The sequence below is a fragment of the Orcinus orca genome, chromosome 15, assembly GCF_937001465.1.
Source record: "Orcinus orca chromosome 15, mOrcOrc1.1, whole genome shotgun sequence".
Classification (NCBI taxonomy): Eukaryota; Metazoa; Chordata; class Mammalia; order Artiodactyla; family Delphinidae; genus Orcinus; species Orcinus orca.
Window position 1 is genome coordinate 49,762,677 of NC_064573.1, and position 442,097 is coordinate 50,204,773.

A 442,097-nucleotide genomic window follows, 5' to 3' on the forward strand; every position below is an offset into this window, starting at 1 on the left:
TGGGTTATAAATTCCGGATGTTTAAGCCACCCAGTCCATGGTATTTTGTTACGGCAGCCTAAGCTGACTAATACAAGGAGGGAAAAGTGGAAAAAAAAAAAGAGCAAAGTGAAGACATGCTGAGTCCAACAGGAACGGTCTCAGGTATCACCAGATTAAGTCAGTAGTACCCCAAAGGCCCAGCTCTATCTTCATTTCCTATTATTGAATTTCAGCCTTCAAGTTAGAAACTAGGCAAGCTTGCAATCTGTGCAGAGGTTAGGCATTCTTTTTTCTTTGACCACTTGAATCACTGCCTACTTTGCAGGTTTCAAGTTAGCAGCAGCAGCAGCAGCAAAAAAAAAAAAAAGCTTCTATATTAGAAGAACTCAAAGTTATTTTATTGGAATAAAATTTTATTAACATGAATATCCTGCTCAAATCACATCCCTAGTCTAGAAAATGAGATGCAGTGGTTGCTTAGCCAATGAGGTAACCCAGGAGAATGAGGGTTAAAGAAGACTATGTTTTATGAAGAATATGTGATCATCTGCTGAATGTTACTAAGAGGCCAAGTGAGATGAGAACAAAGGAGTTGTCATTGATTTGGCAACACAAGAACCAGTGATGACTTTAAGAAGAGCAGGTGTCCATCTGATTGCTGAGGCTCTGGGGGGAGGTGGAGAGCCAGATCTTTACATCACTCCTTGCAGCAAAATAATTCCAGATGGATCAATATCTTCATGAAATCATTAAAACTCTAAAGGAAAACATGGAATAATTTTTTATAACCCTGTAAACTAGTAAATTATTAAAACTTTCTGCACTGCATTTGCTATACCAACAGGTGAATTTTCTTAATAAATAGTTTTTACAAATCAATATAAAAAAAACTAACAGAAAATGAAGAATACAGAAAAAGAAATAAAATTTATAAGTGTATGAAAAGATTCTTAATCTCACTTATAATTAATAAAATACAAATTAAAGCATCATAATATTTTTTAAAATAAGAAACAAAATAATTAAAATCACAGATACTATTTTTCACCTAACAGAATGGCAAAGATAAGTGTTGGCAAAGAGGTGGAATCAAGTACTTCCATATGTTGTTAGCAAAGGTGTCAATTGCAATCTCTTTGGAGGGCAATTTGGCAATAATCAAAACTAAAATACACATTTCGTTTGATCCAACAATATATACATTTTTCCGACAGTTCTATTTGTATACGATTGTAAAGATTTAGGTACAAGGATGTTCACTGCATCACTGTTTCCTGTAACAAAAGTGACAAACCAAACATAAAGCAGGAGATTGATTAAATAAATTATGTAATGGATCAAAAACTATTAACAGACTATTTCTAGCCTTGCCCTTCCATCTGCTAGGTAAAAAGAAATTTGTTTTGGGTCAACGTTCTCATCTCTCTCCCTAAGGAAAATGTTCAATAGCTTTTAGACTTCTGTGATGCAATACCATGAGGAAAGCAGAGGGCACAGAAAGATGCAAAGCTTTGTGGAATCCAGACAAGCTCAGGAATGTGAGGAGGCATAAGAAAAAGAAAGGTGAATTTATACAATATTACTAGAGATATACAAAGCCTTCCCACGTTTCAGAAATGCAATTTTGAGGCTTAAGTCATTTTGAAATACTTTTTGGTGGTGAAATCTATTTCACTGACTTAGGCACAGCTCTGAGACTGGCCTACAGTGCTAGCTTCAGAAATGTCATATACACACAATGAAATCCATAAAGCTAGTAAAAGTATTGAGGTGGAAAAGCATATTGCTAAATGTAAAAAGTAAGCTGTAAACTGTATACCGTATGCTCCCACTTGTTTAAAAAGCCCATCCATATATTATTCACGTACATGTTTTTGAATACATAGGTGTTTTCTGGAGGATGTTTCTGCACATTTATAAAGATGCATACATGTAATAATTTCATTGACCCTCTTGTTTTGTCCTTTATTTTTATGCAATCAATGCTGAATGGTGTTTATAATGACAGTGGTATTGAGTATTATTTAAACAAAAAGTCTCTCTTAGGACCTCAACCGTGTGTCAACTGAAATAAAAATGCACAATGTAGGACTTCTCTGGTGGCACAGTGGTAAAGAATCCACCTGCCAATGCAGGGGACACTGGAAGATCCCACATGCCACGGAGCAACTAATCCCGTGAGCCACAACTACTGAGCCTGTGCTCTAGAGCCCTCGAGCCACAACTACAGAAGCCCACGCTCCTAGAGCCCATGCTCTGCAACAGGAGAAGTCACTGCAATGAGAAGCCCGCGCACTGCAATGAAGAGTAGCCACCCCCCCACCGCCCCTTTAACCCCTGCTCACCGCAACTAGAGAAAGCCCATGGGCAGCAACGAAGACCCAACACAGCCAAAAACAAATAAATCTATATTTTTTAAAAAACGCACAATGTAAATGTTGTGAGTCAAGTTTTATTTGGGGACCTTACTGAGGACCAGAGCCTGGGAGACAGCCTCTCAGAGAACTCTGAGAAACTGCTCCAAAGAGGTAAGGGAGGAACCAGGATGTATGTGAACTTTTCTGCTTGGAAAAAAACTTGTAATCAAGCATAAAAAGATCACTGCTAATCACAAAGAACGGACATTTCAAGTTAATGATTTTAGTGCTTTTCTAAGTAGGGGAAGATGAAAGAATCTAGGGTCTTTTTGAAATTTTTCCTTAACTACGTATCTTAGCTACCTAGTGGTCAGTATATCCGATGCACAGAATACTTCCAGTTTTTCTCCATCCTGAATTCCCCTCAGGGTGCACACATTAGCAACTGCAGTGGTTAAAGGCTTAATCCTTGTAGAATTGGGATGGCAGGCAACTTTTTTTTCTTTATGAGTGAAAACAATTTTCAGAGAAGAAGAAAATACACCATGATGTGACATAGATTATCCATAATGGTGGAATTATATATGACTTTTTTATTCTTGTCTGTAAACTTTTGTGTATTTTCAAAGTTTCCACCATGAGCATGGATTACTTTATGAGCAAAACAAATTTCTCTTCAAAATATGATAGTTTATTTTTAAAATATATTCTAGCCTTTTGGATATTGTCAAAGCTGTACAAAAAAACAGAACCAGAAAAAATATATATAGCTAAAAGATCTTTTAGTTACTATTTTGGTGAATAGTAGACAATTTGTTGGGTATCAAAATTTCTGCCCATCCCAGAAATGTTTCATGTGGTGCTTAAAATTACCTTTATTCAAGTCAATTATTTAGTAAAGGTTGTTTGTTTGTTTCCCCCATAAGGACTTTGCTAATATTGGAAGGGTTAACTAACCCACCAGCATCCAGGGAATACATTACAGAGGTAGTTCTTGAATTGGAATGTGAATTGGAACCACCAGGAGGGCTTGTTAAACTAAAAAGGGCAGCTTCATCCCCTAGGCTTTCTGATTCGGTGGGTCCAGGGTGGGACCCATAATTTGCATTTCTAACAAATTCCCAGGTGGTGGTGCTGCCAGCTGGTTCAGTGACAACAATTTGAGTATCTCTGCATGAAGCATACTACCTTATCATCAGCGAGAGCACCAGGCGCCTGAGAGCAAGCAGATGCCTGAGGCCAGGGGGTCGTCATGGTTGAAGGTCCAGAGGGAATCCCTATAGTTTCAGTGCCCAGCCAGACAGGTGGACATTTCAGGGCTGAGGAGGTGGGGAGGCAAATTGGTAACTGAATCAGAGGCTTTGTAGAGTAGGGATGGGAATGTCACCTGCATCATGGTCCTACCTTCACTGGGTTTGTTTATTGCTACAGATGGATATTTAGTCTTTTCATTGTAAATTGTCTTCCACTGTGCGGAGAAGAGATACATACATGCATTTCCTTACCTTCAAAATGGAAATCACTGATGCTTCTGAGTGGTTTTAATAAGGGAAGGAAAATGTTACCAGAAATACATATAACAAAAATAAATGTAAAAAGATTATAATAAGTGTAAGACTTAAAAACGTAGATGCTTCTTTATCTTTGTTACTTCACTTCACCTAGAACTTAACGGACTCTGGTCCCACCTCTGGGTCAAACCTCCCCCCGGGCTGGTGGCGGGCTCTTCTGACGTCCGCACATTCCCTGCCACGCTTGGCTCCGCCAGCAGATGGTGCGGTTCTAGCGCTTTTCCAAAAGTGGGCTGAGAGGACAGAAAACAGAGATTGGGTAGCTCTGAGGCATCGTCCACAGCCACGCACTGCCCGTGGAGCTGTCGGATCACAACACTGTCAGGCCACTGTGTGGCGCCGCCCCCCGCTTTGCTAGAAGTGCCCAGGCATGGATTCCTTTTGGGTGACTGGGTTTGGAAGGAGAACTTGCTTAGGGTGCTAATTGGACCCGCTGAGAAGTGGGGTCTTAAGTGGGAAGATAGTCCGCACGCAATCCCATGTGCTAAAACCTCGCCCACCGTCTCCAATCGAGGAAAGACAAAAAGGGGAGAAAGGAGTTAAACCATCAAAACCACACGCCGTTGGGACAGCTCCAGAAGTATCCTTCCCGGATATGCTCAGGGGCCCGGGTCCGCGAGTCCCTGGCCTGAGGCTGCGCCCCCAAGCGCCGCAGGACGGAGAAGTGCCGAGCTGGGACTGGGGAGGGCGCTGTGGGATCCGGCGGTCGGGTCCCGACTAGCCCCGCCCCTGTCCCGCTCCCCACCCCGGGCCGGTCCAGCCCCAGGACAGGTCTAGGGCGGGTCCAGGCAGTGCCGGCAGCGGCCCCGCCCAAAAGTGGGAGGAGCCGACGACGCCATCGTCATTCCTGACCTGCGCGCGCAATCAGCCGCAGCTGGCGCTTGTTCCCTCCCTCAGGCGGCGCCAGACCCCGACAGACTCGGACGCGGATCGGAGCCTGCCAGCCTACCCTCGCTGACGTCTGCAGCCCGGCGCCAGGGCAGCATGAGTGCGTGCGGCCCGGCCCTCGGCCTCCTCCTGCTGCTGCTCTGCCCGGCGCAGGTGAGCGGCCGCCGGCGACCCGGGCAGGCTGTGGGGGACGTGGTGAGGCCGCGAGGCGGGGAGGGCTGCGGGCTGTGCAGAGGCTCAGGCGCCCCCGGCCCCAGAGAGGACCAGCCGCGGGTCCAGCGGATCCCGGGGAAGTTGGTCTAGCGATGGAGCCCCTGGAGGTCCCCCCACAGCTCCCCGGTGCCTTTCTCCGGCCACGCGGTTTTCCCTGTGGTCTGGAAGACGGTGGCAACTGGGGGCTGCTTATTTGACCTGTTTGGAGCTCCTTTCACCTGTGGTCACCTCGTTTCTGGATTTAGGGTATGGGGTGAAGGGAGGAGGAAGAACATGGGCGGAGAGGAAATAGGGTTCGTATTATTTAACCTGCCTTTCCCCCCTTAATTCTGCCAGAGGCACGCGAATTCTTTGTAAATGTGTTTAGAAGATCTGACCACTTTATTTCTTCTCCTCCTCCCCTAAAGGTGAAGGAGGGAGGGGAGATAAAGTTAGCAATCCGTCAGGCCCCGGATTGGAACAGCCCTAAGTACTTTACAGAAGGCAGCTTGGTCTTCTAAAGAGTGCAAGTTACTTCTTACCCACTCCCTTTACATCTCTAGACGCTGAGGCCGACAGGTGCGCGGGTTAATTGGATTTCGCAATACCAGCCGTGGAGAGGAGGGGCCTGGAACTCCCTGGGTCGGCTTTCCCCTGGTTTGGTAGAAGCCCTGGGCATGAGCGCCTCGCTGCTATTTGTGTGTCTACAGTTTTATCCTTTAAAACTGTGGGTGTCCGGAGGGATGTCTAAGGATTTCGTGCTGATTAAACCAGATCCGGATGGGAATCCCAGGTTCTCGTGCCCACTCATAGGTGTGTCAGTGATGAGGGGGCAGTGAATCCCAGGGGAAGGCAGATCAAGGGGTTTCCTGCACCAGGAAAAGCTCTCCTGAGGCGTCTGCATAGTTCTCAGCAGGGGGGTAGGTGTGGCTGACCGGGAAGGGCCTCCTGTGTGTGCGTGTGGGCGTCGCCAGGGGTGTGGGCTTGTGGAAGAGCACACACCTGGTGGGGAGGGGAGGCAGAGGAAAGCAGGTTTCGGGGAGGTGCTTTGGAATGGGGTCAACCGGTAGACCGCCTGCTAGCTCTGTGGCTTTGGGCTCATTACTCTTTCAAGCCTAACTTTTTCTGAAGATAAGCAATTCCTCATACAGTTATTGAGGTCCCTCCATGCATAATGATGTTTGGAGAGATCGCATCACTGTAGTAAAAACTCAAGAAATAGCAGCAGTTATTTGCTTTGAAAATACAGCTATTCAGTTTCCCGAGAGTTTTAGGTTAGGATCTAACAGGCAGGCTTCACATGGTTAAGTAGCTTTAATTTATCTCTGAAATCCTTTTACCTCAAGGTAGCAGCCAGGGCTGATGGTAAATGAGTGCCTCTCCTCCTAGGACTTTTGGGATAGGTCAGGGGTTGGTCACAAGTTTCTTGCAAAATGCCTGGAAGCCTTGAGAGGGTTTGCAAATATGAACTGGAGACCCTCGTGTTGATATTTTTAAGATTAGCTCCCTCATGTCTGCAGAGGCTTTCAGTACCTGCATTTCCTCACACCTGAGATGTGATTGGGGGGGGCGGGCGGTTCCCGCTTTTAGAATTCTCACCAGTGATGAGCAGCTCGTCTGGGTTGAGTCTGAGCACCAGTAAAGTTCTGTCACGGAATTGCAGACTAACTGTCCTTCATAAAGTCTGAAATACCTTTGTGGGGTGGGGGATTTTTGCTTTCCTTAACTTTTAAGTTTTACAGATGATGAAATCACATTACTAAGACTGCGTGGTTTTTAAACCTTGTGCTCATCCAAATAATGTGTGCAGTTTTGAGAAGTAGTACGCATCTCTCCTGACTGTAATATTTATAAGCTTTTTCTTGAGGGACTTGCACCATAATGAGGCCTGGGTAGGAATTAAGCCATTAAAACTGCTTTTCCTGAGGAGATCGGGAATGGGTTAATCTTTCAGCCTGAGAGCATTGAAGAATAACTTTCTGAAATTGGAGCGAATGTGGGTAATCTTCCCCAGTCTCTCCCATTCCTTGATTGATGCTGTGATCAGTTATTTTACTAACATAAGTAATCAAGGGAAAATGAGGCTTTTTATTATTAGCAAGTGGGCAGAAAGAAAACGCCTTGCTGAATAGGTCTTTGTATTCCTTCAGCGTTTGTCATATTACCCAGAACAAAGAATCCTCTTTCCTGGGTAACCCTTCCCCTCCCTCCACTCCTCCTAAAAGGGGTGCTTTCAGGGGTGTGTTACAGATGACACATTATCTGTGCGGAAGCCTGGAGTGGGCCGTCTCTAACCTGAGCTCAGGTGCCTCGTCTGCTCTTTCACCCACAGATCTGTGAAGGGCACCAGCTCTCCAGCCAAATAAACTACTTGCTGTCAAAACCCTGCCCATCTTCCAAGGCCCAGTTCAAAAGCATCTTCATCTGTGACATTGTTATTCTGTTCCCCCAACTAGAATGCCTTCACTCTGAAGTTCTCAATCTTTGTTTAAACTGCTCCAGCAGCAGCAGCGTTTACGGCCTGGCACAAGACTTGGAGTTAAAAGACCTGGTGTGGGTCTTGACTCTTCCTCTTACCAGGAGTGATCTTGGGCAAAGGCAGTCTCCTCCTCTGTAAAATGGGGTTAACAACTTCACCTACTCCTCAGGGTGCTTGTGGAAAGACAGAGAAATATTGTTTGAATGAACTACCGTGCTGCAGGCTCCTTGAGGGCAAGAACTATATTTTACCATCTCCAGCATGGCCTGAATCAACAAATCATTGGCCTTCATGGATTTGGGTGAGGGGATAAGATCGGTGAGGCATTCCGAGGCTACTAGAGATCAGAATTGGATTTGCCTTTGTTGTCTCCGTGATTGCAAAGATCAACGGTGGCCCGGCAGGCTTTCCTTTGCTTGGAACATGCTTGTTATTTTCAGTCTTTAGAATATTTGCTTTGGCAAGAAAACTTTAAAACACACACACACACACACACACACACAAACCCAAAAAACCCCTGCTCTCTCTGATGCAAGTGTGCTCTTGGGGGATTTGTGAGGGAATCTTTAGAATTGGGCCACGGAGGAACTCAAATTACCGTCATTCAGTAATTTCATAAATGTGAAGTGAGTGCAATGTAGGATACAATAGTAGATCGAAAGAATCACCTAGGCAGAAAGTGGTCTGTCTACAAACTGTAAAGTGCTATGTAAAAGTTAGTAGTTACTATCCCTGTCTTGTTCATAGTTGATGGGAGGACGAGTGGATACACAAAAAAATTACAATGCAAAGAAAAGTGTGCTCTAATAAAGGGACAGAATGTGATGGGGAGTCCATTTTTAAGCTGAGTGTTGGAGGGTGAATTAATGCTTACTGGGCGGATGAAAGGAAAACTGGAGAAAATAGGGGGGAAAGTTACCCAATTGTTACTAAAAACCATTAAACTGTACACTTCAATGGTGAATTTATGGTATGTAAATTATCTCAATATTTTTAAATGGCATCCTGGATTACAAGAGACTAAGGAAAAAGGAATTACCTAATTTTTGCATAGTACTCCATTGCGATGACACCTTTGGTCTTGTTTTAACCTCCCAAGACTCCTTAAGATAGGTGTGATGCTGTTTTTCCTGTTTTACAGATGCGGATATTAAGGCTGAAGTTTGTCTCAAGGTCATAGTTGGTAAATGGCAGACTGGGACTTGAGCCACTGTCTTCTGACTTCCGGGCTCTGCTTTATTCAAATTCAGAATATTGCTGCCAGGTTATTCATATTTAGCAAGCTCTGTTGAATGGGTGTTTAGCAGATGTTCTACTTGGCCAGTAACGTTCAAGGCATGTTGCTGGCTCCAGTGTGGCTTCTCCAAAAGCCTGTGATAGATCAGGGGTGGATTTAGCCTACTGGCCTGACCCTTGGTTCAATTGTCACGTTGTGTGAACATTCCTTAGGAAGACACCTGCGGACAGTATACATCCCCATCCACTTTCATGGTTTTGATTTAGCCTTGTGGCTTTTGGATTATTTTTCAAACTTGTGAGTGCGGGAGCTCAGAAATGTCTAAGACTAATTAATAGTGTGACCTTGGGCAAGTCAGTTAAACTGCAAGCTGGAGGGGTTATCTGTAAAGTGAAGATTGGCTGAGCCCATCTAACTCGAAAAATATATCTAAAATACCCATCTAAAGGCATGCCTGGTGCCCACACAAATTATCCTTTGTTATGTGGATATGTCTACCCCAGGTTGGCTATGAAACAGAGTTCCAGAGAATTCCGTCAATAAAAGTCAGAGTAGACCAGCCTCCACCCCAAATGTCCTGTCATATTTGTTTGGTCTGCATACCTGACCCCAAAGGACACAGTAGGCAGCTTAATCTCTGGACAGGATTCTCTGGGCCACCGCCTCCTGGGTTATCCTGACTGGCCAGGCCAGCCCCTCAGCTCCACCCCTCGCCAGAGCTGCAGCTGGGTGTGTCTCCAGGTTCCATCGTGAGCTTTACTCATCCAGGACAGCAGCAGAGATGAGGGGCCCAGGCCCTGCACTGCATCTGCATGGGATGGCCAGGTACAGGCCTGGGGCTGAGGACAGTCACTGGTCCTGAGAAAGTGAGTCAGGACTTGACAGCTGCCTAGAGTTGTATGTAAATGGTAGTCATTAGTCCTGCAGCTGAACAAGGCTGTGTGGAAAGAGGGACACCTGTGTAGGATGATAGTGGAGGGGACAGCCCATCCCTAGCACATTGTCACAATCTAAGGATACGTCCATGTACAAACTGAGCTGAAGTTTGACCAGTGCAGCAGCTGGTGGGGTGGGTATGGAGGTGAATAGGAGGGAGAATGCTTAACTTGGCATTCAAAATCTTGTTTCTCATTACTGGTTTTCTCACTTATGAGCCATGTGACCTCAGAGAATCCTCTCTGAGCTCCAGTTTCCTTACCTGTAAAATTCTGTGATACTACTATTCCATGGGGTGTCTGAGAAATAAACGAGGCAATGAGGGAGAAATCACTCAACTTTGTGCCTGGCACTCAGTTGATGTTCATTAAGCATTTGAACATGAGTTAATATTCACCCTGGAGTATAGAATTCTGTTGCTGATGTTCAGAGCTTCTCCATGTGATAAGATGTGCTTTCAGGGAGCTCCCAATTAGAGTCTGTTTAGCAGCTGCTAGAGTTGCTGACACGTAGCAGAAGGGGCATTTTTTTTTTTTTAACTTCCCTGAACTATTCCTATTATTATTGAAAGATGCTTCCCTGTGCAGTCATATATCCAATAATTAAACTCTAGAGCATGTTGTGAAATAACCATGTGGCCTAACCTTTAAAAGCAGAGATAGCCTAGGCTTGTCACTACTAAATTCTGGGTTAAAGCCAAAGCAACTTCTTACATAATCCAGTCAAGCTCCTTTAACTCATCTTGTATGTTTTGACAGTTTCTGAATGAGTGAACACTGGATGAGATACTATAGAAAATTTCAAAGGAAGTATAACACCTGGGCTCTGCCCTTTAGGATTCTGTGGCCTCACAGGGCATTCGAGACCTAGGCAAGAAAATACTCTTGCAACTTCTGCCTTCATGCACAACTTTGTGATACTCATAAATTCTCCTTGATCTTAGAGCAGGAGCCAGCAAATTATGACCTGGCTAGAGCCTGTAGCTGTGGATAGCTTTCTTGGGACACACCCACGCCCATCTTTTACCCATTGTCTGTGGATACTTTTGAGCTACAGCAGACAAGGTTGAGTATGTAGCACAGAGACCTTAGGGCCCACAAACCTATCATATTTAATATTTGGTCCTCTAAGGAAAAGTTTATCCACTGTGTCCTGGTGGATCCCCAGGGGAGCTTGTGGAATGTAAGTCACAGAGAAATGGTTCGCCTGAGCTCTGGGTGCAGGACACCTGCTGACTCAAGCAGTGAGGATGGATGCCCGTGAGCACCAGCCAGGTGCTGCCTGGGGCCAACCTGCCTCTGCCCAGGACAGCTCACCCGACGGGGGAGCACCATGACCAGATCCAGGTGATAGGAGTCAGAGTTAAATTTAGTGGAGGCGGTGAGTCTTGGGGGAGGCTTGTAAACGGGGAGGCCGTTCCGAGATGGGGGTGGACTGAAATGTGTGGAGAAAACAAGGCAGGGCAGACACGGGCTGGAGTCCGGCCTTGGGGACCCCGAGAAATACATGTAGAGGCAGTTCAGGTAGAGTCAACAGCCAGTCACGGAAGGTAGTAGAGATTATGTAAAAGTTACTGCATTTGTGTGTGTTTACGTGGATATATCTCTACAGGTTTGCCTGTGGGAGGGAATTGAAAGCCCGGAAGACCTAGATCTAATAAGTTAGCATTGGTTAAATCTGAGGAATGGGGTGGCAGTGGAGAGGTAAGGGGGAGCTTCCAATGTTATCTCATGTACACCTGTGAATATTTGTGATGGGTGGGTGCTCTGTAATTAAGGAAAATAAAATACACTCATTTAACATTTTAGGAATCAGTCAAATGTTTAAATGCTTAAATAAGACAGTTCTTGTGGTCATGAATAGCTCTGTAAGACTGGTCAGTGCCCATGAGATGAACTGTGAAGAATCATCATTCTTTGAACTTGTCCCCCACTGACCCCAAGTGGAGCTTTGACAACACCTGTTATTAGAGACTCTGGCTGTGTTGCATGACACTCAGACCCATGGTGTTTCAACTGACGGTCACCCTTCTCTGTTTAATCTCAGTGTAACCAAGAACGTGCTGTCTGCAGTCCTTGCCACTGGGCTTTTCTCTTACATGGTGAAGGGCATCCGAGCTCATGTATTGTGATAAAATACACATAAAATCGACCATTTTAAGTTAAAGTACAGTTCAGGGACATTAGGTACAACACATGTTGTGCAACACATGTTGTGCATTTTAAGTTAAAGTACAGTTCAGGGACATTAGGTACAACACATGTGCAACTACCACCGTCCATCTCTAGAGCTGAGCTTACATGCAGTCTGGTGCCCTTTGGGCTCTGTCAGACCTCCAGCCTTGGTGGGTTTATTTCAGTATCGGGCAGGATATGTCCTTCCCCAGGTGAGTACCATTGGTGTGAAGTCAGCACCAGTTGTTCTTGTATCAGAGCAAAGGCAGCTTTCACCCAGACACCTTGCTTCCCTGAGAAGCCCTTCTCAGGGAAGTGGCCTGTACCTGAGCCCTTGATTGCTCGGCGTGCCCTTAGTCTTGGTGTCGGCTTGTGCTGCCCTGACATTCCAGGACATCTCCCAGGGATCTTGAGGTGAGCCATTGTCTTCGTTGATAAAGTCCGACCGCTGGGCCGTGGCACTTTGGAGCCTGGAAACCCCAGTTGTTCGGATGTCAGCTAGGTTCTTGACAGGCTGCATAGATGAGCTCAGTCTAGTCAGTGGTCCGCTGAGGAGTGACCCTCGTGCAGCATAAAGAGTAAGAGCTCCAGCTTGCAAACCAGCCAGGCCTTGGGTCGGGTCTGGCTCTGCCGTTCTCAGATGTGGCCTCAGATGGGTCACTTTACCTGTGTAACCCTCAGTTTCCTCATATGTGAAATGGTGTTATTTTAGTGGCAGCCTCACAGATCTGCTGCGGGATTGGGGTGACAGGGGCACCCTTATCCAGTGCCTGGGTGCTGTGGGCGTGGTGTACCCCCATGGGAGCAGACCACGTGGTGGGAGGTGATGAGGTGGACAGAGGATGGCTGTGGGCTCGCAGGGAAGGAGTTGGGGGGGAAGGGGTGAGGGAGGCTGTACCGGCGAGGCTTCCTGGGAGGTTGGTGGGAAAGGTACCTGGGCCTGAGCCCCTGATGAAGAGGGCCTGGCGATGGAGGAAAGACTGGTTTCCTTTTGAGCACCTGGGCTGTGCAGCAGGCGGTTGGAGGTGCAGCTGGAGAGGAGTTGGGGGTGGTCTGACTGAGCGGGAGGGTGAAATGGAGCAGCTTCATGGGCAGGAGCAGGTGAAGGGACCAAAACAGAGATGAGGTTGAACACGTGGGTGAGGAGGAAGCCAGGTGGTGGAGGTCCCCAGGGGCCTCGGCACCAGCGGGGCCTGCGGTTGAAGGAGATGCTCGGGTTTCAGCTGTAGGTGAGCCAAGGGGAGTCGGGGAGAGAGACTGGAGGTGGGGAAGAGGCCTCCCCACCTGTGCAGCCGTGTGAGTGAGTGCACAGGCGCACCGGCCTGCACAAGGGATGGGTGATGGACCCCCTTGAGGGAGGACCTTAATTATAGGGTTGATTATATCTTATTGAGAGTCTGTTTCTGGAACTAGAATGTTCTGGTTTGAATCCTGGCTCTGCTGCTTTGGGACAAGTTATTTAGCCTCTCTGCCTCTGTTTGCTCATCTGTAAATTGGGCATAATAGCACCTCCCAGGACTTTCCCTGGCGGTCCAGTGGTTAAGACTCTGCACTTCCACTGCAGGGAGTACGGGTTCTATCCCTGGTCGGGGAACTAGGATCATGCATGCCGCACGGTGTGGCCAAAAAAAAAAACTTCCCTCGTGCATTTGTTGTAAGGATTCATTGGGTTAATATGTAAGAACAGTTAAAACAGTGCCTGGCACACAGCGAGTGGCCTGTGAGTACCTTTGGGCCCCGCCGGTTCATGCTTCTTTAGGTAGGTGACTTGGGAAAGCAAACCTAAGAGCAGTGACTCAAGCCCAGTTTTTTCCTGGCCCCAAAGAAACCACGAGCAGTTTATTTTCTTCAGGTCTTTGGATCCTCTTTGGTGAGGTCCCAAACAGTTGGAAGACATTAAGAATAATTCCTTACGTTTGAGTGGTAGTGCTTTCTAGTTTCCTAAGCACTTCCTCCTTTATTCCCGCATTCAGTGTTCACACCAGAACTGTGACGTAAGCGGGGTTTTGAGTGCAGTTCACAGGTGGGAGACTCCTGCTCTTCTCAGCCAGGTTACCTGCTCCAGGTGCAGCCAGGCTCAACATTTATTGAGGAACCCAGGACTCCTGATCTCCCGCCCCTCAAGCTCAACCCTCAGCCCTTCCTCCCTACCCCACCCCCCGCCCCATCTCTTCTACTTGGTGGGTGGAAACAACTTTGCTTTGAAACAAATGGTGTAGATTATAAAGGATGATCTTGTAAATAGGGACCAAACAGCATTGGGTCATCTTTATTTTCCCGTAGAGTGCTAAGTGCTGAGGAAGGGGAACTTAGACTCCAGATGTCCGTCCTGTTAGTCATGCCAGAGTTGCGTTTTTATGACTGGATTCCTGCCACTCCTGTGGGTGACGTGCCAGAGTGCCCCCTGGCCGGGACCTGCTTGCTCTGTTGGTCTTTTGAGAATTCTGTGAGGGGGAGTCCAAGGGACGTGTCCCTTGTGTGTAAATTACGGGTCAGTATCAGCAGTTGTCACCCCTCCTTAGCTTATTTGCCGTTTCAAACTTCAGTAGATGGATAATGACCTTTTAGTGGGAAACCCAGAGTTTTGGAAAGGGCAGTACTTTCTCTAGATTCGCTAGGTTTATGGACATAATTATGAGTCTTCTTATATAGAAATGGTGGAATTTTGCAACTTCTTGCCAGAGGTTTGGGATGTGGTGTTGTTAAATGCTTGTTGCTTCCTCATTTGTATAATTTCCCTTCCTTGTGGCCTAAACATATGACTTTGAATGAAACAAGATGGGGTAAGTCATAATTTCTGTTTTAAAAAATCTGAAGAATGAATTCAGAGACAAGTCATTTGGGCCCTTAGATTTCCTCTCAACACCCCTCAACCTCCTGCCTGTTTTTCCTTTCATGTTTTCAAGGCCTGTTGTGGGATTTGTGTCTTGATGCCGGCGACCAACACAGCCCAGCTTAACTCCTTGCAGTGTGCGGCCCATGTGCCACTGCCCCTGGAGAGAATTCACTCTCTTGCTTCTATGCCGATTTTTTTAAAATGACTTTTCCAACAGGTATCTTGGGATCCATGGTTGCTTCTCAACAGTCCCTGTTTCCCTACACGATAGCTGATTGCAGGGTCATGCCGGCCGTGACCCTGGCCAGCTTGGTGGAGCTCGGTGGCCTTGCTGATGGGATGAGTCACATGGTGCCCTCCTCCCCCCAACCCCACCGTGTGACTCACGTGGGGAATAGGAGTGGCTCTTGAGAAATCTTTACACAAGAGGTTTTATGTTTTTAAGATTCTGAGGGGATTTTCCTTAAAGTGAGCACATTTCTTGCCTTTTACTTAAATCTCGAGGACAAGGTATTCATTCTTCTCCTCCTTACGGTCTTTTCTTCACATTACTCATGGTGTGCTGATATTAATTGACCTTAACAGATACGCAAATGATCTTTCATTATTTAGGCCTGACACAGTTCCTTATACAGATGTGCAAAAATAGAGCCTTAGTAATCACAGACTCACATACTATCTTGCCTTCTTCTGCACTGATTGTTAGTGACCCTTATGTGGAACTGTGGCTTCCTCTTATTAATAAATAATCTAGCAGGAAGTAGAAATCATGTAAATAAGGAATTTCTGTTACCTCCTTCGCTGACTGACTTGACAAGTCCATTTTGGTCTATTTTAATTAATATTTGTCAAAATGTTAAACTAACCAGTGCCTCTTGCTGTTACTTGGCTTTGCAGGTAACCTTGGAAGCTTCTGTGAATGGGGCTTGAGTGGGTGCCCTTTGCTGTTGAACTTTGTGTTATCCCTGAGGCCCTAATGAAGCGAGTTTTGGGTTGACTTTTGTAGGTGTTTTCACAGTCCTGTGTTTGGTATGGAGAATGTGGAATTGCATCTGGAGATAAGAGGTACAATTGCAGATATTCTGGGCTACCAAAGCCGTTGCCAGAGGACGGCTATGACCTGGTGCAGGTGAGTTAGTTGTCTTGGGCGTTGGGAACACAAAATGCTAATCAGAGATCCTCTGCAATTATACCTTAAATATTACCGTGGGGTGGGGATAGAGATGAAATGAATGGGCTTTTCTCATCCCAAACTCTTTTCTGTAGCACAAAGAAGATAACATAACTCCAGAGGCGTAATTTTGGGGGGCTTACTATACCTTGCTCATAAAGTTTCCCATTATCAGGTTACTACTTAGGGACTGATCTTGGTACCTCAGATGTTGCTTTAGCAGCTTCTTCAAAATACACTCAAAGTTAACTCTTTTTGTTCCTAGATTTCAGGACTTGAGTGGACGAGGCTGCTAAGTGGCTGTGACTCCCTTGTCCTCTGTTCACTTTAGTGATTCCTCCGGTTTCCACCAAGAGCCTATGAACTTTGGCTGCTACCAGGAATCTGTTTCCTGTTGTCTCTTTCACCATCCCTGATACACAGGGATATTAGAAAAGAACTGGAAATATCCAGGTGGAAAGACTGGTCTTAGAGGCTGCAGTTGACACGATCGCGGGTCACCTGGACTTACTCCTTTCATCAGAATTATTAAAGGCATTTGACATTCCCTGGAGTGACTGATGGAAAGAGTAAATAGCATTCTGGTTAAACTTAACCAAATAACCTAAAAAGAGGTAAAATGATTGTCAAGGGAGGAAAGTGAGCTTCCCAATTAGAAAAAAAAAATTAAAATGCCTCTACTGCCTCTACCTTTGTGAATCCTTAGTTATAAACAGTAAATATGATAGCCTTTTAAAAGAATTCTGCAAGCACTTTGCATATAGGTGTCTCACCCTTGTGTACCTAAAAAGGGCAATATGAATAAAATGGTCTTATATTTGAGGAATGCTTGTCCTTATTTAACTGTGCTCCTCTGATGTCCGTGCTTTCTCACCCAAAAGGAACTCTGTCCAGGGTTCTTCTTCGGCAACGTCAGTCTTTGCTGTGATGTTCAGCAGCTTCGGACACTGAAAGACAACCTGCAGCTGCCTCTGCAGTTTCTGTCCAGGTGGGTTGACCGCCAGGCATGCAGGAAAAATAGGTTTAAAAGTTAGCTCTTGTTTTAAGAATGCTATCTTATGACTTCTCAGAAATAAACAGTAACTTCTGATAAAGTAATAATTATCAGACTCAGTTCTCTCTTTACATTCAGAGTTGCTACTTGGTTTTCCTGTGAGATGTCTTCATCCCAAAGGGGACCTGCACTGGGGTCTGGGTCCCTTCAGACTTGAGCCCCTTCGTGCTGTGGGGAGGAGAGGGGTTCCTGCCCATTTCTCTGACCTGAGACCCTCCTCCGTGCAGTCCTCTGCATTGCCTCCCTCCCCAGCTTTGTGCGTGGTTCTCTCTTCCTATGGCGACCCAGGCCTCATAGAGCCGGCCTTTGGTAACTGCTCAAAGCTTGTTTTGGCAGAGTCGGCTGGTTTTGTCAAAATTAGTTTGCCATCCAGTGTGTTCTGTGTGACCGGGGCAGTGAAAAGGGCTTCGTAATACATGTTCTCTAAGCTTACCCAGCAGTTCTCGAATGTGCAGAAGAACCAACTGGTGGTGGTCTTTAGATCAGCATGCTGAGCACCCTGATAAAGGCGGATGGGAAGGACATGTGCTTCTCTATGCAGGTGTCACTGCAGGTGACAGGGCACAAGTCGGTGTCCACTCGGAAACTTAGCTTCTTCTCAGATTTTCAATCGGCAATATAGAGTGAAAAACCATCTGTAAATTGTTCTCTGAGGACAACAAACAATATAATAGATCAGAAAGTTGAGACTCTAATCAGACCAGCTTATCTTGTGGAAGGAAGCCTAGTCGATGTTGCTGTAGCCAGATTGGAGCTGTCAGTTAGCCAAAATATAGTTATCTAGCACCTGCTCTACGTGAGGTATTATGGGCGTAAACATCAAAAGATAACCAAGTTTTCCCCGTGTTGTCAGAGGTAGCAAAGCTTTATTTATAATAGCAAACAGTGAGATGCTAATATGGAATACTATGCAGCTGTCCAAACTGATGATTGTACAGATTAAATGGAGTAACATAGAAAGAGGTTTGTAATTTATGGAAAGTAGTAGAAAACTGTGCACCCCAAGAGCGAATTCTGTTTGAATGGTGTAATTGTCGTTCCTGTTTGTCACAGTAAAGCACGGAACTCCTGAAAGCAAGTCAGTGTGGGTGTCTGCTCCTTCACTAGACCAGAGGCTTTGAAGGCTGGGACCACAGCTTCCTTGTTCTGTATCACGTGTGGTCGTCTGGATGGGTTCAGAATAGAGAGCAATCCTGATTGGTTTTGTTGCAAGAATGCAAGTCTGATGAAGCAATAGCTTTTACAGATAACGGTGAACCAAAGAGGAGAGAGAGGTCTTCTGCCACATAACTGGTCAACATTAGAAGCTTAAACTTTGAACCTGGAAGACAGCAGACAGTTGTGGTTCTTAAGAAAACCCAGGTGCTTCTGAAATGCATGCAGCCAGAGGACACCACTGCTGTTCTCTTTATCTTCTCATGTCACAGGGAAATCCTCTTGTGTTTAGAGAGAGCCTAGGATTATCTGGGGATTGGAAGAGAGCCCTTCAGTAGGTTATAAGATGAAAACTAATGTGTAAATCTCATTTTTTCCCTTTTTTCTTCTCAATCAGAATTGCCACCATGATGCTTCTAAGTCCTTCTAACTTCAAGACAGAGAAAACATGTCTGAATTATAAAGTGCAGAATCAGAGAGCATTTGTCTCTTTTTGAAATTACATCTGGGCAGCACAAATGTAGTAATTAGGGCAGTTTCTAAAGAGGTGTCTTTATTTTAACATGAGGTTTTAGGTTTGGAATTGCTGGGTTTAATATGTCCTCATGGTAATCCATTTGCCATTTTACAATAAATTTTAAACATTCTTTGTCTATTTTAAATCATCTTTTTGCTGGCCCTATTATCCGTGAAATCATACAGAGCAGTTTACTTTTCCTTTTAGATGTCCATCCTGTTTTTATAACCTAATGAACCTGTTTTGTGAGCTGACATGTAGCCCTCGACAAAGTCAGTTTCTGAACGTTACAGCAGTGGAAGATTATGTTGATCCTGTTACAAACCAGACAAAAACAAACGTAAAAGAATTACAATACTATGTTGGAGAGAGTTTTGCCAATGGTAAGTAAACTTTTAAATTATTCCTCTTTTATATTTGGTATCAGGACAGTGGATCAAATTGTCCCTTTTTGTTGTCCTGTCAACTCTGTGAAAATGACAGTTTTTAGTTCCATTGGCCTTGAAATGTGAGTTGTTGCTTTGCTTGTATCCTGGGACTTGAGCTACAACCTTTTATACAATCTCCTTAAAGTATTTGCTTTAACTCCTTCCTAAGTATAAGTTCCCACATGGAAATTTTTAGTATGTGCAAGCTTATTTCTATACATTTTAGAAACCATTGGAACTTTGGTTCTAGTGGACATGAAAGGCATAACTTCATGAATTACTGCAAGACTGAGGAGATGGGGTGGAAGGTAGAACTAGTTGGCAGAGGAGAGATTTTTGACCTTGAAGAAACAGATCACGGGAACAGAAAGTAAGCAGGTGTAACAAATAGGAGAAAGGGTACCCCAGCAACTAGAAATCATAGAACAATCTGAAAAAGACCATGTCATGTTTGTTGAAAATGACTGAAATGAAAGAATTCTACAAGAATAGGACACTAAAGAAAAAGAATGAACAGATTAGAAATAGAACTATAGGGCTTCCCTGGTGGCACAGTGGTTAAGATATATAACAGGCAGGCAGTGGTTAAGAATCTGCCTGCCAATGCAGGGGACACAGGTTCGAGCCCTGGTCTGGGAAGATCCCTCATGCCACGGAGCAACTCAGCCCATGCACCACAACTACTGGGCCTGTGCTCTAGAGCTGTGCGCCACAACTACTGAGCCTGTGCGCCACAATTACTGAAGCCTGTGTGCCTAGAGCCTGTGCTCTGCAACAAGAGAAGCCATTGCAATGAGAAGCCCACGCACTGCAACGAAGAGTAGCCCCCACTCACCACAACTAGAGAAAAGCCCGTATGCTGCAACGATGACCCAATGCAGCCAAAAATTAAAAAAAAAAAAGGAATCGTCATTTAAGTAGATTAAAAGATTAGATGCAGCTGAATAAAGAATGTGCCCCAAAACAATAAATAAGATAAGAAAATAATTCATCAAAGTTGTTGACTGTAAGAGCAACATATAAATTTAATTATAATGATCAGTTAAAAACGTAACAAAAAAACTTACTAGAAAAAAGATCCCATTCACAAAAGCAACAAAAAGTAGGGTACCTAGGAATAAATCTACCAAAAGATGTGACGTAAAAGACAGCCTGACAGGATGAAGAGAGATCATTCTGTGTAGAAACAGAACCATCCATGTGGACAGTTGATACCGGTGTGTTGTTACAAATCATTAAGGGAAAGAGTGGGCTAGTTGATAAATGGAGTGAGAAATTAATTATTCATCTAATTTTTATTTTTGATTAACAAAGTAAAAATCCTAATCTTGGAAATTTTTAGGAGTAAATATAGAATGTCTTTATGACTTTAAGGTAAGAAAGGATTCTAGACAAGAGAGGAAAAGCAGAAACCAGAAGTGAAAGGATTTATAAATACAGATAATTAGCATCTGTAGCAGTCAGTGAAATGCAGATTAAAACAGTGAGCTACCATTTCATGTATCAGATTGGCACAGATTTAAAAATTGGTCAACTCGAAATACTGGTGAGGATGTAGAGGCAGAGGAATGCTAATATACTACTCCACTGGTAACTGTAACTTGGTGTGAGTGTTTGAAAACCATTTGAAAAATAGTTTTGCAATACCTGGTAAACTTGAAGATAAATAAACCCTCACCGCAGAAATTCCACTTAGAGGTACCTACCTTAGAGAAACTCTTAATGCATGTAAGGAGGGAGAACCATATAAAAACGTTCATTGTAGCATTTCTGTGATCATGAAAAATTGGAGACATCAAGAGAATGAGAAGACAAGCACAGACAGGGAGAAAATATTTACAAAAGACATAATCTCATAAAGGACTGTTACCCAAAATATATGAAGAATTCTTAAAACTCAACAATAAGGAAGTGAACGACCTGATTGAAAAGTGGGCAAGAGACCTGAACAGACACCTTACCAAAGAAGATACCTGAATAGCAGACACTAAGGGCTAATTAAGAGGAGAACAGATCAGTATACTGGAGCATAGTCATAGTCTGTTATGTTAAAATGGATGAATTAGGATTGTGTCAGTCACGTGAATGACACTTAAAAATACTGAAAGTAACAGTACATATGTAGTATGTTTATACTAAACAGTACTACATATTTATGGATACAATATATCATAAAAGTACACAAACGTGCATGGGAAAAATAAACATCAAACTCAGGATTGTGATTACCTTGGGGAAGGGTGGATGCCCATAGGAAGGGATAGTGAGGGAGCTTCAGCTATATGTATAATGTGTTTTTGTTAATGTTGAGGCAAATGTTGTAAAATAGTAAGATCGGTAGAGGTGGGTGGCAAGTACATGAGAATCATATTCTCCATATTTTCGTATCCTTGAAATATTTGATAAATTAAAACCTGAAAACCAAATGGTTAGCTGGAAGATATGAGGGAATTACTCAGAAAACAGCATAGAGATATAAAGTTCTGGAAATCATTAAAAGTGACATATGGGGGTAAGAGAGCTGGGGAGAGACAGTAAGCAAAAGGATAATGGCTGGGGATTTTCCAAAATGGATGAGAGATGAATCTTCAGGCTTATGAAAAGAAAATGAGTCCTTAAACCAGATAAATTAAGAAGAAATAGAATAGGGGCTTACCTGGCAGTCCAGTGGTTAAGAGTCCTTGTTTATACTGCAAGGGGCGTGGGTTTCATCCCTGGTCGCAGAACTAAGATCCCACATACTACATGGCGTGGCCAAAAAAAAAAAAAGAGAATATATATATAAATCAGTTGTATTTCTATTCACTTGGAATGGACAATCTGAAAGTGAAATTAAAAAAAAAATTCCATTTACAGTAGTATCAAAAAGAATAAAATGGACTTCCCTGGTGGCGCAGTGGTTGAGAGTCCGCCTGCCGATGCAGGGGACATGGGTTCGTGCCCCGGTCCAGGAGGATCTCACGTGCCGCGGAGCGGCTGGGCCCGTGAGCCATGGCCGCTGAGCCTGTGCGTCTGGAGCCTGTGCTCCGCAACGGGAGAGGCCACAACAGTGAGAGGCCTGCGTACCGCAAAAAAAAAAAAGAATAAAATACTTAGGAATAAATGTAACAAAAAAAGTGTGAAACATATTCTAAAAGCTAAAGAACATTATTAAAAGAAATTAAAGAGGATCTTTCTAAATGGAAAGGCATCTTGTGTTCATGGATCAAAGACTTAATATTGTTATAAGATGGCAGTACTCCCCAAATTGATCTACAGAGCCAGTGCAATCCCTATCAGAATCCCAACTGACTTCTTTGTAGAAATGGACAGGCTGATTTTTAAATTCACATGAAATTACAGGGGACCCAGAATAGCCAAAACAATCCTAAAAAAGAAGAACAAAATAGGAGGAATCACACTTCCCAGTTTCAAAATTTACTAAGCAACCAGTGGAAATCAAGATGGTATGGTACTGGTATAAGGATAGGCATACAAAGAAATGAGACAGAATTGACAATAATCCCATACATCTATGGTCATCTGATTTTTGACAAGGGTGTCAAGACCATTCAATGGGGGAAAGAATAGTCTGCAACAAGTGGTCTTGGACAACTGGATAGCCACATGCAAAAGAACAAAGTTGTACCCTTACCTCATACCATGTACAAAAATTAACTTAAAATGTTTGCAGCAACATGGATGGACGCATTATGCTAAGTGAAATAAGTCAGACAGACAAAATTAAATACTGTATGACCTCACTTATATACGTGGGATCTAAAAAATACAACAAACTAGTGAATATAACGAAAAAGAAGGAGACTCAGATATAGAGAACAAATGTGGTTACCAGTGGCGAGGGGGGGCAGCATATAAACCTGGGGGAGTGGGAGGTACAAAATATTGGGTATAAGATAGACTCAAAGATGTACTGTACAACATGAGGAATATAGCCAGTATTTTGCAGTAACTTTAAATGGAGTGTGACCTTTAAAAATTGCATTTAAAAACTTAAAATGGATCAAAGACCTAAATGTAAGAGCTAAAACTAGAAAACTCTTAGAAGAAAACATCAGGATTAAAAATTTAAAAAAAACAAAACATCAAGATAAATCTTCATGACCTCAGATTTGGCAATGAATTCTTAGATATGACAGCAAAAACATGAGCAAACAAAAGGAAGAAATAGATATCTTGGACTTCATCAAAATAAAAAACTTGGGCTTCCCTGGTGGCGCAGTGGTTGAGAGTCCACCTGCCAATGCGGGGGACACGGGTTCGTGCCCCGGTCCAGGAGGATCCCACATGCCGCGGAGCGGCTGGGCCCGTGAGCCATGGCCGCTGAGCCTGCGCATCCGGAGCCTGTGCTCTGCAACGGGAGAGGCCACAACAGTGAGGGGCCCGCGTACCGCAAAAAAAAAAAAAAAATAAATAAATAAAAAACTTGTGCTTCGAAGAACACCATCAAAAAGAGGCGAAAACAATATTTGCAAATCATGTATTTAATAAAGGATTTGTATCTAGAATATACAAAGACTTCTGAGAACTCAATAAGGAGATAACCCAATTTAAAAATGGGCAAACGATCTGAGTAAACATTTCTCCAATATGTTATACAAATGGTCGATAAGCTCATGAAAAGATGCTTGAGATCATTAGTCATCAAGGAAATGCAAATCAAAACCACAATGATGCTTGAGATCATTAGTCATCAAGGACATGCCAATCAAAACCACAATGAGGTACCGCTTCACACCCACTAGGGTGGCTAGAATCGAAAAGATAACAAATGTTGGCGGGGATGTAGAGAAATTAGAACCTGCATACACTCTGGTGGGGATGTAAAATGGTGCAGTCACTTTGGAAAACAGTCTGGCAGTTCCTGAAACAAACATAGAGTTACCATATGACCCAGCAGTTCCACTCACAAGAGAAATGAAAACATGTTCATAATAGGTGGAAACAACGAAGATATCCATCAACTGATACATAGATAAACAAAATGTGGTACATCCATACGATGCAATATTATTTGACCATAAAAAGGAATGAAATATGGATCCATGCTGCAACATGGATGGACCTTGAAAACATCATGCTAAGTGGTAGAAGCCAGTCAAAAGACTATCTATTATATGATTACATTTATATGAAATGTCCAAAATAGGCAAATCTATAGAGACAAAAGTAGATGAATGGTTGCTTAGGGCTTGAGGGGATGGGGAGATAGGGAGCATTAGTTAAAGATACTAGGTTTCTTTTTTTAAGGTGATGAAAGTGTTTTAAAATTGACTGTGGTGGTGATTGCACATATCTATGAATATGCTGAAAGCCATTAGATTTTAACTTTAGATTGGTGAATTGTATGGTATGTGAATTATCTCAATAAAGCTATTTAAAAAAGGAATCCATACCTAAATATAGCTCATGAAAACTATAAAATTCCAAAGACAAATATCAAGTAGAGAACAGATAGAAATCACTTCAAAGCAAGTAGAGAAAAGATAGAAATCACTTCAAAAGAATGACAATTGGAGATTTTCTAACCAGCAATGATAGAGGCCTGAGGGCAATGGAATTATCATAGTTCTAAAGAAGCTACTATCGCTCTAGCTAAATTGTCTTTCAAGAGTGAGGATAAAACACAATGAATTTATAAGTATCTCCTTAAAGTTTGGGGGAAGAAGGTCCTGGGAAGTTTCTAACAAGCAGGGACTGGTAATTGAATATTAAGATAGGACCCATTACCACTGCTTCCTTATGTGCAACATGTCATTGACATTCTTATTTCGTGTGTTGTCTTTATGCATACTAAAATAAAACCCAAAAAGAGAGTGGTATTGGGGTCATTCACATGTGAAGTCTGTCCTGAAACCAATTTTTACCCTGGAAGTGCCGTCATTCTCCAGCTGTAGAGTTTCCTGGAACCAGCTTTGCTGGCTGAAGAGACACTGAGGTCCTTAGCTTCTCCTTGCTCGGCCTTCAGTATGCTGTTGCATGCACTGGGGGTGATACTGGGATGACGTAAGCCTTTCCTGTCTTTGACTTTTAAGTTGCTTGGAATCTGGCCTGATTTTACTTGTAGGGTGACAAGCTGGTTTCAGAGGTGACCTCCGTTCCCGCCCGCCCTTAGTGTTTACTGTCCCGAGTCCCAGCCCGAGGCTCCTGCTTGCAGTGTGTCTGGATTTCCAAGGTCACACGTGAGAGGCCTCCGGTAAGATCTCATCTGGTGAATTAAAGCAGCTCGGCTTCAGTCTTTTCCCTTCCTCCCCTGCCAGCCATGTACAATGCCTGCAGGGACGTGGAGGCCCCCTCGAGTAACGAGAAAGCCCTGGGGCTGCTGTGCGGGAAGGAGGCCGAAGCCTGCAACGCCACCAACTGGATTGAGTACATGTTCAACAAGGACAACGGCCAGGCGCCTTTCACCATCACGCCCATCTTTTCAGGTGGGGATGAAGACCTCCATGTTTGGTGTATTGTACTTAGGATTTTTTTAAAGCCCAGGAACCTTAACCTGCAGTAGGAAGATAAATTCAGATCACTAGGTCCTAGAGTTTCCTCCAGCGAGAGAGGTAACTAGAGCATTTATCCTGCCCCTGGTTGGTTAGGGGCTGGGCATGGGAGTGGAGATAGAAGAATTGCCTTCAGGTGTTGCTACAGAATTGAACGAATAAGCTGTTTATTAAAAAAAGTTTTTTCAAAAGCTCTGCCATAGAATTAGACTAGCTCCTCAGTGGAGATAAAACTTGATTGGAGGTTTACCGTGGAATGTGGTGGACTTGGATCTCGGTGACAAACCCTATGCCCAGAGTTATTGAGGTTAACTTAAAATTTTACAGGACTAAGCAGCAAAGCATAACTTGATCACCCAGAAACCTCCAGTCCTTTTTATTCTTCCATTTGTGTTACTCTCAGTGTGCTTATCATTGGGTTTAAATATAATTTAACACAAGCCTTGTAGTGTTTGCTTTTTTTGTAATGGAGATTCTCACTCAACACAATCCTTCCCACAGATCTTCCAGCCCATGAGATGGAACCCATGAACAATGCCACCAAGGGCTGTGACGAGTCCGTGGATGAGGTCACGGGGCCCTGCAGCTGCCAGGACTGCTCGATCGTCTGTGGGCCCAAGCCCCAGCCCCCCGCCCCTCCTGTTCCCTGGAGAATCCTGGGTCTGGACGCCATGTACGTCATCATGTGGAGCACCTACATGGCATTCCTGCTCGTGTTCTTTGGTGCATTCTTTGCCGTGTGGTGCTACAGGTAATCCGTTTTGTTTTTCCTCCAGGACAAGAAGAGCAAAATTACCCAAGTGGCACTTCTAGCTTTCGCTCGGTAGACTTTGGTTCATTAGAATAGGAAACGAATATCTGCATGAATAGTGTTCCATGAATTGCTTGTGCCCTGCAACTAGTCAATAATCAAAAGCCTATTTAGCCGTAGAAACATTGGAAGTCAGTTTCATTGATTTATTCAAAATGGCATGTGATTTAAAGCAGCCGTTCTTTAACACAGAGTCTCAGGAGCCAAATCTGATTCAAATCCTTTCAGATGCGATACTGTATCCTTTTAGACATCTGCGTCTTGACTTAGGACAGCACATTTTTTTTTAACTTTTTATTCTGAAATAATTTTAGACTCACCAAAAGGGTACAAAAATAGTAGAGTTTATTTATATCCTCTACCGGCTTCCTCTAGTGTTACAACGCACATCACCCATGGAATATAATTTAATCAAAACCATGAAAATAACATTGGTATACTGTTGTTGGCTAAACCACAGTCTTTTTTCAAGTTTCACCAGTTTTTTCTCTAACACCCTTTTTCTGTTTCAGGATCCCATGTCACGTTCATTTTTTGTTTTATTCATCTCCTCCAATCTGTGACAGTTTCTCATCTTTCCTTTTCTCTTATGGCCTTGACACTTTTGATGAGTGCTGGTCAGTTATTTTGTAAAATGTGCCCCAGTTTGGCTTTATCTGATATTTTCTTGTGATTAGGTTGAGGTTAGGTGTTTTTGACAATATCACAGAAGTGACGTGTCTTTCTCAATGTATCATATCAAGGGCTTATGATGTCAGTATGTCTCATTACTGGTGAGGTTAGCCTCGATCTTTAGGAAGGTGTCTGCTGGGTTTCTCTACTACAGTAATAGTGAAGTTACTATTTCTCCCTTTGGAGTTGATAAATATCTTAGAGGAGGTATGTTGAGACTATGTTAATACCTTGTTTCTCCTCAAACCGTCGCCCACTGATTTTAGCATCCATCCGTGGATCTTGTCTTCAACACTTATTTCCTGTGGTGTTTGCCTGCTGGTGCCTTTGTATTTCCCTCGTTCCTTCTCCATTTACTAACTGGGCTTACTCTGTACAGAGTTATCCTTTCTCCTCTACTTATTTATTTATTCAGTTACGTTTACATCATGGACTTTTAAAAAAATTCTGTGGTCTCTGTTCAGTATCATCATTTATCTTATTGCTCAAATTTTCCCAGTTTCAACCACTGGGAGCATCTTCCGGTGGCTCCTATGCTTTTTTAAGCATGCCCCACCCCCACCCCCAATTCTCAAGCTTGTTCTTATTTTCTGGAATCACAAGATGTTCTCTTATTTTCCCTGCTCCAGCCCTAGAAGCATCCTCTTCTGCAAGGAGTCCTGGTTCCTTTCATTGGAGAGTGGTGTTTAGAAACCAAGATCTAGGCACTAGATGTGCTCATTGCTCCTGCAATATAGTGTTTACTGTGTTTTTAAAGAACCTAAAACTTTTAAATGTAAATGAGGGCTACAAGGTGAAATTATCCTTTATTAATTTTTTTTTAATACCCTCATAAATTCTCCCCTGAGACTGATGAGCAGAGAGACCCAGAGCAAGAGAACTTAAGGGAAGGCAGGCACCAATTAGGGAGGAAGCAAACAGGATGAGGAAGTGAGCTTTCAATGGGAAAGCTCGTGTGGGAATGTCAGAAGAACAGCCTCACTGTGCCGAGGTCCATGAACACGACTTGCATGCTTTTATTTTCCAGAAAACGGTATTTTGTCTCCGAGTACACCCCCATTGATGGCAATATTGCTTTCTCTGTAAATGCCAGTGACAAAGGTAGGCACGTTGGTACTTAACTAAAAGGGTTGGGACCATTTTGGCACGAGAGTGTTCATTTCCTCAACAAACGTTTATATGCCTGTTCCAGGAGAGGCCCTGAGCTCGTGCCGAGGGTCCTTGCCTTTGTGGCACTAACAACCTGGTCAGGGTGGCAGATCAGAACCACGCAGTTAATAATAGCAGTAGAATGATCCTGGCCTGGGATGAGAGCTGTGGAGGCGCCAGCGTGGCGGGCTGAGAGCCGGGGTAGCAGGAAAGGTTGGAGGGAACTGCTCTGGACAGAGTGCTGAGAGCACTTTGCTTTTCCGAGGCTTGTGTGTGAGCACCGTTCCTCTAGGGGTGGGGATAGGTGTGGGCAGGTGAGCAGGGCTGCTTCCAGAGCAGACAAGTAGCTGGTGGGGGGCGGGCAGGGGATCGTCCTGTGCACGTCCCGGTGTGTCCTGTGTGGGCGCTAGTCCCGTTATGGGCAGTGGTAACTGATGCTCTCCCCATTCCGACTTTCAGGAATGGCTTGGCTCTTAACCTCCACCCTCTCTTCCTATCCCGCTCTTCCAGGGGGGCCGTCCTGCTGTGACTCTCTGGGTGCCGTCTTCGAAGCCCGTCTACAGCGGCTCTTCACACGGTGGGGCTTGTTCTGCGTCCAACACCCCGGCTGCATCGTTTTCTTCTCCGTGGCCTTCATCGCCGCCTGTTCTTCGGGCCTGGTGTTTGTGCAGGTCACGACAGACCCGGTGGACCTCTGGTCTGCGCCCGGCAGCCAGGCGCGCCGGGAGAAGGAGTACTTCGACACACACTTTGGACCTTTCTTCCGCACTGAGCAGCTCATCATCCAAGCCCCCCTCACCCAGCCGCACATGTACCATCCCTACCCCTCTGGAGCCGACGTGCCCTTTGGGCCTCCACTTGCCATAGACATCTTGCACCAGGTAATCTGCTATTTGCAGAAATCAATTCCGGGGGACGCGGCACTTTGTCAGCTTTTGACCAGTTTACTTGATGTGGGTTTGGGGCTGAGTGTGGTGGTTTATCTTGTGAACCTTAATGATAAAGGTAAAGGCGCTTTTCACTTACTTTTCAAAAAAGTGATAGCTGTTGAATTTAATGAAAAATTTACTGTAGACCGCTTTGGTATTTCTTTCATACAGATGGTCTTGCTTGAAATTGAGATGAGCATTTCTCTTTTGAAACAGAACGTATTTATAATTCACCTAGGAACTTATGGATTTTTTTCCCGTGATAATTAAAAAGTAATACACCAGGACCCAAAGGGATAAAGCCTCTTACGCTGTCCTGGGGACCTAGGAAGGAGCTGCTGGATCACTGCTGATCCGCCTGCAGGAATGAACTTAGTGTTGCCTGAATGTGGGCTCCCTGCCTGCATTTGGTGGGAGGTGCATTTGGAACGAGATCCATCCTATGCTCTTACAAAGGCTTTTAAACCTGCCCGTTCTCCCTTATCACACTTATCTGTAACTAAACTGCATCCACTTATTTTTTAATGAACAGTTGCACAGTTGCATGGTTTTTCCTTTAAACATTGCTGTTGCCCTACAGAAAGTCTTGATGGCTTGAAAAAACATCAAAATATTCTCAAGACTTTAGTAGGATCTTTTTTCCACCCAATGACTGTCTGTTGCTTTTTCCTAGCTTGTTGCAAAAGGTGCAAATATTGTCATTTACCTCCTGGAATATATTCTCTATTAGAAAGTACGAGAATATACATAAATAACCATAGTATGGAGGAAGGTGGTATTTGTTGGTGAGGGGAGGGAGTGTCAGGAAGATCAGGCAGATGACCCCAGGCTGCCCTCTGTGGCCTCGTGGGTCCCTGTGGAGAAGGGTGGGAGGGCAGATGTTCGTGTGTCCTGCGCTGGGATCTGACCTGTCGTGGTGCCCCCTCCTCTCTCTGGGTGCCTGTAGGTGGGGTCTCCATCCCAGTTTGCTGTTCCTCAGTGAAAATATGTTTGTTTCCTTTTTAAGATTTTTTTTTTTGACGTGGACCATTTTTAAAGCCTTTATTGAATTTGTTACAGTATTGCTTCTGTTTTATGTTTTGGTTTTTTGACTGCGAGGCATGTGGGATCTTAGCTCCCCAACCAGGGATTGAACCCTCACCCCCTGCATTGGAAGGTGAAGTCTTATCCACTGGACTGCCAGGGAAGTCACCAAAAATATGTTTAAAAAAAAAAAAAAAAATTTTTTTTTTTTTTAACCGTCATGTGTCTCAGCCTTCCCTGTCTCAGGAAGGATTTTCGCCAAATCCTCTTTACCTTCTGACTCCTCCAGGCGATAACGGTTAGTCAGCCTCTGAGGGAAAACTGATACATTTCTGGGTTTGTTTATTTTAAAAATCATCCTTCAGGTTCTTGACTTACAAACAGCCATCGAGAACATTACTGCATCTTACGACAATGAGACTGTGACACTCCAGGACATCTGCTTGGCCCCCCTCTCACCGTATAACAAGCACTGCACCATCATGAGCGTGTTAAATTACTTCCAGAACAGCCATTCCGTGCTGGACCACAAAGTAGGAGACTACTTCTTTGTGTACGCGGATTACCACACACACTTCCTGTACTGCGTTCGGTAAGTGGCGGGGACAGTCCTTCCTTCATTCCTCCAACACTGGAGCCCCTGCTGTGGCCACACGCCGTTGAAGGTACTGGAGCCCCAGCAGGGATAAACAGCGGGATCCTCCCGGCAAAGCCTTCCTTCTAATGAAGGGAGGCAGAGGGTGAACAGTAGCCGCTGGCCCTGACGCCGGGTTGAGACGGTGCCAGGTCGAGGCGATGCAGTGGGGAAAGGAAGCTGGGCGAGGGCAGGGAGTGCAGGGGGCATGCCGCTCTCGGTGCAGCGGAGACCTGGTCAGCAGAAGGGAAGACGGAGGCCTGGGAAAGTTGGGGTGGGGGGGTGGGGGGAGTGTTCCGTGTAGACGGGCAGCAGGTGCAAAGGCCCTGGGGCGAGGCATTCGTGGTGTGTCATTGAGGAACGGCAGGTACCGCTCAGCCCCTGACTCCCGCCTGGATTGATAACACATAGTTGCACCGCCCCAGGCATTCCTGAGCTGGTTAAATAGTGCAAAAATGGAAGCCTGTAGTGCTTTTTCTTGTCTTTCAAGTATAAATTTATTTCATGATACTGAGTTTTTAAAATGTGCAGCATCCCCTCGAGGAGTGGGGGCTGGAGTAGAGGCAGTTAGATCGGAGGGCACTCAAGCTGCTTCGCCTCGGAGGCTCGACTGGCTGGGCAGGGTGCGTGTATGGTTTGAATTAGACACAGAGAAGCCATGCTTGGTGACCTGTGAGGTGATCTTTAGGCCTGTCCCACGGCAGGAGGAGCGGCTTGCGGCTTGCGTCTGCCGTCTCTGGGTGCCATCCATGTACCTTGGCCTGATCTGGCCCAGAGACAGTTGTTCAGCCAATCAGACCACCACTGTGGCTGTTTCTTTTTTATTTTTTTGCAGTATGCGGGCCTCTCACCGCTGTGGCCTCTCCCGTTGTGGAGCACAGGCTCCGGACGCGCAGGCTCAGCGGCCATGGCTCACGGGCCCAGCTGCTCCGCAGCATGTGGGATCTTCCCAGACCGGGGCACAAACCCGTGTCCCCTGCATCGGCAGGCGGACTCTCAACCACTGCGCCACCGGGGAAGCCCTGGCTGTTTCTTCATTATGGAAGCAGAGAAATTATTCCTTGTCACCTGTGAACGTGCTGCTCAGTTAACCACATCTTGACAGCCAACTGCTCTAGCTTCTGGCCTGGTTTGGTGACCTTAGGTTCCGTCTCTTTTTGTTACTGGAATATGACTGACTCTAGATGGTTGGGCTGTGTTTACTCTCTTGAGGATGTCACATCTATAAACACAAGCCCGTGAAACAATAAGTGTAGCCCGTGTACCCGAAGCAGTGTTCTCCGAAGGACAGGTGGTACAGGGTGGCCACTGGCAATTGGAAAGAAAGGTTCAGTATTATTTAACTTTAATATTTAAAGAAAAAAGTTATTTTCTCTCTGTTTGTTTTACAAAATAAAATATCAACAGAATTTTGGCCACAGGGGAGACACATGAGATGGGTGTTTTGCCTGAGGGGAGCGTGGTTCACACAGGTGTGGAAACACCACCGTGAGCACCTCCTCTCCTGCGCGGCAGAGGTGTGTGTTGTCTGTGGTTCCGCTTGTGCGTCCCCAGCTCTCAACTCCCTCCTCACCCTCCACCTTTCCCTGGGCTGTTCCGCCTGGGGGCACGCAGGCCCTGCAGGAGCCCGGCTAGCCCAGAACCAAGCACAGACCTCCTGCTTCCCCCGCATCACATGATGGCATCAGCGCCTACCACTTACGGGATGCCTGGACTCTTCCTCACGTAGCTCTTATGGGTTTTCACCTCAGCATGAGCCCTCAAGCCCGCAGTGTGGCAGCAGAGCCCCACATGTGTGGGTTGACAGGGCTCAGCTTCTGTGCAGCCCTGCAGCCCTGCCGTTTGCCCCCAGCAGTGACCTGATCCCAGGACCTGAGCCCGTCCCTTGTCCCTCGGCGCTGAAGGGCGGTGGTTCACATTATATACGAGGACCTTCACGTGTGCCCAGCGTCCGCCTGACTTCTGTGCTGAAATGCTGGTTCCCTGTCACCGGTTGTCTGTCTCTCCTGCACTGCTGGCGTCCCTGGCCTGGTCTCCCTGCTTCTTTCTTTCCTACTTCCAGACCTCCTTCCGCTTTGCCACCCGAGTTATCTTTGTCAAACAGCTCATGACCTCCCTTTTCCCCAAATCTGATCGTTCCCTAGTGTCTACAGGATAAAAATCCAAACTGCTCAGCATGGCGCCTACCCCTTTTCTCCACTGCTTCCCTCTTCCTTCCTAGCCCCACCCCCTGCCTGGGAGGCCCCCCTTCATGGGTACCCCATGCTCTAGACCCAGGACTTCCTATGGTCCCTCAGGCCGCCGTCCACTCTATCCTTTCCTGTACCTGTCCTCACGCTCTTTCTTCTCTTCCCACCAGTGTGGTGTGTGGAAGCCCTCACTTCTTCCCTCCCAGGTGAATCCCCCCTCAGCCTTAGAGACCTGGCCTGTACAGCTCTTTTCTTCATGGTGGCGGTTTTCCCCACGTATTAGCGGCCCCCTCCTCTGTGCACCAGGTGACATCAACCACATTGCACTGTATGTGCCTGCCTCTCAGTGATGCTGAGCTCCCACAAGCAACTACTGAACTGTTATTATTCATCCAAGGAACCAACCTCAGGCCCACATTCCTAATCCGCCCATGACTGCTGCGTAAGCGTTTCGGTCTCTGTGGCGTCTTAAGGTTGTTCTAATTGGGTGGTGTTTTCTGCATTCTTGGCAGGGCTCCCGCCTCCCTGAATGACACCAGTTTGCTCCACGATCCTTGCCTGGGGACCTTTGGTGGACCAGTGTTCCCGTGGCTTGTGTTAGGAGGCTACGATGGTGAGAGAAGCTTCTACTTTTCCTGCTAGATAAAGTAGTCTTGGTTCTGTCATTAACAGTCAAGTGGTGATTACGAAGATTTCATCAATCGAGCACTCTTATTATTTACCCAGTATATTGGGTCCCAAATATAGTATCTCCTTCGGCTTTGGGTTTTATTGTGCATTTGAAGGAAGTGGTGTTAGCCATTTTTAGGTTACTCTTGGGAAAGCTGTCGACAGCTAAGGACATTTTCCCAGAGTAATGCCATTGTGTACATCCACGTAATACGTTGCTCAGTTTCAGGGAGTTCATGGAACCCTTGAAACTCATTGAGAGAGCCCCTGTGGAGTCTGTAGCCCTCTGGTTAAGAACATCTGTAATGGGGGAGAGATAATATGTGAGATGGGGGAAAAGAAACAAAGTGGATAGATTTTTTCCTTCTAAACCAGTTGGCTAAGAACTCAAACACTTTTATAGTGGGAGAGGCGGTTGGTTTGCTTTTTGCTGGTTCCTGCAGCACCTTGGAGCAGATTCTATTAGGTGTGATGGGGTAGTGAATCATGTGACAGCTTTGGCATCTGAAGCCTCATTACAGGCAGCCTAACAGGTTTTTCTCCAGCCTAAAGAAGAAGCCAGATGTTCTCCTCATCCAGTGGGAAGGGAGAAGTTGTGAGCTGTAAATTTTACTCTGCCTTATGTAACACCGTGTGGTTTCTAATCAGTGGGGAAAAGATGGTGTCACCAGCTGGGTAGCCACAGCCGTCAAAATTAAATTTGTTCTCTACCTTATTCCTTCCACCAGAGTAAATTCCAGTGGAACCAAGACTACAATATAAGAAGTGAAACTACTAAAGTACTAGAAGAGAATGCAGGGTGAATTTTTTAAAATAATTTTTAAATGGAGAAGGCATTCCTAAGCAGGACACACAATGCAGAAGCCACAGATGGAAAGGAAACACTGATGAATTTGACTGCGTGAGAATTTAAAATTCCTGTGTAGAGAACAAACAAAGTTTAAAAAACAAACAGCAAACTGGAGGAAAAAAAAAGTTAGTGTACATAACAGACAGCATTTCCTTAATATGTGGAGAGCTCTTGGGGAAAAGAGAGAAGGTCAGCCACCCAAAAGAAAAGTGGGCAGAAGCCATATGAGTGTTAACAAAGGAAGAAATGCAAGTGGCTTTCAGTTATATGGGGAAAATGCTGAACCTCACTCCAAATTAGTGAAATGCCTCTCACTTCAATCTTTTACATAAGAGATTAGCAAAGATCTAAGTGTTTGATAAAATCTTTTGTGGATGAATGTGGGGAAACCACATTGTTGGTGGAAGTATAAATGGTTACTGGAATATAAGCTCCAGGAAGACCGAGATTGTTATCTCCTTTGCTCACTGATGTATCCATAGTCTCTAAGATAATGTCTGGCACAAAGTAGGTCTCAGTAAATATTTTGTTGAAGAAAGAAATGAAAAACAGGAGGCCTCTTTGGAGGGCAGTTGGGGGGCATCTATCAAAATTAGAAATGCACATATTTTTTGATTCTGTGATTGTACTTATAAGAATTGATTCTACGAATTACATTGTACATATTGGAAATATCAGGTTATTCTTTGTAGTAATTCTGTATATAATACCAAAAAGATTTGCAAAGATAGCCATCAACTGGAGATTGGTTAAATTATACTAGGAAATATCATACAGCAGAAAAAAGAATAAGGACACTCTCTGTGTACTAAAACAGAGCATTCTCAGGATATGCCTTTAAAAGCAGCATTTGCAGAAGAGTGTGTCACTGCTTGTGTAAACAAGGAGGGAAGGGGAGACTGTGCTTATGCACGTGGACCGTGGCTGGAAGGAGTCACAGTGCCATGGTGTGGGGAGGAGAGCTGAGACACAGACGGGGACTGAGGGAGGAGAGAGGCTTTTCCCTGAACACCTTTCCGCTCTGTTTGAAATTGTCACCATGCATGTGCCGTGTAGTAATGATGATATGAATGACAACTGTGCCTACTTCCACACGAGGGTCCTTTTTCTTCACTAGCTGAACTACACAGGCACCAGATCTCCTGTTGTGTTCCTCGAGCTCAGGTGTGTGTAGGCTTCAGCCCCATGAGAAACCAGGCACCTAACTGGCTTGTGATTTTCCCCTCGTATTGATCTAGTTTTCTGCACGCTTGTAATCTGCTTTTTGATGTCACCTTTTTCCTTTCTAGATGAAAACTACAATAACGCCACAGCCCTTGTGATTACCTTTCCTGTCAATAATTACTGTAACGATACAGAGAAGCTCCAGAAGGCCCAGGCCTGGGAAAGAGAGTGAGTTGCTCACAGGGTCTAAACAAGCTGTTCTTTCTGTGGGAAGGTGGACCGTAGCAGAAAGCATTTACAGTTAGTTCAACTACATTAACCAACAGTAGATCTAAGTTATGCCATTTTTTTCACTTGGTACTGGTGGTGCTATGAAAAAAAAATCTATTAATAAATTTACCTATAAACATTCTTTTAATACATATCCCTGCAACAAGAATGCAAAAGTATCTATGCAGAAATGTTCCTTGCATTCTTTTCTAACAGCGAAACCTGAGCAAGCTGAGTGTATGTTAGTAGGGAGAAGTACAGTAGAATATTATTTCGTCATTAAAGATAGTGAGACAAATAAAGGGTTCAAGATAGTGACTAAAAACTGCAGTCAGCATGTTTGGACAAATATATGCTATGCATGCCATCCATGCCTAGAAAAGATATCAAACAAATGACCTGGGAACCGGGTTAGCTGTGGTATAACCTCTAGAGAATGGGAATGTAAATTCCCATTTAAAACTGAGGAAGACAGGGACTCTGAACAGCTTTGTTGGGATATAATTCATATACCATACAGTTCACCCATTTAAAGCGTACAGTTCAGTAGCTTTTAGTATATTCACAGATGTGTGCAAACATCACCATGGTCAATTTTAGAACATTTTCTTTACCACAGAAAGAAATCCCATCTCCTTTATTGGTCACCCTCCTAACACCCAGCCCTACCCAGCCACCAACCTACTCTCTGTCTCTAGATTTTCCTATTCCAGACTTTCATAGGAATGGAGTCATGTACGTGGACTTTTGGGTCTGGCTTCTTTCAGTTAGAATGTTTTCAGGGTTCATCCAAGTTGTAGCCTGTGTCAGTACTTCGTTCCTTTTTATGGCTGAAGAATATCCCATCCTATGGATATACCACATTTTGTTTATCCATTCATCAGTTGATGAACATTTGAGCTGTTTCTACCTTTTGGCTATTAGGAATAATACTACAAACATTCATATACAAGTTTTTGTGTGAACATGTTTTCACTTCTCTTGGTTGGTATATATCTAGGAGTAGAATTGCTGGATCATACGGTAACTCTGAGGAACTGGCAGACTTTTTTCCAAAGTGACTGCACCGATGGGACTTCCCTGGTGGTCCAGTGATTAAGGCTCTGCTTCCACAGGTTGGGGAACTAAGATCCCACGTGCTGTGCGGCACAGCCAAAAAAAAAAAGTGACTGCACCATTTTACATTCCCACCAGTGTATGGAGGTTTCAGATTCTCCACACCTCGCCAACACTTGTTATTATTTGACTTTTTGATTCTAGCTATCCTAGTGGGTGTGAAGTGGTATCTCATTGCAGTTTTTTTGTTTTATTTTGTTTTTTCGGCCACACTGCACAGCTTGCGGGATCTTAGTTCCCCAGCCAGGGCTTGAACCGGGCCACGGCAGTGAAAGCACCAAGTCCTAAGCACTGGTCCACCAGGGAATTCCCTCATTGCAGTTTTGAGTGCATTTCCCTGATGACTAATGAATTTGAGCATCTTTTCATGCACCGATTTGTATAACTTTCTTTGGAAAAATGTTTATTCATATCCTTTGCCCATTTATTTCACTGGGTTATTTGTATTTTTATTATCGAATTATAAGAATTGCTATATATTCTACAAGTCCCTTATATATTCTACAAGTCCCTTATCAGATGTATGATTTGCAAATATTTTCTCCCATTCTCCAATCTGTGTTTTTGCCTTTCTTGATGGTATCCTCTGAAACACAGAAGTTTTTAATTTCAGTAAAGTCCAATTTATCTATCTTCTCTTTTGTTACTCATACTTTTGGTGTCATAGCCAAGAAACAATGCCTAACCCAAGGACCTGGAAATTTACACCTATGTGTTCTTCTGAGGGTTTTATAGTTTTAGCTCTTACATTTAAAAGGTCTTTTATCCATTGAGTTAAGAGTTAATCTTTATACATGGTGTGAGGTAAGGGTCCAACTGCATTTATTTGTATATGACTCTCCAGTTGCCCCAGACCATTTGTTGAAAGGATATTCTTTCCCCCATTAATAGTCTTGCCACCTTTATTGAAAATTAGGTGAAGGCAGATACATGGCATATTTCTGGACTCTTAGTTCTGATCCTTTGATCTGTATGCCTGTCCTTGCCTTGTGCTTGTAACCACACTGTCTTGATTCCTGTTGGTTTGTAGTAAGTTTGAAATTGGGAAGTGTGAATCTTCCTACTTTGTTCTTGAAAAAGAAGATTTGGGCTATTCTGGGCCCCTCGCAATTCCATGTGAATTTTAGAACAGCTTGTCTTTCTACAAGGAAGTCAGCTGGGATTCTGATAGGGATTGCATTGAATCTGTAAATCAACTTTTAAAATTTTTGTTCCATGAGCATATGTCTGTAGTATAATATACTTCATTTAGAAATCATTTTTAGTAAAAAAAGAAGTGAGACCATGAAGCAGTTTTTAAACTTGTTCTAAACCTGTTTTAAATACTGGAAAACTCAGCATGTCTGGAACTTCGTAATCTGGAAGTGTCCTACCTTCTACTTGCCAGTGTAGAAGGTCCTAACGAGGTATAAGGGTTAAGTGTGGCTTTTGTGTCGTAGAAGTTACGAAGAAGTTCCTTACTTAGTTGTCACTAAGTTTTAACTAAAAATACAAAATTTTGCTTACCCTTTTAGGTTTATTAATTTTGTGAAAAGCTACAAGAATCCAAATCTGACCATTTCTTTTAAGGCTGAACGAAGTATTGAAGATGAAATAAACCGTGAAAGTAACAGCGATATCTTCACTGTTCTAATCAGCTATGGCATCATGTTTTTATATATTTCCATAGCCTTGGGGCATATCGAAAGCTGTAGCAGGTTTCTGGTAAGTGGGGTGTGTAGGTGTGTGTGTGCATGTGTGTGTGTATGTGTGTTAGAGGGAAATGACAGTACACAGCGTGATTGCATGTTTTTGCCTCTGCTTAATCCTAATTCATTATGTTCAAAACCAGCTTAAATTGTCCTGTGTTTTACTTGTTTGTCACATTTTCTGCTTCCTGCATCTGTTTTCTTCAGTTCCAATTTCTTATCTTCAACTTAAAGTTTATTTCACATAATTCAGTTTTTTTTCTAACTTGCCATCACCTAAGAATGTAAGCTGATAAAATATGTTGCTAGGGAAGACCTAGACAACTTTTCATATCTTCTTTCAAACCGGGAACCGTACTTTTAAATCTAGATGGGCAATGTCCAGGTAAAGAGGTGAAAATGAGGACCTTTTAGGAACAGGACAGAAAACACCCTAACTGAGGATCTACGTCTTTGTGGCATCTCCAGGTGGATTCGAAAATCTCCCTGGGCATCGCAGGCATCCTGATCGTGCTGAGCTCGGTGGCGTGCTCCTTGGGCATCTTCAGCTACATTGGGATCCCCTTCACCCTCATTGTGATAGAAGTCATCCCATTCCTGGTGCTGGCCGTGGGAGTGGACAACATCTTCATTCTGGTCCAGACCTACCAGGTGCGTTTCAGAGTCTCACAGCGTCTGACCAAGTACCAGGCTCCACATACGGCTGTTCAGCTCCATGCGGAGTATTTGAGTGTGACACGTGGAGACTTCGTTTCCGTTCCTCTGTGTTGCTTATTGGTGCCTGTAACTTGTTCTGGACATTTTGAGACCAAGAAGATTGAGACCAACATTCTCTTTGGTTGGTGGCATAGATATAAAGTGAGAATTTGGTTTTAAAATATGTGCAACATGTGTGCAAAAAGGGCTAACACGCTTGTAGAAAATATTTTGGGCACAACAGCTATTAAAATGATTCTTAATATAGTGTAGAAGAATGAGGGATTTGTCAGAGGTGCCACTAAAAGGCAAAAGGTCAGCACAGGACCCACTGATGTAAAAAATGATGTCAATCCGTTGGTTCTCCCAGGGTCCCTTGTCCTGTAGCGCTTACCTGGGCAGAGACCCAGTGGCATGTAGGAGTGTTATTTAAAGGTCCAGCCACCTGCAGCCTGCGTTGCTTGTATTTTCCTGATAACCTGATTCAATCCTTCCTTTAGATTCTCACCTGTTACCTGGCTCCGGGCTTCAGAAATATCCCAAATGAATCAACATGAGAAGTTTGGGGTCCTCACTGCTTGATTGTATAAAGTTCACAAACAACAAGTAGATGCTGCTAATCATTATTTTTTACCATCAGGTTAACACAAGGCACCAAAGAAGCAAAGAGGTGGCATTGTAATTGAGAAACTTTAATGTCGCGTGTTTAACTTTCTATTTTATTTTTAAGAGAGATGAACGTCTCCAAGGGGAGACGCTGGACCAGCAGGTGGGCCGGGTCCTGGGAGAAGTGGCCCCAAGTATTTTCCTGTCGTCCTTTTCAGAGACGGTAGCATTTTTCTTAGGTAATTACTCTTTGAATCTGCCAACCCTGAGGTTTGCTGAGCCTGGGTGTATCAGTATATGACCCTTTGCGCTGTTTTTTAAGTTTTATTCTGTGATTGGAAAGTATCAGAGTGGACCACGAGAAAAATTGGTGGCAGTATCTCGGATGCCATTAGCAAGTGTCTTCTTTTTTTAACTACATTATTTATTTATTTTTAATTTTTAATTTCTTAAAATTTTGGCCACACCACGCAGCATGCAGGATCCTAGTTCCCCCACCAGGGGATTCCCAGCAAGTGTCTTCCTTCTCACATTGTTTCAGGACGGTGTTGATGTTGGGGTTCAGATACCTAGGACTCCTGCCCCTGCCCGTTTAGGGCACCCATGGCAAGTGCTGGGGTTTGAAAATAGCACTCTTGAAGGACAGCCACAGGGTCCTTCCCGTCACAGCACTCTCGGCAGCAACTCCAAAATCACAGGCGTTAGCTCGCAAGGTGTTTGCCACTGTTCCGAAAGGCAGTCTCCCCGCCTCTGCACACACATTTCACTGGGAAGCAGCCTCGTCAATGAGCAGGAGTTCTTCAGTCTTCCCTCAATACAAGGAGCCAGAATAAACTGGCACAAAACCCAGCACTTCTGTATTCTTTCATGTGGAGAAATCGGTCGTCTTACTAGCAGGGCACTGCCCACCCCCATGTCTGGCATGTAGTAAGAGAAAACTGTCACATCCTCTGCAGAGGATGCTGATTAGAACCGCCCAGTAAGTCCAGGGAAGACACACGATCCGTGGGTCCCAGTGGAAATGCCTGCAGGGGCCACCAGGTCATCTTACAAGGGGCCATGGGAGGGACGTCGTAGGTGTGGTCTTTGGACACAGACACGCCGTTAGCATATATCATCCCCCGTCTCCACGAAGCAGTGCACTGTGAAACAAACCTGTGGCTCTTGTGGTTTCTCTTTATGGATACAGATGCAAAACGGTTACTTCCTCTTTTTCTATTATTAAAAAAAAAAACAGTGCAAGTATGTATGTTGGTGATGGCAGCTGACCCTGGGCCTCAAGGTTGGAGTGACTTTGGGGGGACAGGAGGAGCAGCAGGGACCGTGGCACCCAGAGTCTGGGGTCCCATCTGCAAGAGGCAGCTATGTGTTGCTGGCCCAGTGCTGCCAGGTCCAATTTTTTTCTCAAGCGACGCTGTGAATCTAGATTTTTTTTCTCTCAAGTGACACTGTGAATCTCATTGTTAAATATTGGCTATTTATTTTTTAAAAACTGTTTTTAAATTCTAAAATGGGTTTATATATATCTGGCCCATGGGCAGCCAGTTTTCAGCTTCTGAGTCTTAGCCTGGAGGACGCTTGGAGCATCCTCATTTGTAACTAAACCGAGAGACTGACTGGATGTATAATAGCATATGGGAAATACCATCCCTCTTGTGGACTGAAGTGTAGCAGGTACTATAAGAAATGGCCTGTGTTAATGGATCTCAGATGTGAAAGTGCATGCATTTGCTTGGAGAGCTTGTTAAAGTATAGAGTTGGGATCATAGAATTCTGAACAGCAGAATTGGGGTTGAATTCCCATTGTCTTGATTAAGTAGGAGGGGGCCCGGTCCCTGGAACCCCAGGTGGTTCTGGTGTGACACCCGCAGATTGTGCAGAGTGCCTTTGGGTGGGAGGATTGGGGGGATTCTTCTTGTGGGATTGGCCTGCTCTGGTGCCGTGTGTTCATACGTGCACGTGCCTGTGAGGCCTGCTGAGCCCTCAGCTGGGAAGAACGTGGCTGCTCTCTTCTCCCCGCAGGAGGCCTGTCCGTGATGCCGGCTGTGCACACCTTCTCTCTCTTTGCGGGGATGGCGGTCCTCATTGACTTCCTCCTTCAGATTACCTGTTTTGTGAGTCTCTTGGGGTTAGACGTTAAGCGGCAAGAGGTAAGTTGTCATCAGGCGTGCAGCCTGTTTCATTTGAGTCTAGAATCTAGATGAGGCGGCTGGAGGGTGACCTCTGTTCCTCTTCATCCCCTCAGAGGAACCGGCTGGACGTCCTCTGCTGTGTCGGGGGCGCGGCAGACAGAGCAGGCATCCAGGCCTCGGAGAGCTGCTTATTCCGCTTCTTCAGAGACGCCTATGCTCCATTTCTGCTTAAGGACTGGATGCGGCCCATTGTGGTAGGAGCCTGTCTGTGGTTTTTCTCCCCAAAGTTGTCACATGCCTCCTAAGAAATCAGAGTGCTTGGGAAGGATTCTGACAGCTGTTAAGTGTGTGTGTGTGTGTGTGTGTGTGTGTGTGTGTGTGTGTGTGTGTGTATGTGTGTGTATATATATATACAAGAATGCAGAAGCAAATATATACAAATATAAAATATTTTTAGCAGGCAATATAAGCAAGAGTTTCTGTCTTAAGTTGGTTGTTTTGTTTTTAAATAATTACAGATTCATAGAAAGTAACAGAGGTAGTGCAGAGAAGGACCCAGCTGCCCTTTGCCAGTTTCCTCCCAAGGTCTTACGTAATTGTAGTTCAATATCAAAACCAAGAGTTCGACATTGGCACAATGTATGTGTCCAGTTCTGTGTCAGCTTATCACATGTGCAGATTCGTGTAAGCACCAAGATATAGATCTGTTCCATCACCCTCGTCCTGCACCTTCAGTGTCACCCACCTCCCTCCCCTGCACTGTCCCTCATCCCCAGTAACCATGCAAGAGCGTTTTGTAGTACAGTTTACACACTGGATACAGCCAACAGCTATAATCTATCACATCTCCACTAAAAGAATGTAAATTCATTCCAGTAAAAGTAATAGTGGGCTTCCCTGGTGGCACAGTGGTTGAGAGTCCGCCTGCCAATGTGGGGGACACAGGTTCGTGCCCCGGTCTGGGAGGATCCCACATGCCGCGGAGCGGCTGGGCCCGTGAGCCATGGCCACTGGGCCTGTGCGTCCGGAGCCTGTGCTCCGCAATGGGAGAGGCCACAATGGTGAGAGGCCCGCGTACCGCAAAAAAAAAAAAAAAGTAATAGTAACACCTAACATTTATTGAACACTTAATATCTGGTATTGTGCTCAGAACCGGGTACTACGCTAAATTCTGGATTATCCCTAGAATTTTCTCATTTAATCCACAAAATTATCTGATGTTACAAGTCTTATTTTTCCTGTTTTATTGAGGAAGAAATAGAAGCTAAGAGAGGTTAAGTGACTTCCCCAGGGTCACTCAGCTTGTAAGTGGCAGAGCCAGGATTTGAACCCAGGTGGCTTTACTATTGAGACCGTGACCTTGGCTACTGTCCCAGACTCCTTGTTTTCTTAGCGTGTCATTTAAACTTGCTTTTCGTTTAGAAAAGTCCTGTTTTGTGTGTTTAAGATTTGATTTAGGGAGTTCCCTGGTGGTCCAGTGGGTAGGACTCAGCGCTCCCGGTGCAGGGGGCCTGGGTTCAATCCCTGGTCGGGGAACTAAATCCTGCATGCAGCCATAAATAAATAAAATAAATAAATAGATAAATAAATGATTTATGTTTTTAATCATGACAACTCTAACTCTGTAACTCACTTCACATTCCAGGTAGCGGTATTTGTGGGCGTTCTGTCATTCAGTATCGCAGTCCTGAACAAAGTAGAAATCGGCTTGGATCAGTCTCTGTCAATGCCAGATGTAAGACGCTTTCTTTCTTATTCTAACTCATTTAGCCCATGGTGAATGCATTTTTCAAAATACTCACGCAGGTGTTTCAGCTGATGTCCGCTTCTAAACGTGGGTGCTGGCAGGCTCTCCCGCATTGCAGGAACCTCGCCAGAGCTCTGCCCATGAGGCCCGGGCCTTCTGAGCTCACAGGCCTTGGGCATGGCTGCAGAACACAAGCAGCCGGTCTTGACCTCGTGAGGTGCCCTGCTGACGGTGGGACCAACTGGAAAAGCCCCTGGGCCCAGGGTGGGGAGGGGGCGCTGGCTGTGGAGGGAGTCAGGAACCTGGGCTCGAGGCGTCTCGGCCGGGAGCCCCCCTCTCGCTTGCACAGGACGTTCACACTGTGTCCTGTTGTCCTCTCTCTCTCTCTCAGGACTCCTACGTGACGGATTATTTCCAGTCCCTCAGTCGCTACCTGCACGCGGGCCCGCCCGTGTACTTTGTCATGGAGGGAGGGCACGACTACGCTTCTCTGAAAGGGCAGAACATGGTGTGCGGGGGCCTGGGCTGCAATAACGACTCGCTGGTGCAGCAGATCTTCACCGCCGCCCAGCTGGACAACTAGTCAGTACCCCAGCTGCGGACGGGCTCCTGGCCCGGGACCTCGGCCTGAAACCTCTCTCTTAAGATAGCTTTTCCTGGAAAATCTATCTTGCCAAATGTGGGTTGAATCTAGCTTTACCTGAGCAAAACCTTTTAAAGGGCAAATTTACCACCTCACGTTCTGAAGCTTTTCCCGTTAAGCACTAACGTGGTTTGTCTTCTGACTGGGTGGCATTAAAAGGTCTAGAAAAGGAAGTTTTGGATTTCAAGAAAAGGGACTGAAACTGAAGACTTCCCCCTTGTGGGGGCATCAGTAACCCTTTCTCTCCTTTCTCTAGTACCCGGATAGGCTTTGCTCCCTCGTCCTGGATTGACGATTATTTTGACTGGGTCAAGCCACAGTCGTCTTGCTGTAGAGTCTACAACAGCACGGATCGGTTCTGCAACGCATCGGGTACTTGATCCTTTTCCAGATCTTTCCCTCTTTTCTGAAGAACTTTAACATTATAATTTAAAAGTCATTTGCATTTTGCCTCCACGTCCACCTGTTTGTCTGCCATTGCTGCATCTCATTCCCCTTGGCATCATCCCCTTCCTCCATTGTGCACTCTGGGGATACCTTGTTGTCCCCTTTCCAGCCCCCGATGGGGCTGCAGGCTGAACAAGGCCCAGGTCAGGGGACCCTGGTTTTCAGGTTTGTCATCTTTTCCCGACAATGCTGTTGGTCTCTCTTGATTGGTATCTGGCCGTAGCTTCTCATGGGAGTGCTTTTCTTTGTTTATCACTATTGCCATATGGTTTTGTAAAAGTGTTGAGTCTGTCCTAGGATTTTCTTGATAAAAACATGGACGTCCTGGGCTCTGATAATAACATACTGAGGTTGTCCTTAAAGCAGGAAACCTGCTTCAGGGAAGAAAATTTGTACAGCCTGTGTTAGATGAAGATGGGACCTCAAGTTTGACTGTGAAAACCATGTGTTTGAAGCTTTGGGATAAACAGAAGGATTCAGGAAAAGAATTCCCGTCACTTCTTCATCATTATTTTTAAATGTTTTAATATGGAGACCCATCCTTCTCACCGTGGCTCCCCCAACCTGTTTGCACAGTGGTTGACCCTGCCTGCGTCCACTGCCGGCCTCTGACTCCAGAGGGCAAGCAGAGGCCTCAGGGTGCAGACTTCATGAGGTTCCTGCCCATGTTCCTCTCCGATAACCCGAACCCCAAGTGTGGCAAAGGGTAAGTGACACGGAACCCATTCAGCTGTGTGGCCGCTTCCCCTTTAATTTGCACTGGGAAGCTGGGGAGGGCTGGGGTGGGAATGGTGGGTGGGAAGGTCCTCTTCTCTGCCACTCTCCACCCTGTCCCGCAGAGAAACCAAAACGCCTTTAAAGAAAACTCCTCATCTTAAGAGAAGATGGTTCTGGAGAACTTAGGGGCAGGATAGGAATAAAGACACAGATGTAGAGAATGGACTTGAGGACCCGGGGAGAGGGAAGGGTAAGCTGGGATGAAGTGAGAGAGTGGCATGGACATATATACACTACCAAACGTAAAATAGATAGCTAGTGGGAAGCAGCCACATAGCACAGGGAGATCAGCTCAGTGCTTTGTGTCCCACTAGAGGGGTGGGATAGGGAGGGTGGGAGGGAGATGCAAGAGATATGGGGATATATGTATACGTATAGCTGATTCACTTTGTTATACAGCAGAAACTAACACAACATTGTAAAGCAATTATACTCCAGTAAAGATGTTAAACAAAAAAAAAAAGAAAGAAAACTCCTCCTCATTCTGACCCGATTCCATCCTGGCTTGAGCATTCTGTCTCACACTCCCCTCCTGGCGGCATGAAGGACACAGTCCTGTGCAGACCACCGGCAGGGCAGATTGTGGGGAGGGATGCAGGCGATTCAGGATGTGAAAGGGTTGGTCCAGTTGTGTCTGGAGCATATGGGGCACTGCAGCTCTGCTCTGGTGACATCACCCGGGATGAAGGTTTAGATTCTTTTTTTTTTAATTTTATTTATTTATTTTTGGCTGCAGTGGGTCTTTGTTGCTGGGCGCAGGCTTTCTCTAGTTGTGGCGAGCGGGGGCTGCTCTTCGCTGTGCTGCTTGGGCCTCTCATTGCGGTGGCTTCTCTTGTTGCGGTGCATGGGCTGCAGGCATGCGGGCTTCAGTAGTTGTGACCCACGGGCTTAGTTGCTCTGCGGTATGTGGGATCTTCCCAGACCAGGGCTCGAACCCGTGTCCCCCACATTGGCAGGTGGATTCTTAACCACTGCGCCACCAGGGAAGCTCCAAAGGTTTAGATTCTTTTAGCCCCACTGTGCTTCTTGCCAGCCTGTCTGTACATGAGGTTATGGGCTGTCTGACTCCCCCATCTAGCCAGGCAGCCAGCTACTGTGGGAACAGGATCTCTGGCCCAGAAATAGCAAAGATGACTGAAGTCTGGAGTTGGGCGGATTTGGATGTTTTGGTAGGAAGGTGAGTGTCCAGGTGTACATTAGGTAAACGCTGGACATCCCTGTTCTTCGTAAGAATACATAATGTGACCAGAGTCCCGTCAGTCATACATCTCACGTCTGTGTTTTGAGACCTAGACTAGGTACCATGGGAGGCCTGTCCCTAAAAATAAAGAAGAAATGAACCCCGTAGCTTGGTCTCCTGGCAGACTGAATGCTCGGCTACATAAAAGAAGTCAGAATGAATTCAACTCGTAGGAGGGCAACAGACAGGGAGCCTCCTGTGTGCCAGGATTGTGCCAGGCACCTCACTGACACTATTTCACTGACTCACCACACAGCCCCATGAGTAGGTGGTGGTACACCCTTTGCAGATGATACTGCAGCCCAAATTTAGTAATTCTGCTCAGGGTTCCAGGGCCGAGGTCGACCTCATGGCGGTCTGACTTCAGGGCCCTTGTCCGTTTGCGCCTCCTGTTACACAGCACTGCTGAGCAAACCCTGTAGAAGAACACACTGGGCTGTGAGCAGAACCAGCTACAGAAACAGTAGCGGCTACGCATCAAAGAAACCAAAGCAGCAAAGAAAAGCCAGTGTGGGAAGGAATGAGCTAAACCTTCATCGCGCCTTTTCAGGGGCTTCCCTGTCCCTGAAATTGACAGCTGGTCTGATCCCTGAGTCCAGGGTCAGGTGACACCACTCAGCCTTGATGCTCAGATTCTGCAGGTACGGCATGAGGTGTTGCCTTTGATACCACTGTCTTCTCCCAGGGGACACGCCGCTTACAGCGCGGCAGTTAACATCCTCGGCAACGGCACGGGCGTCGGAGCCACGTACTTCATGACCTACCACACGGTGCTCAAGACCTCCGCTGACTTCATCGACGCCATGGAAAAGGCCCGCCTCATCGCCAGCAACATCACCAGAACCATGGGCCTGGAAGGAAGTGATCACCGTGTGTTCCCATACAGGTAACGTGTGGATTTTGTAAATGAGGGTGTCCTGGGGAAATGCCCACACCCTGGGGTTCCCTTGCTGGGGGGGCCGACACTCGGTTTTCCTTCTGAACCTGGCTCCATCCTGAGCACAGGTGTAGCCTGTCTCAGGAAACGGCACCTGGGCCAGAATCTGAAGCACCTACTGAGGTCTCGGGGCTGGAGCTCACACCCTGCAAAACAGGCGGGGGGCACGGGTCGCGGCACCTGGGGAGCAGCTTCACAGAGCGGGCCCGGCAACTGATCGCTGGGGACAGTGACTTTATGGAGGTTTCTCTTTTTTCATTTATTGTTTTCCTTTTTTTTCCTCATAAAGAAAATATTTTATGAAATACTGAATTTAGAAAATATAGAAAAGTAGGAGAAACAAGTGATTTTCCCCCCAACCCCTGTAATCTCACTGAAGGGAGTCTGGACCTGTTCCTGGCAGGACAGCCTGTTTTCCTGTGAAAGGAGTTCTTGGAGTGGGTGTCCTGACTCCTTAGAGGAGCTGGTTAACTTTGCTGAAAAAGCATTTTCTTCTCAGGCCCTGCATAGACCCCGTTTGGCTGGGGTTAGCCCTCAGGATAGACCAGGGCTTGTTTTCCCAAAATACCACGGAATATTCTTTGTCAATAAATGCCTATAAAGTTGGGCACATGAACAAAAACCTTATATAAAATACGTATCTCGGAGGCCCTTCTTTGGGTGTCAGTGGCCAGAGGTCCAGCTTAACTGCTGGAGGTGAGTCTTGCACAAACAGGGAGGTTTTGTGTGAGGATGTCTCTCAAGGTAGTTTCTGTTTTGCAGTTGTGGCAGGATGAGGAGTAAAGATTCCGGAAGCAAAAACAAGCTGTAACAGAACGTTCTCCCCCTCTCCAGTGTGTTCTATGTCTTCTACGAACAGTACCTGACCATGATTGACGACACTCTCTTTAACCTCGGTGTGTCCCTGGGTGCCATCTTCGTGGTGACCGTGGTTCTCCTGGGCTGTGAGCTGTGGTCGGCAGTGATCATGTGCGTCACCATTGCTATGATCTTGGTCAACATGTTCGGCGTCATGTGGCTCTGGGGCATCAGTTTGAATGCGGTTTCTTTGGTCAACTTGGTTATGGTGAGTCCTGGTCCACTCAGTTTGTCCCTCACTCCTTATGTCACTGCTGTACATTGTTTCTTGGGGTGAGAGATCAAGGCCAGCTCCTGCTCTTGGCGCACATGGTCAGGTGGGGTCAGTGGCAGGTGGAGTTGGACGTGGGTGGTACGTATAGCAATGGAAATGTGAGGTCATGGTCTGGCTTAGGCATTCTGCCTTTAAATTATTATTCTGGGGCTTCCCTGGTGGCGCAGTGGTTGAGAGTCTGCCTGCCGATGCAGGGGACACGGGTTTGTGCCCCGGTCCGGGAAGATCCCACATGCCGCGGAGCGGCTGGGCCCGTGAGCCATGGCCGCTGAGCCTGCGCGTCCGGAGCCTGTGCTCCGCAACGGGAGAGGCCACAACAGTGAGAGGCCCGCGTACCGCAAAAAAAAAAAATTTATTATTCTGAAGGGTGCTTTGCCAAAGTATGTAGCCTGATGACAGCATGATGTTCAGTTTTCAGTTAGAAAAACTGCCCCTTCTCAGTGGAATTTTCTGACCAAGGCCTTTTGCCTTCCATGTGGTTGCCAGGTGCTTTTTAATAGTCTTGAATATGTGCACATTTGAGAAAGTATTAACAGAAAACAGACACAGTGCATCTGCTCTTCAGATACGAACTGAACGTGGCTTCAGGGGGAGTGGTAGTGAGGCCCAGCTAAAGAAATGACAGTGTGCTGGCTGGCTGGGGGTTGGGGGGAACTTGAGAGGTTTCAGCTGTTTCTCCGTAATAGAGGCAGATCTGCTGGAGGAAACTGTGCCTGGAGGGTTCCACACGCTTCCTGGGACAGTTTAAGTTGGTGTGATGGGAGCTTTGTCTTGTAAGTTAGAGGCGGTGCTCCGGGCTTCTTTACCTCCCAGGTGCCCTGATAACCACAGATCCCAGGAAAAGGGGTGGTTGCTTTTACTGTTTTTAACTGGAGAAGGGCAGTTGTAAAGGAAGCACTTTATTTCAGAGCTGTGGCATCTCCGTGGAGTTCTGCAGCCATATCACGAGAGCGTTCACGGTGAGCACGAAGGGAAGCCGCGTGGAACGGGCAGAAGAGGCGCTCTCCCGCATGGGCAGCTCTGTAAGTACAGCCCGAGCAGATGACTCGGGCAGATACCTCACCGCGAAGTACCCAGCTTGGTGACTGAGTGTTTCTCAGGAGAAGGAACTTTAAGATTCAGTAGGGAAAGCAGAATTTGTATCTTTTACTTAGCAGCAGCTCCTAAGGATTATAGGTTTTCAGGCAATTCATGAAATAGCTGTATCTTGCATAGAGCTCCACCCTGAAATTCTTTAGAACTGTTAGTGCTGGAGACTCCTTTGCAGACGACAGTATGGCTGAAGCAGTAAAACAGAGAAGTTTGATTTGAGAGCCGTTTAAAACCCAGGCCAGCCATGTGTCCTGGCAGGGGAGCTGCCATGCTTGGAGCCCAGTGTGCAGTTTGTGGTTCACATTTGGAGAATCTTCTCAGGCTAAACCAGGATACAGGACTGAACTATGAGCCAGTTACTTTACCACCAGACAACACTGTTACAGAGTAACAACAAAAAGTGTGTAATAAGTAGCATTGCCTAAAAAAATAGTACATACCTTAATTGAAAAATAATGCTGTTGGAAAAATGGCACTGATAGACTTCAGGGCTGCCATGGGGTCTGTGCAGAATACACAGCTTTTACCCTTATTACACCTTTTTTTCCCCTCAGATTCATAAGTAGCAAATAAAACAATTTAGGCAGAGTCTAATGCTACTTAACAGTAAATCTGAAAGCTGGGGTTCGGTCCCCCATTACTTTGGACCTTGGCTTTTAAGAAATCCCTCTATGAGGAAGTGTTCAGTTACGGTAGGTGATAAAAGTTGCTTCTAACCGCATCTCTCTTCTCTTAGGTATTCAGCGGAATCACACTAACGAAATTTGGAGGCATTACGGTTTTGGCCTTCGCCAAATCTCAAATTTTCAAGAGATTTTACTTCAGGATGTATTTCGCTATGGTCTTACTGGGAGCCACTCATGGATTAATATTCCTCCCTGTCTTGCTCAGTTACATAGGTAAGAGTTTTTATTTTTAACCTAGTGGGATGGAGGAAGCATGATACTAAAGGAAAAGGATACCTTGAAACATTCTTTTGAAGTATTTGAATGTACTTGTACTGATGGTCATTTGATAAATAACACTGAGTAAAAAAACTTCTAAGAGAAGAACTCCAATCCTGGGGCTTCCTGTTCGTCCATACTACTTCATTAGAAAACTGGAGGCCTCGCGTCGTCAGATTGGAAGTGAGTTTGTGCGTCAGCAGCCCAGGGCTCCTCCCTGCTGAGGTGAAGGACACGCGTCCAGCCACAGCCCAGCGGTGCCCTGGAACAGCTCTCATTTCCATTCGCTGTTCTAGCGGAACACTGCCTCTGCTGGTCACCTCTAATTTGGAGTTCTCCTTAGGATCTTTTTGCCTCTGTGGTCACTTCAGCTTCTGTAAATGACCTGTGGCTGAAAGAACAGTACTAATTTGCTTGATATATAGCTTTGTGATTAAGAAAATGAGGGGTTTTTTTTTTCCCCCTTAATCTCTGGGGGATAGGAAGTTGTGTTAGAGTAGAAACTATCTCCTTTTCTCCTAAAGAAATGATCCCAAAGTTCATTCTTTTTATCCCTCACAGGACCACCGATAAATAAAGCCAAAAGTTTGGCCGCTCAAGAGCGACACAGAGGTACAGAGCGAGAGCGGCTCCTCAATTTCTAGCCCGCTCACGGGCTTCGGAGACTCTGCAGGTCAGGTAGTCGGTTTACCACTGGACAGCAGCTGCGTTGTCAAGGCTCGGTTGAACCCTGAGTGCGAGCAGATGTCAGGCTATTAACAGGAGCAGATGTCAGGCTATTAACAGCAGCAGCTTCGGCCATAGCGCTTGTAAACTCAGGAATGCAGACTCTGCCTTGAAGCAGTATTACTGAGCCTGGAGGTAGCCCCAAGACGCTGGAGCGCCTTCCGGTTCTCCAGGAACAAAGCCTTGTTCTCGGGCAGGCAGAAGGGACCGCTAGGAAGGCTGCTCTCTGCTCACTGACACTTTCTAAAGGCCAATCAATGCAATGTTTCTCCTTTTGTAGGAGTAAGCCATCACACAAGTTCTATACCATATTTTTAGTAACATTTGAGGATGTCGTAGATATACTTTATTACAACATCTTGTAGTTTAAAGAGCTTTATTAACGCAATAAATTAACTTTGTACACATTTTATATATATATAAAAAGAAAAACTAGCAAGTGACCTCAGAACGTCGTAGGCCTCATTAGAGCTTGGTCTCCAAAAACCTGTTTGAAAAAAGCAACGTGTTCTTCACAGTGTTCTCCTGTGAAGGAAAATACAGATTTAATCTGTTAGACAAGGCACGAAAGGAGGAAAACGAGAATGAACACTTTGCAGCTCCTAGATGTGGATACTGGGTTTTAACTTCTTATTTTTCTTTCATAAAATACTTTGTTTTCCTAAGCTCTTGAGTTGTCCTTTCTGTTTACCCAGCTTGTGCCACTACAGAACCTTTACAGCCCCCAGCAAACTGCCCTCTGCCCTGAGAGACGGGGGAGAAGCAGGGTGATCAGTGAATGCTGGGAGCCCTGAAAGAGTTACAGGTTCCTCCCCATCCTAAGGAAGAGGGTGCTTTAGATTTCATAACTTTGGAGATAAGAGTGATTAACCAATGCTTTCTGCCTAAAACTAAAACATCAACAAGCCCCAGGCCATTACAACCCTCCGCAGCCATTTCCTGTCTTGTTCCTAATTCTTCAGAAAGGGCCATTCCAGGCCCAGATGTCAGACGGAGCTGGGCCCAGGCCACCCTACCTTCCACCCCGACACCCCACTGCAGTTCCAGAGCAGAACTCCAGTTCCGTCAGCACCTTGAATCCACTCTCACTACAACAGGCTAAGGATTATGTGGGCTGGTACAAAATTTTGTTTTTTAAAAACTAACCCGAGAGTTCTCCAAACCAAAAGGCTTCTCGCCCCCCCAGCTGCCAGTGCTCTCCTGCTACTGTCCGAGTCTCTGGTCGCCCCAGGTCTTTTCCCTGCAGCTATATTCTCACCTGGTGTGAAACTAGGGTTCCCTCGCAAACGCTGGTTTCGCTGTTCAAAAAACCGGAATATAGTGTAGAAAAGCATGTGGTCTTCAGTCTGCTTTGCAGCATCTAAAAATTTTCGTGCAGAGATGTTGTCATGGCCACCAATGCCCCGAATAAACCTTAAGGCAGCTAACACTTGGTGTTTGGAAAGGAGAACTTCTACTATTTCATCATTTGCTGTGGAAAGTCGCTAGAAGTAAGGGAGAAAGACAAATCCGGGTCAGTGCAAGTAATAGGAACATGCTTCTATGGGGTTTAAAACTCTGCTGTATCAGAGTTACCTTCAACATATCCAGAGACAGCTGATGAGCAGGAGGGTAAAAACTTTCCAGGGAGAGCAGCAGACAAGCCTGGAAGACCCATTTTCAGATTAGATTTGCCGTATGTTGAAAGGTCAAATTTTAAGTCACAAAAGTAAAAATTGGGTGGTACTTACCAAAGGCTTCGAGTCGCTGAGGACATGGTACTGCAGGAACTGGTGCAGCGTGTAGAATAGGTTGTGCTGGACGAGCGTCTTGATGACAAGCTCGTGCAAATAATGCTGAGACAGAGACAGAAGGAGAGATGGTGTCCACGTCGCCCAACTACGACAGACTAGAGGCTCAGTATGCCGAGGACCACGGCTGCTCTAAGTGACGGGTGAGAGAACCCAACCTGGCCTGAAACTGCTCATTCCACCTGAGAACGTGGGGTCACGTGAGGAGGGTCACTGAGTCTGAGGCAGGTGTGCAGACTCTTGTGGCGTACAGAGAGTCATCTCAGTTAGGCACTGACAGTGCTTTTACTTGAACAATCCCCTGCCCCTCTAACGTGGGACCACAGATGCTGGCTTGAAGGTACCTGTACTGTGATCTGAAACTGGTTCAGAGAGCGGATATATTCCATGAGCACGGCTATCATGAATTTCTGAGGCATCTCCTACAGAGGGGAAAAGTGTTTAGAACCAGAGTGGCAGAGGAGGCTCCGTGTAACAGCTCCTTGTTTATCCGCCCCCCTGCTTCCAGGGTTCTACTTGGCTGCTTTTGCACAAACCCCTCCAGAACCTCCCGAGTCGGGGATCATCTTTAGGCCTGTGTATTAGAAGCCAAACCATAAGCATTCAGTCCTCACCCAAGATAACCCAGTTACTCTAATCACATTCTGAGTTCTACTCGTTTTCCTCAGTCCCCTTCAAATGAGATCTTTGTTTTGGGAACCTTCAGTCCAGAAGGGGCGGCGAGCCTCCCCTACCTTCTTCTCCGCAAACGCCGACAGCACGTGGGTGTACATGTCAGACTGGTCGACCACGGCCTGGGTGCGCGCCGGCCTCCTGAGGAATGGGCCGCTCCGGCTCTGCCCCGCTTCCAGTGCCTGCACAATACATCACAGACGGGACCTCAGTCGTCTTCCGGGACATGGCGTGTTCGCAGTTAATCCAGAAAGACTGAACCCCTAGATGCTGGGAGCCTAAGACGTGAGCAGAGGATGACACTTACTTCATTACTTGGACAAAACTCTTTCCTGTGCTGGCCGGGGAGGAGTTTAGGAGGTCAGGAAATACACCAGTGTTCACGGATGGAACTAAGAAGCCTAAGTCATAGTTTTACCGAGACTTTTATTTTTTTAATTTTTGGCTGCACCGCGCCACATGCAGGGATCCTAGTTCCCATACCAGGGATCGAACCTGCGCCCCCTGCAGTGGAAGCACAGAGTCTTAACCACTGGACTGCCAGGGAGACTTTTTTTTTAACCTCTTAAAATAACTCCCTAATTTTGTTAATCACAGACCACCTAGCATTTGGGTTATCCCTGAGTAGCTGAAGGGGATGGGCGTTCTGGGGTTTTTGTTATTGTTTAAAACCACTTCCATTTTTAGCCTTTGGACTAATCAGATTCTTGAAGTGGAATCATTCATTCCACTTCTCCTGAACTTATTTCTAGCTTCAGAAGATACAATAACAGTACAGCAGACCCCGATAAGCCATGCTAATTTTTTCCAGCCCTTCACAACACGCACTTGAGCCCACTAGAGGAAAAGCACAGTGCTGACGCTGAGTCACCACAGTCCTGAGGGGATGCTGACTGGGTGCCAGGACACGTCTTATTTTTTATAGCTAGTACATCCTCAAAGGAAAGGAAGAACAAGCAGCAAAATGATTATATTTCTGATTTACTGAGTCTAGGCTCTGGATTGGCAGAAAGACATATAAAATAACCAAACTGAGACTGCTTTTTTTTATCCATAAAATAAAGGCAGACCAAGGAGCTATCTACGTGTAAGATCAAACATAGATTAAAAACAACAAAAGCGGGCTTCCCTGGTGGTGCAGTGGTTAAGAATCTGCCTGCCAAAGAAGGGGACACAGGTTCGATCCCTGGCCCGGGAAGATCCCACATGCCGCGGAGCAGCTAAGCCCATGCTCTGGGCCGCAGCTACTGAGCCTGCGCTCTAGAGCCCGTGCTCCGCAACGAGAAGCCACCGCAATGAGAAGCCCGCGCACCGCAATGAAGAGTAGCCCCTGCTTGCTGCAACTAGAGAAAGCCCGCGTGCAGCAACAAAGACCCAACACAGCCAAAAGAGAAAATAATAATTTTTAAAAAACAACAAAAGAAGGTGAAGACATTAAGTGATGTTCAGCCTCTAGCTCATGGGACACAGGGACCCTGATTTACGTTCCCCCTACGGCCGGCCACCTTGCCCTTTGGCACACAGCAAACCTCAGTGGTGTCATTCTGTCAGAATCTTGTGTCATAATTACACAGACAATATACCCGGGGTGGAGCAGGGAGGAGGCCCTTGTCAACTTACCAGTGTGTAACTCTGCTCGGCGTCCAGGTACTTCTTATACTCCTGGTTGAGTTTATCAAAAACAGTGGCTATCACAGGCAGCGTTGCTCTGTCTGACTCTGTCAACACTGGAAGGAGTCAGGGTTCACACAGGTCGGCCAACCTTGTGTGAACTTTAGAACTTAAACACTGTGAGAGAAATGACTCATTTCCGGGGGCCACCAGGGCATTCGGAGAAACGGTGTAGAGACTGGGGCACAAGGGCTCTCGCCAGCCCTTGCCGGTTACTAACGTAGCTACGGAGGGCGTCAGAAGATTCTCAAAGTAGGTATAAATGTCGTGAGTGACTTGGATTCTGAAACAGGTTTGTTTTCAAGCTGGGGAGGGCAGCCTCTACCCTCACGTGTGCCCATGTTTAGTTTAGTCTTTGCCCAGGAAATGTCTTGTAGAGACAAGTCATTTTTATACTGAGCAGCCTTTCCAGGGGGTTAAATAATCCACTTGTCACTAAGCCAACCGGCTGCAGACAAGATAAAAATGTGGCCCGTCTCCCAGTGGGCGGCGCAGGCAGTGTCAGGAATCAGACCGCAGGGTGAGGACCCCACTTACTCTGCGAGCACACCGACAGGACGACGGTCTTGCATTCCCTTCTCTGGAGGAGGAAGTCCATGAGTCTGCCTTTATCTGGCAAGAGGTTTACTATGGGCTGAAGTTTCACCTGGAGGTTCCAGAGGTAACCTGGATTGAGAGGCAGCAAATTTAATAGTGGGACGCAAACCAAAACAAAAGCCCCAAAGCTGGTTCCCCTCAACATTCATGGGGGGACGTGCTGCAAAGCACAGCCAGTGGCTGCTTCTCACGCCAAAGCACAGGCTGCGATGTTCAGGACACGTCTGACGACAGTGGGACTGGCAGCCAAAGCACCCCTGCGTGTCGGCAGACTCCTCAGAGTGACCCTCCACGCGCCCCCGTGGAGTGTCTACTGCATACAGACAGGCGACCCCTCCCCGCACCTGACCAACCCCCTTGACCCTGAAGGGAGAACGGGTGTCTGCAGGGCACAAACTTTGGTCCTGGGCTCCGGTTTCTCCTGCTCTGGCTCATTGGTCACAAGGCAATTCCCGAAGGAGCTCCGTAACTCAGCCGTCCACCAGCCCTGAACCTCCTGACGCCCACACTGCCGGGCAGGCGGGCAGAGCCCTTCTCAACCGGGGCTCCAGGAGAGGAGAACCAAAGGCTTCACTGGAAATGATCTGAGTCACCCCTTTCTCAAGCCTCCCAGGGCTGGCACCCCTCAGGACGGACGGGAGACTGCCAGCAAACCCAGCTTCCTAACAGCGTGACCCCCAGCCCGACCCACCTTGGCTCGCACTGATGATGATGTCGGGTTGAAAGACAATCCAGGATGAAGAATCTACATGTTATAGGAAATTCTAGACCAGGAAGAGATGAAGACAAAAGGCAAACCCAGCTCCCGTTAGCATCCTCCCACCCTGTTTGCTGAGGCCGCCCTAGGTGCCCGGCCCTTGATGGGAAGGAAACCCCACAGGCGCTTCCCACGACATTATTCACGCCTGACCGGGGGCTCGGACCACCCTCAGACCCCAGTGTAAGGAGAGGTGACAGCTCCCCTGTTGTTCCCAGCCAAGGCCTTCGGAAAGGATACAGAGTTTACACGGGATGGGGGACTGGCTGGTCACGGGAGCAGGACCTACAAAGAGAGGAGACACGTGTGTGTGAGGGCTGGTGACGTGGCCAGAAAGTGCTGCCAATCCTGGGACGTAAAGGTAACGCTTAATGCTTCCTTCAGTAAATGTTCATTCAACTGTAGTTAAATAACGAAGAAGTGAACTGTCGCGTCCACTGATAACACCTGTAAGGAGGAAGCGGGAAGTCGAGAACCATCCATGAAGATGTCTCGCCAAGGAGAAAGCAGGTCAAGGTTCAATTCACAGCGTTTTCTTTTTTACACACATGCACATTAAAGAACTGAGAAATTCACCTGAGTGATTCAGAATCAAATACTCAGATAATTCACTGAGACTATTTCAAACAAAGTGTTTTGTGGCTTAATTATCTAAATAATGAGCTCAATTCTCCACTGCACAGTGTAGATCCAGGCAGAGATCTCACCTGGGAAGCAGAGCCCCCCATAAAACCCTCACGTGACAGGGACTCACAACTACCAGTGACATTGCTCGAGTGTGTATGTCTGGGGGGGAAGCCCGCAGTAACCTTGATAAATACGGCCTGCAAACTGAACATGACTATTCCTAGTTCTGTTCCAGCTACCCAGGTACAATCGGAAAATAGGTTTCAGTCGGCAGGTTGGAAAAGGTGGTAATTTTGCACAGACCCCCCAGTAGAGGACAGGGCCAGACCAGACAAGCTGAGGCAAAGAACACTTGCGCTTGGAACCTACGAGTGAGGGTCCTACACGTGGGCCTTGACTGGCTACCCATCACGTTGACTGAATGCTTTGGTTTTGAAAGCCCCCAGGTGATCCTAACGTGTAGCCTACTCGAGAGCCACTGGTTGAACAGACCAAAACCAGAAGGGGAAACGAGGGAGGCTGGCTCTTCCCCAAGTTGCTGGTCTCGTCTTTCAAAATAGTCCGACAAGCTCTTCCTGACCTGCGACAGTGCACCTGTGACAGCACACCTGCAACAGCTCAGATGGGCAAGATACAAAGATGCTACAAACCTGTGAGGGGCTTGGAGTCTAGCAGGAAAAACAAAAAGTCATTAACCACAAAAAACGCTTTGCCAACCCACTCTAGAAGCCCAGAGATTCACGGACTCTTGAATTCTTATAAATCTCTGGGCTCTTGTTTTAGCCACACCTGGCCTTTGCTTTATATCAACAGCCAGTCAGAACCTGACTACCTTCTTACTGGTCCTAAACAACTGGAACAGAGCTGAAGGACTGAAACGTTTATAGTTGTTTCTGCCCCAATTCACCAGCAGTTACCTTCATGCTGAGTGAGCAGCAGATACAAGCCAACCATTTGACACAATCTACTCTTCTAAACATCACTACCCTGGGAAAAGGAAGAAGCTGGAAAGAACAGAGGGCCAAGAGACCTAATCAAATGTGCGAACTACAGCTGGCCCTCGAACAAGGCGGGTTAGAACCGCATGTATCCACTTATACAGGGATATTTTTTTTCTTTTTTTAAAAATTTATTTATTTTTGGCTGTGTTGGGTCTTCGTTGCAGTGCACAGGCTTCTCATTGCAGTGGTTTCTCTTGTTTTGGAGCACGGGCTCTAGGCGCACGGGCTTCAGCAGTTATGGCATGTGGGCTCCAGTAGTTGTGGTTCGCGGGCTCTAGAGCACAGGCTCAGTAGTTGTGGCGCACGGGCTTAGTTGCTCCGCGGTATGTGGGATCTTCCCGGACCAGGGCTCGAACCCGTGTGCCCTGCATTGGCAGGTGGATTCTCAACCACTGCTCCACCTGGGAAGCCCAGGAATATTTTTCAACAGTAAAACCCACTGTGGTTGGTTGAATCCTTGTATGCAGAACCTCGGCTATGGAGGGCTGACATAAATTACATGTGGATGAACCCCACTGTTCAAGGTCCCACTGTAGCTTATTCTCACACCCTGCTCAGCTTCTGGCTCAGCTGGCAAGTGCTCCTGCTAAACCATCAGCCAGGGCCTGATCTGATTCTTCCCTGTGACAGGTACCAGGATATCCTGCCAGCAGGCGAGGCTGACACACCAAAGCTATCTGACGGGGATTCCTTTTAACAAAACGCTCCTCCCAGAGTTCCAAATGTGTACCATCTGACTATGGTTTACACATTGAAACTTCAACTAGCTTACTCTAGACTCCAGTCTCCTTGAAGAGAATATGATTTGAGTTCTACCTTAAAATCGATTACATTGGGAAAAAGCAAAAGGAACCAAATGGTTTCTTTCCCTTTTGCTGAAATCCTGACCCTCTCTCTTCTCTGACTTCCTACTGCCACCTCTTCAGGTTGGAGGAGTGGTTCAGAATAACCTCAGAACCGCAGCCTAAGTACTTACTGTGACCATCAGTCAAGGGAAAACGCAGTATTTATTATAATTATGACGCAGAATGTGAGAAAGATGAGGAAAAGCGATCCCAGGTTAAAATAACAGCCATGAGCAACCAAATTTAACCTCAGGGCCACAGAGCACAGACCAACAGAAACGTCAAGGTCTTATTCAACATTAAAAAAACCTCTGGGCTTCAATGGGTAATCACAACTCTCCATTTTAAAGCTCAGAGAAGAGAATCGTTCTATTTTCTTCAAAGGAAGAGTCTTCTCTCTTACAAAACACTTTTCACGAGACTTCCCTGGCGGTCCAGCGGTTAAGACTCTGCACCTCCACTGCAGGGGACACAGGTTTGATCCCTGGTCAGGGAACTAAGATCCCACAGGACCAAAAAATAAAAAAACACTTTCACAAGAACACAATTTTAGCTTAAAGAATCAGCAGGAGTATCATTTAAAAAACAAAACAAAAAACAGAATCACCCCTTGCAAAAGCAAACAGATCTGGGAAGCCCTTTATCTGCTCCCCCATCCATGCACACACAGAGATTCCCTTTTACCTGCCACAGGGATCTGATAGGGCTGAATGGATCGAGCTGGAAGCACCGGGTGATGGAGGGTAACGGTGCCATCGAACTCCCCCCTCAGCTTGATATCAAATATCACTGATGTCTGAGGGGGAGAAAGACAAGACGGTGATATCAGACAAACCACGGTTCCACCCGTCCCTCTCGTGACCTCACACCTGCCGTTTGGGGTCAGCTGAAGGAGCCCCGTGTCTGCGTTCCACCCCTGCACGCTGGTTCTTATTTGAGGAGGGACCTGCTGGAACATCCCAGCTCTCTTGTACATGTCTATCAGCTCTCAGAAGTATTCCTGGAATCTATGACATGCTGCCTCTGAAGAGCTCCATCTTTATTAGTTATCGACACGGGTGTCACCAGCCTCCAGGAGGCAAGGAGGGAAGTGGCTTGTCTCCCACCAGACACCCAGCTGATGGGGTAGAAGCAGCAGGATCATTCTAGTTCTTTCTCTGTGGCCACAGAGCCTCAAAACCATCATCATCTACACTCACAGAGGAAGTACAGGGCTCATGTGCTCACACAACACACTGGCTCGGCAGGGAATCCCCAGCTTAGATGATTCGACCAAATAATTGTTCCAAAGTCCAATCTCCTCACATGTGTTACTTTGTGAAACAGTTTTTAATTATGTTAGTCAACTGGTAGGGTTTTCCTAAACCATCTAGAAATCCAAACCCATTCCACCTGGAAGATCAAAACTTTGAGCATAAAAAGCACTTTCTAGTCTCTTTCAGAGTATTTTGTCCATTTTCACAGCTCTTTCAAGCAGGACACCCCCCAACACTCGTACCTCCGTGTCCTGATGATGAACGACCACCAGGTTGTCCACCACGTTCAGGGCGAACTTCCCTGTCCTGTTTAACTTCAGTATGTGCATCTTTTTACAGGCGCCTTCTCTGTAGGACAACAGAAAGGTCAAAAAATAGATCGACAAGCTTTAGTTCACATTTTACAATCGGAGAAGGGGAAGAAAGCATTAAATATACCGTGGTAGGTGATATAGGACTACCTCCGCTCCAGTACTATTGGAGGTCCGAGAATGATGCCTCAGGAAGAGAACATATAGCTGTCCGTATCTAATCACAGAACAAAGAGACGTAAGTCATACTGGCTGTTTGACGTCCCTCCATTCTAACTGCAGAGTTATAAGGCCATAGTTAAGTAAATTAAGAGATATTTACTTAATGGGGTATTTCGCAACCAACAGAAATATTTACAAAAACAGTGCAGTTAGCTTAAAAATAAAAAAGCCTATTATAAAGTTAAGTGAAAAGGGGGGATGCAAAACTAAATATAGCTTGGGCTTCCCTGGTGGTGCAGTGGTTAAGAATCTGCCTGCCAGTTCAGGGGACACGGGTTTGAGCCCTGGTCCGGGAAGATCCCACATGCTGTGGAGCAACTAAGCCTGTGTGCCACAACTACTGAGCCTGTGCTCTACAGCCCACGAGCCACAACTACTGAAGCCTGTGCACCTAGAGCCTGTGCTCCGCAACAAGAGAAGCCACCGCAGTGAGAAGCCTGCACACCGCAACTAGAGAAAGCCCACGCGCAGCAACAAAGACCCAACGCAGCCAAAAATAAAATTAAAAGAAACAAAACTAAATATAACTTGATCAAAATATTTCAAAAGAAAAACACAAACTTCTGCAGAATGACTTATGCAGAATGTCCAAAACTACTGGAACGAAATACATGTTGTCAAATAGCTGCCCTTGAGTAATATGCTAAGTCCATTTTCTTTTTAACTTTCTGTAATTTCCCAGTTTTATATAATGAGTACATTCCTTAATCACAGGAAAATATTATCACTCTTGACTTTTAAGCCTCATCTGATAAATGTTGCCATGACCAGTTCCTGCATGTACACTTTTATTCCAGGAGTTCACACTTTGCTGGGGCTGCCTCAGGGACAAGGAGGAGACTGGGGGAAGGGTCTCCCCCTTTGCAAGGACTGTTCTCATTTTATCTTTTTCTAAACCAGGATGCCACAGATTTCTTAAAAAAAAAAAGCATTCTAAATGCTAAAAAATTTTACTGTTTGGAAACCACTGTTTTAGGCCATAGAAGAATCAGAAGTAATTTAGGAGCAAACTGTTTATATTTGTTGAATATGGGTATATAGGAGATTCTTTGTATCAGTTTCTATTCTTGTGTGTTTGAAACTTTCATAATAAAGTTCTAAAATTTGAGATATCTGCATTTCCAAATGAAAATATACCTTCCTACATAAGTAATTCAGGTCTACATTTGTTAGATCAAAAATGTAAACTATGTTTTTCTTTAGAACAAGTATGATATATTTTAGCTAAAAAATAATGTGTGATAAGTTTTGACTCACTGACTGAAAAGAAATTTCTAAAACTAAGAAACCTAAGAAATAAATTGGTTCAATGTTCTCATTTTATCAGACTAGAATGGTGAAAAATTCCCTAAGATCACAAAGTTAATAAAATCAAAAAAGAATGTCAAGAAGATGACGGGCTTTCTACATTCCTAAGATCTGGGTACAAAGCAGGGAAGGCGGAGTCCTTATCCTGTGTTCCAAGGCTACTGGAGCACGGGCAGCCCTGGAGTTCTTACAACATGCTTCTTCTATCATGATATCCCTGAAAGCAATTATGAGAACGAATTCTCTCAAAGAACAGACATACATCGTCGCCATGGCAATGTCTCTCTCTGAGAGGCTCAGTTTAGTTGACTTAGGTGCAGCTGGTAATTCGATCTCAAACTTGGGCAGCTTTGACATAGTGCCAGCCTGTTTGGGGAAGAAAAAAGTTTTAAGAAAAGCTCATTAAACCCCCTCTGATGTTTTAGCACTCCCCACATCAAGTCATTGAGGATATACACGCACTATGTCTTTCCATCCTTTCCAGGGTCCCAGGGGCCTGTCCCAAGAAGGACTCATTCTTGGCGGTGATGGGATGGTACGGGGTGCCCTCTAGTGGTCGGAAGTGGCAAGGCTCTTGTTGGAGGAACGTGCCCCTTTGAAGTTACTGGATCAGTTAGGAGGTTAGAGGAACAAGGTAGGAGGGGAAATTTTTTTAAAGGGAAGCTGACTCTTACCCGGAAGTAGAAGGGCTGCAGCACATTTCCAAGCACCGTGGTGGACAGCAGAATCACAGCACTCTCGGGACAGTACATGTACCAGTTCACATTGATGTTCTGGCTCTTCAGGAGTTTCAGATTCCGTTTCTCTGGTAATACCTGATGCAAAGTTCAAGAAACAGAGCCTTCATTTAAAAACAGCAAATGGGGCTTCCCTGGTGGCGCAGTGGTTGAGAGTCCGGCTGCCGATGCAGGGGACACGGGTTCATGCCCCGGTCCGGGAAGATCCCACATGCTGCGGAGCGGCTGGGCCCGTGAGCCATGGCCGCTGAGCCTGCGCGTCCAGAGCCTGTGCCCCGCAACGGGAGAGGCCACAACAGTGAGAGGCCCGCGTACCGCAAAAAAAAATAAATAAAAACAGCAAATGGGGAATTCCCTGGTCGTTCAGACGTTAGAATTCCACGCCTCCACTACAGGGGACACGGGTTCAATCCCTGGCTGGGGAACTAAGATCCTGCATGCCACGCGGCTTGGCCAAAAACAAACACAACAGCAAAGTGTCTGAAGACTGGGACTTCCCTGGTGGCACAGTGGTTGGGAGTCTGCCTGCCAATGCAGGGGACATTGCATTGTCCCTTCCCAGGTTCGAGCCCTGGTTGAGAAGATCCCACATGCCACGGAGCAGCTAAGCCCATGCACTGCAACTACCGAGCCTGCGCTCTACAGCCCACGAGCCACAACTACTGAGCCCGCATGCCATAACTACTGAAGCCCGTGTGCCTAGAGCCGGTGCTCTGCAGCAGGAGAGGCCACTGCAATGAGAAACCAGCGCACAGCAATGCAGAGTGGCCCTCGCTCACCGCAAATAGAGAAAGCCCACGCGCAGCAATGAAGACCCAACGCAGCCATAAATTAAAAAAAAAAAAAGTCTGAAGACTGACACAGTAAATGAAGAAAATAATAAAAAGCAGAAGAAAAAACCCAGTAGGTTAAACAGAAAAAAATAATCATTTTTATTTATCACAGCTACCATTTATCCAGCCCTGTGCTTAGCGCTTCCAAATCTTAGCTCGTTTACTCTCTCCACAACGCTGAGAGCTGGGCATCATTAGGCCAATTTGAGGGGAGAAAATAAGGCTCGGAGAGGCGAGGGGACCTGCCTCCCCAGTGACGGCCTAGGCAGCCCACTTCACTGCAGGGCGGGGCTGAGCCTCCTCATTCCCAGGCACCGTCCACCGAAGGGCAGGGAGGAGCAGCATCCTCACTGTCACAGAAACGGTCAAAACAAACCCGTGCCCCTGGAGCCACGTGCACCGAACCAGGCACCACCCAGCCTGCAGTCTCAATTTGAGGCTGGGAGGGGCTCCCTTCTTCTAACAGACGTGTTCATGAGACTCGGCATGCAAACCTAGTATTTTATAATCAAGGCACATTTCAAATATACTCTCAATCTTCTGATACATTAAGGAATGCTGAATACAGCCCCAAGATGTTAATGCTCCCAGAACACTGCCCTGCAGAACAGACCTGGAAGTCAGGGTTGGGGGTGTGGGTTTCTCGATAATCCAGGTACAATAAAATAAAGATGTGATAGAGTCCTCTTTCTTTCTAACTTATTTCTTGAAGATCTGAAAACCATCTAGAGGACCTGAATGGACACTTTTCTACTACTGAGAACAGAAAGCTATACTTTTAAATGATTGCCCGAGGGAACCCTTCTGTAAAGCAAGCAGTCATTTCCTTGCTATCATAGGTACAAAATTCTATTTCTGTACGTATGGGATTCGTGTAGTTTTTCTTTCCTTCTGCTGGTCAGCTAAGGTTCTGATTACAGCCCTACAGCAAAGCACCACAACATTCACTTTGCACACTGTTACACAGGTATATCTCCTCCATTAGTACATTCTAAATTACACTGCTTTCGTTAGGGCAACAAAGATAACACCTGAAAGAATACTAACACTCTCCACATTGGCTCCACTTAGCAAGATCTCAGAAGCTTTCCCAATAGGTCAGGCAGCTAGAACATACTAGAAGATAAAGAGGAAGGTGCAAAGTAAAATCAGTAGAGTGAAAAGGCAACCTACGGAACGGGAGAAAACATTTGCAAATCATCTATCTGATAAAGGGTTAATATCCAGAATATATGAGGAACTCCTACAACTCAACAACAAAAAGAAATAACCCAAATAACAAAGCACTTGAATAGACATTGTCCAGAGCACATGCAAATGGCCAACAAGTCATGAAAAGTTGTTCAACATCACTAATCAGAGAAATGCAAACCAAAACCACAATGAGACACCGTCTCACAACCAGCAGGATGACCGCTATCAATAAAACAGAAAACAACTAGTGTTGGTGGTGATGTGTAGAAACTGGAACCCTGTGCTCTGTTGGTGGGGACGTAAAATGGCATAACTGCCATTGGAAACAGTATGGAAACAGTACGGTAACCCCTCAAAAATTAACAACAGAATTACCATGGGATCCAACAATCCCATTTTAGGGGTATATACTCAAAAGAATTGAAAGCAGGGTCTCAAAGAGAGACTTACACACTCGTGTTTCTAGCAGCGTTATTCACAATAGCCAAAAAAATGGAAGCAATCCAAGTGTCCATCAGTGGAAGAATGGATAAACAAAATGTGGTGTATGTATAACAATGGAATATTATTCAGCCTTAAAAAGGAAGAAAATTCTGACACATGCTATAACATGGACAAACCTTGAGGGCATTATGCTAAGTGAGATAAGACAGCCAGAAAAAAACAAACATTGTATGATTCCACTTATATGAGGCAGAGGTCCTTAAAGCAGACAAATTCATAGAAACGGGAAAAACAGTGGTTACCACGGGCTGGGAAAGGGGAAATGGGGGAGTTGTTGTTTAATAGGTACAGAGTTTCAGTTTTACAAGATGAAAGTTCTAGAGATCTGTTTCACTACAATGTGAATATATTTAACGCTAATGAATTGTACACTTAAAAAATGGTTACGACGGTAAATTTCACGTTATGTGCTTCTTATCACAAAGAAAATTCTTTTTAAGAGGAAGAGGCAGTTCAAGAGGAAACACAAATGTACAATACACAAAAGGTGCTTACCTCCCTCCCTCGTAATGAAACATACAAATTAAAATGGCTTTCCACCTCTCAGACTGGCAAATGTCTACAGACTTACAACATCCAATTCTGCTAAAGCTTTGGAAAATGGAGATTCCTACATTGCTAGTGAGAATGCAACTTCTAGAAGAAATTCAGTGATATCTTTTCAGCTTTCTAGATGTTTGTACCTAGGCTGTAATTTCCCTTCCAACAATTGCCTCACCTAAGAATATAAAACAATGGTTACAAACCCGTTCACTGCTTGAAATCACTGTAGCATTGTTTGTAATCACTAAAAAGTGAAAACAAGCATGAAGTTCAACAGGAACTGGTTAAACGGTAGCAGATCCACACGACAGAACAAATATGGAAAGACGTCTAATGACAGCTATGCCAAAAATAAATAAATAAAGCCACAAGTCTATATACAACATAACCATTTCTGTAAAATAAACAAATGTTGCTCCCTGAGTAGGAATGAAATGGAGGAACATGCATCTAATGGTTACTTCTAGGGACTACGGGGGACTTTTACCTTCCATATATCTTGGTAACGTTTGAATGTTTTACAAAAAACATGTATTACTTGTAATTAGAAAAAAAGAACAAAAACCCAAACGGAAGACTACAGCTCTGGAGTCTCAAACTATCTATCCAGTGCTGAATTCAAAGGCGGCCAAACACGATCACAGACCTTCTCTAGCGCATGCGAGTGACACAGTACCTGGTAAAACTCGATTCCTTGATCTGTGATGAAGACAATTTCAGTAGAACTGGTCCAGCAGAATCCTAGTATGTTGGCATTCTTGGTCTGAAAAGAATTGTAAAAGATTCTTTTTAATTAAAAGAAAAAAAATGTATGTATAATTCTCTTCAAAAGCTTAAAATACCTTGTTGTTTGTATTGCTCTTTAATAAAAGTTACCGAGATTTGATTACTTATGAACAAATCAAACTTTCTTTTAAATACACCGCTCCCAGATTTTCACCTGTAACGCCTCACTGAGGCACTTGAATCTGAAGTCCTTCTCGTCAACAGGACAGAGAGAAAGGCAACTGCCCAGCACTCACTGATACCAACCTCTACTTTAGGAATCAAAGGACAGCTGACACTCTGAGTCAAACACATCATAAAAGCTGGCGTTATAAAAGTATAAAGGCCTAAAGGTTCTCTGTGGCTCTTGCCCCAAATGGGGTTGGAGGCCTTGAGCCCCGTCCCAAGTCAGGTGGTGAACAGCAGCAGTGAGAGCCGAAGGGCAGCTGGGCCAGGGCCAGGGCTCTGCTGCACACAGAGCACCCGGAGCTCTGCCAGGGGCTCAGGCGTTTGCAGATGGGCCCCTCCTTGCTGAGGGACCCACCTGGATCCCCAATCAGCAAAACTGTCCCAAAAATGAAAAAGCCATACCCTATCCACCTGCAGCTTCTGCGGGTTTCCCGGGTGCCGCGATGCCCGCTGAGCTGAGCCCCCACTAGCCTAGCTCATCATAGCCGGCAAATCTAATTAAAATGGATTAGAATCTCCACCGAGGGAAAGAAGGGACGGAGGAGGGAAGGGGAAGGACACGAAGAGCACAAGTCGAGAAAAGAAAACATCGTCAGGAAAAAGGGAAAAAAAACTCCTTTTCCAAAAACCTCCAAAGAGGCTGCTATCGCCGCCCAGCAGAGAAGGGCAGGGGCAACAGGAAGACGACAGCCACCAAGTGCTGACGTGGCTCGGTGTTCAGCATCCTGCATCCATTTAATTCTTCCAGCTCCATCTTACAGACGAAGAAACAGGCTTTAAAAACTTTAAGAAGTGTCCAAAGTCAGAGCCAACGTGAGGCAGATCCCAGCATTCAAGCACAACCTGCTTCCAAGTTCGTGCTCTAAATGACCACGCTACCCTGCGCCTCCACCCCCGGAGCTAACGCTCACCAGCTGGAAGAGGATCAGGCCCATACCTTGCACTCCTGAGTGTACTCCAGCTGAGAACTATCCGGGGTAAAATTAGAAAAATCCTGGAAAACAAAAACACGCACGAGGAGAAATGTGGACTGGGCAGCATACTGCCGACCTACTTTGGTATACAATGAGACAAGAGAAAAAGACAAATAAATTTAAAAAGTGATCAGAAAAAAAACCTGACAAAACCCAAAGACAGGAAAAATAAAAAGACTGATTTGGACAATCTGCCCCCTTAACAGCAGCAGGCCGACAATTGAGTTTTTTTAAACGAGTTAATCCAAATACTGTCGGGGTTTAGAAACTGATTGAGAATTCATTCCTCAAATGGTTGATTTCAGAGAAATGGGTTGCTGTATTTTACTAGGGGCTTTCCAAAAATTTTAGTAATTAATACTTGACAGAAGGAAACAGGATTCTGCCTCCTTCCCGACAGCTTTTCCTCTACTTCACGAATGGCGATGGTGAAGATTTATGAAGACTAAAATGCTGACAGGCTGCTCCAGCTTTGAATATCTGCTCCTATTAGGTTGAGCATTCACAGATGAGAGAAGTGAATAAATGGAGTTACTCTGGTAAGCTTAACTCACAAAGTCTCCAAAGATATGCTTCGCATAACCTATGGTGCTGGCTGTCAATCAATACGAAAGATACCTGAGGTTCCAACTTACTTAAAAAAAAAATTAAGTAAAAAGTTAAGTAAAAAAAAACTAAGGCCATAAGTACGTACCCATTTAAATGTCTTTCTCACCTTCAAGAATCCAAAGGCTCAAATACAATGCAGCATAACTATAGCTTCCATGACATTAAAATAATAAATGGTTCCTTTAACACTGGAATTTTGCAATTCATTCTCTTCCAAATGTACTTCTAATGTCCTTTTCTTCATACTGTATTTAAAGATATGTCTTACCACGGTCTTTGAGGTCCTCTGAACAGCCAATATCTTATTTTCTAAGGAAAACTTAATGCACTTCACTTCTCCTTTGTCCTCCATTCTTTAAAAGAAGAAAGAGCAGGTTATGAGTTACACTTCAAAACTGCATTCTAGCATCTAACATTTTGTGAGAAGAAAACAGGCAAGTTAAATATTCAGGAAGGGACTTCCCTGGTGGTGCAGTGGTTGAGAATCTGCCTGCCAATGCAGGGGACATGGGTTCGAGCCCTGGTCCAGGAAGATCCCACATGCCGTGGAGCAACCAAGCCCATGCGCCACAGCTACCGAGCCAGTGCTCTAGAGCCCACAAGCCACAACTACTGAAGCCCATGCGCCTAGAGCCCGTGCTCCACAACAAGAGAAGCCACCGCAATGAGAAGCTCACGCACCGCAACGAAGAGTAGCCCCCGCTCGCCGCAAATAGAGAAAGCCCACGTGCAGTAAGGAAGACCCAGTGCAAACACACACACACACACAAAATTCAGGAAGCAGCAAATCTTAGTTTAAAATTAAAACTATGTTTCTGAAGCTATCAGTAGGACTGCTTTTCAAAGAACGAAGTCCAACTGGCAACGGGTGGCGTGAGAAATCGACAGAACTGCAGGTAACAGCGACCGAGGGGTTGAGAACATTGCACTTTCACATGAGCCTCCCTTTAGCCGTAACTAAGTCCAGACCCATGCAGTAACTTTCTCCACACACTGCCGCCTTCCCTCTCCAGCGCCCTCACAGCAGCACTTTCTTTTTTCTTTGAGATGCTGGCAGCTGTGAAATATTTATTTACTTATTTTATTTATTTTTTTTTTTGCGGTACGCGGGCCTCTCACTGCTGTGGCCTCTCCGGTTGCGGAGCACAGGCTCCAGACGCGCAGGCTCAGCGGCCATGGCTCACGGGCCCAGCCGCTCCGCGGCATGTGGGATCTTCCTGGACCGGGGCACGAACCCGTGTCCCCTGCATCGGCAGGCGGACTCTCAACCACTGCGCCACCAGGGAAGCCCTACTTACTTATTTTTGATTGACGTACAGCAGTGCTTTTGAAAGGAGTCTACTCTTTGCCACTCAGTACCCAATGGGCTGCACCGCCAGGTGGGCTCCACCTCGGGTCTCACAACTGCCTCAATCGGACGTTACATGGGAAGTCAAGAAATGGACCACAGAGGAAACTCTCAGAGGAAAGGGGATGTTCACTGTCCTGACTGGTGATGGTTTCATGGATACACGTGTCGAAACTCATCAATTGCATATGTCAAATATATGCAATTAATGATAATTAGACCGCAATAAAGCTATTAAAAGTAAATAAGATGTTTTTTTAAAAGAGGGTTAAGTTCAGTATCTCCCCCCCCAAGCCTTCCTGAGCCCCTTAATCTGGATCATCATGGCCTCACCCTCACTTTCCACACCCAAGAAACCACCAAGTCTTACCCCAGACCTTCTTAAGCAACCCTTGAGTGCCTATTGTTTGCTGGTCTACAGTGCCTTCAGGCTGGTCTTCCCTGCCTGCTCAGATTATAGCAATTGTCTCTTAATGGGATCCCTGACTGACAGGCTCCCAGTAATCAAGCTTCAATGCTGCAACAGTGCGCTCTTTCCAAACACTGATCTCATCATGCCACGCCCCACCTTTACCTTCAGGAACGAGATAAAGCCCGAAATCCACAGCAGAATATAGCGGCCAGAGGTCACACCACCACCCACCCCTTCCCTGCATGAAACCTCATTTTCAGTCACACAGACTCGGAGTCCCCCCAACACGGTGCCTGCATACCTTTTTGTTCCCTCCATCCGGAAGCCTCTTCTCTTCTCTACCTAGAATCTTGTCTTTCAAGCCTCGCTCCACTCTGAGGCCTTCCCCCGCCTGGGCAGTGGTCTTCCCCAGCCCACCCCAAGACAAATGTCCATCTCTTCTCCGTGGCCACATTCTGAACAGAGCACTACTACAGCACCTACCACAGTAAACTGTATGAGTCCACTCACCTGCCTCCCACTCTAAATGTATGACTTTTCTAGAAGGGAGCCAAGCTAACTCAAAGCCTTCCCACACCTGATGCCCAGCACAGGGGCTGCAATCAGTGTTTTCCAAACAAATGATGATCAAAGAAAAAGAGGCTGCTTCATTTTCTGCTTCAAAAACTGTTTCCTATTTACACAAGCCAATTGTAAAATGTAAAATGAGGGCCTACACTGTACTTTCCCCTTCTGTAATCAAAAGAGTTAAGGTGACCAGATAGTTTATCATCCAAACTGAGATATCTCTGAAAGTAAAAGAGGCTGCTATTCATTTCCCTTAAGCATAGTGGAAGCTGAGATTTTAATGCACTTTATTAGACGGGAAACACTGACCTAGGAATCTTCTCCACCTCCCAAACGCTCTGCAAAGACCCTGGGCCCAGAGAGGAAATGAAGGCCCTCCCCTCAAGAAACCGGAAATAGGCACATCAACGCACCCAACCGGCTAATTTCAAGTGTCAGGAAGTAGGTGCCCTGCGCTGGAGTATCTGGATCCCAAAACAACAGGGAAGGCCTCCACACGTTCACTCTGCAGGAGGTACTGAGATGTACCACCAAGGCTGCACAGCTCCCTTTTCCTACAGACTGGGATATGCCCCCCACTTCAGCCCTCTTAGCGGAGACAAGGACAAAATTTAAAACAATCTTCTGAACGACAACAGAAAAACACCATTTTGTTTACATGCTGAAATATTCTGAAAACGTCAATACAATCATTACCTAAATGAGATGGGATTCCTGTCATCTGGGCCTTTAACTACCACTCCAGTAGCTCCACCGGATCGAACAGCAAAAACCTGAGAGGGAAAAGCAGCAACGTTTTAACGGCCTGAACTTTTAAAGGCTTTAGACACATATACCAACCTGCAACGATGATTTCTGCTACACCCTACCCTTGGTTCAACTGAACTAACGTGGCGCATAGCAAACTGCAGAGGCTTGGTGTCCACACGAATCTTCAGAAAAAAGAGAGTAGAGACCAAAAAAGTCTCCCATTCCGAGAGAAGCCCGCCGAGCGAGGCTCCAAGTTTTAATCCGTTTCGGCAAAGGCGACGCCGCGGCACTTGCGCACACCCTGCTCCTCCTCCCCGCTGCCCCCCGCACCCCGCCCCTTTACAAAATTCCGAGAATAATGAAAATCTCAACGTCTAAATCTTTGAATGCAAGGGAAACTAATGACAAATACAGACAACAAAAGGAGCCGAGGAAACACCGGAGTGCTACCAGCTGATCACACCGGCCGAGGGGCGCAGGGTCGGCGCGGGGGCTGGGGTCCGCCCCGCTGTCACTTCGTGGGGGGGAAAGCCCCGGCCGCGGCGGAGCCTGGTCCCACAGGAAGGGCGCGGATCCCGCGCCCGCACGGCAGGAGAGGCCCCAGGCCTGGTCCCCGGGCTCCCGGCCCTAGCGCGCGGGACACCTGGGGGCACCGGGGTCGGCGGGCAGGGCGCGCCGGGCCGCGCGGGGGAGTAGGGCGCGGGCCTGCCCGCACCTGCTTGTTGGCCTCATCGAAGAAGACGCAGTTGACCGGGTTCGCCTTCTCGAAGTGCACCGGCCGCTCGCACAGCTCCAGGTAGTAGTCCTCCTCGCCCATGGCGGGCGCCGCAGCGGCGGCGGTGGGCCCGGGGGCGGCCGCCAGCGTGGAGCTGAGCTAGCGGCACCCGGCGCTGGGAGTCCGGCAGTGCGGCGGCGGCGGCGGCGGCGGCGGCGATCTCGCGGGCTCTGAGGCCGCTTCCTGGTGCCACGCCCCCAGCACTCCGGCACGTGACTCGCGGCGCCGGCCCCCTGGCCACGCGAGGGGGGCTTCCCCCACCGGCCGAGACCAAGGCCCGCTCTCCGTTAGAGGTTCCTCCCTTTTCCGGGAGGGCGGGGTCCCAGTGCGGCCCACCCGGCCGAGAGCGGAGGGCCGAGGGCGGAGGGCCGAGGGCGGAGGGCGGAGGGCCGAGGAGTGACCCGGAAGCCTGTCGGGTGCCGAGGGAGGGCGTCGGCGCCCTGGATCCCAGCCGCACCTTCGCTGACACGTTCCGGGCCTGGCTCCCACTCCGTTCCGGGAGGCTTGCTCAGGGCCACGTACTCGCGTGGGGCAAGGCTGCCCCCGGGTCTAGGGAAAGCGCATCCTTTCTCTTGGGAGGGCTTCTTGAGCCTGCCTCTGAGGGAGCTTAGTAAGGGAGAACAGTACTGTGGTCGGCACCTGGTTGCTGTGAGCTTGCAACAGGGAAACCTAGTTTAGCTTGCAGGTCTGAACGCCTCTTTTGATGGCTTTGATAGTTGAGGGGGAGGGCGGGGGTAGGTGGGGGTAGCTCCTCATTCAAGAGATAGAAGAGAGAGATGGGAGGGAAGAAGGGAGGATCACGGATGACGCCCTAGGTGTCCATTCTCGACAACCAGATGGATTTTGGCACCATTCTCCAGGATACAGAGGCTTGAGAAGTTTGGCAGGTAAGTGGGAAAGATCAAGAGTTGGGTTTTCAACATGTGAATCCAGAGAAATGACAGCTAGACAGATGGATATATAGGTCTGAAGCTCATCAGAAGAGTGACAAAACTGGAGATAGAAATTGGGAGTTATTGGAATATTTGAAGCAGTGGAATTGGGTGGGATCACCTGAGACAGGGACATAAAGGAAAACACACACACAACCAGCCTTTAGAGGCCAGGACCAGGAATCAGCAAAGGAGGACAAGCAGAGCCTGCCAAGAGAAGTAGACAGAAAACCAGGGAGAGGGTTGTTTCGGGAGATGCGTGTGGAGACTGTTTCAGGAAGCGGGTGCTGTCCGCTTTGACAAAGGCGCTGGGAAAATGTTCCAGAGCAGGTCCCTACTGAGCCTTCCTGGGATAGACCCCCTCCCCCATATCCCCTACTGAAGCTCCTCTCTGAAGTACCCAGAGAATAGTATCTCATGCATATTTCCTGAGTTTTTCAGATGCTGCCCCATCAATTTGAACAAAACACCGCTCCTCAGGGTCCCCAGAGACCTCCATGTCACTATGTTTGCGAAGATTTTTCGGTCATTGTATGTTATTTCCCAGAAGCATTCAGTGCCTCTTAATCACTCCCTCACTCTCTTGAAACTTTGTTGATATTTATTTTTGTAATTATTTGATTATAATCTGTTCCTGTTGTACTGTGAGATCCATGAGAGTAGGGCCTGTGTCACTTGTATCACAGTCTCTCAGCCCTTACATCAGTAGCCTACTTCCTTATCTCCCCTTGGATGTCTCAAAGCACCTGGAAATCAACATCTCTAAAATAAAACTCCTGATCAACCCCCACCAGGGTGTTCTCCAAGGGTCCCTATCCCAGTTAACAGCACTGTTACCGAATTGGTTGACTGGACCCACTCCGGGGTCCTAGCCCGGGTGAGACCCCTTGTCTTGACCACAGAGGAGGCTCTTTTTCCAATCAGATTCGCGTAGCCAACAGTGAAACCGATGCTGAGACCGGAGCAGCACAAGCTTTATTCAATGGCCAGAGAATGGAGAAGCAAGAACCTAGTTTGCAAATCAACTTCTCAACCCAATTTGGGCAGAGACACCAAAAATATAGGAGGGTTGAAGTAAAATGGAGGGAATTGGAAAGAGTGGGAGGAATATTCATGAGTTATTCAAGAACAGGGGTCTTATTTGGACCCAGAACTGATGCAACTCTCCTTCTCAGTCCTTCTGTGGGCTCTTCCAGTTGTTGTCATGGCAGTTGTCAACTGTATTGCTGCTGGTGGGCGTGGCATTTAGCTAACATATTATCATGAGCATGTAATGAGGCTTAAGGTCCACAGGAAGTCAAATCTGCCGCCATCTTGGGCCTAGTTGGTTCTAACCAGTTCTTGTTTTTTTTCTCTTTGCAGCTTTCTCCTGAAACTCAGATACGAGTAATTGGTTTCTAGTCGAGGGAGGGGCAGGGGTGTAATTCTGGGGTAACAGCACCTGCATCCATCCAGTTGCACAAGCCAAGAAGCTGGAGTCCTCCTGGTCACTGCCCCCCTCTCACCATCCCCATGCCCCAACACCAACAGGCCATCAACTGGGAATGAGAAAAGTCTGCAGATTGAAGGGGCTCCCAAGGGAACCCAGGCTTCTCCACAGAAGAGCATATTTTGAACACAACTCCTACAGGAATGTTGGCCAAACACAAGCAAGGGAGGCAGTAGTGCACTGTGTTGGCAGGGGGTGGGGGGCTGGGGGACGAGGGCTGCTCTGAAAAGACTGTCGTGTCTCTTTGACTCTGGGTATCATCCCTTTTCCCTGAGAGGTATCTTCAGTCGATTACGGCAGATTTTTGCTCCTGACAGACAACGAGGCTTAATTCTTCTGCAGCTTACCTTGGATCTGCAAGCAGCATTGAGATCTGCCCGGCTGTGGGCAAGAGGCCCAGGAATACAGTGATCTCGACAGTGGCTGTGGCCCGGGAAATGCTGAGCACGTGGGCAGCCACTGCAGGCCACACAGAAACCAGACGATCCAGAAATGCCCTGGGCAAACCAAGTCTTTGCCTCTCCATCTCTTTCAGTCACAAACTTATTTTTTTCTGTAGAGTTCAGCATTAAAGACAATTTGAATATTTGTCCCATACTCATATAGGATTCCCTATTCTTCCCAGATTTAAAAAAGTTATCTTTTCATTGGGAAACAACAAGACTCTTTAAAAATGGACCAGCAGACATTTCTAGAGTTTTGAGGTTCCACATGTTACCAGGACTTAAATCTGCTGGTGCCCAGCATCAGCTTGGAAATCACCATGAATGACGGGCCAGCATTAGAATCGGGAGAGTCTTCTCTGTCTTGCGTCCCCTCACCCCCACACCTGATAATTACTTCTGTTACCAGAGAGTTCTTTCCGTGAATTTCCTTTGTTACTTAGGTAAATGTTTCCTTCCTCATTTCAGTTATTTGTGTAACAGTTTGTTTCCGTTGTTTCTTTTAAAGATTAAATTGAAGAAGGGATACAAAGCTCTACCTCCGTGTTGGTGTCTTTTCATTGCTGCCACACTTTTTCTCTGCTCAATTTGATTTTCAGAGAAAAATAAAACTTCATTATACAAATCAGAATAATTTTAATATCTAAAATACACTTTTGGGCTTCCCTGGTGGCGCAGTGGTTAAGAATCCGCCTGCCAGTACAGGGGACACGGGTTGGAGCCCTAGTCCGGGAAGATCCCACATGCCGCGGAGCAACTAAGCCTGTGCGCCACAACTACTGAGCCCGTGCACCACAACTACTGAGCCCGTGCTCTAGAGCCCGTGTGCCACAACTACTGAAGCCTGCACACTCTAGGGCCTGTGCTCTGCAACAAGAGAATCCACTGTAATGAGAAGCCCATGCACCACAACGAAGAGTAGCCCCTGCTCGCTGCAACTAGAGAAAGCCCGCGTGCAGCAACAAAGACCCAACGCAGCAAAAAAAAAAAAAAAAAAAAAAAAAATCCTGGTTTCCTTTAAAAAAATAAAATAAAATTCACTTTTATTGGGAATTAAAAGTTGTATTTTTTAAAAATTCATTAAACAATTTCAAAGTATTGTTCTTTTAACTGTATTGCATTGTTTTAGAAGATAATTTGAGCCAAAATTTTCTAAAAACTTGCTTTTATGTTGAAACCCATGGAAGGACAGTAGGCCTCTTGCCCACCCTGCTTGCGACTCTCCTGGAGTAAAAACTCACAGGAGGGCTTCCCTGGTTGCGCAGTGGTTGAGAGTCCGCCTGCTGATGCGGGGGACACGGGTTCGTGCCCCGGTCCGGGAAGATCCCACTCCGCGGCTGGGCCCGTGAGCCATGGCCGCTGAGCCTGCGCGTCTGGAGCCTGTGCTCCGCAACGGGAGAGACCACAGCAGTGACAGGCCTGCGTACCGCAAAAAAAAAAAAAAAAAAAAAAAAGCTCACAGGAGAGTTTGAGCTCAAAGACTTCTCCCAAGACTGTCTGGTTCAATGGCTCCATGAACCAAGCAGTTGGTTGTCAGAATCAAGAGTTAAAATAATCAACAAAAACATGCTGTCATTCGAAAGGAGTGCATTATGGGGGTTAAAATAATTCCAATAGAACAGAAGATATCGAGTGAAAAAAAATCTCCTCTTATTCCTCCCCCACAGCAATTCTCAAGGCCACAGTCCAGAGGAAGCCACTGTTACTAATTTCTCTTTCTAGCTCTGATGATAACACCATTAACTCTCAGATACTTACCTTGTTTTATCAGCTTCACGCAGTATATGTTACTTTCTGCTCTGAAAAAGATGAGGAATTTAGCACGTTGGTCTGCCTCTCACCTCCCTTTCCCCCATACTTCTCAATTTTTGTTACCTGCATTATTTTTAGTTCTAGAATTTACTTGTGTAACTTTATATACCAAAAAAGGTTACCTAAATAAGAAAGGTGTTTTGCTACTTCAAATATCTAGGAGTGACTCTTTAAGCACTGTGAAAAAAAACACAGTAACATGGTATCACAAAAAGAAAATGACAGTTCTCCAGAAACCAAACTTAAAGTCATAGAAGTTTGTGAATTATTATTATTTATATTTAGCAAAAAGATTAGGATCTTTGTTTTCATTATTTTGGGAAAGCAGGAGATCTTGTATCTTCCCTGAAGGCGCTGGAGAACTACCAAGGCAGCTGGAGCCCAAGCAGTCATGATCCAGGGGAGCAGGGAGGCCCAGAGAAGAGAGTCCGGCGTTGCTGCCACTTAGTTCCACAAGGAAACTGCTGCTTTGAAAGCGATGGCTGAGAGGCTGAGGCACTGAGCGGAAGGGGAAAGATAAGACGCTGAGAAGCTGAGCAAAATGTATTTTTAGATACCTTCGGGGCTGCAGTGGAGGAGCGGTGCTGGTACCCACTAGGCTTTCAGTGATGCCCTAAAGGGCATGCCTACCCAGGAGGAGGTAAACTACAAAATCGGCAGAAGGGAAAACAGGGGCGGCCTCCAATCAGCTCAACCCCTAATGGGGTTAGGGTCACCTGCCCAGCCCTGACTGCCCCAGTGTTAGTGAATCAGCTGTAAGTTCATAATTGGTTTATTTTTTTCTTCTTTCTTATCTTACTGTGGGCTTGTGTTTTCCAGAGCGACGGAGAGCTCAGTGTAACTCCTGGTGTTTAAGATAAGCAGCTTTACAAGCTTGTGTTCCTCCCATAGTAGCTTAAAAGGTGCTTCTGACAGCTTCTAAAACCTAAACACAAAACACACAGGCTCTTCTGTTTTTCTGAGTTTTGTTTTTGTTTTGTCTTGTTTTTTAATTCTTTTTCAGGCTTTATGACACATCTGGAAGGATATGTATCAACATTTTTATATCAGTTCTCACAGCCTGTGACTTTCACTTTTGTCTTTGACCTTTTCAAATTCCCTTTGGTTTTTACAATGAGTGTAATTTTTATAAAAGGAACTATCTTTAAAAGTTTGTGTGCCTATATTTACTGGCAAATCTTGACTATCACTGTTTCACAACCTGCTTTTCATTTTGTGTTTCGTGTGTGAATTCATGTTTCCTTACATATATGTATTTGCACGTATATGTGTATACAAGAAGTGTCAGGAATAGTATTGATGGTGGCTGTCTTGTACTGTGGGTAATTTCTGTATTTTTTCTACCTTTGGCATTATTTGCATTAAAAAAATAAATGTGCATCATCTTCATAAACAGAAAAGTTTCTTTTTAAGTTTAGGGTAATAGAAGATATAGAAAAGTCGCTAACAATTAACTAATCTAACCAACCATCTCATGCCCCTCTATACCCCACCATGAGGTCATCCAGCCCCTGTATCTACAACTCAGGTGGTAAGAAGCTCATGTCCTGCCAAAGAACTTGTTCCCTTCTTGAACAGCTAGTAAAGACTTGTTTTAAACTGAACCCGATTGCATGTAATTTAAACAAAAAAGTGACCTGATGTAACTTCTGTTTAAAAAAGATCACTCTGGCTGTTGTGTTGAGACTTGTTCGAAACAGGAAGAGAGACTGGCAAGAACAGAAGCAGGGAGACCAGTTAAAAGACTAACTTGAACTAGGGAGGTAGCCGTGGATGCAATGAAAAGTGGTCAGATTCTAGATATATTTTAATTAGATGTGGAGCACAAAAGAAAGTTTGAGATGCCCACCAGATGTCCAAGTAAAGATGTTAACATGTTGGGTATAAAAACTGGAAAATGTTGTACAGCGTAAGTTCCCTTCCCCCACTCATTATTTAGTTAGGCATTCATTCATTCACTCATTCATTCAAAAATTAATTGAGCACCTATTGTATGCAAGACAATTCAGGGTGCTGGAATTCCAGTGAAAAACATAAAAATCCCTCCCTCCATAAAGCGTATATTTCAGTGGAGCCTCACCTATATTATGACATATAAGACTCATAAAACAGTATATACTAGAGTTATCTTTATTTTTTTAAATGCAAACAAGGAGACCTAAAATGTCTAAATGGGCACTTCTACATTAAGAAAAACTAAAGAGATATAACAGTCATATTCAATGAGTGAAACATGATTGAATCCTACATACAAAAAAAAAACCCTATAAAACATTTTTTGGGACAAATGGGGAAATTTGAATGTAAACTGCATATTTATTAGACAATATATATTGGGTTGGCCAAAAAGTTCGTCGGAGTTTTTCCATAAGATATTACCGAAAAACCCCAATGAACTTTTTGGCCAACCCAATAGAAGTATGTTAATTTGTAGACTATCCTTCTTAAGTGATCCACACTTGAAGGACAGTTCTTGGGCACAAAGAAGCATGATGTCTGCAATGTCCTTTAAATGATTCAGGAAAATAACAACGAAGAATATAGAGATAGGCAAATGGGGTTAAATGTGAACAGGTGAATCTAGGAGACTGGCATACAACTTTTCTGTAAGTTTGAGTTTTTTCAAAATTAAGTTGGAAAACTTAAATTTCAAACAATCATGGATTCACACCCATCTGGATGGCTATTCAAAATATATATGGCAAGTGTTGGTGAGGATGAGAAAAAATTGGAACCCTTGTGCATTGCTGGTGGGAATGTAAAATGGTTCAGTGGCTATGGAAAATGGTATGGAGATTCCTCAAAAACTTAAACAGGATTACTAAATGATTCAGCAATTCCACTTTTTGGTATATACACACAAAAAAAGCAGGGACACAAACAGATATCTGTGCACCCACGTTCACAGCAGCATTATTTAGGATAGCCAAGAGGTGGATACAACCCAAGTGTCTATTGACAGATGAATGGATAAAGGAAATGCGGTATGTCCATACAATGGACTATTATTCAGCCTTAAAAACAATGAAATTCTGACACATGCTACAACCTGGATGAACCTTGAAGACATTACACTAAGTGAAATAAGCCAGGCACAAACTGACTAATATTTATGTGAGTTACCTAGAGTACCCAAATTCAGAGAAACAGTAAAATTGTGGTTGCCAGAGATTGGAGGAATGGGGAGTTTAGTGTTTGATGGATACAGAGTTTCAGTTTGGGGAGATGAAAAAATCTTGGAGATGGATGGTGGTGATGGTTGCATAAAAAATGTGAACGCACTTGGGCTTCCCTGGTGGCACAGTGGTTAAGAATCCACTTGCCAATGCAGGGGACATGGGTTCAAGCCCTGGTCCGGGAAGATCCCACATGCCACGGAGCAACTAAGCGTGTGCGTCACAACTACTGAGCCTGCGCTCTAGAGCCTGCGAGCAACAACTACTGAGCCCGCATGCCTAGAGCCTGTGCTCCGCAACAAGAGAAGCCACCGCAATGAGAAGCCCACACACCCCCACGAAGAGTAGCCCCTGCTCGCCTCAAGTAGAGAAAGCCCGCGCGCAGCAACAAAGACCCAACGCAGCCAAAAATAAATAAATTAAAAAATAAATGTGGAGCTTCCCTAGTGGTGCAGTGGTTAAGAGTCCATCTGCCGATGCAGGGGACACGGGTTCATGCCCCGGTCCGGGAAGATCCCACATGCTGCGGAGCGGCTGGGCCCGTGAGCCATGGCCGCTGAGCCTGCGCGTCTGGAGCCTGTACTCCGCAACGGGAGAGGCCACAACAGTGGAGGCCACAACAGTGAGAGGCCCGTGTACCACAAAAATAAATAAATAAATGTGAATGCAGTTAATGCCACTGAACCGTATGGCTTTTTCGGGCTGCATCGGGTCTTAGTTGAGGCAGGCAGGATCTTTCACTGTGGTGCTCGGGCTTCTCTCTAGCTGCGGTGCACAGGCTTCTCTCTAGTTGTGGCCTGCAGGGTTTTCTCTATCTAGTTGTGGCACGCAGGGGCTCCAGAGTGCGTGGGCTCTGTAGTTTGCAGCATGCAGGCTCTCTCTTTAAGGCGCAGGAGCTCAGTAGTTGTGGTGTGCAGGCTTAGCTGCCCCACAGCATGTGGGTCTTAGTTCCCCGACCAGGGATCAAACCCACATCCCCTGCATTGGAAGGTGGATTCTTTACCACTGGACCACCGGGGAAGTCCCTGAACTGTATGTTTTAAAATGGTTAAAATGGTAAATTTTATGATATGTATATTTAATCACAATTTTAAAAATCAAATTAAAAAACAAGAGGAAGGAAAAACATGATTTAATTGCTCAAACCACAGAGCTCTTAATACCATAAGTGGGTCTCAAACACAGGTCTGTTTGATTACCAAATTCCTGCTGTTAACTCCCATTCTACACTGCCTTTATAAAAAATCAATGCTCCTTTCCTTTTAGAAGATAGACATTAGGTCCTAAATCTTTTCCAGACTAACCACCTTCAAATTCTTTGGCTAATCCACATACAACATGATATGATTTCCAGCCCAATTCTAGCTGCTTTCCTGTAAGTACATTCTCATGCTTGTATCCGTTAGGGCAGCAGTTCTCAAACTTTTGGCCTCAGGACACCTTTTTACTTTCAAAAATTACTGAAGACCTCAATGAGCTTTTGTTTATGTGAGTTAAATATATTGATATTCAAAATTAAAACTGAGAAATTTTAAAAAACTCTTAAAAATAACAAAACATGTTAATATAAAGAATATTTGCAAGTAAAAAATAACTGTATTTTCCAAAACTTCAGTAAGAAAAATGGCATTTTTGTATTTTTCCAAATCTCTTTAATGTCTGACTTATTAGAAAACAGCTGAATTCTTGTATCTACTTCTGTATTCAATCTGTTGAGGTATTTTGTTTTAGTTGAAGTATATGAGGATAATCGGGCCTCCTACAGATAGGTAGTTGGAAAAAGGAGTAAATAAACGGCCTTTTCAGATCATTGTAGATATTCTTTAATACACCAATACTCAGCAAGTCATAATTTCTTAAAGGCTAGTTGCAATGTGGAATCCAAAACTGTATCAATGAATTTTTTGTACTCTGTTACATTAAAATCTATTGGTCTTTCTTGAACTTTGAATCAACCTCTTATCCACTGTATTAGTTATCTATTGCTCCAATACAAATTACCCACAAAACTTAATGGCTTAAGACCACAAACATTTATTATTATTTTTAAAAATATTTATTTATTTATTTATTTAGGCTGTGCTGGGTCTTAGCTGTGGCATGTGGAATCTAGTTCCCTGGCCAGGGATCGAACCCGGGCTCCCTACATTGGGAGTACAGTCTTAGCCACTGGACCACCAGGGAAGTTCTCACAAACATTTATTTTTTTTAACAGTTTCTGTGAATCAGAATTTGCACATGCTTCCCTGGGTAGCTCTGACTCAGGGACCCACCTGAGTTGCAGTTATGATGCTGGCCTGGGCTGCTGTCACGTGAAGGTCTGACTGAAGACACAAAGGGTCTGGAGTTGCTCTGCAACTAATCTAAAGTTACCATCATGTTGTCTATATTCTTCTAGCTTATGGGGGTTGGCAGCGGAGACACCTGAAGTCCAAAATCCTACCTGTTGTATTTCCCTATTTTAATAACCCTGCTTAATAGTTTTTTTAGAAATTCATGCAAGCTCAAATGGTAACAACATAATTTTAATAATTCTATATGTGTAATATACTGTCTTACCATATACCATCTTCTCTCTTTAAAAATTTTCCCAAATATCTTGGATATTTTTCACCTTAGCAAAATTCTTAAATTAGCTGAAGGAGTAGGATGCCCTCCCCATATTCCACCCACCAAAAACACTGTATCTACCTTGGGCTTTGTATTAGTCTGCTTGGGCTACCGTAACAAAATACGACAGACTGCATGGCTTAAAAAACAGAAATTAATTTTCTCACAGTTCTGGAGGATAGAAGTCCAAGATCAAAATGCAGGGCTGATGTCTGGTGAGGCCTCTCTTTGGGGTGCAGACAGCTGCCTTCTCGTGTGTCCTCACATGGCCTTTCCTCTGTGCTTGCGTGAAGGGAGGTCTCTGGTGTTGCTTCCTCTTCTTATAAGGACATCAGTCCTGTTGGATTAGGGCCCCTATGACTTCACTTAACATTTATACCTTTTTTTTTTTTTAATACCTTCTTAAAGGCTCCATTTCTAAATACAGTTGTCATAATAGGGGTTAAGGCTTCATATGGATTTAGGGGAGAAAACATTTGGGGACAAAGGCTTCAATTACTCTGTCCAATATCTGTTTTATCCTTTTCCAAATATAACTCAACTTCAAAAAGATGAAATAGGAAATGAGTAGCACTGTTTTTGTTACTTAATAATATATTAAAACTTCAAGCAATGGACTCATGTGTTTCTTCTTAAGATTTAATTTTTCAAACCCTTTTTGATATTTCCCACATTTTTCATAAACTTTGGCTCATCATTTGGCAGTTTACCCAGATACCGTTCTTATGGTTTTGCATCAAGCATTCTACTTGATTATGTGTTCTTTCCCTGCCAGAAGGCATTAGAGAGAGAAAAACAGTTTAGAGCTGTAAGTTGTAGCTCACCCATTTATTCTCAAATGAATACCCCACCTTCCCCCTCCATCTGCTTTGTTCTTATCTTTCTACTATATTTGGTCTTAACTCCTCAAAAAGCTAGCTATGTTTGGGGAAAAGCTGGAAAGCCCAGGACAGCAAAAGTAAGGCTGCTCCCAAATGTAACCGTTTTATATTAATGAATTGGGAAACAAATATGAAATCGAAGAATAAAAACAAAAGGCTTTGAAATGAATAAACTGATATGCCTCCAACTATAAACTCTGAGAACTTAGGGACTTCCCCGGTGGCACAGTGGTTAAGAATCCGCCTGCCAATGCAGGGGATGCGGGTTTGAGCCCTGGTCCGGGAAGATCCCACATGCTGCAGAGCAACTAAGCCCGTGTGCCACAACTACTGAGCCTGTGAGCCACAACTACTAAGACCGCGTGACCCAACTATTGAAGCCCACGCACCTAGAGCCCATGCCCCACAACAAGAGAAGCCACAGCAATGAGAAGCCTGTGCACAGCAACGAATTGTAGCCCCTGCTCGCCACAACTAGAGAAAGCCCATGTGCAGCAATGAAGACCCAACGCAGCCAAAAATAAATGAATAAAAAACTTTGAGAACTTATAATCATGCTTAAAATATATATCTTCAAAAATAGAAGTATTGAGGTTTGAAAATACAATCAGATGAGCTTTTCCCTAGCAATTTCTAAAGTGTTGGAAACTGCTCAGAAGTTTTTCAAAAGGTGCAGACAACAATTTCTTCTGATGCCCAGGGCCTAAATGAGCAACAACAGAAAATGTACTGCCTCTACCATATCTCGGGGCCTCCATCTCCTTCATCTTCCTTAGGGGTTTACCATGATCATCACTTCACCATCAGCTACCTCGCTTCAACTCACTTTCTGTTCAAAGATTTTTTTTTTTTAAAAAGAGAATAACATTTGCTGAAGGAAAAAAATTGGCAGGGGTGTATGCCCCACTACATGCAATGATTTTTGGAATGCAAGGGACCTTTACTTTAGCATTTCTGAATTTCTATAATATTTAAATTTAAATGAGCATGCATGGGCTTTCCTGGTGGCACAGTGGATAAGAATCTGCCTGCCAATGCAGCGGACACAGGTTCGACCCCTGGTCCGGGAAGATCCCACGTCTCGGAGCAACTAAGCCTGTGTGCCACAACTACTGAGCCTGCGCTCTAGAGCCCGTGAGCCACAACTACTGAAGCCCGCACGCCTAGAGCCCGTGCTCCGCAACCAGAGAAGCCACTGCAATGAGAAGCCCGTGCACTGCCATGAAGAGTAACCCCCGCTCACTGCAACTACAGAAAAGTCCACGTGCAGTAACAAAGACCCAACACAGCCAAAAATAAATAAATAAAATAAAAATCAAATAAACGAGAATGCACGTCTTACTTTTGTAAGCAGAAAAGATGATTTTTTTAAAGAAACTGGCAAAAAATTATCTTGTTGAAATAAAAATTCTCTACATATAATCTTTATTTTGATAATTTATCTTATAGATATTCATATATCCACTTCCATTAAAATGAAACAAAATATGCTTATTTCCATTTTTTCCCCCATCTGTATTTGACTATTTAGCAAATCAGTATTTTCCACTTTCTTTTTCCACTGTGTGAAAAATTTACTCACTGATCTATATGAGAGGAAAAACCTGTTTGTAATGTGAAGTAGGTCATTTAAAAGTGAAATCTAAAGATGGGAAGTTGAGAGGAAAAAAAAACTGCTGAAAATAGCACTGTTTAACTTAAACAGAAGGGGTAACCTGGTGCCAGGACATAAGTTAATACTTCCAAGGAACAGGAAGAATTCACACAGAGAACCAATTCTAAAATGATCTCTTCGTTTTTAATTTCTTAAGAAGCATGTTCACAGCACACTCCAAGAACGCCACACAGCAACAGTTTGCTGCTACCGTCAGAGTATGTCAGAAAACAAAACAAAATTTAATGGTTAACTGTTTTTAAAATTAGTTCTTTGAAACTTCTGTAAAGCCAATAATCACCAGTCATCTAAATATTTCTTTCATAGTGGTAAACATTTCAGAAACGTAATGAGTACCCCAAATCACACTTCTCTGAAATGCAATTAAAAGTTATACAACAGAAACAAAAATATTTTTCTAGAAAGAATATATTTGGCATTTTTAAATAATTTTAATGCAGAAGCTTTCAAGGGCAAAGTTCAGATTTTTACTTTCTATTACCAGACAGAAAGGTTAGGTCTTTAGTGATTCCAATCTGATTCCAGCAATAGGAGGAATGATTCTGTTGCAGTGAATGAGCTTCAATCCTAACAAAGCCAATGTACTTTGGCTGCATTAAGAAGTGGAGTCCAGCCAGTACTAAACATTATTAAAAGTTAGGCCAGATAGTTCAAATTAGTTGGTTAATTTGGTACTCAACTTGTTTTATACATACTTTTCATCATTTGATGATACAATGTTTCTAATTAGCTTGCTATATTTCTCTCAAAATCAATTAGTAAGTATATAGTTTGAGTGAAACGTAAACTGAACTTTGTTTCACTGACTTCATTAAAATATGTCAAACATGGTTAAACATTCCATTCTGTCCTTCTAGATAATTTACATTTTCATTATAAATGCAGAGCAGCTGCACCGTGAGTTACATCCTAACTATTTCACCTAAATGTAGAAAAGCTGAAAGTTAAATTTAAAAAATTTGGATAGTTGAAAAGTACTTATATATTTATCTCTTTCAGAAACCGATGGTGCCTTTCCTTGCATATGAGTGTGGAAAAGAAGAATTCAGTTCATAATTCAAGATATACCAAAAAAAGTACTTTGCTTATGTCTATTTCTGTCAGCCATTCTGAAACCAAATTTCCATTTATATCAGCTACTAAAGAGAAGAAATTTTCCTTTAGAATCATGGTCACAGTCTGGAAAAAGAATTGAGAAGGGCTAATTTCAGGTAAATAAAATATATGAGGAAAGACGCAGCACAAAACAGGGAGGTGAAAAAAGCAAGTAAGTTGTAATGAAAGCCTCCCTTGTAAACACATCTGTCCCTCCCTCCCATATTTGGAAATGTTAAGAACTCTCATCAAACATTTTATGCCACAAATCCTTAAATCAGGTTGATTTCAGCTAGATAACCTGTAGCTGTTAAGAATTATATTATCCTATTCATATCATGAGAGGTAGTTGACATTTCAGTCTCTCAATGCCGAGCTAAAAATTCCACATACCTGGCATATGGGTTACAAGGGAAAAAAAGCACAGAAGCACCATTGTACATTCCTCATGTTTTGGTATTTCAAGTCACGCATAACTTCATTTGCTAATGGCAGCTGACAATCACCACTGTGTTAACACTGAAAGCAGTGGATATTAGTGCTATTCGTCGTATAACACTGGCGGACCTCCATCATCTTTCAAAAATGAAGCAGCTTTCCTTCCATTCTTCTGAACGTGATCTTCATTCATTTTCTCCAAAGCTTCTATCTATAAAATTAATATATTAAATCCATTTGTCAAAAATCTTACTTCACAGCAATTATGCTTGAGATTGAACCAGTATTTTTACTCTCTTAAAACTAGGTCATTCCTAACGACATTGGCCTTGAATTAGAATTACAGTGTGTGACACATATTACAGTGGGTCACATACATGTATGTTTTTACTTGATTCCATTACCAGGGTTGATGTTTAGTGTCTTTATCAAGCTAGCAATTGGCATCAGATATGTTTTACTATATAACCTACACAGCTTTCAGGGAACAAGAAAAAGGAAATTCCAAAGTTGATTCAACAGCAGTAACACCCAGTAACTGTACAGAGCAACTGTACTGAACTAAAGGCTGGATTTACCATCTTCCTGTTACTTCGCTTCTGGCCTTAGACTCCAGCACAGCTTGGCCAAATTCAAGTCAATATGGGGATTTCTGGAACAGATTCTATAATCATTCTCTGCTTTGGCAGGTTGCTGGGAATAATTAGCTGCTGTTTCACTTTTCAGTTTTTGTTCAATTTTCAGAGAACTTCCCCGGAGGTATTTTTTTTTATTATTATTGTATTGTTCTGTAGGTCCATATTGTAATGACTGGGTATTTCCAAGGATGGCCACTGCTGAATCTCTGTATTCAGTTAAAGGCAGGCAGGGACCAAGTGTTACTGCTTTTTGTGTCACCCAGAGTGTTCACCGGTCAGGGAAAAAGGCATATACTGGAAATGTGTTATTTGTCCATCTCAACCAAACTATGAACTTCTTGAAGAAGTGTTTTGCTGTTATGTTTATCCTAGGGTTTAAGCCTGGAAAAGAAGGATCAAAAACAGTATCTCAAGAAAGGAAAAATCTCTAATTAATTTTGTTTTTGAGGGGATGAGAGGATAAACTTAGCTCTGGTTTTCATTATCTACTCTATCCAGGTCCCCACTAACAGCAAGGTGAAAAACAGCCTTATAACACTTACCTCAGCTAAGAACTCAGCTTCATTATCTGCTGAGATGTTTAAGCCTGAAACGGCATTGAAGAGTTCTCGTTCACTAAGGGCTTCCTTTACGCCTCCTTTCTGGAAAAACTAGTAAAGAAATATAAGAAAGTCAGTAGACTTATTAGCAAGGTTCTCCTAGAAACAACAACAACAAAAAAAACAGGGAATAGTGTACTTGTAAAACGCCAGTGAATTCCTTCCATAATTTTTAAGCTACAGATGTTTCCAATTCAAGTATAACTACACTCAGGTTCTACTTGCTTACTGTCCTCTCACACATCTGGGCTGTCGTCTAGACTTAGTAAGTTTGTCATATTGCACCTTCCATAGCTGTGTATGAGTGGTATATGTAAAATTGCTTGGTGTTGCTTTGAATGAGCAGACACAAAATAATCACTAAATCCCATGAATTAACATTTTCCAGTAGGCTCAGAAAGTATTTCCAAAATAAAGTTGTTCTGTCATATTTAGGAAGATCATCTCTATCTGAATCTGTTGCTGACAATTCATTTCCTTTAGAAACAGCAAACAAATGCTTCCCAACTCTGTGATTACTGAGTTTTACCTTCCCTAATCTGTTCACTCTGCCTCAGAGAATGTGGTCAGACTATACCACTAGGAAAACTATTCTTTTAGTCTAATAACAATGGCAGTAAGCATGCAGGCTTGCTTCAGGCCAGCTTCCCTTAAAGCACTGTGCATATATTAAATGTCTACTTGACTGCTTAAATATTTAGAACCAAAATAAAAACTTACTCTCTTGGAAATTTAATTCAGTGGCCCAAATGTGGGCCATGCAATCAAATTCTTGCAAAAAATGAAATCTGACAAATCAATCTTTGTCTCTTTACCTTGAAAGCAACCAGTTAACTAAATTCTTCCTTTAATTTCTAAGAATACAATCATCTTACTTGCCTTAGGAGTGAGAAAAATGTTTGAATATGTTATAGCCCATAAAAAGGACAGTTAGTTTACATGCCTACCTGTGAGACATTCCTACAGTCACGGAACAAGAACTCCAGGCCATGAGGATGGGTTGGTTCTACAGACTGACTGACGTCTATCAACCAGACCTATTTAAATATAGAGCACAGTGATTTCTGTACCTTCAGTAATTTACATCAAGTCACTTAACCTGAATGTTAACAAAATGCTCCTCACCTTCCCAGCATGCCACAGCATGTTGTACTCACTGAGGTCGGCATGTACGAGCTTACACTCATTATATAACTGCTGCATCAACTGTAAGGAGGCAAGGCAGACATTTAGAAAATGAAGGAACAACTCTAATTTACCTACACAACTAAAATGTCTATGTCACCCAATATTTTCCATAAAGAGCAAAACCAGGGTAAAGAACTTACTTCTTCTTTGTACAGTCTAGGACTGTTTTTTTGTTTTTTTTTCCTACCCTGAAGGAGGGTGTGAGCACAGTGAGACAATGGAAGGGAAGAGCACATGACACTCTACTTCCCTATCCATGTGACAGCAATGAGATCAGGAGACCAAAGGGTAGTCCTGGAATCCCACATACGTAAGACAGCTATGGTCACTAACCAGGGGACCTAGGCTTATCCTTCATAAAAGGGCAAACATCCCACTGAGAGCTCTATGGAGTGTATACAACTCCAAGGTAAAAAGTACTTCCTGGGCTTCCCTGGTGGCGCAGTGCTTGAGAGTCCGCCTGCCGATGCAGGGGACACGGGTTCGTGCCCTGGTCCGGGAAGATCCCACATGCCGCGGAGCGGCTGGGCCGGTGAGCCAATGTGCTCCGCAGTGGGAGAGGCCACAACAGTGAGAGGCCCATGTACCGCAAAAAAAAAAAAAGAAAAAAAAAAAAGTACTTCCTGCCAGACAGAGTGGGAAAGAAGTATTCTTCTTAATTAAGCGGCATTATATATTCATGACTGATGGTGACCCCTAGCCTCATAGTAGAAATCAGCATTAATGCTTTGTTTCCCAGCTTTAATAGAATCAAATAGGAAGGGCACATCACTACTTAATCTCTGCCCCAGCCACCCCACAGCCAAAAGAAGCCAGAAAAGTAGGCTTAATTTTCTTTGAATGTTTTCCAACTGAAGGCAGAGAAAGTTGGATTATCTAACTATATCTTAAAAAATTAATTTGGATAATACGTTCATATTCACATCAACTGCCGCATGATATAAGAGTTCCACGCAGAGACTGTTTTAAAAACATATGTTTTGGACTTCCCCGGTGGCGCAGCGGTTAAGAATCTGCCTGCCAATGCAGAGGACATGTGTTCGAGCCCTGGTCCCGGAAGATCCCACATGCCGTGGAGCAACTAAGCCTGTGCGCCACAACTACTGAGCCTGCGCTCTAGAGCCCACGAGCCACAACTACTGAAGCCCACATGCCTAGAGCCTGTGCTCTGCAACAAGAGAAGCCACCGCAATGAGAAGCCCACGCATCGCAATGAAGAGTGGCCCCCACTCACTGCAACTACAGAAAGCCCGTGCTCAGCAACGAAGACCCAACGCAGCCATAGATAAATAAATAAATAAACAAAAAAACATGTTTCTCCACTATTCAATTAAGACAAAAAAAAAAAGACAATACAGAGGAACAACAACAATATGAGGAGCATTTCTTAAGCTTGAAGGACCCCAGACTGAATTTGGTTGCTGTCCCAAAGCATAAATAGCTTCCTCAAGACTCCTGACAAGTGCCTCCCAACTCTAATGCCTGCACAGATGGAGAAACCACCCCTTACTACCTTCTTTTCATCATCACTTATTTTCATTGACCAAATCTGCTTCCCTCTAATTCCCCAACAGGAAAGGTATTTCCCTTCACTGTTTCAAAAAGGCACACAAACTAATGAGGCACTATATCTGCTAAATATAGTAATATCAAGTTTTAGTTAATGAAGTTTTGTCAATAATAGCTTCTGGCTTCTATGTCATTAATGCTAACAACTGAGCCCTCACTTTCTCCACTAAGATTTTCCTAAAACAACTCAAGACATACGCATATTGATATAAAGACAATTCTTCAATATTAACATTCTTTCACAAACTTCAGTTTGTCCTCGTTATATCACCTTAAAATAGTACTATTTTAGGACTTTCTTTTTTAGTTTAGAGGAAATATTGTTTAAAGCTGGTGTGTGAATGGTCTGAAAGGCACAACTTACATGAAGAGTTTGATAGTAGGCTTCTTTCATTTCTTCACTGCTGAGCTTTACTTCTTTCAATTTAGGGGCTGGAACTTGATCATAGCCAATAAAAGACATAACCAAAATGTGTTTCTTTAGGAGCACAACTGTTGGACAAGGAATTCCAGCTCTCTGCATTCTATACAGAAAGAAATGATTAAGAATGTAAAGATCAGAAGGAGAGGAAATTTCATTTATTCAACAAATATCTAACGAGGTCCTGCAATGAGGGGGCACTATGTTGTAATCTGGGGAATGTTGGAAGGCAAAGGCAGTAAGAACAGCCTCTGCCCTCATGGAGCCTGCGGCCTGGTAAAAACAACAGACAAGTGAGGAGATGATTACAGCGCAATGTGGTACATGCACTGGCAGAGGTGGGGGTAGGAGGCATCAAGGAAGAAGCAGGCAAATAGGAATTAGCCAGGTTCCAACTGTGGGGAGATGCTGTGGAGATGCACAGAGGAGTCCAGGAGCACAGTCCATGCGGGGAGTGTGTATAAATCAATGCAGCTGGATCATGAGTAGGAGGAAGGGCAATGTGGGTTTAGGCTACAGAGACAGGCAGGCTCCACATCGCAAGATGACTTTGAACTTTACACCAAAGACTATGGGAGCCGCTGAAAAATTTTAAGAAAGGCAGTGATGAGATCTTAGTAATCCAGAAAAGAGATCGGAGGACAGCAAGACCTCTTAGGAAATTATTCTAATTAGAAGTCCTACTAAGTAGAAGACTTTTGCAGCTAATAAATATAGATAATTACTTTTGAAAGCAAACATCTTTAGGAAAAAGAAACTAAAATTAAAAGCTTTCACGGTTCAGATGTGGGCAGGTTTGTATGTAAGAAAGATTATTAATTTCTTGGTTGACAAAGCAAATTCCTTGATAAATTCTGCGTAGAGAATTGAGAAACAAGTCTAATAAATTAAAGCAAAATGCAATTTGGTAAAACCCTGCCCTCACCAAATGAACAAACATTAGATGGAATAAACATGTTCTGAAACAAAAAAGGAAATCATTATTTGTAATATGCCTAACGGGAAACTGGAAAAGATAGCGTTTAGATATATGACAAAATATCTGCAGTTGAAAATGACTTAATTTCCCTCAAACTTTACTGAGGAAAGAAAAACAAAATGGATTTTTCATCCTACAAGTATGAATTCAGGTTATATACATGGAAATGTTTTCTTACAGAAACTCTCCTTAAGCACTAGAATTTCAAGGCCTTTCATACTTTCTATAAATGAATTTGAAAGAAAGTGTGGGTTTTTTGCCTGGCTGGTAGGCCTAATACAAACAGGTGATCACCCAAGATGACTTCTAGCACGATGATTTTCTTTACCTTGTGAGATTGTGCATTTCTTTTTCTGCCCACATGCGGATGATCTTACGTGGATTTAGTTTACTGAAGCGATCTTTAAACCTGAAATCATCTTTAATATATTTGTCACGATTCTTAAACTCATTAAGGGTTGTTTTAAATACCTTGATGGCACATTCTGTAGGTATAACTTTACTATCTTCCTTTTCATCCTCCATGCTAAGTGGAAGAAACAAACATTAAGTCAGTTCAAGTCGCCAGATAACAAAACAATTTCAAAATAAAGATTTTATGACATGAAAGTGGATCTGCCTTCTCTGAGAATGTCAAGTCTTGGGTTGGTTTTTTTTTAAGGCTTCAAGTTTGAGGTCTTAAGAAAATCCTAGGTTTTAGCTTTTTTAATAAAACACACTTTCAAATAAATTCTCAACAGTTTTCAACAACCCATAATATAATCTTCATTTAATGACTATGGAATTAAACTTGAGGAACAATGAAGACCTATACACTTTAAAATAGGCTATGGTCTGCCCGGGATGGTTCAGAGGCAAAACTCAATGGAAGGGAGCAAAAGAGTCTAGACGATGCTTAGGATGCTAATTCAACAGTCCCACAACAGCGAGCCACTGAGAGGGTCTGAACCATGGTGGTGGCAGTGCGAACCAAAGGGGGAAGGTGGAAGGACAGACAAGATTTACCTTTGAACCTCTGAAGGGATGTTAGTCTGGAAAAGAAAGGAACTATATCTAGAGCACAGAATCTGACTCAAACTCCCAATCCCCTCCTTCTGGGACCATATTTTCTCAGCAGACTCCTCCTCCTCCAGGTAGCCTCAGAAGGCTACAGTACAAACTCTAACTGGTTCTAAGTAACGCCCTCTCTTCCTAACTGCCTTCTCTACCTAAGAAGTGTGACAGCTCCATGGCTTTAGATATCATCTAAATGCAGATAACTGCTACATTTCTATCCTTAGTCTTGACTTTCTCCAGAAGTTCAGGCCCATTTATCTCATCCCTACTTGACTTCAGTTGGATGTCGAGAAGGCATCTCAAACATATCATGCCCAAAACAGAATTCCTGATAACTGTACCCTAAATCTGCCTATCCCCAGTCTCTCACCTCAATAAATGGTACCACCTAGCTGCTCTAGCCAAGAATCTATCCTCTCACACCACACATCCAATCCAACAGCACAGACTGTCCACTCTCACCTTCGAAACACACCTCACCTTGGAAACCTTCATCAGAGGTTCCCCTGTCCTACAGATAAAAAGCAGTCAACCAGTCACTATGACATCACCCTATTTTATCTATTTGCGTAGCACATATCTGATAGTCCTGGAAGGGGACTGAAGGGAGGGGTGGGGAGGAAGCACATTCTGTGAGAGCAGAGCAGGGACCTTCCTTGTACCATACATTGCTGTAGCCCCAGCACCTAGAAGAGCCTGGAACACGGAAGTTGCACAAATACTTGGTGAATGAATGAACCAATTTTCAGGGAGACAGCCTAGAGATCCTTTACAAGGAAGAAATTCCCAATAATTTAAAGATGTTATAATAAATGTCTTTGGATTTTGAGATGGTAAGTTTCCTGTCACTGAAATAATTTAACCGTAGGTAGATGAGGCCCTACCAAAAACACCACTGGGGCTTCCCTGGTGGCGCAGTGGTTGAGAGTCCGCCTGCCGATGCAGGGGACACGGGTTCATGCCCCGGTCCAGGAAGATCCCACATGCCGCGGAGCGGCTGGGCCCGTGAGCCATGGCTGCTGGGCCTGTGTGTCTGGAGCCTGTGCTCCGCAACGGGAGAGGCCACAACAGTGAGAGGCCCGCGCACCACAAAAAAAACCCAAAAACACCACTTAGGAGATCCCTAACTTGGAAGGTCTCTAGGATAAAATCTAATTTGTAAGATTAATCTCGTCATTCTCTTACTAAAAAAACTTCTGTGTTTCTCACTAAATTACACATCCCTCTGCCTAGCTTTTAAGGTCCTCCTTACCAATTTTTGGTTTGCTTACACAATTTTACATCTTATTACCTCTACATATATACCTTCTAATTTCCTCACTGACAAGTCTCATCGCCTAAATTTCAATCCTCCCATTTTCAGCACCCCTCCCCCACCTCACTTTTTTTTTTCTTTAAAGAATTAAACTTTACAGATAAAGCTGAAGTTCCTTTTGATTATTTACCACCCCTGGTAGTTTCAGTCCCCATTCCAACTCTTTAGAGACAATCACAATCATGAATAGTACCCTTCTAGTCTTTTTAAAAAGATACACACACATACGTAAGTATCCACAAACATACATTTTAAAAAAACCATGTACGTTACGTTCTGTATAACTAAACGTTTAAATAGACGGCATACTGTATATATTCTGCAACTAGCTTTTTGCACTCAGTACTGGGGGGTGGGGAGGGTTGTCTTTTTTTTTTTTTTTTTTAAACCTATTTTTAAAATCCATGTTGAGATCCAACTTCATCATGACCTCTTCCTTGAATGTGACCGGCAATGATCTTCTTCTGTTCTCTATTCCTATCCTGAGGTCTCACTTGTCTAACTGCGTACTATTATGTATTATCTTTAATGGACCATAACGGTTCTTACTGTAACGTTCTCCTCTTGGCTATACCATAAGCTCTTTGACAATAGAAAATATGTTATACACTTATTCCCTGAAAAATCTAGAACATATTACTATTCAAATAACTGTTGATTACTTGGCCAACCTGAGACTGACAGAACCCAGAAGAGCTTTATGGCAGGCAGAACTTAAAATGCCCCCCAAGATCCCAGCCCCTGGTGTACAACCCTGTATAAGCCCCTCCCTTTGAGTGTGGGAGGGATAGCCACTCCCTTGAATAGCTTACATTATATGGTAAAGGTGATGGTATAGTCGTGCCCAGCATTACATTCCATTGTCTAAGACTCAGTCTCAGTAGACTGAAGGGAGAGAGTCTCCCACTGGTTTTGAAGAAGCAACCTGCTGTATGAAAGGGCTACATGACCAGGACCTGCAGGGGCCTCTAGGAGCTGAGAGCAGCCCCCGGCTGACAGCCAACCAAAAAGTAGAGACCTCTGTCCTACAGCTGCAGGGAACTGAACTGTGCCAAGGCAATAGGAACCCATGTCCAGAAAGGAATGCAGCTCAGCTGACACGTGGATTGCAGCCCTGGGAGAGCCTGAGCAGAGAACCCAGCTAAGCCGTGCCTGCCCGAACTTCTGATCAACAGGAACCATGAGATAATAAATAGGTGTTGTTTTAAGTTGCTAAATCTGTGGTAATTTGTTATGTAGCAGAGAAAACTAACATACACTTTAAAAAATATTTACTCTCAGTTGCTGAAAACAGAATGCTCTCTAGCTTTGCTAATTTACAAATGCCAAAGTACGGATTACAATACCAATTCCACCAGGACAGGGAGCTCATTCATTATATCAAAGCATCATTAAGTAAAACAGAAAATGGAAAAGGCTAAACAAGGCAATTGACAAGAAAAAGAAACTTAAGAGGCCAATACACTCAAAAAAAAAAAAAACTTAACCATAATTAAATAAATGCACACCAAAATATTAAAAAGGTACTTTTCATCTTTCACACTGACAAAAAAAGTATTGTTTGATAAGACTAGGCACTGATGAGGATGAGGGAAACAGGCTCATACTGCTGGTGGTAGCATAAACTGGTTAACTTTCTCATAGGGCAATTTGGTAATACCTACTGACATTCAGAATGTATGCAACCTGAGGATGTGACTAGCTCGTAGAGAAAACTGCAACTGCCCTACCATTAAAATGTAAACACAAATTTGAGATTTCTGGTCTTTGGTGTGACATACAAGAAAAAAATTTTTCTTTAATTTTTAATAAATAAAAGAAATCAAGAAACATTGCTTGCTACAATAGCCAGCTGAGAGGCCCAAACAGTGAGCAAAATCTGATACTCTCCATTCAATAAGACCTTATACTATTTAACAGAAAGGGGAAAAAAATGCATGTAGTCTCTGCCCCAGAAATTTCAAATGTTAGGAATTTAGCTTAAGGATTTATTTGCAAAAGCACACCAAAGTATATGTACAAAGATATTCCTATATATTCACAAAGTAGAATGTTCTACTATAAAACTGGTATGATATAAACCAGCAATATAAAAGGATATAAGATATATTAACTGAAAAATGAAGATGCTGAATGCAGAATATAATTTCTTTTGTACAAACAAAATAAGAAATACATGCATAAAAATTTCTGGAAGGCTAGACTAAAAACTATTAATAGTGGTTGCCCTTAGAGGAAAAACCTGTGGGGCGACAGCTGGTAAGATGAAGGCTACCTTCATTTTAATCCTTTCTGTACAGTTTAATTTCTACCATGAGTAATCTTTCATTTTAAAATAATTTGTGCAATTAAGTTATGTTTGCCTGGTCTTAGGGAACGCTCAACTGAAATTTGGAAAGAGGGCAACAGAGCTTAAAGCCAGAAAAAAATAAATGTTTACTAAAATTAATATATACCAGTTATTATAAAACATGATTTCATTTACCCCCAACAAAATCCTATGAGGTAAGGGTCAGTTTTTAAATGACATTTAGTAAATTGCTCCATATCACGTTGCTTGAAAAATGTTGAGCCATTTTATCCTAAAATTCATTTTATCCCTTTCATTTTGGAACTTAGTATAATTCAATACATGATTATATGTATATGTCTCATTTAGAAAGGGAGACTAGTTAAATAATTAAGAAAAACAAAGATAAGGACTTGACCAATAATTGTTTGAATCCCCTTAAGTATAAAATAAATACCTTCTAAACCTAAAAAAAACTAGAATAATCTGTAATCTATTTTAACATTTTTGTTTATAAATAATGTTCAGGTAAAGGAATAGCTGAGATAGTAAGCCTTGCTGAACTAGTAAGACTTCAAAGCTAAGTAACCAGATGACTTCATATTCCTGGCTTAAGCACGTTCTCTCAACAGCATCCACGTTTAAAATTTTTTCTCTTCCTCATACCATCCTTTACTCAACTAAACCCTCATAACAAAAGTAAAATGGGTAAGCTCTAAAATGGCATATGATCTTTAAAGACATTTCTTTAAATAATGAAAGCATTATTAAAAGGGTAGGAATTGGTAACTGATCTAAGTATGGCCCTCCCAACCTGGTACCAAAGGGTCCCACAGTGGAAAGACGTGGGTTTTGAGTCAAACTCAGGTTCAGATTTTGCTATGCCACTTACAGCTGCCTGTATGTTATGGTACAATTACAATAATGTGAAAAATAATATATTCATAGAAAAAAGACTGGAGGAGTCTACAACAAAATTATTAATGGTTATCTCTGGATGGCAGAATTGGGATGATTGTGGTTTTGTGTTTTTTTTGGCTGCACCGCACAGCTTGCAGGATCTCAGATCCCTGACCAAGGATTGAACCTGGGCCACAGCAGTGAAAGAGCTGAATACTAACCACTAGACCACCAGGGAACTCCCCTGGTTGTGTTTTTCTTTACACATCCCTATATTGCTGAGACCTCCTACAATAACACTTTAAAAATAACTGTTCGCCATGCAGAATGAACTTTGATTTTGTATAAATCCATTAATATCAGGGAGAAGGGGCTAAGCTTTTGTTGATATGATGGTATTGTATTTTGCTCATTTACCTCCCTCCGTATGCATGAAAGACAACAGATTCCTTTCCTGTACTAATACAGCCAGTGATTGTCTCCAACATTCCACAGTTGACCATTTTATACAGAAGTAAACGTGTCTTCGGATCAACTGCTTTTTCCTACAAAAGATAAAGCACTGTAAGTGAAAATAACTGGTAATCACAAAACATTTTCTGAGCCATTTCTAGTATCTAACATTCAAAATATATACTTTTTTTAACCTTTATTATTAATTTACCTAGGTGTATATACAACAGGCTCTTAAAAGAGTGCTGTCGAGATACAATTCATTTCTGTAACTCTAATGTCTTTGAAAGTAAATATCTAAAAGAACCATTAAAAATCAGACGCTAGTTTAGTCAAAATTTTATCTCCAAAGTTTAAATAGCTCTCCTAATGTACTTACCATTAGTTTGTTTTTCTAAAGTTTTAAAAATTATTCTCAGATATTATATACTATCTTTGTTAAGGTAAAACATTGTAGACTATTAAGTTATTATAAATATGTCATGATAGGAAACAACTTTTCATATGCAATGTAAACTACACAGTCCAAATTAATTATGACCACTGAAATGTTAGTTCTGAATAAGTGATTAATAACCACTACATGAAATCTGAAAAGTCAAATGGCAAAGCTACTTGGGTTTTATTTACATCTTTGATTTGAAAAGTCAATCTCATGAAAAAAACATCAAACATGAAGTTTTATCTTGTTTTTTCTCTGAACATGAAGTTTTCTAATATGAATCTTTCCACTAAAAAAACAGAAACAAAAACGTTAAGAATACTTACTGCAGTAGAATGCTCCTTTTTCTCATGGAGGCGGGCACTTCGACGTTCTTCTGAGTAGGCATGTTGTTTTAAAGCATTGAAAACATGGTTTGATAGTTTTAAATCCATTCCAATTCCATCTCCTACCTGAAACCCAGGTGCAAACTGCCAAAAAGAAGAAGAAAAATTAGCATCTGAGTAATTTAAAATGGGGAAGTGAAAACAAAAAACAATGAGAGAATCAGTTTTACATGGATTGGGTTTTCTACTCAATAGATGATAATGCTATGAAAGCAGAACCCACAGGTATTACAGAGGAAAAAGCAAAATAACTCACTGGTAAGCCCAACAGAAAGGGAAACAAGGCTTTTTAAGAAACTGTATCCCAAAGGAAGGGAAGGTTTATTTTTATTTTTTATGTTTTTTTTTTTTGCAGTACGCGGGCCTGTCACTGTTGTGGTCTCTCCCATTGCGGAGCACAGGCTCCGGACGCGCAGGCTCAGCGGCCATGGCTCACGGGCCCAGTGGCTCCGCGGTATGTGGGATCTTCCCGGACCGGGGCACGAACCTGTGTCCCCTGCATCGGCAGGCGGACTCTCAACCACTGCGCTACCAGGGAAGCCCCGGGAAGGTTTATTATATGCATAGAAAACATCCAAACACATCTAAATACTAAGGTATTTTAGCATATGCTTTGAACATATGCTAAAATACCTTATGCTTTTACATCAGACAAAGATACATTATATTTTGAAATCATACCAAATCTTACCAAAAAAAAAAATTTTTTCATAGTCAATTATTTTTGAAGAGTGGGTTAAAATCACAAGGTATGCCCACACCGTGACAATTATGTCCAATACGGAAGCCACTAGCTACATGTGGATATTTAAATTTAAATTGATTAAAATAAAATTAAAAATTCAGTTCCTCTGTTGTACCACCCAAATTTCAAGTGCTCAATTGTCGAATATGGCTGCCATATTAGACAGCACTGACACAGAACATTTCTATTATCACAGAAGGTTCTACTGGACAGGGTTGTTCTAGAGTCAGATCTGGATTATTTCTAGAATATGTTTACTTAACAAGTATTTGTATTCTAAAGCCTAAATGTTTTATATTAACCACGATAATTACGAAGGAGGAAAAAAATGCCATTTTTCTTTTTCTCCTTTTTTTTTTTTTTTTGCGGTACGCGGGCCTCTCACTGTCGTGGCCTCTCCCGTTGCGGAGCACAGGCTCCGGACGCTCAGGCTCAGCGGCGATGGCTCACGGGCCCAGCCGCTCCGCGGCATGTGGAATCTTCCCGGACCCGGGCACGAACCTGTGTCCGCTGCATCGGCAGGCGGACTCTCAACCACTGTGCCACCAGGGAAGCCCTCTCCTATTTTTTAAAAATTACATTGTGTTTCTGATTTTGCAGGGGTAGTTCAGGCACAAGATAAAAAATTCAAAAATTATAACAGGGTATACAGTAGAAAGTATATTTATCTCCCATTCTTAACCCCCAATCACCATTGTTATCTGTTTCTCAGGTATTTTATGGAAAATAAAATGCTGAAAAATAAATGTTACTTTCAGAAGAACCATTTCTTAATTTTAGAATCAATGTAAATCAAACTAGTTTTCTTAATATTGATGTAGGATTTTATTCTGAGGTACATTATATTCTCATTAGTGGCTCAGTTCCCACGGTGTTGCTATACTGTCATCTAAAATATCCTTAGAAAGGAGGAAGGATATTTTTAGAAATTTAAAGATACTGTATTTAGAATGCTATGTTTTTAACTTATTCTAATAAAACTTTTGATTCAGAGTAATACTTCTGTAACTTACATTTTCCATTCTGGCTGTATTCTTTCTCCCACATACTACTTCATCATGTTTGGTGGTAATGTCTTTTCCTTTTCCAATAAAACCCTTTTTGGGAGTAGGAACTGGTTTTGCTAAAGGCGATTAAGACAAGCCAAGTATGTAAAAATAGCAAAGACTAAATTGCTGCATTCACTATTATCTGAAAAAGATATTTGAATCTAATAGTAAATTACCAAATGAGATTCAAAGACAAATATAAAATACTTAGTCTTCCTACATCCCCATTCTAGGCCCCCAGAAAATAAAAGCACTGATACCTGGTCTGTAGGGATCATCACGAGTATCCTGCCAGTCAACCTCATCTTCAGAGCTATCACTGTCTTCATAAGGATGTACTTTTCGATAATTTTCAAAGGAAATGGAAACTTAAAAGGCAAAAATGGTTGAAGATGTATTTAGGGGCACATTACAAGCATTTTCTACCACCCGATGGAGTTGACACAATAAGGTCATAGTACCTTTGCTATCTCCATTGAATTTTTTTTCTTCACGCCTAAGCTGTGCATCATATTCTCTGTCAAATTCCATCTGTAGCATCTGAGCCAGCATTAGGTCGCTGGAAGTGTCAATGTTTTCTCCAGTAATAAATGGTCCTTCAGCAACTCTATTCAAAATAAGGCAGTATAGACTAATATAATGTGCTTGTGTAAAGAGACGCTACCAGTTATGGGTGAGATGTGCCTTTTCAGTGTTAACTGTATTGAAGAAACAATGGAAAAGAACTTTACCAAACCCTTCACCCTCTCCTGCCCAGCTGCCCTCTGACCAATAGCAGGCACCTGTGAAAGCACCAACTAGGATTAGGAGAGCTTCAAGAGAAAGCTAAAGGGCCTATAATAAAAACCAAACAGACCCAAAATTCATTCGTTCTGTGTTCTGATCAAAGGAGAGATAACATATATATGAAAAGATAAACAACAAACATTTGATCAAAACTGTACCCTACTTCATTATTTTTTAATCTATTTGGTAATAGAGTTCAACTGTTGCAATGACTAAAACCCAGAGAAACAGAGTGGTTTGCCCAAGATAATACTGAACACTAGTAACAAAATTAGGACCAAAACCCATGTATCAGTGAACTCCCAAAACAGTGCTCTTTCTATTGCACTGCTTTTCTAAATGTATTTCTGAATCATTTGTCATGACAATCACTAATCAAATCCTAAGACTGTTATAACAAGCTGCTAGATAAAATAGAGTCTCTATGAATTTTACTCACACAACTTCAGGAAAAGCGGCAGCTTCTTCTTCCAGCTGCAATTCTTTAGCCAACTGTTCACTCATTACATCAGACAAAGAACAAGATATTGTATTTTGAGGGGTAGCCCATGGACACTATAAAAAAAAAGAGGCAATTCTATTCATAATAATGAACTTAAAGTACTTTCCAAACTTGGAAATAAGGTTATCTTTTGAGAATTAGACTATCTAAATCAACTCAAAAGGAATGCTTACCTTTTTTGCAGAAATCATCTTAAAAGGAAAAATATATCCCAGCTCAAATCTAATCAAAGATAAACCTAAACTACGACAGCCAAAAGCACTCTCCAGCCTGCTTGGTGGGTATGTCCTTACAGTTGAGGGGAAGCACAGGCTACTCTAGCATCACCAACTATCCAATGAGTTCATGTAATGCCCCTTGTTCTGATTCCATGCTCACCAAGCAACCTTCTGCTTATAGTTTGGCTTCTGGGTAGATCCTCTTACAGGAACAGGCTATATACCAACTACCACAATTCAAAGCCCACTTAGAAGTTACACTTCCTTCTAATTTAAGCAGTAAGTCTTCTACATGTAAAAAGTGTGTGGCAGACCCTTTCAAGACACCTTGGAATATGCGAAAATAAAAACAGCAATAACAAACAATGAATCCGATATTTCTGAACTTTGGAAGCTGAGAAATAGATTCTTGAAACAATACTACTAGAGCAAAGTAATACTCTGTGAGACTCTTCTAGAGCAGCCAGCCACTCAGCCCTCCTCGATGGCATCACTATCTCAGCCCTCTTGAAATACGTACAAACCGTAGGTTTACTTCACAATTCCTAATTTTTGAGGGGGGCAGGCTTTACTTAGCAGCAGCAAATGATTCCATTTGATAGTCTAGTGATTAAGACCGTTAATACTGAATAAGATGTCTAAGTATCTCTTGAAGCTGCCCAGCTCTCTATCCCCTTTCCGGTATCATCCTCCCATCACTGGGCTACTGTAAGAGCCTCCTAACTCATCTTTCTGCTTGCTTCCATTCTCCACACCACAGCGTAATGGTTTTTCTAAAACGCAGATCTGATTGGTTCAGTTCCTTACTTAAAGCTCTTTATTGTTTTAATGTCTCCCACTGCCTTTAGGATAAAATCCAAACTCATTGCTTAACTATTACTGAGAGTCTAATTTAGAATATAGCATATAATGGTAAGTGTTTTGGCCACAAATTTGTTTAATCAAGTCTAGCCAGTACAGGCCCTCTAGTTGGTCTAAGGGCCTGCTGGAGTGACTCCCAGGGATAACTGGGCAACTTACCCTTGCTCAAGTTCCATAACGTTGAGGTTTAGGGATTTATTTGGTTCAAACTGTTAGGGTGAAGCACCTAAGGGTGATAAATGATCATTATATTTATGCCTAAGTGAATCAGAATCAAGTTTTATCTAGTCTCACCCTGAGACTGGTGAGATGCCCCCAGCCCCCACCTATACTAGCCTATTGCAGAACTGTTCTGGCCTTGTATAAGGCCAGGCCTGGAAACAACAGGAAGGTTTCCTCATGGTGTGGTATGACTTCCACTGACTCAGATCTTGTCAGCAACTGAGCACTCTCCTGGTGAGGATTTTGAGGTCTGTAATCTTGACGCTCTCTGTAATCTGGAGAATATAGCTAATCTTTTGGCCACATGACTCTCCTGACTTGCTTCTGCATCTTCTAGGTAGAAGATAAAATGCTGCCTCTTACCTAGAAATGCTTGGTCTGATCAAAGTCCAGTTTCCAAAAGGCAAATAACTGTATTCTCTAGCTCAGAACTGTCAATCACATTTTGCAATGACTAACAGTAGCATAACAGGCACCACGGGGATACTCTCTATATTGGCTAAATACACCTAACTTACATAGATTAAGTGACACACTGGAGTAGTTGCAGTATCATCCCCATTTTATAGATTCAGAAACTGAGACACAGAAAAGTTTTTTCACCCAAGATAACACTGTTGATGGAAGTGCTGAGATTTGAACCAAGGCAGTAGGGCTTAAGAGTGTTTTGCTATACTGCTTCCCTAAACACCTTGTCCTAGGATGGGAGAAGCAAACTGCTGTACTGCCTGCAGTCTAAAATCCAAATTTCTCAGTAAGGAATGCCCTTCACAGCTTGACCTAATTTACCCTTCCAGTCTTGACTCTCACCTATCCTAGACTCTGGCAACACTAATTAAATGCTAAATATGGCATAGTTTCACCCTTCCACGCCTTTCACCCCTCACATAACCCCTTCTCTCTCAAAGGTTTTTCTTCCTTCTCTATTTCACCCAATTAAGTGTCAGCTCTTCCATAGGGTAATCTCAGTTTTATCAGACAAAATTAGATCCTTTCCTTTATCTTCCCATATCAGTATTAGATAGTTAAATGCATCAGCCACAACACAGCAAGAGCCCCTTGAACGGCAAGGTCTTCTCATTCTCAGAGTCCAGTGTAGAGCTTCAGACATAAGGAGGCATTCAAGTATTTACTGAACAAGATGTGCCAAAAGGAAACCTGGAGATATCTCATGGAACTGCCAGGCTGTGCCTAGGCGGTAGAGGTCTGGTGCCTTTCTACACCCCTCCTATTTTAAAGTCCTTCTCTCCACCTTGCAGTCAGCTGCTTTGCTCACCCATTTCTTTTGTTTTGTTTTTGGCCGTGCCACCTAGCATATGGGATCTTAGTTCCCTGATCTGGGATGGAATCCGTGCCCCCTGCAGTGGAAGCTCAGAGTCTTAACCACTGGACCACCAAGGAAGTCCCTGCCCACCCACTTCTGATGCTTCTACTCTCTTGCCAGCAGTCAATCAATTCTAAGGTGTTAAAACACCAGCAGCAAATCTCTTGGACAGGCAAAAATGAGAGGCAGTAACTGTGTTATTTTGTGGCAGAGATTTACCTACCCCTAAGATAGACTGAATCAGAAAGGGAAACATGCAGAGACCAAGAGGGTACCAAGACACCCTAACTGCCCACTCCTACTGACCTTGCTCCTCGGAGCCTCAGACTCTAGAGCTGTACTTCCCTGCACCTCTGCTGACCGGCTCAGCTGGGCAACCTCACACTGAGACAATTTCCTTGGGTGGGATAAATAAGTAAAGACTTCCGAAAGTGTGCCAACTTCTATACTTTGAAATCAAATCCAAACTCTTCAAACCAGTAGCCAAAATCCCTCCATAAAATGTTCTGGGCTGGAGGGAGAGCTGCTGGGCAGGGACAGTCCTCCACAGGCACAAGCGGTTCACCACCCTGAGGGGGGCTTAGAAAAGGCACTGGGGGCTCCTCCCACAAATGGGCACCAGTGGGTGTATGGAGGGGAATCCTGTGTCGTCATCTTGCAACTCTTCAGTAAGTCAAACACTCCTTGTGAACAGAGAAACTCTGTCAAATGTTCAAATAATAACAAATCTAAGGAGATAAGAGTAAAAGGCCCTTCATCATCTTGCTCTATCCCAGCGATCCAACGTCCTTTCCCACTACTCCCTTGACCAGCATAAACTTCCCACTGCATCAAGATCTGATGGGAAACTCCACACAATCCTTTCCAGTTAGTTATTCTCCTTTAAATGACATCTATCAAGCCCATCACTAGCTCCCTGATTCCGGTTTGCTGAAGACCCCTCACCAACCTTGTTTTCCTCTCCTCTGGGAAACTGCCACCACTAAACTCAGCAACTTGGGGTCATCACAACCACCATTCTCCCACATCTGGCTGGCTGCAGACTAGTGGGAAATCATTCCCCCTTCCTTCTACTCCTAAAGATGCATCCCCAGCTGCCCATCCCACTTTTTTTTTAAGGTTTTACTGCACACAACTATGGGGAAACGATCAAGTAAACTGAAAAAAAAAAGCAAACATGAAGGAGGCACATAATAAAAAAAATTCAGTCCTCAACTTGAAGCAAGTCAACAGAACCATAACCCCACAGAAAGGTCCCTTTTCTGCTCATGCATGCAGGTAGAAGACATAATCTAGGCAAAATATTTAAGTGGGTAATTTTACTTCTCAAAACAAGGATCTCTGCAAAACGTGATCTGGGTCTGTACAACAACACTAATCTTTTTCTTTTTTAAACTTTCAATTTTAGAGTATTTTTAGATTTACAGAAAAATCACAAAGATTGTATCGAGAGTCCCCAGATACCCCATACCCAGCTTCCCCGTATAAATACTGTACATCTGTCACAATTAATGAACCAAATCATTATTATTAACTAAAGTGCATACTTCATTCAGATTTCCTTAGTTTTCCCCTAACGTCCCTCTTCTATTCCAGGATACCTTCCAGGATACCATATAACATTTAGCTATCATGTCTCCTTAGGCTCCTCTTGGCTCTGAGTTTCTCAGACTTTGTTTTTAGCGACCTTGACAGGTTTTGTTTTGTTTTGTTTTTTGTTTTTGGGTTTTGTTTTGGTTTTTTTTTGCGGTACGCGGGCCTCTCACCGCTGCGGAGCACAGGCTCCGGACGCGCAGGCCCAGCGGCCATGGCCCACGGACCCAGCCGCTCCGCGGCACGTGGGATCCTCCCGGACCGGGGCACAAACCCGTGTTCCCTGCATCGGCAGGCGTACTCCCAACCACTGCACCACCAGGGAAGCCCGCGACCTTGACAGTTTTGAGGAGTACCACTAATCCATTTGTTACAGCTCTTTCCAACAGAGCTACATACTTCCTCACTTTTGCCTACAGTTTGTCAATTCTCCCTGCTTGGAATACTCCCTAAAATTCTTTGTTCATAACAGCAGTTTGGGATTTTGTAACTGGGGACCCCAAGTCCCTTTCAGGGTGTCTAAGAGGTCAAAATTATTCTCATAATAGTTCTAAGATAGTTTTTGTCTTTCCCATTCTCATTCTCTCAAGAGTGTGGAGTGAGGTTTTCCAGAGTCTGTATCAGATATGATGGCAGCACTCTGGTGGCTACTAGAATGTGTACATGTGTATTCTTATGTTTTCTAAAATTTTCAAAGGTAGTAAGTAGGCTGAGGATATAAATGTGCATTTTAAACTATTATACGTAGGATGGATAAACAACAAGGTCCTACTGTGTATAGCACAGGGAATTATATTCAATAGCCTGTGATAAACCATAAAGGAAAAGAATATAAAAAAGAATGTATGTTGGGCTTCCCTGGTGGCGCAGTGGTTAAGAATCCACCTGCCAATGCAGGGAACACGGGTTCGAGCCCTGGTCCAGGAAGATCCCACATGCCGCGGAGCAACTAAGCCCGTGCACCACAACTACTGAGCCTGCGCTCTAGAGTCTATGAGCCACAACTACTGAGCCCGTGCACCACAACTACTGAAGCCCGCACGCCTAGAGCCCGTGCTCTGCAACAAGAGAAGCCACCGCAATGAGAAGCCCACGCACCGCAACGAAGAGTAGCCCCTGCTCGCCACAACTAGAGAAAGCCCGCGCGCAGCAACGAAGACCCAACACAGCCAAAAATAATAAAATAAATAAAAATTTTTTAAAAAGTATGTATATGTGTAACTAAGTCACTTTGCTGTACAGCTGAAATTAAACACAACAATTGTAAATCAACTACACTTCAATATTTTTTTAAATGTGCATTTTTAGAGATTAACTCAGTTTGTTCTTAGTGCGTCTACCGTGCTCTTATTACCCATCTTCAATTATGCCTGCTATAATCTACATATTTGTTAGGACAGACTTTCATCATATACTTCAACTAACACATATTGCAACAGATTGAAGAAAAAAGGAGCTATGAGAATCCAGCTGTTTTCTATTAAGTCAGACATTAAAGAGATTTACAAAAATACGAAACAATACTACTCTTCATTAATTTTTTGTTTTGGAAAATAGTTTTTTTAAAATATAAAAATGTTATTTATATTAACATAATCACTTAAACATTTTTTTCAATATCTCAGTTTTAATTTCTGATATGACAAATATCAATAGATATAACCAATATAAACAAAAATTCTTGGAGTCCGCAATGTTTTTTAAGAGTGTAAAGAAGTCCTGATGGAAAAGTTTTGAGAACTGCCAGCCCTTAATATTCTTTCCATTTTCCAAGACTTTCCTCAAACCTCTACCTCCTCCACAAAGGCTTCTATAATCACTTCAGTCTTTCAAGAGGTTAGAGAAGGAAATGATTAATACTTGTAGCATCTTTCTATTTGTTTTGCCTATGAAAATGCTGTCTTCTCAACAGAACACCAATAAACCCCAAGATGATTTTTTGTTGAACAGTGAAAATGAAATTTTATAGTTCTGATGATGTACACCTAAATGAAAATATGACTGATATCAAATATTTTATTACTGAATTCGTTTTGTAAGTTTGTTCTGAGGTTAGGTATTCTAAGCAACGTTTGTTTCATCTGACATTTTTACAAGCTTTACAGATGCTTACCTGGAGGAATTTAACACGTAAAGTATATATTTACTAGTATCTATCTACTGATTTCATCCTTTTATGTCTACTGATCTTGGCCTTGTAAACAAAGCCTTGATAGAAAAAAATACGCAAAGTAACACATAGATGTAACCACATTTGCCAATGGAATATTTGATTCTCTCTACGGTTGTATGAGAACTTTTATGAAAATTTACCTAAAAGCTTTACCTAAAAGCTACTTATTTCCCCCACTTTCTTTTAAGACCTAGTCTGAAGATCTAGTAAGAGTCATGAGTGTCCCTTTATATGGAACAAGTGTTCTATGTCAGCATGTAAAGAAGTGCATGAAATGGGTAAAGGTGGTCAAAAGGTAGAAACTTCCAGGTGCAAAATAAATAAGGCATGAGATGTCATGCACAGCATGGTGACTATAGTTAATAATTCTGTACTATATATCTGAAAGTTGCTAAGACAGTAAACCTTAAAAGTTCTCATCACAAGAAAAAAAATTGTAATCCTGTATGTTAACTAGACTTATTGTGGTGAGCATTTTGCAATAAATACACATGTCGAATCATTATGCTGTACACCTTAAATATGTTGTTATATGTCCATTAAATCAAAAAAGAACCATTATGAAGTTAAAAAACCTTCACAACCTTAATTTGAGGAACACAAAATCGCAATTGACCCACTTTTGCTTTCAAGTAAACCCTCCATAAAGTAGCAAAGGAATCTTTTCAACCTTCTAATGAAAGTATCATGAAAAGAAGCAGCCTGAAACCAGAAACCAAATGTGAAATAAACATTTTAGTTGGCCATTACCGGGAAAAGCTTAAACGTTAAAACCCAGGTAAATGAGAATTTCATAACCGTCTCAACAGTATGTAAACACTTGAGAATTAGCCTGGAGCCGAGGGAGGGTGCGCCTAGGATTTATCTTTTACTACTTCAAAAACAAGAAACTGCCCAAGTAGGGTAACCACGCTTGCCAAGTTAAGGAAACAGCTTCCTAAACCACCTTTCTGTCGGGCTTTCTGTGTATAACTGGACTGATTCATGTGGCCGGTGAAAAACAAGTTCGTGCTTGTTTTCCGTCAAATGTCAGCACCTTTAAGCGAGTCCTGCCCAAATATTTGTTACAGAGGTTCAGAAACCAAGGTGTAGAACTAGACAGAGACTCCAAACCGCCCAGGGTGGACTTTGGTAGCCTGTGCCCCCCCCTTCCCTGCCTCTCCCACCCCGAGCCCCGCAGCCTCGCCGCCCGTCCCCCGTTCCGAGGTGGTCAGGGTCCCGCCCAGAACTTCCCGAATCGCCTGCGGAGCCGCTTCGGCGCCTGCCACCCTCTCCGGGCCCTCCGAGAGGACCAGCCCAGGCGACTGTGGCAGGTACGTCAGTCCCGACCGCCACTCACCTTGCTGGGTGCCCAGGCCGCTGCCGGCCCGGGCTCAGGGGATGCCACTCCGACCAGATCCATGTGGGGGAAGAAGTCAGCGACGAGAACAGAGCAGAGAGGTGGCAGGACCGGGAAGCAGCCTCCGCCGAGGAGACAGGCAGCGGGGTAGGGGCGACGGGGTGCTGGTGCCGGAGCTGAGATGACAGATGGCGGCTACAGCGGCGGCGGCGACAGCCGCATCCGGAACTAGACCTCTTCTCTTCCGCCCTTTACGCTGGAATGCTAGCTTCCGATTGGCCGCCGCCCCGGGCTCCGCGTTGGGTCACCGTTCCCCGCCCCCGGCGGACCGCACTTCCGGTCGCTGCCCAGGGCTCGGGACTGGTGCTGGCGACCGCCCTTGCCCGGGAGAGCAGCGGATGGGTGTGGCTTCCGCTGGCCAGGCTCTACCCTGTCCCTGAACCGCCTAACCGGTTGCCCGAGAGGGCAGCTGGATCTCGTTGAACGGAATGCGACTGCATGGACTATAAATAAACAAGCAAATCAGGCTCTCTGTTCATGCATTATTTCCCGGGTGAATTCTAAACTGGGATGGTATGGGAGACAGAAAATGGCAGGTTTAGAGGAGAGACTGAAGAAGACGGTCGGATTTTGTTTTTAGTTGTCTGAAGGAGGCGGGGCGTGGAATGTGAAATTTTTTAAATGTGTTATGTAACTTTGAGCAAAAAGAGAACTGCATAATAAAAGGTTTTGTTTGTTTTTGGTTTTGTTTTTGGCCCCGCCCCGCAGCGTGTGGGATCTTGGTTCCCCAACCGGGAATCCAACCCACGCCCCCTGCATTGGAAGAACAGAGTTTTGATTCAGTATTTCGTAGGGAGATTTTCATAAAGTGACCAGAAAAATCCCGAATAGGTAAATCAATGAAGACAGAAATCAGACTGGTGGTTGCCAGGGAATGGGGTGGGGAGGAGGGAAACGGGGAGTGACTGCTTAACGGGTAAAGGGTTTTCTTTTGGGGTGATAAACTGTTTTGGAACTTGATATCAGTTGATAGTTGCACAACATCGTGAATCTGTTCAATGCCACTGAATTTTACACTTTGAAATGGTTAATTTTATGTTAAGTGAACTTCACCTCAGAGAGAGAGTGTGAGTTAACTCCTTAAGTGTTTTAAGGGTAGAGCAGATGCAGGTTATTCCCAGATCAGAGGAAACCACAGTGAAACAATGGTGAGGATGAGGTCGGGAAGCTTAAGGGAGCAGGGTAAAATGCCAGCGTGTTAGATGGGTGATGCACATGGGCCTTGAAATTACCCAGCAAGATGGCAGGGCTTGGGGTGGAATTGGAAGAGTGTGAGCCGGTGCTGGTCTTCAGAAGTTGTGCAGATTGTAATCCAGAGGGGTTGGTAGATGCTGCTGCTAGGGAATCTTAGAGACAGTGACAGCGGGATGGGCAGAGATGCCAGAGGAGAGCCGTATTCCTGAGGCAGCAGGAATCATGTTTTGGGAGCTGCACTGGAGAGAGCAAAGAGTACAGACCCTCTCCCCTGCCTTGCACACTAGACAAAAATGAATAGTCTCAGAGGACACTAAGGTTTTACTCAAGACAGGGAAGAGAGAGGGCGGGCTGTGGGGACAAGGGAAGTTTATTCATCCTGAGTTGGAGTTCCAGGTTAGAACAGAGTTTGTGGGTTAACAATTTTAATGGTTGTGTGTCAACAGTTAAGGTATATACCTGACGCCACCAACTATGTGCTCCTTAAAAAGCACAATAGAATTTTACAATACTTACAGTTTACATTTACAAATATTATTAATAGGAAAAATGGGGTTTACCAACGACAGCATGTTATTGTATGTTATCTGTTTGTTTAGTCCTATGCTATTTAACAGTGAGCTCTTGAATGGTGTAACGGCCATTTTGCTGTGAAGTGGAATAAGCACAATGTTTAAAAGATTTAGTTCCAGTTTTTACTCCTATCATCTCTGTTGATAAACTCGCTGGTGATCAACAGAGATGAAGCTATTCTAGAATTCGCACTGCCTCAGCACGTGGAATCAGCAGATTCTTCAGTCTCTAAAGGGAACTGAAATAAAGCTCTTTAGTCTTTATTATTGAAATTAGTTAAGTCTATTTTGCAAGTACCTGTTTCAGGCAATCAACAAATATTTACTAACTGCTTAGGATATTCCTAAAGTCCTGTGGGAGAAAAAAAGAACGGTGAGATATGGTTGGAGAGATAACATATTCACATAACAACATTGAATGATAATACAAAACTTCTGTCTCGAAAGTGTGCATGATTAATTGCCACATGACAGCTATAGACAACAAATATTTCAGGATTCATTGTGGGTTGATGAGATGTGGAAAGGCTTCATGGAGGAGGTGTTATCAAATTAGACCACGAAGTTTGGAGAGAAGCTATAAAGCTAATTTAGCTGGAAGGAACAGTAGTGTAAGGATAGGAAAGTCCATTATATGTTTAGTGATGACTCAGTATTTTCATAAGGTTTCTAGAGTGGGATTTTATGGATATAGGTTAGTTAGGTTCAGTTGGGACACAGTGGTTTTTGAACGTTATGCAACCCAGTGCCATTTTCTTTCTTTCTTTTTTTTTTTGGCCAAGCTCTGGGGCTTGTGGGAGCTTAGTTCCCCAACCAGGGATTGAACCCAAGCCCTTGGCAGTGAAAGCCAAGACTGCTAACCACTGGACTGCTAGGGAATTCCCCATTGCCATTTTCTAATAACAAATATTTTGTTTGTTCTCTTTACTGCACATTATTTTCTTTAAATTGATGTAATGTTCTGACTATAAAGGATAAACAAAAGGTGGATAATTTTTAATAAAATACATGTACTTGATTCCACTTAGATAAGGTATCCAAAGTAGTAGAAAGAAAGTAGAATGGTGGTTCCCAGGAGCTGGGAGAGCAGGAAAAGAGGAGTTGTTCAGTGGGTATAGAATTTCAGTTTAGCAGGATGCAAAAGTTCTAGAAATCTGTTGCACAACAATGCGCATGTAATTAACACTACTATACACTTAAAAATGGTTAAAATGGTTATATAACAAATTATATGTTGTATATTTTTAATACAATAAAAATGTGAACTTGAATATGTAAGTATGTCTAAGAGTGGATTTCTTTTCATTTGGTTTGCTCAGGATTCACTGTATCTGAAGATTCATGCCTTACATTAGTTCTGGGAAAAAATGCCTCTCACGTTCTATGTATTCTCTTTTTACTGAATTTTTTTTTTTTTTTTTTTTTGCCTGAGTCAGGTCTTAGTTATGGCATGCGGTCTCTCTTGTTGAGGCATTCAGACTCAGTAGTTGTGGTGCATGGGCTTAGTTGCTCTGTGGCATGTGGGATCTTAGTTCCCCGACTAGGGATCAAATCCGCGTCCCCTGCATTGGAAGGCGGGTTCTTTACCACTGGACCACCAGGGAAGTCCCTGAATTCATATTAAATAGAATTAGACCTGCTCATTCTGTCCACCATGACTCTTAACCACATTTTCATATTTTTCATATCTTTGTCTCTTTGTACTGTGTGCTTTTTATTGAAGTAAAATACACATACAAAGTAATACATACACAACTATATGAATATTGCAAAGTGAGCACATCATGGAACCATCAGGAAACAGAATACTACCAGCACTCCAGAGCTACCCCTCATGACCACTTCCAATCCTAGCACTCTCAAGGATTGTCATTATCCTCGTTCCCTTAGTTTTGAAGTTGATGGTCTCCATGGGATGTGGTTTTGTTAGGGGGGTCTGTTTTTTCTTATAACACTTTTATTGAGGTATAATTCACATACCATATAATTCACCAATTTGCAGTGTACAATACAATGATTTTTTAGTATGTTCACTAAGTTGTGCAACCATCAACACAATTTTAGAACATTTTCATCACCCCATAAAGAAACCCCACATCATTAGCAGTCACTCTGCATTTCCCCTAGCCCCAGGCAACCACTATTCTATTTTCTGTTTCTATAGATTTGCCCACTCTGGCTATTTCTATAAATGGAATCACACAACATGTGGTCTTTTGTGACTGGCTTCTTTCACTTAGCATTTGAGATAATTTTTGTATGTTGTATGAGGTAGGGGTCCACCTTCATTCTTTTGCATGTGGATATCCAGTTGTCCTGGAACTACTGGTTAAATTTGCTCCTTGGATTCTCTTGGTGCCCTTGTCAAAATTCAATTGGTCATAAGTGTGAGGAGTTACTTCTGGATCTCACTTCTATTCCATTGATCTATATATATATATTCTTATGCCAGTATCACACTCTCTTGACTACTGAGGTTTTGTAGTAATCTTTGAAATCAAGAACTATGAGTCCTTTAACTTTGTTTTTTTAAAGATTGTTTTATCTATAATGGGTCGCTTGAATTTCCATATGAATTTTAAGATCAGCTTATTAATTTCTACAGATAAACCAACTGGAATTTTGATGGGATTTTGTGTTGAATTTGTAGATCAAATTGGGGAATATTGCCATTTTAACAATATTAAGTCTTCTGATCCATGAGCATGGGGTATCTCTCCATTTATTTTGGTCTTCTTCAGTGTCCTTCAATAATGTTATGTAGTGTTCAGAGTATAAATTTTCACTTATTTTGCTAAATTTATTCCTAAATATTTTGTTCTTTTTGGTGCTATTTTTATTTAATTAATTAATTAATTAATTTGGCCACAGCTGTGGGGCTTGCAGACTCTAAGTTCCCTGACCTGGGATTGAACCCGGGTCAGAGTAGTGAAAGTGCCGAATCCTAACCACTAGACCACCAGGGAACTCCCCTTTTTGGTGCTATTTTAAATGAAATTGTTTCATTAATTTCTTCTTCACATTGTTCATTGCAAGTGTATTGAAATACAGTTGACTTTTTGATCTTGTGTCTTGCAAACTTTCTGAACTCATCTATTAGTTCTAATAGTATTTCTTTAGTGGATTCATTAAGATTTTCTGTATTCAAAATCCTGTCATCTGTAACAGAGATAGTTTTACTTTTTTTGCAGTCTGGATGCCTTTAAAGTTTTTTTCTTGCCTTATTTTCCTGGATAGAGCCTCCAATACAATGTTGAATAGAAGTGGCAAGAATGGCCATCCTTGTCTTGTTCCTGATCTTAGGGAGAAAAGCATTGTCTCTCATCATTAAGCATAATGTTAACTGCAGGTGACTTTTATTGTGTTGAGTAAGTTCCCTTCTTTTTTTCTAATTTCTTTTATGTTTTATTAAAATTTATTTATTCATTTATTTTTGGCTGTGTTGGGCCTTCGTTGCTGCGCGCGGGCTTTCTCTAGTTGCGGCAAGCGGGTGCTGCTCTTCATCGTGGTGCGCGGGCTTCTCATTGCGGTGGCTTCTCTTGTTGCGGAGCACAGGCTGTAGGCGTGAGGGCTTCAGTAGTTGTGGCGCGAGGGCTCAGTAGTTGTGGCACTCAGACTCCGTAGTTGTGGTTCGTGGGCTCTAGAGCGCAGGCTCAGTAGTTGTGGTGCACGGGCTTAGTTGCTCCGCGGCATGTGGGATCTTCCCGGACCAGGGCTTTAACCCGCGTCCCCTGCATTGGCAGGCGGATTCTTAACCACTGCGCCACCAGTCCGTGTTTTTTTGGCTGTGCCTTGCAACATGTAGGTGGGATCTTAGTTTCCTGATGAGGGATTGAACCCCGTGCCCCCTGCAGTGATAGCGCAGAGTCTTAACCACTGGACCGCCAGGGAAGTTCCTCTTTTTATGTTTTTGTTATGGAAGGGTGTTTAACTTTGTCAAATGCCTTATCTGTTTCTACTTGAGATGGTGATGTGATTTTTGTCCTTTACTATATTGATATGGTGTATTGCATTAATTGATTTTTGGATGTTAAACTAACCTTATTTCTTGGGATAAATCACTTGTGGTCAGGGTGTATACTCCTTTTTTATGTTGCTGGATTCCATTTGCTAGTGTTTTGTTGAGGATTTTTGCATCTATATCCATAAGAGATATTGATATTCTTTTTTCCTAAGGGAAATTTAGGAAGTTTCAAAAAGTGTGCAGCCACTTCTGCCGTCTTTTGAGAATTGTCCATGTGTGCTGTCAAAAAATTCATTATTAAAAAAGATTTTTGAGGAGAAAAACCCCACAAGTTATTGTTTAATCCAAGCTCCCTTCTTTGTTTATTCAAGAAACATTTTTTTGAGCACTTAACAGTCAATTTTCAAAAAGCAAATTAATGACTATGACCCTTTGGCCTCAAAGATCTCAATTAACAATACAACTAGTTAAATCTTTTTGTGTGAATAGAAGGTCTATCACAGTCTCATATATAGCAGCTTGTTGTTTATCAATGTAAGACCTGGTAATTTCATTTTTATTCAGTATTAGTTTAGTTTGTTTTGTGGAACAGAATAATGCAGCTTTGGAAAAATCAATACTTCTGGTAAGATCTACAGCACTTTTGCTACGAATGTCAACTTCTATTTGCATGGTTCTTTACTGTGCTGGTCGTTCCTGCTTGTTAAGCAAATTTTGTCAGAGAAAATGAGTTAAGCAATAACTAGGAAGTAATAAGGCCTGAATTGAATTTGTTCACCTCTTAAAAGAGTCCAGGGAAATCTCAGGTATATAACAACCATTTATTTCAAGCAAATTCTATTGGGCAAAAAGTTTCTTTGTAAGGACTGTTTAGCTCTGAAATAGGTTTTCTAAATATTGTCAAGGAAAAATAAATTTTTAGTTTATTTGTGTTTTATGTGGAGACAATATATCCAGTATTTTCTTGGATAATACAGTTTGATAAGCAATTTTACATTGGGCATACAGATAAAAAAGAGTGAAGGCTTCCTGGTGCATGGGGTATTTCTAAAAATCTGTATGTTTCTATATGTGCGGACACTTGTACCTCTAGTTCCTGACAAAGTCCCTCAGTATGTTTTTGTGCATGTCTACTACTGTCTGCCCGAAGCCTAACTAGGTCATTTTTCCTCCCTAGAGACTAGGAATAGGGGCTGTGCTTGAAGCTCTACTTCTGGAAGGATTTATTTTATGGAAATTTCAAAGCAATTGGATTGACTTCTCCTAAAGAAAAAACTACGCTGATTATAGTTCCTGCCCCCTCAGCCTTCCTTCTTTTAAAATAACATTTCTTGTTGTTAGCTTTTTTGTGTCGTTTGCAAAAGTAGTACAGACTCGATGAAGAAAATTGGGAAAATTCAGTAAAGCACAAACAACATTTTGCTCCCACCGCTTAGAGCTAGCTATGGACATTTTTTCTTTAAATGCTAATGGACTGTTGTGAACTGTTCTGTCAGCTGCTTTTTTCCCCACTTCTACCATTTTCTACTTTTTTTACAACAACTACTGTCCGCTCTTGCTCTACGGGCGGTAGCAGCCCTGGGGGACCTATTCCTCCCTCCGCTGTCCTGGGCAGCTGAGTGCCGCCCAGCCCACCGCGAGGCTACGAGGCCTGCGAACGCGCGGCCTCTTTAAGAGGCAGGCACCGGGGGCGGTCCCTGCGCGGATTGGCTGAGCTCGCAGTCACGTGGCGGTCGTAGCAGTCGTGGTGTAGGTGGACCGGCTCGCGCGGCGGCCGTGGGGCTTCTGCGGGGTCCCCGGGAAGGGGCTCAAATTAACAGATGTGCATGAGGAGGTGCCTGGTCGGCCTCACGTTTTGTACCTGCTACCTGGCTTCTTACCTTACGAACAAGGTGAGGAGGGCGGGCTTCTTACCTCACGAACAAGGTGAGGAAGGCGGGCGCGGGGTGCTGATGATTGCCCGTGGGCGATCTTAGTCCCCAAATCGTGTGTAGAGCAAATGCTGCCTCCAGCTTTTTATCTGATTTGTTCCTGATGACGATGGAGAAGAAAACGACTCTGTGTACCATGCTCTTTTAGAAATAAGATTTGTTGGACGGTACTGTCCCCAGTTCTCGTCCTGTAATGCATTCTTTACATCTCCTGGGAAACTGGATGTTTTTGACTGGTGAATTCCCAGGAACTTAATTTTTGGATATGTGGACCACTTTTTAGGGAAAGAAAAAGCAATTGGCTCCTGTTCCCTCGAGGAGGAAGAGTAGGCGAAGAAATCATGCACATCCTGCTTTCTCTTCTAAACATGCCCCTGCCCCAGAACCCCACAAGGTTCCAGAAACCTTTAAATAGAAGATACCAATCCATCTCCATCTCTGCCTCACACCACTGATTCTCAAACCTATTTTTTCTATGTCACCATCCCAGGCACTTCCAGTATATTCAAGATTTTTTCATGGAATTATTTTTTTTTTTTTTTTTTTTTTTGCGGTACGCGGGCCTCTCACTGTTGTGGCCTCTCCCGTTGCGGAGCACAGGCTCCGGATGCGCAGGCTCAGCGGCCATGGCTCACGGGCGCAGCCGCTCCGCGGCATGTGGAATCTTCCCAGACTGGGGCACGAACCCATGTCCCTTGCATCGGCAGGCGGACTCTCAACCACTGTGCCACCAGGGAAGCCCCTTCATGGAATTATTTTAAAAAATAAGATGTAAACTTAATTTTGTTTAATGTCGTAGAACTCTTTTGATGAAGAGGCAGAAAAGCAGTGGTACCATGTTTTTGTTTTGTTAGGAGGGAGAAGCTGGCCTTGGATTTGGTACCATGCAGGGAAATGTTGGATCCCTGTGGGCTAGGGTGGGGCATCACCCCCTGTCCTGGACTCCAGGGTGGACACCAAGCCAAAGTGGCAATAGGGAGCTCAGGACCTCCTTCCCCCACTGTAGGGTCTTGACTGCTCTCTCCCCACTCCCTCTTGAGAATAAAGCCCTCTTGCTCTCTGGAAAAGAACTATTAGCAAATAGCGATAAATGAGCATTTGTTATCGTCATGAACATTGTTGAGGATGATGTAGGTCATGGCCCACATGCTCAATCCTTTCTCTGTCTCAGTTTTACAAAGAAAATATCGTGGAAAAGTGGAGGGGAACAAACTGAATTGTGTGAGTAAATAGACTTTAGAGAAGAATGAAGGTCCATTTCTAGGAAACACAGACCAGAGCACAGGTAGTTAACCATAATTGTGGCATTTAGGAGCTCATACGAGGGGAATTACATGTTGATTAATCCATGGGGAAAAAAAGTATAAATGTAAACTTGCCCAACACCAGTCTATTGCACTTTTCAGATCATGTGAAGTATCAGTAGAACCCTTGCTTAAAGCCATTTAATGGTTTTTAGGCTTTTAAAAAATTCTTAAAGTGTTCAGTCATAGAAAACAATAGAAAAAGATACCCAGAAAGATAAAATACAGTTCTCCCATTCATAATGTGCTGTAAATTTGGTTAAAAGACATAATAGAAATACAAGTTGACCTTAACTGAGTTAACTTTAAACAAATCCTTAAAAAACACACCTAAAAATGTAATATACCTAAGAAGAATTAGTTAGGAAAAAAATCCTAAGAATGCAAAAACCAAACAAAACCCTAAAAATGGAAGGAAAACAAAGGAAAGAATGAACAGGATGCAGTTCTTACTTGAAGAGAAACACAGAAGGCGGTGGATTTTTAGGTAAACTGGGCAGTAGTTAAAGTGGATACCCCGAGAAAACAAACAGTGTCCAGGGGTTTGTCTGGTTTTCTCTGGTGTTACCGCAGTTATAACATGGCACTTCCGGGGTCTGGGACGATGCTGAGGGGTCAGATGTCCACAATATCTGGCCCAGCTGCTGTGTGTTCCACTTTGTTGCGTCCCCAACTGAGAGATTGTCAGGTTTCTGGTGACCCTGGGGAAAGCAAGTCCCCCCTCTCTTTTTTTTTTTTTAATTGTATTGGAGTATAGTTAATTTACAATGTTGTGTTAGTTCAAGTGTACAGCAAAGTGACTCAGTTATACATATACATATATTCATTCTTTTTCAGATTTTTTTCTTGTATAGGTTATCACAGAATATTGAGTAGAGTTCCCTGTGCTATACAGTAGGTCCTTGCTGGTTATCTATCTTATGTATAGTAGGGTATGTATGTTAATACGAAGCCCCTGATTTATCCCTCCCCCCAACATTCCCTTTTGGTAACCATAAGTTTGTTTTCGATATCTGTAAGTCTGTTTCTATTTTGTAAGTAAGTTCATTTGTATCACTTAAAAAAAAAATTAGATTCCACATGTGAGTGAGAGCATATGATATTTGTCTTTCTCTGTCTGACTTACTTCACTTAGTCTCTCTCTTTAGTATGAATTGGAAGGTCATTTTTTTTCCCAGTGTGTGATTTTTTGGGGAGGAATAAAAAAGGCCTTTTTGAAACTTGAGTATACTTATGTTTCTTTAGTAGGGATTTCTTTGATTATATGATCTATCAATTCTCTATAATTTGAAAATGTCCATTAATTTGGTATTTGTTTTTCAGTATGTCCTGTCTGTCTTGAAATTTACCTACCCTACATTATTCCAAGGGTGAGTATCTTTTATGCACTTTATATACATTTGTAGGAAATGTCCAACCAGCATCATTAAATGTTGTTCAAAATATATTTAATGACTGCATAGATTTTTTCATTAGATAGACATCCTGTAATTTATTTAGTCATTCTATTAATGGCATTTGAATGGTGTCCCATTTTGGGGGTATAAACACAACAATGTTCTCAGACAGTTTTTGCATTCAGATCTGCTAAATTTCTAACTATTTCTTTGGAATAGATTCCTATATAAGAAATTTAGATTAAAGAACATGAACTTCTTTAGTAGTCTGCTTGAATATTAAAAAATTCTTTTCCAGTGTCTTTTTACCAATTTACATTGTAACCCAGCCTGTGTATGAAAGTTTCTATGTATTATACTCAAACCATGACTGTTACTTTCTCCCTCTCTGCTGATTTCATGAGCAAAAAATGGTATCATATTATTTTGTCTTATCATTTCTTAGATTATTCATGAAATTGGACAGTTTTCTTATGTTATCCACTTGCATCTCTTTTTTTAGTGTCTATTTGTGCCTTTTACCCTTTTATTTTATTTTTTCTTTTTTTAACCCTTTTATTTTTACTAGGGTTTTAGTATTTTTTTTATTATTTAATGAATTCTTCATATTTAAAGGATGCCAACCACTTTTCTATCATATTTATTGGAATTTCTTTTTTTTTTCAATTTTTTCTTTGCCATTTCATTTTGTTTATAATTACCTTGATTATTTAGTTTTTTTAAGTGACATCATAGAGAATTCATCGTTTGAATGTAGGAATGAAGCAGCAGAGAGAAACAGATGAATCCAGTGTGTGATCTTGTGACTGAGAGATGCTATTATTAGGAAGAAGATAGAAAATGGTGTAGAGTTGGGTCAACAGTCTAGAAAAATGGTAGAGGCAGCATGGAGTGCTCTGGCGTTCACATTTCCCCTTCTCACCTCAAACTTCCACCCCCGCCCCCATCTTTTAAAAAAATATATTTTAGTTTTAAATTGATCGTTTCTTTTGTGATAGCTACCATTGCTTTTATGTTTATTCTTCTCTATCACAAGATCATATAGATATTCACCTATAAGTCATTAAAGCTTTTTTCAATTCTTAATTATGATCCGTTTATTTTAGTGTATGGTGCAATGTGAAGAAATCATTCCTCCCCTAATGGTTTTTTATTTATACTAGCCCCATTTATTATATTTTATTGTATAATCCTTCCTTTTGCCTTTGGGTCATTAGTATCATATGTAAAGTCATTTTTCTAGGGTCTGTTTTTGAGCACTTATTTGTCAGTTTTTATGGAAAGGGGCTAGTGGTAAATTGTTTTCATTATTATAGCATTTAAATATGTGGCACAGCACGCCATCCCTCTTCTCTTTTTCCTTTTTTTTTTTTTTAAGTGTCACACAATTGCACCCAGAAAAGCAGGGATAGAGATCTTAATATCAATCAAGGTTGAATTCAGGACAAAAACATTAAGCAAATGAAGAAAGCTGTGTTAACAATGTTAAAGCAATGCAGTTCAAAATGAAAAGACACATTATAATGCCGGAGCATGCAGTTCAAAGTGAAAATAAAATAGTGATGAATATCTATCAACCAAACAACAGGGCATCGTCATTTGTCAAATAAAAACAGCAGGAATACCAGGGCTAAATAGGAACATACTAGTGATAGGAGACAAATTTACTACTGTTTTTCCATGACAGATCAATTGGACCAACAAAACACTAGAACATATGTATATATTTGATAAATAATACAATTAATAGATAAATATCAAACTCTGTATCTTGAAAATAGAGATTATGCCCCCCTTTCGAATGCCCATGGAATATTCACCATGAATAAAACATCAATTATTTTTAAAAAATATAAAGCAATTATACAATCCCAGTGCACTAAAACCAGATCTTTATATCAAAAACAAAAATCCCTACCTACAAAGGGCTCTTGAACATATAAAAAGATATTCTTCATTCATAAGAAAATATAATTTTAAACTGTATTGAGGTATATTTTTACCAACAAGGTTTGCAAAATGAAACTTCAAAATTTGATAGCGTAGCATTGATGAGAATGAAAGAAAGCAGGTGCTCTCATATATTGACCATGGGTGGCAAACTGGTACAATATCTATGATTGGCACTTTGGCAGAATATAGCATGGTTTGAATCCTTCAATCCAGCAATTCCACTTCCAGTAATTTACTTGAGAGGTTTACTTGCATTTATGTAAATGAAATATGTACAAAGATATACATGTGAAACATTGCAGCTGTTTGTGACAGCATTTTTATTTTTTCAATTTTATTTTATTTATATTTTATACAGCAGGTTCTTATGAGGTATCCATTTTATACATATCAGTGTATACATGTCAATCCCAATCTCCCAATTCATCCCCCCCTCCCCTGCCGCTTTCCCCCCTTGGTGGCCATACGTTTGTTCTTTACATCTGTGTCTCTATTTCTGCCTTACAAACTGGTTCATCTGTACCATTTTTCTAGATTCCACATATATGCGTTAATATATGGTATTTGTTTATCTCTTTCTGACTTACTTCATTCTGTATGACAGTCTCTAGGTCCATCCACGAGACAGCATTTTTTTTAATAATGACTTTTTTTTTTAAATATTTATTTATTTGGCTGTGTCAGGTCTTAGCTGCGGGTCTTAGTTCCCCCTCGGCATGTGGGATCTTAGTTCCCCAACCAGGGATTGAGCCCTTGTCCCCTGCATTGGAAGGCGGATTCTTAACCACTGACCACCAGGGACGTCCCAGAGAGCATTTTTAAACAACCTAATTTTCATCTATACAGAACCAATTAAATAAATTATATTGTATTCCTAATGGAATACTATTCAAATGTTAAAAAATAAGGAAACTCTTGTGTATTGACAAGGGAAGGTCTTCAAGATTCATTTAATGGAGAACAAAAGCAAGTCCATAACAGTATAGTACATTACCATCAAGTAGAAATGTGTGTATGTTTTCCTTATTTAAAAAAAAGATGAAGACACTAGTAAGAGTGGTTACATTAGGGAACTACTAAGGTGGTGGACAGGGAAGTGCAGATAGTGGACAGGGAAGAGAAGACTTTTCACCACTTTTTTATGCTTTTGAATTTTTGTTCTGTATATTATCACCGATATGTTATTTCAGATGAACTTTAGAATTACTTTGTCGTTTCTCCATAATATTTCACAGCAAAACTTAAAAAAAAATATCATCTATGATCGTGTATATTTCAGTCAATAAAGCTGGGATGTTGTTTTCTCATTTTCTTTTCTTTTAATTTAATTTTATTATTTTTGGCTGCACTGGGTCTTCGTTGCTGCACGCGGGCTTTCTCTAGTTGCCGTGAGCGGGGGCTACTCTTCGTTGTGGTGTGCGGGCTTCTCATGGCAGTGGCTTCTCTTGTTGCGGAGCTTGGACTCTAGGCACGCGGGCTTCAGTAGTTGTGGTATGTGGGCTTCAGTAGTTGTGGCTCGCAGGCTCTAGAGTGCAGGCTCAGTAGTTGTAGCGCATGGGCTTAGTTGCTTTGCGGCATGTGGGATCTTCCCGGACCAGGGCTCGCACCCGTGTCCCCTGCATTAGCAGGCGGATTCTTAACCACTGTGCCACCAGGGAAGCCCCTGTTTTTCCATTTGCTGATCCTGATTGTCCTTTCACTTCTCTCCGGGTAGAGGGACTTAGGGAAGTTAGTGGGAAAAGGTGATGTTTTCACCTGAATTGCCTTTTCCCCTCCTTCTCTGTAGATGTCAGACTGAATGCACCTCCCCCGATAGAATGTAAGGTCTACAAATGCAAGAATTAAGCAACAAAAACAATCCATTTTGTCACTGGCGTATCCCTGATGCCTAGAACCATGCCAGGGACACAGGAGGCACATAGTAGGGCAGAATAACTCATTCTAAGAAAATTGGTCGCATGCATATGCCAGTCACTGTTTTAGACACTTGGACTACTTCAGTGAAGGAAAGAAAAATCCCTGCCCTCCTAGAGCCTGCTCATTTCTTCTTCAGTTTACCTGGGGTGAATGGTACCTTGTATCCAGTCGCCCTACTCAGAAACCTGTGTTATTCTTGATTTCTTTGTCTCCTTCACCCCAACGTCTAATCAACAGCTAGGACCTCTAAACATCTTTAGAACCTGTCCACCTTCTTCATCGCCTCTTCCTGGGCCACTATCATCTCTCAAATCACCCTAACAACTCCTAACTTGCTTCCTGGCCCCTGGTCTTGCTTTTCTCAGCAAACATTCTCTCCCTTGTAAAGAGACAGAGCTTTCCCCAAGGTAAATGTGGCAGTGTCGCTCCCGTGCTGCAGACCCTTCAGTGGGTCCCCAGTTTGCAGCCCCAGCTCGTTGACGATTGATATGGCCCCTTGTGACCAGCCCCCGCCTCGAGTACTCACATGCTAAGGTCAGGCCAATTGAACCTCTGTAAGAAGCTTTGCTGGAGCCATTGTCTCTCTTACCTGTGGGCCCTGGTCCATTCTGGGTCTCCCGCTTTGCACAGGCTTCAGGCTTTTGCTTGAATTTACTTCCTCTAGGAAGAGTCACCCAACCCCCTAGACTGGATTAACTGCCTCTGCTAGGGTGTTTTGTGCTACCTGGTACTCTTCCCATTAGGACTGTATCACACTTCATTGTAATTATTGGTTAATTAGCTTACTTCCCTCTAGACCAGAGTTTCTCGGCCTCAGCGCCATTGGTATTTTGCACTAGATAACTCTGTTGTGGAGGGCTGTCCGGCACGTTGTAAGGTGTGGGGCAGCATCCTGGCTTCTACTCATCAGGTGCCAGTAGCAACCCTTCCCCCATCCCCAATTGTGACAACCAAAAATGTCTCCAAATGTCCCCTGGGGGGGAAGATCCACATGATTGAGATCCACTGCTCTAGACCGAGCTGTTGGAAGACACGACCCATATCTGTCCACTCCGCCTGGCGGTGTCATTGAAGTCTTCACAAGGGAGACGTAACACCTGGATCTTACAGGATGAGCAGGTGTCCACCAACACGGAGGAGAAGGGAAGACGTTATGGGTCACGAGGGCCGCACGTGCAAGCTCTAAAAAGTATGAAATGGCCTGGCACATTACCGAGGCTATGGCCTGTTCGGTGTGGCTGGAATGTGGCTGCCACTGACAGATGGACAGGAACTGACCCTGGAGAGGGGCAGCTGCAAGTCCTGGAATGCTTCTATGTCACATGCAAGTGACTTTGTTCTGTAGACCAGGGGTTCTCCGGTGTCGTGTCCCAACACACGGGTGTGCTGTAATAACCTCCGAGGTAGGTGTCTCAAGTCATAACTAAAAATAAGGTTTTGAAATTTATGAATGACTCACCAAAAATAGAGTAAAAGCAATTAGTGTGGAATAGGATACAGTTATGCCTGTAGTACTGGTCACTCATTTGGCATTTTGCTGTGCTTTCTGCAGTGGGAGAGGGAGGGGTGTTTATCTTGTCACCTGTGCTCCCCCTAAACTCTGCACGTGAGGAAATGTGTCTCATGTGAGCTTCATGACCCCAAGTGTGTTGCAGCAGAAAAGAGGCCGAGGGCTGCTGCCTACAGCACCAGGAAGAATCAGCTATTTTTAAAACAAGTGAGGGGCACAATTAGGTTTGCATTTTAGAACAAACCCTTTCGCTGCAGGATGGAGAATGGATGGTGCAGGGCAGCCCTGGAGAGAAGGGGACCGGTTAGGGAACTGATGCTGTGGTCCAGGTGTGGGATGATGAGAGTCTGAATTAAGCAGATGGGTGGAGGGGAAGGCTTCGGGTTTCAGAGAGGTTATGGGGATAAAGTCAATAGGAATTTGTAAGTTGTTGAGGGAGGTGACGACAGAGGAGGGCTGGGATGACATCTAGGTTTCTGGTTTGGCTGATTAGGGATAGTAGGAGAATGACCAGGATGGGGAGAGGGAAGTTCAAGGTAATGTTTTAGGCATGTTATCATCGGGAGCTTGTGGGGTATCAGGGTGGCCATATCCTCGTGAGAAGGGGGATATGGGAACCATTAGTGCAGAGGTCATAGAGAAGTGGTGGCTGTGGGTGAGATTGTTCAGGAAAAGTCTAGAATAAGAAGAGGAGACCATCAGTGTCAGCACTGAATGGTACAGCTGGACTCAGGGAATAGTAGAGATTGAGAAGGATGGGTCTGAGAATTGGGATGATAATTTGGAGAAAGTGGGAGAAAGGAGTTGTAAGAAGGATCACGTGTCTATTTGTGTCACTCGACAGATCTGCTGGGGGTGGATGGCATTTGAGACCATGGCACTCTGTTAAATTCACATTGGCCCTTATCCTTTTCAGGTGGCAGACATTAATTGGTGGACTCTTGCTTCATGTGTCATGGAAACTGGGCTGGGCGGAGATCAACAGCAATTCAAGGTAGGACCACCTCTTCTGTGATTGATTCATGACTCATACCAGCTTCCTTGTGTATTATTTAACTTCTTGTGGTGTTACATTGGGAAACACGGGTGTTTATTTGAGTTGTATGATCTCTTAATTCCCTTCTAATCTTAAGATTAAATGATGTTGTAATCAAATAGAGCTCAAGTAGTGTTTTCCTGGTTAATAATGCCACTCTTATAATATTAAAATAAATTGAGATATACAATTTATAATACCATATTAATTTGGCTTTGTTGTAGATCATAGGACTGCTATGAATAAGTTATTAAATCAGCTTTAAATTTTTTGGGTAAATTTTTAATTTTGAAATTATTTCCTGCTTACAGAAAAGTTAGAAATAGTACAAAGAAGTCCCGTATCCTTTACTCAGATTCCCCAATTATTATTTCACCTTGCTTCTCTTATCAGTTTCACTTGATATATACATACATATTTGTATACATGTAATTTTTTTCTGAATTATTTGAAGGTAAGTTGCAGATTTTTTTTTACTTCTGAATTGTTGAGCATGTATCTCCTAAGAGCAAGGTTGTTCTCTTACAGGACTACAGCAGTTATCAAAGTGAGGAAGTTAACATTGATGCAATACTATTATCTCACGTATAGACTGATTCACGTTTTGCCAGTTTTCTCAGTAACATTCTTTCTAGCCCTCTCCACAAAAATTTGATCCAGGGTCTGATTCAGATCACACATTGTTGTTATGATCCTATTAAGACCGCTTTTCAAATGGATTTGAAAGAAATGTCAAAGACAATGACATTTTTCAACCAAAATTGTAATCCGAATTGGCTATTCAGTCCTGCCTCACCCAAATAAATCCTCATGATTCTTTGAGAGCATCATGCCTTGCCTGAAATGATGCACAAAATGAAAAGAAAATGAAGTCAAGGTTTACATGAATAAGGTAAACAACCCAACTGAATGATCAGGCCAAACCATTTGCCTCGTGGTCCAAGTTATCTGCCCAACTTCTCCATGAATTAGATTAACTGCTTCGTTGCTAAGTCATCCCTTGGCCTGGCGCTCTGGAGAAGCTTTGAGAATGAGTCCAGTATAAATATTAATAATTTTGGCTTCTTCTGAAAATATTTAACTGGAGAGCAAAACACTGGTATGAAGAAGTTTGACAAGGGAGAGGCCCTGGGAACTGAGGTGTGGATTAATTTCCCTGACCCTATTACATCACAGTCCATATTCTGAAAGACTGTCACACACAAGATGCTTAACTAATCCAAAGGAGTAGTTCATTAAGTCATAATTTTACATTTCCATGGTAGAGCGTCCTCCACTTGATAAAACCCCAAAATATAAAATTTGGGGATTTTATATGTGTTACTAAGCACAGGTCTTACTTTATCCTCCATTGTTATGGTGGATAGTTCAAAGAGAATGGGTCTTCATTTAAACGAATAGGAGCCCTGAATTCACAAGGACTGTGGTAGTTCTAAGATTTAGTTCTAAGATTTAGTTAAATGATGAAGCATTTTGACTCCAAATAGTTGAATGTATTCCTCCACAGAAGCAAGAGATTGGACTAGAATCAGGGAATTGGCCGTCAGATTTTGCGCTGGGGTCCACCGGTGCTGATCAACATGGATCTTCCTCTTTTTTTTTTTTTTTTTTTTGCGGTATGCGGGCCTCTCACTGCTGTGGCCTCTCCCATTGCGGAGCACAGGCTCCAGACGCGCAGGCTCAGCGGCCATGGCTCACGGGCCCAGCCGCTCCGCGGCATGTGGGATCTTCCCGGACCCGGGCATGAACCCGTGTTCCCTGCATCGGCAGGCAGACTCTCAACCACTGCGCCACCAGGGAAGCCCCGGATCTTCCTCTTTTACAGTGTTCCTGACTATGATTATCTTATAATTTCTGATGTGAATTATTTACTTGTTCATAATGGTCATTTAAACATCACCTTAGGGAATTCCCTGGTGGTGCAGTGGTTGGGACTCTGTGCTTTCCCTGCCCAGGGCTTGGGTTTGATCCCTGCTCGGGGAACTAGGATCCCACAGGCTGTGCGGTGTGGCCAAAAAAAAAAAAAAAAAATTAAAATTAAATAAACATTACCTTAGTCATATTTCCTTAAAAGTGATGCCATTGTTCATACTCAAACATTTTTTTGTATGTAAAATATACATAACATAAATTTTACCATTTTTAAACATTTTTTAAGTGTACGATTCAGTGGCATTAAGTACATTCACAATGTTATGCAACCATTACCACCATCCATTTCCAGACCTTTTCACCATTCTAAACAGAAACTCTGTACCCATTAAACAATAGCTCCCCCTTTCTCCTTCCACCGCCCCCCCAGGCCCCTGGTAAAGCTCTGTTCTACGTTGTCTCTATGAATTTACCTATTCTAGGTACCTCCTTTAAATGGAATCATACAGTATTTGTCCTTTTGTGACTGGTTTATTTCACTTGGCATAATGTCTGCGAGCTTCATCTATGTTGAAGCATGTGTGAGGATTTCCTTCCTTTTTAAGGCTGAATAATATTCCATTGTGTGTATAGAGCACATTTTGTTTATATACCGCATTTTGTTTATCCATTCATCCCTTGATGGAATTCTTCATATTCTTATTGCTTTTTTTGGAGGTGGGTAGAGGGGATGACTAGTAGAACTGGGTGAAGTCAAAGATTCTCAAGATGCTTCTCCTGGAAGAAGTGGTCCTTGACAGAGACGGATCCACTAGACACTGTTGTCCCTTTAACTTGCATGACGCTAGGCGCCACCCATCTCAGAAGAGCCATAATCATATCCCTTTTTGGTCCCCTTGCTAAATCTCCCGGAGACTTTTTCACCTCTATCCCCTGGACTTCCTTAGGTGGTTTCACAGCCACGCACACATGGTGTCAGCTCAGCTAAGCTTCTCGTCAGAGATTCTAGTGTCTTAGTTTGTAGTGGGTCTTGTGGTTAATAACTGCTGTCACAGCTCAGGATTTCCAGTTACGATGGGCCCTGGGCAAAGAGGTGTTAGCAGGTAGCAAGCAGCAAGGACCCAGCTCCAGTGCTCCTGTGTGTGCCCGGGCTGGGTTTGTGTTTGCTGTGGCTGCTGTTTCCTGCTGGGCTTGGTTTTCCAGTGATGTCATCAGAGAACCAAAGCCCAGCTTTGCTGTGTGACTGTGTACTTGTGCAGAGATAGCAGAGGTTGGGCTCTACTAAAAATGGAAACAACAGCTGGAAGACCGTTTGGAGTCCCTGATGGCATGATAGAATGTCATCATGGAGTTATAGTGATGGGGCTGGAGGGTGGGCTCCAAATTGGTCCTTAATAGCTTATGCCACAGAGAGCTCATTTAGACTGTCCTTGCAGCCTGGAGCACAGCAGCAGAATCCCAGATTCCCTTGCAAACAAGTCGCAGACCCTGGCACCGTGTTTCTTACATTGCAAAGAGGCCATACCTGCGGTGGTTGTCAGCCTCTGGTCACATCATGTATTGACTCCACCCAGTGATCTGATGGAATCATTCTTCTCCCAGGATGTTTGCCTGGCAGCCAGTTGTTATCAGCGGGTGTTGGATGATGCCCTGGAAGCCTCTGTCTTGGGAAAGATAGCACTGGTTTTCAGTCACAAGCTTGTCATTATGTGGTGGCAACTGTTGTAGCCAAGACTTTGCAGAGCGTTGAAGTGATTTTTCTAGCAGATGTTGGAAGTCCTGTGCTGAAAGCTTTTTGTATTTCTAAAACATGATCCTAAACGAACACTGTGACCTGTTTCAGCTGACTGGAAGCCTGGTAGCACAGTGAGACCGTGTCACTCTGTTAGATTCTAGAACCATCGCTGAGGACCGACTCAGGCATGATTTCACTGGAGACTTTAGATGGCATCTCCTGGCTCCTATATTACCAGGCTGCATGTTTAAAGAAAAACATTTTGAAAGTAATCTTTAACCTACATGCAACTTTTTGTCCACTCTGCATATGAGGGTAAAATTTTGCTTCTCAAGGTTTTCAAGTATGAGAAATTCTAAGTTAAAAAAACCTATGCCATGATACCTTTGTGACCAGAGATTTCTAATAGATGAAGAAGCCCTCACACCACAATTTTACATTAAGAGTCTTTGCTGGGGAAGCATAACGAATATCTTTGTTAAAACCTCCAAATTAACTCAGCCTTCTCCCTAAAGAAATGAATAGTGAGACAATCAGGGTCGAGATTGTACTTCTTTTTAATTATTGATTATTTATTGTTTTTTAAGTGAGCTAGCCCACCTTTATGAAAGCTACTGGTGGTTGGAATTTCCCAAATCATGTTGTAATGTATTGATATTTCATTTTGAGTGACTCTTATACCTTTCTAAAAAGTCATCTCTGCTCACAGAGGAAAGTTAGCACTCAAATTCATGTATTTTTGATATTCTTCCCAGTTGTTTTCTCTCCAGAGGAATGCTTTACATATATACATATGTTGAAATTACTTTTTGGGGATAATACAGTGAACTTTCAAAACTTCCTCAGGAAACAAGCTTAGAGCCACGAAAAGGATAAAATATCAAATAAAAGCTGATTGGTGTTGGTGTGGTGATTGGGCTGGTACCTGGAGGGAATCCAGGAGGCCAGCGATGGCAAAAGGACAGGAGTTTCTGAAGTATCAGCTTTATTGAAGTGTCATTTGCAAATAAAATTTTAAGATGTTTAAAGTGTACAATGTGGTGATTTACTATACGTATACATTGTGAAAGATTCTCACCATCTAGTTAATGAACACATCCAGCACCTCACATATTTATCTTTTTTTTTTTTTTTTTTTTGCGGTACGTGGGCCTGTCACTGTTGTGGTCTCTCCCATTGCGGAGCACACGCTCCAGATGCGCAGGCTTAGCAGCCATGACTCATGGGCCCAGCAGCTCCGCGGCATGTGGGATCTTCCCGGACCGGGACACAAACCCGTGTCCCCTGCATCGGCAGGCGGACTCTCAACCACTGCGCCACCAGGGAAGCCCTTTTTTTTTTTTTTTCTTTTTTTTGGTGAGAACATTTAAGTTCTAGTCTCTTAGCAAATTTCAGTTATACAGTACAATGTGATCAACTGTAGTCAACGTGTTATACATTAGATCCTCATAGGATATGTTATTCATCATTCGTGAGTAATCAATATACATTATTCATCTTGCAGCCGAAAGTTTGTGCCCTTTTACCAAACTCTCCCTGTTCCCCTCACCCCCCAGTCCCTGACAATCACTTTTCTACTCTCTATTTCTCTAAGTTTGACTTTTTAAAAAAAGATTCCATGTAATAAGTGATGCCATGCAGTGTTTGCCTTTCTCGGGATGGGATATTTTGACCTTTGACACCTGCAGGTCATGCCCACGCCACTCAGTGCATAGGAATCTGCTGAACTCACGATTTGTCATAGATACACCACGTGTGGAAGTCACTCTGAGTCCATATAACCCTTTCTGGCCTCTTAAGTCCATGGTGTGAAATGTAAACCTCCCCAGACTGAGATCAAAGGAGTTACGTCTTGCACATTAGCTTGGATTTGCAGTCCCTCGTGGACTGTGCACAGGCAAGGTGCTTGTACTGGGTTTTCTTTCTTCCTCACGTCTATTAGAGATGAGATATGTGCCTCTTCTATCCTGCCTCACTTATTATTCGGGGACCTGGGTGGCCTATATTTCTTTTTCTTTTTTGGACTATATTTCTTAGTACTGACTTCTCTGTTCTGTGCCATGCCTGCCATCTGTCTCCTAAGGCTCACTTAACTGCACATCCAGTCTTGGTCCTCCCAGGGGAGGGGTGAGGCGCCCAAGGGTACCACCACTCGAAAGTTCCAGACGTTGGGACCCAAGCTGCCTTATTCTAAATCAGGGGTCAGCAAACAAGAGCCAGAAAGTAAATGTTTTAGGCTTTGTGGGCCATGCAGTCTCTGTCACAACTACTCAAATCTGCTGTTGTAGCGGGAAAGCAGCCATGACAACGTAAACGGATGGGTGTGTCTGTGTGCCAATAAAATGCTATTTTCAGCAACAGGCAGCAGGTGGGATTTGGCCCGCGGGCCCTTGTTTGCTGCCTCCCGGCTCTAAGCTATCCTCTTTGAGAAACAGTGTCATCACAGGGTTCTTGGGTCCAAGTAATATTAGGGCTGGACAAGGGAGTGTGGCCCTCTGTGAGTCAGGGAGAGAGTAAGGAATGAAGGAGAAAGGTCTAAGAATAGGAGGAAGCAGCGAGAAAAGGGAGTAAGACACTTTGAGGACCATATTCACCAGGAATGGACCAAAAAGATGAAATTAGGTGTCTTCTATAAGTAGGAAGTTAATGTATGCAGAAGTCCTTTTGAATTGTAAAGCAAATACTGATTTTACAGTTATAAGGTGTGTTACTGTTTTAGGCAGTGTCAATCAATGATCAACACATCAACTCTGGTATCTTGGTCAGGTGTTATTTTCATGTTTGGAAACTGCTTTGAGGTCACTAGGTGTCAGTATAATGCAGAGAACTTTTAAGACTCAAGGATCGCTCCAGGCTCCCATGAACAGATAAACTAAGTGTTTTCAGGGAGCAGATGTTCCCTCAATAATGCATGCTCTATTTGAAAAACAAATGATTTAATTTAATTAGCCTTCATCTCAATAACAACAGTTTTATGATTCATGCCAATAGACTATTGTTAGCTTCTTGTAAAATGCTTTATTCATCAGGGTTCTTAGGGACAGTAGAGCGTGCACAAGCAGAAAAGAAAAAGTACACGATGCAAACAAGATGCAGCATATGTGCTTATAACTCACGTAGGAATAATTGCGTATCACCACTATTTTCAAAGCAGACCCTGTAGCAAATAGTCCTTCAATAGAGTACAGCCTGCAGTCTTTCCCCCAAGGAGTTCCTGTAAGATCCCTCCTACACACACACACACACACACACACACACACACACACACACACACATACACACACACCCCTACCCCTGGCTCAGCCCTCACACCACGGAGACTCGAGATTCTGTCAGGACCTCCTCAGGATTTAATCCCATCTTGCCTCCTTTGATGGCACGTAGAACAATGTAAGAATAAACCAGCACAGAAGGCCCAGATGGTGCCACCTTATGAATTAAAGGTGGAGAGGAGGTGCCTTAATAGATGTGCCTCGTTTGTTCCTAATGCGCAGGCTGTTGGGTGTCTCAGAATCATGCAGTGTTAGAGCTGCCAAAGAGCGTCTCAGTCAGCTCAGGCTGCTGTCACAAAAGACCACGGACTGGGTACCTTAAACAGCAGACATTTATTTCTCACAGTTCTGGAGGCTGGGAAGTCCAAGATCAGGGTGCCAGTGTGGTTGGTTTCTGTTGAGGGTTTCTTGTGGGTTTACAGATGTCTGCTTTGTTCCTGTATCTTTACATGGTGGTAGTGTGTGTGTGTGGGAGAGAGAGAGGGGGAGAGAGAGAGAGAGAGATGGAGAAAGGAGGCATGCTCTCTTGTGTCTCTTCTTACAAGGGCACTAATCCCATCATGAGGGCTCCATCCTCATGACCTGATTACCTCCCAAGGGCCCCACCTCCAAATACTGTCATACTAGGGGTTAGGGTTTCAACATATGAATCTTGGGAGTACATAAACATGCAGATCATAGCAGAGAATGAGTCAGTATAACGTCTCTGGAAGGCAATTTTGTAATCAGTTACAAACTTTAACGTGTGTATCTTTGAACAGCAATTCCACTTCAGGAAATGTGTTCTGAATATTGTGAAAACATCATAAATATGAGCAGAGAATATATTCAAGGATAATCATTACTGTGTTAGAATAGTAAAAACCTAGGATAAGCTTAAATGTCAAGCCGTAGCCTGGTATTCAAGTATTAATAAATTGGGGATGACTTTTTTGACATGGAAAGATGTTAAGCAGGTTATAAAACAACCTGTGCAATTGGATCCCATTTTTGTTGAAATGTTCATACACGTGCATATGGATGCTGTTTGGAAGGAGATGTAACAAGGTATTAACAGTGGTTATCTTTGGGTAGTAGGATTGTAATTATAATGTTTTTCTTGATAATCTGTGTTTTCAAAATTTTCTAACATGGAAGGTACCACTTTTTAATAAGAAAAAGAGATAAATTATTATAGGAAACAAAATAACTGCCTCCATTTCAAGTTTCTAAATTCACGTCTGTTGAAGAAAAACATGTTTGTTTTTTAATGCAGTTGGTTTTTTGTTGTCACAGTTATAGGCTACAACATGATCGTTACAAATGTTTATTGAATTTGAAATTCTTAGGATTCTCGCATTGGGGCCATTTCAAACAGGCAGACGGCAGGATGTGGAACCTTTTGCTTGCATCCCTACCTTTGACAACTGAGTAGCTGTAAGCGCCAGCAATTCTGTTCAGGGCAAAGTCTCTGAAGCACTTGAGAAAAGCAGAGGAAGAAATGTGAATTAGAGTCATGACTGCAGTTTCCTGTTGTATCTTGCTGCTTTGTACCAAACTAGCAAGAGAAGGGAAAACTCTTTTTTTTAAGTTACAAAAATAATACATGGTGATTCATTCAGCAAGTATTTGAGTGCCTACTGTCTATGCCAGGTATTGTGTTAGGTGTAAGGGGTGCATAATGAACAAAACAGACAAAAATCCTTGCCCTCATAGAGCTACATTCTAATTGATGCAGACAGACAAGAAACAACTAAAAATGAAAGTGGATGATGTAATAGGTGTAGAGAAAAATAGAGCTGGGTAAGTGGATAATGTGTATGTGTGTGTGCCTGAGTATGGGCCAGTGGATGGGGGGGGTTGTTATTTTATATAGGGTGGATAAGAAGGACTCATGGATAAGAAGCTGTGACAAAGCGAGAGAGAGGCATGGACATATATACACTACCAAACGTAAGGTAGATAGCTAGTGGGAAGCAGCCGCATAGCACAGGGAGATCAGCTTGGTGCTTTGTGACTGCCTGGAGGGGTGGGATAGGGAGGGTGGGAGGGAGCCGCAAGAGGGAGGAGATATGGGAACCTATGTATAAGTATAACTGATTCACTTTGTTATAAAGCAGGAACTAACACACCATTGTAAAGCAATTATACTCCAATAAAGATGTAAAAAAAAAAAAAAAGATGACTTTTGAGCAGAGATTTGAATACGTGAAGGAGTGAACCATGCAGGTATCCGGAGGGGGAGGGCTCCAGGCTGAAGAATGTTTGATGATCAACAATGAGGTCAAAAGCAGTTTTATTCCACTTGTAAATGGAAACATCACTGTAGATATCTTTAAATACCTCAACAACGATAATAATAAATAATAAAGTATAGTCAAGTAGTACATATGTAGCCTCCGAAAGATACCAATTTATATCCCACAGCAGTATATGAAGGCATTAATTTTATGACCCCCTGTATAAGATACCATCTTTTAAAAATTGCTAGTTTCTTGGGCAAAACTTGATATATCATTGTTTTATTTTAAAGTTCTTTTTAGTATTAGGGCGGTTGAATAACTTTTCACATGTTTATTGGCCATTTGTGTTTCTTGTGTGTGTGTGTATGTGTATGAGAGAGAGACGCACACGTACACATACACAGACAGACAGGAAAAGGAGAGAGAAAATTACCTATTTCTGTCCTTTGAATGTTTTTCTTTTGGGGAGTTGTTTTTTTTCTTATTGATTTGTAAACACTCATTATACATCAAGGATATTAAACTCCAACCTGTTTTATATGTTGCCAGTGTTTTTCCTGGTTTGCTAATCATCTTTTCATTTTCTTTATGGTGTTTTGGCCATCTTCTGGCCATCTTAGGTGGATCTGTCAGTCTTTCCTAGTGGCATCTGAACTTGGAGTTATGTGTGGAAAAGCCAGAAGGAGAACATTTATTGAGTGTTGTTTTCAATGTGCCACGTGCTACCTCAATGCTGCGTATTCATTCTTTTAGCTAATTGTCTCAATAGCCTTCTGAGCATTATTATCGCCATTTTATAAATGTCAAACGGAGCTCTCACTGCAAACTAGCTTTAGAGTTGGGATATAAATCAACTAGCTTTAGAGTTGGATACAAATCTTCTAAATAGGAAGGTTTGCCTGACCACATTCTTTCTACTACACAGAGCCTCCTGCTCTATACTTGTGCATCCTTCCTACTCCCACCTCTAGATAACCTAGATGACCCCTAGATGATCCCAGCCCTAGATGCCCTGACCTAGAAGAAAGGGCACAGCCCAGGGACATGTGTGAAGTGTGTCCATCCCTTAGAGCTGTTGGTTAAAGTTTTCAGCTAACTGCTGGAACATTCCTTGGGAGTGAAGAGAGCTAATTATAATTTCCAAAGATTTGAGCAACCATGTGAATAAGATTATACTCTCCAGTGCCCAGAACCAGGTACAGTTTCCATCACTTATTGCTGTATCTCCTGAGGAAAGAGTCCTCAGTTTTAGCAGACCTACCTAGGATGTAAAAGTTAGTTTCCTTTCTTTCTGAAGAAAGGATTTTAAAGAAATGCTTCAAGAGATGGCAAAAACACAAAGAAGCACCGCCTTTGTAGCTGGTACTCACCTTGTTTCCACACTGCCTGGAAGAGTATGGAAAATTCAGTCATCATGAATTTTATCTGCCCCGGTAGCTGTTGAAAGGTCTGACCCCTCCATGTTGTAAGATCACACTTACAGTCGTGGAAACCCTGGAAGCCAGAGGTCCAAATTCTAATTCCTGGAGCAGCCTGTGTATATTTTTTCTGGTTGAAGTTCTTTTTTTTTTTTTAACAACAAAAAGAAACTTATGCTTTAATGAGAGAAAAATTCTACTCTAGTAGTAAGATATAGAGGAAAATTTAGTCAGACCTTGTGCTATGCTCTGTACTTACAGTACTTACAGAGATGGAAATTTTCTTTTTTTTTCTTTTTTTTTTTTTTTGCGGTAAGCGGGCCTCTCACTGTTGTGGCCTCTCCCGTTGCGGAGCACAGGCTCCGGATGCGCAGGCTCAGCGGCCATGGCTCACGGGCCCAGCCGCTCCGCGGCATGTGGGATCTTCCCGGACCGGGGCACGAACCCGTGTCCCCTGCATCGGCAGGCGGACGCTCAACCACTGCGCCACCAGGGAAGCCCCCTTTTTTTTTTTTTGGCTTAAAATAACACAGGTTTGTTATCTTACAGTTCTGGAATTCAGAAGTCCAAAATGGTTTCACTGGGATAAAAAGTCTTTGGCTGTAAAGAATTTGTTACAATTAGGAAATTTTTCCTGCATTTTTTATGTTACAAAACTTTGCAGTACATCTTAAGTTTTCAAAGGTCCCAATTCCTTTTCAGAAATTTTTCCCCAGAAAATTTATATTTATACATATCTTCTAATTTTGCCTAAACTTTCGTTTTGAAGTTATTTCTTTGTATTTTAGGGCGGAGGGGTTAAAATACAAGAGGTTCCCTAGCGCTGTTTTATTTCCCTCACGTCCAGATACCCTGACGTCTCCTGAAGTATGTATGAGAGTAGGCGGGAGTTTTCTTTGTTTAGGAGTGGGTGGGGCACGCATGTCTGGGGCCTCACTGGCCTTCCATTCTGAAGTGTCGGGCTTGCCACAGCTGGGCCAGCCGCTATTCGCCCCGCACACGCCTTCCTTCGTCATCATGCTCCCCACAGTACATGCTCTGGGCTTCCTTCTAGGGCACAGCATGTCATGGGACTTGGCCCTTAATGTCTAATGGGAAAGCCTTTTCCTAGAAGAGTAGCAATTGGTCGATATTAGCTTGGCCCTTTAGGATGGAGGCTGGCATTTCCATTCTTTGTTCACCTTTTGGTTGGAAGTACAGATGTCTGTGATGGCAGCAGGACTAGTAATAGCAGAATATTTCTCAGATAACCGGCTGCTTGAGCTGCTACCAGGGCAAAATCATGTTGTGTTTGCAACTTATTTATTTATATATCATTGTCTCACATTAGATTATTATGAGATCCTTGAGGGTAAAGTATGAGAGGCGGTTAAAAGCAAGGTTTTAAGTCAGACAGGCCTGAATTCAAATTGTGGCTTTGCCATTACCAGCTTTTCTGACCATAGACAAATTACTTAAACTCTTTGTGCCTCGGTTTCCTCATCTGCACAGTGGGGGTAATAATGATAATAATAATGATACTTTCCTCGTGAGATTGTTGTGCAGATTTTATTATTTTTTTTATTTATCTATTTTTAGATAAATATTTTTTGGCCACGCTGCACAGCTTGCAGGATCTCAGTTCCCCCACCAGGGATTGAACCCAGGCCACAGCAGTGAAAGCCTGGAATCCTAACCACTAGGCAACCGGGGAACTCCCACAGATTTTAAAAAGATTACAGTGTAGAAAACATTTAGCACAGTGCCTGGTTTGCAGCAAGGGCTCAAAAAATGTCATTGGTGATGCTGCTGTTTTTTTTTGTGGTTTGTTTGTTTTTTAAATTTATTTTTGGCTGCTTTGGGTCTTTGTTGCTGCGAGCGGGCTTTCTCTAGTTGCGGAGAGCGGGGGCTACTCTTCGTTGTGGTGCGAGGGCTTCTCGTTGTGATGCATGGGCTTCTCATTGTGGTGGCTTCTCTTGTTGTGGAGCACCGGCTCTAGGTGTGCGGGCTTCAGTAGTTGTGGCACGTGGGCTTCAGTAGTTGTGGCTCGTGGGCTCTAGCGCGCAGGCTCAGTAGTTGTGGTGCACAGGTTTAGTTGCTCCGTGGCATGTGGGATCTTCCCGGACCAGGGCTTGAACTCATGTCCCCTGCATTGGCAGGTGGATTCTTAACCACTGTGCCACCAGGGAAGTCCCTGATGCTGCTGTTAATATTAACTCTGGCGCTCTGAGCACCTTGCAAGTTGCTGTGAGTTTGGCTGAATGACTATATACAGGAAGTAGGGTTCGAAGACCTTATCTGAGACTAGAAACGTTTTCATGCCCTGTTCCCTGGGAAGTTGTACAAAAGCAGGTCTGATGATAGAGTGCCTGCCCATGTTAATAAAATTAACAAAGAACACTTCTTGAACAGGCTCCATCCCAGGACAGCAGTTCATTGAGTTACTTGGGATTATTATGTTGTATCCTGCTGGAATGTCTCCATTAATTTATATTTATTTTAGAATAACTCTGGGAACTTGAATTAGTGAACCAAATGCATTTGTAACTGATGAGGGAAGCAAATTGCACCCTCAGTGATGTGTACTCTATGGAAAGACTGGGATTTTGCTTTGTAAAACTTTATTTCAACATAACTATACTTACAGAAATACACTCATATTGGTTATTAGAATGCAATTTAACTTATCCTACACAATTTGGACCAAAAAACTTGGTACATGGTTTGCTTTAAAAAAGAAAGAAAAAGTATTTGCAATCTGGTTTATTTTTCATCTATTACAAATGTGTATAAAAGATCCACCATCAAATGCTGCTAAAGCAAACAGCATGAACCTTGAGAAATTAAACTTTGGTTTGTCTCTGAGAAATAACATGTATTGCACTGTAAAAGTTTATAAAATTGGTGCAACAAAACATTGTTGTAATGTTTCAATGCCAGTTCACAAAGTTCAATAACTAATGGATGTTGATGATGAGGGTGGGGAGAGCCTATGTGTACGTATGAAAATATAAAAGCTCTCCGATCTAGTTAATATTGCATGCAGATCACAAGTTTACTCAAACCAAGATTCAGATAATTTCTTAAATCTGAATTAACACTACCGGTCCAGTTCATCTGCTGTCAACAAGGAAACTGCACAGTAGCTGTTTTTCTGATTCGTGCAAAAAAGAAAATGAAGTTTCTTCCCCCAGGTTTTCAGTGTAGAACTGAAACTACAGGAATGGTATTCTGAGGAGAGCAAGATTCTAAACTGTGTTGAAAAAGCAGTTCTTGGGACTGGCTGTCCAGTGGTTAGGACTCCATGCTTTCACTGCCAGGGGCCCGAGTTTGGTCCCCCTGGTCAGGGAACTAAGATCCTGCAAGCCACGCAGTGTGGCCAAAAAAAAGAAAAAAACAGAAGAAAAAGAAAAAGCAGTTCTTGGTGTGGCCACAAGGGAATCAGAGAAATGTGCCCTTGAGAAGTCCTTGGCGATTCCCTGAACTGGCATCCCAGGTAAACGCTTGAGGCTCAGCAATTGGCCACCCAGCTCAAGTTCAGGCGCTCTTTTCAATTCCATCCTTTCACACTGTGGTGCCTTTTGTTGTGGTTCCCTGGAGCTGTTTGGTACCTTGCCTAGGTAAATAGCCTTTAAAAATTTTTTAAAGGGCTTCCCTGGTGGCGCAGTGGTTGAGAGTCCGCCTGCCAATGCAGGGGACACGGATTCGTGCCCCGGTCCGGGAAGATCCCACATGCCGCGGAGCAGCTGGGCCCGTGAGCTATGGCCGCTGAGCCTGCGCATCCGGAGCCTGTGCTCCGCAATGGGAGAGGCCACAGCAGTGAGAGGCCACAACAGTGAGAGGCCCGCGTACCACAAAAAAAAAAAAAAAAAAAAAATTTTTTTAAATAATTTGGCATGTATTCAAAGCCTCTGGCTACTTAAATTCCAAAGAATAACATTCACTGCTCCTTTTAAAAAAAATCAGATCTGTTCTTTCTCCCAACCTGCAGGAAACCTTTTCCATCTCCAGCTCGTCTGTGCCCGACTGTGGGATCAGTAACGCCACATCGTTGGCTGAGTGATGGACTGTAGGCAGGATGGCTTGGTCAGCTTCCGTCCCTCTCGATGATACAGAGCAAATCATGCTTCACAAGTCACCTGGGGATGTTTAGACAACCATGAGTGCTGTATTTGGTGTATGGGAGCGTCATACCTTCCAGCGAGGTCTTTTGGACATAAAGTGACAGAAATCTATGGCCTCTTTCCCTTTTACAGATCTGATGTTTTGACATGGCTTCCTGCTTCAGTGCTGTTTGTGGGTATCATCTATGCTGGTTCCAGAGCACTGTCCAGACTGGTAAGTGTTAGAGGCTTTGCGGGGGACAGTCCCTCTCCCTTCTTCCCCTTTGCCTTTAACTTGTTGCGCCTTGGATCAATCGGGGGCAAAGCAACAGCTTTAATGATGGCACAGTAGATTGAAGAACAAGTCTTGGGGCTGAGGCCAATGTGGAGTGGTCCCACTCCCTGAATTGAAGGTAACCAGATAACAGGGAAGGACTGACTTGTTTTACAAGATGGAGAGCTGCAGATGGAGACGCAGGAAGCCGGAGTAGTGATATCTGTGGAGCCTGCTCTGCGTGGATACACCCTGTCCTTGGGAGCAGGGAGGGTGGGCTCAGTCTGCTCCTTGCTTCCGGGGACCGTGACCCTGCCCATCAATAACACGGCCTGGGCGGGCTGGGCTTAGTCGTGGGTTCGCATGCTTGGCACGGAATTGATGCCCAGTACACAGGGACACTAGTGCAACAAGTGTTCATTCTGTCCTCCCACCCAGACCCCAGGACTGAGCTCCTCAAAGGAGGGTACTGTGAGGAACAGACTTCTTCCAGCTATGTTATATATGATATGGAACTCCAAAAATTTAGTTATTTTGCCACCAAAGGAGAATCCATAAATATCAGCATTGACCAGAGTCTCAGAACGTGGCTTAAAACTCAGGAACTTTTTGTTTTCATATACTTAAGGTTTTGTTTTGTTTTTTTAATTGGGGTATAGTTGCTTTACAATGTTGTATTACTTTCTGCTGTACAACGAAGTGAATCAGCTATATGTATACATATATCCTCTCCCTCTTAGACCTCCCTCCCACCCCACCCCCCATCCCACCCACCTAGGTCACCACAGAGCACCAAACTGATCTCCCTGTGCTCTACAGCAGATTCCCACTAGCTATCTATTTTACACATGGTAGTGTTTATATGTCAATGCCAATCTCCCTATTCATCCCACTTCCCCCTCCCCCACCAAGTCCACATGTCCATTCTCTACATCTGCCTCTTTATTCCTGCCCTGCAGATAGGTTCGTCTGTACCATTTTTCTAGATTCCACATATACGCGTTAATATACGATGTTTGTTTTTCCCTTTCTGATTTACTTCAATCCGTATGACAGACTCTAGGTCCAGCCAAGTCTCTGCAAATGACCCAGTTTTGTTTCCTTTTATGGCTGAGTAATATTCCATTGTATATATGTACCACATCTTCTTTATCCATTTGTCTGTCAGTGGAACGTTAGGTTGCTTCCATGTCCTGGCTATTGTAAATACTGCGCAATGAACATTGGGGTACATGTATCTTTTTGAATTATGGTTTTCTCAGGGTATATGCCCAGTAGTGGGATTGCTGGGTCATATGGTAGTTCTATTTTTAGTTTTTTAAGGAACCTCCATACTGTTCTCCATAGTGGCTGTATCAATTTACATTCCCATCAGTAGTGCAAGAGGGTTCCCTTTTCTCCACACCCTCTCCAGCATTTATTGTTTGTAGATTTTTTGATGATGGCCATTCTGACTGGTATGAGGTGATACCTCATTGTAGTTTTGATTTGCATTTCTCTAATGATTAGTGATGTTGAGCATCTTTTCATGTGTTTGTTGGCCATCTGTGTGTCTTTTTTGGAGAAACGTCTATTTAGGTCTTCAGGAATGGTTTTATACTCTAATTGCTGTTTTTAATCTATCAGAAAATGATTGTATTCTAATGTTTGAAAACATGAGAAATTTTCAAACGATTCAGTCTTTTAATGTAAAGTTTGTTGTTATGTTGGCCCCTTAGGCCTCAGATATGAAAACAGTAAAAACAAAATGTGCCTCTCTGGATAATAATAGTATTGTTAGGACAACCCCAAAGCTGCAAAGTAGTGGCTGAGAATTAACTGTGATAATTTCTAAATTAAATCGATAATTTCTAAATTAAATCATCATTTTCCTTTCATGATTCATAAGCTTGAGTAGATGGGATGGTGTGTGTGATGGGGGAGAAAATAGCCTGGGTGACCTAAGAAGTGAGCCACAGAGCACGTTGGTGCTGAGCCCAGAACAGGGGGCCAGGCTGGCTCTCAGCTGCCTGCTCCTGATGCTGTCAGGCTCCTCCAAGTCCATGACCTCGCTTTACGGCCTCTGGCCTGCAGGGGGAGCTTCCTCTTCTATAGCAGAGTATAGGATTTGACTGGAAAACAAAAAACAATCTTTCGTTGTACAAAAGTTTTTGAAATTTTTTGTAGGCTCTGGATAGTTATGGATGCCAGAGTTTTGAAGTTTGAATAACTAAGGTGTTGTGCTAATAATGATAATAATTTTTTGTTTGTATAGTGCTTTTTTTTGTTTGTTTGTTTTTTTGTTTTTTGCGGTACGCGGGCCTCTCCCATTGCGGAGCACAGGCTCCGGATGCGCAGGCTCAGCAGCCATGGCTCACGGGCCCAGCCGCTCCGCGGCACGTGGGATCTTCCCGGACCGGGGCACGAACCCGTGTCCCCTGAATCAGCAGGCGGACTCTCAACCACTGCGCCACCAGGGAAGCCCTGTATAGTGCTTTTTCATGTGTTCTCCGGAGTGATTTCCTTTGTATCTTTTCATGTGAGTCTCACAGTCACCTGATATGTGAGGCACATGTTAATAACCTGGCAGAGGAAAACACGTAGGTGTGGGAAGTCTCGGTAAGCTGACTCTAGTCCCAGGTAGTGGCAGCTCTTCTGACTCCCCACCTTTTGCCTTTTCAGATGTGTCTCTTTAGGATCAAGGTATATGGATTTTAGAATGAGCCCAGGGTACAGTAGACATGCATAAACTTGAGACTCTTGGTTGCAAGTGTTAGAAAGCTCACCAACTGGTCTAAGTAAAGGGAAATCTCCTGATTCACATTAATGAAAAGTCATAGTGTAGAAACTGCTTCAGGCATGGCTTGACCCAGAGGTTCCAATGACCTCCTCAGAATCCAGCTTCTGTCTCTCGTTCAGTTCTGCTCTCTGTCTTTGCTTCATTTCACAGCCAGGCTCTCGCCTCATGGATGTTGTTGACTTCAGGCTGACATCCTCAATTTTAAGTCTAATGGAAAGACTGTCTTCCTTGTAGCTTCTGTATGAGTCTCACAGTTCACTCTGATTGCATCAGTCAGGACCACTGCCCATCCCAGGTCTAAAAGCCGGATGGATTTACATTGATTGACCAGTCCTGGATCATGACTTTTCTGAACCATTCACTGTGACTGGAGAGACTCAGAGCACTGTTTGGCCCGCCCTGGTCATACAGGATCCCCAGCTGGACCCACAGACTGAGAAAGGGTGAGGCAGATGCTTTATATTGGAGTGCTTTACCAAGGAAGGGATAAGGAGGCTAGGTGGCAAAGAAAACCCTCAAAAGTCCATTGTAAATGTCAGTCTAGTACGTCTCAGGCAGATGGAGATTTCTGTAGCCTGGAACAATGCTTCTCAGAGTGTGGTCCACAGAAGGTGATAGCCTGTGAGCTCTTTGTTACCTGTCTGTAAGGAGATTGTGCCAGAATGAGCATCACGCTTGGCACTAAACACGCTGATTAGTTTGAGCTGACATTTTTTTTTCATAGCAGGACTTTTTGAGGAAGGAAGCAGTGCACTGACTTATATTCTGTGCGAGGTCCTTATCTTTTGGAGGGACCGCATTGGAGTGCCCCTGGCCTAGAGCACAGTCTTCTCTCATTGGCAGGAGGAAGCTGCTGCGATTCAAACTCTGAGCAAAGGGAAACAACCCCAAACCAAATATATCCAGTTAGAGTGGGAGGAGGACAGAAAGGAGACACTTATTGTTTTTTTTAGTGAAATAACTCAACCCAGCATCTGTTCTTTGTTTTCTGAGTTTTTCGTTTTTACATAGTTGCTTAAAAATTTACAGAGTGGATGAAACACGAGGCAGTCGTACAGCTTGTGTTAGATGGAAAACCCGTGTCAGTGTACTGGTGCCAGGCTGGCAGTTCCATGAATCCACGAGGACCTGGGGGAAAGATGCTCAGTTAAAATCCGTGGGTGTGTTGTTATGCAAAACACTTAGGAAGTTGCTGTGCTCCATAAAGGCCTCCTTCATCTGACAAGACTTTGAAGCTATCCTTCTGATGTGCAACTCCTGAGAGTAAGCTGATGTAACTCTTCAAAGGCGAGGTGGGGCAGTTCTTTATTGATTTTTCTACCTGGAACTCACAACCGAATGATAGAATTAAGGGAAGGAGATTATTCTTGTGGCTCTCCATTCAGCAAATATTTATTGGGGAATCTACTTCTGGGGGCTTAATGAGGAAGAAGACCTGCTTCCTGACCTTGAAGAACTTCCAGGGGAATCCGTGAGAGACACACAACTCACCATGGGAACAGGCATCGTGAATAGTCAGTGTTATATATGTGTGCCGGGCACTTCCTATTGTTAACCCTCATGACATATGAAGTTGGACTTAATTACTCCCATCTACAGTTCGGGAAACTGAGATGCAAATTATTTGACCAAGGTCACCAACTAGTAAATGTTAAAGCGGAGATGCAAACTCAAGCCTGTCCGACGATAGAGGTTCATCTGCAATGCTTACCCTCTTTCCTCCCTAAATCACAATAAGCAAAGGAGATGAGCCCATCAGGATGGAGCTGGGAGGAGGGGAGAGGAGCCGTGTGGCTGTCCTCCCTTCTACAGGGGCTAATTTAGCTCTGCGTCGCCAGCGTTCCTGCCCTGAATAAGGTCACAGTGATGAGGGCTGATGGCATGAATGTCAGTCTTTGGAGGGACAGGACAACGTCAACCAGTCGTTACTACTCTCATTATAATTTCCCTGCCGCAGCCCTTCTCAGCTGGACAGGATTGCCTCAAAGCCTGTGCTGGTGAGTGTTTAGAACAGATGTGCAGATTCTCACACTCAGGAGCTTCAGGGAGAAGCCATCCCAGTGCTGGTGATCTGGGTGCTCAAACCATGCTGTTTTCTTGCTTAGGGTCAGCAGTTGGAAGACTCTGCAAATCTAAACTGAGGCATCTCGACAGGACTGGCCTTGGTTTCCTACCCAGCACTTTGATCTTGAGCCTTCCCTAACTGTTTGTCAGGGTTTCTGTCTTCACTCAACACAATGGAATAGAGATTGGCCGGGGGTGTCGGTGAGGAAACACACATGGATAATCAGACTCGCGTGGAGTGAAATCACTCAGTTAAGCAAACTGGAGCCTGTGGGTTCCCTCCCGCTTGGTTTGGCTCCAATATCACGTAAGGGATCTTGGATCCACAGGGAAAAGGACGTAAATGTTGATCTATCAGTAGAATGGAGACCCTTCCCCTAAGGTTCCCTGTCGCTGTGGTTAGAGGCAGTTCTCTTTCACATGGTTTTCTCATCAGAGGTGATCAGAGTCCGATTGCAAGGATTACTTAAGATGTGGGCGTAGTGGCAAAATAATAACCCCCTCCTCTGCATTTTAGTTATGTTCCTGCCCCATCTAAAGATGTTTTCCATAACCCTTATAAAATGACTTATTAAAACTGGGCTCCAAGCGGAAAACTTCATGACACTGGACTTAGCAGTGATTTATTGGCTGTAACAGCAAGACACGTGCAACAAAAGAAAAAAATAGGCAAATTGGACTTCATCAAAATGAAAAACTTCGGTGTATCTAAGCACGCTGTCAACAGAGTAAAATGGCAATTCACAGAATGGGAGAAAATATTTGAAAATCATCTATCTGATAAGGGATTAATATCCAGAACACATAGAAAACTCCTAAAATTCAACAACAAAAACCAAACAACCTGATTGAAAACTGGGCAAAGGACTTGAATAGACATTTCTCCAAAGAAGATATGCAAATGGCCACTGAGCCCATGATGAGGTACTCAACATCATTATGCATTAGGGAAATACAAATCAAAATCATGAGATACCACTTCGTGCCCATTAGGATGACTGTTATCAAAAAAATAGAAAATAACAAGTGTTGGTGAGGGTGTGGAGAAATTGGAACTCTTGTGCGCTGCTTTTGGGAATGCAAAAATGGTACAGCTGCAATGAAAAACAGTATGGTGATTCCTCAAAAAATTGAAAATAGAGTTACTATATGAGCCAACAAAAAAATTGAAAGCAGGGACTTGAGCAGGTATTTTGCATACCTGTGTTCACAGCAGCATTATTCACAGTAGCCAAAAGTTGGAAACAATCCAAGTGTCTGTTGACAGATGAATGGATAAACAAAATAGTATATCAGTACAATGGAATATTATTCAGGCTTAAAAAGGAAGAAAATTCTGACACATGCTACAACATGGATGAACCTTGAAGACATTATGTTAAATGAAATAAGTCAGTCACAAAAGGACAAGTCCCGTATGATTCTACTAATATGAGTTACTTAGAAGAGTCAAATTTATAGAGACAGAAAGTATTGGTGCTTACCAGGAGCTGTGGGCTGGGGAGAATGGGGAATTATTGTTTAATGGGGACAGAATTTCAGATGAAAAGAGTTCTGTGAAAGGATGGTGGTGATGGTGGCACAACAATGTGAATGTACTTAATGCCACTGAACTATACACGTAAAAACGGTTAAAATGGTAAATTTTATATGTCTATTTTACCACAATTAAAAAGATATGTTTATAACTCCCCTCCCCAGGCTACAACAGAGATTTTCTTGAGGATTATATGGGGGAGGGGGATATGTTCTCACTCACCTCACTCAGAGCCCTTTCCGGTGCTGTAGGAGGTGCATATTTAATTTAACTGAATTCATTCCTATTCACTCGTGTAAAAAAAGGGTGAGAAAAATAGCAGTTCACTGAGAGCAGGCCAACCTGCCCTCTGTAGTAGCATGTGCATTTATGGCCCCAAGTGAGGTTCTTATTCCCATGCATCTTACAAGCTGGCGTTCTAAGCTGCCTATTTTTCAAACAAAAAGGCCCCTAAACACAGGTCAGCTACTTTATGTGATGAACAGATGAAGGAGGGAGGTGGCCTCCAAGCTGGTGCTGGAGATACTCTGGCAAAGAGGGAGTCTGGCCCTCTGCCCTCAAGGAGTTGACCCGGGAGTTCCCTGGAGGTCCAGTGGTTAGGACTCCACGCTTTCATTGCCAAGGGCCCGGGTTCGATCCCTGGTCGGGGAACTAAGATTCCAAAAGCCGCTTGGTGCGGCCACAAAAAAAAAAAAAAAAAAAAGGTGTTGGCCAGTTAATGACAGAATGATAAAACTAATGTAAATAAACACTCAAATTTATCTCATGCCAATCAATTTGTGAATATATTCATTTATATGTACACATAAACATATTCAAACACCTCAACTGTCTTCCCAAAAGGATGTGTTGTGGCTTAAAAGAATAATGATGATGAAAATAAGATAAGCATTTCTTATGAATAGAATTTAAAAGAAATCTAGGTCAAGGGTAATTGAAGAAGAACTAGATGAGACCACAGAGAGACTTAGCACATATCTTATGAAATAAATACAGTTGGGCCTTGGAAAGATGAGAAAGCTCTCATCTTTCTGCAGCCGAATAAAGAAGTTACGAGACTCTCAGTGCTTGTAAGAGAAAAGCGGGTTGTTGCCGCAGACATGCTTCTTCCTTGCTGTCAGGTCCTGAGTCCTCATAAAGGGTAAACTGGGCTACTTAGGGTCTTCAATCGCATCCTTATAACAAACACAATGGTAACCTGATTTCTGGGATTCTTAGTGCATTTTGGAGGCCTAATGACAGCACAGTTCAGTAGGAGCGATTCTCTGGGGCTAAAATCTCTGCTCTCCAATTATCCGGCTCCCTTCCTGTAGGAACAGTTATTTCTGGCATGCATGATTTTGATGAAAACTAGGCAGCCAACAGTTCAAAGGTACATTCTTTGGCAAGGGCCTGGCGAGCAATTATTGTATATTGCAGATTAAGGCCACGTCCACATATTTAAAAATCACCCAAATTGAAGTTAGGATTGATGTTTTTCTATAAAAACTTAGAAGTCGACCCAGGACTTGGCTAAGGGAGTCATCCCCACTCCTACAGCATGACCCGAGGCCATGCCTGTGGGCAGGGCCAGGATTTTCCATAGAAAACTGTTTTAAGTCCGTTCCAACACCTGAACAAATAACAATCAAGACTTGAAAATTCCACTCTGGGAAGCATGGGAATAATGAAAAATCTTAAGTAATAGTTACCAATTTCATCCAGAGAAAAATTTCCAATGGTACATGGATGCAATGTAAAATTATAAGTGAATGTTAAAATTTTAAGAATAAATTAGTTGCAAACTGTGCCCCTAAGTAATGAAATGAATTGGACTGTAGGGTAGTTGAATTCGGTCAATTACAGTTTGTGTCATAATTGATAACTTGGGCTTCATGGTAGTTGATCTTGAGCCATTTTTCCTGATGAAATATGGTGGGGACCTTTTGTTATTGAGCCCGTTCCTAGAGTCTATGTGAAAGAACAGACTTGTTTTTCTGTTCTCTTTAGCAGCAAGCTAGTGTCTAGATCGTCTAAAGTGATTTCAAATTATTAAGAGGCAGGTTAAAAAGGAGAACCAAAATACATCCTTTCTTTTTTCTCATCCGTATAACTGGAATGTTAATAGTATCCCCCTCATAGATTTATTATGATGATTCAATATGTAAAAGCAATTAAAACAGAGTCTGGGGGCTTCCCTGGTGGCACAGTGGTTAAGAATCTGCCTGCCAGTGCAGGAGACATGGGTTTGAGCCCTGCTCTGGGAAGATCCCACATGCCGCAGAGCAACTAAGCCCGTGTGCCATAACTACTGAGCCTATGCTCTAGAGCCTGCAAGCCACAACTACTGAGCCCGTGCTCTGCAACAACTGAAGCCCGTGCACCCTAGAGCCCATGCTCCACAACAAGAGAAGCCACCACAATAAGAAACCCATGCACTGCAACGAAGAGTAGCCCCGGCTCCCCGCAACTAGAGAAAGCCCACGTGCAGCAACGAAGACCCAACACAGCCAAAAATAAATAAATAAATAAATTTATTAAAAAAAAAAAAGTACAGTGACAGCAGTAACATTTTAAAAAAAACAACAGAGTCTGGTACATAGTAAGTATTCAATATATCTTAGCTATTATTGTTATCATATCTCAGAACTTTTTGTTTTTTTGCCTGCACCGTGTGGCTTGTGGGATCTTATTTCCCCAACCAGGGATCGAACCTGTGCCCCCTGCAGTGGAAGCGCAGAGTCTTAACCACTGGATTGCCAGGGAAGTCCTCATTTCTCAGAACTTCTGTCTGATTTCACAAAAATAAGTCCTGCTGAACCTCACTCCATAAAGATAAAAGGCAGGTTTTCTAAAATAATCAGTCACTGGAGACTCTTGAACTAATAACGTAGTTCAGACTGGGGCTTCATGCACAGAGGTAGAGGCCAAGGGAAAATCAGTAATCATAAATTGTAGACTGCCTTAATACTGTTTTTGATAGATCTCTATGGAGGCTGATAAAATCAGTCAAAGAATTACTGTTTCTAAAGCCTGTTAGCTCCTCAGTCGAAAAAATGGCTTGAGAAATTCAGATTAAAAAATTTTTAAGTGGAAATGGAAGATATCCCTTTAAAAAATGGCATAGAGTTTACTCCGAGGTCATCTGTTTTAGATCATACCAGTTATATTGCTGGGGGAAGCAGACTGGCAGGATTTGGAACACAATGGTATTGGACATTGCACAGTTGTAGGTCCAGGAAGTTTACACTGGGGGCTTGCTGTAATTTGGCTCCATAACAGCGAGACTGGGAGCGTGGGCATTGCCGTTACTGGGTTGGAGTCATGGAGTCATACCCAGAACTAGTTGTGAGCTCGCCAGCAAGCTGCCCCATCACTCTAAGCTTCAGTTTCCTTGTCTGTAAATCAGGGCAACAAGCATCCGTGGATACAGTTGTTGAGATATGGTTTAAATAAGAGAATGCAATTAAAATAATTAGCACTGTGCTGAACACATTGTTGGTATCTATTATTAGAGAACTTTAATATCAGTTCTGGGGACTTCCCTGGTGGTCCAGTGGTTAAGACTCCGCGCTCCCAATGCAGGGAGCCTGGGTTCCATCCGTGGTTGGGGAAATAGATCCTGCATGCATGACTCAACTAAGAGTTCGCATGCCACAACTAAGGAACCCACATGCTGCAACTAAAGATCTTGTATGCTGCAAATAAGACCCGGTGCAGCCAAAAATAAATAATTAATAAATAAATATTTAAAAAAATTTTTAATTTAAAAAATTAAAAGGCAACTTTCTTTTAAAAAATTAAAAATAAAATAGAATAAAAAATAAAGTAAAATCAGTTCTGTATGTGTAGATAGATCCTTTTCCAGAATCTGATCAGAATCTCCTAGGCAGATGGAGAAACCTGTCCACAGTTTATAAAATTGAGAAAATTAAGCCTCCTTGAAGTCTAGAGTTAGCATCTAGAGTCACCCTAAATCTCGTTTCCTTACTGATTTTATAGTCAAGGAGGCAAAAGCATTTTAAATCAGGGCTTAATTTTAAATAAATAAGATCCAGGTTGCCCTTTCATTTTCATGTCATGTACCACAGGGTTAACCTCTCTAAGATTTTCTGTGCTATCTTCTTAGGCTCAGACCTAGAAGGCCAGGGCCCACGTTTTCCAAACATGAGCCCAATGGATAAAGCCAATTAAAAAAAAATCTCTTTAATAATCTTAAAATACATAAAGAATAATTGAAAATATAAAAGTTTAAGAGGGATAAAAAGAAGCACAAAAGATGAAAAACAGAAAATAATTAAAGGATGATTTTAAAAGGAAAAAAGTTTCAGCTGCACTTTTAAAGGAGTAGAGAACGTTAAAAAGGCAAGAAAAATGTAAGGTGAGAGCTCAGAATGAAATGAAACAGTGCGAGTTAGAACAAAATACCAAAATAGGGCAGAGCTATACAGTTATAAAAGTCTTAAAGACAAGGTAAAAATATATACTCCCAGGGACTTCCCTGGTGGCACAGTGGTTAAGAATCCACCTGCCAATGCAGGGGACCCGGGTTCAAGCCCTGGTCTGGGAAGATCCCACATGCCGCGGAGCAACTAAGCCCGTGCGCCACAACTACTGAGCCTGCGCTCTAGAGCCCGCGAGCCACAACTACTGAGCCCACGTGCCACAACGACTGAAGCCCGCGCCTAGAGCCTGTGGTCCACAACAAGAGAAGCCACCACAATGAGAAGCCCGTGCACCGCAACGAAGAGTAGCCCCCGCTCATCGCAACTAGAGAAAAGCCTGCACGCAGTAATAAAGACCCAACGCAGCCGAAAGATAAAGAATAAATCCATCTGGAAGTGGTTGGGCAGCAACATCTGCTTAAAGACCCACTTAAGAGTCCTCAAAGCTGGAATAATTTCCCAGCTCAGGTCCTCCATCGAGGCCACTAAGCGTGGGCTTGGTACCTCTTAATATTGACAGCCTTCATGCAGTGCTCCTGCATTATTTCCATCGTTCCTCCCTATAGCTCCAGGTCGTAGATATTGTTATCCTCATACTACAGAGGAGCAAACTGTTTGGATACGTGCCCTGCTCCACTAGCAGATGGTGGAGCTGGAGCCTGAAGCCCAGCTGATGCCAAAACCCGTGCATTATTCTTGATCTTTTTCTGCTTTCCAGGAGACATTATCATCAGCAGCAGCAACAAAGACAATAGCACAATCCCTCACCCCTTAATCCCTCCCCTTTACCTTGTCAAGATTATCTATCAAATTAGGAAAGACTGCTGTTCTTAGCAAACAGCCCAGCGATAGTCAATGTGCAGTGGGTACTCTGTGTATCTTGATAACCCACTGGAGTGTTACCTTTTTTTATATCTTCTCCCTCCCCCCCCCTTTTTTGGGGTACAAAGTTGATCCCAGTTATCCCATCAATTACTGCAGTTCAGTCTCCTAAATATTTCCCTCCTGTGGCCACTTTTCTCCATCTTCGCTGCCACTACCAAGTTCAGGCCACCGTCTTGTCATTCCTTGTATTAGTTTCCTGTAGCTGCTGTAACAAATTACCACCTACCTAGGTGGCTTAAAACAACAGAAATTTATTCTCTCCCAGTTCTGGAGGCCAGGGGTCTGAAGTGAGTACCAAGGTGTGTCAGCAGAGCTGCGCTCCCTCCAGAGGCTCTAGGGGAGAATCTGCTCCTTGCATCTCTCTTCCAGCTTCTGGTGCTGCTGGCACTCCTTGGCTCGTGGCTGCATCATTCCAGTCTCTGCCTCTGGGGTCACATCGCCTCCTCCTCTGTGTGTGTCGAATCTCTGCCTGTCTCTTAGGAGGAGATCTGTGTTTGCATTTGGGACCCACCCAGATAATCCAGAGTAATCTCTCCACCTCCAGATTCTCACCTTAATCCCGTTTGCAAAGGCCCTTTTTTCACCCTATGAGGTGACATTCATGGGCTCCAGGGACTAGGATGCAGCTATAGTTTGGAGGGCCGTTTTTCCGTCTACCGCACCACTGAACTTTCGCAACCGTCTCTGCCTCCTTTGCCCCACCCAGCAGTCCAAGGTCCCCTAAACACGCAGATCAAATCATGCACGGTGGGCTTTAAACTCTTCAGTATCTTGTGGTCCTTGGGACGGTCCTGATTCCCTGATAGGGCCCGTGATTACCTCTCCGCCTTCCTCTCCCCCACTTTTCCCTTCCACACTATATTCCACCCCACTCAACTCTCCCTGGGTCCCCGAGGAGGTGGGCTTCCTCACTCCTCTGGGCCCTTGTGTGTGCCTCCAGCCCTCTCCCGCCTTGTCTCTTTTTGCTGGGCTCATTCTTTTTTTTTTCTTTTTTCCCTTTGGCCATGCCATGCGTCATGCAGGATCTCAGTTCCCCAACCAGATATCGAACCCATGTCCCCTGCGTTGGGAGTGCAGAGTATTAACCAGTGGACCACCATTGAAGTCCCTGGGCTCATTCTAGTTCATCATTCTGTTCCCGTTTAGACTTTGGACTTCACTTCCTCCGAGAAGGCGTGCTCTGCCCACACTGGGTTGGTCATGCCTTTCTGTGCATTCGGTCAGAGCTCTTACCTCAATAGGGACAGCCTCTCTAACATGTGTCCACCTGTTCACAGGATGTGTCCCTTGCACCTGGCATGGCACCTGACACACAGTAGGTGCTTAATAAATGATGAGAATACCCGTAAGAGGGGAACCTGTACATCCACCCTACTGAGCACAGTGCTGTAAGCAAGAACACTGATCCACGCGGAAGAGTTTTTGCTGGAGAGCAGTATCAGTGTGAATGCCAACAGTGCCCACAGATCTTTATTTTTAAGCGTAAATCAAGAATTATGTAATTATGAGATCCAAGAAAATATTTTCATGCTTATTCCTTTGTTTTCTTTCAGGCCATTCCTGTGTTTCTCACTTTGCATAATGTAGCCGAAGTTATAATCTGTGGGCACCAGAAGTGTTTTCAGAAAGAGGTAAATGATTACGCAAAAGGCTAGTTTCACTTCCCTTGCTTGAAATTTCAAAGACGTGCTTTTTATGTATGGTCCAGATTAGTGTCTGCCTTTTCCTGCCATCTGTTTCCAGTCAAGCCTGCCTGACGGTGGTCACTAATTTCAAGGATCACGGTTTTGACATCCCTTCAGTTCACCAAACGTACGTGGGGATGCTTGTGGGTCTGAATGGACCTCAACCCCAGGCCAGCGCTGAGCCAGGGCCTGGGGGGCCGAGGTAGAGATGACTGTGGGCCTGGATGGTGGTGGGGGGGCATTCCCCCCCTCCCCCCACCGCATCCCATCACCATGAGGAAATATTTGGCGAGCTTCCCACAAGGTGCTGGGAGCTTTAGCCCACCCTGTGGACATCCTCTTTTCCTCCCGACCCCAGCTCTGCCTTCCACCAGTTGGAACATGTTTCCTCACCTTCCGGGCCTCCATCCATGAAAAGGGGAGAGAAATGTCACCCACTCAAAGAGTCGTTGGGAGGACACCATGCAGCACAGGTGCTAGTAGGTGCTCCCAACACTTTCCGGCACATAGTAGGTGCTTTGTACCTACTGTGTAGTTTAGCTATGATTTTTTTTTTTTTTTTTTTTTGCGGTACGCGGGCCTCTCACTGTTGTGGCCTCTCCCGTTGCGGAGCATAGGCCCCGGACGCGCAGGCTCAGTAGCCATGGCTCACACGCCCAGCCGCTCCGCGGCATGTGGGATCTTCCCGGACCGGGGCACGAACCCATGTCCCCTGCATCGGCAGGCGGACTCTCAACCACTGTGCCACCAGGGAAGCCCTTCGCTATGATTTTTAACGTGATTGGTGGTTTTAGTTTGGTACCTGTTTTGAGAGTTCCTTTTTTCTAACATCTGCCTGTTTCAAATGACTTCACATCAAAATTTTGGAACTTTTAAGCTTGAGAGAGGCTAGTGGGCCATGCAGGTGGCACACTTCTTACAGGTGTGCCAGGGACAGAGAGACACCTTTCCTGTGGCCAAGGCCACTCCACACACCAACACTCCCGAGGGACCTTTCTGATACATGGATCTGATCATGTCCCCCTACCTACAGCCCTTCAGGACCACCCAGAAGCTACCTGGAGGCCTGCAAAGCCCTTCACCACCTGGGCCCCATCCACCTCTCTGGCTTCAGAAATTCCAGCCACAACCAAACTTCTCATTTTCCCTAGACTATGTCGTAGCATTTCTCTCCTCTGATCTGTCAGCAAACCTCTTCGTGCACCCCTGTCCCGTTCACTCTATGAATATTTCTACATCCCTGTGTATGTGGCCACCCCGCCAGGCCTGGGTCTGCAGTCGTAAGCAAGAGGCATGATCGCTGCTCTTTACAGAGCATCAGCCCAGAAGGGGAGACAGACATTAAACTAAGAATTAGACCCACCTGCTCGATTGTGTGGCCAGAGCAGGCCACTCTGGGGAAGTGACATTAAACACAGACAAAGGATGAACAGGAGTTAGACATGGTGGGGAGGGGAGGGCTCCCTGGAAGAGGAAGCAGCAGATGCAAAGGACCAGACGTAGGAAGGGACTTGGTAGAAGTCATTCCGGGCTGTGTGGCTGGAGCTTGATGAGAAAGAGAGGGGGCGCTTAGGACGAGGCTGGAGACGGGCCTGTGGGGCTGAGCTAGGAATTTGGGATTTATGCTGAGTGCACTGGGAGGAACCGGTTGGGTTATAAGGCCCACAGACACTGTGCAGCTTCCCAGTGTTAAAAGCTCCCCCAGTTTCTGCGGAGGAGAATGGATTACGGGAGGCGAGGGAAGCCTGTAGTGACTCCAGCGAGGCTCCGTACTTTAGGCTGATCTGCTTGCCGTGGGAACCTTCCCTGACACCTCAGGCAGCTTGGGCACCTTCAGCTGACATTTTACTTATCACACCAGCTTGCAATTTCCATATTTCATCAATTCTAACATGGGCTGCTTTTTCTCACATCTAACATTTTCACTATCGGGACTTCCCTGGCGGTCCAGTGGTTAAGTGCTTCCACTGCAGGGGGCACAGGTTCGATCCCTGGTCAGGGAACTAAGATCCCACATGCTGCGTAGTGTGGTCAAAAAAATAAATAAGTAAAAATAAAATAATTCTTTAAAAAATAAAAAATAAGTTTTCACGATCTAAAATCAGGGTGGTTTTATAGTCAATGGTATGTCCTGGTCTAATGTTTGTTGGTTTTTTTTTTCTTAGTAGTATAAAAAATACTAATTTTACAATCAGTGGCATCTTAAATTCAGCGAAATACAGTATGATTTTCCCTGTGTCTCTGCCTGCTTCCAGCCCTCTCACTGCAGTGACCCTGTGGTTGGGTGTTTTTTGGAGCCTCAGGTCTCAGCCCAAGGACTGGAGCTGAGCTGAAATATTCACTAACTGGTCACTTAGGTTCCAGGAGCTGCTCAGGTTCTGGGAGACTAGTCAGACCCTGACTCAATTCCACTCAAATTCCAAAGAAGACTTCTTATTCACAAAATGGATACCTTTTGTGTGAATTAAAAATGAAGATTTACCTGGTCTAGGGATGAGATCCAGCCATCTTCATGGGATACTGCTTCTTTCTTTTTTGGGGGGGCCACACCATGTGGCATGTGGGTTCTTCATGCCCTGACCAGGGATAGAACCTGCACCCCCTGCATTGGAAGTGCGCTGTCTTAACCACTGGACCGCCAGGGAAGTCCCTCCATGGGGTATTGCTTCTTGATGGACAAGTCAGATCAGGCAGGTGAAGGTGAGGGTGGGACATGGGGCTAGAGGGTCCTCAGTGTATTTCCACCAAGCAGAGCGCAAGGGTCAGACTCCCAGGCCAAGAGGACCTTTCCTCGGAAGCAATTGGGTGAATACCAAAATATTGTGAATCTTCAACTCCATTTCATTACTGACACAAAACAACATCATTTCTTGTCAGGGCAAATTAGGAAACAATTGAGTGGGTTACATATCTATTTAGTTATTTTTTTAAAAAACCCTTTCTTTCCTTTACGAATATCATAAGATGTAATAAGTCGTAGAAAATGCAGAGAAAAAAAATGTCAGAAATCAACTGTGATCTTACTTCCTAGAGGAAACGACTTCATTCATTCAGTTCAGACATATGTAGAATATTTACAGAAATGATAAAATACGTCCTGTTTTTCCATTGATCGATTTGTCGGAATCCCTAAATGCCTCATTTCTCTCCACATGGAATGCAGTGTGTTGGCCGGTCCCTGTTTGTAGATTTGTAGGTGGTTTCTAGTAGTTTGGCGTTAAAATCTGCTCTGTGATGAAGATGACCGTGATCTGTTCTTCATATGATTTACATTCCTGATCATTCAGCCTGGAGCCATGACCAAGCGACCGGGTGTCATGAGGAACATGGTTGGACGCCACCTCTCAGACTTGACCTGTGACTCCGGACGTAGGCTCTTTGGTCCATTACGTGTCAGGTTTCCCTAGAATGGCCTTGGGAGAGTAGAGTTGACCTCTTCATGACCTTGCTCCCAGATGAGGAGAATAAGCTCTATCTGGGCTGTGGTTCATTGTCACCAGCCATAACTAGTTCTTTGTGTATGTGCACACACACGCACACAGTTTGACTCTAAGTTAGCGTGTGGCTTGTGGAATTAGTCTCAATAACTTGGCAGATATATTTGCCACGGTTTAACCTTAGAATACTGCTATTCATTCATTGGTTAGCTCAACATTTATGAAGTATATGCTACTTGTCAAACATCTGGCTAGCTCTACAGCTACAGATGTGGAGAGACACATTTATCACCCTCACAGAACTCAGGCTGAATGGGGAGCTGACATGTAAACAGGTGCTGGGATGCCCATAGAATGTCCTATGGGCTGAAACAGACGTGTGGGTGCACCGTGGGTAAGTCTGCTTGCCAGGGCCATATATAAGCCCAGTCACACAAATGGGTAGGAATTTTCTGGGCACTCCAGGCAGAGAGGAAGCAGCCAATGAAGGCCAGTGGCCTGAAAGGGCCGGTGGGTGTCACTGCAGGACTGGCTGTGACAGAATGGAGTCCGAAAGGGTCAGACTCTGGAGCTCGATCGCCTGGGCGCACACCCTGTGATCCCAAGCAACTTACCTGATTTCTCTGTGCCTCAGAATCCTCATCTGTAGCACGTAACCCAGGACCGTACATTAACCCATAGTGACACGAGTCAACATGTGTCGAGCACCTAGGACAGCACCAGCAGTCCTCAGAGCGCGTTAGCTTACCCAGAGCGGCGTCAGCTACTTCCTGTGACTTTGGCAACGTGACTCTTGAGGAGTTGTAGTGACCCACGCAGAGCTGAGATGTCGTTGGGACTCATCACTGGGTGATTTGGGGACCGAGGGGCTTGCGGAGGGGAATCCCGGACACAGACTCCTCGGTTGCTCTCGGAGCCTCGGGGGCTGGAGCTCCGTAATGAATTTCTTGCTGGTGTTCACTCTCCATGTCTCAGGTTCTGGGCTCCTGTAGTCAGAGGAGGTCAAAATAAAAAGGACTCTCCTCTGTGGGATGGGCAAACTCCTTCAGGCACTAGAGTTGATTTGCTGCCCTGTAACGGAAGCCCCCGAGCACCTGCTGGTGAACATGTCACTCATGGAAGAGTTGAGCATCCTTTTTGTCTCCATCCTCTCCATTCCTTCTCTTCCTCCGAACTCTGGAAATGTCAGCTTTATTTAGCTCAGAATCTTTTAGTGACACGTTTTCCCATGTTGGGGGCAGTTATCCAGGTGGGAGCCAGGTCACCTCTGCGTGTGTCATCCTTTCTGTACTGAAGGGATAAGTGTCCCCACTGGGGGGCAGTGGAGTCAAGGTTGGCTTTGCCTTTGGTCTCTGCTGAGGCCGGTTCCACAAAGATGAAAGATAACGTATAAGAGATAACAAAGGATCTAAAGATGGGAGCCACTGCTTTGTACACACACATCGTGTGTTTATTAAAACAATGCAATGTGGATTATTTAGTCACACATGAAAGCTTAAGATAGCCTTCATAGCAAACCACATGTTTCTCTTGCCAGTGCTTTACTTTTTTAAAAAATTGAGATATAATTGACAGATAAAATTATATTTGTTTCAGGTGTTCAATATGATTCAATGTTTGTATATATTTCGAAATGATTGCCACAATAAGTCTAGTTAACATCCATGACCACGCATTTGTTTTTCTTGTGATGAGAAGTTTTAAGATCTACTCTCTTAGCAACTTTCGAATATATTCAATACAATATGCTGCTGTTAACTATAGTCACCGCACTGTATGTTACGTCCCCAGGCTTTGCTTATTTTATAATAACTGAAATTTTGTACCTTTTGAGTGCTTCATTTTTAAACAATATGTTCATAGTTCACACTTTATCTGAGCTGGAGTAAAAGAAAATTGCAGTTTGTCCTCAACTAGCAAAATAATCCTTCTGAAATGTCCAGAATTAATCTATTATCTTGCCTGACCATTTCCCCTGTCAAATATGAAAAAAATCTATGCTTCTTCCTGCTAGAGCTTTCTTCCCAAGTGCCAAGGACTAATTCCCTTAAACTGACCAATAAAAAGGAGGTAACAAAGGTAGAGTATGCATTAGAATTTCTTCATTTCAGGGAGCTCTAAACGGCAACTTTAGATTTCCCCAATCTGCCCTTTTTTCCTTCTCTCTAGGGATGGAGTCAAATGTCCCTTCTCCTTTTTTCTGTTTCCTAATTTACACATCATACCAGAGAATTTATAGCACTGCTCAGGGTCAGAGCTGGATTAATGAAAGGAAAATTTAAAGAGACAGACCGGAAGAGAAGTTGAACAAGAGCTTAATTTCTTTTCCTACACAGGGTACATTGATTTCTCTCTCCTTTTCATGGTGTGTAAGATATTCGAAGGCTTGGGCGTGGCGTCATTTTGCTTTTTTGTGGGTAAACATAGTTCTAATGGTGAGAGCGGTAAAACTACTCATCCAGGGTGCTTTGCTGAAGTGACTCAACTCTGGACCTCTGAGTCATCCTTCGTTTGGTCCAAGCAGAAAAAGCCTCAATAAATACTGAAGTGCAGCAAGTTGTTAAGCCCCCAATAAACTTATTCATAATTTATGTGCCTCTTGATCTAAATATTTACTTTCAAGGGGAACAAAAAAGGGTTTTCAAAGACTAATTGTACGTCTCTTTATTTTCATACAGAAAACATCTCCTGCGAAGATCTGTAGGTAAGTTTAAAAAAAACAAAAAACAACTTCACAAACATCTAAAATAGAAGATTTAACCTGATATTAACTTCGATGAGAAACCGTCTGTTGACAATTCATACTTGAGAGGTGACAGAGGAATTTATTACAGACACTCACATATCCCTATTTTGTGTCTTATTCTCAAATTTGCTCTTTTTTTTTTTTCTGAAATATTTTATCCCTAAGGGGAAAACAACTCATGCTCGATTTCAGCCATTGATGCCCAGAATTTCACTAAGAGTTGTGCAATACTGATGAAGAATGAAAATGGAAAAATGGAAGCGACTTAAAGTTTTAAAAATAATGTTTGATCCTCATTGGGTTTTTAAGAATTCCCGTGGTGGAAAAGTACTGGCCTGCGAATCCACGGATCTGAGTCGTGGTCTTGGGCCACACAGCGCCGTGACCGTGGGCAGGTTTCATACCTCTCTGTGCCTCAGTTTCCCCAGCTGAAACGTGAGTTGGGCTGGACCTTCTGGCAGGTCCCTGTGCTCCTGTTGTGCTAATTCTGACCTGGATGCCTTGTCCTCTGGTGGCTTCCTGCTTCCTCGGCAGTAGCTGCGAAGCTCGGTCCTGAAGATAGAAAACCAGCAGAATGTTTTGATACGTGGATTTAGGACTTTTTGTTTCATATATTTCTGGGCTTTCATCCAATCTCCTTTTTTTGCCTTTATTACAGGCTGCTACTTGAAGAAAAAAAAATCCCACTGTCAGGAAGCATCCTCTTGTTTAAAAGATTAGCGGGTGTTAAAGAGAGGCATTAAAACCCATTTATGCCTGATGTAATCAGGTGTTGCTCAAGGCCAAGTTCGGTGGGAAACCAGGGGCTGCCTCACACCTGGCACTTCTCCCCTCAGCCCTGAGGGCTTATCTGCTTGAGGGGATCTAACGCTCATTGCCTGTGGATGGGGAAGCATCCTGCATCCTCTAAAGCCTCTGTCCACTGCAGGCAGACACCAAAGCCATAAGGGTTCTCCTCTCCCCACAGCCTACAGCCTGCCTATTCCTGTGCAGTCCCAGAAACCCTCCTGGACAACCTCCCTCCTCTCACCCCACCCTGACCTCCGAATCCCTCAGCAGTCGGGTGCCAGGGAATTGTCTCAAGGCTGTTTGAGTGTGTGCCTTTAAAGTTGGCGAGGCTATAGGAGTGGGTGGACTGGAGTGGTTAGAACCTGTCCCGTGTTGTCCTGCCCTTCCTGAGGCCCTGAGGCCCCAGCTCTGAGGATTCCTCTGTACCCATCCTCCTGCCTCAGGCCCAGCAGCCATGCTAGTCTTTTAAGGGTTACACACTATGTGTGATGACAACAGTGAGGACTGTGTGTGGTGGGGGGTGTGGACAGAATTGATTAGCGTCACTATTGCCAGTGTACTTAGGTTATGAGTATCAGGCTGTTGTGTATTCCATATATATATGTAAGTAATACAGAATTTGATATGTATGTAGACCATATACTGGTGTGAGATGTCATATGATAAAGTTCCCTAACAGTGAAAATGCTGGATTCACTGCCCCCATTTATGTCTTTGATCCTTTGCTGTTCGCCGCATAATGCAATGGTCAGAAGGGACCCAACCCTGAATATGTTGTTGCATCACAAAATGGAAAGAGGGGGAAAGAGCATGTGGTCCTTCGGGTTTTGTGTTTTATGGTGCCTTTCTTTAGGAGGAGAGAATGATTGGCAAACGCTATAGGCCAAGATATTTTGGTATATGAAGCCCATATACCATCTAAAAACCACTGATTTCTAAGCCAAAAAGGATCTCCAAATCGACTTTCTAATGAATGAGAAAATGTGAAAATATCGTGATCGGCAATGTTACTTTTTTGTGCAAGAATTATAAAAAGAACCTTTTATTATGGAAATTTCTAAACAGATATAAAAGTAGACAGAACAGTATAATGAAGCTCTGTAGACTCATCCCCCAGATTCAACAGTTTTCAACTTAAGCCTCTACCCAGCACCTCATTTCAGCAAATCCCAGGCATTGTAGCGTTTCAGCCATAAATATTTTGGTATGTATAAGAGATTTTTTTCTAATGAAACTTTTTTTTGTTTGTTTTATTTTATTATTATTTTTTTTGGCCACGCTTCGTGGCTTGCAGGATCTTCGTTCCCCAACCAGGGACTGAACCCCTGCCCTTGGCAGTGAAAGCGCCGAGTCCTAACTACTGGACCGCCAGGGAATTCCCTTATTTGGGAAAAAGTTAAAACCGATAGAAAAGCTCCAAGAATATTACAATGAACTCCCATATACCTTTTATCTAGATTCACCCACTGATAACGTTTTTTGTATTTGCTTTCTCTCTCCATATATACATATGTACATATATATCACATAAAATATGTAAGAATGTATACATAATTATTCTTACTCTTATTTTTTTCTGAACCATTTGAGAATAAGTTGCAGGGGTTATGACTCTACCCCTAAATACTGCAAAGCATATCTCCTAAAAATAAGAAGCTCTTTTATAACCACAGTGCGACGTTTTAAGTTTAGAAAATTAACATCGGATACAATACTGTTATGTAATATTGAGTCGATGTTCAAATTTGGCCAATGATCCCAATATTGTCTTTTATAGTAATTTCTTCCCCCAAAGATGTCACGTCTCTTTCATATCCTTTAATCTGGAACAGTTTCTCGACTTTTTATTGCCTTTCATTGGCTTCATAGTTTGACTAGTGTAAGCCCATTGTTTTGTGGACTATCCCTGAATTTGGGTTTGTCTCAGTGTTTCCTTGTGATTCAGTCCAGGTTATGCATATTTGGCAGGAATACCACATGAGTGACGTTGTGCCCTTCTCAGTACATCGTATCAGGAGGCACATGGTGTAGCTCTGTCCCACTATTGGAGATGTTAAGTTTGATCATTTGGGTAAGGCGATAAGTTTGTAATGTGCTTTCCGTGGTGTTTTCTTATTGGTAAGCGGAATAACTGTAGTCTGCTTGCCCAGTTTTCCACTAGTGTATTTTTGGGGATCGGTAGTTTAAAGAAGCCTCCTTTTATATATACTGTTTTTCTCAAGTGAGCCAGCTGTGGTTTTGCACATGTCCTGCAAATGCCTGTCTCTGGGAAGATGGCTAGCCGAGCCCCAGAGAAGAAACTGGTGTCAGCAAAGCACGCAATTGAAAACTACATGGGTAGTGAGGCTCTCAGAGGATGAACGGGGGAATTGGGTGTGGTCTCACGAGATCTTTGCCTCATCCAAGCTCCAGTCCGTGTATTTCAACCTCCACACTCTCCGGGACTCACCCTTGATGTTGACAAGTGAAGCTGCGTGTTTACCCCCTCTCCACAGTGCCCTCTTCCTCCTGGCTGCCGCAGGGTGCCTGCCCTTCAACGACTCCCAGGTGAGTTCAGGCAGACTCACTTTGCCTTCCAGGTATCTCTGAAGCCTGCGTGGATGAGCAGAATTTCCGAATCCTTTCTTTGAGAAGGAGGATAACCTTGGCCTATACAAAGGCATGTAAAAGCAAACTTTCGGGGCCCTAGGGCACTTTTTGGCCAGGCCAACACCTCTCCTCAGGTCTCTGCCTTCTCCCAGGCTGCAGCAGGGGAGCCCGCAGACCTCGGGCCTCTGGGTGCCGCGATGGGGGCGGTCCACCCTCTGCACGTGCTGGGAGGACCTGCACATCCAAATGACTCCAGCCCACACACTGAGGTGAAGTTGATTTTCTTTTCCTCTCATCCCAAGGGCCTCGTCTGCACAGTGATTTTCACTTTGTCAGACTGAGTTTTTCTTTCTTAGGTACTGAGAACCCACCCCCACCTCCAGGAGTCATCTCATTTCGGGCTCTTTTTTTTCTTTCTTTTCTTCCCCAGCATTTATTCAGTTCCCATCAAGTGTTAGGCACTGAGCCAGGCTCTGGGGGCACAAGCAGGAATTGCCATCCTCCAGGCAGAAGTCGGAGTCTAGTCAGAGCAAAGGGGAAGGGGCAGACGATGAACCGATAATTATAACACAGGGAGGCCGGGGCTCTGTCCGGGGAGGTGTGGGATCCTTCGAGGCTCGGAGCAGGAATAGGGAGCAATTATAGGGAGCTTACTGTGTGCCAGGCTCTGTGCCAGTGCTTTAGTGCCTCACTCTATTTAATCTCACAGCAATTCCACAAGGGTAGCAGCTATTATTATCTCCATTTCATAGCTGAAGAATAGCGAGGCCCAAAAGGTCACCAGCTAACAAATAAGTGGGGATTTTAGAATTTAACCCAGATCTTTCTATTTTATTTCTTTCTTTCTTTTTAAGTCACTGATCCTTTATTTTGTTCCAGTTAATATATCAAGTTTTCGTAACATGAAAGCCATCATATATTGAACACTTGTGTGCCAGGCACTGTGCTGAGATCTCTATACTCTGTTTCATTTAATTCTCACAACAAACCTTGAATGGTTAGGATTACTGTTTTACAGAAGAAGAAACAGACTTAGATTAAAATAATTTTTTCAGCTGCTTGGTATAGTGAGTGTATAGATGGTGGCACAACCAGTCTTCAAACCTAGACTTGTCTGCCTCCAAAAGACATGTTTTTTTTTTTTGCGGTACGTGGTCCTCTCACCGCTGTGGCCTCTCCCGTTGCGGAGCACAGGCTCCGGACGCGCAGGCTCAGCGGCCATGGCTCACGGGCCCAGCCGCTCCGCGGCATGTGGGATCCTCCCGGACCGGGGCACAAACCCACGTCCCCTGCATCGGCAGGTGGACTCTCAACCACTGCGCCACCAGGGAAGCCCCAAAAGACATGTTTTTAATTACCATGCTAGTTTATAGCAGATGGGCAATAGTCTTTTGGATGTGGGGAAGGGAAGGGGGCAAGAGAATTAACCCGGATCTTTCTGATGCTGGAGCCGGGCTCTGCTTACTGTACCTAAATCTTGAAGGGGGAGGAGGAGCAACCCAGGAGAAGAAGGCAGGTACGGACAGAGCCCTAGAGGCGTCCTGGGTGGCCTGTGATTCAACTTTATTGAGCACTTACTATGTGTGGGTCCCTGGGCAAATTCCTGCCCCCTTGGAGTTAATCATCTAGTGCGGGGTGGAGACAGAGACAGGTCACAAGTAAAACAGAGTGTGTCAGGTGAGATAAATGGAAAACGGAAGGGAAGAAGAGGCGGGAGTGCCCCTCAGCTGAGTTGGCCAGGGACGTGCAAGTTCTCTTTCTCTGGAGGGGGATGGGCAGTGGATGGGACTGGTTGGGTTGATAGGAGCTTGTCATAGGGATTCTTGGGTGTCCTGAGTTTGCATTTCATCCTGAAGTCACTGGGGGATGACTGGATGATTTTAAGCAATAGGCGGCACCATCAGGTCTACTTTTTAGAGATGCAGTGCTGGGGAGTTGGGGGGATGGGGAAAGAGATGCTGGAGGCAGGGAGCCCTGTTAGGAAATGTTGTAGGCAACTGGGTGAGAAATAAGGAGGGACTGGCCCAAGGCCCCAGAGTCCTGTCTGGCACCATGCCTGGCACTGTGCATTGACATTTAGTGTTTCTGATCATCATGCCGGATCCTGTTTGTCTGTACTTACAGCTAATTTTTTTTTTTTTTTAATCTTGTGTTACAGTTTGATCCAGATGGTTATTTCTGGGCTATAATTCACTTATTCTGCATAGGTAAGGGTTTTTAAATAAATTTATTTATTTATTTATTTATTCATTTTTGGCTGTGTTGGGTCTTTGTTGCTGTGTGGGTTTTCCTCTAGTTCTGGCGAGTGGGGGCTGCTCTTCGTGCGGTGCATGGGCTTCTCACTGCGGTGGCTTCTCTTATTGCGGAGCATGGGCTCTAGGTGTGTGGGCTTCAGTAGCTGTGGCTCGTGGGCTCTAGAGCGCAGGCTCAGTAGTTGTGGCGCACGGACTTAGTTGCTCCGCAACATGTGGGATTGTCCCGGACCAGGGCTTGAACCCGTGTCCCCTGCATCGACAGGTGGATTCTCAACCACTGTGCCACCAGGGAAGCCCCGTCGGTAAGTTTTTAAAGAAGTCTTACTGAAACAATTGAGACTTATTATTCCTTATCATGTATCCACTTTTTAGTGATCCTGGACAATAGGAAGATGAAATCCAAGGTGTCAAGGTTAAAATTAAATGGGCATTTTTCTGGCTTGAATTTTCTGTTTTGGAGTTTTCCTGAAATATTTGCAGTTTCCATAGAGTCTCGCCTTTCTCATGACAAACATTAATTAACTCGCCAGGGCCCAGGCTTTGCTTGCTCAAATCCACTTGTGCAGTGCTGGTTGGTCTTCTCTAAAAATGGTGAGAAGAGATCCAGATCCAGAGGTTTGTGTCAAAAACACTCTCTTTCAGCAGTATACAAAAAAAAAAAAAAAAAAAAAATAAGTGGGTGAAATAAAAGGACCATCTACTTTATTTCAAACCAGTGTTTCCTATCTGTAGTCTTAGAAGGAAAAACAGTGCCCTGACTTTGTGACACATGGGTCAGAAGTCCTGCGGTGTTTCTCATGTGCACCATCAAAGGAAATCCAGGCTTAACCATCCTGTTAATTGTGTCCTTCTGGGGACCACGAGCCTTTCCAGCCCAGCACTCTCTCTATGAACTGCATCATCTGGGGGATTATCGAATGTGCACCCTTGAAATTCTCCAAAGTGCTCTTGGTCGCCCCCTATTGGCTGCGGGTGACCCTTGCAGGGAAGAGGGGCCCTTCTCCCTGCGGGTTTCATGCTTCCCAGGAAGCACCAACCGGCCCCCTCCACAGAATGCCGCGTGCCAGTGACTTGTGTTGCTTCCTTTCCAGGGGCTTATAAGATACTACAGAAATCCCAGAAATCCAACGCGTTAAGGTAAACTTTTAAAGTTTGGTGAGTCGTCCTTTGGTTAAAGGAAAGGGGTGAGACCCATGGGGTCGTGAGCTTCTTCCATCAGCCAGAGACTCCATGAGTCCAGGATGGGGGGAGGGCAGCAGGCCGGGTCCATCAGTACCTGAACCATTGCCAGCGATGTGCAAAGAGCCTGGAAGTCTCTCTCCTCTTCCTTCAGGGTGGCCCTTTAGATGACATTTTGACAAAAATTGCGTGACCGGCTGCCTTGGGCCCCAGTTCAGTTCCTCCAGCTCAGAGGCACAAGTCTTTTTCTTGTTTCTCCAACCCCTTCCTGACTTTAGACCCAGAAGCCTCCCCCGTCACCAGCTCTGTTCTGGGGTGAAATGAGGCCTTTGTTGAGGGCAGTCAGTGGAACAGAGTTGCTGAATGTAAGTGAAAAAGATGAGAATTCAGGCCTTGGTTGGGCTGGAGCCGCCAGGTCAGAGCCCGCCACTGGCCAGGTGGCCACTGGGTTTCGGGGCCGTCTGAGGCCCACAAAGAAAGGTCTGAAGGGACTGACTCCTGGGAGAAGGTTATACATGCTGAGGGTATGTGATGGGTCCTTAGAGCACCATTTTTTCTTTGAATAAAGTGTTTTTTCAGCAAGAAGCCAGTAGAGTTGTTAGATAAAATACAGGATACCCAGGTAAATTTGAATTTCAGAGAAGCAAAGAATAATTTTTTTAGTTTAAGTATGTTTCATGCAATATTTGGATCATACTTATACTAAAACATTATTCTTTTTGTGAATTTCAGATTTATTTGGGTGTCCTGTATTTTTATTTGTCAAGTATGGTAGCCCTAGAAGCCAGTCCAGTGACCTGAGAGAGCTGACACTCCTTTTAAAATGGCAAATGTACACATAATCGGCCACAAGTGAAAGTGCATGTGATAGTACTAAATTGAAAATGTTTTTAAAAAATGAGCCAGGAAATGGTTTTGAATATAAAGTACTTTTCTTAGTGTTTATTAATGATTTATAAATCTAGGAACTTATACATAGATCTAATTTATTAATGGAAGAAAATGACTATTTTGTGTATGTTAAACACATATTATTTTACCTTTTATGTTTTTTTTTCTCATTTCTTAGTGACATTGACCAGCAGTACTTAAACTATCTATTCAGGTAAAATATAATTTAAATTTTCAAAGAATAACTCATATTCTTCTAGAGCTAATGGATTTTTATTTTCCAATAATGTATATATTTTCTATTAATTTTTTTATTGGAGTATAGTTTATTTACGACGTTGTGTTAGTTTCTGCTGTACAGCAAAGTGAGTCAGTTATATCCAGTAATATTTTGATAAGGGAGCTCTGAGCCAGTGTGCCTGCCTACCAGGAAGGCAAGCTAAATAATTGGTGAGATGATCAGAACTGCAGAAACTAAATAGTGGTCCTGCCGTTAGGCCAGGCAAGAAGGGCTTCCATCCAGCCCCACACTTCAGAGAGCCATGCCTCTCCCCAAGGCATATGGAGTCTGTAAGGCTAAGAGCCCACACCCTTCCTTCTAGACTGGGCCTTGGAATTTCTGACCCAAGTGGATTCCAAGGCCTCCCTGGGTCTGTCTTCTTAACTCATTCCGAGACCCAATGGATGTCCAAAGAGAGGCTGTTAGTATGAGGGATGTGCATGGAGGGTGGGCTTGCAGACTGAGGTGTCCACACACACGTTTGAGGTCCTTGGGTGCAGGACGGAGTCTGGTGTCGGGAGAGAAGAGGGTGCACTGGGAGCTGGGAGCCAGAGGCAGGATGTCCCCACACTAACACCTTCTGACAAGAAGCTCCAAGGACTCCAAGAATTCTCAATTTTAATCTGGACTTTCAGGTTGCTTTGAAGGTGTATTTGTTAAGGTAGGATGAAGTTTGAGGCTTGGTTTATAATATGTAAGTGTAGTATATGGATTTCCATTTGTACCCTTGCCCCAAGCCAAGTAAAGAATAGGGGTTGGCTGCTGAGTAGAATAGCTGGGGAGTATTCTTGCATTCTGAGAGTCCCACATGGTGCACTGAGGGACCTAATTGAGAAAGTGAGGTTTTGCTGTCTAGAACTCAAGTTTGCCTAATGCAACAACATTCAGTCCAGAGGACCAAGGTCGGAGAGGTGCCTCTCAGCCTTTGGCCACATGGATTTCTGCAGGAAGTTGGCTTAAAACGTTCAAGATCTGTGTTCTCTACCTACAGGTAAAGTTCCTAAATATCTTAGTATTTATGAAAATGCCTTTTTGAAGACAGGATTCAACCCAAACATAGCTGGGGCCTCTTTTGTACTCAGTGGAACAGTCATTAGTTCCACTCTGCCCAGACCCACCAGCTGCCTCTTCAAGAGATGTTTCTGAAAATGCAGAAGTCTCTTGGTGTTTGAAATGTTTCCATGACATCGGACTACTTTAGACAGTTCTTTTTCCCCACAGAGCTTATAGCCCAGGCGAGCAGCAGAGGGTTTTGGGGGTGGAAAAAAACAGCCGCTGTGACCCCCAGCTAGTTCTCCTGCCCTCCCCCCTCTCCGCCCTCCCCCGTGTGAGGGTTTCACTACCTGGGAGCCAGGTGCTCAAGGCTTCCTGCCTCAGCCCGCTGCACACCCCGCCAACGCCACACTGCTGTTTCCACGTCTTCTTTCAGTACAAGTGATGAAGATGAGCCAGGACTGAGATTCGATTTCCCACAGGCCCTGGGTATCAGCCTCCAGAGATCTGCATTCACTCAGCTCTGTAGGGTAGCTGCGCCTGTAGGTGCCAGCCCGGAGCTCTGCCTGCTGGTTTGATCTCTCTCTCTGCTGGTTTGAAAACATAGGGAGAACCTGCTATGTATCTGGCCCTGCTAAATACTTGAGCTCCAAAGATAAATAAAATATGGTTCTTGCTCCCCAGGTCATCACAGTGTAGGAATTAGAAGGGCGTAACTCTATATTTACAAAATTCAGACATGGACTAGAGAGCCAACTCTTTTATTTAATTATCTCTTATTTTTAACTCCCTAGTGTTTTCTTTTAGAGTCACCCTTTGGGGTGATTCCGATGACGGCATTTGGGATACCGTGTCAGGCCCTGGGACATGTTTTGGGATGGAAAGGGGCCCCTCACATCCTGCCATAGGAGCAATAACTTCTGCTGCTGAAGTTGAAGCCGAGAGGGGATCCAGCGAGATAGAATAATGGAGAATGTCCAGGGTATGTGTTTTCCGGAGAGAGATAGAGTAATGGAGTATGTACAGGGTATGTGTTTTCCGGAGAGAGATAGAGTAATGGAGTATGTACAGGGTATGTGTTTTCCGGAGAAAGAAGAGACAGCAAGCAGACGCCCATGAGAAGGACAGGGAATCTCCAGTCTTGTCTGTAGTGTATGTATTTTTTTACAGCTAGCTACCTGTAAACCCTTGTCTCACAAACCTACAACTTCCGAATGACCAGAATGTGACTATTCTTACGGCCGTTGTCACAACCCTCCTCTCCTCCTGCCTCTTTCTGTGATGCTGCTCCTCTGAAAACCATCAGAAAAACAGAAATGATGCTGGGAGATAACCCAAGAGCAGGGCTGAGGAGCTAACATTGGTTTCCCTGGCTGTCATGTCACCAACTGGAGATTCGTGGCAGTGGTTCCTGATCCTGGTTCTTTGTAGCTTCCGGGAGCCATAACAAATAAAAACAATGGATGCCCGGACCGTACCTTAGAGATTCTAGCCAGGATGTTACACTATTTGGATGTATATCCAGGGTTGAGAACCAGAGCAGGCCATCCAGCGCTTTAAGAAAACTTTCCTTCTTATATTTGAATTAAAAGTTTCATTCCTAACCTCCAACTAAATCAGCTGCCTGCGTGGCATGAGTTTTGATGGAAGAGGGTACGGAAGGTGGGCTTAGGACCGCACAGAGGCACTTGTAGACAGGCGCCGGGAGATGGGACAGGCTTCCAGAGATAAAGATGGGAGACAGCCAAGCACAGGTATGGCCTGCATCATCCCATACAGCATCAACTGCAAATTGGTCCGGGTAGTTTTCAGACACAGGGTGGATGGCATGGGTCATTTTGTGGGCTAGCTTCCTGGAAATTTACCTATTCTTCTGTGTAGTTAATTTTGTGATTAGCTCACATTCAACAGCTAACTTTTAGGCTGCGGCCTGTTTGTAATTTATTTATCTATTTTTTTTTTTTTTGCGGCACGCGGGCCTCTCACTGTTGTGACCCCTCCCGCTGCGGAGCCCAGGCTCCGGACGCGCAGGCTCAGCGGCCACGGCTCACTGGCCCAGCCGCTCCGCGGCATGTGGGATCTTCCCGGATTGGGGCACGAACCCGTATCCCCTGCATCGGCAGGCGGACTCTCAACCACTGCGCCACCAGGGAAGCCCCTGTTTGTAATTTAGACTCCGTTTAGCTGACAAATACTCTCTGTGGATTAGGTGAATATGATAATCATTAGTGGCAGGGCTGACGCTCCAAGAGGGGCACGGACCCTCAGAGTCCATCCCAGGGGAGATCCAGCCCTCTTGCCCAAACCTGAGGCATTTCAGGAGATTCTCACTCTCTCCCTGACAAGCTGGATTTAGGCAAAACGAGACCATTCAGTGCAGATAGTTTGCTTTTAGGCAAATCTCACTGTTTCCAAGTAGAATGGGTGAAAATGGATGTTGTTTTCTCAGTGCTGGGGAAGCTAGCTTCACGAGGCTGCTGTTTCTTTTTCAGCGTGGTGCTCCTGGCGTTTGCATCTCACCCCACAGGTAAACGTGATTTTGTTTGTTTGTTTGTGTATCTTACACTGCCCATTCAACCCAGTGCTCTGACTCCGGTTATATCTCTGAGGGAAATTTTGTAAGAGAATGTAGCTGCCTTCCAGGGTGTCCAACTTAAGGGTTAGCAATGGCCCACATACTTGAAACTGTTCTTAGTATCCCGTTGTGGATTTATGGCCCATGAATTGAACCTTTTTCCATGTTTTATTGTTGATGTTTTCATCTGGTGCAATCTCAGATGTACAGACGGGTTTATAATCTGCCAGATAAACTAGTGCTTGCTTTGTCCTTTTCTAAAATTCTCCCTTCAAGGACCCAGAATTGCTCTTCAATCCTAGGGCTAAAGATTTGCTGGAGAAGTTCAAATTGCACCTATTTCTCAGTGACATCCTTTTATACATTTTTATCATATATTGTCATCCAGTTTTCATAATTCCAGATTAAAGAAGTCATTTTAAAACTTACCTTCACCCATATATACACTGATATGTATAAAATAGATAACTAATAAGAACCTGCTGTATAAAAAATAAATAAATAGAATTAAATTTAAAAAAAAGAAAACTTACCTTTACCCTGTTGCTGCCTCAGTTACCCTAGAGTTGTTTTCCAAATTCAGGAATTTTCCCTAGTACTCTATTTCATTGTGTTTTTTTACTTTGAAAGGTTTTGAAGTTGATGCAAAGATAAAGCAAAAATATCTGTGTGCATCATGGCTGGAAATACACATTTTTTTGGTCACACTCCTTAAACTAATGTTTATTGACCTCTGCTATGCATGAGGCATTACCCAAGCCCTCAGGGTCTCGGTCTTTTATCGGGAAATTAAGAAAGGTGGACTGGATTATTTCTGAAGCCCCTTCTAGCTCCCTGCTGTGCCCCAAACAGCAACCCCTTTCTGTTTGTGTTTTTAGCTGCTTCAGACTGTTTGAACTAATATCCTCAGGGAACTGCTGATGGTGACTCGGGTCATGTTTCTAGATTGGACACGACCTATCCGAACTGCTGTCTCATTAGCATAATTTGAATTATTTTTTCTCCATGAGTGCTTCTACGCTTGCCCATACTGAAGCACATCCACTGTTTTCTGCCCACTCCCACAGCCTGAAAACCTATCCTTTGTAAAATTGCAAGTCATATGAAACCCTGGTGTTGACCCTAAACACCTACCTGTACCGCTGAGTGTCCGCCTCCAAATCCTGCCTCTCAGCATTCCTTCGTGCAGCCAGAGGGTTGCCACCCAACAGATATTTCAGAGCCCACTAAGTGTCTTCTGCCTTTCAAATAGGTTTTTAATCAAAGACCTTTGGAGAGTTATGCTTGCTGGTTCTTCTTGGTTTACATGTTCATTTTCCCCCTGAGTGATTTCTAGTGGATTTGGGTGAATGATATTCACTTAAAGAAGCCACTCTGCCTTTCACTAAGAGGTTATGCTAGTTCATTTGTTACACTCACGCTTATCAGAACTGGAAGGAACCTTAGTGATTATCCAAGGTGCCACCACATTTTACAAATGAGGAAATTGAAACCCAGAGGAGTTAAGTGATGTGACCAAGAGGAGGAAGTGAGTAGCAGAGGGAGACTGGGGTTTAGCAAGCTTCCCTGCGAGGGGATGCCCCACAGCCGTAGGGGTCAGGAGTCCTGTGGGCCTCAGTAGCCATCGTAGCAGGGCTCAGGCAAAGGCCCCAGGGAAGGTAGGTGTGCGGCTACCTACGAACTGGCGGCAGCCTTCCAGAAGAAGCCGGAGATGTTCATCTATACCAACACCAAGTTGGGTATCTAATCCGTGAACATCGCAGGGAAACACTGTGGAACCACACCTACCTTTACGTGAATGAAGTAACAAATACAGTTGTGGTCTTTATAAACAGTGCAGTTTGTTTATACTGAAGTTGTGTCATGCACAACCATGTGCAGCTCTAAGCAGTGGCCCATTGTTTCAAAAAGCACACAGGTTTGCTCAAGTAGGTAATTAAGGCAGATGGACACGAAGGTAGGGATTTGGTGTGTGAGATTATGGAAGCTGAGAATCTAGAAGACTCCTTGGGGATCCGTTTTTCCCAGCTTTATAAAGCCAGGTCAGTTGCCCTAAACCTTTGATGGGTCCTGGTGATGTCTTCTCATAGGAGCATAAGGTTGATTACAAAACTTAAGCAAATAAAACCGCTGAGGAGAATCTCTTTCCTCCGGAAGTATTCGAGGACTGCTCTGATTGGCCAGCTGCAATTCCTGCCAATTCGTTAGCTTCCTCATTGGACCCGTGGGTGGTCCAGCCCATTTTTAAGGTGGAACAGCACTTCGTTCTTTCCCACTTGCTCATTATACTTTCCATCTGGAGTGTCCACTTCAAGGCCTGGGTGTGGGTCAGGGAGTGCAGCTTCCTGATTCTCCCACATCTGCACCAATTAAGACACAGTAAGAGCCAGGACCCGTGGGTGCAGCCTTTTTTTTTTTTTTTTTTTTAAGGCTCTGTTAATTTCTGATGTTTTAAAACAGGCCTTTATTCTTTTTGGTTTCTTCTTACCTCTTCTTTTTTGACTTGTATCTTCATTGTTTAGTAGTACTCTCAAAACATTTTAAAATTGAGTTATGATTTACACATAGGAAATGCACCTATCTTAAATGTGCAGCTTGATCAATTGTGACAAATGTATATGCCCATGTAAGTCACACCTCTGTCAAGATACAGAAAACTTCTGTCACTCCAGAAAGTTTCCTCACGTCCCTTCTCAGTCGCTCCCTCTCACCGACCACCAGAAGCCCCTGCCGATCTGATTTCTGTTACCATACATAAGTTCTGTCTATTCTAGAGCCTCATGTAAATGGAAACACACAGGAAGTATTCTTTTGTGTCTAGCTCTTTCATTCAGCATAGCATTTAGAGATTCATCCAGGTCGTTGGGTGTCTCACTAGTCTATTCTCTTTTATTGCTGACTAGTGTGCCAGTGTGCGAACCCTTTGTTTATCCATTCACCTGTTGATGCTCACCTGGGATGTTTCCAGTTTGGGGCTGTTATGAATAAAGCTGCTATCAAGATTCTCATAGAGTGCTTTTGGTGGACTTATGTTTTAATGTCTCTTGGATAGATATCTAGGAGTAGAATTTCTGGGTCTTACAGTAGATATATGTTTAACTTTTAAAGTGCCAGTTTTCTAAAGCATTTGTACCATTTTACCCTCCCACCCAACAATGCGTTAGAGTTCCGGTTTCTCCATGTCTTCACCAACATTTGGTGTTGTCTGTCTTACGTTAGCTATACTACTAGGTGGGTGATGGTCTCTCAGTAGTGCTTTTGACTGAGCCGCCCTTCTCACTCACTCCCGAGTGACTAGAAAGATAAGCTTTCTTGCAATGCAGATGATGTGGCTTTGGGTCACCACCTTTGGGGTGCATTGGGATGTAGTGGTAGGTAGGGACCAGGTAGATAGTTCTCCATGTCCTAGGTGCAGACCCTGACACTCTTCCTATCTCAGGCACTGGGTTTGCTTCTTGATGGGTGGGATCTAGTTCTCCTTCTAATCTTTCAAAGTCACAGTTCATGCAGAAGCTCCAAGAATCTTAGAAACTTGCACCCCCAGGACTGCTTTAAGTAATAGTAGAGAAAAGAAATTCTTCCTCTGTTTGAAAGTTTGCATTTCATCTTTGTATGGGGTCCCTCTGCTGTGGCATTTTCAAGAGAGAAAATTTCAAGGAACCGGAAGGGCAGGAAGACTTTCGGGAATCTGACCAGAAATGACCTTGTTCTGTGGTGTGTCTACTGCTCGTATTGAGATAAAGCAATCAGTACGAGCTACATCCTGGAACTGACCTTCCACTTTTCCACTCATTCTGAGGACTAAAATGTGGTGAGAGGAAACTTTCTTGATGTCCAAGTCTCCATTATTCTTGGTGTGGTAAAATTGTGCCACACTTTTCACCGTGGCGATTTCATGCTCCATTATCTTCGGAGAGATGGGACTCACTCCCTCACTCAGAGAGTCAGCAGAATTTTAACTGTGGAGCACAGGCATGAGGGCTTAACTCTGACTTCTGTGCATAAGCTCCATGTTGATGCCACAAAGCATGTGTACAGAGCTTGAACCACTTTGTGCTTAAAGTGTGCGTTCTGCACTAGGTGGTGCAGAAGTGTTGTCTTTTGAGCACCTTTACACAGTTTTTAGTTCCTGGGTCTAGTTCTCATGTGGTTGGGGCCAGCTAGCCACATACTGCAGCATGTTCGGGGCTATTTTTGTAGCACAGTCATTAACCTTTGCTGTTTAGAGGTTAGTGTGCACCCTCTCTGTTGAAGTAAAAGATGAGGCCGGCTGAAGGCATCAAGGGGGACGTACTGGGGGCCAATTTGAGATTGAGGACCAGCAGAGCCAAGTGGAAAGTGTTCGGAACATTCTCTCCAGGGAAAGCAAGAGGGGTTGAAGTCTTCCAGATACTCTTGGCGCAGGGGTGCTTGTTATTTGTCAGAGATGGTCCTCACACAGTGGATACAAGGGTTGAGTGTAATAGAATCCTTGCTCACGAGGACTCGATGGCTCTAGAAGGAGAGACAGTCATGGAGGCAACTACGTGAGAAATGTGTGGAGGTTTTAGACATGGCTCAAAGACAAGAGCGAGCGCTTCTCTCTCTTGCTCTCAATAATCGACAGGATCAATTTTTAGGATTTGAGGGAGGATTATTATGCAGCTGGTCAGTTCCCTAGGATGGTGATTTTTTTTCTTTATCTTCCTTCCTCCCAGTCTACCTCTGCCCACTCCACTGCCCTTCAGACCCCTCCGTAGCCTGGGCCGCACCGGGAGTCCAGGTCACCTCCCCTGGATCCTGAGGTCCTGCGTTTAATTTATTCTTCTCTGCTCAGTCCTCCTGATCACACTGACTGCGCTGCAGCTCCTCGCACGCGGAGAGGGCGGTTGGGAAACAGCCAGGAGCCAAGGGCTGCCGGAGGCAGAGCGAGTCCTCCACGAACGTGCCCTCGCCCGCCTTACAGGGGCTGGGGCCGCCTGCCAGCGTCGGGGTGCTCAGGGTCTCCTCGGCTGCCACTTCTGTGCGAAAAGGGGCTACAGAAGCAGTGGAGCTCCTCATGCACTGGATGTCTGGGCCTGATGTCGGTTACAGAGTCCCTCCACCAGTATAGGTCCCTGGTAAATGACAGGGGTGTCCAGCGGAGCCGTAGCAGAAAGAGAACAAAAGCTCTTAGCCTTTGGTTGGGCTGCACGAAAACCAGATCCTAGGGGACCTCTCCTTTTAGTTCAATACACATACATATGTACAAACCAAATCAAACAAAATAACAATAGTTATGGTAGAAAAAAGCAACCGTCCAGAGAAGTGGAATTCAGACCTTTCCTTCCCAGTCGATGGTTGAATCATTTGAGATCATTTAGGTACAAGGAAGTGTAGCGATGCGTTGTGTCTTTTGTTCTGAAACTCTTGATTAGTAAGTGTAGTGATGAAGGATGTTCCACCGCCCCTAACGGGCTCCAGTCCATCCAGAACTGAGAGACGGACCGAGGCCCAGGGGTCTGGAAGGTCTGGCGCCTCCAGAATCTCAGAAATTCCAGATTTGGAAGGATTAGGCTTTCTGCTGTGGAAACGCTTAATTCCTTTTCTCTGGACATTTTTGGAAGGCTTTCTGCTTTTTTAATCTCCTGACTTCTTGTTTGTGACCAAGTTCAAATTCCAGAGAGGGAAGCGGCCAATATGTGTGATTATTTCCTCTTGCACCAAGTGGAACTAAAAGAATGAACTTACTTCACTAGAAATAAATGTACCCTTTGGACCTTGAACTAAAATGAGTATGCACGGGCGCTTGGCCCCTTCTCTGTTTGTGCGGTAATTAAACACAAAGATGAGAGGAGATGTCAGAGGCATGCGTTCACGATCCTTTTTTAGATATAAGGCAGGAAAGAATAGAAGAATCTTAAAAAAAGATTCTTTTTGTCCTACGCTCTGGGCCAGGGATGGCTGCCTGGCGAAGAGGAAAGATCTTAGGACTTGAAGTCACCGGGGTCCACATTCTGGCTCAACAGTTAGGGAGCTGTGCAAACGTAAGCAAATCACTTCTCTGAGCTGCAGTTAAAATGGGGATAACAGAGCTTCACAGAGTTGTTACAAGGATTGAAAGAGACAAGGTTCGGGAAGCTTTTCACACAGGGCCCCGCACAGGGCAGGCTTTCACTAAATGGGTGTCATTATCATCATACTATTATTATAATAAGACAATGCCAATGACACAGAAACCCTCGAATGCCGGAGTGAACTCACTGCTGGGCAGCTCAATGCTCAGAGGGCTGATGTAATTAAGACCCTTGCCTTGTGTTTCCGGGCAGCCGGGGGCAGGGGGCTTTCGGGCTGTGTGTCTCACCCTTGCTGTTTCCCTCAGGTGATCTCCTCAGCGTCCTGGACTTTCCGTTCCTGTATTTCTACAGATTCCATGGCAGTTGCTGTGCCAGGTAATCTTAACTCGGAAAACCCCTCGCGCTGCGGATTTGTATGTTTCTGTACTACCAGCTGTGTCTTCGTGAAGCCCCGGGTCACTGTCTGTTATCTGAATGAGCGTCAGAGGAAAGTGGTGTCTGGTACAGGTGAGGAAGTTGCCCCGTCGGCCATCAGAGGGTTGTTATGAACGTTCTCAGGTGCTCAGGGCTGGCCTGGGACCTGCGAGGTCCCCTGTCCTGAAGAATTTTCTCGGCCAGGGCAGTGGTTTTCAGACTTGCAGAAGAGAGAGAATTCTCCCCCTTTTTTATTTTTTTCCCCCACAAGCAATTCTTAAACAGAACTTCAGCATATAAAAATGATGACACTGACTCAGTTTAAGGGAAGATTTGGGTACAGAATCACACCCTGTCAGCATCTACCTTGATTTCTCTCTTGTTTCTAAAGGGCAGCCTCCAAAAAATTTTGACTGAACCCTAAGACTCTGAGAGACAGATTTTGAAACCAATGACTAGGAATTGTCTAGACCACAAGGTGATCGTTAATATTTGGCCTTGGGAAGTATCAGAGATGTGGACCAATTAGATGGATACATTTAGATACAAAGAGGTTCATCCCCATCCTACCCCACCCCTGTCCTGCCATGACCCCCACTTCACTTGACTGTATTGTGCTGAGGAATGGAAAGGCTTCTGTGGACAGTCTCAAAGCATGGATTCTGATGTGGTCGAAAGACCACACTTGGGTTGAATTTCAGCCTTGCTGTTTGCTAATTTGTGTCTTTGGGCAAGTTATCCTACTTCTCCCAAACCTTAGTTTAGTTTTCTCATCTGTAAAACGGAAAGATAATACTAATACAGGGTGATTGTGTGTATTAAATAAGGTCCACGAAGCTCAAATCATCTTGCCCGGCTCAGCAAATGATGGGCATTATTATTATCTGTAGATAAAATGTCAACAGACCAGAAGCAATTGCTACATAAAAGCCAGACCACCTATTTCCACCCAAAAGAGAGTGTGTCTTGTGAAGCAGTGATTCTTCACAGAGAGTTAAAGAGCTGATATGCAGCTAGGTGCTGTTTCTGATGGGGGTGTGTTAGGGCAGAAAAAAATCAGTATCATGGAGTTTGCATCTGCATTGGAGCCTCAGAACGATTTTTTTTATTTTCTTATCATTCTCAGAAAAGTTTCAGGAAAACACTGACAGAATTTGTCTTCTCAGTTCCTATCCATTTGGTCAGGACTTGTCACTTGCCCATTAGCTAGGATTGTGTGGCAGGAGTGTCAGTGCCACCCTGGTGCCTGCGGACTTGCTCCCCTTTGGGCCTGCTTCTTTGGCCGCGTGGGTGGCCAGGGTGCCAAGGGGGCCGCCAGGTTTGGTTATGTGGAGCAGAGCATCACGGTTCATAGCCCGTTGGTGATGGCTTTGTGGGGTGACCTTTTTTTTTTTTCTTGGCCACGCCGCGCGGCTCGCAGGATCTTAGTTCCCTGACCAGGGATCGAACTTGTGCCTCCTGCAGTGGAAGTGCAGAGTCTTAACCACTGGACCGGCAGGGAAGTCCCTGTAGGGTGACCTTCTGCCTCCATTTCTGCCCCTTTTAATCTGCAAGTTTTTCTAATCCAACATGAAAACTCAGGTTTTTTTTTTTTAATTTGAAAGATTTGGAAATCTTTATCTGAATTGGTTTAACTCTCTATTACATTCTACCTCTGGCTTACCCTCTTTTAAGAACGTGGTGCTTTTCCCCACATCATCTCGTGACTCCCCCATAACTGTATCTCAGACTAAGAGCTGTCACCTTCAGAGGTCCTGGGGGAGCTCAGGAGGGGTCGTGGAGGCCTGAGGGGTCAGTGGTAGCCGTGGCCTGGAGACCCCATGAATAGGGAGCCCCAGGCTCCTTCACTCCTGGGGTCTGCCCAGTGCTCTTACCCCTCCACAGCAAGGGGTAGACAAGCTGGAAGTGGAAGACACAGATGAGGGAGTTGAGGGAGGGACCCATGAGTCATTTAGAAATGATTCACCGACATGCAAGTCAGGTGATGGGAAAGAGTCATGGACGCTTTCAGGAGCGTGTTGGTCACAAGCCAGGGTCGCTCAATCCTAGCAGAGTCTGTGCTGAGGGCAAGGGTCAGCGTGGAACTGTGCCCTCCTCTGGCCAGGGATGGAGAGGACAGGAGAAGCGCAAAGGGGACCGAGGTATGGGGGATGGGACAGGCACCTGTTGGGGATGCAGGGGGTGGACACCACCAAGAGGAGCCCCGGAGGGCCGGCTACCTCACTGTTCTCTACCAGCCTCGCGACCTTGGGCACCCAGAGCTTCTCACTCCATCTCTCTGGCCGAGAGCACATTTCCACGCTGAGGTCTGCAGGGCCGTGGAGAGTTTCGGAAGAGCCAGGAAACCTGGGCTCTAATTACGCCTGTGACCCCGTTTGCTTGTTAATAAAGTGAGACTTGGGGCTGGGGAACCTTTCTGTTCTGAAAATCTCTGATTTCCATAAAATAGGATGAAGAGCGCTGTGCTTATTCCTGCTTTAAGGCCACAGAACCGAACCTGGGGCAAGAAAACAAGGGAAAAAAATGGGGATTTGGTCAAGGTTACGAGGGTCGGTGAGCACAGCCAGGAATAGAATCCTGGGTCACTTGATTTCCAGCTTCCTGGTTCCCCACAGGGGCTCCTTGTGAGGGTGACTCAACGCCTTAATCAGCGCGGCCAAGGCTCCCATGACTGCAAGTGCAGACCTGTGCAAACTTTGTGGGTAGTTAGGCCAAACAGGCTGAAATATAGAGAGAGGAAACCTAATCCCTGTCCCTGGTCCTGCCCCAAGAATGTGGCTGTGACCTAATCGAATCTAATGAAATGAAGGCGCACATTTCTGTGAAATTTGGCCTTAGGTGCGTTTAAGTCAATTCAACCTGCTTCCAAGTACACCTGCCAAACATTTATGTAATACATGCTATGGTCAGGGCACCTTATTTGGCTCTGTTGGGGAATATGGAGAAGCCCAAGATTGGGCCCCTCCCTCTCAGGGCTCATGATCTGGGTGGGAGCCATACCCCAGCACCTATAATAGAGGTCAGATGGCAGTCTGGCATCTGACACCCTGGAGCTACAAAGGAGGAGGTATGTAGAGCTCCAAACCTCCGGATAGCCCCCCGACGTGCTGTCCAGCCTCAGGCTCCCTTGGGAGGTGAGGGCTCTTTCAGACATCATTCCCAAAGTATAGCGTCTGTGTAGGTCACCCTGCTTTGGGGGACTTCTGTTATGCAGCCCTCCCCTTTAGGTTCTTACCTTGAACCAAGGGGCCAGTCCAGACCCTCTGACTTCATACGGCGAGTGTTTCTTTGGAAGTCTTTTCCTAACAGTTTGTTCTGCTTGAAAAAAAAGATGAAGCTCTACCTTGGCAAGCACCCAGCTCCAGAAGTAATATAGGAGGAAGCAGGCGATACTGTCCTCCAGATTTTTTTTCTTTCTTTCATGATTTAGCCAGAGATCTCCCAAATTTCTATACCCACTCCCTGCCTCCAGGGCAATGATCTCTTCATAGCTCCTTAGCATAGTAGAGCTTCATGGGTTTTTAAATTTTGGGTATTTTTATCCAGAGATCACTAGAAAACAGAATGAGATAGGGGTGGTGTAATAACTAAATACCGACTAATTTTTGTAACAGGAAGTAGTTAGCTACTGGCTATAGGAAGGCAAGTCTCACTAACAAAAGTATATTTTCTCCTTCCAGTGGATTTTTAGGATTCTTTCTCATGGTCAGCACAGTGAAGCTAAAAAGCCTTATGACCCCAGGGCAGTGTGCAGCCTGGATTTTCTTTGCTAAGGTAAGAGACAGGGGAGGGGTGGGAAGAATCCATCTCAGGAGCCCTTGTGTCCAGTGTTCTCAGAGTCAGGTTGGTCTTCACGGAGTCATCTCTAGTCCCTGGCCCTGAGCCTGATCCTTCGCTTGTTCAGGTAACAATTTCTGAGGGTTTCTGCGTATTTTATCAGCATGACATACTGATCTCTATCACATTCCTGGAAGGTGACCTGAGTATGCCCCTTAATTTCCCAGAGCCTTAATTTTCCCATCTGAAAAAGAGAGGTTTTGCCAAAACAAAACAAAACACCTCTAAGCCTTCTCTTGCTCGAAGAGACTGGACCCCCGGATGCATGGGGCAGTTCTTATCTTCCTTCCTGGGAGCTGTGAGGGTGTCCAGAGCTCCAGTGACTTGCCCAGAAGGTCTCAGCCCGTCAGAGGCAATTGAAAAAGGAAAACAGACAGATGGCCTGATAGGGGGGACTCTGATGGACCATTCAAAAAAGGGACTAATAAAAATGCCCAGCGTGTATTGACCATGGTTGAAGCATAAGACAGAGAGGTGGGAAAATAAGAAGGAGCAGAAAAATCAGCTCTGGGATGCAGGATCTTAATGCTTTGGGGCTAGCTCTTTCTAGCATTTTCTAGCATTTCATTTCCCTAAAGTCTGTGAAGGAGTCAAGTTACAGTGCCCTAGGTGTGCTTCCACTGAGTGAGATTTCTTAATTAATTTAATCTAATACAGTAATCATTTAAACTTGTGCCTTTAGCCATCTTTATGTTTGTTGGCTGAATTTTTCCCCCCAGAAAGCAAAAACAAACGTTTTTATTTGAAAGTAAGATTTCACAGCGATGTTTCCACCTGCATTGTCTACTTTCTAATAGCATTAATGATTCACATTCCAGAAAAATGTAAAGATTGGCTGTGATACTGACTTAGAGCATGACAGAATGACGAGGTTGATAAATCCTCTCCCCCAGAAGCAACTAGAAAGCTGGAAAAAGACTGTCAAAGATATCCATTTCAGCTCTCTAAAAATTGACCAAAAGCACACAACAAACTGAGAGGCATTTGTTCATGAAAACTCCTAAACTTCGGGTAGGAACAGCATGAGTTAGTGGTGCTCTTGCTTTAGGTTGCTCTCATTCCCTTCTCCCCATCTCTGTAAGTATTCTCTTTCAACCAGAGCAGGGCAGGCTGTGTAAACCAACAGGCTTGCTGCTGCTTCCAGAAGGGGCTCACCCTCTTTGGAGTATTGTCAGGTAAAGGGGCCGTCTAGGTGGTAAATGAACAGGAAGTTCCACTAGCTTGAGTTTACCTCTTTGGGGCAAGCAATGGACCAGTGGTCTAGCTGGGGACTTACCAGGTAGTTCTGGGAGGTGAGACAGCCATCAGGGGCTTGCTAGCTCTCCATAAATGCCAGATTTACCTTAGTCTATGTGCATGAGCAGCACAGAGATGGAGGATGCCCAAGACACGTACACGTCCCTGGTCAACAGAGCCTGTGTGCACACACAGAGGAGACGTGAGAGACCAGCAGTAAGAAAAGCCGGGGCAGACATGAAAACATCCTAAAGTTTGAATGTGCTCCCCAGCCCACATACAGAGTCAGAAGCAGAGAGAAAGCTTTCTGGCTTAAGGTGTTTGAGCAAAAGCTCTTGACTAGTCTTTGCCAGAACACTAAGCTATGCAGACTGGGGATGATCCCTAGGAAGACAGGCTTAAAAATAAAAGCAAGAAAAAAAATTGAGTGAAGACCGCAGCAATGATACCTTATATGGGAGACAGGCTTCACAGACTGAGTCCAGGCAAATTACTAAACAAGCAAAACAACAATGCCAATGAAAATGCTCTGGGAAAAAGTCAGAATCCAGCGTTGCTATACTATCTAAAATGTCCAGTACTCAGTGAAAATTAGGGCATTCAGAGAAACAAGAAAGCATAACCCATGCACAGGAAAAAGGCAGTCAATAGGAATTGTGTCTGAATGTCTATCCTCAGAGGTAGGACTTAGCAGAAAAAGACTGCAAAGCAGCTATTTAAATATGTTCAGACAGCTAAAGGAAACCATGTTTAAAGAATTAAAGGAAAGACTCAATGAATACAGAGTCTCAAAGAGGTAGAAATGATTTTTAAAAAACGAACCAAATGGAAATTCTGGAGTTGAAAAGTACAGTAACTGAGCCGAAATGAAAAATTCTCTAGAGGTACCCAGCAACATATTTGAGGGAGCAGAAGAAAGAATAAGTGAACTGGAAGGTGGAACAAAAGAAATTATTCAATCTAAAGAACAAAGACTTTTTAAAAATTGAAGAAATATGAACAGAGGCTCAGAGACCTGTGGGACGACATCAAGAATATCAACAAATGTATAATAAGAATTCCAGAAGAAGAAGAAAGAAGGTTAGACGAAAAAAAAAAGTGACAATCAGCAGATGACTTCTCATCAAATACAACAGAGGCCAGAAGGCAGCAGAAAAGAAAAAAGGTCTCAAATCAATAACCTAAGCTTGCACCTTAAGAAACAAGAAAAATAGGAACAAAATAAACCCAAAATGAGCAGCAGGAAGGATATGATAAAGTTCAAGGTGGAAAGTAATGAAATAGAAAACAGAAAAGCAATAGAGAAAATCAATGTTTGTTCTTTGAAAAATCAACAAAATTGACAAACCTCTAGCTAGACTGATGAAGAAAATAAGAAGATACAAATAATCAAAATTAGAAATGAAAGAAGGGACATCACCACTTATCCTATAGAAACTAAAAGTATTGTATAGTTTTATGCCAGCAAATAGATGATTTAGATGAAATGGACAAATTCCCCAAAGGCACAAAATAGGAAAATTGACTCAAGAATAAATGGAAAATCTGCATATGCTCATAACAAGTAAATAAATGTAAGTAGTAATTTAAAAATCTTTCTACAAAGAAAAGCCCAGGCCCAGTTGGCATTACTGATGAGTTCTATCACATATTTAGAGAAGAAATATTTTTTCTTTACAAATTATTTTAGAAAATAGAGGAAGAGGGAATAACTCCCAATTTATTCTGTAAGGTGAATTACCCTGATACTAAAGCCAGACAAAAAATTGTAAGAAAACTACAGACCAGCATCCCTCATGAACATAGATCTTTAACAAAACATTAGCAAACCAAATTTGACAACCTACAGGAAGGACTATACACAATGATCAAATGAGATTTATCACAGGAATGCAAAGTCGGTTTAACATGTGAAAATTAATATGTGATATTAATAAAATAAAGAACAGAAATACATGATCATGTCAATAGGTACAGAAAAATCATTTGACAAAATCCAACATCCATCCATGATAAAAACTCTCAACAAACTAGTAACAGAAGAGAACCTCCTCAGTTTAATAAAAGACATCTATGAAAAACCTATAGCTAGCATTATACTTAATGGTGAAACTGAATACTTTCCCCCTAAGATTGGGAGCAACACAACAATTTCACTCTCACCACTTCTATTCAACGTTATCCTGGAGGTTTCGGGCAGTGCAATAAAGAAAAAAAAATTGTTTGTACTCACAGATGACATTATCCTATACATAGAAAATCCTAAGGAATCTATAAAAACCCTAATTGAACTAATAAATGATTTCTCAAGGTCTCAGGGTGCAAGATCAGTTGTAGTTTTATGTATTAATAATGAACAGTCATGTGCAAAAAAATGAAATTAAGGAAACAATTCCATTCACAATAGCATCAAAAAGAAAAAAATACTTAGGAACTTAACAAAGAGGTGTAAGATTTATACACTGAAAACTATGAAACCTTTCTGAGAGAAATTAAAGAAGATCTCAATAAATGGAGAGACTCAATATTGTTAAGATGGAAATTCTTCCTAAATTGTACAAATTCACAAACTGATCCTAAAGTTTATTTGGAAATGCAGTAGCCAAAACAAAAGAAAAACAAAGTTGGAGGACTTGAGCTACATAATTTGGAACTCACTATAAAGCTAGAATAATCAAGACATCTTGGTATTGGCATAAGGGTAGACATTAAGGTCTATTGATTTTCTTTTTTTCTTTTTAAGGGTGTCAATGTATTTTTTTTAAGATTTTATTTTATTTTATTTATTTATTTGGTTGCACTGGGTCTTAGTTGCGGCTCACCGCCTCCTTAGCTGTGGCATGCAAACTCTTAGTTGCGGCATGCAAACTCTTAGTTGCGACATGCGTGTGGGATCTAGTTCCCTGACCAGCGACCAAACCCAGGCCCCTGCATTGGGAGCACGGAGTCTTAACCACTGCGCCACCAAGGAAGTCCCAAGGTCTATTGATTTTCGATAAAGGTGCCTAGGCAGTTCAATGGAGAAGGGGTTTTCTCTTCAGCAAATGAGGCTGTAACAGTCCGTATGCTGGGGAAAAAAAGTAGTTAGACCCTTGCCTTGCATTGTTAATTCAAGATGGATCATAGACCTAAATGTTAGAGCTAAAACCAGAATACTCTTAGAAGAAAACACAGGAAAAAATCTTAATGACCTTGGTTTAAGCAAAGAGTTCTTAGATATGACACCAAAAGCATGAGCCATAAAATAATTGATAAATTAGACTGCATTTGAGTTAAAATATTTTGTAATTCAAAAGACACCATTAAGAAAATGAAAAGATAAGCCACAGTCTAGGAGAAAATATTTGCAAATCATAATGGACCACTTATACATCAAAATGTGCTGACATTTGGAATACAACATAATTGTCCTTAGCAATACAGCCTTTCCCCCATGTCATTGCGACTCTACTGGGTGCCAGTATATTTAGAAAGTGACTCAAAAAGATGTTCCATTGGCCCAGAGGAGAATATGGATTCTGTGAAAAACTCACAGGCAGAGAGGTTAAACAGAAGGATGTGCAGGTGGGGAACCAGGAGGAAATAAATTTAGCTAGAGGAGGAGGAGAATGTAGAGGGGAAGGGAAGAACTGGGCATAGGAGAGTCAGATTATAGGTATCCCTAAAAGCCATGCCACAGAGACTACTGTGAACCTCAGAATGAGACTGACCAAGGGTAATGTTTTAAGCAGGTTAATATAGCGGCAGTGCTTAAGACAGATTGGAAATGACTTCCAACCGTTCAGAAGGGAGGTGAATCAAGGTAGTGATGGCAAGAAGAAAGGTGAAAGGTCAAACTTGACTTACAATTAGAAGGAAAATAAATTTTAAGTACACAACTTACCATATAATTGTTCTGTGATGTGATAAAAGAATTAGATAACAAAGACAAATCATTTTAGAACAGATGGGGGGATAGTTTGGACATAGGAATGATGGGTATGGAAGGTCACAAATGGCTCCAAGGTTTGTAGCTAGAGACATGGGAAATCCATGGCATTACAGACAGAAATGGGGGTGATTGTGAAAGAACATCTTTGGGGAGGAAAGCTGGTGATATACATTTTAGACAAATGTGTATGGTGATAAAACATCTACATGGAGCTCTTTTTTGTTGGAAACATGGGGTCAAATGTAGGCAAGGGCTTGGAGCTCTGCATGTCCATTTGGGCTTCGCCTGTAGAAAGGTGGAGTTGAAATCAAGAACATGTGTAAATTGATGAGCTCACTGAGAGAGTGAAAGAATTTGGGGAGAACAGAGAAGAGGCTTACAACTTAGCTTGGGCGATACTTAGATGCCAGGGACCAATAATGAGCAGGAGAGAGAAGTAATAGCCGGAAGGTAGAAGGGGGATCAGGAGAGTTCAGAGCGGGGAAGTCTAAGGGAGAATTTTAAGGAGTAAAGCAAAATGCCACCAAGAGGTCAAAGAGATCCGACTGAGAAAAGACTAGAGCAAGGACTTTGCTGACCTTTGAGGAAACAGTTTTAGGCAAAGGGCAGGGGTCGGAGTGGGGCAAAAGCTGGATCAGAAATACTCAAGAATACATAAAAAGTGGATAGAAGATTGTGATTGGTGGTGGGTAGATCTAACGAAGACAACTTCTGTTCTAGGAAAAGAAGGACTTGGGCGTGCTTGAAACTGGAAGACACCTGTATACAGAGATTTCACGATGCTAGAGAATGAGGGGAAATTGGGAGAATAAGTTTCAAAGGGAAATGGAAAGAGTGTGGGGGGGTTAACTTTAGAGAAAATGAAAAGCCTTTATCCTGAGCCTTGGCAGAAGGGCGAAGATAGGAAGGAGGCTGTTCCTTGAGTCACGTGGCAGGGGAACTCGGATTTCAGGGGTTTCAGGGAAGGAAAGACTCTTCGGCTTTGATCACTATGTACCGAACCCCTCTAGTCCTCAGCTTTTTCATCCATAAAGCAAGGGGTCTGGACTAGAAGATCTAAAGATAGTTCAAAAACGTTGTGATGCGATCGAGCTCTGACAGTGCTGACTGTATCTGATACTTGGGACTGAACGCTGGTGGCATTTACATTCAGTTGTAGGATTATATATAATGATGACCTGCTGGGAACCATATCATTAACTGTCAGTGCCTACCTAATGAAACATGTGCCAGATTTAAAAAGTCATTAATAGAACCGATCAGAGGAAAGTAGGAAACCACTGAGCAATATGACCTTCTTCCATCGCTATTACCAAATCCCTTCTCTCATGGAAGATTAGGTATAAAGGCCATATGTGGTTAATTGGAATGTTTGTCCCTGTTCTTATTTGGAGTTTGGACAGTCACAGTTCATGCTTAGGGAATGGGGTTTCCCTTCCGGTTGCTGCTCGTGCTGGAGCTGCTCGTGCAGTCCAGGTGGAAGACGGGGCAGCCTTTTTTTTTTTGGTTGTATTTGAGAAATCTTTGCCAAATCTAAGGTCAGTAAGATTTTCCTTTATGATTTATTCTATATGTTTTATAGGTTTAGCTCTTTTTAAAATTAATTCATTAATTTCTTTATTTTTGGCTGCGTGGGGTCTTCGTTGCTGTGTGTGGGCTTTTCTCTAGTTGCGGCCAGCGGGGGCTCCTCTTCATTGCCGTGTGTGGGCTTCACATTGCAGTGGACTCTCTTGTTGCAGAGCACAGGCTCTAGATGCGTGGGCTTCAGTAGTTGTGGCGTGTGGGCTTCAATAGTTGTGGCTCGTGGGCTGTAGAGCGCAGGCTCAGTAGTTGTGGCGCACGGGCTTAGTTGCTCCGCGGCACGTGGGATCTTCCCGGACCAGGGCTCGAACCCGTGTCCCCTGCACTGGCAGGCGGATTCCTAACCACTGCGCCACCAGGGAAGCCCAGTGCAGCCTCCTGACATGGGGTCCCACGTGAGTCTTTGAACTTGGAGCGTGTGGTGGGTGTAGAAGTGGAGCAAGGAGGCAAGGAACAAGGGGTGAAATATTGCAAACTGAGAAAATTCTAGAACCTGACTCCTCAACGCTTCAAGAAAAAGGCAGAATGTATAAGAAGATAGACCACAAAGTGCTATGCAAACACAGAGCATTATGTAAAGTTACTTAAATCCCGACCAAGATTTAATTTTGACCTAGCTCTGAGTCCCAGCTCGGCCACACTTTCTAGGTGTGTTCTTCATTTTCTCATCTGTAAACAAGTATAATAATGTCTACCTTGCTAGAGGGTTGAATAATATTTAGACAGCCCTGGAATAGTGAGTGCCGGCAGCTGGCTGGCCCTCCTTGGCTCTGTCGACCACTAGTTTAATTCTTCCTCCAGATTAACCAGTGATTCCTGAGTCTGGATTTTCCATTTGTATTCGCTAGTTCTAGGTTATGAATTGAGTTGGGAACGGCCTATCTAGGCACTGCTCAGAATTCAGGGTGCAGGAGAACCAGCTCTCTCACCGTGTTTTTAATCAGGCATTCCCCAACAAAGGAAGCAATTGATGTACCATTCACAATGTTTTTAAACCTATATAAAGAGTCATTGATTCAGAACAGTTGCTGTGCCTGTGGAAATGTGTGTTTGTTGGTCTCCATGGAGACCACCTCTGGCTGTTCTGTGATCACTGGCCTTAATTATACCCAGGGTTGCCAGAGAGCCTGCAAAGCTGTCCCCATAACAACACATCCTTGTTAGTAAAAGGACCAAAGTCCTGAACTGTGTTTCCCATTTAGGAGTTTCTCTTAAAAGAGTTGAGAAGACTATACTGGTAAGTTTTAGCCTCTGTTTGATTCATCCTTATGAAGAACTCTTGAGTGGGTAGGAATTTCTCTTGAGTTTCGACCGCCTCTCTCTCAGGCTGTTTGGCCAGGTCTTGGGAGCATGGCCTGACATCTTTCTTTTTCCAGTGACATCTTGACATTTCTCTTGACCTATTGCCAAGATATTGAATTAAGAAGGAGGCTTGGCTAGTGAGTTTACTAGATAAAATTCAACCTGTTTTAAATATAGGATGTACTTGTAAAAGTGTCCTCAACAGATGCTGTCAGGGTTTGATGTTCGGAATTTTCAAATGTCTCCCAAGACCATGGGTGAAATGCTTGCTGTTTCTGGTGGAATTTTAAAAAAAGAAATAAAAGAAGCTTAGTGTCTTTTATATTGGAATCACACAGATTTTATGACTTCTAAATAACATAATATTTTTCTCCACTGAATTTTTATTAGATATATTTGTAGAGAAGTTCCAGAGCTTAACGTGAAGTCACACCTTGAATTTCTGAGGAGGTGACAAGTAAACAAATCTTCCAGCTTCTGGAATCTGACTTAGATTCAATTTCTGGTGCATGCAAACATGCATGCGTGAGCGTACACACACACACACACACACACACACACACACACACACACACACACACACACACACTCAAGAACAGACTACAGACAAGTCCTGGAAGTATAGTTAACGATCCCCATCATGTTTCGCTTTCATTAGGTCTAGTCTATGCTGAACAGTGTTAGTTCTCCTCCGCCTTCTACTTCCTGCTCCGTTACTACTCTTCTCCTTTTTTTAATTTTTTTTTTCTTTTTGATACGCGGGCCTCTCACTGTTGTGGCCTCTCCCGTTGTGGAGCACAGGCTCCGGACGCGCAGGCTCAGCGGCCATGGCTCACGGGCCTAGCAGCTCCGCGGCATGTGGGATCTTCCCGGACTGGGGCACGAACCCGTGTCCCCCGCATCAGCAGGCGGACTCTCAACCACTGCACCACCAGGGAAGCCCTCCTTTTTTAAAAAAAACCAGTTTTATAGAAATTTAATTGTCATATAACATTGTGTTAGTTTAAGGTACACAACCTTAATATTGGTGGTTGATATTGGTATATATTACAAAATGGTATATATTACAAAATAAATATACAAAATAAATATTACAAAATAAATATACAAAATGGTATATATTACAAAATATATTTTGTATAAATATTGGTATAATATACAAAATGGTATATATTACAAAATAAATATACAAAATAAATATTACAAAATAAATATACAAAATATATTGGTATATATTACAAAATATTAGTGGTTGATATTGGTATATATTACAAAATGATCACCACAATATATTTAGTTAACATCTCTCAGCTCCCATAGTTACAAAAAAATATGGAATGCTTCATGAATTTGCATGTCATCCTTCTCTGTATCATTCTGGTTTTAGTATATGTGCTGCTGAAACGAGCACAGTTACTTCTTTTTCTTTATCATCGTCATCTTCATCATCTCCATCACCATCTGTTGGGTGTGCAGAGCCTGTTGCTGTCTTTCCTCCCCTCCTGGATGGTAAAAGGCAATCACAAAAGAGAAGGCCACTTCTCTCAGTCTGCTATTTGCATTTCTTCCCATTTTCTCAGTTTCTTAAGACTCCACACTCCTTTCTGGGGAGCAGCTTCCTATTTTTTTAAATTTACTTCTTCGAGCTGTTCTTCAGCACCTTGATGTGTAGTAGCATGGTCCGATGAAAATAAATGATCAAACCCAATGAAGCTGTGCTGTCATGTAATTTTTATGTTGAAAGAATGAGCTTACAAAATTATGACTGTTTTCCTAATTAAATCATTTTTCTTTTTCACAGTCTAAGCGGCTAGGGCAATGAAAATAATTTTCATTGGAAAATGAAAACCTAGAGGCAGCAGCATACTTTCCTTTACGGTCTCTAGCTGGGCAATAATAACATGTCTATGTCTTTCCATGACATCACCACTGAAGCGACAGGAACGTGAAATAGCAAGTTCAGGAGCTTCTCTGTGTTTGTTGAGCTGTATGGAAACAGTCAGCAAGAAGCTGGTTATCTGGGAATGATTCATTTATAAGCAAGGTTTTCCCAGAGGACACATGGGAGGGGAAATACAGTTTTGGATTAAAGGGAAAAAACTTAAATTCCATTTCCTATTGTCAAAATAATTCCTAAGGAAGTGAGTGATGTTAATGGACATTTTGCTATTTCGGATAAGGTTGTTGTTTTTCTTGTTTCCGATTATGAACTCCTAATTTTTTCTGGGCTATTTTTAGTGCCATTGATCAGCACAATGTTCTGTACTGCAAAAATATGATAACGATTCTGGATTTCTCAACTTTTGACCTGAATGAATTTGCTTTAAAGGAAATGCCCGGAATTTCTGTAAATGTTCTGACTGCAAGGTTTATAGGAGTGCTGTCAGTATCCAAGACAATTTATAACACCTAAATTAAAGTGATTTTTTGCAACACAAAGGCCAGTTAATTGGGAAAGTTTACAAAGCCTCCGCTGGGGGGATGAATCAATGTGTCCTTGGTTCACTGTAGGATAGCCTCAAATAAATGAGTGCCAAGTGAATGCTTAAACACACTGATCTTATTTTACACATCTTGGCAGGTTTGTGCACTCATGTCAGAAACAAAGGTGCAATCCCACATGTATCTCTTGAAGTTACCTTCCACTGCCCCCAGGGATGCTCTTGTAATGTGAATATTCCTTCCCTTAATTGTGCCATTAATCCAGTTTGAGTTCACCTTTCCTTATGAAGATCTTCTATCCCAATCACTAGAACTAAGTCCCCCGAGGTATGGCCGGACATGGGGTAATTAGCAAGGAGCATTTCATGGCCTGTATGTGCCCAAACCAGAGCGCAAGCTTCAGGCAGCAGCAACTGCCCGTGTCATTAGAGAATGAGCAGGCGTTAATCAGAGCTCAGAAAAGGAAGCAGTTTTGGGGAAATCTGAAGAAGCAGAGTTTCATTATGGGACAGCTAAGTTTTGACACATAATAGAAAGGAATGACATGTGGATCTGAAAGGCTTAGTAGGTATTTACTTGGTGCCATTTTGTGAAAATAGCTCTTCTCTCCCACTGTGCCTTAGAGACATCTTGGTGGCCTGGCCCCCCGGGGCCCCCAAGTACCCCATCGGATCCCGCCCCACGCTCGTTCTCCTGTTTTATCCCCCAGAGTGGAATTTGCTTATAGATAGTCATTTGCTCATTTTTTTCCTGTTTAAAATGTACTCCCTTACAAAAAGTCGTCCAAACTGGCTTTTCCCCTCCTGACTCTGCATCGTCACTTTGAACTGACCCAGTGGTTCTTTAGGTTAAGATTTCTGATGCTTTTGCTTTTCTGTAAGTAGACTGCATCTAACTGGAAGGCCAGGCAGTTAAGTACAAGCAGGTGTGCTTGTTTATGTGACTCCAGAATCTCCAGTCTGTTAGTCAAATATGTGGCAGGAAAGGTTTTTTTCAGTCAATAATGAATTGCCTGATACCATGTAAACTAGCGTTAGATTGTGTTCGTAGTTTTATTTGATTGTTTCTGTGCATATCTGGGTGGTTTTGGGGGGTAGATTATGAGGGGAATAGGCTCTCTCTGTCTACATTTCCACATCTGTCTTCTTGTCATGTGACTTCTGGGGGTGCCCTGGGGGATACAAAGAGACACCTCTCCTTCAGTTATTTGGAATGAACTCCTTTTCTAACTTCTCGAATGTTCTAGCTATCTGTGAAGGACGAAACATATAAAGTGTACTCCAGCAAAAGGGGAAATCGAGTAATTGCCAAAACCTTCTCTCCCAAAGTGTTGAGCTCCCAAATCCTAACTTTTAAAATTAATTAATTAAATCTTTTGGCTGCGTTGGGTCTTCGTTGCTGCGCGCGGGCTTTCTCTAGCTGCGGTGAGCGGGGTCTACTCTTTGTTGCAGTGCGCGGGCTTCTCATTGCGGTGGCTTCTCTTGCTGCGGAGCACGGGCTCTAGGCACGTGGGCTTCAGTAGTTGTGGCTCGTGGGCTCTAGAGCACAGGCTCCGTAGTTGTGGCGCACAGGCTTAGTTGCTCCGCGGCGTGTGGGATCTTCCCGGACCAGACATCAAACCCGTGCCCCCTGCATTGGCAGGCGGATTCCTAACCACTGAGCCACCAGGGAAGTCCCCCAAATCCTAACGTTTTAAGGGTGCACAGAGAGAAGTAAAAAGCTCTGAATGGTGTGGTCAAATGGCAGCAAACACCCGGCAATTTGGAATAGCAGTGCTGACACTGCTTACAGTAGGATTTCTAAGGTGGGAATGCAAGGCCTGAGGTTGTGAGGACATCTCTTACTCTCACTTGAAGGGAAAAACCAGCCCAGTTCTGAGCCCAGTGAACTGGTGCTTTTTCCACTGAAATATCCCTGCGCTGACATCTAGGTTGAGCTACGCTGTGTGAACCACTTGGATCCAATCGAGTCCTGCCGTTATCTTTTGTGAAGCCAGTCAGTTACTCTTATTTTCATGTTATCCTTGGGTGGTTGACTGTTCACTCTAAGAATTACACAATGCATGACTCCGTTTCAGTACTCATGCTTCTTTTTTTTTTGCGGTACGCGGGCCTCTCACTGCTGTGGTCTCTCCCGTTGCGGAGCACAGGCTCCAGACGCGCAGGCTCAGCGGCCATGCCTCACGGGCCCAGTCGCTCCACGGCATGTGGGATCTTCCTGGACCGGGGCACGAACCCGTATCCCCTGCATCGGCAGGCGGACTCTCAACCACTGCGCCACCAGGGAAGCCCCTTATGCTTCTTATGAGGGTTTTCTTTTCCCTAAAAAAAATTTTTTCAAGTTACTTTATAAGAAAATGTATATTCAGCAAGTTTATTCAGCAGAGATTTATAGAGTGACCTGTCATATTCCAGGCTAAGAAGCTGCAACAGCAGAGAGTAGTGACGAATAGCCCCACATTTTGGAGACAGAGAGAGCTGGATAAGAATCCCACTCTCCAGCAGTGTAACTTTAAAAAGATTCCTTTGCCTCTGTATGTATCCATTTTATCATATGTAAAATGGGAGTAACTGTATAACTTCACAGAAATATTGCAGGAATTCTATGAAGTAATGTATGTTGCGCAGTTAATGTTTGTTCGTGTTAATTGAAAAGAATGAGCTTTTCCCTTGCAGATGGAGGAACGTTTGAAACGCTCTTTGTATTTTGGATTTGGCTACAATTTGAGAACTTCTGACCTGTAGTTAGAGAACCTTTGCTTCTGCTTTGCTCCATTTTGTCATTCTAGTGTCAAGAGGAATTTAAAATTACTGGATTCAAGTGGCACCATGGGTTTTAAAGTTCTTTTTTCAATTTTTCAAGTAATTCGGGGAACCTAATTTATCATTTGGTGGAATATTTTGGAAGTCACAGGTGTTTATTTAAAAAAAAAAGAAAAAGGAAAAGAAGAAGGATCAATCCTAAAGATTGTTGGATGAGTCTTAAGTAGTGGAATGCAGCTTAGAGTCTGTGCCAGGTTGGTTGTAAGAGAATAGGGATTTGAGACAGAAGTGGTTTTAAATCTGATGTGGAACCACACACACACCACCCGCCCCAACCCAGGCCGGCTAAAAGTAAAGAGGCTGACAATAACAAGTGTGGGTGAGGGTGTGGCATAACATTTCTGGTTTAGAAAGCACTAAAGCTAAATAAGGTTTGTTATGACTGAGCAGCCCCACTCCTGGTGTACACTCAATTGAAAAATGAAGACGTATGCCCACAAGACATGTTCAGTGGTATGGAATTAGAGGCGATGGTTGCATGACTGTGACTATACTAAAGAAGCTATTGAATTGTACACTTTAACAGGGTGAATTTTATAGTATGTGCCCTCTATTTCAGTAAGACTGTTATTTTTTTAAAATCCATGATAGGAATATCCACAGTAGTTTTACTCATGACAGCCCCAAACTGAGGAAATAGACCGTACATCAAACAAGGAGAAATAAAGTTTGATCTCTCCATACAGTAGAATAGTAGACCGCAGTAAAAAAGAGCCTACAGCCACATAGGTGATTCAGATGTATTGATTGGGAAGGAACCTAGGTTCCTTCTCTGTCTGGTGGTGGTTACATGGGTGTTTCAAGGTGTAAACATTCAACAAGCCCTACACTTGAAATTCAAGCTCGTTGTGCATTTTACTGTATTTATGTTATAATTCAGTTTTTATTTTATTTATTTTTTTTTTTGCGGTACGCGGGCCTCTCACTGTTGTGGCCTCTCCCGTTGCGGAGCACAGGCTCCGGACGCGCAGGCTCGGCGGCCATGAATCACGGGCCTCTCACTGTTGCGGCCTCTCCCGTTGCGGAGCACAGGTTCCGGATGCGGAGGCTCGGCGGCCATGGCTCACGGGCCCAGCCGCTCCGCGGCACGTGGGATCTTCCCGGACCGGGGCACGAACCTGCGTCCCCTGCATCGGCAGGCGGACTCTCAAGCACTGCGCCACCAGGGAAGCCCATAATTCAGTTTTAAAAATCCTATGTGGGTGCTGCAGTGGTGCCATCCTCAGAAAGCACAGCTGAGCCTCCTCTCCTGCTGGTCCCTGGGAAGCCCAGGTGTTGGGTCCAGCAGACCCTCCCACCTCTGGCTTTGACCCTGTCTTTGCACTGCAGATGGTCTGGGCTTTCACTTACTGGGGAAACAGAAGAACCCACAGAGTGGTGCCTCAGTCTTCTGGGCGCCAGCCACCAGTTCTCTTGAATGTCATGGTTGGAGAGGGTTTCTAATCAATATTCAGCTCAGTGCCAATGTAAAGAAAGTGAGCTCAGGCTTCCTGGTAGCGTTGCAGAAGTATTTATTGGTCTGCTTCTGCTCCACAGGCTTTACCGTTTCTTCAGAGAAAAGCAGCCTCTGCTGAGCTGTCTCCTTGCTGGAGGCGGGCGGGGCTCCTGGCTGCACCGCCAGCTCCCTGCACTCAGACTTTCTGCTTCCTGTAATGGAACCCAGGCGAGGACCGTGGTGCAGATTTCTCTATTCTCAGCTTCCTAAATTGTACACGGGGTGTACCTTGTAAATGGCATGGGAACAAGACAAGACATTTTCTTCCCTCTGGGTCACTACACTGGGCCTCACTGTGGCAGTTGACAGGTTTCCTAAATTAACTGCTCTGTGCTTTTTTGAAACATATATTTGAATGTCTGTAACGATGTTTTCAGTTTAAACTTCGGAGACAGACTGACATTAAATGGCTTCTCCCAAGCAGTCCGTTTGCCTGCATCTTAGGGACACCCCTTGTGTGACTGACCATATGGACCTTCACGGCTGTGGCTACAGCCAAACTCCTGAGCTGCTTCCTCCCCTGCTACGTGTAGTCCCCTCCCCACTGCGTCAGTAGACATCTCTGGCGTGGACTTGGGGTCATAGCCTCATCTCTGCCTCCCTGTCTTTGTTTTCCCCCTATCTTCATCTCTCTTATCTACTTCCTACAGATGTTTTAAGTCTGTAAAGATTGTCTTTTTAAGCTTCTTGAAAATTCTCACTGGAGCAAGGAATGAATAAAATTCCCCCATCCCTTTCAAAGAAAAGGTGTAAGTGAGAGAATAAAACTCAGTCCCTGAGAAATAACTTTATAGATGATTCCTTTGTCTTAGGGAGGGGGAAACTGAAATCTAGAGAGGGGAACGGCCAGCCTGAGGTTAGTCAGTGAGTTTGTGACAGCAAGGGGACACTGGGGACTCTCAGAGTGCTGGCCCACTGCTCTCCCACGGACACGGCACAAGAACAGATTGGGATGAGCTCTTTTGAAGTCCAAGTCCAGACATGCTACATGCCCAGTCGTCCTGGACCCAGCTGCCCACGGTCTTTAAGGGAATAGGATTCCCATGGGAGTTTTTTCAATCCCTTGCTAGGAAAAAGCAGTTTCCAGCTACTGGTTTTTTCTTTCTCTTCAGGTTTCCTTCAGCTTTAATGGTGGCCTCCACCCAACTCACGCTTTGCATTTTCCGATAATACCCAGTGGCTTAGCATCTGTGAGTTTGTTCGTGCTGTTCCTTCTACGTAGAAAGCCCTTTTCACCCTTCCTCACCTGGTAATTCTTACCTGTCCTTCAAGATTAGCTCAGGCATCATCTCGATGTGGGCTTGTTCCTGCAACACTGAGTATACCCGTGTCTTAGCACTTATCATATGGTATTGAAATTATTTGCTTAGTAACCTCTGGAAGTAGCTAACCTAGAATGGGGTGCTGGGGGCAGGTTCTTGCCTTTCATTTTTGCCTCTCTAGTTCCTAGCGAGGGGCTCAGTGAAGGGAATTTGGCCTTAGTGTCCTTCCAGCAATAACTCAAAGCCCTTTTCCTTTTTCACTTCTAATTCAGTGAAAGCTTCTTCCTAAACAGTTTGTTGTTTTTTTAGCTTTCCTTTTGTAAACTCTCCAAAAGAGCAAGGAATTATGTCTTAGCTCGGGCTGCCATAACAAAATGTCATAGATTGGGTGGCTTAAACAACAGACGTTTATTTCTCACAGTTCTGGAGGCTGGGAAGTCCAAGATTAAGGTGCCAGCAGGGTTGGTGTCTGGAGGAAGCTCTCTTCTTGGGTAGCAGGTGGTTGTCTTCAGCTGTGTCTTTGCATGGCAGAGAGAGGGCACAAGCTCTCTGACCTCTTCCTGTAAGGTCACTAATCCCATCATGAGGACCCGACCCTTATGACTTCATCTAACCCTAATTGCCTTCCAAAGGGCCCATCTCCAAATACCATAATATTGGAGGTTAGGGCTTCAGTATATGGATTTAGGGTGGAGGAGGGGCATATAATTCAGTCCATAGCAAAAGAGTGCACAGGTGACCCACTGACGTTTTGCAGTGAGTGCCAAGAGTTGTGTAACAAGAGCTAGAAAGGGGCTTCCCTGGCAGCGCAGTGGTTGAGAGTCCGCCTGCCGATGCAGGGGACACGGGTTCGTGCTCCGGTCCGGGAAGGTCCCACATGCTGCAGAGCAGCTGGGCCCGTGAGCCATGGCCTCTGAGCCTGTGCGTCTGGAGCCTGTGCTCCGCAACGGGAGAGGCCACAACAGTGAGAGGCCTGCGTACCGCAAAAAAAAAAAAAAAAAAAAAAAAGAGCTAGAAAGTCTTCATGGTTTGTGTAAATCCCTCAAGTGGAACTGAGCTGGTAGAGTGAGTCTTGTGCAAGCTTTGTACATTTCTAAGGAGTTCTCACTCTCTGGTCATGTAAAACTGGGTGTGACTAGACCTGGAGCTGGGGTATAGCCCTCGACATCATAGGCTCACTTCTCCCAACTGATATTTCATCAGGAATTGTTGGGATTAAGGAAGAAGGCAGGTTAGACGTAGCAAAAAGGGTTTTGCCAAATGAGCACCACATTTCCTGTCTTTAAGCAGGTCTTGTGGTATATCTTTTGGCAAATCTATTCCTTCACCTCCATTATTATTAAGTATAACAATAACGTGAATTGCAGTTGTTGTTAAATGGAGATTAAAAAATCCTCATGACCTTGGAGTAAGTATAATTATGGTGCTTTTATTTAAAGCTCCTTTGAGTTAAATTCACTTCATTTCTAAAAATAGACTGCAGAGATTAGATCTATTCTTTGAGAGGATCAAAATAACCTAGAATATAAAAACGCCTTAGCTGCATGCTCCTCCTTTCCAGAAGCACAGAGTACTGCTTAGCTGGGAGACTGATAGAACTTTTTAATCAACAAGGCAAAGTCTGAAAAATAACTTTGGCAGAAATCCATCATTCTAAAAGTAAGTCTGTCAGTAAGTGAGTACATTTACTGAATAAAATGAGACTGAAAAAGTTGAGAAAAAGTACTAGAATGAAGAATCTATTAATACTATACCAGGCTGTCACTGAATTGAATTTGAAGGAAAATTAGAGTAGTCTCAAATTCTCCATTTGTCTTTGACGATTGGATGTTCTGAGTATGTCTACATTATTTTGCTCTTTATAGTTCTTGGCAAAGGAGCAATACTTGGCAAATTATGGCCCCTTTATTCAAAGAAATTGTAGTATATTATAGAAAATAAAACAAACAAAAACAAAACAAAACAAAAAACCCAACCAAATCAGGTATTTTAGGATGAGCTGAAGTGGAATGCCCAGAGAGATAGGTAAAAGGAAGAAGCCCCCCCAAAGGTACCAGGGAACACTGCTCCAGCAGACATGATTTAATATGGCCTCTTGAGAAATGTGAGTACTAAAGAGAAAAGTCTGACACTCAACCCTTTCTGAGGGAGAGCCAACACTTTCTGCACTGCTGATCCAGGAAGATTGCAAGTCCAAGATAAAAGGTCCAAAGGTCATAGATTTCTGAAGCTGGAACCAAGGGATCAGTGTCAGATGGCATAAAAGACACATGGGTCTTTTCAGCCTACAGCGTGTGTTAAAGGGTTCAGAGTTCTGGTACTTGAACTCTTCTACCCACTTCTCCCTTCTTGGTGTATGGACTAAGAGAACATATGGACAAAGAATAGTAGGCAAGTGGGAAACAAAGTTGAGTTGAAAAACTCAACCTTAGTTTAGAGACTTAAGGCTTTCTGCTCCCTATAGGAGGCATGGCTTCCTCTCCATCCTCCACTCCCACCCCCCAACAGGTGAAGACAGGGTAAAGAAAATTTTATTGCATGGATTCAAGAGAAGAAATAAATCATGTGGAGTCTGGATTCTTTTTTTTTTTTTTTTTTGCGGTACACGGGCCTCTCACTGTTGTGGCCTCTCCCATTGCGGAGCACAGGCTCCAGACGCGCAGGCTCAGCGGCCATGGCTCACGGGCCCAGCCGCTCCACGGCATGTGGGATCTTCCCAGACCAGGGCACGAACCCGTGTCCCCTGCATCGGCAGGCGGACTCTCAATCACTGCGCCACCAGGGAAGCCCTGGAGTCTGGATTCTTGCCTTTAAAACACTGGAATCCCACTAACTAGTGTAATGAGCCTCATTAAGTGTACAATCAGATGAATAATTCTTCCCATTAGAGTGAACTTGGAAGAGATGGAAAGGATGGAAAGCAGAAGAGTTTCCTCCCCCCAGCAGAGAGAATTGTGAGGAAAGGAAACTGTATGTTCCTCTCACCTCCAGTCTGCCTTATTAATCATCATCAGTTGCATCATATCTGAATCTCTGTGTCTGAAGAGAAAGAGACTGTGCCCTTAAGAAAGTCCTGTTGCCCTCGGCTGATATATACAAGATCCTAGGCTATGATGAAAATACAAAGCTAATTTAAATTGTAATGATGAGTTAATAAGATTGTCACTGATCAGGAAGATGTTCAGAACAAATCAAATACAGCCTCCCCACCTTGCCTCACCATGATGACATCCAAGGTGGCTCTAGGGAAATAGTGGTCAGCCAAATCTGGTTTGAAAACCAGTGTCTTACCATCTCTCTATGTCTTAGTTTTCTCATCTGTATAGTAAACGGAAATCCTCTACTTCAGAGTAGACTGTTGTACATTGTGACAGGCCAACATTCAGTTGAAACAACTAGGGGAAAAACAAGTAAATTGCAAAAATCATATTTTTAAAGAAATCAGAGATCTGTGAAAGCAATGAGAACTAAATTAAATAAATTTCCAAAGAAGGAAGAACCTTCCTAGGTATACTGAGTGACACAGGCTATTTTCTTCATGGGGTTGGGGGGAGGTGAAGGATATTTGCTGATTCTGGGTGTGGCCTAAGGATCTGACTTTGTCCAAGAAAAGGAAATATTCTGTGGGAAAGAGAAACTAGCAGAGCTTTTGGCAGTCATGTGGAACTGGCTTGATGGATTGGAAACTAGAGGAGCCCCAAAGGCAAGTCCAGTATTCCCAGGAGACGTTTGCTGAACTCTGGAGCAGTTCTGGAGGCTGCTGGTTGGCCCAGAAAGGCAAAGCAAAAGCTCATAATCTTGGGGGTACTTAGGAGACAAAATCTTGCTAAAAAGAGGAGCCTGAAGCAAATATACAATGACTCTTCCCCAGAAGACTGTTGCCAGATTTTGAATCTACATGGGATGGGAAGCTAAAAAGCTAAGGTCAAAATTTCTGAAAGGCAGAACTTATAGGAATGAGAAGTTAGAGATCTACGAGGCTCTTACACACAAGTCTGGAAGGGCCATACCTGAAGAACTACATAAAGTAGAGGTGGACTAAGCCTTACTAGAGCTATAGCCCATCTCTGATTCACTCAATCCCTGATTATAGTTCTTTTACATGCAGTGTTCAACATAACAAAGTTGTAGACATGTTAAGAGGCAGGAAAACATCACTGATAATTAAGTGGAAAAAATAATGAGAGCATAACCACAAATGATCTGGGTGTTGGAGCTAGTGATAACTTAAAAGTGACTATGAATAATATGTTAAAGAAAATAGTGGAAAAAATGAATTAAATGATGGGAGAAATTCAATGCAAAATTGGAATCTGTAAAAAAAAAGTCAAAGAGTTATTATTGAATGGAAAAACATATGTGTGAAATTAATAACTTAGTGGATGGGTCTAAGAGCAGACTGGACACAGTGTTACAGGATTAGTGAAGCATAGAGAGGAAAAAAGAATGGAAAGAATAGAACAAAGTATAAGAGACATGGGGGAGATTGTCAAAATGTCTAATATATATGTACTTGGAATTCTAGAAGGTAAGGAGAGAAGCAGTATATGAAGGAATAATGGCTGAGAATTTTCTAACACTGCTGAAAGACATCAACCCACAGCTTCAAGAATCTCACCAAACCCCAAACTAAAAATACAAAGAAAAATAAGTATGCTTAGGCATATCCTAGTTAAAATGTTGAAAACCAAAGATAGAGAAAATCTTAAAAGTCAACCAGAGGAAAAAGACATTACCTTAAATTTTAAAAGTAACTGACATTTCAACTGAAACTATGAATACCAACAGACAATGGAATGACATCTTTAAAGTGCTGAAATTTAGGGGATAGATTAGATAATCTCAACACTCCATTCCTCTATTCCTACCTTAAAGAACTAGTCACCAGCCTCTTCAAAATTACTATGAATATGTTTGGAGAATTACTACTTGAGGTTTTCTAGACTTTTTCATTAAATATACATGCTTATTTCATCTCCTAATTCTCAGATTTCTGTTGTCTTGTATTCATATCACATAGCATGATATTGGCTTCTAAAATTCACATTGGAAACTCATTATAAATCAAGTAAAGTAGTACTTAATTTGGATAGACAGATCATGTTCTAAAGTAGAATATAAATGTTTGAAGGTAGAATGAATGAATGGCTTTATAAAAAGGAAACTGTGATATAATGGTATGATTCATGTATAGTGAATCATTAGTTAAGGTGTTGGTTGGAATAGTGATTTAGAATTCCTTGCTACTCAAAATGTGGCTTTGACACCAAAAGCACAAGCAACAAAAGAAAAAAATAGATAAATTGGACTTCATCAAAATTATAAACTTTTGAGCTGCGAAGGACACCATCAAGAAAATGAAAAGACAACTCACAGACAAATCATATATCTGATAAGGGAGTTGTATCTAGAACATATAAAGAACTCTTAAAGCTCAATAGTAAAAAGATAACACAGTTTAAAAATGGGCAAAGAGTCTGAAGAGACAATACTACAAAGTAGATAAATAAATGGCCAGTAGGCCCATGAAAAGATGTTCAGCAGCACTTGCCATTAGGGACGTGCAACTCAAAACAACAGTGAGACACCACCTCACTCCCACGAGGATGGCTATAATAAAAAAGACAAATAAGAACAAGGATGTGAAGACGTTGAAACCCTCATGCACTGTGGTGGTAATGTAAAATGGTGTAATAAATGATTCCTGTGGTGAAGATGCTGATGATGATGGTAATGATGATGTCTTATTTACCAGGTTCTGGCTTATTCATCAATGTTATAAAGTGGTTCTGTGAATTTTGGCAGTTTTGTAGATACTTTTACTGAAATTAAGAACACATCACTAGGGACTTCCCTGGTGGCGCAGTGGTTAAGAATCCGCCTGCCAATGCAGGGGACACGGGCTCGAGCCCTGGTCTGGGAAGATCCCACATGCCACGGAGCAACTAAGCCTGTGCGCCACTACTGAACCTGCGCTCTAGAGCCCACGAGCCACAACTACTGAAGCCCGCACACCTAGAGCCTGTGCTCCACAATGAGAGAAGCCACCGCAATGAGAAGCCCGCACACCACCATGAAGAGTAGCCCCGGCTCGCAGCAACTGGAGAAAGCCCGCATGCAGCAATGAAGACCCAACACAGCCAAAAATAAATAAATAAATAAATTTTTTTTAAAAAAAGGGGGCTTCCCTGGTGGCGCAGTGGTTGAGAGTCCACCTGCCGATGCAGGGGACACGGGTTCGTGCCCCGGTCTGGGAGGATCCCACATGCCGCGGAGCGGCTGGGCCTGTGAGCCATGGCCACTGAGCCCGCGCGTGCGGAGCCTGTGTTCCACAACGGGAGAGACCACAACAGTGAGAGGCCCCATATGAGAATTCCTAGGGAATTTTTTTTTAATGCTGATACCTGGACCTTATTATAAGATATTCCAATTTCATTGATATGGGACAGGACTTTAGTTGTTTTTGTTTTTGTTTTCTAACTTCTCAGGAGATTCTGTTGTGCAGCTAGGGTTGAGAGCTACTGAGTCAAGTTGACATCTTCAGGGTTAAGCAGAGCTACCATTGAGGGTTAACTTGGAAGTGGAAAAGGAGGATTGGCACAGGAACCAGGAGACCTGGGTTTGAGTCTGCACTCTTCCCTTTTTGTGACTGTGTGCTTTGAGCAAGATATTTGACCTCAAGGAGCTTCAGTTTCTTCATCTGTAAAATGGGACAAAGCACCCTCCCCTCCTGTGGAGGGTTGTTGCGAGGAGCAGATGAATTCATACATGTGACACTGCTGAGCCTGACACCCGGGACATTTTTTGCCCTATTTATTTATTTTTTTATTTTTTGCGGTACACGGGCCTCTCACTGTTGTGGCCTCTCCCATTGCGGAGCACAGGCTCCGGACACGCAGGCCCAGCGGCCATGGCTCACGGGCCCAGCCGCTCCGCGGCATGTGGGATCCTCCCGGACTGGGGCACGAACCCGTGTTCCCTGCATCGGCAGGAGGACTCTCAACCACTGCGCCACCAGGGAAGCCCTGCCCTCTTTATTTTTTAAAAAATTTTTTGGTCATGCCGTGAGGCATGCAGGATCTTAGTTTCCCGGTCAGGGATTGAACCTGTGCCCCCTGCCTTGGGAGCATGGAGTGTTAACCACTGGACTGCCAGGGAAGTCCCTGACCTCTTTAAAGTTTGGTTACTTTCTTCCCTTACCTTCCATGAACTAGATATTTATGTCACTTTTTTTTTCTAATTTTGTTCTATTATTGCTTTTTCCGTAAAATGTAGGAGTTTGTTAAAAGTCATCCGAGGTTTCTCTAGGTTTAGAATTTATCCTTTCTTCACGTGACCTTGATCTCTTTACGTTCCTCAGCTATATTCTCAGTCCCAGTGTACTTATGGTAAATGTCATTTTTTGATACCTGAAAAAGTAATGGCTCATTGTATATTTTAATGAGGTGATACCAAATGCTGTTAATAGCTCTGCCTGGAGTTTAGCATGATTTGTCTGTCATTAACTGATCCTGGAATAAATCATAGGATTGATATTGAATAAATTAATTCCATATTTTAAAAACACCAAACAGGGACTTCCCTAGTGGTGCAGTGGTTAAGAATCTGCCTGCCAATGCAGGGGACGCAGGTTCGAGCCTTGGTCCGGGAAGACCAAGGAGCAACTAAGCCCGTGTGCCATCCCATGGAGCAACTAAGCCCGTGTGCCACAACTACTGAGCCTGCATTCTAGAGCTCGTGAGCCACAACTACTGAGCCTGCATGGCACAACTACTGAAGCCCACGTGCCTAGAGCCCGTGCTCCGCAACAAGACAAGCCACCACAATGAGAAGCCTGCGCACCGCAATGAAGAGTAGCCCCCGCTTGCTGCAACTAGAGAAAGCCTGTGGACGGCAATGAAGATCCAACGCAGCCCCCCAAAATAAATAAATAAATAAAACACCAAACAGAGTTCTCAGCCTTAGCTCTGGTTTCTGTCTAGTGGATTTGGCTTAGTTTCTTTGGTCCTAGGCGAGAAAGACAGCCTGTTTTGAGATTATACATTTTTATTAGATTTACTCTTTAACCTAAAAGAAAGGCTGGGTTGGTTACATTCATATGTGAATCTGAAACACAGATGGACTCCAGGACAGTCTGACATGTGCCTCTACAGCCTGTGAGAAAGCTAGAGTTCACCTTTCCCTGGAGATGTGGCAGTACCATCTGGCCAGTGCTGGAGTTGGATGGCGTGGAGCAGAACACCTCACATTTTAGTGGGCGTGCATATCATCAGGGGTCTGTTCCACTGTAGATGTTACTCAGTCGGTCTGGGGTGGGGCCTGAGATCCTGCATTTCCTGCAAGCTCCCAGATGGTTTCGATGGCAAGGGTATAGAAGACAGCTGTTCTTCTGTCTGCCCAGCACTTTCCCTACCTTCCTCCAGGGAAACCTTCCTTCCTCCATTCCAACCATGAAGTTCAAGGGTGAGCTTCCATGTTCTTACATTACTCTGTTTCCCAGGCCACAGTCAATTGGTTCAGGGACCAATCAGAATCTTCCCTGGCATTTTTGGACTTGGAACCAGAGAGCCAGTCTCAGCTCTTCTCTGTGGAGCCCCATGGAGGTAATTGGTCCAAGAAGCACAGACGAGGGACAGAGAGATTGCCCCCAGGGTTCTCAGGTCTGGGTTCCAGTGTCCCTAATATATGAAAAGTGATTTAAAAATAAACAACACTGTGACCTTTGGGGTTATGTTACCAGCTCTGACGATACAGTGCATTTGTGTAAACTGTTTCAGGCACTTACTGTATGCAAGTCTCTGTTGCTGGGCCCCGAACATACAAAGATGAATAGCTCACCTCCAGTGTGGGGAGACCACCATTTCAGTAGAATTTGATGTGTGCAATGGTAAGGGGTTACGGAAGCCCCTAGAAGAAGCTTCTGATCCACTCAGGAAAAGTTTTAGAAATGGATTTTCAAAAGGTGAATAGGGATTGTTTGAGGAGGCCTGTGAAATTATTCCAGGTAGAGAAAACTTGCTGAGCAAAGGCAAGATGATGGGATGAAACAGGGTTTGAAAACCTATAACCAGTTTACGTGGGAGGTGCATGGCTGAAACCGGGGCAGTTACGGTGAAGGGCCTTGTATCCACGCTGCCATTGGCCACTTTTTCCTTATGTCCTATGTACTTCAACAACAACAACAGTAACATCAAAACAATAACAAACAGCAAAGCTAAATCTCTGCTTCTCTTCCAAATACACGACTCTCTGGCGGGTTCCCATCAAGAACTGTTCCTCTTTATTTTCCCTTAAACAAACAGGAAATTTGTCTCAGGATCGAAATGAATGTTTAAAAAACAAACCTGATCTGCTTTAAATACTAAAATCTGTTTAAATAACACAGAGGTTGTGACATCCATTGACAAATCCAGGAAGTTCAAAGCCCCGCCGTTGACACAATGTATTGAGTTCTGCTGTTGTTGGCAGCCCGAACCGTGGCAGGTCCTGGTGTTTGTCATTCAGGTCCTCATGTGCGCAAGGCAGACATTCCTCAGACCACAGGGCTCTTTCTTCTTTGGGGAAACATTTGTATTTCTTTTTTTTTTTTTTTTTTTTAAATGCTTTTTGAAAGCAAGAACAACGATTGACAGTGACGGCTGCTACTTCCATCTCCTGAATGGCAAGCCCCAAGAGTAACTTGGAGTCTTTCTCATGGGCAGATTTTAGCTGTTTTAAAGGTTAGGAAAAAAAGTTTATGCTTTTACTGACATTCATCAACCTAAATTGAAAGTCTGTACCCAGTAAACACTAATTTCCCACCCCTCCCGGGCCCTGGTAACACCCATTCTACCTTCTGTCTCTGTGAGTTTGGCTGTTCCAAGTGCTTCACATAAGTGGAATCACACAGTATTTGTCCATCTGCGGCCGGCTTATTTCCCTGAGCATAATGTCGTCCAGCTTCACCCGTGTTATAGCATAAGTCAGAATCTCTTTCCTCTTTAAGGTTGAATAATATTCCATTGTGTGTGTGTGTATATATATATATATATCACGTTTTGCTTACTCGTTCATCCACGGATGGGAACTTGGGTTGCTTCCAAGTTTTAGCTCTTGTGAATAATGCTGCTCTGAACATGGGCTTGCAGATATCTGAGTCCCTGCTTTTAGTGGACTCTTATTTTCAAAAAAGCTGCGTGGAGCTCATGTGGGGCCTTTCTGGCTGTGAGAGAAGGCTGACCTGGGAGTCAGGGCCTTGACTCCACTGCTCCCTGCCATGAAGTCGCCGGGGCCTGGAGCAAGTCACACACCATCTCTGGGTCACCGTTTCCCCACCTCTGAGCTTAGGGAGTCGGTTGCACCTCCCGAATTCTGCCCCCAGGTGCCCTTGCATGGGACATTCTGTACCCAGACTTGCACAGTCAGCGGTGAAGGTGAAAGATCTGTTCACCTGGCTTCCGGTGGAGTTAGAAGTGGAGTGGACTCTTAGCACGAGCAGATTTGTCATTCACACACTTCCCAGTGTTTTTGAGCAGCCCTGATGGCCCATGGCATATGGAAATCTGTTGCTTTGCTGGGGCATGACCTTGAAGCTCATACAGGCTGAGATGGATGTGTGGGTGCAAGTCACTTAGTGGGTGAGTCGGGCTGGACACCTGCCCAGGGTCCACCCCTCAGTGGGGTGTTGTCAGCTGCTACTCATCCCTTCTTACACTGTGACTTTTGTGACGTGGTAGAACTTTGGTGACTGTGTGTGTGTGTGTGTGTGTGTGTGTGTGAGCGAGAGAGAGAGACACACACACACACACACACACACACACACACATGGGGCGGGGGGGAAGAGGGTGATGGGAAATGCTTCTAAAAGATCTGACCGCTGGGGCTGGTGATGGTGGTAAAAGAAAGTAGAGAAGCCTAAGGAACTGAGGGTCCTTCTGGAAATTGATTAAAAAGTGACCCATCTGCCTCCCCAGTAGCTCTACAGATAAACAAGTTCACTATAAATTCCCTACAGAAAGAAGACAAACCTTCTTGTGAAATTTCACTGAGTGTCTCAGCCAGCAGAAGATTTGCTCATTGAGAGAGAAAAATTTAGAGAAGTTTGAAAGAGGGGCCCAGGAGAAAGGCAGGAGACCATGCAGACGTTTCCAGGAAGCGGCAGATGGAAAGGCACCAGTCTGGCTATAAACCAACCTTATTTTCAAGTAAGGGCTGGTTTGAAAATTCTCAGAGGTATTTTTCTTGGCAAAAGGTGCAGTTAATAGGAACAAGCAGGCCAGCTGTCTATCTCAGGGAAGACGAGATTCCTCCTAAGCTGAAGAAACTCGTAGAGGAACAGAGCCACAAGCCCTCAGCTATGACTGTTGCAGGGCATGTGGGAGGGGATGGTTCCACAAAGGAGACTGAAGTCATATGAAAAAAGCCATCAGAGAAGACAATTAGAGGAGGCCATGTATGTGTATGTATATCAAATCATCACGTTGCGCCATTTAGATAGATACAATTACATTTGTCAACTATTCCTCAGTAAAGTTGGAAAAAAAGAAAAAAGCTGGTAAAAGGGCAAAGGAGATGAAGACAATGGTGAAGAGTTAAGAAAGGCTTCAGAAACGTTATGAGTTGTTCCGTTAACACCAGGCTGCCATCACTAACCTCCGTCAGCAGAATGGAGGCCTTTTCAGCAATTCCAAGAAATAAATCTCTGTTGGCACCATCCCAGGAAATGTCCAAGAAGTTGCAAAAGTAAAGAGGGATTAATGAGATTAACTTTGGTTAAGACTAAGGAAGGAAAGGAAAAAAAAAAGTAAGAGAAAATGACAATAAAAGTAAGAACAAAAGGGAAGGTGATAGGGACTTCCCTGGTGGCGCAGTGGTTAAGAATCTGCCTGCCAATACGGGGGACATGGGTTCGAGTCCTGGTCTGGGAAGATCCCACATGCCGCAGAGCAACTAAGCCCGTGTGCCACAACTACTGAGCCTGCACTCTAGAGCCTGCGAGCCACAACTACTGAGCTTGCGCACCACAACTACTGAAGCCCGCACGCCTAGAGCCCGTGCTGCGCCACAAGAGAAGCCACCACAATGAGAAGCCCGCTCATCGCAATGAAGAGTGGCCCCCGCTCGCCACAACTAGAGAAATCCCACGTGCAGCAACGAAGACCCAACGCAGCCAAAAATAAATAAATAAATTTATTTTAAATAAAGGGAAGGTGATAAAAATGGGCACAAATGAGATAAAATAATATTTCTCCAAACTGCTAAATGTTAATGAGGGGAAAACATAGATGAAAAACATTTTTGGAAAAAATGAAAATGAGAAACTTGAATCCAGGAGAAAGAGAAGACTTGCTTATGATTAAAGCCCACCCCAACGAGAAGCTCCAGGTCCAGAGGCAGTCAGGTCAGAGTAGAGACCACAGGAAAGACCATCTTTATCCTTTATAGGAAAAGAAGCAGGGAAGCTGATGAATTAATTCATGTGGTTTGTATAACCGTGTTTCCAAAACCAGACAATTGCATTGCAAAATAATAAAATTTTAGGCCCACTTCATTTATGACCATAGATACAAAAGTCCTAAATATAAAATGCCAAATAAGAAGAGGGCAGGATGGGGGAAGAAGAGCTGCTCTTTGAGATAAAAGCTCTTTAAGATAAAAGCCACCGCTCCGTTTTCACTTTGAGAAATCTGTTTCCTCTTGTCCTTTGCTTTCTACTTTGCAACTGTCTCTCTGACCTTGTTGCCGCTTCTTTTTTGTTCCTGAAGACACCATAGGTCTTTTTCGTTATCAAGGTTTTTGCTGCAAATTAAGCAAGGAAAGCAAACAGAAAGTGACCTGAAATGAATAAACTACCACAAAGGTTCTAAGAGCTCACGGAGTTTCTGTACTGAATGTTCCTGGTTTATGTTTCCAGACTTCTTTTTGAGATGGTAAATGAATGAAGATGAGACCCATTAAACACACTCCCTCCTTCTGACCATCTGCTTGTTGCCTTGTTCCCGGCTTCGGACCTGAAGAGGCCTCCAAGACCGGACATGACGTCCCCTTGAGTGACATGGCAGTTGACATCTCCGAGGGCATCCAGCCTGCATGACCCATCCCGATACGGCTTGCTTCTTACTTCTTCTCATTGCAAGGAAGCAAGTCCTTAGGGTGACCTTCCTCATGGAAGCCGTTTTGTATTCCAGAATGCAGAATTCTGGGAAAAAACATCTTTCCTGAGCAGACATTCCAAAGTTGGGTCTTTGATTCTCAAAACTTTTTGTGCCGATGTTTAGAGGCACCGCTGGAGGCTGAGTCCTGTTACTGCCATTCCTAAGAGACTTTTATGTAATTTCTAGCTCTGAGAGATGTGGACTAACCTCTTCCCTCTCCTGTGGCTTCTAGATGTTTGCAAGTAATTAATTAATGATTTCATTGCTCCCTCCCTTAGGAAGTACCTGGTTTCTTACAATGTGTGTCACGGGCCAGAAAGACAGGGGCATTAGGGCAGGGCGAGAGACGGTGTGTTAGCAAAGGCAGGTTGACAGCTAGGTTTTTAGCTGGAGGATCTGGGAACAGGTGAATGAGTACTTCTGACCCTGAGGATTCTTTTTGCACAGCTGAGACAAGATGGAAACAGGGATTCTTGCTATGCCCCTGCCCAGGGGAGAGACGAGTTTGGATGTTGGCTTCCAAACTCCTCCTTTGAAGAGTTTGGAAGTTAAATGTTTCTTTGAAGATTCTCACCTCAGAATAGGCTAGAACTTAGCATTTTCCGCTAAATACAGGGGTATTTGGGAAAGGTAATTAGGGGGACTAGGAAGTATTTGGGGCAAAAAGTCATGAAGTGGGAAGGCATGGCTGACGTCTGGGATCTGAACTCGTACAAACTAAGCTTGTGAAGAACGGCTTTGGAGAAGGTTGCCGAGGGCCTGCTGCTCTGATGACCTTTTGTTGAAATGATTTCTGCAGGTGATCACGGCTGGTTTATCGATATTGCTGTTTGATATGATCCTGACCAGGGCCACCGTGGGATGGTAAGTCTTTCGCATAGAGAGAGGAGAAGAAAATTCGTTGTTTGTGTTTCCTTGGGATACTAATATTTGCTCTCAAATGTTGAAGAAAGGGTGTGTGTTTGGGTATATATTTTATTGACATATAAATATACATTCAGAAGAGTGCATCTATCATGAATATTTTCACAAACTGAATATACCACACCTGCAGTAGCCAGCATCCGGGGCAGGAACCAGAGCATCAACGGTACACCTTTCAGCCACTCATCCACACGAGAGTAACCACTCTAGGTGAGCCACTAATTATGCGTGCATATAACTTTAACTATGTTTGTGTTTTTGCCTTTGACCCTTCAATTCATTTTCTCCTAGTCAAGTTCCAGATCATCTTTGTTTAGAATGCACCCATCCATTTGCTTAAAGACAGCACTGCCTCTCCCTCCCGTATTTGAGCAGATACCTGAAGGAAGTGGGGGAGCGAGCCCTGGGGACCCTGGGGGGGGCAGCAAGTGCAAAGGCCCTGAGTGTGCTTGGTCTGCTCAAGGAGCAGTGTGGCCGGAACAGGTTGATGGGGGAGAGTAGTAGGAGATGAGGCTGGTTGGTGGCTGACCATGTGGGGTCTTAAAGGCCATTGTAAGAGTGAGGGGGGAAGCGATCAGAGGATTCTGAGCAGAGGAGCCACTTGCTCCTAGGTTAAAAACACATTCCTCAGTCTGCCGTGTGGAAGATGGGCTGTAGGGTCCTACCTCCGAACACTCTACACAGACTGCCAATCGGACAGCTGACGGAGTTAGGACTTTGATCCACTCCAGCTTGCTAGCATTCAAACCAGCTGATGTGATCATTACCAAGGGCTGTCGCTGTCATCTTCAGGGAAGATGAGGTGAGATGGGGAGTGATGGTGAGTTTAAACTGTTAAGACTTCTGTTGCTCCTCTCATTCGTGGGCGTGCTTTATTTGGGGGGTATATACTTACGTATTTTAAAGCTACATAGTAACGGGTGCTATTTGTGAGACGTTTAAGACAATGCAGAAATGCATCGAGTAAAAAGTAAAGGCCTGTCATCCTCTGCTTCCACCGTCTCCACGTGCCAGAAGTCACACCAGTTTGATTCAACAGTGAGAACGATGCACTGTTTGGTCAGGATGTCCGCACTGAGGGAGGTGGGCTCTATCGTCTGCCAAGTGAAACCACACCGACGGGTGCCTGTCGAGCAAGACGAGCCTCTCAGTCACCCGGGAATGGGTCAGTCCTTGCCAAGTCTTCGCCCAGCCTGCCGGCTGCTGGCCGGATGACCCACAGCTTTCCTCCCCTATGACCACGGCTGCCTGCTGTCCGGCCTGAATCACTAATGTGGCACATTATGGAGAATAAGTCATATTTGTTGTTGCTACTTACTGGTCTCTTAACCTCTGTTTTAAAAAGGAAAAGAAGCTTAGGGCCACTTGAAGATAAAGCTTATTTCCATTCCACTTTGGATGTATTGTTTGGCAATCCCCCCTCACCCCCGCCCCAAGAATGGCACTCCAAAATGGAATGGCAGACAAGTTTTGGAATAGGTTTTTCCATTTCTTTACCAGCATGATGGAAAGAAAAAGCATATTGTTGCTTAGCTTTGCTCAAATAAGGCGTAGTTCTAGAAAATCCATATTTCTTCCCATTCTGGGGCTGAGAGTAATTCTAAGGGTTGGTTCCTCCCACCCCCTCCCTCCACTTTTTTGCATTCATGTGCACATTGGACCTGCAGAATTGTCACCTGTTTGCTCAAAAGCCACAGTGCTGGTTGGTGGGGCCGGTACTTGTGCTCAGTGTGTCTAGGGTAGCCTCCCCTCTCCCAGGACGTCTTGCAAATAATCCCCTGCCTTGTGCCGTCATAGCCACACACACAAAAATGGTGTCATTTTTAAACATCAATATGAGGTTCTTGCAAGATAAATGTGAGGGTCAGGACCAGGCTCTGGGAATACCATGATGAGGAAGTCCAGGAGGTGACTTTGCATCTCATGTGGCTTTGGGCTGGGAGGGGTTGGTTCAATAAACAGATATTTCCTGGGGTTCTGTGTGCCAGGAACAGCTCTCGGATAAAAGTGTAAAGTCACTGCCCCTGGGATGTCTGTTATTGCTCATCTCCCTGCCTGAGGGCAGGTCTGCACCTAAACCATCCAGACTGACAGAAATGAATCTTTTTGCTTACAGCATTCGGTGAAAGCGATTTTCAACCCCTCTCAGGAGCCCCTAATGGGGCATTTCCTGCCCCAAGAAGAAAAACGGAAGGAAAAGAAAAATTAGGAAATACTCCCACACCCTCCTCTTCTTCCTCCTCCTTCTAGTCTCACCTCTTCCTTTGACTAATAATAACCATTTATTGAGCAACTACTATATTTCAGACATTTTTATATTAATATTATCTCATTAACTTTCACAACAACCCTCCAAGTTAGCCCCGTTTTAAAGATGAAGAAGCTGAGGTTCAGAGACATTTAACTGATTGTTCCAAGATTTTAGAGCTACTAGGTGATTGGACCAGGATTCAAACCCAGGTCTGTGTGTGTCCAACATCCCATAAACTTCACATACCTCCCTAGAAATGACGTGGGAAACGCCAAGGACTTAGCAGCAGCGTAGATAGTGTCTAGGTGGAAGCAGGTCATGGAGAGGTGGAAGAGACATTGGCCTAAATGTTTCTCTTCCCAGCAGTCTGATCATTTATAAAGAGCATCTAGATGATATGGCAGGAGTACAGAAGGAGCGTTACCCAGGACAAAATGGCTCTATTTCTTGTTCAGGGGCTGACACGGTGAACTAAGAATATCCAGTGGAACATTTTTAGGAAAAGGATTTCATTGCCTTAGATTTCTTTTTTAAATTTATTTATTTTATTTTTATTTTTTATTTTTTGGCTGCGTTGGGTCTTCGTTGCTGCGTGGGCTTTCTCTAGTTGCGGCGAGTGGGGGCTACTCTTTGTTGCGGTGCACGGGCTTCTCACTGCGGTGGCATCTCTTGTTGTGGAGCACGGGCTCCAGGCTCATTGGCTCTAGAGCGCAGGCTCAGTAGCTGTGGCGCATGGGCTTAGTTGCTCTGCGGCATGTGGGATCTTCCCGGACCAGGGCTCGAACCCGTGCCCCTGCATCGGCAGGCGGACTCTTAACCACCGTGCCACCAGGGAAGTCCAGCCTTAGATTTTTAACACTAGAGGCTATAATTCTATTAATCAACTAACAATATTTATTGAGTGACTGCTGTATGCAAAGCACGTGGAAGTCATTAAGGAACATAAGACATCATCCAGCCCTCAAGGAGTTTTCGGGAGAAGAAGTCATAAAGATAATTTCTGCAGTAGGATAGTAACCGTTTGAATGCACAATGAATGTGAAGACTGGAGGAGAGAGAGAGGGTGGCGTGAGCTGGAGGGCCTTGGAACTGGCTTGAAACTGGACCTGATGCAGAAGGGAGAGGCTTAGTCAGACTTGGGGTGGAAGAGTATTTGGTCCCTCCAGCCCTGGGAGGACAGGGAAGGATGGAGGGGCAAGAGGTGCCAACGGTGAGATTTCACGATTTGGAACCAGAGCTGGTGCTGGGGGGCAGGGAGCTGATCCTACACTCCCTCCTTCTTACTCTGCACCTGTCCTTCTGGGAAGGCAGGACACAAACGGGCAGGTTGACGTCCAAAAACCTAACTGCCAAGATATCCTGGTGCATCCTCGAGACTCTTCCCCCAATTTCTGTATCTTACCCTTCATAGTGATCGTCTCAACTCTTGACAGTAATTTTCCTTCTTACAAATAAGCCTCATTGATTGTATTTTGTATACAATTTCAGAATGAATTAAAAAACAGCAGAAAAACAAAAAACACCCAGGTGTTGAACTGAGTGTGAGAAATGAGCCTGAGATGCTCTCCAGTGGGGAGGCCACGCTTAGTCTGAAGGTTCCAGCAGCCGTCTGTGCGTAGGCCATATCTCCAGGCTGTTCCACTTCCTGTGGACTTCGTGGTACGCCCTGAACAAGATGGACAGAAGGGCTGTGTACACCCAAATCAAGGAAACAGCACGTGTGATTATTGCAAAAGGAACCTTGACTTTGGAATTTCCTGATTTTTGAGAACTCTCAAATTTAAGGATCGTGTGTTTTCAGCCTCAAAGAATTTTCCAACCACAAAGTGAACCGCCAGAAGAGGAATGTCAGACTGTGTTTCAGATTTCCTGTCTTTTGCACAGAGCTGATCTGCATTGTCCATAGACTGGGTGTGTTCAAGCTGTGACTGGGTGACCAGCTCGGATCCTGGGCAGGGATCCGAGGCCAGTCTCTGTCCTGTGGGAGCTTAGACTGATCGGAAGTGAGAAGGCAGGGCTGCAGGCCTGTTTTGTTTGGACCTACTGTGTTTGCCTGTATAGTCATTGTTTCTTCTTTTTTGATTTTCAAATTTCAAATTACTCAGCATTTAGAAATCAGGTGATTTCCCTGTACAAGTCCAAATCTCCAGATTCTTTTGAAAATATGGAACAGCTGTTAAGTTGGGCCTGCACGTCCACACAGCAGCAGTCGCTGGAGTGGGGCGAGGCTGCCCGCTCAGTGGACACGGGCTCCGTGAGTGAGCGTAGCTGCCACCGCTGCAGTCTGGCTGAGGGCGGGGACCCCGGATCAGCCGATATCCTCGCCTGCATTTGCTTGTATGTTCATTCATTCTATAAGAAGAGCTTGCTGGGCTCTGAGGCTCCAGACACAGTCCAAGACCCCAGAGAAGTCACCCTCCAGGAGACGAGGGCCCATGTAATTAATTGTCCACCTTCGTGGATGGGCAACAGCTTAGAGGCACAAAATAGCTCATTGTCTCAAGTAGGGTTTTTCGCCCGCAGCACTGTTGACGTTTTTGGGCCAGATAATTCTTTGCTGTGAGGGGCTGTCCTGTGTCCTGTAGGATTTTTAGCAGCAAACCTGAGCCTCACCTCACTAGATGCCAGTAGCACCCCCTCAACTGTAACAATGCAAAATGTCTCAGGACATTGCTAAAGGTCCCCTTAGGGGCAGAATCGCCCCGGTTGGGAATCACGGATCTGAAGTTGTGAGGTGGTTAGTGGAGACATGCCATTTGAAATTTCAGCAAGATCTTAAGGAACTTGTTTATCTCCTAATTAGAGATTTGGATCAGCTCCAGGGTCAGGTCCTGGGCAGCCCTTGCTGCCCGCTCTGTGTTCCACGATCAGCATGAACCACACGGCGTGACAGGTGTGCACTCCTTGCCCACCTGCTGGCTGAAGCTCCTCCAGGAAAGGAGCCACGTTTTGCTCACCTTTGCATCTCTCCTTCCGGCACCGTTTGCTGAATCAACATGTACTAGGCTTCTCAATCCTGTACCCAAGAAAAATGATAAGCCTAAGCCCCCAACATTGGTCAACTTTTAAAGCCTTTAATTAAAAGCAGCTGCTCTTGGGGACATCCCTGGTGGCACAGTGGTTAAGAATCCACCTGCCAGTGCAGGGGACATGGGTTTGAGCCCTGGTCCGGGAGGATCCCCCATGCCTTGGAGCAACTAAGCCCGTGCGCCACAACTACTGAGCCTGCGTGCCACAACTACTGAAGCCCGCATGCCTAGAGCCCGTGCTCTGCAACAAGAGAAGCCACCGCAATGAGAAGCCCACACACCGCAACAAAGAGCAGCTCCTGCTTGCCGCAACTAAAGAAAGCCCGTGTGCAGCAACGAAAACCCAACACAGCCAAAAATAAATAAATGAATAAATAAATAAATTTATATATGTAAAAAAGCAACTGCTCTTGTCCAGCTAATTACCTTGTTTTTAACTATAAAAGCCCAGTATTTTAATATCTATGACAAGCCCGGTAATTTAAATTTCCAGATTAATATGTATTCATTTTTTAATTAACAACATTTTACAGTGCAGATCGATAATGAATTCCCTCTATTCTAAAATTTCGGCAAAGGGGATTCAACACATACAAAAGAAAAAAATTCCGAACTGTGAGTGATGTTCCTGTCGAGTAGAATTAGTTGTGTGTGCCTCCTCTTCGAATCCTCCTTAGACAAAGAGAGTCACTCTTCTCTGTGGAATAGTTTAGGGACAAGGAGAGAAAGGAATAACCAAAGCACAACCTGTTTGTTTGTAGGATTTCGTGATCAGCTGCTCACCTTTGCCCATCATTCACCGGGCCTGCCATTGATCCTGGGCTGCAAACACGAGGATCGCTTCAACTTGATTCCAGTTCCAACCTCATTAGCACCAAGAGTCTTTAGAAAATGGTCTTCTGTCCTCTCTGAGTAGAGATGTCTGTGCCTTTAATTTTAGGGGAATGCTTGGAGACTGCCCAAGTCTCTTTGTAGGAAGAGTGAATTTAGGGGTGAAGAAAGAACTTCCACACACCCCAAAGTGCATCTAGGACCACAGTGTCTGAAGTTTTTCATTTGAATTAAAAATTTGAAACCTCTTCTTTAAAATGCTGAGAAAGGCCTTCATAACTATGCTCGTTACCTTTCGACACAGAGTAGTTTATCAGATTGTGAACTGTCACTCAGCAAGTCCCCAAGGGGGTGGTGAATTAGTTTTGGTGAGCAAAAGAGAGAAAAACAAAAATAGTTTGGAATCCAGATGGGAAAAGGGGGAGCAGTTATAAGAATTCCATCACTCACTGAGTAAATATTTATTGGGTGTTGTGTTAAGTGCTAGGCCTACAGCTGGAGAAAGGATACAGTCTCTGTCCTCTGTCTGGAGGGTTCCATAGGAATTCATTGAATCACCACAGTAATAAATGTATAATTGAGATGGGGCCTTTGGCTCTCCATGGGAGAAAAGAGGAGTGGAGAGACGCTGAAAATAACCCCCTGGAAGAGAAGCGAGTGATGACTATTTCTGGCTGCCTCTGCTCTGCAATCTGATGTTTATGCCTTGTTACATGAAGTTTGTTCATTTCAGGAATGATGGGGATTATAAGATTTGCAAACAGTCCAGTAAAGCTCTGACTTGACCAGCTGTAATGCGATTAAGATTCCTGCCCCCCTCCTTGTGTCAGCATCTCCCGCTGTTTAGAAGACAGCATCAAAGCTCACCTCCCTGGCTCTCTTAACAGTAAACGGAACCAGGTTTGTTTGCATGTCAGCGTTCCCTAAGCTGCTAGGTGTTTCATTAACTCGCTAAGCCGAGGGGATGAAATGCAAGTTCATTACGCTGCAGCATTGTTCTAAAGCTGCAGGTGTGAGGGTGGCGGAGAGCCAACCGATATCCTGTTCTCCCTGGTGATTAAGGAAGATTAGTGGAAATGACTGTGACCCCCTCCTGTTACATTTGCAGAAATAAAACTCTTCCAAAGCCAAAGTTCTGTACAGATCTTGCATCAGGTCACGGTGACTCTGCGCTTTCCCAGGGGTTTAAGAAGCTGGTATGTGCGTTCTTTAAGGGATGTTGAAGGAAACAGCAGATTGGCTAAGAAGGGAAAGCCAGATCTTTAGAGGTGAGCCTGTGTACAAAATGAATGGCTTCCCCTTCCCAGGCCCTTCTTCATCCAAAGAGAAGAGGCAGTAGAACCCGCCAGCGTCTGGGTCTGTCCCTGAGCTAGACCAGGGACAAGCACAAATGGGTCATGTTTCTCAATACGGTCTTTTGGAACTTGGACCCTAGTTTCTCCCAGGAACAATCCTATAAATGATGAGTATAGATCTAGGAAAGTCCTCAGAAATTTATTCGGTTCGTAATATAGACACAGACTTCAGCTATGTTATTATGAGCTTAGTACGCGTTAAAGAGAATTCATCGACTTATTGTCACTATTATAATACTTCTGTAGGAAAGAGGAAAGTACGTTCCAACTTGGAGCTTAAGCTGTCAGGCAGACATCTCCCTCGGGCCCCTCTCCTCTCTTTCCCCCTTGTTAGCAGGCTCGGGGGTCATCCTCCCAGCCCACTCCCCAGTGCAGTCACTTGACTAGCGCCTCTCTGCCCTCACCCAGAGAGAGAGAGGCCTGGCATCACCAGGGAGGGGACATGGCAGGGGTTCAGGGGATTTTTCCACTCTGTAGGGTTGGCAGATGGGTGATGGGGGCGTAGATTTGTTCTCTGTTGCTCTAGAAAGCAGAACTTAGACTCACAGGTGAGGTTGTCAGGTCAGTATGAGGCAGGACTTCCTCCAGGAGGGAAGAACCTCGTGCCCCGGGACCTGCCACAAGATGCCCGTAGGTGCCCATAGATGCTTTCCTGAATCCCATGGCTAGAGCTGGCTTTGCAGAGCAGGATGGGTCCTTCACAAGGACTTTTCAAGCAGAGGTGGGGAAGCCAGCCAGTGGTGAGGGCTGCTGAGAAAGGGATCCCTACTCTGGGAGAGCAGTCGAGAAAAGAATAATATTTCATTGCTTGCCCATTGTAGGCCACACACGGGGGTCAGCTGCTTCAAGTACGTCCTTCTAAGCCTCACAGAGATGGTTAGATGTGATTGTCTCCCGTGGTGCAGCTGAGGAAACAGCAGACTAACACTTGCAGGATTACGTAGCTAAAAACACCTGAGCACAGTTTGAATTCAGCTTATTGTTTTTCTATTCTCACACTTATTCAGTTCACTGCTATACTGGAAATGGTCCATGGTACAAGTTATCTTTATGTCGCAGTCACCCACATAGGTGACATTTTTCACTGGGAACAGGATATGCACAGCCTAAGTGTGTTTCATACATTCGGTGCCTTAGATATATGTTAGGAATATGGAGATGCAATAGCCCAAATGTGAGAGTGTGGTGTGTGGGTGTATAGGAGGAGTGGGTGTATAGGAGGAGTGGGTGTATAGGAGGAGTGGGATACTGGGCGGGTAAATGGGAGAAAAAAGGAAGAAGAAGGTGGGATTGTGGGGTTGTTGGCACCTCTGGACAAGAGCATTTCATCCTCAGGGACCCCCATCAAAATCCTTTACTCGTGGCCCATCCCAGGCCTTAGAAGTGCTTTTGGGGAAGAATGACAGGGGATTCAGACGGACACCAGGTTGTCTACTGAGAAGTTTAAAATAGGAAATGTGCAGACCTTTCATTGTATTACATTTTAGGCATGTTAAAATATCCAGCTCTTCTCTTTCTCACACTCTTCTGTTCTCCTGCTATTTTTTCATTTTCAAATCACTGACCATATACATATTTCTGCTCTGGTGGGAAATTCACGATTCCCCATTTGTATTTTCTTCATTATTCTTTTTTTAAAAAATATTTATTTATTTAGGTTGCGCTGCGTCTTCGTTGTCGCAGTCGGGCTCCTTAGTTGTGGCATGTGAACTCTTAGTTGCAGCATGCGTGTGGGATCTAGTTCCCTGACCAGGGATTGAACACCGGCCCCCTGCATTGGGAGCGTGGAGTCTTAACCACTGCGCCACTAGGGAGGTCCCCTCCCCATTTGTATTTTGTTTTTAAATGTTCTGTTAGTCTAAATGAAATTAAAGGATTCAGAGATTGTCAGCTTAATAATGATAAGATTATGGATATCTGCATGATTTTATATTCATCAACCCTCTATGGCAAAAAGTACCAGGCAGCTCTGTGGGAAGCCCTCCTTCAATATTTCTGCCAGAGAGCATTAACGAAGGGCAGTCACTGTCACCTGGTCAGGATGGTTGGGACACATCACCTTCTTCCCTAAGGGGAGGTATCACAACCCACCTTGCAGCCCACTCCCCTCCCCCTGCACAGCTGAGGCTTACCCTGGACGACTGGGCAGTCCCTGGGCCTGACCTCAAAGCGGGGCAGTGCAGGCGGGGGACAAGATGCTCAGCTGCGGGATGAGGGGGCATCCCTTGCCCTGCGGTATGTGGGCACCAGGCAACTCCGTGTGTCCACAGCCCCCAGGCTCCGGGGAGGGGAAAGATGACCTCTTGCTGTTTCTTGCAGCCTCCTGCTCGGCGGCCTTGGAGAGGCCTTGCTGGTTTTCTCAGAGCGGAAGGGCTCCTAAACACAGAGAAAGTGGACTCCCAGGCTGCAGGTGGAGAACACCGCCCTGGGCTTTGGAGCTCCCTGTCCCGGAGATAGAAAGAAGAAAGCAAGAACGATGAGACACTGCTGCTCGCTGCGTCGAGGAGAACTTTTTCTGGGGTCTCTGGGCCGCTGCAGAGAGTGGACTGTGTCGAGAGGCTCCCCCAAGTCCTGCTGACTGTGCTGTGAGCCCAGCTGTGCAGAAACAGATGCAGGATTTCACCTGTATGGGGATGGCTCCGCCCACCTTGATTGCCACGCAAGCCTCCTTACTAAACACCCTTCCCAGATAAGCGTTCACTGCCTGCTAGTGGGCCCAAGGTATTGCGTTGCCTTTTTGGTTTTGTTTTGTGTTCCCCTGGAGACTCCTCTGGGGACCCCCTTTCCTTGCTGTCAGGCTGGCTTGCCTAGAACGCACACTCCCCCGCCTAGGGGCACAGAGAGAATTCCTCAAGCGGGGCTTCCACTGGGGGCGGGGGTGGAGGAGGTAAATGGGGGTTCTGGGCCAAGTAAGACACCAGCAAGGACACTACTTCTCCAGAGTGTGTGCTGAAGCCTTTTTATGGTTGTGTGTTGTGTTGAATTGCACACACCCTTTTTTGCCTACCATTAGGTTAACTTGGTACTAATGATTACCAGAGGGCATAGGATTAATAAGCACTGGTGGAGGAAACACCAAACAAACATGGCTATGTAGGGGCTTCCCTGGTGGCGCAGTGGTTGAGAGTCCGCCTGCCGATGCAGGGGAGGAGCTGGGCCTGTGAGCCATGGCCGCTGAGCCTGGGCGTCCGGAGCCTGTGCTCCGCAATGGGAGAGGCCACAACAGTGAGAGGCCCGCGTACCGCAAAGAAAACAAAACAAAACAAAACATAGATATGTAAACGCACACACAGTTATATTCATAATCCATTTAATTCCCTGATATCTCAGAGGAGGTTTCAGATCACTGAACACTGAAATATATTTTTCAGGCCAGATTAAAAATAGGATGAAAACTCTAAACCTTGCCTTTATGGGAGTCAAAAGAAATGAATTTGCATGAAATGGTCGTTTGATTCTGAACCCCAATGAAGGTTTAAGAAAATAATGTCTAACTCCAAATATTCCTGCTCATAATAGGTTTTCTGAATGCATTATAGTCTGCCGGGTGTCAGTTTTGGTCATTTTGAGACATAGAAGGTAATGAAGTCCAGGGAGTCCTGTCCGGGAAGGATCCAGGCCCTGCAGGGTTGGACACCCCGTTAGTGATGAAGGACCACTTCCAGCATCTGGGAAACAAGCCTTGTCCATTCTTGGCCTTGTGAAGACTAAGGTCAGCTCAGTCAGGCCATTCTTCCTGCATTTTTTTCTCCAAGTTGTTGAAAAAAGAAACAAGATGAAACAAATAGGAATGGATTAGTATATTTGGACCTTGAGTACCTTAAATTCATTTCCTTGTCTTTTCCTGGTCTCTGCTTGTCATTTAAGGTAAACATGTTCAGAGTGACCTTTATACATATATAGTTTCACTTTGTTTTTTGTTCCTAATCTGAGATGTGAAACCTTCTACCGAGGATCAAATAGAAAATCTGGGTTTACAATTTTCTTTGTTCTTTTGCTCCCACAAAACCGTGTCTGTACACCTGAGTCCAGTTCTCTCTTTGCAGAAAGTGGCATCTGTCCAAATGTCATCTTATGTCTGTCTTTCCAAGTTTCATTTGAGCAAATGGAGATTCCTAAGGCTAGAAAGAGCCATGTACAGTTAACAAACCCCATCCCCTGTTCCAGCAGGACTGACCTCAGAAACTTCTGCAGCAGACAGAGAAAGACAAATACTGCACGACATCACTTATATGTGGAATCTAAAAAATAATACAGATGAATGTATTTGCAAAACAGAAACAGATACAGAAAACCAACTAGTGGTTACCAAAAAGGAGAGGGAAGGGAAGAGGCAAATTAGGGGTATGGGATTAAGAGATACAAACTACTGTATATAAAAAAGATGAGCAACAAGGATATACTGTACAGCACAGGGAATTATAGCCATTATCTTGTAGTAACTTTTAATGGAATATAGTCTATAAAAATATTGAATCACTATGCTGTACACCTGAAAGTTAATACAATATTGTAAATCAACTATACTTCAATAAAAGAAATAAATGTACCTCAGAAAACCAAAAAACAAAATTTCTGCTGCAGAGTTTTAGACCTTTTTTTTTTTTCTTTTTAAAGAATCTCTAACAAGGATTTTTTTTGGTTTTTGTTTGTGTGATTTTTTTAACTTCATTCCAGAGTCCCATTGTTTTTAAAATCTCAGGTCTTTTCTTACTTTGACACTAGCAAGAGGCAAAGGATAAGATGTTTCTTCAATAGACCATCCTGCTTCCTTCAGCTTCCGTTTCTTCTTGGGATTTTTTCTTCAAGCTTTTACCACCATCTTTTATGCCCAAGTTCACGTGCTCAGCTCTGAACTCAGGGTGAGCCTAGAGGGCTGTAAGTCAAGGGACTGGCCTAGATTACTGCTCTCATTCTCTGTGGCTCTCTGGGCCCCTGGCCCCCCTGGTGGGGAATCCTCAGGTTACCCCAGCACTCCCTTTTACCCGAAATGATCCATTTGGTCATGTCCTATCTTGGTCATGTCCTTGCTGGCCCCATGTCAAAGCCAGGGTGTTTTGTCTTTGTATTTGTCCAAATAAAGAATACGCTTTCTGTCAGGAGAAGCAAAGTTCTGTGTGATTGTGTATTATTACTAATCTGCTGTGGATATAAGGAAAAATAAACCATTTGTTTTCTCGGTAATTGGCCTTTCTCTTCTCTTCAGCCTGGACAGGAGAGTATTGCAGAAAAGGTTGTTATCCCTGGGGAGTGAGTTCTTGCATCTTAAACACAGGCCCAGACTTCTACCAGCATCCAGGCCACTTAGCTCTGCAGAGGGAGGTCCACCCAACTCCTCCCTCTAGCCCTGCCCTGTCCCGTGTAACCACCAGCCGTGTGTGGCCGTTGAGTACTGAGAGGGTGCCCCACCCCTACCTACCCCAATGGTATTTACACTCCTTGCAGTTCCCATCTCTTTCTCTTGAATCCGGTCTAGCTCTGACTTGCTTGCTGCCAGTAGGAGGTGATAGAAGCAATGACCCCAGACTTCCAAGGCCAGGTTGAAAGCCTTGCAGCGCCTGCTTTGATCTTCTGGAACGGCCTTTGGGAGTCCTGAGCTGCCTTGTAGAAGTCTGACTCCCCTGAGGCAGCTGTGCTGGAGAGACCAGGTATAGGAGCCCTGTAGACAGTCGCTGCTGCACCCAGCCTTCTCACCACCCCACCAGGCTACCAGACATGTGAGGGGAGCTGCCCTGGACCTTCTAGGACCAGCCCATCTGCCAGCTGAGTGCCGTCAAGTGATCTCAGTCAATGCCACGTGGTGCAGAAGCATCAGAGCCTGCATGAATGCCTGACCACAAAATCATAAGCTACAGCAAAATTGTTTGAAGCCACTAAGTTTTGGGCAAACTTGTTATACGACAGAGAGCCTCGAATTCCCTTCGTCTCAGGTGGATCCAATCTGAGCACTCTGAGACCCTCCCCTCAATAGACTTGTTCCAGGAGAACCAGTCTGCTCCAGCTGCCTTCCGCCCTGGAGCTGCCTGGAGAAGGGGGCCCCCGCCGCGTGTCCAGGGCTTTCCCAGACCCCCATTACAGGGCAGGATCTGTGCCTTTGGGTCAAAGAACCTCATTCACTCATTCATTCATTCAAAAAATACCGAGAACCCACTATGTGCCAGGCTCTGTTTTGGGCTTGTGGATATATCTGTAAATAAGATGAGTCGCCCTGAAGCTTACTTTCTAGGGGTGGAGACAGACGATAAACAAGTAAATAATGGAATTTCAGAGAGAGTTAAGTGCTTTTAATAAAATAAAGACACAGACTCTTCTGAAAATCTGATGAAAAGTAAGGAATTTCTCTTCCGAAATGTGCAGTCTCACACACACACACACACACTTAAGCATGTAGTTGGGGGATTTATTCTCCCTGAAGTCCACTATTGGGCCTCTATTGGATTCCAGGTTAAGAACAACTGAGTGAGAACCTCTTTGGGGGACATGGGGTGGAGTCAAGGGTGCCCATAGTGGAATGTGCTGCCGCCCCCCACTGGTCTCAGTGGAGGCCAGGTCACTGGGCCTTGTGCAGACAATGGCGGCCACGGAAGGCTCGGCCCTGTCTCGGGGGGAACCTCAGGCTGGTGTGGGAGAGACGCGCAGACTTGAACATGGGTCTCATGGTCCATTTCAAGGGCATGGTGCACCTGGTAGGAACCTGGAGAGATGCCGCGAGGGAGAAGTCCCAGCTGCGAAGCCCAGCACCGAGAATCACTGGGGGCCGTGCAGAGTGTTGCCCAAAGGGCTTCACTCCTGAGATGTCTCACCTAATCCTCACAAGGAGCCTTTGGCGGAGGAATTGCCATTGGCCTTGTTTTGCAGAGGAGAAGGCAGACACGGAGAAGGTAAGTCACATCCCTGAGGCCCTCAGCTCGGTGGAGGGTGCGTGAGGATTTGAGGGACGTTCCCAGCCCTGCCTGTCAGCTCCCACGGTGGCTGCCCTCCCCACGCGAGTGACAGGGGACCCGAGTGAGCAGAGCTGGAGCTGGGGGCTCCAGCCATGCTCAGGCAGTAACCGCCGGCGAGGCAGGGCCCAAGAGGCCAGGAGGTGGGCTGGGTCAGGCAAGGGGTGTTTCGAAAGTCTGGCTGGGAAATTATGTTCGTGAGCACCCGTGATGCTCTAGATGGGGTGCAGGTGCCTCCCCCATGCTGTGTCACAACCTGCCCTGCTGTCTTCACAACGCTGCACTTACAGAGGACGCCTCCAAGAGCCTGACCGGACAGGAAACCTTGCCACGCTCACCACTCCTGAGCTAAGATTCCAAGATGGCTTTCACGACCCTTCTGCCCTGGCCCGTCCTGTGTTATGCGTTGTCTGTGGGCACTGCCCACGTCACCCCCACCACGGACCGCTGGGTTCTGAACAAACCAGACGAGCCAAGCCCCCCACCGGTGGCCCTCGTACAAGGTCCAGGGCAGTGCTGTCCCCCGTGGGCGTCGGCCACTCGGACCCCACGCTGGCCGTCTGCCTGGCGGCTCCCGGGTCCTCTGACCTGGGCAGTAAACCCCTGGGAAGGCTGAGCCCATCCTGGAGCTCACACGGGGCTCCCCTCTGTTCTGGAGACGTCTCAGAGACTCAGACATCCTGTGCTCCTCGTGGAACGGGGGATCCTTTGCTCCTGCTGTGAGCTGATTTTCGGTGGCCTGGCCAGCAGAGGCTTGCCCTGTGCAAAAGCAAACCTTGGCACACAGACCTTCGTCCGGTTCCATCCAGGCCCAGCCGGGGAGGGGTCTGAAGGGACCGCGCCCCGCTCCACCCGCCAGCTCCCCTCCCTTGGCCGCTGAGGGTGGAATCCCATTTAAACAACCGCCTGAGCCAAAGGGAACATTTGAGTCATTTATTTCCTTCTCGCTGTGTGAAGAGGCCCACGGGCGGGCGAACACAAGGCCTCTGTGCCTGTTTGTCCTCACACCCATCACTCTGAGCGAGCCTCCGGGAGAGCAGTGGAGCCCTTGGAAACGTGGGGATTTAATCCAGGCACCATTCCCTGACCGGTGGATTTGCATGACGCATTACGAGGAGCTGTTTAGCGAAAAGGGCTCTAAGTGGGAGATAGAACCCTAGGTTCTGTCCAGGCTCTCTCACCACCCCGGCAAGTGATAGCCATCATTCCTCTGTTTATCTCCTCTTCCCTTCATTCATCACACACCTACTCTCCAGCAGAGCTGGCCGCTGCTGGTGCTGGAGGGGAGGCCCGGCTCTTCACACAGGGGAGGCTGTGGGCAGGGTCTGCTTCGCACAGAGAAAGCTGCAAGTTGTCCCTTGTCCTGGCGGAGCAGCTCTGGCGACCCTCTATGTGACTGTCGAGTACAGCAAATGCACCCTCCCTATTCTCAGGGAGGCCCTGAGTCGACAAGAAGACCTGCAGACTGAGATTTTTAAAAAAATAACAGCTTTATTGAGATATAATTTACATACCCTAAAATGTACCATTTTGTTTAAGGTGTTGGGTTTCTTTCTTTTTTTTTTTAAGTCGTTATTGAATTTGTTACAATATTGCTTCTGTTTTACGTTTTGGTTTTTGGGTGTGAGGCATGTGGGATCTTAGCTCCTCCACCCGGGATCCAACCTGCAGCCCCTGCATTGGAAGGCGAAGTCTTAACCACTGGACTGCCAGGGAAGTCCCTAAGATGCACCCGTTTAAAGTGTACAGTTTGGTGGGGTTTAGTATATTCACAGAATTCTGCAACCATCGCCACTATCTAATTTGAGAACATTTCCGTCACCCGCAAAAGAAACCCTGTACCCGCTGTCACTCGTTCCCCACCCCGCCACTCCCACTGACCCAGGCAATCCATTTTCTATCTCCGCACACGTGCCTGTTCTAGAGATTTCCTATGAACAGGGATCGTGCAGTACGTGGCCTTTTGTGTTGGACAGTTCATGCCCTTCTACCAAAGGCTGCCTTCCCCGGCAGCCATGCCCCTGCCTGTGGGTGGGATGAGGGCTGAGGTGGGATCCTGAACATGGAGCATGGAAAAACTGGGGGTGGGAAGAAGGGACCCCCAGCACCTGGAGGTGCGTGAGGGAGCTCCAGAGAGCGGCAGCGGGAGGGGGTGGGCCATACTCTTCCAGAGCCCGGTGGCCACGGTTAAGGTTTATTTTTTAGCCAACGCCCTTTTTGATCCTCAGGCCTTCAGTAAAGTCTGTTACACAGGACAGCCTGGTGTGGGCTGTCCTCTGGGGAATAAAGGGCCTGGGTCCCCCGTTGGTGGTGAAGCTGGACAGGGGAGAGGAGGCCCGGTCACCACAATCCCGCCGGTGGTACCACTTTAAAAAGCTCCCAGATCTGTCCTCGTCTCTCCAGGGGTCTTGAAGGTACAATGGAGTCAAACCCGTCATTCTATTTGTGTGTGTGTGTGTGTGTGTGTGTGTGTGTGTCAACTACTCATCACATGTTCTCTAAGTAAAGCACTCTTTCCCGGGAGAAAGGAGAGAACAGACGTGGCAGGTTTGCAGGTTCGCCCTCGAGAGAACAGACTCACGCCCACAGGTGACAGAGGACGTGGACCAGGGGGGGAACTGAGGGCACTGCCGTGAGAATTTTGAAACCATAGAAAACAATCAGAAACAATGTATATCAACAGCATGTGTAAAATAAGCTACAGTTCAAAGTTAAGCTGAATAACCAAACCATGAACATTACCTCCAACTAATATTTGCTATTATTTAGAACATTGCACATATTTTCAATAACTTAAAAGTGAATTCTTCACATCTCCTAATCCCCCCAGGAAGTACAAGTTTCTTTTCAGTAGATTTAAATAATACATCCAAATATTTACCCATAGTAGGAGATTCTGGCATTAACTATAGCTGAGTTTCACAGAAATATAGAAAATCATGAAGATATATGCAGCGTTTAAAAATGATCACTTGTAGCAATTCCTTAGAAGTCCTAGGGGAGAAAGGCAGTTCTCTGCTTCCTATCAGTACCTAAGGTTTATGCGGCATAATGTAATTCAGCAGGACAGCATTCTGACCAATGATAAGCAACTTACAGAAAATTCTTTCTCCTCTTCAATGTTACATTTTAAAGCTACTATTTTGACCATCTCCAGCCCCAGCCCCAGCCTTGGCCTCACGGTGGAGGCAGTTCGTAACCTCACCTCTGCGTGTGGGGAACGGATTCTATGACGGAGGGTCCGTGACTCCCCGCTCGGCTGCCCACCACCCACCCCTCCCAGCCATGTCCGTTTGTCCATCCTGCAGGCTACGGCTCAGCTTGGTCCCAGCTGCCCCGGGAGTGCTGGGGCTCCGAGCCCGTCTCCAGGACCCAGACGAGCTCAGGATCCAGATGGCTAATTGCTAACCCCTTATACATTTCCTCTTCCTCAGTGTATTTGTTTGCTAGGGTTCCGGTAACAAAGTACCACAGACTGAATGGCTTAAACGGCAGAAATGTCTTGTCTCACGGTTCTGGAGGCTGGAAGTCCAAGATCAAGGTGTCGGTGGGGTTGGTTCCTTCTGACGGCTGACAGGTGTGGCTCTGTTCCTGGCCTCTCTCCCTGTATCTCTTCCCATGGTCTCCTCGCTATGCAAATTCCCCCTTTTTAGAAGGACATACGGGATAAGGACCCACCCTAATGACCTGATTTTAACTTGATTACCACTGCAAAGACCTTATCTCCACATAAGGTCACTGAGGTACTGGGGATAAGGACTCCAACATATCTTTATGGGGTGGGAGGACACAATTCAACCCATAACACTTAGTAATAGAAGTTAGATGTATTTGAGCGACTGTGTATAAAGCTAACAGATACATTCCCAGCCTCTCTTGTAACCATGCAGCTTATCTGAGTAGGTTCCAACCGAGGAGATGTAAGCAGAAGTTGGTGGGTGAGACTTTGGGGACAGTTGCTTAAAAGAGCTCAGAGAGGTAAACCTTCTGCCTTCCTTCCGCTTCTTGCCTGGGTTGAGGACATGATAGCTGGAGTTCTAGCATCTATCTTGGGCCTTGAGACAACCTTGAAGTTGCAAGTTGTGGCCTTAAGATAGTGGAACAGAAGCTAGAAGGAGGCTGGGTCTCTGATGAGATAATGGGGCCACCATGCCACCTGAGGGCTGCCCACCTCCAACCATTTTAAGTGAGAGAAAATAAAAAATTCTCCTTTGTTATTTCTAGTCTCTGTTACGAGCCCCCAAGGAGCCAGGATGGTGCCGTGGGGAAGACATGTACTAATACTTTGGCACGAGACAGACCTGATTGGGTCTGGACCCTCCTCTGGACCATTTATACACACAGTTGTCTCACAGCATAGAAATGACCTCTCTGCTTGTCTGCCCTCCCCCTACATGGTGAGCTCCTTAAAGGTAGGGTCCATGTCTGTTTGTCTTTGTTTTCCTGGTGCCTTGCACAGAGCTGCACATAAAAGTGCTCACTGAGTGTTGATCTGAACAGATTTTAAACCCTCTACACTTACCAGCTCTGTGGTCTTGGACTCTGAGTCTTAATTTCATTAATGATTAAAAAAAAAAAGGAGGTTATAATACCAGGGCTGTATTAAAAATGAAACACGAATAAATGTATAGCATTTAGCATTTGTTGGATGTCCAAGGAGCAATAGCCCTCATTAGTATTAAGACCACATTTTCTACAAAATCCTAGTTCTAGGCCCGGTGTGATGTTCCATTTACTTCTGATGACCAGACTTTTGCTTTGTCCTAAGAGCAAGTCTCTGACATACACACATTGTAGTCATCGGGTTCCCGTCTTATTCTCTTTGACTTCTTTTGGTCTCGAGAACCTCATCAGTACACAAGTCCCTGGGTTGCCTGGGTTCCAATTCTGGCATCTGCTAGTCTGTCCGTTTGAGTGCAGGTAAGCCTTCCATGCTCAGCTTGGTGATCATCTAAGTCAGGACACAGGGAGCATGGGGGGCTTTACATTCTATCTGATGGTCCTGGTCATAGAAGAGGGCCTTCCCATGAAGAGAGCAGCAGAGATGGCCCCAGCGTTCCACCCTTCCCAGTGCCCAGGCCATTTGCAATGCGATGGAGCCATTTCCCCACTGCTTGGATCTGAGCTCTGGCTGATAAATGCAGTGAAAGTGACACTGCCAATTTTGGGTTAAGGCCTTGAGAAGTCTCAGACACCTCCACTTGTGTTCTTAGACTTCTCTGAGCCCTCTTCTTGACCAGTTCAGCAAGAATCCTGCCAAGCCAGTTTAGCAAGAATGCCCCCTCCCTCCACTTGGTACCTAACCAAGTTCCTCTTGGTATTTTTCCATCCACTGACTCTCGCACCCTGCCCATTGGCTATAAATCCCCAGCTGCCTCTGTTGTGTTCACAGTTGCATTCAATTTTTATCTCCTATTACAATCGTCTGGACCCCTATTGCAGTAGTCTTGAATAAAGTTTTCCTTGCCTGTTTAACTCTACCTGACACACGTTTTCTTTGACTGCTTCCATCATGAGAGCAAGCCCGGACTAGTCTACTGGAGGATGAGAGACCACGTGGAACAGAGCTAAGTCCTCCCAGCTGAGGCCGTCCTAGACCAGATGCCCTCAGCTGACAGCAGTCACATAAACAAGCCGGGTCAATATTGGATGCACTAGGCTCAGGCCAGCCGACCCCAAGGCTCATGAGAAATAATAAATATTTGTTAGTTTGCTCCACTATGATTTGGAGTGATTTGATTTGTAGCAATATTGTGTCAATAGCCTATTGGTACAGAGGAGAAGAAAAGGGAAGAAAAGCAGAGCAGGACCTTTTGAAAGACTCCCCCTGTCCTGAGCACCATGGGTCCTGCACGGTGTTACAATTCCCGTAGCGATAGTGAGGGACAGCCCTGTGTCTTTGGCTGCCACTCCTGGAAAGGAGGGACTAGAGCTGCAGCTGACTGTGTGGGTCCCACAGGCACCAGGCTGCAGTAGAGAAGGGAGGGAGGATGGGGCACTGGGCAGGAAGGGACCGGCTAGTTATGGGGCTGCCCTCATGGGGTGTGCGAGCTAGGGAACAACCAAGTCCTGTATTCCAAATCCCTTCAAGTGAAAGCACTGGGACTGAGCTATTCATAGCAGGGGAAGAACTCTGCAGTGTCAGCGGTGGAGCGCACCCTGAGTCAAAGTGCAGGAGTCAAAGTCGCCCCTCGAACGTTCTCCTCCTCAGTCCGGGGCTCCACCCTGCCCGGGCCTCCTGTCCTCCCCCACAGCTTCTCTTGCCCCCTCAGCCCTTTACTCTTTTTCTAATTTTATAATTGTGGTAAAAGATGCATAAGGTAAAATTTATCATTTTTAACCATTTTTAAGTGTACAATTCAGTAGCATTAAGTACATTAACAGTGTTGTACACCATCACCACTGTCCATTTCCAGAACTTTAAAAAATCTCAAATAGAAATTCAGTACCCATTAAATAATAACTCCCCATTCCCTCTACTCCCCGGCGTCCCAGCCCCCAGCCCCTGGTAACCTCTATTCTAGGTGCTGTGTTTATGGATTTGCCTGTTCTAGGTACATCATTTGAGTGGAATCATATATTTCATTGGCCAAAAAGTTTGGGTTTTCCTGTAACATCCGAATGAACTTTGGGGCCAACCAGTATTTGTCCTTTTGTGCCTCTCAGCCCTTTATTCTTTTTATTTTTTGGTTGCGCTGGGTGTTAGTTGCAGCACTTGGGCTCCTTAGTTGCATCATGCGAACTCTTAGTTGCAGCATGCATGTGGGATCTAGTTCCCTGACCAGAGATGGACCCTGGGGCCCCTGCACGGGGAGCATGGAGTCTTCACCGCTGCACCACTAGGGAAGTCCCTCAGGCCTTTATTCTTATCAAAAGTTTTGTTTCCAGACATCTGAAAAGCAGCCCACCAGGGATATGTGCTTTCTTTAATTCCCATCCCCCTTCCTTTGACCTGCAAGTGTCGGGTTACATGACCTTGGCCTTGGGGAGCCCCTGTCCCCATCAAATCCCCAAAGAAAACATACATATCAGGGGATTCCCTGGTGGCACAGTGGTTGAGAGTCCTCCTGCCGATGCAGGGGACACGGGTTCGTGCCCCGGTCTGGGAAGATGCCACATGCCGCGGAGCGGCTCCGCAACGGGAGAGGCCACAGCAGTGAGAGGCCCGCGCACCGCAAAAAACAACAACAACAAGAAACACACAAATCACTCTTCCTGACCACACTGAACAGGGGCTGTGAGGATGCCCCGCCCTGCATTTTCCTTTCCGCCTTTTGGGCCCAGCTGTTCTCACCACCCGCTCCGCACCCCTGGCTGCGCTCGCTCCAGTTGGACGGGGAGCATCGAGGTCACTGTGAGCCTCAGGTTTGTCTAACCGACCCCCAGAGGGCAGGGTCCACATTCCTTGAGCAGCCCCAAGGGGCCCGCCCAGTTTTAGGTCAAAAGCTCCACAAGTAAGTTGAGCCTTAATAGCAGAGGCCCTGGCTTGAGGTGGGCTGGAATCAGGCCAGCCCAGTGGGGTCGGAACACCCAGTGGGGCCTGAGGTCTGTAGGCAGCTTGTCTGTGAGTCAATGAGGTAAAGGAGATGATGGGGAAAATGCAGAATATTTCCGTTTCCACCCTCTGCTGCTCCTCCCTGCAGCCTCCACAGCCTCACACACACACACTCACACACTAGCTCGCACCTGCCTCAGGGACTCATGTTTTCACGGCCTGAGGTGAGAGGGCTACTCCCGGCATAAATCAAAGAGGTGTTCTCCAGGACCCTGGGGGCCGTGAGCCGTGGGCTCAAAGGTGACCCTGAGGGGGAGAGAGAGGGTTCGCTCTCACTTCCTTGAGAGCTCAGTGCTGCTTTGGCCCTTTGGCACCCTGGGGACAGCACCTGGGGGCCCGTGGGCAGGGGCAGAAGCGGGCCTTGAGGTGAGGAGGCGGCCTCAAGAGGCTTGAGGGCCTGCAGAGACCCAAGGCGGCGGGGAAGAGGGAGGGGGGAAGGGAAAGGGCCAGCAGGGGCAAGGGCTGGCGGCTTGTTGTTCTGTGTCTCACCCCCGGGGACTCTCAGGTTGCCTTCCATCAACTTCGCCCCCAGCAGGAGCGCACCAGACAGTAAACTCCACCTTGTCCTCAGGCATGGAGTTTATTTTCATTCTTTACTTTCATTCTGAAGCTGATTCTTCATTATCGAGACTTCTCTACTTGCCTTTCCTGCGTGGTCTTTCCCAGCCCCCTTGGTCAGGGGGGTGCATGGCTGCCTCTGTTGGGCAGGGGGTTCTGGGCTGGAGTTGAGGAACCCCACGGAGCCCCAGTTCTTTACAGTGGGAAAGGTAATCTAGAACCTGAAACCTCGTAGGTTTGCTGACTTACAAAGGAAAAAGTTATATATGTCTATACGATATGTATGTGTAAACACACATTCACCACACATGTATGTACATATGTATTTGTACGGGAACCACACACAGACCGTTTATGAAGGTATGCTGCGTACCCCGGCACCCAGCACATCATAAGCCGTAAGTGTTATTGGTGACCCTTATCATCATCTGGGACTCTCCCTAGCAGTTGGCTTTCTGCGGCAGGGGACTTGGGGTGTCCGAGCAAATGGAGTGTGACAACGAGGTAAAGTGACTTTAAGATCTCTTAGCACGTGGAACATGCTGTCACCCAGAAGGCCTCGTGCATTCATTCGTTCCTCCAGGAAGTCACAGAACAGCGCAGATTACGTTCTCTACACGTTCAAAAGCACCAACCTCAAACGGCTCCCTGCTCTATGGAAACGATCATTTCTCAGGCTGGTTCACTTTCCCCGTCTCTACAGCTATTCCAAACGTTTTCACTCTCTTCAAGCCCCATCCCCTCCTTGCCCTCCTCCTTCCCGTTTGGGTGGGCCCCGCCACTTAAAGGGAAAATGGAAGCTGTCAGAGGAGAACAGTCACCTTCCCGATCTCATCTGGACAAACCTGCTCACCTGGGCACGTCTCTCCCCTGCTTTTCCCAATTGAGGAGTCCTTCCTCTCCAACTTCACATGACTCCCTCGCCTCTGCTCATTTTGATTCCAGCCCCTCCTGCCTCCTCAGGACCTGCCCTCTCTTGGTTATTTGAACTTATCCCTCTCAGCTGGCTTTAAATACCCTCAAGTCTTTCAACACAACAACAAGAAAACGAGGACGCAAAACGTCGACCTTGACGTCTTTCTTTAACCTCGCTGTCGTAAGCTGGCTCGCCGAGTATGACCAACACACCTCCCGATGAGACAAAGCCGAGGGCATTGCTGCCGCCTGGCAGGGAGGGGAGGACAGCACCGCTTGGATTTCACAGCCAGGAAGACAAGGTCAGCATTTTGGCTTGAAGTCAGTACTGTATCTCAGTGTGGGGAGTTAGGATCAGGTAACAACCACAACACCGCGGTCCAGGATGGGTGGAGACGGCAAGGTGAGGGGTTCAAAGAATCTTCAGGCACACGCTGGAGATGCTTTTCACGGAAGAGTTGTCTTGGGGGAAGTTTGCGTGGTAAACACTATTTGCTTGGGAGGACAGTCCCCCCAAGAGTAAAGAAATGCTACTGAAGATAGTAGAAGACTCTGGGTGGGCAGTAAGGTGTGGTTTCACTTCCCTCACCTAGGCTGAGTGTGGGTAGAACGTTTTGGTTCTCAGCCTCGAGCTTCTGCCCTCGCTCCTTCCTCCCGTTCACGACTACACTTCTCAGAAAAACCCTTCTCTGCTTGCTCAGGCCATTCCCTCCCCTCCCACTCATTCCTTAGCCCTGCAACCCGACTGCAGGCTCCCTGGGAAGCAGGGCTCACTACGCCAAAGCCTGGATGCCACGGGGGCCTCATCATCTCCCCGTCGAGCTCCTGGGGGCAGCACTTGGGGGTAATTTGGAGCAGCAAGGCACCCAGAGCCCATCTGCCACGTCTCCCAGGTGCTGGGTCGCCAAGGGGCAGCCAGCACCAGTGTCTGCCCAGCCGTGGGGACACGAAAGGAGCCACGGCGACTCCCTTGGGCTGGGTGGCGGAGAGTAAATGAGTGAAATGCCATGGGAATCAGGAGACTTCCAGATGGACCCAAAGAAATGGGCTGGGAGCAGGAAACGGAATCAGGGCACTTGGAGGATCGCTGCGGAAGGACACTTCCTTGTCATCTCTCCGAGTCTCCTGAGATCTGAACTCCTCAAGTCTAGGGTCCATCACAGGCCAGGGCAGGTGGTCTCAGCCCTTCCCAGCCTCTCACTCCAAGCTCTGCAGCCCAGGGCTGGTCTGGTCTGACTAGGGCCAAGTTGGTGGGTGGCCTGGAACTCTGGACGAAAGTGACCCAGAGGCCAAGTGCAACGTCGGCTTTGCTTTGGGGGTTCATTGAGCAGAAGGCCCTTCCTTGGAAACATCTGTGCCCCTGTCTGGCTTCAGGCCCCTGGTGTCCTTGTCTTTCCCCAAGTTTAGCCTGCAGGAAAGTGACCTTGGAAGGGAAGGGGGAGAGGTCCCAGGAGAGTATCTGGGAGTCAAGGTGAAAAAGGACTCCCAGGTGTTAATAGGCCTCGCCAAACTCCTTATACTGACCCCCTTCCAAGAGGTGACCACCTGCCCAGCCTCCATCAGGTAAAGATGGTTCGAGAGCTGGGTCCCTGCACCCTGTACCACTCCTCCATAACCACCATGCTCTGGCCTCTCCACCACCCTCTTCCCTTCCTGGCTGGGGCCCAGGCAGTTAGGTCCTTGCCTCTCTGCATGGCAGCCCTGACCACCCCTGCTTGCCCTGCACAGAGGCCGTTCCATTTCCTCCGGGTCTCTAGGGAGCTCATTCACCCTCTGCACCCCTGACCATAGATAACATGGCCTACTGGTCCTCTGAGGGGTCACATCACCCAGCTGCACCACAAGGCTCCAGCAGCCATCTGCCCCATGGGACGGGGCTCATCTCATTGGGCTCGTAGCGGTCCCGGCATTCCCTCTACCCCTACCCTCTGTTCCCTGCCCTCCTACCACCCAGCTCCTCTGAAGGATCAGGTGCAGACCCACCTTTCTCCAGCTGCCTGGCAGAACGTCATCTTCTGAGCACAACAGTCGGAAAGGTGTCCTTTCCTCCAGGCTTGCGCCATGGACACAACTTGGTGGGTGAAGCTACGGCTGGATTCCAGCCTGCCACCCAGCACCTCCTCACCGCTGCACAGCTGTGCACTCCATGGAGACCCTGGGTCGCCTAGACCCTGAGTTACTGTACCTTCCCCATCTGGTCCTAGATGCCATAGCTGTGCTCTAATAGCCTCCTCTATAGAGCAGGAGTTTTTATTTAAATTCTTTGCTAACTCAGTGAAGTTCAGTTATAAAACTAATTATGTCCATTTATGGAACACCTACAGGTGTCTACTGTAGCATCTCACTTGATCCTCCAGAGCCCCTCTGATGGGAGGTATTAAGACCCCCTTAGGAGGCCAGCACCCTTCAGTGGCTGGCTTGAGGTCACCCGGTCTGCCGGCCCCGGAGCCCCCTCCTTCCTTTCTGTGCCTGCCTCTCCCAAGGTCACTGCCTCTGGGCTCCCCATGGGCTGCTACTGAAAATCATCCTTCTCGCTCTGGGCCCCCTGCTTCTGGCTGAATGCTCTTCCCAGAAAAATCTCTTGCCCGCAGTCTTCCCTTGAAAACCGCTTCCTCCCCTCTCTCCAATACATAAGGAGAGGGGAAAGGAATCTATTCCACTTGTGTCTTGTTTATATTTTGCAAATAAAAATGAAAATTGGTTTCATGGGAGAAGGCAGGTGCCTTAGGAAAAAATTGCACCTGGTTTAGAATCTCATAAAACAGTCTGTAGTTTTCCCCAGGGACTTCCAGATACGCCTCAAAGGGGATCTGCTTCCTTTTTCTTAAGCCAGTAAAAAAATATATAGAGTGAGTGGTTCCGGCAGAGATGCCATCAGCCTCCCCGCTGGACCCCCGAATTTTCTTGCTGGTCATCCTTTACGATGAGCTCCTGTTCAGAAGCCCCTCATTAGAAAACCACCAAGAATCCGAGGTCCCCAGGGAAAGCCCAGTTGGCAGAGGGGGACTGGATACCACCAGTGCCCTGAGGAGGGCTGTTCGGGGTCAGGTTCACTGTAGCTAAAACGCCTTTTTTTTTTTGCGGTACGCGGGCCTCTCACTGTTGTGGCCTCTCCCGCTGCGGAGCACAGGCTCCGGACGCGCAGGCTCAGTGGCCATGGCTCACGGGCCCAGCCACTCCGCAGCATGTGGGATCTTCCCGGACCGGGGCGCGAACCCGTGTCCCCTGCATCGGCAGGCAGACTCTCAACCACTGCGCCACCAGGGAAGCGCCCAAAATGCCTTTTTTTAAGGGATATGTGATCTTCTTGAGCTTTCCCATCCATGTCCTCCTGCTTTCCAGAATGCTTTGGAAGTATAGGCAGCCCTCGATAGGCCATCCTTGATGGGACACCCTGTCCTCTACTCTGCCAGCTGGCTGTGTCAGGCGGGCTTGGCACCAGCAGTGCCAAGTGAAGTGAGTTCAATGAGGAAACTATTTATGGAGGCGTGGACAGGTTAAGGGACCAGGAAGTGGTGGTGAGACCCGGGGACGAGCAGGGTCCTTTGGGTGGGGTGGGGGCTGACTGTGGAACACCTCCCTGGACCTGGTTTTCCTCCTGCTGTCACTCTCCCTCAGCGTCTCTCCTTGTCAGAACCTCTTCGGCAGCCGGAGGGCAAGGGGACCTGGGTGGTGTGGTCTGCGGGGTGGAACCTGAGTGGGACCCGAGGAGAGACCTGAGAGCTGCAGAGAACTACCCGCCCAGTGTGGTGATTGCTTTGTGATGGTTTATTCAACCCAAGCAATATTTGGTAAATTCCATGTGCTAGGCACTGTGCTGGGCGCTGAGGGATACGGCGATGGATACCGTCCCTGCCCTTCTGAACCCTGTTGTCTAGAGTAGCAGCTAATGACCATGAAAGTGCCTCTCTGCACCTCTGACGAGTGCCTGAGTCCTGCATGTGACGACTGGGGGCTGAGGCGCGAATAGTCTCAAACAGCTCACCGTCCCTAAGCCATTCTTTGGCTTCACTGTGTGATGTGAGTTTCCCTGCCAGTGGACGGCCTGCCCGAGGTATACTTGGCTTAGCTTTAGAGCAAAACAAATGTGCGTTTCCTAGCCACACACAGACAGGAGGAACGGCAGCTAAGGAACACGCAGAGCAGAGGGGCAAAGAGAATTTGTGTTCATTGGGACACACTGTGGAAAAGCCATACGTGCGCAATGAGAAACCGATGGGTCGAACCCTGGTGGACTCCCACCCTGGCCGTGTTACCCTCACTGGGATCTCCTGCTTACTTCGGAAAGCCTCTTAGCTCACCTGTTGCAGAAGCACATTTCCCCCAAAGCCGACATTCTACCAGGGCCCAGGACGGTGTCCCACATCAGCTATGAAGGCTGCTCATACCTGAGAGGATGGAGGTCTGGACTTTGCAGCTCTGGATCCCTTCTCTCCGCTGCATGGAAGGGCTGGCGGCTACTGGGTGGGGTGGACAGAAGGCCCCACCTCATCGGAGAGGCCATGAGTGCAGCAGGTCCAGAGCGTCATCTGACATCAGCCTGGCTCTGGCCTCTCCACTCTCTTAGCTTCTCTGTTTTGACCCAAGCTCGAGGCAACATAGCTGGTTGGGCTTGGGGATCGGATAGACCTGGATATGAAATCCCCCGCCTTTGCCACTTCATGGCTGGGGCAAGTAAAGTCACCTTTCAGAGCCTCAGTTTCCTCATCTCTGAAATGGGAGCACAATACCTAATTTTACAGTTTGTTTGTTAAGGGTAAAATAAGAACATGGGCTTTAAGGGCCAAGCACAGGGCTGGCAGGTGCTATCTGCTTGGTGATTAAGGGCCCTTGCAAACATTGTGTCCAAGGGATTATCTCTGTCTCTGGCTTCTCACCAATCTGTCCAGGTGCCCCAGTAAGGAGTCTCCTTGATTTCATCCTGTCTTCTTGATCTTCACTCACTGGACCAAACAATTGCTCTAACTTGCCCACCTTGTCACCTGTGTGCCAGGCTGATTCCTGAGTGGCGGTTTCCAACCCTGTTGCCTTGGGCTCATCCCAAGGTCCATCCAGGGAGTCTGTCCTGCCCCTGGAGCATCCCCACTGTTGGGGCTCCTTCTGGAGAACAGTATCACGGCACCTGGAGAGGGTGCCTTCCACTTCCAGTGGTCTCTCTCCAACCTCTTGAAGCATCTCAGGGGAGACCCATGGAGTCCTTGCCGTCACCCACAGAACACAGGGTAAGACACATTTTATAAAATGCTACGTGGACCTCAATGAAGGTCAATCTGGAATCAAACTGGAGATCTGTTCATCATGATGTCCCAAGGTCATGACTGTACAGCTCCCCAGCTCTGGTAGAGGGGGCTCATGCTCCAGCACCCACCACGGCTCTGACCCTCCACTGTCGCAACTCTCCACCTGGGCATGGACCCGAGAAGCTGAGATACAGGCCTCATCCAGGCAGTGACCTTAGTCAACACCGGATGAAGCGATCACTATAAGCCAGCTCTGCGCTGGGACCTCCTATCGGTTAACTGTACCTTTATCCAATTTAAATCTTTCTGGCCATGTGCATCCACAAAAATGTTAGATGAGGCAGTTAGGTAAACAACTGTCAAAACTACCTTTCAGTGAGAGACTGGCACTGTTCTTTTTGGTGTTAAAAACCATCTACAGGACTTCCCTGGTGTCACAGTGGTTAAGAATCCGCCTGCCAATGCAGGGGACACAGGTTCGAGCCCTGCTCCGGGAAGATCCCACGTGCCGCGGAGCAGCTAAGCCTGTGCGCCACAACTACTGAGCCTGCGAGCCACGACTACTGAAGCCCGCATGCCTAGGGCCCTTGCGCCGCGACAAGAGAAGCCGCCACAGTGAGAAGCCCGTGCACCGCAATGAAGAGTAGCCGCCCACTCACTGCAACTAGAGAAAGCCCGCGCGCAGCAATGAAGACCCAACGCAGCCAAAAATAAATAAATAAATAAAATTTAAAAAAAAAAGACATTACAGAGATTTGTAAAAAAAGTAAAACAATGCCACTCTTCCCACTAGATTAAAAAGAAAATCTACAGTTCCTGTTTTAGACAACTTTATACATGAGTAGTATCTTTTTTCAGACAGAAAATTTATTTCCTATGCGTATTGGAGGAATAATACCTCTCAGATTTTAATGCATACAAATGTCCACAGAATCTTGTTGAGATGCAGATTCTGCATTTGTAACTAGACCCCAGGGGATGCCAACTCTGCTGGCCCTCAGACCACACTTTGAGTAGCAAGATGGTAGCGGGAGACGGTACACGGGTAAGTACCATCCTTGCCAGGTGTGTCTTCAGGGTTCAGCCAGCTCAGTGTTTGAAGACTTTCTGGAATATCTCTTTAGAAGTCTGCATGGCCCTTTGTGCAATGGGGGCTGTCAGAGCGAGCACTCCCTGCCTTGACAGTGAGAGGACCATGCCCTTGAATTATTATTTTCTTCTTTTATAGCTTTTTGCCTTGTTCTGCCTTGCACTTGCACTCCTGGAAGACGCTTTCAAGTTGGTGCTTACAATATGCGACTCCAAATATATAGCCTTGATGTTTCCTCCCTCGTCCGGTCCTCAACACTCTACCTGGCCCTGCTGGGACCTGGCCAGCAATGTGCTTAACCAAACCGTCCTGACAGCTCCTAGGAGATGAACTCAGGCTGTCCCTGGGGCAGGGGAGCCCTGGGACGCTCCGCCCCACACAGAGAAAACAATGAACAGGTAACAAAACTACCTGGCTCACATTGCTTTGTTCCAGCCTACCCCTCCTCGGCACAGGCAGATTGCAACGGAGGCAAGAAGGCCGGCCGTTCTGCACGGAACCGGAAACGTCTAAGAAAGAGTTCAGTGGTAGGGCGATGAACAGACCTGTGTGCTGCTGTGGGAACGGAGGGGCCCGTGGCGCGCAGTGGTCTGTGCGGAGTACGGGGAGGCCCAGAATGGGTGTGCTGGGTGGGCCGCCAAAAGAATAGAGGAAGTTTGGGTCAGGAGAAAAAAACCAAGGAAAACAAACAGCTTTGCCTTTGGTGTGGATTTCCTGCTTTAATGCAGGTTTGATTGGGGGGAAAGAAGGGAAAGGAGTGACCTCTACTGTCACTGGCCTGAGGCCTCCAGGCCTTTGGGGGATGGGGACTGATCCTGCCCGGGCAGGGCGCACAGCGGGCCCACTGCTTGGGGACAGGGCAGCTGCCACCAGGCCGGCTGCTCCTTGCTTTCCATCTCTAACCTGACCTCACAGTCAGGGCACCAGAGGAGAGACACCCGCGGTCCGCCAGGCCAGTCTGGGGAAACCAAGTCAGGTGGGGCGGCTCCTGCCATCCCGAGGAGCATGGGCTTCCCCAGACCCTTGGCCTTGAGAACTGCAGAGCCTTCAGGCAGCCCAAGAGGGAGCAGGGCTTGCAAGGGGTCCAAGCCTGCCGCTGTGGTGGACGGTGGAAGGGCAGAGCCTCGGGGTCTTCTAGAACAGTCTGCTGAGCGGCCGCCTTCTCTCCACACAGGCACAGGCTGCCTCCACGACTCCTTGCCAAAGCCCGAGTCTGGGAAGTGACTGGCAGTCACCACATTCCAGGAGGCGCCGGCAGTGACCTTGGAGCCCTGGCCGCCGCCTCATTCCCCTTTTCCTTCGGAAAGCTCATGTGATGGACAAGGTAAAGGAGAGCTCTGGACAGAATCTTTCATTCTCAGCCTCCTTCCCAACTGAATTAAAACCCATAAACTCCCCACTTAACAAACCCACAGGTCAAAACAGATGTTTAAATTGTCTTAACAAAATGGACCCACAACTTCTTAAGTCCACCTCATAAATGCCCCAAACCAAACTGCCCCAAACCCAAGAACCTGAGCCTGGTTTTAAGACACAGGCAGGATGCAGGGTGTTGCCCTCTGCACATCTGGGCCGGTGGCCCGTGTCACCTATAGGATATCCCCTGAGCTTGGCGGGAGACTCAAGGCAGATGGGTGGCGGGGAGCTACAATTTCTAGATGCCAGTGGCCTCGCATCTCTGAGAGGCTTTCCACCCACCAGGCCCTCACCGGGGAGCTGAGTGGGCTGGGAACCAGAGGGCTCATCAGGGAGAAGCAGGTGACAGACACCAGCAGAGGAAGGTCAAGGGCGGGTTATATTCAGGTGATGGAGACATTCTGAACACTTCCTGTTTCTTTCCCAATTTGCCTCATAAACAGTAGGTGTCCCAGAAATAGTAGTTAATCTATCAAGCCCAAGAGATCGTGTTCATCATACCCCTCAACAAAATCATCTTACAACTGAATCCAGCTAAGGAAATTTGTTAGCAAAATATTTATGACTAAACTCTGTTACTCTGGGTCCTGTTTGCTCTCCCCCTGGCCACTCCTTGAATTCCTCCAACCTGTGACTGTCAGATTCTTTCAAGCTCTGCTGACTAAAGCCCGGTACCCCGTCGCCCCTTCTCTGGGGTGATTGCAAAGCTCCGAATCTGTGTGTCAAACCGAGGCGGGGATGGTGGCAGAGGAACTGTAATGCAGGGCGAGGGTGATTGGTGAGACGTCACACGTCTACACATACACATACGTGGATATAGAAACAATAAAACCTTTTAATTCTCTCTTTACAGGGCCACAGGCTTCCTTCCGTCTGGTGAACCACAATGGGCGCCTCTCTCCGGCAGCTACGAGGGCACAGAGCGATGAGGTGTCTCCATGCAGGTCGTCCCCGTGAATCGGTACAAGTAGCAACGAAAACTCTGCACTGACAGCCCTGGGGACACGGTGATGCTAAGAGCTGTTGCCTCTTCGATTGACTCAGCCTCAGTCAAGATACGGTTTGTCCCAACTGTCAAAAACCTCAAAACACCCATCATGCGTCTTACCCCTAATCTGGATTTTATAAAACACTTTATATATACAGGTAGATACATAGGTAGCACAATAAATGTGCCTGTGATGCACTCTAACATAGAGCACAGGAATACACACACGGATCCCGACCCCGCCATCTCCACAGCAGGGAAAGTGTGAAGGTTCGTGTACACGCAGGACGCGATGGCGGAAAGGTATAGAACGTCACATGCCACACCTTTCCACGCAGCCCATCCGAGTGAGAGCTTGTCTTTGTCCCATGGGTGGTAGGAGCAGTAACAGAAACAATGTCATTTTCTAAGGGCAGAAGCTGTCCACCTGGTACGGACAGAGTGACTGTTATCCAGAGATTAGGTAGAAATAATTGCCGAGGGTCAGCCTGGCTCCTGACCCCAGGCTGAGGTCTGTTCTGCAGAGGGTGGGGCTGGCTCTGCGGGTGGAGGCCTGATGTGACATCTCTCAAACACACTCACACTCAGCCACACGCTCCAGAGGAAAGTGCACTTCCAACAGCGGATACAAAAATAGATTGGCACGCTCTTTTGACACACTGAGGGTATCTTTTAGAAGCTCTCTCCCAACTTCTGCAAATTCTCTTCCCCAATCTGCTCTAGAACTTTGCACTCCGAGTTGGAACAGGGCTGGAGAGAAGGCCCTGGACCACGCCTGCCAGGTCTGCGTGTGGTCGCGAGGAAGTCTGGGTGAGGCCAGCTAGGAAATCTGGTGAGTGGGGAGCTGGGAGAGCCATCTTCTGCTCGGGTCTCCCCTTCCTGGCTGAGCAGTAAATGGTTCACAGCCCATCTCGGCTGGCCAGATGGAAGACTCCCTGAAAAGTTTCTGGTACTGCTTCTACACAAAAACATGTCGAGTGGAGAAAAGTTTGCTGTGTTGAGTTCTATTTTTGTATTTCCAGTAGTACGCGCTGCCCCAGTGAGCTCAGGGGAAGTGGTCCCGGCCCTCCTAGGAGGCCTGTGCTAGGAGCTCTGGACCAGGCGTCTGTAGTGGGGCATGACTTCGTGCTCCGGCAGATGAAGGGCAAATTCCAAGGCCACCAACACTGGGAACTCAAAGGCAATCAGTTCTCGTCTATTCAGCCGGAACTTCTCTTCCAGCTTCTGCAACAGAAATAAAGGAAACCAAAAGGCTTTTAGCTTTGAAATAAAAATCCTAGGTTTTCTCCACGTGTAACCTCTGTATCCATCAGCCAGAGAGTGTTTACAGAGAAACCCGTTATGGGCAAGACTGTGGAGGAAGAAACGGAGGCATCAGCTGTGTTTCCTGCTCTCAGTCCTGATGGAAAAGGACTCCTACCTCCCTGAGGACCCACAGTCTGCCGGGAGCCTGAGATACATCCCGTGACTTCATGAATCTCTTGATAATCTTACACGATCAGTGTTACATTTATCTTCATTTTACAGATGGGTAAATGGGGTCAAGAGGTTAAGAATTTGTCTAAGGTGACATGGGCAGCAAATTGAAATGCTGAGAGTCAGACTCAGCTGAGACCCAAACTGTACCTGTTACAACTAGGTTATTCAGGCTTAGAGGTAAGACTAAAACCATAGCAAATCACCTATAACAACAATATCCACGTGGAAGGTTTAGGATTGGGGGAGCTGGTCATGTGTAGTTTGGTCCTTGCATTTTATGCTCGAGGACCAAGTCCTGGCGAGGCTGCCTCACTTTCAGAGCATTACACGGCCTGTGTGGATCTGACTGGGCTGAGCCCACGCCCAGGGGCTCCCCTCCTGCACTGCCTCTTGGTCCAGCTGCTGCCGGAGTAGGAATGGAGAACAATCAGGGTGAGCGTGGGTAGGAAGGGCTTCATCTTTGCTAGAGTACATTCTGCTTTGGCTTAAACTTAGCTTTTGGCTTAATTAAAAACACAAAAAATCTCAACAGCAGAGTAGTCGGCGACTACTTTCAGATTATAACTGGGCTGGGATCTCGCGTTCAGTTAATTGCTACTGCAAACGGCCTGTCCGATCGTTACTCTTATATCCTGCATTGGTACTATCAGCATTGCTGGATGATATATTTCTCAACTATGAAATGTGTGTAACAGCACACTTGTAAAGATTCATTAGTTCAGCTATTATCTACGTAAACCTATTGATTCTCAGCTCAGATTTGGTATCCAAATCATGGTCCTAAAAGTGTTTACTACACAAATTAGACGATTCTGTACCATTTCTTCCATGGATGGATGAGTGGATAAACGAAATGTGGTGTATACATGCAGTGGAACATTATTCAGCCTTAAAAAGGTAGGAAATTCTGAGGAATCTCCTGATCTGTTGGCTTTATTGTATCTCAAGTTTTCTATGAATACACTGATTTTTTTTTTTTTTTTGTCTGCGCCGCGCAGCTTGTGGGATCTTAGTTCTCTGACCAGGGATTGAGCCCAGGCCCTTGGCAGTGAAAGTGCGGAGTCCTAACCACTGGACTGCCAGGGAATTCCCAGAATACACTGAATTTTAAAAACAGGCATTCTTGTATCTGTCCAAGAAGATCAGTGTTTCCTTGCCTTAAGGGGCTCTACTTTAATTTTTATTTTTTAAAATTATTTATTTATTTGGCTACACTGGGTCTTTAGTTGCGGCATGTGTGATCTGGTTCCCTGACCAGGGATTGAACTTGGGCCCCCTGCATTGGGAGCACAGAGTCTGAACCACTGGACAACCAGGGAACCCCAAGGGGCTCTATTTTAAAAGGAAGGAGATACCACTCAGCCAGGCCCACGCCCTTCCCCAAAGCAGCCGAGGCCACAGGAAGCCAAGGTGTGTCTGACGGATGTTCTGCAGGTCACACCACCCGCAAGACCCCTGGCTATTACAGTGGCTTCTGGGGCTTGGAGAATAAGCTCACCCTCATGGTGCCTGAAAGCGTATTTTATGGCCAGACCCAATACTGGGGATCTTCAGTCTCATCAGAGTGGCCTATCCCTCCGTTCTAAGACAGCCCGAGATGTGGGGTCTGACATCTGCTGTGGAAGGGCCAACCTCACAGCCCTGGTCCCTTAGCTGGTACTAAGGCTCGGAAGTCTCCCGGGCTGGGTCACCAACCAGGCTCTTCTGAGACCAACGCTGGCCTGGAGTGCATGCCCCGCCCCCCCAACCAGCCAATCAGAATTCAGCCCACTTACGTCAATTAAATGCTTGACTTCATGTTTTTTGAGGTCGCTTCCAATTTTGGCTGCTAAGAGCACGCACGCCCCGGCACAAAGCTTCCGGTTGTGTTTGTTTAGCTTTCCCTTGAGGGCGAGCTTCTCAAAGTAGACAAATGCCATGGCCACCGTGGGCTCCTCGAGGCCACAGTCCTCCTGGGCAAGCTTCCGCATCTCTCGCTTCAGGCTAGAAAAAGACGGGAGGGAGGGAAGAGTCTTATCAGAACTTGGAGTTTCGGGTGACCCCAAAGAAAAAGACTGCCCTGTCTTGAAAGCATTTTCTCTTTCATTTCCGGAAGGGCGACGTGGAATGGGATTAAATCCCTATGAGTGAGAAAGTTACGTTATATGTGGCCAACAGACTTAAGTCGCTGGGACTTCAAGCCCTTCTCTGTTGGTCAAGCTGTACAGACCACGTCCAGATGGGACCATGTTGAGCCCAAGTGGATAGGTGAGGGTCCGGAAACTAGGAGTAGAGCTGCCCACAGTGACAGAGGGAAACTAAGGTCATTCCAGAGAGACAGTCACTCGGATAAATTAGGTACTTGCCATCAGCTCTGCCGAAGATCGCTTATGGCCACTAACTATGGCCGAAGAGGGGTTAGACTAAGAGTGCAGCAAACAGCCTACTTAGGAAAGCTGCCCAACCAACAGACAAAATACGAATACTTAAATTTTCTCACCTCTTTGGCTAGGAACGTGCGAGAATCAAATCAGGATTGGGCATAATCCTAAATTACATTTATGTATGAATGCTGGCACGTGTTCCAACACTATGTGTATAGCCTAGCCTCCATTACTACACACACACACACACACACGCCCTGAAATCTTGCTGTCCTGGCACACAGACACAACACAAGTCAGCTTCTCTCCAGCCCAGCAGGGCCAGTCCTCTCGATTACTGGGCCGGAAGATGTGGGTCACCACAAGGTCGATCCAATCAGCTGCAGGGGAAATTTGGGCCTGATTTTGCTTTGGCCGTTTTGCTGACTGCTTACATATAGGGCTTGGCTGTCACCTCTGGGCAGACGGTTGTGGGTAAAGAGTTATCTCAAACCCTCTGATACCAATTCTGTTCTGTTTTGCCTGCATTTGAGAACGCAGGGAACTGAATGTTTCCTAGTCTCAGTTTTCCATAACATAAATCTTACTGAACTGTAAGCCACAGATAGTATGAAATGATTCTTTCATAAGGAACCGCACTCCAGATCCTTGTCAGCTCGTGTCAAGGGCTCCGCCTCTGTCCTGCCTGCCTGGGCTCACTCACATCTGGGCACCGGTCAGCCAGCACCGGACGAGCCTCTTTTAGCTGAATGTGACCGTGTTTCACTTCCCCAGAACAACAGAAGACCCCCCGTACAAAGCACGAGCTCAGTGCGTGCTGGGAGAGGGGCCTGGGGGAAAGTTCAGGTGGGTGTTCATCCCCACATACCTCCTTATTTTGCTGAGTGTTAACTTAATGTGAGGAAACTTCTCCTTGAAGGTCTCATTCATGTCCTTCTTGAGATCCGAGGGCTTCACGTAGTCGATCACTGTGGTCTGAAACAGATGGGGCGACACAGCTCACTCCTTCAAATACTGGTCATGGGTATAATCGTGTGCAAGTTAGAGCCAACTTCTAACACCCTGCACCACCAGCAACAGGGAACTCAGATGAGGGCCGCCTCAAGGGCTCTGCTGGAGGCAGGAGCCTGACGGGCAGGGCCTCTGCAGGTGGATGGAAGCCAAACCCCGTCCATCAGCAGGGCAACACTTAGAAATCGTCAGGAGTCTGTGCCTCTTAGTGCCCGTGTTTCAGCCTGTTGTTCACAGAGTGTGATATCTGGACCCTCGCAGATCTGGGTACAATCCTCACGACCATCATAAGTCATCTGGCTGTGAGAGGTGTATTTATTTAATGACCCCAAACTTCAGATTCCACATCTGTAAAATGCAAACAGCAACGGCGCCTACCTCATACGGCTATTTGGAGAACTAGGTCAGAAGTGCTCTGTGCGGTGCTTGGTATACAGCAAGTGCTCAATAAATGTTGGCTACTGGTTTTTTATTTTTTTAATTGTGGGAAAATACCCATGACATAAAATTGACCATTTTTACCTTTTTAAAAAAATAATTAATTAATTAATTTATTTTTGGCTGTGTTGGGTCTTTGTTGCTGCGTGCAGGCTTTCTCTAGTTGTGGCGAACCGGGACTACTCTTCGTTGCGTTGCGTGGGCTTCTCATCGGTGGCTTCTCTTGTTGCAGAGCGCAGGCTGTAGGCGTGTGGGCTTCAGCAGTCGTGGCTCGCGGGCTCTAGAGCACAGGCTCAGGAGTTGTGGCGCACGGGCTTAGTTGCTCCGCGGCATGTGGGATCTTCCCGGACCAGGGCTCTACCCCGTGTCCCCTGCATTGGCAGGCGGATTCTTAACCACCGCGCCACCAGGGAAGCCCATTTTTACTGTTTTTAAGTGTGCAGTTCAGTGGCATTAAGTACATTCACCATATCGTACAACCATTAGCACCATCCACCTCTAGAACTGTTGTCATCTTGCAAATCTGAAACTCTGTCCCGATTAAACGCTAACTCCCCATTCTCTCCCCCCAGCTCCTCCTGGAAACCGCCATTCTACTTTCTGTCTCTCTGAATTTGGCGACTCCTCACAGAAGTGGAATCACACAGTACTTGTCCTTCTGTGTCTGGCTTATTTCACTGCGCATAATGTCCTCAAGGTTTATCCACGTTGTAGCACGTTTTAGAATTCCCTCCCTTTCTAAGGCTGGTAATATTCCACTGTAGGTATATAATGTTGGCTATTATTAACAGTCCCATGAACCCCGAGTTCCTCCTCCTCCCCTTGCCCTTCCCAATTCCATTCATCCTGAAAGACCGGCTCCTTCGAGCTCTCTCTGCGTACCCTGATCTCCCTTCCCTCTCTGTGCCTTACACTATTAACTCTGAATTAAACTCAGTCTGGTGGGGAGGGATAAATTGGGAGACTGGGATTGACATATACACACTACTATATATATAAAAGATAACTAATAAGGACCTGCTGTATAGCACAGGGAACTCTACTCAATACTCTGTAATGGCCTATACGGGAAAATTAAAAAAAGAGTGGATACATGTATATACATAACGGATTCTCTTTGCTGTACACCTGACACTAATACAACGTTGTAAATCAACTATACTCCAAATTAAAAAAAAAACAAAACAACTCAGTCTGGCTGGATCTCACCAGAGTACTCTTACCCCACCTCCTCAGGAACATACTTTCCAAGGGCTGCAACAACGTGGGATGCCCCTCCTGGCTGGTTACGGGCGGTAACCTTTGTCAGGCAAAGCCAGAGAAAGAAGAAACCACACACTGTGATGAGAAGGCCGGTTCCCGTGGACAGCTACTGCCAGCCTCTTCTCAGGCGAGTGCCTGGCCTTTTCCAGAAGACACGTCCAAGGTCTCCTCAGCAGCTCTAACAAAAGTTGGTGGCTTTCTGTGAACACCCCCATTCAGAAGACGTTTGCTTGGACACGGTTTCAGAACAGGCACGTGGAATGTCTCTGGTGTCACTTTTATAACCAAGAGCAGGCAAAGAGCCCGCACGTCCAAATTCACACTGATCTCGGTGGGACCTTCTTTGCTTCTCTGGCTAAGAAAGGCAAACCACAGTCCTATTAACGCACACGATTCCACCAAGCTTGTGCAGAGCTTTTCCACTTCTGGGTGGAGGTGGACTCGGTGGGTGCAATGCCGTGACTTCCGCCTCGGAGCTGTGGTCTTTCCAGCCCCATCAGGAAGGCTGTCCCTCAGCTGACCCAGGACACACCCATCTGGTAGCTGCCATGTGTCCCGGCGACGTGCCAGTGAAGAGCCGGGAAGTAGCCACCAGCCGTGGAGCACACGTGGACACGTGCTCGCACACACGCATGGGCAGTGCTGCTCTGCTGGGCAATGGGAGCGGGGTGCACACATTTTACGGAAGCCACTTACTACCAAGGTCCAGGAGAGCGGACGCCTTCCCTGTGGCAGCCCTCCAAGACGCGCCTGTCATCTCAAACAAACGTCTCCTCTGGGCTGAACGGGATGTAAGAGTTTTCATTTAGGAAACAGGCAGCAGAACGGGGTACCCCATCTAACACACTTACCTCAAGCTGGGCCCATCAGCCAACCAGCCAAGTTTTCTGTCTCCTAAAGAGCCAGTACCCCCTCCCCCTTTCTCCCACCCCTCCCCACAGCCTGACCTCCCAGAGAGAGCCCCTTCTGCTCTTCCTCTGCAGACGGCCGTCACGAGGCTTGCAGTGATGTGAGCAGGTTCAAGCGAAGAGTTGCCAGCTTTTGCTGGGGGCCAAAGCTGGGTGAGTCCCCAGCAAGGATATTCCAGGGGCTGGAGGAGGTGGGGTTGTGCGGGAGGTGTCTGGATCCCTCCCTGTGGCAACCACAGCGGCCCTGCTGCTTTCTTAGATGTAGATACACGCAACGCTTCTCTTGAAAGAAGGCTCCCACTGTCAGAAGAGTGCCTTCCAGCCACCTCACCGTACAGAGGAGGAAACAGAGGGTCAGAGAGGTGAAGGGGCTTGCCCCCACTGAGGTAGGGCACACTGCTTTCCTGCTCTTAATCAGACTGAAAGAGCACGAGTTAGTAGCAGCAGGGAGTAGCTCCAAGAGGCTGGCAGGTGGAAAGGGTTGGGGACGGTGGTTGGCAGTTCCGTCTCCAGCGAGTCAGGCCTGACTTGCAAAAAGTGGCTTAACTTCCCTGAGCTGAGCCTCACCTTCCTCTTCTCTGCACAAGGTAAGAATACCTGATGGGCTGCTTCAGAGGTTTATCTCAAAGATCAAACAGAGAACACGATGTACCTAAAGGACACTGAAGAATTTTATCCAGAGGACAACAGGGAGACAGCAGCAAACAAGTTCCGCTTCAGTCCCACGGAGCCAGTGTCTGAGGGGGGCGCCCTGCTCTCTGCACCGTGATCTTGCCCAGGTGATTTTTATGAGAAGCAGATCCTCCTTGCCTAGGCTGCAATGCCACTTCTGTAGGATCATCTTCCCTAAACCCCAGTGATTCACCTTCACTATACACTATGGCTTGGATATCCAACCCCCTTCTGGGATGCCTTGCTGTACTCCCCGACTCCTTTGCAGCTAGGATTCCAAATACAATTCCAGTTCTTCCTATCCCATGCGCTGGTGTCAGAAAGCAGAGCTGAAGCAGAGGCTGGGCTTCTGTTACTTCTGCTACCAAGAAGAGTCGCCACAGGAGCCCTAGAGTCCCAGTTTCCATTTTGCGGGTGTAGACCGCAGTAGGGCAGCACGGGTCTAGATCCAGCAGCAGTGGCAGCTTCCTGACCATGGAGGTGGCGATACTGTCACATCCAGAGCTGACAGCCAGTGCAGATTCCCCTGGTGACCCGGTTCTGCAGTATGGTTTTGGGATCATTCCGGAAACCCCAACTTAGGCTGTTTCGCCAGCCTCCCCAGTGACTCTATACGCTGTTTGGTACCCTGGAAGAAAATGCCTTTCTTCTTAAACTAGCTTGAGTGGATGCTGTGCTTGTAACTGAACCATAACTGACGCACACGCTGTTTTCACTGATGGCATTTGCTGCTACTGTAACAGGACCTTACTGGGGGGATGTGGGATAGGGCAGAGCTCTGCTTCCCCTAAAAGCACCGATGTCATCAGTTCACCGCAGCACTGGGGTCCTCCCACGCCACTTCCTGACCAGTCCTAGCTTTAGAAGGGCCCTGTGAGCACCAACAACCCAGCTCAGCTTGGAGCCCTGGAGGTGGGGCAAGGAGGGCTCCAGCCACCCCCAAGCCCAGACCTTGCAGGAGAGACTCTTATTTTTATGAGTAGCCTCATCCTAGCTCTTGGGATACGGAGCTGGGACCTACTTTTCCTGGCAGCAGGAGGAGTGGAGAGCTATATTTGTTTCCATGCTGGACCCTGGAGAGGGGTGTAGAAGGAGGGCCAGTGAGCTGATGCTATGAGACCCTTGGCTCAGCACCTGGCCCCCAGCGAGGGCTGCACGTGGCCAAGCCCTCAAGTTCATGTTCTAAGTGGTAGAATTCCTCTGAACCCCAGCTCTGCCACCTGGAGGTACAGAGGTGGCACCCTGTGATGCCTTCTGTGAGGGGTTTCCAGCCACAGGGCCATGTCCTGGTGACTGCTCCCCGCACCGGGCAGAAGACTGGCTGGCAGTCTGATCCTCCATTTACTGATCTATTTGGCCATCACCTGGCTACTGTCTTTCCTCAACTAGATATAGTACATTCTGGGGGTGAGACAGTCTCTGCAAACTTCCATCTTTCTGTCAAGGCCCCCCATTTCCTGACCTCCAAGTGGCCAGCAGCCCTGTCCTCCAGGGCGGTGTGGCAGAGGGAGGGTGGCTCCACTGGGGAAGGTACAGGACGGACACAAGCCAGCCGGGCCCGCATTCCTAGGGGTTTGCAGCGTCAGGAAATCCAAGGGCATCCGGGGAAAGAGGCTGTTCATGCTGACTGCTGAAGGCTTGCTATGCCTGGACCTGAGGCAGGTGCCCAATAACAGTCATTCTAGTTCACTTGCTTACATATATTTTGGGGGGTGAGGTAGGTTGGCTTCTGGGGCAAAGAAATGCTGCAAAGATTCCAGACGGCAGGAGGATGGTGGCAAACCTCGGAGGTCAGTCTGAGTGCCTCAGAACACAAAAGTGGTTGTATCAGTGTCCAGTGGCTGCTGTAACAAAGTACCATGGACTTCACGTCTTAAACAACAGAAATTTGTTGTCTCACAGTTCTGTACGCTGGGAATCCAAGATCAAGGTCTCAGCGGGGCCACGGCCTCTCTGAAACGCCCCCTTGCTTCTTCCCAGCGTCCGGTAGTCCCAGGTGGTCCCTGGCTTGCACATGCATCACTCCAATCCCTGCCTCCACACAGTGCTCTCCGTGTCTGTGTTCACATGGCCTTCTTCTCTCTGTGTCTCTGTCTTCTTAGAAGGACACCAGTCCTATCGGGCTAGGGCCCACCTTGCTCCAGTACGACCTCATCTTAACTAATTTACCTCTACGAACACCCCACTGCCAAATAAGGTCACATCCTCAGATACTGGGGTTAGGACTTGAGTCAATCTTCTTGGGGGACACAACTCCACCCACAGCAGTGGTGTCGCTTGTGACGGAGCTGCTGTGCAGCCTCGCTGTACTCTGATCTCAGCCCTCCATCCCAGGCCGGATGCAGCATCGCCCCTGCCTGTGAGGCCCCGCTCTGCCCCAGGCAGCTGGTTCTGGCCTTGACCTTGGTCTGAGGGAGCACATCTCTTCTGCCCCCACCTCCTCCACCTCCAGATGGCTCTGGCTCACTCTTGCTCTCATCTCTGCTTCTCTGAGCTGCAGCTCAGTGGGGAGGATCCAGACTCCGGAGCCAGATGCCTGGGTTTAGACCCCAGCTCGACCACTCAGCATCTGGGCACTAGTGCAGGCGGCCTGAGCTCTCTGTGCCTCCATTTCTTCATCCGGCTTCTCCGTCACGTGCTTTATGATGATGGCTGCGGGGCACCAGACGTACGGGCTGCTCGTGCTCAGCTGCTCGGGGCACGCGATCAGGGTGGCTGAATTGGTGGCCCCCCAAGGCGACAATCTGCTCCCAGGCCCTTGCTCAGACAGGGCCCTGCACGCACGCTGCACCTGGAGCCTTCAGATCGGCCAGGCGCCAAGTATGGGAAGAATAGCCCTGAGCCCAGGACGGCCCTTCAGGTAGAGTCCAGAGGGATGACAGTCCTCACTGTCGTCAGCTCTGGTTCCCTCTAGGAAACACTTTCTGGAACATAGCTGCCACGACTCCTCTGCATGGTCCTATCTGTCTCGAGGGAGCCTTACGACATCCTTTAGAGGCTGGACCTCCCTCCCTCCCCAACCCCGAGAGACCGTTGTCCTCTTTCCAGTGACGGAGGGTGAGCCGAGGTGGCAGTACTGGGAGGCTGAGCTGCAGGCGCGCGTCACAGTGGGCCCCCAGCCACCCCTTCGTTCTGGCTCGAGAGAGAATGAGTGAAACGGGAGGCCCATGCTTTGTTCCAGGTCCCCTATCAATCTAACTGCACGGTTTACAAAGGCTCACAACGGCCGGGTTTTGCCAGCGCGCGTGCGTCCCTATGAATCAAAGTGCTAATAAATGGGCTGTGGTCCCCTACTGGTCTGGTACAGACCGGGTGACCACTGTGCTCAGTGCCACTAAATTCCAGGCCACGGGATGTGCCAAGTGCAGGGGTCCTTGCGGCCCCAGCAGTGGCCAACAGCTGGGCCCAGCTGCATGAGGCATGGGCAGCTCCATCCCTGGCGCCTGTGATTCGCAGGGTGGGGTGGAGCGAGAGATCACTTAAATGCACTTTCTCGCAGCTGCCTGGCTATGGGGAAGCTGTGTGTGCACAGCTGCAGAAAGAAGAAGGAAGGTCAGCTGGGAGCAGGAGACCATTCGAACGAAACGCAGAAGGTCCAGGAGATGCAATTCAGAAAGGAGCCCTGCCCGGCCTGCCCCGCCAGAGAGGCAGGCAGAGTTAGGAAAGGCCCCGCATGGGGGCTGATGCCACACACCCCTTCTGAGATAACAGGAAACGACGGTAAGACCACAACCTAGTTCTCCAGCTGGAAGAGTCTACTGCGCCGCCGAGACACCCTTTGCTTTTTACCAAAACAAATAAAGGCTTGGACTCATCATGAGAGAAGGGAGGGAGCCTCCACAGAGCCGACCTTGGGTCCCATTCTGGCCCAGGCCACCACCAGGATGCCCTAAAGGGAAGGCCTCCCAGGGTGGGGTTGGGGTGCACCAGGAGAGGGCGGGAAGCAGCAGGTGTGCGCCGGGGGTGCGTGCACCCTAGTAACAGTGCTGGAGGAGAACGAGGGGCTCAGAGCTGACAGGTTGATGGTCTGATTCCCACAGAAACAACATAAAAGGTGCTTCCACTCGGGGCCTGTTAAGGCTCTCCTTCCTTTCGTCCCCACCTCCAGGGCTCACATCTCCCTAGGGACTCTTAGAGCAGCTCTGAACTGATGTGAGCTTGCTGTCGACTCTGCTGCCGCTCCCCTCTGGGTCAGAGGGGCCCCTGGGGGGCAGGAACGTTCCAGAGGAGCCAGGTTCCAGCGGCAGGGCTACCTGAAACCCAGGAGGCAGCAGGGAGCTCAGGGCAGGTGTGCGGCCTCTCTAAGCCTCGCTTACCTGGCCTGTGAAACGGAGGATACAAGGCAGTGATGTCTGCAGCTCTTTCCGGTGCCAACAGCCAGCCTCCACTGCACTTGCCTGACATCCACGGGGCTCCGAGCCCAGCTGGGCACCGGAACGCACACGTGACCTGCTCGCTAAGGAAAGCAGAGCCACGGCCCTTGATGAAATCTATCTCACCACACACAGCTGGGCGTTTCGGCTGTTCTATGTTTATTCCTTTTTCCTGAGAGGGCTGTAAATCACAAGGAAACTACGGGAACGAGTGCACAGACCACTCGGCCTGGGGCTGCATTTGTTGCTATTTCTACCCATCGGATTCCAAACCCAGGACCCTGGGTCTAACCTGTGCCCCTTCCCTTAGGCGAGCAGCTCTTCAGGTTCTCTCACTGAAATGAGATGGCTTGCAATCGAGGAGAGGCACACAGGGAAAGCCGCGTTTGTGTCAGGATTACACCACCATGTGGACTGGCCAGCTGTGCAAAGCACGTTCACGGTTTCAGACATGTGTCGAGTGTTTCCCTGGTACTACAGGAACTTCTGGAGTAGTGTGTCCACCCACCTGAGATAACAGTGGGTGGACGTGGCCCTGAGGTCACACACACCCAGATAGTATTTAGATGCACTTTTAAATGCACGCTTCTTAAAGGGTGGTCTCAGAGCACGAGCTGACGAACTGCGTGTGCAGTGTCATGTTAAAAACCACAAAGTGATAATCAAAAATTTGAGACAAATACAGAGAAAGGGAGCAGATGCTACCTCTTGGTTGAAATGGAAAGCAAAGTTTCGTTTCATATTATTTTTACAAGAAAAAAAAGATTAAAAACCCCCCACAATACTGATGCATGCTACCACACGGATAAACCTTGAAAGCATTAAGCTAAATGAAAGAGGCCAGACGCAAAAGACCATATAGCGTACGATTCCATCTTCATGAAATGTCCACGATAGGCAAGTCTATAGAGACAGAAAGTACACTGGTGGTTGCCTAGGGCTTACAGGATGGGTAGGTGCTTAAGGGTATGGGGGCTCTTTGAGGATGACGAAAATGTCCTGAAATTGACTGTGGTCATGGTTGCACAATTTTGTGAATATACTAAAAACCATTGAATTGTACACTTTAAAACAGGTGAATTGTATGATATGTGAACTTCATCTAATAAAACTGATACCAAAAAAACCCCAAATCCCAAAACCCAAACCCAAAACAGAAAACAAAACCCACCACGACGCAATAAGCCCTTTTATTTTTACACTTACATCAAAAGCTGGCAGGTCTCAAAGCCCCACTGCTCAGCGTTTGTGCAGGCGCCTGGCAAGGAAGTTCCAGGGCCCCTTCGAATCTCCAGAGAGGCCCAGCAATGGTGTTTCTGTAACGCTGAACTACTTTTCTTAAAGAGGGTCTCCCGAACTGAATAAGCTTCAGGCATCTGGGAATCTGGGGGCCTGGAAAGAGCATTGCGAGGGAGGGGCCCCTGGGCTCAAGCTGCTTTAGCGTCTCAATAAATCCACCTGCAGACAGGTAAGTAAGTGCCCATGTCATCCAGACAGCTTTCAGTGAAAAAGAGATATGGAGGGAAAGCAGAATCCAATCTCACGGAAGCCTGGATTAATCTTCCTTTACTGTCTTCTATTCCCTCCTGTTCAGCATCTCATACTGTCCTGAAAAATTAAGTTCTAAGATATATTCCCACAACCCTGGGGAGACGCTGAAACGGAAGGAGGGGCTTTTCTATGAGTCCTTAGATTGTAATATTAAGTAAATAAAAGAATAGGCACTGTATCACGGAGATCAATCCAAGAGACATCCTCTCGAGATCGAGATACCTATAGATATCACAAAGTCGGCTTTCTTTCTGTTGTCAATACAGTTCGAGAGGGCTTTCTTCCTGAGAAAGGAAAAGGGTCCAGAAATCCCTTCATAGAACGTTAATTTTGTTGGCATTATCTCAGTCAGTTCTCTTATTTTCTCCTCTTAATTGCTCTCCACACCCACAAGGGGGGGAAAACCACTACCGACTTCAGCTGCCAGGTTCTAATGATAAATAACCGCTCTCTAGTGAAACTTTAATTATAGGCCAGGAGGCGCAGGGCAGGAAGCACCGGTTCTGGTGGGAGGCCTCTGGCCCCCCTCACTGCATTGAGAAACCATATGAAGTTCAGGCCCTACAAGAACCTGCATGTAGCCAGGAGGCTCGACATACTTTCATGTTTCGTGGTCACCTTCTAGAAACCGTAAGGCCAAAACCACGGGGCCAGCTGCAATTTGATTTCCACATCTGCACCAGGATTTCTTTTTTTTTTCGTTCAAACCTCTCCTTTGCCCTTTCACAATGGCTAATACTGGGAGTGACTTGCTTGGATCAAAGTTAAAAAATACAACTGTAACTACAAATGCAACATCAGTTTCAAAGGGTTCCACTTAAACTCTGTAAATAACAGCCTTCTTTCTGAGACTCAGGGGAATGTTCAGCTCTGGAACCCTCCCACTATAAGGCACATCCCAGCAGCGGCAATGACTGGCCTTTTTATCTTCTACTGAGAACAAACATGAACAAAAATATACCTTCAACTACATCCTGGCTGGTAAACATCACCTCCACTGACTCAGAAAGCCCACTCCTAGGTATTTATCCAAGAGAAATGAAAATGTATATCCACAAAAAGACTTGTATGGGAATGTTCATAGCAGCAATATTCATAATATCCCTAAGTTGGAAACAGCGCAAATGTCCATCAATAGGAGAACGGGTAAATAAATCATGGTATAACCATACAATGGAATCCTACTCAGCAATTAAAAAAAACCCAGAAAACTACTGACACATGCAACATGAGTGAATCTTACAGATATTAAGTTGTGTGAATGAAGATGGATTAAAAAAAACACAGTACACAATTCCGTTCATATGAACTTCCAGTAGAGGCAAAACCAATCTTTGGTGACAAAAGTCAGAAACAGTAGTTGCCTTTGCTGGGAGGGGGTATGAAGCGGAACACGATTGAAAGGAGGGAACTTTCTAAGGGGATAGAAGTGTCCTACATTTTGGTCCAAGTGGAGGATACAAAATTCATGGAACTATACACTTAAAATTGGTACATTTGATTAGCTATGTTATACCTTAATATGAAAAGAGAAAAAAATGGCAGGACTTCCCTGGTGGTCCAGTGGTTAAGACTTCGCCTTCCAATGCAGGGGGTGCGGGTTCGATCCCTGGTTGGGGAGCTAAGACCTCACATGCCTCCCGGCCATAAAACCAAAATATAAAGCAGAAGCAGTATTGTAACAAATTCAATAAAGACTTAAAAAAAAAAATTGGTCCACATCTAAAAAATCTTTAAAAAAAAAAAGGCTGCTGCAGGATTTGATGGGGTAGAAGGACTACAGCTCATCACTGTAAAGCTTGCTTGATTCTGTAGAGCCCACACCAACACCTCAGACCCTGAAATTCCACAGGTATAGGATACCCCAAAACCCAGGACAACAGTCCCTCATTCTCAGATCTGGGCCTCTGCTTGGCTGGCCGAACTTAAACTGCCCTGGGGGCCTCGCGGGGACAGGCACATGGCAGCAGGACCCCAGAGGCCTTGGAGGTTGATATTTAGGGAGGTGTGTGGTGCTGCTCAGACAGTCAGCCTGTGAGGGACTTGCTGGTTCCCTTCCCCAACTTCCACAGCAGGGAGCCGGGGAGGGGGAGGAAGGAGCGGGGCTGCACAGGCTTCTCACAGGGCTGAGTCCGCCTGCAGGGGGAGCCCTGCCAACCATGAGGGTTCACCCCGCAGCAGGAACGCTCCAAGCTGTGTCACTGTGTCAGCTCTTCCTACCCACCTACCGGCCAAGATGTGCCCCAGACCCTCAAAGAGGGCCTTTAACAACCTGGATTAGATGACCCTGTAGCTCCCTCTGTCCACCTTAGCCGGCGCCTACTGACAAGGGCAGCTCCCTGAGCACGGGGTCAAGTTAGCACAGAAAATTTGTCAGGATCGTCATTCTATTGACTTCCGTGTGTGTGTGTGTGTGTGTGTGTGTGTGTGTGTGTGTTTGTGTGTGTGTGTGTGTGTGTGTGTGTGTGTGTAAAGGGCAGTGACTGTTACTGTTAAAAATATCCATTTTACACAAGATCAACCTCTTGCACACTTCAGGCTCTTGCACATGGGGCCATCCCCCCAAGGCCTGGCAGGCCTCTCTCCCCTCAGCGTTCACTTTTGCATGTCTTCAGGGGAGCCTTCCTTGAGGCCCACCTCCAACCCCTAACCCTCCCTGTCATTCTTCATCACTTTTCTAAGATGATTCCTTCCTTACCCTCCTCACTACAGTGACTTGTGTACTGTTTGCTGTCTGACTTCTCCACTCTAAGGTCGAGAATAGGGTCGGTGGCTGGTTTGTCCTCCACTGTGTAAGGAAGCACCTCACCTGGCACATAGTAGGACCTCAGTCAATACTGGTTAGATGGACAAATTCTATACCTAGTACCCAACACACAAAATAAAGCAAGCAAACCAAAGCCAAACCCCCTACTCTTGCTCTTGCAAGTTCAGTGCCAAAATGCATGTGAAACAGCCCCGGAAGCCACGTCTGCTTCTAGAGAGGAAGTCTCCTGGAAGCCAGTCTGAGGCAGTTTGTAACCATGACATGCACGTCAGGGCTGAAAAGTGGACGGCCCACATTTTATCAAAGTACCAATATCTGTGGCCAGAGCAGAAGGAGATGTAGGTCTTATGAAGCTGACCTACAGGCAAATGCAGTTCACGAGCAATTTCATTCTCCAAAAAATGGACGGTTACAGGAAGCACAGGCTACAGATTCAATGTAGTGAACTGAAAAATGACCCACTTGGGACCATAAAACGAGGAGGGTAGGACACACACACTGACCTGGCAGGTCATCTAGCGCACTGTCTGGTGGAGCTGGAGAATGATCCGTCTGCACAGGTGTGCACATGTAGACTACAGCCCAGAACCTCGAAGCTCACAATTAAATCATTTAAAGAAAAAAAAAAAAAAATCAGAGCCACACCAGCCAGACACCAGGCCTATAAAAGGAGAGGTCGATGTGATCACCAGACGTAACATGACTACAGAAGAGCTCCCCTCCAAACCCCAACGCCAATCAAAAACAGTGCACCTTCTTATTCTCTTGGTTACCTAGAAATCTGTTAAACTGTTGGCCCAGAGAATCATCTTAACGTTTTACCCTGAGGGGGGTTCTGCCACTGGCTGCTGAGGGACGTGGATTCAGAGGCACAGTAGGAAGAGTGTTAAGCCCAGGGTTCTAGCCTCAGCCCCTCACTTCCTGTCTGTCAACTCTGACAGCCTCACTCAGACTCCCCGAGCCACAGTTTCCTGCCCAAATTACTTAATAAAGTGAACCTTAATAAATAAAGCAGTGAACAACATGAAGAACCCTTACTGTTACACAAGTCACGAACTTTCAGTTGCTCCCTCCATGACATCAGGGTAAGGATTCTGGTCATTTATCGGACACTTATTATGGGCCAGCTGATACGGACAAGCCCTCGTTTTTAGAAAGAAGTAAATAATCTAACAGGTCACAGGCAGAAAAAAAATAACTCTATATGGCTCTGGTTTTGCTTTCTGTGTTAGGAGTTGGAGAATAAGGACAGGAGAGAGAGGAGACAGGGCAATTTTAAACAAAATGCCTTTGGCGATTCATTCTGATTCAATGTGGCATTTTATTTTATTTTATGTTTTAAAATATTTATTTACTTATTTATTATTATTATTTTAAAATGATATTTAATTTATTTATCTTATTTATTTATTTTTGGCTGCGTTGGGTCTCCGTGGCTGCGTGCGGGCTTTCTCTAGCTGCGGCGAGCGGGGTCTACTCTTCGTTGCGGTGCACGGGCTTCTCATTGCAGTGGCTTCTCTCGTTGCGGAGCATGGACTCTAGGCGCGTGGGCTTCAGTAGTTGTGGCTCGCGGGCTCTAGAACGCAGGCTCAGTAGTTGTGGTGCACGGGCTTAGCTGCTCCGCCGCATGTGGGATCTTCCCGGACAAGGGCTCGAACCCGTGTCCCCTGCATTGGCAGGCGGACTCTTAACCACTGCGCCACCAGGAAAGCCCCTAAAATATTTATTTATTTATTTTAATTTTGGTCGCGTCGGGTCTTAGTTGTGGCATGCAGGATCTTTCGTTCCGGCGCGCAGGCTTCTCTCTAATTGTGGTGCACGGGCTCCAGAGCGCGTGGGCTCTATAGTTGCGGTACACAGGCTCATTAGCTGCTGGAGCGTGGGCTCAGGTGCCCCGCGGCATGTGGGATCTTCGTTCCCAGACCAGGGATCGAACCCGCGTCCCCTGCATTGGAAGGCGGATTCTGAACCACTGGACCACCAGGGAAGTCCCTCAGTGTGGCATTTTAGAATGATCTCTGAGCTATCTGCCCAATTACAAGAGGATATACATTGAAAGTGAGCAGTGAGGGCCTGAGTTCTGCCTGGTGTTTCTCTGACGTCAGCTACTTGCCAGATGCTCCGTGAGAAGAGAAGCTGGGGAGTTGGGGTGGGGGGGGCGTCTCACCGCCGAGAATGCTAAGCTTAGAGTTAGTGCATGGGGTGGGGTCCCACTCTGGTCTTTGCAGACACAGGAGCCTGGAACAGAAAAAGGACTCCCTGCTCACTCCTGGGGCCAGGGCTTCTGACATCAGCCAGCAGGGGAGGAGCAAGGGAACCAGAGTAGGACGTTTTCAGCTGCGCTCGCCCCTCCGGGCCCAGCAGGGGGGCGGTGGGGACATCCTGGGTCGGTGCTCTCTACCTGATGGTGTGCGTGGCAGGCCTGGCGCGGTGGGTTTCTCTAAAAGCCCGGCTCCCACAACCCCATAGCAGCCCAGGCTCTGCCCACATCCAAGTCAGGACAAGTCTGCCCAGTGAAAGTACACAGGACCCTGTCAGACCCCACTGGTATCTGGAGAAACAGCGGCCAGAGTGGTGGGAAACGGTGGTCTGCCAAAAGTAGAAACCAAATTACACAAAGGGAAAAAGAGGAAAAGCCCGTGAAATAAAAACAGCAAGGAAAGGTTTTGCATTTAACACCCACACTGTCCTACTTTCACTTTCCCAGGAGATGATCCTGTCATCCAGAACCCAGTGCCAAATGTTTGCTCAGAGTGTGTGCAGAGGCCTACGGTCACCGAGGAACTCCAAACAGCTGAACTTGAACTCAGCGCTGCCAGCGATGGGCATGATTGGTGATGCCCTACCTAGTGGGGTCCATGGACACACATACCCTCAGAGGTGAAGCTGCAACCTGAGCTGGCAGCTCTCACAGCTGCCGGCAATCCAGCCTCCTCAAGCCCTCTGAAGTGCTGTACCTGGGCCAGGTGGCTGGAAGAACCCTGAATGTGATGCTGGCCCTTCCCTGAGTGACCCACACGCGGCGGCGGGTGGGGGAGGTCCTCGAGAAGAACCAGGCAGAGCGGTGTTTGAACAAGCCCCCAACCCCAGGAAGAGCCACTGGCCATTAGGATGAGCACGGCACCTCCAAGTTCTCCGAGGAGGCTGAGGGGGTCAGCTCCCCTGCCACCCCGCCACCGCCACTCACCATGTACGAAGGAAAGATCAGAACTCGTTTGTGCTTGCCGCAAGGCCACTGGGGGTCGTCCAGGAGATTCGGGTCATAGTCCATAAACTCTCCCAGATCGCTACCTGAGGATCACACGCAAAATGATGACTGAGGCCCGGGACGTCCTGAAGCAGACGTAGCCAGGTGAACGCCTGGTACAAAGTTACACTGAAGAAAGGGTGGCTTCAGGTCACTGAGCTCAGAGTCACACTGCTCGCTCTGACCGTCAGTAGGCGTCTCTGCACGCCGGTGAAGTGTATGCCCCGGCAGAGGGGTTCACCAAACACTTCACACTCTCTGCCGTTTTTTCCATTTAAAACAATTATGATTTAATCTCCCTGACCTGGGAGAGCACAGAACCTCACGAGCATGAAAGATGCCGTGAACACTCACAGATTTTAAAACGCGGCACGGAAAAGGCTCATTTTCTAAACCTGCAGATCAAATGAGCCTCAAGTTATTGCACGTGAGAAGCACGTTTGGTGTGCATGGTTCCAGGCAGGCTATGCGGTCTGACTGAACGCAAAACAGAGCAGCTACCGGTGCAAACAGCCGTCAGGGACCAGGGGTGGCACGTCAGCACGGTGCTTCTGAACTCAGCACCTGGACAGGCCTAAGGAGCTCCGTGTTCACCTGGAATTTCTCTGACAGTGGAAATAATCCCGCCTCATAAAGCGTTTTTCTGCCTGTGCGGATTCTCACAAAGGCTTGTACAGGCCAAGCTGGAAGCATGCAAGTCTTCTGCCAGCGGCCGAGTAAGCTCACCCGCTGTGAGAATCACAGAGGAAGTTCTCACGCCTGATGGTACGTGTATGGCCCAATTATTTGAAGAAAGGCCAAACCTGAGGACTAGGAGAATGTAGGCAAGAACCGGGTACTTGGAGAGATGAGCAGCAGAGTGGTGGAGAGAAGCTGGGGAGTCTAGCCATCTCTGCAAGGCGGCCTGGGCATGTCTCCTCGTGGGAGCTCAGGGGCTGGCGACTGAGGCCTCTCGTTAAAGAGCTCGCCCCTCGGCAGGGTTGTGAGCCTGTCTGGCCCGAAATCGGCTTGCCCAAAAGTCCCGTCCCCTGCAGGATGAGCTCACGCTCCAGGGCACCTGTCTTCCAATGTGCACAGGGAGACCCGAGCCACACTGTCCACCAAGGCACCTCCTGCTGCAAGCTACCCAGACCAGCCAGGCCCCAGCTTACCTGCGTCGAGGCTCCCCTGGGTGCTGCTCGCCCGGCCGATGGAGAGGCTGCGGTGGCTCAGGGTACGGAGCTGGGAGAAGGCGGACATGGAGTCTAAGGTGTTTCTCCGCGCTCCAAAGGCGTTCGTGGGTAACAGAAACTGGGTATAAGAAACAGTCTAAAAGGTGAAGACAAAAACGGGCCAGTGATTAACCCCGGGCAGTGTTAGGTTTGCGTTCTGACCAAGCTGCGTTGCCACGCCAAGTTCACGTCCATATTCTCATCGCTGCAATTCTAAAATCCAAGGTCCGAAAAATGAAATTTGTTTGGCACTCGTTTGTGCCAAAACCTAAACTGGACTGACTAGAGGCCATCTGTAGTTTTAATTTATCCCACTTGGCGTGAATATTCATGTTATGGGGCAGAGATATTAGTGTGTCTGATAACAAGGTACTATCGCAGAAGCTGCTAGGATGTTGTCTAACACAAGAGGCATACATCGTGGTACTTTTTCTAATCCACCAAGTGCAGAATTCTAGAATATCGAGTCCCAAGAGTCTCGGATAAGGGGCTGTGCCCTCCCATGGTCCTCTGGCAGATGCTGTGTCTATGATGCTCATCTCACTTCATCCTCCCTCCTTCCTCTGTGAACACTCAACCTTCAGGAATGAGTGTTTTTCTTTTCAGCCACTTGGAGAAACACGGCTCATACACCCTGACACGTGAGCTCAAGGCCAATGTCATTTGGGCACGGGGGTGACCAGCTGTTCTGCGGGAGGGGTGACGGGTAGGTCGTTTACTGCCCCAGCAGCTTTACCTACAAGCAAGCTACACTGGACGACTTCCCCAAAGACACACTTGCGTCGTCTCCATTAACAGGCTTTGGGAGTGTTTACAAAGACTGCCTGCATCCGGCACAAAAAGGTCAAGTTCATATTTCAACCTTCCATCCTTAGACTTCAACTTAGCAGCTCAGTGAATTGTGGATGAAAGTGGGATGTGACAGCCCCCTGCTCGGTGGTCACTCTCTCAGGCCGAGGGACTCCTAGCCTCTCAGGACCATGGGGAGCAAAAAACACTGTCTAGTAGTGGGATTGCTGCCTGCCGTCACCACCGTCAATGCATGTTCAAACCACCCGCCACTCCATCCTGGAACATGCACCTGTGTGCGCGCATGCATGTGTGTGTGTGTGTGTGTGTGTGTGTGAGATCAAGTAGTCTCCCCTTACCCACAATTTCAGTTACTCATGGTCCAAAAATATTAAATGGAAAATTCCAGAAACAGACAATTCATGAGCTTTACATTGTGCGCCATTCAGAGTAGCATGATGAAATCTAGCACCGACCTGCCCGGGATGCGAATCATCCCTCTGTCCAGCTGATCCCATCCCTTAGTCACTGAGTAGCCATCTCGGTTATCAGATTGACTATCATGGTACCACAGGGCTTGTGTTCAAGTGACCCTTATTTCACCTAACAGTGGCCCCAAAGCACAAAAGTAGTGATGCTGGCAATTCGGATATTCTCTTACTGTGCCTAATTTATAAATTAAACTTTCTTATTGGTATGCATGTATAGGGGAAAATATGGTATACGTAGGGTTCTGTACCACCCAAGGTTTTAGGCATCCACGGGGGGTCTTGGAACATATCCCCTGAGGATAAGAGCGGGTGACTGAACTGGTCAGGACCAGCATTAGTGGCGAAATAGCTGTGCTGCTATTTAACCCACGTGCACACCCGGGATCGGGGACAGGCTGGCGTCACGCACCCAGAAACGTGTCCCACATCGGGTTAACCAGCACGAGCGCAGCTCGTGGTCCATCACACAGCCTCTGCTTCCTGACCCTTGTGGTGTCTGTCGAACAAGCTGGTGGCCTGGAAGCCAGGCAGCCTTACCTTCCCGTCAGCGCCCAGCTCCACGCCTTCCAGGCCAATGATCTCTTTCAGGCTCACTGCTCCTGCTGACTGTCTCCCTCCGTCCAATTTCAAATCCCTGGAGGGGGGGACAAGCCGAGGATAAAAATGGTTCTGTTTGCACCCAAAGGAGCCACGGAGATGTCTCCTGACGGGACACTACAGTCACACTCGCAAAAATGACAGAGAGCCCTGCTGGATGAGACGCCCTCTTTGTCCCTCCTTCTCAGCGACACTCTGTGGGTAGGTAGTTCTACCCACTTTGAAATAAACGAAATCCGATCGAACAGAGAGCCTGAAGATGAGAGTCAGGCTCAGAAGCCAGTGGATTACTGATGTCCCTTCCCGCTCAGCAAGGCCATTGGCTCTTAGCTGGTCGGCTAACCGGAAGCCAGGGGGAGACCAGCTCTCCCTGCCACCCACCATTAGATGGGAGAAAGAAATTCTTACCCTAAAGAGTTCTCAGCTTTACTACTAGTAACGAAGGAATTAAGGCCACAATAGCCACCCCAGCTTCCTTGCCAGGCCACTTAGACAATGACTATCTTTCTATAAAAGAATAATCTCCGGTGTTAACAGCAAGCATTTCTAGAGCACTTCACAATTTACAAAGACTTTCACACATCCTCCACTTCATTCTTTAAAATCATCCTATCAGACAGGCATTGCAATTATTTTCCTATTTTACAGATGAGAAAAGAGAACCCAGAGCAGGTATACAGCTCACCAAGGTCACCCTAACAGCGGGCTGTAGAGACCGGTTTTGCATCTAACGCTGTATCTTGCGCAGCACGTGGCCTCGGGCTGGCTGTGCCTCTGCTCAGGGGTAACTGCTCACATTTTCATGGACAATCCCCCCGCTTACAGTAGTTCTCAGACTTTCGCTGCATGTTAGAATCACCTGGGAACTTTGACAAACTACAGGCTCAGAGATACTGCGGGTTCAGTTCCAGATCACCCCTGTAATGCAAATATTGCAATAAAGCGAGTCACATGAATTGTTTGGTCTCCCAGTGCTTATAAAAGTTATGTTTACAGTATGCTGTAGTCCATTAAGTGTGAAATAGCATTATGTCTAAAAAAACAATGTACATACCTTAATTAAAAAATATTGCTAAAAAATGCTCACCATCATCTGACAATGCAAGGTTGCCACAAACCTTCAATTTGTGAAAAAAAAACCCCACAAAAACGCAGTATCTGTGAAGCACAACAAAACGAGGTACGCCTGTCCTGTGTCTGGCTCCCATCCCCAGACATTCATTCTGATTCAGTTGGACGTGGGTGGCAGGAGTTTTAAACGCTCCCCAGGTGATTCCAAATTGCAGCTACGTTTGGAAGCTCTCTCTTCAGCTTGGCTCTACCACACGGTGCCTATCAGTCAAAGCCGCCCCAGGCTGGCAGCATCTTGCCGTGTGGGCTGGAGGGAGGCACCCCATTCAGGGGTGTCTCCTACAACCTAAGCAAGAATGAACAAAATGTAAAGGCAAGACTCTCCAGGCCAAAGGTGAAGGAATCGTGGAAAGAGAGAAAGGGAGCCGGGTGAGAGGCGGGGAAGAGACGAGAGGCCGCCCCCTCCCACCTTCTAAGGAGGAAAGTATTCTCTCACTTTGTTGAGCAGTCATCCTTGTCTATGGGCGTCCCATGCGTGAACTGACTCCCTAATCCTATCTGATTAGTTTCCGTAAGAAACACCCAAGACCTGCATCTAATAAGTACAATATTTTCTAAGGTAGTCTCCTTGGGAGGCCAAGGTCGTGTCAAGCTCAGGATTTCTCTGGAACCCCTTTTGGAATGAACACTAACGTCATGGAGAAAACAACAATGACAACAAAAAACAACCAACCCATTCCAGTCTTCAAACTTTACATGTATCTATACAGTGCGTGTGTATGTATGTGTGTTTGGGTGTGTATATATAATTTTTAAATTTTATTTATTTATTTATTTATTTTTTGCGGTACGCAGGCCTCTCACTGCTGTGGCCTCTCCCGCTGCGGAGCACAGGCTCCGGACGCGCAGGCTCAGCGGCCATGGCTCACGGGCCCAGCCGCTCCGCGGCATGTGGGATCTTCCCGGACCGGGGCACGAACCCGTGTCCCCTGCATCGGCAGGAGGACTCTCAACCACTGCGCCACCAGGGAAGCCCTATAATATTTTTTAAAACCTTGAACACTTACTCGTTGAATCAGTGTCTCCCTACCTCAACTGACCAGATTTCACTGTAAATGACTTCAGGTATTCCAAACATCAAACTCACTCCTTAAGGACAGTACCGAACAGGACAGTAACCCACAGAATTGCAAATACTTCGTTAGAAGGTGCAAATCACCCCCTCGAGAGCCCCTAAGATGTTCTGAGCAACAGAAGCGCTCTCAGGATGTGTCTGAGTTCTCCCGCAGGGGCCTCCTCTGCTGGGGCCACACCCACCAAGGGCTCTGAGGTCCAGGCTGATGTGAGTCATATCACTTTATGAACATGCCATGCCAACAGAGAGACCTGTTTTCCAGTTATTGGCCTCAAATCCAAAACTGGAAGGACCAGGTGGGCTGGAGCAGAGCAGGGCTCAGCAAGGCCACCAGAACCTCAGGACCTCAGGTACCCAGAGACCACGTGCCCAGCTGCCTCACCTCCTACATGAGCCATCGGGGCAGCTCTTAAAAGACTTCCTCAAGCAATTAAGGATGGAGACGATGACTGCACCAGGGCAGCTAAAAAGGGAAATGCCTTCAGAGCAAGAACCCGACAAGACATGGAGGCAAAAATAACAGTGTTGGGAAAGGATGGAGAGGCCCAATGGCGGAAGACCAGGGGCTGAGCTGGTACAAAGAAGCAGAGCCTGGCCTTTGGTTAAAGGACCCACGGCGTGCTTCTGCGGACTTACTGCTTTTCCAAAGCCTAACCCAGCAAGCACGTGCCTCAAATTCCCAGCTCCCAAAGAACTGTCTCCTTGTTTCTACTTCACCCAGATGGAGAATGTTATTTAGGACTGAAACTAATACAAAAGCAGGGAACATCTTTATGGGATGAGAAGACCAAAATAAATAAAGAGTATTAAAATAGGCCCCTATTAAGAGTGCTCCTGTTGAAAAAGAATAGATACATGTATGTGTATAACTGAATCACCCTGCTGTACACCTGAAACTAATACAATATTGTTAGACAACTATGCTCCAATACAAAATACAAATTAGAAAACAAGAGCGCTCCTGGATGGAGAGCTGGCTACAGGCAGGTACAGAGTCTCAATCCATGTCTGTATCCTGTCTACTTGGTGTCTGATGCGTGAAGATGCTTAAAGAAGTGCTTTACTGAATGGAGCTAGTCTGACTCTTTGCTGGTTCATAAAGACAGCACAGAAGGTGGTGGTTTTCCATCGTGCCCCTTTGCATCTGTCTCAGTTTGCTCCCAGGCTCACTGCTTCCCTGGGGCAGCTTTGCCTTCGCCTTTGCCAGCCGGCCCCTCGATACTGGACGCACACATCCCAGTTCACAGAACCAAACCAGCCACCTTCACTCCACACTCTTCTGTTTCACTCCTCCCCCGTGGGAAATGGAGCCATAAGAAAAGTTATACTTCTTGTGCACACATGAAATGCAAGACTCCTCTCCGTGAGACAGACCCCAAGTCCCATTTAAAGGAACAGGGATTCTTAGACTGTCCAAGCAGCTCCTGGACACTTTGGACCACAAGGAAGAGAAAGCATGACAGGCAAAACACCACTACCCGCGACTGCGGGCACTCATCTTTCGAGAATTACTGTGCCCTTCTGCTTCTTGCAGCCACCCTTCCCGCTGGTGCTTCGCTTGTATCTTTCTACTTTCTAAATAACTACAGCATGCCGAGAAAGAAGAGAAGCCAGGAGAATAGTGCATCCACCCGCACCGGCTACTGAGAAAACACACACTGCTTATTATAGCCCAACAGCAACTCCCACAGTGAGGGAATCTCCTCCATCTGAGCTGTCCTGCAGGGCATCCACGAGCCCCATGTGGCAACGGAGCCCTTGCAGTGTGACCAGTTGACTGAGAAACTGAACTGTTAATTTTGGGTAATTTTAGTTAAAATTTAAACAGCCACATGTGGCTACTGGACTGGACTAATAAGTCAGCCTTTTTGCAGTGGCCTGGCCACTTTCTTCCCATTGCCTCTGGGGATGTCTCCATCCCAGGCCCCAGCTCACAGAAGAGACCCAGAGTGGGCAGGGGGACAGAAGCAGGACCCTGTGGATGGAGCCAGAGCACACCAATGAACAATGAGCGACAGTGCTCCCCAAGTTCACAGCATTTCAGGTCCTTTGTGCATCCTGGAGGGGAGAAGGGGGTGCCCAGTGATCATTAAGTCTGAATTTGCCTCCAGCCTTGTAGAAGGGAGTTGATATTATTTACATTACATAAACTAAAAAAAAAATGCTGCATTTCTTGTACACCAAAGCTGGTGCACCTGTATTGGCTACACTCGCATTTCAGAAACTTCACTGACCTGGTTATAAATATCATAACTGCTCTAGAAAATTGACTGCTTCCTGGTGGCAGTTGAGGGCACACTTTTCCATTTTTTCTGCCTCAGATTCAGGAAGGGGTTGTTACTAACTTCAGGGCTGCCGTTTTGGCGGCATTGAATTAAGAGTGCCCACGTACACACATCCACTTACACAGCCACGTATGCACGGAAAATGAAACACATCAAATCTATTTCCATAATGCTGGTCTCTTTTAACAGCTTTTGAATTGTATATATTGAGACTCTTAGGATATAAAAAATACTTCTTTCAAAAGAGACTGACAAACTTCTCGAGGTGCCTTAGCTAAGTGCTCTCATGAGAGTTGCTGAAACGTATACAGTTGGCCCTCTGTATCCGCAGGTTCTACATCCATAGATTCAACCAACCTCGGATCAAAAACATTTGGAAAAAAATTCCAGAAAGTTCCAAAAAGCAAAACTTGAATTTGCCCTATGCTGGTAACTATTGACATAGCATCTACATTGTATTAGGTAGTCTAAGTAACCTAGAGATGATTCAAAGTATGCAAGAGGATGTGTGTAGGTTATATACAAATACTGTGCCATTTTATATAAGGGACTTGAACATCCGTGGATTCTGGTTCCACCGGGGGTCCTGGAACCAACTCCCCGTGGATACTGAGGGATGAGTACATTAACAAGAACCATATGAAATTGCTGTCGTCTGTTTGACTTACATAAACTGTAACTTCACATCGTGACACCTAATTTACACACAAAGTAACTGCTCAGGACTTACATGTAAGTGTCAAGCAAGCAAAAGACCCATGGTCCTTGATGCCCCACTGTTTTGGGAGCCAAGGGTTGAAGTCAACCACAGAAGGGAATTCTGAATGGTGTTGCTGGTTCATCCAAAGAGAGTCGCCAGTGAGAAAAGAATTAAGCAGAAGTCCCAGAGGAGTAGTGATAAAATCTTGATGTTTTCTAAGACGATCCTTTTGAATTCTCATTAAAATGGTGTATGAAAATAGAAATATCTCTTTGGCTCAAATGCCAGCATTAACCCTCCAGTACCGAGAGGTTGAGCCGGAGAATAGAACTACAGCTGAAAGTAATTAAAAGCAAACTGAAGTTGGACTTTTCTATTTCTTTGAAAAGCCACGAAGATTATCTTTTCCCAGATACCTCTAGAGTTCAAATATTAATTTATTTATGTTCTACCTCCTTCTGAAAATAGAATGAAGGCAAGTTCAAATACCAGATGTGGATATTGTCCAAAACTGTATGCATTAAGGTTTAAATGCTATAGCTTGCGCTCAGAGACAAACATGGTCAGTCAGATCACAGGAGAAAATCTCATTTGGGCAGATGCACTAACCGACCACTAGTTAAGAAACTGGACAATGCAAAGGTCTGATTCCTTCTCTTCCACAGGCCTGGGGGATGCTACAGCTCCGACTTATTTAGGTACAAGAGCTCATTTCTCATTCTATTCAAGTCTGTTAACTTTTGCAGAGGCTGTAGGCAATAAACATGCTTTGAAAACTCAGCTCAAAGATTTTTTTTACAACATGTGGCCGATGGGTTGGGGAGTGGATGGCAGCGGTTCAAGGGGGGATGGGGGAGGGGCTCGCAGAAGATTGCGGGGAGATTAAAACAGAAGATGAAAACGCATTTGGGGACACAGCCAATCAGCAGTTGTACCCTTAAGCAAGGAGCAGAAATGTAGGTTGGTTCTTTTTGGGGGTGTAAACCCATCCTTCACAGGACAGCACTGGAAGTCATTTAATGCAGCTCTCCTGAAAGCCTGTAGCTTCATGGCTGGAAACCCCCGGACCTCTTAGTTTCGGCTCCCACGGCATAAAGTGAATGTACATGATTTCACAGTTGTGAAGTCATCCGGTCCAAGCAGATGGCCAGTCTAGATATCCTGGTGCCCAAAGGGGGTTACCCAGGTCGCTATTCATCACACAATGGCCAACTCCTGATTTCATCTTGTGTAATAGGCAAAATGATCTTGCGTTTCCTTTTTTTAAAGCTCACTGAGCCATAATGCGTGGAACTGATCAAATAAAATTCCCTATGAGATAACAAGAAATTCAAGCTAAGGAACTTTCCTTAGGGAGCAATGAACCAAAATTCCTCTTACTTAAAAAAGAAAAAAAAAAGATTCAAATACTTAACCCCCGGGAAGTAGATGGAACAAGTGTGTGTGTGATCAATTAACTAGTTTCCAGGGTTTTCTGCTTCCAAGGTGGGGATGGCCTTACTTCTGTCCCTAATCATTCCTCTCGTGGAGCCCCAAGGTCAAAACCTTGGAATGCCAGCCCTGAGCTCCACTGGACACCTGCTCTTTAAAGAATCACAACAGGTTGAGCACTTTGATGTGTAAATAATTTAAAAGCCAGTTAATTGGGAATGACACATATACACTAATATGTATAAAATAGATAACTAATGAGAACCTGCTGTATAAAAAAAAAAATTAAATTCAAAAATTCAACAAAAAAAAGCCAGTTAAATATTAACAGGATTTCTGCGTCCTAAAAAAAAAAAAGAGAGAGATTTGCTGTAAAGAAAGCAAAGCTTGAAAGCTGGATTAGGAAAGAAAATACCACTTGTGAGCTCATTTTAATTAAGAGATCATACGTCCACTGGAACTCAACCAACAGCATTTATCATAGTCTAAGTGGTCCTAACTGTCGCTTCTTCAGATACCGTACAGCTGCCATCTTGGATTGGGTCTGCTTCCTTGTATCAGAGCAGAACATTATAATATCACAGTTCAGTCGATGGAACAAGGCCCAGGAATGACAGGAAAAAGTGAAATCCAAGCAGCTTTTAGTCCAGAAGCCCAGCCCCTCTCACACTCAGCACTTCATTGATAAACCATCCCTCTAACCGGCTTCGGTAACTGGCAGACAATGAAGGGACCGTAACACAGCTTACACCAAAATCTTTGTCTAAAGGCAGCTCCTATAAACAGCGGGGTAATAGCATGATTCATCCATGAGCTCATTCCTGAATCTGTCTCTGTGTGGAAATATGCGTGGTGTGAGGAAAGAAACACAATTTGTGAATGTGCAATTTTCCACAACGAAAAGAGATGTCTTTTGGGAAAATGGGTGGGGAGGAAGGGGGGGATGGGCTGGGAGCCAGGCAGGCAGCATTTAGGCTTAGAGGCCCTCTCTAAAAATAGAAGAAGCTGTTCTCTGTGTCACCAAATAATCAACTCAGGAAATGGACCCAAGAGGATGACCTCATCTGAAATGCCCCAATGCCAAAAAGCTAAGGACATAAACACCATGTGGAAGCTGCTATTTTAAAACACGCCCCCTGAGATACCTTGTGCTCCACTGGGACGCCATTTTCTTCATCACATGGTCTCTGATACATTTATAATAAAACTAACCCAGTGACTTTCAATCAGGTGTGGTTATCTGAATGGGTCTGTACCCACACACGTCTCAGAAACTGTTTTTTGCTGAAATCACTAGCTTGGTTATTTTACATAGCCTCGAATCACAGGTTAACTGGGTTCATTCCTAATTCCTTTTGTTTGGATTCGTACATACAGAAATGCTTACTGATGTCCATATGTTTCAGGAAATAAGAACGTGTGGGCACCCACGTCACTCCCGTTATGCACAGTCCTGGGGCTGGTCCTCAATACAATGCCTGCATCTCCCCCTCAGCAGTGGGTTGTTATCCGAAAGCTTATGAGTTGGTCCTCTGGAACTCAGAATGCACTTCCCACTGACACGATGTTATGAATGGCCATTAGCCCACACAATGCCCTTTTGGCCTACAATGTAACTGCACTAGCCCAAGAGTACCATCAAGAGCTGTGGTTGCAGGAGGAGCAGGTCAGAGGGGGTAAGAGGGCGAAGAAATAAGAGAAAGTTGGGCTTGTCTCGTGGTTTCCCGGTTTGGGGCTGACCCTCCATAACATTTTAAAAGAGGTCAAGTTTGCCTTATTTCCACCTCCCTCTCTGAGCCTCCTTTTCCTTCTCAGGATCCTTCCTTCCAAGCTGTTCCTATTTTTTCACAATTTCCTCTCGCTCTCTCTACTTCTGAACTCATAGATTCCTTTACAGCTCCCAGATTTTCCACTCCTGGTCCCATGGTGATGGCGCGGCAGCCCAGAGGATGATGGGGTGAGGGCCGAGAGCCGGAGAAGGCGCAGTGGTCTTAGAGGTGTGGATGAGCTGTTGATCAAGTGGGGTTTGCCTACTTAGGAAAGTTGAGCATCTTGCTTGCAATTCATTTCGTAAGTGGAGGGTCGCCAAGCCAAACCACAAATCCACGCTAGAAAAGAGAAGGCAATGACTAATGTGGATAAAAGGCAACGAGGCTCAGACAGGCCTTGGCAACTGGTTGAGAGAAGAGGAGCTGGTTTAAGGCTGGGACTCTTCCCAGAAAATGGCATAATTTACAAGCTTAATCTGAGAAGAGTGTTTACAGCTATGGAAGGTTTGATGTTTCAGTTATAGTGAAAAAGGCAGGCAACATCTGTTCCTCTTCTCAGCAACCAGCTTCTAATCGCTTGTTTTGAAAGGTGGGGTTTGGCAGGGCCTCTTAGCACTAGCAAGAAAGATCAAAACAAAACAATCATCTTGTCATATTCCCTATAAGCCCATGCACTAGGGGGGTAAAAAAAAGACTGGAAGGAAATAGACCAACATGTTAATGATGCCTTTGAGGTGAGGCTCAGTAATTTTTAGTCTTCCTCTTATTTTTATGTACTTCCCAGATTTTTAAAAATAAGCATGTACCATTGAGGAAAACAACGCAAAGACCAAGTAAAAAGCAGAGCTGCAGATGAATCCCTTTTGTTTGTAGAAACACTCACTGGCTACCTCACCATGAACAGGATTGAGATTTGCCATGTCACCTAGAAAGACTGATCAAGTGGCTCTGTGACCAGACAAACATGTGACCAAAGTTAACATTTAATGAGTATCTACTAACAGGCTGGCAGGGTGATCAGAGTGTTCATACCTAATTTTCTAGTTAATGTTCTCAGAATTCTGAGGTTGACATTATAGCCGATTTTATAGGTAAGTAAGCCTGGGACCAGAAAGGTTAGTTAATTTGCTGGGACCAGGGATCCTGTCCGAGCCAGCTCTCTCCCACGCCGATGGCTCCCTGGCTTCAGGGATGGATAAGGACTGTGGTTGCACTGATGGGGCCATGAGGGACAGAGTGGACATGAGTGGGCTTCTCATCCCCACTCCCGCTTTTCTGGAATAACTCTGATGTTAGGGGTTTTATTGACTGGTGTTCTGTGTAAACCTGTGTTAGAAGAACGGTTTTTTTTCAGCGAAAAAAGAAAAAGTCTGCAAACCACAGGACTAGACAGTCTCCGAGTTCCTTCTAGCTCTAAAAGTCTATCTTCGGAGCTAAAGAGTGCCCCCTGTCGATGAGCTCACATGAACGGGCGTTAGCTGGCAAATGGTCCGTGCCGGATGTCCTTTAATGAATTAGCTGGGAGACACCCCGAGGAGAAGTTGCGATGCCCTTACGTCCAGGAAGGACTTCCACGCCCGCGGAAGTGGCTTCTGCTCATCGAGGTCAGCCAGTAGGCCTGCTGTTTTGAAAGGCAATCCATCCCTGGTAATGATTCGTGGGACTGTGGGCTCAAGTGCTCGTTATCTGACAGGAGTGAGCACAGCCTGTAGCTTGTCTTCAATCTAAGCGTGCCAGTAAATCCCGTCATCTTCCCAACGCGTGCACCTGAGCACAGACGGCCACACTGGGCCACAGAAAGGGCAGGGCAGCGAGGACCAGGTTGTGCACGTGCATGCGTGTGGGTGGTGGTGAGAAGGACCAAGGCAGAGGCTTCGGTTCACCCCCCAGACGTGGAGAGGGGCTCCAGTGATGGGATGAAGGTCCCCCTGCCCAGCACTGACCTGGGAAAACGGCCCTCTAACGCTACGCTAGATTCAATCCAAAGCGTGTCCCTTGCCATAAGCGAAAGCAGGAAACGTGAAAGGAAAATCACGTGTTGCTCTGCTCAAAGTGGGGCTGTTACTTACACTGTGATCACATGATGCCGGTTCTGAGACGTTCCGGCGACCTGAGTTGACTGAGGGCCGGGTAAGCCAGCCGCTGAAAGCCAGGGAACTCCGAGGTTGGCAGAGACCGTAGAAGCCAGGCGTGACCTCAGCAAAAGGCCTCGGCGCTCTGGGGTTTAACATGCAGGGTGCAGCATCTGTGAGCGACTCTGAAGGAGCACCGCGTGCCTGGCTGGTGGTGCCGTCCAGGCTGTGAGGCGGACGTGGGAGAGACACCTGGCGGGGCAGGTAGGGCTGGGGGACCTTGATGGGGCTCGGCACCTGCACGCGGGTGCAGCTGGAAGCCCTCTGTTGTCGTCACCGGGCTTAGCAACTTTCACGGCGGGTGTGACAGTGACTCGCGGGGAAGCAGGGTTCTGAGGTCCATGTCAGAGCATCCTTGCCAGCACCGTCCAGGCCCTTCCTTCTGACTGTCCAGCACCACGTCTATGGAGATGCCGCAGGGACGAGGTACCGGGCTGAGGGCTCCTGGGAAACAGCCCTTGCTCCTGCTGATGCAGAGGGTGTGGCCGTCATTTGCCGGGGCAGTGATGTATCTTCATAAAACTAGCCACTTTTAATAGCCTGGGGACAGTCCTCAGAAACACCACTTCTACCTGTTCATTCAACAAGCATCACAGGAAGGAGTACTGTGCACTGAGCACTGTGGAGACGGCTGTTGGACTAAGACAGAGTTACGCCCTCAGGGGGGTGAGGACAAGCTACAAAGAGGTTAAATACCTGTGTGAGCGCTATGACAGGCCTAAGCAAAGGCCCCACAGAACATGAGTGGACTCCTGCGGGGCCTGGGAGGGGGGCGGTAGGACCTGGGGAGGGGTGCCTGAGCAAGCGGCCTGGAGGAGAGGTCCGGGTTCGGTCCCGGCTGGAGGGCTGCAGGTTGGTGGTGCTGCTTGTGGCTGAGCTCAGAGTCCTGCGGTTTAGTTATCCATGGAGTCTGATTAGAACGTGTCTCCTTTCAGGGAAGCATGGTGCGGGGAGGGAGGGGACCCTCTGAGGACCCTTCCAATGGATCCTTGCCTCCCGGAGGTCTCCCTCCCAGGGCTGATGCTGGGCTGGGGGTTGGAGTCCCTTGGTGGCCTCCCCAGGTCCAGTTCGGGGGCAGGTGGATTCTGCAGGGAGTCACAGTGGCAGAGGCCAAGGCTGGCTCACAAGTCCCAGGAAGGCTGAAAACTGCATTTCCCATACCCCCGCGGGTGACCCCGGTTCTGGCATGGGAACACTCAGTGAAGCCGGGAGACAGAAGTGAGTAACACACGGGGAGATCAGGGCGTCCGTCGGGCATCAGGTGGAAGCATCAACAGCAGCGTTTCCACAGGAGGAGCCCCGGACTGGGCTGCATGTTTGTCCTGGCTGCACGGCCTCCCACTGGGTTGTTCCTGGGCGTCTATACTGGTTTCTCTGTCATTCCTGGACATTCTGTGAATCATCCTAACTCCACTCCCTCCCACTCCAACCGTCAGCGATGATCCTGCTGTCTGAGTGTACCCGACCCTGCGCTCTGCCCCTCCATGCCCATCACCGCCCCTGTGGGTTCAGGCAACAGGCACGACTCTGAAATCCTAAAGTGAAAGAGCGGGGACAATGGATAGTGATTAGAAGCATCTTATTTCATCTAATGGAAGACTTACTGAAGTGTTGTGCGTGAGCAAACTCTGCAGATCCAACACTATTTGAAGAAATAAAATAAGAAAGCGTATCAGGAAAGGAACAGGGCTTCCCTGGTGGCGCAGTGGTTGAGAGTCCGCCTGCCGATGCAGGGAACACGGGTTCGTGACCCCGTCCGGGAAGATCCCACATGCCGCGGAGCGGCTGGGCCCGTGAGCCATGGCCGCTGAGCCTGTGCGTCCGGAGCCTGTGCTCCGCAACGGGAGAGGCCACAACAGTGAGAGGCCTGCGTGCCGCAAAAAAAAAAAAAAAAAAAAAGAAACAAAGCTCTTAATCATCAAAAGCCCTGTCATCAAGCCTTTTGTAAAGTGAAGACATATCTGGTGCTGCGAATAATAATCCTCTAATGTAACTGTTCGGCAGTTTCTCAAAGAGAAGCCTTTTCTATGCATAGTATGAAGACAGTAGAAGACCCTTACCTGTCCCGGAACTGCTTCCTGGTGGGCCTGTGGGGTGACCTGGGCGTGGCTGGGAAGGTTTGGGGAGACGTGAGCCAGCAGCCCATCAAGGTCGCGAGCCAGTGACGCCCACACACGGCCCGGGTGTCTGCACGGTGTCGACACCTGGAGAACGTGCCTACCCTCCCTGCCCCGCCCCCCACCATATGCCTTCCTGTTCTACAGCTGACAAATACCCATGTGGGAGAATTACACAGATGACTTTCCACCCAAGACTCCACCCAGAGATGCCTGGGGTTTGCGCAGGAGGAGCCCAGGCTGCAGTGTAAATGGGCACCCTCCAAAGCCACCACCTGGCACCATGGCCACCGGGTCCCCAGGAGGGGGTCTTCCTGCGGCACATGACAGAGCTCCGCGTCACCCAGTGCACATCTGTCAGCCAGTGAAGCCCGCGTGTCACTGGTCCTGAGCCAGCAAGCCCAGCCCCAAAGCAGTGACGCTGCAGGGAATCCACTGGGCATTAGTGCTTTCGGGATGGCCTCTGGGGGGGTCAGCTGGCCCCAAAGCAGCGCCTGCAGCCAGCCTGCCTGCCTACCTCCTCCCTCTGCTGCTGCAGCCCTGCTTCCCTCTGCCCCAGACTCTGCACCTGTAAAATGATAACTGGAGAATCTGCCTTCTGAGGTTGTTGTGGAAATTAAATGAGCAAATGTTTATAAAGCTCAGAACAGTGCCTGGAACACTGGAAGCATTATTTACCTTTCAGCTTATGTTATTACCTGCATTTGTTATGTTCACGCAATATTTGACTACACAATCAGCTAATCCTAAGGAAATACGCTCTTTTCTCAGATAGCTGTACCTGTAAATCTGGGCAGGGAAGAACAGTTTGGAGACTGCTGTAGTTGGTAAGCAATCAGAGGGGTCTGCTTCAAGCAGAAGCTCTGGAAATCACTTTGTGAATAAGCCTATTGTCAGCATTGTATAAATCTGGTAGCATGCAAAATGACCCCAAACATTTCACACTGCTCTCAACTCTGGGTTGCGTTAGTACCTATCCTTTTAGCCCATACCAGAATAGAATGTACCAAATAAGACTGCAGAACGTCACTAGATCTGTACATTTAAAAACCTGCACAGAGAATAATTATTCAGATGTGAGGTCTAAAAGCAGCTGATGGTTGGTGGATGGGGAACGTGAACAGTACGTTTCATTCATAAACTCCTTGTTCAGCCAGACTTACAGCTTCCACGTTGGCAAAGCAGACGAGGATGCGAACACAGAGGCAAGCATTCTGAGCTGGCAGGATCTTTGGAGAGTGTAGTCAAACCTCCCCATTGGACAGCGAGGCAACTGACACCCCAGGGAAGGCTTGGTGGTGGGTCTGTGACAGTGACGTCCCAGGACCAGGCCTCTCAGCACAGCTCCCTTCTTTCTGTCCCCACTCCTTCCCCCTCCCCTCACTACACAGGCCTGAACCCTGCAGTGTCCTCAGCAATGGGATTACAGCTGGGATGGCGCCTTATGGAATTCTCTCAACAGGTCAGGCATTATAGAGACCCTGCCCGGAAGTTCATGAGCCAGAGTGGCCTTGAACATCCTTGGGAGTCAATGCTGAGGCTGGAATATCCTTCCCATCTCTCTGACACCTCACACTTGCAATCTAGCTGAAGCACCACCTTCTCTGGGGGGCACTCCCCGATCCCTCTGTCCGAATTCACCCAACTCTTCCCTCTGTGCTCCAGCTGTACATTGGGCAGGACTCAACTGTTTGCTCTTTGGCTTGATGGTTAGTTTGTTTACCCGCTTGTTTCTGTCTCCTACCATTAGATGGTGAGCTCTATGGGAAAAGAGGCATTTTCTTGTTCAGCACTGTATCCCTGGATACTGCCTAGAACACAGTAGGTTCAACAGAGTTCGTGCGGTGAATGAATGATGTCTGCTGTGCAGTGTTAGCACCTGAATGTCTACATGGAAGGCGGGCAGGGATGGCAATGTATTTGGAGGTGTAGGCGGGGCTGAAGAGACTTTACAGAGCAAACATCTGGCTTTTACTGAAGATTGTAGATTTATTGTAAACGTGGATGTTGATAAAGATTTGGGGGCAAAGCACTCTCTAGCGCCTCTTTGGGGCTCCCCAGTTGTCTTGGTCTGGCAGTTCACATGTCTGGCTTCCTTGTTCAATAATAAGCTCCTGGAGAACAGGTCTTACTCACCCCTGCACCCTCCCAGCCTCCAGGAGGGCCTCACACTCACTAGGGGCAGAAGAGATGACCAAATGCATGAATGCAAGAATGAATGGATGGATGGTAAAACCTCTCCTAACACTGTCCTGTCCGCTTTGGTCACCTGATGTTGGGAGCCAAAATAAGTATTCAGTTCAGTTTAAAGCCAAGTACAAAGCTTTGGGGTCAGGGTGGCGGGGAGGGTGAACCAAGATATGAGGGCAGGACTTGGGAAGCTCCAGCACAGCACAAGAAGCCAGAAAACAAAACCGGAAAGAGATAAGGCCATCCTGATAGATGCTTTCCATGTAAGGGAGGTTCAAGTACACAGTGGATGAACTTTTGAGTTTCCTGTTTTTAAAACTTTCTTACGGTGAAGTTGGAACTGTACATTGTCCCCTTCAGCGGGGGGTTTGTGCTTATCTGGAATAATCCGGCACATGTGGCCTAGTCCACATGCGTGTGTAAGGACAACGGAAACACGGGAGCTGGAAACCACAATGTCAGCAGGCCAGGGTGGCCGGAGTCCTGAGCTCTGGCGCTGCTGGGTTTGCGGTCAGTGTGTGTCTCATCCCCCCGTGGCCCCAGAGGCCTGAGCTATGATGCACGGAGGCCATACCATGTCATCTCTAGAGCCCTTTCCAGCCCTGAAATTCTAAGACTCACGTCCTGGCCACAGAGAGAACTTGAGCATAAAAGCAAAGGAATTTTCCACAGTGGAAAGGCATTAGTTACTATGTACCCAGACTATCTTACTTTAAAATATATATGTGTATAATTTACTAGGATAAATATTTTTTATTATTTGAACACAGCTGTTTCCCAATAATTAGTTTGAAAAACTCATAAGTATGATGTGGCAGATATTCATAAATAGGATGTCTGCTCATTAAAAAAGTTTAAAAAGCAGAATGCTTTTCCTTTTACATTTTTAAAATTGAAGTACAGTTCATTTACAATATCGTGTTACCTTCAGGTATACAGCAAAGTGATTCAGTTTTATATATATATATATATATATATATATATATATATATTCTTTTCCTGATTCTTTTCCATTATAGGTTATTAGAAGACGTTGAACATAGTTCCCTGTGCTATACAGTAGGTCTTTGTTGTTTATCTATTTGATACGTAAGAAGAATGCTTCTTAACCCTGCCACTAATTTACAATATTTTGAATTCTGTTCAGAGTTTCTTATGTGAGAACTTAAGGAGGATATGCTGCAGAAATAGGCATGCTCTTTTCTCTGTTAGGTATTATGAAGGACCCGATTATGTGTTTTGTTACAGAAAATTAACCCTTCTGCACCATGGTTTCCTCATCTACAAAATTTGAAGAATTAGTGTGTTTGAGTTTATTCATGTCTAGGATGTAAAAGGTTACGTCCTGTGATCCCACACCCTGGTTTTGCTTCTCTATCTGAGCCATCGGGCAGAATAGCTGACACATCCTATGATATATCCTCCTGAAACCCACGAGGGCTTCCCAGCAGTGGGGAGGAGACCTGGGCTCTGACAGGCCGCACTTCCCCGCATCCTGGCTGCCAGCTAGCACTTCCCTGAGGTGTTCAAAATGTGAGGGCCACTTATTTCCACAAGGATGTCAAACAGAGATACGCTGGGTGATCTCTTCCCAGGTAATTTTACTTACAACGCATCCCTATGGGCTTTGCATAAAATGCAGTGATCTCCAAATTAACGGCACAGGTAGTAACCTTCCATCCTCGTTCTAGAGAGGACCAAGCACAGGCTCACAGAAGGTAAGTGATTTGCCCAAGTGAAAAGCTGTAAGTCTCTAAGTTCTCCACACGAAGCCCCGCATTTCTTTTGCTATAAGAAATCCGGGTACCCCACCTGCCTCTGTGTGCCAGGCGCTGTGCTGCATCCCAGGCACCCAGCGAGCCTCAGTTAACTTCTGGGAGGCGGTTATCATAAAAGCCCCACTGCACAGACGGGTTTCTGTGAATACAGAGTTTGTCTCACCTGTTGGCCAGAGAGAGTCACGGGAAGCCCTAGGCTGGACAGACTCAGGTTCAAATTCCGGTTCTGACAAAATATATAAAGAACTCATACAATCCAACCACAAAAAAAAAAAACCTGATTAAAATGGGCAGAGGATATGAATAGACATTTTCCCAAAGACATACAGAGGGCCAACAGGCACATGAAAATGTGCTCAACGTCACTAATTACTAGGGAAATGCAAATCAAAAGCAAAATGAGATATCACCTCATACCTGTTAGAACAGCTATTATCAAAAATACACGGAATAACAAATGTTGGAGAGGATTGGAGAAAAGAGAACCCTTGCCTTTTCCACTGTTGGTGGAAATGTAAACTGGTGCAGCCACCATGGAAAACTGTATGGAGGTTCCTAAAAATATTAAGAATAGAACTACCATATGACCCAGCAATTACACTTCTGGGTATTATCTGAAGAACATGAAAATGTTAATTCAAAAAGATATATGCACTCCTATGTTCACTGCAGCATTACTTACAATAGCCAAGATATGGAAGCAACCTAAATGTCCAATGATGGACGAACGGATAAAGACGTGGCACCTATATGCGCGTACGCGCACACACGAATACTATTCAGTCACAAAAAACCCTGTGATTTGTGACAACATGAACCTTGAAGTTATTATGCCAAGTGAAATAAGTCAGATGGAGAGAGACAAATATCATATGACTTCACTCATATGTGGAATCAAAACGAAGCAAAACAAATGAACAAACAAAATAAAACAAAAACAAACTCATAGCTACAGAGATCAGACTAGTGGTTACCAGAGGAGGAGGTGGCTGGGGGGTGATGGAAATGGGTAAAGGGGGTGAAATGTATGGATGGTGACTAGACTCATGGGGGTGATCACTCAGATATTGAACTGAAATGCTGCACAACTGCAATTTATTTTTTAAAAATTCCCATTCTGGCCCAAAGTTGATGTTTGGGACGTTAAGTCTTGAGGATCAGTGGTTTTATCTATAAAATGGAGATAGGCACTTGGACACCATAGTGAGGGGACCCCAGGACTTGGAAATAAGATCATCTTTCAAGAATGAAACTAACACGAACACTTCAAAGATGAAAATATGGAGAAGCCAGATTGTGTTAAAGAAACAGAATGAGTCCTTGGATAGGAAGACTTGGCAGTCACCTGACTGAATACTCTTAGCCATTATTAAAGGTGGTTATTAATCATATGTGAAATTTTGATGTGTCTTCCCTCTTGGTTGTAAGTTCCAGGAGGGCAGGAACCAGATCCATCTTTCCCTACCTTTACCTCCAGGACCTAGTCACACAGTAAGCCCTCAATAAATGAATACATGGAACATAGCTAAGGACAGAATATGTTCATCAGAAAGGTGGGCACAGAAAGCCCGGAAAAATAAGGCTGGCATCACAGTGTCCAGGCAGGTCCTCGCTGTGAGAAGATGTACTTGCAGACAGACTGATGATTCAGATCTCCTGGAAGTGCAGTTACAGGCTAGTCACACTCAAACATTCTGAGCCCTGGGGCCATTACTTGTAATTAGATCAATGAACTGGCCTTCTGGGTCACACATATGTCTGTGAGCTGGTACAAACTACTGACGCAAGAAATAAGCCTGCTCTCAGGGGTGGCCAGACCCAGGACCACAGCAGGTTGAAAAGATAAAGAAAACCTTTCTTTTTTCCCCCTCTACTCAGTAGAGTAGAAGTCTCTTAAGGGCAGCCCGCTGGCCACACCCAGATGGTCCTACAAACCTCAGAGCTGCAGGATTTGCTGTTACATGTTTTAGAGCACCTACTTTGCAGGGTTGTCGTGAGAATGCAGATAATGAAGAGGACTGGCACAAAGTAAGTGCTCAATAAACAGTAAGATTATTATTGCTTTTTAAGGCACACATCTAATAAATGACTGAGTCAGCATTCCATGAATAAAGATGCCCGATGTTCTGTCCCATGGAGCTTACAGTGTAGAGTAAAAATAAGGACCATGGTGAGTTTAACAGGCTGAAAGTCTGACAGGTCTGCAGGGGGGAAGGGAAAGTCATGGTGAACGGGGATGACCAGGCAGAGCCCATGGAAGGTGGTGGGAGAGGAATAAATGGCAGTGTTCGGGTGTCATTGTTGCAATGACCAGAGGGCAATACCAGCATTTAGTTTGCAGAAACCAGAGCTGACATCTCACAATGCTTCCGGCATCCTACGCAGGGAACCATCCTGCCCTAAATACCAGCAGCTCCCTGACCACAAATAGCAGATGCGGTGACCAGGTGAGGGGGCAAAGGAGTCAGATTCAGATGGAGAAACAGCACAGAGTTCGGGGATGTGGAATGAGGAGGGGGGGGCTTTGCCAGGTCAGAGCCTCACTTACTTCTTTTTAGAACAAAGAAGGGGCTTGTTGACCTACAGCAGCGTGCAGTCCTCCGGCCTGTGGCAAATCACACAGGTCTGTTCCTGATACCACGTTGCTTTGTGCGGCTTGCTGGTTCATGTACAGCCGCAAGCCCACAACGCAAGGAGGCAGGATGGCCACGTGGTTTGTCTGATTCCTTTCCTGAGCTGCCTTTCTCCAAAAGTCGATGAGGCCCTGAGAGATGCGTGGGCCCCAGATTGCTCTTGCTTCACAGAATTGTACGAGGTGACAAAATGCACGTTTAGAAACAGCAGGCAATATGGTAAGGGCACACATGCGCGCGTACACACACACGCACACGCATACACACACACCAATAACAGGGAAGCTTCCTGGCTGAAAAGAAAGTGGAACTTCTTTTTCTTTCAAGTTTACAAATACCAAATTTGCAGTGTCAAAGCAAAACAAGTTCTTTCAAATGGAAAGGGTGGTCACATTATACACATGGTGTCAGAAGTTTTCACCCAGAGAACTACAAAGCAAGCGTGCATATACATACCCAACTTGGGCACTGTCGCGGTACGGCAGCACTGAAAATATACTACAGAAGGATCTTCTGCCACTGATAAGGACTATTCTAAAAAAAAAAAAGAACAAATAACAAACACACTAAATGCAAAGCCTCAAATAAATTTAAAAAATCTATAGCAATTAAGCATTCACAGAATTCACAGCAGTATTTGCACCCTCCCGCCACCTCCTCTGACAGATGGTATTCTGCTCCCCTTGCAAAATGCAACCTCAGCGCAGTACAATTACCCGGCCTCTCCTCATCCGAATTTTAACATGGTGAGACTGGCGAGGGTCTCCAAGGAGCACATGTGAATCCATTCTCTGGTGAGAGAGGCTGGCTGTGGGCCGCATGTATTATACAAGACGGAGCAGACGGAGCTATGGGTCCGGGGTGCCCAATGCTGGGTGAACCGTCATGCCACATTTAAACAATCAATTTCTACTTTGCAGTAAACAATGCAAGAGCAATAGTGCCAGAAACCATGAGCAGGAAAGACACTCAGATGCCACTGTGATCATTAGGGTTTTTCATATGCTGGCAGCGTGTTAGGTTCTGAGAATAAACCGAGGGGAAAATTACATAATCAGTCTTAGCCTCCATTCCTGCTATAAAGATACTACTGGAAACAGTTCTCCATGACGCTCTTATGCAATCAAAGGCACTTAAGAAAACGTTAAAAAAAAAAACCTCTCAAAAGTACTTATCTTGGCATCTGAGAATAACTTGCCAAAGAGAACTGCTGATGAAAAATTGGAGAAAAAGTGGAGGAGATTAAAAACCAAGATCCTTTAGCACCACAGTAACACACATCAGATATGGAGCTGACTGACTTTTGTCATCTTTTCCCTCAATAATTATAAAAATAAAACCAGGGGGAAAAAGCAGTAGTACTAACAGCATCAAGGTTTGGGTATTCTGACCTTGTGTTAAAACTATGATATTAAATTGCTTACATGCTCAGGATTAAGTCAGCTTCTCTGGCAGGCAAACCAGGCCCTTTGTTTTCTGGCTCTTTCTGTCTCTCTGGTCTCAACACACATGATATTTGTCTCTGCATTTTATCACTCATCCATGCTAAAGTACTTGCAGTACCCCACCTTTAAAAAAGTTTTTTCATAAGGTCCCTGGTGGGGACTTTTCTTTTTGGCTGTGTGGCATGCATGCAGGATCCTAGTTCCCTGAGCAGGGATCGAACCCGTGCCCCCTGCAGTGGAAGCATGGAGTCTTAACCACTGGACAGCCAGGGAAGTCCCCACCCATACCTTAAAAAAAAACCTGTTGTTTCATATCTCTGTCCTTTGCATGCTATTTCTTCTGACTGTTGTGTCTTACTAGGTACGCTGGATGAACTCCTATTTAATCTTCAAAACCCAGCTCACGAGTCACCTCCCCAGGAAGCATTTCCTCCCCTTTCACTGAGTTACTCATTCTCTTTAGGGTGCTGCCTCTACTCCTTATTTCCACTTCCAGGAGCACCCTGATCACAAAGTGCTGCTAAACATTTGCTGCTCTCTTCTAGAGGACGAGTTGAGGGTTTCGTACATGGAAGCCCCTCCAGAAACACAGTCTGGGCAAGGTCGGGCTTCAGAGCAGCACCTGAGTGCCCATCCCTGGGAAGGCAGGACCAAAGCTACATTCCCAGCTTCAAATACCAGCTCTGTCACCTTTGTATAACCTCAAGCAGCCCACTAATTCTTTAGTTTCCTCATCTAAAACAACGGGATAAAATGAGTAGATATCTTATTGGAATGTTGTAAAGAGCAAGTGAGTCCCTATATGGGAGAGCCCCCAGGACAGTGCCAATAATACACGCTCAATAAATATTCATGATTTTTTACTGGGAACTGCCTTCTTGGATCGAGGTAAGTTTTCCCACCAGAGTCTGTGGGTTCAGAACCTCTTCAGACCTCTATGCTAAAATACACAGGCCTGCTAAAGGTGAAAGGTCGAGAAAGGACAGCTGAAGGCCGACACGTGTGGCCTGTCACAAAGGTGTAACACGTACACAGAGGCACTGCTTCCAACCCTTTGGCCCTGTGCTGACAGTGTCTGACCAGGCAACGTCTAACGCCATCCGGGATCCTTAAGTGTTCTCTCTTATGCCAAAAACTGGCTTCTTGTTCTATTCCCAGAACCCTGCGGAGTCTCTGTTGGCTGTGGGAAGTTTTGATCACGTCCAGGTAGAATATTCTATTATAGCAATGATATTCACTTAAGGACATTAAAAACATGCAAAGAACTTCGAAAGTCAGAGCAAAGAAAATCACAGTTGCAACAATGGTGGGTGAGCACACTGATACATGAACACAGCTCAGGAGCGTCCACCAGCCAGGGGTGCATGTTGGGTACTGGACGCACATGTGGAGACGTATTCTCAAATTCTGTATTTCATTCCCTCTGTGCTCAAGAAGCAAGAGAGAGCATACTTTAAAATGCTGGTATTGTGGTTTCAATCGTGTTCCCCCAAAATACGTATTGAAGTCCTAATCTCTAGAATGTGTGGATGTGGCCTTATTTGGAAATAGGGTCATTGTGGATGTGATCACTTAGGAAGAGGCCATAATATATTAGGGTGGGCCTTAGATCCAATGACTGGATTTCATAAGGAGAGAGATTTGGAGATTTCTAGAAGAATACAGAGAGAAGAAGGCCACGTGGTGACAGAGGCAGGCATTGGAGTTACTCTTCTCAGCATGACTGCCAACGCCGCCACCACTTCCACGACCACTTCCATTACTGCTAATGTTACTATGACGACAGTGCAGGCCTCCACTGCCTGCTAAGGTGTACCTTATCCTACAATCCAGGGAGGGGTGGAAGATTCCTGAGAAACAAGTTATAGGATCTTCCTCTCCTCCTCCCTTCCTTCCACAAATATTTTTGGAGCACCCACTCATGCCAGACATGGTGCTAGGTGCTGGGGACCCGCTGATGCATGACACAGACAAGGGCTCATCCTCACAAAGCTTATGGTGTTGGGTGGGAGGTAGTTATGCAGGGGTGTCAGTTCTCTGACTGGGGACTAGAGGGCGCTAGCGCACATCGGAGGGACAGTTAATCTAGCTTGAGGGAAGCTAGGTGGGCTTCCTGGAGGAAGTGATGGCTAAACTGAGACCTTAGGGAGAAGGGACAACAGGCTACAAGGAGAAGATACGTTGGCAGAGGGATTGGTATGAGTCAAGGCTGGGAGGAGGAGTGGAAGGCCTATTTGAGGAACACAGGTGCTGTAAAACTCTTCACTGACTTCCCTTGCCTAACCCATCAGGGTCTCCACTCCCCTCCATAAATCACTTTGACCAACACTCACAGCACACCCAAAGCTCAGGCTGGTAGGCTGCTCTCTAGAACGCCCACACTGAGTCATATACTTGCTAAGATCAGGTCTGGATGCCCTCCACCTGTTTCTGCCAGTTGTATTTGTTAGTTATACTTTGTTCATTAAAGATTGCACAAACTAATGACATATGAAAATCAAAAAAAGGAGAAACACTGTTTCTATAAAAAATAACACAGTGCTTTAAAATATTTTCAAACAAGGCAAATCACTAAAAACAAAAACAAAAAAACCCCTGCAGTTGAAATAGGTATGGGCAAGACGTCTATAAAAGATAAGAAAGAATTGTAAAAATCCAAAAGGATTCTACACTTAGTTTCTTGGGTCACTTTAAAGAAGTTCCATCTGGACATGGAAGCAACAGGTGGGAACGATGATAGCGTGAGGTCAGTGACACAGACAGAGTCTGCTCCGTGAGCCCCAAAGGCAAAGAAAGACCTGGCATCACAAACCTGTGGAATGGGCGATCGCCAACATGCCTGAAATGAAAGTGTGGGGTTTGAACTACGTATGTCATTTCTGTGGGTATTTTTTCCAGCATTTACTAACCTCTTCCCTTGACCAAGCGATTACTGTAAATAATTCAGCAGATCTGGACCTGGGGCTCAGGGGGCCAGGCATGGTTAGGATGGCGATGGTGACGGAGCCTCTGCTGGGTGAGTGCCCCCAAGGTGCAGTGAGGAGAGGGGACAGGGAGAGGACAGGCAGCAGAGCGCACGACTGCAGTGAGAGACTGAGGGAATGTGGCGTTTGCCAGGGCTGCCGTAACAAGGTGCCATGCACCTAGCTCTGTGGCAACGGCTCCCACAACAGAAATCAGTCATCTCAGGCTTCCAGAGGCCAAGGTGTGGAGGGCCAGGTTCTCTCCCTGAGGGCAGGACCTGTTCCTGGCACCTATCCCAGCTTCCGGGAGCTCCTTGGCTTAGAGAGCATAACCCCAGCCCTCACAAGGCCGCATGGCGTCTCCCCATGTGCATGTCTGTCTCCAAGTTTCCCCCTTTTATAGGGACACCAGTGATTAGATCAGGGGCCACCTTGCTCCAGCACAATCTCATCTTTTTTTTTTTTTTAACATCTTTATTGGAGTATAATTGCTTTAAAATAGTGTGTTAGTTTCTGCTTTATAACAAAATGAATCAGCTATACATATACATATATCCCCATATCCCCTCCCTCTCGCGTCTCCCTCCCACCCTCCCTATCCCACCCCTCTAGGTGGTCACAAAGCACCGAGCTGATCTCCCTGTGCTATGCGGCTGCTTCCCACTAGCTATCTATTTTACATTTGGTAGTGTATATATGTCCATGCCACTCTCTCACTTTGTCCCAGCTTACCCTTCCCCCTCCCCATGTCCTCAAGTCCATTCTCTATGTCTGCGCCTTTATCCCTGTCCCACCCCTAGGTTCTTCAGAACCTTTCTTTTTATTTCTTTTTATTTTTTTTTTAGATTCCATATATATGTGTTAGCATACAGTATTTGTTTTTCTCTTTCTGACTTACTCTGTATGACTGGACTCTAGGCCCATCCACCTCACTACAAATATCTCAATTTCGTTTCTTTTTATGGCTGAGTAATATTCCATTGTATATATGTGCCACATCTTCTTTATCCGTTCATCTGTCGATGGACACTTAGGTTGCTTCCATGTCCTGGCTATTGTAAATAGAGCTGCAATGGACACTGTGGTACATGACTCTTTTTGAATTATGGTTTTCTCAGGGTATATGCCCAGTAGTGGGATTGCTGGGTCGTATGGTAGTTCTATTTTTAGTTTTTTAAGGAACCTCCATACTGTTCTCCACAGTGGCTGTATCAATTTACATTCCCACCAACAGTGCAAGAGTGTTCCCTTTTCTCCACACCCTCCCCAGCATTTATTGTTTGTAGATTTTTTGATGATGGCCATTCTGACTGGTGTGAGGTGATACCTCACTGTAGTTTTGATTTGCATTTCTCTAATGGTTAGTGATGTTGAGCATCCTTTCATGTGTTTGTTGGCAATCTGTATATCTTCTTTGGAGAAATGTCTCTTTAGGTCTTCTGCCCATTTTTGGATTGGGTTGTTTGTTTTTTTGTTATTGAGCTGCATGAGATGCTTGTAAATTTTGGAGATAAATCCTTTATCAGTTGCTTCATTTGCAAATATTTTCTCCCATCCTGAGGGTTGTCTTTTCGTCTTGTTTATGGTCTCCTTTGCTGCAGCGCAATCTCATCTTAACCAGTTAATTACATCTGCCACGACTCTATTTCCAAATAAGGTCTCATGATGAGGTACAGAGGGCTGGGGCTCAGCATAAGAATTTTGAAGGGATACCATCCAGCCCATAGCAGGGAGGTAGGAAGGAGGAAAACAAGCTGAGCGTGGTGTCACCGAGGTTAGAAGTCCCCTCTGGAGCCCTCTCATCCTTGCTCTTCCAGGACAGCACTGGTCCTAAGTGTGTCCTAAGCGTGGCCCCAGCCCCGCCCATCTACTGGCCCTAATGATGGTTTTCTTCTCAAGACTGCTGTGGACCACTGGTGGGGACCAAGGTCTGGACTCCCCCCGGCTCCCAGGCCCTCTCGTCAAGCAGAGAGTCAAAACTGAACCACCAAGGGAAGGTTCTCTCCAACCTCTCAACCTTTTTTTTTCTGTGTCTCATTTTATTTCCTGTAAATCAAACTGGTTGAAAAGAAGCAACAAGCATTCCCAGGCCGAGCACTTTTCTGCACAGTACATTGCACAGGAGAAGCCCCAAGCACAGGCGCTTATGACTGAAAATAATTTCTCTCAAAAGCCTCGTGCAGAGTCACAGAAAAAGCCAGCATGCCCTCCGTGCTCCTTAAAGAGGTACAGATAGTAAAACCGTAATAAACCCTGCATATGGACCCCGGGTCTACAGCCCAGGTCCTCCTTCCCCCTGTGGCACCAGGGAAGAAGCAGAGGACAGTCAATGGGGCAGTCATGTTTGAGAGCAGCTCTGGGGGCCACTTCGGTGACAGAACAGGCTGTGCCCAGGAGTCTCAGTGAGGTGTGGGGGTTACTGAGGCTCCTTCAAGTCTATCCACTCGCTGTCCTTCAGGACTGAGGTTTTGCTGACAATCGGTTAGAAACACCGATGATGATACTGATAAAGATGCTTCCCTGCCAGCCTCCTGCTGCTGGGGGGACGGAGGGTTCTAGTCTTTTAATAAAGAACAAAAGTTCTGGGGGTGGGGGGGCGGTTCCCTGGTGGCCTAGTGGTTAGGATTCTGGGCTTTCACTGCTGTGGCCTGGGTTCAATCCCTGGTCGGGGAACTGAGATCCTATAAGCCACGTGGCGCGGCCAAAAAGAAAAAAATAAAAGTTCTGGGAGTAGAAATGCGTGCTTGGGAAGAGGGAGATGTTTCAGGGAACCTCACAGAAGATGCCTGACATCTATCGAATTGCACGGAGAGAGAAAAGGCGATGACATATTTCTTCTTTCTAGAAGGCCCGTCCAGAGTTGGTAACTAGCTGTTTTGTTTTTTGGAACGTGCCACTTCCTCCAACTCATTTTTCAAACTAAACTAAGCTGACAGATCGGAACTGATGAGATGACAAACGAGGTTGTAATTTAGTTATGACCCATTCGCCCAGTTCCCTCCAAAATTTTCAATACAAAAATGAAAGGTTACAACTTGACTTCAGTTACTGTACTTTTTTTTTTTTAACTATCTTACTTTACATAGTAGATAAAAGCTGCGGGAATCTTTTATATTTTTGTTTTTCCTACTGAGTTCACCCTTTAAAGAGACAGCTCTCGAGCTCGATGCTCTGTCCATTATCTGAAATCTTTTTAAGTCTCTGAACACTCCTGTCAAGGGATGAGACAGACCAGTCCACTCACTGCAAAGAGCACTCCTCTGCCTGTTCAGAACGCAGTGATTCTCACGGCAGACCCAGGAGGGGGCACTTCCGGTGCAAGTGGCAGCCATCGCTTGTGCTCAAGGCAGACATTCGAAAACCAGATGACTTCAAAAGGATGCAAAGTAATGCCTGAGGGAGGGTGATGTCCACTTGAAACCAGAGCTCTTGTCTTCCACTGCTCTCAAAGACAAGCGCCCAGAGGAAGGGTCCTGTCCTAACAGGACCATGAGGGTCACCGGACATAATGTGTCTTTGGCCGGTGGCTAGTCTTCAGTCTTCACGCTCACTTTCCATTCTGATGACCCAGATCTACCTGGCCAGCAATCAGCTCTCTGTTGGCACTAGCTAGCCTCATAACGGTTGTCATTTTCAAGGGTGTCTCCTCCCCGAGGGCCGAGATCTGTCTTTACTTCCGGTTAACCCAGGAGACTCGGGGGCCCCCGGTGCCCCCTGTGAAGATGCAGATCAGTGTGAATGGTGACTGGCTCTTCTCTACTAACCAAGCGGCAGTTCCCAGTCCCCAACCACCATCCTCAGGAGGTTCAATGGCCCCCTCCAGACGCTAAGGCAGGGGGTCCTGGACTCCTCTCTGTCATGACAAAGGGTTTGCTTATACATGTGTGAACAGTTTTTGAAAGAACTCAGGTCATTTCTGAACTTCGTATCAAAATTAATTCACTTTTAGAAGACAATACACTATACACACACACCCTCTAATTTTCTATAAGAATAAGGTTACCAAAGAAGATCCATGGGACTTCCTTGGCGGTCCAGTGGTGCAGACTTCGCCTTCCAATGCAAGGCGTGCGGGTTCGATCCCTGGTCGGGGAGCTGAGATCCCACGTGCCTCGGGGCCAAAAAAACCAAGGCATAGAACAGAGGCAGTATTGTAACAAATTCAATAAAGACTTAAAAAAAAAAAAAAAAAAAGAAGACCTGTGATGCTTGCCCTTGATTTTTGGTTGGCCAGAGTTCTCCTGATCAAAGCCAAGCCAGAGCACGGCAGTCGTCTGCCTAGCACCCTCCATAGCTCCCATCTCACTCGCGGTGAAAGCAGACATCTTCACGATTCACCCTCCCAGGACTCCTCATGGTGCATCTCTCCCTCCTCTCTCCCTCTCTTCCACCCACACGGCTTTCCTATGGTTCCCCAGGCACAGCCCTTGCGTTCCGGCCTCAGCACCTCTGCAACTGTCCATCTACCCTGAATGCTCTTCCCCGCTGGGACCACACGGGGCTGGCTCCCTCACCTCCTCCCCACGGCTGCTCAAAGGTCTCTCCATCAGTGGAGTCTTGCCCCAGCACATGCCCTGCCCCCACCTCAGCAGCTTCAGTTTTCCTCCAGAGCACATCTATCCCATCTCTGGTAAGACACACTTACTTGTCTATCATCTGCCTCCCCGACTAGCCTGTAACTCCATGAGACAGGATCACGACTTTACGCACAGATACATCTCATCACTTAAAAGAGTCCCAGTGCAGAGCAGAGGTCAGCACCTAGGCGCTGGAAAGACTGAACACAGGTTATCACTGCATTCTTCATAGTTAAGGGACTGCTTTCTTAGGTGCCGTCTATCCAGATGCACTTGTCTCCTTCCAGAAAAATGGCTATTTACACATAGGCGGTTCAATGGAATGAGGCGGAATGGTTATTCCCATTGGCTATGTGCCATGCCCCCTACCCTCCGTGGGGAGGGGGGCTTGGAAAATCCTAGTCCAACAATGGGGCCGTCCTAATACAAATCCAGTGTCCTAAAACGTGACACTCGTGCAGATCGAAGCTCGCTCGACAGATGCGACTGACCCTGGCTGGGTGCAAAAGTGATACATTTCTGGGATGCTATCTCCTTCTATCAGGACGAGCTACGTCAGCTCACTCTGTAGTGACCTCACATCGTTAGCCTCTATGGAGCACACTGTTTAAAACCTAAATTCCGAGATATTTTTCACATGAACCTCTGAAAAGTCTGTACCCTGTCCTGTAATTGATCATCTACCTCTGTTACATTTATCCCTGCTAAGTTTAACCTCGGGGAGCCGTTGAAGGAACCGAGCCTTCGTTCTCCGCTATAACACAGTCTCCTCCTGCTTTTGGTCTTCCACGTGGGCCACCACGAGGCTGACTGGCCTTCAGGCTGCAGAGGAGATGATGCTCAAGGGCATACCACGTGCTCTTCCTCCCAAGCTCCCTTCAGGCTGACGAAGCTTGGCTAACACACTTCAGCTGCCTGCAGGCTCTCCAGCTGCACAGTCACCCAGCATCCCCGGGAGATGCCATAATACGGAACAGTCTAATGTTCTGCTGAAATCAAGAAATGTCAATGTGGAGGTCCTCTAATTTACTAGCCTAGTTATTCCATCAATAAGGAGATGAAGTTAACATGACTCTTTCTCAGTGAAGCCATGTTGGCTGTGGCCACTTCCATTCTTTTCTAAAAGCACACAAACCACCTGTTTAACAGTCCATTCCAGAACTCTGCCAGCAATCAGCTCTAGGCTTGGTTTACGATTATTAGAACTTATCTCTGCTACCACCTCAGTCTCTTTTTGACTTTTTTTTTTTTTTTGGCTGTGTTCATTGCTGCCTGTTGGCTTCCCATAGTTGTGGGGAGCGGGGGGCTACTCTTCATTGTGGTGCGCGGGCTTCTCACTGCGGTGGCTTCTCCTGTTGTGGAGCATGGGCTCTAGGCACACAGGCCTCAGTAGTTGTGGCACGCGGCTCAGTAGTTGTGGCTCACAGGCTCTAGAGCACAGGCTCATTAATTGTGGCACACGGGCTTAGTTGCTCCGCGGCATGTGGGATCTTCCTGGACCAGGGATGAAACCCCTGACCCCTGTATCGGCAGGCAGATTCTTAACCACTGTACCACCAGGGAAGTCCCTCTTTTTCACTTTTTAAAGGCAATGTGTGCCTGGCATTCAACTCACAACTTCTTTTATTCTCCCCGGCACTTTAAAGATCATTTTTATTTCTAAATTCTTTCCATTCCCTGATCTAGTCCTGAAGACTGAAACATTCAAAATGTAAGGCCCCTCCATTCATTTATTCCACAAACACTTGCTGAGGACCTCCTGTGTGCCCAGCACCTTGCTTTGTTCAGTCTACATTTCTTCACAGGTCTACTTGTTAAAGATGCTGATGCTAGCCCAGCAGCTGACATCTGCTCTGTCCTTGTACCATCAACCCCAAGAAGTTTACCATCCCTTTCCTCCCTCTTCTGAATATGGTTTTAAAAGCCCCATGGCTATCACTGGTGTTTTATTTTATTTTATTATGGCAAACTATATGTAATATAAAATATGCCATTTAACCACTTATAGGTGTACGAGTTTGTATCAAGTACGTGCACGATGTTGTGCAATCATCACCACTATCTGTTTCCAAAACTTTTCCACTGCCCCAGACAGAAACTCTGTCCCCCTTCCCCCAGGCCCTGGTAACCTCTAGTCGACTTCCTGCCTCTAGGGATTTACTATTCTGGATAGTTCGTATAAATGGAATCATATATTGTGTTTGGCCCTTTGGGTCTGGCTTATTTCCTTTTTTTTTTTTTTTATAAATTTATTTATTTTTGGCTGCGTTGGGTCTTCGTTGCTGTGTGCGGGCTTTCTCTAGCTGTGACGAGCGGGGGCTACTCTTCGTTGCGATGTGCAGGCTTCTCATTGCGGTGGCTTCTCTTGTTGTGGAGCACCGGCTCTAAGCGTGTGGGCTCGGTAGTTGCGGCACTCAGGCTCAGTAGTTGTGGCTCACGGGCTCTAGAGCGCAGCCTCAGTAGTTGTGGCGCACGGGCTTAGTTCCTCCGCAGCATGTGGGATCTTCCCGGACCAGGGCTTGAACCTGTGTCCCCTACATTGGCAGGTGGATTCTTAACCACTGCGTCACCAGGGAAGTCCCGTGTCTGGCTTATTTCAAACAGCATAATGTTTCTCAGGATTCATACACACTGTAGCAGGTATCAGTAGTTCATTCCTTTTTACGGTTGAATAATATTCCTCTGTATGTATATACCACTTTTGTTTATCCACAATCCGTTGATGGACACTTGGGTTGTTTCCACCTTTGGGCTATTGTGAATGATAATACCACGAACATTGATGTGAAAGTACCTGTTTGAATTCCTCTTTTCAATTTTTTAGGTACACCTGCCAGTGGAATTGCTGGGTCATATGGTAACTTTAGGTTTAACTTTTGGAGGAGCTGCCAAATTGTTTTCCATAGTGGCTGCACCATTTTACATTCCCACCAGCAACATATGAGGGTTCCAACTCGGAATCTGATGTCTGAATCTGGACTCCACCCCCCACCTTCTAGCCACGTGCTCTAGTTTCCTCCTTTGTAAACTGAAATGATGAGTGTTTTAGTTTCCTATGGCTGCAGTGATAAATTGCGACAAAGTTAGGGTCTTAAATCAACACAAAATTATCTTACAATTCTGGACGTCAGAACTCTGAAATGGGTCTCATGGGGCTAAAATCAAGGTGTCTGGAGCCGCTTCCCACTGGAGGCTTGAAAGGAGAATCTGTTTTCTTGCCTTTTCCAGCTTTGGGGCTGCGTAGCCCTTGGTTCATGGCCCCTTCCTCAGCCTTCAAAGCCAGCAATGGGCAGTTGAGTCCTTCTCACATCACATCACTCCAACACTGACTCTCCTGCCTCCCTCTTCTGCTCTTAAGGACCCTTGTGATTACACCGGGCCCACCCAGCCAATCCAGGATAATCCTGCTGCTATTTTAAGGGCAGCTGATCAGCGATCTCAACTCCATCTGCAACTTTAAGTCCCCCTTGCCATGTACCTGACCTAGCCATGGGTCCTGAGAATAGGACAGTGACATCTTTGGGGGACATTATTCTGCCCAACACAACAGTAGTAATACCTTCCTCATGAGGTTGTTTCGAGGATTATTTGTATTTCTAAAGTCTCTCCATCCCTCAAAATATAGTCCTGAAGACTGAACTCACTTAAAAGGTCGCTCCAGGGGGTGGAGAGAGGGGGAGTTGGGTGAAGGCAGTCAAAAGGTACACACTTCCAGTTATGAGATAAATAAGTACTAGGGATGAAATGTACAACATGATAAATATAATTAACACTGCCGTGTGTTACGTATGAAAGTTGTTAAGACTGGATCCTGGGAGGTCTCATCACAAGGAAAAAAACACGTTTTTGCTTTTTCTTTTACTTTGAATCTATATGAGATGATGGATGTTTCCTAAACTTATTGGAGTAACCATTTCATAATGCGTATAAGTCACATGATTATGTGGTACACCTTAAACTTATACAGCGCTGTAAGTCAATTATAGCTCAATAAAACTGGAAGAAACATAAAATAGAAGGTCTCTGCCTTAATTTACTCAACAAATACCCATTGAGATGAGTGAGTGAAACAAAGCCTATGAGGTACTTCGAGCCTGGTACCCAGGAAGCACTCACTAAATGTTACCCATCATCACTTTATGTTACTCTTAGTTTTATAATCCCTTTTGGCAATATGGATGCAGCCACAAGAATCCACTTCTCAGTCTGAACCTTCTGAGATCTGTCTTCCTAAAACCCAGACAAGCATTGCTTTCTTTTCATGACTATCAAGTCCAACAAGGCCTCCCCATCACCAGCCCGTCTTCGATTTAGGCAGAAGTAGACCTAGAGGGTGACAGCTCCCTCACCACCTGCCCCACCTGCTGGGAGATGAAACACCTGCCAGCCAGGGAGGAACCCATCATGTCATCTGGTTCTAACAGCGGAGCTAAAGCTCCCACCATGGAATTTGTAGTCTGTGTCCAGGCTCTGTCCTTCTTCGCTCCTCCCGCCTGAGGGTCTGCAGCCAGAGTCCCACACGCTCTCAGCATGGTTCTCTGCTCTTGATCCGACGCAAAGCCTTCTGGCTGGTCCCCAGTGCCAGCCTCATAGAATGCACCGATTCCAGACAGAGGAAGACGGTTCTCACTTAAAGCGGGCTCCATCCTCCATCAGAGCCACACCTTCTAAGGAAGAGGCTCACCTCTGCTTCTCGTGCCGTTGGACTTGGTCTAATGTCACAGAATGAAGTGGGTGAGCACGGACCGGCTGGGGCCCCAAGGTTTATTTCTAAGTAGCTACCTTGATATTACGGATCATGAGGTTAACTTGGACTTTTTGTTTCTTCAGTGACACAAGTATTGTCTTTTATTGTATTTGCTTCTCAGTTTTAATATTTTTTTTCCCTTTCTATCTCAAAAATTTGCTTAAAACTCTCAGTCAGGTCAGGCTAGAACCTTATAACAGATGCTCTACTCATTTCCCACGCCACGCTCTAGTCCTTGCTGAGACCGGAGCCCAAGTTCCCCTTGACGCCAGTGCCCCATGGTCAGCAGGCTTGGAGGCGGGGGAACCTCAGCACCAAGGTCTTCGGGTCCAGAACAGGGAGCGGGCCCTGGGTTCGGCCTGCTGTCCAGGAGGCTGGTCTGTGCTGCCCGGAGGTCACAAGGAGACTCCGGAGCTGGGCAGAGCTGTGAGCGGGCAGAAGTCGGGGCTGGAGTAGGGGCAAGCCTGCCCAGCTGGGAGGATGCCTCCCACGGGCCTGGGGGGCTAAGCAGGCCCCCTTTCAGTCTGTCTTCCCCGGCACAGGAAGAGGCGGACGCACCAGTGCTCAGGCCACTCTGTTCTCAGTCCAGACCTTTGAAGTGCTTTAGTGAACATCTCCAGGCTTCTCAGTAAAGCCTCTTTCCTCCCAACACGGCAGGCAAACCCGAGTCAAGTGGCTCCCATGTGGGCTGCAGGAAGGCCCCCTTTGGTGTGGTGTTGTGTGTGTACCCCGCACGCCCGAGGTGGGAGCATCGGAGACCCCCAGGCATCGCCCCGGTCCCTCCCTCCCGAGAGCATGTCCAGGCCCCCTGCTACCCACCACCGCAGCTCTGAGCTCATCCCCGTCCCAGGCCACCTCCAGCAGGACGACCTCACGCCTGCTGCCCGGCTGCGGTGGGTCCCCTCCCCCCCATTCATCAGCTCCTGACCACAATTTCCTCTGTCACCTCAGAAATCATAGTTTCTTCCTGGTGCCCTCCTGAGTTTTTCTTTCATCTGTCTGAGAACAGTCCATCCCTGCTAATAAATCAACCAGAGGGAGGAAGGAGAGCATCTCTAGGCCTTTCATCTTCTCTGGCACCGAAAAAGCAGTTCTCACCTACGCAGGTACAACCGGCTGTCACCACTGCCTATATTATATATAGCCCGTGCTGATAGCTTGCTTTTCTGCCCTAAAGCCCATTTCTTAGATCTCCAGATAAGCTAACAGTCCCTCCTGGTTCCCTCCGAAAATTCCCCAGCAGAACTGCCAGCAACCGCATGCTTTCTGGACTGTTGACATTGTTCCAGGGTCAAGGGTGTGCCGGGGAAGGCGGCTTCGGAATATACTATACACTGGTGATCCCATTGGTCCAAATCTTTTATCAACTGCATCCTCTCACTACAAACCATGCCAGGTGATTGATTATCTGACTTTGTGTCCTCAACAGCATTGAGAAGTGGGGAATACCATTAATTTGGCCCCTTTTTGGTTTTGCCATTGATTTTATTTAGGAAGTTGAGGCTTTCTATGTTTATTTTATGGTTCAAGAGATTATGGACAAAAACACCAACATACATAAATGATGAATAATTATACTAAAAAGGGCATAAGTAAGGTCTGGATTCAGTAAGAGCCACAAAAGAAAAGAAAAACACGGTGGTGAAATGAATAAGGCACAATAATTGTGACAGTGAGAGTCAGGGTGAGAGAAAGAGACTCAGGGTATTCTAGTTCACAGATGACAGTTGGGTTCATTTTAACTGAAAGCTCTGTACTTAAAATAGGAATACATACTGAGGACATAAAATTATTTGATGGGAGAGTTCAATTTGGCCATTCTAAAACGTTGAATAGCTATGTTCTCTATTCAAGTGAGGTTTAAAAACTTGAAGAAAACAAGTCTTTAAATACTGTAATTGTTAGTTATTCAGGTTGTACAGTGTATTTTACACCAAATTATAGTAATGCTGGGCCTTAATCATGCCATGAGTCTAACTTTTTAGCAGTTTTCATCTGGTATAGATTAGAGATTATTAGTGGGGCCCATATGAGCTTCTGTACATCAGGAGGAGATCAAACGAAATGGTCTTGGGACAGGAACTCTGCTCTGGGATGCGTCTCTAACTATGATCCAGGTCACAGGTTGGTGGAGAAGAGCCACCCCCAGGAGCACAGAGCATCAGGGGACCCCAAGAGGGCTTGCAGCCCTGTTCCCAGCATTGCTGTGAGGCTGCCATGAATGGGCTTCGCCATTCAATTATAAGCAATGCCGGCAACAAGGATTCACATCCACTTGTCACCAGGAAGGTTTTAACACCAAGGTCATATACATTTAACCATCATTTTCATTTAACAGCCCTTTCCAAAAGAGCAACTCTTTGCTGGAGAAACACATGCTCTAGACGTACGTCAGCAGGCCCAGGAATCTGAATTGGCACCCAGGGAGAATCTGCTGGCAAAGTCGTGATTCTCCCCTCTTAATGAAAATCAACAGAGAGCCAAACCCGACTTCAGGCGCAGATCTGGCAGGATATTGACTGACCAGAGCACAGAGCCCTGGTGAAAAAAGAAAACAAAACCCAAAAAAGCGGAAAAAGAAACAACAAAAAAAAAACACCCAAAAAACTCAACTGTTTTTCTGTTCAAAATTTCCTAATAAAAATATATTTCAGTACTATTAAAAATTCAGTTTTAGGGCTTCCCTGGTGGCGCAGTGGTTGAGAGTCCGCCTGCTGATGCAGGGGACACGGGTTCGTGCCCCGGTCCGGGAAGATCCCACATGCCGCGGAGCGGCCGGGCCCGTGAGCCATGGCCGCTGAGCCTGCGCGTCTGGAGCCTGTGCTCCGCAACGGGAGAGGCCACAACAGTGAGAGGCCCGCGTACCGCCAAAAAAAAAAAAAAAAAAAAAAAAAATTCAGTTTTAGTTAGTCTAAAAAACTAAGCCTTTGGTTGCCATTAGAGAGCAGTATTTTCTATAAACTTCTATGGATGATTCTGGCAGGAGTGGGGTGGAAATAGTAGTCTGTTAGGGAAGGTTACATGAGATGCTGTTCATCTCAACAGCGGGCTTCACTCTGTGAGGTCTGGCCATTCAAAGGGTCCCCTCTTCCCTTCCCCACTGGACCCACCCCCTCCTACAGCAGGATGGGGGCAGCTTTTGTTAGTATGATACCTGCCATTCCTGGTATCGTGTTGCCGCATATTCTTGATAAAATGAATCTTCTTAAAGTTCTTTGGTCTGGGCGAACCTGAGAGAGTACGACATCTGAAAAATAAAGCCATTTCGAAAACACAGTCAGTTGCCCGTGGACAGCTGAGACATCTCCACACAAAGACAGGAAGGAAAGACCAGACTCAAATGGTTTGAGTAACCCCAAGGATAATGAGGACTATATGGCTGGAAGCAAGGAAGCTTTAAAAAAAAAAAACCCAACGACAGACAACTTCCTCGATAATACTGATAATAATTTATATGGGTCTCTGAAGAGCCAGCTAATGAAAACTACTGTCATCAGTTACAATAACATAACCTACACGAATTCCAACGACATTATTTGTTCCTGTCATCTTAAAAAGAATCCTCCTGTATCAACACAGGTAATGGGAACAGAAAACTGTAAACTTAAAGAATCCAGAGGGGAAAAAAACACTGGAAAATTCAGTTTAAAAACAACCCCGAATAGTTTTTCTTCTGTAGCAGGACTCTGGCCTGAATTACCTGGACTATTGCCTCAACATTTAACTTGTCTCTGCCTGGAAGTCGCAGCTTTACTTTGAATGAGAATCAGAGACTGAGACCCAGCTAGTGGCTGTTGGTTTTTTTTTTTAAACATAAATTTTAAATAAATATTTGTTGAACAAATTGACTTGGATTCCAATTAATTTTTCCTAGAATATACAACATGTGTTTGCACTACAGGAATAACAGAACAGACCACAGGCTGAAAAGATCTTATTTCTGTATATTTTTTCAAAGGTACCTGGCAAATTCTAAGATATACAACTGCAATAACAACTAGGAAAAAAGCAAAAATCCCAGCAACTGAGAATCTGAAGTTTGGTGTTGTATTGAGAAAGGGAGCAATGACTTTTCTAGTTGGGTTTTTGCTACCAAATATTTTTGTTTACCTTTCCGACCATGGACCCCGATGGCTGGCTCCCGGCATCAGACGTGGGTGCCTGAGACCTTATGCTTCAGAGAGTGAGTTCCAGAGAAGCAGTGCCCGGCTTCCCCAAACCACACTAAGGTCCAGGCCATCACCTGAGTTCATTCACTTCTGAACTTTGAGGCTTCAGGTAAGAGAATAACAAGATGACCCAACGAGGAGGTACAGTTGAGGGCAGGTGGGGTGTGGGGGCCCATTGGTGGCAAAGGATTAGGGAATGGGCAGCATCACAGACCTGCCTAGCAGCTTGAACCTTTACTCTCCTCCAAGGGCTCCCCCCCTTCAAGGGAAATTGGGGGATAGCCCTGGGCTAGGCTAGGTGCACAGCTCCCAAACCCCCTTACCTGCCCTCAAGTAAGGGCCAGCCTTCCTACAAGCCCTTTCCCAGACAGTGTTGAAAATTATTTTTTTTCTCTTAAGAAACAGCACCTCAAAATGTAATTTAACTTGAAAAAAAAATATAGTAAAGTGAATGAGTGCAGATCAAAGCAAAGACATGGTAGCAGGTATCTGGTGGCTTTCATCAGGGAAACGGGGCTCCCTGGGCCTTGGATCTAGAGGAAGGAAGCCTCCCTGTCAGTCATGTCCATTCCACCGGAGCAGGGTTCACAGCACATGGCCACAGCCTGAGTGGCCCTCCCAGCATCCACCACAAACTCACTACCAGCCCTAGTGACCTATCACTAGTAATATTTCAGATCCCTCCCTGGAAATGTTGTGAGGATTAAACGTGATGATTTCTACAAGAGCTTCATACAGTGTCAAGTGACACGTTCAAATACAAATATTCACATTCATACATATGTACACACATTAATATACACATTTCAAGTGTGTGATTATTATTAAAACCTTTAACTACAAAGGTGCATATTTTGTTACTGTTTGCCTCCTGTATTCTGAAAACCACAGCCCTTATTAAGGGTCCTGAATTCTTGGTTTTAAATAGATTCTTTTAAAGACGTGCAGAGGGACTTCCCTGGCGGCGCAGCGGTTAGGAATCTGCCTGCCAACGCAGGGGACACGGGTTTGAGCTCTGATCCGGGAAGACCCCACATGCCGTGGAGCAACTAAGCCCGTGCACCACAACTACTGAGCCTGCGTGCCACAACTACTGAAGCCCACGCGCCTAGGGCCCGTGCTCCACAACAAGAGAAGCCACCGCAATGAGAAGCCCGCGCACCACAATGAAGAGTAGCCCCCGCTCGCTGCAGCTAGAGAAAGCCCGTGCTCAGCAACGAAGACCCAACACAGCCAAAAATAAATAGTATATAAAAAAAAAAAAAAGACATGCAGAACCCTGCCTGAGGGCATTTTGTAGATGCTTCCTGTGGACCTCAGGAAGGGTTTGAATAGGGAAAATCACCCACTAATCCCCCTCCCTACTCCAAGCCTCCGAACCCAGATTCAGCCTTCTTGGGGTCCAAGAAGATTCAGCCTCACTCAGCCTTCCTGGGGCAGCTCTCTGGAAGCAGACCCAGCACCTCAGACTGCCTCTGTTCTACCTCCAGAATGACTGTTAGAGTCTGCAGGCCACCCAAGGTCCCCAATTGTCTCTCTCACACACGCAGAAGGTTCTAGAACTATGTAGTCACTGGAGACAGGAGAATCCTTGAAGGCATAAATGTGTGCTATCATTGGTTGCTGGACCGTTGTTCAGGAGCATCCTCACATCCTTACCCAGCTTCCCCCCAAAATGCAGAGCTTCCTGGGTCCCCCAGTCTGAGGGCAGTGGGCTAAGAGCTAGACTGTGAGGATACCTTCCTAAGACCCTAAGCTGCTCCCTGCCTCCACACCTGCAGAAAGAGGTGCTGTTACGCTCAGGTTTGGGCACAAAATCTCCCAGCCTTCTGCTGAAACCGGAAGTTGGCAAAAGGGGCACAGGTGCCTTTCGGCACCAGAAATTACTTAATGGCACGGCAGCCCGCACACATCAACTGAGACAGGCTGGGAACTGGGGCAGGTGGTGACGGCTGCCGCATTTGCTGCAGCTGAACTGAGGTCTTTCTGGACATCTAACAGAGGCATCCTAGGGGTCCTTATTTCTGGGATACCAGGTAACCACCAGGCAAAGTGGAAAACCCCAGTCTAAAGCCTCTCATTGCAAATGCTCAGTCCTTGGAGTTCAAGGTGGATACAGGAAACTAACCTGTGATGTGCAAGAGCAAGGCAAGACTTTTAAACAGATAACAGAGGTGCTTTCTTTCGATACCAGCATCCAATTCTAACTGCATATGCTACTGATACAGCCCTTCGATCAGCAAGTTGTTTGTTGTCTTGTGTTTTTTTAAGCCTTCAGCCTCCACCACCCCCCACCTAAGAAACGCTTTCAGAGAATTGTGGCATTAACAACAATTGCCAAGGAAACTGGAAGACTAAGCACTCAGGTTATGGCAGGTTAAGCAAAGAAGGAATTAATTTCAAAGCCATCTGCACTGACGTGTAAAAATACCCATTTAAAACCATACATTTTAAGTGATGTAAAATTAAATTAGGATAGAATTAAACTGAAAACTAATTTAATGAAAGATTGGCTCTTTCTTGTTAGCACTGATTATGGGATACACTTAAGTATGCAAAAGGTTTTTAATAGATGCCTTGGAGCCGTTTGTTCTAGGTGCTGAGTTTAAAAGCAAGTTGGGCTAATAGCCTTCCGCCCCCGCAGTTCCCAAAACACTTCAGCACCATTACTGGTACATTCATTTCACAGAATCGGGGAGCTGGAAAGGACAGAGATCAGCTGATCTGCCCCTCCCATTTTACAGGTGGGAAAACCGAGGCCCCAGAGTAGGTAAATGAATTTCCAAAGCCACATAACCAGTTGGTAGAAGAATCAGGCCAAGAATTCAAGTCCCCTGACTCCCAAACTAATGCCCCTTCTGCTATTTTTATTTCTTAGGAACAAGTAAGTTTCTAAGTAAGTATCAGAATTCTTTATTGAAGTATAATTGATTTACAGCTTTGTGTTAATTTCTGGTGTACAGTAAAGTGATTCAGTTACATAAATATATATATATATCCTTTTCCATTATGGTTTATTACAGAATATTGAATACAGTTCCTTGTGCTATACAATAGGAACTTGTTGTTTATTTTATAATAGTAGTTAGTTTGTATCTGCTAATCCCAAACTCCTAATTTATCCTTCCTCCGCCCCCTTTCCCTTTGGTAACCATAAATTTGTTTTGTATGTCTGTAAGTTTGCTTCTGCAGTAAATATCAGAAATTTTTCAATTAAAAAAAAGTCCATTAGGGAAAATAAGGACTTCTTAAACTGCCAACTCCCTTGGTTTCAGACTTACTTTTTAAACTTTATATTTACACAAGATTTGTTGAAAATTAAGTATAGCATTCTGTAAGTAAGGGTTGGATGAAGTTACAGTTAAGGCAGAGAAGCCATTTTTACTCTGCCCATTTGTGCTATCACAGGACTGAGGGGTAGAGGACCAGCCTGGGCAGACTCTGAAAGGAGGGTACAGGGGTGATGGGGCCCATGACCAGGAACACAGCACCCAGTTCCTTCTCTGGCCCCCCTTTACCACCTGGAATCCCCGAGGTGACATTTTAGAGCCTGTGACCTTTTTTTAACCTGGTTTCCTTGGTCACAGCTACCACATTGCTCGAACGACCACGGCCCCTTGCATCCTCTCCAAACTCCAGGGCCTTTGCAGTTCTGTTCATTGATTGGCATCAACTGTACTCAAATGCCAAAGCCACTCGGTGCCACCTGAGAACGTTTCTCCCTGACGCTCGCTGATTACTTTGGGCCACTTAATAGAGATGGACAGAAGAACACTTGTGCCCAGGCCACGTGGATCACACAGCCACACACCATGAGCCTAAGATGGTCCCAGAGGGTATGTGTGTTTTCAAAAAGACTTCCAAAGTGGAAATCGGACTGTCTGGCCCTGACTTTCTCTTTGGAATGATGTCGGTGATGAGATTCAGTCACTGATGCTTCCAATCAGATCCCAGGCCTGGCCTGTCTATGCTCCACCCTTTATCCAGGTGGTCTGTGGACAAGACCCGTGACCTAGGGGTGAAACTCCAGGCAGGGAAGGAGCTCGCTCCAGGGGGAGACGCCTCCCTCCACCTCAGCATCCTCCCAGGCTCAAAGGCAGGAGCCGGTGACTCCCAATCCCTGCCAGCAGCCAAAGTATGCATGAAGGGTGCAGATGGGCGTTCCCGCAGGAGCTGGTGCGAGGGCATGAGAGCACACACCCTCCCTTGGCTCTGCCCCTGCCATGCATTCCTGTAAAGCCACAGCGTCCCACAAGGTCCCGTCTTGCCTCAGCTCCTCCTGCACAGCCAGCTCAGCTGGGGCTGCCGTGAGGGCTGCAGGGGACGCAGTGTGTGTCTCCTGAACCCCAGGGGGGCCAGGTGGACCGAGGCGCAGATTAGAGGAAGGAGAGCTGCCAGTCAGAGGCCCGGCACAGCTCAGCAACTGCTGTCACCGGGAAAAAGATGCTTCGAAAGCACTTTTCTAATCCGGAGGGAGAAATGGAATGCTTTCAGCCCCAAGGGAGCACTCACAGCTGACCTACCTGAGTTTCCCAGCACCTGGCTTTGGAGGACCATCGTGGCACCTGCTAATGAAGTCAGGGACTGTGATTACTGTGTCCCCGTGCCTGAGAAAGCCGGGGCAAGTGACGCGCTCTTCTTCATTAAGCAGCAATTTTCAAGAGGAACAGGTAACCGCACCTGAATTCACATGCAAACTGGGCTATTCTGATGCATAATTGGGATTTCATAGTGTTCTAGTTCTAATGTTCCAAAGGGCTGGGGTTTCCAAACAGAGTCTGGGGATCTGATGGTCATTTTTAGAATTTAATTCTGTAGATCAAAAACTAAAAAAAAAAATTCAAACTTTGGCCGCCACCTTGTATTGTAGGCCATTCACACACACATAAATGCAACCCAAAAACTTACCTCCGTAGAGGAGCGTTCTCCTCAATATCTTCCAGGGTCTCCAAGGACGATCTCTGGGAGATGAGGCGACGTCTGCAGAGAGAGGGAAAAAAAATCTAGGAGTTAAAACTGCATTGTGAAATGGATCAGGCATTTCTATAAAGCTAAAACTGTTCTAAAAAAATAAAGTCCACTAAGAAAAACATCAGGCAAAAGGTGTTTTACGAGGCTGCCGTGTTCCCAGCCTGTACCCTGAATGCCAAGCCCATCTTGCCTTGCTGAACCCTGAGCTTTCTCCCTGGCTGTAGGGCTGCTCTGGTGATGAGGGAAGTGATGGATACTTTTTATGCTGCCTACAGCCAAAAAAAGACAAGGTGCCTCTGATAGTGTATAACTTTGGTACTGTGTGCACTTTTTCTAAAGCATTAGATAGTACTGTTAAGTATTCAGATATCAGTGGTCTGAACCAGCTTTAGCTGATAAATATTAAACATTAAAACCGTACTAAATAAAATCTCAAAATCATTAGGAGGCAAGGAAAAACTTATGGTCTCTGGGCCATAATTTCGAAAGCAACTAGAAACAAGGCAGACCTTATTCCCCTGGGAGAATTTCTCTGAGACCAGTGAGAATATATATCAGGGCGTGATGAGGCAAAACACAAACTCTTTCCATCTGCTAAAGAACTGCAAACCACCTGCCCAAACCCCCTCAATCTAGTTTCTTTTGTCAGACTGAAATAAGAATGGGTCCTAGTTAATTGAGACCAGGCGGGATGGTGGTTGGTAATTTTATAGCAAATCCATGTGAACAAGGGCCATCACTTCATAGTAAATGATTTGGCAGAAGGGTGGTGTGGACAGAAAAATATCTGATTGGGTCTTTACCTTGGGAAAAAAATGAGATTAAAATTACAAGACTATGTCTATTTTGTGTTCATTTGATAACATTTAGGTTAAGAACATGCAATTATAACCATGTTCTAATTTGTTCTAAAGAATAAAAAAATGAAACGAATGTTTTTTGCTTTGTTCTGTGTGTACTTTTTCTGACCAACCACACTGATACCTTTTTGCTTCGTGTTTTATTTTTAATAAGACAATCAGAAGGGTCATTTTTGCAAACCATTCGAGGGCTTCATCAATTTTCTCAGAGCCTGTCTTCATGTTTTGACAGTCAAATCCTTTCTAAAACACTCAGCACACACCTCCCTGCTTCTCTCTCCAGTGAGCCCCATTTGTCCACATGTGAGACCCAGGAGCTCTCCAACATCACCTTCACTGTCTTCATGACACACTGACCTTCTGCAAGATCTGCAGTTTACTCTGTAATTAACTTATGCTAAACTTCCACTTCTGTAATATGGTATTGTTAGAGTTCCAGCAGTCAGTCAGACCAGCGAGACACTGGTCTTACCTGAGGGGGTGGGGAACTGATTTTATAGGTGGGGATTTGAGAGGTGGCCAATTCATGAGTAAGTAGGACTCGCCTGTGCAGCCCCTTAAGTCCAGGGACTCAGCACGCCAGGACCCCTGTGACAACACCTGGCGGCTGTGGCTTTGAAGGAAGTGTCCAGGCCGTCGTGAGGCACAGACCCTCTAGGTGCCAGGTCTGGCTGGGACGGAGTCCCAGGCTGGGACGGGGACAAACCCCCAGTTAGTCACACTCCCACCCAGTGTAGCCCTCAGGGATAGATGTCCCCATGCTCCCCATCCAAGGGACGGTATGATGCTACATGTGTGCTGGGTCAGACAGACTCCGATTTCCGCCCTGGAGTCTGGAGGCTCTGGGACCTTAGAAGACTCCTTAATCCTGGAGCCCCAGTTTCCTCACCTATGACACGGGAAAATGAGAGTAAGTAAGAAACAGAGAGACATGAAGTCCTTGGCACGGGACAGTTAATGACCAGGAGCTCCTGGGATTTTGATTGTTACTCCAGTTTCCTCCACTGGGGCTGCAGCCTGACCTGATGCCCTCCCCGCTCAAATGACTGGGGTCAGCCTGGCTGTCCCAGCTCTGGCCGCTCCTCCAACCCCTGCCAGTGGCGAGGTCACCAACCTGTGACACGTGCTCCTTCCACCCCTACACCCCCTTCGAAGCAGAACTAACTCGGTGTCACCTTCGCTGAGGCACCGGCCACCTATAAAATTAGAGCCCCAGGCCTCCGTGCACTGTTCTTACTTAATACCAATGTCTCCTCTGCAGCTGTGATTAAAATGATATTTACTCTGTTTATCTGTGGACAATGTTCTGAGTTTCGTTTTTCATTTTTTTTCTTTTTTTGGCAGCACCATGCAGCATGTGGGATCTTAACTCCCCGACCAGGGATCAAACCCTCACCCCCTGCAGTGGAAGCGTGGAGTCATAACCACTGGACTGTCAGGGAAGTCCCTCTTCTGAGTTTTTAAATCAAAAGTGAAATATTAATTTAAGTATGCACCCCCAAATTGTCATTAGACATAACATAGTCACAGGCAGAAATAAATGTATGGGTTTCAGATCCTGAAAATCCCAACAAATCCTGTCGAACTTTGAGCCTTCCTCTGCAGGCGAATGCAGAGGCACCTGTCACCTCTGCATTTTCAGGTGACAGGTAAACAGACATTTAACATTTGGCTCAATCTGCAGCCGAGGTGACTGCAGCAACTGTGCAGCTTCAAGCTCTCCCTTCCTTCAGTTATCGTATCAGAGGTCCCCTGGGAAGCTCTGTGGTTGGCTCCTTGGGCCGCAGCAAAGGCCAGGCAGGTGCATCCTTTTCTGCCCACCCACCCGACCAAGCCTGGCCTGCTGGGACCACCAAGCTGATCCCGGCTTAACTCCTGTCCTCAAGGAGCTCATATTCAAGGGGGAATCCATGGGACCACCAGCAGGGAATTCCATTAACAACCCCTCAAGCTCCTCTGGCATTTGAGGCTGTCTCCCTTTCCCACCCCAAGAAGAGCATGGCCAGCCCTCCAGCTGAAAATGTGTCCAAATGAACACACGGAGGACACATGAGGCCCTGCCAGGCGCCCTGGGGCCCACAGGCTCCCGTCCAACATTCAAGCCAGGGGGTTCACCCTAGAAAACTAGGTCAATTCATAAAAGCACACAATCTGACAATTCCCCCATCTAAAACCCACATCCGGCAATTCCTATGCTGGAAAAGACAGATGCTATTTGGAAAATAAACAAATTAGAATACATCTTTCTATATGTTTATAAGGATTTGTTTTCTAAAAGCCAGTACATTTGATATTCTCTTCATGAGTTGAACAGGTATAGACTCTCTCCCTCTCACACACACAGAGGCACTTAAGGTCTGGATTCCTCAGAAGGAAAAAAATTCAAAACCCAAATGCCCACCTGTTCCTTTAAATTCAGCAGATGTGTGCTTCCCTTCTTCATGAACAGAACTAAACAATATATTCTTTGAGATGCACATATAGAGCTTGGAAAGAACTACCACGGATCATTGTAAAGAAACTGTCATATGGTACCAGAAAAACGAAGATGCGATGCCTGCCCTTCCTGCCACGAGGGCCTGCCCTGTGGTGGTAGCTCAATCTCTGCCCCTGCCACCCTGCTAAATCCTTCCAAGCTGTGTAGTAACCTTTCCCCTTACCTTCTATCTTCAGAAAGCCCACAGTGGAAGGGAAGGCTAAGGGCGGGTGGCCCACCTTCACCAGGCACTTTTCACCCCGTTATCTGCCTCATAAACCAAGTCCATTACTGTGCAGACTCCTTACCATTGGGCACAGTTAACAAGCAGAGGTCTTTGAATATTTTAATGACTGAGGAGGAATACTTAGCCTTGTGCCAAAACAGCATGCCCCCTTATTAACCAAGAAGAGATTCAGTAAGAGCCCAAGTGTTATATGTCCAAATCACTAAATGCAAGATTGAGTCCTCAGAATTCAGGGTTCCCCATCTTCTCTGACAATTATAATTTGGGCCCTTCCATACTGGCCACCAACACTTCTGAGGCCGATGTGGTTCACATTCAACACTCATATGTAAGTCAGCCTCCCTAAAGCCCCCAGACTCATTTTAGAATACTACCCTTTGAACGTTGGACTCTGCCTAGGCAAGGAAATTCTAATCCATGACAAGGTTGCCTATCTGGATATACCTACTTGGACCAAATTAATCCACTTATCATTAGGGCTAATGGTTGATTGTGGTGTAAGTCACCACCGACGGTCCTGGGACCCAGGGCTGGTCACAGTGGGAATTACGGCAGCAGAGCCTCACCAGAGTGGACTCTGGGCTCACTAACGTCCCTGCTGACCAGTGAGGCTGGGGCAGGGTCATCCTAGCTCCAGCTGGGCCCAGGGTTTAGGACGGTGATTTAGGACCAAGCTGGGATAAAGAAGGTGACCCCCAGCCTCAGCACTGGTGTCAAACAAGTAGGTCGAGTTGGATCAATGCTCTCCACCCAGGGAACATTAATAATCTCTGGGGGAAAAACACAAGCTTTGGGAGCAAGAAGGGACCCTGACCATCTGGGCCAACCATTCCTACCCTCACAAAAAGGCAATTTAGCTGTGTGGTTCCCCCCATGGATGGAGTCCCCTTCCTGGCTGTCAGGCCGCTGGAGGGCAGGGTTACCTCTTCACAGACGTGAGGGAATGAGGGCCTCACGGATCCCTCAGTTACACAGGGGATGGGCCAGCTGAGGTCATAATTACTTCAGATCTGTTCCAACAGTTATTATGACCAAAAAAAACCCAAACAAACAAAACCTCCAATCATAAAAATAACTTATAGCCACGAGACACCCACAGACTTGTAATTTTTTTTTTTTTTTTTTTGCGGTACGCAGGCCTCTCACTGTTGTGGCCTCTCCCATCGCGGAGCACAGGCTCCGGACGCACAGGCTCAGTGGCCATGGCTCATGGGCCCAGCTGCTCCACGGCATGTGGAATCTTCCCGGACCGGGACACGAACCCGTGTCCCCTGCATCGGCAGGTGGACTCCCAGCCACTGCGCCACCAGGGAAGCCCCCAGACTTGTAATTTATTTGCTGTGTTACTTGGGTCCTGCTCCCACTGACCACGTCACCTCCCTCCCCGAGACAAAACTGACCACTCCAGCCAGTGAGCTGCTCAGGCTCTCCTCACCTGCATAGCCCCAGGGATGGAAGATGCTCAGTAAACAGCAGGGACTCGATCAGGGCCGGTTGAATAAACTAATGAAGTCCACCATCTGCCGGTGGCTGTTTGGGATTTTCCCAGAGAGCACGAGACCTTCCACTCAATGCTTTTCTATACACAATTACTACTGGCTCTTCTCTATTCAATACACAAGGTCCCAACCTGATCACCAGGAGCCCAGAAATCATCCTCAGAAAGCTTCCCATTGTCTCACTACAGCGGGAAGAAGAGGGAGGCAGAAGACCCTCATCCTGCAGGGCTGGGGTGATTGGGTGGGCAGAAGGGCCAGGGCCCCCAGCACAGCTCAGTAGTTCATAGGCAGAAGGCATGATCTGTTTAAAATGGATTTCTTCTGTTTGAGTTTATTAAACATTCATCTTTCCAAATGGATTTTTTCCCCCTGCTTTTGTGACTATAAGAGTACTATGTTCCACTGTTTAAAAAAAAATTCAAATTAGGAAACGTATAAAGTAGAAACTGAGGAAATGACCTGCAAACCCCAGGGCCCAAAGAGCACCTTCTAAGAGTTTAGTGTATGTCCTTTTTGACTTGTTCCTATTTCCACATCAACTTATAAATGTGTGTGTGTGTGTGTGTGTGTGTGTGTGTGTGTGTCTGTGACTGAAACTATGAAAAAGACAAGAAGAATTTGCTTTTTTAAAACCAAAGGCAACAAGGAAGAGCAACCCGCCACGGGGTGAAGCTGGAATCTGGCTCCACTGTTGGTGACATGTGCAGTGTCTGAGCAAGACATAAGGATGGGATCTCAGAGAGACAGATGCCAAGAGAGAATCCGGGGTCCTTCCCGGGCTGGGAAGCAGCCTCCGGGGCTGGGTACCCTGTTCTCTGGCTCTGGACCAGCAAGTGAGGAGCAGTGAGCACAGAGGGGCTGTGCTTGCTTGCTTGCAACACCAGCTAGGGAAGAAGGGGATCGAGGACCACCGGTAGGATCAGGGCTCCAAGCTCACCGCCGAGGCTTGGTCTGATGCCCGCAGGTCCAGCAGCCTTCCCCATGCTGAGGTGCAGATGCGGGAATGGTGGCCCGAGACCTTGCTGGGGGCTGGAGGACTATCTCACTACCTCAGGTAAAAGAGGTACTGCAGGCAAGGAATCAGGGCTGGACAGCAAGCAGTCCCACTTCAACCTAGAGACCACGGGAGTCTTCATCCCTCAGCCTCCTTTTCTGACTCAGAGTCACAAAGCTTCCAAGGTCCCAATCAGGGCCCAGCAAGAAAAGGTGTGAGGGTCACTAACCTAGAAAGCAGAGCTGGCCTTTTGAGCAGTTAGGAAATCCCTTTGCAAAATGTCATAAGATCCCATCCCCTGGTTCGTATATCTCACGTACGAGGGGAAGCTCACTACTTCAAGAAGCCCTAAAGAGAAGAACCACTGTGTATCTAAGAATCGTACTTTCACTGATACAGCTTCTGAGTATCAAAAGCTTCTGAGTATTTGTGAAAATTCTCGTTTTCAAATACCAGGCTTCAAAGTCAAATGCTAACATCCCCACTGTTCTTTCCTTCATTTCTCTAACGCAGCTTCAAGTTGTTGAGGTCACAGCACCAGGAGCTCGATCTCCAGATTCAGCAACTAAGTTGTGATAACTCTGGTCATGATTTGGCAAATTTTAAAGCCAGGATTCCAGATGCTCCCGTAGCAGAAGTCAAATCAGATTGTGCTCCTTGAAGAAGCAAACTGTTTTGCACCAATACATATGTGTTCACAGATGAGAAGGAAAAGTCAGCTGTCCCCTCTCAACAGAAGCTACAGGCTGAAAGCAAAAACGGCCTTGGCTTCAGCCTGAAGGTGTGTTTGTTAGGTTCATGCTCGGTTCTGCTTTCCACAATCTAAAGCTTCATCCAGCAGCAAAGGTGCTGAAACTGAGTGAGGCCCTACCTTGCTCACCTGGCAACGGCTGGTTGATAGACTGTGGAAGAAATCCCAGAGGAGAGCTGTGGAATCTGACATAGCAGTGGCGCACTGGCTGGGCCCGGCCACCAGGCTGGGGTGACTGCAGAGCACCATGCCTGGACCAGTCAGGTCCTGCAATGCCACTGAGCAAAGAGCACACGGCTGATGTGCTTGTGCAGGAAAAAAACCCTCTCCCTGTCGCAGCATATGCGTCTAAAGGCAGATCCATATGCAGAATACGGATGGACACAGTTCACACACCCCCAGCGGTCATGGAATTTTCCTTGTAAAGGAAGGAAAACAGATCATCTTTAAGAAAAGAAGGGCTGCGTGGATCAAGAAACAGACAAGATGCTGGGAAACTGATTTTGAATCTGGCTATATTTTAGAGTCTCTAGCTGACAATCAGGCACAGGATCGCCGAGAATTGCCAATCAGCTTGTTCAAATAAGACCTGTTTCTACATTAAAAAATATCCAGCCATTTATTTCCTATTTTTGCAAACATTTATTTATTAATGATAATATCAAGTATCAAGCAGCAAGCTGGATGCTGAAATACAGCAGTGCAAAAGGTAAACACTATCTCTCCCTCACGGAGTTTAAATTTATGGTCAGGAAGACAGACACTGAACAAGGAACGTAATTCCAGTTGTGAAAGAGATTAACACAAGGGAGGAAGAAAACAAACTACCTATAATACGGTGGGGCTACTAGCAAGATACATTTCAGTTATTTGTAAACATACTGAGCTCTTGTTTCCGCATGTGTGTCAAGAACTTCCCTGGTGGCACAGTGGTTAAGAATCCGCCTGCCAATGCAGGGGACACGGGTTCGACCCCTGGTCCGGGAAGATCCCACATGCCGCGGAGCAGCTAAGCCCATGCGCTACAACTACTGAGCCTGCGCTCTAGAGCCCGCAAGCTACAACTACTGGGCCCGTGTGCCACAACTACTGAAGCTCGCGCAGCTAGAGCCTGTGGTCCGCAACGGGAGAAGCCACCGCAATGAGAGGCCCACACACCACCACGAAGAGTAGCTCCTGCTCGCCACAACTAAAGAAAGCGCATGCGCATCAACAAAGACCCAATGCAGCCAAAAATAAATAAATAAATTTTAAAAAGAAAGAAAGCAACTCCAAACGTTTACAAAGAATACAGAGACACTCAGCTTGCCTGAGTCTACGTTTGTTTCAAGGTTCTCATCAGACTCACCAAATCCTGGAAAACCAAGGTGTGAGGTCATCTTAGCATTTAGGGCTGTGCAGAGACGGACTTGTTGGCAGGATTTAATGACTGGCCAGGTTTGCACTCCTCAGATGCCCCACTCCACCCTGCCCACTGTGCCCTGCTGATCTTACAAAACACCCTTTCCATCATGTCATCCCCTAATTTGAAGATCCACAATGATTCCCTCTGGGAACAAGTTCAAACTCCTCTGACAAAGGGACTAGATGGGGAGATCAGAAGACAGAGCAGACACAGCACACATGGCCATCCCGAAGGCACCTCCCAGTCTCCTGGGGCATCCCAGGAAATAGAGGGGCCATGCCAGAGCCACGAGTTGACACTGCCACATTCTAATTCCCCCTCAGCCTCATCCCGGAGGGAAGGGCCTGGCCCTGCAGCTGGAGGGAGCAAGTTGGGCCAAATGTGCAGAAGAGAAACCAAGAGCAGGTGTATTGGTTGAAAAAAAAAAATCAGGACCCAGAAAGGTTTTGGGTTTGTGTGGCCGATGAGATCAAACGACATTACCTTTGCAATAGAACATGCTGGATAGCCACAGGGGTGACACGTGGGGCCCAGACCAGGGCAGGGTGAGGGTGGAAAGGAGACACGAGCAATGGAAAACCACTCAAAATTAAAGAATCGCCTTCATCCTGGAGACCAAAGAGCCCTGTGGATCGAACAGAACCAATCCAAGGAGTTTGGGGCCAACTCACGCATGTTCTGGGTGGGCCCCAGAATCAAAGGAATCAAATCCAGGTGTTTCTGTGAAAAGAGTGCCCTGAGCCAGGTGAAGGAGGGCGGCTGGGAACCCAGCACCTGGACCCAGAGTTTAAGGCCAGGACAGACCAGGTGTGGAGTGTGGGGGGGGCAGGGGAGGGCACGAGTGAGCTTGAAGGAGAGTCAAGATTTAACTGGGAGAGGACCTCCTGGAGAGGAAGCAGCCGGACTAGCCCGGGAGGTTCAGGGTGGACTCAGGAGGGACCTGAGGAGGGACATACATACTTCATGGGAGCTGAACAGGATGGAACACCAGGCTTTGCAAGACACAGAGGAATTCCCTGAAGCAAAGTCCGGGAAGGAGCCCAGTAGGAGCCGGGAGCCAGACAGGCCCCTATCAGATGGCTGAGGTCAGTTCCAGGAGGAGCTGGCGAGACCCCAAAGGCCAAATGAACACGCAGATGGGTGGGCTGGGGCCTGGCACCACAGTGAGATGGAACAAACACGTGCACCCATAAGCGTGTGTGCACTTGCGTGTGCATTTACACAGTGTTCCCTTCTGAATGGGAACAACGGAGGTGCAGGAACACCTGCAGGGCACATGTGGGGAAGCAAGGTGCAGGCACAGTTGGCTGGAGACGCTTCCTTTGACAGAGGCTGATTGCAACGGGTTCTGAGCTTTCCAAAGACTCACAAGCACCTGAGTCGTGTCAGATGGACCCTCGGCCTCCACTCATCTCCAGCCTCTTCAGGATGAGTGGGTCATCCTGGACCCTCTTCTCTGTACTCAGGGCGGGGCCTTCTCTTAAACAGTCCACCCTGACAACAGCCCAAGCATCATCGGTGACCTCACCTTTCTTTCCCAGTCATTAGGAGGACTTAACTGTTGCTTTGCAAGAATGCCTTTACATGCTGAAGACCTTTTAAGTTGTTAGACGGCAGAATGGGTGCCCTCTGTGTCCACAGTCAGTGCTACGGGGTCTGCAGCACAAAGGCTAGAGATGGACGATAAGAAGCCAAGCCCCGCCCCGGGAGGTGACCTCCTCTCCCCAGCTCCCCGGTCTTGAAGGGCTGAGATGTCAACGGGAGCTAATTTCATCAGAACGGCAGAGTCAGGTGGGGCTGGTTACTTCTCCGCTGGCATTTCACTGAAACTTTCAGAGGCTGCCTTGCAGCATAATCGCTCCCCTGAGTTTCTCCCTTGGTTTCCAGCTTGACCTTTCCCTGTTCCGAAGGGCCGTCAGTAGAAATGGATTCTGACAGCTCGGAAACAGCATGCAATTGTTTATAGCAGATTCGGGGTGGATGGGGTTTCATCCGTCTTTATTTTCTGCTTTTTCCGATTAACCATGGCCCACGCTCTGTCGCAGCTTATGGAAACGAAGACTAATCGTCCCTTGTCTTTCCAGCTTCAAGCATCGGCCTCCCTTTTCCTAACGAGGGGCCAAAATGATCTCACTCCTCTCCGGAAGCCTTTTTAAAACGCCTTGCTTCTCCTTGCCTGCCGAGGTTTATTCCCTTTATTGAAAGCTGATGGGGGTTGGGCACAGCTGAATCGCTGGCCTCACAAGGGGCTTATAGGGTAAGGAATGCCCCAGGGGCGACCAAATCTTAGTTCAAAAGAAAACTCAGAATCTGCTTCACCTGCCTTTCATCCAAATGCCACCATCTTCCTAAGGCACAGTGCGGTGCCACCTGCTCTGCGAAGCTACCTCTGACATTTTCTGAATTCCTACAACATTTCGTATCTTTACTGTATTACGTGGAAATTTTGATATCTAGATACTTGTAGAATGATTGATTTTATTCTTATTACACCCTGTATCTCCAACCTGACTGCAAATACCTTGAAGAGATAACTATGTCTTCCCTTCTCTGAAACCCCCTCAGTGACTGGCACATTACCTGGTCATAGTAGGTGCTCAATAAATCCTTAAGTACAGCATGAACAACTGTCTGTAGCTACAGCCGGCACACAAAGGGCAAGGATGGATCTTAACTCCAGGGAGTCAGATTAACACTGCTCTGAGGGACTATTCTGAGACCCCTCACCAAACCAGCAGAGGCCCAAACCGTATCAGGAATGAGGTCCAAATGAAAGCTGGGAGGGATCTCTGAGATCACCAGATCACCTGTGGTCAAACTTCTTCTGCGCAGCAGAATGTTTTTTTTTCAAACTAAATCTTATATCAAGTCTCCATATATGAAACAGATTAGAATAATTATAAATTTAATAAGTAACTTTTTTATATTCAAATGTATAACTCAATCACTATTAGAACAGTGAAGCTATTTTGCTGTACAAGCAAATCTGAAGTTATGGTGACATTTCTAGTCTGAGGTCAATCTCAGCATCTAGCTTATTTCTTTTGGTCTTGGTTGTACAGTATGGAGATAATCCCAATTGATACAGATAGGTAGGTGCCTACGGTAACCGTTTTTAAATGTCTCAGGACCCACTTCAATTAAATAGATGTGGCAGGTGAAGCTTAGCTGCACAGAATCGACTGACTGTGGCAACATGTTAATTAATGCAAAATTAATGTATTGACAATCACCAGCATGATAGCTATGAACACTACTGAGTTTGTACTTTTCCACAGTTTTACAAACACTTTATATATGTATATAAGTGTGTAACATACACACATATAAATTATACCTCAAAATGTTAAACACAGAATCACCCCATATGACTGGCAATTCCATTCCTAGACATAATCCAAGAGACATGAAGGTTATACTCACACAAAAAGTCGTACATGAATGTTCACAGCAGCATTATTTACAATAGCCAAGATGTGAAAACAACCTAAATTTCATCGACTGATGAATGGATAATAAAATGCAATATTCTTCAGCCATAAAGAGGAATGAAGTACTGATACATGCTATAAAACGGATGACCCTTGAAAACATTACGCAAAGTGAAAGAGGGAGTCACCAAAGGCCACGTGGTGTATGATTCCAATTATATGAACTCCATAGAGGCAGAAAGTAGATTAGGGGTTGCCTAGGGTTGGGTGGGGGGAGCGGGAAGAATGGGGAGTGATTGCTAATGGCCACAGGGTTTCTTTTTAGGGTGATGAAAATGCTCTAAAATTAGAGAGTACTGATGGTTGCACAACTTTGCGAATATACTAAAAACTGCCGAATAGTACACTTTAAATGAAGACTGTATGAATTATCTCAATCAAGCTGTTAAAGTGATACAGAAAATCTATATGTGTGGGAAACTACATTCTGAGAAAAAAACAGAGTCAAAATGAATCCACTGTTTGTGGAATTCCTTAAAGCCCTCGCTGAGTTCCTTAGTGCTCTACTGAGATAATACGATTCTGAAAACTATGCACTTTCACCAGGGCCTCGTTTTCTCCCCCATCTCCTATGGGCATCTCCAGCTCAGCATCACCAACACTGCTGACAGACAACACGTCCGTCCCCTTTCTCCCTGCATCCTTGCAGGGCAAAAAGGGACCTCCTTACTGCACACATCAAGGTGGCATATTTGTTTGGAGTCTGGGACTTCGGCTTCCTTAACTTCCCATTTCCCTCACCTCTGGTGCAAGACACACTTGCAAACGACTCCCTTTTTATTAAAGGCTCATCCTGTTTTCTAGAGAGGAGAGAGCCTGGGAGCAACTTCAGGCCTCCAAGAAGCAAGAAGCAAGACAATACACCCTCTGAGGTGCTTCTGTCAGCGTCTGGGTAGGTAGTTTAATTTTTTAACAGCTCGTTTGGAGCCCTTTGAAAATATATTATTAGCACATTGGCCTCACCATATACCTAATTTAGCAACCATGGTTCTAATTACCAGGCTGTTCAGGAAGGGTTTCCAAAGTGAGTTTGCAGCCTGAGCGCGGTGCGGAAAACCACATGAATATTTACTTAGATGTTCCGTGGATTCAACTTATTGGATACTCTGGCGAAAGTCTAACCCAGAAGTCTGAGTAGCCCGTTATGCCAGGGCTTTGGTGTGATACCACGTGGTTATTATGGAAAATAATATATTCTTTTTTAATAGAAAAATATTTTATTGAGGTATAGTTGATTTACAATATTATATTAGTTTCAGGTGTACAACACAGAGCTTCAATATTTTTATAGATTATGCTCCATTTAAAGTTATTATAAAATATTGGCTATATTCCCTGTGCTGTACAATATATCCTGGTAACTTACTTATTTTATACATGATAGTTTGTCTCTTAATTCCCTACCCCTATCGTGCCCCTCTGTCTTCCCCTGTTTCCCAACAGTAACCATTAGTTTGTTCTCTGTACCTGGGAGTTTGTTTCTGTTTTGTGATATTCATTTGTTTGTTTTATTTTTAGGTTCCACATATAAGTGATATCATACAGTATTTGTCTTTCTCTGTCTGACTTACTTCACTCAGCACAATACCCCGCAGGTCCATCCATGTTGTTGCAAATGACAAAATTTCATTGTCTTTTGTGGCTGAGTAGTGTTCCATTGTACATATATACTCACAAATAATATATTCTTAAAAACTTCCAAGGTGGGTGATATACCATTTCCAACCAACGTTTTCACAAAGCAACGACTAAAATCAATGCAATCAGCTGCCATTTTATTTTCCTAAGGATGCTCAGTGGCGTCATTCTTTAGGGCAGGATCCTTAAACTGGGGTCTCTGGACCTCTTAGGGGTTCTGTGCACCTTTAAAATCAGATGTAAAGTATGTGTGTGTGTGTGTGTGTGTGTGTGTGTCTGTGTGTCCATTTTCTCTCTTTTCTAAAAGAGAATCTATGAGATCCCAAGAGAAGATTAGAAACCACTGTTATCAGGCAAAGAATGATGCTACCAGGGGTAGCAGGGGTGACAGGGCAGAGTCCTAGATCCAGTTCTGTCTCTATTACGTGACTTTAAGCAAGATGTCACTGTCACCATTCTCAGTGTCATCAGCAGAGATAGAAATATTCACAGTCCTAGGTATTGGGGATGCAGAGAAGAGTAAAGAAACGTAAGACTCGGTTCCTGTTCTGGGTGTCATGACCTAGTATGCAGACAGGGCAAACACAGCTCGGAAGCTTGTAGACTTTGGTCAAATACTCACAGGCCAGAGCTTGGAATGCAGGTGAGCTCTGAGCTGTGCCCCACTTGGCAGGGAGGCAAGGCTGAAGGGATCGTGGGGAACCAGAGCTCCACTGAGGGTGCGTGTAGAAGTGAGTCTCTGTGGAGCCTTTGGCTCTGCTCAATGGGGGTCAAGCCCAGGTGGCTAGGGTTCCACTGGGTGGCAGGAATCTTGGAAAAAGCTGAGGGATGACAGTCAAAGCAACACCAAAGCAGAGATAAGGGCCTTCTTTGAAAATTGGGTAGATTCCTAAAGATTGCAGGAGAAATAATAACACTTTGATATATCGAAAGGAGAGAAAAGTGAAACAGAAGGACTTTGTAAACCTTTACCAAGAGATGGGGGCATGAATCAAGATATGCAGGGCAGAGGAGAAGACTGCACATATACTCTGGGAAGGTCCAACACATGTGAAACTGCCCCTCTACCACCTGGAACAAAGCTCGCCTGAACTACCAACTGTTGTGCATTCGAACGTCCATCCACCATTTACTAACTACCCACGACAAGGTGCTGGGGGATCAAGAATGCATAGAGCTCAGTCCCTGCCTTCAAGGACAACCTGATGGGGAGACACCTTCAGAGAGATGATTAAAAAGGAGAGTGCACGGATGGATGTGTTGTGGGAGCAACGAGGAGACTCGGGGAAGGCTCCCAGGGTGCCAGTGCTGGGACGGACCTTGGCGACCACTCATCCAGGTGAGGAGACCACGCATGGCCCAGCTGCACAGGTCACGTGTTAGCAAAGCCCCAGTTATGTACCACACCACCTGGCTCATCTCCAAAGGCAAGAGCAACCTCTGCCCTTCTTTGCCACCAAAACGTATCAAGGTTAAGAAGGCGGTCTTCACTGTTTCTCTACAACGCAGAGCAGCCCCTCAAACCGATCCCTGCTCAGCCTGGGAGATTTTGTTCCTGGATTTCAACGCGTGTCCTTTGAAACTGAAGCTCGTCAAGCGTCAGAACAGCCAAGGCGCACTCGGAGGCGGGACTGGGCCTATTACATTGGCGCCAAGATTTAATGCCTCGTAATCATCAAGAGCCCTTTCCCAGGGTCATAAAAACCCAGCAGTCTGGCTTCTGCAGTTAGACTAATAAAAAGCACAATGGGCATAAAGGGACCCAAGGCCCGTCCACATGCCACCCGAGAAGCCTTGGTTATGTGGTCCTGGAACCCAGAAACACCCCTACTGCCCACCCTGCCAGAGGCCATAGAGAAGGTGTGGAAGAAGGCTGATGTCCATCCTGTACGCCTGAGACAGCACCTCCAACAGCACCCAGGCTCTCGGAAAGGACATCAGACCAGACTGAAAGGCGGCAGGCCCTCGTCACCTGTTTCTCCATCATTCTGCGAACATTACATCCCAAGCACTCTAACGGCTTTATAGATATCTTTTTTTTAACATCTTTATTGGAGTATAATTGCTTTACACTGGTGTGTTAGTTTCTGCAGTATAACAAAGTGAATCAGCTATACATTATACATATATCCCCATCTCCCCTCCCTCTTGCGCCTGCCTCCCACCCTCCCTCCCTATCCCACCCCTCTAGTGGGACATAAAACACCGAGCTGATCTCCCTGTGCTATGCGGCTGCTTCCCACTAGCTATCTATTTTACGTTTGGTAGTGTATATATGTCCATGCCACTCTCTCACTTCGTCTCAGCTTACCCTTCCCCCTCCCTGTGTCCTCAAGTCCATTCACTACGTTTTATAGACATCTTTGTGTTTAATTCTCACAACGCCCCTGCAAGGTGAGTACTATTCTGACTCCCATTTCACAGCTGGAGAAACTGAGGTTCCAACATGGTATGTAACTTGCCCAAGGCCCCAGAGCCGGGAGGCGGTAGATAAGGAACAGGGCAACTTCCATACTGAACACTCTGAGGTGGCACTTCGCAAAGGAGAATCATTCTTGGATCTCTTCCAGAACTAGCAGCTCACAACATTATGGAGGAAGGAGTGGGCTGTCTTCCACAGGAGAGCTGGGAGGGATGGAGGGCTGCTCAGGGATCCCTCCTTCCCACGGGGCTGGCTGTCCTATCAGGGCCACCATCAAGCCCAGGCAGGAGCCACCTGCCCCGCAGCTGCCTGTGACTCCACGGTGGCTGGCTCTAATTAGGGGAAACCAACAGGTTTCAAAGGAGTCTCTGGAGAGCCTCTGCAGGTCACAGGCCGCTTTAAACCCCCTCATGTACTTATCTGAGCAACAGGACATCTGCCCCCATGGTCCTTTCAAATTCTGATGAGTTCTCCAGACCTTTGTTTCAAAAGAAGTGAAGCTCTAACAGTTTCTGCTAGGTTTGAAAGAAAGCTCTTTTACTTCCAAGTGAAAGCTATTTTGCCAAAGAAATAAGGCAGCTTTACCCAACTAGGTTGGAACGGTGGGTTCAAAAAAAAAATTAACTTTGGAACCTTGGACTGGGTGTAGGGGAAGCTTCACTCTTGGAACTCTAAGGCCCCATTCACATTAGAAATAACTGAGTTTTTCTCACAGACTAGGCTTTTTTTTTGGCCATGCCACACAATGCATGTGGGGATCTTAGTTCCCTGACCAGGGATTGAACCAGTGTCCCCTGCAGTGGAAGCGCTTAGTCCTAACCACTGGACCGCCAGGGAAGTCCCCTCACAGACTAGGCTTAATGTGTTTAATCATTAGGTCAGGGCTTCAGGTGGCTGGAGCCTCGTGGAGATCCCGTATCGTGGGCACCTGTTGTGGGAGCCCTCTGGTACAGGTGAGGGCCTCATCACAGGGTGCGTGGAGAGGCTGGGGGCTGGGGGGCTCTTCTTCCAGGCTCAACTGTCAGCCCCATCTTGGACACAGCTTTGCTCTGTGCCCTGATTTCTTCCCCCCCCACTAAAAAAATTTTTTATTGTGGTAATATATATATAACAAAATTTACCATTTGAACTATCTTTTAGTGTACAATTTAGTGGTGTTAAATGCATTCACACTGTTGTACAACCATGACAACCCTCCAACTTAAACTCTGCACTCATTAAACACTCACTCTCTTTCCCCCCTCCCCCCCGGAAACCACCATTCTCCGTTGTGTCTCTGTGGATTTGCCTCTTCCAGGTACTTCATCTAAGTGGAATCATACAGTATTTGTCCTTTTTCACTGAGCATAATAATTCATCCGTTGCATGTGCCAGAATTTCCTTCCTTTGAATAGGAGTACAGACCACATTTTGTTGAGTTTCGTCCATTGACGGACACTTGGGTTGCTTCCAAATTTTGGCTATTGTGAATAATGCTGCTATGAACATGGGTGGGCAAATATCTGTTCCAGTTCTGTGCCTGGATTTTTTGGGTGTGTTTTTTTGAACTCTGAAAGGGCAAACTGGCATCAGTCCCATCAGATGCCCCAGGGGTTGCCCCCTGGGTGGCCTGGAGGCGCCTCAGGTGTGAAAAGAAAGGAGGCGGTCCTGGGAGCTGCCCACACAGAGGTGTCACCCAGAAGGCTGCCAGCCTAGCTCCGGTGTTTATGGGAGTCGGTCTGTTGTTTTTAAGCATGGGAATGAACGGAAGGGCACAAGCCCCTGCGTGCCCGTCTCCTTCCCCACCTCAAACACACCCTTCCCTCCATGGAGGCAAAGCTGCCCACTGAGCCCCCCAGGGCACACGTGGGCAGCTGGAGCCCTGGTGTGGAGCAGCCCCTTCCCCCCTTCCGTCTCTCTTGCCCCCTCTGCAGACGGAGACCCCTCCTTGCTCCCGTGGCATCCTGGACATGGCTCTGTCATCGCAGCCCTGAGCCGTCCTGGTGGATTTTCCTGTCCGGCTCCCCTAGGTGACTCAGGGCTCCCTAAGTCCAGGACTGACTCATATTAGGTGCATAATAAATACCTGTTGAATGTTGGAACAAGCCAAAATAAACAGCTCCTCAAAACCCCCAAAACAGCCCCAAATGGACACTACACGAATTATAACCGACAGCATCTACCCAATGTGAGTTGCCTAAGGATGGCACCTTGCTAGCCTTCTAAAGTGTATTTTGAATGAGCTAATACAACTGCAAAAAAAAAAAGAGACAGCTGGTAAATAACACAGACCCTGAACTTCCAAACAACTTCTTGAAAAAACTGGCCTGCAGCTGGACCATCCGGAGCCCGAGGATTCTCAGTGGGGGCGGTAGGGGCCGTCCCAGGCTCTGTCTGTTCTGCAGCCCCTTTTCCAGACATGTGAGGGGAAAGATCCAGGAAGTGTCCCAAAGAAGGCTGGAAAGTTTTTGTTTTTTAAGTGGAAAAAAAAAATAGATGTGGAATTGAAATTACCATTAAGCAAACATAAAAATATGAAAGCACGCTCCCAGGAGATTAGGGAAAATAATTTCCGCTGGTAGTGATCTTGAGATTAGTTTTGTCGAGTGAATCAAGCACCAGGCAGTGAGCAAGGGAATCTGGCTTCTATTTCTAGCTTCCCGCGCCCTGGTTCAGTCATTCAGAAATAACTTCTACTCCTTGCTTTTTCTACTTTAAAACAAGGGAAATGCCACCCTTCCTCCTCTGTCAGCAAAGAAATTGTGCTCCACAGAGAACGCGCAGGATGCCCGGACTTCTGACACCACGGAGAGAATTCAATAAGCTCCCAGAAAAGCAGCCACCGACAGACATGTGCAGGATGCGATTTAATGACAAGAGGGGGTGTTCGTAATGTATTACTGAGCGAAAAAAGGAAACTTGCCAAAGTGGTATGTGCAGTTTGTTCTCTAGTATTAAAAAAGAGAGAATATATATCCACACCATAACCGACGTTAACTGACAGATTCTAACGCACCCATATCCACGCATGCCCTTCACCACAACATGAACTGGTCATTTCTAGGTTTACGGGTGATTTAAATTTGTTTTTTTCTAAATGCTTCACAAAGGTATTCCTTTTTGTTATCAGGGGAAAAATACATAGTTTTTAAGAAACATGTATTCATGTTATACACAGAGACATAAATATGTATGTGTGTGTCTGTGCACTGTGTATTCTGGGTGGTAGTAAAGAATCAACTGGCACCATTATTGAAGAAAATAGGTGGACGGGCAAGAAATAAAAGGTTGATAAGAAACGCCTTTGGATTAAGTGATTTCTTGGCCAGCTGCTTGCACACACATCAAAAAATCCCTAGAATTGCTTCTTTCCAGCAGACAGGAAATCACTCATTTCCCCTGAAATGTGAACTTTCAGGCACCAGGTCTGATGAGGAATCATTGCATTCAAACCAACCTTCCCTTTCCTTTTGTAAATCACCTCTAATGAGAGCTTGCTTCTAGACAGGCGGGGAATGAAGAGCAAAATCTTTAGAGTGATGTACACCCATGTTCAAAGCAGTATTAGTCACAATAGCCAAAAGGTGGAAACAACCCAAGTGTCCATGAACGGAAGAATGGATAAACAAAATGTGGTGTATATATATATATATATATATATATATATATACGATGGAATATTATCCAGCCTTAAAAAGGAAGGAAACTCTTGACACGTGCTACAACATAGATGAACCTTAAGGATTTTATGCTAAGTGAAATAAGCCAGTTATGAAAGGACAAATACTACATGATTCCACTTACATGGGGCACCTAGAGTAGTCAAATTCATAAAGACACAAAGTAGAATGTGTCCTGGTGGTGTCCAGGAGCTGGGGAGAGGGAGTAGTAGGGAGTTATTGTTTAATGGGCATAGATTGACAGTTTTGCAAAATGAAAAGAGTTCTGGAGGTTAACTGCAAAACAATGTGAATGTTTAACACTACTGAACTGTACACTTAAAAATGGATAAGAGGGTAAATTTATGGTGGGTTTACACTCTACCCGGTTTGGTTTATGAATGCAGGGAGCAATTTCTGGCACGCAGAAATCCCTCTTTTCCTGGGTGGAAGAAAGATAGAACCCGACCCTAGGAGTAAGTGCACCAAAATGTTAGCAGTGATGGGATTACACATGGTTGTACTGGTTACTTTTTAACTGTCATTCTTTTTTTTTTTTTTTTTTGGTTGGTTTGGGTCTTTGTTGCTGCGTGCGGGCTTTTTCTAGTTGCGGTGAGCGGGGGCTACTCTTCGTTATGGTGAGCGGGCTTCTCACTGCAGTGGCTTCTCTTGTAGAGCATGGGCTCTAGCGGCGCGGGCTTCAGTAGTTGTGGCGCATGGGCTTAGTTGCTCCATGGCATGTGGGATCTTCCTGGACCAGGGCTCGAACCCGTGTCCCCTGCATTGGCAGGCAGGTTCTTAACCACTGCACCACCAAGGAAGCCCTGTCAGTCTTCTTTTTTTTTTTTTTTTTTTTTTTGCGGTACGCGGGCCTCTCACTGTTGTGGCCTCTCCCGTTGCAGAGCACAGGCTCCGGACGCGCAGGCTCAGCGGCCATGGCTCACGGGCCCAGCCGCTCCACGGCATGTGGGATCCTCCCGGACCGGAGCATGAACCCGTGTCCCCTGCATCGGCAGGCGGACCCTCAACCACTGTACCACCAGGGAAGGCCCCTGTCATTCATTTTTAACACAACTTTAGAGACAACTTTTCTGAAACACAGATTTCCAAAAAGCACCACTAACGTGTTTTAGGAGAAAGTATGAAGGTAAAGTGAGAGTTGGTGGTTTATTGATTGATTGACTGGTTTGTTTTAATGTTCAAAGCAGGATCTTTATCACAGTCCACAGTCCAGTTCGAATTTACAAGGGGCCTCCACTGACAAGGGGGTCTCAGGATGAAGTCCAAACCGGACATATGGCCCCTACAGAGAACATTTGGCGGGCGGGGGGGATGCGCATGCCCACCTCTCCCCCACACACGTTGGGCCTTCTGTTTTAATGGTGTCAGACAACAGATGTGCTCGAGGTCCCTCCTGGAAGGGCCCGCTGGACAGACGGACAGGCCACAAAGGCATCACACATGACAGCACAGGGCAGCACAGCCGTCCACAGCTCCACACACCGTGCACCTGGCATTGCACCTGGGGCAGAGGGTCTTGCAAAAGAAAACTGGAGGACAACTCTGCCTCTGTCTCTTCTCATTTCTCAGTTTCTCTCTAGTAACCCACCCCCTATCCAAACAGCTATCTGAGAATCAACACATCTTTTTGAAAGTCCTCACTTGGGAGAATCTCCTTTTATTTAGATAATTTCCGAGTAGCCACAGACAAGAATTACCTGACAATTCTCTGGAGACAAGAATCCTAGCACCTGGTGAGGCCATTTAAACGGGCGTAACTTACAATGAGTTGAAAAAACCAGTCAAACCTTTATCATTTTCTCTACCTAGATTTTTAGGATGAGACAAAAATGGGGAAAAAAATCATAAATTCTTCTGAGAATAGAAAGAGTCTTTGGAACAGCAGACCAATTCTAATCTCGCTAGGAGCAACTAACTTTTTGTCTGTGCATGTGTTTTAATTATTTATTTTTAAACGTCAACAGATGTCTTTTATAAGCTCACACGGCCAGGATCATCTGACCGGAATCTATTTAGCAGGCTATCTTGCACTGACGCCTTTCGCTGAATAAACACTGACATGGAAGAAAGAATCACTTGTTCACTGATAAAAGTGTATACGATAGAAAAAAACCATCTAGGGTAAAAGGTCTACTTGAAACGTGTCACAAAATACTTGCTTATAGGAAAGGTGCCCTTTCCCCTTAAGGAAATAGGAGTTTTCTTTCTCTTTAAAAAAATTTTACTGAAGTATAGTTGATTCACAATGCTGTGTTAATTTTTGCTGTACAGCAAAGTGATTCAGTTATATATATTCTTTTTCATATTCTTTTCCATTATGGTTTATCACAGGATACTGAATATAATAGTTCCCTGTGCTATACAATACGACCTTGCTGTTTATCCATCCGATATATACTAGTTTGCATCTGCTAATCCCAAACTCCCAATCCTTCCCTCCCACAACCCCCTTCTCCTTGGCAACCACAAGTCTGTTCTCTATGTCTGTGAGTCTGTTTCTGTTTCATAGATATGTTCGTTTGTGTCATGTTTCAGATTCCACATATAAGTGATATCATATGGTATCTGTCTTTCTCTTGCTGACTTACTTCACTTAGTATGATAATCTCTAGGTCCATCCATGTAGCTGCAAATAGCATTATTTCAGTCTTTTTAATGGCTGAGTAATATTCCTGTGTGTGTGTGTGTGTGTGTGTGTGTGTGTGTGTGTAAGTGTATGTGTATCACATCTTCCTTATCCATTCATCTGTCAATGGACATTTAGGTTGTTTCCATATCTTGGCGGTTGTAAATAGTGCTGCTATGAACACAGGGGTGCCTGTATCTTTCTGAATGATGGTTTTGTCTGGGTATATGCTCAGGAGTGGGATTGCTGGGTCGTATGGCAACTCTATTTTTAGTTTTTTGAGGAACCTCAAAATAGAAGTTTTCTAACAAGAGAACTCTGGCGAGCTTATGTTATAAAGGCAAGCAGGTGGGACTTCCCTGGCGGTCCAGTGGTTGTGATTTCGCCTTCCAATGCAGGGGGTGCGGGTTCAATCCCTGGTTGGGGAGCTGGGATCCTACATGCCTCTGGGCCAAAGTACCAAAGCATAAAACAGAAGCAATATTGTAACAAATTCAATAAAGACTTTAAAGATGGTCCACATCAAAAAAAAAATCTTTAAAAAAATAAAATAAAGGCAAGCAGGTTAGGCAAGAGCAAAGTGTAATATTAGATACAAACACAAACATGAATTTAGCTCTGCAATTTTTTATAAGCAAATAACAGAAAGTCCCACCTCACGCCCCAGGGCTGGAAGTTCCAAACTCTGTTTCTAGAAAGCAAACAGAAATTTCCTACATTGCTCTCATAGTCTGCTGCTCTATGTCCTTGTTCCTAATTGAAGCGTCCCCCCGCAAAAGATTAATTTTGTGCCACTCAACTGTGAGACCCGGGTCTGTGGAGGGAGGGAAGAAATGCAGAAAGTAACCTGACTGCCCAAGAGTGGGGCTTCCAGAGAGAAAAAAAGAATCAATCGATTCCCAAATCACTACCATACCGTAATTACCCAGATGTGGAAATAATGTTACATCCTTTGTTTTTACCTTCTGCTGGTGACATGAAAGGCATTACCAAGGAGATGGGTGGGCTGCCTGGGGTCTGGTTAGAAAGGTACGTGTCTGATGGGTCCTGGGATGGTCTCCCCATTCCTGTGGGACACAGGACTGCTTTTGACTAACATCTGTACCAGTTGCTGAGTCGCAGAAGGAAGGGGAGGAAAACTCTGGCAGTTTTAAATACACTTGATTAGCTGTAAAGATGGAGGTTCTGGGGGGACACAGAAATTTGCTCTTTACATGCCTTAATTATGCTCTCCCCTTGTGACATCTCATGTTCTTGTCTTCTACCACTTGAATGTTCACAGTCAGGGACTATTAAAACCCAGCAGATGCCCGCTAATATCTGCTCGTCTGATTAGCTGTCCACTCATCAAAAATGGCAGGGACTTGACAAAAGTCTTTAATCTGCTGACTGCTGACAGTCAAACTGGATACAGAAAGCTCTAAAACAGATTTTCCAGGTCTGAACTACATAACCCAAATGGAGCAAAAGGACTGGAAAATCGCAAAATCTCCTCTTGGCTCTGGGCCGTGCAATTACAACCATCCTTTCCTATTTGCCTAATTTAAGAGCCATCGCTGATGACCGGACACTCATTTTCTGAGCACCTGTCAGCTAAATAATCATCATGGCTCATGCACAGAGGGTCTAAGGCAGGAGCAGGTCTAAGCACTGAATATGAATTACACAGAATTCTCACATTAACCACACACACACTTGGTGTTAATACAGTATTTTACAAACGAGGAAACCAAAAGCCAGAAAAGGCTTTATTTAGAAATTGCCCGAAGTCATGCAGGTAGGGAGTAGCAAAGCCAGGATTCAAACCTAGGTCTGGCTGCAGAATTTACATTCTTAGTCACCTTTATCTGATTAAATCACAGAGAAATCATTAGGAAGATAACTTTTTCAACCGTATTAAACTGTGATGTCAGCATTCAAATTCTGCTGTTTAAAGCACTCATCCTATCTTGTAACTGTGCCTGCACGGCAGAGTGGGAAGAAAATGGCCAGGAAGTCAGACTCCACTTTCTGCTGGGACCCCCGAGTCAAGTCTGCTCTCTGGTTCTTGGTTTCCTCATCAATACAGGGAAGACAAAAACGCCAGCCTTTTCCCAATCAAGGGTGTGATCAGGAATAAATATGAGAATGGATGGGGCAGGCCTCTGTAAAACAGAAAATGGACCCCCCCGGCCCCCAAGACAGGCCATCTTTAGGAAGCCTCTAGCACACAGCACGTACTTACACCTGGACAAAGTACAGGCAAGTCTCATTATCTGCAGATTCTGTAGCTGCAAATTTGCCCTCTTGCTAATATACATCTGTATCCTTGCCACATTTTGTGCACTTTCGTGCTTGTTGTTGGTACTTCCGCTGTTTAAAATGGCCCCCAGGCCAAATGCTGTCTAGTATGTGACCAACGGGGAAAACCTGTGACAGAGAAGCATTGTCTAGACAAGAGTTACTGCTGGCCGTGAGTTCAATGCTAATGAATTAACAATATATATTAAATAAGGTATCTTCAAGCAGAGACACACGTAAAACCAGATTATACATTGACTGGATGATGAAAATGTGACCAGAGGCTGGCAGGGTACTTCCCTGGAGCAATGGTCCAGTGTTCAGTGTTTGCAGCTCACTCAGGGTTCACGGCCACTTGACAGAACATAGCTATGCACTACCACATAAGCTAAAAGTTTTATGATACAAATTCACTGTCTTGGAGTAGAGGCGGTTAACTTGGACGAAGCTGAACTCTAAAGAGGAAACGCTTAAGTACTTGGAGCTCAGTCTTGGCCCTCCCTGGGTCTCCATCCACAGCCCGTTAGCCTTTGGCCAATATTAGCCTCAGTGAGCAGGGTCGTGGGCTCTCCTTTCATTCCATGGCAGCCTCGCTGCTCTGGGCCTCTTCAAGGTCCCTCTCGTCCACCTGAATGTCCACGGCCCGGCTACTGTAGGAAACACCAAGGCCCGTCTGGGAGGCGTGGAGCCCCTCTGTTCTAGGTGACCCTACGCCACGCCACTCCTGTGATCCTCCCGCCATCCGGCTCTGACAGTCCCTTTTTCCAGGCTGAGCCTCCAAGAGAGATTCTCACCCAAGTCTGACAATGGCATCCAGGGTGAGGAGCCAGGATCTAGACTCATCTCTCCCTGTCAGGTCACCCGGGAGACTCTCCAACAACTTGAATGGGAAAATCAGCATATATTCTTACACAGAGGCACCTTTCAGAAAGCATTCAAGGAACGCAGCAGAGGTGTCAGGCTACTCAAGACTCATTTTATGAGTCATTCCAGCGCCAGCAAGGAAAACGGCCTGGAGGAGAAGGGAACGCTGCTGAGACCAAAGACTCAAAACGAAAAACCAACTTTTTTAAGCCACTAGGGGAAAATGTGCAAGTCACCCGATGAACCTGGGGTCCTGTGGAGACCACAAGAGGCCGGCTGCCCCAGATGCAGCGCTCTTCTGTTTCTCCTCTGACCTAAGGTTGAAGTAGAACAGAAATGAAGCTACTGGTTCTGGACATGGCTACACAGGCTGAATTAGCTCCCAGGGCAAGTGGGAGATGCCAATACTAATGTCACCTCGATTCCTTCTGCCAGGGTTATAATAAGAAACTGGAGACTTCCTCCCTTGGGCATCCTCTGTTAATTGCCATTTATAAAAGTTCTGTTGGCTGGGCCCGTAATACGCATTATATCCCCTTTGAAAAGAAAACGAAACTTCTAAAATATCAATCGTCATTCCAAATGGCACAGTGATTTGTTTTCCAACTCACACTCTCGGATTAGCTGGGGAGTCTGTCTGAAAGGCAGTCATCTGGTATCAATTTGTGACAATATAAAATCAAAGCTGAACTCCCATGTAAATACACTTTTGAAAAAAAATTCCAGATTTCATCAGCCAGCATGTATTTTACTCATTTCCTTATATTTCAGTCTTGACTGTTATTTTCCTGGCTCCAAAGAACTAAAGTTACATATAACAAACGTTGCACCTCTTAATAAAGCTCTACTGGCTAAATTCTTTTCAGCTCTGTGAAATACAGCTTTCAGGAAGGGTGTATCTAGATTGATGACTGGGTTGAAATATACCATTACCATCTCTTCCAATCTGCCTGGCCTCATCTGCTCACTTGTGTTTGCAGCAAACAGGGTCAGATAAAAAAGCTGGTTGAGTCACTCTATATACACATAGCAGCTCCCCGCTGACACATCCACAGTCAAACATGGGCTGGATAGGTAACTCACACAAACATATTCTTGGACAGTGCAAGTGTCAAGAAAACCAACTGGGGGCTTCCCTGGTGGCGCAGTGGTTGAGAGTCCATCTGCCGATGCGGGGGACACGGGTTCGTGTCCTGGTCTGGGAAGATCCCACATGCCGCGGAGCGGCTGGGCCCGTGAGCCATGGCTGCTGAGCCTGTGCGTCCAGAGCCTGTGCTCCACGAGGGAGAGGCCACAACAGTGAGAGGCCCGCGTACCACAAAAAAAAAAAAAAAAGAAAAGAAAGAAAACCAACTGGATCCTAAAACAGTACCTGCTTTTTGCTCAGGAAGGACACAAAACTTGTTTGGATAAAATGTTACACTTAATAAAGGCAATATAGCTCAGTGGCAGGAGTACGGTTCAGGGTTAGATATGATTCCAGCTCTGCCGAGCTCTACCTTGGAAAGAAAAGTAAACTCCCCAGAGTTCAATTCTCATCTACAGAGCGATGTCAGCCCCTACAGACATGCAGGGCACCAGCAGGGTGGCTGGGATATAATCATCACATCCGATATTTATCGAGAACTACCTGTGTGCCCAGAACTGCACAAAGTGCTTCAGAGAAATAATGAGATTTAATCCTGGCTGTCATGCTAGGAGATATCTGATTATTAATATTTCCCACTCTTTACACATGAGAACCGAGGCTCATGGAGTTTCCAGATGCTGCCTACCGTCTCACCCGGGGAAGCAGCAGATCTGGGATGTGATGCGATTTCCACATGGCTCTGCAGCTCGTAACATTAGTGTTCAATAAGCAGGCCATTATTATGAAAAACCACCTATAAAACGAGAAGAAGATACGATTGCTGCTGGAATGGTAAGACTGCATCCCAGCCTCACTGTGAACCACAGAGCAAACACAGAATCACTGGACAGTGCGTAGTGTTTAGTTACTGCAGCAGATTGCTACGCAGCTTTGCAAAGGTATCTTTTCTTTTTCTTGAGAACGTTATCTTTATCCTTCACACTCTAGATTACTCAGACTTCAACACCTGGCAATTATGCAAATACGCACAAGCTGAACCAGGAACAGTTTGAAAAAGATCTCATGATCTTACTCAAGAGTATTTTTTTTCTTTAATAAAAAGAAATTATATATCTTTAACTGAAATTAAATGAACAAAATCTGATCTGTTTTTTGAAACTGACATGTTCAACATTTACCTTAAAAGGTAGTATTAGACTTTTTAGACCAAAAGAGTTGGAAATGAGTATAAAACTTGAGATGATCTCTCTCAAGCAGAAAATGTACACATTCTCAGTCAAAAAGTTTTTTACGACCCTATATACATCACCCTGAGCTATGTGGAGAGTAAAGGCACAAGATTATGTGAAAAAAAGACAATGAGAAGAAACAGGGTCATCTTCAGGTCTGTATATTTTTCTTCTAGGGAGTTTCTTAAACGCACAGCATTGGTGCCAATACCCTCCTCTCTGTCACAGAGATGGCTCTGCCATCCAATCAGTCCACACGCTCAAAACCCGGTGGGAGGGTCTCCCTTGATGCCTCTGTCTCCCCCAGCTTCCACAGCCAGTCCATCGCCAAGTCCACTCTGCTGCATCCTAAATCTCTGTGGAATCCGCCCCCTTCTCCCCACCCCCATCACCACCACTCCAGCCCAAGTGGCCACCATCTCCTGCCTGGACTGCGGCGATAGACTGATTTCCTCCCACCTATGGCTTCCCTCCAAACACGCTGCTTGCCCTTCATCTACTTTCTCCACATCTCCCTGCTTCTTCCCACCAGAGACCCTGCCCAGGCTGGTCCTGTGGTCTGCACCAGTCCTCCCAGCCCTTGTTCACCCTTTAGGCACCTCCAGAAGCCAGCCCTCCCCAACAGAAGCAGGTCAAACCCACCAGGGCGCTCATCACAGGCTCCGAGAGGACCAAGGCCTTCCCCTCTGTCCACGCACCACAGCCGCAGCCCTACACTTGTGGGTGATGGTTCAAGAGTCTCTCTCCAGCTCCATGGAGAGCTCCATGCTGGCAGGGGCCACCCAAGTAACATACAAGTCTCGTCAATTCTGTCTCAAGTGGAGTCAATGATCCCCTCACCGTCTCCACCTAGTCTGGAACTGAACCCATAGTATCTCCGAGGTGAGCCTATATCTCCAAGTAAGGTCACACTCTGAGGTTCCAGGCGGGCGTGAATTTTGGGGGACACTATTCAACCCCGTAACCACAAGAGCTGCACAGATGGGTGACCCGAAGGACTTCGGGGAGCACAGGCAGTGCCCCAAACCGTGCGGTCATCGAGCCTCACAGTGGTAAGTTAGGCACCTCTGCACGCTCAGGCCCTCACTTCTCTGAGGGACTCCTAACACCAGCTTCTTCGCTGGTCTCCCTCCCTCCGGGAGAAATTTCCAAGCGTCCACGAACCCCCAAAACTCTTTCTAAAATTCTCTATGTGTAAGAATAGACGAACTCCCAGAACAGAGAATTTTGGACGTGCACAAGTCCATCTTTCTGAAGTGACAACTAAGATGCCAAAGGGTTAAACACAAAAGGCACTGCTCTCCCTCCTCCATCCAACCCGCCTCCCAGCTTTCAAAACACAGCTGTACTCACACCTGTCCCTGCTCAACAGCCTCCCTCCTTCCTCTGAAATAAAGTTCACCTCCGTGGCTGGGTGCCCAGTGCTGGGCCCTCACCGGCCTGGCCTGCAGGCTCGGCCCCAGGGCCACCGCCAGGACAGCTGCCCGCTCCAGAGCAGAAACAGGGAGCCGGGCTGCCTCGGGCTGTAATTCCCCTCTCTCCCCGAAGGCAGGCGCTGGTCTCACTGATCCCTGAACCACCAAGCGACTTGATGGCTCACACAGGGGCGTGTGAACAACCCGGCACGCGGAGGGGTATGGGTTGCCGCTGACCCCACAGTGCAGCCCCCACGCGGGCTACACTGGGGACCCTGCTTAGGCCCCAACTCTGTCTGCCCAGGGGGTTCAAAGAGCAAAGGCGGGGGCCAGGTGCAGAGGGACCTGCGAGCAGGGACGGGGGAAGCCAAGGCAGGCACCAGAGCAGCATACAACCGACTCCAGGGTCACGGCCGTGGGGACCCCGAGGGTCCCTCCCCCCAGGAGCCCTCACACTCCAGGGCTGTCCTGCCTAGAAAAGGAGCAGGCAGCACTCAGACCACAGGATGAGGGCCGTGGCTTCTGCAAAGGGCGGGAGGGAGCAGAGGTACGTCTTCCAGAATTGTCTTGGCAGGTAGCACTCCCCTCCCGTGGGCCGCAACGGGCAGGGCAGCGTCTTCCATGCCAGCGTGTGGGCCAGACCAGCTGTTGCTCTTAACCTCACTGCTATGCTGCTCAAAGGGTACGACGCTGAACATGTGACTTCGCCCCTTCTTGTTTCCCTGTCCCGGAGACTGTCATTTTGCAGCGTAAATAGGGGCAAAATGCAGCACCTGACGGAGGGGGTGTTGTTTTCCTCAGCTGCTCTGATTTTACTTTACCATGAAATTGAAATTGAAACGATGCGGCAAACTGTCCGCAAGCAAAACCTCCACCCTGGATGATCTCAGAAGACCCTGTCAAGTTTCTCAACTGCTTCTTGACTGACGGTGTGCGGGCAATACCCGGCAACTGGGAACAGAAGAGCTACAATTTTACCAAGCAATCGCCGAGGACCAAACCTCTGCTAGGTGCTTCGCATTTTCATGCTCACAACACCCCAAACGGGCAGGAATTATTGTCCCCATCCTACAGATGCGGCTACTGAGGCTCAGAGGGTTAAATGAGTTTTCCCAAAAGGTGCTGCTAGGGGGCAGAGTTGCCCGCCTCCAAGGCTGGTCTCTCCGTTCTCGAATCTGTTCACCCAATTTGCTGAGAAGGAGGCAGAGCATCAGGGCTGTGGGAAAGGAGCAAGTGACACCAAACTGTGATTTGGAGAGAGCTATTGTTATTGGGAAAATTTTCCACAACTTAGGCCCCAAACCAGGGTTCTCTGTTGGCCTGTCCCTCGAGGTTATCACATGAAAATCAGAATCCTTGCTTGACGAGAAGGCGCCACTGGCCAAAAATATAGCACAATATTTCTTTGTACTTTAACATTCTGACCTTGATTGACTCTAGCCCATAGGTCTGAAATGGATGAGGCCCTAGCATTTTTGTTCTCTGGAGGTTAACTAACATACAAGTGGAAGATTTGGGGCAGGAAGGAGAATAAAATGCTACAGCGTGTAATAGAGTCCTTCGCTTTTCTTAAGTGATACAACTACATTAGAATTCGTGGTTTGTTTTAAAACTCTCGGAATCAGAAAACACTGGTTTCAAAATTCCAGCTCTGCCATGTATGGGGTACGTGACCATGGCTGTGTCACCTCGCACTTCATGGTCTTGATTATCTAGTCTATAAAACAGCTACCACATTGTCTTTTTGAAAACGACTTAATATATAGGAAAGCACTTTGTAAACTGTAAAGCCCCAAACGAGTAAGTAGGATTTAATTATCAGATGTTCGTCTTAGGATGGATAAACTGAATCCCTCAATTACGGACACAATCACCTAGGAATTTGTAATCATCTTCCTTCCTCACGTCTCCCTCTCCGAGAGCAAACTTTATTCAACTCAATAAAAAAGTAAAATACTTCAAGAACTACCTTTCAACATCAGATCAACCATTTACCTCCTAACATTCCAATTTTGTTTTACTATTTTTTAATTGAAATATAGTTGACATGGAATATTGTATTAGTTGCAGGTATACAACATAGTGGTTTGACATTTAAAAACATGGAAGTCTGCACCTCAATTCCCTGCACCTATTTTGCCCATCCCCCCACCCCGACATGCTAAATTTAGTCCTTCAGCAAAACATTATAGACTTTGCCTGTCCTCCAGTCCTTCACACCCTCCCACCCCCTTCCTAAAATGATCAAAGCAGACGTTTCGCTGTATAAAGCACTGGGTCAATGAGTAAACTGCTTTAAAATAAAAATCAATGTGCTGGGCACACAAATCTTTGGCATTGTCAAATATTTTATTAGTCTCTTCTTGAATGGCTTGTCATCTATCTGTCATGAAATTAAACTTAGATACTAAGTACATCCTAGCCTTTATGTTTTTTATTTTTATTAAAAAAATTTTTTTTTGATGTGGATCATTTTTAAAGTCTTTATCGAATTTGTTACAATATTGCCTCTGTTTTATGTTTTGGTTTTTTTGGCCACGAGGCATGTGGGATCTTAGCCCCTCGACGAGGGACCGAACCCACACCCCGTAAACTGGAAGGCGAAGTCTTAACCACTGGACCGCCAGGGAAGTCCCTCATCCTAGCCTTTAAATCAGGGATAAGACTGGGCCCTTTCATGCACACACACGTTATTACAATATTCCAAGTCCTAAACTTCTAGTATTTGCATGCTCTGTGTTACAAGCTTTTGTTTTTGTGACCAAATGTGCAGCAATAAACCTCAAACCACATCAATGATAACCCCGTTAAATATAAACTAGTGTGCAATTATCCAAAATGCTAACACAAACAAAAAGGGAAAAAAACCAGGAAACCCTGATTGATTGTACGTTCTCGGAGACTTCTAAAAACCAAACAAAAATAAAAATACATTACACAATTTGTAAAGGAGGGTAACAGCTAATGATTTTACGATTCCTCCAGATAGTACTGAGCAGTCTGAGCCCCCGTGTCTGAAAAGTTTGGTTTTTAAATTGCACACAGGTTGAAACTTGAGGCGGGGGGTTGTTAGATATTTTTTTTGAGGTGGAAAATGGGTGGTGGTGACCCTATGGGAAATTCACAGAATTATGTGAAATAATAAATGCTGATAAAAATGTCTGGTTTTCAACACTCTTCCTCTGATGATGACATTTTGCACAGCCCCCCAGGGGACAAAGGAACAAAGAGACGTGTGGTGAGGCTCCTGGTACATGTGCTGACAAACCAGGTCTCCGGAAGGAAAAAAGCAAAACCCTGGCTTGTAAAACTGGCTGATTCCTGTGGTGTAAATACTCCCACCATGACTGATTTCAGTTACTGATCAGCTCAGATTCCTCATCCTCGGTTCCTACCGAGTTATAGGAGCCAGTCCAGCACACTCCCCCGGCTCTGGCAGAAAGCCAGATTAGAGGAGACCAGGGCTCAAATTCTAGCTCTAGATTCCAGTTATGAGGCCTTAGACCAGCTTCCTTAACCCCTCCAACCCCTCAGTGTCCATAGCTCTAAAATGGGTATAATCCCAGTGCCTTAGGATTGCCACACAAATCAAACAAAATAATGCATGTGAAGCCCACAGCACGCAGGAAGGTGCTCTCTTCCCTCCCTGGGGAGAGGGAGAAGCTGTGAGCGTGGGGTGGGGTTGGTGGGTGGGTGGGTGGATGATGCGGAAGAAACATGCAGGGAGGAAGGTTCATTGCTGCAGGACTGTGGAAGGAGGTGGTAGGTTGGCTACTTTACCAAATAAAAGTTCGGGAGTGACTGCTGGGTGAAAATAAAAGACCTAGAAAGTTGGGGTGAGGGGCAGCCTCAGGCCTGTCTCCAGCAAGTCCCCCAACCAGTGAGGGGCCAGGGCAGGTGCACACAGACCCAGGGAAGTAAGGAAGTCCCCCCGGGAGGGCGTGCTCAGTACCATACCCAGGGCAGGGAGTCGGGGCGGGGGTGGGGGGGCGCGGGTGATTCTGCAGGGTGATGGGTCCAAAAGGGAGGAAGGGCGTCTGGTGGGGACCCTTCCCATGGAGAAGACTGTGGGTGCCAGAACCCAGGTGTCCTTTGCAAAGCCAGCACAGCATGGAGATGACAGGCGTGCAGGGGAGCAGAGAGGGTGCCACGGTGGCAGGAGAGCCACACATGAAATACAAGGAATTTAAAACTGCCCAGATCGGGTGTGGGCCTCAGAAAGGCCCCTCTGTTGGCCGGGGAGAAGGGCTGGCGGGTCCAAACAGAAGCCAGGAGCCTCCAGGAGACAAGGACAGGGAGGGACCAAGGCGACCAGCCCACATCTCTGGAGACAGAGCCCTCTGCAGGGGGGCAGAGGTCTCACGCGTTTCTGTAAGGAATCAGAATGAATAGCTCAGGCTCTGCAGGCCACGTGGTCTCTGCCGCAACTACGCCACTCTGCTCTTGTGGCACAAGGGCCCCCAAAGATCATACAGAGATGAACAAGCGTGGCTGTGTCCTAGAAAATCTTGTTTATAAACAGACCATGGGCCATAGTCTGCCAACCCCTGGGCTGGGGAAGCCGTGACGCTGAGAAAATAGAGAGGGTCCGAAGAAAGGAAACACGCCCAGGAGGGAGGTGGTATTATTATTCCCATTTCATGGATGAGAACCTCATCCCAGAGTAAGTGGCAGAACTAGGGCCACAAACCCCATTCCTGGGGGTGCCAGGCTCCTGTTCCTCTTCCGCCTCCCTGTGAAAGATGGAAGGCACAGAAAGCACAGGTGCACTGAAGAGATAACAAAGGTGACAGGAATTTAGGTGTGGTCGAGAAGGGTGGGGGGTGGTGCAGGCAGGTCCTAGGCAAGACAGGATCGCTGTAGTCAGAGAATCCTGTCCGCCCTGGGCTGTCCCCTGGGCTCTCACGCACAGAGTTCCTCCCTGAAGGACAGAGAGGCAGACACCTACATAAGGAAACCGCAGGGCTAGGCACTGCCCTTCGAGGTCACGTACACCACCTTCACCCCAGTTCCGCTGAAGCCAGTTGAACAAGCATTTATGAGCCTGGCTCAAACCACAGTGGAGCAGAGACAAGCGGGTTATAGGGCCCAGGCCCTGGAGCCAGAATGCCTGTGTTCAAACCCAGCTCCCACGGACAGCCTGAGGGATCCTGGGCCAGTAACTTAACCTGTCTGTGCTTCAGACTAGGGGCGATACAGGGGTGCTGTCCAAGGGCTGTTATAAATTTGAACTCGCCTGACCTCCATAGGGTGCTTGGAACGACACCTGGGACATGGTAGTTAAATAAAAATACTGACTGCATCAAGGCACGGAGCCAGGTCCCACGGTGGGAAGCGTGAAGTGTCCCCGCCCTGGTGAGGGCTCCAACAGCAGGCTCACCTCTAACCAAGCTCTCATCACCGGAAAAATCGGCCCATCTACCTGCATCTCCTAACACACACAGGGACCACGCTGATGTATGTACCTCCCATAACTGACAGGGGCGCTCCATAATCGATATTCATGATGTTCATGCTTGTTGAATAAATCAGACAAGGCATTAGGTCCCCAAACTAGAATGTCCTCCGCGACATACCTGACAGATATCAGAGCACCTAGGGTCACCCTCTACTCACTCTGTGACCTTGGATTCCTGCCCCTCCGCGCTGTTGGGGGCTGAAATCAACATCTACAAAAGCACTTTGTAAACGTGAAGGCCCTTTAAAGGCAACAGAGGTGGGGACCACAGATCACTTCCGAGGCAGGAGTGGTGGCCCTGGCTTCCAGCCTGGATGGCCGCCGGGGGCCGGCAGGCCAGTTGCGACACCTCCCCAGCCAGAGGGAGCACAGCTGAACATGTCTTTTAAAGTTCTCCCTTACACCCGGGGAAACCCATTCCTTCATTCATTAGTGCACGTCCTGCCAGCTGGAGCCTCCCAGGATACACGTAGTTCCACCTCTGCATCTGACACTGAGGTTCAGTTACCCACTCATCCCCAGGCGCAAGGGCAAGGGCACGCAGGGCACTAGGCTAGAAGAACACAGCACTCAACTGTCCCAGCGCTTTCATCCCAGAAGGAAACAGAGAGGCTGGGGTGGGGGGTGGTGAAGCGACTTGCCCGAGGTTACCAGCCAGTGCAGGGGCAGGTCCAGAGCCCAGGGGGGCAGGGTACCGGCTGGGCATTCCTGATCGACATCGTGTCACCTCACCTGGCCTCACCCACTGCTCCTTCCCAGTGTGTTCAAAGGCCACCTGCCCTTGGCCTTCTCCCTACCTAACAATTCTCCTTCCCGGGGAAAAGTGTCCAGCAGGTGGAGCTCCCCAGCCCGGCTACAGGGACACACTGCAAAGCCAGGCTGTGGCTTCCCTCACCCTTCCTGGAGGGCAAAGGGTCACACTTGAATTCACTGCCCTCGCTGGGCACTGGCTAGCAGCGGGCAGGCTTCCGATGCATTTCCCCTGCTGAGTTCACCCACGACATGACAACTCGTTGACTGCAAGGAAGGGGGCAGCGGGCGAGCCTCGGGCTCTCGCCTCAGGCCCTGGCAGGAGCTGTGGGTGAGCATCCTGACCAGGGCGTGGCCTGGCCCGGGACTGCAGTTTTGGCTTCCACAATGCATGTTGCTGGAAAGATGGCTCAACAATAACTTGGGTTGGCTTACCGCAGAGGAGGTCAAAGTCCTTTCCTGACTTCTAAAATCCAGAAGGGTCAGGTGGCTTCCAGCTGGAACACAGTGTGGTGACTTGCCTGAAGTCACAAAGCAGGGAGGTGACAAAGTGGGGAGAGAAGTCCATCCCCCCGCTCTTACTCTTGGCGGCGATCCCCTGTTGAGCTCACGTTTTTCTTTTCAGTAAAGAGGACACCACAGACCCAGCACCAGTCCAGGTCTCACCCCAGGAGGGGCCCTGCAGAGGGAGGGCTGGTTAGAAGCTCCAGAGCAGTCAGGTGTGAGCCTGAGCTCTGCCCCAAGGGGTAAGTGACCTCGAGCAGGTTACTTAATCTCTCTGAGCCCTGGTTTCCTGGTCCTTAGAGTAGGAACAATCATAATACCAGTAAAGTCTTTTTCAAGGTGCGGCCCATTTGCCTCCCAGGAAGCTAGTTAACTATGCAGACTTGGGACCCCCAGACCCGCGGGATCAGAATCCGCCTTTTCTCAAGATCCCCAGGTGACTCTAAACTCATTTACATACATAATACATACAGCACTTAGCACCTGCACAGTCGCCTCCCCCGATAATAAATGTAAGCTCAGTCTGCACTTGAAAGGGTCTGGAACACAGGCCGGGGCTCTCCGGAAGGGCTGACTTACTGCCCAAGGCTGTGCACCACGATTCGAACCCCAGGCTTGGGACTCTTCTGCACCACACGCTCTCTTTCCACTGAAGACCCGAGTCTCCACAAGGCACACGCTAACACGGGTGTTCTAAGAAGCAAAACCCTCACGTTTTAAATTAATCCCCTGGTCCCCGTGGGCCCCTCTCATCAGGGCCGATGGTGCACATCTGTTCACCTGGGCTCCATTCTGCAATTCAGGAGCTCTACGAAGTGGAGTAACCCGCTGCCAGCTGCTACCTGAGGTGAAATTTTTAAAGTGAAAGAAAGCCTTAAAACACACCGTATACATGTACACTCCCCTTCACCTATTAACACCTTCCTCGGGCAGAGAACACAACAGAATGTCAAGCTAGAAGGCATCCTTTTGGTTTCCCAGCTCTGACACCTAGCCATAGAGCAAACCCCAGCACAAACTCCAGGCAGGCCCGGAGCCCCATGCACGAGGTCCGTGGTCCTAAGTTCGCTACACACTTCAGTGGAGACTGGTTAAGTAGCAAGGCTGAACGTGAGGACTAGGAAAGAGAGTACAGAATCATACCAGCACGACTGGCCTGCTGTATCCCGGACAAACATTTACAGCCAACAGCTCCAAAATTCTCCTGGGGCCTACTGCATGCAAGGCACAGTGATACCGTGCAGTGGCGGAGGAAAGACACCAGGCTGGGATCTCAAAGGTCCTGGCCAACACTGGGTCTGAGAAAGAATCTACACATAGGGTGGCTGTGAGGATTCACTGGGATAAATGTTAAATATCCAGCCGAAAGCACAGAGATGGAGTCATCAATCCATGGACACATCTGTGCCAAGGTCTGGGCACAGAAATTTTCCTGTCATATTTCAAGATCTGGAAGTACAAGTAATAATTGTGATTAGTTTTACAAGCGTCCAGATGGAAGTAGCAAAAAAGAAAGGGTTTCAAGATTTCAGATCAGGAGATTCTGATTTTTATATACCCATACCAAACCGGGTATATGAAATCCCAAATTCATGAAAAAAAAAAAAGGCAGATTTCAATGAACTATGGCAGTGCTTTCCAAACTTTCACTTGTATGTGAATCATCTGGGGATCTTGTTAAAATGCAAATTTGCGCTCAAGTAGTCCAGAGTAGGGCCTGAGGGTTTGCATTTGTAAGAGCTCTGAAGGTCCAAGAACTCACTTTTGAGCAGGAAGGTTGTTTGGAATTCTTTAAATTGCAAGCAACAAATCCAAGGAAAGCATAGTATGATTTAAAAACAACACCGCAGGAGAACATCTGAGAAGTAGTATATGGAACCACCAGGCTAGGAGAACTTCTTAAAGGGAGGCATACCGGGAAAACAAATGACATTCTTTAAGTTGGCCTGGGCCTTATTCAAATGAGTCTGTACTCCACATCACAATTCGTCTAGGCAGGTGAAAGTACTCTCTAGTGATCACAAAAGCACCACACTTCTGACAAAATTCTTGCAAGCAGGTCAGTGTAGGAAACAAAGTATCCTAGGAGATTCCAAGTTCCTGGCCACTCCATGAGTAGTGGCCATGCTAGCTCTTCACGGCCTTTCTTAAATCTCTGTTTTACCCATTTACTTCCTCTCTGCACGTTAAATTTGACACTATTTCTGTTGGCAGATGTAATTTTTTAAATGCCCGTCAAGTTGCTGGATATGGATAATTCCGAAGTAGTAAGATGAATGTGGCTGTCAGGTTAAGGAAGCATCTCATACCAACTAATCATCTTAATGTGTGTGTTGGGGGGGGATCAATAAAACACCCAAGGGGTTCATATTTATAGGTTCAGAGATTAAATCTGGCTGTTTTTTGGATCAGAAATATCAACACACAAGATCCTCCGTGTCCTCTGAAATGAGATTCTTGGAGACAAAGTGTGAAGTTATTTGGTTTCTAGATGTTTTGAGCATGGGAACACATCTGTCTACTACGAGACGCAGGGCAACCTTGCACACTGGCTTAGAATAACATGTATGTTTATTACAACTCCTGTCCTGACCCGCTGGACAAGCTGGGCTCACGCTCAAACTATACAGTCATTAAGAGCCAGTGCGTGATGTCAAGCTGCCCAGAAACTGCTGAGTCCGAACCACTCACCCAGAACGGAAGGGATTCCCCTCCCCTCCTGTGCACTGGCCCAATAACGGGGAGAGGCGTGCTCTGACAAGAAGTGCCAGGCCCAGGCTGTCACCTGTGCCCAGCGTCACTAATCATCCGTGCAGTCACAAAGCTATTCGACCGCTCCACACCCCTGCCCGCAGCCCATGTGCACTCAGCTAGGATGCTACATACCAAGCAGGGTCAGGATTTCACCACTTGGGAAGAAACAGACTCAGAACAAAATTCTGCAGGAGCCTGCCTTGTTCTCTCCCATCTGTCCACTGCGGGAGGAAGTTAAGTTTTCCAACAGGCCACCTTCTTACTTAGGCCAGAAAAAGCCTAAGTGTTCAGATGAGCATTACAGGAGAGAGGCTGTAACAGGAAAGGTTCCCCCTTCTCACCTTGAGGCCTGCGACATGTTGGCAAGGTCCCATTCCAGAAGGGGAAACTGAAGCCCCAGGAAGTTAAAATAACTGTGCCATAGGGAGCCTAGGAGGCCTTCCTAAGTAACAAGCCTCCCAGGGAACAGGTCTGCACTTCCTTGGGGCTCCCCACTCCTGTTCTCTCCCAACCTCCAGTCCCACTGCCTGATGCAGACCTAGCTCCCCGACTGTCCCTGGAACATAAGTGACAAGCTCTAGCCATTTCCTGAATAAGCAAGTGTCCAACATTTCACGGTTTTGCTAAGATGCTTGATACCCGCAGATGACTTAAGCAAGCGAACACAACCACCTTTCCACTAATTTCAGCAAATTCACCTTGGAATGGAAAAAAGGATCCTCAAGCCCTATTTTCTCCCTGTCCCCCACCACCAAGGCCTGGTTCAAGGGAACATAAGGACTTCCCTTCTCTTAGAAAAGCAAAAGGAAAATGCCAAGTTCTCCTGGGACACTGGAATACTTTGAGCGCAGGCAGAACTTCTCAGGAGGGATTCACGGCGTGTCTGCGACAAGTTCGGCTCACACGCGCCGCTTAGCCGCCGGCCGGACCCACGGCTCAACTCTGCGCCCCGCCTAGTCTTGCCTGGCGCAAGGAGAGTGCTTCTCCGGGTCCGGACCGGGTTTCTGGAAGCTCGTGATCTCCTCCTTGCAGTGGGAGGTTTTGGTGCCGCTTTTCAGTGGGCTCCCGCAAGCCCTATCTCGGGACCCACTGCATGAGCATGGTGCTGCTGCTCTGTGAGTGCCGGGCTCGTGCACACACGTGTGAACACACACACACACGCTCCCTAGAGACTTTCTCTCTTCCGCGTGCCCTCGTGGTTTGGAATTCGCGCCAGAAGCCCAGAGATCCGGCAGGGCGCGGGAATTGGGAGCGACCGAGTCCCGCAGCAGAGAGCGGGCCGGGAGGGACGCGAGGTAAGGCGCGCGTGGCGTCCTGGATACTCACCGGGACCTCTGCAGCTGCTCGAAGGCGCTGGTGCTGACCCCCTGGCCCGGCTGCTCCAGGGAACAGTAGTTCTGCGAGGTCTGCCTGGAGAAGGCGATCGGCAGGATTCCCTGAGTGAAAGAGTTGAGGCGGCCACGACTACCGCTCCCACTCCCGGGGGTCCCGGAGCCCAAGAAGGCGGCCGCCGGCACGTGCACGCTGGTAAAGGCATCGTCTTCCTCCAACTCCTCCTGCCCGGCGCCCCCGGGCCCGTCGGGCAGCTGCGGCTGAACGCAGGCGGCGAGAGGCGCGGGCCGGGGCGGCTGCAATTGCTCCCCCGATGCCCGGCCCGCGCCCAGGGGGCTCGCGAACCCTCGGGCCGCCCCAGGGCCGAGCACGGTCGCGTGGCCGCCGGGGACCAGGGGCGGCAGCGGCGAGGGCGGCGGATGGCAGGGGCCCGATCCAGCTGCCAACGCCGCCGCCGTGCCCGCCGCGGCGAGCGCGCCGCAACCGCCCCGCTCGGCGGCGGCGAGCAGGCTGAGCCGCGTCCTCGCGCCGCAGGCGCTGCCTGCGCCCGGCTTGGCCGCACCGCTCTCCTCGCCGCCGGCCCACTCCTCGTCCTGCAGCGGCGGCCGTCCGTCCAGCGAGATGTTGGTGAGGAAGGAGAGGGCAGCCTGGCGGCGCCGCGGGTCCATGCGCGTCTTCCTGGGGGGCTCGGGCGGCGGCAGCGGTGGCTGTGGCGGCGGCTGGGCCGGCGCGGCGGCCGCGGGCTGAGGCTGCTGCTGTGGCGGCTGCTGCAATCTTCTGGTGCCCGCGGCGACGGTGCCGGCGCTGCTGCTGCTGCTGCGGACGGCCTTGCCGGCGGTGGCGGCCGTGGTGGCGGCAGTCGCCGCCATTGTGTCCGTCTGCGGCGATATTTCCGCGATGCCCCGAGAAGCGAGCGGCGCCCGAGTACTAAGCGGCGGGCGCGAGCGCCGGTGACCCGGGCTGGGCAGGGCGCGGGGCGCGGGCGGCGTGCGCGGCGGCCCGGCCCCCCAGCGGGCGGGCCATGCTTGCCCCTCGGTGCTCGGGCGGGGGGCGCTGCCGCTCCGGCCCACGCGCGCGGCTCGCTGGCCGTCTGCCCGCCCGCCAGCAGCCTGGGGGTTCGGTCCCGGGCCCTCTCAGACCCCGCGGTCTCCGACTCTCGGGCCCCGGTGTCCGTATTTATAGGTGCGCGCGCCCCGCGCTCGCGCTCCGAAGCGCTCTTTGCAAAAACACTGTATCACGTGTGGGGAATGAAACCTGGGAGGAAAACAAAGCCGCAGGCGGCAGCCGCGGAGGCCGGCGGCCGGAGGCGGGGGGCCGGAGGAGGAGGAAGAGGGGGAGGAAGGGAAAGCCAAGCGGGTGGCGGGGCGAGGGACCGGCCGGGCGGTCCAGGTAGTCCGAGCCGACTGCGGGGAGAGTTGGTGGCTCCCAGGGCGCGCGCCCAGGTGAGGGAGGTAGCACGTTTCCTCGTAGCGCTTGGACTGGGAATTGGGGGCGCGAGCAGAACCCCATGAGTCACGGCGTGAAAATGTGGTCCCGGGAGAGTTGTGGGTCTGCGGGACAATTAATTGGAGCGACGCGGAAATTTGGCCCGCGAGCTTGTTAACTGGATCCCGCGCTGCTGTTGGGCCCGGAGAAATACATCCTTATTAATAGTTACACACCCCTTATGTGGACAGTCCCACCATAAAGCTGTCGCTAACCGTTGAGTTTGTGTCTCATTCATTCGCAGACTGAGGATGCAGCCCCTGATTTAAATGCATACCCGAGGGTGCGTAAGAACCCAGGAGCGAACATCAAACGTGTGGCCAGACTAATTGACACATCTCCATTTGATGGTGCTGTCACTTTTCATCTCTTTCTTAGCAAAGGCCAACATAAATTTTTACTTCGACCCAGAAACGTGCTCCGTTTTCCATGAAGAACAAGGTAAGCTAAGATGGCCTCACAACCTTTTCCCCTTGTCACCTTGCAAATTTTTGTGGGTTATGATCTCTTTTCCTCCCATATAAACTGGGAACAAAATGCACAGCTACTTTCTGTCATTTATTTCATAAACATCCGTCTGGCACCTGCAATGTCTTATGTAAAGATGAGTACCTGTCCAAGCTGCAGCTCTGGATCTGCGAGGGGTGGCAGAATTCTGTACCCCAACCTCACGCCCAACAAACGCCTGTCCTGGGGGGGTTGGAGTGGGGGGTGGTTACCATGAGCCATCCGAAAACGCCTGCAGATTTCCCAGTGCGGTTCAGGTGACTTACCAAGTGCAGTAGGAACAATTGTCACACTGACTTGAGTTCTGTGACATCTAAGAAACCCTCTACACTTTCCTGAGGGAGAAGAAATGTGTTTAAGATCAAGGGATTAATTTAATTAAAGGTTTAAATTTAGCCTTGGAGCTAATGGGTAACTGTACATTGAAATTCCACTCCATTTCAAGTTCAAGAAAGTAAATTGAGTAATGTAGAGCAAATACACCCTTCCAGAGACATGCAGCCAGCCTGGAGGATGAGATATGGGTGAGTTCGGGTTACAGTGGTTTAGGACAAACATGGCACATGGCCCTTTACATGAACAATTGTTCATTTTTTATGTTATGCCATTTTTAGGCCTTTTGAGAAAGTGGAACCCAGTGTCTATATTTAGAGCAGCCTTACTGCAGCTAAGCGACCAGTGCTGTGTAATTTCATTAGGATTTTAATTACTCTCTTCAACTAACGACTTGAAACTTCCAAGTTACTTTATTACAACTAACTTAATTTACTTGACCACTGGTCTGGTTGTGCTGACAGGCAGTGTTTAAAAAAAACACCAACTCTGCACATGTAAAAGAAAAAACTATTTTTATCAAAAAAGTGATACATGTTTATTGCAGAACATTTAAAGAATAAGGTAAGCAAAGAGAAGTAGGAAAAATATAAAGCTTCACTAACAATCGCATCTCCTATGGAAATTTTGATTTCTGTCCTGTGTATATTTTTAAACAAAAGTTAAAGGGGGCTGTTTGTGTCTTGCGATCTTTGCTTGCTGTGTTGCAATCATCCTTCCTTTTAGAATATTCTTCTATAGCATCATTTTAATGACTGCACGGTGTTCAGTTTGATGGAGAAACTATAATTATTAAGCCTGTGCCCTACATTGAACATTTAGGTTGTTTCCTCTTATGCTGTTATAAAGAGTGATGATGACATCCTTTGTTTTGCTAAATCTTGCTACCATCCAATATTATTTTCTTAGGTTAAATGGATTTGGGGGCAAAGGACATACCATATTTTTAAGGCTTTCTATCCAGAAAAGTTGTTCCAGTTGGTTTCCTCACTCTTGCCAGCGTTGGGTATTAAAATTTTTTCATCAATATTTATTTCTTTGCCCATTTAAGCTATTGTAAGGGTCAAATATGCAAACTAATTTCAAATATTTATTAAAACATCAAACAAGAATTAATATCGATTTAACCTCCAAACCGCTCCTGTGATCTTCTTACGGGGATCAGGAGAGATACAATTTACAGTTCACCTACTATGTTCTAGCCACAGAAGATTTCTAATCCTGATGACTACTCTGCAGTGCTGGGGGGAGGGGAGATTATCATCATTAGTTTACAGATGAGGCTCAGAAAAATAAAATGATTTGCCCAAGGTCACTAGCTCTTAAAGTGGCTGGGCTAGGGGCTTCCCTGGTGGTGCAGTGGTTAAGAAGCCACCTGCCAATGCAGGGGACACGGGTGCGAGCCCTGGTCCGGGAAGATCCCACATGCCGCCGTGCAACTAAGCCACTGCGCCACAACTACTGAGCCTGCGCTCTAGAACCCGTGAGCCCTGACTACTGAGCCAGCAGGCTTAGAACTGGTGCTCCACAACAAGAGAAGCCACCACAGTGAGAAGCCTGCGCACCGCAATGAAGAGTAGCCCCCCCCGCCGCAACTAGAGAAAACCCACACACAGCAACGAAGACCCAACGCAGCCAAAAATAAATAAATAAATAAATTTATATTAAAAAAAAATAGTGGCTGGGCCGGTATGCAAATATTACTCCAAGACCCATACATATTCTTGCGCCCTCTGCTGGTGAGGATGTTTTATGGGGGGCTGTCTCCACATTTAATCTCATATTCATAATTAAGAGTCAACTATAATGGAAGTAAAACAAGCTTTGGAGGAAGGGGATCTGGGTTTCAAGAGTAAGTTTCTTAACCTCTCCAAGCCAGTTTCGTCTGGGTTATTCTGAGGTACAAATGAGGTTGCTTGAGAAGCATTTTATAAACTTTAAAGTACTTTTTATAATGTTTGTTACTATACCATCCTAATCTACTTACTCCCTGAATTTTTCCAAATTCACTTATTTTTCACCTATTTATACATGGATCAAGTATTACTGAGCAACTTCTATGTGCACAGCACCATCTTGCTACAAAACAGATAAAAAGAAGTGTAACCTTTAGCCCTTGTGCCCTTGACACTGATAGTAGTGAAAACCAAAAGCTCAGGACACATTTCAGTAAAATGGTAAGGCAGACTCTGATTAAGTGATCAAGGGAGCAATCTGACTGGGACGCTCTATACATATTATCATAGTGTGAAAAAGGAGCTTTTCATTTGAGGGGAGGCCTCAAGCAAGAGCCAGGATTTAAGCTGACCTGGGAAATGAAGGAAGGAAGAAGTTCAGTTCGCGAAGAGGAAATTCTGCAAATTCCTCATGGATTGCAAGCTTAGAAGTATAATTCTTACTAAACCAGTTGCCAAGGTTTGATTTTTTTCCATTTCTTTTCATATTGCTCCATTCCAAGCACCCATTCTGAAAACTGTAATTGCATGCACAAACTGTTTTGACTGACATACATGGGAGTCAATTAAAAAAAGAAAAAAGAACCTGCAAGTAATCACTGATCCTTTAAAAAAAATAATTCTGCAGACCAAGAAGTCTGAAAATTAGCTTAGAGAAAACAGTGGATATCAGTCATATCAGAAGCCATCTGACATAAGTGGCAATAACAAGGGGTTCTGATGCCAGCTTAGGCCCTTACAAGCTTATGACCTCTGGGGCCTCCTGCTTGGGAAAATTACAAAATTTTTGCGTTTGTTGCCTCGTCTGTAAAGGTAGGTTTAGTGTAATATTTTACCTTGCAGAGTTGTGAGGATTAGTGACAGCATGATGATGTAACTAGCAGAGTATCTTTAGGTAGCTATTATTAGAAAAATGCAAAATATAGAAGGTGCTCCTAACAAAGGCCAGGATGTTTTCGGTTCTAGGTTTTTGTAGTTTTCACTACTGTTAGGCAGGTAGGGCCATGAGAAGCTTCAGATGTCAGCTCCAGTTCAGAACAGATTATTGTATTGCATGTTCCCTAAAAGTGCAGGCTGTTGCCTGCTTTTTATAGGCATAAAATAAAGGCATAGTGCCGATGAGAAACCTGCTACTTTCCTTAATCAAATGAAAGTTAGATTTTCCAAGACTAGAAATGGAGAATATCCAAGAGACAGTCGTTAACACCCCAGCTGTTCTCCCTGAAATTCACCTTCCCGTCGGGACTCTTAATCATCATTTCTGTTATCCTGGGAGAAGGGGAGGGAAATCGATGGTGGGGGGGGATATTGTTTCCCCCTTTACAGTTTGGCATAGATACCTTAATTTCCTTACTTAATTCTCCAGGACATCTGAGACTCGATACAACATTTAAATGTGACTTGACTAGAAGCTCAGGGATATTTAACGAAGAAATAAACTCAATGAGTAAGACAGCCACATAGAGCAACTTACAGAATATGACTTCCTTAGAGTCCTCATCTCAATATTTCCTAAATGCTAATCCCATGCTCGGTTCTGGCTTATGTTCTGTGAGTAGCAATGATCCTACCCTGGAGCCCTCAAGCTAATGGCAGAAAAACGCATGGAAATATTTTCACCAAAATATATCAGGTATTTTTAAAAGAGAGAGAGAGAGCTGTATGCACAGGGCTCAACCAACCCCTGGCATACCTCCTAGAGTAGGGGCTATTTCAACTTTTGCCCCCCAGCACCAGCCATCTAGGACACTCTCCTCTCCCTGCACAGGAGAAGGTGCCCAGAGGAAATGGCATTCCTGCTTCTAGCCATGATCCCATCCTCCAAGTCTCCTTTTCCTGTCTGAGGACCTGCCCATCCCTCAGTAACTGGCACCAGCAGCCCCTGACATTGTTAAGTCATCCGCCCAAACAGGATCGTTCTGTCTCCAGACCCCTCACACTACGTGGAGGAAAGAGGAAGAAGGATGTTTTGCCACAGTACCTGCCTAGCATAATGGAGGGCCTTCAGACTTTTATAACTTGTATGAGAAGCTGAGAAAAGGAGGCAATAGAAGATGTCCATTGGACTGTAAACAGTCATGTAAGTGTGTGTTACTAATTTTTCAAGGACAACAGCTCAGGGCAAGAATAGATTTTGATAGCTGTCAGTCTGGGGAGACAAGTGCCAGTAACCCTTCGTCACTGTCACAGTGTCTTTAGTGTGTAGATCCCCAAAACAGCAGTGCAAATGCATTTACTCTTCTGATCCACCAAGATTCTCCCTGGGATGCAGCCCAGCCAATTGGGAAGGAGGAGGGATAGCATTCATAATAAGTGGCCCATTCCACTAGCCCTCCGCCAGAGGGGTGCAGCCAATGGGCCCAGGGTCGGGTTTTCAGATTCCGAGCTCTCCCACTAACCTGTGACTGCTGGGCCTCGGCTTCTTCATCTCAAGGCTGGAGCAAATCCTGTTCACCTCGCGTGGTTACTGTGCAGATGAGAACCAAGACATGTGTAGAACACCTCCCACTGTCTAACACATAGTGGGTGCTCGTGAATGGTGGCTGATGCTAGTATACAAGGGACCCCAGAGAAGCACGCCAGACTGGTGAGCAGGGGATGTCCCGTTCCACTGCCCAAGGCGTTAACTGCCCTGGAAGAAACGTGGCGTCAAAACTGTGTTAAGAAAAATACATTTCAGGGCTTCCCTGGTGGAGCGATGGTTAAGAATCCGCCTACCAATGCAGGGGACATGGGTTCGAGCCCTGGTCCGGGAAGATCCCACATGCTGCAGAGCAACTAAGCCCGTGTGCCACAACTACTGAAGCCCGCATGCCTAGAGCCCGTGCTCCTCAACAAGAGAAGCCACCGCAAGGAGAAGCCCGCGTACCGCAACGAGGAGTAGCCCCTGCTCACCGCAGCTAGAGAAAGCCTGCGAGCAGCAATGAAGACCCAACGCAACCAAAAACAAATAAATTTATAATAAATAAGTAAATAAATATACTGTGTTTTAAAAAAAAGAATACATTTCAGATGCTACCCTGAGATGGCCTCAGTCTTCCAAAAGGGGATTGTTCATGCCCATAATGCCACCCAAAATCCAATTGCAGAATTTTTATGATATTGGCATTTTAAAGAAATATCAATGAATTTTCTTCATTGTGTTACTTTTATACTTCAATTGTAGCAAAATCTTGATTTTCTCTGAAATTAACCTGGTTTTATTTCTTTTGAAATTACACTGATACGCATGAATAAGCATCTCACGGTACAAAGAAGAAAGCACTTCTTATGTAATTATGTAATTTCCTGAACATGCAAATTACATATGGCGCCGGCTTCCAGATGAAAGCTCCTCTAGACTGTGCGCAAATCGACAGGCCTAGAAGGCTCTATGTCTCCCAGTATAAAAATGTTATTTTATAGTGTTTGCGTTTGTTAGGTCACTCTCACACCAGAGTGGGATGAATGTGGCCAGATTCTGGGGGAAACATCACCACTTTGCCTGCCACTGGGAAGTTTAGCTGAGCTAATTAGTGGTCTGTGGTAACCTTCACTGATAGATGGGCAAACCACATGAAGAGACAGCCCAGAGAAACTGAAATGCAAATGCCTACCAATCACTTGAATACAAGGATAAATAAGAGTGATGGACACTCTTATATTGCTGGTGTAGACTGGAACAACCTTTCTGGAAAGTCATTTGGCAAATGTATCAAGAGCCTTAAAAAGTTCACGCCTGAGGGCTTCCCTGGTGGCGCGGTGGTTGGGAGTCTGCCTGCCGATGGAGGGGGCGCGGGTTCGTGCCCCGGTCCGGGAAGATCTCACATGCCGCGGAGCGGCTGGCCCGTGAGCCATGGCCGCTGAGCCTGCGCGTCCGGAGCCTGTGCTCCGCAGCGGGAGAGGCCACAACGGTGAGAGGCCCGCGTACCGCAAAAAAAAAAAGTTCACGCCTGAGAGTGTGGGCTTGGGAGTCACACTGGCCGGGTTAAATTTTGGTCACACTCTCATGGTTTTGAGCACATTGAGCACGTTACCCTTTGTGCTTCAGGTTTCTCATCTGTGAAATAGGAATGATAATCTACCTTTTGTAGCATTGCTATGAGGATTCAGTGCAGTAACATTGCAGTTAATGCTTGGTACGTGGCAAACACTCATGAAATGTAGTTACTGCAGTAATCCTAAGGAGCTATTGAGGAACAAGGTCAAACACTTATGCACAAAAATATTCATCGTAGCATTGTTTAAAATAAAGGAAAGTTGAAAAAAGAAACCCTAAATGTGGAGCAATGGAAAAACTAAGTAAATTATGGTTTACTCAAACAATGGGATATTGTGCTTCTATTTTTAAAAAAATTATGTTTACCAAGCTTTCTTAATGACATGAAAAATGTGTTTTGAAACAATGCTAACCAAATAAAATAGAGTAGAAACTAGATAGGTCACAATGTCTCAACTTTGTGAAAAAACTGAATGGAATTGTTGTTTTAAGTACTAATATGTGCCTAAAGCGTACATGTGACCAGAGGGTTAAGTCACTGGCTGGGATAGTAGGATTATGGGGATTTTTATTTGCTTCTTTTTGTTTATGCAAGTAGAAATAAGTGTGTGCTGGTCATTATAGAAACCGCTTCCCAATGAATATTTTTTAAAATATTTTTTAAATACATAGAAATAAAGCTTGGAAGAAACTATGTCCAAATGTCAAATGGTGGAATTATTGGGGAACATTTTTCAATTTCTTTAGGGATATTAGGAAGCAACTAGCTTTCTCTGCCCCTGATGAGTAGGAGGTGGCTAGGCAGAGAGAAGGAGATGCCTCTAGTAAGGAAATCAAGTATGAATGAAGGTGCAAAGACAGGATAAGAAAGGAAAGGACTTTTTGGAAGTGGCTGGCAATGACTAGACGTCCCAGAACAGCTACATTAAAAGGACTGTAGCAGTGAATAATGGGAAATAACACCAAAAAAACAGTATGTAGGGCCAGAACCATGAGAAGCCCTGAATCTGAAGGAAGGAATTTGAACCTATGGGCACTAGAGAGCCATAGGTGATTTTTATTTTTTATTTTTTTTTAAGTTTCATCTGGTTTGTTTGTTTGTTTTTGGCTGCTCAACTCAGCATGTGGGATCTCAGTTCCCAGACCAGATATCAAACCCATGCCCCCTGCGGTGGAAGCGTGGAGTCTTAACCACTGGACTGCCAGGGAAGTCCCCATAGATGATTTTTCAACAATAAGTGACACATGTGTCGAAAGCCAAACTGAAGGAGTATTAATTTGGCAAAGGTGCACATGGGGTTGAACAGAGAGTCTTAAGATCGGAGAGGGTTTTTTCTTCATTCTTCCATTTATGTATTTATTCATTCAGCGTGCATTGAGCTCCTGCTTTATGCCACGCTCTCTGCAAGGCACCCAGTAAGGCAAGATCCCAGGCCTCAAAGAGTTAACAGTCTGCTGTGAAAATTGGAGAAAGAGAGCAAAGGACACAAGGGTCGGTTCCCTTTTATGAGCAAGCCCTGAAATGGTCATTTCTACCTTCTAGTTTGAATTCTCACCAAAGCCCCGCTATTTATCCTATGTGACCTATGAAGAAACAGAGGCTCAAAAAAGTTAAGCATGGGGTCGTGCTTCTGGTCACACAACTGATCCCTGGATAATTCCTTCTGTAATATCTTAGGGTAGAGGTCTGTGTCACAGGGAGAGGCCGAATCCTAGGTGGTCAGAGAGGCCCCACAGTGAAGGTGATATTTGAACTTGGACTCTAGTGCACATGTGAGATAGGGCATTTCAGGCCATGCACAGGCATGGGGTCAGTAATGTTAGGACTCCATTACAACCATTTGGGCCCGAGGCGGTAACACTTGGAATTGGCAGTGAGAATGGAAAAGAATGGTCAAGGGCATGAGGCACTGAGGAGAAACTGGCTTCCAGATTTCCAACCTGGGGTGCAGCTGTAATTCCTGAAAGAACCAACAGTACCCGGGGGAGGGGAGAACAGATGAGAGGGTCAGACGCTGGCTACGTTCTGGCATGAGTTCCTGGTCTACACCATCACACAGGGGCCCAGGGGAAAGTAAGGAGTAAGAAGGTCTCATTTTTCTAAATAACACCTTAATCAGGTGGAAAGAGAAGTAGGCTTTGTGTTTGTACTGTCACAACCCTCCAGTCTGGTTACAGATGGGCTCACATGGTGGATGGCTGAGCACTCTGGTCTCTGGAGCCCCTACACTGGCCATAACTACACATTCCATTTGCCCTCTGAGACACAATTCAGAGCTGACACAGCATCCTGGCCCCCTTTTGTGATGTACGCGAGAGAAGCTGTTGGAAACAAACCATTCCAGGACTGGGCTCATTTCAGCCATTTTCTAGGATCCTTTTGATGGTAGGTGACAGAAACCCAGGTGAAAGCAGCTTAAGGAGAATTTATCTAAAGATATAGGAAGGTCTCAAGGAACACAGAAACAGGAATAGAGCTGGAGCCCGGACACACAGAGAACCATGGATGTGGGCCTGCCTCTTCTTGCCGCCTAACTTTCTCTGGTACCTGGTTCAGACTCCATCATCTCCCTCCGCAGATTCTGTTCCTCTAGTCCACTGGGCAAGAAATGTGGCCTCTGACAGTTTACAACCTTTATAACCTACAGAGCCTGGACCCTCCGGGTTTCCATTTCAAATTTACAAAGAAAGACTGAAAGCACAGCTTGTGTGGAGCTGGCCTTGGACTTCTCAACTAACAGGCATTCACTCCCAGAGGCAGATGGATGGTGTGTGGGCCGTAACATCTCTAGGTCTAATTTCCTTGCTTGGGAAATGGAGATACACTCTCTACCTTGGAGGTTACTACTGTGAAGAGTAGAGGATAAAAAGACATTGGTGATATTCAGACTTCCCACCAAGTGCTCCTAAAGGCAAAAAAAGAGGAGACTGGGACTGCCCTGGCGGTCCAGTGGGTAAGACTCCACGCTTCCACTGCAGGGGGCGCGGGTTTGATCCCTGGTGGGGGAACTGAGAGCCCACATGCCGCGCGGTGCAGCCAAAAAATAAAAAATAATAATAAATAAATAAATAAAAAGGATACTGATAGCCTGAGGGGTCTCTTGGTGAAGCTGGAAGCAGGACATTGATTTGAGGTCTTGTTTTTAGCATAAAAATGTGTTGGCTATGGGAATTTAGCATATGATAAAACTGACATCTCAAATTAGTAAAGATAAGATAAATTATTTAGTGATGTCGGGATTGACTGGGTTGCCAGCTGGGGAAAAAAAAAGATCCCTCACAGTCTACAGCATATTAAATTCCCGATAGAAGAAAGATTTAAATGCAAAAAATGAAATCGTAAAAGTAGTTAGGAAAAGTGCGAAAGACCTTAGCAAAAGAACTCAGAACATGTCCTCGTGGTCTGCCTCGTTCAACACTGCAACTCCATCTCCTAAAGCAGCGCTTGGTACAGAGACAGGACTTAATAAACTTTTCGTGGAAAGAATTAATGAGAGAATATTTCTTTTTTTTTTTTTTGCGGTACGCGGGCCTCTCACTGTTGTGGCCTCTCCCGTTGCGGAGCACAGGCTCCGGACGCGCAGGCTCAGCGGCCATGGCTCACGGGCCCAGCCGCTCCGTGGCATGTGGGATCTTCCCGGACCGGGGCACGAACCCGTGTCCCCTGCATCGGCAGACGGACTCTCAACCACTGTGCCACCAGGGAAGCCCGAGAGAATATTTCTTAAATCACCTCAGATAGGGGAGAAGCTTTTCTAAAGATGATCTAAAACCCAGGAGCTATAAAAGCAAAGGTAAACTTAGCTACCATATATATGTATAAAACAAATGAGGTGAGGGGGGAGCGGAGGGAACCAAACTAATCAAAAGACAAACATACTGGAGGGAAATATTTGCAATTCACATAGCAAAAGGGACCCTTCCTTTCTTTGATAAGAAAAAAAAGCCAACAATCCAGTAGAAACATGGAGAAATGATATGAAGAAACAGTTCCCAGAAGAAGAAATACAAATGTTTTTGAACATTAAAAAAAAAAAGAAGAAAAGAAAAGAAAGATACTCAACCCCCTTCATAATTTAATAAAAGCAAATAAAAACTCTAATGAGATACAAGTCTTCACCCATCAGACTGGCTAAGGTCAGAAAGTTTAAGAACACTGTGTTGTCTGTTGTGCATTGGCTAAAGGATCAGGAAACAGATACTCTGATGTAGTGTAGATTGGGAGCACTCTTCAGAGGACAAGTGGACCGTGCAATATGCCCTGTGACCTACTTCCAGGAATCTCTCCTACAGATATACTAACACATGTACAAATGAAGACTATTCAGGGTTATATTTGTTGTAGTGTTGTTTGCAGTAGGAAAATACTGGAAATAATCATCACAGGGCTGGTGAACAAATTCTGGCACATCCATACAATGAAAAACTGTGCAGCTGTTGAAAGAATGAAATAAGTCTCTATGATTTATGAAAAGGTCTCCAAGATGTAGTGTTATCTGAAAACAGCAAGATGCAGGGCAGTGTGTATTTTATGCTCATTATACTAAACAGCAACAACAACCCACAGACATGGGTACTTACTTGGACTGTGTATAGATGATTTCTTGGAGGATTCCCAAGAATCTGGGCATAGTGGTTGCCTCCTGGGAGTGAAGCTGGGTGGTTGGAGAACAGAGGGGTAAATTTTCATTCTAAACTTTTTTATACTTTTCAAATTTTGCTTTATGAAGATGTATTACCTCTTCAAATAATAAATTAAGAACATGTGTTAATTTAGCATTCTGCTCCGTGCTATTATAGATCCACTATTGATTAATGTAAAAATCATGTTTTACATTACTTACCTCACACTAATTAACTCTCCCTCCCAAATCTTTGAGTGAAATTAAAATTCTAGAAAGATGCAGCACATTTATCCTGGGACTTTGTCTGCTGGGCACACCAACAAGTGGCCCCTTTCTGAAGAGAACAGAACTTTGCAGAGTGTTTGGCACATTAAGTAGCTGCCCTACAAAAGGGAGTTCCTGTCTCTGCAGGAACGGAACTGTTCTGGGAGAGGGGCTGGAGGGAACCTCCGCTCCCCTGGCAAGGACAAGAGGCTGGTGAGTGTCTTGTGCCCTGATCAGGACCTTGGGAGACCTGGAAATCCAAGGTCATATAGGGTCCACATTCTTCAGCCTAGCCCAGTCCCTGGCACACAGTAAGCACCCAAAAAAGTATGTTTCTGGAATGAATGAACATACCGAGAGTTAATGGGAATCTCGCCTGAGGGAGTGACAAATGCCACTGGGAAACTGGGGAAGTCCCATAAATAGATGACATTTAACCTGGGGCTTTATCTTTTCCATTTTTTATTTTTTTGGCCATGCCATGGGGCATGTGGGATCTTAGTTCCCCCACCAGGGATTGAACTGGTGCCCCCTGCATTGGAAGCACGGAGCCTTAACCACTGGACTGTCAGGGAAGTCCCTAACCCGGGGCTTTAAGAAGGAATCCCTCGGGCTTCCCTGGTGGCGCAGTGGTTGAGAGTCCGCCTGCCGATGCAGGGGACACGGGTTCGTGCCCCGGTCCGGGAAGATCCCACATGCCACAGAGCAGCTGGGCCCGTGAGCCATGGCCGCTGGGCCTGCGCGTCCGGAGCCGGTGCTCCGCAAGGGGAAAGGCCACAACAGTGAAAGGCCCGCGTACGGCAAAAAAAAAAAAAAAAAGAAGGAATCCCTCACCTGGAGGACAAGGGGGATAAAGCAGGATTTCAGGCAGAGAGAACAGCTTACCTTTGGGCATAAGAGTAGAGGGATTGGAGCTCACAGAACACCTATCTGCCCTGCTTGGAGCAGCCGTCAGATGTTGTCAGTTACCATGGGGGCATCACATGTGTTGGCGGCTGTCTGACAAAGTGAATTGGGAAAGGTCCAGAAGCTGACAGACAGGAAAGAGAGTAACCAGGCCCCATTCACTTGAAGCCAGAGGAAGCTTTGGGAAGGGAGGCCCTCAGGTGGACCCTCACACACCCCTCCAGAGACTGACTGTGAGATGCTCGCAGCCTATCAGATCCAGCGCCTCGTTCTTAAACCACCCCCTTCATTGTATTCTTGCTCAGTGAGAGACACGAAACAGAGGGCCACGATCGCTTATCCAGAATCCAAAACGCTTCAAAAATCCTAAATCGGTTTTTAAAATTTTGTCAACAAAACCTGCCCTGAGCTGATCTGAAGCTACACGTAGACGTAATTCATTGCACTCTTATGTGTCCGTATATACGTTTTGCTGTAGAAATATGTGTGATTGATGACAGGATGCTGTTCTAGACCCCGCTGAAGGGTTATATAACATATTGTAGGTGCACCACACTACTTTTAGTACTTAAAATCTGGAGAATTCTGAATTCTGAAACACATCTGGCCCCCAAGAGGTTTACATCAGGATTTGTGGTCTAACATAATCGACCAACACAAAAAATGTTTAAAAATAAAAGTAATATAATGTCCTGGGTGTAAAAGAAGAAAAAAGAATAGAAGTGTATAAAAACAGAATATGTATTTCAACACGTAAATGCTGGGGCAGGACTATACCAGAAGACGGGGATGGGGGGCGGCAGTGAGTGGCGACATAGACCCCTCCTGTGGAGGGGGGTTGCCTCTAAAGTGGACTTTGAATGTGGCAATTCAAATAAAATTGACAAAGTTATATATAATTTTTGCAACTCAAATGCTAGGAGTCCTTTTTGGATAAGCGGTCTGAGGTGATCTCTAAAAATGGTTCACTATTCACTTGACCCAGAAAACCCCACAGAATCATGCCAATCAAGAGGCTCAGATCTTCGTGTTCACTTTAAGAGCACTCGTGAGACTGCCCAGGCCATTCAGGGTATGCATATCTAAAAAGCCACCACATATCTGAAGGATGTGACTTTACAGAAGCAATGTGTGCCAGTCTGTCTTTAAAATGGTGGAGTTGGTAGGTGTGCCCAGGCCAAAGAGCGGGGCTGGACACAGGGTCGGTAGCCCAGAAAAAAGTGCTGAACTTTTACTGCACATGCTCAAAAATGCAGAGAGTAATGCTGAACTTAAGGGCTTAGATGTAGATTCTCTGGTCATTAAGCATATCCAGGTGAGCAAAGCACCCGAGATGCCACGCAGGACTTACAGAGCTCATGGTCAGATCAACCCATACAGGAACTCTCCCTGCCACACTAAGATGATCCTTCCTGAAAAACAACAGATGATTCCTAAACCCGAAGAGGAGGTTGCACAGAAGACAAAGATATCCCAGAAGAAACTGAAGAAACAGAAACTTATGGCCCAGGAATAAATGCTGCAAAAAAAAAGCAAATAAAAGTAAAAGCAAAAAAAAAAAAAAAACCTACTAGGAGTGGCATTGCCATGATTTTCCAAAATGGTGAACAACTCTCGGGGAAGTTCCAATATAAAAAAAAAAATACAGTCTCCCTCAATCTACTCAATAGTTGCATTCCTGGAAAATCTGGTGCGTATAAAAACCATGCAGAATTACTTTGTGTTCATTTGCAAAACGTAATTAGGTTTTAGGCCCAGATGATTATAATGAGGTTTTTTGCTTACAAGATACGTTTTAATGAGACGTTTGGAAGTGATTCACGATGCAGGACAACTCTTTGTTGTGGGTGACTGCCTCACACATGGCAGGGCGCCTCTTGTCCCTGGCTCCACATGTTAAATGTCAGTAGTGTCCCCCAGACAGATGGTTATGACAACCAGAAATGCTCCTCACATTTCCGAAAACCTTAGGGTGGTAAGCTCAGGAGGGAACACAGCTCACCCCTAGCCGCCCTCAGAACCACCGAGTGGAGAAGTCGGCAGGGGTTGGCGGGTGCGCCAGTGGAGTCCCAGGGCACGCTCCGTCCAGGTGGGGAATCCTGCAGTGAAGTCTGGACTGAGCAGTTTGGATTTGAAGAACCTTGTTTTCCCCAGAATCTAAGGCTCAGGGAAACACACTGGCATTGGGTGTGCCAGCGTGAAGCTGTGACTCTCCAATTGGCCAACCTGTGGGATGTTTTGGCCTTGTGCATCGCTTTCCCCTGCCAGTGAGGTGGTGCCTTCTCCAGTGGGTGATGGGCCGCCTGGTACTTGGCTGGTCTGCTCCGGTTGGGGCGTGTCAGGCAGCCCATGGCGGTGCGCCTTCCTTTAAGACTCATTCTCCAAGTCTCTATGTATCTTAGTGGTTAGCAGTTAAACACAGCAGCATATTCACGATAGCCAAAAGGTGGAGGCAACCTAAGTGTCCTTCCATGGGTGCAGGGACAAAAAAAATTGTGTTACATACATACAATGGAATATTATTCAGCCTTAGAAAGGAAGGAAGCTCTGGCACATGCTACAACATGGATGAAACTTGAAGACATCATGCTAAGTGAAATAAGCCAGACACAAAAAGACAGATACTGTCTGATTCCACTCTCTAGAGAAGTCAAATTCAGAGACAGAAAGTGGAATGGTGGTTGCCAGGGGCTGGGGAGAGGGGGGATGGGGAGTTATTGTTGAATGGGGACAGTTTCAGTTTTGCAAGATGAAGAGCGTTCTAGAGATGGATGATGGTGGTGCTGCACAACAGTGTGAATGCACGTAATGCCACTGGACTGCAGTTAAAAACGGTCAAGATGGTAGATTTTACGTTACGTGTGTTTTAGCGCAAATAAAAATTTAAAAGCTAATAAAGAGGGAAGGTGCTGATGGAAAGACTACGAATCAAGTGTGGGCTCTGCTGTTTACCAGGCTGCTGTGCATCTTGGCCAGGTTAACCTGTCTGAATCTTAGTCTTCCCATCTGTGAAACGGGGATAATGATGTACTAGGGGTGGGGGGAATTACGAGGGTCACTAACTCGTGTTTGTAAGCCACAGGGCACGCTGTCTGCACTCAGGAAGTGTGGCTGTTATCGTGCAGGTGGATTTCACTTATTCACTGCTCCAGAAAGCAGTCTTTCCCCTCAGACACTCTCGTAGAAGCATTTGGGGCATTTAGCCTAATAGCAAGGTCATACGGACACTAACAAAGCAGAAGGACTGGGGACCCAGGACGGTGCGTGTATCAGCTTCCTGGGTCTTCCTGCCTGGGGGTCAGCTTCCTCTCCGCCCACAGGGAAGCATTCTCAACTGTACTTTAGGCAACTTCACTGTATCTAGACAAAGGCCTTCTTAACTGACCCTCCCTCCCAGAGGGACACTTCTCCGTAAGTGGAAAACCTCCAGCATTCCCCTTTAGACTCTTAGGGAGAGTTGATCATTGTTGACAGCAACAAGCATTCATTTTCTTTTGTTTTGATTAAACAATAATTTGATTGGAAAATGCTTCCTGGTGCAGTAATTAATGACCGGCTGGAGCTGCTAACGCTAGAGGTAAAGCAAAAGGCACCTAACTCAGCTCGCATTAGCTACCAGGAAATGTTAGACCTGGAGGGTAATCCCTGCTGGTACAAACTCTGAAATGGGGAGGGAGCAGAAGAGAAAAAAAAAAAAAAACCTAAGCAATTTCTTCTTGCGCAATGAAAAGTTTAAAATGGAGCGTCGTGTTGCCATAGACACAATTCCTGGCTCTGGGCTGTCCTCCATGCCTGCATCCAGCCGCACAGCAATTAGACACGGTTTTCAGCAGGGCAGCTGAGCCTCCCAAGTACCTATAATGAATATCTGCAGCTCCAGGCTCCCGCGGAAATCCTCAAGCCTTCACTTGTCACTATAATTTCCTTGGGAAGTGTTTCTAATTACATATTTCTTGCTGCCTGCTCCAGGTCAAGTCTTCTTGTATACAATATTCGAATTACATAAAACCACAAAACAGTGAGAGCGACCCTGGAGTGGTCCAAATTGCTATGTATTTGCTTTTAACTTAGTAGTTAAGCATTACTGGGTGTAATAGGGCATCGTTTGCATGAGCAAAAATAACGTTAAAGGAATGTGCCTCATTCTTTTTGAATCTCTGTAGAGGTCAGACCCATTTCAGCAAGACATTTATATAATAACAGAATTCCCAACTCCAACACATGGACCGTTTAACTATTATAGCAGGGTCTTTGTCAAGAGGAACTTAATTCTTTTGTATTATCTCCTGGGACCTGCCATCTAGGGAACTTCTGGCAGTGTAGTTCCCTGGAGGTGGTCTGTTAGTTTAGGTAGTTCTCCAAGATGTAAGACAACCTTCACCCGCTAATTCTTAGAGAAAACTGAAGTCAAATGAATCTCAATCCAGATGCTACTGTATGGATGTTAAATTTTCTTTGGAATTGAGTAAATTGGAGGATTCTTCAGCTCTTGAAGAAGAGGCAAAAATGGTTTTCCAAAAGGGTGGGTTGGCTAGGGTTGGGGGTTCCCCTCCTTACAGGGGAGGGGTCTAAGTCCACCACCCTCTCTACCTTGCCTTGTGTTACGGAAGATTGAGCACCTGCAGGACCCAGAGTTACTGACTACCTGATCGTCTTGGGGGGCCTGAGGAGCTGTGCTCAGCTGAGCCTCCAGGCAGTGCCCACTGGGGGAGGGCTGGTTCTGGCCCCGGCTTGCAGGTGATGCAAGAACATGTTCCGACCCTGTTCCCTAAGGAGTTTCAGCAGAAAGTGGCAGCCCTGCAAGAAACAGCATTTGCTCTAGGCTTGCTTCTGCCCACTGGCTCCTCCTCCCAGTCTCTAAATGTTGAGGCCTAGGGTTCATTCCGGGACCTCTTCTCTCTGTCTGCACTCAGTTCCTAAGTGATGTCATCCAATTACGAGGCCCTGAATCAATACCATCTGTAGCAGATTGTGTTTTCCAGAGTTGGCCACAACAGTATCTCCATCCCATATGCTCTTCTACAACGTGGTCTTCACACTCTTTCCATGGAGAGGAGGGATCTATATCCACCACCCTCCCCATCCCACCTTGAGTCTTGGCAAGCTCTAGCTCTCTGGTAGCCCAGAGGATGAGGTGGAAACGATGCTGCATGACTTCCAAGGCTAAGTTAGGAAAGACGGTGCACTTCCACCTTGTTCACTGGTACACTCACTTTTGGAGCCCTGAGCTGCCATGTAAGTGGTCCAGCTACCCCAAGGAAACCCAAGCCACATGGAGAAGCCACTCTAAGCGTTCCAGTTGACAGCCCCTGCTGAGGTCCCAGTGAACAGCCAGCTTCAACTGCCGGATTTGTGAGTGAAGACACTTCCTGGTGATTCATGTTGCTTCGAACCCTTGAGTCTTCCAAGCTCAGACCCAAGATTTGTGGAGTAGAAACTAAACACTCTTGCTGTGCCCTGCCCTGAATTTCGAACCCACGAATTGGTGGGTAAATGAAATAGCTGTTTTAAGCTAAGTTTTGGGGTCATTTCTTATATAGCAGTACTATCGGCAACACCATCTGTATGCCAATGACTCCCAAGTTTCTATCTCCAGCTTAGGGCCTCTCTCTGAGCTCTAGACTCGCGTATCCCACTGTTGATTTAGCTTTTTCACTTGGATGTCAAACAGGCTTCTCGTAGAACATGTCCCAGATGCAACGATTGACCTACCCTGCCCTGCAAAGCTGCCCTTCCCTCAGGTGTCCTCATCTCAATAAATGACACTGAAACCCAATTGCTCAGACTCAAAATCTAGACATAGTCAGTGACTCTTCTCTTTCTCTCCCAACTCCCATCCCATCCATCAGCAAACCCCATCAGCTCTACTTTCAAAACATTTCCCAGATAGGATTACCTCTCACCTACTCTACTGGTATAACCCAAACCCAAAGTGCATCTTCTCTGTCCTGGATTATTGCTATAGCCTCCTAACTGGTCTCCCTGCTTCCAGTCCTGGCCTGTAGTCCTCACCTCCATCAAGTCTCCAGAAGGCACAGTAAACATCTCAAGATGTAAATCACAGCAGGAGCCTCGACTCCTCATTCACTCATCTGGTTGTTGACCAGGAATCTAGCTGGGGCTGTTGGTGAGAACACTTACATCCAGCCTCTCCATGTGGCCTGCACTTCCTCAAAATGTGGTGGCTGGGTTCAGAGACCAAATGTCCCAAGAGAGAGGAGAGCCAGCTAGGAGTGCATCTAGGATTTAGCCTTGGGCGTCATGCAGCAGCGCTTCTGCCACATTCTACTGGCTGAGGCAGTTAGGAAGGTCCACCCAAGTACAGAGGCAGGGAACACAGACTCTACCTTTCCATGAAGCCTGTTAGGGTCACACTCTAAGAGGAGCATATATAATGGGATATACATTGGTGCGGGCATCCTTGGGAAGTATAATCTGCCACACTGTTCAAGAAGATTTAACTACATAAAAAAGAAAACCGTACACCAAAAAATTCCATAAGCATAATGTAAATGCAAAAGACAGTATAAAGAAATGCTAACTCTTTTTCCTAAGCCCCTCACTGAGCCCCTCCTCTAGGCTTTGTGGGTTGATTACAGGCATATTTGGCTGCTTAACATTTTGGTTTTTATTTATTTTTAATTTTTTTTGGCCACGCCACACAGCTTGTGGGATCTTAGTTCCCTGACTAGGGGTTGAACCTGGGCCCTCTGCAGTGAAAGCGTGGAGTCCTAACCACTGGACCACCAGGGAATTCCACCACCCCCCCCCTTTTTTTGTGTGTTAATACTGCAGAGGGAAACTGAGTCTAATGTGCCTGCTTCCTCTTCTCTCTGAGGGCAGGAAGAAGAGAATGATGTCTCCTTCATCTCAACCTATAAGGCTCGCTTCAAATGATACTTTCTCCACAGACCCTCCCTGACTTACACTGTGTGAACACTGAGTTTTTCCCCATCTCACAAGGTACTTATACTTTCTTCCTTGTATTTCAGTCTCTTTTAAATATCTGTCTCTTTTAAATCTTACCTCTCTTTAATTCCTCCATGGTATACTGAACTATAAATTTCTCAAGGGAGAGGGACTTTTTTTGGATTCATCACTGTTGCTTTTCTGCTCTGATCTTTGCACTGTTCACATGTGTTAATTATGCAATGTGTGCTGGTGGAATTCATGAAGAAGCAGTTGTGTCCAGTGTCTGTCTCATCTATATTTAATAATCCTGGAATGTAGTAGGTGCTCAATTAAAACATGTTTTTGGTGAATGGATTGTGATCTACTAAATACAGGACATTTAAGGGTGAAGTAAGCATAAGAGCTGGTCCCAGCCTTCAGTTACTATTTATACCTTGCCCAACAATGAAAAAGCTATCACAAGGCAGGTCATGATTATGATTTTTTGACAAAAGTCTGTGGGACTTAGAGAAAGCTTTTCTAAACCTATATAGCCAAAGTCAGAAAACATAAAGGAGAAAACTGATAGTTTCTACTGCATAAAAATGAAACACTTCTGTACATTTAAAAAAAATCATAAATACAAGTAAGGCAAATGGAAAGCCAGGAAAAATTTGTCAGTATATTAACAAAAAGTTACTATCTTTAATATTGGAAGAGGTCATCTATGTCAGTAAGAAAAAGACAAACATTTTTTAGTTAGGGAAAGGATATGAATACTCAAAACAAAAAGAAAAATATAAGTGGTTAATAAACAGAAGAAAGAAAACCTTCAACCTCATTAGCAATCGTAGAAATTCATAGGAACACCACACTGAGGTAACATTTTTCTTTTATCAAACTGGCAAACTATTTTTGTTAAAATAATCTGCAATGTTGGCATGATTAGGAAGACTGAAAATTGATGTTTAAAATGGACATGCTTTGTAACCCGGCATTTCAACATCCCCAATTTATGCCAAAGAATTTATTGCTGAGGTTTGCCAAGATCTGTACACAAAGACACTTCATGAAGTACTGATTTTAATAGCAGAAAATTGGGATTAATGTCCAGCAATTGGAATTAAATTGGTTAAATAAATCATAGCACCACCCTGTGATACATTATATAGCCATTTCAAGTGCTGATATGAAATAATATTTAATGAAGTGGGAACATATTCCTGTTACATAGTTAATTTAAAGTTTCAATTTATCAAGCAAATGTAGAATTGTTTTCTTTTTCATCATATATATTTCCATAATCAAAAACATGCATAGAAGAAGCCTAGAAAGATTTACATCAAAAATTTTAGGATTCTGTGATTTTATTTTTTCTCACCTCTTTTTTTGTGTTTTTAAACTTTCTAGGGAATTCTCTGGTGGTCCAGTGGCTAGGACTCTGTGCTTCCATTGCAGGGGGCACGGGTTTGATCCCTGGTCGGGGAACTAAGATCCCACAAGCAATGCAAGCTGTGTGGTGCGACCAAAAACAAAACAAAGCAAAACAACTTTATACAGTAGCATTCTTTTCTATCCAGGAAAAAAATACCATTATTTCTTTTAAGTGGTGTGGAAGTTGCCCCTGCAGTATAGGTGGGAATGCCAGTTCTGGCTATTTCCTTTGAAAATATCTCTAGGTGCCATGGGTACACATTTACAAGAGCCCATTTTCTCCTGAGAATAGAGTGAGGGTGGAAGAAATTTTGGTGAATGTTTGTATTTGCAGCTTGTCCTGGAGTAAATCTTTAAGACTGTGGGAATAGGCGCTTTGCGCTCTGTTGAGCTGGCGAATGTATGTCAGGTTTCCTGTCCTTCTGTCTCCGTCATGTGCAAGGATCTGTGAGTGGAGGGTTTCATTAATCTAAATGCATCTGCAACCCCATCAGGAGCATTTCAGTTTCATGGACAAGTGGTTTGCTTTATTTGCTTTATTTGCTCCTGATGGAAATAAAGGGATGATACAATTAGTTCTGTCCGCTGCACGTGGGGGTGGAGCTTAAGTGAATTAAAACGTTCTGTGGCAAAGTAAACATGAAATGGGCATGAGAAGTTGGATAGCAAGAGGAAAGCAAAGTTTACTGATTTTCTCCTTTATTTGGCTCTCAGGTTTACGAGGATACACAAAAATCAGACAAAGAAATTTGATGGGATTTAGTCTCTGAAACTAAAAAATAACATCGCCACTGATTCAGCCTTCATGAATCCCTCTGACTCTATTTCCAAATATAAGCCCTGTATAAAACCACCCTTTGGGGACCACTAAAACAAGTGACTCTTATACGACAGAGAAAAAGACAAGTGACTCTTATACGACAGAGAAAAAGAAGCCGTTTTAATAATATGTGTGTTCAGATGCTTGCATCAAATGTTAAAAACCCGTCAATTCACAATGCAGAATACCACCTGCCCACAGGTACAAACAAAAACGTTTCCTTTGCTCCAAGGGATCTTTTTTCCCTTTTATTATTGCTAGTATAAGAGATCAGGAAATGTCTTAAAATGCACAAGTGGTTTTGCTGACTTTTTATGTGGTTTCTTTTGAATTCAGGAAGCTTTGAATGACATAAATGAGCTCTGTACAGATGTTTCTAGAAGGTTTATGGCTCATCTCTGAGGTTCCCAGAGAGTGGTCAGCTCCACATCACACCTCTTGGGACCCCATGGCCCATGACAATGAAATCAAAGGAGGCTGTAATTTTCTCTCAGCCTTCTTTGGGCTTGAAAACTGGAAACAGCACAGAAGACCATACATTCAATGACACATCAGATTGGCATCTTCCCTGTGCCAGCAGCCATGCCCACGAGCTGTCATGGTGTGGTGTGTTACAGTCCTTGACCTGCTGGGGTTTATAGCTGGGGGTGAGAATGGAGCCAGGGAGGGGACATGAATTTAATAGGCTTCTGGGTGTTTCCATCCTTATTTCACTCTTGGACAAGCCGAAGAAGGAAATGGTTTTCAGCAACCTCTGTGATAAAAACTATTTGCTTATTCAACTGAGTTATCTCTAAAAAATGTTAAAAGACAGTTTAATAATCACTGTCCCCCAACTGTCTCTCTCTAAATATAGTTCACGTATATGAACCATGAATCTCTCTCTTCCTTTCCTCCACACTCTCCCCGATGTTCCCCCAAACTGGCCTACTTTAGCTCTTTTCTCCTCTCCTTTTTCTCATCTTTTTTCCCGATGGATTTTTCCTTCTTCTTCTCTAGCAACTCTCTGTTCTTTCCCATGTAAATCAAACCAGCCTACCTTGGCCATTCTCTCTAACACCACACACAAAGGCCCAGAGTCTACCGGGAAAGGTAGAATTCTCTTAATGGGTGTGATAACTCCAAGTATTAGGTACTATTAACTCACCAGACAGACAGATGAGAAACCCGGACACAGAGAGGGCAAGTAACTTAGCCAGGGCTGTGCAGCCCTCGAGGAGCAGAACGAGCCTCCAAAATTCCTCATTCCAAAGCTTGGGCTGTTTCCAAAGTACAAGCGGAGGTCCTCAGGGAGGGCTCTGGGTGGATGAGGAACAGAATTAAGTCATATTTACCGACAGCCACATCCTCTTAGATTCGTGGAGCGGCTTCCGTGCCCAGGGCAGGAAATAGCCCTTCTCCCAGGAAGCCCCCCGTGGTGTGTGTCTCAGGCGACACACACATTGTGGAAAAACAGCATTCTTGTTCTCAGAGGCCTGTATCTGCACAGCGCCAGGGGACCTCTCACACTGTTTTCCCATGAATGGTGCCCCCTGGAGTTGTGTGAGGGCTCGGCCTTGGCGGCACAGTTGCTTCATTTCTCACGTTGCTTTTTTTTGGAGGTCTTGAGGGGAAGGACTGTGACATCTGCTCTTGGAATGTTTCCAGCCCTGCTGAGGTTCAAAGCCCGCATCTGTTCCAGGGTCTTTCACTTCTGGTTCCTCTCAGTTCTCACTGACACTTGGGGCGGGGACCGATAACCTAAGCTTAAAATTCACGTTGTCTTAAGAACCTAGAAGAGGCAACTCATGTAGTTGGAAGTATTTGAAAGACTCTGAGAAAAAGGTATCCCAAAATGTATGTGCGAATGTACATTCTCTAGAAGTTACTGTCGTGTAAAATTCAGAAATAACCACTTTTAGGTGAGAATCTATGAGTCATTTTGGTGAATGTGGAGTGGGGGAGGGGAAGAACAGGAAGCGAGGAGACTTCAAGGTTTCTGTAGAAATAATTCGAGGGTAGGGGCATCTTCTCTCCCTTCGTCCCCCTTAGGTAGGTTTCCCGACTTTGCTGGACCCATTAGAGTCTGAACTCTGCTTTCCTGTGGCCAAAGGGCCACGGCAGTTTCCTAGCGGAAACTCCTGGGAGCTGGTGACCAATGGGAAGACCAGCAACAGTGAGAAAAACAGCCTTGATCTGTGGACCAAGGGCGGCTTTAAATGAGTGAAACTCCATGTACGTGGGGTTTGAATAAGCCTGTGCATCCTAACCCATTTATAGTACCTGTATTTGATCTGCTTTTAGCATGATGACCAATCAACAGACAGTTGGCTTACAAGAGCTAGAAGGGAAGGGAAGCTGAAGGAGGCTTCTCGAAAGCAATGCCACCTAAAACAAAACCATTTCTCGTGGCTGGCTTTCATCTGACAGAAAGCTTTGCACGTGAGATCAGGGGTATTGAAGCAAGAAGAAGGGAGTTATGGCTTTTGTTCCTCTCTATTCTGAATCAATAAAAGTAACAAACCTTGTGTGATTACAGTAAGAAATATATACTTGGTCTTCCTTACCCGTTCCTGGCACAGAGCTCCTAAATCCCTTGGAATTCCCTGGATGACAGGGACTCTTTTATTTTTTCTTCAACATCTTCATTGGAGTATAATTGCTTTACAATATTGTGTTAGTTTCTGCTGTATAACAAAGTGAATCAGCTATACATATACATATATCCCCATATCTCCTCCCTCTTGTGTCTCCCTCCCACCCTCCCTATCTCACCCCTCTAGGTGGACACAAAGCACCGAGCTGATCTCCCTGTGCTATGCAGCTGCTTCCGACCAGCCATCTATTTTACATTTGGTAGTGTATATATGTCAATGCTACTCCTTCACTTCGTCCCAGTTTACCCTTCCCCCTCCCTGTTTCCTCAAGTCCATTCTCTACATCTGTGTCTTTATTCCTGCCCTGCCCTTAGGTTCATCAGAACCTTTTTTTTTTTTTTTTTAGATTCCATATATATGTGTTAACATACGGTATTTGTTTTTCTCTTTCTGGCTTACTTCACTCTGTATGACAGACTCTAGGTCCATCCCCCTCACTGCAAATAGCTCAATTTCGTTTCTTTTTATGGCTGAGTAATATTCCATTGTATATATGTGCCACATCTTCTTTATCCATTCATCTGTTGATGGACACATAGGTTGCTTCCATGTCCTGGCTATTGTAAATAGAGCTGCAATGAACATTGTGGTACATGACTCTTTTTGAATTATGGTTTTCTCAGGGTATATACCAAGTAGTGGGATTGCTGGGTCATATGGTAGTTCTATTTTTAGTTTTTTAAGGAACCTCCATGCTGTTCTCCATAGTGGCTGTATCAATCTACACTCCCACCAGCAGTGCAAGAGGGTTCCCTTTCCTCCACACCCTCTGCAGCATTTATTGTTTGTAGAGTTTTTGATGATGGCCATTCTGTCCAGTGTGAGGTGATACCTCATTGTAGTTTTGATTCGCATTTCTCTAATGAGTAGTGATTTTGAGCATCTTTTCATGTGTTTGTTGGCCATCTGTGTATCTTCTTTGGAGAAATGTCTATTTAGGTCTTCTGCGATAGGAACTCTTTTGTTCTAATTAGGCTCCTCTTGGCTGGCCCCTAGGTAGCTTCAGGATGGGGCTAGTCTCCAGAAAGGCCAAGCTATGGTTAGAGGCATGGACCTATGGGGCAAAAGGAGGGGTTAGAGACGGAGTTCAACCACCAATGGTCAATGACTTAATCGATCACACCTACGCAATGAAACCTCCATAAAAACCCCTAAACAATGGGTTTTGGAGAGCTGCTGAGTTGGTGAACACATCTTGGTGTGGGGGTGGGGGGTGGGCAGCAGACCCAGAAAGGGCATGGAAGCTCTGCATCCCTCCCCCATACCTTGCCCTATGCATCTTTTCCGTTGCCTGTTCCTCAGTTGAAGTCTTTATCGTACACCGGAAATAGTAAAGTTTACCTGAGTTCTATGAACCGTTCTAGTGAATAATCAAACCTGAGGAAGAGGTTGTAAGAACCACCAAATTTATAGCTTGTTGGTCCGAAGTACCTGTGACAACCTGGGACTACGGCCAGCCTCTGAAGTAAGGGGAGTGCGGTTTTGTGAGACTGAGCCTTAAACCTGTGGGGTCTGCACTAATTCAGTGGAGTTAGTGTCAGAATTGAATGGAATGGAATTGTAGGACACCCAGCTGGTATGAGAACTGGAAAATCTGTTGGTACAGAGGAAAAAACCCGCCTCATTTGGTGTCAGAAGTGGTATGAGTGGAAACAATACACCTTGTTACAAGTGTTCTTTGTTGGGGACTGAGAATTCTGCAACCTTGAAACAATGAACACTGGGGTTTCGAATAGAGCAGGCAGGGACAATTAATAGCCTTCTGGCTGTGTCTGTTTTTTCACTCTTGGACAAGCAGATAAAAGAAGATGGTTTTAAACAGCCGGTTTGATAAACCTATTAGTTCATTTGAGGTTTGGGGAGGGTTGTTTTATTTTTTTAAAGATAAATAACTGTTAACTGCTGTACCGTGTTGTAGGGCTCATGCCTGCCCTGTTGTCCCGGCTCTGGCAACAGTGGGAGAGACTCAGCAGCCTGGGATCCAGAAGTGACCTGCTGGCTATGCTGGTGACGCTGGACAAACAGCTGGGCCGTAGACCACATACTTGAGGAATGTTTTCCCAGCCTGGCCAGGGGAGGTTGCGCACTGTCCCGGTTTGTTCATCCACTTTCTGCAGCCAGTGTAGAAAAAGCAGGTCCAGCAGGGGCTGTTGTCACAAATCGATGATATGTACCTCACATTCAAAGTTCTTCACATATTGTTATGCTATATAAAAATAACATTCTATTTGTCATTTATGTTTTTTAGAATCAAAGTGTGTTCACTATGCAAAGATGAGTTGACAACATATTCTCTAAACATAGCTGAAGAATGTTAAGAAACCGGAATAGTATTTTAGAGAGAAGCGCACTTGCTTTCAATGAGTAAAACTCCATGTGCTTGGGGTATGAATAAGCCTGAACATCATAATTCATTTTAATATTTGTCTTTGATCTGCTTTTTGCATAATGATCAATCAACAGACATTTGAGTGACTGCTTGAAGAACCTTTGATGTAGAAAATGCTAGGCTAGAATCATGATCTCGTGCCCTATTTGGACTCTATGGAAAAGAAAAGTACTCCTTCTCATTTAGCATTCAGGAGAAATTCCTTCATCAGTTTATGTTGGTATTAGCAATTCATAATCTACTAAAATGTGGAACAGAATAAAATTAAAAGATCATAATAAAGAGCTGAGTACAGGCTTTCTAAAAACTCAGTCATCAACACATTAAAGTGATGTGTCCAAGCTGTGGTCTTCTTAGAAACTGTCTAGAAAACTCTGTCTTCATAGAAACTCTCTAGTCCCCCCCACCCCCGCCCCAGAGTGTTTTTTTGCTCCACAGTAGTACATAAACATTATCAACTGCTTTGAGTTGCCAGTTGTTTTTCCCAAGAAAAACATGCTGTTGTTATCAAGTATCTAGGTTGTGAAATTTTTACAGCTTCTCAAAAGCTCTTCATGAAGAGAAATGTTCTCCAGCAAGGATAGCAATCACAGCCTCAGACATACACACACACACACACCCTTATCCTTCAAAAATTCAGAACATTCATGCCTGTGTCAACATGATTTCAGATAAGCACCAACCCACGAACCCAAACATTGTGTTGGCAGAGCCAGTAAACAAAGAAAAAGCAGTGATCTGTTTGCCTCCACCTCATCTGCCACCATGGGCACTGTGTTTTAATGCATTTTTGTTAGGTAGCCAACCCTGCCGTAATTTGTGTCTACTTGGGCCTTTTACTAGGAAGTATAGTTTCTGATTTTTAGAAGAAAAAATTTGTTTTCTTAAAGACAGAACTGTGAATGTCAGTCACTTAATGAAGGCAAAAAAGATATATGAGGTTTTAAGAAATCACATTTAGGGGACTTCCCTGGCGGTCCAGTGGTTAAGACTCTGCGCTTCCACTGCAGGGGGCATGGGTTCGATCCCTGGTCCAGAAACTAAGATCCTGCATGCCGTGCAGTGCGGCCAAAATATATATATTAAAAAAAATATCACGTTTAGAAGGAACACAGTCATTTATATCAGCCTGTCATGAGTATTATTGCCCCAGCAGATACATGAATTACACAGCAGGGTCTTTTTGGTCACAGTTTGTAGCATGACTCGCCTAGATTTACCAACTGCTGAAGGAGCTGATGAAACAATGCTTAAAAAAAAAACAAACTTGCACATCTATTTAAATTTTAAAATATTGTATATAAATAGCACTTTCTGTGACCAAAGTCCCCCATTTAAAAACTTATATGGTGTTTTCTCCATGATCATGGATTGCCTTTCTGGCTGGACTGTAAGCTTCTTTTTTTTTTAAGTGAAATATAGGTGACATGCAATATTATATTAGTTTCAGGTGTACAACTTAGTGTTTCACCATTTATGTACATTATGAATTGATCACCACAGTAAGTCTAGTAACCATCTGTCACCACGCGAAGTTATCACAATATTATTGACTATATTCCCTATGCTCTGCATTACGTCCCTGTGACATTTATTTTATAACTGAAAGTTTGTACCTATTAATCTCCTCACCTATGTCAGCCAGCCCCCCCATGCTTCCCCTCTGGTGACCACCAGTTTGTTCCCTGTATCTGTGAGTCTGTTTCTGTTTTGTTTTTTGTATTCAACATATAGGTGATGTCACACAGTATTTGCCTTTCTCTGACTGACTTATTTCACTTAGCACGATGCCCTCCAGGTCCACATGTCTCAAATGGCAAGATTTCATTGTTTTCATGGCTAAGTAATATTCCATTGTGTGTATAGATATAGATATTATATAGCTCCAAATCTTTATTTATTCATCTATTGATGGACACATATTGTGTCCATATCTTGGCTACTGTCAGTCAGTGGACATAGGTGTGCAGATACCTTTTCAGATTAGTGTTTATTCATTCAACCACTCTATGTCTTTTGATTGGAAGCCTTTAGTCCATTTATAGTCAAAGTAATCATTGATAGGTATGTTATGTATTGGCATTTTAATTATTTTCGAATTGTTTTTGTAGTTCTTCTCTGTTCCTTACTTTTCTTGTTCTCTTCCCTTGTGATTCGATGACTTTCTTTTGTGCTGTGTTTGTATTCCTTTCTCTTTATTTTTTTGTGTCTCTGTTATAGACTATTCGTTTACGATTACCATGAGGTTCACGTAAAATAACTTATGTATATAGCAGTCTGTTTTAAGTTGATGGTCGCTTAATTTTGAGCACATTCTAAAAAAACTACATTTTTACTCCCCCTCGCACATTTTATGTTTTTGACATTGTATTTTACACATTTTTACTTTGTGTGTCGCTTAGCTAATCATTTTAAATATAGATGATTTTACTACTTTTGTCTCTTAACATTCATACCACCTTTACTATATGTTTGCCTTTACCAGTAAGATTTTTTCTTTCATAATTTTCTTGTTTCCAGTTATGGCCTTTTCTTTTCTGTCTAAAGATCTTTTAACATTTCTTGTAAGGCCAGTTTAGTGGTGATGAGCTCCTTTAGCTTTTGCTAAAGGATGGCTGGGGAACCGTCTCTCCTTCAATTCTGAATTATAACCTTGTCAGGTAGAGTTTTATTAGTTGTGAGTATTTTCTTTTCAGGACTTTTAATAAATGGTGCCAGTCCTTTCTGGCCTGTAAAGTTTCTGCTGAAAAATCAGCTGGTAGTCTGTGGGGGTTCCCTCGTATGTAACTAGTTGTTTTTCTCTTGCTGCTTTTCAGATTGTCTCTTTAACTTTTGACATTTTAATTATAATGTGTCTGGGTGTGGTTCTCTTTGGGTTCCTCGTGCTTGGGGCTTTCTGTGATTCCTGAACTTGGGTGTCTGTTTTCTTCACCACATTAGGGAAGTTTTCAGCCATTATTTATTTAATAGGTTTTCTGTCCCTTTCTCTCTGTCCTCTTCTGGGACCCTATAACATGAGTGTTAGTACACTTGATGTTGTCCCAGAGGCCCCTTAAACTATCCTCATTTAAAAAAATTCTCTTTCTGTTTGCTGTTCCAATCTGATGATTTCCAGTTCCCTGTCTTCCAGATCACTGATATCTTCTGGATCTTCTACTCTGCTGTTGATTCTCTCTAGTGTGTTTTTCATGTCAGTTATTGTATTCTTCAGTTCTGACTGGTTCTTTTTTCTATTTTCTATCTCTTTGTTGATGTTCTCACAGAGTTTATCCATTCTTCTCCCGACTTTGGTGGCCATCTTTATGACTATTTCTTTGAACTTTTTACCTGGTAAATTGCTTGTCTCTGTTTCATTTAGTTATTTTTCTGAAGTTTTGGCCTGTTCTTTCATTTGGAAGGTGTTCCTTTGTCTCCTCATTTTAACTAACTCTTTGTGTTTGTTTCTATTTTTTTAAAAAAATATTTATTTCATTATTTGGCTTTGCTGGTCTTAGTTGTGGCACGTGGGATCCTGGTTGTGGCGTGCAGGATCTTTGTTGTGGCATGCGGGATCTTTAGTTGCGGTATGCAAACTCTTAGTTGCAGCGTGTAGGATCTAGTCCCCTGACCAGGGATCGAACCCTTGAACCTGGGCCCCCTGCATCGAGAGCATGAAGCCTTAGCCCCCGGACCACCAGGGAAGTCCCTTTGTGTTTGTTTCTATGTATTAAGTATATCAGCTACATCTCCAGGTCTTGAAAGAGTGGTCTTATGTAGAAGGTGTACTGTGGGGCCTTGTGGCACATTCCCCCCCACCCTGTCATCAGAGCCACATGCTCCAGTGGGCTGTGTGGGCAGTGTATGCCCTCCTGTTGTGGTTGGGCCGTGATTGCTACAGGTGCATTGGTGGGCAGGGTTGGTTCTTAGCCATGCTGGCTGAGAGGTCCTGTCACAACTGCTGCAGGTGTGCTGATATGCGGTCCTGGCCCCCAGTGTTTCAGTGCCTGGCCGTGACTGTTGCAGGCATGCTGCTGTGTAGGGCTGGCCCCTCCTGGAGCGGGAGCCACCCCCTGGAGTGGGCACTGGTGCTGGCCAGGGTGGCCTGCCGGGTGGGAGAGGGCAGGAGCCACTTCGGAGGGGCCGGCTGGGGTGGGCAGGTTGGGCAGGGCTGGTCCTCAGGGGAACACCAGGGCAGGACACATGGAGTTAGCTAGTTTGATGAATAATGACAGACGTAGTACCCACCCAGGCCAGCTAGGTGGAAGGAGAATCTTTTAAATGGCACCCAACAGCATTTCAGTCCCAGAGAAGGTTCCACCAGATCGCCGCCCCTCCAGCACATACCCTAAAATTAGTCAGTGAATCACCTGGGAACTTTACAAGCTGCTGCCTCTGCGCTGGGCCTCTGAGCCAGTGAGTTTGTGCCCAAGCTCTTCAAGATCAGCGTCTCAGTTTCCCACAGGCCTCCAGCTCCCCCGGACGTAAGCCCTCTGACTTTCAAAGTCAGGCCGTATGGGGGCTCGGCTTCACAGCGCAGGCCCCCTACTGTAGGGGGGCTTCCGCAGCTGTGCTATCCCTCCCGCTTTGTGGGTGGCTGCACGGGGGGTTTGGGTTCTGACTAGACTGTGTCTCTGCCCCTCCTACCTGTCTCACTGTGGCCTTTTCTTTCTATCCTTAGTTGTAGAAAGTTGTTTCTGCTAGTCTTCAAGTCATTCTCAGGGATTGTTCTCTATGTAGTTGTAGGTTTTGTGTGTCCATGGGAGGAGGTGAGCTCAGGTCTTCCTACTCTGCCATCTTGATCTGGAAAACCTGGGATCAATGCTTTTTTTTTTTTTTTTTCCAATGCTTTTTTTAAGTTGATTCCAGATACCGTACTGCTACTGATTCAGTTACCACCAATTTAGTAAATATTATTCTAAAACATTCCAGTCTATCATTCATGATGAATTAATACAATTTCTCTATCAGGTCTGGTGCCAGTTTTTAGAAAATAAAAAATGAATAAATAGAAAGGTATGTATCAAAGCCTAGAGAGGAAAAGAGAACATTTTTGGACAGATTTTTCCCTTGGATTTGATTACATGAAAGCATCCAAAGACCATGATTTCAGTTCCCTCTCCAGGTAAAATGCTGTGCTCCTTCTGTTTCTTGGTAATGTGTCTGAGCCGTTTGTCCAAGCGTGACCAGTGACACTCCCTTGTATCAGGCCGAGGCACTGAGGCAATTGGCCAGAAGAGATCGGAGAGATCTGAGGCCAGAGGACAGGAAAACCCAAAGGCCTGAGCAGTGATGAGTCAGAGGCAGGTGTACCATGGAAATCCAGAGCCCAGAAATATCCAGGGGCTGAGAAAGACAAGAAGGCCAGAGTCCAAGCACACGCCTGCTAGGAAAGTTGGTAGGGTTTCTATGTTCTAAGTCAGGACGTGGTCAGAGGATGAGGCCTTTGTTCATTTTCTTCCCTGCCCCCCAATTCTGTGCTTGCCACAAATGCACTCTCTCTCTTTTTTACAGTTATTCAAAACCTGCCCCTCTTTTAAGATCAGGGTTACATCCCCTTTTGTTCCACCCCTTTGCTGACTTGAGCCATAGCTATTCCTTTCCTTGGCTTATGCTGTTAACCAGCTATGCAACTCATTTAGGACTTAATCTTATGGTGTTTTTTTGTTCTGTTTTGTTTTTAAAGTTATTTCACATACTAATTCATTTCATAAGGATGGTACAATCTTTTTTCTTTTTTTAAATTAATTTATTTATTTTTGGCTGCGTTGTGTCTTCATTGCAGTGTGCAGGCTTCTCATTGTGGTGGCTTCTCTTGTGGAGCGCAGGCTCTAGGCGCCTGGGCTTCAGTAGTTGTGGCTCGCGGGCTCAGTAGTTGTGGCGCATGGGCTTAGTTGCTTCACAGCATGTGGGATCTTCCCGGACCAGGGCTCGAACCCGTGTCTCCTGCATTGGCAGGCGGATTCTTAACCACTGCTCCACCAGGGAAGCCCTGTGGTGTTTTTTTGACATTCAGAATTGTTGTTTCAACATATCTTATTTCCCCAAACCAGACTAGAAGCTCCTTGAAGTTAAGACCTGATCCATAGTGTGAGAGGCCAGACCAGGAACTTTATTTCCAGTGGTCAGTCTTGCTCACCCACCAATGGAGTCTTTGACCCGTGGTTTATTAGATTTTCCTGAGTGGGGACAGGATGGCTCCCAGAGCCTAAGGCGAGGGTTGAGTCTTCCCGGGTGAATGGTCTTGGTACAGCCTCCCTGGAGTCTGGGCATAAGTTCCTGGTGGTGCTTTCTCACGATTTACCCTCTTACCATTTTGCTCTCCAGCTCTCTTTTAACCACATTTGTGCTACCTTTTCTAGATTATACGAAATTCTATCTTCTTTCTGAAACCTGCAAAAGTTATATTGTTACTGTACCTCATTATGGTGTTGACTTTTGAATCTTGGCAATTGTCTAATAATCCAATCTTTGGCTTTCTTGGAACTTTTCTTGCAATTCCATGTGGGTCTTTGTTATTCATCCTTTACTATTTATTCTTCCCATCCATGGGCACGTGCTCTTAAGGTCAGGTTAATAGAAGAGTTCCTTTGGTTTCATCAATTCAGTGGAGGCGCAACTGGTATTGGGGGAACAATTCTATGGTCCTTGGATTAAAGGACTTTCAGCATGCCTGGCCTTCCACCACTGAGGACCAGCATTGCCCTCAGGTACTACAACAAGCAAAAATGCCTCCAACAATTTCCAAATGGCTCCTGGTCGAGTCACATGGTTTTCGATGCTGTCTAGCCACCCAGCACTCCAAAATCACACACTTCTTCCCTGAATGGGATTGTTTGTGCGTCTGCCAATAGACTGTTTCTTTTCTGAAAGCTCATCAAACCTTTAAGTTATTCTTCCTTTTGGAGGGTTTATTTTTGCTTTGGAATGAGTCATATATTATTTTGTTTTACTTATTATTATGGGAATTGTCAAACATACACAAATAGAGAGAATAGCAAAATGAACCCCCATGGACCTATCACCTGGTTTCAACAATTATCAGCTCATAGACAATGCTGTTTTTCTCTATACCCTTACCTACCACCCTCCACCCACTTCCTGTGCCATTAGATAATTTTGAAGCAAATTACAGACATCATTCATTGTATGCAGCTTTTAGATAAACTTTGGGATATCTTTTTGTGTTTCAAAGGCAACAAGGGTTAAGGTGAAACACTTGCTTAATTCTCCAGGACTCCACCCTTCCACATCCCTGCACATTCCTTCTGATTCAGCTAACTTCCTTGCTTCCTCTATATTCTGAGACAAAAATGCCAAGACAAGTCAAGAATTTATCAGATGTTCTGTTTTTAGCAGAGGGAGACTTGAAGCAGCTGTTTGGAGCATGCAAGTCTCACTGCTGCTCCGTGCTAGTTTTCTCTGTGCTAGTTTGGTGATCTGTAACAGGCAATTGACATCCACATCTTCTCTAATACAGTTTAACAGCATCCAAATATCATTTCTATTTCTGCCTCTCTTAGCATTCCCCGAAAAGCTCTCCACCAGGCTGGGAATCTGAGTCTGTGCTTTAACCAGCCCTCCTGTTTTATTCTTTGCCTATCCTGCTAATTTGGAAAAGGTATGTCCTTCTGCTGATGTACTCGAGTTACAGTTCCCATCCTAGCACTAAATGAAGCCAAAGAGATTGCTTTTCAGTTGTGACTATAAAAGTATTTTGAAAATAAGGGGAACACATGTTGAGACTGGTAATGGTTGAGTGGTAATCCGGCAGCGGGAGATCAGAATGATTGGTTCTGTCATGACTGGTTCTTAAATGATTGGGGCAATCACGTGGTCTGTCCTGCCTTCTTCCTTCGTACCCTCGTGGGATGCCTTTGCTGACTATTTGATTGCCCAATGGTTAGAATTGATTAACCCTGCTGACTTTGGGGCAGCTCTTTGAAAACAAATTGATGAACCATGTAAACACTGAGCTTGACCTGGAGCACTCATAAGTGCCAAACCATTGACTCTGAGGCCCCTGGGTCTCTTCAGTTTATTTGGGGAGCGATGAACTTGACTTGGGATTCAACTTTTCAGCCAGCCTCTCACTGAATTATGACTCTCCCCTTGGATTTTTTTCCCCTGAAATGTAACTCCCCTCCAACTTCTTGCTTCTAGAAGAATGTTTAAAAAGAGTATAGATCTGTGTTAGGAACAGTTTGAAGGCTCCCTGTGTACCTGGGCTGCAAGCAGACCCAGCAGAAGGAAGGGGGTGTTCAATGCTCATGCCAGACACTCCAAAGGAATGCTTAGATTGTTATATTCAATTAGTAAGTGCAGCATTGTTTAGAAAAGTCTTGTAAGAATACTTTTAAAAGTTCCACTCCTAAAAAGATGTAATTTTGACTGCTTTATCTTCTTTTGTGCTTATAACATTAGCCCTAGATTCAAGAGTGCGGTGGTATTATTATTATCATTATTATTGATTCTGGCCAAACACTGAGGGTGATTTAAGGAACTTGCCTAAAATCAAATGGTTTATTAGTACAGAGTCTGGAGCCTATGTCTCTGCTAGAATAGAGAGAGATTTGCCAAGCTTGTCCACTCATTCTATCTGCTTTTGCCAAAGTCATAGTCTGTAATGATTCAGTCCAGCCTGGCCATTTACATGGCCGTCAGCAAACGAACCAGTCACCATCGTGAGCTGCAGAGTAGAAGGACTTTGAGACAAGAAAGATCCTCATCCTCGCCTACCTCTCTGAGGTGCTGCGGCAACTAAAAGAACAAATGTGTATGAAAATTCTTTGTAAGCTGTAAAGCCCCATTCAAAGGAAAATAAGGATGCTGATACAAATAGCATATGACACCTGCGGCGTATTTTCAGTTAGTCGGTCATTGAGCTGAATCCTTTATGCATCATCTCATTTAATCCTCACACCAATCTTATAATGTTCTGTCATAATTATTGTTTTTCTATCTACATATAAATATATATGGTACAGGATAATATAGCAAAAGTATAAATGTGCTTAATAAAAAAATACAGTTTTTAGTGCTGTAAAGACTTCTCTGGACCAATTCCACTCCAAATCATTGATTTCTGCCAAAAAATACAAAAGGAACAAGAAAACCCAATGGGCACCCCCAAATAAATCAGACCCTTGACCATATCCTTCTCTGACATTCATAATTCATCACACACTTAACAGCGGTTTCTAAGCATCTAAATGTATATATATACACACATACATACATACATTTAGATATATTCTAAAATGTATATAAATAAATATGTATATGTGCTCTTAAATATGTCAGCAGTGACCTTCTATTTATAAAGAACAAGAACAAGGCTTCTTCCAAGTGGTCACTTTAATAATTATCCATTTAATAATTAATAATTCCTTTAAAAGATTCCATAAAATATATCTATAAAATAATTTAATAATTATCCACGCCTTGGTCTCTTTTCTCACTCCTACTCGTCAGTATAACAAAAGGAGAAGCCTTCAAATGCAGTTAGTGTGAAACCAAAGACAGCTAAGAGATAATTAGGGGCAGAGAAGAGGAAATGCCAGCTTCTTTCAGGATGATGTTGCTTCCTTTTTATGGGTGGGAAAACCAGTCTTCATATTGGCTTGTCAAGGCATAAGTAGAAACGTGGTTCCTAAATGTCTAACAAAATGGAAATCATTTAATTAATTATAGTGCAGCCACACAATAGAATATTATGAGCCAATTAAAATGATTTTTAGATGGGGAAAATTATAGTGTGGGGAAATCCTCAAAATAAAATGGTAAATAATAAAAATCAGGGTATACAACTGTATGCGTGGTATGCCCCCAAGGTTGTCTTACACACACACACACCAGCACAAAGTAGGCATCAAAATGTTCATAGAGGTTATCTTTGGATGTCAAAGCTATGAGTTTTTCAAAAATTTTAATTATTATACTTTTCCTTATTTTCCAAATATTCTATAATGAACACTTACTATTTTTATAATAAGAAGATGGATGTAATATAGTAAAGAGGTTGTATATTGTGATTTAAACGTAGGCAAGAGTTTCTGAAGATTATAGTTTCCAAAGTTAATGTGGTTTTAATAGTCCTGTATAGTTATGAACAGAAATCTGATTTTTCTACGCTGCTTTCCCGTATTCTAGGGGCTTTTTAGCAGATTCCTATTGCACTGCATGGTTCTTATCTTCTCAGCGTGCACAGAATTTCCCAGGAGTACCTGATAAATGTTTTGGGCAAATGACTTTCAGATGACTGGGGCTCAGCCTAGCAAAGGACTACTGAAGTGCATTGAGTTTCCTTCTAATTTAAAGGAGATTATTTAAATTTGCCTAAAGCTCTCAATGTGCTACTTGAAAGTTCTTGCTAAACATAGAACAAAACCAATAAAAATCTCTAGGGAATAAATGTGACAAAAATAGGACTAATATGCATTTTTATGAGCAGATATTTGAATATTAAGTGTTGAAAAGAAAGACATTTATTAATTGGAGATAAACCTCTGAAAACCTATTGAAACATACACATGGGACATGATCATAATGCAGAGGCATTGATTTCTACCTTAGAAAAGTATTTTTAAAACTTAATAAAAATAATGCCATTTGCAGCAACATGGATGGACCTGGAGATTGTCATACTGAGTGAAGTTAAGTCAGACACAGAAAGACAAATGTCATATGATATTGTTTATATGTGGAATCTTAAAAAAGGCTACAAATGAACTTATCTACAAAACAGAAATAGAGTCACAGATGTAGAAAACAAACTTATGGTTATCAGGGGGCAAGGGGGGGAGGGATACATTGGGAGACTGAGATTGACATATACACACTACTATATATAAAATAGATAATTAATAAGGACCTAGGAAACTCTATTCAATACTCTGTAATGGCCTATATGGGAAAAGAATCTAAAAAAGAGTGGATATATGTAATGTATAACTGATTCACTTTGCTGTACAGCAGAAACTAACACAACATTGTAAATCAACTATACTCCAATTTTTAAAAAAAGCTTAATGAGAAAAACAAAACGAAAATTAGATGGGTATTTCCTAAAAGTCGGCCAGCCCTCATGGAGAAGAGTAGGGCATCTTTGTCAGTACCTACTTAGCTAGGGCTTGGTGCCTGTGGGATTATGAGGTCTGTGAACACGCCTGGGTTAGAAGTGGGCAACACTTTGTGTGACAGAGCTTCATCTCTGGGGCTCAAAGGCATGGACTGTGTTCCTGTTTGCTGTCAGACCCCTTCCCTGCCTCTCCCCTGCTCCTATCTGCTATTTCAGGGAGAACACTTCTCAGATTCCTTGCCCTCTGGCTTGATGTAGTTTCCATTTGGCCAATGGAAGCTCCTGAAAGACTGGGGAAGAAGGGGAGAAGCCACGGTACTTTTCTCCCTCTCTCTGTACCTTGGGCGGTGTCTTTGGTTAGAGCTTTTCCTCCTTTTTGGTACTGGCTTCTGCCAGGTGATTCCGAATTCTGGGCTCCATCAACACCCTCTGCTCCCTTTGCACTCGCAGCCTCCGTAGCTTCCAGGTGTCGCTAATCTGTTTGGCTTCTCTACTCTTTCATCACTTATATATTAAATTCTCAGTATTAAATTCCCTGCGAAATACTCAAATTGGTTTCTGCTTTTCTCACTAGACTCTGGCAATACAGCCGGTTATAATTTAGGTTCATGCTGGGAAATGCACCCCAGGTCAAGGGAACGTACATAAGGGAAGAAAAGTGGAGAGTTTTCAAAGATCCACTGCGTCTCAGATATTTTGTCGCAGTGGCAGCAGGGAAAATGCAGGGGCCGCATAGACTGGGGCTTGTTTCTGCACAGAGATTTAGAGAGACTTTTAAGCATGTGTCAAAAGAAAAACAAAAGTTGGCTATCTTCATGATTCAGGGCTGACGGCTGATACCTGGTGAACTGTTTAGGGATCATGTGCAGAAGCCATTTATTTCCTTAGGAATCAGCTTTTTGATTCCATGGAGCTTCAAACAATACTTATTCTCTTGAGTAGAAACTTTCTGGGAAGACCTGAATTTAATAAAACTTGAACAAAGTCTGAATATAAGAGGACGTCTCCCATGACTGTGCTAAGCATGATTGGGTAACAGAGTGTATATAATTTAAAAAAAGAACACTCTGGAATAATTACTAGGTGCTTTTTAAATTTTAAAATTCTCAACTCTATAAGTCAGGACCATAATTTGTGAAATCAAAGAATTACAGCTGCAGGGGCTTCCCTGGTGATGCAGTGGTTAAGAATCCACCTGTTAATGCAGGGGACACGGGTTCAAGCCCTGGTTTGGGAAGATCCCATATCCTGCGGAGCAACTAAGCCCGTGCGCCACAACTACTGAGCTTGTGCTCTAGAGCCCATGAGCCACAACAACTGAGCCCATGTGCCACAACTACTGAAGCCTGTGTGCCTAGAGCCTGTGCTCCGCGACAAGAGAAGCAACCACAATGAGAAGCCCGTGCACCGCAACGAAGAGTAGCCCCCACTCACTGCAACTAAAAGAAAGCCCGCGTGCAGCAACGAGGACCCAACGGAGCCATAAATAAATAAATAAATAAATAGATTTATTTAAAAAAATAGAAAAAAGAATTACTGGTCGCTATAGTTTTGTCATCAATGGGAAATCCTTATGATAGAGGCAGGCATAGAACAATTACAAACCGCGCCGTCTAAAGAAAGACGGCAAACAAGATGTGCTCAGTACATAGCAGACAAAATCTTTGCTGAGTGAAGGCATGCACACCTGAAATCATCAATGAACAAGCAATTCTTTCTGTCTGGACTTAATAGTATCTTTTAAGTGAGGTTTTGAAGAATGGCAAGTCATTCTGCAGGCAAAAGCAAAATAGGATTTCAGGAAGACCCAAGCGATAGATTGGAAAGAGTGAGCAGTGGCCAGGTGAGGCCAGAGATCACTGAAGAAATCAAAGAGGAAATCAAAAAATACCTAGAGACAAATGACAATGAAAACACGACGATCCAAAACTTATGGGATGCAGCAAAAGCAGTTCTAAGAAGGAAGTTTATAGCTATACAAGCCTACCTCAAGAAATAAGAAAAATCTCAAGTAAACAATCTAAACTTACACCTAAAGGAACTAGAGAAAGAAGTACAAACAAAACCCAAAGTTAGTAGAAGTAAAGAAATCATAAAGATCAGAGCAGAAATAAATGAAATAGAAACAAAGAAAACAATAGCAAAGATCAATAAAACTAATAGCTGGTTCTTTGAGAAGATAAACACAATTGATAAACCATTAGCCAGACTCATCAAGAAAAAGAGAGAGAGGACTCAAATCAATAAAATTAGAAATGAAAAAGGAGAAGTTACAACAGACACCACCGAAATACAAAGCATACTAAGAGACTACTACAAGCAACTCTATGCCAAAAAAATGGACAACCTGGAGGAAATGGTCAAATTCTTAGAAGGGTATAACCTTCCAAGACTGAACCAGGAAGAAACAGAAAATATGAACAGACCAATCACAAGTAATGAAATTGAAACTGTGATTAAAAATATTCCAACAAACAAAAGTCCAGGTCCAGATGGCTTCACAGTTGAATTCTATCAAACATTTAGAGAAGAGCTAGCACCCATCCTTCTCAAACTCTTCCAAAAAAGTGCAGAAAAAGGAACACTCCCAAACTCATTCTATGAGGCCACCATCACCCTGATACCAAAACCAGAGAAAGATATGACAAAAAAAGAAAATTACAGACCAATATCACTGATGAATATAGATGCAAAAATCCTCAACAAAATACTAGCAAACAGAATCCAACAATACATTAAGAGGATCATACATCATGATCAAGTGGGATTTATCCCAGGGATGCAAGGATTCTTCAATATACGCAAATCAATCAATGTGATATACCATATTAACAAATTGAAGAATAAAAACCATATGATCATCTCAATAGATGCAGAAAAAGCTTTTGACAAAATTCAACACCCATTTATGATAAAAACTTTCCAGAAAATGGGCATAGAGGGAACCTACCTCAACATAATAAAGGCCATATATGACAAACTCACAGCAAACATCATTCTCAATGGTGAAAAACTGAAAGCATTTCCTCTAAGATCAGGAACAAGACAAGGATGTCCACTCTCACCACTATTATTCAACATAGTTTTGGAAGTCCTAGGTATGGCAATCAGAGAAGAAACAGAAATAAAAGGAATACAAATTGGAAAAGAAGAAGTAAAACTGTCACTGTTTGCAGATGACATGATGCTATACATAGAGAATCCTAAAGATGCTACCAGAAAACTACTAGAGCTAATCAATGAATTTGGTAAAGTTGCAGAATACAAAATTAACATAAAGAAATCTCTTGCATTCCTATACTCTAATGATGAAAAATCTGAAAGAAAAATTATGGAAACACTCCCATTTACCATTTCAACAAAAAGAATGAAATACCTAGGAATAAACCTACCTAGGGAAACAAAAGACCTGTATTCAGAAAACTATAGACACCAATGAAAGAAATTAAAGATGATACCAACAGATGGAGAGATATACCATGTTCCTGGATTGGAAGAATCAATATTGTGAAAATGACTGTACTACCCAAAGCAATCTACAGATTCAATGCAATCCCTATCAAATTACCAATGGCATTTTTTACAGAACTAGAACAAATCATCTCACAATTTCTATGGAGACACAAAAGACCCTGAATAGCCAAAGCAGTCTTGAGGGGAGAAAATGGAGCTGGAGGAATCAGACTCCCTGACTTCAGACTATACTACAAAGCTACAGTAATCAAGACAATATGGTACTGGCACAGAAACAGAAATATAGATCAATGGAACAAGATAGAAAGCCCAGAGATAAACCCATGCACCTATGGTAAACTAATCTATGACAAAGGAGGCAAAGATATACAATGCAGAAAAGACAGTCTCTTCAATAAGTGGTGCTGGGGAAACTGGACAGCTACATGTAAAAGAATGAAATTGGAACACTGCCTAACACCATACACAAAAATAAACTCAGAATGGATTAAAGACCTAAATGTAAGACCAGACACTATAAACCTCTTAGAGGAAAACATAGGAAGAACACTCATTGACATAAATCACAGCAAGATCTTTTTTGATCCACCTCCTAGAGTAATGGAAATAAAAACAAAAATAAACAAATGGAACCTAATGAAACTTCAAAGCTTTTGCACAGCAAAGGAAACCATAAACAAGACGAAAAGACAACCCTCAGAATGGGAGAAAATATTCGCAAATGAATCAACGGACAAAGGATTAATCTCCAAAATATATAAACAGCTCATGCAGCTCAATATTAAAGAAACAAACAACCCAATCCAAAAATGGGCAGAAGACTTAAATAAACATTTCTCCAAAGAAGACATACAGATGGCCAAGAAGCACATGAAAAGCTGCGCAACATCACTAATTATTAGAGAAATGCAAATCAAAACTACAGTGAGGTATCACCTCACACCAGTTAGAATGGGCATCATCAGAAAATCTACAAACAACAAATGCTGGAGAGGGTGTGGAGAAAAGGGAACCCTCTTGTACTGTTGGTGGGAATATAAATTGATACAGCCACTATGGAGAACAGTATGGAGGTTCCTTAAAAAACTAAAAATAGAATTACCATATGATCCAGCAATCTCACTACTGGGCATATATCCAGAGAAAAACATAATTCAAAAAGACACATGCACCCCAATGTTCATTGCAGCACAATTTACAATAGCCAGGTCGTGGAAGCAACCTAAATGCCTGTCAACAGACGAATGGATAAAGAAGATGTGGTACATATATACAATGGAATATTACTCAGCCATAAAAAGGAATGAAATTGAGTCATTTGTTGAGACGTGGAGGGATCTAGATACTGTCATACAGAGTGAAGTAAGTCAGAAAGAGAAAAACAAGTATCGTATATTAACGCATATATTTGGAACCTAGTAAAATGGTACAGATGAACCAGTTTGCAGGGAAGAAGTTGAGACACAGATGTAGAGAACAAACATATGGACACCAAGGGGGGAAAACCACGGTGGGGTTGGGATGTTGGTGTGCTGAATTGGGCAATTGGGATTGACATGTATACACTGATATGTATAAAATTGATGACTAATAAGAAAAAAAAAAGATAAGGCTGGCTTTGTAGGTCAGATTAAGCAGTTTTAACTTCCTTTTGTGTCCAGGGGGGCACCGAAGGCTTTTGAGTTAAGGAATGACATGACCAGATTTGTGCTTTGCAAGTTCCTTGTGTTATGGAGTCCAAGCTCATACTGCTCGCTGCATGACAGGGCAATAAATTGAGAGATGAGCTGTTGGGGTAAGAAAGAGCAACTTTATTGGGAAAGCCAGCAGCCCGAGAAGATGGTGGACTAGTGTCCCAAAGAACCATCTTACCCGAGTTAGAATTCAGGCTTCTTTTGTACCCAAAAGGGAGGGAGTGTGACTGGCTTTTGCCAACTTCTTGATGCCTGAATCCTTTGCTCTTGCATCTCTCCACATAGGTCTGGTCACAATGTCCCTATAAACCTCTGACAAGATGAATGTTATTCTCTGTTCTGCAACGTTTTATCTCTATATGAATGGAAAAGTGTTATATATTTAAAGGTCAGAACCTTGAGAATGGGCTATCCTGTGTATTTCAGGCTATGGGCAACATTCTTTTACAAGAGGTGTAGATCCAGCATGACTAAGCACAGGTAACAGAGCACAAAAGTTAGAGCTAAAGGAATAGATCCAATATGGACTCAGGTTTGTCCTTCTCTGTTACACTTGCATGCACAAGTTCAGTAAGTATTTGTTAAACTGAATTTTTTAGAGATGATAATGAAACAGCAGCTAAGAATTCTTCTGAATATAATTACAGTGCTTTAGATTGGGAGCATTTTCATGTGAGGTGTGGTTAACACCTGCTGTTGGTTTCCTAGCAACCACGCATCATTTTGGTGGAGAAAACTGAAGGGTCACTTAACATCTCCACTTAGAACCACTCACAGGACAGTTTGTCTCAAAGGAGACTTTTACCTCATTTGTTCCCTCAGCTTCCAGAGAATACAAGACAGGTCAGAAGGGATGACTGAGGTTTGGGGTGGGTGGGATTGTGCTTTTGCAGGAGGTTTGGTGAGTACAAAATGGGGGAAGCAGTGCAGTGCTCTCCTATCATGCATGCTTGCATCAGAATAAGGTTTTCACAGTAAATTTAAGCACAAAGGAATTGGCAGAGAGAGACTCAGATGACGTGAGAGGCAGGAGATTGTCAGATGAGCTCCAAGGGTGAGAGTCAGGTGAGGGAGGATGAAAACAGAAGGAGCGAAGGGCAGAGCATCACCAAGACACTGAGAATCTTTTTAGTGATCCTTAGAACAGTCCTGAAGGAAGTTGTTATCCTGCCCAGTTTATAGGTGAGCCACCAGAGACCCATAGAAGTTAAGTGACTTGACCAAACTAGCCAGACCAGGGCCTCCTCACTCCAGGCATGAGGGGCACGAGCACAGAACTCATGGACCCACTATGGTCACCCACTATGGCCAACTTGTGCTAAGTCCACTCTCTGCTGATCTTCCTTGACCCCTTTTTGGCATTTGCCCCCCTCCCACTTCCTCCTCAAAACATTGCGTGGTTCCTGTCCTCACCTCTTTCCTTCACCTCTTACCTCTCCAGCTGCTCCTGTTGGCATCCTTGGCTGGCATCTCTTCCCTTCCTCTAAGAGGTGGTGTTCCCCAGACCTCCACGTCCGGCCTCTTCTCTTCTCAAACTACAAACCCTCAGGGGTGATTCGTCTACCGTCTGGGCTTCAACCTGCACTTACATCCCACTGATGATCCATAAATGTATGCCTTTGCTTCAGACAGTTCAGCTGCCTTCAGTTCAATACTTCTCAGATATAAATAGGTGGATATCCCACAATCACTTCAAATATCAAAGCAGAACCCACCATTCCTACCCTGAAGCCCCCATCTGATTCCAAATTCTGTTATGAGTTTCTTTTTTTTTTTTTTTTTTTATAAATTTATTTATCTATTTATTTATTTTTGGTTGCCTTGGGTCTTCGTTGCTGCATGCGGGCTTTCTTTTTAGTGGTAGCGAGCGGGGGCTACTCTTCGTTGCAGTGCGCAGGCTTCTCATCGTGGTGGCTTCTCTTGTTGCAGAGCACGGGCTCTAGGCGCGCAGGCTTCAGTAGTTGTGGCACGTGGGCTCAGTAGCTGTGGCACGCAGGCTGTAGAGCACAGGCTCAGTAGTTGTGGCACACGGGCTTAGTTGCTCCATGGCATGTGGGATCTTCCCGGCCCAGGGCTTGAACCCATGTCCCCTGCATTGGCAGGCGGATTCTTAACCACTGCACCACCAGGGAAGTCCTGTGATGAGTTTCTGATCAGGGGACAATTTATTTCAAAAACATGGCCAGGGCTTCCCTGGTGGCGCAGTGGTTGAGAGTCCACCTGCCGATGCAGGGGACGCGGGTTCGTGCCCCGGTCTGGGAAGATCCCACATGCCGCCGAGCGGCTGTGCCCGTGAGCCATGGCCACTGAGCCTGCGCGTCCGGAGCCTGTGCTCCACAATGGGAGAGGCCACAATGGTGAGAGGCCCGCATACCGCAAAAAAAAAAAAAAAAAAAAAAAAACACGGCCAGTGTTCTCTGGGGATCCTTTCAGATCTCAAGTCTGTAATGGCAGAACAAGCATATCACAACCCCAGTTTAATGCCAGCATGGCTTCTCCAAGAGGGGAAAATAAATCTCAATCTGTAATGTATGTTTTAGAAACCAGATCATAGCTTTGTCCCAAATGTGAGATTTGCTCAGTAAACCTCTCACTCCTCACTCCCACTCTTCTGGGTGGTCTTTTCCTTGACTCTATCAGGTGAGAAGAGGAGCGGATGATGGAGAGGAGGGAGGGACAGGAGACCCTTACAGAACTGGGTTGGCAATTGCTGGGAATGAAGTCTATTGCCAAGCAACAGTGCCCTCTCCTCACCTCCCCCTAGATATCAGTTTGTGATATTCCATTCCTCCCTCCCTTCTTTTAGGACTGCTCTTGGTATTTATTTTAACTAGATTTTACCTATATAAAATAGGAAGGGAGGGGATGTATATGTCATATTCTTAGGATTACACAGCTGAATATCGAATTTGCAGACCATAAGAGAAACGCACAATTTGTCAAATAAAGATGACCTTCTTTTGGCATACTTATTTAACAAATGTTTATTGAATGTGTCTGCTTTGTGTCTGATACTCTGCACAGTATTGAGTTGAAATATCTTCCACAAGAAAGTTTAATAACAAAAATAGGTCCCTTGGGTCCAAGAAAGGCTAAGAATTGGCTGAAGGATCACACATTAAAATTCTAACTTTAAGAACATATGTGGGTTGCTGAACATGACGTCAATAGATTAAAAATCAATTGTAAATACACCAGTAATAAGCATCTGAAAAATACCATTTACAACAGCAACAAAACCACAAAAGTACCTAGAATTAAACTAACAAATAATGTGTTAAGACTTGTGTGGACAGAATTATAAAACTCTATGAAAAAAGTATTTGAAGAAATCTAAACAAATGGAGATATCTCTCCCATGTTTGTGGATGGGAAGACATCAAATCCTAAAGAAGTTCAATTCTCCCTAAAGTAATTTGTGAATCCAATAGAATTTAGGCAAAATCCCATAGTTGATCCTAAAATTGATACAGATAAGTAAAGGGCCAATGACAGCCATAGAAATTTTAAATACAAAAAACATGGCAGATTTGTCCTACCAAATGTTAGGATTTCTTTTAAGGCTATAGGAATTATGGCAGTGGTGCCAACCACTGGAACAGAATGGGGACCCCTGCAATAGACTTATGTGTAGCGGAGTCTCGATACACAACAGAGATAGAATTATCAATTAGTGGTGGGAAAGTGGGCAATTTAGTAAATGGTGCTGAGGAAACTGGCTCTCCACGGGGAAAAAAATTAAATTACATCACCATCTCACACCATCTAAGCAGAAATCTATTGCAGGTAGCTTAAATATTAAAGTAAAACTTCAACAGGCCTAGAAGAATAGGTATGAGATATCTTTATAATCCTGAGGGTCAGAATAATCTCTTAAGGCACAAAAACACAGACTGTAAAGGAAAAGATCGATACACTTGTTAAAGGAAATTTTCAGAAAAGGTAAAATCATGACTCTCATACAGATATAAAATGAATATGTATTAAAGATTTTATTTACTTCATTATTAATGAGGGAACCAGGCAGGTGTTACAACTGTTAAAAGGAGAAAGCAGAGAACTACAAGTTTATATGGAATGAAGGAATGTTGAAATAAATTTACAAATGGATGTGAAGCTGGCTTTTCCTGCAGGCAGGTTGTGGGAGGGGGATTAAGGGGTTTGGGCAGAAGAAGGCAACTGAACCACCACCAGACAGAATTTATTTTCACGTCAAGAAACAACAATTATTTTGCATTGCTAGCAGTATCTGCAACTTAAAAGTTGTAAAATAGCTCAAAACAATGAACAGCTAAAATCCAGTAACACAGAAGGATGTGCTCTAAGCAATGCATGATTTTCCTCTGAGAACACGCAATAATCTTTTGTGTTTCTTCCAAATCTGTCACATATTTGACAACATTAAAAAAAATTTTGCCCATCAAAAGAAATAAAAAAGTGAAATAGTAAGCCACAGACTGAGAGCTCTTTGTAATGACTATAATTAACAAAGGATTAGTATTCAAAATAGATAAAGAATTCCTACAAATCAATTAAGAAACATAAAACAGCCAGTAGAAAATGGGCAAATGACATGAACAGGCAATTCTAAAAAGAGAAACTCAGAATGACAAAGAGATGTATGCAAAGATGCTCAACTTCACCAGTAATCATAGAAATGCACATTAAAATCAGGGAGATCACATTTTACATTCGTCAGATTGGGGAAAAAATAGAGTAGGCTGACAGTTACAAATGTTGAGGACTACATGGCACTATGGGAAAAAAAGTTGGTCAGAGTGTAAATTGGTACAACCACTAGAGCAACTTGGTTATTGCTTGTAAAGTTAAGGCTGCATGCCCTCAAGCCAAGTGATTCATTTCCTGCAGGTCTGAGTTCCTGGGGCAGCATCATGGCTCTGCAGGGAATGGCAGCAGTCGCCTTGAGTTGCTCTGGCTTTGGAGAGCAGCAGCCCTAGCTTTGCAGTGATAGCCGCAGCTTCCTCCCATGGCTTCTTCTGTGGCTAGATCTGCAGCTCTTGTCTGAGTAGCACTGAGCCCAGTGTTTCAAGTCTTCCAAGAATTCTGGGAGATATTTTTTCTGCTTAAACTGGCCAAAGTCAGTTTCTGTTGCTTGCAATTTAAAATCTCGACTGATATGCCTAATAAAGCAGCCTTGAAATCGATAAAATAAAAAGGATTAGAATCACATAGAGAGACTGACAAATACCACGATCAGAATGGCTCATCCATGGTTTTTTTTTTTAACATCTTTATTGGAGTATAATTGCTTTACAAGGGTGTGTTAGTTTCTGCTTTATAACAAAGTGAATCAGCTGTATATATACATACATCCCCATATCTCCTCCCTCTTGTGTCTCCCTCCTACCCTCCCCATCCCACCCCTCTAGGGGGTCACAAAGCACCGAGCTGATCTCCCTGTGCTATGTGGCTGCTTCCACTATATCCATGTTTTTTAAGTTGTAAGAATTATGAACTTACTTTTCTCTCTTTGCAAGATAACCAAGAGGGGACAGAAACTAAATTATAAGCCCATATAATTTATGATTCTCCAAGTTTGCTACTCGGTGAATAGCCATAAAATAACTTGACAATAGTGAGAGGACCCAAGAACACAAGAGGTCACTGGATACGATGCTATTTATAGAAAACATGCCACCGTTATAAATTTAAGAGTATTATTTAAAATAGTCAACTGGGAAATCCATGCCAAAAATCACCTTAGATTATGACCTTCGAGGTCGTTAAAAAAAACCCGACTTTTTGTTTACCCTAAAGTTTGATAAACAGGACCTTATAAAGAAAACTTTTTTTTTTTTTGGATGATAATGTTGCCCTGTCTACCTTCTTAAAGAACAGAGAAATTATTTATTTCATTTGGCAACAATACAGTTTCTCTCTTCGAGGAACTCAAAGTATGTGTACAAATATTAGCTGATAGCCTTGTAGAGATGGAGGAGAAGGGGTGGAGGACGGTGACGGGGGAAAGAGGAGGAAGAGAGAAGGAGGAAAAGAAGGAGGCGACTGCAGGGGCACGTGGTCAAGATGATAAAATGATTTTCCTGTTTTACTTAATAATCCCCAAGGTGTCCACACCTAGGTCAGTTCACCAGTAAGTCAGCTGCAGTATACTCTGTCCTCAACCTAACATTTGATCTATACATGAGAGCGCCCTGCTTTATATAGTTGTTCTTGTTCACTTGTGTCTCTGTCTCAGCTGGGAAAACATGTAAATATTTATACAAACCAATCTGTTATCTCAGAATGCAGGATTTTCTCAAAGCGGCTTCAATTCAGCTTAATGAATATTTATTGAGCATCTTCTACCTTCTGGGCATTCTAGGGATTGGGTGGTGGATATATTCATGCAGTGCTTTTCACAGTGTGCTCCCGGGGCGAGTAACCTCGGCACCACCCGGGAATTTTTGAGAAATGCAAATTCCAGGGTTCCACCTCATTGCTACACAATTGGAAACTCAGGGGTCCTGGGCCAGCAATCTGTATTTTAGCAAGTCATCGGGGTGACTGTGAAACAGTAAAGTTTAAGAGCCACTAAAATTGTGTTAGTGGATGACTTTCAATACAGTAACAGCTCAGTAACGGTTAGATGAATGGATGAATGACAAAACAAAAACAACAACAAAAATGAATGAGCTGCTGTAGAGTTCAGGACAGGATAAAGTATTTGCATATTTATAAGAATGGGCGAAAAGGGCTCGGTCTCACAGCTTTCCCTGTTGACTTTGGCACGCTCCTGTGTTCCCAGAACGGTTGTCAATTTCTTTTTCTCTGCTCATTAATTTATTGGTTATTGTTCACTGCCAGCTGTGGGAAAAACAAAACGACAACAAAATAAATGAACAAGATCAGACAAAACCAGAAGCGGCAGCATTGGGGAACCGGTGATGTCAGGACAGCAGTTTTGGTTTTCTACTGAGAAATTGGGGTAAACGTGAATAGAGTCTGGTTTGTTATTTATTTAAGAGACGAACAGAATTCATTGTCAATTCACTGTGCCCTGGTGTGGAGAGAAAACAGGCTTCCCCCTCTTTCTGGAAGAGGCTGGCAGAGCTTAGCTCAGCTGTTTTAGTGAAGTCAGAACTTGCTTGGGGACACAGGACTTCCTCCACAAAAGATTTTTTTTTTTTAATGAAAGAAACACTTTTGTGTCTTCTAAGCTTCAGCTGGCCCCCAGCCTGGCTCTCTGCAGCCCCTGTCTTCCCACGATCTGACTGTGAGTCTAGAGGGGCTTTCTTTGGCATTCTAAACCCTGTGACGTTTTGCCCAGGCCTTGGAGTGAAATAAGGGCCTCCGAGAACCTCTTGAAGTGAATTTCATGGGAGTCTCAGCTGGGAGCCCTGGAACGTATTCTGCCCCTGGGGAGACTGGAGATGAGGACACTTTGGTTTCGTAATGTGACTTTTGTCACAGTAGAGCACACTTTGGATTCTCACTTCCTGTTTTAATTTTGTCTGGAAATAAGAAAATCTGCTGAGATTTCATTTCAAAAGAGCAGCTCGACTTCGTGCAGACAATTTCTCTGCAAATTAGAAAAGCGAAGGAGAACAAAACTGTAGTCAGCAGTACAGACAGCCAGTTAAATCCTAATTTAAGTGCCAGTTAACACTGGTGGTTAAATAGACAGTATTTAGCATGTGCTCCGCGTTCCGAGCACCGTGGCGGCGGGGAGGAGGGGAGAGTAGAGAAAGCATCGCACAGGAGGGGCCTTTGAATGAGATCGCAGAGCTGTTGGGGGAGGGGGCACCGGGAAGGCAGGGCGGAGCACGGGGGTCGCAGGTGCGAGCGGACATCATAGGCTTGCAAGGCTTTCGGGAGTCAGGCTGTGAGGGGTCTTGTACCAAGTTAAAGAAACGTGGACTTCACCCCGTAGGCCAGAGGGCCGTGTTGAAGGTATTTCCTCTGGGAGGATGGGCTGTGCCCGCTGGGCTTGTGAAGATCACGGTGCTGGAAAGGAGGAGGCTGCTGGGATACTCCAGGGAGGCAGTGGCCTGCGGCGGAGCAGCCTCCTGGTCTGGGCTCTTCTTTTACCCCAGAGCCCCCTGGCAGAGCAGAGTTCACAGCCCCTGCCCAACTGGAGGCATGGCTGGAAACGGAATAAGGCATGCCAGAAAGTGCTTGGAAGTACCATATTTTGTCTTTAAAAAATCATGCAAACGTTTGCATTCTGCTTCATTCAATCGGGGCTGCAGGAAGCTGGGCCATATCTGTTTCCTGTGGCCTTTGGTGTCCCCTGCATCCCCCAGGGTCACCCATACTCCAATCTGGGGAGGGGCCTGCCCCATGTTGACATCCCCTTCAAACACCATAGGAGCAAAGTGTTTGAAGGGGCGGTATTTGCAGAAATAATACCTTTCTGTGCCATGTGCACAGTGGCTCCACTTGTCTTAAGGATTTACTGAATTGGATTTCCTTAAATGGATTTTATTTTATTGTCATTCTCTAATACCTTTCCTTCCCCTCACTCTAACTGATAAATACGTAACTGACTTTACAGATCAATAGCTGGCTACTGAGTGGGTATAGAGTGCCAGGGGTGACTCCCAGATGGGAGGTCTGGCTTTAATTTGATTGCAGAGTATTTCATATTTTCTATCTAACTTTTCTAAGATAGATAGTAATAGTTAACATTAACTGGGCACTTACTAGCTGCCAGACACTACACGGGGGTAGGTTATTTCATTTTCTCTTTACAAGAAGCCCAAGGTAGATGTGTTATTGTTATTATTTCCATTTTATAGATGAGGAAACTGGGATTTGGAGATGTTTTAAGTTTCTTAGATTTCCACAGCCAAGGAATGCAAGAGCCAGGATATGGTCTCAGGTGGTCAAAATACAACATGTTAGCCTCTCCACTAGAGGACTGAAATCAAAACTTTGGTGGATGACTAGACAGTAACACTTAAGATCTTTGCAACCCTGACATCCGATGATTTAGTGAACTCTTAAAAGAGCAGATGGATTCTGATAAGAATTGATGGATAGAATTTACCTTGAAATTACACTTTTTCTCCAGTCTGTTATCTTAAGACAAAATGGTACCCAGTAAGACTTTTCCATTGGATTTTTTCTTCATTTTCATTGGGTATGTAGGTAGAAGTGGCAGAGATTAATATATCTCAAAGAAAACTTGATTTTCTTTTTAGTTGTAAAATGAAAATAAAGATATTGTCACTGTCTTAGTCTCCTAGGGCTGCCTAACAAAATATTACAGACTGGGTGGCTTAAACAAGAGAAATTTATTTTTTCACAGTTCTAGAGGCTGCAAAGTTGAAGATCAAGGTGCCAGCAGGGTTTGGTTTCTGGTGAGACCTCTCTTCCTGGCTTGCAGGTGGCTACTTTGTCCTCATGTAGCCTTTCGTCTGAAGGAGAGGGGAGAGAGAGAGAGAGAGGAAGAGAAAGAGAGATCTCTTCTTTGTATAAGGCAACCAATCCTATTGGATTAGGGCCCCACCCTTATGCCCTTACTTAACCTTAATTACCTCCTAAAGGCCTTATATCCAAATGCTGTCACCTTTGGTATTAGGGCTTCAACACAGGCAGCTAGGGGACACAGTTCAGCTTGTAGCAGTCTCTGACATTTGCCTTGGCAGGTAAGCTGGAGCAGTGGCCCAGTGACTGTCCCAGGTCCCCCTTGTGCACATGGGGGAGCCAGCCCTTCCCAGGCTGTACATTTCACCTGCCTCACCCTCCTCCATGTGTCTGGAACACTCAGGGCCTGTGCAGATGCCAAGTCCCTGTCTAACACTACCTTGCTGTGTTCTTGTTACCTTATGCTTGCAAAGCTTCGCCTGGGTTTAAAAATGCAGTAGAAGTCTCATAATGAATTGCATCATTGTTTCTGGTGCATTTAAGTGGAAATCATTGTTGTATATGTTCTTCCAGTGAAACTCCACTTCCTTTACCTATACATTACAGAACAGCAATAATACAATTCATCATATTTCTAGAGCACTTTACAGTTTTCAGATTGATCTCACTTACCTAATTTCCTCATATGATCCCTAGGTGATCAGCAAGATGAGTATTATTACCCCCATTTTACAAATGAGGAAATCGAAACTCAGAGGAGTTCATCGACTCACACAGATAAGCTGGGAAATTCTTCTATCTGCAAATAGTGCTCTTCCTACAATGTCTCATGTGTCACCTACACCAGCCTCTGTAGGCTTCTGCCCCAGTTTCTCAATGGCATCTATTCAGCCTCTTATCTCCTCTGGGTTCAGTACCCCCTTGACCCAAGAACGAATTCTTCCTGGAATTAGCTTCTGAATTGTGGTGACCTTGAGTCAGTTCAAGGGCAAAGTTCTGGAAGATTCGGGGGAGGCTTGTTTGTAGTGTCCCTATGTCATGGCTGCCTCTGGGTGTTTCAGGGTCACTTAGCAGCTGAGACACGGCACTGCCTTGCTCACGAACACCCCTGGCTTGTTTTGACTGTACGTCGGTGTCATCTCTGAGCTGTGGCTACGGTGGTTTGGGGATGCAAAGCTTCACAGATGGCAGGTCAGACTGTAAATACTCCACTCCCATCCCATCGTAAAACCAGTCCAAGGAAAACACCAGAAACTAATTAAAACTAAGGCAACAGTGCAAATATTTATGAGGGCAGAAATTCAAACAACGCTAGCAAAAACAAAGCATGCTTTTCAGATCGGTAATAAAGTAAAAGAAACATAATGCCATCTAATGGAAATATATATATTTTTTACCATCAGATTTGATACCAGCAAATGGTTGTTTTAACTGGGAGGATAAAGTCATATAAGTTATTTATTCAAAATGGTCATTAATTTCAGCCATTTGCCTTCATACTGATTGTCTAGTGTTGCACAGTGTCATAGGAAGTGCACAGGAACGGGAGTCAGGATAAATGCCGCAAGGAGTCGTGTAACTTTGAGCATGTCATCTAACCCTGTCCAAAGTGACCTTCGGTTTCTTCAGTTGAGAGGAAGAGAGGAAAAGAGAAAAGAAAAGAAGGGATGGGGAAGAAAGACAGCTCTGAAGACACTGTCATCCAGAGGGGCTGAAATGTCTAATCTCTAATGTATTGGCTCAGGCTGTGGACTTGAACTGGGGTGCCCAGGTTCAAATCTCAGCTCCATCATTCACTAGCTGTGTGACCTTGACAAATTCCTTAGCTTCTCTGTGCCTTTTGTTTTCTTACTTGTAAAACCAATCTGTGTTGTGAGCATTAGGTTAGTAAATGTAAGTACTTTCAATAATGCCTAGCTCATAGGAAGTACCTCGTAAGCGTGGGGTGTTACTATCATCATCAGATGATCTTTACTTGGAGGATGGAATAATGTGCACTGGAGGAAAGAAAGAATGGAGGGGATTTCTCTAAGGATTCTGTGCTTCTGACTGGGGAATAAATAGCAGAGGGCAAAGAAACTAATATTTAAGTATGTATTATATTGGAAACTTCTGTATTCCCACTGACTAGATCAGAGATGATACAAATGAGGACTCAGAACAATATTTGTTCTAGGAATAAATAATACTGTGATAATTTTTTTTTAATTTCTGTTTTTTGGGAGAGGAGTCTGAAGATCAGAGAGGTTAAGTAATTTGCTTGAGATCACACAGCTAGCAATAGCTGAGCTGGATTTGAGCCCAGGTCTCTGTGGCTCTGAAGCCCCTGCCCCTTCCATTATACCATGATGCTCTCACAAGGGGTCAGCCAGGAAGGGGACACTAATGCGCCCTTCCAGAGTGAGACAGGGCTCCTGCTTGGTGACTGCTGCACAGCAGACAGAACCAGGAGTGCCGTAATTCTACCAAGTGTTGCCTGGGTGCCCCTTTATCACTGGCTGCTGCCCTCCGTTGTCTTCCAGCTGCTACCATCATCCAACTCTCCCCTCACCCCTCTCAGCTTCCATCACCAATGCTAGGTCGGGGTGGGCTTGATATGATGTTGTTTCACATGCAAAATTAGCAGATACGTGGCTGACCCTTAGCTGGCACAAGGCAGGTATTCAATATGTTTGTTTTTCTCCCTTTGCTCCCTTAACCTCTGACAGCAGTCAGGCCTGCCTAAGGCCAAGGACCCAGCTGATTTAGATGTTCATGTTAAAGGCCAATCATGGTCTGAGCTGTTAGGGATCCTGAGGTGAGTGTAGCAGGCAGGACGCTGCCCTCTGGGAGTTTACGTGTAACCGGGGACAGAGCCATACTGCAGGGGCGTGCAGAGTGGCGAGTGGTGACACTAGTGGAAGGAGGAGGGGTGGCTCAGCTGCAGGAGGCCGGGGGGCGCTCCACACAGAGAGCGGGTTTTGAGCCAGGGAGGGGTGCGAGGAAGGACAAAACAGAGACCACCACAAAGGCAAAGGCCAGAGTCACAGAAGACCCAGAGCTTCCAGGACTTGGTGAGCACTCAGGGCTGCACGTGGTACAGGCTGCCTGGGGAGGACATGAGGCTGCGCGGAAGGGACGTGCAGTGCTCCGGGGCCTGGACCATCCCCAGGGCCAGGGTCGGGGGGACTAAGGAGGAGAGCAATGCGGTTGGACTGGTTTGGAAGAAACTCCCTCAGGCAGTATGTTCATATGCTACGGTGGGGGGATAGGTTCATGCAGGGGGAGCAGTTAGGAGACCCTCCCAATTCATCCGTGGCCTCCTCTAGAGCAGGCGATTGACGGAGAATTGAAGAGAAATGACTGAGGCGGCATCATAAGGATTTGGTGACTGGTGGGGGTGAAAACTCAGGGAAAGAATCATGCAAGCGTTTCCAGTTGAGAGACTGAGCAGGTGATGACCATTTAATGGAGGTAGGAAAAGCCAGATGAGGACAGCGTAGGCTCACAGCAGCCCAGCAGTGTAACAGAGACAATACTCTCTTTCAAAAAGCACCCATGAGGCTTCCCTGGTGGCACAGTGGTTGAGAGTCCGTCTGCCGATGCAGGAGACACGGTCCGGGAAGATCCCACATGCCGCGGAGCGGCTGGGCCCGTGAGCCATGGCCGCTGAGGCTGCGCGTCCGGAGCCTGTGCTCCGCAATGGGAGAGGCCACAACAGTGAGAGGCCCGCGTACCGCAAAAAAAAAAAAAAAAAAGAGCACCCATGAGAAGAGTCCGCTCCCAGAGCCTCAGCAGGGAGGTGTGCTGAATCCCTGAGCATCCGGTGTGTGAGGGGGGCCTCAGGGACAGAGCTCTCAGAGGGAGAGGCTCCCCCGCTACAAGGGAAGGGATTTCTGAGGAACTGCAGCAGGCAGAGCTCAGCTTTGCAGGAAGGCACTTCATTCATTCATTTCTTCATCCTTTCATTCATGGAGTGCCTGCTGCATGCTGGCTCAGAGCTAAAGGGAGCGAAGCAGAGGTAAGAGAGCCAGTGCTCGTCCTCCAGAGACTCAGACTAGCTGTGAAGGAAGAAGTAACGGGAAGCATGTTCCAGTAGAATCCACGCTATGGTAAAAGTGAGACAGGTAAGAATGGGGAAGGCTACCTGGAGGAGGTGGCATTCGACTTGGATCTTGAGAGGTTTGTAGAAGTTGGCCAAAGAATAGGACCTGCACCTTCTAGCAGAGGAAACAGCTTTTGCAAAGTGTGGGGAGGAAGCAGAGTGGGACCGGAAAGAGACTCAAGGTGCGTGGAATGGGAAACAGGTGACCCTGGATTTTAAAAATGAAAATGAACTTTGAAGAACAATGGTAACTATGTGAGGTGATGGATGTGTTAATGAACTTGATCGTGGTAATCATTTCATGATGGACACATATATTAAGCCCCATTGTACACCTAAAAAAGAAAAATAATCATATTATACAACCTGAATGTATACAATTTTTATTTGTCAATCAATCATAACTTAATAAAGCAGGAAAAAATGGACTTTTGTTACCAACCCTTTCAAGTCGGGTCCCAGCAGGGGTCCTTCTGCCTGGTGTCTTTCACACCAATAGAACCAGACCAAGTTGGGTTCGGAAGCAAAGGAAAGCTTTATTCTTTGATCAAAGAATGGAGAGCTGCAGGATTGCGATCTAGAGCACAAGGTCTCCCCCAGGCCGTGGGCCGGGCTGCTGTATAGGGATCTCGTCAGCAGGGAGGGGGCAGGTTCTCAAGGGAAGGGCACAGCTGTGCTGCTGACACTCCAGATCACAGTGCAGGGCGCAGCATCTCTGCATGAGCGCCCCACCCCCTACCCATGAGCAAGCGGAACTAGAGGAAGCACAAAGGAAGAGGTTAGACCTTATCACCCAGATTCCATCTTATTCTCCCTCCCCCACCCCAGTGGGCTTTGCTGGTGACACTGAGGTTGAGGATGTTCCAAAATAGTAGTGACAGCCCCATATCAGGTATTGGCCACCTCACCCCAACTCTGAAGGGCACTGGCGGGACCACAGGGGATACACAGGCGGAACCTGCTGGTGGCGGAAGTGGGTCTGCTGGGTGAGACCAAGCCAGCTGGGGCACTGCCCGCGCTTGGCCCAGGGCACCTGCCGATTCCTCCCGTGTGTGTGGAGGGAGGGACATGAGCCTCCTGAGCCCTCTCCCGAGTGTTTGCAGTTTGTTCGCCAGGGGCTTCAGCCAGGTGACGAGTAACCCGCAACGCGGTACTCGGGCCGTGGTGCAGCTCCACTCAGGCCAGCTTAGAGACCCACGGGGACTGAGAGCCCAGGTGTGTTTTACAGTTACCTGTGGACAGGTGGGTCCTTCCTGATCGTGGCAGGCAACGTTGATTCTGGTCAAACCAGCAGGATGTCCCCCTGTACCTTTCACCATGACGAGTTACAACCGCTCAGATGGGTCAAAATATCTCCTTTCCTCTCCTGAGCAGACGCTGCCCCGTTCCTCCTTTTCCTGGATTGGAGTCAGGACACCGGGGTCTCATCCATGTTCTGCAATGAATTTCCCTGGTGAGTACGGGCCAGGCCCTTCACTTCTGTTTCTCCATTTTGAAAATTGGTGGCCCGTCCACGTCCAGCTCTTGGTGAACGTGTTCAGGTCGAGGTGCCCGCTTAGGTAGCTTGCTCTGTCTCCCAGCCTTCTCACGCGGGGAACAGGTTATTAATATGAAGTGTTCAACTTCAGCATTCCTTTTTTTTTTTTTTGCGGTAAGCGGGCCCCTCACTGCTGTGGCCTCTCCCGTTGCGGAGCACAGGCTCCGGACGTGCAGGCTCAGCGGCCATGGCTCACGGGCCCAGCCGCTCCGCGGCATGTGGGATCCTCCCGGACCGGGGCACGAACCCGTGTCCCCTGCATCGGCAGGTGGACCCTCAACCACTGTGCCACCAGGGAAGCCCCCAGCGTTCCTTTAGTGAAGTGTTATTAAATAACCTATTCTTCCTCCCCCACTCCATCTCTTTCTCTTTGTTTTCTTCCTGCCCCATCCTCGTCAGCTTGAGGAGCTGGAGAAAGAGGACTTGGTCTTAAATTGGGCACAGCTGTGTATTTAACAAACCACCAATGACACCAGTTTTGACAGGATTCTTCTCTCCTCACTAGAGGAACCAGGAATTTCCACTTGATAGTTTGTTCCTACCTTCCTAGAGAACCCTACCACATCATTGCAACTTGGTACAGAGAAAGAACCGTGAGCTAGGCATTGACTGCTGTTCCCTGTTTGTATAATGAATAGATCAAAGAGATAACAGAGGCACGCATTCGTTTAAGCCAAAAGATAGCTGAGCAAGTTACAGACTACATAAGAAAGCATGAACTGCAAATTAATTACCCATTTTGGAAGTACCATAGTTTATCAGATTATTATAAAATTCCAGAAGAGAACTTGGAAATCAACTAGTCCTATCATATCTTTTTATAGATAAGGAAATTTAAGATTGAAAACAAGTTAACTCACCCAAGATCACAGCAGTATTATTTGGTCTTATTCTGGGGAGCTGTGAAATAAAATGACAAAGAAAAAAAAGGGCTAATCTTCTAAAATAGAGTTCAGCAAACTTTTTCTCAAAGGGCCAGATAGTAAATATTTTAGGTTTGTGGGACATACAGCCTCTGCCATTGTAGCAAAAGCAGCCATAGACAAGTAAATGAGTTGGCACGGCTGTCTCAATAAAACTTTATTCACAAAAACAGGTGATGACACTAGGATGGTGATAACAATTTTTAAAAAAGGAAAACAAGGATGTGGACAAGGATGTGGAGAAATTGGAACTCATACATTGCTGGCAGGAATTAAAATGGTGTATATAAATAAAATAGTGTAAATAAAATAAAATGGTGTAGCCACTGTGGAAAACAGTTTGATAGTTCTTCTAAAAGTTAAACATAGAATTACCATATGACCCAGGAATTTTACTCCTAGACATATACTCAAAATAATTGAAAACAGGGACCCAAACAAGTACATATACACAGGTTCATAGCAGCACTATTCACAATAGCTAAAAGGTGGAAATAGCCCAAATGTCCATCAATGGGTAAACAAATCCTTGTGTACACGTGCAAGAGAATATCATTCAGCCATAAAGAGGAATGAAGTACTGACACATGCCACAGTGTGGATGAACCTTCAAACCATTATGCTAAATGAAAGAAGCCAGACACAAAGGCTACATATTGTGTGATTTCATTTATAGGAAACCTCCAGAATAAATAAATCTGGAGATTTCACATAAATGATAAATAAATAAGTAGAGACAGAACGCAGGTTGGTGGTTGCCAAGCACTGGGGGAGGAGGGAATGGGGAGACATTGCTTAATGGGTACAGGACTTTTCTTTTTAATTAATTTATTTTTTGACTGTGTTGGGTCTTCGTTGCTGTGTGCTGGCTTTCTCTAGTTGCAGCGAGCAGGGGCTACTATTTGTTGCAGTGTGCGGGCTTCTCATTGCGGTGGCTTCTCTTGTTGCGGAGCACGGGCTCTAGGTGCGAGGGCTTCAGTAGTTGTGGCTCGTGGGCTCTAGAGTACAGGCTCAGTAGTTGTGGCGCACGGGCTTAGTTGCTCCGTGGCACGTGGGATCTTCCCGGACCAGGGCTCGAACCCATGTCCCCTGTATTGGCAGGCGGATTCTTTTTTTTTTTTTCCCCAGAGGTCTTCTTAGAAGCCCATATGATTTAAATTTATTTACTTATGGCTGTGTTGGGTCTTCGTTTCTGTGCGAGGGCTTTCTCTAGCTGTGGCAAGCGGGGGCCACTCTTCATCGCGGTGCGCGGGCCTCTCACTATCGTGGCCTCTCTTGTTGCGGAGCACAGGCTCCAGACACGCAGGCTCAGTAGTTGTGGCTCACAGGCCTAGATGCTCCATGGCGTGTGGGATCTTCCTAGACCGGGGCTCGAACCCGTGTCCCCTGCATTGGCAGGTGGATTCTCAACCACTGCACCACCAGGGAAGCCCCTGGCAGGAGGATTCTTAACCACTGCGCCACACAGGGAAGCCCCTGGGTACAGGATTTCGCTTTGGAAGGATGGAAATGTTTTGGAACTAGGTAGAGGTGGTGGTTGTGCAACACTGTGAATGTACTAATTACCTCTGCATTGTTTCCTTTAAAACAGTTAATTTTCTGTTATTTGAATTTCACCTCAACAAATTATTTTAAAAAACCCAAAAAACAAAACAGGCAACCAGGCGCATATGGCCCATGGACAGTAATGTGCCAATTCCTGTTATAACAGAGAGGATAGGATGGTTCAGTGACAGTGAGTTTTTTTTGTCAAGAATGTTTGTTGTTGTTGTAATGATTTATCCTATCAAGGAACAGAAATAAAGCAATTTTCCAGGTGTAATATTTTCATGGCTAAGAATATTGAGTGGGAAGATGTCTCCAAACCTAACCAGGTGGGTTTTGGACAAAGTTCAGACAAAATTTAAATCCATTGACTCTTTTGGTAAAGACCAAATTCATGTTGAAGGGCTTTTACTATTTTTAGAACCTATTGGACATCTCCCATCCCAATTTTGGGAACTAAAATAAATGTTTGGAGCTTTCTGTCAACTTCCTGTTTCTAGGGAAGAAGAACCTAGAAACGTCTCATGTAAAATGTGCCAGAAGCTTTTGGAACATCAAAGAATTCCCAGGAAACAAGGGAATTTGTTCATTGTAAAAGCATCTGAAAGAAGACACTAGATAATTTTATTTAATAAATACACACGATGACTCTTTCTCAAAGATAATTTAAGGGCTTTAATTAATTTGGGGTTCAATGACCCCACAACCATGTCTAATTCAAACATGAAAACAAACTGAGAAGCCTGTGAGCTTTGGAAAGATGAGAAATTCTCATGTGAAACTGGACAGCTTGGCCTGATAGGGCTCCCTCGTGTTTTGAGTTCATTTGAACAGTTAGGAAACGTGAGACAAAGAGGCTATTTTCAACGGAGAAGAAGGTAGAAAGGAAATGATGTCTGTGATTTGACTTTTGTGTGCCAGGCCAGCTCTCCCAGGTGATGGAGGTTCCATAGCGCAATTCACTGGAAGACAACCCCCTTAGGTGGCTTTTGTTCTAAGAATGGCCGTGTTTCAGGTTACGACAGGATCCATTTAGGCTTTAAAAGAGTCACTAACAAGAAGGGCTGCCTGACATTAGAAGGGCTCGTTCCTGAATGAGGACTGTCATTCATGGCATCCTGCTTCCTAACTCAGATGCCTAGTTCTGGGGTATCCCCCTTTCTCCTTGTAGAAACATCACACAGACCTTATTTACATTTTAGTGCGAATGAATGTAAGGCAGTGAGTATATGAGTATATATACTTAGCCAAATTTCACTGTGAAATAACAAGTGCTGTTTCCTGAGTTCTGGTTCTGGGGAGCAGATTGAAACAGTATATCTGGGCAGAAGCCTCCTTGGGGACCCTGGACATTCACTTTACAGGGGCTACCAGTTCTGCCCAAGACTAAGGCTGGCGCAGGAAGGGTCAACATGGGTTTTGGGACTGTGGATGGGCAACTGTTGGAGTGAAGGGCAGATGTCAGAACGCTTAAGGACATTTCTCGATCCTGGAAGATTCATTTAGCTCCAGATTCATTTATCTTTAGGTTGAAAAAGCTGTTCACAGCCAAGGTCGGAGGAGGGTTATTGTTGATTCTTCTTGTTTTTCTTTGTGCTTTGCTGTATTTTCTGCAATGAGCTGTATTACTTTAATAATCATTAAAAAAATCTATAAAAATGTAAAATTTAAAAAAAACATTTTCTGCCTATAAATTGTTTTCACTGATCCACAGACTCATCCAAACTTTCATTCAATTTGTCATTGCCAACCTTCTTTTTTTTTTTTTTTTTTTTTTTGCAGTACGCGGGCCCCTCACTGCTGTGGCCTCTCCCGCTGCGGAGCAAGGCTCCGGACGCGCAGGCTCAGCGGCCATGGCTCACGGGCCCAGCCGCTCCGCGGCATGTGGGACCTTCTCAGACCGGGGCACGAACCCGTGTCCCCTTCGTCGGCAGGCAGACTCCCAACCACTGCGCCACCAGGGAAGCCCCATTGCCAACCTTCTGAAACTGCTTCTTAAAATAATTTCAACAGGAAAATTCCCAGAATTACTCTGGGTGTAGCTTTTGGTCAGACTGATCGATGTTTTCTGTCCACACAGCCAGGAAGAGCTGGTAGGATTAGATGTTCCAATCACACTAGGGTGAGGACAGATCACCAGGCTTGGTTTGATTGAAAGAGACAGTTGGAATAGTTGTTGGAAGGATTCTGTCCCTGTGTGCGGAGACAGTCTTAGAAATAGATGCCCTTTTGTACCCCTCCCCGTATCCTTAAACTAAAATACCACGAATACTCTGCTCATTGTTTATAATCTTATCTGACTGAGGAGAAAGGGAAGATATGAATGAATGAGGACCCCAGGACACTGCATCCTCATGAATTTCAAGGAGACATGGATTGGAAGGAAAAGGAGTATTTTAAAAATGTATATACTAAATATGTATCAATGAACTATAAATATATATGCATTTAATAGTTTAAAAATATATCCATGTCGATGCAGCATCCTGGGGTCTCCATTCATTCATCCAGATGTATACATTTGGAGGCAGTCACTGTCTTTCAGGTCATAGGTATGTACCATGTACAAGTTTTATCTTCAATCCCCACATATTATACTTTTGTTACTATAAGCATATACCTCTTAGATCAATATCGGTGTCTGGAAGAGGGTAGGAATATTTTACTAGCAAAGAAAATTGCCGGGCCTGGCTTTACATTTGAGAGCTGCAATAAAGTGTTTACTTACCAAACCAGACCCGCTTCGCCGGCCACTTTCACCTTAGTGCAAAAACAGCACGCCAGCCCCTCCTGCCCCTGCTGGTTTAGATTATGTGAGGGCGGTGGATGGGTGTTCCGCATGCCACAGGCAATCAGCTCAGGAGTCATCAGCTCAGTCTGAAATTCGGCTGAAAGCTGTATAATGTCAGAATGATTATAATTCTCTCCTTTTAGATATTTACACTTCGTAGTAAGATTATAGTATCAGTGGTTCAAGTTTCAAATCTTCCATCAAAATGCTGTTTTTTTGGGGGGTGCGGGGAGAGGGGATTCCTCTCCTTTCCTGGGCAGTTAGAATCTTTGCCAATGCATTCTCCACCCCACACCCACTTTTGTCCCTTGCAAGCTGTTTGAGACATGTCACCTGTCTCTGGTGGAATGCATTATGTTTCTATTTCTGAAAATAAAGCATGAAAGTAACACGTGTATGATGGAAACAGTTTGAGTTTCTGCAGAGACTGTCGTGTTTGAACTCCATGTATCACGTCTCTGTTCCAACCTGGGTTTTGCACATTTGGAGCCTCACATCTTGCAAGGAAAGCACGACTTTGATTAGCTGCCCAGGTCAACCGAGGGGTGGAACAGGTGATCTCTTTGGTAATCAAGAAATTTAAGAGAGTCAAGCCATCTGTTTCAGCCTGGCACCCTCAGGGCGGCTGTATGTTAGCAGAGTCACCACGATCCCAACTCTTAGCTTTGCAAGTTCAGATACTCAGTATCATCAGATCCCCAAGAGCAAATCAGGCTTTGGGAGACTGATCCCCAGTAATCAAACTCCCAAAAGGCTGATGGATAAACCTACCTCATCAGTGCTTGTGAGGATTAAGTGAGAGTGTGGACATAAAGCTTACTTATCTCTGGCCTGGCACATATAGTAAGTGTCCTGTAAATGTTGGCTTTTATTTGACCCAGTGACCTGTCAAATAGTATTTGCAGCACAGGATAAACACTGACCAGTAGTTACTCTTTGGCTTCCTCTCCCAGTTCTAGAATTCATACAGAGCACCATCCTTCTAACAGGCAGTCAGTCATGATGTGATAAAATAGGTCATTTTAAAAAAGTTCCTGGGCTTCCCTGGTGGCGCAGTGGTTGAGAGTCCGCCTGCCGATGCAGGGGATGCGGGTTCGTGCCCCGGTCCGGGAGGATCCCACATGCCGCGGAGCGGCTGAGCCCGTGAGCCATGGCCGCTGAGCCTGCGCATCCGGAGCCTGTGCTCCGCAACGGGAGAGGTCGCAACAGTGAGAGGCCCGCGTACCGCAAAAAAAAAAAAAAAAAAGAAAAAAGTTCCTGTCCTCAGGATGCACCAGGCCCAAACTCTAAAGACATCTCCTTCTCTTGCTCTGCTGGAGAGGTGCTCTTGTCTCCTGACTGTATTTGGCAGAGCTGCTGGCCTGCGTTTACAGCTCTGAAGTGCGCTGCTTCTGCGTGCAGGTGGCTGATCTTACGCATTCTTTGTTGAGTCTCATTAGCTTCCGTTGTAATTGACAGTGCCTGTAGGTATTCCCCGTGCTACCTCTCCCAGCTGCTGTAACACAATGCTCATCAACGATCCACTCACCATGTGCACTCAGGGAGTAGTGGAGGTGCTGGTTTGTCATGGGGGTCCACAGAACTTGGTGGAATTCACTGTAGCTAACACTTAACGTAGGTTACGCCCATGGTCTGAAGAAAGGCTCCACCTCCAATTTCTGTTGTGCATTGAATTGCAGCACTCCCTCCCATCCCTGCCTTTTGAGATAACCAGTCAAGCCCTTGGGAAACAGAGGACAGAGACCTAGTAGACTGAGATAGGAAACTGGTTAGGGTTCACTAGGAGGATGGAGTGAGAGAATGGTCTGGAGCACAAAACGCTGCCCAGGAAGAGAGGACCTGACCGCGGGGTGGGGCTGGGGTGGGGGTCAGGGTGCCATGTAGCCAGGGGCCAGCAGGAAAGCACATCATACTCCCCAGAGGTCTGAGGGGACACTACCTGTTGCAAAGAGGTGGAAGTGGGGTGGGAGCAGAAGTCAGCACTGTCCTTTACTATAACCCCCAGGGTGGATTCTGTTGATGACAGTGCTGAATAGTGCTACCTGCCTTGGCATGAGAGAGAGATGCGAAGCATTTGGAAGGGCATGGCGGCTAAGAGAAGTTAGTATAGCCTCTACTCCGTCTGTTCTTGACTTCCTTCTGGGGGAATCAGAGCTGTGTCTGCAGATGGTTACTCTTCCTGGAGTAGTAGAAATGTATCCTCCTTTCCTGAGCCACGTGGCAATCTGTTATCTACCTGTCTGCAGCAGTGCGATAGGTCGGCGATAACTGTTCCACGTCAGCCGAAGAGGCATGCAGGAAAGAACACTTGCATTTATTTAGATTCTGACTTAAAAAGGAAAACACAGATCTCAGGTTTGAGCCAGGGAGTTAATGTCTTACTAACAAGAAAGTCTTCTCCCAGCCTCAGCATAATCAGTGTTTCCTTGGAGAAGGGGTAGGCAGGGGTGGAAGAAATCACTGAAAGTTCTCTATTTCTCCTTGCCATTAAATCATCTGAGGCCAGCGTCCGGCGTTTGCCCTGGGAGCCGGGTCAGATCACCAGCGGGATGTGCGTGCCTCCTACAGACGTAAAGGGCCTCTCTGTATCTTCCCCCCAGGGTCCCGGCTGTGAGGTCTGAGCCACAGCCAGTGCGCTCTCCCATTTCCTCCTGCGCTGGCCCGAGGTGTGAGAGTGGATTTCTCCGTGTGGATGTGCGTGTGATTCCCTGCGCTGGATGAGGGTGGCCTCGTCCAGGCAGGGCTCCGAGTGCCTCAGACCCTTGTGATGCTCACGTGCCACACTCACATTTCCTTTGAGCACTCTCAGGCAATGTAAAAAGAGGGAGGAAGTCATCAAAGCATAGCCCTGGGCATCTTCACCCATAGACAAAAGTCTCCTGATTTAAGAGTTATTCCAGTTACTAAGCTGTCAGCTCAACCTCTGCTGTACTCAGCCCTGCCAAAGGGGGCGCTAGAGGGCGGCTCTGCCTATTTCCTGTACTGCTTATCACCCAAGCAGTCTCCACCTTGGCCGCTACAGTTGATTCTAGAAGCCTGAAGTTCCAGTTTCCAGGTTTCCCACCCCGGCCGCCCTCGCTTCACAAACACCAGCACCAGCCCGGCCCCTCCTCTGGTTCCAGGTTCTACTAACGCCCACCCCAGGGTGGAAGCTGCTTCCTGCAGTGAGTATATCTGTGCGACCTCGTGTTCTTGCCTGACCTTTTTCAACTTCAAAACCTGCTTAACCAATTCCCCTTTTACATGATCGTCAAAACAACTAGTATGATTTCTGACCGACAGAAGCGGCTTTTTCAATAATTCAGTCCACTAACATTCATGGAGGGCAGTTCTGGGTGAGGCTCTTTGCTGATGCTGTGGTTAAAAGATAAACAAAATGCGTCTCTGTCTTTGAGGAAATCATTGCTGAATAATGATAACAATGGTCTGTATAGAACTCTAGTTTTGACGAACAACAACTAAAAACAAAGGATTAGAATTAACACATCGTTTAAAGAAAGAAAAAAGATCTAATTGAAAAATGGGCCAAGGATATAAACTGGTAATTCACAGAAGAAATAATAAAAATGGTCAACATTTATGTAAACTGGTACTCAACCTCACTTTTTTTTTTTTTTTTTACAGTTGGGCATCTTTTTATTTTTTCTCCTTCAACTGTACATTAGATAGTGAATATATTTTTTTAAACATCTATATTGGAGTATAATTGCTTTACAATGTTGTGTCAACCTCACTTTAATGGAGGAAATTCAAATTCGTTCAGTATACTCATACACAGCTGGAGGGAATATGGGTGTGAGTACAGCCACTTAAGAGGTCACTTTTTATAACCCATCACCCCAAAGTTCTACTGTTAATAGCTACCCCAGAGAGAAACTTAAACCATGTTCTGAAGGAAGCAAGTACAAGGATCTTCTTCGTTGTAATGTTATTTATAACAGTGAAAAATTCAAAACAACAGAAATATTCATAAAAGGAGGAATGGCTAAATAAAAAATTGTGCACCCCTTTTATGGAAGACCATGCTGCAATTTTCTAAAATGAGGTGGACCTAATCGTACTGACATAAAAAATTGTCTAAGCCGTATTGTTAAGTGAAACAATAGATACATCGCTTATGTTAAAACACATACACACAGATATCTTTTCTATGGGCAACTCCTAGGAGAAAAGCCTGGAAGCATATATAGTATATTGCTAATAGTGACTATTTTTAGAGAGAGGACTAAGATAGGGGGCATTGGAGAGGGGAGCAATCAAAGGGCACAAAAACAAGCCAAAATAAACCCCGCTAATTTGCATATCACTCTTTTACATAAAATGTCACTTACTCCTTACATTGACCTTACAGTGTAAGCATCATTTCCACTACAAACGAGGGAACCACAGCTAAGAGATACCAAGCAACGTTTGCAAAGTCATGCAACTAGTAGACAGAGAAGTCGATGCCTGATTCGCAGGCTCCAAAAGTCATCAGCGGTTAGATTAATTGGAATCTGACATCTTTGTCACTTCTTTTAATTATTTCTCACTGTTTAAAGTGAAAGACACTTTGAGGTACCTCAGTCAGTCTCCTGTCTGTCAGAGTAAGAGGGAGGGGAAAGGAGACAATTTGCAAGTGATCAGAAGATATACTGATGTTTAAGATTCTCTTACCTTTCATTTAACAGGTGGGGTCTTAGACACCTCAGGGTCTGGCATCAAAGGACCAGAGCATCTGCACCACAGCTCTCTCACTGCCAGGGTCTCCCACCAGATTGGAAGCTGGGGTGGGGTACAAAACTCTGCCCCTAGGTCTCAGGAGGGGCAGGGAAGAGGGGAGGCAGTGGGAACAATGACTGAGCTTTGACTAGATGCCAGTGCCATTCCCCCAGTGGCCACGAGCTGCAGAGCCCCTGGTGGGTGTTTAGGGAGGGCCCCTCGGGACCTGGGCCTCACCTTCTGCAAGAACTCTGATTGGTCTTATGACAGCTTCAAATGAGGTTAGGCACACAGCTGTACTTAGCAAGTGCGTGTACTGAAACCATTGATTTGTTAAATGTAAACAAGATATATCACAGTTTTGGTAACTGTGGGAATTTTCTTCCTCCTACTGTCCCTCTACTTCCCCTTCCTCCCTCCGTTTCCATTATCTCTCTCTTCTCTCCCTCACCCCCTCCCTCTCTCTCCCTACACTTTCCCTCCCTCCTTCATTCAAGGAGAGGGCCTAGTAGCTGGCCTTTCCTCTAATTTCATACCAAGTTTGATAGAGGTTTCTTAATGTAGCCTCTATTGGCAGTACAGTTGCTATTTCAAACACTAGAAAAAGTTATAAGTGTATGATCGATAATATTTTGAGATAATAATTGAGGTTTCTCTTTCTCCAGGCTTTCTTGTAGCCATTGACCTTATCCTACCACTGGGGACACAGGGGTAGGATCCTAAATGCACTACCCTCAGGAGAGAGCTGACAAAGAGACAGTCTTAGCTCAGAATCCTAAAGTAGGTAAAATAAAATAGGTGCACAGCAAGGGGAAAAGTCTTGAAAGCCAAGGCTTCTGTTGTTAAGAGCTGGGTTTTTAAGACAGAGAAGGATTTTAAATTCTGAAAGTGTGGCTTTGACCATCAATAGGCAGTGACCTCAACATCCAGGGGTGTGCCTGAGCGGGCCTGCACCTGTTCCTGAGAACCGACTCTGGACGTGTCTTCTCAACTCCATGTTCAGTAGCTTGAAATCAACCGTGGTAGCAGTGTATTCACCATAGAAGTTGGCAAACACTGCAAACCAGGGCTTTTTTCCTAGAGAGTCTGTTGTTGAGATTTGGGGAGGAGAAAAGAGCACAAGTGAACTGCCAGGTAGACCCTTCCTGGGCTGAAGTCGGGGTGCAGAAAAATTTCCAGGTAGGGCTGGGGCTAGGAGGCCGAGGTATTGCATCCCACTTCCCACCTGCAACTCTGTGAGAGGGTAGCAGCTACACAGAGTGCTGTCTGTGAAAACGGGCAGAAATGACAGCAGAGCGGTTCTAGGTGTAAAGACGACCTGAGAGAGCTGGTCTCCCTGTCCCCCACCCCCTGTGCCTCCCTCAACTCTGTTGAGGCCAAGGAGTCCAGAGAGACTTCCTGTTGGACAGCGGGATGGGGCAGAGATCAGCTCAGAGTTTCAGAGTGCATGAGCCAGTGGGGTCACGGACCTTCTCTTGGGCTTACTAACTTTTTCCACCAGTTCCTCCTGTGCTATGCTTTTCTCACTGATGAAATCCCATTAAATGGGCAGCCACCCCAAGGATCTCGCTTAAGATACATCCTGTAGAGTTTCCCCCTCTCTGAGTTTTGAGTTCATTCAAATGCTGTATTGAGTATCAGAAAATTAGGAAGAAAATGCCCCAGAAGTCTGTCTGCTGTAGGTTTCCTCACAGTTCTGACAGACATGGATTCCTGTGGCCTCCTTTTAAACATAAGCCACCACCCCATGATAAAAAAAAAAAGAAAAAAGAGGGGGAAGATTGGCAAAAACCATGGAAAATGGCAGCTGAAAAGTTTTGTGCTGATGGATGGAAAAAGGGAAAGGGGAACATGTGGAAGACAATGAGAGTAAAAGAAACAGGGAAATAGAAACAAACAAATGACAATACCAAAGAGAGCCACAGAGGAAACATGGAGAAGAAACTGGATTCTGTGAGAAATACTGTACAGAGAATGCTGCACCAGAAAGTAGCGAGATCCGTGGACGCACGAAGAAAATAAAGAAAAACGGAGAGACGTCGTGAGTTCCAGTGTGACCAGGACCCCTAAGTTCCTTGCTTCCTGGGATTGCGATAGAGGTGGGGAGCTCTTCCATGGTTCCTTAATTCCCATCGAGAAACAAGGTGTTTCATGGTTTGCCAAACCCGGCAGGTCCTGGCCTGTGAGAGCCGATTGCTAAATTTTCAGGAATTTTGTTAAACACGGCTATTTAAAAAATTAAATTATATAAACCTACAACTAACTAAATTACATTTAAAACATGTAATACTAAAAACTCATCACATTCTGATAATTTTAGTATATCTTACTGTCTGTGTATCTATCAATCTATGTCTATTATGTGGAAATACTATACAGTGTTTGTCACTGCATACACCTCCCCAACTCCACCTTTAAGTGACTTCACATTGGTAGATTGAAATCAGCCACAGTGGGAGTATTTACACCATGAAAAGCAGCAAATGCTACAAATCGAGGCTTAAAAATACTGTCTTATTGATTGGCTAGGTGTAACAGCCATGTAACAACATGGTGGAGACAATACTAATGTAGATTAAGCTTAAAAGTGCATTGTGCCTGTGGCTGTTACATTGTGAATAACATAAGAAAACGAGGACGTGTTCTTCCAGTATTCAAAAACCTTCATCTGATTCATCAAAAAAAATTGCTCACATCATTAATGAATGAATATTTTCGTCATTTCCCTTTTTTCTTATTACATGAAAATATCAACCAACATTCATGGCAGAACTGTACTTGTTCATCAACTGCAACCGTTGTTGGCTGCAGACACAAGAGTTTGGCAAGTCAATGAAATTATTCCATGAAAATCAATTGCTATGTGGAATTTAAAATAAAGAGTGTTGTATGTTTTAGTAGTAGTAGTAGAAGTCATAGTAAATTGGGTGACTCACATCCTTTATATCAGTAAAAGTTATAATAAACTTATATACCAATATTTGCGCACAAGTGTTTTTTGTTCTTGTTGGAGAGCCAGTTGTTAAATATTTACCAGCACATCACTGGCTACTTTAGTCACTAACCATTGCCTCACTTAGCAATGATGACACCCAGAGGGCTTCCTTTAGAAAAAGACCCGGAGGCAGTGAAAAACACGGATATATTCTCCTGCCTTTTTAAAAAATTGTGGCCAAATATACGTAACATAAAATTTACCATTTTTTCTTCTTCTATGATATATTTCTCTTATGGAAATTGGAATATGTAGGTATTTATAATGAGGAATACTATTATTTTCTATTTTTAATTTTTAGTTTTAATTTTTATTTTCTAAGTTAAATTTTCTTTTTTTTTTAAATTGAAGTACATTTGACATATAATGTTATGTTGGTTTCAGGTGTACAACATAATGATTCAACATTTGTATACATTGCAAAATGATCACCACGATAAGGCTAGTTACCATCTGTCAGCACACAAAGTTACAATTTTTTCTTCTTTTCGTTAATATTTATGTATTTATTTAGCTGTGCCTAGTCTTAGTTATGGCACGCAGGATCTTCCTTGTGGCATGCAGGATCTTTAGTTGCAGCATGCGGGATACACTTCTTGGACCAGGGATCGAACCCGGGCACCCTGCATTGGAAGCACGGCGTCCTAACCACTGGACCACGAGGGAAGTCCCTTTAACCATCTTTAAGTGTGTGGTTCAGTGGCATTAAGTACATTCACATTATTGCACAACCATCACCATCCTTCTCCAGAATATTTCATCACGCCAAACTGAAATTCTCTACCCGTTAAGCAATTGCGTATTCTCCACTTTCCCAGCCCCTGATAACCTCTATTCCACGTTTTGTTTCTGCAAATTTAACTACTCTCTGTAACTTGTATGAGTGGAATCATTACAATATTTGATCTTTTGTGTCTGGCTTATTTCATTTATCATGATGTCTTCAAGATTCATCCATGTTGTAGCATGTATCAGAATTGCCTTCCTTTTTATTGCCTTCCTTTTTATTGTGTTAGTTTCAGGTGCACAGCAAGGTAATTCAGTTATACACACACACACACACACACACACACACACACACATATAATATATACACACATTTTTCCGATTATTTTCCATTATAGGTTATTATAAGATATTGAATATAGTTCCCTGTGCTATACAATAAATCCTTGTTGCTCATATATTTTATATATAGTAGTTTGTGTCTGTTAATCCCATACTCCTAATTTCACCCCCCACCCCCCCACTTTCCCCTTTGGTAACCATAAATTTCTTTTCTATGTCTGTTTCTATTTTGCATATAGATACATTTGTATTATTTTTAGATTCTGCATATAAGTGATATCATTTAATATTTGTTTTTCTCTGTCTGACTTACTTCACTTAAGTATAATATTCTCTAGGTCCATCTATGTTGCTGCAAATGGCAATATTTCATTCTTTTTTATGGCTGAGTAATATTCCATTTACTATAAACACCACATCTTTTTTTTAACATCTTTATTGGAGTATAATTGCTTTATAGTGTTGTGTTAGTTTCTGCTTATAACCAAGTGAATCAGCTATATGTATATGTATATCCCCATATCCCCTCCCTCTTATGTCTCCCTCCCACCCTCCCTATTCCACATCTCTAGGTGGACACAAAGCACCGAGCTAATCTCCCTGTGTGATACAGCTGCTTCCCATTAGCTATCTATTTTACATTTGGTAGTGTATATATGTCAATGCTAGTCTTACTTTGTCCCAACTTACCCTTCCCCCTCCCCATGTCCTCAAGTCCATTCTTTACGTCTGTGTCTTTATTCCTGTCCTGCCCCTAGGTTCATTAGAACCTTTTTATTTTTAGATTACATATATATGTGTTAGCATACAGCATTTGTTTTTCTCTTTCTGACTTACTTCACTCTGTATGACAGATCTCTAGATCCCTCCACCACAATGCAAATAACTCAATTTCATTTATTTTTATGGCTGAATAATATTCCATTGTATATATGTGCCACATCTTATTTATCCATTCATCTGTCAATGGATACTTAGGTTGCTTCCATATCCTGGCTATAGTAAGTAGTGCTGCAATGAACATTGTGGTACATGACTCTTTTTGAATTATGGTTTTCTCAGGGTATATGCTCAGTAGTGGGATTGTTGGGCCATGTGGTAGTTCTATTTTTAGTTTTTTAAGGAACCTCCGTACTGTTCTCCATAGTGGCTGTATCAACTTACATTCCCACCAACAGTGCAAGAGGGTTCCCTTTTCTCCACACCCTCTCCAGCATTTATTGTTTGTAGACTTTTTGACAATGGCCATTCTGACTGGTGGGAGGTGATACCTTATTGTAGTTTTGATTTGCATTTCTCTAATAATTAGTGATGTTGAGCATCCTTTCATGTGTTTGTTGGCAATCTGTATATTTTCTTTGGAGAAATGTCTATTTAGGTCTTCCACCCATTTTTGGATTGTGTTGTTTGTTTCTTTATATTGAGCTGCTTGTATATTTTGGAGATTAATCCTTTGTCAGTTGCTTTGTTTGCAAATATTTTCTCTGATTCTGAGGGTTGTCTTTTCATCTTGTTTATGATTTCCTTTGCTGTGCAAAAGCTTTTAAGTTTCATTAGGTCCCATTTGTTTATTTTTGTTTTTATTTCTCTTTCTCTAGGAGGTGGGTCAAAAAGGATCTTGCTTGACTTATGTCATAGAGTGTTCTGCCTATGTTTTCCTCTAAGAGTTTTATAGTGTCTGGCCTTATATTTAGGTCTTTAATCCATTTGGAGTTTATTTTTGTGGGTGGTAGCTTTGTAGTATAGTCTGAAGTCAGGGAGCCTGATTCCTCCAGCTCCGTTTTTCTTTCTCAAGATGGCTTTGGTTATTCGGGGTCTTTTGTATTTCCACACAAATTGTGACATTTTTTGTTCTAGTTCTGTGAAAAATGCCATTGGTAGTTTGATAGGGATTACATTGAATCTGTAGATTGCTTTGGGTAGTATAGTCATTTTCACAATATTGATTCTTCCAATCCAAGAACATAGTATATCTCTCCATCTGTTGGTATCATCTTTAATTTCTTTCATCAGTGTCTTATAGTTTTCTGCATACAGATCTTTTGTCTCCTTAGGTAGGTTTATTCCTAGGTATTTTATTCTTTTTGTTGCAGTGGTAAATGGGAGTGTTTCCTTAAGTTCTCTTTCAGATTTTTCATCATTAATGTATATGCAAGAGATTTCTGTGCATTGATTTTGTATCCTGCTACTCTACCAAATTCATTGATTAGCTCTAGTAGTTATCTGGTAGCATCTTAGGATTCTCTAAATAATCATGTATCATGTCATCTGCAAATAGTGACAGTTTTACTTCTTCTTTTCTGATTTGGATTCCTTTTATTTCTTTTTCTTCTCTGATTGCTGTGGCTAAAACTTCCAAAGCTATGTTGAATAATAGTGGTGAGAGTGGGCAACCTTGTCCTGTTCCTGATCTTAGTGGAAATGGTTTCAGTGTTTCACCATTGAAAACGATGTTGGCTGTGGGTTTGTCATATATGGCCTTTATCATGTTGAGATAGGTTCCCTCTATGCCTACTTTCTGGAGAGTGTTTATCATAAATGAGTGTTGAATTTTGTCAAAAGCTTTTTCTGCATCTATTGAGATAATCTTTTTTTTTTTTTTTTTTTTTGCGGTACGCGGGCCTCTTACCGTTGTGGCCTCTCCTGCTGCGGAGCACAGGCTCCGGATGCGCAGGCCCAGTGACCATGGCTCACAGGTCCAGCCACTCCGTGGCATGTGGGACCCTCCCAGACCGGGGCACGAACCCGCGTCCCCTGCATTGGCGGGTGGACTCTCAACCACTGCGCCACCAGGGAAGGCCGAGATGATCATATTTTTGTTCAAGGTTTTTATCCTTTAGTTTGTTAATATGGTGTATCACATTGATTGATTTGCATATATTGAAGAATCCTTGCATTCCTGGGATAAACCCCAGTTGATCATGGTGTATGATCCTTTTAATGTGGTGTTGGATTCTGTTTCCTAGTATTTTGTTGAGGATTTTTGCATCTATGTTCCTCAGAGATATTGGCCTGTAGTTTTCTTTCTTTGTGACATCATTGTCTGGTTTTGGTATCAGGGTGATGGTGACCTCGTAGAATGAGTTTGGGAGTGTTCCTCCCTCTGCTATATTTTGGAAGAGTTTGAGAAGGATAGGTGTTAGCTCTTCTCTAAATGTTTGATGGAATTTGCCTGTGAAGCCATCTGGTCCTGGGCTTTTCTTTGTTGGAATATTTTTAATCACAGTCTCAATTTCAGTGCTTGTGAGTGGTCTGTTTATATTTTCTATTTCTTCCTGGATCAGTCTCAGAAGGTTGTGCTTTTCTAAGAATTTGTCCATTTCTTCCAGGTTGTCCGTTTTATTGCCATAGAGTTGCTTGTAGTACTCTCTCATGATCCTTTGTATTTCTGCAGTGTCAGTTGTTACTTGTCCTTTTTCATTTCTAATTCTGTTGGTTTGAGTCTTCTCCCTTTTTTTCCTTGATGAGTCTGGCTAATGGTTTATCAATTTTGTTTATCTTCTCAAAGAACCAGCTTTTAGTTTTATTCATCTTTGCTATTGTTTCTTTCATTCCTTTTTAATTTATTTCTGATCTGATCTTTATGATTTCTTTCCTTCTGCTAACTTTGGAGTTTTTTTTTTTTTGTTGTTCTTCTTTCTCTAATTGCTTTAGGCATAAGGTTAGGTTGTTTATTTGAGATGTTTCTTGTTTCTTGAGGTGGGATTGTATTGCTATAAAGTTACCTCTTAGAACTGCTTTTGCTGCATCCCATAAGTTTTGGGTCGTCGTGTTTTCATTGTCATTTGTTTCTAGGTATTTTTTGATTTCCTCTTTGATTTCTTCAGTGATCTCTTGGTTATTTCGTAGCATATTGTTTAGCCTCCATGTGTTTGTATTTTTTCCAGATTTTTTTTCCAGTAATTGATATCCAGTCTCATAGCGTTGTTGTCAGAAAAGATACTTGATACAATTTCAATTTTCTTAAATTTACCAAGGCTTGATTTGTGACCCACGATATGGTCAATCCTGGAGAATGTTCCATGAGCACTTGAGAAGAAAGTGTATTCTGTTGTTTTTTGATGGAATGTCCTATAAATATCAATTAAGTCCATCTTGTTTTATATGTCATTTAAAGCTTGTGTTTCCTTATTTATTTTCATTTTGGATGATCTGTCCATTGGTGAAAGAGGGGTGTTAAAGTCCCCTACTATTATTGTGTTACTGTCAATTTCCCCTTTTATGGCTGTTAGCATTTGCCTTATGTATTGAGGTGCTCCCATGTTGGGTGCATAAATATTTACAAATGTTGTATCTTCTTCTTGGATTGATCCCTTGATCATTATGTAGTGTCCTTCTTTGTCTCTTGTAACAGTCTTTATTTTAAAGTCTATTTTGTCTGATATGAGAATTGCTACTCCAGCTTTCTTTTGACCATTTGCATGGAATATCTTTTTTCCATCCCCTCACTTTCAGTCTGTATGTGTCCCTAGGTCTGAAGTGGGTCTCTTGTACACAGCATATGTATGGGTCTTATTTTTGTGTCCATTCAGCCAATCTATGTCTTTTGGTTGGAGCATTTAATCCATTTACATTTAGGGTAATTATCGATATGTATGTTCCTATTACCATTTTCTTAATTGTTTTGGGTTTGTTATTGTATGTCTTTTCCTTCTCTTGTGTTTCCTGCCTAGAGAATTTCTTTTAGCATTTGTTGTAAAGCTTCTTTGGTGGTGCTGTATTCTCTTAACTTTTGCTTATGTGTAAAGGTTTTAATTTCTCTGTCGAATCTGAATGAGATCCTTGCTGGGTAGAGTAATCTTGGTTGTAGGTTTTCCCGTTCATCACTTTAAATATGTCCTGCCACTCCCTTCTGGCTTGCAGAGTTTCTGCTGAAAAATCAGCTGTTAACTTTATGGGGATTCCCTTGTATGTTGTTTGTTGTTTTTCTTTTCTGCTTTTAATATTTTTTCTTTGTATTTAATTTTTGATAGTTTCATTAACATGTGTCTTGACGTGTTTCCCTTTGGGTTTATTCTGTATGGTACTCCCTCTCCCTGTGCTTCCTAGAGTTGATTGACTATTTCCTTTCCCATGTTAGGGAAGTTTTCCACTATAATCTCTTCAAATATTTTCTCAGTCCCTTTCTTTTTCTCTTCTTCTCCTGAGACCCCTATAATTCAAATGTTGGTGCGTTTAATGTTGTCCCACAGGTTTCTGAAACTGTCCTCAATTCTTTTCATTCTTTTTTCTTTATTCTGCTCCCTTGCAGTTATTTCCACAATTTTATCTTCCAGTTCACTTATCCGTTCTTCTGCCTCAGTTATTCTGTTATTGATTCCTTCTAGAGTATTTTTAATTTTAGTAATTGTGTTGTTTATCACTATTTGCTCTTTAGTTCTTCTAGATCCTTGTTAAATGTTTCTTGTATTTTCTCCATTCTGTTTCCGAAATTTTGGATCATCTTTAGTATCATTACTCTGAATTCTTACTCAGATAGGTTGCCTATTTCATCCTCATTTATTTGGTCTTGAAGGTTTTTACCTTGCTTCTTCGTCTGTAACAAATTTTTTTGTCGTTTCATTCTTTTTCTTTTTGATGGGTGATGCTGTATTCCTGTCAGCCTTACTGGTTGTTTGGCCTGAGACGTCCAGCACTGGAGTTTGCAGGCAGTTGGATAGAGCTGGGTCGTGGCGCTGAGATGAGGACCTCCGGGAGGCCTCACTCTGATTGATATTCCCTGGGGTCTAAGGTTCTCTCTTAATCCAGTGGTTTGGACTTGGAGCTCTCACCACAGGAGCTCGGGCCTGACCTCCATCCTGGGAACCAATATCCCACAAGCTTCGTGGCATGGTAGAAAAAAAAAGAAGAAAGAAAGAAAAAAAGGAGCAGTACAATATCAAAGAATAAAAAACAAAATCAAATTAGAAAGATAAAAAATATATTAGGAAAAATAAAACTATAATTGAAACAACTGCAACAAGGTAAAATAAAACCACAACAGGAAAAAAAATAATAAAAAGGGGGGGGAGCCAAAAGGAGAGATTACTAACAAAGTATAAAGAATAAAATAAAATTCAAAAAATAAAAGATTTATTAGGAAAAATAAAAATATAAAAGAATCAAAAACAATGAATCAACCAGGTAAAACAGAACCCCAATGTAAAAGAGGAAAAAAGAAAAGAAAAAAAACCCTATGCTATGGGGGCAGAGTTTAGGCAAGGGGTGGGACTTAGGCAGGGGCTGGGTGTAGGGTGGGGTGGGGTGACATTTGAGCATAGGGCGGGGCCTAGGTGGGGCGACGTTCAAGCGTGGGGCGGGACCTCTGATTAGGACCTGCGCGGAAGGGGAGCAGCAGCGGGTGGAAAGGAGGGCCTCTGGAGTGTGGAGTTCTGGAGTTTGGACGTAGGGTGCTGAGTGAGGGTGTGTGGGTGGGGTTTAGGCCCCAATCGTTGGAGGGGGTCTCAGAGGGGGTCTCCGAGTGTAGACGTGGGGCCCTGGTTGGGGGTGTGGGGGCGGGGCTTGGACTCTGTGCGGCGGGAGGGAGACTCCGAGGGCAGAGGAATAGGCTCCGGAGCCCAACAGGCTTCCCAGTGCCTAAGTGGACAGGGAAAGTGCTGGTCTCATTCCCTTCCGTTCTTTCGCACCCTCCTCCACTGTCTCCCACAGGGTCTCCCCCTTTGCCACTGGACTCCTAGCTGTGGGTGGGTCCTACTGGGTGTAGGAACTCCTCCCCTCCCCCAGCCACCCGTCAGGGGTGCTGGTCCCAGAGGTCCGGCCTTTACTTTGGCTCCCCCTTCCCTCCCTCCCATCCCCTCAGGACCCGGGGCCTAGGTGGGCAGAGGACCAGGCCTGGGATCTCAGCAGGCTCCTGGGGGCCCAGGGGGGCAGAGAAAGCCCAGTGGTTCCCCAACTTCCCCTTTCGGGCGTGGGATCCCTTCCCCTCCCCCAGCCGCCCCTCAGTGGGGGCCAGTCCCGTCCCGCCTCCACTTCTCCTCCTCACCTCACTCTCCCCCATGCCCCACATCCTACCCGGTCACTGGGAGTTCCTCCCATCCCCTTAGGTGTCCGTGGTCCCCCACCGGTGCCTGGTAGGTGCCCTAGTTGTGTGGAGATGCGAATTCTGTCTCCTCCTAGTAAGCCATCTTGACTCCGCCCTACAGCACATCTTCTTAACCCAATCTTCTGTTGATGGGCCCTGGGTCGTTTCCATGTCTTGGCTATTGTAAATAGTGCTGCTGTGAACATTGGGGTGCATGTATCTTTTCAAATTAAAGTTTTCATCTTTTCTGATATATACCCAGGAGTGTGATTGCTAGATCATGTGGTAACTCTTTTTTTTTTAAAGAAGATGTTGGGGGTAGGAGTTTATTAATTTATTTAATTTATTTTTGCTGTGTTGCGTCTTCGTTTCTGTGCGAGGGCTTTCTCTAGTTGTGGCAAGCGGGGGCCACTCTTCATCTCGGTGCGCGGGCCTCTCACTATCGCGGCCTCTCTTGTTGCAGAGCACAGGCTCCAGATGCGCAGGCTCAGTAGTTGTGGCTCACGCACCTAGTTGCTCCGCGGCATGTGGGATCTTCCCAGACCAGGGCTCGAACCCGTGACCCCTGCATTTGCAGGCAGATTCTCAACCACTGCGCCACCAGGGAAGCCCTATTTTTAGTTTTTTAAGGAACCTCCGTGCTGTTTTCCATAGTGGCTGCCCCAAATTACATTCCCACCTGCAGTTATACCCCACATTTTGTTTATCTGTTCATCCATCTGGGGACGATTGGGTTGTTTCCACCTTTTTTGGCTGCTGTGAATATGCTGCTATGAGCATGGGTGTACACGTAACTGTTCTTTCCTTCCTTTTTATGGATGTCTTGAATTCTGGAGCCCCTGAAGGGCAGATGAGAGCTGGATGGGTCAACATGGGGGCCCTAGAACCATCTTACCTCTTGTCCTCCCTAAATGCTTGCTGGCTGTTTCTGCTCCCTCTTCTCAAACGAGAGGCTGTGTGCTTTGGGAACAGTACCCAGAGAAGCCAAAAGCTTGCCTGTTGATGCGTGACACCCCCTAATGCCTTCGCCAATGGCTGGCTTAGGTTCACTGTGAACTGTCCGCACAACGGGAACCACCATGACCCCCCCCACGGCCACCCTGAAACTGTTGGCAGAAGCCACGGAGGGGTGGGGGTGTGGTGAGCAAAAGGTCTTTGATATTGTGAGAGGCAAGTGGCCTCAAGGGATGAGAGGAGCAGCTAAGGGCTTGGCCCCTCTTCAGCGTCAGGAAATGCCAGTGACACTGAGTGACCAGTGCAATGTGGATCTAAGTAAACTTTTTTTTTAAATGCTGGAAATAATCCATCCCGATCTGTGCCTGGTTGGTGACAATGCCATCGGCCTTTTCTCAGATGGAACAAATTATGTGCTATTAAAAATTCAGTTAAAAATAACGTATCCAATCAATGTGTTTCACTGTCAGCTTATCCTTTAAAAGGAACTGAAGAGAAAATGGAAATGGGAAAAGTTTTGTCTTTTTTTTCTGAAGGAGAAAACAGACATGTTCAGTTCCTCTGAGCAAGTGGTAGAGCCGTGTTCAGCAGGGCAAGGTCAGTGCGACGAGTCTTTTTATGCGACCATGAAAGGATGTGCAGACAGTGGAATCAAAGCTTGAAATGAAGAGCACTTCCAGATAAATTTTTAAAGTCTTTTGTTAGGCTTAGAAAAGCTTTCCAAGTTGTGGAGTGCTGGCTGGTGCTGATATGTTAAGAGCCTTGATAAGGTAGGTAGGGGCAGAGGACTGAAATGTTGGGATTGCTGACTAAGGTCGAATAATACACAGCAGCCACCTTCGTCCACACCGCCTGCTCTCCAAGTCCTATCCTCCAACCCCCCAGTTTAGAGGCATTTGCAGTCCATTCCTTAATTCTTGCCCACACCCCCCTGGCCATGTGACTCTCTGGAAGCTGAGTCTGTTCTGGGCCCAGTATCTATAGATGGAGCCAGTAATCAGCCTGGGTAACCCTCTCAGTTGTGCCCAGGTGGTCCTCAAGACCATCACTGTGGAACAGCCAGGTGCTCTAGATGGAAACAAGCCCCTTCAGTCCATGTCTCCACCTGAGGCAGCTCATACTGGGCTTGGCACCCTTTTGCTCAAAAAAATGTGTATAAATCAGCAGAGGTAGGTGTGTGTGTGTGTGTGTGTGTGTGTGTGTGTGTGTGTGTGTGTGTGTGTGTGTGTGTGTGTGTGTGTGTGTGTCTGTGTGTCTGTGTGTGTGTGTGTCTGTGTGTGTGTGTCTGTGTGTGTGTGTCTGTGTGTGTCTGTGTGTCTGTATCCCCAGATACAGGAACATCTAAGGATGTTAGGAACATCTAAGCATCTAGGGAGTCAATGTGCTTTATCGTTTTCTGACCCTATCTTAAAAACTGGTACTTACCAGGTGGGCATAAACAACCCTTAGCACCTCTGAAATTGCTGTGGGGTAAAGCTAACTTCCACTTAAATAAATTTTGCAAGATGGGCTTCCTATGGACAAAAGTAAGCAGATTTCCACTTCAATACAAACCATTTTCTTTCTTTCTTTTTTTTTTTTTTTTTTTGGTGGTACGCGGGCCTCTCCCGTTTTGGAGCACAGGCTCCGGATGCGCAGGCTCAGCGGCCATGGCTCATGGGCCCAGCCGCTCCGTGGCATGTGGGATCTTCCCGGACCGGGGCACGAACCCGTGTCCCCTGCATCGGCAGGCGGACTCTCAACCACTGTGCCACCAGGGAAGCCCCAATACAAACCATTTTCAACAGTTAAAAAAAAATCCAATCAGAAAATGGGCAAAAGATAAGAAGAGATGTTTCTGAATACAGATGATATACAGATGGCAAATAAGCACATGAAAAGATGTTCAGCATCGTTAGCCTTCAAGGAAATGCAAATTAAAACCACAGTAATGAGATATCACTACGTATCTATCAGAGTGCCTAAAATAAAAAATAGTGACAACAATTTGGTGTTCGGTGCTGCTGGCAAGGATGTATAGAAACTGATCACTCATACATGGCTGCTGAGAATGTAAGAGCTACAGCCATTCTGGAAAACAGTTTAGCAGTTCCTTATAAAATTAATCATGCTATTACCATACTATCCAGTAATGACACTCCTGGGCATTTTCCCAGAGGAATGAAAATTTGTGTTCACACAAAATCAGTATGTGAACGTTCATAGCAGCTTTATTTGTAATAGCCCCAGACTGGAAACAGCCCAGATGTCCTTCGACAGGATAAACAAACTGCGGTCCGTCCACACTGTGAAACAGCAGTCAGCAATAACAAGGAATGAAGTATTGATGCGTGCAACAATTTGGATGAATTAATGCTGAGTGAAAAATGTCAATCCCAAAATACGACATGCTGTATGATGCTACTTATGTAACACTTTTGAAATGAGAAAAGCTTAGAAATGGAAAACAGTTGTCAGGTGACTGTGGTGGATACCTGAGCGTGTGATAAAATTGTATAGAACTAAACACACACACACACACACACAAAGGTGTATAGATGAAACTGGGGAGATCTAAGATGGGTGAGTGGTATTGAAGGCGGTATCCTGGCTGTGATATTGAGCTATGGTTTTGTGAGATGTTACCACTGTGGGAAACTGGGTGAAGTGTTCACGAGATCTCTGTATTATTTCTCACAACTGCATGTGAATCCACACTTATATCAGTAAAATTTTATTTTTTTAAATTAAATTTAATTTTTTTCTTTTTTGCCACACCGTGTAGCATGTGGGATCTTAGTTCCCCAACCAGGGATTGAACCCGGCCCCCTGCATTGGAAGTGTGGAGTCTTAACCACTGGACTGCCAGGGAAGTCCCCAAAATTTTCATTAAAAGAACATGAATCATAGCACAACATTTTCTTTAAAAACCATAAGTCCAGGAAAACTCCGGGCCAAACTTTCAATTCTCTTATGGGATGCCACACGTCAGATCACCCTCTTCCTATACATTGGCTTGGACGTACTCACCTGCATAATTTTTCCCCCTAAAGCAGATTACTTTTCCCTTTCTAGTCCCGCCACCCTCCCTCCACCCCATCCTAATCCCTCCACCCCATCCTAGAGTAGACATTATTTTTAAAATAATTTTTATTTTATTGTATTTTTTAAATATTTATTTATCTATTTATTTATTTTGGCTGCTCCAGGTCTTAGTTGCAGCACATGGGATCTTTGTTGTGGCATGTGGACTCCTAGTTGCGGCATGTGGGCTCTAATTCCCTGACCAGGGATCAAACCCGGTCCCCCTGCATTGGGAGCATGGAGTCTTGCCCACTGGACCGCCAGGGAAGTCCCTAGAGTAGATGCTGTGTTCTTTGCAGGTTGGTGAACTAATCTGTAGCTAATGTGAACCTGAGACTTGCAGCCCTTAATGGCCCTCCAGCTCCTAAAATCTCATATGAAGAGATTTCCTTTCTTGGAGGTCTTGAAATTGTCTAGCAGATGATCCTCAAAGCATTAAAAAGATTGTGACTTTAGACCTACGAAAAGAGAAGTCTTACATACTGGAAATAAAATCTCTTTATAGGAAAGAAACTAAATTTTTAATTTTTTTTAGTTCCTACTATGTGCCAGACATGAGGCAGATTACTTTGCTTTGTTTCATGTGCATAACAAGCCTATGAGGGAGGAATAGTTTTGCTCTCTTACATATGTAGATAACTGAGGACCAGCCACACGGTCCTCACCTGATCCCATAGCTCATTAGTAGCAGAGTCATGACTGGGGCCTCGGCTGATTCGACCCAAAGTCCCCACCAGACCTGCAGTTCTCGAACCTTTTGGTGTCAGGACCCCTTTTAACTTACTTAAAAATTATGCTTTGGTTAATGTGGATTATATTGATTGATATTTACCATATTAGAAATTAAAAGTAATATATTTTAAATACTTATTAATTCTTCTAAAAATAACAAAAATAAACCCATTTTGATGTAAAATATAAAATTTTCATGAAAAATAACGATATATCTCCAAAAACTAAACTTAGTGAAAAGAGATGCTTCAAATCTCTTTAATGTTTGGCTTAGCAGAGGTTGGTTGGATTCTCATGTCTGCTTATGCGTTAATTTGTTTGTGATATATTGTTCTGGTGAGGTATAGGAAGAAAATTGGGTCTCACAGTTTTTTAAATAGATTTTCCAGATAATTTTGGATATTAGTCTTTGATGCTATACCAGTACTCGACAAGTGGTAGTTTCTTTTTTTTTTTTTTTTTTTTTTTTACAGTACACGGGCCTCTCACTGTTGCGGCCTCTCCCATTGCAGAGCACAGGCTCCGGATGCACAGGCTCAGCGGCCATGGCTCACAGGCCCAGCCACTCCGCGGCATGTGGGATATTCCCGGACCGGGGCACAAACCCGTGTCCCCTGCATCGGCAGACGGACTCTCAACCACTGCACCACCAGCGAAGCCCCAAGTGGTCGTTTCTTAAAGGTCAGTTACAGTGAGGAATCTGAAACCATATCAATGAATTTCTTTTTGTACCCTGTTGTATTAAAATCCGTAGGTCTATCTTCAGTTTGGTTCTTTTACCCATGCATGGTTCATAACAAATCATTGGTCATTTGAAAAATATTGATTCAGCTGAGGTATTTAGATCTTTTTTATCTATACTGAAACGTGTTGCAGTATAGATAAAAAAGATCACATTCATCTACACCATCACCGACCTCATCAGAAAAGTCTTTAAGTAGCAGTACCGGCTTTCCAAAATGTTAGTTTTTACTTGAAAGCTTAAGTTTTATCACTGGCAACAAATATGGACATTTGTTTTCCTTGCAGTGACAGACTTACTTCGTTAATTTTTGAAAAAATGTCTGCCGAGTAGTCGAGTCTGAATAATCACTTCTGTCGTTCCTCCTTTTGCAATGGCATCCCCTGCACTGCGGATGGTTCAGCTTGCAGCTCAGCTGTACAGGCGCTTTGCCTCAAGACAACCATCCCTATGCAGAATATTAAAAAGACGTTAATATTTAATAAAATTAATATATTCTTTTACTGCTTCAGAAAGGACATTCTTAAGTGGAAATGGCTTTTCTCCTTGCCGGTGTCTGGCAGTGAGGAATACAGTGAAGAATACTGCCTTGACTGTGTTAGGGCACCGGTTTTACCTACCTACCTACCTAGCACCAGTTTTGTGCTCTCAGTGAAAATGCCAACACAGAGAAAAAGGCAGATGATGTTAGTGTTATTATGAAAAGGACATCAAAGGACCCCCTAGGGGCTATGGACCATACCATATCATACCTCTACCAGTTGAAGTAGAGCTTCTCAGATTTTGTTTTTTAGCATGAAACCTGCCAGGGTTGGTGCAGCAACACGGACAGCTGAGGCATGTTTATTCAAAAGTCCCCATAGATGTGCACAATTTCCACCCAGATGAAATATCAAAACCAGGAGCCAGCAGGAACCATCATGAAACATTCTCTTCAGTTTCTTGTTCCCAATATCCCAGGTGCTCTGGGCTTCCTGCTGCCCAAGGTCACACAAGAGGGGCCCCTGTTGTGCGGTGTAGCTTTAAAGAACAGGCGTGGAAAGAGCAAGCCTGCCACCACCATTGCTGCGCTCACTGCATGGAAATACATCTCTAGGAACCCAAAGGAACAAACTCTGGGATGCCCAACAGACTCCACTCTGCTGACTTTCCTGGGCAATGGCTGAGCTCTCTGCTCTGTGTGGAGTACATTGTACCTTGGACTCTTCTCTTCAACATTTCACGTTCCAGAAAACCCTTCCCCAAGACCCTGTTCTCCTTTTCCAACTTGGCGGCTGGCTACCTGAGAAATGAATTGCTGCACAGGTGAGAATGACCATTAAAGTGTTCAGTGCTGTGGGTAGGCGTGTTCACCTTTGAACAGGAGCCTCCTGGAGTTCTGTAGGAAACCTGACCATGAAGAAATAATTCTGTGATGAGGAGCATTTCGTTAGGATCACAGGCAACTGGGGGTGGTTCTGGAGCCCCTGACGTTACATCAGGGGTCTCCTCAGCTGAGAACAAGTCAGAGGAATTGGACGATAAAACGATTGGAGGAGGGAGACAAAATCTACACAGCAGTGGTTTATCTCCTCGTGAGACGAAGGCTGTAGGTTTTTTTTTTTTTTTTCAGTCTTAGGCTGTAGGTTTTTATTTCAGTCTCTAATGAATAAAAAACATGCAATGTTCACGTTGTCAAAGGACAAAGAGAACCATGGTGTACGTCCTCAATTTACACAGCTGATGTCATGGGTGATCCCATCTCTAACATTTCCACACTGTTCTCCCTTGCAGGTGTTTGGATGTTACTTAAGTAGGTCATGTTTTAGTAGTTTGGGGGGAAGTCTCCTCGACATGCCTCCCACTGTAGTTTTCTTGATTAAGGAGGCTTTCATCTACTTTCTGCACAGGGAGCGAGGGTGGGGTGTGCTGGGAGCATCTAGATAATTCAGCAGCCGTGTCAGGTTGACCTGGCTAGCCCTCTTGTCTGGAACGAATGGGGTGCCCAGGAAAGTAAGTTGGGGTACAGGTGGTGCTACCCAGCAGACACCTTGTCCCTGAAATGCACACTCATGAGCTGAGCTATCAGCCTTCTGTGTGCTGCGACAGGCAACCTGGCTTCTCTTTCAAGCCCTGAATTATAAAACAAGGTGGTGCACGTTTTGGAAAATCCCTTTGTGGGTGTTCTTCTAAAAGTACTAATTTGGTCTTTTGGGTTTCATCTGGGACTGGGAAGTCTTTTCCACTTCTGCCTCTAGTCTCTGCTGACTTCAGTATGAGCAAATAAGGTCAATTAATATCTATGGAATACAGCTTACAGAATTAAATTCCCTTTTGAAAAATGACAGCATTTGAAATGACTCTATGGCCTAGAAGTGACAGCTCGTCTGTATCCCTCGTCCAGAGTTTGAACGTTTAGGCAGTAGGGAGGATCCAGGGGCTTAGAAAGAGTGCTGGGGTCACGGAGCCTCCTATGTGCAGTTTTCCTTAGAGATCCCACGTAAGCACCCGTGTGTGCCCTATGGGCTGTGACTTCCCTGGTTTCTCCTACCAGGTAATTCTCTTCTCCTTGCAGCTCCCACCACTGCCTGAAATATCCCTCCTGTTCTACCGCCTCTATATGACCCTTGCCCTTTATGAGCCCCTCTCTCCCACCTTACTGCCCCCTGGGACTCTCTAAATCCCACCTAGTTGTTAGGGCTCAGCTCAAATTCCGACTTCTCCAAGAGGCTTTCTTTCTGATTCATCACCACCATCTCTGCAATACTGACACTAATGATAACAGCTATCAGTAAGTGAACAGTTACTATATACCAGGCTCTGTAATAAGTTCCTGTAGCATCTCATTCAATCCCCACAATAACCTTGTTACTTGAAGGTGCAGAAAGCTTGGAGAATTTGAGTGCACTGGCCATGTCATACCCTAAGTGACAGAGCTGGAATTCCTGTCCTGACTTGCCTGGCTCTGAAGGCCATGCGTTAAACTGTTCTCCAGTCTGCCCTCCTGAAAGGGGTTAATCATCTAATTGTGAGAAGCTGATGAAGCTAGCTGATGAAGGTCATATTGTCCAATCCTCTCGTTTTACAGGTGAGGACCCTAAAGCCCCCAAAGGCAAAGAGACTTGCACACGGTGAAGTGGTGGCAGAGCCTAGCAAGGACCAGTTTTTCTGGTTCTCAATCTCACTTCTCCTTTTTTCATTCAACAAACGTGTATTAAATCCTTCCACATTTAAGGCACTGTGTTGTGCCCTGAGTATCTTTCCTGCTGCACATTCTCTGGGTGCCCCTTTTGCAAGCTTAATGAATCCACACCCAAAGCTGCCTTAAGATGGGGATTGGGTAAGCCCCTGCCTCCTCTTAGCGTGGCTCTGTGTAGAAGCGCCATGCACCTCTGAGGCCCCAACATGGAACCCTTGTCATTGGCCTGTCCCACACTCAGAGCGGCTGCATAGGGGAGGGTGTGCTGGAGACTGGAGGGGAGGGTGTTTGATTACAGGGTAATGTGAAAAGTGCAGAAAGGCCCGGTTTATGAAAATGATTCAATGCTGCTCTAGTAACTCTTTCAAGAACAAGCATTAGAAAATAGGAAGCATGACTCCAGGTTTTACCAACTAAGTCTAATCCAATTCCAAAAGATGTGTCTCTCTTTTGCTGTCATTTGTGTATGTATATAGAAGTCACCAAGCTTGTCCTCTTGGGTGTCTCCCATCCTGGCACCGTGTCTGGCTTTATTATTATTCATTTCATGGGCAGAGTTGGCCAAGGACCCTTGGAGATGCCCGAAAAACCCTTTCAAATGAGCTGACAGGACCTGGGGGGACACAATGAGGTCCTGTTTGAGAACTTGAAAGGAAAGGAAATGCAGTTGTTCCTTGAGAGTTAAACAGTAACGTCAACACAAACTAGGGGCAGAGTAAGGGTAGACATGCACGTGGATGTAATGAAACAAGACTGGCGACCGGCTCAGCAGCATGAGACTGCAACTCATCTTGTCACCTTCCACTCACACAAGGGTGACTGACCGGACTGCACACAAACAGCCCTTTTGAAAACTGCATCTACTGGGGAACTCCGCTGTGCTGGATCCTGTAGTGCGCCGTTCTCGTGCAGCCTGCGGTGATCTGGAGAGGCCAGACGTCGGCCTGCAGGGAGCTGGCCCTTGGGCTGTGAAGCTGTTATGCTTCATGGTTGGGAAGCACGCGCAAAGCTCAGTCTGCCCCAGGTGGACCACCTTCCACTCCCAGCATCCCCCCTTCCTAACACAAACTTCCTGACCCGTAAGGCCAAGAAGGAGGCTATACCTACCACTGATTGGCCACCTGCTCTAAAAGACCATTCCTGCCAACATGCCCTAAAACCCAGTACCTCTGTTACTAGAAGCCCAAACTGCAGTCAACCCTCCTCACCCAGATGCTTCTGTGAGTACAGGTTCATATCACCCTAACCTACCTCAAGCTTCCGGGTCTCTTCTTGTTTCTATCTACAGTCAAACCTTGGTAATCTCATGCACGTCAGTTGCTTCAAGTAATACCTAGAGGTTGGACTCCCAAATTGATAGCACCTACTTGGCCTCTCCCCTGAACTTCAGAGTCACATATTCAGTTCTCTGCCTCATGCTAAGCGTCTTAATCTTGGAATTAAGATTGAAAGCCTGCTAAGCATCTTAACGGGTCCAAAGCAAATTCCTGTTGCTCCACTGCAAATCTGCTTCTTCCTTGTTCACCTAGCTGCACAAGCCAAAGACTCTGGAGTGACCCTAACCCTTCATTTTCCCTTAGACCCTTTAAAATTACCCAGTGAATCCTACTGATGCTCGACCTTCAAATAACCAACTCCACGGCTACCCTCTCAAACCACCGTCGTTCACAGGACAGCTGCAGTAATCTACGACTCTCTGCTCCCACCTCGGCCCCCCTATTATCTCAGCCCTTTCTCACATCAGCTTGAATAATCCTTTTAAAACAGGCCAGGTCAAATCCTCTCCCCTCCCCTTAACGGTTCCCCATATCACTTAGCCTAAAACCCTGTCCTTTCTGGGCACAAGGCACTACATCATCTCGGCCTTGCCTTTCTTTCTGACCACACCTCCCACCAGAGTCCTGGTTTGCTGCGCTCCAGATGAAGACTCAGCATGCTAACAACATGCTCCTAC

At 45.4% G+C, this 442,097-nt stretch overlaps 5 protein-coding genes, 3 long non-coding RNA genes and 1 pseudogene across 19 annotated transcripts in view; 6 read left to right on the forward strand and 3 right to left on the reverse strand.

The window, feature by feature from the left end:
- Positions 1–4,777: 4,777 nt before the first annotated feature.
- NPC1 (NPC intracellular cholesterol transporter 1) lies at positions 4,778–52,392 on the forward strand. Of its 4 annotated transcripts, XM_004273753.3 has the most exons (25): positions 4,782–4,951; positions 15,659–15,781; positions 16,705–16,811; positions 18,757–18,932; positions 25,238–25,405; positions 25,973–26,222; positions 27,982–28,055; positions 28,614–28,984; positions 30,421–30,647; positions 33,391–33,491; positions 35,687–35,789; positions 38,462–38,651; positions 39,104–39,286; positions 40,062–40,176; positions 41,960–42,087; positions 42,183–42,323; positions 43,715–43,804; positions 44,208–44,398; positions 44,716–44,831; positions 45,483–45,612; positions 47,609–47,809; positions 48,695–48,926; positions 49,901–50,014; positions 50,821–50,983; positions 51,590–52,392. In XM_004273753.3, the coding sequence occupies exons 1-25, from the start codon at positions 4,895–4,897 to the stop codon at positions 51,670–51,672; spliced, it is 3,834 nt and encodes a 1,277-aa protein (XP_004273801.1). In that variant the 5' UTR covers positions 4,782–4,894; the 3' UTR covers positions 51,673–52,392. The 4 variants fall into 4 exon arrangements, with proteins under 4 accessions (XP_049554077.1, XP_004273801.1, XP_033291216.1 ...); XM_033435324.2 differs by lacking the exon at positions 16,705–16,811 and having other exon boundaries at positions 4,803–4,951; XM_033435325.2 differs by lacking the exons at positions 15,659–15,781; positions 16,705–16,811 and having other exon boundaries at positions 4,799–4,951.
- Positions 52,114–73,199, reverse strand: RMC1 (regulator of MON1-CCZ1). 2 transcript variants are annotated; one of them, XM_004273754.3, is made up of 20 exons: positions 72,952–73,199; positions 72,183–72,259; positions 69,428–69,512; positions 68,514–68,570; positions 67,299–67,385; positions 63,486–63,626; positions 63,074–63,177; positions 61,409–61,498; positions 61,213–61,318; positions 60,399–60,510; positions 57,482–57,526; positions 57,176–57,229; positions 56,425–56,553; positions 55,837–55,943; positions 54,279–54,398; positions 53,889–53,966; positions 53,485–53,589; positions 53,330–53,398; positions 53,013–53,238; positions 52,114–52,279 (listed from the first exon to the last, which is right to left on the reverse strand). In XM_004273754.3, the coding sequence occupies exons 1-20, from the start codon at positions 73,051–73,053 to the stop codon at positions 52,200–52,202; spliced, it is 1,974 nt and encodes a 657-aa protein (XP_004273802.1). In that variant the 5' UTR covers positions 73,054–73,199; the 3' UTR covers positions 52,114–52,199. The 2 variants fall into 2 exon arrangements, with proteins under 2 accessions (XP_004273802.1, XP_033291220.1); XM_033435329.2 differs by lacking the exon at positions 61,409–61,498 and having other exon boundaries at positions 72,952–73,187.
- On the forward strand, positions 63,620–281,600 carry LOC125961273 (uncharacterized). The gene is made up of 2 exons (XR_007471733.1): positions 63,620–63,846; positions 281,557–281,600. It is a non-coding gene; the product is annotated as an uncharacterized LOC125961273 (long non-coding RNA).
- LOC117202827 (uncharacterized) lies at positions 73,383–76,413 on the forward strand. Its single transcript, XR_004485310.2, has 2 exons — positions 73,383–73,898; positions 75,306–76,413. It is a non-coding gene; the product is annotated as an uncharacterized LOC117202827 (long non-coding RNA).
- On the reverse strand, positions 86,131–111,020 carry RIOK3 (RIO kinase 3). The gene is made up of 13 exons (XM_004273757.4): positions 110,611–111,020; positions 102,818–102,933; positions 102,054–102,199; positions 101,853–101,960; positions 101,557–101,666; positions 99,739–99,882; positions 98,935–99,062; positions 93,285–93,482; positions 91,921–92,080; positions 89,925–90,005; positions 89,747–89,836; positions 88,743–88,850; positions 86,131–87,773 (listed from the first exon to the last, which is right to left on the reverse strand). The coding sequence occupies exons 1-13, from the start codon at positions 110,671–110,673 to the stop codon at positions 87,666–87,668; spliced, it is 1,560 nt and encodes a 519-aa protein (XP_004273805.1). The 5' UTR covers positions 110,674–111,020; the 3' UTR covers positions 86,131–87,665.
- On the forward strand, positions 118,106–337,821 carry TMEM241 (transmembrane protein 241). 8 transcript variants are annotated; one of them, XR_007471731.1, is made up of 18 exons: positions 118,110–118,292; positions 120,959–121,005; positions 127,329–127,406; positions 142,203–142,284; positions 155,566–155,643; positions 161,813–161,838; positions 165,165–165,216; positions 167,417–167,465; positions 168,605–168,650; positions 169,762–169,797; positions 173,349–173,383; positions 179,772–179,841; positions 183,561–183,654; positions 213,721–213,785; positions 213,979–214,055; positions 223,631–224,032; positions 226,788–226,959; positions 227,983–230,198. XR_007471731.1 is itself a non-coding variant. In XM_033435330.2 (16 exons), exons 1-16 carry the CDS (start codon positions 118,221–118,223, stop codon positions 223,789–223,791), a joined length of 1,068 nt encoding a protein of 355 aa, XP_033291221.1. In that variant the 5' UTR covers positions 118,110–118,220; the 3' UTR covers positions 223,792–226,495. The 8 variants fall into 8 exon arrangements, 5 of the variants coding, with proteins under 5 accessions (XP_033291222.1, XP_033291221.1, XP_033291225.1 ...); XR_007471730.1 differs by lacking the exons at positions 226,788–226,959; positions 227,983–230,198 and adding an exon at positions 337,800–337,821 and having other exon boundaries at positions 223,631–224,536; XR_004485311.2 differs by lacking the exon at positions 227,983–230,198 and having other exon boundaries at positions 226,788–227,651.
- On the reverse strand, positions 245,842–352,027 carry CABLES1 (Cdk5 and Abl enzyme substrate 1). Its single transcript, XM_033435338.2, has 10 exons — positions 351,026–352,027; positions 311,225–311,296; positions 305,302–305,394; positions 288,872–288,949; positions 269,115–269,211; positions 267,238–267,394; positions 266,027–266,130; positions 250,725–250,831; positions 249,269–249,476; positions 245,842–247,238 (listed from the first exon to the last, which is right to left on the reverse strand). Exons 1-10 carry the CDS (start codon positions 351,898–351,900, stop codon positions 247,098–247,100), a joined length of 1,932 nt encoding a protein of 643 aa, XP_033291229.1. The 5' UTR covers positions 351,901–352,027; the 3' UTR covers positions 245,842–247,097.
- A 4,201-nt stretch (positions 352,028–356,228) lies between these two features.
- Positions 356,229–367,753, forward strand: LOC125961272 (60S ribosomal protein L17-like; annotated as a pseudogene).
- A 42,512-nt stretch (positions 367,754–410,265) lies between these two features.
- LOC117202829 (uncharacterized) overlaps positions 410,266–442,097 on the forward strand; it is a 42,119-nt gene continuing 10,287 nt past the window's right edge. The window contains exon 1 of the long non-coding RNA XR_004485312.2: positions 410,266–410,346. This is a non-coding gene — a long non-coding RNA (uncharacterized LOC117202829). The remainder of the gene's footprint in view (positions 410,347–442,097) is intronic.

Excerpts from the sequence above, each read along its gene's own strand:
- NPC1 (XM_004273753.3), top strand. The coding sequence starts at position 4,895 with ATGAGTGCGTGCGGCCCGGCCCTCGGCCTCCTCCTGCTGCTGCTCTGC. Across the intron at positions 42,088-42,182 it reads TAGACGTTAAGCGGCAAGAG|AGGAACCGGCTGGACGTCCT; the intron begins GTAAGTTGTCAT and ends TCATCCCCTCAG. Across the intron at positions 44,399-44,715 it reads GCCGCCCAGCTGGACAACTA|TACCCGGATAGGCTTTGCTC; the intron begins GTCAGTACCCCA and ends TCCTTTCTCTAG.
- RMC1 (XM_004273754.3), bottom strand. The coding sequence starts at position 73,053 with ATGGGCGAGGAGGACTACTACCTGGAGCTGTGCGAGCGGCCGGTGCAC. Across the intron at positions 61,499-63,073 it reads GACATTGCCATGGCGACGAT|ATACGGACAGCTATATGTTC; the intron begins GTATGTCTGTTC and ends TTCTGTGATTAG. Across the intron at positions 53,967-54,278 it reads CGGCGTTTGCGGAGAAGAAG|GAGATGCCTCAGAAATTCAT; the intron begins GTAGGGGAGGCT and ends TCCCCTCTGTAG.
- RIOK3 (XM_004273757.4), bottom strand. The coding sequence starts at position 110,673 with ATGGATCTGGTCGGAGTGGCATCCCCTGAGCCCGGGCCGGCAGCGGCC. Across the intron at positions 102,200-102,817 it reads GCCGCTTTTCCTGAAGTTGT|AGTTGCTGAAGGACCATTTA; the intron begins GTGAGTAAAATT and ends TATTTTGAATAG. Across the intron at positions 92,081-93,284 it reads GAAATGCACAATCTCACAAG|AATGCAGAGAGCTGGAATTC; the intron begins GTAAAGAAAATC and ends CTTTCTGTATAG.
- TMEM241 (XM_033435330.2), top strand. The coding sequence starts at position 118,221 with ATGTGCATGAGGAGGTGCCTGGTCGGCCTCACGTTTTGTACCTGCTAC. Across the intron at positions 183,655-213,720 it reads CCTGGATTTTCTTTGCTAAG|GTGATCACGGCTGGTTTATC; the intron begins GTAAGAGACAGG and ends TGATTTCTGCAG. Across the intron at positions 214,056-223,630 it reads CACGAGAGTAACCACTCTAG|CCTCCTGCTCGGCGGCCTTG; the intron begins GTGAGCCACTAA and ends TGTTTCTTGCAG.
- CABLES1 (XM_033435338.2), bottom strand. The coding sequence starts at position 351,900 with ATGGCGGCGACTGCCGCCACCACGGCCGCCACCGCCGGCAAGGCCGTC. Across the intron at positions 311,297-351,025 it reads GAGCAGCTGCAGAGGTCCCG|ACGTCGCCTCATCTCCCAGA; the intron begins GTGAGTATCCAG and ends CTCTCTCTGCAG. Across the intron at positions 249,477-250,724 it reads ACACTCAGCAAAATAAGGAG|CCTGAAGCGAGAGATGCGGA; the intron begins GTATGTGGGGAT and ends GTCTTTTTCTAG.